Source organism: Sabethes cyaneus, chromosome 1 (genome assembly GCF_943734655.1).
Source record: "Sabethes cyaneus chromosome 1, idSabCyanKW18_F2, whole genome shotgun sequence".
Lineage (NCBI taxonomy): Eukaryota > Metazoa > Arthropoda > Insecta > Diptera > Culicidae > Sabethes > Sabethes cyaneus.
Genome location: NC_071353.1, coordinates 73,822,180 through 74,398,895, shown reverse-complemented (window position 1 = coordinate 74,398,895; position 576,716 = coordinate 73,822,180). Strand labels below are relative to the sequence as shown.

The 576,716-nt window shown below is 39.5% G+C and overlaps 3 protein-coding genes and 1 long non-coding RNA gene across 4 annotated transcripts; 2 read left to right on the top strand and 2 right to left on the bottom strand.

The window, feature by feature from the left end:
- The first annotated feature begins 74,631 nt into the window (after nucleotides 1-74,631).
- Nucleotides 74,632-106,119, top strand: LOC128745832 (uncharacterized). Its single transcript, XM_053842904.1, has 5 exons — nucleotides 74,632-74,665; nucleotides 74,780-75,128; nucleotides 75,406-75,541; nucleotides 105,087-105,153; nucleotides 105,206-106,119. The coding sequence occupies exons 1-5, from the start codon at nucleotides 74,632-74,634 to the stop codon at nucleotides 106,117-106,119; spliced, it is 1,500 nt and encodes a 499-aa protein (XP_053698879.1).
- Nucleotides 106,120-136,491: 30,372 nt separating this feature from the next.
- LOC128745831 (sodium-dependent nutrient amino acid transporter 1) lies at nucleotides 136,492-457,722 on the bottom strand. Its single transcript, XM_053842903.1, has 10 exons — nucleotides 457,692-457,722; nucleotides 429,352-429,513; nucleotides 429,201-429,290; nucleotides 333,500-333,731; nucleotides 285,778-286,048; nucleotides 275,366-275,469; nucleotides 230,918-231,107; nucleotides 206,461-206,528; nucleotides 171,780-171,888; nucleotides 136,492-137,067 (listed from the first exon to the last, which is right to left on the bottom strand). Exons 1-10 carry the CDS (start codon nucleotides 457,720-457,722, stop codon nucleotides 136,492-136,494), a joined length of 1,833 nt encoding a protein of 610 aa, XP_053698878.1.
- Nucleotides 313,687-314,754, top strand: LOC128738922 (uncharacterized). Its single transcript, XR_008412131.1, has 3 exons — nucleotides 313,687-313,801; nucleotides 314,284-314,413; nucleotides 314,476-314,754. It is a non-coding gene; the product is annotated as an uncharacterized LOC128738922 (long non-coding RNA).
- An 81,232-nt stretch (nucleotides 457,723-538,954) lies between the features above and the next one.
- LOC128745830 (uncharacterized) lies at nucleotides 538,955-539,608 on the bottom strand. Its single transcript, XM_053842901.1, has one exon. It carries the CDS (start codon nucleotides 539,606-539,608, stop codon nucleotides 538,955-538,957), a length of 654 nt encoding a protein of 217 aa, XP_053698876.1.
- Between the last annotated feature and the right edge of the window lie 37,108 nt (nucleotides 539,609-576,716).

The window sequence follows — 576,716 nt, the reverse complement described above, 5'->3', positions numbered from 1 at the left end:
TTGTATAGGAGCCCCCTCTCCTAAAGTGGGTAGGGGTCCCAATTCATCATAGAAAAAATTTTTGTCTCCAAAAACACCCACGTGCCAAATTTGGTTCCATTTGCTTGATTAGTTCTCGAGTTATGAGGAAATTTGTATTTCGTTTTTATAGGAGCCCCCCCTCTTAAAGTTGGGAGGGGTCCTAATTCACCATAGAAAATATTCTTGCCCTCGAAAACTTTCACATGCCAAATTTGGTTCCATTTGCTTGATTAGCTCTCGAGTTATGAGGAAATTTGTATTTCATTTGTATAGGAGCCTCCCCTCCTAAAGTGAGGAGGGGTCCCAATTCATCATAGAAAAAATTTTTGTCTCAAAAAACACCCACATGTCAAATTTGGTTCCATTTGCTTGATTAGTTATCTAGTCATGAGAAAATTTGTATTTCGTTTGTATAGGAGCCCCCCCTCTTAAAGTGGGGAGGGGTTCTAATTCACCATAGAAAATATTCATGCCCTAGAAAACTTTCACATGCCAAATTTGGTTCCATTTGCTTGATTAATTCTCGAGTTATGAGGAAATTTGCATTTCATTTATATAGGAGCCCCCCTTCCTAAAGTGGGGAAGGGTCCCAATTCATCATAGAAAAAAATTTTGTCTCCAAAAACACCCACGTGCCAAATTTTGTTCCATTTGCTTGATTAGTTCTCGAGTTATGAGGAAATTTGTATTTCGTTTGTATAGTAGCCCCCCTTAAAGTGGGGAAGGGTCCTTATTTACCATAGAAAATATTCTTGCCCTCGAAAACTTTCACATGCCAAATTTTGTTCCATTTGCTTGATTAGTTCTTCAGTTATGAGGAAATTTGTATTTCATGTGTATAGGATCCCCCCCTCCTAAAACGGGGAGGGGTCCCAATTCATCATAGAAAAAATTTTTGTCTCCAAAAACACCCACATGTCAAATTTGGTTCCATTCACTTAATTACTTCTCGAGTTATGAGGAAAATTGTGTTTCTTTGGTACAGGAGCCCCCCCCCTCTTAAAGTGGGGAGGGATCCTAATTTACTATAGAAAATATTCTTGCCCTCGAAAACCTTCACATGCCAAATTTGGTCCCATTTGCTTGATTAGTTCTCGAGTTATGAGGAAATTTGTATGGAAGCCCCCCCTTTTAAAGAGGAGAAGAGTTATAATTCCCCTTATAAAGAGGTGAGGGGTCTCAATTTACCATAGAATAAATTCTTGTCACCGAAAACACCCACATGCCAAATTTTGTTCTATTTGCTTGATTAGTTGTCGAGTTATGCAGAAATTTGTGTTTCATTTGTATTGGAGCCCCCCCCTCTTAGTGGGGGGAGGGGTTTCTAACCATCACTAAAACCTTTCCTGGCCCCAAAAAACCTCTACATGCATATTTTCATGCCGATTGGTTCAGTAGTTTTCGATTCTATAAGGAACATACGGACAGACAGACAGACAGACAGAAATCCTTCTTTATAGGTATAGATATATCTATACCTACAGACAGACAGACAGAAATCCTTCTTTATAGGTATAGATATATCTCGATTAGATATATCTATACCTATAAAGAAGGATTTCTGTCTGTCTGTCCGTATGTTCCTTATAGAATCGAAAACTACTGAACCAATCGGCATGAAAATATGCATGTAGAGTAGAGTGTCCCAAAATAGAACCCAGGTCAGAAAACCCGGGGGCTCACCCCTCAAATGATAGCTTAGGGTGTCACAACAAAACTTTTATATGACGTCAACATTGGTTGCCGCGATTTAGGGGTCGCACATTTGAGTTTTATGGAAAAATGGCATTTTTCAGGAGTAAATTCAAAAAAATATTTTTAGAAATGTTATAATAGATGAAACAAGGTACCTAACTATTTTTTCACAATCATTGGGACCTAATACATCCATAAAAAAGTTATGGTGGCATGTCTGGAGTCATATTTGGTTACAAAAATTTATTGAATTTGGCAAAAATTTAAAATTTTCGAAATTTCATTTAATTAAACGTCAAAACAGGGTATCAAACAGTGTCTTAGAGCAACGTAGCTATACTGTATAGATGGGAAATTTTATGACGAACAACTTTGCCGAAGAAAGTAAGGATGTATCTTTAAATCTCGCTGAGATATTCACCGTTTTCTGAAGGCGGAACAAATCACATTTCTGTAATTTTCAAATTTTAGCAGTTTCAGGTGCAAGAGGTAAATGAAAAAACTTGAACTGTTTACTCTAAACGTCACTTACGTTTTTGATAAGAGGAAACATGCACCTTCCAAAAAATTTGGCACCATTTAGGCTCAAGTATCACTTCTAAAAAGGGCGTATTTATTTTAATAGGTGCTATGTTTGAGAAATTGTATCTCCTGAAACTAGGTTTGCTCCATAATGAAGCCTAAGCGTGAGTTTTTGAAAAATGAATTTTAAACATGAAAAAATAAAGACTGAAAAAAAATTCACTATGCTCCAAAGTCAGGAAAAAATGTAAAATTAAAATATTCAGGAAATGGTAACCTCGATTTATTTTTGGAAAAATAGTGGTGATTTGATACATTTTGAGACTTTTTCTGAAATGGAGCAACATTTATCAAAGGATTTTGTAGAACAACGACTTTTATGAATATTTTGTAACCTAAGGTTTTTATTATATTTCTTATTACTATTCTTATATTTCTCGTTATACATATATGTAATTTGAATTTTAGAACAACTTCATATGTGCTTGACAACACGTGTTGTCGTAATTAGCTTCTAAACGTTCACGTTCACTTGTGTTGTAATTAGCTTCTAAATGCAGCCGTATTTAGGATATTTAAAAAAAAGTTTAAAATATTTTATATTTTTATTATAAACGTGCCGTTTTCATATGTTATCCGCGTTATATTACCATGTTAGCAACTAGAATTAATATTTGCCTGAATACACCTTGCTGATTCTACCATCTACTGATAGTACAAAAAGGGTTAAAAAAAATTTCAGTGTTTATTTTTTCAGTTTGAAAAATCAATTTTCTACAACTCACGCTTAGGCATCATTTTGCAGCAACTCTAGTTTCGAGAGATACAATTTTTCAAACATAATACCTATTAAAATAAATACGCCCTTTTTTAAAGTGATTCTTGAGCCTAAATGGTGCCAAATTCTGTGGAAGGTGCATATTTCTTCCTATCCAACACGTAGGTAACGTTTGAAAGACATACTTCAAGTTTTATCATTTACCTTTTTGACGTGGAACTACTAAAATTTGAAAATTACGAAAATATGTTTAATCCCGCCTTCAGAAAAACGTGAATACCTCAGCGAGATTTGAAGATACGTCCATACTTTCTTCGGCAAAGTTGTTCGTCATAAAATTTCCCATCTATACAGTATAGGTACGTTACTCTGAGATAGTGTTCGATACCCTGTTTTGACGTTTATTTAAATGAAATTTCGAAAATTTTAAATTTTTAACAAATTCAATAAATTGCCACCATAATTTTTTTATGAATGTATGAGATCCCAATGATTGTGAAAAAAATAGTTAGGTACCTTGTTTCATCTATTATAACATTTCTAAAAATATTATTTTGCATTTACTCCTGAAAAATGCCATTTTTTCATAAAACTCAAATGTGCGACCCCTAAATCGCGGCAACCAATGTTGACGTCATATAAAAGTTTTGTTGTGACACCCTAAGCTATCATTTGAGGGGTGAGCCCCCGGATTTTCTGACATAGTGCTATTTTGGGACACTCTAATGTAGAGGTTTTTTGGGGCCAGGAAAGGTTTTAGTGATGGTTAGAAACCCCTCCCCCCACTAAGAGGGGGGGCTCCCATACAAATGAAACACAAATTTCTGCATAACTCGACAACTAATCAAGCAAATAGAACAAAATTTGGCATGTGGGTGTTTTCGGTGACAAGAATTTATTCTATGGTAAATTGAGACCCCTCACCTCTTTATAAGGGGAATTATAACTCTTCTCCTCTTTAAAAGGGGGGGCTTCCAAACAAATTTCCTCATAACTCGAGAACTAATCAAGCAAATGGAACCAAATTTGGCATGTGAAGGTTTTCGAGGGCAAGAATATTTTCTATAGTAAATTAGGACCCCTCCCCACTTTAAAAGGGGGGGGGGCTCCTGTACCAAAGAAACACAATTTTCCTCATAACTCGAGAAGTAATTACGCAAATGGAACCAAATGTGGCATGTGGGTGTTTTTGGAGACAAAAATTTTTCTATGATGAATTGGGACCCCTCCCCACTTTAGGATGGGGGGCTCCTATACAAATGAAATTAAAATTTCCTCATAACTCGAGAACTAATCAAGCAAATGGAACAAAATTTGACATGTGATAGTTTTCGAGGGCAAGAATATTTTTTATGGTAAATAAGGACCCCTCCCCACTTTAAGAGGGGGGGATCCTATACAAACGAAATACAAATTTCCTCATAACTCGAGAACTGATCAAGCAAATGGAACAAAATTTGGCACGTGCGTGTTTTTGGAGACAAATTTTTTTTCTATAATGAATTGGGACCCCTCCCCACTTTGGGAAGGGGGGCTCCTATACAAATGAAATGCAAATTTCCTCATAACTCAAGAATTAATCAAGCAAATGGAACCAAATTTGGCATGTGAAAGTTTTCTAGGGCATGAATATTTTCTATGGTGAATTAGAACCCCTCCCCACTTTAAGAGGGGGGCTCCTATACAAACGAAATACGAATTTCCTCATAACTCGAGAACTAATCAAGCAAATGGAACCAAATTTGACACGTGGGTGTTTTTGGAGACAAAATTTTTTTCTATGATGAATTGGGACCCCTCCCCACTTTAGGAGGGGGGCTCCTATACAAATGAAATTCAAATTTCCTCATAACTCGAGAACTAATCAAGCAAATAGAACCAAATTTGGCATGTGGAGGTTTCTGGAGGCAAAAATATTTTCTATGGTGAATTAGGACCCCTCCCAACTTTAAGAGGGGGTGCTTCTACACAAATGAAATACAAATTTCCTCATAATTCGAGAACTAATCAAGCAAATGGAACCATATTTGGCATGTGGGTGTTTTTAGAGGCAACCATTTTTTCTATGATGAATTAGGTCCCCTTACCTTTTTAAGAGGGGGGGCTCTCATACAAACGGAATACAAATTTCCTCATAACTCTAGAACTAATCAAGCAAATGGAACCAAATTTATCATGTGGGTGTTTTTGTAGGCAAGAATATTTTCTATGGATTTCCCCACTTTAAGACGGGGGGGGGAGGGCTCCCGTACAAATGAAATACGAATTTCTTCATAACTCGAGAACTAATCAAGCAAATGGAACCAAATTTGACAAGTAAGTGGTTTTGGGCGCAAGATTTTTTTCTATGGTGAATTGAGAACCCTCTCTTCTTTAGAAAGCGAGTTATGGTCCATCTCCCCTTTAAGAGGGTGGGCTTCCATACAAATGAAATGCAAATTTCCTCTTATCTCGAGAACTAATCAATCAAATGGAACCAAATTTGGCATGTGGGAGTTTTAGATGGCAGAAATTTTTTCTATGGTGAATTACGACCCCTTCCCCTTTTAAGAGGGGAGCTCCTATACAAATGAAATTCAAATTTCCTTATAACTTGAGAACTAATCAAGCAAATGGAATCAAATTTGGCTTGTGGGAGATTTTGGAATCTTGAATTTATTTTACGATAGTTAGAGACCTCTCACCCCTGTGGTAGGAGGATAAAACAGAAATTTTTGCGAAACTCAAAAACTAATCGAACTCGAGAAATTCGAGACTCTTCCATAAAACATTAGTCAATACAAGACCACAAAAACTATCTATAGTAACACTAGATCATTCAGGACGAGATGGTCGCGAGTGTTGCCGGTGACCCGCCGTTGGAAGCGCGGAATATATATATATATATATATATATATATATATATATATATATTTATATATATATATATACTAGCTGACCCGACAAACTTCGTATTGCCACAAATTAACCTGTGTTGTACATAAATCATGAATCTCGGATGATCTTTGTCACAATCTCGAGTTTTGCAAGCCCCCCAGTGGGCGGCGCTTCCGACGGCGGGTCACCGGCAACACTCGCGACCGTCTCGTCCTGAATGATCTAGTGTTACTATAGATGGTTTTTGTGGTCTTGTATTGACTAGTGTTTTATGGAAGAGTCTCGAATTTCTCGAGTTCGATTAGTTTTTGAGTTTCGCAAAAATTTCTGTTTTATTTGTATGAGAGTCCATATCCCCCTACCACAGGGGTGAAAGGTCTCTAACTATCGTAAAATAAATTCAAGACTCCAAAATCTCCCACATGCCAAATTTGATTCCATTTGCTTGATTAGTTCTCAAGTTATAAGGAAATTTGAATTTCATTTGTATGGGAGCTCCCCTCTTAAAAGGGGAAGGGGTCGTAATTCACCATAGAAAAAATCAGAGGGGTTGTATACAAGACACGACCGCATATATAGGTGACGCAGGACTACGCAAGTCTCTTTGTAGTGATAGTGGCATGTATTCATGGTTGTAATCATTCGATTCTTCATGTATACATGCTATATGCAACATATATACATGCTACATGCGTTGTATGTAACATTTATCAAAGTAGTAACATTGCATACGTTCAATTCTCAAAAGATTGTGCATTTGAAAACAATTTAACAAAATCAAGAACACAAACTATCGCTTTCCTGCTACCTTACTGAAATTAAAGATTGTTTTTATTATCCATGGTTTCCCACGTTGAAGGGATTTTACCAATTCAATCCTATTTTATCAACAGCGTATCTTTTCACTACACTTCTAATGAAACGGCAAGCATGCGTATTCTTACAGAGTCATATTATAACCGAACACTACAGCAGTAGCACACTTTTCCAACACAGATATTAAATTCACCGAGGTCTAATTGTCTCGCAGTAAAGAATTTGCGATCTGTTGGGACAACGAACTTGTGTCATTTTTTCTGGCACACTTCCCTAACACAGACATCAAATTGGTCTAGGTTTAATCGCGTTCGTAAGAAATCTGTTGGCACGAGGGGGCTTTGTTAGTCTCTCTGGCGTACTTCCCAAGCAGCGACATCAAAATGGTCTAGGTTGAACCGTGGTGTTAAAAAATCTTGTTGAAATGAGGAAACTTGGTCACTTGTTTTGGCTTACTTCCCAAGCACAGATATCAAATTGGTATAGGTTTAGATCATCGTATAGAATCTTCCAACCAATCACGAAGCGAGAATTCTGGTACAACATCGGTTCATTATTTTCAATTTTTCAATAGTTCAACATCAAGAATCCATACTTTTCTTCATTTGGGCCAATTCTTAGAAGATTTTCCGATCGATTGGTGTAAGAATATTGAAAATCGATTGGAAAACCGCTGAGCTATTAGCGCTCAAAACCTTTCATTTTTCGTGACGCTCGCATTTTTCGATTTTTTGGAATGACACCCTATCTCAAAACTTGCCGTAAGACGTAGTCCTACGTCAAAAATTTCTGCCATCTAAAACTCCCACATGCCAAATTTGGTTCCATTTGATTGATTAGTTCTCGAGATAAGAGGAAATTTGCATTTCATTTGTATGGAAGCCCACCCTCTTAAAGAGGAGATGAGCCATAACTCGCTTTCTAAAGAGGAGAGGGGTCTCAATTCACCATAGAAAAAAATCTTGCGTCCAAAACCACTTACATGTCAAATTTGGTTCCATTTGCTTAATTAGTTCTCGAGTTATGAGGAAATTTGTTTTTTATTTGTATAGGAGCCCCCCCCCCCCCCCTCTTAAAGTGGGGAAATCCATAGAAAATATTCTTGCCTACAAAAACACCCACATGATAAATTTGGTTCCATTTGCTTGATTAGTTCCAGAGTTATGAGGAAATTTGTATTTCGTTTGTATGAGAGCCCCCCCTCTTAAAAAGGTAAGGGGTCCTAATTTATCATAGAAAAAATGGTTGCCTCCAAAAACACCCACATGCCAAATATGGTTCCATTTGCTTGATTAGTTCTCGAATTATGAGGAAATTTGTATTTCATTTGTGTAGAAGCACCCCCTCTTAAAGTTGGGAGGGGTCCTAAATCACCATAGAAAATATTCTTGCCCTCGAAAACTTTCACATGCCAAATTTGGTTCCATTTGCTTGATTAGCTCTCGAGTTATGAGGAAATTTGTATTTCATTTGTATAGGAGCCTCCCCTCCTAAAGTGAGGAGGGGTCCCAGTTCATCATAGAAAAAATTTTTGTCTCCAAAAACGCCCACATGTCAAATTTGGTTCCATTTGCTTGATTAGTTATCTAGTTATGAGAAAATTTGTATTTCGTTTGTATAGGAGCCCCCCCTCTTAAAGTGGGGAGGGGTCCTAATTTACTATAGAAAATATTCTTGCCCTCGAAAACCTTCACATGCCAAATTTGGTTCCATTTGCTTGATTAGTTCTCGAGTTATGAGGAAATTTGTAGTCCTCATAACTGGAGAACTAATCAAGCAAATGGAACAAAATTTTTCATGTGGGTGTATTTGGAAGCAAGAATTTTTTCTATGGTGAATTGAGACCCCTCCCCACTTTAGGTGGGGGGCTCCTATACAAATGCAATACAAATTTCCTCATAACTCGAGAACTAATCAAGCAAATGGAACCAAATTTGCATGTGGGTGTTTTTGTAGGCAATTTTTTTTCTATGGTGAATTGAGATCCCTCCCCTCTTTAGGAGGGGAATAATGACCCCTCTCCATACAAATGAAATACAAATTTCCTCATAACTCGAGAACTAATCAAGCAAATGGAACCAAATTTGGCATGTGGGGGGTTTTGGAGGCAGTAATTATTTTAATGATGGTTTGAGACGCTTCACCCCTATGGTAGGGGGATAAGCACTCTCATACAAATAAAACAGAAATTTTTGCGTAACTCAAAAACTAATCGAGCTCGATAAATTTTAGACTCTTTCATAAAACATTAATCAATAACAAGACCACCAAAAACCATCATAAGTAACATTACATAATTCAGCGCGAGACGGCTATAGGCCGCGAGTGCTGCCGGCGACCTGTCGTCGGAAGCACCGACCACTGCATGGGGCAGCCCCCGTTGAGATCACATCTATCTAGGTTTATTTATTTTCCTAGATCTACTGACCTCTACTACTTTCCTTCAGTTGGGTCACCCCTGCGACATGGTACTTTCTACGAAAAGATTTTCCGTGAAATGGTACATCCCGCGTAAGGTTGTTCGCGAAATGGTATTCTGCGAAACTTTATATTCCGCGTTATGGTCAACCGAGAATTGGTGTTCCACAAAATGGTATTCGGCGAAATGGTTTGTAATGATGGCGAATATTTAAATGCTATCCGCTTTATTTTATCAGGCTAAGCAATGGGGGGAGTTGTTCTCTACTTTACTGTGAGGAAAATTTGTATACCGTCATCCGGGGATACTTGCAACACTTTTGAACTTTGACTTGGCTTAACTTTCGAAGTGTACCTTTTAGATCCAAGTGTAAGTAGCCAAAACTTGTATAGTGGTCAGTACTTTTGATTTATTGTTATGAGAAAAAATATCTACTAAATGAGCCTGTAGAATGGACCGAAAATAGGGGTGTTGCAAGTTACCCAGTAAACGGGGTTACTTGCAACACTTTTCTGATTTTACGTTTCTTATGATTTTAAATTTGATTTCAAACCGCGAATGAGCATTTTTAGATATTTTGAGTATATTTCTAGTAAAACAAGTGATACTGGAGGCATGTTTTGTTTCCCAATTTTGTCTATCGCTTTTTAAAAGAAATTCGGTGAAAATGCAGCTTGTCGGCGAACTTCAAATTACCGTTTCAAGGCACGTGGAATTTTTCACAATTTTTCATCGTACAGATGCAAACATACTGTTTACATGCTGTCTATTGCTCTAATTATCTATTTTACGAGTGCTGCAAGCCGCGCCATATTGGAAGTAACAACACGAATTCGTCGTTACTTCCCCAAGTTCAAAATATAAATAAAGCTCAACGTTGCTATTTGTTAGCTTATATGATGTACTAATTGTGTACAGGAACCAAACGATAAAAAATAATTTCATGTCAATGCACTGACGCAACTTTGCGCATCCATGAAAATGAAATTACTTTCCAGTCGTATAAAAACAAGCAAATCAATGATATAATGGATTAGACTTAACTAAACAATAGGTAAACGTCCCTTCTTTAAAACCCCATTGACTACAAATGGTTATGTTAACAAACAAACAAATGCGTTAGAGCTGTCAAAAGCGCAATGCGAAAAAGTGTTGCAAGTAACCCCGCTGTTGTAAGTATCCCCGGATGACGGTATTAAAATTATATATATATATATATATATATATATATATATATATATATATATATATATATATATATTCCGCGAGCCGGTATACCAACCAGACATTGACCAGACACATGAAATAATGTCATTCTTTTGCGTTGCAGCGTCACGAAAAAGGTGTACTTTTTCGCTTTCGCAGAAAAGTACAAATTCAAACAATCTAAGGCGTGGTACACAAATTACGTAACGCAAAAAAATCGGTTTTTTGACCCCCTTCCTCCCCTATGTAACATTAAGTAACGCTTGGCATAACCCCCCCATTAAATTACGTAACGTTAACCAAACCTCCCCCCCCATACCTCAACATTCAATAAAAATGTCTTGAACCGCATATTTTTTTTAATTTTTAAGAAATTCAACCAGATTAGCAAGATTGGCAAATTAGCAAGCTCATTTTAAAAACTACAATCAGGCATCGGCCCATGTTAAGCTGAAATGGTAAAAAAAAGCAAAGCCATGGGTTTAAACGTCCTGTTGAGAACTTGACCCTTCTTTATCGACAGACTTCGCAGCCGGCTATTAGAGTACATGACAATTACGTGGCTAGTGCAACGATCCTACTGGCTCTATAGTAGCACTTCCCAGCCGAGATTCGAACATATGACGGCTTGTTAGGTCAGCATCTTACCCCGAAGCAAACTGGACAGCCTGAAATGGTCTTCAACCGTAATAACTGGAAATTTAGTAGGATTATCTTCATCAGCTACAAACCATAATTTTATATCATAATTTTCATTAGTATAAACCGATTCACTGTTTTCCTCCAACACGTCCTTTCCTCATTTGGCAACTGCCTTTTTGGTATTCATATATTTGTTACGTAACTATTCTCATGACTCCCCCTCCCCCCTATGTAACAACAAGTAACGCTAACTCGACCTCCCTCCCTCCCCTCTAAGCGTTACGTAATTTGTGTACGAAGCCTAATGACCCGCATTCTCTTTTGTGGAGTTCGGTCCACATGCCGCCGGGAAATCACCCGACACACCAGAGCTGACCGAACCACGACTTACCTCGGCGATGGTCTGCGAGCGAAAGAAAGAAGACGATGCACGAAGGATAGGATTCTCGTTCGTCTCCGACCGTACGAGTGCATTGGTGTGAGTGCAATCTCACTAACTGTCAATTGACACCATGCGTACATTGTATGTGAGACAAAGGTAGCTTATTCAGTTGTATTCGATAACAACTAAGGTATGTTCACAACAGACTGCCATACGTGTGCCCCACATCTTCCCTCTTCTCAAAAAAAGATATTTATTTATTATGCACCATAAACTAATGTATTTAGGGAATAAACAAAGGGCAAAACAACTTGTTAATATTTAATTAATCTCCAGCGTCTTTGATCTAATGCTTCAATCTCACAAATCCGCTCATAATCCTTCAGATGCAGGTGTTTCCCGATCTTGAGTTGAACGACTTCATCGTCATAATCATCGTCACACAGAGTAAGAATGTCATTATCTTTCTCTGTTACGGTAAACTTCTTCGAGTCAAACCTCGTATCTACTTTTACCCGAGTTGTGCTTTTGATTATTACGAGATCTTCTGGATTACCACATTTTCTTGCACCCTGGCGGGCATCCTCATATTTTTTTACCTAGTAATTTGATCCGACGATCCCTCGCACTGAGTAGTAATGGTACTCGACATCGAATCTTCCGACTCATTATCATTTCCTCAGGAGGCACTTTGGTCACACTGTGGGCTGCTGTATTGCTTGCTTCCACTGCCGCTTGCAATTCCTTGACATAATTAGTACCAGTGGAAATGGCCGTTGCCATAGTCTTATTGACAAGCTTCATGTAACCCTCGACCAAACCATTCTGTTGGGCGAAAAAGGGGAGTACTGAGAATGGCATTTATAGCTCGTTCTCTACAATATTTGGTAGTCTTCACTATTGAATGGGGGGTCGTTTTGATATTTTGAGGGTATCCCTCTCTCTCAAATATTCGCTCCAAATAATTTTTAACGTGTTCAAACCCTGTGGAGCGGATTGGTTTCGCAATAAAATAGCGAGATCTATAATCTACGATCACTAGAATCAAAACACCGCCCAACTTTGCGTACGTGCCATTGAAGTCTAGTGCAATTGTTTCCCAGGCTGTCTTTGGAGCATACGAACGTCTCATCGGCGTAGGCTTCTCCGGTTTCCCAGTTGTAGCGCATGCTTGGCCGCCTTCTACCCACTGCTCAGCATCAACTGTCATACCTGGCCACCAAACCCGTTCACACAGGATATTTTTTAGTTTTGCAGCCATGAAGTGTCCAGTATGAGCTATGTCTAGTGTTCTTTTCCGTAGAGATTCTGGAATTACAGCGCAAACTCTTTTCATGACAATTCCGTTACGAACTGATAAATCCTCTGCTATACATTTGAATTTGCTCAGAATTTGGACCAAACTTCCGATTTAAGAGCTATGACTACCTGCTGTAAGGTTTCATCCTTAGCAGTAGCGACTTGTATTTTAGTTTCTGTTAATGTTTCAATGTGTTTAGCTTCAACGATTGCAACTTCCCAAGGACTTCAGGTTTCGTCAAACGGATCGTCATGTTCTTGTTTGTATAAACGGGAGGATGGGTCCGCAACATTATCGCGTCCTCGGACGTATTCTATATCATAATTATTTGGACTCAATCTTAGGGCCCAATTTTTGAGATTTCATGGGCACGATTAAGAATAAACGCAACCCCCTGAGCATCCGTATGTAACATAAAATGACGTCCTAATAGAAAGTAGAAGTGCTCGACTCCCCATACGGTACCCAATGCTTCTCGTTTGTTCTGTGCCTATCGCTTCTCAGTAGAAGTTAACGCTTTCGAAGCCAAGTTTATTACGCGAGGTTCCCGTTGGCTGTTTTCCCTTGTTTGCCATTTTCTAAAAAAAACGTTTGTAGTCTGAAACTTATAATGTAGAAAAGTAGAAGGTTGCTTTCAAGACACAACCGCTTATAGATAGCTGTATTTCTTACTGTACTTGTAAATTCAAAACAAATCCCGCTTGCAAAAGCGATTAATAGAAACGGCAGAAAAAATCAGAGGGGTTGTGTACAAGACACGACCGCATATATAGGTGACGCAGGACTACGTAAGTCTCTTTGTAGTGATAGTAGCATGTATTCATGCTTGTTATCATACGATTCTTCGTGTATACATGCTATATGCAACATATATGCATGCTATATGCGTTGTATATAACATTTATCAAAGTAGTAGCGTTGCATACGTTCAATTCTCAAAACATTGTGCATTTGAAAACAATTTAAAAAAATCATGAACACAAACTATTGCTTGCCTGAAACCTTACTGAAATTAAAGATTGTTTTTATTACCCATGGTTCCCCATGTTGAAGGGATTTTGCCAATTCAATCTTATTTTATCAGCACATCTTTTCACTACACTTCTAATGAAACGGCAAGCATGCGTATTCATACAGAGTCTTATTATAACTGTACACTACAGCAGTAGCACATTTTTCCAACACAGATATCAAATTCGCCGAGGTTTAATCGTCTCGCAGTAAAGAATTTGCGATCTGTTGGGACAAGGAACTTGTATCATTTTTTCTGGCACACTTCCCTAACACAGACATCAGATTGTACTAGGTTTAATCGCGTTCGTAAGAAATCTGTTGGCCCGAGGGGGCTTTGTCACTCTTTCTGGCGTACTTCCCAAGCAAGGACATCAAAATGGTCTAGGTTAAGCCGCGGTGTTGGAAATATTGTTGAAATGAGGCGACTTCGTCACTTGTTTTGGCTTACTTCCCAAGCACAGATATCAAATTGGTATAGGTTTAAATCATCGTAAAGAATCTTCCAACCAATCACGAAGCGAGAATTCTGGTAAAACATAGGTTCATTATTTTCAATTTTTCAATAGTTCAACATCAAGAATCCATACTTTTCTTCATTTGGGTCAATTCTTAGAAGATTTTCCGATCGATTGGTGTAAGAATATTGAAAATCGATCGGAAAACCGCCGAGCTATTAGCGCTCAAAACCTTTCATTTTTCGTGACGCTCGCATTTTTCGATTTTTTGGAATGACACCCTATCTCAAAACTTGCCGTAAGACGTAGTCCTACGTCAAAACTATTATCAAATAGCGGTTACCCCAACACGCATAATTCTAAGTAACCTTGCTCTACACCTTCAATTTTTTATGCACGGTTATCCCAAGGCGCACAATGGTTCATACAGTGTCTCTTTTGGTGTTATTTTACACACCATTTGGCTTTTCGGACGTGGTTATCCCAACGCGCGTTGCACTGCTCGTTGCTATGCAGAAATCTATTTTGGAGCGGTTATCCCAACGCGCATCGTGCAGTACTTTTCTCACGCTGCACAAATACAGATTGTGGTCATCCCGACAACACACTCAGCTGTTTTCTTCTTAGCGGTTATCCCAACACGCATCGTGCAGTAGTTTTGCATACTACGCAAGCACAGATTGTGGTCATCCCGACAACACAAACACACTGCTACTTTCTCTACGCGGTTATCCCAACACGCATCGTGCAGTATTTTCCACGCTACACAATCACAGAATGTGGTCATCCCGACAACACATACACACACTGCTACATTCTCTACGCGGTTATCCCAACACGCGATGCACTACTTGTAACGGGAAACAAAGAAAAAAAACTTCCCTTTGAAATGATGCTCCTGGTGCTCAGTTGACAAAAAGACGAAAAAATACGCCATTTTGCTCCGCTGGCGCTAAATGTGCTCGTTAATTTAGGTATTTTCCGATGATCAAAGTGATTTTTTTTGCAGCTAACCTACCTCCGGGTGGTAAAATGGGTAAATTTAACTGTCACGGTCGCCAAATGTGGAGTTCGGTCCACATGCCGCCGGGAAATCACCCGACACACCAGAGCTGATCGAACCACGACTTACCTCGGCGATCGGGCGATGGTCTGCGAGCGAAAGAAAGAGGACGATGCACGAAGGATAGGATTCTCGTTCGTCTCCGACCGTACGAGTGCATTGGTGTAAGTGCAATCTCACTAACTGTCAATTGACACCATGCGCACATTGTATGTGAGACAAAGGTAGCTTATTCAGTTGTATTCGATAACAACTAAGGTATGTTCACAACAGACTGCCATACGTGTGCCCCACATCTTTGTACTCAAAAATACCTTTAAAACGGTGCCTTAAGAATGAAGATAAGTTAAGTAGAACCTAAGTTACAACTGATTGAAGCTCGCGTTGTAACGTCACGGCGGGCAGCCGGACAGATTCAAAACAAGTGAGACATAAGTAATAGCATCGAAACTTTAAAACTTAGCATAATAGCTGCTTCAGAAAAGTTTCTTCATTTAAAAAGCACTTTCTAGTGATGAAAAAACATTTGGACATCAGGGTGTCCCTAAGCAGATACAAAAAATATTTTCTCTATTTTAAATCAGAAATGATTGCTGTTTACAGAAAATTTGTAGAAAAACTAATTTTAAGAAACTTCGTTGAACACTGAAATTTTTTATTTCTTACATAAAAAGAGTTATAGAGCCAAACTCAGTTTTTGTTTTCGATCTAGCTCTTTAATAACGCTTCGTACGCCTTTTAGATGCTCTAAGAAATCGAATTAAATTGCACATTGTCGTCGAAGATAGTAGAGATGTATCTTTTTCCCTTTAGGAGCTATCCAAGAACCACTTTCGACTAGTGCAGTTGTGTTCTGTGTCGCTATAATGTTTTCGATTTTTTACCTGTAAAACTAAATATTCGTGCTTCAAATTTTGATAACTGTTCTTCGTTACTGTTTTTCTTACGTAAATTCGTGAAATATGCCAAAAGTGATTTACTATTTGGATAATCTTCAAAACTTCTTGTGCAAACGGACGTTTACTCTGATTTACCACCGTCGCTACGGATATCATCGCTTGCGTCTCTTTGTTTTGCTATTGCTTTTGTGCTCTACTGCGAACGAATCTCGCTTAGATAGCTATGGAGAAACCAATGTGTGGTGAATGCAAAACCGATATTAACGATATTGAACCGATGCGCTGTGGTTTTTGTGAAGCTTATTTACACATTAACCAAGCGTGTTGTGGAATCAATTCCCGTGGCTTGAAAGATGCGTTCAAAGAGGGCAAGCTCGTTCTAATGTGTACTGCTTGCAGAGAAGAACTGAACGGCCACAGTATTCGTGCCTACATTGCCGACAGCAAACAAACACTGCCTGCAGCAGCAGCTCCTATTGATTTGTTGCTGCAAGTTCAGCAGCTGTCCACTGTGGTTGAAACGTTAAGCAGGAAATTTGATAATTTTGCCTGCACACCAAGCCAAAGCAACAAATCAAGCAAACCTACTTGGGCAAAGCTAGGAATGAAACGCCGTCGCATTGATGAAATCGCAGTCCCAGCACCTCAAATTGCATCCGATCGTGGAACCAAAAATATAGATATGAGCGATCTTACTGTTCCCATCGCTTCAAATGTAGATAAATTTTGGCTTTATCTATCCGGATTAAACCCGCTGATAACTGATGTTGATGTGCAAAAAATTATATCTTGCTGCCTTAATGCACCGGAGCCTACTGATGTGGTGCGACTTGTTCTGAAGGGAAAGGATATGAGCGGAATGACTTTTGTGTAGGGATGCTATACCGGTTTTACCGAAATCGGTTTTACCGGTATTACCGGGCTATTTTCCAATACCGAATTACCGGTTTTTCCACGATCAAAAACCGGTATTTTCGTTTTTTTTTTTGCATGATCAAATAATAACTCAAGAAGCCTGAATCGCTGGTAAAACCTTTAAAGCACAGGGTAAACATCATTTCATAATTGAAGGTTCTACAAATAATACCTCAGTTATGTAGTTCTTCCCAAGGGAACATCCTGAAATACCTCACCGTTGCCTCGTGTTTTTCAAGCAGTCGTCTCCATTCAACTCGTTCCACTCCATGGGCTACTCGTCGCTAATTTCCCATTTGTCTTGTCCCAGTCGCAAATTTGATCGAGCTATCTTTTATTGCGCCCCTCTGTTCCTGGTGCCGATGGGGTCGTTGAAGAGAACTATCTTCCGGCATCTTCGACGTGTCCATCCCACCGTAGCCTACCGACTTTCGTCAGCTGTACGATGAATCTCCCCGAGCAATGCCTTTAGTTCGTGATTATGCGCCTCTGCCAATCTCTGCTTTCAGTTTGTACTCCACCAAATATCATCTGTAGCATCTTCCGGTCAAACCCGACAAGGGCGCGTATTTCCACCGTGAGCGATGTTACAGCTTCAAGTCCGTAAAGAACTACCGGCTAAATAAGGGTTTTGTACATTGTCTGCTTCGTACGGCAGCGTATGCTTCTTGATCGTAGCGTATTGCGAAGAGCAAAGTAGGTCCGATTTCTTGTTTGTATGCGCCAAATAATTAAGAATATTGCGTAATAGAAGAACTGTGTGATATCAGTGAAGCTGTTCAGAAAATCTTCAGTGAAAATACTTTGTGAACTCTAGAGATATGTCAGAACACAACACGGAAAAGAAATTCTTTCGGTTGCTAGGACAAACTGGAACAGAAATAACTTTATGTTTAGTTAGAATAACCTGTTGGCAGGGCTGAGACAATTCTGCGGGCTTCAATCATCGCTTCGATCGTTTCTGTCCGATCTGAGAAGCTTTACTTATGCGATGAGAAATTCATGAAGAAAGAAGTCTGCTGCTGTCGAATTGCTGTACCGGAAAAATTGCAAACTTTACGAACTACGATCTCTAAAACTACTCTCGGAACACCTTTCAGGTACCGCACAACTGGTGTTCGAGTTACTGTATCGGTAGAATTTCAGAGAGAGCTCGTATATTTAAATTTATTCGTTTTATAATTATCCGCACTATTCGGGATGACTTTGTAATAATTCTTCAAGTTGAAGCCTTGATGTTTTGAAAACAAAATTCTATAGGTTTTATTATTTTAAAAGCCAATGAAATAAATTCAGAAACCGAGTAGGCAGAGGAACCAAATCAACTGAACTTTCAGTAATATTTTATCATAAATGTCAGTATTCAGTGAGCTCTTGTACAAGGGTTTTCCTAGACACAGTTCTAACTTACCACTAGAAATTGTTCTTTCTTTCTCTGTGGACACCGAATGAAGATTCTCTGCCTCCGGAAGATTTTCATTAACATTTGTTCCCGTTTAAAAGATGACATGGTAAATGCTCTTCGCTTTGTTAAATATTATTATTTTAATGAACTAGCTCAATTGAAAAAATTGACTACCATTGATTATGGTAGTCAATTCTCTTCAAATCATATAATTTTTAAATGCAGTTTTCAAATGTTAACTTTTATCGGTTTTACCGGTATTGCATTTATCAATACCGAAAAACCGGTTTTCAAAATACCCCCCGGTATTGGCATCTCTAGTTGTAAACAATTGCCTCTAGGACTTTCGAGCAAGCGCATAGAGAAGTAATTCCACGGTAGTGCACAACATTCCGTTTGTCACCTTTTTTAAATACAGGGAACATGTAGGACGACTTCCAACTCCGCGGAAATTGATGGCAGTGCATGGATAAATTAAATAAGGAAGCCATTGGTGATTTCAAAATCGCACAGCATTTCTTTAACAGTACAGCAGGAATACCATCCGGCCCAGGGCAATAACACTGTTTCATTTTCCCAACGGTATCAGCAACTTCAGCTTCAGTAATTGTAAATGTCCAAGTTGCAATCTCATTACATGGAACAAAACGTAGAGCTGCTGCAATATACAGTAGTAGTAGTAGTAGTAGTAGTAGTAGTAGTAGTAGTAGTAGTAGTAGTAGTAGTAGTAGTAGTAGTAGTAGTAGTAGTAGTAGTAGTAGTAGTAGTAGTAGTAGTAGTAGTAGTAGTAGTAGTAGTAGTAGTAGTAGTAGTAGTAGTAGTAGTAGTAGTAGTAGTAGTAGTAGTAGTAGTAGTAGTAGTAGTAGTAGTAGTAGTAGTAGTAGTAGTAGTAGTAGTAGTAGTAGTAGTAGTAGTAGTAGTAGTAGTAGTAGTAGTAGTAGTAGTAGTAGTAGTAGTAGTAGTAGTAGTAGTAGTAGTAGTAGTAGTAGTAGTAGTAGTAGTAGTAGTAGTAGTAGTAGTAGTAGTAGTAGTAGTAGTAGTAGTAGTAGTAGTAGTAGTAGTAGTAGTAGTAGTAGTAGTAGTAGTAGTAGTAGTAGTAGTAGTAGTAGTAGTAGTAGTAGTAGTAGTAGTAGTAGTAGTAGTAGTAGTAGTAGTAGTAGTAGTAGTAGTAGTAGTAGTAGTAGTAGTAGTAGTAGTAGTAGTAGTAGTAGTAGTAGTAGTAGTAGTAGTAGTAGTAGTAGTAGTAGTAGTAGTAGTAGTAGTAGTAGTAGTAGTAGTAGTAGTAGTAGTAGTAGTAGTAGTAGTAGTAGTAGTAGTAGTAGTAGTAGTAGTAGTAGTAGTAGTAGTAGTAGTAGTAGTAGTAGTAGTAGTAGTAGTAGTAGTAGTAGTAGTAGTAGTAGTAGTAGTAGTAGTAGTAGTAGTAGTAGTAGTAGTAGTAGTAGTAGTAGTAGTAGTAGTAGTAGTAGTAGTAGTAGTAGTAGTAGTAGTAGTAGTAGTAGTAGTAGTAGTAGTAGTAGTAGTAGTAGTAGTAGTAGTAGTAGTAGTAGTAGTAGTAGTAGTAGTAGTAGTAGTAGTAGTAGTAGTAGTAGTAGTAGTAGTAGTAGTAGTAGTAGTAGTAGTAGTAGTAGTAGTAGTAGTAGTAGTAGTAGTAGTAGTAGTAGTAGTAGTAGTAGTAGTAGTAGTAGTAGTAGTAGTAGTAGTAGTAGTAGTAGTAGTAGTAGTAGTAGTAGTAGTAGTAGTAGTAGTAGTAGTAGTAGTAGTAGTAGTAGTAGTAGTAGTAGTAGTAGTAGTAGTAGTAGTAGTAGTAGTAGTAGTAGTAGTAGTAGTAGTAGTAGTAGTAGTAGTAGTAGTAGTAGTAGTAGTAGTAGTAGTAGTAGTAGTAGTAGTAGTAGTAGTAGTAGTAGTAGTAGTAGTAGTAGTAGTAGTAGTAGTAGTAGTAGTAGTAGTAGTAGTAGTAGTAGTAGTAGTAGTAGTAGTAGTAGTAGTAGTAGTAGTAGTAGTAGTAGTAGTAGTAGTAGTAGTAGTAGTAGTAGTAGTAGTAGTAGTAGTAGTAGTAGTAGTAGTAGTAGTAGTAGTAGTAGTAGTAGTAGTAGTAGTAGTAGTAGTAGTAGTAGTAGTAGTAGTAGTAGTAGTAGTAGTAGTAGTAGTAGTAGTAGTAGTAGTAGTAGTAGTAGTAGTAGTAGTAGTAGTAGTAGTAGTAGTAGTAGTAGTAGTAGTAGTAGTAGTAGTAGTAGTAGTAGTAGTAGTAGTAGTAGTAGTAGTAGTAGTAGTAGTAGTAGTAGTAGTAGTAGTAGTAGTAGTAGTAGTAGTAGTAGTAGTAGTAGTAGTAGTAGTAGTAGTAGTAGTAGTAGTAGTAGTAGTAGTAGTAGTAGTAGTAGTAGTAGTAGTAGTAGTAGTAGTAGTAGTAGTAGTAGTAGTAGTAGTAGTAGTAGTAGTAGTAGTAGTAGTAGTAGTAGTAGTAGTAGTAGTAGTAGTAGTAGTAGTAGTAGTAGTAGTAGTAGTAGTAGTAGTAGTAGTAGTAGTAGTAGTAGTAGTAGTAGTAGTAGTAGTAGTAGTAGTAGTAGTAGTAGTAGTAGTAGGGGAAAACCATCATCATTTCAAGGACTTGCCAATGTATGTAGGTAGAATTACAGTAGATCCAAATTTGATTATCAAATGAATTTCACACTAATGCTGTTACAGAAGGGCCAAAAGGGATTGGGCGGACCCACAAGCAGAGGCACTTGTGCGCATTCCTGGGTTATAAGAGTCGCCTTCCAGCATTAGGATCCTTCCATGTAATAATCAATTTCGCTGTACCAACTATAACCCACGTGATGATTTGGTTGTTTTGAGTTGAGAAGCGCCATATTTGCTTCAGACCTTAAGGATTCAGGTTGGCAATCCGCTCCATCATCCAGCCTTCCACATTTATGATACCAATAATAATACTATTAATAATATGATATTAAGAGCAAATGTGGTATATATGGGTATATAATGAAGTGTGGTATATAATAGAACAATCTCACCAGCAGTCCTTCGTATGAAATAGAATAGCGTTCTTTGAAGTTCCATAAGTGCTTCTAACACTTAATTTAATTTTTTCATTCTGGTATCCATGTGCAGTACCGCCATCCGGGGTGAGATTGGGTCACGGGGGTGAGATTGTGCCAAAAACGAAAAATGTTTATTTGTGAAAATTTATTATATCTATAGAAACTGGTGACATAAATTCAAAATGATGATGAACATAACATATTTCTTCATAACTTAGAATGGAACACATACAATATTAGCAAACTATTTAGCCTAAACAAGGTTTCAAAGTTCGCGATCAAAAATACGCGGAAATAACGCTTGTAAAAAATGGCCCGCATAAACCAACCCAAACAAGAAATCGCATCAACTTGCTATTTAGAAGGTATATAAACTAATAATTTACAATGTATTGAAAGGCTATTATGCGTTGGATAAATTTTGATTACGAAAATAATATTTTTCGAAACTTTGTACTTTTCGAGCTTCACGGGGATGAGATTGTGCCAAGCCATAATGATCGATCTAATTTGTAGATTTCACATACACAGCCAAAATACGTCAGTATACACCAGTACACTCACATTCTTTACTATTGAGCACAATATTTTGACAGGTTAGATTGCATCATCCATTTTGGAGCAAACAGCATCATAGGTCTGCTAAATAATTTAAACTAATTTTTACTTTTTCTTTGGAAATTTCAGATACTTTGAATAAACACTCTATTATAAGACGAATATATTATATCGTGTATAAACAGCCAGTTTTAAGGAGGGGGAGGGGGTGGGATAGGCCACATGCTCTGCGGCCGCGGGTTCTCGAACGAAGTAATGGTTAATTTTGTTAAATGATCAAATCGGAATGCTCCCTTAGGATACACCCCTTCATATATCTCCCCCTTGTAAACCCTAGAAACGCTACTGGCTATATAAAGGCTGTGCATTGACTACGAACTCTTTTTTAGTTATTTCAGACCTCTCCGGGTTATTTTCGTTCATACTTTTTGTATGATGCGTTGTTTTTGGCCGACCCCCTGCCCCTAATAGTCCACTTAGTTCATGGACGACCCCATGTGAACTACTTTACACTGATATTTATGTGTATCTATACCTATAAAGAAGGATTTCTGTCTGTCTGTCTGTCTGTCTGTCTGTCTGTCTGTCTGTCCTGTGTTCCTTATAGAATCAAAAACTACTGAACCAATCGGCGTGAAAATTTGCATGTAGAGGTTTTTGGGGCCAGGAAAGGTTTTAGTGATGGTTAGAGACCCCTCCCCCCACTAAGAGGGGGGGCTCCCATACAAATGAAACACAAATTTCTGCATAACTCGAGAACTAATCAAGCAAATAGAACCAAATTTGGCATGTGGGTGTTTTCGGTGACAAGAATTTATTCTAGAGTAATTTGAGACCCCTCCCCTCTTTATAAGGGGAATTATAACTCCTCTCCCCTTTAAGAGGGGGGGTTTCCATACAAATTTCCTCATAACTCGAGAACTAATCAAGCAAATGGAACCAAATTTGGCATGTGAAAGTTTTCGAGGGCAAGAAAATTTTCTATGTTGAATTAGGACCCCTCCTCACTTTAAGAGGGGGGGCTCCTGTACAAATGAAATACCAATTTCCTCATAACTCGAGAACTAATCAAGCAAATGGAACCAAATTTGGCATGTGTGTGTTTTTGGAGACAAAATTTTTTTCAATGATGAATTGGGACCCCTCCCCACTTTAAGTGGGGGGGGGGGGCTCCTATACAAACGAAATACAAATTTCCTTATAACTCGAGAGCTAATCCAGCAAATGGGACCAAATTTGGCATGTAGGTGTTTTTGGAGGCAAGAATTTTTTCTATAATGAATAAGAACCTCTCCCCACTTTAGGAGGGGGGGCTCCTATACAAATGAAATACAAATTTCCTCATAACTCGAGAACTAATCAAGCAAATAGAACCAAATTTGGCATGTGGGTGTTTTCGGTGACAAGAATTTATTCTATGGTAAATTGAGACCCCTCCCTCTTTATAAGGGGAATTGTAACTCCTCTCCCCTTTAAGAGGGGGGGCTTCCATACAAATTTCCTCATAACTCGAGAACTAATCAAGCAAATGGAACCAAATTTGGCATGTGAAGGTTTTCGAGTGCAGGAAAATTTTCTACGGTGAATTAGGACCCCTCCCCACTCTAAGAGGGGGGGCTCCTGTACAAATGAAATACAAATTTCCTCCTAACTCGAGAACTAATCAAGCAAATAGAACAACATTTGGCATGTGGGTGTTTTTTTTGGTGACAAAAATTTATTCTATGGTGAATTGAGACCCCTCCTCTCTTTATAAGAGGAATTATAACTCCTCTCCCCTTTAAGAGGGGGGGGCTTCCATACAAATTTCCTCATAACTTGAGAACTAATCAAGCAAATGCAACCAAATTTGGCATGTGGAGGTTTTCGAGAGCAAGAAAATTTTCTATGGTGAATTAGGACCCCTCCCCACTTTAAGAGGAGGGGCTCCTGTACAAATGAAATACAAATTTCCTCATAACTCGAGAACTAATCAAGCGAATTGAACCAAATTTGGCATATGTGTGTTTTTGGAGACAATTTTTTTTTCAATGATGAATTGGGACCCCTCCCCACTTTAGGAGGGGGGGTCCTATACAAACGAAATACAAATTTCCTCATAACTCGAGAACTAATCCAGCAAATGGAACCAAATTTGGCGTGTAGGTGTTTTTGGAGGCAAGAATTTTTTCTGTGATGAATTAGGACCTCTTCCCACATTAGGAGGGGGGCTCCAATACAAATGAAATACAAATTTCCCCATAACTCGAGAACTAATCAAGCAAATAGAACCAAATTAGGCATGTGGAGGTTTTTGGAGGCAAAAATATTTTCTACGGTGAATTAGGATCCTTCCACACTTCAAGAGGGGGGGCTTCTACACAAATGAAATACAAATTTCCTCATAATTCGAGAACTAATCAAGCAAATGGAACCATATTTGGCATGTGGGTGTTTTTGGAGGCAACCATTTTTCCCATTATGAATTAGGACTTCTTACCTTTTTAGGAGGGGGGGGGGCTCCCATTCAAACGAAATACAAATTTGCTCATAACTTTAGAACTAATCAAGCAAATGGAACCAAATTTGGCATGTGAGAGTTTTAGATGGCAGAATTTTTTTTCTGTGGTGTATTACGACCCCTTTCCCTTTTAAGAGGGTGGGCTCCCATACAAATGAAATACAAATTTCCTTATAATTTGAGTACTAATCAAGCAAATGGAACCAAATTTAGCATGTAGGAGATTTTTGAGTCTTGAATTTATTTTATGATAGTTAGAGACCTCTCACCCCTGTGGTAGGGGGATATGGACTCTCATACAAATAAAACAGAAATTTTTGCGAAACTCAAAAACTAATCCAACTCGAGAAATTCGAGACTCTTCCATAAAACATTAAACAATAACAAGACCACAAAAACTATCTATAGTAACACTAGATCATTCAGGACGAGCCGGTCGCGAGTGTTGCCGGTGACCCGCCGTCGGAAGCGCCGCCCACTGGGGGGCTTGCAAAACTCGAGATAGTGACAAAGATCATCCGAGATTCATGATTTATGTACAACACAGGTTAATTTGTGGCAATACGAAGTTTGTCGGGTCAGCTAGTTCTTTATAAACATGATAATGTTCACTGTTTAGGTTTTTAGCCCAACTTTATGTTTTTGGCACAATGTCACCCCCTAGAAGGGGTGAGATTGTGCCAAAGTTCATGCACTTCCAGTAAAATTAGGTTTCATTGTAACTAAACCATCTCTACGGTAGTTGTTAATTGAACAATTTAGTATATGTTGACAGGTTTGAAATCAACTTAGTTCCTAAATTGTGTGTATACTGAGCTAAAGAAGAAAAATATACCGTCATCCGGGGATACTTGCAACACTTTTGAATTTTGATTTAGTATAACTTTCGAAGTATACCGTTTAGGTGCAAGTGTAAGTAGCCAAAACTTGTATAGTGGTTAGTACTTTTTATTTATGATTATGAGAAAAAATATAAACTAAATGAATCTGTAGAATGAACCAAAAATAGGGGTGTTGCAAGTTACCCAGTAAACGGGGTTACTTGCAACACTTTTCTGATTTTGCGTTTCTTATGATTTTATGTTTGATTTTAAACCGCGAATGACTAGTTTTAGATATTTTGAATGTATTTGTAGTAAAACAAGAGATACTGGAGGCGTTTTTTGTTTCCCAATTTCATCTATCACTTTTTTAAAGATATTCGGTGAAAATGCAGCATGTCGGCAAACTCCAAATTGCCGTTTGAAGGCACATCGAATTTTTCACAATTTTAATTTTTCTGGAGATGGCGGTAGACAAAATAGCATCGTACAGTTGCAAACTTACTTTGTACATACTGTCTATTACGATAATTTTCCTTTTTACAAGTGCTGCAAGTCGCGCCATATTGGAAGTAGCAACACGAATTCATCGTTTCTTTTCCAAGTTCAAAATATAAACAAAGCACAAAGTTGCTATTTGTTAGCTTATATGATGCACTAATTGTGTACAGGAACCAAAGGATAAAAAATAATTTCATGTCAATGAACTGACGCAACTTTGCACATCCATTTTTCCTACTCTGAAAGTGAAATTACTTTCCAATCATATAAAAACAAGCAAAACAATGATGTAATGGATTAAACTAAACTAAACAATAGGTAAACGTCCCTTCTTTAAAATGGCATTGGGTACAAATGGTTATGTTAACAAACAAATGCGTTAGAGCTGTCAAAAGCGCGATGCGCTGAAGTGTTGCAAGTAACCCCGGTGTTGCAAGTATCCCCGGATGACGGTATGCTTTTTTGGCACAATCTCGCCCCGGATGACGGTATTAAAACTCGTTTTGGCCAAAGTTTTGCCTTTCTACTATATAAATATATAGTATAAAGGTATAGAAATCACTTGGAAAACCGGAAATGGAAAGAAGGTCCTGCGGGCCGAATGTAATATACCATTCGACTCAGTTTCGAAAACTGAGCATTTTCTGTGTGTGTGTGTGTGTGTGTGTGTGTGTGTGTGTGTGTGTGTGTGTGTGTGTGTGTGTGTGTATGTGTGTGTGTGTGTGTGTGTGTGTGTGTGTGTGTGTGTGTGTGTGTGTGTGTGTGTGTGTGTGTGTGTGTGTGTATGTGTATGTAACGCTTTCAATCTCACTCACTCACTCAGATGGCTGGACCGATTTTAATGTTCTTAGTGTCAAATGAAAGGTGTCCCATAGGTTGCTATTGAATTTCATATTGATCGGACTTTCAGTTCAAAAGTTATGTATAAAAATATGAAAAATATGGGACTTCATTATCTCATAGGTCCCTTAACCGATTTGAACAAAATTGATTGCATGTGAAAGAGGAGCCTTGCAAACCCTCAACTTCCAAATTTTATGATGATTGGGCTTGTAGTTTGAAAGTTACATAAAGAAATGTGAAAAAATAGCCATTAAAACCTATTTTTGTAACATATAAGCATTAATTCAATGAAAAACCCGAATTAATCCACCTAGCGGCGTGACCTAGCCTTTCTACTGCCACAATAATCTCTATTTAATTTCTCAGGAACATCTATAATTAACTTGACTATATTTTTAAATATGCGTTCCGTATTCCTCAAAATCCTTATTTGTGTAGTATAAACAATAATTAAATTTAATAGTCACCCATAACTTATCTCAAAAGGGCTACAAAGTTTCAGGCCATATCATAAAACCCTAAAATCATAAAACCTCCAAGTGAACAAACAACTTTGTCACACAAGTATTCCATTATTCGATAGACGCTGATCGTGCTGATCGCGTCTCGAATTTCGAGTTGACATTCCAATTAAAATATACCCAAATTCCTTTCCCACACTTCAAACTCATAAACTTTCCCATACCCGAAATTGCATTAACAGCAATAAGTATTTTCAATGTGAACGATTGTTCGATGCATGATCGGCGCCCGTTCAATGCACTCAATGTGCGTCGATAGCATTTCCACATGCGGGCATGAATGCGCTGCGAGCAAGTGACGACGTCATTAAATTATTATGTCACCCAAGTCGATGCGTTCGGTGCATTGGTGTTGGGGTCAATATTTCTTTGTTTGTTTTGATTGGCTGTTCGCCGATCGTACTAAAGCGATCTGATTGGTTAATGAATTTTAGAACGTTCAGGCTTCCCCCGCTTACGATGTAATAATTAAAAAGTAGAGCCTTCTCCATTAGGGATTTGGTTTTTAATAAACATTCTGAAGTTGGTCGCAGAAGCGACAAGTTACAAAAATTCTTTCAATATGATTCCGAAATCAAATTAGATTTACACACGGCTTAGTACCACATTTGCCAGTAAAATTCACAACGTATTGCGTAGAATAATTCTATTTTCTTTCCTTGGGTGCGTAAATACTTGTAAGCGTCATTTATGTTATTTGATGAACACCTTACTTAGTTTTATAATCGGTCGGCCTTAACTTTCGGGTTTCAGACATACGAAACTTGTTTTGAACTGACAATATGAAATATGTGTTCATAGCAGATTTTTTGATATTTTTTTTGAGTGGTTTTAACCCAAACGGTAGATTTTTTTTGATATTTTGATATTACATAATACCATGCGTTCAAAAGTTAGCATCTTTGAAAAACAAGAGTTCAGAAAAATTATTATTATACTTCGCTTTTGAAGGAAAAGGATATCTACACCAAAATGATTAATCTCAAAATTTTACTATTAGTTTGCGTGGCTTCAATTTTGCAATATATCTGAATTAGAAAAAATAACTGAACAGAGCATTAGATATGAAAAAGAGAAATTGAACTTTTTCTTAGCTGGCGCCCCTTCAGATAATTTTGCCTGAAAATCAAAACTTAAGCTTCTTTTGAATGTACTTTCATGAAAAGATAGTCATTAACTTGATCACATCGTTTTTACAATGTTAGAGGGTTAGGAAAACAAGATGAGGTCGAAAAGTAGTGCAAAAACTGCGCCATAAACATGCTTGAGAATGAGAAATATGATCGATATGATTTCCAGTGCTTGTCATTTTTGATTTATTTATTAAAACATGATACATGACATAAGACATCTGACCTTTAAAATGTCACTAACGAAAACAAATCTTACAAAGTTACTACCGTGCAACGTTTACTTCCTATTTTTCATATAACATTTCTAAGCTCTAGTATCTATGGATTGAAAAGAGCATCTATTAATGCGCAAAATTTGTATAAATTTATTTGGAAAAATCAACTCACTAGTATTTTGATCCTATACACCACTATACTTACATACTTAAATTAACTGCTTTTCTCCGCTTTTCGCTTTTCTTGTACAATTGTGAGTAACAGCAAGTGAAGAAAATGACAATTGAAAACTTTTCGATTGAATCCCACTATTTAATTTTTATTTGCGACAGATACGTAGTTCGCCTAAGACGTGCAGGCTTCATCAGTGTCTTATTTCAAAGCGTATACGTATCTGTCGCGATTTTTTAGATTTAGATTCTATCTGTCGCGAATAAATATTAAATAGTGGAATTTAGTCGGTAAAAGTTTTTTTCTTTTCTTTTATTTCAGAGTTCGTATTCCACGAAGAGGCTTCAAAAACTTCAGACTATTGACATGTTTCTCACTTTTCTTGAATTTCATTGCAAATTTAAAAATTGCAAATTGTCATCACATACACATACATACATACATACATACATACATACATACATACATACATACATACATACATACATACATACATACATACATACATACATACATACATACATACATACGTACATACATACATACATACATACATACATACATACATACATACATACATACATACATACATACATACATACATACATACACACATACATACATACATACATACATACATACATACTCACATACATCACACACATTGAATACAATCAACATTTGATTGATATGTTTTGATTTCACACGTTTTAACGGTTTAATATACGGTGCTTAAGTATTAAAGTTTGAATAACTTTTGAATGAACCGTCCGATTTCAAATAACTCAGTTTTGTTTGATAGATCTCAGCAGTAATTTTCAAATAATAATAAAATGTGTGATGGTTTACATTGAATTAATGCTTATATGTTACAAAAATATGTTTTAAAAACTATTTTTTCACATTTCTTTATGTAACTTTCAAACTACAAGCCCAATCGTCATGAAATTTGGAAGTTAAGGGTTTGCAACGCCCCTCTTTCATATGCAATCAATTTTGTTCAAATCGGTTAAGGGATCTATGAGATAATGAAGTCCCTTATTTTTCGTCTTTTTATACATAACTTTTGAACTAAAAGTCCGATCAGTATGAAATTCAATAGCGACCAATGGGACAGCTAGACCTCTCATTTGACACTAAGAACATTAAAATCGGTCCAGCCATCTCCGAGAAAAGTGAGTGAGATTGAAAGCGTTACACACACACACACACACACACACACACACACACACACACACACACACACACACACACACACACACACACACACACACACACTCACACACACACACACACACACACACACACACACACACACACACACACACACACACACACACACACACACACACACACACACACACACACACACACACACACACACACACACACACACACACACACACACACACACACACAAAATGCTCAGTTTTCGAAACTGAGTCGAATGGTATATAACATTCGGCCCGCAGGACCTTCTTTCCATTTCCGGTTTTCCAAGTGATTTCTATACATTTATACTATATATTTATATAGTGCGCACATATTTCGTTACACTAGCGCTTTCCGAAAAAACAGCACCACGGTCTCAAAGTTTCGCCACATCAATGAGCTTTTAAAGAGCTTTCTGCTTTTGCCGCATCGATAAGCTTAGAGAATGTAAACAAACTATGCAAACGGATTAATTAGCCATCCTATTGAATGCATAGGATCAATAGCATTGCTGCTGCAAATCTTAGATGAATCGGAATGTCTTGATAAAGAAAATAAACCATATTTCGGGATGCTCGTAGTCGGTGCGGTTGCCTGCGGATCAGCTGTGTTTATGTTTGCAAGCTCTGCCATTTGACATATATTACCAATACTAATGCAACAATCAAATAAACGTTTAGGTTTTTAACGAACACATGAGATGTACAGTACAGTGTGTGTAGCTCTAACACAATAACGTTAGCCACTTTCGGTGTCTCCTTAAACCGTTAAAACGTGTGAAATCAAAACATTTCAATCAAATGTTGATTGTATTCAATGTGTGTGATGTATGTGTGTATGTATGTATGTATGTATGTATGTGTTGGGGCCGAACGGCACCACTGCCAAGCGATCATATGCAACTGACATATTCGTTCGGTCACACTTTGCGACAGGCCAAATTACACCTATTGATAGCTATCTGTCACGCTGACTTCCGCACTAGAAATACCTCTTGCTTTTCTGTTCAACCATTATCACATAGAGACGTACAGTGAGAGCTATAATTATAATTAGAATTGTGGAAGGCATTCCTGGATCGAAGAATACACGTAGGAGACTAAATGTAAGTTTCATGATGTTACATAAATTACTCTGAAATACCTATTTAAACACTGTAACACATTTGTAAAACCTATTTCTCTTTCTATTAAAATCAGCTTTGAGCTCGCGTTAATCTAATCTAATCTAATCTCACACTAACGCAGCCAATTCTGGAAGGCATCCTGGAAAATGACGATTACTTGAATCAATCATTTTTCTTGTCAACGGCCAGGCCAACTGCGCAGCATGTACCGCAGAGAGAATTCCAAGGAATCAAGTGGAACTAGAAAAAATACCTAATTCCATCAAACTCCTTGAAATCAAGGGAAGGAAGAAAGCGTGGACCTCCCGTACCAAACGCTTCCCATATACATAGATAATGATTTATTTACAGTCGTTGGGAGTATCTTTGCTAATAAGGGTTAAGTGATACTCCGGACCCTCAGGGATGAACTAATGGCATTTAGACCAGAAGACAGGCTGCAATTGGCCAAGGATATAGCGCCTTATTTCGCTCTCTGAAAATAGATTAGTTTACCAAAAAATTAGTATATAAATCATATAATACTTGAAATTAAAGTCGTACATTTGTAAGGTTAGGAACTGAAAACCGCACGACCCCGCACCTCCTAGCTTGGCTACTCAATTATACAAATTGAAGTATTTCCAGGTATGGCCACGTGGAGGCGCTAGGTAGGGGCTTGGGATGGCTAGAGCTATGTTGGGCGCTTCTTCCTAGTTGCCTTCCCCATTTCATACCCTAAAATCAGCTTTGAGCTCTCGTTAAATCCATAAATTCGCGTGCTGAAAAGAGGTCCGAAAACGTCCCAACAATAAACTCAAAGATTTATCTGGAGGACACGCTGATCGGAATCGTTACAGGATGCCGGAAACCAGCCAATTTGACTGCCAGTTGTGCGAGTTGGCTAACAGCATCGACGATATGGTGCAATGTGACGAATGTCACAAGTGGTACCACTACGGCTGTGCTGGATTCGACGACGGGAAAGTGGATAAAGGTTGGAAGTGCCCTACGTGTGTCTCACGATCCACTGCTTAGAAAGACGGCACGAATCAATCCAATCCCCGAGCTACGGAATTACCTGGTGTAGCAGCGAGTGGTAACGACTCAATCACACCGCGTGCTCAACTTAACCTCAAACTGCTTGAGGAACAAAAGACGCACTTGATGAAGGAAATCGAGCTGGAGCATAAAAACCAGCTTCAACGAAAAATGCTGCTGTTGGAAAAGGAAACATGGAAGGCGCGTTTCGATATCTTGAATGCTACCGGAGGAGAAATAGACAGGGCCGGGTGTCTCAACGACTGGTCTAAGCGGCTGAACCAGATCGTGGCCAGCCCCGTTCAGCAATCTTCTGCTTCGTCCGGTGCAATAGCGGTCCCTGTTACCAGTTCTGTAAGGAGCAATGAGCAACTGATTCCTGTCGCGGGAGCACAGTCCGCTCCGGCGAGGCATGTCTTGCCGTCATCAATAGTTGTGCTGCCAATAGTGGAGGAAAGTGCGCCTACATCGCAACCAATTGCAAACACACGCTTTCTCAGTCATCGAATGGAGCAGCCATCGTTAGGCGCCTTCGCAGTTGGTCACGGTTCGAGCTTCATGCACGAGTTTCTTCCTGGAAGAGAGGCATACCGCCTGGGTTTGTCGACGCCGACTACCGCGACCCGTGTTGTACCAGTACATTGTACCAGCTCCACGCAGTGCCTACCACCTTCTATCAGTTCGGTGGGTCAACCTGGTAGTAATCAGTTACAGAATATGAATCATTACCAGCAATACCAGGTAACCAATAGCGTAGGAAACCTCACACCAGCAGTACAGGTCACTTGTACACCATATGCAAGTAACAGCGTAGGGTTTAGACCACAAGTAAATGTTAATGCACACACTACACATGCACACTCTTTTCTTCCTACGAGCTACTATCAAACTCCTCAAGTGCCTCTTAACATTCACACGACGCCTGTGGTTAACAGTGACGATATTTCGCATACGCCACGCCAGTTAGCAGCAAGGCAGGTCATGCCTAAAGAGCTTCCATCGTTTAGCGGCCATCCGGAGGAATGGCCATTGTTTTTTAGTGCATTTAATACATCCACTGAAGCATGTGGATACAGTCTCGTTGAGAATCTCGGTCGTCTCCAACGGTGCCTGAGAGGTTCGGCGCTGGAAGCAGTGCGTAGCCGGCTTTTACTACCCGCTTCAGTGCCGAACGTGTTGCAAACGCTGCAGTTGTTGTATGGTCGTCCGGAGCAAATTATCTATGCTCTGCTCCAGAAGGTGAGAGATGTAGCGCCGCCCAAGGCAGAAAATTTGTGTACGATTGTGACCTTCGGGATGGCAGTGCAGAACTTCTGCGACCACCTAGAAGCCGCAGGACAGCACGCACACCTGTCCAACCCAGTGCTATTGCAGGAATTAATAGATAAATTGCTTGCCAGTTTAAAGTTGGATTGGGTGGCATTTAAGCGACAGTTTATGGCAGCCGATCTGCGCGTGTTCAGTAAATTTATGTCACAGTTAGTGTCGGCTGCGGCAGAAGTAACGTTAACACTCGATCCAAAAGTAGTGAGGTCGAAAGGGGAAGAAAACCCTAAGAAATTTGTTAATGCTCATATTGCAGTGGTCAATCAATCAGTCGTAGAGACGCCACGTACTGAGTCCGTTGGAATTGTTTCACCAGTCGCATGCTTTGTTTGCGGGGAAACGGAGCATAGGGTGAAAGAGTGTAATATTTTCAAAAACATGCATAGCGATGATCGCTGGAAAGCAGTTCATAGATTTTACCTGTGTCGCATTTGCCTCGGTAAACATGGTAGGAAGCCGTGTCGGTCATCGGTTCGCTGTGGGGAGAATGGATGTGAATTGCGCCATCATCCACTTCTACACGGAGTTTCAGCAAACCAATCAACCATAGCCAAGCCTCTGCTCCGGGATGGAGAAAATCGTCAGCGAACAGTGCAATCAGAAGATGTGAATGCTCATCACACTCCATGCTCTACCTTGCTTCGCATGGTACCGGTGAAACTCTATAACGGGGAGCGAAGCATCGAGACAGTTGCTCTCTTAGATGAAGCTTCAGCTGTTACGCTTTTGGAAAAAGATATTGCTGATGCATTGCAGCTTCATGGAACTAGACAGCGCCTCTGTCTGGGCTGGACAGGCCTGGGGTGGGCCATTTACGGGCCCGTTTCGAAGGGCTCAAGCTTCTATAGCTGCAATCTGCATATGTGCGCGTCAGTAGAAGGTTGTCCTGAGTCCACCAGTGATAAACGTGCACAAGCCATACTAGAGAAGACCACAAAGGGGATATCTGCGGCTGATCCACGCAGTGTTTGGTACTTACCAGCAAACAATGAACGCAACCCGAAGCAACCGACTAAAATCCGTACCGTTTGGGAGGCAGCTGCGACAGTGGACAGCATGCTGCTGAAGGGACCGGATTTAGTCCGACCATTACTAGACGTGTTGTATGGATTCCGTGAAAGACATCGCCGTTGTCGGAGATATCATGAAAAGATTCCATCAAATTTGGACTAGCCGAGAGGATCGTTATAGTCAGTTGCTTCTCCGGCCTGGCGAACCGGATCCTCACGTGAAAAAATTTATCATTGACGTGGCCATCTTTGGGGCTACGTGCTCGCCCTGCCCGACGCAGCTTGTGAAGGATCGGAAAATAGCCGAGTATGCCGAACAGTACTCGCGAGCAGCAGGAGCCATCCAACATCGCCAGTATGTCGACGAAGATTTGCAGACCTGTGACAATGAAGACGAGGTCTATGAGGTCATCGAGGAGGGCAAAAATGTGCACTGTCAAAGAGGGTTTACCATTCTATGCTGGCTGTCTAAATCAATGACGGACTTAGAGCATATCAGCGAAGTTAATACCAGTTCATCAACAACCAGCACCCAAATAAAACGTGTCTTGGGGATGCAGTGGCGGACCAAAGAAGATGTTTTCCTATTCTCTAGTGACCTCAATTGGGAGGCAGTTCCTCCTACAAAAAGAGGCATCCTGGTCAACCAGTTCTGGTGTCGATGGATCCATGAAAATCTGCCGACAATCTCGATGCGCACCAAATGGTTCGAAGAGGTGAGGGGTCCAAAGGTAGGAAATCCTTTTGTCATCGTGACCAAATCTGTTCGTAATGGATGGCGACGGGGACAAATCATATCTGTCATGAAAGCGCGCAATCAGTGCGTTACACAAGTTCTAGTGAAGACTTCAGGCGGAGTGCAACGTCGACCAGTAACGATGTTTGCGGTTCTGGATATCAGGACGTCTAAGGAAGAGCAAGAAGAGAGTAATGCAGTACTGCCAGAAGATCTTAACTTGCATTACGGGTCGGAGGATGTTGGGGCCGAACAGCACCACTGCCAAGCGATCATATGCAACTGACATATTCATTCGGTCACACTTTGCGACAGGCCAAATTACACCTATTGACAGCTATCTGTCACGCTACCTTCCGCACTAGAAATACCTCTTGCTTTTCTGTTCAACCATTATCACATAGAGACGTACAGTGAGAGCTATAATTATAATAAGAATTGTTTGTTTGTTTGTTTGTCTTTTATTGTCTAGTAGCGTAAGGTTTACCCTTTTAAAAATGCTACTTCCGATTTGTCGATAAGTATAATAAAGTCTTACATTTCTACACAATTATTTAAACTAAAACTATTACTCTAATTACGATTCCAAAAGTCGATGCAGCCTCTCTTAAAAACTACTTCAGAATTTGCACGCTTTACTGTAGATGGTAAACGGTTCCAATTTATTACACCCCGGACGAACAAAGAGTTGGCGTAATTCATGGTGTTATTTGCCGGTATAACTAAATTTTGCAAACGTCGACCGCGGGCATGTATCAATTTTCGGTACAGTGTGGCTGGAGCTTGTGTTGCTGTCAGCTTCCTCAGGAAAACGCAGGAACGATACGAGAAGAAGACTTCCAGCGGGCATCCCAACAAGTTTTTTTGGAGGTGGGTCACGTGATCATACCGGCTTAGCCCAAAGACAAAGCGCACACAGCAATTTAGAGCTACTCGAAGGCGATTGAAGCAGGCTGTACTGAGGCGAACGTGAAAGACATCTCCGAAAAGAAAATGCGGTAGGATTAGCGATTTGAACATTTTTAGTTTGGTTTCAACCGGTGCCGCAGATATACACACATATAACGTCCGCAAACCAGCGTAGATCTTTCCGCACTGCTGCGTTATTAGGCCGTCCCATTGAAGATCGCTTTGGAATATAAATCCCAGATTACTGACCTTTTCTGACCACTGAATATTCTTGCCGTCCATCATGATGTCGGGTATCGATGACATTGACCTGTCAGTTCTTCGACGTCTGCTTGTAACTAACAGTGCCTTGCTTTTGTCAGCGTTAATCACCAAGCCATTTCGCTGAGACCAATCAGAGATCATTTCTAAGTCTTCATTCACACTGCTGATTATATCGCGCATACTCGGGCCGAGTCGTCCAATGTAGAGTTGAACATCATCAGCATACATTTGGATAGAGCAATACCTGAGAACCATTGGAAGGTCATTTATGTGGCAACAGAACAACAAAGGGCCGAGTACTGAGCCTTGGGGTACACCAGACGTTACTTCTACCATATTCGAGAAGCGGCCATTGCAGAACACCGTTTGTTTTCTTCCTTGGAGATACGACTGGAGCAAGTTCACAGCTGCAGAAGAAAAGCTCCCAATTTATCCTATAGTTCTCGATGAGGAATGGTGTCAAAAGCTTTCGAAAAATCCAATAAAAGCAGGATGCCTACTCCTTTTTTATCCACTATTCCCGCTAAGTCATCGTGAACCCTCAGCACGGCGGTTTTGATGCTTCGACCTACCCGAAAACCAGCTTGGAATTCACTTAGTAGGTTGTTTCTGTCAATATATGAAGTCATTTGCTCTTTGAGAAGTTTCTCGAATATTTTTGACAATCCGCATAATATGCTTATAGGACGTAAATTTGTGATGACGTTTAGATGAGGTTTCTTTTTTAGTGGCAAAACCTTTGCTTGTTTCCAACAACTCGGAAACGTAGAGGACGCAACGAGATGGTTATATAAGTGAGTTATGTGCTGGATAACCAACGGTAAGATGACCTTAATAAAGCCGATAGGTATACCATCCAGTCCTACAGCATTTGACTTGATTCCCCAGATAGTATTAGTAATTTCCCACCAATGCACTTGGCGAAAAGTGAAAGCGTACGGCGATGGTGATGTTGCGCTTGAAGAACCTCTTCCTATGGTGTCACTGGTGGTATAGTTCGACAGAAAAACACTGTTTACTTCGTCAGGATCAAATTCGCTGAGCCGCGCTGTCTGATCTTTCCCAACACCCAGGCTCTTCACACGCTGCCACAAAACTTTTGAAGACATCCTGCTATCCAGGTACCTCTCAAGGTACAACTTTTTGGCTCGTGCAACTTCCGCATTCGCACGATTCCGTAGCCTCTTGTGATGCTGTCGCTTGAAACCCTTCAACTGCGGTGTAGCTGTTAACCAATCTCTGTATGCAAGGTCACGTTCGAGTAGGCAACGTCGAACACTGTCATTAAACCACGCGTTGGATCTCCGACGGCTGATCCTGGTTCGTAGAGGTATGCAGCAATCGTGTACTTCTTTGATATGGAAATTGAAGAATTCCAAAGATTCATCAGCATTTTCAATTTCATAGAACCTATTCCAAGGAATCGCGAGTATTGCATTTTCCAAAGCATGCGGGTCAAAGTTAACGTAGTCCCGATAAGTGTTCACGTGTACGGGTTCTGAGACACTAAAGTCTGTCGAAGCGAATATAAGGTCATGCTGTGACAACCCGGGAAAACTGACCAGATTGAAGCGTATAATCTTGTCGTTTTTGTTGGTAATCAAAAGGTCTAATTGCGAACATCCTCCATTGTGAAAAAACGTTGGCTCTTCACCAACAGACGACAACGAAAAATTACTGAGCATGGATTCAAACATTGCTCGCTTAGTACTTGGACGAAGCATGTCTGTGTTCAAATCCCCTACGATGAAAATATTTTCATAACTAAGCATATTCAGTTAACTTTTCAGTCAGAAAGGACGAACAATCATTATCTGGCGGATTGCAAATTACCAACAGCAGAATCTTTTCGCCGGATACTCGAAACTCTAATGCCAGGCACTCCGTCAGATCGATTGAATCCGTAGTTAGCACCGTCCCAAAAACCTTAGAGCACTTTAGTTGGTTCTTGTAGTAAACTGCAATTCCTCCACCACGTCTGTATGATCTATCATTGCGCACAACACTGTACCCGGCGATACCAATACTCCGATCACTGATTTTCGTAGTAAGCCATGACTCAGTAAAACACGCCACTTCTACTTTAGAATTAATGAGAACATTTCGAACTTCGTCCAATTTTGTAGACTGACGCGCACATAAACTTTGGGCATTACCGTGGCATATGTTTAGCTTGCCAGCAATCAGAGCCGCGTTTAACACTGCTCCCGATATGTTCGTCGAGGTGTCATTGTGGAAGGCATTCCTGGATCGAAGAATACACGTAGGAGACTAAATGTAAGTTTCATGATGTTACATAAATTACTCTGAAATCCCTATTTAAACACTGTAACACATTTGTAAAACCTATTTCTCTTTCTATTAAAATCAGCTTTGAGCTCGCGTTAAATCCATAAATTCGCGTGCTGAAAAGAGGTCCGAAAACGTCCCAACAGTATGTATGTATGTATGTATGTATGTATGTATGTATGTATGTATGTATGTATGTATGTATGTATGTATGTATGTATGTATGTATGTATGTGATTACAATTTGCAATTTTTAAATTTGCATTGAAATTCAAGAAAAGCGAGAAACAAAAGAAGCTTAAGTTTTGATTTTCATGCAAAAATAATTATCTGAAGGAGCGCCAGCTAAGAAAAAGTCCAATTTCTCTTTTTCATATCTAATGCTCTATTCAGTTATTTTTTCTAATTCAGATATATTGCAAAATTGAAGCCAAGCAAACTAATAGTAAAATTTTGAGATTAATCATTTTGTTGTAGATATCCGTTTTCTTCAAAAGCGAAGTATAATAATAATTTTTCTGAGCTTTTGTTTTTCAAAGATGCTAAATTTTGAACGCATGGTATTAATATCAAAATATCAAAAAATCTGCTATGAACACATATTTCATATTGTCAATTCAAAACAAGTTTCGTATGTGGCTCTGAAGCCCGAAAGTTAAGGCCGTCTGTAGACCCGTTAGAGGGTTAATTTCTAATTTTCTATATATTCATTCAAGTCTGTAAAAATTATCTTTTGTGTTTACATTATTTTTCTATAAATCACGTAAATATTATAAAACTAAATAAGGTATTCATCAAGTAACATAAATGACGCTTACAAGTATTTACGCACTCAAGGAAAGAAAATATAATTATTCTACGCAATACGTTGTGAATTTTACTGGCAAATAAGGATTTTGAGGAATACGGAACGGATATTTAAAAAAATAGTCAAGTTAATTATAGATGTTCCAGAGAAATTAAATAATGATTATTGTGGCAGTAGAAAGGCAAGGTCACGCCGCTAGGTGGATTAATTCGGATTTTTACTATATAGCAAGAGATGCTTCATAAGCTAAAACGAAAAAAAATAATTAAAATAACTAAATTAGGCTTACCTATTAGCAAAGCAGTGTGGCTCCGCCGTCTGCCCAAAACCCCGCTTTTGGGATCAGGCAGCCGGAAACCACCCAGCATCGCACCTCCTAGCTTGGCTACTCAAAAGAGCATTACCAGGTATGGCCACGTGGAGGCGCTAGGTAGGGACTTGGGATGGCTAGAGCTATATTGGACGCTCCTCATTTGCCTTCCCCATTTCATACCTAGAGAATGAGAGAATGTACAAGCGAAAAATTCTTCCGACTTGGATGTACATTTGCTTCACTTTCATTAAGGGGAAACCGAAAATGGCTCAAAGATGGCTGGATAAATGGCTACCGTTCGATGCATGTATTGTTTTGTGCCTTAAAAATGCATATGTACTGGCAGAGCACGTAATCAGTGCTCCCAGTGCTGTTAGAATTTCCTAAATCTTGTCATTCCATTTATCGACCCGGTATGTATCATCAAACGCTCAGCAAAACATAATTGCTAATGGAAAATAAATTCAACGGATCATATGGATCATTACGTGTTTATAAAACGTATAATCTGGAATTGGTTAATAGATATTTGGTTGCGCACATATTTCGCACTAACGCTTTCCGAAAAAACAGCACCACGGTTTCAAAGTTTCGCCACATCAATGAGCTTTTAAAGAGCTTTCTGCTTTTGCCGCATCGATAAGCTTAGAGAATATAAACAAACTAACAGCTGACCAGCAATCAAAAACTCGCCTTCAATGCAAACAGATTAATTAGCCATCCTATTGAATGCATAGGATAAATAGGATTGCTGCTGCAAATCTTGTCGGAATGTCTCAATAAAGAAAATAAACCATATTTCGGGATATTCGTAGTCGGTGCGGTTGGCTGTGGATCAGCTGTATTTATGTTTGCAAGCTCTGCCATATGACATATATTACCAATACTAGTGCAACATTCAAATAAACGTTTAGGTTTTTAACGAACACATGAGATGTACAGTACAGTGTGTGTCGCTCTAACACAATAACGTTAGCCATTTTCGGTGTCTCCTTAAACGGTGCTCGATTGAGAGGGGGAAATATAAGCATTGTCAATAGCATCACCAATGCTATTCAAATGCAAGCCAATAAGCATTTAAGTCGGCTTAAATGCTATTTTGGCAAAATATACAGCTACTTTACTGCTAACCTTCTTATAGTGCTGACAATACTAATTTGTAGCTAATTACCGACACGAAGAATTTGAATAGAATTTTGGATGCCGATTTACAACACCTGTGCAGTCAAAAATGTTTATTGGTTACCTGGGATGGGTAGTCTAATATACAAATTTGCAATTTTTCCCCACAGTAAAATAGATAACAACTCATCTCATTGCTTAGCCAGAAAGCGGATAGCCATATTTGGCGTGATTGTACAACATTTCGCCGAATACCATTTCGCGAAAAACGTTAAGCTGAATGTACCATTTCACGGAAAACTTTTTCGTTGAAAGCACCATTTCGCAGGTGCAATCCTCTCCTTACTCGCTGTCGCTCGCTCGGACCCAACTGAAGGAATGTAATAGAGGTCAGTAAACCTAGGAGCAGGCTTGCTGATAATCGCATCATAACGCCTATTTTTAGTCTTCAAGCAGGAACACATTCGAAGATTCAATAACGCCTCACTGCTCCAGAATGAAGATAATAATAACACTATAAAGCTTGCAGCGATGCGACTTGCGAGAGAGTAATACATAGGCCGTACATTTGTGTTTTATCAAAAACATTCTATCAAGAAGACTGGCATCTCTTTCTCGCGCCCATACAAATGACGAGCAACAGAAGCAACAGCGAACCCCTCCCGACAAAAGTTGAAACTGCGTGTACATGTATTGGTGGGAAAAGATGTGTGTGAGCATGGCAATGCAATGCATACGTGTTTGTGTACATCCATATTCTAATATACACACACTAGTATGTGAAAATTCAACTTTAACTCGGCAGATAGCATTGCTGTTACTGTCGCTCGACTTTTGGCAGAGTTGCCAGTCTTCTTGATGGGATGTTTTTGGTTTTATCTTTGCGCTTTCTTTCTTCGCCTTCGGTCCGTTTGCGATGCGAAGCGTACATGATATTCTTCACTCTTCTTCGAATGCTTCGATCTTCATGAAGAAGCGAACAAAAATTTATCACCGAGGCGATGACTAATAGCTTAGTTTAGTTGGCTGCAGATAACGGATAAAATGTAAAAGCAAACTGTTTCCGTATTTTATTTTTGGAAACCTTATTAGATAGTGTGTATGTATGTATGTGTGAGTGTACGTATGCGTGAGTGTACGTATGTGTGTACTTATGAACGTTTTGCACTCACTTTTCTCAGAGTCGGTAGACAGATTTGGATGATCTTGGTGACAAATGAAAGATCACTATTGAATTTTATATAAGTATATAAGTAAACGTTATTTGAAAACTGTTCTGTTTAAACCTATCAAAAACTAAAAAAAATCTATATTTTAACTTGAATACTTAGGAACGTATATAAAATCGTCAAAACGTGGATAATTAAAACATCTATCAAGTGTCGATTTTATGTACAGTCAACCAAAAAAGTATTTGGACAGCAGCGCATAAAATTTTCTTTTAGTAATTTTGCACAGTATTTTTGCAAAGAATGGTAATACATATTTTTACCTTTGTTATACTATAACAAAGGTTTAGGAATTGGTCGAAAAACACGAAATTGATCCGAGGCCCGGAGGGCCGAGCCACATATACCAATCGACAGGGTTCGACGAACTGAGCAATGTCTGTGTGTGTGTGTGTGTGTGTGTGTATGTGTGTATGTATGTGCGGAGCGCAACTTTTCTATCGCCTGTTTCTCGGAGATGGCTGAACCGATTTGTTCGCTATTACTTTTGTTTGAAAGGTATTATTGCCTAGCATACCACTATTGAATTGTTTCGAGGTCCGACATTTCGTTTAAAAGTTATAAGTAAAAACCCGATTTAATCCACCTAGTGGTGAAAGGAACCTTTGTTATACGGTCTTACTTGCTATTTGAGATAGAAATCCACACGTTTTCGGAACATAATTCATCTATTGGTCAACGTTGCGTAATGCGTTGGTTTACATAAAATTTTTGAAAATTGAATAAGTTTACAAATTTTGAACAAAATAGGAACACTTTTAAATTTTGATAGATCCTTTTTTCATGAAATTGCTGAGTAAGGATAAGTAAGTTGTTATTAATTTGAGTAAGTGCAAATAAAAGTAAGTTGTAATAGGAAATCTTATTCTTTAACATATACATTGCCTAGTAAAGGTCTAGTTTATAGGTTTTTGAACTATGCATAATTTCCTGTAATGCCATTCTATTTGATTCACATCAATAGAGTTCTCTAGAATAATTTTCATCAATTTTTATTAACCTTCGGTTACTCACGCTGTTGTATTTTGTACAACACGTGTAGGTTTTTCAACGCCATATTGTTATAAAGTTACAAATCGTTGTTTAACTAACGTATATTCTTCAATGAACTTATTCTGAGCAAAATGTCATAATTATTCAATGCATTAATAATTTAAATTGTTGGGAAAATAGATCAGCATAAACCGCCATCACAGAAACGAAGCAATCAGCAAGCGAGGTGTACCGCAATTGACCCCACGTGGAATTTTCTCTCGTTTCTCCATATGGAAAAATGGTGTCTGTATGCAGCAAAACTACCCAATGTAAAATGTTTAAAATGTATCCGTCTGCTGGTAGTCGAGTAATTCGTAGTCAAAATTAGGGGATTTTTTATAATCAAAGTTCTACAGTTCCTAAACAAGCAATCATACAGGTATACTGTTTTCAGCAAAGTTGTGTATTTTTACTATTTGTACAATTTTGTAGTACATGAAAAAGTCATTCAACAATTACAAAAAGAGCAAAAATAGAAAAACTGATTTTACAAATTCATATACAATAAATAAGATTTTTCTATCTTCGCTGCAGAGATAGAAGGTTACTGTCTTTAGCAAAATATCTTGTAATAATATGCACTATAACTTTGCAGAACACATCAATGTGTTATATTAACACTGAAGAAAAATATTTTATTTATTTCACTTTTAGTTAGGGGGATTAATCAAAATTTTAATTCCACCAAACGATAGAGCTTTTAATTTCAAGAAACTCTTCCAAAGGTTCGATAAACCTAAAACCAAGCTTACCCAGTCAAAACTCTAGTGCACACGTTTTCTTTGGTTTGTGGCTATTGTGCGCGCGAGTAACTGCGTTACAAAAGTTGGCGCGAGTGTTCGAGGGTTAATAGCTTTTGACCGGTAAAACCAATTCTTATGAAATTTTGCATATATATTCGTAGTGTCAAAACCTCTCGTTTGATATTAAAATAATTGAAATTAGGTAAATTATCTTGGTTAAAATCATTATAAATTTTTGTTAATTTTGGTGTGGTGTATACGGTTGCTCATAATTTTCAAATTGAACGTCCAATCAAAAAATCAGTCAATAGTGATCTATTAGGATATATTATCTTTCAAATGAGACTAATAGCGCATAAATCGGTTTGGCCATCTCTAAGAAACAGGCGATAATTATTACCCTGTCAAAACAGGTTTTTTAAGCATAACTTTTAAACTACTTGTTTGTTTTCAATTAAAAATTTCTGAACAATTTAGATTTAATAAGAGCTTTCATTTGATACTAAGATTGCTGAAATCGGTCATGTAGTTCTAGAGAAACCCGTGTCACGTATTTTTCACATTTTTGCTTATAACTTTTAAACGAAACGTCGTGTCACGAAGTAACTCAATAGTGATCTACTAGACAATAATACCTTTCAAACAAAAGTAATAGCGAACGATTCGGTTCAGCCATCTCTGAGAAACACGCGATAGAAAAAATCATTACATACATACACACACACACACACACACACACACAGACATTGCTCAAATCGTCGAACCCTATCGATTGGTATATGTGACTTGGCCCTCCGGGCCTCGGATCAATTTCGTGTTTTTCGACCAATTTTTAAACCTTTGTTATAGTATAACAAAGGTAAAAAGTAAAAATTACGTGACACGATTTTCTCCGTACCCAAATGACCGATTTCAACGATCTTGGTATCGAATGAAAGCTCTTGTTAACACTAAATTTTTCGGATAAATTTTATTGAAAAGAAACAATCAGTTGAAAAGTTATGCTTAAAAAACCTGTTTTGACAAGGTAATAATTATCGCCTGTTTCTTAGAAATGACTAAAGCGATTTAGACGCTATTAGTCTCATTTGACAGGTAACATAACCTAATAGATCACTATTGATTTGTTTTTTGATTGGACGTTTAATTTGAGAGTTATGATCAATTGAATATAACACATTAAAATTTACAATAATTTATAACGATTTCATCTAAGATGATTTATCTAGTTTGAATTATTTTGGCATCAAATTAGAGATTTTAATGCTACAAATATATCTGCAAAATTTCAGAAGAATCGGTTTTGCCGATCAAAAGATATTAACCCTCCAACACTCGCGCCGACTTTTGTAATTCGGTTACTCGTGCGCACAATGGTCCAAAGCCAAAAAGACATGCGCATTAGAATTTTGACTGGGAAAACTTGGTTTTAGGTTTATGGAACCTTCGGAAGAATTTCTTGAAATTGAAAGTTCTATCGTCTGGTGCAATTTAAATTTTGATTAATCCCCCTATAAGTGAAATAAAAAAATTATTTTTCTTCAGTTTCAATATAACACATTGATGTGTTCTGCAAAGTTTTAGAACATATTATTACAAGAAATTTTGTTGAATACAGTAACCTTCTATCTATTAAGCGAAGAGAGAAATATCTTATTCATTGTATATGAATTTGTAAGATCAGTTTTTTCTATTTTAGCTCTTTTTGTAATTGTTGCATTCCTTTTTCATGTATTACAAAATTGTATAAATAGTAAAAATACACAACTTTGATTAATATAGTATACCTCTATGTTTGTTTGTTTAGGTACTGTAGAACTTTGATTAAAAAAAGCCTTAATTTTGACCCCGAATGACTCGACTACCAACAGATACATTTTAAACATTTTATATTTGCTAATTATGTTGCTGCATACAGACACCATTTTTACATATGAAGAAACGAGAGAAACTTCCAGGGCCAATCGCGGTACAACTCACATGCTGATTGCTTCGTTTCTGTGATGTCAGTTTATGCTGATCTATTTGCCCAACAATTTAAAGTATTAATGCATAATTATGACATTTTGCTCATAACAAGGTAATTGAAGAACATACGTTAGTTAAGCAGAGATTTGTAACTTTATAACAATATGGCATTCAAAAACCTACACGTGTTGTACAAAATGCAACAGCGTGAGTAATCGAAGGTTAATAGAAATTGATGAAATTTATTCAAGAAAACTTTATTGATGTCAATCAAAAATAATGGCGTTACAGAAATTTATGCGTAGTTCAAAAACCTATGAACTAGACTTTTACTACGCAATGTATATGTTAAAGAATAATATTTCCTCTTATAACTTGCTTTTACTTGCACTTACTCAAATTAGAAACAACCAGCTTACCCTTACTCAGTAATTTCATGAAAAAAGGATCTATCAAAATTTATAGGTGCTGCTATTTTGTTCAAATTTTGTAAACTTATTAAATTTCCAAAAATTTAATGAAAACCAACGCACCACGCAACGTTAACCAATAGATGAATTATGTTTCGAAGACGTGTCGATTTCTATCTCAAATAGCAAGTAAGACCGTATAACAAAGGTTCCTTTCACCACTAGGTGGATTAAATCGGGTTTTTTGACAAGAGCTCGGTTTAAGTCATTGTGATAAGAAATCGAATGATAGTAATATCATACAGTCGCCGTAACACCGTTTTTCTTCATCAATACAGCATGGGACCGGATTGTCTGGAACGTGTTAACTCTATTCTCGACCTAGGCGTTACTATTGACTCTAAATTGAGGTTCGACGAGCATATAAGTAGAGTCACTGCTAAAGCATACACCGTGCTTGGTTTTATGCGACGCCATGCGTCTGGATTCACTGACGTTTATTGCCTCAAGACGCTATATTGCTCTCTCGTACGCAGCATTTTGGAGTATGCTTCCCCGGTTTGGGCTCCTGCACACGTAACACAGATCCTTGCGATTGAGCGAATTCAGAAAAAAATTTTGCGATTCGCCTTGCGTCAGCTACCGTGGAATGATCCAGTCAATCTTCCCAGTTACATAGACCGTTGTCAACTGATTAGCCTGGATACACTCGCAGTCCGGCGCGTCAAACAGCAGCGTCTATTTATATTCGACCTAATAACAGGCAATGTGGATTGCCCGGAACTCCTGTACCAGATACCGTGGAATGTACCTCCTCGTCGGCTTCGGAATCCACCGTTATTGGCCATCCAATTCCACAGAACAAATTATGGTGCGAATAATTGTTTTAATGTCTGCTTGCGTTCCTTCAACGATGTTTGTAGTTCCTTCAACGATGTTTGTAATGTGTTCGATTTTACTCTGTCTAGAAATGTGTTTAGTAGTAGAATCCGAGGCTTAAATTAGTTATTAAGTAAACAATCTGTACGACGTAGTCGAAGATGGTGAAATAAAAATAAATAAATGAAATAAATGATTTCTCATTTAGAAATGAAATTATCTAAAAAGATGTTCAAAAGGGTTCAACTCTAGACTGAATACTGATGTTTCGATAGCTCTAGGACAATTGTATGGTGCCTACCGCTCACAATTATCGACAGTATGTTTAGATTCAACATCCCGGTACAATATGTATGTACCACACAATTACAATTTTGCTTTAATTTCACCTAAAATTATTCAGATAATTGAGTTTACACTTAGTTCTATCCAAAAATATATATATCTTTGCTACCTCGGAGCTTTCCATGCAACCCAACAAGGTATGACACTAACCGCATTGCTTGTTTACTTGCTAACGAGTGATTTTCCTCTTGTAATCCTTCTCTTTTAGTTATTCTTGTATACGAGTTGTTGGTGTCATACCTTGTTGGGGTGCATGGAAACCTTCGAGGCAGCAGATATATATTTTTGGATAGAACTAAATGTAAACTCAACTATCTGAACAATTTTAGGTGAAATTGAAGCAAAATTGTAATTGTGTGGTACATACATATTGTACCGGGATGTTGAATCTAAACATACTGTCGATAATTGTGAGCGGTAGGCACCATACAATTGTCCTAGCGCTATCGAAACATCAGCATTCAGTCTAGAGATGAACCCTTTTGAACATCTTTTTAGATAATTTCATTTCTAAATGAGAAATCATTCGATTTCTTATCACAATGACTTAAACCGAGCTCTTGTAAAAAACCCGATTTAATCCACCTAGTGGTGAAAGGAACCTTTGTTATACGGTCTTACTTGCTTAGAACTTGAGATAGAAATCGACACGTCTTCGAAACATAATTCATCTATTGGTTAACGTTGCGTGTTGCGTTGGTTTTCATTAAATTTTTGGAAATTTAATATGTTTACAAAATTTGAACAAAATAGCAGCACCTATAAATTTTGATAGATCCTTTTTTCATGAAATTACTGAGTAAGGGTAAGCTGGTTGTTTCTAATTTGAGTAAGTGCAAGTAAAAGCAAGTTATAAGAGGAAATATTATTCTTTAACATATACATTGCGTAGTAAAAGTCTAGTTCATAGGTTTTTGAACTACGCATAAATTTCTGTAACGCCATTATTTTTGATTGACATCAATAAAGTTTTCTTGAATAAATTTCATCAATTTCTATTAACCTTCGATTACTCACGCTGTTGCATTTTGTACAACACGTGTAGGTTTTTGAATGCCATATTGTTATAAAGTTACAAATCTCTGCTTAACTAACGTATGTTCTTCAATTACCTTGTTATGAGCAAAATGTCATAATTATGCATTAATACTTTAAATTGTTGGGCAAATAGATCAGCATAAACTGACATCACAGAAACGAAGCAATCAGCATGTGAGTTGTACCGCGATTGGCCCTGGAAGTTTCTCTCGTTTCTTCATATGTAAAAATGGTGTCTGTATGCAGCAACATAATTAGCAAATATAAAATGTTTAAAATGTATCTGTTGGTAGTCGAGTCATTCGGGGTCAAAATTAAGGCTTTTTTTTAATCAAAGTTCTACAGCACCTAAACAAACAAACATAGAGGTATACTATATTAATCAAAGTTGTGTATTTTTACTATTTATACAATTTTGTAGTACATAAAAAGGAATGCAACAATTACAAAAAGAGCTAAAATAGAAAAAACTGATCTTACAAATTCATATACAATGAATAAGATTTTTCTCTCTTCGCTTAATAGATAGAAGGTTACTGTATTCAACAAAATTTCTTGTAATAATATGTTCTAAAACTTTGCAGAACACATCAATGTGTTATATTGAAACTGAAGAAAAATAATTTTTTTATTTCACTTATAGGGGGATTAATCAAAATTTAAATTGCACCAGACGATAGAACTTTCAATTTCAAGAAATTCTTCCGAAGGTTCCATAAACCTAAAACCAAGTTTTCCCAGTCAAAATTTTAATGCGCATGTCTTTTTGGCTTTGGACCATTGTGCGCACGAGTAACCGAATTACAAAAGTCGGGGCGAGTGTTGGAGGGTTAATATCTTTTGATCGGCAAAACCGATTCTTCTGAAATTTTGCAGATATATTTGTAGCATTAAAATCTCTAATTTGATGCCAAAATAATTCAAACTAGATAAATCATCTTAGATGAAATCGTTATAAATTATTGTAAATTTTAATGTGTTGTATTCAATTGATCATAACTCTCAAATTAAACGTCCAATCAAAAAACAAATCAATAGTGATCTATTAGGTTATGTTACCTGTCAAATGAGACTAATAGCGTATAAATCGCTTTAGTCATTTCTAAGAAACAGGCGATAATTATTACCTTGTCAAAACAGGTTTTTTAAGCATAACTTTTAAACTGATTGTTTGTTTTCAATAAAATTTATCCGAAAAATTTAGTGTTAACAAGAGCTTTCATTCGATACCAAGATCGTTGAAATCGGTCATTTGGGTTCGGAGAAAATCGTGTCACGTAATTTTTACTTTTTTACTTATAACTTTTAAACGAAATGTCGGACCTCGAAACAATTCAATAGTGATATACTAGGCAATAATACCTTTCAAACAAAAGTAATAGCGAACAAATCGGTTCAGCCATCTCCGAGAAACAGGCGATAGAAAAGTTGCGCTCCGCACATACATACACACATACACACACACACACACAGACAGACATTGCTCAGTTCGTCAAACCCTGTCGATTGGTATATGTGGCTCGGCCCTCCGGGCCTCGGATCAATTTCGTGTTTTTCGACCAATTCCTAAACCTTAGTTATAGTATAACAAAGGTAAAAAGGTCAGCAATTCACAGAGGGATAATCGAAAAATTGTTAATTTTATCATAAAATCAACATCCCGGTACAATATGTATGTACCACACAATTACAATTTTGCTTCAATTTCACCTAAAATTATTCAGATAATTGAGTTTTCACTTAGTTCTATCCAAAAATATATATCTTTGCTACCTCGGAGCTTTCCATGCAACCCAACAAGGTATGACACTAACCGCATTGCATGTTTACTTGCTGACGAGTGATTTTTCTCTTGTAAACCTTCTCTTTTAGTTATTCTTGCATAGGGGTTGTTGATGTCGTACCTTGTTGGGGTGCATGGAAAGCTTCGAGGTAGCAAAGATATATATTTTTGGATAGAACTAAATGTAAACTCAACTATCTGAACAATTTTAGGTGAAATTGAAGCAAAATTGTAATTGTGTGGTACATACATATTGTACCGGGATGTTGAATCTAAACATATTGTCGGTAATTGTGAGCGGTAGGCACCATACAATTGTCCTAGTGCTATCGAAACATCAGCATTCAGTCTAGAGTTGAACCCTTTTGAACATCTTTTTAGAAAATTTCATTTCTAAATGAGAAATCATTCGATTTCTTATCACAATGACTTAAACCGAGCTCTTGTAAAAAACCCGATTTAATCCACCTAGTGGTGAAAGGAACCTTTGTTATACGGTCTTAGTTGCTATTTGAGATAGAAACCGACACGTCTTCGGAGTATAATCCATCTATTGGTTAACGTTGCGTAGTGCGTTGGTTTACATAAAATTTTTGAAAATTGAATACGTTTTCAAAATTTGAACAAAATATGACCACTTATAAATTTTGATAGATCCTTTTTTCATGAAATTGCTGAATAAGGATGAGTAAGTTGTTAATAATTTGAGTAAGTGCAAGTAAAAGTAGGTTGTAAGAGCAAATATTATTCTTTAACATATACATTGCGTAGTAATGGTCTAGTTTATAGATTTTTGAACTATGCATAATTTCCTGTAATGCCTATTTGATTCACACCAATAAAGTTTTCTAGAATAAATTTCATCAATTTTTATTAACCTTCCGTTACTCACGCTGTTGTATTTTGTATAACACGTGTAGGTTTTTGAACGCCATATTGTTATAAAGTTACAAATCGTTGTGTAACTAACGTATATTCTTCAATAAACTTGTTATGAGCCAAATGTCAAAATTATTCAATGCATTAATACTTTAAATTGTTGGGAAAATTGATCAGCATAAACTGACATCACAGAAATGAAGCAATCAGCATATGAGGTGTACCGGAATTGGCCTGGAATTTTCTCTCGTTTCTTCATATGGAAAAATGGTGTCTGTATGCATCAAAACAATCAGCAATAATGTAAAATGTTTAAAATGTATCCGTCTGTTGGTAGTCGAGTAATCCGGGGTCAAAATTAGGGTATTTTTTATAATCAAAGTTCTACAGTTCCTAAACAAGCAAACATAGAGGTATACTATATTCAGCAAAGTTGTGTATTTTTACTATTTGTGCAACTTTGTAATACATGAAAAAGTCATACAACAATTACGAAAAGAGCTAAAATAAAAAACTGATTTCACTAACTCATATACAATAAATAATATTTTTCTAGCTTCGCTGAAGAGATAGGGGGTTACTGTCTTCAGCAAAATTTCTTGTAATAATATACTCTAAAACTTTGCAGAATACATCAATGTGTTATATTGAAACTGAAGAAAAATAATTTTTTTATTCCACTTTTAGGGGGATTAATCAAAATTTAAATTGCACCAGACGATAGAACTTTCAATTTCAAGAGATTCTTCCAAAGGTTCCATAAACCTAAAACCAAGTTTTCCCAGTCAAAACTCTAGTGCGCATGTCTTTTTGGCTTTGGGCCATTGTGCGCGCGAATAACCCGTATTACAAAAGTTGGCGCGAGTGTTGGAGGGTTAATATCTTTTGATCGGCAAAACCAATTCTACTGAAATTTTGCAGATATATTTGCAGCATTAAAATCTCTAATCTGATGTCAAAATAATTCAAACTAGATAAATCATCTTAGATGAAATGGTTATAAATTATTATAAATTTTAATGTGTTATATTCAATTGCTCGTAACTTTCAAATTAAACGTCCAATCAAAAAACAAATCAATAGTGATCTATTAGGCTATGTTACCTTTCAAATGAGACTAATAGCGCTTAAGTTGGTTTAGCCATCTCTAAGAAACAGGCGATAATTATTACCTTGTCAAAACAGGTTTTTTAGGATAACTTTTAAACTACTTGTTTGTTTTCAATAAAATTTACCCGAAAAATTTAGCGTTAACAAGAGCTTTCATTCGATACCAAGATCGTTGAAATCGGTCACTTGGTTCCGGTGAAAATCGTGTCACGTAATTTTCACGTTTTTACTTATAACTTTTAAACGAAATGTCGGACCTCGAACTAATTCAATAGTGATATACTAGCCAATAATACCTTTCAAACAAAAGTAATAGCGAACAAATCGATTCAGCCATCTCCGAGAAACAGGCGATAGAAAAGTTGCGCCCCTCACATACATACACACATACACACACACACACAGACATTGCTCAGTTCGTCGAACCCTGTCGATTGGTATATGTGGCTCGGCCCTCTGGGCTTCGGATCAATTTCGTGTTTTTCGACCAATTCCTAAACCTTTGTTATAGTATAACAAAGGTAAAAAGGTCAGCAATTCACAGAGGGATATTCGAAAAATTGTTAATTTTATCATAAAATTAACAATTTTTCGAATATCCCTCTGTGAATTGCTGACCTTTTTTTACAAGAGCTCGGTTTAAGTCATTGTGATAAGAAATCGAATGATTTCTCATTTAGAAATGAAATTATCTAAAAAGATGTTCAAAAGGGTTCAACTTCTAGACTGAATGCTGATGTTTCGATAGCGCTAGGACAATTGTATGGTGCCTACCGCTCACAATTACCGACAGTATGTTTAGATTCAACATCCCGGTACAATATGTATGTACCACACAATTACAATTTTGCTTCAATTTCACCTAAAATTGTTCAGATAGTTGAGTTTACATTTAGTTCTATCCAAAAATATATATCTTTGCTGCCTCGAAGCTTTCCATACACCCCAACAAGGTACGACATCAACAACCCCTATGCAAGAATAACTAAAAGAGAAGGTTTACAAGAGAAAAATCACTCGTCAGCAAGTAAACATGCAATGCGGTTAGTGTCATACCTTGTTGGGTTGCATGGAAAGCTCCGAGGTAGCAAAGATATATATTTTTGGATAGAACTAAGTGTAAACTCAATTATCTGAATAATTTTAGGTGAAATTGAAGCAAAATTGTAATTGTGTGGTACATACATATTGGACCGGGATGTTGAATCTAAACATACTGTCGATAATTGTGAGCGGTAGGCACCATACAATTGTCCTAGAGCTATCGAAACATCAGTATTCAGTCTAGAATTGAACCCTTTTGAACATCTTTTTAGATAATTTCATTTCTAAATGAGAACAATGACTTAAACCGAGCTCTTGTAAAAAAAATGGTCAGCAATTCACAGAGGGATATTCGAAAAATTGTTAATTTTATCCCAAACAGATTAAAACAGGTCATCAAGAATGTAAATGGTCCTACAAGGTAGTAGTTGAACGAGAAAGGACATTTGTTTCAACTAATAGTTAACTGTCCGAATACTTTTTTGGCTACATTTTTGAGCAATTCAAACTATATGTACCCTATCTTCAAAACGGAAAGCTTTTCCCCGAATTTTTGTTGTGCGTCTAAATATGCTTTAGTTAAACATTGTTTTAAAAAATATGTATTACCATTCTTTGCAAAAATACTTTGCAAAGTTACTAAAAGAAAATTTTATGCGCTGCTGTCCGAATACTTTTTTGGTTGACTGTATTGATGTATGTATGTGTGCTTGCATGTATGTGTATGAGTATGTGTGTATTTGTGATGTATGTACGTGTGCTTGTAACTTCGCGCAGAATTCGCCAAACCGAACCGGGAATTGTCCGCTAAGCCTTCAGAATTGCCAGGTCGGCCTCGAAGAAATATTCTGAGATGTCAGTTTTGTTTTTAAAAAAGAATAAAACTGATTTTCGTATACGGTCGTGTCAAAAATAATCCATGAAACGTGCCAAAATCGGTTTGATCTGTTACTTGTTTATACAAATAGTTACTCGTAGAATTAAAATAGCAAGAACTAGTTTTCCTATACAAATTCGAACCAATTTTGCGTTTTTGCAATCAACAAAGACTTGCACTGGACAAACAATTATTTATCTCATTCAATTTCATATTGCTTCCGTAGTTACTGATATTTTACATATATTCATAGAGGACTGAACAAATGGTCATCTATGTGATATATTTTCCTATCCATACGAATATATTTGAAATTAATAAAGGTGTTGATAAAATAAATTAACTGGGTGACGCTAAGAAATGTTTACGCACCCCAGGAAGAGAAATATCACTATTGCACCTAGCACATTTTTGAATTATTTTTATTTAAATAAAACCATTGATAGCTAACACACAGAGAACAGACATCCAAGCGAAAGGTCCCCACTTGGATAAAACTTATGTCAAATTAGTTGGGAAACTATAGTGATGATGTCGCTGAAGGCGCATAAAATTCTACACTAAACTCACAACAGCTAGCTTCTGGCGCTAGCATAACGCTTTTAGTCCATATATACTAGCGCCAGAGGAGCCAAAGGTTGTCAGTGTGCAAATCAAAAGAATCATTTAGTTGGGAAACTATAGTGGTGGTGACGCTAGCATATTAGGTGATTTTAATTTGAAATTTTATCCAAGAATTCCCGAAAAATTTGTTCCTGAATGGATGTCAGTTCTCTGTGTTTATACCCAGAAATCCTACATTTTGAAAACTTTATTTGTTTTTGTAAAGGATTTAGGATAGACGCTTGTAATCAAAATGAAATAAACACAAGACGTAAACAAAACTGTTTTCGTGACATTTGAAAACAAACTATGGTTTTTACCTTTGTTATACTATATAACAAAGGTTTAGAAATTGGTCGAAAAACACGAAATTGATCCAAGGCCCGGAGGGCCGAGTTACATGTACCAATCGATAGGGTTCGACGAACTGAGCAATGTCTGTGTGTGTGTGTGTGTGTATGTATGTGTGTATGTGTGTATGTGTGTTCGCTCCGAATTTTCTATCGCCTGTTACTCGGCGATGGCTGAACCGATTCGACCGCTATTACTTTTGTTTGAAAGGTATTATTGCCTAGTATATCACTATTAAATGGTTTCGTGGTCTGACTTTTCGTTTGAAAGTTATAAGCAAAAATGTGAAAACTACGTGACACGGTTTTCTCCGGAACCACGCAACCAATTTTAACGATATTAGTACCAAACGAAAGCTCTTACTATTACTAAACATTTAGCTAAGTTTTATTGAAAACGGACAAGCAGTTTAAAAGTTAGCCTTGAAAAACTTGTTTTGACTAGGTACAAATGAACGCCAGTTTCTCAGAGATGGCCAAACCGATTTACACGCTATTAGTTTCATTTGGCAGGTAATATAGCCAGATAGATCACTATTGAATAGTTTTTTGATTGGACGTTTAATTTGAAAGTTATGAGCAATCGAATACATCACACCAAAATTAACAATAATTTATAATGATTTTAACCAAGATAATTTACCTAATTTCAATTATTTTAATATCAAACGAGAGGTTTTCACACTAGAAATATATATGCAAAATTACATAAGAATTGGTTTTACCGGTCAAAAGATATTAACCCTCGAACACTCGCGCCAACTGTTATAACACGGTTACTTGCGCGCACAATAGCCCAAACCAAATAAAACGTGCGCAATAGATTTTTGACTAGGAAAACTTGGTTTTAAGTTTATCAAACCTTTGGAAGAGTTTCTTAAAATTGAAAGCTCTATGGTCTGGTAGAATTTGTATTCTGATTAATCCCCTTAAAAGTGAAATAAACAAATTATTTTCCTTCAGTTTCAATACAACACATTGATATGTTTTGCAAACTTTTAGAGCATATTATTACAAGAAATTTTGCTGAGCACAGTAAGCTTCTATCTCTTCAGTGAAGGTAGAAAAATCTTATTTATTGTATATGAATTTGTAAAATCAGTTTTTCTATTCTAGCTCTTCTTGTAATTGTTGTATGACTTTTTCATGTATTACAAAGTTGTACAAATAATAAAAATACACAACTCTGCTGAATTTAGTATACCTCTATGTTTGCTTGTTTAGAAACTGTAGAACTTTAATTGTAAAAACAGCCTGATTTTGACCCCGAATTACTCGATTACCAACAGACGGATACATCTTAAACATTTTACATTTGCTGGTAGTTTTGCTGCATACAGACATCATTTTTCCATGTGAAGAAACGAGAGAAAATTCCAGTTGGGGTCAATTGCGGTACACCTCACATGCTACTTGCTTCGTTTCTGTGATGTCGGTTTATGCTAATCTTGTTTCCTAACAATTTAAAGTATTAATGTATTCAATAATTCGGACATTTTGCTCATAACAAGTTTACTGAAGAATATACGTTAGTATATACGTAATATACGATTTGTAATGGCATTCAAAAACCTACACATGTTGTACAAAATACAACAGCGTGAGTAACCGAAAGTTAATAAAAATTGATGAAATTTATTCAAGAAAACTTTATTGTTGTGAATCAAATAGAATGGCATTACAGGAAATTATGCATAGTTCAAAAACCTATAAACTAGACCTTTACTACGCAATGTATATGTTAAAGAATAATATTTCTTCTTACAACTTACTTTTACTTGAACTTACCCGCATTAGTAACAACTTACTCAGCAATTTCATGAGAAAAAGAACTATCATAATTTGCAAGTGCTTCTATTTTGTTCAAATTTTGTAAACTTATTCAATTTCCAAAAATTTCATGTAAGCCAAACGTGTCGATTTCTATCTCAAATAGCAAGTAAGATCGTATAACAAAGGTTCCTTTCACCACTAGGTGGATTAAATCAGGTTTTTTGACATAGGACTACGTCTTTGTTTACTATATAGGGACTGGGTAGCCGGTTAAGGCCCTAACCCAGCGAGGTTAAGGTGCCGAACAAAGTCGCATTCGACTTTGCGCGACTCCGTATAGCCACTAAGATGGGAGCGGGAACTCTTATCCCTACCTCCACGCGGTACCGGCCGGGACGCAACTGGGCCTAGGGTCGGCTAAATACCAGTCTTTGGTTGCACCCTCAGTTGTGTGCTAACAGGGAAAGGGGGGCACGTTGTGCTTGAGGACAGCAGTGGCGCAGTGGTGTAAAGAGGCGAGCGGGGCTCAACTCCTTTAAGCCAGCTGCGGGCGCCGTAGTGCTTGCGGGTAGCGTGGCGCAGTGGTGTAAAGAGGCGAGCGGGGCTCAATTCCTATAAGCCAGCTGCGGACGCCGTAGCGTCCTGTTAGAGCTCAGGACTTTAAGCAAAAAAGCCAGGTCAGGAGTGCCATGGGCACATTAGGATCGGTTCCAGGAAGATTCTAATTATGGTGTACTGGACGGGCGGGAATAAACGTTTGGATTCGGCGCTATAGGGCTGACGGCTGTGCTATTCTACCACAGAGAACGGACATCCATTCAGGAACAAATTTTTCGGGAATTCTTGGATAAAATTTCAAATTAAAATCACCTAATATGCTAGCGTCACCACCACTATAGTTTCCCAACTAAATGATTCTTTTGATTTGCACACTGACAACCTTTGGCTCCTCTGGCGCTAGTACATATGGACTAAAAGCGTTATGCTAGCGCCAGGAGCTAGCTGTTGTGAGTTTAGTGTAGAATTTTATGCGCCTTCAGCGACATCATCACTATAGTTTCCCAACTAATTTGACATAAGTTTTATCCAAGTGGGGACCTTTCGCTTGGATGTCTGTTCTCTGCGGTACAGCTGCCTTCCGTCCCGTTAAAACCGTGGCTGGTCTCTAGGTACGTTCAAAGCTCGTCACTCACGTCAAAGTGCGGTGGTATAGGCTCAGATGATACATTCCTGACTAACGCTGATCGGATGCTGACATCCCTGCCCCCATGAAGGGTAGGGGGGAGTGTCCCTAGCCATGGCCTCCCTGCTTGCATAGATCACCATGGGATCGTTAAGGCGACTACACAATTACGAGTGGAGATAGCGGCCTAGAGTTGGGACCCATAGAGCATGGAAAAGTTCCTACTATTTAATGAGGACACGAATGACGGTACTTCTAGTGGCAAAGATGATATCTTTGCCAAAAGTAGTAAGTTGGCAAGGTCACCAACAGCAAAGACAGGTAGCCCCCCGTTATCGGGGGCGCGACCCAAGAAGGGAAGCCCGCCGAAATCGGGGGCACAGCCCATACAGGGAAGCCCCCCGAAAACGGGAGCGATACCGAAGAGGAAGTTGACTCCACCAAAGTCTAACACCCCAGTTAGAACGCAGGTGGCCACCGCTGCCAGCTCAGCCAAGAGGGCGAGCGACAGCGGTAGGCAAATGTCAACGGAGGGCGTGGTGCACCCTCTTGAGGTTGAAGTTGGGCTTCCTCCAGCCAGTAGCAAGCTGGAGGAAGCCAAAAGGTTGGTCGACGAGTTGTACCCGTTCATCAACTCTAGGTCAAATGTCCACCTCGACATTAAAAAGCTGGCGGTGAGCCTCCGCTCTACCGTCATAGCTGCCGAGGTGGAGAGGCAAGAGTTTCTGCAGCGATGCGAAATCGCCGAAGCTCTGGTCATAGCCGCTAAGGCTGTGGCCATGCCTAGTCAGGCGCGTACGCCGTTTGCCAAGCGCAAGGCGGCTACGCCCGACCATGGACCAACGCTGGTAGCCAAGAGGCAGCGGACTTCGGCTCGCGCCTCTACCAGCGAACGCGCGGAGGCGGTCCCGGATGGTGCTGCCGGGACCGGGGAGGAGGAATGGCGGGTGGTTAGGCGTAAACCACCTAAACCGCCGAGGCCGAAACCGAGCGAGGCTGCGGCTGCAAAGCCAAAGCCAAGGCGCGTCCATAAGGGCGACGCCTTCGTAGTGAAGCTGACAGGTAAGCTGTCGTATGCTGAACTACTGCGTAAGGTTCGGGTGGACCCCAAGTTGCAGGAGCTTGGGGCCAACGTAGTCAAGACCTGCCGAACCCAGGCAGGGGATATGCTCATCGAGCTTAAAAAGGACCCAACGGTCCAGAGCTCGAATTACAGGAAACTGGTTGAGCAGTCCCTGGGCGAAGCGGGCCAGGTAAAGGCGCTGTCGCAGCGTGTTCTGGTCGAGTGTAAAAACCTCGACGAGATTACGACGACAGTTGACCTGAGTGATGCTCTGCGGGATCAGCTTAAGGTTGATGTGGCACCCGCAGACATCCGGTTGCGGAAGGCATACGGAGACATGCAAACTGCAACCTTAAACGTTCCGGTGGAAATCGCCAACAAGATGTTGGCGTCCGGCAAAATTAAGGTGGGGTGGTCAGTATGTACACTGACGTCGAAACGGCGTCTAGAACGCTGTTTCAAGTGTATGGGTTTTGGCCATCGGGTGGCCAAGTGTAAGGCCCCCGATCGGTCTAAGTTGTGCAGGTGGTGCGGCGAAGATGGCCACTTCGTCAGGGGATGTAGCAAACCCCCCAGGTGCTTGCTCTGCACAGCCGAAGAGGGAAATAAGCATGCCACAGGCGGCCCACTGTGTGCAGCTTATAGGCGAGCCTTGCAACGATAATGGTGCAGGTTATACAGATTAACCTAAACCACTGTGAAACGGCACAGGAGTTGCTTTGGCAAACGGCAGCCGAAACGGGGTGCGATATTGCCATTATCGCGGATCCCTACCGGGTCCTCCGTGGCGGCACTAACTGGGTAATCGACAAGGGTCGGATGGCAGCGATCGCCGTGATGGGTTGATACCCGATCCAGGAGGTGGTGTCGTCCGACCAAGAGGGGTTCGTGATTGCGGTGGTCGATGGCGTCTGCATCTGTAGCTGCTACGCTCCACCTAGGTGGTCGCCGGAGCAGTTTGACCGGATGCTAGACGTGCTCCCCGACGAACTCACGGGCCGCAAGCCCGTTGTCATTGGAGGAGACTTCAATGCTTGGGCTGTCGAATGGGGTAGCAGGTGCACTACCCCGAGGGGACAAAGCTTGCTGGAAGCTCTGTCCAAGCTGGATGTAAGTCTGGCTAACGTGGGATCCGTCAGTACCTTTTGTAGGGGGGTACAACAATCGATCATCGACATCACCTTCTGCAGCCCAACGTTGCTTGCCGACATGGGCTGGAGGGTGTCAGATGAGTACACGCATAGCGATCATCAAGCTATACGGTACACGATTGAACGACGGACGCTACGGCCACGCGGGGTGAAGTCGACAGGGAGGAGGTGGAAAGTGAAGTCCTTCGACAAAGACCTGTTCGTTGAAGCACTCAGTGCAGAGAGCACCCGCTCGAACCTGAGTGCTCGTGAGCTGCCCAACGTCCTAGTACGGGCATGTGATACCACTATGCCTAGGACGGGGCAGCCAATGAACGGTCGTCGCTCAGTATACTGGTGTAGTGATACCATTGCCCAGCTCCATTCCAGGTGCCACAGAGCGAGAAGGCTAGCGCAGAGGGCCCGGGCAGATGCGGATGTTGAAGCTCGGGGAGTCGAACTTAGAGCGGCAAGGTCGGCGCTTAAGAAGGAGGTTAGGCGTAGCAAAAAATCCTGTTTCCAGGAGCTATATCGCGATGCGGACTCAAACCCCTGGGGAGGTGCATACCAGGTGGTAATGAAAAAGATGAAGGGTACATCTGCGCCGCAGGAAACCTGCCCCCAAAAGCTGAGTCATCGTGGAAGGGCTCTTTCCGCAACACGATCCAGTTTGGTGGCCTCCGACCCCGTACGGTCAATCGAATGACGTCCTCACTCCGGTCACGAATGAGGAACTCATCGTAATTGCCAGGGGTTTGAAAACGAAGAAAGCGCCCGGTCCTGACGGGATTCCGAACGAGGCACTCAAAGTGGCGATCCAAGCATATCCCGATATGTTTAGAGAGACGCTTCAGAGTTGCCTAGAGGTATGCGAATTTCCAGACAAATGGAAAGTCCAAAGATTGGTACTGCTGCCAAAGCCGGGGAAACCGCTTGGTGATCCCTCGTCGTACAGGCCAATTTGCCTATTGGACACGCAAGGCAAATTGCTAGAACGGGTAATCCTAAACAGGCTAACGCCTGTAGTGGAAAGTTATGTCGGACTGGCAAACACGCAGTTTGGCTTCCGTAAGGGGAAGTCCACTGTCGATAATGTAAAGTCCGTGGTGGAGAGGGCCGAGAAGCCTATGAAACGGAAAAGGCGAGGCGACAGGTATTGTGCCATAGTCACAATCGATGTCAAAAACGCCTTTAACAGCGCTAACTGGGGTGCAATTGCGTTAGCGCTGCATAGGATGAGGGTACCGGATCATCTATGCAGGTTGCTTAAGAGTTACTTCGAGAACCGGACGCTAGTGTACGACACGGCGGATAAGGCGAAGAGGTACAAAGTGACAGCGGGTGTTCCACAGGGTTCGATTCTCGGCCCCACGCTTTGGAATGCCATGTACGATGGAGTGCTGAGGCTCGAACTACCCACTGGGGTCGATATCACTGGCTTCGCCGATGATATCGTCACAGAGAACAGACATCCAAGCGAAAGGTCCCCACTTGGATAAAACTTATGTCAAATCAGTTGGAAAACTATAGTGATGATGTCGCTGAAGGCGCATAAAATTCTACACTAAACTCACAACAGCTAGCTTCTGGCGCTAGCATAACGCTTTTAGTCCATATATACTAGCGCCAGAGGAGCCAAAGGTTGTCAGTGTGCAAATCAAAAGAATCATTTAGTTGGGAAACTATAGTGGTGGTGACGCTAGCATATTAGGTGATTTTAATTTGAAATTTTATCCAAGAATTCCCGAAAAATTTGTTCCTGAATGGATGTCTGTTCTCTGTGATATCGTCCTTACGGTGGTAGGCGAGTTTCTAGAGGAGGTGGAAATGCTGGCATCAGACGCCATAAGCATAATAGAGGGTTGGATGGCGGGCGTCAATCTACGATTGGCCCACCATAAGACGGAAGCGGTGATGGTCAGTAACCGCAAGTCGGCCCTAGAGGGCAAAATAATCGTTGGGGGACAGGTGATTGTCTCCAAACGAAGTGTGAAGTACCTGGGTGTCATGACAGACAACAGGCTGAACTTCACCAGCCATGTGGATTATACTTGTGGTAAAGCGTCAACGGCGGTCACTGCGCTGTCTAAGATCATGCCGAACGGCTACGGTCCTAGCAGCAGTAAGAGACGCCTGATGGCCAGCGTTGCCATGTCGGTACTACGATACGGTGCACCGGCGTGGGCCCCGGCTTTGGAGAGTAAGCGCAATCAGGCATGTCTGAACAAGGTGTTCAGGCTGTTAGCATTGCGCGTTGCGTGCGGCTACCGACCATATCGTTGGATGCGATTGGGGTTATTGCAGCCATGATTCCAATATGCATACTCCTAGGTGAGGATATCGAGTGCCATAGGCAGGGGAACGTCAGGGGCGCTAGGGACAGAGTTAGGCTGGACTCTATTAGGCGTTGGCAGGCGGAATGGGATCGCACCGAGCATGGTAGGTGGACCCATAGGCTGATCCAGGACATATCGTCCTGGATCGACAGAGGACATGGTGAGGTAAACTTTTTCCTTACCCAGTTTCTGTCGGGTCATGGATGCTTTAAGAAGTATCTACATACGCGCGGGCGGGTAGATTCACCCTTTTGCCCCGTTTGCACGGTAGCCGAGGAAACGGCGGAGCATGTGATTTTTCACTGCCCGCGGTTTACGTCCACTCGGCGGGTGATGCTTGCGGTCGTTGGGGAAGACACCAACGCCGACAACATTGTGCAGAGAATGTGCGCTGAGCAGCGCGCATGGGGTGCCGTCGATAGGGCAGCAACGGCGGTGATAACGGAGTTGCAACGGCTAGAACGTTTGCAACGACAGGGCCGGACATAGCTTGCTAGGGTCAGTAATGGGCTGATTGGGCAGCCTAGGCCCTAGGTGAAGGGTAGTGGCGGTATGAAATGGCAAGGGTGTTGTGTGAACCCACACACGCAACGGACAAGTCGGAGTGCTTCGGCACGTCCTCCCTCCTGAAGTAAAACCTAACGGTAGTTCCGGGAGGGGTTCAGGAACGGGCAGCAGGATAGTTTTTAGTAGGTAGGCGCATGTTGGCACCATGTGAATCCTATTCGGCACCGTGAAGGTGCTGTCTATGAAGATTTTCTCCCTGCATAAACAATACAACAAAAAAAGGGACTGGGTAGCACTTTGTGAAAACGAAAATAGAAGTGTAACGTTTGAATGAAAGATTTCAAATTGTAATAACTTCTGAACTACTGTATGAAACTGAACAATTTATATGTCGTTGGATAGATAAAATGACCAGCAATTTTATGAAGGAGGAATTTTAAGGAGGACGTAACAGGGGGGGCTCTTATTCAAATGAAACACAAATTTCCTCAAAACTCGAGAACTAATCAAACAAATGGAACCAAATTTGGCATGTGGAGGTTTCAGAAGGCAGGATTTTTTTCTATGGTGTACTGAGACCCCTTCCCCTTCTAGGCGTGGGGGCGGGGCTCCCATACAAATGAAATACAAATTTCCTTATAACTCGAGAACTAATCAAGCAAATGGAACCAAATTTGGCATGTGGGAGTTTTTGGAGGCATGAATTTATTTTATGATGTTTTGAGACCCCTCACCCCTGTGCTAGGAGGATAAGGACTCTCATACAAATAAGACAGAAATTTTTGCGTACGTGCCATATTTTCTGCTATGTAACAAGCGGTAAGGTGTGAAAGTAACCTTCTCGAAGCAAAAGATAGTGAATCGACGCAGCTAACTTACGTGCCTGTTGCCATTTACTATTTCAACCTTTATGCACACAAGTGATTGTTAAAAGAAGTTTCTATATCTCAATGCAGGCGTTGTACTTATGAACCCCTGTCCGTAACATATTGTCAAAGCCACCATTGCATTCAACGAAGAATTGAATCTGAATATTTCACTTTTTTTCTTAATGGCACAGATTCTTATAAACATACATATGCCTGAAATGCAGTTTACATTAGTCTTTGATCTAATGATCTGATATAGTCCTACGTCACCCTTTCGTACAACCCTTAGGGCTATATACCTTGTAGTTTTTTATAATGCGTGTTGTCTTGGCACAACCACGTAGCGCACTATTGATAGTTGGTTGCCCTATATAAGGTGACTAGAAAATTTATTTTAAAACTTAACAAAACAAAAAAAAAACGTTTTTTGACGAAAATAAGCCAAAAATATAAAATTTAATATCGAAATATGTGTTTTTAGCCCTAACTTTATCGATACCGACTAAAAGCGAGATAGGGTCACAGAGAACAGACATCTATGCAGGAACAAATTTTTCGGGAATTCTTGGATAAAATTTAAATCAATTTAGTGTAGAATTTTATGCGCCTTCAGCGACATCATCACTATAGTTTCCCAACTAATTTGACATAAGTTTTATCCAAGTGGGGGCCTTTCACTTGGATGTCTGTTCTCTGTGATAGGGCTTTAGGGCCCAATTGTTCGTATTGTTCGAGAAGTAATACTGTGTTACCTGACTCACTGCGAATATGCGTTGTGTTCGCGGGATCGTGTTGGTTCGAAAGGTTTCGAAAAATATCGCCCTTGTATCGAAAATATCGTTAATTGTGATCACTAAAAATAACGTAATTAAACGTTATATTTCATGTGCCAGTAGTACGCAATAATTGTACCGTGGACTCCCGTTCGTTTGACCGTTTTTAATCTGAACACTTTTTAATTTGAACCCCGTTGGTTTGCACGACGTGCAAATTAAAAATGGCTCAAACGTCATACTCAATATGACATCATTTGAAGATAGAATTAACAAAAGGGCGAATGTCGCAAGCGTAAACAAACCGAGTGAGGGTTGATTTTCCTATGCTGGTCCAGCAAAAAATAACTCACCCGTTTTGTCTACATTTGCGACATTCGCCCTTTTGTTAATTCTATCTAGATTTGCTTATGCAGACAATGCACATAAACACGATTTATTTGTGCTGATCTTGCGTGTTTAATCTGTTTCACATTGCGATTTTCCAACGATTAGGGCATGTGCAGCACAATGTTTGTTCTATTCTATATTTTATAACAGTTTTAAATTTTGTAACATGTGAAAAATGAAACAAAATGCAGGCAACCGCAATCCAGTTTTATGGCAGTTCTATTTGATATTACCCCATAAACAATCCTTCCTGCTTTTCCCCCTATTTAGAGATGCGTGTTGATTTGTGTGGAACAAATGTCATATGTCATTCGCTAGGTGTGTGAAACGGTGCTGCCACCTGCCTAAGTTTGTTCTATTTGTGAGGCGGAAAAGGGAATTGTAAAAAGATTACAAAACAGTATTGTCTGTCGCAAAAATTTTAACAAACACTCCATATAGGCACTTGGGTGAGTGTACAAGGGATCAATTTGTGTTTAGTATAATCACTATCCAGCATCTCAAAGTGCTCCCTGTACAAGACGCTTATGCGCTTGTTAGACTGATTGTTCTCTACGGGCATGAAGCATGGACAATGCTGGAGGAGGACTTGCGAGTGCTTGGAGCTTTCGAACGACGAGTGCTTAATGCGATCTTCGGCGGCGTACAGGAGAACGGAGTATGAAGGTTGAGGTTGAACCATGAACTCGCATAGCTCTATGGAGAACCCAGTATCCAAGAGGTGGCCACAGAGAACAGACATCCAAGCGAAAGGTCCCCACTTGGATAAAACTTATGTCAAATTAGTTGGGAAACTATAGTGATGATGTCGCTAAAGGCGCATAAAATTCTACAATAAACTCACAACAGCTAGCTTCTGGCGCTAGCATAACGGTTACAGTCCATATATACTAGCGCCAGAGGAGCCAAAGGTTGTCAGTGTGCAAATCAAAAGAATCATTTAGTTGGGAAACTATAGTGGTGGTGACGCTAGCATATTAGGTGATTTTAGTTTGAAATTTTATCCAAGAATTCCCGAAAAATTTGTTCCTGAATGGATGTCTGTTCTCTGTGAGGTGGCTAAAGCTGGACGGATACGATGAGTAGGGCATGTTGCAAGGATACCGGACAAGTACATACCCTGCAAAGATGATCATTGCCTCAAAGCCGGTAGGAACAAGACGACCAGGAACATAGCGAGCAAGATGGTTAGACCATGTAGAGCGAGATCTGGTGGAGAGTACTCGGTGTCCAAGGAATTGGAGAGCGGTAGCTCACAACCAAGTTGATTAGAGAAATCTTATTCAACAGGCTTTGTCTTAGGACGGCAGGCCACCTAAGTAAGTAAGTACTATCCAGCATTCCACTGTCTGTCCAGCATTATCTGTTAGATTTACGCAACCGTTGCCACAACGTACCAATTCGGCGCGTGCCTTTAACGAAACTCTGTCCGAACTAGGCAGGATCTATTGGTGTCAAATTCTTTACATATGTGTATTACCGCGGATGGTGTTTGGTCCATGACGTTTGTACACTGTCACGAACCAAACGGCTTATAATTGTTTTCGAGCCAGGGGACTCGAAACTGCAACTATTCTATTGGAAACTATATCGAGCTGCAGTAAGTGACAGCAAAAGGATGCCCCAGGCACAAAATTTGACAGCGGGCCCAAATCACACTGCTGGCAGTCAAGTGAAACGCAGTGGTGAAATGCTATTTAATTTTCGCACACACGAGATGTTGGCGACGAAAACATGGTTGCCTGCCGATGGGGTGACTGCAACTGATGAAAACTCAATTCCAAACATGCAGCGCAGTTGTGGTTTGTGTCGTTTTGATCCCGGTAATGCATTTACTACCTTTCTAGCATAAATGAAACAAACTAAGTAACTTTTTGTAAGCTACATATACTGGCAGGAGCGTAAAATCGATCATAAACAAAGGTAGCAAGAGCAACATTTGAAATTATTGTCACCTACCTGTCCGTTTCACAATGGATCATTGTAGGTAGCTTTTGCACAGAGAACAGACATCCATTCAGGAACTAATTTTTCGGGAATTCTTGGATAAAATTTCAAATTAAAATCACCTAATATGCTAGCGTCACCACCACTATAGTTTCCCAACTAAATGATACTTTTGATTTGCACACTGACAACCTTTGGCTCCTCTGGCGCTAGTATATATGGACTAAAAGCGTTATGCTAGCGCCAGAAGCTAGCTGTTGTGAGTTTAGTGTAGAATTTTATGCGCCTTCAGCGACGTCATCACTATAGTTTCCCAACCAATTTGACATAAGTTTTATCCAAGTGGGGACCTTTCGCTTGGATGTCTGTTCTCTGTGGCTTTTGCTCATGCTTACCGATAGATGGACACTAAAGCGCCACGTGGCATATTTAGAGTAAACTTTAAGGCTGATTCAGATTACACGTCATAATTTCTTGAAGTTCCGTTGTTGTTGACGGTTGATAACGGTCAATCTGAACCGGTCTTATTAGGTGGACCAATCAGATTGTAAGGCAGTTTGACAGACGTTCGTCGAGTGTGTTTGACAGAACATGTCTATGCTGGAACCATCTGTGAAATTTTTTAGCTTTTCCAATGATCCATTCCTTACCGAAAGATCCCCCTGGTCCGGACGACAGGCGTAAGCCATACCAGGGGCCCTTTTCTCACAGTTACCTCACCTCACCTCACTTCTCTCACGCGTCCTATTCTCACAGTCACCCTCACCTCACCTTACCGGCCCCATCTGATTTGTACAGTCACCTAGGTGAGTGGAGTCACCTAGGTGCCTCTGAGAATCGCAAATTGTGCTCTTACCCAAAAATTTTAGGTGAGATGACTGTGAGAATAGGGCCCCAGGTAATCTTCAGCAATGGACGTCTTTGGTTTCATCCCTTTGTTCTGCTGGACCGGCGAATAGTGATGTGAATGTCATCTTTTAATGAACGTCAAAGAAAATCCATCATTACTACTATTTTGATAGCAGAGCAATAGTGCTGCCGCCGCGAAATTTAGAAACTTTTGCTATAATTTCGTACTAACCTGCATATGTATTATACTCGCAGCAGGTTTTACAATATGAAACAACCAAACAAATAACCGTCGGCCGAAACACACCCGAAATTTGTTTAAATTACTTGTATCATTCTGAACGAAAACGATTATGACACAACCGACTGTCAAAAGTTTGTATTTTGCTTATTATTAGCCACACACACAATATCCCATCTGTTTGAAACTCCGCTTTACTCGCGTTTCAAATATCTGCAGAAATAGAACACTGTTGTATACCAGTTTCAAATTTTGTAACTCAACTGTTAGAAAAAATAGAACTGAAACGCTCTGTTGGGGTTGCCCATATTTTAAATTTGTTTCATTTTAAAACTTTCATATATAGTAAAACAGTGTTGTACATGCCCTTATGGTAGAAATCTGATCGGAGAATGAATATTCGCTGCTTGCAACTGCCAACTGAATCAAACCACCAAAACAATAACAAAGAGCAGGGCAGCCAGTTCACATAAGTTCCAGCATATTTAGGGTTACCAGTTGTTCAAATTAAAAACTAACCCCGTTAGTTTGCATGAGGAATCGTTCAAACGAACGGGGGTCCACTGTATTGTGAAACTGAATTGTTATTTAGGCAACTTTTTACAAATTAAATGCAATAACAAAAGCACAACGTATAAAAAATCGTTTGTTATCGATATTAACTGCATATGCGTTATAAACGAATAAATAATAACAATATAATATAATATAATATAGAGGATTTGCCTGGAATGTGTAATGTGCGTTAATTATTATTTAGGTAGTCGTCGGAATCGAAACCAAATTATTGAAGATACTAGAAGAGACAACTAGTTGCTTCTGGTGCTGGTGGACAATTTAATGTAATGTGATCAGTCGGTCGCCAATGGGCACCACGAGTCAGAAATTTGAGAATTCGAGATTAACAAACGGACCTTTTCAGGTCCACCATTTAAATTAACTGAAGAGTTGAAATTATGAATTTCTCACATGTAAGAACACAACCTTTCGTTACTCGCGTCAACTCCGATTTATAGGCATGCTAAAACGTAACAGAATTCACTCGAATACTAATGCCGCTTGGTGAAAAACTTATGGAACTTTTTCCACCATTTGAAAGATCTTTGCTGCGGAGGTTGTTCGGTCCTGTTTCGAGTTGCTTTGGCGTGCGCCTGTTGTTCCTGCTACTTGATTCTGCTGAGGAATGATCGTGTCAGCGTTAGTGCATGAGTTGTTTGATGCTGCTGTTTCCCCGTGGTCATCGTATTCTCTATCCTGATCCTGTTTTCAAGCTAAGTTACATAGATATTTTTGATTTTTGATTTTTAAAACCTGTCATCTTTCGAAACCCTATATAAAATTTGTAGATCGCCAGCGCATATGTTCGCGTCCGACGAATCGGTCGAGTTATAACAGCTTTTTTATAATAAACATGTTTCACTTTCTGTCGCGTTCTGTTGTGTTTTACCGTTTATCGTTTTTGCATTTATCGTTATGTATATTGTTTGTTTGGGCGTTCTTGTTGGATCGCGTACGGTTTGGTTTCAAGTTGGCGCGTGTGAACTTGTCGTTAATCCTAAAAAAATTCTTTTAAATTTACGTAGCAACACTCCTTTCGTCGGACGTCTGGAGTTTAATTTGCTACAAAGAACAAAATGATAAATCATAATTTGAGCTAGTTAATAAATCACCAAGAAACAATTCTCCATGCTTTTAGCTGTTGAATTTTCAGCTGATTATAAATCAATGGACAATAAACTGTAATAAAAATCTTCAAATCTGTAAAACAAAAATATAAAACAATTTATCTTTTAAATCTTCATACTATTAGTACTTTAAAAAATAACAAATAAATTAATAAAAATCATCAATATTTCGACTGTTGGTTTAAACTATCTCCAAACATACATCTGTTCACATAACTAAATTATCTTAAACAAGCTTCTCGAAACAGCCGGCTCAATAAAAGTCGAATATAAGAATAACGCCAAAAAATAATAAAAAATACATAATAATATCTTTAAAAAAAAAACCGATCACATCACTTATCAAGGTGAATCCCGATCCAACCAAGCCTACCTTGCTAACAAAATTCAACTCCTTCCTGTAATCTTTGCTGGGATGCAGAGGTTAACACGGTCCCAAAAAAAAAAACAAAGATTACATTAACACTCCTTCCCCAATCCCACCTGATTGCAAGGACGTGGCCGGCGCAGTTATTGATCCTTCATATATCGAGTCACTGAATTTTGCACAGTGAGAATGACCGGTCACTCCCAACCACATTCATTTGATTCATTGCGCAATTTCACTGATTCGGATCAATCGCTGAGTGCAACCATTGATATGTGCAATCAGTCTAAGCTAAGCTAAGCTAAGCTAAGCTATTTGAAAGATCTTTGCTGCGGATCAACTTTACTAAAAATAGTATTTTTTTTGGCTAGATTCCCGATATATACCGAGATAAAGTCAACGGTTCACAGGCGTTCTACAAAATACAACAGCGCAGTAAACCTTCCGTTACTGCGCAACTGGGGACTCTATCACATAGAACAGACATCCAAGCGAAAGGTTCCCACTTGGATAAAACTTATGTCAAATTAGTTGGGAAACTATAATGATGATCTGGCGCTAGCATAACGCTTTTAGTCCATATATACTAGCGCCAGAGGAGCCAAAGGTTGTCAGTGTGCAAATCAAAAGAATCATTTAGTTGGGAAACTATAGTGGTGGTGACGCTAGCATATTAGGTGATTTTAATTTGAAATTTTATCCGAGAATTCCCGAAAAATTTGTTCCTGAATGGATGTCTGTTCTCTGTGAATCTATTATATGAAATTCGTACAAAAATCACCGGCTTTGGCATTGGGAGACGAATTGCTCTACATTTGTAGTCCTACTTCAAGCCTGCGCCCGTGCCACTAGGCATGGACCCTTGTACCACTGACGAACTGACATGACACATAGAAGAAAACCCTTTAAAAACCATCGTCCTACACATTTTGCTTGCACAGTAGCACCACAGAGAACAGACATCCAAGCGAAGGGTCCCCACTTGGATAAAACTTATGTCAAATTAGTTGGGAAACTATAGTGATGATGTCGCTGAAGGCGCATAAAATTTTACACTAAACTCACAACAGCTAGCTTCTGGCGCTAGCATAACGCTTTTAGTCCATATATACTAGCGCCAGAGGAGCCAAAGGTTGTCAGTGTGCAAATCAAAAGAATCATTTAGTTGGGAAACTATAGTGGTGGTGACGCTAGCATATTAGGTGATTTTAATTTGAAATTTTATCCGAGAATTCCCGAAAAATTTGTTCCTGAATGGATGTCTGTTCTCTGTGAATCTATTATATGAAATTCGTACAAAAATCACCGGCTTTGGCATTGGGAGACGAATTGCTCTACATTTGTAGTCCTACTTCAAGCCTGCGCCCATGCCACTAGGCATGGACCCTTGTACCACTGACGAACTGACATGACACATAGAAGAAAACCCTTTAAAAACCATCGTCCTACACATTTTGCTTGCACAGTAGCACCACAGAGAACAGACATCCAAGCGAAGGGTCCCCACTTGGATAAAACTTATGTCAAATTAGTTGGGAAACTATAGTGATGATGTCGCTGAAGGCGCATAAAATTTTACACTAAACTCACAACAGCTAGCTTCTGGCGCTAGCATAACGCTTTTAGTCCATAGATACTAGCGCCAGAGGAGCCAAAGGTTGTCAGTGTGCAAATCAAAAGAATCATTTAGTTTGGAAACTATAGTGGTGGTGACGCTAGCATATTAGGTGATTTTAATTTGAAATTTTATCCAAGAATTCCCGAAAAATTTGTTCCTGAATGGATGTCTGTTCTCTGTGGTAGCACCCTCCTGTTATGCATGTCGCGGAGTAGCTTGCATTTGCAGGGTTTTATGCTGTAGGGTTTTTACATTTGAATGGTTTTATACTGAAAACTCGAAAAGCAACACTCACGCGCCGCAGTGTAGCCATGTTGCGAAACATGATTTTTTGAAAAATGAGTGGTTTTTGGTTGGACGATGGAATTAACGCGAGTGTCTCGTCTGTTTGTCTGTGCTTGTCCTGTTATATATATGTTGAACAATTGAGGTAAATAGGAAACTCTGTTCTTTTCCATGTAGGTATTATTTTCTTATGTGTATATTTTTGTTCTGCTACACGTCTGCTCTACACAACTTACCTCTCTTCAGCACCTTAAATAGATTGTATTAGTTGAAACTGTCGAGCCAATTTCCTGTCCTACAATCCAGACGTGTAGAATTTGCGCATATTCGAAATATCATAACGTTTGTTTTCGTCAAACCAAAACAAAAAGTTCATAGGGTGCGCGCCTTGAATAGAGTTATCAAATATTCAGATTAAAAATGATTTCACCTAATCTGAACGCGGTGTTTTTCATTTTAGCGGGGGTTGAGTGTATATATATTGATTCTACTGTTATAACCATTGATAATTATTGAATTATCACAAATCTTCTCATTCAGCCACGTCACAGACAAACAGACATAACTCTTGGAAGAAAAATCAACAAAAATTATCGTACCTCACATTTATCCTGAACACTAGCACCATCTAATAATGTAATGTATATACTGGACACTATCACTTATTGTTCTTACAAAATAAAATAAGCATTTACCTTATTCGCCAACCGGTTTCGGGTAGATGTTACCCATCATCGGGGCTAGGTCCAACTGATTTTGATAAGAGAGTAGTTACAACTTAAGCTTTGTTAGATGAAAGAGCGGCGATACTATCGGAGCATCGTCTTCATTCATCAAACATTGCTCAGCTGTGGTGATATGCAGCGACTCCCAAGTGTTCAAATGCGATGACTTCCTCACTGGTTTTATTAGTTTAGCACTGTTTCAGTTTATTTTATGCTGGTGATTGGCAGCATGCATCGCGACACTAGATTCGTTCACTCGTTCGTTCTCAGTTGCATTCTTATGCTCTTTCACACGTTGTTTAAATTTGCGGCGGGTTTGTCCGATGTAAATTGCCGGGCAATCATTACAATCGATTTGATAGATTGCCGACTTATCTTCGGCTGGAATCCTGTCTTTTACATTGCAGAGCATATCACGCAGTGTGTTGTTGCTTTTAAAGACAACGTGATATCCGTGTTTCCTAAGGCATTTCATTATCGGGTTTGTGGCTTTAGGATAGAAAGCTTAAGTTGTAACTCTCTTATCAAAATCAGTTGGACCTAGCCCCGATGATGGGTAACATCTACCCGAAACCGGTTGGCGAATAAGGTAAATGCTTATTTTATTTTGTAAGAACAATAAGTGATAGTGTCCAGTATATACATTACATTATTAGTTCAATAGTTCTTACGTTGCACGAAGATACGAAAGTGATAGCACCATCTATGACCGACATTCCCAAATATCAAATAGCAACATGGGTGTCCTTCGAAGTAGCAAGTATTTTTTATGGGGAATTCCCCTTCTTTCATCAAAAAGCGCCACTTTGACCAAAGCGGAGACATTCCCAACTAAGCCCAAATTTGAAATGACGGTTTAATCGGTACGAAGAATGGAAAACGAGTGTTATGTCTGTTTGTCAGTGGCCACGTCTCACTTACGCAAACAATATTATCAATTGCAAGGAAAATTGTACCATCCTCATAATCGCTCATAAAAGTGCTATTTTGCATTAAATCGTTTCGGTATCTTCGGCGCACTTTTTCGTTATCTTCCCAGCAATAAGTGCGCCGAAGAGACCGAAACGATTTAAGCTAAAATTGCACTTTTATGAGCGATTGCGCACTTATTGAGTGGACAATTTTCCTTGCAATAGACAATATCTATTTTAGAAACAGCAATGATCTCCTTAAGTTCACCAAGCTTACAGAAATTTCGCGCACAAATACTTTGGCTATTGACACAGCATAACGATAACTTTCCAGGAATAAGTGCCGATTTCATTACCGTAGCTGGTGTACACCATCTCGCAGAGGTGTGATTACTTTAGGCGTTTTTGACAAGCTATCGCCCGCTTAGAGGCGCCGCATAAAAAAAGTGATGACAAGTAAAATCGCTGTCAAACTCCATACATTTTTAAAAAAAGCTGAAATAAAATGCAGTTTTTGATTAACACTTTCAATTGTCAGGATTTTAGGTAGCGAAATATTGGAAGAAATTTGTTTATTTACGTTAAGGTAAGTGAAAATATTCGAATTAATTAACTTTATGGCAGAAAAATGTTAATGTTTGATTTTGTACCGCATGAAACAAAAGTACATAGAGTCAGCTGTAAAGTTTCCATATCCTGGATAGGCGAATAAACGCAAAACTAATCATACCTATGCGACTCCTACACTCGACTTGCAGAACTAGCAAAATGATGATGTATTTAATTTCTCTGCAGTTCTAAGATACGAAGTTATTTTTTTCCTGGTAAAAACAACGAAAAATGGATGTTTTTGACGTCAATAATAATAAAACAGGTAAGAAACTATAGTTATAGTATATAGTAGTGGTGTATAACAATTCATAGTATTTATAGAGAACGAAATCGATGATCCGGATTTACTTGATAATAAGAGGTTATGTTTCAACAGGTGCGGAACTGGAAGATGCCCCGGAGAGTGCTAAAAATGGAAGTACAGCAGAAGTTTCGATATTTTTTGTGGACATATTAGAATATGTTGGCATAGCAGTTCGTCCCATTAAAGAAGGACACGCAGTTTTCTCGGCTAATCATATCATTTGCATTGGATTTAGAAAAAAGGATTCCTCTGGGGTAGAAATCGTTGCTTATGTTCAGCAGAGTTCCAACCCAGGTGCAGATCCCCATGAACTTAACTTAAAAATCTGGTCGAACATTAACGAGTGGATCTTGAAATGCTCATGCAAAGTAGGCACTGCTAAATGTAAACATATAATTGCATGCCTTTTGTACATGGAAAAGTAAGAATTCAAAGTGCGTTAAGACTGGACTTTTTTTTATCACCTGTGAAATGCGACATGTTCTAGTTATTGCTCAATGTTGCTTCTGTCCCACCTGAACACTTATGTGATACATTTTTAGCTACTTGGCAACATCGGGTAATAGTTTAAAACTAGTTGCATGCCACACTTGATGCCACATGTCGCAGTCTAAATGCACTTTTATTTACAATGCGCTTGTCTCACTATTAAAATGTATTTCATTGGGAATATCCTATCGTAATTTATTTTCTCCTAGGTTCAACAAGTTGGAATACCTGTCGTGTACCGATGTAAGGCAAGCATGGGGAATGTGTAAAACTAAAAAACCTGCACCATGGGGAGCAAAACGTATATCGGAGCTCTGTTGCTTCAAGCATCCAAAAAACTACAAGGTATACAGCCCTAAGGGTTGTACGAAATGGTGACGTAGGACTGTGTCATATAATACTCATTATAAATGCCGTTGCTTTCGCCACCAATAGCCGTCGATGGTAAATACTGACCGTCCGTCAGTGCGATTGTGCGATGAATGAGCAGACGGCGAACCAAGAGTACCATTTTATAGTCACTGGCACTGCCGCTGCTGCTTGTAAGCTAGTGTAGATGGTGGGGGAAACCAGATCAATTGCTGCTGCTGCTCGAATGATTATCCGACGCTGAATGAGCAAGCATTTTCCATGGAACGTTGGAACGTTAACCATTAAGAAAAGTGTAGAAAAATCTTTTCATTCTTCAATTACTATAGTTCTTATAAGAACTGTTTAAGACCACAACGGCCTACTGCTGAATTTGCTGCCCGTCAGTCGATCCGTTTCCATTTGCTGTTAGTTTGCGAAAATAACCGCCAAAATGCCATTGGGTGCCTCGAATTGTCATCGAAAATGACATTAGATGCCGCAAAGGTCCTTGGATTTGCCTCCAATAGCCGCCAAAATGCTATCGTTGTTACCTCCCGATTGCTATCGTTGTTGGCTCCGATCGCTGGTGTTTGCCGCCAAATGCCGTTGCTTTCGCCACCAATAGCCGTCGATGGTAAATACTGATCGTCCGTCAGTGCGATTGTGCGGTGAATGAGCAGACGGCGAACCAAGAGTACCATTTTATAGTCACTGGCACTGCCGCTGCTGCTTGTAAGCTAGTGTAGGTGGTGGAGGAAACCAGATCAATTGCTGCTGCTGCTGTTCGAATGATTATCCGACGCTGAATGAGCAAGCATTTTCCATGGAACGTTGGAACGTTAACCATTAAGAAAAGTGTAGAAAAATCTTTTCATTCTTCAATTACTATAGTTCTTATAAGAACTGTTTAAGACCACAACGGCCTACTGCTGAATTTGCTGCCCGTCAGTCGATCCGTTTCCATTTGCTGTTAGTTTGCGAAAATAACCGCCAAAATGCCATTGGGTGCCTCGAATTGTCATCGAAAATGACATTAGATGCCGCAAAGGTCCTTGGATTTGCCTCCAATAGCCGCCAAAATGCTATCGTTGTTACCTCCCGATTGCTATCGTTGTTGGCTCCGATCGCTGGTGTTTGCCGCCAAATGCCGTTGCTTTCGCCACCAATAGCCGTCGATGGTAAATATTGACCGTCCGTCAGTGCGATTGTGCGATGAATGAGCAGACGGCGAACCAAGAGTACCATTTTATAGTCACTGGCACTGCCGCTGCTGCTTGTAAGCTAGTGTAGGTGGTGGAGGAAACCAGATCAATTGCTGCTGCTGCTGCTCGAATGATTATCCGACGCTGAATGAGCAAGCATTTTCCATGGAACGTTGGAACGTTAACCATTTAGAAAAGTGTAGAAAAACCTTTTCATTCTTCAATTACTATAGTTCTTATAAGAACTGTTTAAGACCACAACGGCCTACTGCTGAATCTGCTGCCCGTCAGTCGATCCGTTTCCATTTGCTGTTAGTTTGCGAAAATAACCGCCAAAATGCCATTGGGTGCCTCGAATTGTCATCGAAAATGACATTAGATGCCGCAAAGGTCCTTGGATTTGCCTCCAATAGCCGCCAAAATGCTATCGTTGTTACCTCCCGATTACTATCGTTGTTGGCTCCGATCGCTGGTGTTTGCCGCCAAATGCCGTTGCTTTCGCCACCAATAGCCGTCGATGGTAAATAATGACCGCCCGTCAGTGCGATTGTGCGATGAATGAGCAGACGGCGAACCAAGAGTACCATTTTATAGTCACTGGTACTGCCGCTGCTGCTTGTAAGCTAGTGTAGGTGGTGGAGGAAACCATATCGGCTGCTGCTGCTTAAATGATTGTCCGACACTGATTGAGCAAGCTATCGAACAATTTCGCATGTCTGCGATGGGGATAATGCAAAATGTAATGTTAAGTGCATCGTGTGGGATTCACGTTGGCCATTGCCCTCTGATTCCGCTTGTCTTTGGGACCGGTGTTGCCGTCAATAGCCATCGATGTTGCCGATTGGATTGGAAAAGGGGTGTGGCTTACAAAGTGGTCTCAAGGTTATCATTTGGATCCAAATCCTTTGGTGTATCTAATTGTCGTCCGTGCCTGTGAAGCTAGGCGATAACAAGGGAAATGTATGGGAAAATTCGACCTTGAATCTTTACACACATTTTCACTATTTAGCGTATAAAAAATTATTATTAGTATGTTACTATAAAATTGCTGGACATTTTATCTATCCAACGACATATTAACTGTTATGTTTCGTTCAGTAGTATAGTAGCTATTAGCACAGAGAACAGACATCCAAGCAAGAGGTCTCGACTTGGATAAAACTTCTGTCAAATTAGCTGGGAAACTATAAAAGAGATGTCGCTGATGTTGAGAATAAGGATATTCGTGATGATATATGATAAGTTGCATACATTTTTTACGAATATTGTAAACAATTTTTTCTGCAAAGTAAAAAAAATATAGAGATAGAGGAAACAGCTAATAGTTTACGTAACAGAAGTGTAAACATTGTCGGTTGTAATTGTCTGCAGCGATTTGATTGCCCAGACTTGGTATATTTATGTTTAAACTGCTTGAAACGGCTTGCTAAAAAACCACACGATTGTAAGCACCTTACAATATAGCGTCTTTCGATAAGACGTGCTTTGATGGGGTTGCTGATATTGTTCGGGGTTTTGCGTGAGAAAAAAAGAAAAGGAAGCATTTTTGCTTTTGTCATCATACATGCGTTGACAGTTCGGTACGAGATTTTTTGTAAGTGCAAGCAGCCTACGAAATCTCTTTTATTGTTGTCAACGTCAATGCTCCGTCATTATACGATACCTTAGTAATCATAAACAGTGCATAAAGCAATCAACACTAAGTTTCAATAAAATAATCAAAGAAATCCGAATTAAGAATCAGACGAAGATAATAAAACCACGTAAAACGGTGATACAGAAATACATTGCAACAGAATTGTGATTGATATTAATCATTATGGGAAGGAAGTGCGAAATGTTTTGGTGCAACAATCGGCAAGGCGATAGTGTGGGAAAATCCTTCTTTACTTTTCCCAGAGAAACTGAGCTGTAATTATTTTGCAACGAAATAAAAATATTTGTTATATGTATATCTTACAATTTTCAGATGCAGAAAATGGGTTTTAGCTTGTGGTTCAAAAGAATTAATAAATGATTTCTATGAAAATGGAGTAAAAGCATGCTTAACTAAAAAAGTGTGCTCAGATCATTTTTCCGTAGCTTTCCAACATCCAGAATGTGTGCGCAAGAGGTTAGTGCAATGAATTACATTTTGTGGATGAGCCTTAATTAGTTTGTTTATAAAACATATATATTTTCGCTGCAGAATTTCATCATTCGCTGTTCCGGTTGTTGAAGAAACTATGCCACAGCACCGTTCAGTACGTGGTGGTGAATATGGTACGACAACGATTAACGCAGTAGTTGGAAATTGGGATAACGAATCAGGGTAAGTAAAAAATTTAACAATATAACTAAAATACCTGATGCTTTCGTTTGTAGTTCTGCGAATGTTGATGCAAATAATAACGCTGCAATTGAATATTTGACAAACGACGCAGATATATTACAATGGAAACTATTTGTTGATCGGGAGAAAAACGATGCAACAATTATCGAAGATTTAGAAAACGACGAAGATCTGTTGAAAAGCAAATCCTGGGTTGAAAACAAAGAAAATGACGCGGAAAAAATTGAATACTTGGAAAACGACGAGGATATATTGAGTTGGAAATTTTGGCTTGAAAGTGAGAATCATCACAATATGGCTTCCACCTCCACCATCGAAACGATACCAAATATTGACAATTCGTGTAGCAACTATCTCTTGGCAGAAACCATTGACCAATACCAAATCAATACGTCCGTTTGTCAAAATGACAATCACTTCGATCGTGACAATTTTTATAATATATCATTTGATGAAATGTCTCAAACTAACACAAAGGGGGGTAATTTTTCTATCGAACAACCAGCAACTTCAACATACCGATATATGCCGAAAGATTGCACATCAATGTCATCAATATGTGATAGGTCGAATGTTTGTTACAAAACTCATATAGATGAACGAAAAAGAAATTCGCGAGCATTGACTCAATTAAAGCGGAAATTATTCATCTGTCGTCGAACCAGTGCACGGCGTATGATATCTATACGAAAACTCAAAATTCAAATTCTAGGTCTCCGAAGAGAGCTTAAAGCAGTTAAAAAACTGAAATCTTTCAATGAACAACTTGGTGATCGGCTTCGTAATAATCCTGGTTTATTCGATTCGATTTGCAACGCACAAAGAAAACCTAAGTCTCGTAGGTATCATCCTGCGACATTGAAATTTGCAGCTGGTACTTATCTTAGTGGGCCACGCACGTATCGTTATATCAAAAAATCCAAGTATATTATACTGCCACATAAGAATACAATCCATCGTTACTACCGGCAAATAAGGATTGCTCCAGGCATCAACGCCTCTATCCTCGCTTTAATGAAAGATAAAGCATGTAATATTCAGACTGAGAGAGAAAAAATTGTAGTTCTATCGTGCGATGGAATGTCTATCAAATCTGAATTAACGTACTCAGCTAAAGCAGATGTTTTCTACGGGTTTCCCGATAACGGAACAAAACGTAAAATAGAAAAAAATGACGTTTCAAAATTGGCAACCGAGGCAGTGACGGTGATAGTAACAGGCCTGTATAGAAAATTCAAACAGGTAGTAAAACTACAGCTTACCTTTAAGTTGATTAGTATAGCCATACAGATATTCCGTTTCAATAATATATTTTTTAGCCTATCGGATATTTATTGGCACACAATAGTTTGGAAAGTGACGATCAATATAAGTTTATTCGCAACTGTGTTCGTAGCATACGTAAGTGTGGTTTTACGCTGCTAGTCGTCACAACTGATCAATGTGCTACAAATGTAAAAATGATGCGTGAAGCAGGAGCCACCACGCAAATGCCGTATCTGAACATAGATGGAGAGAAGATAGCAGCAATGTACGATACACCTCATCTAATAAAAAATGCTAGAAATGCACTTTATAAATACAACGCTGTTTTCAATCAGAAGATCGCATCTTTTAATCACATCCGTGAATTATACACTGCAGATGTATGTGCTGGTTTACGCTTGGTTCCCAAATTAAGGCAAAAGAATATTGATTTGCCACCTTTTTCAAAAATGAACGTCGCGTTGGCAACTAGAACTTTAAGCGAATCATGTTCAATAGGGATTCGCTTTTATGTAGAAAATAAACAACTGCCACCAGCTGCTTTACAAACAAGTTACTTTGCAGAAGTACACGATAAAATTTTCGATATCTTCAATTCCAGACACAATAAATATGGTGATTCAAAAACCAAGGTAATCATCAATTAATAGTATCAGTTTTTAGTTTAGTAAAATCATGTACAACTCTACTAATAGCCTTACAGAACGCCAATCACTGGTAACTCTAACCACTTACACTATCTTAATACGATACAAAAAGTTCTACAACGAATGTTTTATACTAAAAACGATTGTTTCGACATAAAAAAGGCAATACTGTCAAATTAATATGATACCATCGAGTTTTGAAGATTGTTTATATTTTAGGCCAAAGAAGAAGCAAAAAAACTAAAGCCTTCCCAAAGCCGACCACCTTACATTCAAGGTATTGTGAGAAATATTATTGCTTTGAACTGGCTCTGGGAAAGATTGAAAAATAGTTATGATTGCAATTATCTTTGTACAAATCGGTTGTGCCAAGATCCACTAGAAAACTTCTTCTCTGAAATACGACGTCGTTGCGGGTTCAATGATGCTCCGAACGCTTTCCAATTCGGATGCGCATTTAAGTATGCGATGGTGGCAGCTTCAGAAAGTATTGACACAGCCGAAGGTAAAGGGCAAAACTGCCAAGACAACAATGTCCCACCACTACTAAAAGACAATGAATTAAAGGGATTATTTGCTAAGTCGAGCCAAGTTGAGCACCGTTTTGCCTGAATTGAATCTTGAGGCAGAATGTAATATCCAGAAAAAGGAGATGAATGCGTTAATTTATATTCTTGGTGCAGCAGTATCAAAACTACAACATAAAAAATGCAGGAAGGGTCTTACAGTGGAGCAAGACAGTCTCCCAATTGATGAAGACTATTCGTTTAGTAGATTAAAATTACAATTCTCGACACGAAATGTGCATTTGCCCAATAGCACACTTTATGCCATTGGGCTTGTTTGCCTTTTCGCATTTAAAACCAAATTTAAACGGTTTTTATATGAAAACCGTATAGGTACAAAAAAACGCTTGAAGATGTCGGTAAAATTTGACAATTTTGATCGCGCTGGGTGCGCAACATGTTTTAATAAGCTCGTTGATATCATTTTTAATATAATGATCCAAGCTTTTCTACACGACGTTCGATTTCAAAACAAAATTGCGTTGAATAACCGAAGATCCAAAAAACGCAATCGTAAGGCACTTAAAATGAATTTGTAAACTTAAAACTGTAAAACTTTTTGCTCTCGAAATTTGCTACCATCGCTTCGTGTTAAATACATGCTTTCTTTAAACCAGATCCTTCGACGCAAATTGGATGCACAGAAAATTCACTGTATCCCAAATCGCTGCGTTTCACTCACTGTCTGAATGAAGAAAATATGAATTCCTATAACGATTACTTTCTGATTCAAAAGTTCTATGTTAAGGCTTATATCGACCGCCGGTCAACGGAATGGAATTCCATAGATGGCTGCTTACGTTTTCAATGCGCGTATTTACATGAATATGTTGATGTTACTTAATGTGAATTTGCTAGAGAATTCGCCCATCCGTTTAAACTCTCGCATTGAAAATGGAAACAATCTTCACTGATGTTCCATTCCATTGACAATCCCGGTGACTAACAATGACGGGTAATGTAAATTGGACATTAATCAAACTGGCGCCTTGCTGATGAATTCACCAATAATTATTTCGGAATAATACACTACCTTTTGTTCCAGAACTAGCGATATCATTTAAGTCACTCTCCATACATCGCGACCAGTTCTAGGATTTTTTAGCAAGTAGTAAACATTAGCAAGGAGCACTAGAACTCGATGTGTATCATTGTATTAATCCAACAGCAATCAAAATCTACTAAAAACGTATTTGGAATTCTCTCAAGTCTGGTCACTAGCTGGATGAGTCACCAATAAGCCTTGGTCTAAAACGAGTGATGTTTATTTACTTCACATACTTTGTGCTGTGCAGGATATCACAACCTCTGGAACTTGACGAAGGTATACAAGAAAACACACTCAATTTATACATTATTCGTTCAACTATTACGTTATGCACGGAACGATTCTCGGTTTCGTTGTTTTGGGAAACATCCACGTCAGTTGATGCAGGACGCAAAATGATCTAGTCTTTTTATGTGTAATGCAGAACATCTTCCACAACCTAAGAACTAGAACAATAACTAAATTATTAAAAAAATAGGCGTTTTATCACTTAGTAACATATACTTTTCGGAAATAATCCGATGTATCCAAACATGAATAATTCCGCACAATTCACTACACCGTGTTTCAATAGAATAATAAGTTTTGTTCAGTATACTAATGAGGGCCTATCAAATAAGTTTATAAACAGAATCGTGAAGAAAGTACTCGGAAGAAACAGACGGAACCGTGAAGCAACAACCCAACGAGCAAAGTAAATAAACATGATTTATGCTTCATATCCGAAAAGACTTCTGTGAACTCGCCCACCAAGATTCTCACCCGAAAGAAATGAAAGATTTCAATTTACAACTTGAAATCTTTCATTTTGTAGGGCAGTAAAACTTGGTGGGCGAGATCCGCGTTTATAATAGCAGTGTGAATTCACCCACCATGAATTAACCACCAAAACTGACAACTTTTGCACAGCGGCACACATATAAGATAGCGCCTGAAATGGCTAGCACTAGAACTAAAGTTGTGAAGGCACCCACCAAAATTAAAAATAAAATATTGCAGGTTGCAGTGAAAGGACTAAATGCACAGCAACTGCAGGGAAACAGCCAAAGATCTACAATCAGTGTTGCGTTCTAAATGAAACCATTGCAGTGCTTCGTAGTAGAGAAAATTATCAGTCGTTATTCTTCTTCAAACAATATCAATCAAATTGTTTTCTATGCTTTTCAGAATATTTTTAACAAAAATTGTGTAATAAAATCTAAAAACATCACATGTTATGCTGCAAGCCTGTTTGTTACATTAATGCAACTTTCTATTCCAAAGTTTTTCGAAAGTTTAGCATCACTGGATACGAGTGCAGCAGCTCTGACTGCTTTTGATAAACAAACATAGTGGCACCGAACTTTCAGAACGCGAATTTTTCTGCTGTTAAATTTAGGTCACTTCGCGCTATTTGTCGAACTATTTGCAGTTGTATATTTTGAAATAACCATCAAACGACCCCGAAACGTATCTATTATCTCACTTTTCTTCTGCATCTACTGTTTTGGTAATCACCAATTTGACGGCTCGCAAAGATTTGACATGAATCAATGACAGCTCGCTGCTGGGATTTTACTTGCATTTTGCCTGCAAGTTCTTTGTATTTCGCGTTTTTGATGCAATCTGCAATAAATATTCATGTTTACTGCAGTACAGACAGTGGATTACTAAATAGAATACTAACAATAAACTAAATTAAATAAACAATAAAATAAAAACAATAAAATAAATAAAATAAAATGAGGTAAGGTACAAATAGCTTATATTAATCATTTTAGGGATATTCAACCAACGTGCGCTTAATATGAAAGCAAATATATTTCGGAAAACCTAGCCATGAGAAAAGTTAAACTGAAATAGCTAGCTAGGAGCACCTAAAAGTCTAGAAAAATGAGAAAATTTTATGATTCTCGGCTCAACACGCTCTAAATATCTAAAACAGCACTCGAGGAAATATTGAAGACACCATATTCTTGATACTTAAGTCGCACATGGTGGATTATTCGTGACTGCCCACACTAAAACAAGAATCATGGTAATTGTTACCATATTAGAGGGTAAAATTGAGAGGACACACCAGTGAATTTTTGCAGAAAAGATTTCTGTTTAGCTTAAGCAGTGTTCTGGTCAAAATTACTATGCGTTACTTTCGGCGTTACCCCGATACCCGATGGTTTTTGTTTCAGAGTACCGATATCAAGGTTCGGCGAATTGGGTATAGTAGCTGAGACCTCAAGCGACTCAGAAAATACTTAGTTGCACGGCCTAAACGCCATCTATGAGCACTGAAGCAAAAGAGGAACATTTTCCATATACTAAGTACTTGAGTCACTCTATGGTGGATTACTCGTGACTCCCTACCGATATCGGAATTCGGTGAATTGGGTCTAGTAGCTGAGACCTCAAGCAACTCAGAAAACACTTAGTTGCTCGGCCTAAACGCCATTTATGAGCACTGAAGCAAAAGAGGAACATTTTCCATATACTAAGTACTTGAGTCACTCTATGGTGGATTACTCGTGACTGCCTACCGATATCAAGATTCGGTGAATTGGGTCTAGTAGCTGAGACCTCAAGCAACTCAGAAAATACTTAGTTGCTCGGCCTAAACGCCATCTATGAGCACTGAAGCAAAAGAGGAACATTTTCCACATACTAAGTACTTGAGTCACTCTATGGTGGATTACTCGTGACTGCCTACCGATATCAAGATTCGGTGAATTGGGTCTAGTAGCTGAGACCTCAAGCGACTCAGAAAATACTTAGTTGCTCGGCCTAAATGCCATCTATGAGCACTGAAGCAAAAGAGGAACATTTTCCATATACTAAGTACTTGAGTCACTCTATGGTGGATTACTCGTGACTGCCTACCGATATCAAGATTCGGTGAATTGGGCCTAGTAGCTGAGTCCTCAAGCAACTCAGAAAACACTTAGTTGCTCGGCCTAAACGCCATCTATGAGCACTGAAGCAAAAGAGGAACATTTTCCATATACTAAGTACTTGAGTCACTCTATGGTGGATTACTCGTGACTGCCTACCGATATCAAGATTCGGTGAATTGGGTCTAGTAGCTGAGACCTCAAGCAACTCAGAAAATACTTAGTTGCTCGGCCTAAACGCCATCTATGAGCACTGAAGCAAAAGAGGAACATTTTCCATATACTAAGTACTTGAGTCACTCTATGGTGGATTACTCGTGACTGCCTACCGATATCAAGATTCGGTGAATTGGGCCTAGTAGCTGAGTCCTCAAGCAACTCAGAAAACACTTAGTTGCTCGGCCTAAACGCCATCTATGAGCACTGAAGCAAAAGAGGAACATTTTCCATATACTAAGTACTTGAGTCACTCTATGGTGGATTACTCGTGACTGCCTACCGATATCAAGATTCGGTGAATTGGGTCTAGTAGCTGAGACCTCAAGCGACTCAGAAAATACTTAGTTGCTCGGCCTAAATGAGTGCGAGCTACCAACAATTCACGTAAATGTTACATGAAAAGTGTGATGGATGAGAATTACCTATGTTTTCACGTAAACTTGACGTGCCGATTTTTTTGAGTGTATCCCCATGAAGGATAGGGGGAGTGTCCCTAGCCATGGCCTCCCTGCTTGCATAGATCACTATGGGATCGTAAAGGCAACTACACAAATACGAGCGGAGATAGCGGCCTAGAGTTGGGGCCCAACAGAAATGATTAATTCAACCAACCAACACAATGAAGAAGGAGATAGCGGCACGAAGGAGGGACCCAAGAGTATGAGTACACCTCAAAACAAAAACAGCAACGGCTGTACGCCACAGGAGGAGACGAACGTGTTTGCGAGAAGTGGAAGGCTACAACGATCACCAGTGCCGAACAAGGATATACTGACGAGTAGAAGCAGTAGTGTGCCTCCAGCAGAGCAGAAAGGAGGGCACATGACGCTGATTCAGATGCTCACGCCAAAGCCTGGAGCTTTCGCCCCTCGAGACGGGATGATGGAGATCAGAGCGAAAATCGACGAGCTCTACGAGTTCGTTAAGGAGAGGCATAACGTCCACACGCAGATCAAGCAGTTGGTGGTGAGCATTAAATCTGCTATGACTACAGTTGAGTGCGAGCATATGAAACTCGAGGCTAGAGCTTTGGCTGCTGAAAACGCACTTAGCTAAGCCGCGAAGAGAACGGCTGAACCATCATAGACGCCTAAAAGACCTCCAGTAGTGAATTCTCGCACGGACAAAAGGAAGAGGGAAACGCCTGTTGAAGAAGAGGAGCAAAAGAAAGCTAAGAACGAAGAGGAAGACAATCCGGACCAAAGCGAATGTAGTGGATGGCGTACCGTCGCAAGCAAGATGGAGAAGCAGAAACAAAATGAAGTGGAGAATGGCGAGCAGAAGAAGCCCAGGCCTCGGCGGGAGAGGATTAAGGGTGTTGCGCTGGTTGTCGAAGCGAACGCCAACGTTTCGTACGCAGCGATCCTCCGAAAAGTCAGAGAAGCCCCGGAGTTGAAGGAACTTGGAGAGAAAGTGGTAAGAACCAGGCGAACTCAAAAGGGAGAGATGCTTTTTGAACTGAAAAAGGATCCATCGATTAAGAGCGCGGCTTTCAAGCATCTTGTTGCCAAAGCACTTGGAGACGAAGCAAACGTGAAAGCGCTTTCCCAAGAAACCGTGATCGAGTGCAGGGACCTCCCAGTAAACATTTTCATATGCATATCAGAGTAACAAATGGGTTAAATCTACTTATATATACCCTAAAAAATCGTATCTGATGCACAAAACCAGCATATGCGTACTAATTTGGAGGCCATATACGTACTACAAAATATACGTTAACAATTCAACTTTATTAGTCTTTGTGTGCGTCAAGATCCGACTCAAAGCGATTAGTTTCATAATGCTATACAATTCTGTGCTGGAAGTCGTAGGTCAATCACTTGTTGTCGTCAAATACGATAGAATATAAACTTGTGTGCGTTTCATTAGGCTACTTTTACGATCCTGAATTTATTAAAAGTCAATAACGATAATTTTCGTACATTGATATACGAGTTGGTGTTTGCTGGGCTCTCTTCCAGCCACGACAGAACAGGATGTAAGGAATGCGTTGAAGGTACAGTGCGAATTGGGCGACGTACCGATGGGAATCCGGCTCAGAAAGGCATATGGTGGGACGCAGACGGCGACGATTCGTCTCTCAGCGGTAGCAACGCCCAAATTACTGATGAAGGGTAAAATTAAAGTTGGGTGGTCAGTGTGTGTTCTGAAAGCCATCCCTCGTGTGACCAAGGAAATGGAACGTTGTTTCAGGTGCTGGGGCTTCGGTCATCAGGCGCGTAACTGTGAAGGTCGGGATAGATCCAGATCGTGTCGGAAATGCGGCGAGAATGGCCATTTTGCAAGCGACTGCGCAAAATGCGCACTCACCGAGGTGTATGCTCTGCAATAATTCAGAGAGAAATGACCACACGACGGGAGGCTTCCAATGCCCAGCGTATAAAAAGGCGACGGCGGGTCAGCAGTGACGGAGGTGACCCAGATTAATCTCTATCATTGCGACATAGCACAACAACTGCTGTGGCAGTCGATAACGGAGTCGTGCGACGCCGCGATAATTGCAGAGCCGTACCGAATTCCTCCCGGTAACGGTAACTGGGCAGCTGATAAAGCAGCAATGGCTGCAATACACGTAATGGGCAGTTTCCCCATTGAGGAGGTGGTTTCTAGTTCGTATGAAGGTTCCGTGATTGTCAAAATCAACGGGATCTACGTATGCAGCTGTTACGCACCCTCAAGATGGACCATGGAGCAGTTCCACCAGATGCTGGACGCGCTGACCGAAAAACTCATCGGGCGAAGGCCGATCACCGTTGCGGGAGACTTTAACGCATGGGCTGTGGAGTGGGGGAGCAAATGCACCAACGCCAGAGGATACAGTCTGTTAGAAGCCCTGGCTAAGATGGAAATTGCACTGTTCAACGAAGGTACCGTTAGCACCTTTCGTAAAGACGGCCACGAATCCATCATTGATGTCACTTTTGGCAGTCCATCCCTGATGCCGAACATAAATTGGAGGGTCTGCGAAGGGTATACCCATAGCGATCACCAGGCTTGTTATTTCCTCACTCATTGTGCAAAAAGTGCAACTTTTTTTGTTCAACACAATGAGCAGAACTGCTTTCAGAAATGAGAAATAAATCCACACAATGAGAAACAGACTAAACACAATGAGAAAAACTGACGCGCAGAAAAACTTCTTAATGCGCTCTTTAAATGAGCAACTTTCGGTTTTGCTCCCGGTCCTCTCAGTAGCTACAGCAGTAAACGTGGAAATAAAACAACCGGTGCGCGTACAGCCAACTATAGACTCAGAGGCGTCAAGACAATCAAAAGTCGTTAAATTTTGAATCTTAGCGGAGAATTGCCTTTGTTTATAATGGGACTTTCCTGTTGGTGCGCGGCAAGAAGCAAATGTATGAGAATTTAAATGTTGCCATATCTAAATAACATTTTTCGCACTGTTGCCGTTGTGACATGCCTAACCATATGATGCAGTTGCGTTCACGGGCAGCTAAACTCAACTGAATATACTAAATGTAAGAATCATGATTCAACTGCATTAATGGATTAATATTTTTCTGATGGCAATGACCGCTACTGACAATCGTCGTTTTTTCTCAACGCACTACCCATGTTAAAACTACCCGTAGTTGTCATACGTCAGCGCATCGCATCAACGTATTCAAAGTGTATTAACATTCTCCTCAATGAGTAGCACAGTGTGCGGTTGCTCATACAACTGCGTTCAGCAAGAAAGAGCACAGTTAAAATGAAACGGAGCAGAATAAATCGCGTTGAAGACTGAGCACAGTTTGAATTTTTCTCTTCTCTTTTTTTCTTCTGAGGAGGTGCCATCCCTGGCGATCACCAGGAGATTAAATTTAGTATCGGCCGACGAAATCCGGCGATAAGACAGAAAGCCAGAACCTACGAGCGGAAGTGGGAGACGACGGCCTTTGACAGGGATCTTTTCGTCGAGGCACTCCGGGTGGACAGTGGAAGATCGATCCTGAATGAGAACGAGTTGACAGATATATTGGTCAGGGCATGTGATGCTACCATGCCCAGAAAACAGGAACCGAGGAAAGAGCGGCGACCGGCTTATTGGTGGAATGCAGCAATTAGCCTCCATCGTGCTAGTTGTCTCAGAGCCACAAGACGCGTCCAAAGAGCCAGAACTGAAGCAGATCGGGAAGAACGTAGCGCTGCGTTTAGAGTGGCCAGGGCTGCATTGAAACGGGAGATAAAACAAAGTAAACGCAACTGCTTCAAGGAGCTGTGCCGAGAAATAGACGCCAACCCCTGGGATGACGCGTACCGAATCGTTATGGCAAAAGTAAAAGGTCCTGTGACAATTAGGGAGTTGTGTCCGAATGAGCTGAAGGTTATCGTGGAGGGACTTTTTCCGACGCACGCCCCTACGATGTGGCCAACAATACCGTACGGTCCAGAAGAGAGGGCTAGCGCTGATGGTCTGCAAGTCTCAATAGATGAAATAGTAGCAGTGGCAAGACAACTAAAAATGAAGAAGGCCCCTGGTCCTGAAGGGATTCCTAACGTGGCTCTTAAGGCAGCAATACAAGCGTTCCCGGATTTGTTCAGGACCGTGCTGCAGAAATGCTTAGAAGATGGTAGCTTCCCGGACCGATGGAAGATCCAGAAGCTAGTGCTGTTGCCGAAGCCAGGGAAGCCTGCGGGGGATCCAGCGTCATACAGGCCGATATGTCTACTGGATACATGTGGGAAACTCCTGGAGAGGATAATCCTGAATAGGCTTACGAGGTATACAGAAGGTGAACACGGTCTGTCAAACATGCAGTTTGGGTTCCGGAAAGGGAATTCCACGGTGGATGCAATTCGGACAGTGATCGAGCGAGCCGAGAAGTCGTCCAAACAGAGGCGAAGAGAAGATCGTTTTTGAGCCGTTGTACCGATCGACGTAAAAAACGCCTTTAACAGTGCCAGTTGGGAGGCCATTGCCGAATCGCTGCATAGAATGCATGTCCCGGGATATCTATGCAGAATACTGAGGAGTTACTTCAGGAATCGGACGCTGGTTTACGAGACCGCCGAGGGGCGCAAGACGATGAAAATTACGTCTGGAGTCCCACAAGGCTCCATCCTTGGCCCAACGCTCTGGAACGGGATGCACAACGGTGTACTGTCTCTGAAGCTGCCTAGAGGCGCGGTGATCGTCGGCTTTGCAGATGACATCGTGCTATCGGTGACAGGCGAGTCACTGGAGGAGGTAGAAACGCTGGTGACAGAGGCGATTAGAACTATCGAGAACTGGATGCATGGTGCAAAGCTACAAATCGCCCACCATAAAACGGAGGTTCTGCTGGTTAGCAACTGTAAGGCTGTGCAACATGCAGTCGTCACCGTCGGAGAGCACATTATTACTTCAACGCGCGCGGTCAAGCATCTGGGAGTAATGATAGACGACCGGTTGAACTTCAACTGCCACGTCGACTACGCTTGCGAGAAGGCGGCGAAGGCTATCAATGCGATAGCCAGAATCATGCCGAATTGTTACGGGCCGAGTAGTAGTAAGCGGAGACTGCTGGCTAGTGTGCCATCATCGATACTGCGGTATGGAGGTCCAGTCTGGATCGCAGCACTACAATCGAAGCGGAATCGCGAGAAGCTGAATAGTTTCGACTCATGGCTGTAAGAGTTGCCAGTGCATATAGAACAATATCGTCGGAGGCAGTATGTATTATCGCTGGAATGATCGCCATCAGCATCATGCTCGTGGCAGATAACGGCTGCTACGGACGAAGAAACATCAGAGGAGCCCGGAAGCTGGCGAGAGAAGAGTCGCTGAGCAAATGGCAGCAAGAGTGGGATAGGACCGAGAATGGTAGATGGACGCACCGACTCATACCGGTTCTGTCAACCTGGTTGAACACGAAACATGGAGGCGTCGGGTTCCACTTGACGCAGTTTCTCTCGGGTCACAGTTGCTTCAGGCAATACCTGCACCGGTTCGGGCACGCTGCGACCCCACCCGGAATGCAGAGAGACGGTAGAAACACCACAGGGTTTTTGAATGTCCTCGATTTGCCGTGATACGAAGGGAGATGCCGCCCCTGATGGTGGAGAACATAGTAGGCGAAATTTGTCGGGAGGAGAGCGTATGGAATGCCGTCACCGGCGTTGTAGCACAGATTATGTTGCAACTGCAACGACAGTGGAGAAACGACCAGCGAACTAGCGAAATCCCGATTAGCAGACAATCTTGACAGACGCATCGGTGGAGTGACGAGCGTGACGGAGCAAACCAAGCTTGGACAGAAACACTACGAGGGCGGCCGTGAGAGGATAGATGTTATTTTGATCGCTATCCCTGGATCGGTTCGCATCTTGATAGATGAAGTGGTAGTGTGGTGGCGAACTCGACGGAGCAGTGCTGAGCCCAACAAGAAACCCTGCGAGGGTGGCCGTGAGGAGATGGAAGTCATGACGGTCGCCATCTTTGAATCGGTATACGTCTCGACAGGTGCAAGGAAAGTGGACGGTAAAGGAGAATGTAGTAGCAACAAGAATGGCAAAACCCTGCGAGGGTGAATGTGAAGGAGTACAGATACAGCCTCCCCCCGAAGTAATACTTAACGGTTGTTTCGAAAGAAACCCTTTTTGTAGCAGACCTTTATTTTGTGTCGCTCAAACTACAATAATTTTATTGATAAAGTTTAACCATTATTTTCATTCTTTTCGTTTACTTACAAGAAGTGGTTCTAATGCCTCCTTTAATCTTTCGCTTTCCACTCCTGCTTCACGCTATAACGATCAATGAACAAACTCTAGCTGACTTATTTGATTTCCAGGTTCTACAGATAAACACGGTAGGTAATATGGTAAGTATTTTCTAAATCTATGATCCACTTTTTCAGCAACTTACAATTTAACAGGTTTAACAGGTGAGTACGTTTTCTTCCGGCTAACCTCTAACTTCATGGGAATCGCGTTCTGCAGGTAAGTATAACTTTAATCAGCATCATTTATCGTCTATTTCATTTTCTTACTTACAGGTCAATCTTCTCCCTACTGTAAACACTAAACCGTACCTCAGCAATCTGTTTATTTTTATATATCACTAATTTCTTCTCACTTTAGTTTTATTTCTCACCGGTACAATGTTCTTCCTCTTAATTTTTCTGTAAGTTTGTTTACATTTTTTCTTCCACCGTACACGATATTAAACGTCAGACCAAGGGTCTGTCAGCCTGCTCACATTGCGAACATCAGGCCAGGGGTCTGTCAGCCAGCCTGCTTAGCCAGGGGAGTGCCGTGTTGCAACACCCCCGCCCGTAACATCCAGTGTACTCCTGATCGTTCTGGATTTACTTAATCTCCAACACTGCCAAGTACGCCTCTGTACACGCCTTCTAATCTATTCGCTTGCTGGATTCGTCCGTCGGTTCGCATGATCACCGCCTCTGCTACGCTTCTCTTCCGCCGTTTGCTACACTTCTCCTTTCGGCGGCCCACTACCACATTGGAGGGTCCTAGGTTGTCGAAGCCTAAACATCTGCCCGGCCGCATCTCCGATTTTATGCGCTTATACGGACGTTTCTTGCCCATTCGTCTATCCTCGATAGATTCTTGGTGGACTGCTATCCTTGATTCTTCAAGAGCGCAGTGGTTTTTAGGCAAATCATGAAGGTCTTCTTTGCTAATATCCTGGTGGAAACCAATATAACAGTCTGTATCAGCTAACGTGGAACATTTTGGTCCGTACACCGTCCACCCTAACTTACATCTCACTGCGATTGGCTCCTCAGCTTCACCCGCCTTCATTTCTAAGGGGGCGAAGGAGTGAATATTGTTGAGTCCGATCAGCAGTTTCGGTTGTCCGTCATACGACTCAATTGGCAGATTTCGCATGTGTTCGTAACGTGTGGCTACCTCGCTCGAATTTAATTTTTGACACGGCAGCATCAGTTTCGGTACAGTCCGAACACTGTGCAACAGCAATTTCTTATTCGCGCCCACTCCAACGCCTGACGCCCATATATTCATCCGCCGAGACTCTGTTTCTTCTCGCGTGACGTCTGCTGTCCACCTGATCGTCAAACCCTCCTGCTCACCGGTGATGCCCAACCGATTCGCTAAGTTATTCTCCACCAATGTCACTGAAGCACCCTCGTCGAGGAACGCTAGCACTTTAATTGGCTTATTGTTACCGCTGTACAACCGCACCGGTATCATTCGGAACATAACCGACTCGCTTGACTGAATGTGCGCATTAAATCCCGACACGTTTCCGATCGGGTGCAGCAATGCATTATGCTGTTCGTTGCAATCTCCCACATTGCAGCGGATTTTAAGTCGGCATTGTCCACCGTGTTCATTTAGGCACACACAACACAATTTTTCGCGTCTCACCAGCTTTAACCGATCGGAATACGAAAGCCTTTTAAATTCTGGACAGTTCCTCAGACGATGGTTCGTGTTCTGGCATACCTTGCAGGGTTTCAGGATCTTACGCTCGTTCGCCTCAATACTCAACGTATCGGATTCGTTGCCATCAAAAAATGTTCTATTCTCCATCAGCTTCACTTTAGCAGACTGTCCATTTCCGTTAGATTTGAACTCTGACTCATTGTCGAAGCTGACGTTAGCTTCACATGCATGAGGAAGTTCGTCAGGGTACGCAAGGTAACTTCCCTTTTGTGCCTCTTATACCGAACCCATTCTCGCTTATCGGGGTCGGGTAGTTTGTCGACCAAGTCCTGGATCAACAGCGGATTAACCAGATGTTGTTGAAGTCCCGAAGCTTCCAAGTGCTCACACAGCTGCTCTACCGCGTTTCCGAAGGGAATGAAACTAGCTAGCTTGTCCGATTTTGGTGATTCTAGTCTGCGGACTTTATCAAGCAGACTTTTAAGCAGTTGCTCCGGACGACCATAGTGCATACGAAGCTTTTCGATCACTCTTGGGACAGACTGCGGAAGAAGCAGCTGCCCACTGACCAAGTCTAGAGCATCGCCCGTCAGAAACTCTTGCAATCGAACCAGGTTTTCATGGTCCATATAACCGCAGATCTCGTTCGAAGCCTTGTAAGCCGCGTAAAACAGTGGCCATTCGGATGGCTTACCATAGAACGTAGGAAGTTTGTACGCTAAGCCCCTCCTTGCTGCCAACTGTGCTTTCGTAGGCCCAACCTGCTTCTGCTCTATCATGGCGACATTGTGCGCCATAGCCGATAATTTAGACTGATCGCTGTCACGCTCGCAATCGTCGAACTCATCTTCGGAACCCTCTCCGGCATTTCCTTCTTCAGGTTGCTTCAGCTTTTCCACTTCGGTCTGTTTCCGCGTGATCTTCGGTGACACATTCTTCAGTTCGCTCAACTTCCGGTCCAGCTCTGCTACTTGCTTCTCAAATGCCAATTGATCAGCTTTCATTCGCCTTATCTGCTCGCACTTTTCTTTGAGAACTGTTTCCCGCATCAGTCTGTTATTTTTCTTCTTCTTCCGATTGCATCTTTCTTTCCATTTCAATCCTCTTTTTCTCCATTTCCAGCATCATTTTTCTCTCCATTTGCTTCAACATCATTTCTGCATCCAATTCCTCCTCCATCCGCTTTTGCTTTTCCTTGAGTGCTTTTATTTTCTGCTCCATACTGGAAACGCCTTTTCCCGGATCGACAGGAAGTTGATCAGCTTCGTCCGTATTCTTACGGCCCTTACTCTTCCTTTTGGAAGCCTCTTTCAGCTGCTTTTTGTACTCTTGAGCCAGCTGCTGGCAAGCCGCACCCTTACAGTACCACTTAGCTGACTTTGATATGTCGACTCCTCCTACACAGCGGGACTGAAACCATTTTTCGCATCCATCACATTCTATCATTTCTTCATTGATAGTTGACGGTCCACAAATTTCGCACGGCGTCGCAGTCAAGTTCATCTCCGTTTCGTCAGCAGTAGATTCAGCATCGGAAGACGTATTTCGAGGTTGGATCGACATCTCTGTGTCCTATATGTGACACCTTCTTTTTGAGAATGTTTCGAAAGAAACCCTTTTTGTAGCAGACCTTTATTTTGTGTCGCTCAAACTACAATAGTTTTATTGATAAAGTTTAACCATTATTTTCATTCTTTTCGTTTACTTACAAGAAGTGGTTCTAATGCCTCCTTTAATCTTTCGCTTTCCACTCCTGCTTCACGCTATAACGATCAATGAACTAACTCTAGCTGACTTATTTGATTTCCAGGTTCTGCAGACACGGTAGGTAATATGGTAAGTATTTTCTAAATCTATGATCCTCTTTTTCAGCAACTTATAATTTAACAGGTTTAACAGGTGAGTACGTTTTCTTCCGGCTAACCTCTAACTTCATGGGAATCGCGTTCTGCAGGTAGGTATAACTTTAATCAGCATCATTTATCGTCTATTTCATTTTCTTACTTACAGGTCAATCTTCTCCCTACTGTAAACACTAAACCGCACCTCAGCAATCTGTTTATTTTTATATATCACTAATTTCTTCTCGCTTTAGTTTTATTTCTCACCGGTACAATGTTCTTCCTCTTAATTTTTCTGTAAGTTTGTTTACATTTTTTCTTCCACCGTACACGATATTAAACGTCAGACCAAGGGTCTGTCAGCCTGCTCACATTGCGAACATCAGGCCAGGGGTCTGTCAGCCAGCCTGCTTAGCCAGGGGAGTGCCGTGTGGCAACAACGGTAGTTCCGGGGGGGTTAAGGTCAGATGCCCGTGAGGTTTTTAGTGGGTTAGAGTCTCACACTGTGCCACGTGATGTAGCAATATATCATTAGTGTGCCTGGCATTTTACGTGAGTTTCCTCCCGTAAAAAAAAACACACACACACACCCAAATGTGATTCAATATAAATATCGGTACATATTTCCCATTTTTCACTTTGATATACGTAAGAAAATGTTAGCTGGCAACTCAAAATGACTTTTTAATTTTCCGCTTTTTTCCCGGTTTTTTCGATATAATTTGTTTGATTTTCCCGGTTTTTTAATCGCGAAAGATAAGAAAAATATTTTTACTTTTATTTATTTTTCCCTGTTTTTAGGAGTTTGTGCAAAGAAAACAATGTTCAATTTTTTTTAAGTCGATTTTTATCGAGCATTGCGATTTTTTTCTGTGAGAAATTTAGCTTTTTGCTTTCTAATACGTGTATCATTATGGACGCGACCAATTACGGAGTGCAACTACGGGCAGTCTCCCTAAGCTAAGCTAATACGTGTATCATTCAGGACGCCTCTCGTATTTTTTCGTTGCCGGCTGCCTTTTTTCGTTGTCGGCACATTTTCAAGTTTCAAATATCAGGAGACCAGCAGCGCCTATAGTTTGTTGTATTAATCGACTTAATTGAAGTAGCAGTCAAAAGTATGAAATACAATTAAGCACCAGGGATGGACTGCATTTCAGTCGAGATGCTGACCCACCTTTATCAGTGCCCATAGATGGCGTTTAGGCCGAGCAACTAAGTGTTTTCTGAGTTGCTTGAGGACTCAGCTACTAGACCCAATTCGCCGAATCTTGATACCGGTAGGCAGTCACGAGTAATCCACCATAGAGTGACTCAAGTACTTAGTATATGGAAAATGTTCCTCTTTTGCTTCAGTGCTCATAGATGGCGTTTAGGCCGAGCAACTAAGTGTTTTCTGAGTCGCTTGAGGTCTCAGCTACTAGACCCAATTCACCGAATCTTGATATCGGTAGGCAGTCACGAGTAATCCACCATAGAGTGACTCAAGTACTTAGTATATGGAAAATGTTCCTCTTTTGCTTCAGTGCTCATAGATGGCGTTTAGGCCGAGCAACTAAGTGTTTTCTGAGTCGCTTGAGGTCTCAGCTACTATACCCAATTCGCCGAATCTTGATATCGGTACTCTGAAACAAAAACCATCGGATATCGGGGTAACGCCGAAAGTAACGCATAGTAATTTCGACCAGAACACTGCTTAAGCTAAACAGAAATCTTTTCTGCAAAAATTCACTGGTGTGTCCTCTTAATTTTACCCTCTAATATGGTAACAATTACCATGATTCTTGTTTTAGTGTAGGCAGTCACGAATAATCCACCATGTGCGACTTAAGTATCAAGAATATGGTGTCTTCAATATTTCCTCGAGTGCTTTTTTAGTTATTTAGAGCGTGTTGAGCCGAGAATCATAAAATTTTCTCATTTTTCTAGACTTTTAGGTGCTCCTAGCTAGCTATTTCAGTTTAACTTTTCTCATGGCTAGGTTTTCCGAAATATATTTGCTTTCATATTAAGCGCACGTTGGTTGAATATCCCTAAAATGATTAATATAAGCTATTTGTACCTTACCTCATTTTATTTTATTTATTTTATTGTTTTTATTTTATTGTTTATTTGATTTAGTTTATTGTCCTTTATTTTATAGTCCTTTAACATAATGCTTTGGGTCGACCAACTTAAATACTCTCTGATTTGCCTGGCTGGAGTCAAATAGGTATCCCTAAAATTGTACTCATAATATTATACATATAGGATAATGCTTTTGCAGCAATTTGTTTCTTACCTTATTTTTTTATTTAGTTAGTTTTTGATTTGATTTTTTTTGGTTTAGTAATCTGTAGGGAACGAGCCGAGTTAGATGAATCAGCGTAAAACAAATCTAATGAAACTGAATTATTTACTTGAGTGTAACTGAAACCCCTTGCATAGGAAGGTCATTGAGGTCTCAGCTACTAGACCCAATTCACCGAATCTTGATATCGGTAGGCAGTCACGAGTAATCCACCATAGAGTGACTCAAGTACTTAGTATATGGAAAATGTTCCTCTTTTGCTTCAGTGCTCATAGATGGCGTTTAGGCCGAGCAACTAAGTGTTTTCTGAGTTGCTTGAGGTCTCAGTTACTAGACCAAATTCACCGAATCTTGATATCGGTAGGCAGTCACGAGTAATCCACCATAGAGTGACTCAAGTACTTAGTGCATGGAAAATGTTCCTCTTTTGCTTCAGTGCTCATAGATGGCGTTTAGGCCGAGCAACTAAGTATTTTCTGAGTTGCTTGAGGACTCAGCTACTAGACCCAATTCGCCGAATCTTGATACCGGTAGGCAGTCACGAGTAATCCACCATAGAGTGACTCAAGTACTTAGTATATGGAAAATGTTCCTCTTTTGCTTCAGTGCTCATAGATGGCGTTTAGGCCGAGCAACTAAGTATTTTCTGAGTCGCTTGAGGTCTCAGTTACTAGACCCAATTCACCGAATCTTGATATCGGTAGGCAGTCACGAGTAATCCACCATAGAGTGACTCAAGTACTTAGTATATGGAAAATGTTCCTCTTTTGCTTCAGTGCTCATAGATGGCGTTTAGGCCGAGCAACTAAGTATTTTCTGAGTCGCTTGAGGTCTCAGTTACTAGACCCAATTCACCAAATCTTGATATCGGTAGGCAGTCACGAGTAATCCACCATAGAGTGACTCAAGCACTTAGTATATGGAAAATGTTCCTCTTTTGCTTCAGTGCTCATAGATGGCGTTTAGGCCGAGAAACTAAGTATTTTCTGAGTCGCTTGAGGTCTCAGCTACTAGACCCAATTCACCGAATCTTGATATCGGTAAGCAGTCACGAGTAATCCACCATAGAGTGACTCAAGTACTTAGTATATGGAAAATGTTCCTCTTTTGCTTCAGTGCTCATAGATGGCGTTTAGGCCAAGCAACTAAGTATTTTCTGAGTTGCTTGAGGTCTCAGTTACTAGACCCAATTCACCGAATCTTGATATCGGTAGGCAGTCACGAGTAATCCACCATAGAGTGACTCAAGTACTTAGTGCATGGAAAATGTTCCTCTTTTGCTTCAGTGCTCATAGATGGCGTTTAGGCCGAGCAACTAAGTGTTTTCTGAGTTGCTTGAGGTCTCAGCTACTAGACCCAATTCACCGAATTTCGATATCGGTAGGCAGTCACGAGTAATCCACCATAGAGTGACTCAAGTACTTAGTGCATGGAAAATGTTCCTCTTTTGCTTCAGTGCTCATAGATGGCGTTTAGGCCGAGCAACTAAGTATTTTCTGAGTCGCTTGAGGTCTCAGTTACTAGACCCAATTCACCGAATCTTGATATCGGTAGGCAGTCACGAGTAATCCACCATAGAGTGACTCAAGTACTTAGTATATGGAAAATGTTCCTCTTTTGCTTCAGTGCTTATAGATGGCGTTTAGGCCGAGCAACTAAGTATTTTCTGAGTCGCTTGAGGTCTCAGCTACTATACCCAATTCGCCGAATCTTGATATCGGTACTCTGAAACAAAAACCATCGGATATCGGGGTAACGCCGAAAGTAACGCATAGTAATTTCGACCAGAACACTGCTTAAGCTAAACAGAAATCTTTTCTGCAAAAATTCACTGGTGTGTCCTCTTAATTTTACCCTCTAATATGGTAACAATTACCATGATTCTTGTTTTAGTGTAGGCAGTCACGAATAATCCACCATGTGCGACTTAAGTATCAAGAATATGGTGTCTTCAATATTTCCTCGAGTGCTTTTTTAGTTATTTAGAGCGTGTTGAGCCGAGAATCATAAAATTTTCTCATTTTTCTAGACTTTTAGGTGCTCCTAGCTAGCTATTTCAGTTTAACTTTTCTCATGGCTAGGTTTTCCGAAATATATTTGCTTTCATATTAAGCGCACGTTGGTTGAATATCCCTAAAATGATTAATATAAGCTATTTGTACCTTACCTCATTTTATTTTATTTATTTTATTGTTTTTATTTTATTGTTTATTTGATTTAGTTTATTGTCCTTTATTTTATAGTCCTTTAACATAATGCTTTGGGTCGACCAACTTAAATACTCTCTGATTTGCCTGGCTGGAGTCAAATAGGTATCCCTAAAATTGTACTCATAATATTATACATATAGGATAATGCTTTTGCAGCAATTTGTTTCTTACCTTATTTTTTTATTTAGTTAGTTTTTGATTTGATTTTTTTTGGTTTAGTAATCTGTAGGGAACGAGCCGAGTTAGATGAATCAGCGTAAAACAAATCTAATGAAACTGAATTATTTACTTGAGTGTAACTGAAACCCCTTGCATAGGAAGAATACCGTCATACGAACGATGAGAGACAAGGAGAGAAATGAATCGTTCAATATGAGACTTACGCATACTGTGGCATGATATAGCATGCTCTAAACAAGTCAGTTTTTGGACGAACGTAGACTTTGACGGACGTTGTTCCGTATTCCGGAGGGTTCGGTTGGAAATAACCGACGGACACGACATTGGCGTAGTGCTCCCAAATAGTGAGTATAGTAAATTGAATATATATAGTGGCGTCTGGTAAACGCCTATTCCAGAAAATTTAAAAGATGCTTGTGCGCATCTGGTTGTTTGCCGAACTGCCTCTGTGAGGGCTATTTTTTGTACATACTTGTGTGTATGATTCGCGTGCCTCTGGGAAGGCAAAATAGTTTACTAAAACACGCTGGTATGCGTTGTTTGATCGCCTCTGGGAAGGCAGCGTAAATTTGTTTGTATGCGATAGCTCCCCTGAGAGGGACTTTTAGCATCTCGCTTGAGCGCGTCTGACTATTGGAATGATTGGAATACGCTGATTAGTGGCGTCTGGCAAACGTCCATCTGAGAAAGTTGAAAAGATGCTTGTGCGCATCTGGTTATTTTTTAGCTGCCTCTGTGAGGGCTACTTTTGGCATATGCTTCGCGTGTATGATTCGCGTGCCTCCGGGAAGGCAGAATGGTTTACTGAAACACGCTGGTATGCGTAGTTTGATCGCCTCTGGGAAGGCTGTGCGTAATCGTTTGTGTACGATAGCTCCCCTGAGAGGGATTTTTGTAACTCGCTTGTGTGCGTCTTACTATTATTGGAATGCGCTGGTGTGCGCGAATTAGGCGTCTGGCAAAGGTCTATTTGAGAAAATTGAAAAGATGCTTGTGCGCATCTGGTTATTTTTTAGCTGCCTCTGTAAGGGCGACTTTTTGCATATGCTTTGTGTGTGATTCGCGTGCTGAAACACGCTGGTATGCGTTGTTTGATCGCCTCTGAGAAGGCTGTGCGAAATCATTTGTGTATAATAGCTCCCCTGAGTGGGACTTTTAGTAACTCGCTTGTGTGCGCCAGACTTTATTGGCATACGCTGGTGTGCGCGTATTAGTAGCGTCTGACAAAGTTCATCTGAGAAAGTTGAAAAGATGCTTGTGCGCATCTGGTTATTTTTTAGCTGCCTCTGTGAGGGCTACTTTTGGCATATGCTTCGCGTGTATGATTCGCGTGCCTCCGGGAAGGCAGAATGGTTTACTGAAACACGCTGGTATGCGTAGTTTGATCGCCTCTGGGAAGGCTGTGCGAAATCGTTTGTGTACGATAGCTCCCCTGAGAGGGATTTTTAGTAACTCGCTTGTGTGCGTCTTACTATTATTGGAATACGCTGGTGTGCGCGAATTAGTGGCGTCTGGCAAAGGTCTATTTGAGAAAATTGAAAAGATGCTTGTGCGCATCTGGCTGGTTTTTGAACTGCCTCTGTGAGGGCGACTTTTTGCACATGCGTATTTTTTGCGTGTGATTTGCGATTATGATTCGCGTGCCTCCGGGAAAGCAGAATGGTTTACTGAAACACGCTGGTATGCGTAGTTTGATCGCCTCTGGGAAGGCTGTGCGTAATCGTTTGTGTACGATAGCTCCCCTGAGAGGGATTTTTGTAACTCGCTTGTGTGCGTCTTACTATTATTGGAATACGCTGGTGTGCGCGAATTAGGCGTCTGGCAAAGGTCTATTTGAGAAAATTGAAAAGATGCTTGTGCGCATCTGGTTATTTTTTAGCTGCCTCTGTAAGAGCGACTTTTTGCATATGCTTTGTGTGTGATTCGCGTGCTGAAACACGCTGGTATGCGTTGTTTGATCGCCTCTGAGAAGGCTGTGCGAAATCATTTGTGTACAATAGCTCCCCTGAGTGGGACTTTTAGTAACTCGCTTGTGTGCGCCAGACTTTATTGGCATACGCTGGTGTGCGCGTATTAGTAGCGTCTGACAAAGTTCATCTGAGAAAGTTGAAAAGATGCTTGTGCGCATCTGGTTATTTTTTAGCTGCTTCTGTAAGGGCGACTTTTTGTATATGCTTTGTGTGTGATTCGCGTGCTGAAACACGCTGGTATGCGTAGTTTGATCGCCTCTGGGAAGACAGTGCAAATTTGTTTGTATGCGATTGCTCCCCTGAGAGGGACTTTTAGTAACTCGCTTGTGTGCGCCTGCCTTTTCGGAATACGGTGGTATGGGCGTATTAGCGGTGTCTGGTAAACGTTCATCGGAGAAAGTTGAAAAGATGCTTGTATGCATCTGGTTATTTTTTTAGCTGCCTCTGTGAGGGCTACTTTTTGCATATGCTTCGTCGAAAAACACGAATCTGATCCTGATATCTTTTAGCTGCCTCTGTGAGGGCTACTTTTTGCATATGCTTTGTGTGTGATTCGCGTGCCTCTAGGAAGGTAGAAATAGAATAGTTTACTGAAACACGCTGATATACGTAGTTTGATCTGGCCTGTAGAAAATCGCTTGTGTGCGAAGGTTTCCCTGAGAGTTGATAATGAAAATGATGATTGCAATGACGGAAATAATTATGGTAATGACAAAACTGATTCTGGTGATATTGAAAGTAAGGATTGCAATGAAGAAAATAATTATAATAATGACTAAAGTGATGATGAAAATGAGGTAAATGATTATGGTAATATCGAATCTGACGTATGTGATGGCTGTAATGACGAATATAAAGATAGAAATGAAGTAAATGATGATGGCAATGACGAATCTGATGAAAGAGATGATTGTAAAGACGAAACGAAAGCGATGCTAATAACGAAAATGACGATGGTAATGCCAAAATAGCAATGGTAATGACGAAAATGATGAGGGTAATAACGAAAATGATAATGGTAATGACGACAATGATAGTATTGATGATAGAAAATGATGACGATAAAAATGATAGTGATAATGACGTAAATGATGATGGTAATGTCGAAAAATATGTAGACGATATTGACGATTTGGTTATTTCAATGATGTTAGTTTTGTTGACCTGGATGATAATCATTTTGATCATTTTGATGATGCTGATGATTTTGAAGTCGTGGATAATGTTGACGGTTTAGATAATGATGACTATTTGATAAAGATGTTGATATAGATGTTGATTTTAATTATTTCGATGGCGTGAATGATGATTTTGAACGTTTTGATGATGTTGATGATTTTAATTATGTTAACGATTTTAATTATGTTAACGATTTTAATTATGATGGTGGTAATGGTAATGACGAAATTGATAGTGGTAATGATTAAAACGATGCGGATGTCAAAAATGATGATGGTCATAAGATTTTTTTTTGGTCAATTAATCAGAAGAGTAGAGGAGGGGGTGAATGTAGGGAACGAGCCGAGTTAGATGAATCAGCGTAAAACAAATCTAATGAAACTGAATTACTTACTTGAGTGTAACTGAAACCCCTTGCATAGGAAGAATACCGTCATACGAACGATGAGAGACAAGGAGAGAAATGAATCGTTCAATATGAGACTTACGCATACTGTGGCATGATATAGCATGCTCTAAACAAGTCAGTTTTTGGACGAACGTAGACTTTGACGGACGTTGTTCCGTATTCCGGAGGGTTCGGTTGGAAATAACCGACGGACACGACATAATCCACTGTCTGTACTGCAGTAAACATGAATATTTATTTTATTTTTAATTTTGGTGGGTGCCTTCACAACTTTAGTTCTAGTGCTAGCCATTTCAGGCGCTATCTTATATGTGTGCCGCTGTGCAAAAGTTGTCAGTTTTGGTGGTTAATTCATGGTGGGTGAATTCACACTGCTATTATAAACGCGGATCTCGCCCACCAAGTTTTACTGCCCTACAAAATGAAAGATTTCAAGTTGTAAATTGAAATCTTTCATTTCTTTCGGGTGAGAATCTTGGTGGGCGAGTTCACAGAAGTCTTGCAATGGTGTAAATAAATATAGCACATGCGAAAAAGAAACAGCAAGCCATTGCAAACGTTTCACTCCACAATACTGGCAGCAGATTCATCTGTCATGCGGGCACCTTTTCTGAAACGGCGCCCTTTTCGTTAAGTCGACTGTCAAACGCCGTTCGTTAATATATGGATAGCAGCCCTCTGATCTGAGGCCTGGTTGCCAATTTAGTAAAATATTTATTATTGAAGAACCGTGCTGCCAATTTCTCTGCGCGAACATATTAGTTGGGAAACTATAAGATAGTGGCGCTAGTGTATATTTTATCCAATAATTTTACGAAAATTTGTTCCTGAATGGATGTCTGTTCTCTGTGCTATTAGCGTTTGAAATATTTCATTCAAACGTTACACTTCTATTTCTCGTTTTTACAAAGTGCTACCCAGTCCCAGTATAGTAAACAAAGACGTAGTCCTACGTCAAAAGTTTGATATTGTTAAAAGTGATCATTTTAATAAAGCTCTCTCGGAATCTTATAACAGAATATTATCTGGTAGCTTTGTTAAAAACTTTCAAATGACAGTGACATCTTATTTATCTTTCAGTGTCCAAAGGTTCCGCGATCTTTAAACATAAGCAAGGGCGATTTATGAATCAAACTAACATTTATCCGAATCGTGCTTTACAAGCTGTGTCATCGTCATCAACAGATCGAAGCACTATCTTCTGCTCCAGAACTGATCTACGTGAATGCTTATCAACTAATTTCGAAGAAACTGAACTTCAGCCAACAACAATTTTTAACTCAGCAGAAGAGAAATTATTCTTCGAGAAGCATATTGCTTTAGGTTTAGATAAATGTATTGAAATCGCATTGGACACTAAAAATCAAAACTCAAACGAATGGAAAATGCACAGATCAAACCGTATAACCGCAAGTAATTGTTACAAACTATATACCTACTTACGGAACAAAAATCCCAACTGGGAAAGTAAGATTGAAGAATATTGGAGCATCAAGTCGTTAAACGTTAAGGCTGTCCAGTACGGTAAATATGCGGAACCACTAGCATTTAATTGCTACTTAAAGAAACGAAATCCTCTTTGTCGACGGTGTGGCTTAGTAATAAGCTCTCAAGAGAACTGGTTCGGAGGTTCTCCGGATAGAATTGATCCCATCTCAAAAGCATTGCTTGAGATAAAATGTCCAGTGAGCAAAGATGCATCGTTAGAAACCATTTTATGTTCTCCAAGTGTTGCTAAGTTTGCAAAGCATTTTCCACCTACAGGAAAATTCGTCTTAAACAAAAATCATGCTTACTATTGCCAAGTTCAATTGAACATGTGGATTTTGAATCTACAATCTTGCGATTTTATTATTTATTCATGCAAAGAGGATGACTTTGAATTAATTGAGGTTCCTTTTGATAAGGAGTTTGCTGTGAAAATATTGAATGATCTCAAGCAACTTTTCTTTCAGCGAATGTTGGGCATATTATTGAAACGCATTGTTAAATAGTACGAATGAAACGAATAAATAGTAATTCAATAATTTTTGGTACACATAGTATCCTATAAAATCCTAGTAATTTACATAAGACCTATTATTTCTCTATCTCTAATTTATTTTTCCAATTTTTAGCAGCTAACTTGTAATCCACAATCTTCAACTTAATAAATTTGGCCGCTAAACATAGTGAATCAACAATCAAAAAATAACAGTTTGCATCAAATTATGATTATAACTATTTAACTGATTATAACTATGATTGCAGACACACCATCTGTTTGTGGACTTTAAAGCGGCGTACGATTCAGTTAAACGAAATGAGCTGTGGCAGATAATGCTAGAACATGGTTTTCCGACGAAACTAGTTACACTGATTCGTGCGACGCTGGATGGATCCAAATCATGCGTTAGAATAGCGGGTGAGACCTCAGCTGCTTTCGTGACGTTGGATGGACTGAAGCAAGGGGACGCACTCTCTAACCTGCTATTCAACATTGCCTTGGAAGGTGCATTACGAAGAGCAAACGTGGAAAGGAATGGAACTATCATCACGAAATCTCACATGCTTCTTGGTTTTGCGGATGACGTCGATATCATCGGAATCAACCGTAGAGCAGTAGAAGAGGCCTTTAGGCCCTTTAAAAGGGAAGCTGCGAGATTGGGACTTACCATTAATACCGCCAAAACGAAGTACATGGTTGCTGGTAGGGAACGTGGGAGCTCAAGTGGTGTTGGTGCCGAGGTGGAGTTAGATGGGGAACGATACGAAGTAGTGGAGGAATTTATATACCTTGGTACACTCGTGACATGTGACAACGATGTAAGCCGCGAAGTGAAACGACGAGTTGCAGCCGCGAATCGGGCTTTCTACGGATTACGTAGCCAGCTGAAGTCCCGTAGTTTGCAAATTCGCACAAAACTGGCGCTCTACAGAACACTAATCCTCCCGGTGGCCCTTTACGGACACGAATCATGGACGCTAAAGGAAGCTGATCGGCGAGTGCTTGGGGTTTTTGAGCGTAAAATTCTGCGATCTATACTTGGTGGCAAAATGGAAAATGGAGTGTGGCGCAGACGCATGAATCACGAGCTGTACCAAGTATACAAATATGCTGATATAGTGACGGTAGTGCAATGTGGCAGGCTGCGGTGGGCTGGACACGTGGCCAGAATGCCCGATGAAAGAGTAGCCAAAACTATTTCCAGCAGAGAACCAGGAAGAGGCCGTAGACTCCGAGGCAGACCCCGCACCCGGTGGGTGTGTGCTGTCGAAGACGATGCACGTTCAGCTGGTGTTCGTGGGGATTGGAGAACGGCAGCCCAGGACCGACGGTACTGGAGGACTATAATTCGTTCGGCGCAGGATCGGTAACGGACCGTTGCCACTAAAGTAAGTAAAGTAAAGTAAGTAACTATGATTCAAGATCGAATAAACAGTAGTAATTGCTTCTTTAACAGGTTGTTTTTAACTCTTAATGAACAGCACAAGTGTAAATACCATTTCGTCGAACGAATATTACACCTGCCATGTCCCCGTCGTAGCCTGTAGAACATGATCAAGTAAAACTGGCGACACCTTATTTAACCGTTTATAAGGCTGCGGTAACTATATTGCCACCAACAAAAAAATTTTATTTTGCTGCTATAATTATATTGATGTCATCATAGACGCAAAACAAATATTATTCGTTGGTGGCAATATAATTGCCACTCCCTTATAAAGGGTTCAAGTCAATAAGTACGGGATTTATAAGTAGTGAGAGTTCCGTTTATTGATAACGAATTAATAAATTAACATGAGTTAACTCAAACTTGAAATTTATGAACGATTTATGCAGTTAAACAGATCGATTTGTGAACCGTAATGCTAGACGATTTTTAGTCTAGGGTTCAAAATAAATGCTGACAGTTTAGCCGAGATTAAATCTCGGTTAATTTATGAACGCTTTGACACACGCAGAAAAATGATGATAGTTTGAAACAACAATCCCCTGTTGTTGAGTTCAACTCGTATCATATTTTTGAATCAAAAAAATATTGTTTAAACTGAATTCGTACTCCTTTTGCTTCTACTAGATCGTTTATAAACCCAAAAGTACTTATTTTTGATTCTACAATTTTTTTTGATAGAAACTATCAATTATTCGAAATAACAAACCTTATTGTTGAACTAAAAAGTCAAACAGTTAGAATCAAAAAAATATCTGGGTTAGCCTTCAGTCAACAATATTTTTTGTTGAATTGATACAGATTTTTTTTTGCATTTACAATTTTTTTTTCTGCGTGCAGGAGTTTGACTAATGCTAAGTTCTAATCGACCTGAGCCAGGTTAATTTATGAATGCACAATTACCCAGAGAGTGTTACAGGACCTACTAAGCAAAATTAAATGTAGACCAACAACTTTTAACCAAGGGCTTAATATATGTATATTTTAAAACAATTATGATTAAGTCCACTTTTATATACTACAATACCAACAAAAGCTCTCAGAGACCAGGTGAGATTGGACAGGATAAAAGTAGACACAACACACAACTAGGTAGTCCAACTTAACATCATGCCAACAAATAGGCGCGGTAGATCGTAGTGATTGCGGGTCATCGAAATATCCGGTGGAAACAAATCTGGCGGTATCAGCTTCGGAGCGATAGTGGTGTTGTCGTTCGATCACTGTCTCTTGCAGTGTCGCAGTTCCAAGGTAAGCTTTCCCGACTGCACTTCGATCTCCTCCAAACTGCGCAACTGGCTGTGGTTAGCGTTTTTTTAAGTTTTTTGTCTCGTAGATGACTCGCAGACTACCGAAGGAGGTTTCCTTGAAGGATTGGGTGTTTTTTTAGAATGAAGTGATTGTTCAGGTCGGCCAGTGAGATTGGATTCTTTGATGGATGCCCGATGTCCTATGTCCAAAAGTTGCTCTTATGTCGACCGACGATGCTGCTGTGTTTCTTGGGTTTGCGATCCAGCGTGTCCGGTTCAAATTGATCGCTGTCGGTTGAGAGATCACAATCATCCGGATTGTTCCGCCTCGGCGTGTTGCACTTGATTTTGGGACCTTTCTTGGTCGGTACCTTGGCGGTTTTCGCCATCGATTTCATCAGAACGTCCTTGTAGTCATCGTCGATCGGGTGCTATTCGCGTCCCTTTTTTATGGTGTCCATATCCTTTCTAAACCCCTCCACACGATCGTAGATGGCGTTGCGAATTTCGACTTCTTCCTCCAGCGAAAGAGCAGTACAGTGCGACGGGGAGGACTGCGAGCTGAGATCACTGCTGGTGGTTGTGGAAGTGTTGAAGCTTACTTATGCTGGTGGTGACGGTGGTTGACGTTCATCGTACGATGCTGCATGTGTGGCGACGACTCGAACTGAGGATTGTTGAAAAGCTCACTCCCGGTGATGCTGTACAAGTCACGTTTGCCGTAGTTCTCGTTCGACTGCAAGTTGATCAGCGAATTGTTGGTGTTTCTTATATAGATAACGTCGCCTCGACCCCGGTTATCATGAGGATCATAAACGAAGCTATTGTTCTTCAGCAACGAACCGTCTTCGGAGGCGTACTTGTTTGTTTTCATGACGTCAGGTTTCAGACTATGGGACACAATCTTCGGGTCTGTCGACCTGGCATCCGAGCGAACCGATTTTGTACGAGAAGGAGCACGCGCTATTGACGATCATTCCTTAACGCTGTTGGCGATGATCGTTTCGTTGTCAGACGCAGGATAACTGTCCGGGATGAACTCCGGGATGATGTTCAGGGAAGGTTTAAAGCGTTTGGCGGACATTTTATACCTGGAGAATGTGATAACCTGACGGATTTTGTTCAAAAACTCAACTGCCGCCGGCGGAGGAGACTAGAAAAAATAGAAGCGAGCGGTTAGTTTTAAACTATTAATAGGCTGTAAAAAAGTCTTACCACATGAAGGCGCGGCTCAAAATAGGCCGGATTGAAGTACAGCTTTCGGCGCATAGTTCTGTTGACGATAGACTTCATACTTTTCAGCTCTTTGTCGTTGCTGCTGTCTTCGACAATGGACACATTTCCCTCGGGCAAACACTCGGTATCGGGACCATGCGAGTTGTTCAACCCATCCGTACTCTGCAGGAACTGATGTTGCTGGTGCCTCCATCCATGTCGGTATGCCCTTAGTAATTTTTTGGCTGGTGAGTGTTGGCGGTGGTTTGCATCTGAAAAAGTAATAAATTGTTTAGATTAACTCCCTCCTGAAATTAGCAGCTTTCAAAAATTCACCCTTTTCTAGGCATCAATCATTTGTTCATCTTCAAACTCCGACCCTGATTTTGTGTTATCGCTAATGAAGCCAGAGTTGTCACTCAAATTTGGGGAAATGCTTCAAAAGAGGGTTGTTTTTCACGATTCCCATCTCTTCCGTATACAATCCAACATTCATCGGTGTCGAAATGCCGCGATGGCCTACGGGATCGGGCTTCCGTTCCTTCACGCAAAGTTTTGCCGCTGCTGTTAGCTTCCATGGAAAGGATTGACCTGCGAACCCAATCTGACACCGAACGTTATCTGATCATTCTGCTGGTAACACGAGTAGTCATTTTTGATTGTGTTACTGTAGGTAGTTTTCGCTTTATGTTACAGTTTCTGTAACGAATGTACGAATGGGTAGATAAAGATAGGTAGTTTGAGAGAAATGAATACTTAAGGTGAAACGGTACTGCATCATAACATGGCACCCATACGCTCACATTACCGAGGCGACAAGTCACTCAAAAACCGTTATATTATGAATCCGTGTTGGGATTTAGAACCGTTTTACCTTAAACAATTAGGTAGGTAGGGTAACCAACGTATTTTGGACCCCATCAGCAGTTGTACATAATTTCGACACTTACAGTGAAATCAAATGGAAGTGTCCAAACTATGTACAGCTGCTGATGGAGTCCAAAACAGGTTGGTTACCATAGTTAAAGAGTAATGATTGAGGGTATGCTGCATTTTTAGTTAACGTGTTGACGCTTACCATACGTGAAAGTTTTATAGGTGGACATTGTTGCAGGTAGTTTTTGCTGATGTTCTTTTCGGGCGAAAGAATGATTTTCATGAATAGTTTATTCTCTTATTTCACATATACTCCTGTGTTAAAACTTATCGTCGCTCAAAATCAGAGCACTACCCAGGTAACCAATAAGCATTTCCAATGCAATTTAAATGCAAGCCAATAAGCATTTAAGTTGCCTTAAATGCTACTCAAATGCTATTTTGGCAAAATATGCGGCTACTTTACTGCTAGCCCTCTTATAGTGCTGACAATGCTTATTTGCAGCTAGTTACTGACAAGAAGAATTTAAATAGAATTGTGGATGCCAATTTACAACAGTTATGCAGTCAAAAAGCTGATAAACAGCAACCTGCAGTATAAAACGCCAGGGATGCTAATATACGATTGATTTACTGCTTATACTAATGCTTATTGGTTACCTGGGTAAGGTTGACTAATCCACAGATTATAATGGTAATATCATCAATATGTCCAGCGATGTATGAGGAAATGGGGTCGTTCATTATATTGAATATTTTTACACGTTGTATGACTCGTTCAACATGAATCCGTGCTCTGGCAATTTCTTCATTACGACTAGCTTCTGTTGCCGACAAGCGTTCGCCACGCATAAACGGTGGAATATGCAGTTTGATATTTCTACTTAAACATTCATTTTTAATCGTAATGCCTTTATCAACCATTATTTCATCTACAAATGATTACAAACGTTCAATCAGACGCTCATTGTTGAAGATGAATTTATCGGAAGATTTTCCGGAATATGCTTTACTAATAAATGATATGAGGCCAGCAGGTGTGACTCCAATAAGTAACTTAACAGTTCGGCGTGATTTGTAGTTAGAGTAGCAAGAAATTTTGCAATTCAAGCACTTAGGCGTAGCTACTGGAATTTCAGTGCAATCTAAAATCATAGTAACGTTTGGAAACGACTGTCTGAAACACAAAGGTATATTTTGTTTTATTTCTTCCTTTGATGGCAGATAAATAAACGGTCCCATAACTATCGCTAATATCTGGATAGTATGCGAAAAATAGTTGGATACACTAACGCCCGTTATTCGAAAAAGAGTGCCGAGTGCATCGAAAGACAAATTTTGTTTCAGCTTTACCAGCGTTAAAATTACACGGTCTGTGGTATGCATTTTGAATTGTCTTTGGTAGCATGAATCCTCCATTTTCTTGGCAGCCAAGCAAATCTCTTCTAGAAGAGTAAGGCACAGAGAACAGACATCCATTCAGGAACAAATTTTTCGGGAATTCTCGGATAAAATTTCAAATTAAAATCACCTAATATGCTAGCGTCACCACCACTATAGTTTCCCAACTAAATGATTCTTTTGATTTGCACACTGACAACCTTTGGCTCCTCTGGCGCTAGTATATATGGACTAAAAGCGTTATGCTAGCGCCAGAAGCTAGCTGTTGTGAGTTTAGTGTAGAATTTTATGCGCCTTCAGCGACATCATCACTATAGTTTCCCAACTAATTTGACATAAGTTTTATCCAAGTGGGGACCTTTCGCTTGGATGTCTGTTCTCTGTGAGTAATACCCTAGACAGACATACAATTGTACCAGCGTTGTACGTGTACAGCGTTGTACATGTACAACGGAAGGGTGACAGACATACTGCTGTACGTTGTACGTGGTTGTGCTCATCACCGATAATCTCTAATTGCATGGTCTAAGCGTTGGTTTTTGTTCCTATTCACGAAATGTTAACACAAATTTCAAAATGCCGAGCGTTTAGCGTTAAATCTTTGCCAAAATCTTGCAAAATAATAATTAATTTAAAATTCTGCCTAGTTTTTGTTATCACAACTACCAGTCATTGGCGCTGCGCGCAGTAAAAATCGTGCAGTTGTAGCTTCGTACAACCACAGATAACAGACATCCAAGCTAGGCTTGGACCGTGTGTAAAAACTTGCAACGGTTTTTCGCAAGTGGCAACAAGCAGTATGGTGGCATTGCGATCACCTAAAATGTTCATTCGAAGACATGAGCGCAAAAGCAATTTGAAGCCTGCTCACACTAACACAAAATCCTATATAGCTGGGGGCCCTAGTGTATATTAAAAGAAATCGACACCCGCTCGCTCATACAGGAAACCCCATAAGGTACACATTCGCGACTACGATGCTACACCCCACACGATCTCTTGTATACATATTCGCGAATACGAAGTTGCTGATATTTGTTTGGTTTTTGTAAGAAAAAAAGAGAAGGAAGTATTTTTGCTATTGATTTCCCACACGTTTTGACAATTCGGCATGGGTTTTCGTGTAAGTGCGAACAGGCTTGAAAATTTCATTCACTTTTGTAGTCACGAATTCGCGTTGCAAGCAATAAAAGAGATTTCGTGGCTGCTCGCATTTACAGGAAACCTCGTAACGAACTGTCAACGTGTGAGTAACGAAAAAATCAAAAATATACTTCCCTCTTTTTTTCTCACGCCTGAACAATATCAGCAAAACCGCGAATCATCGATGTTTAGCTTTTTAGCGAGAAAAAAAACAGAAGGAAATATTTTACTTATGACATCACGCACGCATTGCCAATCCACAATGAGATTTCGTGTGAGTGCGAAAAGAATTGAACATCCTTTTTTAGTTTCGCGGAAGAGCCTGCTCGCACTTGCACGAAATCTTAAACGGGCAGATAAACAAAAGGAAAAAATATTTCCTTCCTTTTTTGTCATGAACAAACCTCAAAATATCAGCAACACTTTGCAGAGCTGCCAGATATTTTTTAAAAGAATTATTCTTTATCGAATTTTAACGCCGAATCACGGAAACAATGATTTTGTGCATTCTGTTTCATCTATTTGGAATTATATTGATTTCTAATATAAACATATCTTTTAACCATGCCGTATTTATAATATATGTGTACAATATGTGGTAAGCTGAAAAAAGCGGGATATCTGGCAGCTCTGCCCAACACCAGCTGCAGGTATCGCAAGCGGGCGCTTCAATCACTTAAGAGAATGCAAGTGGCAATAAGCAGTTAGATGTCGCTAGAGTCATTTTACACACGGTTTACGAAGCTTTTTGTTCTAGCTTGGATGTCTGTTATCTGTGGTACAACGGTGAAAGAGGTAGGTACAGAAACCACCGTTGTACCACTTTGCTTGCGTGATTCTATCGTTGTACACGGTGACAGACATACAATTGTACAGGTACAACGCTGGTACAATTGTATGTCTGTCTAGGGTATAAGGGTCGTTACACCAGTCCAAAGATTAACGTCTTTATCTGTATTAAGTACGTCAGGTAAGCTAAACTCCCAAGCTTTCTGCTGTTTTTTTCTCTTCGCGCTGTTTAGCAGTTCCCTGTGCACGTTCAATTTCATGACTCTCTGCGGGTTGCATGATACAGCTGTAAGCAGTGTCAAAATTCGTCGCAGTATCGAATGAATCTTCTTGCTGCTTGCAATTTGGCACAGAGTCCAGATTTTCTCGATATATCAAGTCAGTAGAGATATCAATATTATCCTCTTTACTGATCTCGACACTCGCAACATTTCCGATGCCTTGCTTCGCATTACTACAATCATTAAAAGACTCAACTTCAATGCTGTCTTCATCATTCAAGTTAGATCTTTTCGTAGGTAGCCTTAGCGACGGGATCGTTCCTTTCTTCAAATGTTTTCCACCTAAAATATCAATACAGTCACAGATAGTACAGTTCTAATGAAAGTAATAGGACACGTTTCAGCTTTACGAGACACCTTCACTAATAGTTTTTGCTATACATACTGTTTCTATTTCACCAAGTTTTGGGAAATGACTAAAGAAATAGATTTTTTTTTGTTAGATTATAATCACTTTAACCAGCTTGGGTCATTCGTGACTTCTGCGGGGTTGGGATTTGAACCCGGGTCCTCGGCGTAAGAGGCGTGAATGCTAACCACTACGCCGGGACTGACCCCTAAAAGAAATAGATATATACTTTTACAGTTGTTTACCAAAAACGATAGAATTAGCCACTAATTTGCATAAAAAATTGAACATGTTTTCTCGAAATGGTGAAATGTGACATAGATACTCACCTGGAATGTAATCCGACTTCTTAAAATGCAAGCTACATACTTTTGAATTCGCTGATGGTATACGAGAGCATCCCAAAATACGGACCCATGCTTTGTACTGCCGTTTCGTAGATTTAGTTGGGAAGCTATGTAAAATGATATTTTTCATTGCCCTTGAATAGCACCCATCTACAAAGCAGATGCGATTGCTTTTTGGAGCGATAATAAGACTATAATAATTATGGTCTTCGAGATGAATAGGAATTTCGGTCTTTTTTTTATCGAGCGTTTTTCTCCGTTTGGAATTGAATCGGGAAATCCGTCGAGATGGAACAGCATTTGGTCGCAAATATTTGGATGTCACTGAAATTATTCGCTTGATGAATTTTACCAAGAGTAGTAATCTCAATTTTACATACCTTTATACAAAGCATTCTGGTCAAAATGTCGGTGACAAATTAACAGTCCTTTGGTACTAAAATCTTTATTGATATTTAATACTCGCCGCCATTTGCGCAAATGTCGCTTGTCATTTGGAAAATGATGAAATTTGCTCTTTAATTTAGCCTGGCATCCTTTTATGGTGCAAATTCCGCCGAGAGCTACCTTCGGAATGGAAGCAGGGATGTTACGGCACGGTATAGCATTCTTTTTTAATTTGAATCGGCTGTCTAAAAAAAAGCTTCAAATTATTTTTTCAGTAATGGAGGAATAGCGTGTACCTACTTACTTTTAATGATATCTTCCGAAGCGAAATGTTTTTCGCAAATTTTTTCGAAGCGGTTTCCGGATAAAGGTATAATTTTCAACCATTTTTGAAAAACGTGACCTGATGACGGCACCCGACTTTACTTCGCGGCATGTCGGTATTACACACTTCATTATTGGGATTTTTTGGTTCACTTAATAACAGTACAGCAACCAGAAACCATTGAAAATAAACAAATTGGCAAATTTCTAACCAGATGAAATAATTTTGGTTACTCGAAACAAGCTATGTAAAGCACAATTTCAATTTTTCTTAAACTGTTTTCAGTTTCCTTTGCGTTGACAGATCAAAATAAAAATATTATCATTTTTACTGCAGCGCCAACTACATGTCGAATGAAGCTTTTGTTTCCCTATAGAGAATCACCAATAATTATTTTCAGTCTTCACTGTTTTCCAATTTGTTTTCAAATGCTAACGGATTTATTTTCGTGATCAGCATCATCTGCGCCAAGAACCAAACATATAACCTATCAGTTCGTAAACATAAGCTCTAATAATCTCCCGAAACAGAAACAATATATATCAAATGAAAGGTAATGCTTTTTCTTACTTTTATTATCCATTTTCATCATTCCCACTGTTGATAATTCAATAAAATATTACATTAAAAGTCGAGTTCCATATAGGTGCCAGCAAGCATTTTGGGAATTGCATTTTTTTGTAGTTCCAATAATCACAACCAGGTAGCGAACGGTTGCTATTAGTTTTGCTTGAATTCGCCTATTGCAACCTAGGACAGGACGTGCCAACTGGCTTCTTATTCTTCTTCTTATTATTACCGCCATCCCGATTGAATATTCTTTGTTACACTCTGCACCACTGTTGCCTGCACATATTTTTTTAAGAATAACTTCGTTTACCGAACAACAGCTCCCGAATACGCCACAGTTTATGCGACCAAAATCATGTTTTGCATTTCATTTTGAAAATTAAAATTCGTGTACAAACAAAACTAATGGTGAACCAAGCTTAGAACTACAGAATACAAAAGAAATCAAAATTTGGAAATAATAACTTATTGTCGTATTCCCGCTAATGAGTTTCAGCAACACTGTAAACTATACCGCGTATAATACCAGAGACAGACATACAATTGTACCAGCGTTGTACCTGTACAATTGTATGTCTGTCACCGTGTACAACGATAGAATCACGCAAGCAAAGTGGTACAACGGTGGTTTCTGTACCTACCTCTTTCACCGTGTACGAAGCTACAACTGCTCGATTTTTACTGCGCGCAGCGCCAATGACTACTAGTTGTGATAACAAAAACTAAGCAGAATTTAAAATTAATTATTATTTTGCAAGATTTTGGCAAAGATTTAACGCTAAACGCTCGGCATCTTGAAATTTGTGTTTACATTTCGTGAATAGGAACAATAACCAACGCTTTGACCATGCAATTAGAGATTATCGGTGATGAGCACAACCACGTACAACGTACAGTAGTATCACAGAGAACAGACATCCATTCAGGAACAAATTTTTCGGGAATTCTTGGATAAAATTTCAAATTAAAATCACCTAATATGCTAGCGTCACCACCACTATAGTTTCCCAACTAAATGATTCTTTTGATTTGCACACTGACAACCTTTGGCTCCTCTGGCGCTAGTATATATGGACTAAAAGCGTTATGCTAGCGCCAGAAGCTAGCTGTTGTGAGTTTAGTGTAGAATTTTATGCGCCTTCAGCGACATCATCACTATAGTTTCCCAACTAATTTGACATAAGTTTTATCCAAGTGGGGACCTTTCGCTTGGATGTCTGTTCTCTGTGGTATTATGTCTGTCACCCTTCCGTTGTACATGTACAACGCTGTACACGTACAACGCTGGTACAATTGTATGTCTGTCTAGGGTATTACATTTTCCAATCAACGGTTGCTCGTCGCTTCCAGCCAATCAGAAATTGAGTCAATTTTGGGTCAACGTCGCGGTTGACACTTGGCACGTCCTGTCCTAGATTGCAACTAGCCATACACACTTAAATTTTATCGCCGAGTACGGTAAAACAAATTACAGAGATCCCAACAGCTGAGATCTCGGCAATAATCTCGGTAAAACATCAAACTGCCGGGATCTCGGAAATCCATAAACTGCCAAACTTTACAGAGAATCTCGGTTTTTCTTTTGCCGAGATTTTCGGTAATCAATTCTTAAACTGCCGAATCTCCGAAAAGTCGATTGTCAAATTTTAACGAGGACTTCGGAAAAACATAAAAGTGAATATGGTAGAAAAGCGCAATATGGTAGAAACTTTTTCTAGATTTTTTTTTATTGTGAGCAAAACAAAATATTTTAAATCTATACCTATAAAGAAGGATTTCTGTCTGTCTGTATGTTCCTTATAGAATCGAAAACTACTGAACCAATCGGCATGAAAATATGCATGTAGAGGTTTTTTGGGGCCAGGAAAGGTTTTAGTGATGGTTAGAAACCCCTCCCCCCACTAAGTGGGGGGGCTCCCATACAAATGAAACACAAATTTCTGCATAACTCGACAACTAATCAAGCAAATAGGTCAAAATTTGGCATGTAGGTGTTTTCGGTGACAAGAATTTATTCTATGGTAAATTGAGACCCCTCCCCTCTTTATAAGGGGAATTATAACTCCTCTCCTCTTTAAAAGGGGGGGCTTCCATACAAATTTCCTCATAACTCGAGAACTAATCAAGCAAATGGAACCAAATTTGGCATGTGAAGGTTTTCGAGGGCAAGAATATTTTCTATAGTAAATTAGAACCCCTCCCCACTTTAAGAGGGGGGGCTCCTGTACCAAAGAAACACAATTTTCTTCATAACTCGAGAAGTAATTAAGCAAATGGAACCAAATTTGGCATGTGGGTGTTTTTGGAGACAAAAATTTTTTCTATGATGAATTGGGACCCCTCCCCGTTTTAGGAGGGGGGGGGGATCCTATACACATGAAATACAAATTTCCTCATAACTGAAGAACTAATCAAGCAAATGGAACAAAATTTGGCATGTGAAAGTTTTCGAGGGCAAGAATATTTTCTATGGTAAATAAGGACCCCTCCTCACTTTAGGAAGGAGGGCTTCTATACAAACGAAATACGAATTTTCTCATAACTCGAGAACTAATCAAGCAAATGGAACAAAATTTGGCACGTGGGTGTTTTTGGAGACAAAATTTTTTTTATGATGAATTGGGACCCCTCTCCACTTTAGGAAGGGGGGCGCCTATACAAATGAAATGCAAATTTCCTCATAACTCGAGAATTAATCAAGCAAATGGAACCAAATTTGGCATGTGAAAGTTTTCTAGGGCATGAATATTTTCTATGGTGAATTGGAACCCCTCTCCACTTTAAGAGGGAGGGCTCCTATACAAACGAAATACAACTTTCCTCATAACTCGAGAACTAATCAAGCAAATGTAACCAAATTTGACACGTGGGTGTTTTTGGAGACAAAAATTTTTTCTATGATGAACTGGGACCCCTTCTCACTTTAGGAGGGGGGCTCCTATACAAATGAAATACAAATTTCCTCATAACTCGAGAGCTAATCAAGCAAATGAAACCAAATTTGGCATGTGAAAGTTTTCGAGGGCAAGAATATTTTCTATTGTGAATTAGGACCCCTCCCAACTTTAAGAGGGGGGCTCCTATACAAACGAAATACAAATTTCCTCATTACTCGAGAACTAATCAAGCAAATGGAACCAAATTTGGCATGTGGGTGTTTTTGGAGACAAAATTTTTTTCTATGATGAATTGGACCCCTACCCACTTTAGGAGGGGGGGCTCCCATACAAATAAAATTCAAATTTCCTCATAACTCGAGAACTAATCAAGCAAATAGAACCAAATTTGGCATGTGGAGGTTTCTGGAGGCAAAAATATTTTCTATGGTGAATTAGGACCCCTCCCAACTTTAAGAGGGGGTGCTTCTACACAAATGAAATACAAATTTCCTCATAATTCGAGAACTAATCAAGCAAATGGGACCATATTTGGCATGTGGGTGTTTTTGGAGGCAACCATTTTTTCTATGATGAATTAGGAGCCCTTACCTTTTTAAGAGGGGGGGCTCTCATACAAACGAAATACAAATTTCATCATAACTCTAGAACTAATCAAGCAACTGGAACCAAATTTATCATGTGGGTGTTTTTGTAGGCAAGAATATTTTCTATTGTATATTTTCTATGGATTTCCCCACTTTAAGAGGGGGGGGGGGGCTCCTATACAAATGAAATACAAATTTCCTCATAACTCGAGAACTAATCAAGCAAATGGAACCAAATTTGACATGTAAGTGGTTTTGGACGCAAGATTTTTTTCTATGGTGAATTGAGACCCCTCTCTTCTTTAGAAAGCGAGTTATGGCTTTAAGAGGGTGGGCTTCCATACAAATGAAATGCAAATTTCCTCTTATCTCGAGAACTAATCAATCAAATATAACCAAATTTGGCATGTGGGAGTTTTAGATGGCAGAAATTTTTTCTATGGTGAATTACGACCCCTTCCCCTTTTAAGAGGGGAGCTCCCATACAAATGAAATTCAAATTTCCTTATAACTTGAGAAACAAGCAAATGGAACCAAATTTGGCATGTGGGAGATTTTGGAGTCTTGAATTTATTTTACGATAGTTAGAGACCTCTCACCCCTGTGGTAGGGGGATATGGACTCTCATACAAATAAAACAGAAATTTTTGCGAAACTCAAAAACTAATCGAACTCGAGAAATTCGAGACTCTTCCATAAAACATTAGTCAATACAAGACCACAAAAACTATCTATAGTAACACTAGATCAATCAGGACGAGACGGTCGCGAGTGTTGCCGGTGACCCGCCGTCGGAAGTGCCGCCCACTGGGGGGCTTGCAAAACTCGAGATTGTGACAAAGATCATCCGAGATTCATGATTTATGTACAACACAGGTTAATTTGCGGCAATACGAAGTTTGTCGGGTCAGCTAGTTTACTTATAAAAGTTACTCCTATTCACCTATTACCATACCCCTTCCTGCAGTTGCCTCTCAGGTGCGGTCAAGGGTGCGGTTCTTTCGCGTGGATTTAGTTTGGGAATGAGACCGGTAATCTACAAGAATGAACTTCAATTTTAAATGTGAAAAATTTTCAATTTGTGCCGTTAACTTACTGTAGAGTCGGCATTACGAATACATTCATACTTTTATACTATAACACTAATACATATGTAAGGTGACATCGTGTTTTGGTAGCTAACGAATAAAGCTTCACTTTTCGATTGACGAGTGTACGAAACAGACGTGTCTTGTTTTGCTTGCAAGAGATATCACATTTTGGCGACGAGGAAAATAAATTTTCAATTTAAACGGAATTAAATGTAAACAAAGTGCCTTTTGGAGTGGACTGCAGTGAATTGGAATACCAGCGATAGTGGAAAAAGGTAAGCAATGAGGGGGTACAGCAGACCAGTTAGGTCGATTATTCATGATGGATAAATGTTGCATTACGCAACTGTCTGCAATTTATTCTTTACGCATAGAAGTGGCCGCATATTCTTTGAAGTAGCTTAGATGTGTACCGGATGAGTGAAATTAATGGAAACTAATTTATATCTTGGTTTTCGAAAAAGAAAAATGGCGGCTGACAAAGTACGGAGACAATTATTTCCTTTAGTGTCAGTAGAAAGTGTATTTCGCAACCGTGTGCAAACGGAAAGAAACGAACGCTGCTAGATTGTGCTACAATTGTACGAATATCGCAACTGTGTGCGTGTGTAGAAGCATGACGAAGGGGAAATTAGAGTTTCGCAACTGTGTGCGTAGTAAGAAAAACACGTCCAGCGGGAATTTGGCGGAGGTGAGAACGCAACTGTGTGCGCAAAAAAAAAAAGATTCTGCAACTGTGCAGGAGTAGACGGAATATTTCGATTTCGCAACTGTGTGCTTGAACGAACAAACGAAACGGGTTTGGTGCGTGTTCGGCAGAGGTAGAATACAGAACGCAACTGTGTGCGTGTAAAATTTTGCAGCTGTGTAAAGCTAACGGAATATTTTGGATTTGCAACTGTGTGCTTAAACGAATGGACGAACGTGCCTAATGAGAGTTCAGTAGAAGTAGGGTGCGAATCGCAACTGTGTGCGTGGCAATATTCTGGCAACTGTGTGCTTTTGAAGGCATTAATACACGGGAATTTTGGTTTCGCAACTGTGCATATATAAGGAAGCGGAACCGAAAATGTAATCGCAATTATCTTACAAGTAGATTAAAATGTGCGTGCGTGTAATGAGCGTAGTAGCAATTCTCTGTTATGAGATATTGCATACAATTACTAATGCAATAGACTGTTGAGAGGGGACAAAGATAAAATAGCATACATAAAATTGAGAAATGCAATAATGTTCAAAGATATTTTTAAAATCGCAATCACAAATGATTGAGCAAACGCATGACTTTTTTATATGCGAACAATGCGGTGCCACTGTGTCGAATTTTATCCATCAAATCTTTTTTATTTTGTATTAGTAATTGCGATTATTTAAATACCGTCGTTTTTCTTTGCATCTACTTAAAGATGGATTAATTTCGACGCATAAGGCCATTTGAACTGTCGGCGGACAGGTCAAGAATTCCAGTTGAATGGCAAAAATGGAAGCGCGAGCTTGAACGATATTTTGATGCGACCGCCATTACATCACAATGGCAAGAGATCATTGATGCTACATTTGGTCGGTTCCGATGTACAAGAAATTTTTGAGCATTTACCGGGAGTTGATGAAGTTCCACATGTGGTGGCTGATCCTCCATACTATGATGTAGCCATTCAGAGACTCGATCAACATTTCGAACCACTACGTAGGCGTAGTTATGAACGACACCTGTTTAGACAAATTGTCCAGAAACAGGATGAGAGGTTTGCGGATTTTGTTCTGCGCCTCAGGATTCAGGCAAAACGATGCGAGTTCGATCGGTATGACTGTAGAGAAACAGATGATAGAATTATAGAGCAGATAGTAGAGGCTTGCCGGTCTACTGATTTAAAGCGTGAGATTTTGGAAAAGGATTTGAGTCTTAATGAGATATTGACCCTTGGCACTACCTTGGCTGTAGGGATGGGAAAACTATCATTAATTACTGATAGTTATCAGTAAGCAATAATATCACTAAGTATCAGTAAGGTTTCGCAGTTATTGATGCTTACTGATACAGTTACGTCGTCTCGTTAGAAAAATCAGTTGGATTAAAGTTAATGGTAGGTAGTTGCGTACGATATACGAGAATGACACAATATATCGTCGTCGTCAGCAGCCTAGAGCCGGGATGGCTCGTGCTGTTTGAAGCAGTCGTCTCTATTTAACTCGATCTTGGGCCATTCGTCGCAAGTTTCCCAGTCGTCTCAAAAGTCACAAATCACTTTCGACTTGGTCAAGCCATCTTGCATGTTGGGTCTTCGTGTTTCCGGTGCTGGTGGGGTTGTTGAAAAGAACTGTTGTCGTTGCTCTGTCGTTCGGCATCCTTACGACGTGCCCGGCCCACCGTAGCCTACCGACTTTCGTCCGATGTAGATGGGAGTCTCTGGGATTCTCAAGCAGTGAAAGTATGTCGTAATTCATATACTTCTACCCTTGATGAAAATCATGCCTCTCGTTTCGATACTCGCTGATCGGAATACCGCCTCAAGAGTAATGTTGAACAGCATACTGGATAACCTGTCACCTTGTCCCAACCCTCGGCGAGTCTCGAAGGGACTCGAGTGTATCCCGCGGACGTGCGAAGCACATCACTCGTTCCAATGTTGCTCTGATTAGTCGGGTCAGTTTATCCGGCAAACCGGTTTCGTGCATTATGTACCATAGCTGGTCGCGATGGACTGTATCGTATGTTGCTTTGAAATCAATAAAGATGTGATCCGAGGACACGATGTACCCTCAACATTTCTGCAAGAGCTGTCGGATGGAAAAAATCTGATCGGTAGTTGCGCGAGCCCCACGAAGTCTACAATGCCGTGAATGGTAAAATTACTGATATTTACTGATAGTTATCAGTAACGTACTGAAACTACTGATAGTTATCAATAACGATTTTTAATGATAGTTCCCATCCCTACATGGCTGACGTCCAACAGCAAGTTAAGGAGCTAAATCGTCAAAATACTGAAAGTATTTCTTCTAACGTTGCTAATGTTTCCACTACGCCTTATAAATACGTGCGTAATGAAGTTCGGGGTACGCGTGGAAATAATTTCGATAGAGTTTTAGATAGGGCATGCTTTGCATGCGGTCGTAGAGGACACCTAAAAGGTGATCATTCTTGCCGTGCTAAAAACGCAAAATGTATCAAATGTGGGGAAATAGGTCACTTCATTAAGCGTTGCTTGAAACGTCCTTACGTAAGTCGTCCAACGACTGGACCACTGCTCAAACGAATTCGATGTGTAAATGAAGTTGATCAAGATAGCCCTGAAAAGCAACATATTTTTTTTGCGAAGGGACGGAACACTTTCGAATTTGTTGTGGGTGGTATCAGAATTCCAATGATTATAGATTCCGGTGCCGACGCAAATATTATTGATGAAAAAACATGGCTTGAAGCTCAGAAGACAGGTATGACGATAAAGGATCTTTCAGATAAGGTTGATCGGAAACTGATCGGGCACGCAACTAAAACACCAATGAATATTAAATACATGTTTCGAACCCAAATTGAGGCTGAAGCAAACGTTACTGAAGCGAAATTTTATGTAGTTGCACAAGGAAAATTCAACCTTTTAGGCGCCGATACTGCTAAAGAATTGAAAGTCCGGTTTAACGTTGGATTGGTGAATAGTCCAAAACAAGTGCCATTCCCAAAAATTAAAGGGGTCCTCGTCGAAATACCGATCGACAAATCTGTACAACCTGTCCAACAGGCCTATCGTCGTGCTCCCATTGCTCTAGAGGATAAGATTCACGAGAAATTGAAAGATTTGCTTGAAATGGATATTGTCGAAAAAGTAAACGGGCCGTCTCCGTGGGTTTCTCCAGTCGTACCCATTTTGAAACGTTCAGGTCAGCTGAGACTGTGTGTGGACATGAGACGAGCAAATCAAGCAGTGCTACGTGAGACACACCCGCTCCCGGTGATTGAAGAATTATTGGGAAGTATTGGAGATTCAGTAAAATTTTCCAAATTGGACGTAAAGGAAGCCTTTCACCAACTGGAAATATCGGAAGATTCACGCGTTATTACAACTTTCATCACCAAGTATGGTCTTTTCAGGTAAAACGTTATGTTGTTTATATTTTGTTTCTTGAGTAATAAAGAAGTTCACTTGATGTTTTCGTACGATGTGTTCTTTTCTCTCCGTTAATAGGTATAAACGCTTGATGTTCGGCATCAGTTGCGCGCCAGAACTTTTTCAAAAAGTAATGGACATGGTTGTGGCAGGGCTTGAAGGGGTTTGTGTGTATCTGGATGATTGCATGGTTTCAGGTCGTTCTCAAATAGAGCACGACAGTCGTCTAAACGCTCTACTGACACGGTTCAAAGAGTATGGCATTTTACTTAACTGGGACAAGTGTATCTTCAATGTAGAGAAATTGGATTTCGTGGGTCACGAACTATCTACAGCAGGCGTTAAACCGATAGAAAGTAGAGTGCTGGCCATACAGCAATTCCGGGAACCTGCGAACCTTCCAGAATTGAGAAGTTTTCTTGGTTTAGTAACATATGTTTGGAGATTTATTCCACATTTAGCAACCAAAACAGATCCGCTTCGTGACCTACTGCGACGGGACCAAAAATTTCATTGGACGGTTGCTCATCAAAAAGCTTTTGAAGAGATCAAACGAGCTGTAGCAGATATCAATCATCTCGGGTTTTTTAATCCCCGAGATGAAACTATTTTGGTTGCGGATGCGAGTCCTACAGGCCTTGGTGCAGTGCTGATACAACAAGATAAGAAAGGTTTTCGCCGGATAATTTCGTATGCAAGTAAATGTTTGACTGATTTAGAGCGAAAATATTTTCAGACAGAACGTGAGGCACTTGCGTTAGTATGGGCCGTTGACCGTTTTAAACTATACTTACAAGGCATTAAATTCAAATTAGTCACGGACTGCAAGCCACTTCAATTTTTATTTAGTCCTCGTTCAAAGCCCTGTATGAGAATTGAACGTTGGGTACGTCGTCTGCAATCTTATAACTATGAAATTGTGCATGAACCCGGTACTACGAATTTGGCAGATGCTCTATCTAGTAGGGATGGGAAAACTATCATTAACTACTGATAGTTATCAGTAAGCAATAATATCACTAAGTATCAGTAAGGTTTCGCTATTATTGATATTTACTGATATAGTAACTTTGTCCCGTTAGAAAAATTAGTTAGAATAAACTTATTGGTCGGTAGTTGCGTACGATAAACGTGGATGACACAATATATCGTAGTCAACGTCAGTAGCCTAAAGCCGGGGTAGCTCGTGCTGATTCAAGCAGTCACCTCCATTTAACTAGAACTTTGGCCACTCGTCGCCAATTTTCCAGTCGTCTCAAAAGTCACAAATCACTTTCGACGTGATCGTGCCATCTTGCACATTGAGCCCCCTGTTCCTGGTGCCAGCGAGGTTGTTGAAGACAACTGTTTCCGTCGCACTATCGTCCGGCATTCTTACGACGTGTCTGGCCCATCAACTTTCGCCAAATGTACGATAGGATTCTCTCCAAACAATGCCTGAATCTCCGTCTCCACCACTCTTCGCTTTCAGTTTGTACTCCGCCAAATATCCGCAGTACCCTTTCGTTCGGACACCGCAAGGGCGCGTATATTCTCCGTGAGCGACCTTATGAGTCCATAAAGAACTACTGACCCAATAAAAGATTTGTGCATTATCAGCTTCGTACGGTAGCGTATGTTTCTTGATAGTAGCGTATAGCGAAGGGCAAAGTAGGCTCGATTTCCTGCTTGAATGCGCCGCTGGGTTTCCATACTAATGTTGTCCGCGGTCACCAGCAATCCAAAATACACGAATCCATCTACTACTTCTAGTTTGTAGCCGTCAAGGGTTACCATCCGTGAGAGGCACGCGTTTGGTTCCTTGGAGCATCTTTCTTTCATGTATGTAATCTTTGACGTATTTATTATTAATCTGATCTTCCTAGACTACTGCTTTCAACCTGGCGTAGGTTGCCTCCACCATCGCAAGGTTCCTAGCCATGATATCAGTCATCTTGTCACCTTATCTCAACTCTCGCTGCGTCTCGAAGGGTGTGTCCCCGAGATGCGCACAAAACACACTACTCGATCGAATAGCTCTGATCAGTAGCGTCAGTTTATCTGGGAAACCGTGTTCATCCAATAAGTGCAATTGCTGGTCTTGATCGACTGGTTCGTGTGATGCGTAGGCACGATGTGCTCCCAACATATCTGCTGGGTGGTAAAAATCTGGTCCGTAGTTGCGCGAGCCTCCATAAAGCCCGCTTGGTAAATTAGAAAGTAAATTTACAATGAAGAACGCAGTTATAATATTACAATTTCCTATTTTTTGCTTCAATGCCCTGATGAGTGAAATTACTGATATTTACTGATAGTTATCAGTAACGTACTGGAATTGCTGATAGTTATCAGTAACGATTTTTAATGATAGTTCCCATCCCTACTATCTAGATTGTCTGCAGCAGAAGCTAAAGCATTCGATACAGACGGAGAAGATTATATACATTTAGTAACAAAAGCTGTAGTACCAACCGCAGTCACTATACAGGAAGTTCGTGAAGAAACAGAAAAAGACAAAACTATCAGTGAAGTTTTTCAGGCATTACAAAACGGAAACTGGACGGACAACGCGAAATGCTACAAACCATATGCATCGGAACTTTGTGGGCTAACTAACATTCTTTTGTTAGGTGAACGTATTGTTATTCCTACTGTGTTGCAACCGAGGATAATAGAACTAGCACATGAGGGCCATCCTGGCGTCGTTGTCATGAAAAGAAGATTGAGACAAAAAGTTTGGTGGATTGGCATGGACAAAGATGTAGAGACATTTGTCAAGCGATGTAAAGAGTGCACTCTTGTATCATCCTTGGGTCCAGCTGAACCGTTGGTATCGACCCAAATGCCTGACAAACCATGGTGTCACATCGCAGTTGATTTTATGGGTCCTCTACCGTCTGGTCACAATCTGCTGGTTCTTGTAGACTATTTTAGTCGCTTCATAGAAGTAATAGTGATGAAAGAGATTACGGCAAAACTCACTATACAAGCATTACACGAAACGTTTTGTAGATATGGGATTCCTGAATCAATGAAGTCAGATAACGGTCCCCAGTTTGTAAGCGAAACATTAGGACAATTTTGTAAAGATTTTGGAATTGAAATGCGAAAAACGACATCATATTGGCCGCAGGCTAACGGAGAGGTTGAAAGAGCAAACAGAGCTTTGAAGAAGCGCCTACAAATCAGTCAAGAAAACCCAATTTCCGATTGGAAATGGGACCTTAGAATGTACCTCCTCATGTACAACTCGACTCCCCATTATACTACTGGAGTAGCACCCTCGGCGTTAATGTTCGGAAGAGTATTGCGGGACAAACTTCCATCCTTCCCTGGGATTGGTTTGAAACCGATAGAAGAAGCACGTGATAGAGATCAAGAGAAGAAATCAAAACAGACTGAGTATGCAGACAAACGCCGCAGAGCAGAACCAAATTTGCTGAAAGAAGGAGATACAGTAGTGGTTAAAAGAATGGTTAAAGACAACAAACTTGCCAGCAACTTCAGCCCAGAGGAGTTTACGATCTTGAAGCAAGCTGGACCGAAGGCTACGCTTAAATCGACAGAAACTGATAAGATAGTTCGTCGTAATGTTTCTCACTTGAAACCGGTTCCACAGATTCCCAACGACAGAGTTCCAACGAACGCCAGAATTCATTATGAGGATATTCAACTTCAGGAATATTTGGCATTGGAGCATCAACAACAACCTTTTATTCAGCGACCTAGACGTGAAGCAAAACAGCCAGTTTATTTACAGGATTTCCAGCTATAGCAGTTCGAGTCTATTGAGAAGGTGTGGGAATGTAGAGTCGGCATTACGAATACATTCATACTTTTATACTATAACACTAATACATATGTAAGGTGACATCGTGTCTTGGTAGCTAACGAATAAAGCTTCACTTTTCGATTGACGAGTGTACGAAACAGACGTGTCTTGTTTTGCTTGCAAGAGATATCACACTTACCATCCCTAAATATGTCGCAGTTAGGGTCGTTATGGCCTATTTGTTTTTATTTTCCGTCTCGGTTAAAATTTTGATTAATCAGTGTAACACTATTTGCATTATAATTATCGACTGGCTTGTAGCCTAGTGCATGCTACGCAATCACTCATAAAAGTGTTATTTTAGCTTAAATCGTTTCGGTCTCTTCGGCGCACTTATTGCTTGGAATGTAACGAAAAAGTGCCCCGAAGGTAGGGTAAGGGAGGGTATTCCCATCACGCTACTAATTTCGGCATACATTACCTTTTTTGGCTGCACTTTCCCAAATAAAAACTTTACCGCTATATACAGTCAACCAAAAAAGTATTCGGACAGCAGCGCATAAAATTTTCTTTCAGTAATTTTGCACAGTATTTTTGCAAAAAATGGTAACACATATTTTTTAAAACAATGTTTAACTAAAGCATATTTAGATGCACAACAAAAATTCGGGGAAAAGCGTTCCGTTTTGAAGATAGGGTACATATAGTTTGAATTGCTCAAAAATGCAGCCAAAAAAGTATTCGGACAGTTAACTATTAGTTGAAACAAATGTCCTTTCTCGCTCAACTACTACCTTGTAGGACCATTTACATTCTTGATGACCTGTTTTAATCTGTTAGGGATAAAATTTACAATTTTTCAAATATCCCTCTGTGAATTGCTGACCTTTTTTTTACAAGTGCTCGGTTTAAGTCATTGTGACAAGAAATCGAATGATTTCTCATTTAGAAATGAAATTATCTAAAGAGATGTTCAAAAGGGTTCAACTCTAGACAAAATGCTGATGTTTCGATAGCGCAATGACAATTGTATAGTGCCTGCCGCTTACAATTATCGACAGTATGTTTAGATTCAACATCCCGGTACAATATATATGTACCACACAATTACAATTTTGGATTTTGCTTTAATTTCACCTAAAATTGTTCAGATAGTTGAGTTTACATTTAGTTCTATCCAAAAATATATTGTGCTTTGCAAGAAATCTTTTCATTCTCGGAAAGTTCATAGCAAGCTGTCAAAATAATTCTGTATTGAGCGAAGCTGACGAATTTTCGTTAATTGAATATCGATATTTTTCACATATCGATACGTATACTCAGCTGAGAGCATAATCAGCAAAAATGCTCGCATCACGTGACGATCTGCATTTTACATTTGTTTTATAACACTCCGTTTGACTTGTTTTATAACGTGTTAACATTTACAAAGCTGTTATATGCATGCCGCAATTAACTATTTCGAAAAAAAAACTATCGAGATTTCGTCCACGAATATCGGTACCAGTTATATCGATACATTATCGCCCAATGCGGACCTCCCCAAATATTGAAGGATGTGATAGATTAATTTCTATTGTTTAGATATTTGCAACCCCATTCCGTACTTCTTAAATTTTGTTTTATATACTATATTTACACATATTTTTATACTTATGATATTCAATGAATTTATATAATACATATTTTTGAATGTAAGATGCTAAAAGACATTTTTTTATGTAGTTTTAGTTGCTAAAGCATCAGTAACAGTTGCACATATAAACCAAAAAATATTTGGCCACCTTTCCTTGTTCGCGTTGCGGTGATTGACGATGCGGGTTACCGCCGCAACAGGATGAAAATTTATGTAAATAACCGCAATATATCTTTGCTGCCTCGGAGCTTTCCATGTACCCCAACAAGGTACGACATCAACAACCCCTATGCAAGAATAACTAAAAGAGAAGGTTTACAAGAGAAAAATCACTCGTCAGCAAGTAAACATGCAATGCGGTTAGTGTCATACCTTGTTGGGATGCATGCAAAGTTCCGAGGTAGCAAAGATATGTATTTTTGGATAGAACTAAGTGTAAACTCAATTATCTGAACAATTTTAGGTGAAATTAAAGCAAAATTGTAATTGTGCGGTACATACATATTGTACCGGGATGTTGAATCTAAACATACTGTCGATAATTGTAAGTGGTAGGCACCAGACAATTGTCCTAGAGCTATCGAAACATCAGTATTCAGTCTAGATTTGAACCCTTTTGAACATCTTTTTAGATAATTTCATTTCTAAATGAGAAATCATTCGATTTCTTATCACAATGACTTAAACCGAGCACTTGTAAAAAAATGGTCAGCATTTCACAGAGGGATATTTGAAAAATAACTAATTTCGTCCCTAACAGATTAAAACAGGTCATCAAGAATGTAAATGGTCGTACAAGGTAGTATTTGAGCGAGAAAGGACATTTGTTTCAACTAATAGTTAACTGTCCGAATACTTTTTTGGCTGCATTTTTGAGCAATTCAAACTATGTGTACCCTATCTTCAAAACGGAAAGCTTTTCCCCGAATTTTTGTTGTGCATCTAAATATGCTTTAGTTAAACATTGTTTTAAAAAATATGTGTTACCATTTTTTGCAAAAATACTGTGCAAAATTACTAAAAGAAAATTTTATGCGCTGCTGTCCGAATACTTTTTTGGTTGACTGTAACAATACTGAAACGAATGTAGCACTCATAGGCTTTAATGTGTTATAACTATTTTCAAATTGTATTTTCAAAAATGTAAGTAATTTGCTTAATTTTATTCAATAAACATCAAAACCACTGTTTTTCCACTAGCACGTAACCAGGCTGAAAAAACTAGCAGCAATCGCTTACGCGTATCCGCTCTTGATGATGGTTTGGAAAACACACAATTATGATCACGTTTACTTATTCTAGAAACTAAACAGCTGTGAATATGCTATCACAGAACAATTCTACTTCTTTTTATCACGGAAGAACACAAAAATTCCCCTCTGATATGAAAATATTAATCAATTTTCATTCACTAGCCGTTAGCAGCATTTTGTTTTTAATTCCAGCTTATGGTGCGTTATTTACACTACTACCAATATATGTGCTGACATATCTGGTATTTGAGTGAACTGGCGCTACAGTATATGAAGGATTCAATGATACACTAGCGCTAGCAGCAAGCAGTTGTCGCTGCAAAACTGATTATCTTCAATGAGCCCGGAATGTAGACAATAGCGAGAAGTGATCAATCGGTTTCTCTTTTCTTGTCTCTTTCGATCTGTTTTTGAAAAGCATTTAATCGCTGTGCAAGCTAATTCGGCCTGTCGGATTTAAAAAACACAGACACCACTACAGAAAATGGGCTCAATTTAGCCGCAGCGACTTCATCATTTCTCGCGACTATAACTCAAATTCAGTAGCGTTAAGACCAAAATACACTCCGATATTCAGTAAATATTATTCTATCAACTGGTATAAAAATCTTGTCTCGAATAAATATAGTTTTAACGTAGTTCCTAAATATTGTTCAGGCTACCGCTTAATGGGCTGGAAATACCCACCCGTACCCTACCAAAACGATTTAATGTAAAATAGCACTTTTATGAGCAATTGCGCACTTTGGATGGTACAATTTTTCTTGCAATCTGCAATAATTGTCTGATCGAAGGAAAAAACCTACCCCGTAACAAATGGACAGTTATTAACAGTTTCCCATAACACCCGCCAGTGTCAAAAATGTCGCGACGGTAGTTTTTACGTGCCGGTCAAAATTGACGCACCTTCGATTTCCAAAGGAAATGTTAATTTTTGTTACGTTAAATGTGAACGCAAAAAGCTGTCTGGACAACGATTTGAAAAGTGCGTATTGATTATTTCAGCATTGTTTCATGTTTTCGGTAAAACTGTTTGAATTCTTGGTGGGTTGCTTGATTGAATTGTCTACAAGATAAAAAGCGGTATTTATTACAAGATTGTCACTCTTGTGTACGAGTTGTCTGCTCTAAAGTATTTAAATATTTTAAATATTCATTGAAAGTTATCCGCTGCGCAATTCAAAATGAAATGCTCTTTCATGATTGCCGGATCGATTTTGTCGTTAAAAGAACAAGTTAAGCAAAATTCAAGAGTAAATCCAAGCAATAGAGATCGTTGCAGTTGTACAAAAAACGTTCTGTGACATGACAGAACCAAATATAGCATGTTATTATGACTGAAGAACCAGTTATGCTGCTATTGTTATTACCACGGAAACGTTTTGGTACTTGACGTAATGTTGTCAGTTCGTAAAATACTCTATTGAAATATTGTCATTTGCAAGGAAAATTGTACCATCCAAAGTGCGATATCGCTCATAAAAGTGCTGTTTTGCATTAAATCGTTTCGGTATCTTCGGCGCACTTATTGCTTGGAAGATAACGAAACAGTGCGCCGAAGATACCGAAACGATTTAATGCAAAATAGCACTTTTATGAGCGATATCGCACTTTGGATGGTACAATTTTCCTTGCAATTGACAATAATAAACCAATTCAGATCTTATATGCACAAGGGATTTTTTGCCAAAACAAATGATAATAAACTCTTTCTTCGATATTTACGCCGCTTTTAAACATTTGTCGTGAACCATGAACCAGCAGTTTTAGGTACGTTTGATTAGTATGGGAGCTGTCACATTGTTACCGGGTTGGAAAAAACACAATAGCCTGAGTGGTTGTCAATACGAGCGATCGCTCGGTAGGGCTAAAAAGCAGTTTGCGGTTCTGCTAAGTAATGACTTCGGTTACGTGTGGGGCGTGTTCCCTGAAGATAACAGCAGAAAATGACCGAGTTTACTGTTCCGGAGGTTGTGACCAAATATTGCACGTTTCATGTTCCGATTTGAAATCCTCGGCAATCACTGCGCTGTGCGAAAACGTCTCGCTGAAGTTTATTTGCTTCAACTGGCGTAAAAAGCAACTGTGCCTGAGTGATATCCAAAGAAAATGCAATCAATTGCTTGATACAGTTAATAATATGGCCAAAACGAGTGATAATCTTCCTCAACAGATTTCTGCGGGTATCATTGAAAGTACTATGAATCTGCTTGAGAATAGGCTGAACGACCTTGAAAGTAAATTTTTCGATCGTATCACCGACAAATTGGACGTTCTCATGAGGAATAAAGTAACTATAACTGACGCAATCAATAACAAACCACCTCAGCGCTCATACGCAGCCGCTGATCGCTCGAACTTAGATCAGGCATCAACAGAACCGAAACTGAAAGCTGACAGTACCCCTGCCTGTGATCTGCTTTCTAAGAAGAACCCTACCCAGGACCAAACGATGCACACTGAAAGCGGCTTACTTCGGTCTGGTATACGTCGTATTGCAAGCACAACTGACTATGATAAGAATCCTCCATCGACTTGTAACTCTTCTTCGCAACCTTGCTCGGACGCGCCTCCGCCTAGAGCAGACGGTTCTCATTAAGCCTAAGACAAATCAAAGTCCAGATGCAACTAAAGATGTTGTATGTAAGCAGCTTGACCCAGGTTCCCTCGCAATTAAAGAAGTTCACTTCAAACCTTCTGGTGAAGCCGTGCTCAGATGTGATTCTGTTGAATCTTCAGCCAAACTTGTAGAAGCGGCAAAAAAATCACTCGGCGAAAAGTATGACGCTGAAATTCAAAAAGCGTTAAAACCTAGGCTGCAAATTTTTGAATTCACGGATAAAATTGACGAAGATAATCTGATCGTACACATACGGAAACAAGACGAGCTTGCCGATAATGCTGATATCAAAGTTGTGCGAACAAATGCTACTTCTGTCATTGTTGAGTCCGACGTAGTGATGTCCGAAATTTTCAATTATTCGATTACCGATTAATCGGCGAGCGTTGTCTGCACTAATCGATTAATTCAACTATTCATGCTAGTGGTATTCGATTAGAAATATTCGAATATTTTTTTCATTTATTCGATTAATCGAACGATTATGAACGATTAGCGGGCATTATTCGGGGATTATTCGCATTCATATTATTTCCTTTGAACTATTCGATTAATTCAACTACTCGTGCTGGCAGTATTCGATTAAAAATTATTCGAATATTTTTATAGCTATTCGATTAGTTGAATTAATCGAACGATTAACGGACATCACTAGTCCGACGCTTCAGCGTTTGACAAACTGGTCAGCATACGCCGTGCAAATATTGGATGGGAGAGATGCAGAGTTCGGGAATACATTGACGTACTGCACTGCCACCGCTGCTCGGAATATGGCCACATCGCATCGTCTTGCACAAAGCCTCCGTGTTGTCCTAAGTGCGGTGGAGGGCACGAGCGGAAAGATTGCACCTCTGTCTCTGATAAATGTGTAAATTGCCACAACGAGAATATAGCCAAAAAGCAAAATAGTTATATATAATATATTGCTTGATGTTAACCATCTCGCATGGAGCCATTCTGTCGCTGCACGAGAGGCTGTTCAACTTGTATTGGTAATTGAGGTGCGTACCACTGCAAAAGTCACTTGTTCGTAGTCGTAGGTTCAGCAAATACTTTATTTTCTTAATTAGTAACACTTTGAATGAAAGCTAAAACTGAACTGAACTGAATGGAATGGTGGTCGTCCTTTTATACGTGTCGATTATCGTTCATCCTTTTCCTGTTCGTCCTTGTCTGGAATGGGTCGCGCATGCGCAATTGAATCTACGTACGTGCGTGTGTGTGTGTGTGTGTGTGTGTGTGTGTGTGTGTGTGTGTGTGTGTGTGTGTGTGTGTGTGTGTGTGTGTGTGTGTGTGTGTGTGTGTGTGTGTGTGTGTGTGTGTGTGTGTGTGTGTGTGTGTGTGTGTGTGTGTGTGTGTGTGTGTGTGTGTGTGTGTGTGTGTGTGTGTGTGTGTGTGTGTGTGTGTGTGTGTGTGTGTGTGTGTGTGTGTGTGTGTGTGTGTGTGTGTGTGTGTGTGTGTGTGTGTGTGTGTGTGTGTGTGTGTGTGTGTGTGTGTGTGTGTGTGTGTACATAAGTACATAATGAAATACGACGCGCGCTGTTGCCGTATTTGTGCGTGAGGGAATATTCCATTCATCGTCCTTCGCAGTCCTTTTGGATGTTGGAATTTTCCATAGTCGAACACGTCCGTTCGCGTTTCGGTTAATGCGATGTCGTTTTGTGCAAAGCAAATAAATTTTGCTAAGCTTGCGGAGAACGCAACACTGTGAGAACCACATTTCTTTGTCTTTTATTACAGAAATGAGTGCAGTAAGCGCGCTTAATTCTGTGTATGGTTCCTAATTTTGCGCACTTCATATTTTATTAGAAAATTGGAACATTCTCGAATTAATAACTACGAGGACACATACTTTGCTAGACGCGTAATTACGATAAAAAATGTAGGAAGTTGGAATTTTTGACTGGAATCCGGGGTAGGCAGGGTTAGGTACCATGCACAGAATTAGGCGCGCTTACGGTAAACAGAAAGCTGCGCTTGATGTTACAGTGAACTAGACTCTGGTTTATGTATTTATGCGATCATATGCAGTATTATAATTGGAATATTTATCATTATTTAACTCTCTGTATTGAGTTTGAAATCATCATACAATCCGAGAAGGACGTATATTGTCTTAACTATAGCAGACTGATTTTTTTCAATCATAATTTCCTGTCGCTTTGTGTTAGCTTCAGTTTTATATTTAATCCAACGTTTTCTTTCAGTATCTTCGGAAGGACCCCATTCTGGACTAGGCTTTATCATTCGTTTGATTTTTTCCTTAAGTGATTCCTTAGTATCAGCACGAGCTAATATCCATAAAGCCCACAAAAGAATTTGTGAAATTCCAACTACAAACACCATAAATCCGCAGATCAATCCTTCGCTTGGATATTGGCTGCCACCATACGTAGGCCATTCGTATTTAACCAGTGAGTAAACAAAAACAGCAATCATTAACAAAGGTGTCAAGAAACCCCAGCAAAGTCGCCAATAGACACCTACGCGACGTTGAACCATAAACTCTACATCAGTGCACCAGTTGTCGAGGCCATAGATCCAAAATATGACTATTACCTGTACTATTGCTATACTGTAGATTAGAAATGTGCCACCATAATGATCGACAAGATTCAATATCCATTGTCCACCCTGCGAAAGAAATAAACATTATTTATCAATTTGTCAACAGTTTAACCTTCTGGAAGACTTAAAGTTTTACGTATGAAATCGCTGCATATTTACGAAATAATGCAATCCTTCTTAAATTTAATTAGAGTTTTAGAAAAATTGGGTTTCCTATGTCAATATCAAACCACAGACTAACAGACGTAACACTTCGAACAAATTTTGTAACAAAACATCGTTTCATTGACATACCTAAAACTTGGAAAAAACACTAGCATCACCTGGTGTAGTCTTCGCGATACGCAGAGCAGGTCGCTATAAATTTAGCAATGCTATCATAAATTTACTTGTATATTATCCGACAACAGCGCCAGCGCAGGGGAGCGGCGTTCTCGCGCAGCGACTGTTGTTTGAGTCTTGGTTTAAAGGGAAACCGAAAGTGCCTTAAAGATGGCTGGATAAATGGCTACCATTCGAAGCATGTATTGTTTTGCGCCTTAAAAATGCATCTGTATTGGCAGAGCACGCTTTCGCCACGTAATCAGTGCTTCCAGCGCTGTTATAATTTCCTAAAACTTGTAATTCAATTTATCGATCTGCTATGTATCAATGAACGCTCAGCAAACATAATTGCTAATGGAAAATAAATTTAACTGAACATATCGATCATTACATGTTCATAAAAGCGACCAATGTATAATTTGGAATTAGTTAATAGATATTTGGTTACGGACATATTTCGTTGAACTAGCGATTTCCGAAAAAGCAGCAACACAGTATCAAACTTTCGTCACATCAATGAGCTTTTAAAGAGCTTTCAACTTTCAGCGCATCGATGAGCTTAAAGTGAAGTAAACAACCAAACGCAAACGCAGGAATCAAAAACGCAATCCGATGCAAGCGGATTAATTAAACATCCTAGTGATCCTACGCATTGTTACGTTTGTAAAAATATAATTGTAAATAAGGCCACACTGTTAACAAACAGAGCAAAACCGTAGTCGACGATATCGATAAACGATAATAGATTAGCGATTAATCGTACGCACGATCTGTAGAGTCCCCCGGTTGACAAGGCAGCAGAAACAAAAACGATCAGTTTCGGTTCATTGGAGTGCACATCGATAGCAGTAAACAGTTCACCGAATAATGATAAAACGCCATCATCATTCTTTTCGACTCAAGCCACGAGGACAGATAGTCCATTTTGAGAACAGTGCGCGAAAAAATCTTGCCCATCTAGCAAATAAAAAGCTCCTGGAACATCGCTCCGGACGGCAATAGAAAAAGGTAAATGTCATCGATATAAAATCAGCGGAAAGGGACTAATTGCGACCTACCTTTCATTAGTGAGATCGTCTCGTGTACCGTCAAAGTTTCTGTAAAAGCACAGTACTGATTCGTCGAAAGGGAGCAGAAGAGCTGAGAAACCGCTCCAGCAAGAAGCGATCCAAATTCGAATAAAATACGTCAACCCCGTTTGAAGATTACAGCGATCGGCAGAAGACGAAAACTCATGCCGAGACAAAGATCTCCTAGGATTCATTTAGGATTGAAAGCGAGATAAGAGGTAATTACAGCCACTAATCGTTACGAGAAAATTAACAACCGCGTGCATTCCCGGCAGATAAAAATCGGAACTGAAAGCACGACAGCTATATCTTCAGCAGGGAGGTTTGACGATCCAGCAGACCTTCCAGAAGGAAGTGAGTACAATCAGAGTTTAGATGCAACAAGATTTTATAGCAAAATTACGTATTATAACAGGGTTTTTATGCGGAGCTGAAACAGACCGTGCATCGTTTTTTGCGGAGCCGAAGCACCCCGTAGACCGTTTTCATCCGGAACTAAAACCGATGTAGGAGACCGAATTAATACGGACCTAGAACGGACGTAGGACTTTATCTTTGGGTGGAGCTAAGACCGACGTAGGACACCGTTTGTGTCGGGAGCCAAGATAGACTAAGGACACCGTCTTTACGTGAAAGCAAATAGATTGAATTCATCGTCCTGGCCGAAAGTAAACAGCAGGCCGCTGACTCCAGGAAGAATTGGTCGGCAAGCGCTGGCACAATATATACGAAACAAGAATCGGTACTTGGGCTGAGTAACTACGCAGGGATGCCTGCCTAGTGAAGCGCCTTGGCATGCAGCAGCAGAAAGATCAATAGCCGAGATCACGTCACCGGAAGGACCGGAGTATAGCGAGACCGTTCATCGAGAGAATGAGGCACCGTGAGTAAAGAAAAATGACATCTTTGTAAATGCTAGCTTAAGACATAGAGGAGGTTAGAGTAGGAGATAATGGTTAAGGCCAATGAGGCAAGATGGCACACGGTGAGCCAATAAAAGTTTAAAATGTGTATTGCACTTTAGTTGAGATTTTGTGTTTTGCGCAATGTTTTGGAAATTCCCTTTGGTCAATTCAGCAACACGCTGAAGGTTCATAAAGACAAACACAACAGCATTATTCAGTTGCTGCTGTTAATTTTGATTGAATCGGAATGCCTTGATAAAGAAAACAAACCCTTTTTCGGGATGTTTGTAATTAGTGCGGTTGGCTACGAATCAGCTGTTTATGTTTGCAAGCTCCGCTATTTGACATATATTACCAATACTAATGCAATATTCAAATAAACGTTTAGGTTTTTAACGAACACATGAGATGTACAGTACAGTGTTTGTCGCACTAACACAATAACGTTAGCCACTTTCGGTTCCGCCTTAAGTGAAAATTTGAAATGCTCGTTTTTAACTTCAATTACGTAGTCGTGCTAACGTAAGAACTAGAATGACTCCTAAATACCTTTGGACACTTTACTTTTTAGACTAATCTCAAGTTTTTAGTCTTGACCTTGAAATGCGGTCATACATATGGGTCATTCCACGGGAAATTTACAATCAAAATTTTTTTTTTCTTCGGAATATTTTTTGACGTGGGACTACGTCTTACGGCAAGTTTTGAGATAGGGTGTCATTCCAAAAAATCGAAAAATGCGAGCGTCACGAAAAATGAAAGGTTTTGAGCGCTAATAGCTCAGCGATTTTCCGATCGACTTTCAATATTCTTACACCAATCGATCGGAAAATCGTCTAAGAATTGACCCAAATGAAGAAAAGTATGGATTCTTGACGTTGAACTATTGAAAAATTGAAAATAATGAACCTATGTTTTACCAGAATTCTCGCTTTGTGATTGGTTGGAAGATTCTTTACGATGATCTAAACCTATATCAATTTGATATCTGTGCTTCGGAAGTAAGCCAAAACAAGTGACAAAGTTACCTCATTTCAACAAGATTTCTTAACACCGCGGTTAAACCTAGACCATTTTGATGTCCTTGCTTGGGAAGTATGCCAGAAAGAGTGACAAAGCCCCCTTGTACCAACAGATTTCTTACGAACGCGATTAAATTTCTTAATTTGTTGGTACAAGGGGGCTTTGTCACTCTTTCTGGCATACTTCCCAAGCAAGGACATCAAAATGGTCTAGGTTTAACCGCGGTGTTAAGAAATCTTGTTGAAATGAGGTAACTTTGTCACTTGTTTTGGCTTACTTCCCAAGCACAGATATCAAATTGATATAGGTTTAGATCATCGTAAAGAATCTTCCAACCAATCACAAAGCGAGAATTCTGGTAAAACATAGGTTCATTATTTTCAATTTTTCAATAGTTCAACGTCAAGAATCCATACTTTTCTTCATTTGGGCGATTAAACCTAGTCCAATTTGATGTCTGTGTTAGGGAAGTGTGCCAGAAAAAATGACACAAGTTCATTGTCCCAACAGATTGCTAATTCTTTACTGCGAGACGATTAAACCTCGGCGAATTTGATATCTGTGTTGGAAAAATGTACTACAGCTGTAGTGTACAGTTATAATACGACTCTGTATGAATACGCATGCTTGCCGTTCCATTAGAAGTGTAGTGAAAAGATGTGCTGTTGATAAAATAGGATTGAATTGGTAAAATCCCTTCAACGTGGGGAACCATGGGTAATAAAAACAATCTTTAATTTCAGTAAGGTATCAGGAAAGCAATAGTTTGTGGTCTTGATTTTGTTAAATTGTTTTCAAATGCACATAGAAATAACTCTGAAATCTTTTGAGAATTGAACGTATCTAATGTTACTACTTCGATAAATGTTACATACAACGCATGTAGCATGTATATAAGTTGCATATAGCATGTATGCATGAAGAATCGAACGATTACAAGCATGAATACATTCTACTATCACTACAAAGACACTTACATAGTCCTGCGCCACCTATATATGCGGTTGTGTCTTGTACACAACCCCTCTGATTTTTTACGTTCTTTGCTCAAAAAAAATCGACACGTATTTTTCTATTTCGATGTTACTGTTGGAATTCGCAAGATATGATTTTTTAAAGTCCAAACTCCATTTCCAAATTTTGCATGCTTCTTCGAGAAAGATTAACAAATATTTTAAAGTAAAAAAAATCGAGAAAAAAAGTTCCAACTTTGAAAAAATTGCAATTGTTTATAAAAATGCACTATTGAACTATTCAAAACCAATCGAGAGGAGGTATGGTATACCAATTTTGAAAGCTTGTGGAATAGTGAACACATCTGGTAGAAAGTCATTTTTTGATATTACAAACTATGTTTACAATCAGTATTTAAAAAAGTGATTTTTTCGGATTACAATACTTTAAAAATTCATATCTTGCGAATTCCAAAAGTAACATCGAAATACAAAAATACGTGTCGATTTTTTTTGAACAAAGAACGTAAAAAAACTATTCCGAAGAGAAAAAAAAATTTGACTGTAAATTTCCCGTGGAATGACCCATACATTTTAATATTTTTTGAAACGATGGTTGTACATTTGATGAAGGGACGGTAGGGGAAAGAAATGAAAATTTTTGGTGAAGGAGGGGAAGAGCGGAAAGGAAGGGGGGGGGGGATATTGGTAGCTATGCTTGACAAGTAGTCATTTTGACTCCTACCTTTTGTCCAATGCTGGAAGGTGCATGAGTCGAACCAAGCTGTAATCTGATATTATAACCGGATTCGAACCCACAACACCCGCCAGGGCATGTGGTTCGCTGGTACTTGTACCTTTGAACCATAGAGGCGCTGGACAAAAGGAGACCGCAAAATCCACTTCTCAAGAATAGCGACGCGTTTGGTTGGGTTATCGACACATATTGTGCCGCTTCCTACATCAATTGCAGATTACCACCGAGCGAGAAGTTTTAATCTAACTACCCAGGTAACCGCTAAGCACTGAATTAAGCTTGAAAGCTGCTCTATATTTGCAAGTTACATGCTGCCAGATATAATTCAGCATTGTCAATGCATAGCAGCTTTAAAATGGCATTCTCAATGCTGAATTAAAATTCACTTGAAGCATTATGAAAAGCTGCTTAGATGCTCTAAGCGAGCTTTATTGCCGTTACCGGCATCAAAAGAGATTTTGAACACTGCTCACACTTGCAGGAAATCTCCTTACGAACGTACGTGTAATAAAAGAAAAAATGCTTCCCTCTCTTTTTGTCTTACGAAAAATCCTGCACTGCCGATAGAATAAACATCAACACGAATCTATATGGCATATGCAGACGGATAATATGCAAGAAATATTTCTATAGGTACATGTATGCCATCACATAAAAAGAAAATAAAAGGTAGGTAATTCTCCCAAAGCGCAACTTAAGGAAGAAACCTGGGAAGAATGTGGAAAATAAAATCTTTCCCTCCATTCCGCCTTGATGAGCAAATCAAACATCCGAGTTAACCCTCTAACGGGCAACACCGTAAAAACGATGCGATCAAGCTAATGACTATTTTATCATGAAAGTACACACAAAAAAACCTTAAGTTCTGATTTTCATGCAAAAGTAATTATCTGGAGGAGGGCCAGGTAAGAAAAAGTCCAATTTCTCTTTTTCTTTTTTCATGTCTAACGTTCTGCCCAGATGTTTTTTCAATTCAGATATATTACAAAATTAAAATAATGCATGAAATTTACTCATAGAAACATTTTTTAGGTCAATCATTTTGTTCTAGATGTCCTTTTCCTTCAAAAGTAAAAAAGGGAATATTCGGCCATTAATTATTTTCCGAATTTTTCGGAATTTTTGTTTTTGAAAGATAATAACTTTTGAATGCATGGTCAGAATGTTATGATATTAGTATCAAAATGTCAAGAAATCTGTTCTGAACAGATTTTGCGTATTGCCAATTAAAAACAAATTTTGCATGCGCCTCTGGAGCTCCAAAAGCGAAGGCCGGCTACAGACGGTCTTACCCGTTAGAGGGTTGAGAATTTCGGTAATTTAAGTAGAGCTATTGGCAGCTGACTCGCAATTACCATTTACAGATCAACTGGTAAAGGCGTTGCCCTACTCCTCCAAGCCTCGTAATCGACAGATTTGGCTTGCGGTTCAATTCTAACCGAAGAAGAATAATAACAAAAAAGCAATCTTGAAACGTCAACAAAGTACACCCAATTCTTTTTCTGCACGGATTTTTTTACACGGATTTTTTTACACGGATTTTTTTTGCACGACTTTTTTTGCACGGTTTCTCGAAATAACACAGTTTTTCTAAAATTCCACCAACAACGGTTGTACACCCAATTCTTTTTTTACACCGATTCTAGTACGCGGAATTTTTTTTGCACGACTTTTTTGCACGGTTTCTCGAAATAACACGGATTTTTTTACACGGTTTCTCGAAATAACACGGTTTATTTCAATATTTTTTGAAACGATGGTTTATTTTTGCACGGTATTTTTTTACACGGGACGCATCCCCCGTGTAAAAAAAGAATTGGGTGTATTAAGGATAACAGAGAGGCAAGATAAAAAAGGATGTATATATTTTCGCATTTTTTTATGTTTGACGTTTCACCGTTACGGAACAGGCGTTACGTTTTATGACATTTGTAAATCTCCAAGCACTAATGTACCCGGATATTTCGCCAAAACCGGCTTTCTAGTAGCTTTTCATAGGCATATTGAACTACTATGCTGCACGATATGGTGTGCACCATAGGCTAATAAAAAGTAGGGATGGGAACTATCATTAAAAATCGTTACTGATAACTATCAGTAATTCCAGTACGTTACTGATAACTATCAGTAAATATCAGTAATTTCACTCATCAGGGCATTGAAGCAAAAAATAGGAAATTGTAATATTATAACTGCGTTCTTCATTGTAAATTTACTTTCTAATTTACCAAGCGGGCTTTATGGAGGCTCGCGCAACTACGGACCAGATTTTTACCACCCAGCAGATATGTTGGGAGCACATCGTGCCTACGCATCACACGAACCAGTCGATCAAGACCAGCAATTGCATTTATTGGATGAACACGGTTTCCCAGATAAACTGACGCTACTGATCAGAGCTATTCGATCGAGTAGTGTGTTTTGTGCGCATCTCGGGGACACACCCTTCGAGACGCAGCGAGAGTTGAGATAAGGTGACAAGATGACTGATATCATGGCTAGAAACCTTGCGATGGTGGAGGCAACCTACGCCAGGTTGAAAGCAGTAGTCTAGGAAGATCAGATTAATAATAAATACGTCAAAGATTACATACATGAAAGAAAGAGGCTCCAAGGAACCAAACGCGTGCCTCTCACGGATGGTAACCCTTGACGGCTACAAACTAGAAGTAGTAGATGGATTCGTGTATTTTGGATTGCTGGTGACCGCGGACAACATTAGTATGGAAACCCAGCGGCGCATTCAAGTAGGAAATCGAGCCTACTTTGCCCTTCGCTATACGCTACTATCAAGAAACATACGCTACCGTACGAAGCTGATAATGCACAAATCTTTTATTGGGTCAGTAGTTCTTTATGGACTCATAAGGTCGCTCACGGAGAATATACGCGCCCTTGCGGTGTCCGAACGAAAGGGTACTGCGGATATTTGGCGGAGTACAAACTGAAAGCGAAGAGTGGTGGAGACGGAGATTCAGGCATTGTTTGGAGAGAATCCTATCGTACATTTGGCGAAAGTTGATGGGCCAGACACGTCGTAAGAATGCCGGACGATAGTGCGACGGAAACAGTTGTCTTCAACAACCTCGCTGGCACCAGGAACAGGGGGCTCAATGTGCAAGATGGCACGATCACGTCGAAAGTGATTTGTGACTTTTGAGACGACTGGAAAATTGGCGACGAGTGGCCAAAGTTCGAGTTAAATGGAGGTGACTGCTTGAATCAGCACGAGCTACCCCGGCTTTAGGCTACTGACGTTGACTACGATATATTGTGTCATCCACGTTTATCGTACGCAACTACCGACCAATAAGTTTATTCTAACTAATTTTTCTAACGGGACAAAGTTACTATATCAGTAAATATCAATAATAGCGAAACCTTACTGATACTTAGTGATATTATTGCTTACTGATAACTATCAGTAGTTAATGATAGTTTTCCCATCCCTATATCTAGATTTCTTTTCTGCTGCTTTAAGTGCTCACTGGTTACTTGGGTACTTTTTACTTTCAGGACGACGACACTATGCCTTCCGCTCTTCCCCTCCTTCACTAAAAAATTTTCATTTCTTTCCCCTACCGTCCTTCATCAATTGTACAACCATCGTTTCAAAAAATATTAATATATATGTATGACCGCATTTCAAGGTCAAGACTAAAAACTTGAGATTAGTCTATTACATAGGAACGGGGCCTTCCCTCGAAAACCCGCGCCGAGAAACGCGGCTGACACACGCTGACAGACGAACAACGTCACGTGCAGTACCTTGCAAGTCATAAGGGCCGGCATAGTGTCGTCGTCCTGAAAGTAAAAAGTAGTTAGATTAAAACTTCTCGCTCGGTGGTAATCTGCAATTGATGTAGGAAGCGGCACAATATGTGTCGATAGCCCAACCAAACGCGTCGCTATTCTTGAGAAGTGGATTTTTCGGTCTCCTTTTGTCCAGCGCCTCTATGGTTCAAAGGTACAAGTACCAGCGAACCACATGCCCTGGCGGGTGTTGTGGGTTCGAATCCGGTTATAATCTCAGATTACAGCTTGGTTCGACTTGGTCCCTTCATCAATTGTAGAACCATCGCTTTCGGGTAGAATGGCATGCTAATTCGTTGTACATCATCTTTCTGCGGCTGTAACGTAGTGACATTTTTCCTGTGTCTCTTGCGCTCATGCAGACGAATTATTTTATCGACAAAATTATTATCGAAACCGTTGATTCTAGCAGCTTCGTATATTTTATCCCTTTCCGTTACAAAGTCCTCTTTCTCCATCGATATGCTGACAAGGCGGTGTGCCATTGCATTGAAAGCCGCTTGTTGTTGCGCGCCGTACTGGTTAGAATCCGACGTTATGTAGCGTTCCGTGGATGTAGGTTTTCGGTATATGCCAAACTTAAGTGTATTGTCCTCTTTTTTAGTTATTATCAGATCTAGGAAGGGTATTTTTCCATCCACTTCTTTTTCGACCGTGAACTTTATTGTAGGATGTCGGGAATTTTGTCTGAACGTAAAGAAATTCTGGTTCATGCATTGCTCAACTATTGATACATAGGCTTCGATATGGGTATGTGAAGCTCGGCTTCTTTCTAAATGTTCTAGCAAACTTCGTACTGCTTCAGGAACTAGTACACTTGGAAATAGAGCGCTAACGTCAAACGAAACCATAATCTCTCCCCGTCGAACCGTCGTTTTTATTGGCGATGGAATGAAGCTTCAGCTTTTGGTCGGAGTACAAACGGAAAGCAGAGAATGGTGTAGGTATATGAGCCATGAACTTACAGAGATCCACATAGTAGATCTGGCGAAAGCCGGAGAATACGGTGCGTCTGTCCGGTCACGTCGCAAGAATGCCGGACGACTGTGCAGTAAAATTTGTTTTCTTCAAGACCTCCATCAGATATTAATCCTTGCACACTCGCGCCAATTTTTGTAACACGGTTGCTCGCGGGAGACAATAGCCCAAAACCAAAAACCCGAATTAATCCACCTAGCGGCGTGACCTAGCCTTTCTACTGCCGCAATAATCACTATTTAATTCCTCAGGAACATCTACAATTAACTTGACTATATTTTTAAATATCCGTTCTGTATTCCTCAAAATCCTTATTTGCCAGTCAAATTCACAACGAGTTGCGTACAATAATTATATTTTCTTTCCTTGGGTGCAGAAATACTTGTAAGCGTCATTTATGTTACTTGATGAACACCTTATTTAGTTTTATAATATTTACGTGATTAATAGAAACATAATGTAAATACAAAAGATAATTTTTGCAGACTTGAATGAATATATATATAAAATTAGAAATTACCCCTCTAACGGGTCTGCAGACGGCCTTAATATTCGGGCTTTAGAGCCACATACGAAACTTGTTTTAAATTGACAACATGAAATATGTGTTCATAGCAAATTTTTTGATATTTTGATATTAATACCATTCGTTCAAAAGTTAGCATCTTTGAAAAACAAGAGTTCAGAAAAATTACACAGGTCTGCATCAAAAAAACTGCATAGGATTTTTCAACTGATTCTTATAGATTTTTGTCCACTGAATTCAGAAAAAATAATAAAAATTGTCCATCACGTCACGTTTTCATGTAATACTTGTTGAATAATCTTGAAAGTTGGTTTTATACATAAAGCAGCAGAAATATCCCGGATGTAAATTACATTAAAAAATCGATTTTCACATCAGAACTGTATTTATTAATGTAAACCCTTGTATGTTTTGGAAGAAAACCATATACGATGGAGAAACTATGGAGAATATTATTTTAAAGCAAATTTGGTGCGCTCAAATATACCCACTTGCGCTCAGTCGACTGTACTGCTTTATAGAAGCAAATTTGATAAAAGTCATGTATGAAACATTTGTAGAACTGAATGCAATCTACAATCTTTCTGAATTGAATACTCCATTACTTTTGTATTTACGTTGTAATAGTATTGCATCTTTATCCTTAGCTCAAACAAACGTTCTACTTATATAACAAGGCTTAAAGGCCGTCTTTATTATAAATGGAAAAATTAATGCACTACTCTATTCAACAAAATTGTAGATTCTATTCAGCTCTATAAATACTTCTTACATATTTTCTACAGATTTTGCTTCTGTGAGGCACAACAATTGAATTTGCGTAAGTGAGCGTACCTGAGTACATTAACCCAATGTTGAAGGGCAAAAAAGAGTGAAGATAAAAATTTCAGTCCAGTAATATTTTTTCTGTATTTATTAAGTAAAAATTTACTGAAATAACAGAAAAAGATCTTATTTAGGTGTTTTAATACGAATCTGTGATAATAATTTTTCCATCTAATTTGTGACTTTTCCATATAAGAAGCATAATTTGCAAAAAATCTGTACGTGATGGAGAAAAACGGAAATCAGTTTTGGATTCAGCACCCCAAAAAACATATGATTCACCTAAAATATCTCATGCATCTGAAATTTTTTTTATTTTTGCAGACCTGTGTTATTATTATATTTCGCGTTTGAAGAAAAAGGATATCTACAACAAAATGGTTGATCTCAAAATTTTACTATTAGTTTGCTTGGTTTCAATTTTGCAATATATCTGAATTAGAAAAAATAACTGAATAGAGCATTAGATATGAAAAAGAGAAATGGAACTATTTCTTAGCTGACGCTCCTTCAGATAATTATTTTTGCATGAAAATCAAAACTTAAGCTTCTTTTGAATGTACTTTCATGAAAAGATAGTCATTAGCTTGATCGCATCGTTTTTACAATGCATCCCGTTAGAGGGTTAGGAAAACAAGATGAGGTCGAATAGTGCAAAAGCTGTGCCATAAACATGCTTGAAAATGGGAAATATGATCGATATGATTTCCAGTGCTTGTCAATTCGATTTATTTATTAAAATATGATACATGACATAAGATTTCTGTCTTAAAGTGTCACTAACGAAGACAAATCGTACAAAATTACTACCATACAATGTTTTCCTCCTATTTTTATATAAAATTTCTAAGCTCTAGTATCTATTGATTGGAAACAGCATCTATTGATGCGCAAAAATTGTTTGCAATTTATATAAATTTATTTGGAAAAATCAATCCATTAGTATATTAAATCCTATACACCACTATATCTAAATACTTAAATTAACTGCTTTTCTTCGCTTTTTGCTTTTCTTGCCCAATTGCGAGTTACAGCAAGTGAAGAAAATGACAATCGAAATCTGAAATTAAAGAAAAGAAAAAACTTTTTCCGATTGAATCTCACTATAGTGGGATTTCGAATTTGGCATGGTTCGATTTTGGCAACAAAAGTATCCGTTTTTGGCAACACAAAATATTTTACTTCCAAAAGTACGCTTAAATATCAGTCAGTTTCCGCATTACTTTAAATGACGAAAAAATATTGCCCTAAGTGTGTTCATGAAAAAAGTTTGCGGTCGTTGATTTATAACATTTAGTCAATTTCTTAAAGAAACTGACTAAAGAAGTGACAGGTAACTCATTTTCGGTTCGTCGAAACCAAGTGCGCATGAATCTCGGTGAAACCTTTTGAATCTTTTGCTCGAAAACTTGCGGAGTATCAGTCGATGAACGCGGCAGAAATTAATGATTGCAACCGAACGGCAACAAACACCATTGTATCACTACGAAATCGATCCGTGCTGCCTAACGAAAACACCAGGCAATCAAATTTGTATCGTACAGTTCATAAAACTGCCTAAATCTTGAACTCGAAAAAATATTGTCAGAACTTTTTCTAGCAACTTTGAACAGAGTCACGCACAACAATCATCGTTGAGCAAATTAGATTTAATGATGACAGGAGGCCGCGAGTGACTGAGCTCCAGAGGTTGGAAAACTCGCAAAATGAATATATACGCCGAGCATCGGCAAACGGTTTTTATCATGATAAAACAGCTACGCGAGTGGTTCAATTCGCCTATAACAATGAGCATCATACACTCACGCTTCATAGCATCGCTGAATATACGAATATCGTGAGCAACGCAAAAGTGCAAATTACTGCTTTCTGGTGCTTGTAAAGCCACTAACACTACTTTAAACTATTCCCTTTTCGTGGTAATATTATTTTGAATACTTTCTGGCGTCCCCGGACATTCTATATCCGATAAATCGAACACACTCAATGTTCAATATTCAATTTTTGAACGAATTCTGATGTTCACATTGAGGTTCTGTTCGTGATAAAATTCAAAGCTGATGCGTGCATTATCGCCGAGGCAGGTGAATAGTGTGTGTTCATGAGGGATGTTCATCGATTCAAACGATCACTTTTTCGCGAATTCTCCAACCACTGCTGAGCTCCGATGCCAGTTCTTTAGTCAGTTTCTTTACAATTTCTAATGCATTTACATTCAATTTTGTCATATCAAAAAGGGTCTCGATTTTGGCACGGTTTCGATTTTGGCAACATAGGCGACACGCATTCATACATACATACATACATACATACATACATACATACATACATACATACATACATACATACATACATACATACATACATACATACATACATACATACATACATACATACATACATACATACATACATACATACATACATACATACATACATACATACATACATGGGGTCAGTCCCGGCGTAGTGGCTAGCATTCACGCCTCTCACGCCAAGGACCCGGGTTCAAATCCCAACCCCACAGAAGTCACGAATGACATACGCTGTTAAAGTGACTATAATCTAACAAAAAAACCCGATTTAATCCACCTAGTGGTGAAAGGAACCTTTGTTATACGGTCTTACTTGCTATTTGAGATAGAAACCGACACGTCTTCGGAGTATAATCCACCTATTGGTTAACGTTGCGTAGTGCGTTGGTTTACATAAAATTTTTGAAAATTGAATACGTTTACAAAATTTGAACAAAATATGACCACTTATAAATTTTGATAGATCCTTTTTTCATGAAATTGCTGAATAAGGATAAGTAAGTTGTTAATAATTTGAGTAAGTGCAAGTAAAAGTAGGTTGTAAGAGCAAATATTATTCTTTAACATATACATTGCGTAGTAAAGGTCTAGTTTATAGATTTTTGAACTATGCATAATTTACTGTAATGCCTATTTGATTCACACCAATAAAGTTTTCTAGAATAAATTTCATTAATTTTTATTAACCTTCGGTTACTCACGCTGTTGTATTTTATATAACACGTGTAGGTTTTTGAACGCCATATTGTTATAAAGTTACAAATTGTTGTGTAACTAACGTATATTCTTCAATAAACTTGTTATGAGCAAAATGTCGTAATTATTCAATGCATTAATACTTTAAATTGTTGGGAAAATTGATCAGCATAAACTGACATCACAGAAATGAAGCAATCAGCATATGGGGTGTACCGGAATTGGCCTGGAATTTTCTCTCGTTTCTTCATATGGAAAAATGGTGTCTGTATGCATCAAAACAATCAGCAATAATGTAAAATGTTTAAAATGTATCCGTCTGTTGGTAGTCGAGTAATTCGGGGTCAAAATTAGGGTATTTTTTATAATCAAAGTTCTACAGTTCCTAAACAAGCAAACATAGAGGTATACTATATTCAGCAAAGTTGTGTATTTTTACTATTTGTGCAACTTTGTAATACATGAAAAAGTCATACAACAATTACGAAAAGAGCTAAAATAAAAAACTGATTTCACTAATTCATATACAATAAATAATATTTTTCTATCTTCGCTGAAGAGATAGGGGGTTACTGTCTTCAGCAAAATTTCTTGTAATAATATACTCTAAAACTTTGCAGAATACATCAATGTGTTATATTGAAACTGAAGAAAAATAATTTTTTTATTCCACTTTTAGGGGGATTAATCAAAATTTAAATTGCACCAGACGATAGAACTTTCAATTTTAAGAAATTCTTCCAAAGGTTCCATAAACCTAAAACCAAGTTTTCCCAGTCAAAACTAGTGCGCATGTCTCTTTGGCTTTGCACTATGGGCCAGAAATTAAAATTTCGGGACAAAAATATTTGCGGTTAAACAGCATGTCTCAGCTCAAGGTGGTCTTCGGCAATTTTTTGAATAAAAAATTGATGCATATTTTGAAGGGGTCATCCAATATTTAAGCGTTACTTAAACAACAATTTAAGTAATAACTTTTTGAGTAAACTTTTTTTTACCTTTTTGGTTCCAAAATATTAAAGATAAACCGATTTCAAGTAATTTTTCTGAAGATATGAAACTTCTACCTTTTACCCATTTTCAGCAATAGACCTTTGTTTATAAACGACCCCTCAAATCACATTTCTTCTTGTAACATGTTTATTTCAACAGACAGCTCAATGTGTTGTTCTAGAAAATATTTTGCACATAAAAGAGGAATATTTTTGCTGAAGACTGTTTTGCTTTATATGCATTAATTAATAAGATATAACTGGTTTTACGTTAAAAACCGTCTGATGAAAAATCCGAATATCTTAGCCATCTGCAAGTATCTGCAATTAGTTTGCATACCAATTTGTAGGGAATTATTAAAGCTATCTGCCCAAATGTGTATTTCAGAGAATACCTGAGAATATCATGGCTGGGAATACCTGGGAATAGTGCGGATTTTTTTTTCATACATTTTATAACTTAATAAATATGCGTCCTAGCGTCAAACAGTCTTCACAGAAAATATGTATTTTAACATACTAAATAACTTTGTAGAACACTTGAAAGCAATAAAATAATCGTGTGCAAAGTTATTGAGTGCAATTGAGTTTTAAGCGCTCTTTTTTAACACATCATTATATTTCGTAACCGGTAAGAGATAGATAGTAACTTAATTCAGCAAAGTTGCTTATTTTAGTATTTTCTGAAACTTTTGGAGAAAAAAACTTTTTTTTTTAAATTAATTAAGAAAACAAAAGTTTGTATCACCCTAATAGATGAATTCATGGTCACCCTAATAGTGCAGAAAGATGCGCTATATTTTATTATTTTACTTCTCCGAAGACACCACCCTTGAAAAAATACACATTTTTCATCAAACGGTTTTTAGCCTAAAAACAGTTATATCTTATTAATTAATGCAGAAAAAGCAAAACAGTCTTCAGCAAAAATATTCCTCTTTTATGTGCAAAATGTTTTCTAGAACATCACATTGAGCTGTCTGTTGAAATAAACATGTTACAAGAAGAAATGTGATTTGAGGGGTCGTTTATAAACAAAGGTCTATTGCTGTAAATGGGTAAAAGATAGAAGTTTGGTATCTTCAGAAAAAATACTTAAAATTGGTTTATATTTAATATTTTGAAACCAAAAAGGTGAAAAAAGATTTACTCAAAAAGTTATTACTTAAATTGTTGTTAAAGTAACTCGTAAATATTGGACGACCCCTTCAAAACATGCATCATTTTTTCATTCAAAAAGTTGCCGAAGACCACATTGAGCTGAGACACGTCGTTTAACCGCAAATATATTTGTCCCGAAATTTTAATTTCTGGCCCATAGTGCTTTGGGCCATTGTGCGCGCGAATAACCCGTATTACAAAAGTTGGCGCGAGTGTTGGAGGGTTAATATCTTTTGATCGGCAAAACCAATTCTACTGAAATTTTGCAGATATATTTGCATCATTAAAATTTCTAATCTGATGTCAAAATAATTCAAACTAGATAAAGCATCTTAGATGAAATGGTTATAAATTATTATAAATTTTAATGTGTTGTATTCAATTGCTCGTAACTTTCAAATTGAACGTCCAATCAAAAAACAAATCAATAGTGATCTATTAGGCTATGTTATCTTTCAAATGAGACTAATAGCGCCTAAGTCGGTTTAGCCATCTCTAAGAAACAGGCGATAATTATTATCTTGTCAAAACAGGTTTTTTTAGGATAACTTTTAAACTACTTGTTTGTTTTCAATAAAATTTACCCAAAAAATTTAGCGTTAACAAGAGCTTTCATTCGATACCAAGATCGTTGAAATCGGTCACTTGGTTTCGGAGAAAATCGTGTCACGTAATTTTCACGTTTTTACTTATAACTTTTAAACGAAATGTCGGACCTCGAACTAATTCAATAGTGATATACTAGGCTATAATACCTTTCAAACAAAAGTAATAGCGAACAAATCGGTTCAGCCATCTCCGAGAAACAGGCGATAGAAAAGTTGCGCCCCGCACATACATACACACATACACACACACACAGACATTGCTCAGTTCGTCGAACCCTGTCGATTGGTATATGTGGCTCGGCCCTCCGGGCCTCGGATCAATTTCGTGTTTTTCGACCAATTCCTAAATCTTTGTTATAGCATAACAAAGGTAAAAACATACATACATACATACATACATACATACATACATACATACATACATACATGCATACATACATACTTACCTACATACATACATACATACATACACAGGCACATACATCACACACATTGAATACAATCAACATTTGATTGATATGTTTTGATTTTACACGTTTTAACGGTTTAATATACGGTGCTTAAGTGTTAAAGTTTGAATAACTTTTGAATGAACCGTCCGATTTTCAATAACTCGGATTCGTTTGATAGATCTCAACAGTAATTTTCAAATGATAATAAATCGTATAATGTTTTTCATTGAATTAATGCTTATATGTTACAAAAATATGATTTAAATACTATTTTTTCACATTTCTTTATTTAACTTTCAAACTACAAGTCCAATCGTCATGAAATTTGGAAGTTAAGGGTTTGCAAGGCTCCTCTTTCATATGCAATCAATTTTGTTCAAATCGGTTAAGGGACCTATCAGATAATGAAGTCCCATATTTTTCGTATTTTTATACATAACTTTTGAACTAAAAGTCCGATCAGTATGAAATTCAATAGCGACCTATGGGACACCTAGACCTTTCATTTGACACTAAGAACATTAAAATCGGTCCAGCCATCTTCGAGACAAGTGAGTGAGATTGAAAGCGTCACACACACACACACACACACACACACACACACACACACACACACACACACACACACACACACACACACACACACACACACACACACACACACACACACACACACACACACACACACACACACACACACACACACACACACACACACACACACACACACACACACACACACACACACACACACACACATATATATATATATATATATATATATATATATATATATATATATATATATATATATATATATATATATATATATATATATATATATATATATATATCTATACCTATAAAGAAGGATTTCTGTCTGTCTGTCTGTCTGTCTGTCCGTATGTTCCTTATAGAATCGAAAACTACTGAACAAATCGGCATGAGAATATGCATGTAGAGGTTTTATGGGGCCAGGAAAGGTTTTAGTGATGGTTAGAAACCCCTCTCCCCACTAAGAGGGGGGGCTCCCATACAAATGAAACACAAATTTCTGCATAACTCGACAACTAATCAAGCAAATAGAACAAAATTTGGCATGTGGGTGTCTTCGGTGACAAGAATTTATTCTACGGTAAATTGAGACCCCTCCCCTCTTTATAAGGGGAATTATAACTCCTCTCCTCTTTAAAAGGGGGGGCTTCCATACAAATTTCCTCATAACTCGAGAACTAATCAAGCAAATGGAACCAAATTTGGCATGTGAAGGTTTTCGAGGGCAAGAATATTTTCTATAGTAAATTAGGACCCCTCCGCACTTTAAGAGGGGGGGCTCCCAGGGATGGTTCGATCACTTTGACTCAATTTTGATTCATTTGACAGTACCGTCTTAACGGGGCCAAATATGACAAAGTTATATATGGGGCATTGGTAGGAAAGGTTATTATCTATAATTTTGCTCAAAAAAGTTTTGCTGTATCTTTTGTAGTTATAGCGCTACAATGCTAGTATCTTATTACTGACTAAATGAACGTTCATTTAGTCACTGATGAGTTACTAGCGTTGTAGCACCGTAACTACAAAAGATACAGCAACACTTTGTTCAGAAGAATTGTAGATTAGAACTAGTTCTACAAATGTCCCATATGTAACATTGTCATATTTGACTCGGCTGAGACGGTACTGTCAAATGAATCAAAATTGAGTCAAAGTGATCGAACCATCCCTGGGGGCTCCTGTACCAAAGAAACACAATTTTCCTCATAACTCGAGAAGTAATTAAGCAAATGGAACCAAATTTGGCATGTGGGTGTTTTTGGAGACAAGAATTTTCTCTATGATGAATTGGGACCCCTCCCCGTTTTAGGAGGGGGGGATCCTATACACATGAAATACAAATTTTCTCATAACTGAAGAACTAATCAAGCAAATGGAACAAACTATGGCATGTAAAAGTTTTCGAGGGCAAGAATATTTTCTATGGTAAATAAGGACCCCTCCCCACTTTAAGAGGGGGGGCTCCTATACAAACGAAATACAATTTCCTCATAACTCGAGAACTAATCAAGCAAATGGAACAAAATTTGGCACGTGGGTGTTTTTGGAGACAAAATTTTTTTCTATGATGAATTGGGACCCCTCCCCACTTTAGGAAGGGGGGCTCCTATACAAATGAAATGCAAATTTCCTCATAACTCGAGAACTAATCAAGCAAATGGAACCAAATTTGACACGTGGGTGTTTTTGGAGACAAAAATTTTTTCTATGATGAACTGGGACCCCTCCTCACTTTAGGAGGGGGGGGGGGCTCCTATACAAATGAAATACAAATTTCCTCATAACTCGAGAGCTAATCAAGCAAATGAAACCAAATTTGGCATGTGAAAGTTTTCGAGGGCAAGAATATTTTCTATGGTGAATTGGGACCCCTCCCAATTTTAAGAGGGAGGGCTCCTATACAAACGAAATACAAATTTCCTCATAACTCGAGAACTAATCAAGCAAATGGAACCAAATTTGGCACGTGGGTGTTTTTGGAGACATTTTTTCTATAATTGGGACCCCTACCCACTTTAGGAGGGGGAGTTCCTATACAAATGAAATTCAAATTTCCTCATAACTCGAGAACTAATTAAGCAAATAGAACCAAATTTGGCATGTGGAGGTTTCTGGAGGCAAAAATATTTTCTATGGTGAATTAGGACCCCTCCCAACTTTAAGAGGGGGTGCTTCTACACAAATGAAATACAAATTTCCTCATAATTCGAGAACTAATCAAGCAAATGGAACCATATTTGGCATGTGGGTGTAACCATTTTTTCTATGATGAAATAGGACCCCTTACCTTTTTAAGAGGGGGGGCTCTCATACAAACGAAATACAAATTTCCTCATAACTCTAGAACTAATCAAGCAAATGGAACCAAATTTATCATGTGGGTGTTTTTGTAGGCAAGAATATTTTCTATGGTATATTTTCTATGGATTTCCCCACTTTAAGAGGGGGGGGCTCCTATACAAATGAAAAACCAATTTCTTCATAACTCGAGACCTAATCAAGCGAATGGAACCAAATTTGACATGTAAGTGGTTTTGGACGCAAGATTTTTTTCTATGGTGAATTGAGACCCCTTTCTTCTTTAAAAAGCGAGTTATGGCCCATCTCCCCTTTAAGAGGGTGGGCTTCCATACAAATGAAATGCAAATTTCCTCTTATCTCGAGAACTAATCAATCAAATGGAACCAAATTTGGCATGTGGGAGTTTTAGATGGCAGAAATTTTTTCTATGGTGAATTACGACCCCTTCCCCTTTTAAGAGGGGAGCTCCCATACAAATGAAATTCAAATTTCCTTATAACTTGAGAACTAATCAAGCAAATGGAACCAAATTTGGCATGTGGGAGATTTTGGAGTTTTGAATTTATTTTACGATAGTTAGAGACCTCTCACCCCTGTGGTAGGGGGATATGGACTCTCATACAAATAAAACAGAAATTTTTGCGAAACGCAAAAACTAATCGAACTCGAGAAATTCGAGACTCTTCCATAAAACATTAGTCAATACAAGACCACAAAAACTATCTATAGTAACACTAGATCATTCAGGACGAGACGGTCGCGAGTGTTGCCGGTGACCCGCCGTCGGAAGCGCCGCCCACTGGGGGGCTTGCAAAACTCGAGATTGTGACAAAGATCATCCGAGATTCATGATTTATGTAACACAGGTTAATTTGTGGCAATACGAAGTTTGTCGGGTCAGCTAGTATATATATATAGTGCGCATGCGCACTAGAGTTGTGACTGGGAAAACTTGGTTTTAGGTTTATGGAACCTTCGGAAGAGTTTCTTGAAATTGAAAGCTCTATCGTCTGGTGGAATTTCAATTTTGATTAATCCCCCTAAAAGTGAAATATAAAAATTATTTTTCTTCAGTTTCAATATAACACATTGATGTGTTCTGCAAAGTTTTAGAGCATTTCATTACAAGAAATTTTGTTGAATACAGTAACCTTCTATCTATTCAGCGAAGATAGCAAAATCTTATTTATTGTATATGAATTTGTAAAATCAGTTTTTCTATTTTAGCTCTTTTTGTAATTATTGTATGACTTGTTCATGCACTACAAAATTGTACAAATAGTAAAAATACACAACTTTGCTGAAAATAGCATACCTCTATGTTTGCTTGTTTAGGAACCGTAGAACTTTGATTATAAAAAATACCCAAATTTTGACCCCGAATTACTAGACTACCAGCAGACGGATACATTTTAAACATTTTACATTTGCTGATAGTTTTGCTGCATACAGACACCATTTTTCCATATGAAGAAATGAGAGAAAATTCCAGTTGAGGTCAATTGCGGTACACCTCACATGCTGACTGCTTCGTTTCTGTGATGTCAGTTTATGCTGATCTATTTTCCCAAGAATTTAAAATATTAATGCATTGAATAATTATGACATTTTACATTGAATAATTTTGACATTTTTTTATGACATAACAAGGTAATTGAAGAATATACGATTTGTAACTTTATAACAATATGGCATTCAAAAACCTACACGTGTTGTACAAAATGTGTGAGTAATTGAAGGTTAATAAAAATTAATGAAATTTATTGATGTCAATCAAAAAGAATGGCATTACAGGAATTTATGCATAGTTCAAAAACCTATAAACTAGACCTATAAACCTATAAACGGAATGTATATGTTAAAGAATAATATTTCCTCTTACAACTTGCTTTTATTTGCACTTACTCAAATTAGTAACAATCAACTTACCCTTTCTCAGTAATTTCATGAAAAAAGGATGAAAGGATGAATGAAAATAAAGTTGATGTTCTTAATCAAATCATCGTAATTTACGGCAATCATTTACTTGTAGTTGTCTGAAAATTTAATACCTAATATTTTGATCTCATTTGATTCTTTGATCATCTGCGGCCCTATAACACAGCTGTTTAGTCTCAAAAAGTGCGATTTTCTTAAATTTAGTTTGATTTTTGAGTAAATGCTAAAGTAGTTTATTAACTGCAGAACTGTGTCAAACTCATTGTCATTTTTAATAAAGATATTGAAGTCATCAGCGTAGGCGATTACTTTGATAATTACGTCATCCACTAAAACCCCTGTTATATTTTGATATATCGTTCTAATTAACGGTTCCAGATACAGGGCAAACAGTGCCATGCTCAAGGGGCATCCCTGTCTGACTGAGCTTAAAATCGGAAAACTGGACGTTAGAAATCCATTGAAACATACGCTTGACGTGGCATTTTTAAATTCGATAAAATTCGGCGGTGATTCAAATCTATCCAACACAAACCATAAAAACTCGTGATCAACTCTATCGAATGCCTTTTCAAGATCTACACTCAATACTGCTCCCTTAAATCTACGACTGCGATTAGATTTAATCAACACGTTCCGCAACAGACGTAAATTATCAACGCATGAATTATTCGAGATGCACGCTGACTGTCCTCGCCCTAGCAATTTTACTAGCATAGGTTGTAGACGATTGTAAAGAATCTTTGTGAAAATCTTGTAATCAGTATTTAGCATACTGATTGGTCGTTTATCTTTCAAACTATGTTGATCACCCTTTTTTGGAATGAGAGCTATAATACCCGAGGAAAAAGAAGCTGGAGGATACTCACCATCAACAAGGAATGAATTATATAGGGCAAGTAAATCGTTTTTGATTAAATCATAAAACATCAAGTAAAATTCGTAGCTTATTCCGTCTGGTCCAGGGCAAGTCTTTTTCGAGGCAGTTTTTACTACGAAATCAATTTCTTGCAATGTAATTGGTCTAACTAAGCTCATTCTATCATTGTCGTCTAATCTTTTATCCATGATTGTCAAGACGTTTTCGTAGTTCCTGCATGAATCTGGTTGTTTTTGAAACTTTTCTGAGTAGTGCTTAAATATTTCAGGCTTAAGAATATTGAGATCTGACGTAATCTCATCGTTAATACGCAATTTTAATAACTTGGACTGCGATGATCGATTGATGAAAGACGTTACTTGAAAAAACGACAGCTTTTCGTCGCTACAAATTGCGTTTATCTTCAACTTGTGTTTAAATTTATTCAACCGTTGTTGTTCCAGCTCCATTAATTTAGATTTCACTATCATCAGTTCTGATGAAACATCGATATTCAGATTTTGTTTTTCCACAATCTCCCGAAGACATACATAGAAAAAAATTTTCTGTCTATTCAATTGTTGATTCATAACAAACATTTCATGTTTAAAAAAAGCTCGGATACCTCTCTTCACATCGTTATTCCACCAAAAGTTCAAATTTTGATGAGAATTTCGTTGCTGTAGTTGCAAATATGTTTGTTTGAATCTATTTTGTACATCCTCATTGCCAAGTAATGATGCATTCATCTTCCAGTATCCTCTACCACAGAAATTGATGCTAACATTCCCTACTTCCATTTTAAACATCACACTATTGTGATCTGAGAAAGGGACCGCAATTGTTTCTACACTTCTAATTAAATCTACAAAGCGAGCTGAACCGTCGATACGATCAAGCTGTGATTTCGATTCTCCTCTACAAAAAGAGAATTTGCCTTTTAATTTTTTTGCCAATTCTACATCTCTCAGATCTAATTCAGTTACCAATCTCCTCAAGCCCATACAGGAATTTTTTGACGAACCATTTGAGTCATTTTTTTCTAAAATGCAGTTAAAATCACCCAATACTACATTCTCTCTAAATTCAGCTAAATGCACCTTGCATCTGTGAAGAGTATGTCTCTCTCTCGCTTACATAGTGCGCCTGAGTGCGCGTAAACGTTGATGTAATTGATGCCATCTATCACTGCTGACGTTAGTCGTCCATTTGGGTTCATTACCACGTTGGAAAAATTCAACACTATTACGCAAAAGAATACCAGTACCTTTCCCATCGTCACTGATGTTCACAAACGCTCTGTGCGTTGGAATGAAAGAAAAATTTTCAAATGCAACTTCTTGCATGAATATGATATCAAGGTCATTATTCCATACAAATTCTTTCAATAAGTGTTGTTTAATACGACAACTTATTGAATTTAAATTGATGGTAGCTACTCTACGTATAGACGGCATTTAAAGCACAATCGAAATGTTAAACCTCCGAATACTACTGAGTTATTTCAATCTAAAACAATTGGTACTTGGTATAGCACATTGAGTCACGCTTCTTACGATTTTGAACAATTTCTCGTAACGATCTTATCTCTGGAGCTGTTTGTCTGTTCCACATGTGGTTTCTTCTTTTTACCTCGACCCTTTTTACCTGACTCGATATCCGAGCTCTCTGTTTCTGAGGTTGTTTCCGGTGGACGTTTCAATTGATAACTCCCCTTCCTATGTTCATCCTCATCTTCGCTGAAATTCATCGCCATATGGTAAGTGTCGGTGTTATCTTCTACGATGGTCTTTGGTGCGTCAGATTGTCGTTTGGTGGTGATTGTTGGATTCACGGTATCAATGGCATTTTTGGAGTTGTCGGTATCGCGCGTGTCGTATTCATTTGAGTTCGTTGGCGTCACTGTCACTTTGTCTGCGGTAGGCTTCGTCTCGTTTCGATTAATTGTGGCGTTTGAGTTCACCGTTTCCGCAGTATCTTCAGTTCTCTTCCTTAGCACAGTCATCGATGACGACATGGAGTTTATTGTACTTTCGAGTCTGGTTGCAACTTTAAAGTTAGCTGCAACTCGACTATACCATAGACTATTGTTCGGGTTTTCTCTCAAACTGGCCAGTTTAGGACATTCCGCTTTAATGTGTCCCTCCAATTTACAAAAAAAGCATCTGTTTTTGAGCCCTTCGTAGAACAATCTTGCACGAAAGTGTCCTATGTAGAGATTCGCCGGAATTTCTTTTTCAATCTCCATGTGGACTCCTCTGATTCCGCTAAAAACCTGGTAGCCGTAATCTGCAGGGTATCTTTCTCGTACGTGTTGACGGATTCTTCCAAATTGTCCAAGGATAGCTGCTATATCTATGTCGTTTGTTTCGGGAGGCAAGTTGAAAATACGGATGTATTTGAACTGACGGCTGGCTAATTCCAACTGAACACGCGATTTCTCTCCGTCGCCATATTTAAATGTATATTGTTCTTCCGTAGAACTGGTAAACTTGTTGAAACTGGTGTCATCGATGAATTTGATATAAAACTTTTGATCGTTTTCATCTTTATACACAGAGTGGACGTCAGTAGTAGGAACTTTCAGCACTTCCATTATAAACTTTAGGACATCAAGGTGCGCCGGAACTTTATCTGAACTGGCAAATACCAGTCTCAAAGTACTCTTTCTGGTCTCCATATTCCTATCTATTGTTTGAATAGATTCCGCTTTTAAAGGATTGAAAAAAAAAACAATATATCACACTAAGTGTGAGACCCACCTTTGTCACTTCAAGAGCACTGTATTATATGTCTTTACTCTTCGGCGTCCAAGTAGGAACTGAAACTACATTTTTACCTTTGTTATAAAGTAAGGAGGAATAAAAGTGCGATTAATTCATTTATCGGTGCAGATTCCAAGTAAATTGACTACTTTGGCATTATTGGGTGACTACTTTGACAGCTTGAATCTAACGTAAATTTTGGTTGCTTACGAAGCATACCTGCTGAGTTATGTGCAAATGTTATTTTAGGGCGGTTTTGATGTAATTTTTTGTTATACGGGTAATACGATATCAACAGGAGGATATTACTTGTTGAAAATTTGTAGCAGTGTTTTACATCACTCGCATATCTGTTTTGAAAATACGGTGAAAAGAGTTTACAAAATATTTCGCTTTTCCATAATTTAATCAAACCCCGCCAAGCGCCTAGCGGGACAAAATTGCGATTCATGACCGAGGGAAAAATGTATAACTAATTATATACAGCTTTTGGCACTATATTACAGATACTAGAAATGGAAGATCTGCAAAAAAAACTGGATGCTCTACAGATGTTGGTCGAAGGAAAACAATGTTTTTCCGCTGATGAAACAAAAAACAAACGTTTGGGAAAGTTTCGGAGGCTGCAATACACCAGCGCAAAATTGGAAAGGTGGAAATTGAGAATATTCCTTACCGAAACATACCGCAGATTAAAGATAAAATGGTTTTGTTAGCTACTGCTGTGCTAATTTCATGGATTCGAGCTTCGCACTTTTGCCCCGCGGTATTCGTGCTTTTGCCCCGCTAGTGGGGTAAAAGTGCGAATCGGCACTTGATCAGAAGAATGAAGAATTAATTATCAATAACACTATTGTTCCAGATGATTTATAGTGGAATGTAAAGACATTGAGTAGCTGCATCACTATAAAATATATTTTGTTGTTGTCCTTCTTTATATCTCGCGAAAATTGATGACAACTTCAAACATCGCACTTATGCCCCGCCCTACTCTATTCTATTTTTTATCCTTATAAATTATGCTTTGTATTTATTTGTAATTAGAATAAGATGGTAGGCTTCCTTCAAAGAGATATTTTCTCACTTGAAGCAACCAAAATTTACGTTAGATTCAAGCTGTCAAAGTAGTCACCCAATAATGCCAAAGTAGTCAATTTACTTGGAATCTGCACCGATAAATGAATTAATCGCACTTTTATTCCTCCTTACTCTATAACAAAGGTAAAAATGTAGTTTCAGTTCCTACTTGGACGCCGAAGAGTAAAGACATATAATACAGTGCTCTTGAAGTGACAAAGGTGGGTCTCACACTTAGTGTGATACATTGTTTTTTTTCAATCCTTTAAAAGCGGAATCTATTCAAACAATAGATAGGAATATGGAGACCAGAAAGAATACTTTGAGACTGGTATTTGCCAGTTCAGATAAAGTTCCGGCGCACCTTGATGTCCTAAAGTTTATAATGGAAGTGCTGAAAGTTCCTGCTACTGACGTCCACTCTGTGTATAAAGATGAAAACGATCAAAAGTTTTATATCAAATTCATCGATGACACCAGTTTCAACAAGTTTACCAGTTCTACGGAAGAACAATATACATTTAAATATGGCGACGGAGAGAAATCGCGTGTTCAGTTGGAATTAGCCAGCCGTCAGTTCAAATACATCCGTATTTTCAACTTGCCTCCCGAAACAAACGACATAGATATAGCAGCTATCCTTGGACAATTTGGAAGAATCCGTCAACACGTACGAGAAAGATACCCTGCAGATTACGGCTACCAGGTTTTTAGCGGAATCAGAGGAGTCCACATGGAGATTGAAAAAGAAATTCCGGCGAATCTCTACATAGGACACTTTCGTGCAAGATTGTTCTACGAAGGGCTCAAAAACAGATGCTTTTTTTGTAAATTGGAGGGACACATTAAAGCGGAATGTCCTAAACTGGCCAGTTTGAGAGAAAACCCGAACAATAGTCTATGGTATAGTCGAGTTGCAGCTAACTTTAAAGTTGCAACCAGACTCGAAAGTACAATAAACTCCATGTCGTCATCGATGACTGTGCTAAGGAAGAGAACTGAAGATACTGCGGAAACGGTGAACTCAAACGCCACAATTAATCGAAACGAGACGAAGCCTACCGCAGACAAAGTGACAGTGACGCCAACGAACTCAAATGAATACGACACGCGCGATACCGACAACTCCAAAAATGCCATTGATACCGTGAATCCAACAATCACCACCAAACGACAATCTGACGCACCAAAGACCATCGTAGAAGATAACACCGACACTTACCATATGGCGATGAATTTCAGCGAAGATGAGGATGAACATAGGAAGGGGAGTTATCAATTGAAACGTCCACCGGAAACAACCTCAGAAACAGAGAGCTCGGATATCGAGTCAGGTAAAAAGGGTCGAGGTAAAAAGAAGAAACCACATGTGGAACAGACAAACAGCTCCAGAGATAAGATCGTTACGAGAAATTGTTCAAAATCGTAAGAAGCGTGACTCAATGTGCTATACCAAGTACCAATTGTTTTAGATTGAAATAACTCAGTAGTATTCGGAGGTTTAACATTTCGATTGTGCTTTAAATGCCGTCTATACGTAGAGTAGCTACCATCAATTTAAATTCAATAAGTTGTCGTATTAAACAACACTTATTGAAAGAATTTGTATGGAATGGAATGGAATGTATGGAATGACCTTGATATCATATTCATGCAAGAAGTTGCATTTGAAAATTTTTCTTTCATTCCAACGCACAGAGCGTTTGTGAACATCAGTGACGATGGGAAAGGTACTGGTATTCTTTTGCGTAATAGTGTTGAATTTTTCCAACGTGGTAATGAACCCAAATGGACGACTAACGTCAGCAGTGATAGATGGCATCAATTACATCAACGTTTACGCGCACTCAGGCGCACTATGTAAGCGAGAGAGAGACATACTCTTCACAGATGCAAGGTGCATTTAGCTGAATTTAGAGAGAATGTAGTATTGGGTGATTTTAACTGCATTTTAGAAAAAAATGACTCAAATGGTTCGTCAAAAAATTCCTGTATGGGCTTGAGGAGATTGGTAACTGAATTAGATCTGAGAGATGTAGAATTGGCAAAAAAATTAAACGGCAAATTCTCTTTTTGTAGAGGAGAATCGAAATCACAGCTTGATCGTATCGACGGTTCAGCTCGCTTTGTAGATTTAATTAGAAGTGTAGAAACAATTGCGGTCCCTTTCTCAGATCACAATAGTGTGATGTTTAAAATGGAAGTAGGGAATGTTAGCATCAATTTCTATGGTAGAGGATACTGGAAGATGAATGCATCATTACTTGGCAATGAGGATGTACAAAATAGATTCAAACAAACATATTTGCAACTACAGCAACGAAATTCTCATCAAAATTTGAACTTTTGGTGGAATAACGATGTGAAGAGAGGTATCCGAGCTTTTTTTAAACATGAAATGTTTGTTATGAATCAACAATTGAATAGACAGATAATTTTTTCTATGTATGTCTTCGGGAGATCGTGGAAAAACAAAATCTGAATATCGATGTTTCATCAGAACTGATGATAGTGAAATCTAAATTAATGGAGCTGGAACAACAACGGTTGAATAAATTTAAACACAAGTTGAAGGTAAACGCAATTTGTAGCGACGAAAAGTTGTCGTTTTTTCAAGTAACGTCTTTCATCAATCGATCATCGCAGTCCAAGTTATTAAAATTGCGTATTAACGATGAGATTACGTCAGATCTCAATATTCTTAAGCCTGAAATATTTAAGCACTACTCAGAAAAGTTTCAAAAACAACCAGATTCATGCAGGAACTACGAAAACGTCTTGACCATCATGGATAAAAGATTAGACGACAATGATAGAATGAGCTTAGTTAGACCAATTACATTGCAAGAAATTGATTTCGTAGTAAAAACTGCCTCGAAAAAGACTTGCCCTGGACCAGACGGAATAAGCTACGAATTTTACTTGATGTTTTATGATTTAATCAAAAACGATTTACTTGCCCTGTATAATTCATTCCTTGTTGATGGTGAGTATCCTCCAGCTTCTTTTTCCTCGGGTATTATAGCTCTCATTCCAAAAAAGGGTGATCAACATAGTTTGAAAGATAAACGACCAATCAGTATGCTAAATACTGATTACAAGATTTTCACAAAGATTCTTTACAATCGTCTACAACCTATGCTAGTAAAATTGCTAGGGCGAGGACAGTCAGCGTGCATCTCGAATAATTCATGCGTTGATAATTTACGTCTGTTGCGGAACGTGTTGATTAAATCTAATCGCAGTCGTAGATTTAAGGGAGCAGTATTGAGTGTAGATCTTGAAAAGGCATTCGATAGAGTTGATCACGAGTTTTTATGGTTTGTGTTGGATAGATTTGGATCACCGCCGAATTTTATCGAATGTCTACGTAAGCTGTATAAAAATGCCACGTCAAGCGTATGTTTCAATGGATTTCTAACGTCCAGTTTTCCGATTTTAAGCTCAGTCAGACAGGGATGCCCCTTGAGCATAGCACTGTTTGCCCTGTATCTGGAACCGTTAATTAGAACGATATATCAAAATATAACAGGGGTTTTAGTGGATGACGTAATTATCAAAGTAATCGCCTACGCTGATGACTTCAATATCTTTATTAAAAATGACAATGAGTTTGACACAGTTCTGCAGTTAATAAACTACTTTAGCATTTACTCAAAAATCAAACTAAATTTAAGAAAATCGCAGTTTTTGAGACTAAACAGCTGTGTTATAGGGCCGCAGATGATCAAAGAATCAAATGAGATCAAAATATTAGGTATTAAATTTTCAGACAACTACAAGCAAATGATTGCCGTAAATTACGATGATTTGATTAAGAACATCAACTTTATTTTATCACTCCACTACAAAAGAAAATTAAATTTGTTTCAAAAAACCCGATTTAATCCACCTAGTGGTGAAAGGAACCTTTGTTATACGGTCTTACTTGCTCTTTGAGATAGAAATCGACAAGTCTTTGGAACATAATTTATCTATTGGTTAACGTTGCGTAGTGCGTTGGTTTTCATAAAATTTTTGGAAATTGAATAAGTTTACAAAATTTGAACAAAATAGCAGCACTTATAAATTTTGATAGTTCCTTTTTCATGAAATTACTGAGAAAGGGTAAGTTGGTTGTTACTAATTTGAGTAAGTGCAAATAAAAGCAAGTTGTAAGAGGAAATATTATTCTTTAACGTATACATTCCGTAGTAAAGGTCTAGTTTATAGGTTTTTGAACTATGCATAAATTCCTGTAATGCCATTCTTTTTGATTGACATCAATAAATTTCATCAATTTTAATTAACCTTCAATTACTCACACATTTTGTACAACACGTGTAGGTTTTTGAATGCCATATTGTTATAAAGTTACAAATCGTATATTCTTCAATTACCTTGTTATGAGTAAAATGTCATAATTATTCAATGCATTAATATTTTAAATTCTTGGGAAAATAGATCAGCATAAACTGACATCACAGAAACGAAGCAGTCAGCATGTGAGGTGTACCGCAATTGACCTCAACTGGAATTTTCTCTCATTTCTTCATATGGAAAAATGGTGTCTGTATGCAGCAAAACTATCAGCAAATGTAAAATGTTTAAAATGTATCCGTCTGCTGGTAGTCTAGTAATTCGGGGTCAAAATTTGGGTATTTTTTATAATCAAAGTTCTACGGTTCCTAAACAAGCAAACATAGAGGTATGCTATTTTCAGCAAAGTTGTGTATTTTTACTATTTGTACAATTTTGTAGTGCATGAACAAGTCATACAATAATTACAAAAAGAGCTAAAATAGAAAAACTGATTTTACAAATTCATATACAATAAATAAGATTTTGCTATCTTCGCTGAATAGATAGAAGGTTACTGTATTCAACAAAATTTCTTGTAATGAAATGCTCTAAAACTTTGCAGAACACATCAATGTGTTATATTGAAACTGAAGAAAAATAATTTTTATATTTCACTTTTAGGGGGATTAATCAAAATTGAAATTCCACCAGACGATAGAGCTTTCAATTTCAAGAAACTCTTCCGAAGGTTCCATAAACCTAAAACCAAGTTTTCCCAGTCAAAATTCTAGTGCGCATGCGCAGGTCCTTTTGGCTTTGGGCCATTGTGCGCGTGAGTAACCGTATTACAAAAGTTGGTGCGCGTGTTGGAGGGTTAATATCTTTTGATCGGTAAAACCGATTCTTCTGAAATTTTGCAGATATTAGCATTAAAATCTCTAATTTGATGCCAAAATAATTCAAATTAGATAAATCATCTTAGATGAAATCGTTATAAATTATTGTAAATTTTAATGTGTTGTATTCAATTACTCATAACTTAAACGTCCAATCAATACAATACAAACAAATCAATAGTGATCTATTAGGTTATGCTACCTTTCAAATGAGACTAATAACGCCTAAATCGGTTTAGTCATCTCTAAGAAACAGGCGATAATTATTACCTTGTCAAACAGGTTTTTTAAGTATAACTAGTAAACTACTTGTTTGTTTTCAATAAAATTTACCCGAAAAATTTAGCGTTAACAAGAGCTTTCATTCGATACCAAAATCGTTGAAATCGGTCATTCGGTTCCGGAGAAAATCGTGTCACATAATTTTCACTTTTTTACTTATAACTTTTAAACGAAATGTCGGACCTCGAAGCAATTCAATAGTGATATACTAGGCAATAATACCTTTCAAACAAAAGTAATAGCGAACAAATCGGTTCAGCCATCTCCGAGAAACAGGCGATAGAAAAGTTGCGCCCCTCACATACATACACACATACACACACACACACACACACACACACACACACACACACACACACACACACACACACACACACACACACACACACACACACACACACACACACACACACACACACACACACACACACACACACACACACACACACACACACACACACACACACACACACACACACACACACACACACACACACACACACACACACACACACACACACACACACACACACACACACACACACACACACACACACACACACACACACACACACACACACACACACACACACACACACACACACACACACACACACACACACACACACACACACACACACACACACACACACACACACACACACACACACACACACACACACACACACACACACACACACACACACACACACACACACACACACACACACACACACACACACACACAGACATTGCTCAGTTCGTCGAACCCTGTCGATTGGTATATGTGACTCGGCCCTCCGGGCCTCGGATCAATTTCGTGTTTTTCGACCAATTCCTAAACCTTTGTTATAGTATAACAAAGGTAAAAACATGACTTTTGAACAGTTTCATACTGTCAAAACTATGGTATATTGCCCAGCTTTTTCCGCCTAACAATAAGCATATCGCGCTATTAAGAAGCATGTGTGGTAAATTTCTCTGGAAAGGCCAGTTTTACAAAGTAGAACGGAAAGAATTGTATTTACCGGTGTGTAGAGGGGGTCTCTCTCTAGTTGATGTGGAAGCTAAAACAAAAAGTCTTTTTGCCAAAAACATTCTTTTACCAAAAAATGAGCCCGTGGTTGATGAATTCATGCTCCAACAAGTAAATAACGTAAATCTGACAAAAAATACGCGAGACTGGATTCAGCTAGCAAACAACCTTCGAAACCTAAAATATACAACATGTAAACAGTTCTATAATTATGTTATTGACTCACCAAATTTCACTATCAAGCAACAAGTTGTCAGACCTCATTTGCTATGGGAAAATATTTTTGAAAATACTAGTAAAAATTTCCTGTCATCTGAGTCCAAATCAACATTATTTGTAGTAACAAGAGACATTATTTCATGTAAAGAAAAACTCTTTAATCATCGAATAAGAGGTACTGATTCACCCACGTGTGACTCTTGTGGAAGAATCGATACGGTGGAGCATAGAATCAAAAAATGTTCAGCTTCGAGTTCTATTTGGCAGTGGCTAAATGATGTCATCAAAAGAAAGTTTAGAATCAATTTAAATGATGCAGAAGAGTTACTGTCATGTAGCATTAGCACGAAAAATGCCAAGTATAAAGCTGCATTGTGGTTAATGGCTGAAACGATGTCTTATTGCTTACGTAAATATGATAGGGGAAGTTTAAGTGAGTTACAAAGCAAAATCAGAGAAGTTAGGTGGAATAACAGGAAACTATTTGTAATAAACTTTAAGCATTTTTTGGATATTTTCTAAAAGGAGTTTGTGAATAGAATAAGTTAGGTTAAGTGACTTGTATATTGTACTTTGTAGCCAATTGTAAATATATTTTCTATTAAAAAAAAAATCCTATAGAAAGTGCAAATGAGTTGATTCCATATAAATTTGTATAAATTTCAAACAAAACCATTCAAGCTACCAAAAACGACTGGCGCTGGAATTGGCCATCCTCAAGCGTATTTATGGCGTTGCACTGTTTCATTGATTTCATTTAGTTTCCATAATTTCCAGTTTTCTACATAAATTCATGCAAGTCTGCAAAAATTAACTTTTGTGTTTGCGTATGTTTCTATAAACCACGTAAATATTTTAAAAATAAAAAATGAGGTTTAAACTAAATTAAATGACGCTAATAAATATTTACGCACCATGGAAAAGAAAATATAATTATTGCACGCAGTTCGTTCTTGGGAATTTTACTGTTAAATAAGGATTTTGATAAATGATATTTAAAAATATAATCGACATAATTATAGATGTTGTTCACAAATTGAAAAATAATTGTTGTAGTAGAAAGGCTAGGTCACACTGCTAGGTGGTTTAATTCGGGTTTTTACAGATAACTTGGTGGAGTAATAATGTGCAGCAAAAGGTTCGTGAAAATAAAGTTTCATTTACTTACCGGTGTCACGTAAACAATGCCGGCGCAAAATCCAATTACAGATAAAATAGCTGCAACTTGCCAATATTTCATTTTAGGAAAGGCATCCCATACAACTGTGACAAGAGTACTGAAAATTAACAAAAATAAACAGTTTATTAATATTATTCAATTCCTTTTAATTTTCATAATATTATACAAATACAAAGTCCAGACCAGAAGTCTTCTGTGGATTCTTTATCAAAATGCGCTATTAAGTAGTTAGGGCATAAATAAATCAAATATTCTTTGCTGATTCGAAGAACGTTTGCGTGTTTGCTATTTGTAAAGTGTTACAAAAACTAATAATGATCCTTCAAGTAGTCTGGAAATAAATTTCAATCGTTTTGTTACAGTCACCCCAATATTATGAGCCAGTCCATACTTTACGTTAGTTTCCTACGTAACAAATTAGTATTTAACTATCGAGTATGAGTTCAATAGATAGAAGCAACATTCCGCTGCATGCTTGATAGCAATACACTTAGTTCAAATGCGTTAATTTTTCGATAGTTGTCAGTTGGCTCCAATCGACTGTCGATTTGTTGTTATTTTTGTGGTTGTTATAAAAAGTCGGTTGTGAATTATAAGCTGAAAAGCGGCGTAAATTTGTGTGTCTGAGCATAAAATGAACCGAAATCGAGGGAATAAGTATGTATTCATTGAATTACGGTGAAACCGCCTAGAAAAATTCATTTTCCACTTTAATATACGAAATTGAACAATGGCCCATAATACTAGGAGCAAAATTGACTTTTCCCAGTATTATGGGTCAAGCATATAGATCAACAGTATTCGCTGTTTTTGACTATAATTGTAATTTGTTTTCAGTAAAACGAAAAAACGTGCACAGAAAATCAGTATACAGAAATCGAAGCTCTATGATTCAGATATATTGCATCACGCTTTTGATCCAGCAAGACAAATCGAAAAAGTTCGGGAAGTTGCAAGGGATCCCAATCTACCGTACAGTACAGTTCCGCGTTATTTTTGGAAACCACCCAAAACTAATAATCCAGGATCAAATACTTTTCTTCTTCCTGAACTTACTGTACTTAGTTGGCTTGCTGTTCTAAGATAAAGCCTGATGAACAAAGTTTCTCCAATGCACTCGGTTGTGGGCCAACGCTCTTTAATTTCTCAGACTCGCTCCGCCTAATCTAACCATCTTGCTCGCTGCGCCCTTATTCCTACCGGATGTGAGCCAAATACCATCTTTGTAGGGTAGTTGTCCGGCATTCTTGCAACATGCCCTGTCTATCGTATCTATTTAGCTTAGGCCGCCTTTTGCATACTTGGTTTTCCATAGAGACCATCACTTTGATGAAGCCCTCTGAGGGACTCGGATGAACTTGACATTCCACTCGAAATCCGAAAACAGCACTGAGTACCATCCATCATACATTGAGTCAGTTTAATGAGTTTCTTGAAGAAGAAGCTAAAATTGAATCTAAACTCAACTCACTCAGAAAGTTGCTGAGTGCAGTACAAGATATAACAAGATCCCTAAATTGCGGGGCGCGCGCGTGCGTGCGATTTTCTCGAAACAAAACCTATGTTGTTTTACTGACCCATAATACTGGGAACATTGACCCATAATTCTGACCAGGTTTAAAAGTGGCCCATAATACTAGGAATGGAATATGCTCACTTTTTGTTGTTCTGCAAAAAAGTGTGTAATTTTTGAGCAAGATTGCCTACAGAACATCAAACTATGGTATATTTATAACCAATTAAGTTATAAATAATCTGTAAATTATTTAAATCTGTGTTTCTACCGATAATTTTGTAGCAGTATCATGCTTAACTGGCCCGTAATACTGGGATGACTGTATAATTTAAACTAGTTACAACCACAAATGTGCCTCGTCTCTGAATTGCACTTTTGCCAAGAACCTGACCCTGAATTAATCCACCTAGCGGCCTCCAACCTAAGTTTGGTGCCGATTGGATCTTCTCTCGATTAATGGGAGCACCTCCATTTAAAAAACTACAAAGTATATAGCCCTAAGGGTTGTACGAAAAGGTGACGTAGGACTATATCAGATCATCAGATCTAAGACTAATGTAAACTGCATTTTTGGCATATGAATGTTTATAAAAATCTGTGAGTGCCATTGTGTCAGTGAATGTTTAGAAGAAAATAGCGAAATATTCAGATTCGATTCTTCATTGAATGCAACGGTGGCTATGAAAATACGTGGACGGGATTTCACGAGTACAACGCCTGCAACCTTTCAGACATAGAGATTTCTTTTAAAATCACTTATGTGCATCATAAAGGTTGGAATGGATAATGAATGGCAGATTATTGTATTGAATATTAGCTTGATTAGTTTCAATAATCTTACTTTAACTCGTATGTGGCCTTTAAAAGGCCCATTGGTTACAAATAACATTAAATGTGTGCAATTTAAAATTGATATTTTTCGGTGAATACGATAAAAACTTTCCCTTTTCTTTACGTTTTGGCTTACTGATTTCCTATTCATCCATTGACGACGCAGCTCGTTTGCGGTTGGCGCACGGAAAGCCGATAATAGTTAAAATGAAATAATTAGGCTGATGTAAGTTTATAAATTCAAAAATATTGTAATTGTGTTAATCGTGAAAACTAAAGTAAAATATTGTTTTTCGTTTGTAATAAAGATTCTGAAGATGGCTGAATAGGAAATCAGTAAGCCGAAACGTAAAGGAAAGGGAAAGTTTTTATCGTATTCACCGAAAAATATCAATTTTAAATTGCACACATAATTGACCGGTGACTCAAAAATTCAAATAAAATAACATTAAAGCAAAGCACGTTCATCGCAAATATGATATGAAAATTCCTGCCTACAAAAACCCCCACATGTCAAATTTGGTTCCATTTGCTTGATTAGTACTCGAGTTATGAGGAAATTTGTATATTATTTGTATGAGAGTCCCCCCTCAATTTACCATAGTAAAAATTCTTGCCTTCTGGAACCCCCATATTCCAAATTTGGTTCCATTTGCTTGATTAGTTCCAGAGTTATGAGGAAATTTGTGTTTCATTTGTATAGGATCCTCCCCCCCTCTTACGCCCTCATTAAAATTGTTCTCTCCGCCCTATAAAATTGCTGGGCATTTTATCTATCCAACGACATATAAATTGTTCAGTTTCGTTCAGTAGTTTAGTAGTTACTAGCATTTAAAATCTTTCATTCAAACGTTACACTTCTATTTTCATTTTCACAAAGTGCTACCCAGTCCCAGTATAGTAAACAAAGACGTAGTCCTACGTCAAAAAGACCCTTTTTATCAAACCCGCTTATCTTTTTTTGCTTAAATCTCTGCAAATATATCAGCTTCGTAAATAGGGTTTGGATTGTACAGTGGATTCTACAATTTTGTGATTGAATATTCAGGCATCAGTTCCCATACCTGTGTAATCATGAAAAGCGTAACCTTAATGTTAATTTTTTCTACACGTTTATGAAAATCTCCACCTTTTCCCTAAATTTCTTTCATCATTATGTCAAACAAAATTGTTATTGTTATTGTTTATTAATCCATCGGACAAGTCTCGTCTACATGAATAAAAATTAAAGCTAGAACTACTACTATTTACATCACACAGACAAGTTAAAATTCTTCAAGGTTTTTTTGAAACTTAACGCACATTGAGAAAAATCAAACAAGTGGTACACATTATTAAATTCACAAAAAATAGCATAAACAGGATCATTTCTACCGTAGTTCGTCCGTCTGAAATTCAGTCTCAAGAACTCTCTGGATCTTAGGAGTACAACTGGCACGTTCAGATTGATCTGCTCTAGAAGTGGCGGTGAATCGATGTCTCCGAGCAATAGTTTGGCCGCAAATAAAGCTCTGGCTGAGTTGCAACGACGCTGTAAGGTCTCCATTCCGAATAAACGACAGCGATCCTCATACGGTGGCAGGCGTGTTGGGTCATTCCACGGAAGCAATCGTAAACCAAATCTTACGAACCGAGATTGGATAGCCTCAATTCTATTTGTCCAGCAGCTTGCATAAGGGCTCCAAACTACTGATCCTGTTTCCAAAATTGAACGAACAAGTGCGTAATATAGCGATCGCAGACAGTAGGGGTCTCGGAAACCACTGGCGGCTCTTTTAATAAAACCTAAGTTCCTGTTAGCTTTGGTAATGATGCTCGAGTAATGGTCTCTGAATGAAAACTGCGAATCTAGCAAGACTCCAAGATCTTTAACCACTTTTACTCTTTCAAGAGAGCAGCCGCCGATTTTGTAATCCCATCCAATAACCGTTTTCTTGCGCGTGAAGGAAATAACACAACATTTCTGTACACTAATTACTAGTTGATTCCAACAACACCAGTCCTCGAACAGCTTCACTAACCGCTGCAACTCCTGACAGTCTTCTGTTGATTTAATCCTGATAAACATCTTCAGATCATCAGCATACAAAAGTTTGCAGGCATGAGGTATAAGCAGGCAAACATCATTAAAAAATATTGAGAACAGTAGTGGTCCCAGGTTGCTCCCCTGAGGTACTCCGGAATTGTTACAAAAACTGTAGGAGCGAAACGAACCCAGCTTAATATTTAGTTTGCGATTCACCAGATAGGATTTCAGCCATCCAACGAAATGTGAACAAGCACCCAAGCGATTGATTTTAGCCAACAGTAGTCGGTGATCAACACGATCGAAGGCTGCTTTAAGATCAGTGTATATGGTATCCATTTGGTATCCGTCTTCAATAGCCTTGATACATAGCGCTGAGAATTCGACAAGATTTGTATTAATTGACCTGCCTTTGAAGAAACCATGTTGAGCAGGCGAGATGTATGATTTGACTGCAACGAAAAGTACGTCTCCTACTAAAATTTCCAAAAGTTTGGATCCAGCACACAACGAGGTAATCCCACGATAGTTGGTGATATCACGCTTATCTCCTTTTTTATGAATAGGAAACATTGTGGATTCTTTCCACCTTTCGGGAAACTTCGCTGCGATAGTGACGCATTAAAAATGATGGTCAAGGGTATTGCTATAGAGTCAGCGCATTTCTTGAATACGATTGAAGGAATGCCATCAGGTCCAGCCGCTACGGAACATTTCAATTTTCGAATTGCAGATAAAACGTCTTCCACAGTAAAACTGATGACTCTAAAATCAATAGCGTCACTGGGCACAAATCTCAATGCCAAATTGGTAGATTGATCACTGGCAGGGTCAATTTTAAACACTGTAGAGAAATGGTCAGCAAACAAATTGCAAATCGCTTCGCGAGACTCAGCTACTTTTGTGTCAGGGAACATGCTTGTCGGTAGCTCACTTGTTTTGCGTTTTTCGTTCATGAAGTGCCAAAAGCTTTTTGGATTACGCTTCAAATCTGTTTCCTTACGCTGCACATATTTTGAGTAAAGATGACGATTTAATGTCCGGTAACTGCTACTAGCGAAGTTGAATTCCCGCTTTGTAAACGGGTTGCGACAGTTGATGTATCGTTTCAATGCGGCAGCTCGTAAGCGTTTCAGCTCACGAAGTTGATGATTCGACCACGGTGGTTTTCTGCGAGTGCGTGGAGCAGGAACGAAGCGATGAAAGAACTGCGACATCTGGGAGGTAAAAATTTCCACTGCGCTGTCAATACTACCATCTAATAACTGCGACCAGTTGAGATTCCCAATAGCACGGCTAAGTGCAGCAAAATCAGCTTTGTGAAAGTCGAATTCAGTCTCGTCAGCGCAGTCATGGTAGTTAATCGGATAAGTATACTGAAGGTTAGCAACAAGAGCTGGATGAAATAAATCCGCCTGAATTAGAGGCTCAACTGCCTCTGATACAGAGCACCTCGGAACAAACTCGGCATTAATAAAAATGAGGTCTAAGGTACGGTCTCTGTTATTTTTAACACCGCTAATTTGCTTCATGTCCATCGTAGCCATTCCATCAACGAGAACGGAGCTCGGAGTGGAAAATCTTGATTTGGATGGATCAGGATATAAAAAGTCAGTAGAAGAGCTTGTCCATACTAAACCTGGTTGATTGTAATCCCCAAGCAATAAATGGCAGTCACACGATCGTAGTGATTCAGTTATAGTAAAGGCAGATTCAATATGCTGTTCGAAGAGCTCGGTTTCAACTGCAAGCTCAGGTGCTATATAGACTACACCAACGGCAACGGTGCTACCCGACCCATACACGTTCACCCAAAGATGCTCTACACTGTTGCTAACTCGAGACGTGGACTTAGAAGAATTAATCTTGGACGAAACCGCAATGAGAACTCCACCTCCTCTCTTTTTCCCTGTAGCAATGGGGTCGCGATCGTTCCGGTACACCGTGTAATTGGTGCCGAACAGTTGTACAGAATGAATCTCCTCATTAAGCCATGTTTCAGTTAAAGCGATTATGTCGTACTCTGCGTTCGAAACAGTTAGAAACAAATCCTCGATCTTGGTTCGAAGCCCTCTTACATTCTGGTAGTACACTGTAATTGAGCTCTCAGTGCGACGAAATGCAGTTCTGGTAGCCGGTGTTGTTGTATTGGTAAGAGACTCTTGTCTGGGCACAAGTTGATCGTTATGCAGCACCTCCCCGTTCAGTTCATATGGAAGAAGATCTCTTTCAGTGTGTGTAGTATCTACGATAGCTTCGGGCGGACATATACTCATTGTATATTTACCTGACGGAACAGATAATGCCACGTTGTCAGAAAGTGTGATGAAACATTGTTGTCTAAGTCCGGAGTCTGGAAGTTCGAAGGTCGATAGCGCTTTTATGTTGTCAGAAGCTGGAATTTTAACTGTCGTCGGAGCTACGGCACACCTCACAGAAAACGTAGTGGATGCTAACTGCCTAGTTAGTGCTGATGTAGTAGGGTTCACAGGTTCGAAGGTAGATGAAGCAACAGAAATGTACACATCTCCTGTTGTGCTGACACCTGCGCCGAATTGTGTTGGTGTAGCCGGAGCTGGTAAAGTTGCAATGATGATAGATTCCTCACCGAAAACTCCAGGCATGCTCCAGGACGGTTCATGTGGAAGGAGGTTGTTTTGAGAGTGTCTAGCATCTATGGTCGCTTCGGGCGGACATATACCCATTGTATAATTACCTGACAGAACAGATAATCCCACGTTGTCAAATGGGCACTCGGATGTCATTGTAGGAGCAGCGGGAAATTTCTGGTCTTCTGTTGTGTTCGTGACTGCGATGAATTGTCCTGATAGAGCTGATAGTGGTCCATTGTCCTCGTCGTACAGAACCATCGGTCCAGAGCAGGTTTCATTCCATGTTAACGTTTTCACTGATTGCGGTGTAGTCGATTTTGAGCCTTGACTTCTTGAGATGTTTTAGGTACAACGGGCATTTGGAACTCCAGGATGCATGATTCACATCTAGCTGATCGCCGAGAGGTAGCTTTTGGTGTTCATTTAGAGTGATGCAATTGATGCATTTTTCGGTGTCTGCTTTGCATTGACCAATAGGATGTTCCTCTGCACATTTGGGACAGCACACAGTATTGCTGCAATTCACTGCTTTATGTCCATATTGGGAACACTGGAAGCATCGCATAACATCGACGTACTCAAAAATTTTATACCGCTCCCAGCCGATATTGACACGTTTAGACTTCATTAAATGATTGAAAGTCCAGGCATCAGTCTCTACTATAGCCGTTTTGGTACTATTTTTTGTACTAGTGTGCACTCTAATTAGTTTAAGATTGGCAGTTACTGGCAACGTATTTTGCATTTTGATTTTTTCAACAATTTCGTCGATCACCACGTCTTCGGAGATCCCTAAGATCTTTATTCTTGGCAGCAAAGGTTTCAGTATTTCGGTTTCGTAGTCTTCAGCCAATAATTTCTTAGATTCGTCTAACAAACTTTGCGCAAGTATTTTCGATCCGCATACAATTGCTACGTCTCCATTTTTTCGGTACTGCGCATTTTTCACCTCAAACATTATTGGGTCGAGATTGCTGCTGATGTCCTTTTTGGTTATCTCTATCGGCTGAACCTTTTTTGGCTTGAGTAAAACTGTTTTTTCAAGCCTATTCACAGCGTCATTTTTACTCTTGGGTGATTTAATTATGGGCAACGGATCATCAAAAGTGTCTGAAATACTTCCAGTTTTCCAGCTTCTGGCATTATCAGAGGTTTTGGCAATACCCATTTTACGCCTTTTGCCAGATCTCAGCAAGCCACCTTCGTCTTCTACGGACACATCAGTTGCTTTGCGCTTGATATTGCTCGCCGATTTTGCAGGCAAAGAACTCGCCACGCTGGCATAAGTTTCTCTCGAAACGGGGTCAATGGTGTCAGCAGTCAAGGATTCTACCAAATTAGCAATGCTAATTAACTATAAACCAAATTCTACCAAATTTAGCAGCATTCTCCGCTTTTATTTCAAATTTACCCACTGCCACAGTTAGCGCGACTACCTTTTTTATCAGCTCATTGCACACAGCCTGCGTATCGTTTATACATGCTTGTTTTTTCCTGCAATCGAAGCACATATACTTCAACGCGGTGTGATCTCGCATCACACTTGCAGCAACCAGATTTATCTCCGAGCATTTTACGTGGAGGATTGCCCCGCAGTGACCCGAACAATACACCCGGTCAATGTCTGAAGATATGTGTAGCGCGCACGCACTGCACACCACTGAAGTAATTTTTTCTTCTTTGCGCCGCAGCGCAAGCTAGCACAATTAGATACCACTCGATTGCTCAGTTTTATCACTTTTGTACCGAATATCGTAAATGATTTTCGCCAATAACTGGCACCAAATTTTCGTTAACAACTTCTCCACTAGATTTATTCGGTAGCTGCTTAATTGAACAGCATTAAAAAGAATTCACAATTAATAAACCGTCACGATTTCACTACAAAAAATACGTTGAAATCAGGAGACGAAACTGAACGCGCGAATAATGATACCACCTATTTTTTTTTCAAAGGTTCAGAGGTCAAACAACTCTAATCTATTAGCACTAACCAAAAGACGTAAAACTTCTAACAAATTTTCTAATAAAACATCGTTTCAATGATACCCCGAAAACTTGGAAAAACACTAGCATCACCTGGTGAACGAAGAGCAAGTCGCTATAAATTTGCTTGTATACTGTCTGACGATTGTATAACATTTCGCCGAATACCAATTCGCGGATGACCATAACGCGGAAAACCATTTCGCGGAAAACATTTTTGCGGAAAGTACTATTTTACGCGTAACCGGCGAACACTCGCCGTTGCCTGCGGCCGGCTCGCCCTGAATAATCTAGGAAACGTTTGCTACTAACATGGTTTTCCGCGAAACAATATTTTTCGCCAAATGGTTTTTCGTGAAATGGTTCTTTCCGCCAAACGGTTTTCCGCGGAATAGTCCTTTCCGTGAAAGGGTTTTCGGCGTTTTAGTACTTTCAGCGAAAATGTTTTCCGCGATATGGTATTTAACGAAATGTTATACAACCCTGTCTGACAACAGCGCCAGCGAGCGCAGGCAAGTGGTGTTCTCGCGCAGCGACTGTTGTTTGAGTCTTGGCTTAAGTGAAAATTTGAAATGATCGTTTTTATTGGCGGTGGAACGAGGCTTCAGTGTTACGTCTGTTAGCTTATGGTATTAGTTTAAATCTATTGCAGGAATTTTGAATTCCCTATCACCAATGGGGAGTTGTTCATATATTGGAAAACAACTAAATAACTTAAAATAAACATGCTTCATTCTTACAGCATAGTATCGAATCATAAATGAGGTATTTCGAACAATCTTACATAGATGTATGAAGTAGAAAATCATTATATACATAGCTAGTTGTCTCAGTAAAAACAAAATTTTTAAAATGTTTATCCCAGCGGCATTCTGACTTATGTATTTTCAAAACCGATCCAAACTTAGACTATGGAGTAATTTGCGGTTTCGTCACTAAACGAGAATGACATTAGCTGGGGCTCCTATGTGTAGGGTTTAGAGTGGAGGAGAGGGTCCGGGAGTTTGGAATTTGATATTGTTCATATTATTCCAACTGCAAAAAGTTTCAGCGAGAGCCCCAGTTCATGGCAAAAATTTATCGTGTTGATTACTTCATGCTTCCAAAATTTGCGCATCGCATATTTTCATAAAGAAATGTAATATTCTCAAATTAATAACTGCATATGACACATTCCAGCGTTACGGGACACTATCCCTACTATGCAGATCGGTTCCTGTTTCATCAAATCCCTGGCATTCTAGTGGAAAATGAAGTACTCCTTAAACAACTATTTTACAAGGTATCTGCCTAATTGGTGAAATAGGAGGCGATTCACAGGGTAACAATGGGTGGTAATTGTGTCCCGTAACGCTAGAATGTGTCATATACACATATTTTCCTAGATGTGTTAAGGTGATACGGTACTGGATCCCAACATGGCCGAAAAAATGGCGTCCTTGTGAGGATACAGGATATAGGATGTCCGGCCATGTTGGATTCAGTACCGTTTCACCTTAATTAAGAAAAAATTGACTTTAGAAGTTTTGACTGAAATATGGAATGCGCAGAATTAGGCGCGCGTACGGGAAAGCGCTTCAATATAATTAATAAACAATAATTGAAATAATGAAAATAATGAAATACAATTATTGTACACAGAAGTCGCTTTTCACGCGATTCTCGAAATTTACACGGGTTTTCTACGCGATTTTCGGAATTGACGCGGATGACACATTCCAGCGTAACGGAACACCACGAGGATCCGACTTTCATTGACATTTTGTTCCTGCTAGCAAGAATTACTTATGTGACTAAGTTAATAAATTAGTTTTAAACTATGTCTGTTAAATGTACTGTCATCCCAGTATTATGGGTCAGTTAAGCATGATAATGCTACAAAATTATTGGTAGAAATACAGATTTAAATAATAAACAGTTTATTTATAACTTGATTGGTTAAAAATCTATACCTTTAAAAATGGATTTCTGTCTGTCGGTCCCTATATTCCTAATAGAATCGAAAACTACTGAAACGATCGGCATGAAAATTTGCATGTAGGGGATTTTGGGGCCAGGAAAGGTTCTCTCGATGGCAAAAGACCCCTCCCCCACTAACAGGGGGAGGGGCTCCCATACAAATCTATGCCTATAAAAATGGATTTCTGTCTGCTCATGTTCCTTATAGAATCGAAAACTACTGAACCAATCGGAGTGAAAATTTGCATGTAGGGGTTTTTGGTGCCAAGGAAGGTTCTTGTGATGGTTAGAGATCCCTCCCCCCACTAAGAGGGGGGGGGGGGCTCCCATACAATTCTATACCTTCAAAAATGGATTTCTGTCTGTCTGCCCGAATGCTCCTTATAGAATCGAAAACTACTGAGCCGATCGGCGTGAAAATTTGCATTGTGGGTTTGGGGTTAGGGCACGTTCATATGATGGTTAGAGACCCCTATCCCCACTAAGAGTGGGGGCTCCCATACAAATGAAACACAAATTTCTGCATAACTCGAGAACTAATCAAGCAAATGGAACAAAATTTGACATGTGGGTGTTTTTGGAGGCAAGAATTTTTTCTATGGTGAATTGAAACCTCTCCCCACTTTGGGAGGGGGGCTCCCATACATATGAAATACAAATTTCCTCATAACTCGAGAACTAATTAATCAAATGGAACCATATTTGGCATGTGGGTGTTTTTGGAGACAAGAATTTTTTCTATGATGAATTAGGACCCCTTACCTTTTTAGGAGGGTGGGCTCCCATACAAATGACATACAAATTTCCTTATAACTCCAGAACTAATCAAGCAAATGGAACCAAATGTAACATGTGGGTGTTTTTGTTTTGACCCGTCCCCTCTTCAGGAGGGGAATAATGACCCCTTTCCCTTTTAAGAGGAGAGGGGCTTCCATACAAATGAAATACAAATTTCCTCATAACTTGAGAACTAATCAAGCAAATGGAACCAAATTTGACATGTGGGTGTTTTTGGAGACAAGAATTTTTCTATGGTGAATTGAAACCTCTCCTTACCTTAGGAGAGGGGGCTCCTGTACAAATGAAATACAAATTTCCTCATAACTCGAGAACTAATTAATCAAATGGAAGTATATTTGGCATGAGGGTGTTTTTGGAGGCATGAATTTTTTCTATGATGAATTAGGACCCCTTATCTTTCTAGGAGGGGGGGGGGCTCCCGTACAAATGAAATACAAATTTCCTCATAACTCGAGATAGCGTCAATCAAATGAAACCATATATGGCATGTGGGTGTTTTTGGAGACATAAATTTTTACTATGATGAATTAGGACCGCTCGGAGAGGGGGCTCCCATGCAAATGAAATACAAATATCCTCATAACTAAAGAACTAATCAAGCAAATGGAACCAAATTTGACATGTGGGGGATTTTGGAGGCAGGAACTTTTTTATGATGGTTTGAGACCCGCGCGCTTGTGTGTGTGTGTGTGGGGGGGGGGGTTTAGTGATCTTGTTGTCTTTTGTACTGTATTCAGCAACTGTCTGAGTGAGTTCAGATTAGAATCAATTTTATCAATTTTTCTTCAGGAAGCTCATAAAACTGATTTAATCTATGATGGATGGTACTCAGTGCAGTGCTGTGTTCAGCTTTCGAGTGGATTGTCAAGCTCATTCGAATCACACACAGGGCTTCATCGAGGTGATGGTCTTTATGGCAAACTAGGTATACAAAAGGCGGCTGAAACTAAACGGACACGATAGGCAGGGCAAGTTGAAAGAATGCTGAACCTACCCTGCAAAGTATTGCCTCACATCCGGTAGGAATAAGACGACCAGGGGTGCAGCGAGCAAGATGGTTAGACTAGGTGGAGCGAGTCTGAAATATTGGAGAGCGTTGGCCCACAACCGAGTGCATTGGAGAAACGTTGTTCATCAGGTTTTGTCTTAGGACGGCAAGTCAACAAAGTCAGGTAAATAAGTTCAAGAAAAATAACAGTATTTGGTCCTGGCTCATTAGTTTTGGGTGGTTTCCAAAAATAACGCGGAACTGTACTGTACGGTAGATTGTGCTCCCTTGCAACTTCCGGAATTTTATGCAATAACGCAATATACGTAATGCAGTATATCAGGATCATAGAGCTTCGGTTTCTGTATATTGATTTTCCTTGCACGTTTTTTCGTTTTATTGGAAAAAAATTGCAATTACAGGCCGAACTCGATTATCCGATGATTCGATTAACCGAGGATTCGATTATCCGGGTCTTTAGACTCGATTATTCGGGTGAAAAAAAAATTTTTTTTTCGATGATTTATTTTAAACCTTAATGTTATAGTTTTCATGCTACATGATGATTCTTACTTGACAAGTATTGATTCACCTCCCTAAAGCTACAAAATTCCTTTCTTATATCCCTTTTAACGGCGAACAAAACAAAAATAAATCCTGTGATAATGAAATCAATTTTTTTACTTAAAAATTATTATCCTCACCATCATCATCATGATCATCATCATTATCATCATCATCGTCGTAATCATTAATTAAAAAAATTGCAAAAATGACAAAAATGGTATCTTATGACTTTAGGGGAGATTGATCAATAATTAAAAAAATCATTTATAACACCTAAAAATTGAAAATCATAACACACAAAAAATAATTTTGTACCAAAACAAAATCATCAGTGGAAAAAATCGTAAGAAAGGAATTTTCTGACTGTTGGGAAGATTGATCAATAATAATTAAAACATTTATGATATCTAAAAGTCAAAAAACTTGACATACCAAAAAAAATTTGTTCCAAAAATAATGATTCGATTATCCGGGCTGAAAATAAAAATGAACACCCGAATAATCGAGTTCGGGCTGTATAGTCAAAAACAACGAATACTGTTGATCTATATGCTTGACCCCTAATACTGGGAAAAGTCAGTTTTGCTTCCAGTATTATGGGCCATTGTTTTATTTCGTATATTAAAGCGGAAAATGCATTTTCTAGGTGGTTTCACCGTAATTCTATGAATACATACCTATTCCCTCGATTTCCATCCACTTTACGCTCAGGCACACAAGTTTACGTCGCTATTCAGCTTATAATTCACAACCGACTTTTTATAACAACCGCAAAAATAACAACAAATTGAAAGTCGATTGGAGCCAACTGACAACTATCGAAAAATTAAGAAAATTTGTTCCAATACTGAGTGTATTGCTGTCAACCATGCAGCAGAATGTTGCTGCTATCAACTTAACTCATACTCGATAGTTAAATATTAATTTTTTAAGTAAAGTATAGACTGACCCATAATATTGGGTGGCCCATAAAACTGGGGTGACTGTACTTTCTGATTGTTATTTAGGTAAGTTACAAGCTACATTTCGTAACGCGACACCATCGCAGAAATACCGGTTTGTCTTTCTATGTATATGAGCCATTCCATCTTAAACGTACACAAGGTTTGGATGTGACCATCAGCGATTCAACCAAAGTTGGCATAATTGTTCATTCCGACCCCACAACCAATTTCCCAAAGTATTGTGCCGATTGATCAATCCCCCTAGCCAGCTACGTAGCCAGAAGGGGGGCCCGGGGGCCCAATTTTGATTTTAGCTGTTTTATGTGCATATTTTTTCGTTTAGAACTACAATACATTAATTGTATTGTACTGTATTATATTTATAAGCAGTAAGATATGCATATAATGTATTAGGAACCAAGATAGGGCTCCTGGCCCCCACCTCTGGCTACATGGCTGCCCCTAGCAGTGGTGCTACTTCATTTTTTAGAGATTTTCAAAAAAGTCATTTTCGGGTTCAAATATCTGTGACATGCAGACATGCCAATATACTTTTTCTATGGATTTTTGGCCGGGCAATCGAATGATGTCATAATTTTTTTTTCTAATTTGTCAATATCATTCATTTTTTTGCAATATAAAACGAAAAAGGCGAATATCTTGTAGTATGATTTTGGTTACGTTACGTCATGTGGTATATTTATGCACCTATTCCGTTTCACTCATGTTCCGTTACACATATTTCCGTTATTTTGGGCGCACTGCCTAAATTGTCAAATCAGTACGCGCCAAAATTCTTCACTGTGTGTGTACTAGAGAGCCTTAGAGAGTCGCCATCTGAAACAACTAATCTAGCAACAAAGCAGCTGCGTATGTCAGTGTTGCCGCACGCACAGCTTATTCTGTGATCAACAGACATTTGGAATAAATAACTTTTATAAAATCTGGATATGTAATTCCTTTTCATGATAATTTTACCACAGTCAATGGTCGTACCGTAAATAGTTATGCTGCTGTTGTCTGTTATTGCTAATTCTTTTGAGAACCAGCGATTTAAATTGAAGAGTTCGAGTTTCTCGATGCTACATAAAATAATAACATCCTCAAGGAACCTTCCTCTGAAGCTTTCATTTTTAATAATTCATAAAAAGCTGCTAAAAATTTAGAAAGATCTACTCAAAAAATGTTCTTGATTGGAGATGGCGTCTCTCTATCATAAACAGGCTCTCTAGTCGTTACTCTTTTTAAGGCTCTCTAATCGGTGTTTTGACAAGTCTCCTGTTCGATTGGACTTACTTTTGACAACAGATTCTGTTCGATTGGAATTTTCGGTTTAAGATGGCGACTCTCTAAGGCTCTCTAATGTGTACGAAAGATTATTGTAACCGACATGATAGGACATGAAAGATTATTCCGTATTGTACCATTGTTGGAGACGGACGCAATAAAGTTCAGTTTGCATACTAAGATTGTTTCTGTTATTTTTAGTTTTCCGGCCTCCATAGTGATTTATTGTTTAAATTTTGTCTCCATAATCTCAAAACACCCTCAGTTTTATTTTCAAATAAATATGCTCAAAATGTTCACCAGAAAATTCTTCATAAGAATGACTTAACTAGAAAAAACAATATTGGTAGTTTTGAATATTTGGGGCATGCGTAATTCTATTTGAACCATGAGATTCGCCGGAAAACTTTACATAAGATCACTTATATTTTGTCAGTTGGCAGGTCGTTGCAAGTTTCTGAGGAGTTCATGGGTGTTTTAATATACAAATTTTCCTCACAGCGAAATAGAGAACAACTCCCCCATTGCTTAGCCTGATAAAATAAAGCGGATAGCATTTAAACATTCGCGATCACTACAAACCATTTCGCCGAATACCATTGCGGATACACCATTGCGGATATTGCGGAACACCAATTCTCGGTTGCCCATAACGCAGAATATAGAGTTTCGCGAAAAACCTTACGCGGAATGTACCATTTCACGGAAAATCTTCGTAGAAAGTACCATTTCGCAGGGGTGACCCAACTGAAGGATAGTAATAGAGGTCAGCAGATCTAGGAAAATAAATAAACCTAGATAGAGGAGATCTGTACGAGGGGCTGCCCCCTCGCAGTGGCCGGCGCTTTCGACGGCAGGTCACCGGCAACACTCCCGGCCTGTCCGTCTCGCCCTGAATCATCTAATGTTGCTATTGATAGTTTTGGTGGTCTTGTTACTGACCAATGTTTTATGAAAGAGTCTAAAATTTCTCGAGTTCGATTAGTTTTTGAGATACGCAAAAATTTCTGTTTTATTTGTATGAGAGTCTTTATTCCCCTACCACAGGGAGCCCCCTCCCCCCGTCCTAAAAAGGTAAGGGGTCCTAATTCACCACAGAAAAAATTCTTGGCTCCAAAAACCTTCACATGTCAAATTTGGTTCCATTTGCTTGATTGGTTCTCGAATTATGAGGAATTTTGTATTTCATTTGTATAGGAGCCCCCCTCCTAAAGTGGGGAGGGGTCCTAATGTCCATAGAAAAAATTCTTGCCTCCAAAAACCTTCACATGCCAAATTTGGTTCCATTTGCTTGATTAGTTATCGAGTTATGAGGAAATTTGTATTTCATTTGTATGGAAGCCCCCCCCCCCCCTCTTAAAGAGGAGAGGAGTTATAATTCCCCTTCTAAAGATGGGAGGGGTCTCAATTTACCATAGAAAAAATTCTTGTCTTCTAAAACACCCACATGCCAAATTTTGATGCATTTGCTTGATTAGTTCTCGAGTTATGCAGAAATTTGTGTTTCATTTGTATGGGAGCCCCCCCTCTTAGTGGGAGGAGGGGTCTCTAACTACCATAAGAACCTTCCCCGGCCCCAAAAATACCTACATGTAAATTTTCACGCCGATCGGTTTAGTAGTTTTCGATCCTATAAGGAACATCCCGACAGACAGACAGACAGAAATCCATTTTTATATATAAGATACTAGCCGACCCGACAAACTGTGTTGTACATAAATCCTGAATCTCGGATGGCCTTTATCACAATCTCGCGTTTTGCAAGTTTCTAAGGAGTTCATGGGTGTTTTAATATACAAATTTTCCTCACAGCAAAATAGAAAACAACTCCCCCCATTCCTTAGCCTAATAAAATAAAGCGGATAGCATTTAAACATTCGCCATCATTACAAACCATTTCGCCGAGTACCATTTTTCGGAACACCAATTCTCGGTTGACCATAACGCGGAATATAGAATTTCGCAGAATACCATTTCGCGAAAAACCTTACGCGGGATATACCATTTCACGGAAAATCTTTTCGTAGGAAGTATCATTTCGCGGGGGTGACCCAACTGAAGGAAAGTAATAGAGGTCAGTAGATTTAGGAAAATAAATAAACCTAGATAGAGGTGATCTCTACGGGAGCTGCCCCCCCCCCCTCCACAGTGGCCGGCGCTTCCGACGGCAGGTCGCCGGCAACACTTGCGGCCTGTGTTCATCTCGCCCTGGATCATCTAATGTTACTATTGACAGTTTCCGGGGGTCTTATTATTGACAAATGTTTTATGAAAGAGTCTAAAATTTCTCGAGTTTGATTAGTTTTTGAGTTACGCAAAAATTTCTGTTTTATTTGTTTGCGAGTCCTTATCCCCCTACCACAGGGGTAAAGGGTCTTAAACCATCGTAGAACAATTTCTGCCTCCAAAACCCTTCACATGCCAAATTTGGTTCTATTTGCTTGATTAGTTCTCTAGTTATAAGGAATTTTGTATTTCATTTGTATGGAAGCCCTACCTCTTAAAGGAGAGAGGAGTCATAATTCCCCTCCTAAAGATGGGAGGGGTCTCAATCCACCATAGAAGAAAAATTTGCCAGCAAAAACACCCACATGCTACATTTTGGTTCCATTTGCTTGATTAGTTCTGAAGTTATGAGGAAATTTGTATTTCATTTGCATGGGAGCCCTCCCCCCTCCTAAAAAGGTAAGGGGTCCTAATTCATCATAGAAAAAATTCTTGCCTCCAAAACCACCAAATATGGTTCCAATTGATTGATTAGTTCTCGAATTATGAGGAAATTACAAGGGGTCGGACACTCAGCACATAGTGCCCCGGCACTGCAGAGATATCAAGCGGCACTTCTCTAAAGCCTTATAAAAAATAACATTTATAGGGTTTTACACACCTCCGGTTCAATTTTACATATGAAATGGGAGCACTGCCAGTTGTCAAAATCATCTCGCACGGTTGCCAGATCTATCAGATTTTAACGAATTTAACAAATCTTGCAGTTCGGCACTTTCGGTACAGCACCGGCACAGTTCGGCTCGTTTCAAGTCGCCTAACATAAAAACGGCTGTGCCGAGTGACCGACCCCTTGGGAAATTAGTTTATTTGTATAGGAGCCCCCACTCCTAAAGTAGGGAGGGGTCCTAATTCATCATAGAAAAAATTCTTGCCTCCAAAAACCTTCACATGCCAAATTTGGTTCCATTTGCTTGATTAGTTATCGAGTTGATGAGGAAATTTGTATTTCGTTTGTATGGAAGCCCCCCTCTTAAAGGGGAGAGGAGTCATAATTCCCCTTCTAAAGAGGAGAGGAGTTTCAATTCACCATAGAAAAAATTCTTGTCTCCAAAAACACCCACATGCCAAATTTTGTTCCATTTGCTTGATTAGTTCTCGAGTTATGCAGAAATTTGTGTTTTATTTGTATGGGAACCCCCCTCTTAGCGGGGGAAGGGGTCCCTAACCATCATAAGAACCTTCCCTGGCCCTAAAAACCGCTACATGCAAATTGTCACGCCGATTGGTTCAGTAGTTTTCGATTCTAAAGGAACATCCAGACAGACAGACAGAAATCCATTTTTATAGGTATAGATACAAATGCATCCAGAACATCAAAATTTATTATGCTGATTCTATGTTGAATATGCATGTTTTTCATTAAAATACATTATCTAATCATGAAAATGTCCGGAAGCTTTAAGTAGACGTGTTTAAACATATTTTCACTAACAATTCAAATAGAATTACGCATGCCCCAGATATTCAAAACGCCATATCTCCCAAACTACCAATATTGTTTTTTCTAGTTAATTGATTCTTATGTAGAATTTTCTGGCCAACATTTTGAGTCATATTTATTGGAAAATAAAATTGGGGATGTTTTGAGATATTCGCCTTTTTTGTTTTAAATTGCAAAAAAATGTATGATATTGACAAATTAGATGAAAACTGATAACACCTTTCGATTGCGCGGCCAAAAATCCATAGTAGCACATCAAGCTGTTTCAGAGATATTTGATCTCGAAAAATAACTTTTTTTGAAAATCTGTTAAAAAGGAAGTATCGCCACTGCTAGGGGGATTGATCAATCGACATAAAACTTTGGGAAAATGGTTGTGGGGTCGGAATGAACAATTACCGTATGGTCGCCATCTACCGCTCATTTGAAAACGAGTCTAGCTTAGTTTGTCCATAGCAAATCTAAAGGTATGCCAACTTTGGTTGAAATCGCTGATGGTCGGATCCAATTTTTTCGATTTTTGTGTACGTTTGAGATGGAATGACTCATCTATATTCGACAATAAATAAAGGTAAAACTTATACACACCTCAAAGATTAACACATTTGCTATCCACTAGTAATTTTTGACGTAGGACTACGTCTTTCAGGAAGGTAGCTGGAATAGGGTGTCATTCCAAAACATCTTTCTCGAAAAGTGGTCAGGTTTTGAACGCTAATAGCTTAGTGGTTTCCCTATCGATTTTCAATATTCTTACACCAATCGATTGGAAAATCTTCTAAGAATTGGCCCAAATGAAGAAAAGTATGCATTCTTGATGTTGAACTATTGAAAAATTGAAAATAATGAACTTATGTTTTACCAGAATTCTCGGTTCGTGATTGGTTGTTGGAAATGACGTCATCAAAGTGAAAATGCATTTTCACGCTCCGGCTTATAATTCAGTCAATTTTCAATAGATTTCCAAGATATTTACACCAATTGCTCGGAAAATCAATTTGGAAAATATTGAAAATAGAGAAAACTAATGATTTTCAATGCGCGTCATTGAAAAATTGAAATATTTTCATATTTTTGCCTTCTCTCGTCAGTGCTTCCTTAGCACGGATGACAGAAATATAATGGATATGAGCTGTGGGTTAAGCTTCCTAATGATTGTATTTAATTTACGCCCTATAGAATCCGATCGAAAATTGTTGAGCTTCAGCTGTTGCTGCTTCCCCGAATAAGGCAACGAAGACATCCAAATTCACCAAGCGAGACGCCAACAAACCGAAGAATCCATCGACTCATCCGTCAGTGAACGATATGGTTTTGGCTGCTATGCCTTTTACTGCGCATCGTCAGTCGGTCAGCGGCTTTCGTTGGCGACACATCGGCAAGCAGCTAGCTTGCCACACATAGGACAGGCAGCTTTCGAGTCACATCCGTGGCATAATTTTAAAGGTTGTATTTGAAACATTGTTTGCCTTACGGTGCACATCGTCGTCAGTTGGTCGTGTTCATCGGCTGCTGAGGAAAAGAAAGTATGCTGTATGAAAGTAGCACTCGTCTCGCTGCCGTGATGGAATATCTGGCTTCTGAAGTTCTGGAATTTGCAGGAAATATGCTGCTCGCGACAACAAAACGAGTAGAATTATGCCACGTCACTTGCAGTTGGCTACCTGGACTGGTATTTCATCGTGATTCATGATCATACACGAACGGCTTCGTCGAACGCATAGCTGCCGAGGCTTTCCGGCTGGTCCGTTACAACAAGCAGTGCCTGGTTAGCGGTTATCGGTACTCCTATTTACCGAAAAGAGAATTACGTTAGGTGCGTTAGTGCAAGTTTATTATAAGCTAGAGTTATGATAATCAAACAATCGGTCCTTTTAAGGATCACACAACGATTGAAGAGTTTATTATATTTTCTTGCCCAGTTAATACCATAGTAACACAGGCAACGAGGGAAAAGTTGAACTTTTCGCCGTTGTGGACGACCAACAAATGGCGGGAGTAAATTTCTGGTCACGGCCGACATTTTCTGCCACTTCCAAAACGTCTGCAGCTTGTAAATGCTTTATTATCAGTGTTCTTCTTTTGTAACTGCAGAAAAGTTTTGCGCAAATTTTTCAGCTTTTTGAAAACTCGCGCGTACTGTCTACCGATTACCAGAGGAAAAGCACTATTCAACGTAGAAACATATCATTAAAATTTATTTACTTTTTGGTTTAGTGTGACTTCGATTCGTTTTAATAAAATAAATTCAATCAATAGGACACCTTACGAACCGTTACTTTTCAAGAAATGGTGCTTTTCTAGTGGTAGTTAAATCAAAATTTCTCACTTATTTATGTTTACCTACCTAAAAAAAATCATATTTTATTTGTGGTACAGTTACTCTGTACCTGATACATTTATAGGGCTTTATGAAAAGCCTGGCCGATAGCCAGGAGCTGATATGTTTGCGACATTTCAATTCGAAAAAATTAAATTTCGCAGCACGAACGCAATAAATAAAAACAATGTTTACCAACTATTTATTGTTTCAGGTGTAAAAGGTTATATTGCGATTAGCGATAAACATAAAAGAAACTGAGATGCATGAGGTTGTTGTGTTCAGTGAATTGATTGTCGCGCAAAATTCAGCTGCTACGCAAATGTACAATATGTGTCACGAAGTAACGACATCTGTTGTATTCAACAGGGAAACATTGATAGTTTCAAGCATACTCTCACGTATGGCGCATGATGAAACACTTGCGCCAACTTCTGTTATTTATTATGAGCAACTAGAGGCGGTGTCCTATTGATGGATATAACTCCAAAATCGTTTGAGGTTGGAACGTATACAATGTTACTACTTTGATAAACGTAGCGTATGTAGGTTGTATACATGAAGAATCGTATTATTACATACTTGGATACATCCTACTATCGCAACAAAGAGATTTACGTAGTCCTACGTCATCTATGCGGTCGTGTCTTGTGCACAACCCCACAGATTTTTCGAATCTTTCCGTTAATTCAAGGATTGATTGAAGCTTATAACATGGGCAGCTTGCCCGCGATTTCTCTCCCGTTCACCAAAGCTCTTCAGGCCGTTTTAGACGAGTCACGTGGCTTAAGCGCCACCTCTGAAAGAGAACCACTCGCTTGGTTAAGGTTTCCTGGCACGAAACGTAACCTCAGGGCAGATTGTGGAAGATGGCTCCCGAATCGCGTAAAGGAACGGTTGATTTGCACACCTGGTACGTTAATCTACCCGCGTCCAGATGATGCCTATATTACCTTTAGCGAAGACAACGACCGCCTTACCGGTTCTAAGAAGACAGAATCTATAAACAGAACGTTATCCCGCATTTTGTACCTTACTGGACACCGCAGTCTAAAAGTGCGACTGGCACAAAAAGTGCGATAATGCGAATACAGTGAGTGAGAAAGAGAAAGAGTAACAACTGCAATGTTGCTGTTTTGTTTTGTCATATACATTGGCATCTACGGGGTGAAGTGGCTGTCAAATTCATACATTTTCGATGTCCCACGCATAGGTACCAAAATGTTAATTTTGACAAGAACCAAAAAATTTGCTGGAAATTCCCTTTTACCGAGGACCATTTGCAAGTTGCTCTCTTCACTCCTACATGGGAAAGAGATAGCAACACACCATGCCCTTGATTGGCATTAGAAAAAATAATCTGGATTAATCCAGCTACTGCTGCAAAGCACAATATCATCACCGACAAATATCTCCCTATTTTCTCTCCTCGCTTCAGGGTAATAGTGTGACTGTTTTCCGCCAGCCAAGCGGAGAGGAAAAAACCCGATTTAATACATAGTGGTGAAAGGAACCTTTGTTATACGGTCTTACTTGCTATTTGAGATAGAAATCGACACGTCTTCGAAACATAATTCATCTATTGGTTATCGTTGCGTAGTGCGTTGGTTTACATAAAATTTTTGAAAATTGAATAAGTTTCCAAAATTTGAACAAAATAGGAACACTTTTAAATTTTGATAGATCCTTTTTCATGAAATTGCCGAGTAAGGATAAGTAAGTTGTTATTAATCTGAGTAAATGAAAATAAAAGTAAGTTGTAAGTGGAAATCTTATCCTTTAGCATATACATTGTCTAGTAAAGATCTAGTTTATAGGTTTTTGTACTATGCATAGTTTCCTGTAATGCCATTCTATTTGAATCACATCAATAGAGTTTTCTTAAATAATTTTCATCAATTTTTATTAACTCACGCTATTGTATTTTATACAACACGTGTAGGTTTTTCAACGCCATATTGTTATAAAGTTACAAATCGTAGTTTAACTAACGTATATTCTTCAACAAACTTACTGTGAGCAAAATATCATAATTATTCAATGCATTAATAATTTAAATTGTTGGGAAAATTTATGCAGCAAAACTATCAACAAATGTAAAATGATTAAAATGTATCCGTCTGCTGGTAGTCGAGTCAAAATTAGGGTATTTTTTATAATCAAAGTTCCACAGATCCTAAACAAGCAAACATAGAGGTATACTATTTTCAGCAAAGTTGTGTATTTTTACTATTTGTACAATTTTGTTATACATGAAAAAGTCATACAACAATTACAAAAAGAGGAAAAATAGAAAAATTGATTTTACAAATTCATATACAATAAATAAGATATTTCTAGCTTCGCTGCAGAGATAGAAGGTTACTGTCTTTAGCAAAATTTCTTGTAATTATATGCTCTATAACTTTGCAGAACACATCAATGTGTTATATTGACACTGAAGAAAAATATTTTTTTTATTTCACTTTTAGGGGGATTAATCAAAATTTAAATTCCACCAGACGATAGAGCTTTCAATTTCAAGAAACTCTTCCAAAGGTTCGATAAACCTAAAACCAAGTTCTCCCAGTCAAAACTCTAGTGCACACGTTTTCTTTGGTTTGGGGCTATTGTGCGCGCGAGTAATCTATCTATACCTATAAAGAAGGATTTCTGTCTGTCTGTCTGTATGTTCCTTATAGAATCGAAAACTACTGAACCAATCGGCATGAAAATATGCATGTAGAGGTTTTTTGGGGCCAGGAAAGGTTTTAGTGATGGTTAGAAACCCCTCCCCCCACTAAGAGGGGGGGCTCCCATACAAATGAAACACAAATTTCTGCATAACTCGACAACTAATCAAGTAAATACAACAAAATTTGGAATGTGGGTGTTTCCGGTGACAAGAATTTATTCTATGGTAAATTGAGACCCCTCCCCTCTTTATAAGGGGAATTATAACTCCTCTCCTATTTAAAAGGGGGGGCTTCCATACAAATTTCCTCATAACTCGAGAACTAATCAAGCAACTGGAACCAAATTGGTTTTCGAGGGCAAGAATATTTTCTATAGTAAATTAGGACCCCTCCCCACTTTAAGAGGGGGGGCTCCTGTACCAAAGAAACACAATTTTCCTCATAACTCGAGAACTAATCAAGCAAATGGAACCAAATTTGACACGTTGGTGTTTTTGGAGACAAACATTTTTTCTATGATGAACTGGGACCCCTCCTCACTTTAGGAGGGGGGGCTCCTATACAAATGAAATACAAATTTCCTCATAACTCGAGAGCTAATCAAGCAAATGAAACCAAATTTGGCATGTGAAAGTTTTCGAGGGCAAGAACATTTTCTATGGTAAATTAGGACCCCTCCCAACTTTAAGAGGGGGGGCTCCTATACAAACGAAATACAAATTTCCTCATAACTCGAGAGCTAATCAAGCAAATGGAACAAAATTTGGCACGTGGGTGTTTTTGGAGACAAATTTTTTTTCTATGATGAATTGGGACCCCTTCCCACTTTAGGAAGGGGGGCTCCTATACAAATGAAATGCAAATTTCCTCATAACTCTAGAATTAATCAAGCAAATGGAACCAAATATTGCATGTGAAAGTTTTCTAGGGCAAGAATATTTTCTATGGTGAATTAGAACCCCTTCCCACTTCAAGAGGGGGGGCTCCTATACAAACGAAATACAAATTTCCTCATAACTCGAGAACTAATTAAGCAAATGGAACCAAATTTGACACGTGGGTGTTTTTATAGACAACAATTTTTTCTATGATGAACTGGGACCCCTCCTCACTTTAGGACGGAGGGCTCCTGTACAAATGAAATACAAATTTCCTCATAACTCGAGAGCTAATCAAGCAAATGAAACCAAATTTGGCATGTGAAAGTTTTCGAGGGCAAGAATATTTTCTATGGTGAATTAGGACCCCTCCCAACTTTAAGAGGGGGGGCTCCTATACAAACGAAATACAAATTTCCTCATAACTCGAGAACTAATCAAGCAAATGGAACCAAATTTGGCACGTTGGTGTTTTTGGAGACAAAATTTTTTTCTATGATGAATTGGGATCCCTACCCACTTTAGGAGGGGGGGCTCCTATACAAATGAAATACAAATTTCCTCATAACTCGAGAACTAATCAAGCAAATAGAACCAAATTTGGCATGTGGAGGTTTCTGGAGGCAAAAATATTTTCTATGGTGAATTAGGACCCCTCCCAACTTTAAGAGGGGGTGCTTCTACACAAATGAAATACAAATTTCCTCATAATTCGAGAACTAATCAAGCAAATGGAACCATATTTGGCATGTGGGTGTTTTTGGATGCAACCATTTTTTCTATGATGAATTAGGAGCCCTTACCTTTTTAAGAGGGGGGGCTCTCATACAAACGAAATACAAATTTTCTCATAACTCTAGAACTAATCAAGCAAATGGAACCAAATTTATCATGTGGGTGTTTTTGTAGGCAAGAATATTTTCTATGGTATATTTTCTATGGATTTCCCCACTTTAAGAGGGGGTGGGCTCCTATACAAATGAAAAACAAATTTCCTCATAACTCGAGAACTAATCAACCAAATGGAATCAAATTTGACTTGTAAGTGGTTTTGGACGCAAGATTTTTTTCTATGGTGAATTGAGACCCCTCTCTTCTTTAGAAAGCGAGTTATGGCCCATCTCCCCTTTAAGAGGGTGGGCTTCCATACAAATGAAGTGCAAATTTCCTCTTATCTCGAGAACTAATCAATCAAATGGAACCAAATTTGGCATGTGGGAGTTTTAGATGGCAGAAATTTTTTCTATGGTGAATTACGACCCCTTCCCCTTTTAAGAGGGGAGCTCCCATACAAATGAAATTCAAATTTCCTTATAACTTGAGAACTAATCAAGCAAATGGAACCAAATTTGGCATGTGGGAGATTTTGGAGTCTTGAATTCATTTTACGAAAGTTAAAGACCTCTCACCCCTGTGGTAGGGAGATATGGACTCTCATACAAATAAAACAGAAATTTTTGCGAAACTCAAAAACTAATCGAACTCGAGAAATTCGAGACTCTTCCATAAAACATTAGTCAAATCAGACCACAAAAACTATCTATAGTAACACTAGATCATTCAGGACGAGACGGTCGCAAGTGTTGCCGGTGACCCGCCGTCGGAAGCGCCGCCCACTGGGGGGCTTGCAAAATTCGAGATTGTGACAAAGATCATCCGAGATTCATGATTTATGTACAACACAGGTTAATTTGTGGCAATACGAAGTTTGTCGGGTCAGCTAATTGTGTTATAAAAGTTGGCGCGAGTGTTCGAGGGTTAATATCTTTTAAGGGGGCATAGTACTTTTGACGTAGGACTACGTCTTTGTTTGCTATACTGGGACTGGGTAGCACTTTGTGAAAATTAAAATAGAAGTGTAACGTTTGATTGAAAGATTTCAAATGCTAGTAACTACTAAACTACTGAACGAAACTGAATAATTTATATGTCGTTGGATAGATAAAATGACCAGCAATTTTATAGGGTGATAAGAGAACAATTTTAAGGAGGGCGTAAAAGGGGGGTTCCTATACAAATGAAACACAAACTTCCTCAAAACTCGAGAATTAATCAAGCAAATGGAACCAAATTTGGCATGTGGGAGTTTCAGAAGGCAGGATTTCTTTCTAAGGTGTACTGAGACCTCTTCCCCTTCTAAAAGGAGGGGCTCCCATATAAATTAAATACACATTTTCTCATAACTCTAGAACTAATCAAGCAAATAGAACCAAATTTGGAATGTGGGGGTTTCAGACTGGGAAGAATTTTTTCTATGGTAAATTGAGACCCCTCCCCTCTTTAGGAGGTGGGGGGGCTCCTATACAAATAATATACAAATTTCCTCATAACTCGAGTACTAATCTAACGAATGGAATCAAATTTGACATGTGGGGGTTTTTGAAGGTAAGAATTTTTTGTATGGTGTACTGAGACCCCTTCCCCTTCTAAAAGGAGGGGCGGGGGCTCCCATATAAATGAAACACAAATTTCCTCATAACTCTGGAACTAATCAAGCAAATGGAATCAAATTTGGCATGTGGGGGCTTTGGAAGGCAAGAACTTTTTTATGGTCAATTGAGACCTTTTTTAGCAGGGGGGGGGGGGGGGGTGACTCCCATACAAAAAATAAACACATTTCCTCATAATTCGAAAATTAATCAAGCAAAAGGAACTAAATTGTCATGTGGGGGTTTTTCGAGGAAAGATGTTCTTCTATGGCGTACTGAGACTCCTTCTTCTAAGAGGGTTGGCTCCAATACAAATGAAACGTAAATTTCCTCATAACTCGAGGACTAATTAAGCAAATGGAACCAAAATTTGGCATGTGGGGTTTTTGTGGTAGGAGGATAAGGACTCTTATACAAATAAAACAGAAATTTTTGCGTATGTGCCATATTTTCTGCTTTGTAACAAGCGGTAAACTGTAAAAGTAAACTAGTAAAAACTTCTCGAAGCAAAAGACAGTGAATCGACGCCGCTAACTTACGTGCTTGTTGCCATTTATGTCAAAAGAGAAGAACATTCGAATGGCACGTCATATTTGCGATGAACGTGCTTTGGCTTTAATGTTATTTTTAACCAATGGCCCTTTTAAAGGCCTCATGCGAGTTAAAGTAAGATTATTGAAACAAATCAAGCTACGCATAATCATATTCAATACAATAATCCGTGGGCTGGTCATTCAATACCATTTCAACCTTTATGATGCACACAAGTGATTTCTAAAAGAAATCTCTATGTCTGAAAGGTTGCAGGCGTTGTATTTATGCAACCCCGTCCACGTATTTTCATAGCCTGCCATGGCATGAAGAATTGAATCTGAATATTTCACTCTTCTCTTTTAAACATTCACTTAAACAACAGCACTCACAGATTCTTATAAACATACATATGCCAGAAATGCAGTTTACTTTATTCTTTGATCTGATGATCTGATATAGTCCTACGTCACCCTTTCGTACAACCCTTAGGGCTGTATACCTTGTAGTTTTTACACCATATTTTTTGCCTTATTTCAAATATTTTTTCGGGTTTATTGCTTGCTAAACATTGCACTTTATACTAATATTTGCAGTTTTGTTTGCATATGTGAACCTCTTTCCCTCTCCCCTACGGCTCCTTGAACATGATCATTCGGAAAAACATGATTTGCGGTACCATGGATTGGCGCTGGGGGGCTTATCCGAATTGAAAAATTCCAAAACGACTTGAAAGTATATTAAATTATCTCGTGTTTGACCCATCCTTCTTTTAAAATTCGAACGCATTACAAAATGGCGGACATTCAAACATAAAAGTAAGGTTTTTAGCCGAAAAAATTGACTTTTAACATTTCTTAAAAATACAAAAATTGTAATATCGAAAAATGGATGGGTCAAACACTAGATAATTTTGTTAGCTTTGAAACAAAAAAAGAATCGTGAGAATTGCTTCAGCCGTTCTTGAGATATTTATGGTACCGACTTTCAAAACCTGGTTTCGAGAAAAACGACGTTGAAGTTTTTATTCGCTGTGTAATCGCTCCAGACATGCGCGGTACAAATAGCTGTAACTTTGTCAATTTTTGGAATTCATCGAAATGACTTGAAACACATATGGTCAAAATGTTAATCTTTCGAAATAATCAATAAAAAAAAATTCGATTTTTATAAATTGAAAAAGTACTATGCCCCCTTAACCGGTGAAACCAATTTTTATGCAATTTTGCATATATATTCGTAGTGTCAAAACCTCTCGTTTGATATTAAAATAATTGAAATTAGGTAAATTTTCTTGGTTAAAATCATTATAAATTATTGTTAATTTTGGTGTGGTGTATACGGTTGCTCATAACTTTCAAATTAAACGTCCAATTAAAAAACCATTCAATAGTGATCTATTAGGATATATTATCTTTCAAATCAGACTAATAGCGCATAAATCGGTTTGGCCATCTCTAAGAAACAGGCAATAATTATTACCTTGTCAAAACAGGCATAACTTTTAAACTACTTGTTTGTTTTCAATTAAAAATTCCTGAACAATTTAGCTTTAATAAGGGCTTTCATTTGAAACTAAGATCGTTGAAATCGGTCATGCAGTTCCGAAGAAACCCGTGTCACGTATTTTTCACATTTTTGCTTATAACTTTTAAACGAAACGTCGTATCACGAAACAACTCAATAGTGATCTACTAGACAATAATACCTTTCAAACAAAAGTAATAGCGAACCATTCGGTTCAGCCATCTCTGAGAAACAGGCGATAGAAAAAATCATTACATACATACACACACACACACACACACACACACACACACACACACACACACACACACACACACACACACACACACACACACACACACACACACACACACACACACACACACACACACACACACACACACACACACACACACACACACACACACACACACACACACACACACACACACACACACACACACACACACACACACACACACACACACACACACACACACACACACACACACACACACACACACACACACACACACACACACACACACACACACACACACACACACACACACACACACACACACACACACACACACACACACACACACACACACACACACACACACACACACACACACACACACACACACACACACACACACACACACACACAGACTTTGCTCAAATCGTCGAACCCTATCGATTGGTATATGTGACTTGGCCCTCCGGATCTCGGATCAATTTCGTGTTTTTCGACCAATTTTTAAACCTTTGTTATAGTATAACAAAGGTAAAACCCGATTTAATCCACCTATTGGTGAAACGAACCTTTGTTATACCACCTCATTTGTCATTTAAGTTAGAATTCGACACGTCTTCGGAACATTATTCAACTTTTATAACACTATGGTAGTTATCATCAATACATGTCTATTTAATATACTGATAGATTTGTATATTTCAAAGGAATCAAAAAATGTCTTCCTTTAATTTGTAATGTGTTCTTTTGAGTTAATGGCGGGGTCGCATTCTGGGTTTGGTTTAAGTTAGAAACTGGCCGTTTTCCTGGATGTATTCGGAACATTCCTAGAACGTGTCCGGCTGTGGCCAATGTAATCCTGGATACTTTATATGACGACAAATGAACTACTTTTTCAATTTTGAATTCTCAAAGATGTCACATGTTGCATTTTAGTTCAATTCAGAAACTGATCCTCGATCCGGAACATTCCCGAACGTAATTTAACAAATAAATTTTTTGTGCAACGTAAGAGCACCACAATCACTAGATAAAATCGCGGACAAGACACTTCTAACTCCTACAAAATGTCTCTCTACGACGTTGCATCGATGATGATACAATAACGACACAGTGATCAGTTGGACATCGGCTCTCGTCCTGAAGATAGGCATATGATGCCTGAAACCGGTCGACGTGTAAGTTAAAAGTAATTTGTTTTATTTTAACATTTTGAAAGAGTTAGAAGTGTCTTGTCCGCGATTGTATCTAGTGATTCCCGAACGTGTTCAGATGTGTCCGAACTTGAACATTTTATACGACTACCAATGGTCTAGTTTTGCAATTTCGAGTACTTGGAGGTGTCGCATGACGGGATTGTTATGATTCAAGGTGCTTCTATGTTCAAGTTTCATATATTCGGGAACTTGTTCCGGACATATATTCGGAACCGTACATCCGATCTAAATCTAAATATCTAAATTGTGACGCTTTCCGATATCGCAATTTTTCAATTTTCGCTGCATTTTTTAAAAAAATCGTTACACTTCGCAACCAGTAAGAGGTAGATAGTTGCTATGTATAGCAAAGTTGCTTATTTTACTGTGTTCTACAACTTTTGTAGAGACACTGTACTTTTTTGGACGCATCTAAAAAAACAAAAATTTGTAACACCCTAATATAGGTAGATTTACGGTCACTCTAATAGTGTAGAAAGTTGCGCCATATTTTTTAAATAAACTCTTCCAAAGACACACCACCTGGAAAATTAAGCATTTTTGCGCAAGAGCACATGATCGCGTTTTTTCTATTTGGTTCATATCAGTAAAGTTTGCTTAAATAATTTCATCAATGTTTTTCAAATAACTTTTGACTGCTAAGGCCAATTCTAATAAAATTTAGTAGATATGTTCACAGCGTTAAGGCCTCCCGTTTGATACTAAGATAATTGAAATCTGATTAATTATCTGGTTAAAATCGTTATGAATAATTGTAAATTTTATTATGCTGTGCACGACTGCTCATAACTTTCAAATTAAACATCCAATCAAAAAACAAATCAATAATGATCTATGAGGCTATATTACCTACCAAATGAGACTAATAGCGCATAAATCGGTTTAGCCATCTCTGAGAAACGTTCGACTAATTGACACCTTGAAAAAGCACATTTTTAAGCATAACTTTTGAACTGCTCGATTGTTTTCAATAAAACTCTCCCAAAAAATTTGCAGTAGCAAGAGCCTGCATTTGATACTAAAATTGTTGAAATCGGTTGAACAGTTCCGGAGAAAATCATGTTTACATTTTTGCTTATAACTTTTAAACAAAACGTCGGACCGCAAAACAGTTCAATAGTGATCTACAAGGTACCTTTTAAATAAGCGTAATAGCAAACGAATCGATTCAGCCATCTCCGAGAAACAGATTCTATTGTTAGGCCTAACTCTTGTTATCTCTTTCCCCCTTTTCCTACAGTGCGGTCTCTCTCGGCTCGTTCTGAAAATAGATGCAGAACGGCACAAAGGTCTATTCCTTTACTTTTGGAGCTCGTTCTTCGAGCGGCAAGATTTCAGAAGGTGTGCGTGTGGTTGAGTCTTTAAATTTACGTTCACGTTTACTCACGGTACCGTTCAACCAGCTCAGTCAGTGAGGTCAGTTGTTTTCTGGCTGCTGCTGTTGACAATAAACCAAGTAGCTGGCAGGCAGCCATGTTTTCGATGCCAACATGTTAGCGTTAGTGTAAACGAGAAATCATATATTCACCACTCTTCACACAAGTTAGCTCTTCAGCTGTCAGTGGGGCCCACGACTCCTGAGCCCGCCTGATGTTAGCTCTCGTCAACGCAAAGCAAACGAGATAAAGGTGCCAGTTAGCTGCAATAAATGGTGTCGACCGTTGCAATGATGGCGTCGTCGCGATGGCGTTGACCAGCGTGTTCGGCAATGTGGTGCTACGATGGCGACGCGGCAGTGCTGAGCCGTTGCACTAGCGAGGGTTGAGCGTTCCAGAATAAAGCGAAGCGCGTGGTTCATTCGGCGATGCTTTTCGATGGCGTTGTGAAGTGGTACCACTTAGGTGTCGCTAGAAGCGGGTTGGCAGAAAACGGTCGCAGCAAAAAAACAATCTGACAAAAGAAGCCGTCGACGGCTGTCGGCGCCTTTAAGTATTTTTGCCAGCACACACCTTTTTCAAAATAATCTTACCTTTTTGTCTGTCATACAACACACGAAAAAGCGTCCGTAGACGAAGGACCGCACTGCCCAAGCTTTCGACCGCACTAGCTGATTCTTCTACGTAATTAACAAAAAGGAACTTTGTTACCATCAACATTTAAGCTTTTTCGCATTTAAATAAAACTTACAAAGTAACGTACGCGTAACTACTAAAATACCGCTAGTCTCTTCCACGATCTGGATCGAAATGAAAGAGTAGAAATTTGGCATTCGAATTCTTTTCACGGAAGTACGTTTTCTTTTGAGAACGACTCTTCAACGTTCGTGTCTTTCTAAATGCTTGGTGACATCATCCCGTTCTTTCACATGTCGGTTCAATCGCGCTTCCCTCCTTTTGCACGATTCGGTTTTGGTGAGACGGAACTAGTGGACAAGTTTTGAAAAGCGCTGAATTTTGAACGCAACAGAGATATTTGAATACAAGCGTCGGACTAAAACGTTATTTCTGCAGTTTCGAACAGTGAGCGTAAGTGGCGTTTGCTGCGTAAAAATTGCAGAATGATGACCATGCTACAAGCTGTATCGTCAATAGAAACACAAAATAATTAGTATTTTTTTTTGAAACGATGATTCTACAATTGATGAAGGGACGGTAAGGGAAAGTAATGAAGAAGGATTTTTTGGGAATGGAGGGGAAAAGTGGAAAGGAGGGGGGGGGTAATAGGTAGCTACGCTTAACAAGTTGTCGCTGTGACTCCTATTTTTTGTCCAATGCTGGAAGGTGCATGGGTCGAACCAAGCTATAATTAGAAATTATAACCGGATTTGAACCCACAACACCTGCCAGGGCGTGTGGCTCGCTGGTATCCGTGTACCTTTGAACCATAGAGGCGCTGGACAAAAGAAGTCTGCACAACCCCCCTTATTAACGTAGCGACATGGGTTGGGCTATTTTTAGACACAAATTGTGCCTCTTCCTCCACCTACTGTAGAAACCGCCGACCGAGAAGTTTTAATCTAACTTGTTTTTACTTTCAGGACGACGACAGTATGCAGGCCCTTACGACTTGCAAGCTAGGAAGACCCGCGCTGAGAAACGCGGACTAACACGCTTTCGGACGAACAACGTCACACGCAGTACCTTCCTTTCCACTCTTTCCCCTCCATTCCCAAAAAATCCTTCATTACTTTCCCTTACTGTCCCTTCATCAATGGTAGAATCATCGTTTCAAAAAAAAAAAATATTAATAAATGCCTGACCGCATTTCAAGGTCATGACTAAAATAGCGAGTTTGGTCAACAAAATAATAAATTTTGCTGTTTTCCTTGTTTTTGCAAGTTTAAAGTTTTATAACTTTTTTTCGCGCACAGCGGAAGATTATGAAATCAAAATCTGGAACAGGTCAAAGTGTTGCCGAGTCCTAGGAAAAACAATGGAAAAGAGGTTTTGCCGTGGAAATATATTAAATACCTAGCGGTATATCGTCAAAAGGCGGCCGTGGGCACCAAAGGGTTAATCTGCATTTAATTTTAATATGCCGAGGAAATATAGTGGCCGAAAAAAATGCCGGGAGCTTTAATAGCCCCTTAGAAATGAAAGCTAGTTCCGCCAATGGTTAATTGTCAAGTAAGACAGTTTATATGTAGTCTATATGTATACATAATTACCTTTGTAATGCGACGGCTGAGCCAAGACCTAGCACAAACATCATAAAGAAAAACAGGACGGAAAACAGCTGAAAATGGAAAAATCATGTTATATAAGTCATTCCTTCTCAAGTGATTACACAGGTTGTAATCGACAATCTACAATTTCAAACAAATTCGGTATAATGGCTTTTAATTTAATTTCCTAAAGTTTTGTACGTATTGATCTGAAAGAGAGAGGAGCCAGCTGAGTTTGTTGTGTGTATCGAACTGTCGGGTGAAACCGGGTAAGAACTGTAACTGTGAACTGCCCTAGTTTGATTGAATAAAACAGGGGAAGTATTTATTTGCTATGAAATGTCTAACCCCTCGCAAACCCAAACATGCTGACTTGATTTAAATGTTGCTATTTGAATTTTCTGCATCAAATGTAAGAAGAAGAAAACGAAAACAATCAATCTGTCACTGAGTTGGCTTCTCCCTCTCAGGTACTGATCGATCCCCTTAATAGTAGAGAGTAAATTTGAATTGCGATACTAAACTACAGTACTCTGAGAATAATTTGATATTCGTTCAAATGAAACTATTAGGCCGTATGCAGGGATGGTTCGATCACTTTGACTCAATTTTGATTCATTTGACAGTACCGTCTTAATGGGGCCAAATATGACAAAGTTAGATATGGGACATTTGAAGAACAGGTTATTATCTATAATTTTACTGAATAATGCTTTGCTGTATCTTTTGTAGTTACGGTGCTACAATGCTAGTATCTTATTAGTGACTAAAAGAACGTTCATTTAGTCACTGATGAGTTACTAGCGTTGTAGCACCGTAACTACAAATGATAGATCAAAACTTTGTTCAGAAAAATTGTAGATTAGAACTAGTTCTACAAATGTCCCATATATAACATTGTTATATTTGGCTCGGCTGATACGGTACTGTCAAATGAATCAAAATTGAGCCAAAGTGATCTAATCAAACTCTCCCAGAAGATTTTTTTCTTTTCTCTCGCTTGGCGCATTTTCACGGGAAGGGTAAAGCAAACGGTTTCAATCATACGGCCTATATCTCGTACACATTTTAGTTTATGCAATTTAAATTTTTCCTCTACATGTGGAAAATAGTTTAATTTAATTAGAACATTTAGACATTAAATCGGTTGTATACTTTAATAAGATGCTTATATATACAGGGAGTTAGCTAACTCGGTGCAAATATTTCAGGGGACAATAGAGGACCATATTTGAAGAAAAAAATCCTGCGCATACGATCAAATCTGAATTGTTACAGAGTTATTAAACAGTTTTAGTTTTCAATTCTGTATGCCTTAAATTAACTTTAGTATAAAAATTATGCTACCTAGCTCAATTCGGTCACTTTTATTCGAAAGTTAAGAAAATTTTGTACTGAAAATTGCTTTTAAACCTTCTGCTTCTGCGTCGAAGTAGTGTCTTCGTATAACCCCTTTTTTAGTATGAAACGTGGTATTAGAAATTGTTAAGAGTGCTAATAGTATATTTCTTCATTTACAGCCTAAGTTAATAGTTAATTGCTTCGATAGCATAATGATACAAAGTTCTGTCGAGTGATAATCAAATAAAATTGAAGGTAGCAATTAGTCATTATTCTTTCGAATAAATTAATTAAGAAATTCTGTTGAACGCAGACGGTAGGTTCCGGACTGTAGTCCTTTTTGGAACACGAATGCGACCATAAACGAAACGGACGGGAGTTAAACCGAACGTCCGACCGGCATTCGGCGCAGCCGCAGTGCCACGTAGCGTCCGTCAACACACGCTACGCTTCCAGAGAATCGACCGACATTTGAATTCGACTGCATTGGGTATTTCGCATCGATCTACCCCTGGGCGGCCCAAGCTGCTAGTGATTCGCTAAACGCAGGCACTAACATCGCATGATCGCACCCAGCTAGTTCATCGGAACCGCTCCCAGCATAAACTGCCGGCCTCTAGGTAAACCCTGCGCGCAGGTACGTGTGTCTGTGATATGGCCATACACAATTGAAATTAAGCACCGAATGAACCACGAACAAGTACAAGGCGAAACGATTGAAGTGTTGGCTTTAGATGTGTCGCGGTGTTATCTTTGCCTAGCCGGCTCAATGTTTACCTGACTGTCGGAATGAAAATCATAGCCGGGCAACTCGACACGACCGGTGGTGTGTCCCTTTCAGGAGAGTGGCGCATAAGCCACCGAGTTAACAAACCCGATTGGTCAGGCCAACCGAGCGGCTACAATCTGTGCATGTCATTGATCGCGTGGTTTGTGAATGTTGGATTAGGGGGAAGCAAATATATTGTATTAACAATATATTATCATATCAATATATATCATTCTTCAATCTGTGTCCGATGTGCCCGGGTAAAATCTGTTGTAGAGAAACCGACAACTTTATATACACAAATGACACAAATTACTTGACAAAGAAAATATTTGCATACGTTCTGTCCTGAGGATGAAGGGATACCCTTCGAAACGTCGACAATAAACGAAATATAAATATTTTCGCACGAAACCCGTGACCAAAAGCCAGTACCACATCTATATTAACAATATAGTTCACTTCGCAAAATCCCATATATATTCGAAGAGACGCAAAAGTAACACCCTCTTGCGGACAAAAAGGTGACTAAAAACTTTTTGTAATAAAAAATGTTAAGCGTGTAACCACAGATAACAGACATCCAAGCTAGGCTTGGACCGTGTGTAAAAACTTGCAACGGTTTTTCGCAAGTGGCAATAAGCAGTATGGTGGCACTGCGATCACCTAAAATGTTCATTCGAAGACATGAGCGCAAAAGCAATTTGAAGCCTGCTCACACTAACACAAAATCCTATATAGCTGGGGGCCCTAGTGTATATTAAAAGAAATCGACACCCGCTCGCTCATACAGGAAACCCCATAAGGTACACATTTGCGACTACGATGCTACACCCTACACGATCTCTTGTATACATATTCGAGACTACGAAGTTGCTGATATTTGTTTGGTTTTTGTAAGAAAAAAAGAGAAGGAAGTATTTTTGCTATTGTTTTCCCACAAGTTTTGACAATTCGGCATGGGTTTTCGTGTAAGTGCGAACAGGCTTGAAAATTTCATTCACTTTTGTAGTCACGAATTCGCGTTGAAAGCAGTAAAAGAGATTTCGTGGCTGCTCGCACTTACAGGAAACCTCGTAACGAACTGTCAACGTGTGAGTAACGAAAAAATCAAAAATATACTTCCCTCTTTTTTTCTCACGCCTGAACAATATCAGCAAAACCGCGAATCATCGATGTTTAGCTTATTAGCGAGAAAAAAAACAGAAGGAAATATTTTACTTTTGACATCACGCACGCATTGCCAATCCACAATGAGATTTCGTGTGAGTGCGAAAAGAATTGAACATCCTTTTTTAGTTTCGCGGAAGAGCCTGCTCGCACTTGCACGAAATCTTAAACGGGAAGATAAACAAAAGGAAAAAATATTTCCTTCCTTTTTTGTCATGAACAAACCTCAAAATATCAGCAACACTTTGCAGAGCTGCCAGATATTTTTTAAAAGAATTATTCTTTATCGAATTTTAACGCCGAATCACGGAAACAATGATTTTGTGCATTCTGTTTCATCTATTTGGATTTATATTGATTTCTAATATAAACATATCTTTTAACCATGCCGTATTTATAATATATGTGTACAATATGTGGTAAGCTGAAAAAAGCGGGATATCTGGCAGCTCTGCCCAACACCAGCTGCAGGTATCGCAAGCGGGCGCTTCAATCACTTAAGAGAATGCAAGTGGCAATAAGCAGTTAGATGTCGCTAGAGTCATTTTACACACGGTTTACGAAGCTTTTTGTTCTAGCTTGGATGTCTGTTATCTGTGGTGTAACCTAGACATAAGAAAAAGGAGCGGTAGATAGAATGTGCTATCTCTAACGGTATGACGTCATTCTTCTAGATTGTAACTGGCAGAGGTGGGCACAATTCCGCTAATCCGCTAACAGCTAATTAGCTCAGCTAACATTTTGGTTAGCGGTTAGCGTTTTCGCTAATTTTTATAACCGTTAGCGTTTTTGTTAGCTTCCGCTAAATTTATGTACCGCTAAATAAACCGCTAACTTTTTTTTGGCAGAAGGAAAATTTGTGAGAAATATCACACAGGCTTCGGTTGAAGGGTTCCAAATTCCAAACTTTTGTACGTACTTTACCAGCCAAGAGCCAGGGTGGCTCTTACCGTATCAAGAATTCCTCTCCATTGTACTTCTGGGGTGACATTGCGATTCTCGTTTCGAGTGATTTTGGTTCGTTTCGCCCGTTCGTTTAACGTGGTCGAAACGAACCAAAATCACTCGAAACGAGAATCGCAATGTCACCCCTGGGTCCTGGGCTACTCGTTTCCAAATCGTTACGCGTCTCGGCACATGCAAGTCGGCTTCAACCTGGTCAAGCCATCTAACTCGTTTGGCCCCTCTATTCCTGGTGCCAGTGGGGCTCTTGTAGAGAACAGATTTTACTGCACAATCGTTCGGTATCCTTGCGATGTGACCGGCCCACAGTAGTCTCCCAACTTTTTCCAAATAGTGACTACAACTCATGGTGCATACGCCTATGCCACTCTCCGCTATCCGTTTGTACTCCGCCAAAAATAGTTCGCAATACCTTTCGTTCAAATACGGCAAGTGCACTTCCGTAAACAAAGTTGCTGTCTCAAGTCCGTAGAGGACTACTTTTGTACGCGGGCTCAAATAAATCGATATTTAAAAAAAATCGAGGCCTCCTACATTCACTGAAAACATCAAGGGAGATTTTTCAATTTTCTCGAACATCACTAGTTAAATAAATTCATAAGTGTTGGGCCAAGTATCAACGCAATGAAGTTTTCACAACAACCAAGGACAATTATTATCAACAAAATATGTTTTTTACAAATTTTCTGCTAATTCCCTTTATTCTGATTTCAATGTATTTTTACTAAAAACTTGAAATTTTATTACTACCTTTGAAACAAAAATTATCTTTTATTGCCGAAATCAGCGCTTTTCGCTTAAGTAATGTTGATTCTACAGTGCTTACAAATTTAGCTGTTAGCGGTTAGCGTTAGCTTCCGCTAAATTGTTGATTGATTTAGCGGTTAGCGGTTATCGAAGCTAACGTTTTGATTTAGCGAATTAGCTGTTAGCGAAGCTAAAATTTCGGTTAGCGGTGCCCACCTCTGGTAACTGGTAGCGTGAAGTCCGAAAAAAGAGCGCGGAATATCGCTGACCGAGGTGGACTAACTGTCAGAAATGACTTACGGTAAGCGGGACGAATAAAGGAAATACGTGCGGCTTCTATCAAATCAATATAACTTCTATATATATTTGTTCACTGGGGTTGACTTTTATAATTGATCGCATAATACATGACAATAGACAGAAACCCAGAAGATATTCAAAGGAGCTATAGCGAGGTTTATAAAGCGAGATAACTCCTTTGTTGGTAGACACCGTCCGTGTTGCTTGCCTTCGTGCCGAGTAGGGTAGTAGTTCCCATTTTCGCGCCAACAGTAACGTTAGATATAAAATTTAATTGTGTTACTATCCATACTATGCTGGTTCCCTTGTTTACATATCAAACACCAGAATCCAGCAAAGATTCAGTTGTTGTTGATATGTTTGTTGTTTACAAAGCAGCAAAACTGAATTAGAATAGGCATTATACCTGCGAAACGTTAAACACACACCACTTTCGAAATAAATGAAAAAGAAAATAGTCCAAAATATAAACAAAGGCGCTATAGTATCTGTCAATCGACGGCATGATGATTTGGTCTATTTCATAAGTGCAAAAGGGATGATAGAGCTTCTTAGTCGTGAATTAAAGATAGAAACAACAAAACGGCGAATGTCACAAGCGCGAGCAAACCGAGGGAGAGCTGATTTTCTAATGCTGGTCCTTTCCCGTTTTGTTTACGTTTGCGATTTTCGCCCTTTTGTTAATTCTGTCTAGAATTGGCTAAACTCTATGACACTTTCCGCCGTGACGTAACAGCGTGTTGACTCTTCTTTGCACAGCATTTGGGTTTCAGCTGGGAAAATCGTCGAGAAACCCCCAAATATTGTTTTTGGAAAGAGCATAAAATTTCCAATTGAAAGTGAACAAATTAATAGCATTTGCTCTCCCTAGATTGTTTTGGAATGCAAATATGTAGCGTGACGTTACAACGCGTCAGAAATTCGTCTTTTGGTTCTTCTGGTAAAAACATGAAAATTCTGCTCTCTTTCAAATTTTATCCAAATACTTTCTTCAATGATCTGATAAGAGATGAATACTGAACAACTTGCTTGCCATGTTTAGAATTTCGATAATTAGTGAAGTTAATTTTTAAACAGCCTTTACTTTTCGTGACGTTACAACGCTCTGCTTTACACAGAGAGGGTCGTAGCTCCGTTGTGACGTCACGAAAAATCTGTCCAGTTCATATTCGTTAATTATCGCTGTTGTCGCCTTCTGTACTTAAGGGTAGAGTGACTATATACAGAGTGGCGACAATGTCAAAATTGGAATGATAATTATCTGTCAGTGTCATTCCAATCGAGCAGACAACCTATCCAACGCGTATGCAGGAAAGAGAAAGAAAAACCTAGGATAAACCGCATTGCATACATTTGGGATGACTTGGCGCCACTCTGTATATAGTCACTCTACTTAAGGGATAATCCAAAAACGTGTTGTTAATTTGTCGTCCCCTTTTTTACGTAATTTTGGGGTTGTTCACAAATTACGTCGCGCAGTACGAGGGATTCTAAGAAAGTGAGACATGAGTAATAGCATCGAAACCTTAAGACATAGCATAATAGTTTCTTCATTTCAAAAGCATTTTCTAGTGGTGAAAAAATATTCGGGCATTAGGGTGTCCCATAGTAGATACAAAAATATTTTCTCTGTTTTAAGTCAGAAATGATTGATATCTATAGAAAATATGTAGAAAACCGAATTTCAAGAAACTTCGTTCAATACTGAGGATTTGTATCTCTTACATGAAGAAAGTTGTAGAGCCAAACTCTTAGGGACACTCTTAAATAGTGATAGTTTTTTTCGATCTAGCTCTTTTATAACGCATCGTATGCCTTGCAAATGTTCTAAAAAAATGATAATCTAAATAAACTGCACATTTTCGTCGAAAATAGTAGAGCTCTATCTTTTCCCCTTTAGAAGCTATCACTGGCTTTTTTATTTTTACATATAATTATTAAGGGGGTGCATCTCGGGGGAGAGCAGCTATGAGTAGCTAATCTCACTTGTACAAATAAAAAAAAAATACAAAACACAAGACACGACCGCATATACAGGTGACGCAGGACTACGTAAGTCTCTTTGTAGTGATAGTAGCATATGTATCCATGCTTGTAATCAACCGATTCTTCATGTATGCATGCTATATGCAACATATATACATGCTACATGCGTTGCATGTAACATTTATCAAAGTACAGCAGTCCCCCGATTAACGCGGTTGGTGGTGGTGTACGCCCATGGAGGTTTCTTAGTTGTCCATTAACCAATAAAGTTGATTTTTGGTACATTGTTAATATGTGGTACAACCAAGTCTACTACCAAAAGTCAACTTTATTGGTTAATGTACTGCTAAGATATCGCGATGGGCGTACATCACCACCCATCGCGTTATTCGGGGGATTCCTGTAGTAACATTGTATACGTTAAATTCTCAAAAGATTTAAGAGTTATTTCTATGTGCATTTGGAAATAATTTAACAAAATCAAGAACACAAACTATTGCTTTCCTGCTACCTTACAGAAATTAAAGATTGTTTTTATTACCCATGGTTCCACACGTTGAAGGGATTTTACCAATTCAATCCTATTTTATCAACAGCACATCTGTTCACTACACTTCAAATGAAACGGCAAGCATGCGTATTCATACAGAGTCATATTATAACCGAACACTACAACTGTAGCACATTTTTCCAAGACAGATATCAAATTTGCCTAGGTTTAATCGTCTCGCAGTAAAGAATTTGCGATCTGTTGGGACAACGAACTTGTGTCATTTTGACGTAGGACTACGTCTTACGGCAAGTTTTGAGAAGGGTGTCATTCCAAAAAATCGAAAAATGCGAGCGTCACGAAAAATGAAAGGTTTTGAGCGCAAATTGCTCAGCGGTTTTCCGATCGATTTTCAATATTCTTACACCAATCGATCGGAAAATCTTCTTAGAATTGACCCAAATGAAGAAAAGTATGGATTCTTGATGTTTTACCAGAAGTCTCGCTACGTGATTGGTTGGAAGATTTTTTACGATGATCTAAACCTATACCAATTTGATATCTGTGCTTGGGAAGTAAGCCAAAACAAGAAATAAAGTTTCCTCATTTCAACAAGATTTCTTAACACCGCGGTTCAACCTAGACCATTTTGATGTCCTTGCTTGGAAAGTACGCCAGAGAGAGTGACAAAGCCCCCTCGTGCCAACAGATTTCTTACGAACGCGATTAAACCTAAACCAATTTGATGTCTGTGTTAGGGAAGTGTGCCAGAAAAATGACACAAGCTCGTCGTCCCAACAGATCGCAAATTCTTTACTGCGAGACGATTAAACCTCGGCGAATTTGATATCTGTGTTGGAAAAATGTAAAAAATGTAATGTTGGCTGGTAAACGGCTAAATAATGCGTACCGTCGGTGCCTTGTGCACGTGTAGGCATAAAATAGACCCTACAGTGGTTCATAGCCTCTTATTCAGCAACTCCTATTCCTACCGCCTCGTAGTACCAGCCGGGATACGAGCAACTTTGGTGGAGATCGGGTAACCAACCCCGGTGGAAGCCAAGGTCGTATGCTGACAGGAAAGGAGGGCTCTTTCGAGCTTCGTTGGCCCTCCGGCGAAACAGGGGGTTGGTGTAGCAGGCTTTGCAAGCCGTCACCACGAAAAATACTAAAGCATGGAACGAAGAACAAATATATTCTTACTGGAACAATCGGAATAGACCCACGCGACGAAAAAGGACTATAGATTGGAAACTCGGGACGTGGAACTGCCGATCTCTCAACTTCCAAGGGAGCACTCGAGTGCTCTCCGACGTATTGAAGAGCCGCAAATTCGACGTCGTAGCGCTGCAGGAGGTGTGCTGGAAGAGCTCAACGGTACGTACGTTCAGAGATGGACATACCATCTACCAGAGCTGCGGCAACACACACGAGCTGGGTACAGCTTTCATAGTGATGGGCGAGATGCGGAAACGGCTGATTGGGTGGTGGCCAATCAATCCTCGAATGTGCAGGTTGAGAATCAAGGGCCGATTCTTCAACATAAGCATCATCAACGTGCACAGCCCTCACCTCAGAAGTACCGATGACGACAAGGATGAATTCTACGCGCAGTTGGAGAGTGAATACGACCGATGCCCAAAACATGATATCAAGATCGTCATCGGGGATTTCAATGCTCAGGTCGGCCAGGAGGAGGAATACAAACCGGTGATTGGAAGGTTCAGTGCACACCAGCGAACCAATGAAATGGGCCTAAGACTTATCGACTTTGCCGCCTCCAAGAATATAGCCGTACGTAGTACCTTTTTCCAGCACAGAATCCACCATAAGTACACCTGGAGGTCACCAAATCAGACAGAATCACAGATCGACCACGTTTTGATCGACAGTCGGCACTTCTCAGACATTATCGACGTCAGATCCTATCGAAGGGCTAACGTTGACTCGGACCACTACCTAGTGATGGTTAAGATGCGCCCAAGACTCTCCGTTGTGAACAACATTCGGTACCGACGCCAGCCTCGGTTAGATCTCGCGCGGCTGAAGCAGCCAGACGTCGCCGCAAACTACGCGCATTCACTCGAAGCTGCACTGCCGGAAGAGGACGAGCTGGACGAAGCCCCTCTCGAGGACTGTTGGAACACTATCAAAAAGCCATCAGCAGTGTAGCGGAGAGCTCCATCGGGCATGTGGCCCGGAATCAGCGGAACGATTGGTTTGACGATGAATGTAGGAGGGTAATGGATGAGGAGAACTCTGCGCGGGCGGCCAAGATGCCACACGTCAGAACGTGGAAAGACACAAACAGAAGAAGATGCAGTGAAACCAAATCTTTCGGGAGAAAAAGCGCAACCTGGAAGAGCAGGAATATGCAGAGTTGGAGCGGCTGCATCGTTCTCAGGAAACGCGGAAGTTCTACCAGAAACTGAACGGATCCCGCAAAGGCTTTGTGCCGCGAGCCGAAATGTGTCGGGATAAGACTGGCAGTATTCTGACGGACGATCGTGAGGTGACGAATAGGTGGAAGCAGCACTTCGACGAACACCTGAATGACGCCCAGGCGGAAATCCATGACGGCGAAGAAAGCAATTTCGACGGTGCAACAAACGGGGAAGAGGTGCCAACCCCAACGATAGGCGAAGTTAAGGAGGCCATCATGCAGCTAAGGAACAACAAGTCAGCTGGAAAAGATGGCATCGGAGCGGAGCTTATTAAAATAGGACCAGAAAAGCTGGCCGTTTGTCTGCACCGACTAATTGTTAGAATTTGGGATACGGAACAGCTACCGGAGGAGTGGAAAGATGGGGTTATCTGCCCGATCTACAAAAAGGGCGACAAGTTGGACTGTGAGAACTATCGAGCGATCACTGTTCTCAATGCCGCTTATAAAGTGCTGTCCCAAATCATTTTCCGCCGTCTATCACCAATTGCGAATAGATTTGTGGGAACTTATCAAGCCGGCTTCGTCGAAGGTCGGTCTACAACGGATCAAATATTTACACTGCGGCAAATCCTCCAAAAGGGCCGTGAATACAGAGTTCCCACGCATCATTCATTCGTTGACTTCAAAGCCGCATATGATACCATCGACCGGAAAGAGCTATGGAAAATCATGGACGAGAACAGCTTCCCCAGGAAGCTCATCAAACTGATTAAATCTACGATGGATGGTACGCAGTGCTGTGTTCGGATTTTGGGTGGATTGTCAAGTTCATTCGAATCACACAGAGGGCTTCGTCAAGGTGATGGTCTTTCATGCCTGCTGTTCAACATAGCGCTACAAGGTGTTATGAACCGAGCAGATATCAACACGCGGGGCACGATATTCAACAAATCTAGTCAATCCGTCTGCTTTGCCGATGACATGGATATTATCGGCAGAACATCTGTGGCGGTGGCTGAACAGTACACCAGACTAAAGCGCGAAGCAGAAAAGATTGGGTTAAAGGTAAATACGTCTAAAACAAAGTACATGCTGGCCAGCGGAACCGAGGCCGAACGACACCGCTTGGGCAGTAGTATATTGATCGACGGCGATGAGTTTGAGGTAGTCGATGAATTTGTCTACCTTGGCTCACTGGTAACGGCGGACAATGATACCAGCCGTGAGATTCGGAGGCGTATTATCAGCGGAAGTCGTGCTTACTATGGGCTCCACAAGCAATTGCGGTCGAGCAGACTAAGTCCCCGTACAAAGTGCACCCTGTACTGTACGGAGTTTTCGAACGACGAGTGCTAAGAACGATCTTCGGCGGCGTACAGGAGAACGGAGTATGGAGGCGGAGGATGAACCATGAACTCGCACAGCTCTATGGCGAACCCAGTATCCAGAAGGTGGCTAAAGCTGGACGGATGCGATGGGCAGGGCATGTTGCAAGAATGTCGGATAACTACCCTGCAAAGATGGTGTTCGCCTCAAATCCGGTAGGAACAAGACGACCAGGAGCGCAGCGAGCAAGATGGTTAGACCAGGTGGAGCGAGATCTGGCGGAGAGTACTCGGTGTCCGAGGAATTGGAGAGCGGTAGCCCTCAACCGAGTTACATGGAGAAATTTTGTTCAACAGGCTTTGTCTTAAGACGGCAAGCCACCTAAGTAAGTAAGTTGGAAAAATGTGCTACAGCTGTAGTGTTCGGTTATAATACGACTCTGTATGAATACGCATGCTTGCCGTTTCATTAGAAGTGTAGCTAAAAGATGTGCTGTTGATAAAATAGGATTGAATTGGTAAAATCCCTCCAATGTGGGAAACCATGGATAATAAAAACAATCTTTAATTTCAGTAAGGTAGCAGGAAAGCAATAGTTTGTGTTCTTGATTTTGTTAAATTGTTTTCAAATGCACAATCTTTTGAGAATTGAACGTATGCAATGTTACTACTTTGATAAATGTTTCATACAACGTATGTAGCATGTATATATGTTGCATATAGCATGTATACATGAAGAATCGAATGATTACAAGCATGAATACATGCTACTATCACTACAAAGAGACTTACGTAGTCCTGCGTCACCTATATATGCAGTCGTGTCTTGTACACAACCCCTCTGATTTTTTTCTGTCACTCTTTCTGGCGTACTTCCCAAGCAAGGACATCAAAATGGTCTAGGTTTAATCGCGATGTTAAGAAATCTTGACGAAATGAGGAAACTTTGTTACTTGTTTTGGCTTACTTCCCAAGCACAGATATTAAATTGGTATAGGTTTAGATCATCGTAAAGAGTGTTCCAACCAATCACGAAACGAGAAATCTGGTTAAATATAGGTTCATTATTTTCAATTTTTCAAAAGTTCAACATCAAGAAACCATACTTTTCTTCATTTGGGAAAATTCTTAGAAGGTTTTCCAATCGATTGGTGTAAGAATGTTGAAAATCGTTCAGGAAACCACTAAGCTATTAGCGTGTAAAACCTGACCACTTTACGAGAAAGATTTTTTGGAATTACCCCCTATACCAGCTACCTTCCTGCAAGACGTAGTCCTACGTCAGAAAACATGGGATAGCTCCTAAAGGGAAGAAGATGTATCTCTACTGTCGACGAAAATGTGCAATTTAATTCGATTACCGATTTTTTAGAACATTTAAAAGGCATGCGAAGCGTTATTAAAGAGCTAGATCGAAAAAAATCTATTTTTAAGGGTGTCCCTAAGAGTTTGGCTCTATAACTTTCTTCGAGTAAGAAATACAAATCTTCAGTATTCAACGTTTCTTGAAATTTGGTTTTCTACAAATTTTTTATAGACAGCAATCATTCCTGACTTAAAATAGAGCAAATATTTTTTGTATCTGCTTAGGGACATCCTAATGTTCGAATTTTTTTTCATCACTAAAAAGTGCTTTTTAAATTAACAACCTTTTCTGAAGCGACTATTATGCTATGTCTTAAGGTTTCGATGCTATTACTTATGTCTCACTTGTTTTGAATCCGTCCGGCTGCCCGCCGTGACGTTACAACGCGAGCCTCAATCAGTTGTAATTTAGGTTCTAGTTACCTTATCTTCATTCTTTAGGCACCGTTTTGAAGGTATTTTTGAGTACAAAGAGAATACGGATTATTAGATTGTTCGAAATAGCACTTTTCTGTGAAAGCGAAAAACTACGCCTTTTTCGTGACGTTACAACGCAAAAAATGGCCTTATTTCATCCACTTGAAATACAAAATAACTGCAAAATTACATTCAAACTATTTTTGGAATGGATTCAGCATATATTCCTTTGTAAGTTGGTCGAAAACAAGTGATATTATGAAATGTTTTAGCGCTCTGTAGAAGCGTTTTCAAAAATATGACAAAAAATCATTTATTTCTTGTATGTTTCATTTACTTTCGACACACGTTTTATATAACTTCCGAAAATACTAGAATACCAGTTGGCAGTTTTGAAAGGTTCAAACATTGCCCAATCATGGAAAAATAATCAACAATGCTAAAAGCAACTTTTATAAAATGTCTGGTTGGTATAACATAACGGCCCGCGGAATGTGTCTATACTGAAGGTTGAATTGTTTCCGATAGACGTGTCGAATTTACGGTGTACATTGGTAACCTTTTATGCCACTATGGCGTTCGTGTTTTCAGGATTGTAGAAGAGTGAACTATATTGTTCATCATCATAAATATTGTCAATTGCAAGGAAAATTGCACTTTTTCGTTATCTTCCAAGCAATAAGTGCGCCGAAGATACCGAAACGATTTAATGTAAAATAGCACTTTATGAGCGATATCGCACTTTGGATGGTACAATTTTCCTTGCAATTGACAATATAACCCGCTTAGGGGCCGTGCAATAATTACGTAAGGGCTTTTTCTTCATTTTTGAACCCCCCCTCCCCCTATATAAGATTTTGTAAGATTCTGCCAATCCCCCCTCCCCCCCCCGTAAAAAATCTTAGTAAGATTTTTTGAAACATCACAATGCACGTTTTATTTAAAATGTTAGACATTGAAAGAATATTGAAACAGTCAACAAAGTTCAAACAAGTTCTTAAAAACCAAGTTTCAAACAAATTCATAAAAAACACGCAAAATCAAATCTGTTGTAAATCCCTTCATAGCCCACTCACGAACCGAACGTATTTCAGCAATGAGGTTGTCAATAGATGTTGGTATATGTTCAGAAACTCACTAGCATACACATAATTCTGGCTTTAGTTTTCAAAAGGTCGCATAATCAACCCTTTTGCATGCATTATGCGACCTTCTGAAAACTGAAGCCAGAATTTGCATTGATCCACTCTACATCTTCTGAACACGTGTCCTCGTGCAGTAGCATACAAAGAACTTCTTTGCCTCTTTTAGATGACACACGACATGGTCTTACATCCCAAGAAACATTTTTGTTGTACAGTAGCTTATCAAGCGCTTGTTCCCTTGATACAGCTATACATTAGCTGTAATGTTTGTAGTGATATCATAAGGGATTTTGCGGCTGCCTTGCGGGATTGGGATAGGCAATTGCAACCGAATATATTGGAATAATAGCATAAACCGATAACATCAGATGGCTCTGGAACAAGTAGGTCGCCTGATGTTTCCCTGAGTGGGCAAGGGTAAAATACTCAGCAAGTTGCTACGCATTTCCTTATAGCATGAAGGATTTTGACACTTCACAACTTAACTCATCAATTAAAAAAAATTGTAACAAGTAGCATGAGTTGCTATTAAAAAATTTGAATTTATCATAATTTTTTCGTGTACGAAAATCTTACGTAAGAAATGATTAAGCCCCCCACTCCCCCAAATAAGATTTTGTAAGATTTTGTGGAACCCCCCCCCCCTCCCCCCATTATGCCTTACGTAATTAGTGCACGGCCCCTTACGAAAAAGTCGGATGCCTGGCAGAAATCGAACAGAATCAATATGGCGCCGGCTGAATTTGACATTCAGAACCGGTTCATCTTCTTCGTTTTTCGCCCTATTTATGTCATAACAAGCAGGGATACCAAACTTGCAGATTTGTCTGCAAATTCCAGATTTTTGGAACGGTCTTGCAGATCATTATAAAATTGCAGATATTTGCAGTTTTTATGACTTTTATTGTTTTGGTGCAGATTTTTGTTCGAAGCTCTTTAAACTTTCACAGACTTCCTAAAAAAGTGTGCAGATTTTCGCAGATTATTTTCAAACCAGAAAATTCGAGTAGCAGGAAAACTGATAGATTTTTTCGGTTTTCGAGCAGTTCCAGACATTTTTTTAGAAAATATGGCATCTCTGATAACAAGTGACAAGAGATGACACGCGCTGTCGTTGAAGTTTCCGATTCTAGGTATTGTCAATTGCAAGGAAAATTGTACCATCCAAAGTGCGATATCGCTCATAAAAGTGCTATTTTGCATTAAATCGTTTCGGTATCTTCGGCGCACTTTTTCGTTATCTTCCAAGCAATAAGTGCGCCGAAGATACCGAAACGATTTAATGCAAAATAGCACTTTCATGAGCGATATCGCACTTTGGATGGTACAATTTTCCTTGCAATTGACAATAAGAAAATTACAAATTTATATTTGCAACCTTCAGTTTTCGTTCGTATAGCCTAAACCAGAGATGCCATATTTTCTAAACAAATGTCTGGAACCGCTCGAAAATCGAAAAAATCGAGCAGTTTTCAGGCTACACGAATTTTCTGGTTTGAAAATAATCTGCAAAAATCTGCACACTTTTTTATGAAGTCTGTGAAAGTTTAAAGAGCTTCGAACAAAATCTGTACCAAAACAATAAAAGTCATAAAAATCAGAGGGGTTGTGTACAAGACACGACCGCATATATAGGTGACGCAGGACTACGTAAATCTCTTTGTAGTGATAGTAGCATGTATTCATGCTTGTAATCATTCGATTCTTCATGTATATATGCTATATGCAACATATATACATGCAACATGCGTTGCATGTTACATTTATCAAAGTAGTAATATAGCATACGTTCAATTCTCAAAAGATTGTGCATTTGAAAACAATTTAACAAAATCAAGAACACAAACTATTGCTTTCCTGCTACCTTACTGAAATTAAAGATTGTTTTTATTACCCATGGTTCTCCACGTTGAAGGGAGTTTACCAATTCAATCCTATTTTATCAACAGCACATCTTTTCACTACACTTCTAATGAAACGGTAAGCATGCGTATTCATACAGAGTCGTATTATAACCGAACATTACAGCTGTAGCACATTTTTCCAACACACATATCAAATTCGCCGAGGTTTAGTCGTCTCGCAGTAAAGAATTTGCGATCTGTTGGGACAACGAACTTGTGTCATTTTTTCTGGCACACTTACCTAACACAGACATCAAATTGGAGTAGGTTTATTCGCGTTCATAAGAAATCTGTTGGCTCGAGGGGGCTTTGTCACTCTCTCTGGCGTACTTCCCAAGCAAGGACATTAAAATGGTCTAGGTTTAACCGCGGTGTTAAAAAATCTTGTTGAAATGAGGAAGCTTTGTCACTTGTTTTGGCTTACTTTCCAAGCACAGATATCAAATTGGTATAGGTATAGATCATCGCAAAGAATCTTCCAACCAATCATGAAGCGAGAATTCTGGTAAAACATAGGTTCACTATTTTCGATTTTTCAACAGTTCATCATCAAGAATCCATACTTTTCTTCATTTGGGTCAATTCTTAGAAGATTTTCCGATCGATTGGTGTAAGAATATTGAAAATCGGTCGGAAAACCGCAGAGCTATTAGCGCTCAAAATCTTTCATTTTTCGTGACGCACGCATTTTTCGATTTTTTGGAATGACACCCTCCCAAGCAGCACCATTTGTTGTATGAAGGGTTACGCAACTATAATTGAAACATTCAAGTATGGTAAAAGTTCGCATCAGTTACCTTTATCGAACTGTTATGTGATTGAAAAAGCGCAAGAGGTGGAGCCTATATGCAACCAATTGTTACACATATGTTTTATGAAACATCAATGCGCATTATCTATCCATTCGCGACTACGATATTAAGAGATTTTAAGCCTGTTCGCACTCCCACGAAATCCTATGCCGCGTTGTCAAAACTCGCGTGAAGACAAAAACAAAAATACTTCCTTCTCTTTTTTTCTCGCACAAAAATCAATGCGCGTTATCTACATACAAGCAAGTATTCGCGACTACGATACTAAAAGAGATTTTAAGCCTGTTCGCACTCACACGAAATCCTATGTCGCGTTATCAAAGCTTGCGACTACGATACTAAAAGAGACTTTTAAGTCTGTTCACACTCACACGAAATCCTATATGTGATATGTCGCGTTGTCAAAACTTGCGTGAAAACAAAAACAAAAATACTTTCTTCTCTTTTTTCCTCGGACAAAAACCAAACAATTATGAGCAACTTTGTAATCGCGAATTATGTTTAGCGGGAAGCAAATTTTCTCTCTGGTCTCCAAGACGAAAATTATTTACATTAATATCTTTAATGCGAAACAAAACTTTAGTTTTTTGGGCCTATTATGAGCTAATCTTCATGCCATTCAAAATTTATCGTGCAAAATATAATTTTGCTTTGTATTATTTGATGCGCCTCGTGAAAGTTATTAATTTGTTAATTTTCAAGTTTAAAGAATTAAACCAGCCAGATTAAGAATTCGTTTACGATGGAAAAAAGCGGTGTAAAATCGAACTAGATACTGTAATCAAAAAATATTTTAGTAAATGCCATGGATTCCTGATGAATGTTCGTGTAATTATTGTTAAAATAAAAACATTTCTTCGTTGAAAAATATTTTTTCATAAAAATATGGCGGAATATGATGTTACATTGATTGTATTTGTTTGGTTACATTTTATTTAAAAATATGCCGTAATCAACATGATGCAACATCATGTGACATTATTGTTTAGCAATGACATTATAATAACACGATGTTGTGATGAAGTTTCATGTTACTAGATATAGACTAATATATTTGTGACAGCCAGTATAAGTATTGGATAACCTGAATCTAACGTATTAATAACATGAAGTTGCTTATTTGTTGCGTGTTTCAATACTGTAACCGGTGAAGTTTTTTGCAATTTAAACAAGACTAAATAGCAACATGGAAGATGTTGCAAGTGCTGCTTGGGCTATCTCAAAACTTGCCGTAAGACGTAGTCCTACGTCAAAACTGCAAATATATGCAAATTTATAATGATCTGCAAGACCGTTCCAAAAATCTGGAATTTGCAGACAAATCTGCAAGTCTGCCCAGGTAACCAATAAGCATTAAAATAAGCAGTAAATCAACCATTTATTAGCATCCCTGGCGTTTTATACTGCAGGTTGTTGTTTATCAGCTTTTTGACTGCATAACTGTTAATATTTTTTTTTGAAACGATGATTCTACAATTGATGAAGGGACGGTAAGGGAAAGTAATGGAGAAGGATTTTTTCGGGAATGAAGGGGAAGGGTGGAAAGGAGGGGGGGGTAATAGGTAGCTATGGTTAACAAGTTGTCGTTGTGACTCCTGTCTTTTGTCCAATGCTGGAAGGTGCATGGGTCGAACCAAGCTGTAATCAGAGATTATAACCTCTAACCTCTCTTTATAATCTCTGATTACAGCTTGATTCGACCCATGCACCTTCCAGCATTGGACAAAAGACAGGAGTCACAACGACAACTTGTTAACCATAGCTACCTATTACCCCCCCCTCCTTTCCACCCTTCCCCTTCATTCCCGAAAAAATCCTTCTCCATTACTTTCCCTTACCGTCCCTTCATCAATTGTAGAATCATCGTTTCAAAAAAAAATATTAATATATGCCTGACCGCATTTCAAGGTCATGACTAAAGTCACGAGTTTGGTCAAGCATAACTGTTGTAAATTGGCATCCACAATTCTATTTAAATTCTTCTTGTTGGTAACTAGCTGCAAATAAGCATTGTCAGCACTATAAGAGGGCTAGCAGTAAAGTAGCCGCATATTTTGCCAAAATAGCATTTAAGTAGCATTTAAGGCAACTTAAATGCTTATTGGCTTGCTTTTAAATTGCATTGGAAATGCTTATTGGTTACTTGGGTGGTATCAGTGGCCTAAACTAAACAAAATCAAACGATCTGAATCTTAGGGATGGGAATCGAAAGCCAAAGTATCGATATTTGGTATCGCAATATATCGGACCGATCCGATACTAAGTAATGAGTATATCGCAACTAAAATATTGATACTTCGATATTCACCGATATCGGAACCCGAAATACAGTGGACCCCCGTTCGTTTGAACGATTCCTCATGCAAACTAACGGGGTTAGCTTTTAATTTGAACAACTGATAACCCTAAATAGCGCGTCATTCGATAACGAGAGAATTAGAGGACTCAGAGAGTCAGAATGAGAATCTAGTTACTGACAAATGGCGAATTTGACGGTTTCACGTTAAATTTTGCAGCGAACTAATCCCAATGGGAAACATGCGGATTGGTCGCTAACAATTGATGAAGCTTCTATGCGTCAACTCGTGAATAGGGACTTCATCATAAATTTTCGGTTTGGCGAAACCCGGCTGAGAAAAACAACTCCGAGGCAACGTCAAACCACAAGTCAGCCTATGGAGGCACAAATCTCTGAGGCCAGTACTAGCGAAGTCAAAGTGAATCAAGGGTCCGCTGGCGCTGAGTCTCAAAACTCCAAGAATCCTAACAACCAGGGGATCCATGGAGCTACTGGAACCAAAAAGGAGGTTCCAGAGAATGCTCAAATGGCTCCCAACAGTGATTCTGGTAAAGAGAAGACTCATCGAGGTGAGTCTCCCATGCCCATGGATCTTGACAGTATGGCGGTGCCAGGGCCGAGTGGAACCAAAACAGTGGTCTCCATAAGTGGCCCAGGAAACTCCTGTAAGATCCGTAGAAAAAGCGAAACCACTCGAAGCCAGCCCCCCCCTCGATTCAAACCGAGTTCGGATACTGGCAGTAAGAAAACTGCCACCATGAGGTCTAAACCTCCAGGGAATCCGTCTCTCTCAAATGCTAGTGAGCGGAAAATTCACAAAAATGCAGAACACTAAGGTTCTGCAGATAAACCTCCATCATGCGAAAGCTGCATCGGGCGTACTTTCCAGGAGGTTTATCAAAGATGCTGTGGACCTGGCCTTGATTCAAGAGCCCTGGGTCTACAAAGGAAGAATACAAGGTATTCAAACAAGAACATGTAAGTTATACTATGATGACAAGCATGACTCTCCGAGAGCTGCTGTCCTGGTTAATGCAAATATTAATTGTTTTCCCATTACAGAGTTCATTAAACGAGACATCGTCGCGATCAGAGTTGAGGTACCAACCGCCAGGGGAAAATCCGATATTATCATAGCATCGGCTTATTTTCCTGGTGGTTGTCCTGAGGCTCCCACTCAAGAGGTTGCGGCGTTTGTAAAATATTGCAGAGAAGTCAACAAAGACTTTATCATCGGCTGTGATGCCAACGCTCATCACACTCTGTGGGGAAGTACTGACATCAACAATCGAGATGAGTGCCTTTTAGAATTTCTGTCGTCAAACAATATCGATATTACTAATAGAGGCAATGAACCAACATTCATTAATGCTATCAGGGAGGAAGTCTTGGACCTGACCCTGTGCAGTCCAGTAATTTCAGAGAAAATACAGAACTGGCACGTGTCGGACGAAGCATCGCTGTCTGATCATAGGCACATTATTTTCGAATGGGTGGGTGGCCTAGTGTCACAGGTCGCATATCGAGATCCTAGGAAAACCAACTGGGATCAGTATGCGCTTGAGCTCGAAACGAAAAACCTCACTACAAGAATTAGGTCGGTTCAACAACTTGAGTCGGCCTCAAAGGTCTTAAACCAAACGATAGTCTCTGCTTATAACAGTAATTGTCCACTTAAAAGGGTTACTTCAACTAGGAATGTTCCCTGGTGGAACAGAAGGCTCGAACGGCTTCGCAAAATGGCGCGAAAACTGTTCAATAGAGCAAAGATTACTTCGGACTGGACTCAATATAAGAGAGCTCTAACCGAATATAGCAAAGAACTAAGACGATCAAAAAGGAAATCTTGGGTACACAATTGTGAAAGCATTGAAAGTACTCCAATTGTGGCAAGACTTAACAAGCCTCTTGCTAAGGATCATTCGAAGGGACTCATTACTCTCAAGAAAGATGACGGTTCGTTCACAAAATCTCCGACTGAAGTACTAGACTTAATGATGGGGACTCACTTTCCGGGATCTTCCTCAGTTCATGCTGCTGCCAGCTCGGACTCTGATTGTGACATAGGATGTTCTCAAAGAAACTCTTCGGGATCTGAGAGAACAAAAGAGATTGCAACCAGAGTCGCAGGGATGGCTTTCACTAGGGCTAGGATGGAAAACGCAGTGAGATCCTTTCAACCTTTTAGATCGGCAGGTGCAGATGGGATTTTCCCAGTGCAGATTCAAAATGGAGAATCAGCGCTAATTCCATCTCTAATCGAGATTTTTAAGGCAAGTCTGATACTAAATCCTATTCCGTCTACATGGAGATTGGTAAAAGTTGTATTTATATCAAAACCAGGAAAACGTGACAAATCACATCCAAAAGCCTTCAGACCAATTAGTTTATCATCAGTATTGTTGAAAATTATGGAGAAGGTATTATATGAATACATTAAGTCTGAATACATGCTCAGATATCCATTATCGAAACACCAGTTTGCTTACCAAGCTGGGAAATCTACAATCACAGCACTACACACGCTTGTGACAAAAATTGAAAAGTCTCTTTCAACGAAAGAAACAGCATTAGGCGCGTTTCTCGACAGCGAAGGGGCGTTTGATAATGCTTCTCATTTATCAATGGTAAATGGTAGTAAAGAAGGCCTGGGCATTAATCCTTCAAAAACAACCATTGTTCCTTTCACTAGGAAGAGAAAACTGAAGTTACAGTCTCTGCACCTTGGGAAAGAAGAAATTAAATGTAGCGTCTCAGTTAAATATCTGGGAGTAATCCTAGACGCTAAATTATCTTGGAACGCACATTTAGATTCAATAATCAGCAAGGCAAACACTGCCCTATGGGTATGTTCAAAAATGGTGGGGAAAACATGGGGTCTCAAACCAAAAATGGTGTTGTGGGTCTACACCGCCATTGTGAGACCTAGGATAGCTTATGCTTCGTTGGTATGGTGGCCAAAAACTTCAGAAGCCACGGCTATTAAAAAGTTAAACAAACTTCAACGATTAGCATGCATGGCCATAACCGGAGCAATGAAAAGCACACCTTCGAAGGCTCTAGAAGCTATTCTCCACCTGCTACCTCTGAATCAACACGTTCAGTTAGAGGCTAAGAAAAGCGCCCTAACACTTAAACGATGGAAAACAATACTCGACGGGGATAAAATCGGACACTTGAGTATCCTGAAACTTCTACCTGTTGGCCCAGTTGCGGAAATGAACAGTGATTGGATGGAAGCTAGAACCAACTACGACATCCCATACACGGTGAACGAACCATCACGTTCGGTCTGGGACGAGGGGGGACCTAGCGTCCGCAGTGGTTCAATCAAGTTCTATACCGACGGATCAAAGGTGGGAGTCAAAACGGGTGCTGGAGTGTACGGCCCCAGAACTAGAATATCTATAGCAATGGGAGATTGGCCAACAGTTTTCCAGGCTGAGATAGCAGCTATAATAGAATGTGCAAACGTCTGTCTCAAAAGGAAATACAGACATGCCAATATCTGCATTTTCTCTGACAGTCAAGCGGCACTAAAAGCGCTTAAAGCTTTTAAGTGTTTCTCAAAACTTGTCTGGGATTGCATTTGTCTCTTACGGCAACTGAGCCAGGTAAACTCGGTAAACCTGTACTGGGTCCCTGGTCATTGCGGAATAGACGGAAATGAAGTCGCAGACGAACTAGCCAAATGTGGTTCTAACTCTCCATTCACAGGTCCGGATCCATTCTGCGGTATCTCGGACTGTGTGATGAAGAGTGGGTTGAAACAATGGGAGAGCCGAATGATTATGGCCAATTGGATGGCTGTACAGTCGCTCAAACAATCAAAGAAATTTATAATGCCTAGTATTAAGGTTACTCAGAAGCTGCTGAGTCTCAATAAGAGAGAACTCAGCACGTTTACCGGTCTGGTGACAGGACATTGCCGAGTAAATATCATCTTCGGAATCTCGGTTTCGTGCAAGATGATATTTGTCGCCTGTGCAATACCGAGAGCGAAACCTCGGAACACTTACTCTGCAATTGTGGAGCACTAATAGGACGCAGACTGCAGTATCTCAAAAAGGCCCTACTAGAGCCTAGGGAGATCTGGTTTGCGTCGCCGATCAGGACTATAAGGTTTATAAACCAAGTCATCCCTGATTGGCACCTGTCTCGCTCCAGCTTCCAGCCTACCACTTCTTCAATAAGTGATAGGTAAGCCTGAGGCGTACAGCAAAAGAGACAATGGGGCTAAAACATACCACAATAGTTCAAAATAATGGACGCAGTGGTGAGAGTACCCAACAGAAGAAGAAGATGGCTCATAACTGCGGCAAAGTAGCTGATATGTCCACAGTTGATGATATATTTTCAAAAATCAACAGATTTCAAACAAATTTGAGATATTTGGCAACTTTATCTAAAAAAGCCATATCTCGGTCCCCCAAGGAACTCCGGAATAACTCCGGGACCATATAACATATGACCATTATCTATAGATATTATGAAAATAGAAAATATTTTCGGCAAAATTCCCAAATTTGGTGAAAAAATATTGAAAAATAAAAAAGTTATGGCCATTTTAGTGAATTTTACGGTGCTAAAAATGATGTAGACCTTAGAGGGGTTAATTTGAACTCAATTATGTGTTGCAGTATTCAGTACTCGTTGTCTGGGACAAAAAGATACCTTTACACTTGTGGTTGTAGCTAATTTATCCTATAACCAAAATGACTAAAACTTTTTTTCAGACTACTAAAAGGAAATACCTTTCAAATGGAGTGAAGATCTCGTTAGTTACGATCATCCATTTCTTTTAAATTCTCGAAAATTTTGGCTCACTGTAGAGTGTAGACGTCTCTCCCCTATAAAGCGTCACTGCAAGGGAGATCGATCTATATGTACTGTCAATTTTTTCTTAGTCAATCTGATATTTTATATGATTTTTGATGGCATAACTCAAGTTTTACATATAACTTTCGTTTAAGTTTGTACCCGTTTTTTGCAGAGTATGCTTGGTTCTAGTTATTGTATCGTCAGAGAGCATTATACATACCTGTGGAACAACATCGAATTTAGCAATTGCATCTGGATATGAGATAAAAGCTAATCCGGTTCCGCTCTTGACTACCTTTGATATATCCTCTATTCCAAGATTATGCGCAAGATTGCCCAGTATACTAAATATTGTCATGCCGGCTAGTAGACTAGTGAATGTATCTAGATATGTTACGATCATTGCATCTCTGAAATAGACAAATTTGGGGTTTATTAATAAGTATATAATAATAGTAGTAATAAAATTAGTATGAATAGTAATAAATAGTATAAATGGTCGGTGTTAAATCAGACCGAGCCAAGTCGCAAAATTTAAAAAAAATGAGTTAATGACAGCAAACGATCAAGAAATTTCTAAGCTACATTTTACTCTAATCAGACTACATAAATGTTGCAAACAACCAGAGTTATGAGATGATTTTGAACGATTGATAGCTTCAAACCATACAGAGCAGAAAACTTTGAACGCGTTTTTCTCGAAATTAGAGTTTTGTCACTTGGTTCGGTCTGACTTAACACCGACCAAATAGCAATAAAATTTAACAGCTAGAATAAGTGTATATACATATCCAGAGATATTATCCAGAGTAATCCAGAGATATTAAATTTTACATACATATTTACATAAAATTAGGGTTAAATATTGTTTATTTGTCGTAAACAGAAACCCTGGCATCGAATTCCCCATAAAAAAACCTGAATTAATCCATCTAGCGGTGTAACCTAGCTTTTCTACTGTAACAATAATTATGTTTTAATTTCTCAGGATCATCTATTATTAGTTGAGTATATTTTTAATGATCAGTTATCCTTATTCAACAGTAAAATTAACAAGAACATATTGCGTGCAATAATTATAACATTTTTTTTTCTTTCCAGGTGCGTAAATATTTGTAAGCGTCATTTCAATAACTTTATTAACACCTAGTTTTAAAATATTTATGTGATTTATATAAACATATTAGTAAGTACAAAAGATGCTTTTTGTTGTTATTTTTGGTTTATAGTAGGGTCGCATGGTGGATTTTGGTTCAACTCAGAAACTGGTTACTCTCCTAGGTGTATCCGGAACGCTCCAGAACGTATCTGAGTGTGACCAATATAGTCGTGGACACTTTATATAACGACAAATGAAGTAATTTTGCAATTCCGAGTAGGTAGAGATGGCACATCTCACATGTTGTATTTTAGTTCAATTCAGAAACTGTTCCCCGTAGAGGTATCCGGACTATTCTTGGACATGTTCAGATGTGGCGTCTAGAACATTGTATACGATAGTCAATAGTCTAGTTTTGCAATTCCTAGTACCGCCATCCGGGGTGAGATTGTGCCACGGGGGTGAGATTGTGCCAAAAACCAAAAATGTTTATTTGTGAAAATTTATTATATTTATAGAAACTGGTGACCTAAATTCAAAATGATGATGAACATAACATATTTATTCATAACTTAGAATGGAACACAGGTAATATTAGTAAACTATTTAGCCTAAACAGGGTTTCAAAGTTCGCGATCAAAAATACGCGGAAATAACGCTTGTAAAAAATGTCCCGCATAAACCAACCCAAACAAGAAATCGCATCAACTTGCTATCTTGAAGGTATATAAACTAATCATTTGCAATGTATTGAAAGGTTATTTCGCGTTGGATAAGTTTTGATTACGAAAATAATAGACTAATCTCAAATTTTTAGTCTTGACCTTGGAATGCTGTCATACATATCTATACCTATATAAAAAAGGATTTATGTCTGTCTGTCTGTCCCTATGTTCCTTTTAGAATCAAAAACTACTGAACAGATCGGCGTGAAAATTTGCATGTAGGGGTTTTTGGGGCTACGGAAGGTTCTCTCGATGGCAAAAGTCCCCTCCCTCCACTAAGAGGGGGGCTCCCATACAAATCTATGCCTAAAAAATGGATTTCTGTCTGTTTTATGTTTATTTTATTTTTTATTTTATTTTATTAACGTCAACAGGTAAAATATCACCCCAATGACAGAAATAACTAAGTAACGTATATACAATACTCGTCTGTTTAGATTATTAACATAAAACACGTCTAAAATTATACTTGTTTGTTTCTCGAGACACATTAAAGTCAAACACATGGTAACATTGATTGAATAGACGAGACATACTGCGCACTGGTTCATGTAGACCATAATTCGTCCTAGCTGGAGTAATACTGAGGAACGAGTGATATCGTAGATTGCGGCGTCGTATATTGATATCCAGCATGCTGAGGAGTATTGAACAATCAACGCTACCTTGCAGGAGATCGCCAATAAAGCATACTTTAGCCATATTGCGTCTTTCCTCTAGTAATTTAAGGCCGATCAGCATGCAACGGTTTTTATAGCTGGGTAAGTTCCGTGGATCCGTCCATCTGAGATGACGTAAAGCGAAGCGGATGAACTTTCGCTGAATAGCTTCGATGCGCTGAATTTCGTTCTGGTAATAAGGAGACTAGACGGGAGACGCGTATTTAAGTACAGATCGCACAATTGAACAATATAGAGTGTTTTCAGGCAGTAGATGTCCTTAAATTTTTTCGCGAAACGAAATAAAAAGCCCGGCTGTGAAGAAGCTTTTGCCACCACGTATGAAATGTGATCCTTGAAAGTTAATTTTGCATCGATTAAAACTCCCAAATCCTTAACTGTGGATTCACGCAGTAAACGTACGCCTGCCAAGGCATAGTCATATTGGAATAGTGAATGTTTTCGTCCAAATGAGATTACTGAGCACTTAGACACATTCAGCGACAATCGGTTAATTTGACACCATTTAGCGAAGTTTTCCAACTGCTCCTGCAGAAAACTCATATCCAGTGGTTGCTTTATCGTATGGTATAGCTTTAGATCGTCAGTGTATGAGAGTTTCGCGCATTTCAAAATGGAATTAACGTCGTTCATATACAGCAGGAATAAAAACGGTCCTAGGTGGCTTCCTTGTGGAACACCGGAACAAACAGGAAATGGCGAAGAAATGTGATCACTAATTTTCACAGACTTGCTACGACCACATAGGTAAGATTGAAGCCAGAGTAGCAAATGTTCGTTCATGCCAAATCGATCAAATTTGGCAATTGCAATTTGATGATTCATTTTATCAAATGCTGCAGATAAGTCTGTGTATATCGCGTCCACTTGACCACCACCACCATCCTCAATTTGGCGTGTTACAAACGAAGTGAAGGAAGTCAAGTTGGTTGTTGTAGATCGTTTAGGCATAAGTCCGCGCTGGTCCGACGAGATGTAGTAATTATATCTCTGGGCAAGCTCCTTGAGAATAATCAACTCAAACAGTTTAGAAGTGGCACTTAATGTAGCTATACCCCGGTAGTTCGAGACTACTCGTTTACAACCTTTTTTAAAGACAGGAAAAACATATGACTGTTTCCAGCAGTTTGGAAAAATTCCTGTAGCCAAAGATAGGTTGAATACCGCTGCAAGCGGTGCCGCTAGCGTCTCCATACAGCGTTTCAGAATGATCGACGGGATACCGTCAGGGCCATATCCCGTGGATGATTTTAGTCTTTTTCCAACTGACGTTACCATGTCAATGGAGATAACAAACTACGACAATGGTACAGAAAGTCGAGGAACATGTTCGCTACATCCTGCGGTTCGAGATGTTCATTGGTGAAAACGTTATTGAAATGAGAATGGAACAAGTCGGCAATGTCAGCGGCGGAGTCGGCTTCGAACAGACCATTGGACATCGTAGAGGGTAATCCCGATTCTTTACGTTGCTCATTCACGTAGCGTCAAAAACTTTTTAGGTTTGCCTTGAGACGGCGTTGCAGATTGTTCTGATGGGCGTTATACAGGTGATCATTGAGTTGTTTATAGGTAATATTTATTTCTACGTATCTTATTCTCGTGGCATCAGTGCGATACTTGCTGTGTCGTCTAAGGGCTGCACGTTTAATCGTTTTAAGGCGCTTGAGATCAGCGTTCGCCCAGGCTGGTTTAGGCGGTACGCGCTTTGACTTGACGGCACGAACTGGTCGATAGCATATGCCAGTATGCTAGAAATGGCCGATGCAGCGACCAGCGTCGTGATCGCGGAGAACCTCCTCCCAATAAACGTGGCCCAGAAAATCGTTCATACCGTTGAAATTGGTTTTACTAAACTCATATGAGAGGCTTTCGGAAGTATCCCGGAAGCGTTGCTGTGGCCTGACCTTTAATTGCGTTAGTAAAGGAGGGTGATGCCTGCAGATCTTTACGAGTGGTACCGGAGCTTCTGTAACCGTACAGTCTACGCACAGCTCGTCACTAACGAAGCACCGATCAAGGGTCCGATGATTCTCGTTTTCAATCCCATTCATCTGTTTAAGTCCAGCGGTGCTATATGTATCAAGCAGTTTTCGCGGGGCTATGCCTATGGACGATCAAGAGGCGATCGGGAATAGAGAACCATGGGAATTACGCTGCCAAGAGATCGCGCTTAAGTTAAAATCACCCAAAATAACAATTTTATCTCTAGCCTTTAATTGCGACACAACCCAATTGATAGCTTCAAGATGGTTGCCCATCAAGTTTTTGTCGTTGACTCGATCGGGAGGGATGTAAACTACGCAGAGATAGAGTATTCCGTCAACAGTGGTAATCGCGACCCATAATTGTTCAACTGCCGAGCTGTTGGGAGGATTAACTGTGCAGGACTTGAATCCTGAGCGAACAGCTAACAAAACGCCACCTCCAGTACTTTTACAACTATTTGAACGCAACCGATCCTATCGGTAAACGGAGTAAGAATCGTTAAACAGCTGGCTTGTCGTCGTATTTTGATTCAACCAGGTTTCGGTGAGGGCGTATACGTCATAACAGCAATCACTGAAGGCTAACTGGTACTCAGCTGTTCATTCCTCCAACGTTTTGATAGTATACCAGGACATTCGTGGTGGCAGATGCAGCAATACTTGTTACGGTTGATGTCCTGGGAATTGAGGATGCGTCAGAGCGATGGATACCGTTACTGATAGGATACTTGCCATGGAAGGCGGCTTGGAAACCCCCTTCACCAGCACTAGACTCAGGGCCGGGACGACTTGGGTGGCAGGAACGAGTTAATTGCGATTGTAATTCGGTGTCTACGACGGGCATGTTCCTTATAAAATCGAAAACTATCGGCGTGAAAATTTGCATGTAGGGGTTTTTGGGGCCAGGAAAGGTTCTTATGATGGTTAGAGACCCCTCCTCTCACTAAGAGGGGGGGGGGGGCTCCCATACAAATGAAACACAAATTTCTGCATAACTCGAGAATTAATCAAGCAAATGGAACAAAATTTTGTGTTTTTGGAGACAAAAATTTTTTGTACGGTGAATTGAAACCCCACTTTAGGAGGGGGGGCTCCTATACAAATTTCCTCATAACTCGAAAACTAATTAATCAAATGAAACCATATTTGACATGTGGGTGTTTTTGGAGGCATGAATTTTTTCTATGATGAATTGAGACCCCTTATCTTTTTAGGAGGGGGGGCTCCCATACAAATGAAATACGAATTTCCTCATAACTCGAGAACTAATCAAGCAAATGGAACCAAATTTAGCATGTGGGTGTTTTTGTAGGCAATTTTTTTCTATGGTGAATTGAGACATCTCCCTTCTTTAGGAGGGGAATAATGATCCCTCCCCCTTTTAAAACGAGGGGCTTCCATACACATGAAATACAAATTTCCTCATAACTCGAGAAATAATCAAGCAAATGGAACAAAATTTGACATGTGGGTGTTTTTGGAGACAAGAATTTTTTCTATGGTGAATTGAAACCTCTCCCCACTTTAGGAGGGGGGGGGGGTCCTGTACAAATGAAATACGAATTTCCTCATAACTCGAGAATTAATTAATTAAATGGAACCATATTTGGCATGTGTGTGTTTTTGGAAACATGAAATTTTTCTATGATGAATTAGGACCCCTTACCTTTTCAGGAGGGGGGCTCCCATACAAATGAAACACGAATTTCCTCATAACTCGAGAACTAATCAAGCAAATCGAACCAAATTTGACATGTGGGTGTTTTTGGAGACAAGAATGTTTTTTTAATGATGGTTTGAGACCCCTCACCCCTGTGGTAGGGGGATAAGGACTATCATACAAATAAAACAGAAATTTTTGCGTAACTCAAAAACTAATCGAACTCGAGAAATTTTAGACTTTTTCATAAAACATTAATCAATAACAAGACCACCAAAAACTATCAATAGTAACATTAGATAATTCAGCGCAAGACGGCCATAGGCCGCGAGTGTTGCCGGTGACCTGTCGTCGGAAGCGCCGGCCACTGTGGGGGGCAGCCCCCGTAGAGATCACCTCTATCTAGGTTTATTCATTTTCCTAGATCTACTGACCTCTATTACTTTCCTTCAGTTGAGTCACCCCTGCGAAATGGTACTTTCTACGAAAAGATTTTCCGTGAAATGGTACATCGCACGTAAGGTTTTTCGCGAAATGGTATTCTGCGAAATTCTATATTCCGTGTTATGGTCAATCGAGAATTGGTGTTCCGCAAAATGGTATTCGGCGAAATGATTTGTAATGATGGCGAATATTTAAATGCTATCCGCTTTATTTTAACAGGCTAAGCAATGGGGGTAGTTGTTTTCTACTTTACTGTGAGGAAAATTTGTATATTAAAACACCCATGAACTCCCCAGAAACTTGCAAAACTCAAGATTGTGACAAAGGTCATCCGAGATTCACGATGTATGTACAACACAGTTTAATTTATGGCAGTACGAAGTTTGTCGGGTCAGCTAGTCTATACCTATAAAAATGGATTTCTGTATGTCCTATGCTCCTTATAGAATCGAAAACTACTGAACCGATCGGAGTGAAAATTTGCATATAGGAGTTTTTGGAGCCAGGGAAGGTTCTTATGATGGTTAGAGATCCCTCCCCCCACTAAGAGGGGGGTCCCATACAAATGAAACAAAAATTTCTGCATAACTCGAGAACTAATCAAGCAAATGGAACAAAATTTTACATGTGGGTGGTTTTGGAGATAAGAATTTTTCCATGGTGAATGGAGACCCTTCTCCACTTTAGGAGGGGGGCTCCTATGCAAATGAAATACAAATTTCCTCCTAACTCGAGAATTTTATCGAGAAATTTATTTTTGGAGGCATGAATTTTTTCTATGATGAATTAGGACCTCTTACCTTTTTATGAGGGAAAATGAATCCAAAATCCAAAATAAATGAGAAGTTGGCTAATATCCGTAATGTTGTCAAACCGCATGCGCAGCAACCGATGTGTTCCTATTTCGCATTTTCCATCACACATTCAAACTGATCATATGGTGTGGTGGTTTCTGGCGTAAGGCTAGCAATCGCCAAGTTTTTGGATCTAACCTTGTGTTTTTTATTTTATTTTTACAACAGCCTACACCACAGGATTTGCAGCTGCCATTAACGACGGCTCGATGAAGCTGGTTCTACCTTCTAGTTTCAAGCGCTTGAACCTCACGCTTTGTTGGCTACTTCTTCGGGGTGCACGGATTAGATGTTTCATCATCCACTTCGTCCTCACTTGTACTGCCGTACTATTTTAAATAATTTAAAACCATTTTGAAGACTCACCAGCATAGGGTAATTGATCTTGAATGGACCTATTTAGCACTTTTTAACACCACCACTCGCTCTCCTGCTCAATTTACTCGTCATTTATAAATAATATGTGGTGATGTTACTATTTGTTGGAAAGTACCACCTTTTTTCTACATTATCAGTACTTTAAAAATGTATAATTGATGAAACTTTTATGAAATATATCGTTTTTTGCCAAAGCCTTTTTTTTTATCTTGAATGGACCCAACATGATCTTGAATTGGACCCATTTTTGATTTTGGAATGGACCTAAATTAGGATTGTCATAGTTTCTTCCATGTAAATGAACAAAATAATAACAAAGAATTTTTTTTAATAGTACAATTATACTACTGTTATTTATTAATAGGACACAAGGTTGAACAGCTTTTACCTTTCTTATACTCTGTTAGAAAGGTATGAAAGTCGGTTGAAAAATTTGAAATCGGTCACAGTCGCCGAGGGTCTTGTTTTTATGTCAGCCCAACAATTGAACAATGTTTCAGTGACTTGATATGTGTTGTGTATGTATCTGTGTGTGACATTTGTATATTGGAAATTTATTATTACCTGTTGTTCAGATATGGTTGAAACGATTTCCACGTCATAAAAAAATTATGTCGCCTATTAGTTTCAAAAATTTAAACCATTCATAAAAAATTTGTAATATAACTTGTACTAAACGTAGTTTATCAAGTACAGTGGGGTTCGAGTTTTAATTTAGTGACTACATATTTCGAAAGGTCAGACTTTTACTGACGTAGGACTACGTCGTACTGCTAAGTATCTAAAGGTTTGCGACAGCCCCTGTCGAAGATTTTGAATATAAAACCGTTGTAATCGTGAAAAATTCGTTAATTAGTGGTATTTATTCAATTTTTGACACATTTATATGCAATTTTTTCAGTTAAAAAATGGTCCACGGTTTCGATTTTGGCAACATAGGCGACACGCATTTGTTGTCAAATTCGAAATCATACTGTAAATGGTGCTTGAAAAAATTAGACCTGGTAATTCTACTAGGCTTAAAGGTAAGGTTAAATACTAAGTTTTAATTTTAAATGATAGTCGATGAAGAACTGTACCAGATAGAAAATAGGAAGTTTCAAAAATGAATATTTTAGATCTCAGGGTCACTCAATTTCGGTGGACAAGGAGGTATTAATTTTGTCACAAGTCAGAGGGGAGAGGTGCTTAAAGAAAACTTTACATCCCCCAAGAAAAAAATCAGAGGGGTTGTGTATAAGATACGACCACGGATGACGTAGTACAACGTTAGTCCGGTTGCATGATTTTGAATATTTTACTAAACTGATTTTTAATCTATCTGTCAATCGACCAAAAGGTGATGTGAAGTCAACCTGCTTACTTATCGGTGGAATATAAGGCCTTTGCAAAATATTTTTTAAGTTTTTGTTACCCCCCCCCCCCCCCCTTTTAGAAATTGGCTTGAAAAATCGGGGGGCTAAAAAAATTTGTAGGATATGAGTATAAAATCAATTGTCCGTGGGCTCTACAGCCTGAAAAACTCGAAAAATGAGTGTACTTAACACTTCTAGCACGAAACAGAAATGGAAATTCGAACTCGGAGTTTCCGAAAATCGTCCAAAAAAATTCTCTCGTTTTTGTCTTCTTTTCGTACATTTTTGCATGGAAAATAGTAACGTATATATTAAAAGTAAGAACAGATTTGGTTTTCACGCTTAAACTTTAAATAAAAATGCTTAAAACCCATGTTTTTATGTTCGAGCAATTAAAAAATTCACTTTGTTCCCCCCCCCCCTTCAGTGGCCCAACACCGGAAGGACAAAAACTTTATAAAATATTTGTAATGGCCTAATTTTACTTTGACGCACAGATGATTTTATAGCCAAACCGGGTAATTTTGTAGGTCGGTTGGGCATCACAAAGTGAGGAAGTTGGCGTTCTTAACCATCAGAAGTGGCCGCTTCTTTTTACTCAGACGAGTCTGATTTTGTGACTACAGGATCCGGTTGAATTTTATTGGCCTTAGGGTTTTCGGTCAGCGAGCTAAAGGTGTTTTGAAGCTTTGGTATATGCTTGATTAACGTGTTTAAACTATTTCTCATCTGAGTTTTGTCAAAACTTAAACTTACAGCAAAACTTTTTGCTGTATTTATATGGAAAATACAGGACGTCATTTGTCCAAAATTTTAATTCCAACCATTTTTACGATGTTGCCCGTAGATAGTTAAGCAGGGATAACCACTTTAAAAAGAGTTTGGAATATTAGCTTCGTAACTCAATTCGAAGTAAAGCTACATATAAATCTTCAAAATTGTATTCTCAAATAACTTGTTTCATTCTTCTGTGTATTACTTTTAATGATACAAGAATTGTCCCGTTTAGCATAATTTGGGATTTTTTTTACATAGGGCGAACAAATTAAGAAAATTTTACTCTACTTATATAGATTATATAGATTACACTTTTGCTTCGTGCTAAAACAAATACGTAAAATCCAATTGAAAAATTTAAGTGTAACTGGTTTTGTGCTAAATGCAAATGAAGCAAAAATAGTTCTTTTTTAAGGAGCATAGTACATTTTACACCATATTTTTTGCCTAATTTCAAATAATTTTTTCTCGATAACGCGAAAGGCAAATTGAATCGGGTTTTTTGCATTCAAAACATTGCATTTTATACTAATATTTGCAATTTTGTTTTCATAAGGGAACCTCTTCCCCTTGCCCCTACGGCTCCTTGAAGATAGTCGTTCAAAAAAACCATGAATTGCGGTACCATGGATTGGCGCTGGGGGGCTTATACGAATTGAAAAATTCCAAACCGACATGAAAGAACATTAAATTATCTCCTGTTTGATTCATCCTTTTTTAGAATTCGAACACATAACAAAATGGCGGACAATGAAACATAAAAGTATGGTTTTTAAGCGAAAAAATTGACTTTAAACATTTCTAAAAAATACAAAAATTACAATATCGAGAAAAGGATGGGTCAAACACTAGATAATTTTGTTGGCTTTCAAACAAAAAAAAAAATAATCATAAGAATTGCTTGAGCCGTTCTTGAGATATTTATGGTACCGACTTTCAAAACCTGGTTTCAAGAAAAACGACGTTGAAGTTTTTACTCGTTGTTTAATCGCTCCAGACATGCGCGGTACAAATAGCTGTAACTTTGTCAATATTTGGAATTCATGCAAACGACTTCAAACACACATGGTCAAAATGTTAATCTTTCGAAATAATCAATAAAAAAATTTAGGTTTTAAAAAATTGAAAAGGTACTATGCCCCCTTAACAGAAGGCAGTTAGTATCCCTCTTATCTTTTGATCCATCTTATCTTTTAATCAATGATGGTTAAAATTTTTGTACAATACTGAGAATAAATTAAGTTTATATTATTTTAAGCATAAAATGACATATGTTAGCTAACTAATTAGGAAGACAGAGGAATTAGAGGGTACAATGTACAAACACTATGAAGTAACTACGAAAAAGGATGAGTGATAGTTAGTTTTATCAATATAATTAAGTTTTTATTAAGGCTATAAATCAAGCCTACTTTCAATATCCCGTGCTTATAGATTAATTATAAACGGAGATACTATAGTGACAACAAGCAGTTTTATGGAATATACAACGGCGTGTTCGTTAGTGGTAGGGAATGATAGCTACCGCCAGTGATGTCTCGGAGCGCAAAACTAGGTCCACTCTAAAATCAATACTAGGTCCATTCAAGATCAAAAAAGGAATTTGAAGATTTTACTGGTTTTACTGAACTTTTAAATACCTAAATTCAGTGTTGGGCACCGCTAATTCGCTAATTCGCTAACCGACCAATCGAGAAACGCTAGTTATACTTTATAATTTATACTCAAACTAGCCGAATTGCTGCTGGGTCATGATTCTAAATGAAGTGCCGCTGTTTATTTTAAAAATTAATAAACTGTAATCATTTTATCCATTATAATAGGTTTTGATCTTAGGTAAATTAAGAAAAGCCATGCAATAAATGTAAATTACAAATAATTTGTACAGTGATAGATTACAATGTAAGTTATTGCGATATGTTCAAAAATAAACAGTAACTTTTAATTTGCAGTTTGCGATTAGTGATAAGCGAAATTTCCACGATTATCGAACAAATTGTATCGGTTAGCGAATTAGCGAATTAGCGGTGCCCAACACTGCCTAAATTGAAATTACACATATTTTAGCATCATTTTAAGAGTATTGTTTTATTTCAAACCAGAAGGGTTCCGGGTAGTAACAGTTAGAAAATACTCTATGGTGACTGCCAAAACGCTGAAAAACAGCTACTTTTAAATACGGGGCAATAAAGTAGTTTTGGCTATAATTTTAATTTAATTTCAGTATATTTACGTTCAGAAATGATTAAAGATAAACATAAAGGCTAAATACAGTATAAAGACTTGATAATTATATCCTAAAATTCTTATTTAAAAATAGGTCCATTCAAGATCAGAATTCGACTAGGTCCATTTCAAAATCATTTACCCTAAGATAATTGACAACGTATGCACGTTACCCAAATTTTTCCTGGGATTGTCAACTCGCCTTATGTATATAAATGAAAAAATGGCTACTGTGTTAAAAATGTTCCCCGGAGGGAATTTGGCCACAGGTATCGTTGTCTCAATTCAACGGCATGGCTCCAGCATGAATGACGGGTAATATGCAAATTAAAAAGGTTGCCATTACCGCTATAAGGTTGCGAGAATGAGACTCCCCCTTTGAACCTCAAGGGTTCGGTGCGCAGAGAATGTAATCGAATTTGCAGAAACACTTATAAGAATGGGGAATTCTTCAAATAGCTATGAACAAAGAAAGAATAAAAGGTGTCCTTTAATCAAATTCGTCAGTCCTGTTTGTTCAATTCTTCTGCTACGTTACACCACTCCAATTTACAATCTTCTTTATAACACGTGTACACAAACTTCTTTATTGGGTCAAGCTTGACTCACCAACCATCAGCTACAAACCAGGCCAGACAACACCAGGAACTCCAGGTCAACAGATCGACAGCAACAGCACGTCTAGGTCCAATCAGCTTAATTGAACCCAGGAAACAGTAGGCCAAACAGCAATCGTAGATCCAACACCAACCAAGCGGGAAATGGGACGATCAGCCACGACAAAACTCCAGGCGGGTCGATCTACATTAGTGAAATTCAAACATTTCGATCAATATCACAATTTTTCAACTGATTGGCCAGTATCACATTGTAGCAATCTTTTTTGCTAACCTTCGAATAGTACTACTAACTCCACCTTTGTTTCACTTCACTCTCCTTCCAATTTGAATTTCAAACATTAGTACTCGGCTTTACAAGTTGTTTAACGCACTGTACAGTATTCAGGCTTTGAATAGAATTATTTTAAACGACGCTTGTGGAATCGCTTATATAACCTTTCAATTCTTTTGTTCTTGTATAACAATTTCAAAATGAAATCATATAATTTCGGTTTTTGTTTGAAATGGAAGTGTTAGTACTAGTGATCTCTATCTACTATTGCCCTCTACGGTTACCATTCGATTTCGCATGAAGCGGGACGGGTAGCGAATGCTGTCTTCTCCGTCAATGCTGTCACATGTGACGTTCATTGGCCATCTTCGATTTTGTTGGTAGCGGTTTGTTTTGATTAATTATTAGTGGACTTCAGACGACGACATCAGTGGCATGCTTTCAGGTAAGTAGCTGTTAAATTTCTATTTCTGTATTTCCTCTTTCCTAAATTTTATTTTATCCCTTCTTTGCTTTTTTGATTAACCCCATTCTTCTAAATACTAATATTGAAACACTAATCTTTTTGTTTCTTGCTATTTTTTTAGGTAAGGTGGTTCTGCAGTCCGTGAACACAACGTACAGCAGCTTACACCGCGTAAAACCTCTTTGACACATAAATGTAATAAAATTGCATTTTTGTCAATTTCATGTTCGTGGCATATTAGCCAATTTTTCATTTATGGGCAGTACAGCTCTAAGGGTTGTGCGAAAGGGTGACGTAGGACTTTATCAGATCATTAGATCAAAGACTAATGTAAACTGCATTTCTGGCATATGTATGTTTATATGAATCTGTGAGTGATATTGTTTAAGTGAATGTTTAAAAGAGAAGAGCGAAATATTCAGATTCAATTCTTCATTGAATGCAATGGTGGCTTTGAAAATACGTGGACGAGTGTTCATAAGTACAACGCCTGCACCCATTGAGACATAGAGATTTATTTTCAAAATCACTTGTGTGCATCATAAAGGCTGAAATAGTAATAAATGACCAGCCTACAGATTATTGTATTAAATGTTATTCTGCGTAGCTTGACATGTTTCAGTAATCTTACTTTAACTCGCTTGTGACCTTTGAAAGTGTCATTGGTTACAAATGACATTAAAGCCAAAGCACGTTCATCGCAAATATGACGTGCCATTCGAATGTCCTCTTTTGACATGAATAACAACAGGTACGTAAGTTAGCGGCGTCGCTTCACTGTCTCTTGCACCAAGAAGATTTTACTAGTTTACTTTCACAGCTTGCCGCTTGCTACATAGCAGAAAATATGACACATACGCAAAAATTTCAGTTTTATTTCTATGAAAGTCCACACACAGGGGTGAGGGGTCTCAAACTATCATAAAATAAGTTCATGCCCCCAAACACCCCACATGCCAAATTTGGTTCCATTTGCTTGATTAGTTCTCGAGTTATGAGGAAATTTGTGTTTCATTTGTTTCGTTCTATCTATCCAATGACATAAATTGTTCAGTCTCGTTCAGTAGTATAGTAGTTATTACCATTTGAAATCTTTCATTCAAACGTTACACTTATATTTTCGTTTTCACAAAGTGCTACCCAGTACCAGTATAGTAAACAAATATGTAGTCCTACGTCAAAAAGTTTAAAATGAGTAAAAATTATATTCATGCATTTTATTCCAGTTGTGGTTCAGGTATATGTTATAATCCCTTTTAAGCTTTGTTTCAACTCTATCACCTTATTTTACTTGCATTTAAACTCTGGACTATGTCCTTATCCTTATGTCTTTTGTTTGATTTAATACTATCTCGATTTTCTGTAAACGCTATATCGAGGTTTTGCTTCACCGTAATTTCGGATTACCTACGAATGGCCGAAACACAAATGGCCGAAATAACAAATGGCTTAATATATCTAATGGCCGAATTACGAACGGCCGAATCACAAATAGCCGAATCACGAAAGGTTGAAACACGTGTGGCCGAACGTCATATTCGACCGAAAATAATCACGGTTTTCAGCCTGCACAAATGTTGGGTATACGCTCTCGTTACTCGCTGCCGCTCGTTCGGACTTAACTAAGGGATAATCCTTACTAGTCAGTAAACCTAGGGAAATGCATGCACCTCAATAGTAGTGGATTCTGCAGGGGGGGGGGGGGATTGTATGCGTTTGTAAGGGCTCCAACTAGCCTTACTATTTTTGTGCCCACTGGACTGTAATCAATTTTTATTAAAACAGGAACTCATTTTAACTTAACACATTATTTTTAGCACATGTTTTTTATGTAAGATTATTCTTCTTAAACACTACTGAATTGTACCTTCATGTTTCTGGTTCAAAATCTTAAACTGATCTGAATTGCGTCTCAAGAACTTATTACCTATATAGCTACGCGGACTCTACCAAAAAAATATGATGACGCAGTTGAAATCGTTCTTGTTCTTCTCTATCTCGTAATCCAGACCTCTCGTTCACATTCGCCTGCTCACTGCATTACCAACGTTGTTGCCAGGACACAAGGGGTTGCTACGGGCGAATAACAATTCAACCAAATTGAATCGCAGCAATCAGTTTTTCAAACAAGCAGAAAGTTTTTCATTTACATTCAATCGTCAGAAGAACTCGGATGTGGACATCTTGCCCCGCGGCTGCGAAGCTGAAGTTCGAAGACCTCCGTTATCTTCAATTGGTAGTCGAAGTTTTCACGTCCACCACTCGAACCAGCGAATCCTCTCCTGGATGCACAGCAGTTATAACACCAAGCTTCCACATCTGTGATGGAAGATTGTCTTCAATCAGCAGCACCACAGTTCCAGGTTTGATATCAGACGATTTTGAAGTCCATTTGCTGCGCGCCTGAAGAGTGGTCAAATATTCTTGGGACCGGCGTCGCCAGAAATGATCACGAAGTTTATCAAGACATTGCCACCGGGAAAGACGGTTGTCTGGAATCTGCTCGCATGACGGTTTAGGAACACATACCAATGGCCTTCCTATTTGCAAATCCGCCAGAGTTATCAATAAAGGTTCATTAGGATTATCCGAACCACTGAATAGAGGCTTTGAATTCAAGATCGACTCTATATGGGTAACTCTTCAAATGTGAGTACTGCGTTTTGCAAAGTGCGTTTCAAATGTGTTTTCGTACTTTTCACGCCAGCTTCCCACAAGCCCCCGAAATTCGGAGCTCTGGGAGGTATAAATTGCCATTCTATTTCTCTTGTCAGTAACAAATCGTTTACCCCTTGGATATGGGCTTCATTTTTGAACTTTACGTACAGCTGTCGAAGTTCCCTTTTTTTGTGATGGCCCCAGACCCTATTTGGTCCTTCCCTCCACCCCATACGCATCTTTGGAGTGGGAGGGACGTCATACAATCTCTTGGATATTTAATATAGTTACTTCACATATTGTTGCTTATCTATTTATCAGCCATAATACATGTTGCATTACTCTCCCGCGTATGTCCATCACAATACTATTAAATTCTGATAATCGTAATTTCTATGATTTCATATAGATTGGGCTGCCATTACTTTTCACCTGTCTCACCTTCGCGAGCAACAGGACCATTACTATTTCACATGTCTCGCCTTCGCAAGCAACAGGATATTCCCTAGTAAAAAACGGTTCTGCCTTAGACTAAAGAATGAATGAATCTACAAGTTCACATGTAGTCGTTGATTTAAAATTGGCTTTTCACTGTTTCCATAGCCATGCGTTTGAACTGGGTCAAATTCGTTGAACATTTGGCTTCCTGTGGCAAACTATTGTATATTTGAAGTCCTTTATAGAAAAGCGATCTCTGAGTCGTCTGTTTCAAAAAACGAGGCAGTCTAAAGTCAGAAGCGCCTCTAGTGTTGTGTCTGTGTATATCTCTATCAAACTGTATTTCTTGAGTAAGATATTCAGGCAATATGCCAATTTTTATTTTATGTATAAACATCAAGCTGCTATATATTATTCTTTGTTTCACTGACATCCATTGGAGCATATCTAACATAAGATTCGTTGGTGTTAACCGTCCACATCTGAGCAATAGTCTCATTATCTTATTTTGCAACCTTTGAAGCCTTTGCACTTGCGTATCTGACGCCAGCAACAGCACCATGCACTTGCGCAGTAATCAAAATGCGGCAATATAACTGATCTTACATATGTAAGCTTGGACCAAAACGTTAGATATCTGTTTATCCGACACAGTACTCCATACTTTATAGCAATCTTTTTTATAATGTAATCCACGTGTTCAGAGAAATTAAGCTTTTCGTCCACTTGTACTCCTAGATATTTAGAAACAGTCACTCTTTCTATTACCTCTCCGTCTATTTTGAGTTCAACATTCTGAGCTAATTTTTTATTTCCTATAATCACCCACTTTGTTTTCGATACATTCAAACTTAGTTTTTTCCGTTTCAAATACTCTGCAATCTGCTTGAGGTCAATTTCAGCTTCTTGAATTGCCGTATCTAAGTTGTCGCTGGCCCAATAAATTGTGGCATCATCTGCAAAGAATTTCAGTTTTCCATGTCTCAAGCAAGTTTTCAGGTCATTGATGTATAAAATAAAAAAGTAAGGGTCCTAATACGCTTCTCTGTGGTACTCCCAAATCATTCCTACGGGAATTCGAAACAGGATTTCCGAATTTAGTCCTTTGACTTCTATAAGAAAGATAACTGTTAAACCACTTACAAACAGTTCCCCGTATTCCTACGTTATGTAAAAGATCTAACAACTGCGATCTATCAATTGTTTCAAATGCTCTTTTGAAATCCAAAAAAAAAAACAACTACAGTGTATTTTCCTTTTTCAATATTAGTCTTCCAATAATTCAAAATCAGATTTATAGCCGTTTCTGAGGAATGACTTTTTCTAAATCCTGACTGCTCAGGTATTATAATATCCTGAGAATTGACAAAACTCATTAACAACCAACTCATCTTCAAGTTTTCTTAGAAAGGCCAAGTCACTTGAATTTGGGGAATGATATAATCCTCCAACAATAACATATTGGTTACCAATTTTAACCTTTAACCCTAGAAACCAGTTTTTATTATCTTTGACATTCAATACTATTGTAGTAGTCAATTTACGCTTAACATATATTGTTACGCCACCTGTATGTCTAGAGTGTGACCAGCAGTTAAACATAGTATACCCTTGAATTGAAAATATTGCGGCACTTGCTTCGTCAGTCAAATGAGTCTCTGTTAGCACTATAATAGATGGTTTACTCTCATTTACAACTACACAAATTTCATCAAAATTTGAAGTCAATCCGGCAGAATTGAGATACATTATTATAAACTTTCTTTGCTATTTTGTGTAATCAATAAATCGTTTAGCCTTACTTTGTCTTTTTCTGAACATACCGTTATCTGAAAATATTTTTTTTTACGGGGCCGCGACGGTTGATGAAACGCTCCAGTGCTGCGATGAACGCATAGATACCGTAAGATCTGATACCAACTCTAAGCGCAAATTCTTTGTTGCAACTTGCAAGACACACAAATACGGCGATATGTCCTTTCACGATTTTCGGTCGATATTTACCTTGTTTTACTGAAACAGAACCAGCATAATCAACACCAGTGAATTCAAATGGTGCGGCGATATTCAGCCTCTCTGTAGGTAGGCTGCTCATCTGCTGTTCAACTCCTCGTGGTTTGACGCGGAAACACTGGATACAGCTGTGAGTAACCTTTATGGTGGTTGAGCGCCCCTTCAAAGGCCAAAACTTACGACGAACTACTACGAATTACTGGCAATTAATCCAGAAGGACCAATGTGTAAATTTGTACACAATTTATTGTGTTTGTAAATTTTACACAATGTGTAAAGCAACTGGATGATTTGGCAACACAAGTGGGTGCTTTGTGCGATAGGGAAAATCAGCCTCCTGTAATCGGCCACCAACACGCAAAAGATGATCATCATTGAGAAAAGGACTGAGGCTGGCAAGTTTCTATGGAATTTTACCCTTTTCAATACTATCGATTTCATAAGGTAACTCCAACATCTGTAACACCTTGATAATGGCCTTCAACGAAGTTTCCATTTCAGGAACAGTAACATATTTAGTAACATATTTATGCGATATTAGATTTCGTTTTGCAATTTTTCATTAAACGAAAAACATAGGGTAAGGAACGAGTTAAGCAGTGTCACCTATTTTAATCAGTTGAAAATAAATGAGCCGAAAATGCACTTTTTTATTCATATTTTCAAAATTTTTTGATAGGATTATCTTCACAAATCACTTAACCATACATTTGATTCACACAAACACAATTTACTGGGTTTCCGACAAGAAATATGAATTAAAAATTGTTGTCCAAAAACGTAAATTTTTCAGCTGCTGAAGGCAATCGCCATCTCGCTACTAACGAATCCATCACATTTTTCAGCACTGATTACAACCACTCTAAAAGTCAAGCACTCTATTGTCACATACCATATTATTCACCATCTTTTTTTTCTATTATCTAAGGCTTTGTCACTAGCCGAAAGTTTTATTATTTTAAAACAAAACTGAAAACAAATTCTGAATTGACGGAACCTGTTCACCAGTAGCAGCAGCTGCAGCATAACTGATGAACTATCGTGTTGCCAAGACACTGTTTCGATTCTAGAAATAAGAATTATAGGTTTGAAATTAACTGAAACCTCCAATGGTGAAAACGTGGTTCAATACTTTCAAGAGAAATGTATGTTCATAATTAATTTTTCTTTATTAAAAACAACAGAAAAGACAGCTTTTTCAATAATTTTCGAAGATTTTCTCAGTAATTTAATGAAGCAACGATGTGTTTCAATGTTATTTGCTTTGACAACACTGTTCTGAGTCGGACCGTGCGTACTGCTATGTTTACCTCTTTTGTTCTCCCACCATCCTTATGAACAGCGAGTGAGATGTCAAACTCGCAGTTTCCCATACGAACACAAGAGAATAAAAGAGACGACGAATACCGTTTGCCGAACGGTGCGGTGAGTGTATGCCCCGATAAACAATTTAGACAGATGGCATTTCACGCATCTATGCCGATACACTATGCCGATTACGCATCAGATGCCGATTAGTAGGTCGCGGATAGGAACGCGAACTTACTGAATAGGGGGAAAAGTTTGAGGGATTTTTTACGGGGACGTAAACAAATTCAGATTTCAGGATTGCTTAAGCCCCAAACACAATGCATACAGATTTTGCTACGTTGCGGCAATTTGAGTTTTTACATGGGTTTTCTGTCAAATTTCCGCAACGTAGTAAAATCCGTATGCATTGTGTCTGGGCCTTTAAAAAAGCACCTTGACGGTGAAAATATGTTCGGGCTGATCAAAATTAGTTCCACCGCTCCAACTTTTAAAGCGGAAAATCAAAAGTTTAGCACAACAATAGTGTCTTCCAATGGTAACAGCTTGAAGAACTAAAGATAGCAAGAAGATTGGTATGATGATATCCCCCACTTAGTCAACCCATCGCTTGTAATAAGGTAAAACAATCAGTGACCCGCTTAGACTGCTTAAAACCGGTTCTTTACCCTAATATTTTTTTGAAACGATGGGTTTTTACAATTGATGGAGGGACGGTAGAAGAAAGTAATGAAAATTTTTTTTTGGGAAAGAAGGGGGAAGAGTGGAAAGAAGGGGGTGGGGGTAATAGGTAGCTACGCTTAACAAGTTGTCGTTGGGACTCCTATCTTTCGTCCAATGCTGGAAGGTGCATGGGTTGAACCAAACTATAACCAGAGATTATAACCGGATTTGAACCCACAACATCTGCCAGGGCGTGTGGCTCGCTGATACCCGTGTATCTTTGAACCATAGTGGCGCTGGACAAAAGAAGTCTGCACAACCCCCCTTTTTAACGTAGCGGTATGGGTTGGGCTATTTTTAGATACAAATTGCGCCTCTTCCTCCACCTACTGTAGAAACCACCGACCGAGAAGTTTTAATCTAACTTGTTTTTACTTTCAGGACGACGACACTATGCAGGCCCTTACGACTTGCAAGGTACTGCGTGTGACGTTGTTCGTCCGAAAGCGTGTTTGTCCGCGTTTCTCAGCGCGGGTCTTCGGAGAAAGGCTCCGTTCCTATGAACTTGACTAAACTCGTGTTAATATTAATATTTTTTTTGAAACGATGGTTTTTTACAATTAATGGAGGGACGGTAGAAGAAAGTAATGAATTTTTTTTTGGAAAGAGTGGAAAGGAAGGGGGGGGGGCTAATAGGTAACTACGCTTAAAGGCCGTATCCCACTGACGGTTGCCGTTCCGCTGCCGTTCCATTCCGCTGTTCGTCAACCAATCAGCGCACAGCGGTTCACCGCTACCGGTCTTGTCAGAGAGATAGGATTGTTTCTATTTTTTCGGCTACCGTTCTCGGTGCGCTGCAGCGGTAGCAGTGTTGCGGTATTTAATTCGATAACTTTTATAATGATAAAATCAAATGAAATGAACTGACGCGTACGCGTTTCAAATAAAATATTTATATGCAGAGTCTAGTTGTGTTGTTACATTTTGTACAATTAACTGCAGCTTAGTTAATAAGACTCCTAGCATATAAAAGTTATACGTATTGTGCATAAAATATGAAATGATCCAAAAATATTATTTGCAATGCACGACGGATGTTTTGGCATTGAAACAATAAATGAAAATTGCATTGTTTTGGCTTCTATGAAAGATGGGTTTCATTTAGAATTCGTATTTATGCCATTAAAGCAAAGTTATTTAAATAGGGTTTGAATTAGAAAAAATCAGAGGGGTTGTGCACAAGACACGACCGCATATATAGGTGACGCAGGACTACGTAAGCCTCTTGGTAGTGATAGTAGCATGTATCCATGCTTGTAATCACTCGTTTCTTCATGTATACATGCTGTATGCAACATATATACATGCTACATGCGCTGTATGTAACATTTATCAAAGTAGTAACATTGCATACGTTTAATCCACAAAAGATTTCAGAGTTATTTCAATGTGCATGTGGAAACAATTTAACAAAATCAAGAACACAAACTATTGCTTTCCAGCTACCTTACAGAAATTGAAGATTGTTTTTATTACCCATGGTTACCCACGTTGAAGGGATTTTATCAATTCAATCCTATTTTATCAACAGCACATCTTTTCACTACACTTCTAATGAAACGGCAAGCATGCGTATTCATACAGTAGAGATGGTCGGGTATGAATATTTGAATACCCGAACCCGACCCGTACCCGATCAAGAAAAAAATTAAAAACCCGTACCCGACCCGAACCCGCAAGTTTATTATTTTTGATACCCGAACCCGACCGCAACCCGACGGGTACGGGACGGGCCCGGATACTCGACCATCTTTAGTGTTAAATGTAGTCAAGAGAGATACCCGACCCGACCCATACCCGGTTTCAAAAACAAAAATTAAGAACCCGTACCCGACCCGAACCCGCAAATTATTTTTTTTCAATACCCGAACCCGACCCGAACCCGGCGGGTACGGGTACGGGTGCGGGTTTCGGGCAAATTTTCCGCTACCCGACCATCTCTATCATACAGGGTCATATTATAACCGAACATTACAGCTTTTAGCACGTTTTTCCAACACAGATATCAAATTCTCCTAGGTTTAATCGTCTCGCAGTAAAGAATTTGCGATCTGTTGTAACAACGAAATTGTGTCGTTTTTTCTGGCACACTTCCCTAACACAGACATCAAAATGGTCTAGGTTTAATCGCGGTGTTAAGAAATCTTGTTGAAATGAGGAAACTTTGTCACTCGTTTTGGCTTACTTCCCAAGCACAGATATCAAATTGGTATAGGTTTAGATCGTCCTAAAGAATCTTCCAACCAATCACGAAGCGAGAATTCTGGTAAAACATAGGTTCATCATTTTCAATTTTTCAATAGTTCAACATCAAGAATCCATACTTTTCTTCATTTGGGCCAATTCTTAGAAGATTTTCCAATCGATTGGTGTAAGAATATTGAAAATCGATCGGAAAACAGCTGAGCTATTAGCGCTCAAAATCTTTCATTTTTCGTGACGCTCGCGTTTTGCGATTTTTTGGAATGACACCCTATCTCAAAACTTTCCGTAAGACGTAGTGCTACGTCAAAACCGTTTCAAACAAGTAGCTATATTTTTCCTGCCAGGCGAGCCAAAATTAGCAAGCAAAATGAATTTTTTAGACTTCGTTTACAATAAAAAATAATCTTTTTGAGCTTTTATCATATTTACACATGCAGGTTTAGTTATTTATTATAGACTAGCTGACCCGACAAACTTCGTATTGCCACAAATTAACCTGTGTTGTACATAAATCATGAATCTCGGATGATCTTTGTCACTTCTCGAGTTTTGCAAGCCCCCCAGTGGGTGGCGCTTCCGACGGTGGGTCACCGGCAACACTCGCGACCGGCTCGTCCTGAATGATCTAGTGTTACTATAGATAGTTTTTGTGGTCTTGTTATTGATTAATGTTTTATGGAAGAGTCTCGAATTTCTCGAGTTGGATTAGTTTTTGAGTTTCGCAAAAATTTCTGTTTTATTTGTATGAGAGTCCATATCCCCCTACCACAGGGGTGAGAGGTCTCTAACTATCATAAAATAAATTCAAGACTCAAAAATCTCCTACATGCTAAATTTGGTTCCATTTGCTTGATTAGTACTCAAATTATAAGGAAATTTGTATTTCATTTGTATGGGAGCCCACCCTCTTAAAAGGGAAAGGGGTCGTAATACACCACAGAAAAAAAATTCTGCCATCTAAAACTCTCACATGCCAAATTTGGTTCCATTTGCTTGATTAGTTCTAAAGTTATGAGCAAATTTGTATTTCGTTTGAATGGGAGCCCCCCCCCTTCCTAAAAAGGTAAGAAGTCCTAATTCATCATGGGAAAAATGGTTGCCTCCAAAAACACCCACATGCCAAATATGGTTCCATTTGCTTGATTAGTTCTCGAATTATGAGGAAAGTTGTATTTCATTTGTGTAGAAGCCCCCCCTCTTGAAGTGTGGAAGGATCCTAATTCACCGTAGAAAATATTTTTGCCTCCAAAAACCTCCACATGCCGAATTTGGTTCTATTTGCCTGATTAGTTCTCGAGTTATGAGGAAATTTGTATTTCATTTGTATTGGAGCCCCCCTCCTAATGTGGGAAGAGGTCCTAATTCATCACAGAAAAAATTCTTGCCTCCAAAAACACCTACACGCCAAGTTTGGTTCCATTTGCTGGATTAGTTCTCGAGTTATGAGGAAATTTGTATTTCGTTTGTATAGGACCCCCCCCTCCTAAAGTGGGGAGGGGTCCCAAATCATCATTGAAAAAAAAATTGTCTCCAAAAACACACACATGCCAAATTTGGTTCAATTCGCTTGATTAGTTCTCGAGTTATGAGGACATTTGTATTTCATTTGTACAGGAGCCCCTCCTCTTAAAGTGGGGAGGGGTCCTAATTCACCATAGAAAATTTTCTTGCTCTCGAAAACCTTCACATGCCAAATTTGGTTGCATTTGCTTGATTAGTTCTCGAGTTATGAGGAAATTTGTATGGAAGTCCCCCCTCTTAAAGGGGAGAGGAGTTATAATTCCTCTTATAAAGAGGGGAGGGGTCTCAATTCACCACAGAATAAATTCTTGTCACCGAAAACACCCACATGCCAAATTTGGTTCTATTTGCTTGATTAGTTCTATTTGTTGTTCTATTTGCTTGATTAGTTCTCGAGTTAGGAGGAAATTTGTATTTCATTTGTACAGGAGCCCCCCCCCCCTCTTAGAGTGGGGAGGGGTCCTAATTCACCGTAGAAAATTTTCTTGCCTTCGAAAACCTTCACATGCCAAAGTTGGTTCCATTTGCTTGATTAGTTCTCGAGTTATGAGGAAATTTGTATGGAAGCCCCCCCTCTTAAAGGGGAGAGGAGTTACAATTCCCCTTATAAAGAGGGAGGGGTCTCAATTTACCATAGAATAAATTCTTGTCACCGAAAACACCCACATGCCAAATTTGGTTCTATTTGCTTGATTAGTTCTCGAGTTATGAGGAAATTTGTATTTCATTTGTATAGGAGCCCCCCCTCCTAAAGTGGGGAGAGGTTCTTATTCATCATAGAAAACATTCTTGCCTCCAAAAACACCTACATGCCAAATTTGGTTCCATTTGCTGGATTAGCTCTCGAGTTATAAGGAAATTTGTATTTCGTTTGTATAGGAGCCCCCCCCCCCCTCTTAAAGTGGGGAGGGGTCCCAATTCATCATAGAAAAAAATTTTGTCTTCAAAAACACACACATGCCAAATTTGGTTCCATTTGCTTGATTAGTTCTCGAGTTATGAGGAAATTGGTATTTCATTTGTACAGGAGCCTCCCTTCTTAAAGTGAGGAGGGGTCCTAATTCAACATAGAAAATTTTCTTGCCCTCGAAAACCTTCACATGCCAAATTTGGTTCCATTTGCTTGATTAGTTCTCGAGTTATGAGGAAATTTGTATGGAAACCCCCCCTCTTAAAGGGGAGAGGAGTTATAATTCCCCTTATAAAGAGGGGAGGGGTCTCAAATTACCCTAGAATAAATTCTTGTCACCGAAAACACCCACATGCCAAATTTGGTTCTATTTACTTGATTAGTTCTCGAGTTACGCAGAAATTTGTGTTTCATATGTATGGGAGCCCCCCCTCTTAGTGGGGGGAGGGGTCTCTAACCATCACTAAAACCTTTCCAGGCCCCAAAAACCTCTACATGCAAATTTTCACGCCGATTGGTTCAGTAGTTTTTGATTCTATAAGGAACACAGGACAGACAGACAGACAGACAGACAGACAGACAGACAGACAGACAGACAGACAGACAGACAGACAGACAGACAGACAGACAGACAGACAGACAGACAGACAGACAGACAGACAGACAGACAGACAGACAGACAGACAGACAGACAGACAGACAGACAGACAGACAGACAGACAGACAGACAGACAGACAGACAGACAGACAGACAGACAGACAGACAGACAGACAGACAGACAGACAGACAGACAGACAGACAGACAGACAGACAGACAGACAGACAGACAGACAGACAGACAGACAGACAGACAGACAGACAGACAGACAGACAGACAGACAGACAGACAGACAGACAGACAGACAGACAGACAGACAGACAGACAGACAGACAGACAGACAGACAGACAGACAGACAGACAGACAGACAGACAGACAGACAGACAGACAGACAGACAGACAGACAGACAGACAGACAGACAGACAGACAGACAGACAGACAGACAGACAGACAGACAGACAGACAGACAGACAGACAGACAGACAGACAGACAGACAGACAGACAGACAGACAGACAGACAGACAGACAGACAGACAGACAGACAGACAGACAGACAGACAGACAGACAGACAGACAGACAGACAGACAGACAGACAGACAGACAGACAGACAGACAGACAGACAGACAGACAGACAGACAGACAGACAGACAGACAGACAGACAGACAGACAGACAGACAGACAGACAGACAGACAGACAGACAGACAGACAGACAGACAGACAGACAGACAGACAGACAGACAGACAGACAGACAGACAGACAGACAGACAGACAGACAGACAGACAGACAGACAGACAGACAGACAGACAGACAGACAGACAGACAGACAGACAGACAGACAGACAGACAGACAGACAGACAGACAGACAGACAGACAGACAGACAGACAGACAGACAGACAGACAGACAGACAGACAGACAGACAGACAGACAGACAGACAGACAGACAGACAGACAGACAGACAGACAGACAGACAGACAGACAGACAGACAGACAGACAGACAGACAGACAGACAGACAGACAGACAGACAGACAGACAGACAGACAGACAGACAGACAGACAGACAGACAGACAGACAGACAGACAGACAGACAGACAGACAGACAGACAGACAGACAGACAGACAGACAGACAGACAGACAGACAGACAGACAGACAGACAGACAGACAGACAGACAGACAGACAGACAGACAGACAGACAGACAGACAGACAGACAGACAGACAGACAGACAGACAGACAGACAGACAGACAGACAGACAGACAGACAGACAGACAGACAGACAGACAGACAGACAGACAGACAGACAGACAGACAGACAGACAGACAGACAGACAGACAGACAGACAGACAGACAGACAGACAGACAGACAGACAGACAGACAGACAGACAGACAGACAGACAGACAGACAGACAGACAGACAGACAGACAGACAGACAGACAGACAGACAGACAGACAGACAGACAGACAGACAGACAGACAGACAGACAGACAGACAGACAGACAGACAGACAGACAGACAGACAGACAGACAGACAGACAGACAGACAGACAGACAGACAGACAGACAGACAGACAGACAGACAGACAGACAGACAGACAGACAGACAGACAGACAGACAGACAGACAGACAGACAGACAGACAGACAGACAGACAGACAGACAGACAGACAGACAGACAGACAGACAGACAGACAGACAGACAGACAGACAGACAGACAGACAGACAGACAGACAGACAGACAGACAGACAGACAGACAGACAGACAGACAGACAGACAGACAGACAGACAGACAGACAGACAGACAGACAGACAGACAGACAGACAGACAGACAGACAGACAGACAGACAGACAGACAGACAGACAGACAGACAGACAGACAGACAGACAGACAGACAGACAGACAGACAGACAGACAGACAGACAGACAGACAGACAGACAGACAGACAGACAGACAGACAGACAGACAGACAGACAGACAGACAGACAGACAGACAGACAGACAGACAGACAGACAGACAGACAGACAGACAGACAGACAGACAGACAGACAGACAGACAGACAGACAGACAGACAGACAGACAGACAGACAGACAGACAGACAGACAGACAGACAGACAGACAGACAGACAGACAGACAGACAGACAGACAGACAGACAGACAGACAGACAGACAGACAGACAGACAGACAGACAGACAGACAGACAGACAGACAGACAGACAGACAGACAGACAGACAGACAGACAGACAGACAGACAGACAGACAGACAGACAGACAGACAGACAGACAGACAGACAGACAGACAGACAGACAGACAGACAGACAGACAGACAGACAGACAGACAGACAGACAGACAGACAGACAGACAGACAGACAGACAGACAGACAGACAGACAGACAGACAGACAGACAGACAGACAGACAGACAGACAGACAGACAGACAGACAGACAGACAGACAGACAGACAGACAGACAGACAGACAGACAGACAGACAGACAGACAGACAGACAGACAGACAGACAGACAGACAGACAGACAGACAGACAGACAGACAGACAGACAGACAGACAGACAGACAGACAGACAGACAGACAGACAGACAGACAGACAGACAGACAGACAGACAGACAGACAGACAGACAGACAGACAGACAGACAGACAGACAGACAGACAGACAGACAGACAGACAGACAGACAGACAGACAGACAGACAGACAGACAGACAGACAGACAGACAGACAGACAGACAGACAGACAGACAGACAGACAGACAGACAGACAGACAGACAGACAGACAGACAGACAGACAGACAGACAGACAGACAGACAGACAGACAGACAGACAGACAGACAGACAGACAGACAGACAGACAGACAGACAGACAGACAGACAGACAGACAGACAGACAGACAGACAGACAGACAGACAGACAGACAGACAGACAGACAGACAGACAGACAGACAGACAGACAGACAGACAGACAGACAGACAGACAGACAGACAGACAGACAGACAGACAGACAGACAGACAGACAGACAGACAGACAGACAGACAGACAGACAGACAGACAGACAGACAGACAGACAGACAGACAGACAGACAGACAGACAGACAGACAGACAGACAGACAGACAGACAGACAGACAGACAGACAGACAGACAGACAGACAGACAGACAGACAGACAGACAGACAGACAGACAGACAGACAGACAGACAGACAGACAGACAGACAGACAGACAGACAGACAGACAGACAGACAGACAGACAGACAGACAGACAGACAGACAGACAGACAGACAGACAGACAGACAGACAGACAGACAGACAGACAGACAGACAGACAGACAGACAGACAGACAGACAGACAGACAGACAGACAGACAGACAGACAGACAGACAGACAGACAGACAGACAGACAGACAGACAGACAGACAGACAGACAGACAGACAGACAGACAGACAGACAGACAGACAGACAGACAGACAGACAGACAGACAGACAGACAGACAGACAGACAGACAGACAGACAGACAGACAGACAGACAGACAGACAGACAGACAGACAGACAGACAGACAGACAGACAGACAGACAGACAGACAGACAGACAGACAGACAGACAGACAGACAGACAGACAGACAGACAGACAGACAGACAGACAGACAGACAGACAGACAGACAGACAGACAGACAGACAGACAGACAGACAGACAGACAGACAGACAGACAGACAGACAGACAGACAGACAGACAGACAGACAGACAGACAGACAGACAGACAGACAGACAGACAGACAGACAGACAGACAGACAGACAGACAGACAGACAGACAGACAGACAGACAGACAGACAGACAGACAGACAGACAGACAGACAGACAGACAGACAGACAGACAGACAGACAGACAGACAGACAGACAGACAGACAGACAGACAGACAGACAGACAGACAGACAGACAGACAGACAGACAGACAGACAGACAGACAGACAGACAGACAGACAGACAGACAGACAGACAGACAGACAGACAGACAGACAGACAGACAGACAGACAGACAGACAGACAGACAGACAGACAGACAGACAGACAGACAGACAGACAGACAGACAGACAGACAGACAGACAGACAGACAGACAGACAGACAGACAGACAGACAGACAGACAGACAGACAGACAGACAGACAGACAGACAGACAGACAGACAGACAGACAGACAGACAGACAGACAGACAGACAGACAGACAGACAGACAGACAGACAGACAGACAGACAGACAGACAGACAGACAGACAGACAGACAGACAGACAGACAGACAGACAGACAGACAGACAGACAGACAGACAGACAGACAGACAGACAGACAGACAGACAGACAGACAGACAGACAGACAGACAGACAGACAGACAGACAGACAGACAGACAGACAGACAGACAGACAGACAGACAGACAGACAGACAGACAGACAGACAGACAGACAGACAGACAGACAGACAGACAGACAGACAGACAGACAGACAGACAGACAGACAGACAGACAGACAGACAGACAGACAGACAGACAGACAGACAGACAGACAGACAGACAGACAGACAGACAGACAGACAGACAGACAGACAGACAGACAGACAGACAGACAGACAGACAGACAGACAGACAGACAGACAGACAGACAGACAGACAGACAGACAGACAGACAGACAGACAGACAGACAGACAGACAGACAGACAGACAGACAGACAGACAGACAGACAGACAGACAGACAGACAGACAGACAGACAGACAGACAGACAGACAGACAGACAGACAGACAGACAGACAGACAGACAGACAGACAGACAGACAGACAGACAGACAGACAGACAGACAGACAGACAGACAGACAGACAGACAGACAGACAGACAGACAGACAGACAGACAGACAGACAGACAGACAGACAGACAGACAGACAGACAGACAGACAGACAGACAGACAGACAGACAGACAGACAGACAGACAGACAGACAGACAGACAGACAGACAGACAGACAGACAGACAGACAGACAGACAGACAGACAGACAGACAGACAGACAGACAGACAGACAGACAGACAGACAGACAGACAGACAGACAGACAGACAGACAGACAGACAGACAGACAGACAGACAGACAGACAGACAGACAGACAGACAGACAGACAGACAGACAGACAGACAGACAGACAGACAGACAGACAGACAGACAGACAGACAGACAGACAGACAGACAGACAGACAGACAGACAGACAGACAGACAGACAGACAGACAGACAGACAGACAGACAGACAGACAGACAGACAGACAGACAGACAGACAGACAGACAGACAGACAGACAGACAGACAGACAGACAGACAGACAGACAGACAGACAGACAGACAGACAGACAGACAGACAGACAGACAGACAGACAGACAGACAGACAGACAGACAGACAGACAGACAGACAGACAGACAGACAGACAGACAGACAGACAGACAGACAGACAGACAGACAGACAGACAGACAGACAGACAGACAGACAGACAGACAGACAGACAGACAGACAGACAGACAGACAGACAGACAGACAGACAGACAGACAGACAGACAGACAGACAGACAGACAGACAGACAGACAGACAGACAGACAGACAGACAGACAGACAGACAGACAGACAGACAGACAGACAGACAGACAGACAGACAGACAGACAGACAGACAGACAGACAGACAGACAGACAGACAGACAGACAGACAGACAGACAGACAGACAGACAGACAGACAGACAGACAGACAGACAGACAGACAGACAGACAGACAGACAGACAGACAGACAGACAGACAGACAGACAGACAGACAGACAGACAGACAGACAGACAGACAGACAGACAGACAGACAGACAGACAGACAGACAGACAGACAGACAGACAGACAGAAATCCTTCTTTATAGGTATAGATTCAGCTGGAAATAATCAATTTGTCAAAAAGTTGCATATAATTTATGTCTAAGCTCGACAAAGTCGGATGTAAAATGTAGATGTTTTTAAGTATTTAGTGAAACTGTTACAAAACGAATTCTCGAGCAATTTTCTAAAGAAAATATAAGTAACAACACAGATAACAGACATCCAAGCTAGAACAAAAAGCTTCGTAAACCGTGTGTAAAATGACTCTAGCGACATCTAACTGCTTATTGCCACTTGCATTCTCTTAAGTGATTGAAGCGCCCGCTTGCGATACCTGCAGCTGGTGTTGGGCAGAGCTGCCAGATATCCCGCTTTTTTCAGCTTACCACATATTGTACACATATATTATAAATACGGCATGGTTAAAAGATATGTTTATATTAGAAATCAATATAATTCCAAATAGATGAAATAGAATGCACAAAATCATTGTTTCCGTGATTCGGCGTTAAAATTCGATAAAGAATAATTCTTTTAAAAAATATCTGGCAGCTCTGCAAAGTGTTGCTGATATTTTGAGGTTTGTTCATGACAAAAAAGGAAGGAAATATTTTTTCCTTTTGTTTATCTGCCCGTTTAAGATTTCGTGCAAGTGCGAGCAGGCTCTTCCGCGAAACTAAAAAAGGATGTTCAATTCTTTTCGCACTCACACGAAATCTCATTGTGGATTGGCAATGCGTGCGTGATGTCATAAGTAAAATATTTCCTTCTGTTTTTTTTTCTCGCTAAAAAGCTAAACATCGATGACTCGTGGTTTTGCTGATATTGTTCCAGGGGTTTGAAACGAACGTCAAATGCATATGATTGCAGTGTAACCGTTTTTTCTGACGTTTCGGTCCGAGTGACGGCTAACGCTTTATTCAATGGAAATTCTAATTGCCGGCGAACTAGTTGAAGGATGCTCTCTTCACTCCTATATGAGAAAGAGATAGCATGATTACATACCCTTGTATTGTTCAGGCGTGAGAAAAAAAGAGGGAAGTATATTTTTGATTTTTTCGTTACTCACACGTTGACAGTTCGTTACGAGGTTTCCTGTAAATGCGAGCAGCCACGAAATCTCTTTTACTGCTTGCAACGCGAATTCGTGACTACAAAAGTGAATGAAATTTTCAAGCCTGTTCGCACTTACACGAAAACCCATGCCGAATTGTCAAAACTTGTGGGAAATCAATAGCAAAAATACTTCCTTCTCTTTTTTTCTTACAAAAACCAAACAAATATCAGCAACTTCGTATTCGCGAATATGTATACAAGAGATCGTGTGGGGTGTAGCATCGTAGTCACGAATGTGTACCTTATGGGGTTTCCTGTATGAGCGAGCGGGTGTCGATTTCTTTTAATATACACTAGGGCCCCCAGCTATATAGGATTTTGTGTTAGTGTGAGCAGGCTTCAAATTGCTTTTGCGCTCATGTCTTCGAATGAACATTTTAGGTGATCGCAATGCCACCATACTGCTTATTGCCACTTGCGAAAAACCGTTGCAAGTTTTTACACACGGTCCAAGCCTAGCTTGGATGTCTGTTATCTGTGATTTTACTTCATTCTTCCACAGCTGGCATTTCATACAACGAACAAGAGAGCAAAAGAGAATCTATCGTCAGAGAAAACACCAGCAGCGAAAAACGCAGCACACAATCAAGAATTAAAATGGCAAACATATTGGCGGAATTTACATTTTTCCTTCGCAGGAATCGATATTTTCTTAACCAGAAAGTAACAAGTTTAATAAGAATAAGATAAACATGAGCTCCGGGTAGCAGTTAAAGCAAAGCAGAATGTGATCAAGCGGGAAGCACTATGTGTGAGTTTTGTGTTTCTTGTTATGAAAACAGAAAAACTCACGCGTGATTTTTTCTGCATAGGATCAAGCTGACATGATTCACAGTTGATTTTAATTTTTGATGAGTTTTGAGATTTTAAGTTTTTACCATCACTGCTCGTGAACCGCTTGCTCATTTCTACTCACAGGCAAATGTGTAGAAAAAATGTAACGGTTTCGGTCCCTGCTAGCGGGCATTTATGTTTATGTTTACCCTGAGTTCATGAAGAATCGCTGTTTGACGGTGTTGGCAAAAATGTTTGAATATCTATCGACATAAAGCTAAAAAGTGTAGTTTGTGCACTATAGGCCAATATTTTTGTGCACTGAATGTGAATTTTGACGTAGGACTACGACTTACGGCAAGGTTTGGGATAGGGTGCATTCCGAAAAATCGAAAAAATGCGAGCGTCACGAAAAATGATAGGTTTTAAGCGCTAATAGCTTAGCGGTTTCCCGATCGATTTTAAATATTTTTGCACCAATCTATCGGAAAATCTTCTACGCATCAACCTCAATACAGAAACCTAATGATTTCAAAGTACGCGCTATTGAAAAATTGAAAATAATGAAGCATTGTCCAACTTACAATTCTCGCTTCGTGATTGGTTGCAACCTATTTCTAGAAAAACCCGAATTAATCCACCTAGCGGCGTGACCTAGCCTTTCTACTGCCACAATAATCATTATTTAATTTCTCAGGAACATCTATAATTAACTTGACTATATTTTTAAATATCCGTTCCGTATTCCTCAAAATCCTTATTTGCCAGTCAAATTCACAACGTATTGCGTAGAATAATTATATTTTCTTTCCTTGGGTGCGTAAATACTTGTAAGCGTCATTTATGTTATTTGATAAACACCTTATTTAGTTTTATAATCGGTCGGCCTTAACTTTTGGGTTTCAGAGCCACATACGAAACTTGTTTTGAACTGACAATATGAAATATATGTTCATAGCATATTTTTTGATATTATTTTTTGAGTGGTTATAGCCCAAAGGGTAAATTTTTTTGATATTTTGATATTAATACCATGCGTTCAAAAGTTAGCATCTTTGAAAAACAAGAGTTCAGAAAAATTATTATTATATTTCGCTTTTGAAGAAAAAGGATATCTACAACAAAATGATTAATCTCAAAATTTTACTATCAGTTTGCTTGGCTTCAATTTTGCAATATATCTGAATTAGAAAAAATAACTGAATAGAGCATTATATATGAAAAAGAGAAATTGAACTTTTTCTTAGCTGGCGCTCCTTCAGATAATTATTTTTGCATGAAAATCAAAACTTGAGCTTCTTTTGAATGTACTTTCATGAAAAGATAGTCATTAGCTTGATCGCATTGTTTTTACAATGTTAGAGGGTTAGAAAAACAAGATGAGGTCGAAAAATTGTGCAAAAACTGCACCATAAACATGCTTGAGAATGAGAAATATGATCGATATGATTTCCAGTGCTTGTCATTTTTGATTTATTCATTAAAACATGATACATGACATGAGACATCTGTCCTTTAAAATGTCACTAACGAAAACGAATCTTAAGGTCCAGACACAATGCATACGGATTTTACTACGTTGTGGCAATTTGACAGTTTTTCCATGGGTTTTCTGTCAAATATCCGCAACGTAATAAAATCCGTATGCATTGTGTTTGGGCCTTTACAAAGTTACTACCGTGCAACGTTTACTTCCTATTTTTCATATAACATTTCTAAGCTCTAGTATCTATGGATTGAAAAGAGCATATATTGATGCGCAAAATTTGTTTGAAATTTGTATAAATTTATTTGGAAAAATCAACTCACTAGTATTTTGATCCTATACACCACTATACTTATATACTTAAATTAACTGCTTTTCTCCGCTTTTTGCTTTTCGTGTACAATTTGAGTAACAGCAAGTGAAGAAAATGACAATTGAAATCTAAAATCAAAGAAAAGAAAAAACTTTGCAATTGAATCCCGCTATTTAATATTTATTTGCAACAGATACGTAGTTCGCCTACGACGTGCAGGCTTCATCAGTGTCTTATTTCAAAGCGTATACGTATCTGTCGAGAATAAATATTAAATAGTGGAATTTAGTCGGGAAAAGTTTTTTGACGTAGGACTACGTCTTACGGCAAGTTTTGAGATAGGGTGTCATTCCAAAAAATCGAAAAATGCGAGCGTCACGAAAAATGAAAGGTTTTGAGCGCTAATAGCTCAGCGGTTTTCCGATCGATTTTCAATATTCTTACACCAATCGATTGGAAAATCTTCTAAGAATTGACCCAAATGAAGAAAAGTATGGATTCTTGATGTTGAACTATTGAAAAATTGAAAATAACGAACCTATGCTTTACCAGAATTCTCGCTTCGTGATTGGTTGGAAGATTCTATGTGATGATCTAAACCTATACCAATTTGATATCTGTGCTTGGGAAGTAAGCCAAAACAAGTGACCAAGTTTCCTTATTTCAACAAGATTTCTTAACACCGCGGTTAAACCTAGACCATTTTGACGTCCTTGCTTGGGAAGTACGCCAGAGAGAATGACAAAGCCCCCTCGTGCCAACAGATTTCTTACGAACGCGATTAAACCTAGTCCAATTTGATGTCTGTGTTAGGGAAGTGTGCCAGAAAAAATGACATAAGTTCGTTGTCCCAACAGAACGCAAATTCTTTACTGATTACTGCGAGACGATTAAACCTCGGCGAATTTGATATCTGTGTTGGAAAAATGTGCTACAGCTGTAGTGTTCGGTTATAATACGACTCTGTGAATACGCATGCTAGCCGTTTCATTAGAAGTGCAGTGAAAAGATGTGCTGTTGATACAATAGGATTGAATTGGTAAAATCCCTTCAACGTGGGAAACCATGGGTAATAAAAACAATATTTAATTTCAGTAAGGTAGCAGGAAAGCAATAGTTTGTGTTCTTGATTTTGTTATATTGTTTTCAAATGCACAATCTTTTGAGAATTGAACGTATGCAATGGTAACATACTTTGATAAATGTTAAATACAACGCATGTAGCATGTATATATGTTGCATATAGCATGTATACTTGAAGAATCGAATGATTACAAGCATGAATATATGCTACTATCATTATAAAGAGACTTACGTAGTCCTGCGTCTCCAATATATGCGGTCGTGTCTTGTACACAACCCCTCTGATTTTTTCTTTTCTTTTATTTCAGAGCTCGTATTCCACTAAGAGGCTTCAAAAACTTCTGACTTTTGACATGTTTCTCACTTTTCTTGAATTTCATTGCAAATTGTCATCACATACACATACATACATACATACATACATACATACATACATACATACATACATACATACATACATACATACATACATACATACATACATACATACATACATACATACATACATACATACATACATACATACATACATACATACATACATACATACATACATACATACATACATACATACATACATACATACATACATACATACATACATACATACATACATACATACATACATACATACATACATACATACATACATACATACATACATACATACATACATACATACATACATACATACATACATACATACATACATACATACATACATACATACATACATACATACATACATACATACATACATACATACATACATACATACATACATACATACATACATACATACATACATACATACATACATACATACATACATACATACATACATACATACATACATACATACATACATACATACATACATACATACATACATACATACATACATACATACATACATACATACATACATACATACATACATACATACATACATACATACATACATACATACATACATACATACATACATACATACATACATACATACATACATACATACATACATACATACATACATACATACATACATACATACATACATACATACATACATACATACATACATACATACATACATACATACATACATACATACATACATACATACATACATACATACATACATACATACATACATACATACATACATACATACATACATACATACATACATACATACATACATACATACATACATACATACATACATACATACATACATACATACATACATACATACATAAATACATACATCGCACACATTGAATACAATCAACATTTGATTGATACGTTTTGATTTCACACGTTTTAACGGTTTAATATACGGTGCTTAAGTGTTAAAGTTTGAATAACTTTTGAATGAACCGTCCGATTTTAAATAACTCGGTTTCGTTTGATAGATCTCAGCAGTAATTTTCAAATAATAATAAAATGTGTGATGTTTTTCATTGAATTTATTCTTAAATGTTACAAAAATATGTTTTAAATACTATTTTTTCACATTTCTTTATGTAACTTTCAAACTACAAGTCCAATCATCATGAAATTTGAAAGTTAAGGGTTTCTAAGGCTCCTTTTCCATATGCAATCAATTTTATTCAAATCGGTTAAGGGATCTATGAGATAATGAAGTCGCATATTTTTCGTATTTTTATACATAACTTTTGAACTAAAAGTCCGATCAGTATGAAATTCAATAGCGACCAATGGGACACCTAGACCTTTCATTTGACACTAAGAACATTAAACTCGGTCCAGCCATCTCCGAGAAAAGTGAGTGAGATTAAAAGCGTTACATACACACACACACACACACACACACACACACACACACACACACACACACACACATACACACACACACACACACACACACACACACACACACACACACACACACACACACACACACACACACACACACACACACACACACGGATGGTAAATGGTTGAATAATGCGCTCCAGAACTATCACGAAGTTCCACAGCCTCTTATTTAGCAACTCCTATCTCTACCTCCTCGTGGTACCATCCGGGATACGCTCCTTAGTGGAAATCGGACAACCGGTGGAAACTAGGGTCGTATGCGGACAGAGAAGGGGGCACTCATGCGAAGGCTGAGTGTAAACTCTCCGCCTGCAAATGACGGATCTCGGTAGAAGCATGTTCGATGAACCTGAAAATACCGAGAACCTGAGCAGAGGGTCCAAAGCCCCCAAAGGAGGATGGTTTTAATAGCTATTATCCATGGCTAAAAGTAAAAACATGAATGGATAAACCCCTAATCCAAGGTGTCATGCGACCCGTGCCGAGGGATGAATGGTGGGGGGGGTTCTATAAATACTCAGCCTCAAACGGAGCCTGTGGAGTACCAGAGCGCCCTCCACAGTAATCAGCCCTTACCGCATCATGAGGGGCTCTGATGTGGCGGACTTTTCTTTCCCCTCAACTCGTGGGATTCTTATGGAAGACAAAATCAAAAATACAACAAGTGTGGATACGGTGGAAAACCCGTTCGCTAGAGGAGGCATCCAGCGTTCTCCACCAAGGGTGGAGAAGGATGCAACTAGGAGCGCTAGTGTGGGTGGCAAAGGCAGCGGTATGCCTACCACGCCGGACACAGCGATGAACGGCCCAGCGCTTATCAGGGCGATGGAGAAAAATAGAGACGCTGTACCTAAAGTGGTAGCAGCGTCACAGCAGCTCGAGGTAATAATCGAGTTTACGTCAGGTCGCGGCAATTTCTCCAAGGACCTGAAGCAGAGCTTGCTCATGCTTCGGAGAACCTTGAATGCAGCGACCAAAACGCACAACGACCTCGTGGCGTGTGCAGGAGAGGCTAAGAAGGTGACCGTGAAGGCGTCGAAGGCAGTACAAACGGACGCTTGCCCGTTGACGGAGTGTCGTAACGCGGCCCAGGAGGCTACGGAAAGCGCTACCAGCAGCGGTAAGGCATCCGCCAAGCGCCCGAGACAGTCCCCGGGGGATAGCACCCCTGGCGGACCGAAAAAACGCCTGATCGGTAAAAGCCCTCAGGCTAGCGGGTTGGCAGAGCTAACCGATGAACCAGCGGGAAGCTCCAAGACAGGTGGCCCGTGGACCGAGGTTAGGGCCAAGAGAAAAGGCGGAGGAGGCTCCAGTAAAAAAACTGCTCCACCTAAACCGGCAAGAAAGCGAGCGAAGAAGGGCGACGCTCTTATCCTGAAAACCGACGGGTCGAAATACTCGGAGGTTCTGAAGGCCATGAGAGGAGACGCCCTACTCAAGGATCTGGGCGCGGACGTACGGAGCATCCGCCGCTCACGCACGGGCGATATGATCCTCGAGTTAAAGAAGGACGCCACAAAGAAGAGTTCCGCATACAAGCCCATAGCGGAAGGAGTGCTCGGGGACAGAGTGAAGGTACGTGCTCTCACATCAGAAGTGACTCTCCAGCTTAAGAACCTGGACGAGATCACCGAAGTGCGTGAGGTCGTACAAGCTCTCAAAGAGCAAAGTGGAGTGGTGGTGGCAACCGAGGCGGTTCGTCTACGCAAGGGTCCGGCCGGGACCCAGGTAGCCACCATACGACTTCCGCTGATTGACGGAAACAAAGCCCTGAAAGCTGCTAGGCTAAAAGTGGGGTGGTCGGTATGCCCACTGAGCGTGTCCAAGCAGTCGGAAGCTTGCTTCCGGTGTTTCGAGCACGGACATAAAGCCTGGAACTGCAAGGGGCCAGATAGGAGCCAGTTGTGCAGGAGATGTGGCAGTGCTGGCCATAAAGCAAAGGACTGCGCGGAGCCTCCTAAGTGCCTGATCTGCACCGGTAAACGGGACGCAAAGCACGTAACGGGAGGTCCAAGGTGCCCGGCCGGTGTGCCGGCGACTAAGCCACGTTCATAGTGCAAGTGACACAACTCAACCTGAACCACTGCAGCACAGCTCAGCAGCTGTTACACCAAGCAGTTTCTGAGTCAGCAATGGACATTGCCATAGTCTCGGATCCATATCGCGTCCCTGCCGGAAACGGCAACTGGGTCTCGGATAGGTCTGCGACGGCGGCTATATGGACAACAAGCAGGTTCCCGGTTCAGGAGGTTGTGTCAACTGCAGACGAGGGATTTGCGGTTGCCAAAGTGGGTGGAGTGTTCTACTGCAGTTGTTATGCTCCGCCGAGTTGGTCTATCGAGCAGTTTACGCGGATGGTAGACCGAGTATCAGTTGTGCTGACTGGTTTAAGGCCGGTGGTTGTGGCGGGCGACTTTAACGCTTGGGCGGTAGAGTGGGGAAGTCGTCGCACGAACCATAGGGGTCGGATTCTGCTTGAAGCTCTGGCAAAGCTCAACGTAGATCTGGCCAACGTCGGCAACACAAGTACCTTCAGTAGGAACGATGCGGAGTCTATCATCGACGTGACTTTCGGCAGTCCTGGTCTGATAGGAGACTGGCGGGTAGATAATGGCTACACTCACAGTGACCACCAGGCGGTCCGCTATAGATAACGAGGCGGCAGGCGGCGAGTAGGGCCAACACTCCAACCACCCGTGGATGGAAGACATCATACTTCGATCCCGAAGTATTTGTGGAAGCGATCCGGAGAGAGTGCGGTGATCGCGGTATGCCCGATCCGAACGCTGATCATTTGGTTGAGGTACCGTTGCGAGCATGTGACGCTACCATGCCTAGGAAAGCTCGTCCTAGGTATGGCAGGTCACCGGCTTACTGGTGGACAGATGAAATTGCGGAACTCCGCGGAGCGTGCTTTCGTGCGAGGAGAATTATGCAAAGAGCTCGTTCGGATGAAAGCAGGGCTGAATGTCGAGTAGCACTTGTTGCTGCACGCGCAGCGCTTAAGAGCGGGATAAAAGCTAGTAAACGAGCCTGCTTTGAAAGGTTATGTGCTAGTGCCAATGCGAACCCGTGGGGTGATGCCTACAGAGTCGTAATGGCAAAGACCAAGGGTGTGATGGCGCCCGCTGAGCAATCGCCAGAGATGCTGGAGCGGATCATCGAGGGCCTCTTTCCGCGCCACGAGCCAAGGCCCTGGCCCCAGGCCGCTGAGTCGTCCCACGGCCGACGTTCCAGTATCTCAGACCATAGCGTAGGATGGTCGGCCTCCCAGCCGAACATCCAAAGTAACGTGGGCGACGGCGGTTTGGAGGTCGGGGACGAAGTGACGGTTACGAACGAGGAACTCATTGATATCGCTAAATCCCTAAAGGTGAGCAAGGCACCGGGGCCAGACGGTATCCCGAATATGGCCATTAAAGCGGCTATTTTAGAGGCTCCCGAATTATTCGGGGCAGTAATGAATAGATGCCTGGAAGCTGGCCACTTCCCGGACAGATGGAAGCGACAGAACCTGGTCCTATTGCCGAAGCCGGGAAAACCTCCGGGTGTCCCCTCGTCATATAGGCCGATATGTCTACTCGATACTGCCGGCAAGGTGCTGGAGAGGGTTATCCTTAACAGACTCGTACAGTACACGGAGGGTACAAACGGTCTGTCAAGGAACCAATTCGGCTTCCGAAAAGGCAAATCTACGGTGGATGCCATCTTGTCTGTCACTAAGACAGCCGAGGTGGCAATCCAGCCCAAGAGGACAGGTATTCGTTATTGCGCAGTTGTCACGCTCGACGTGAGAAATGCGTTTAATAGCGCTAGCTGGGACTCCATAGCCAGCTCGCTTCGGAACGTCCAAGTGCCGGTGTCGTTGTACAGAATTCTGGAAAATTATTTCCAGAATCGTGTGCTATGCTACAACACGGAGGAGGGTCAGAAATGCGTTCCAATCACCTCAGGGGTTCCGCAAGGTTCCATACTGGGCCCGGTGTTGTGGAACGTCATGTATGACGAGGTGTTGAAGCTAAAGTTTCCGGTAGGGGTGGCGATTGTCGGCTTTGCGGACGATATCACCTTGGAAGTCTACGGTGAATCTATCAGAGAGGTTGAGTTGACGGCTGCCCACTCTATAAGCATTGTTGAAGATTGGATGCGATCCAGGAAACTGGACCTAGCGCATCATAAAACGGAGGTTATCGTGGTTAACAACCGCAAGTCGGTGCAGCAAGCAAGTATCAGTGTCGGGGACTGCACTATTTCGTCAATGCGGTTCTTAAAACTCCTTGGAGTCATGGTCGATGACAAGCTCAAGTTCGGGAGCCACGTCGACTATGCCTGCAAGAAGGCTTCCACAGCTATTTCGGCATTGTCTCGTATGATGTCTTATAGCTCTGCGGTATATGGCAGCAAGCGAAGGCTTTTAGCCAACGTGGTCCAGTCCATACTCAGGTATGGCGGGCCGGTGTGGTCATCGGCGTTAGGTACCAAAAGCTATCTAGCCAAGCTGGAAAGCACCTATCGTCTCATGTGCTTAAGAGTGGCGAGTGCGTATCGCACAGTTTCACATGACGCAATCTGCGTCTTAGCGGGTATGATGCCTATTGGTATCATCATCAGCGAGGACGTAGAGTGCTTCAACCAACGTGGAACTAGAGGCATACGGAGTACCACAAGATCGGCCTCGATGATCACATGGCAGCGGGCATGGTCGGATTCCACAAAAGGCCGGTGGACACATAGACTTATCCCGGAACTATCCGGATGGGTCAACAGGCGTCATGGCGAAGTCAACTTCCACCTGACACAGATTCTGTCAGGGCATGGTTGTTTTAGACAGTATCTGCACAAATTTGGGCATGCGGAGTCCCCCGAGTGTCCCGAATGCGCGGACGTTGAGGAAACTGCAGAACATGCTTTCTTCATATGCCCTCGTTTCGAGGGCGTGAGAAGCAACATGATGGCAGTTAGCGGACAGGACACTACTCCGGATAACTTAGTCCAAAGGATGTGTTCTAGCTCGGACGTCTGGGGTGCGGTCAATGCGGCTGCTACCCAGATCGTACTTGAGCTACAAAACCGCTGGAAAGCCGATCAACGGCGAATAAACAGCCTAACTACCATAGTCCAGTAGTTATCTAAGAGCGTGCGTTAAGCACAATAGCCCCTCCCTGAAGTAATACCGATAAGGTGGTTCCAGGGGGGATTGAGGCTGGAGACTCGAGTAGGGTTTTAGTGGGTCTGGATCTTCACGATCTTCACGGGATACCAAACCCCACTCCCTGAGCTGTCTTCTCAGGTGTCTGATAGCAGATTTCCCCACTCGTTAAAAAAAAAAAAAAAAAAAAAACACACACACACACATACACACACACACACACACACACACACACACACACACAGAAAATGTTCAGTTTTCGAAACTGAGTCGAATGGTATATAACATTCGGCCCGCAGGACCTTCTTTCCATTTCCGGTTTTCCAAGTGATTTCTATACCTTTATACTATATATTTATATAGTAGAAAGGCAAAAACGTGACAAAATCTCCCTGTCCCAACAGGTTGAAGATTATTTGCGACGATTGAATCCAGACCAGACTCTTATTGCTTGAAGTCTCTCTACTGTGCGGTTGTACGCAGTATCCTTGAGTACGGGGCGCTAGTATGGGCGCTCTACCACGCCGTCCGAAATTTGATTTCGAATAGTGTAACCAAAGTAAAATTTTGAACGTCCAACAGCAGAAATTTCTACGACATTAGTGCTAGATTATTTTAACGGTTTATAATTTGATACATGTATGACAATGTTTATTAGTTAGTGTATATGTAAATTACTATCATTATTATTAAGTAATTATGAAATGTTTCAAAGCATTACGAAATAGTTCAATTCATGAAGTTATTACTATATAATGTTAATGTTATATGTTCGCATAGCTTACCTATATATGTCATGGTGAAAATTATTATAAGATGAAAACATAATGATAGTTCCCATGCCGACAGAGAGCGAAAAGAACAATTGAGTTGTGGCTGAATACCATACCTGACGAACAACAAAATTTATTATTGGGACGACAATTTACAGGGCTGGTTAGTAATATTTTGATTAATTGACCGGCTTTGTTATTTAACCTTTTGTAAAATAGATGGATAAATAATAAATTCCAATCTTACCTACCTGTGACAATTATGCTTGAAATTGTTATACGAGGAAAACATTATTATCGGACCCATTCCAGTAGCCAGGGAGAAAAAACATTGAACAACTGCCTCCTTCCACACCTGGGAACAGGATGTGAGAAGCATTATTTCTAAATTTATTTCTATGTTTTATAATGTTGTGGTAAAAATGTATTTGTAATGTATATATAATTTATATGTATTTAAATATACATATGTACGTAAAAGTAATTCTATATAAAGAGGCGAAGCAGCTGTGTGCTGAAAGCCCATGGAATAAAGAGTAAAAAAAAATTAATTCTATAAATTCCATAAAAAAAAAGACATCGAAATTTAAAAATTCACAGGTTTTATTGAAATTTTGTGTGCTTATTCCTTTTTAGAAAATTTTAGAGCTCTGTTTTTTACTACACTGAGAATATAATTTCGTTTTTTTTAAACATTCGTAAAACTATATTCGTAGTTGATAAAAATAATTTCATACCATTTAAAAATATTCGTAGGCTTACTATCTACCGCAAAAGTTGTTATTACGAATGGTTCGTATTTTCTACGAGATCACATTCGCAGCTGTCTTGCATTTGATGCCTGCTTGATATGCAGTAGCTGTGGTTTGTGGTGTCACCGGCTCTTCGTAAAGAAAGTATCCCAAGTAACAATCCAATAGCAAATTAGTCTTATTCATTTCTTATAGAAGTTTTATCAGAGCATTGCGAAATCTATTAGATTTTATGATGTTTTTCCTCAAGCGAATGTTATCTTATTTGATTACCATTCCTGAAGTATGATTGAAGGAGACTTGAAGAAACACCCATAAAACTGAAATATCAAAAAGTGTAATTCATCTCATAAACGGTTTTAAAGGATACTTGATTTCTGCTCAAAAACGACGCTCCTTAAAACTTAGCAATAGTTTTGACAAAAATTTATGATACTCTTAGGCAAGGTTGGTTTATCTTACCAATACTGCCATAAAACCCTCTTAAAATCGTATATTCTTGAAAGATTCTTCATACTCTTAAGAAAGAACATTCTAGGGTAAACAACTAATCTGTCAAAATGGGCGTCTGAACTTGGAGAAAACTGAACAAATATGGATCTTTTACACGAAAATTAAGCAAAAATCTGTCCAATATTTTGAAAACTTGAAAACTCTTATTTGAACAATCTGTAGTGTCACAAAACAATGAAGATTACCAGGAAGGAATTAGAAAAATTTGGTTCGATTGTGTTTTGCCGGAGGCGGTACGGGTTTCCTCTAGAGTTGTTCGTGTTTTTTAATCTGAATATAGAGGTCATTAGGTCGGTATCTTTGTTTGGAAAATGTTAGAAAGGGTTGAAGCAGTTGAAGCATATTTTTTTAAAAACGGCAGTAACGACAAAGTATATAAAAATTTTGTAGAACTATGTGGTTATGTGGAACTGTCGTGCAGTCCTCTTTAAATTTTTAAAATCAATTTATATTGGTAATCAACTTTCAACTGCTGTACTTTAAAAATATTAAACTGGAAGTATGGCAGCATATGAACCTCCAGCACAAACAACATCTTACATCGACACTGTTTTGACGTTTTCTTTGTTCATACTAGAATGAATATCTTGCAAAAACTTGGTGCCCTTAAATAATTCAAACAATTCTTATTCAAGCACAACTTGTCTGCTTCAAGAATACAATAAGTATAGATGAGCTTATCGTGCTCTTGGAAAAGCTTTCTTTGTCTTGTGCAAGAAATGTTGGTCTAATCGGTGCTTTCTGGTTGATTTAGATAAAACCATTGAAAAATGGCGAACAAGACTGTTTTATTAACTTTGGAAATTGTAACCAAATCCATAAGGGCGTTTATAAATATGTTGTTATGCAATACCATAAGTGATTTTATCTTTTCAAATAAATGTTCGGCCATATAAAAGACTTTTTTTTCGCAATTTGTTTTAAATCTGGTGTTTATCAGCTTCTTCATGAAATTATTAAATATTTTGACGTAGGACTACGTCTTACGGCAAGTTTTGAGATAGGGTGTCATTCCAAAAAATCGAAAAATGCGAGCGTCACGAAAAATGAAAGGTTTTGAGCGCTAATAGCTCAGCGGTTTTCCAATCGATTTTCAATATTCTTACACCAATCGATTGGAAAATCTTCTAAGAATTGACCCAAATAAAGAAAAGTGTGGATTCTTGATGTTGAACTATTGAAAAATTGAGAATAATGAACCTATGTTTTATCAGAATTCTCGCTTCGTGATTGGTTGTTGGAAATGACGTCATCAAAGTAGAAACGCGTTTTTACGCTTCGGCTTATAATTCAGTCAATTTTCAATAGATTTTCAAGATATTTACACCAATTGATCGGGAAATCGATTGAAAATATTGAAAATATTGAAAACTATTGATTTTGTTTTTGAAATTGAATTTGAAAAGTTGTTGTTTTTGAATTGATTTTGAAAATTTGAATTATTTTCATTTTTTTGCCTTCCCTCGTCAGTGCTTCCCTAGCACGGATGACAGAAATATATACGATATAAGCTATGGGTTAAGCTTCCTTATGATTGTATTTAATTTACGCCCTATAGAATCCGATCGAAAATTGTTGAGCTTCAGCTGTTGCTGCTTCCCACGGATAAGGCAACGAAGACATGCAAATTCACCAAGCGAGGTGTTGGAGCTGGAGCACTCAATGATCGCTGCCGTGATGGAATATCTGGTGACGGGAATTCTGGAATTGAGAGGACATATGCTGCTCGCAACAACGAAACGATCAGAATTATCGTCACTTGCAGCTGGCCATCCGCAACAACGAAGAGTTGAACAAATTGCTGTCCCGTGTCACCGCTGCTATGAGAAGTGTCTTTTCGAACATTTAAACTGTTTTGTTGCTGCCCAAGAAGACGGAAAAGAAGGCTTAAATTTCCAGCATATCACGTTGAAAACCCGTTCTTTTAAGAACGACACATGTGTTCATGAAGATTTGAGGAATTTTCACTCACAGATTTAAATTCTATTTAACTTAGATTGATCTGATTGTTCGCTTCTTTCCAATCATTTTAACCGATCACCTCTCGCGCTGCTGTTCGCTTGTTGCTGCTGGACGCTGGTTGCAGCCAACAAATATACTAGCTCCAAGTAAATGTGTTCGGTCAAGCGTCAAAATAAATGAAATTGGATTTAATCAAATGAAAGAGTTTAGTAACATCTTTTACATCGTAGCAACACAAATTTATCCATACAGTAATAATACGTAGCGTATTTTTTCTTTGGCAGCAAAAGGCGAACGGCTCACTGGTAACTTTGCTCTTTTGTTCAGACTGAAATTGAAATGCTCTATTTTTTATTTCACGTAGATGATAGAATGGAGAACCAAGAAAAATGGGTGTGGTCTTTTTTTGTCGCTTGCTCTGGTACATAATACGCGGTAAGCCGGCGAACAGCATTATTCAAACGCTAGCTGAGCTAGTGCCAACGTCGTTTGCCAGGCAAACGGAAGTAACGTACGACTCGTGCACGTGTTCATTGGCGGCTGACCGTGTGACCGTGTGTTGGAGCTGAAGCACTCATTTCGCTGCCGTGATGGAATATTTGGCGACAGGAGTTCTGGAATTGGGAGGATATATGCTGTTCGCGACAACGAAACGATCAGAATTATCGTCACTTGCAGCTGGCCATCCGCGACAACGAAGAGTTCAGCAAATTGCTGTCCCGTGTCACCGCTGCTATGAGAACTGTCTTTTCGAACATTCAAACTGTTTTGTTGCTGCCCAAGAAGACGGAAAAGAAGGCTTAAATTTCCAGCATATCACGTTGAAAAACCGTACTTTTAAGAACGAAACATGTGTTCATGAAGATTTGAGGAATTTTCACTCACAGATTTAAATTCTATTTAACTTAGATTGATCTGATTGTTCGCTTCTTTCCAATAATTTTAACCGATCATCTCTCGCGCTGCTGTTCGCTTGTTGCTGCTGGACGCTGGTTGCAGCAAACAAATATACTAGCTCCAAGTAAATGTGTTCGGTCAAGCGTCAAAATAAACAAGACGCTGTTAGCGTCCGACAACCAGTGGGAGTTGGTCAAAAAGAAGAAGGCCAGGAAGAAAGAGGAGGATCGAGCTCTACCGAAAGTGGCTAGGAAAAAAAGGAGCAAAGGCGATGCCCTTATCCTCAAAACTGAGGGGCCGAAATATGCGGAAGTTTTAAAGGCCATGAGAGGGCATGATCAGTTGAAGGGTCTTGGCGCGGATGTGCGGAGTATCCGCCGCTCTCGCACAGGCGACATGATTCTTGAACTCAAAAAGAACGCCAAGGGTTCTGCTTACAAAGTGCTGGCAGAAAAGGTCCTTGGCGATAGCGTGCAGATCCGCGCACTAACGCCCGAGATGACTCTCTAGCTTAAAAACCTGGACGAGATCACCCAAGTGGGTGAACTAGCACGAGCTCTCAACGAGCAATGCAAAGTGGTGGTGACTACCGAGGCAGTTCGTCTGCGTAAGAGACCGGCGGGAACCCAGGTAGCAACTATAAGACTTCCACTGGAAGACGGAAATGCAGCCCTAAAAGTGGCTAAGCTGAAGGCGGGATGGTCCGTGTGCCCACTGAGCGTGTTCCAGCAGCCGGAGGCCTGCTTCCGGTGCTTTGAGAGAGGGCACAGGTCCTGGAGCTGTAAGGGGCCAGACCGAAGCCACTTGTGTAGGAGATGTGGCGGTACGGGCCATATAGCGAGGGACAGTACTGCGCCACCCAAGTGCCTGATATGTACCGGCCAACGGGACGCTAAGCACACAACAGGAGGCCCGAAGTGCCCGGCAGGCGCGCTGGCGACTAAAACACTGTTACTGAGTCGTTGACGGACATTGCAATCATCTCGGACCCATACCGCATCCCTGCCGGAAACGGTAACTGGGTGTCGGATAGGTCCGGGACGGCGGCTATATGGACGACAAGCAGGTTCCCGGTTCAAGATGTGTCAACTGCAGACGAGGGATTCGTGGTTGCCAAAGTGGGTGGAGTGTTCTACTGCAGCTGTTATACTCCGCCGAGTTGGTCTATCGAGCAGTTTACGCGGATGGTAGACCGAGTATCAGTTGTGCTGACTGGTCTAAGGCCGTTGGTTGTGGCGGGCGACTTTAATGCTTGGGTGGTAGAGTGGGGAAGTCGTCGCACGAACCACAGGGGCCGGACTCTGCTTGAAGCTCTGGCAAAGCTCAACGTAGATCTGGTCAACGTCGGCACCACAAGTACCTTCAGTAGGAACGGTGCGGAGTCTATCATCGACGTGACATTCGGCAGTCTGGTCTGATAGGAGACTTGAGGGTAGACAATGGCTACACTCACAGCGACCATCAGGCGGTCCGCTATGGCGTCGGTCAGATAACGAGGCGGCAGGCGGCGAGTAGAGCCGACACTCCAACCACCCGTGGATGGATGACATCATACTTCGATCCCGAAGTATTTGTGGAAGCAATCCGAAGAGAGTGCGGTGATTGTGGTATGCCCGATCCGAACGCTGATCATTTGGTTGAGGTACTGTCGCGAGCATAAGCTGCTGACAACGACGACGAGGATCGTACAACCAGCCCTGCAAATTTTCTTGTGCTTTAAGCCAGGAGCCGGCATAGTCGAAACAAATAAATGAAGCTGACTTTCTCTCATCTTCGCATCATACATGAAGCGACTGGTTACATTTATTGAACAGAACGCTTCAAGCAAGCGTCAGTTGAAGTTGGTGACTGTTCCAAGTGACGACAACTGAAAGTCAGGCTCGAAATTTAAATATTACATGTGTGGACATACATGTAGGAAATGTTACTCAAATTCAATTTATTTGCGTTAAAAATTACTGAACTTCTACTGAATATGTGATAGAAAAGTGAAAATGAAACTTTAAAACCGGTCGTCATGCTGAAGTGAAACCCGTTTTACTGACACTGATTGAAGCCAGCTTTGAAGCGAAGCGGTGTTGCTTCAGTTGAAACCGAAGCTTCATTGTCGAGGGACGATTTGCAATTGAAAATGACTGATGGTTGTGAAATTTCAAGCTTGAAAGTGTAGAACAAATTTTCCTCTGGGGGGGGGGGGGGGGTTTGAACCCCAACCCCCCCCCCCCCCGCGTCGCTACGCCCATGGTGTATATCGACGTTTACGAATTTTTAGTAACGATGCCGGGCTCTGCTCACATGGCCATAAGCCAGAATGTGCTGTTCATGTTCTTTACATTTCGTTTGCTTTTCAACGCTGGAATCCTTGCCGGACACCCGTATCCGATGATCGATAAGGAAACATTAGCCAAAAGACGACACTGACTACTGCTAGGTCCGTAGCTGTTTGGCATAATTCTAGCCACTGCGTTGATGGCCTTCGCTGTTTTCTCACAGGCATAGTCCACGTGGCTGTTAAAGATGAGTCGAATGTCGATCATCACCCCTAGGTGCTTCACTGCTCACTTCGAGAGTATGGCGTACTCTTTTAGTTTCCGTTCCAGTATCACATCGATAATCAGCAACTCCAACTAGCAAGAGTTGATCACGTTAGCGACCAAGGTGCTTTACTGAATGCCAAGCAATCCTTCAATTTACACCGCACAATTGTCATCACTAAGACAACACGTCAGCTCGGCTTTATTTCAAAAATTGCTCGAGATTTCAACGATCTTTATTGCTTGAAGGCCTTATATTGTTCACTGGTGCATCCGCTATTCGAATACGCTAGTTTAGTATGGCGTCTTCAAAAACTTGTATGGAACTTAAGAATTCAACGTGTACAAAACCTGTTTATCCGGTTCGCACTACGAGATACCTCGGCGCGATCCAGTGAATTTACCCCCGTATGCCGTTCGCTGCCACCTGCTAGGCATTGACACTCTTGAACGACGCAGAAAGATCGAGCAAGCGATGTTTGTAGCTAAGGTGATGCAATCGACTGTCCGAGACTTCTATTCTATCGCAACTGAACTTTCGTGCCGTGCAACGTACCCTTCGATCTACTGGTTTGCTTCAGCTCAGCTTCCATCGAACGACGTTTGGATTTAACGAACCGTTGGCCTCCAGCGTGCGTACCTTTTGCAGAGTGGAAATTTATTCGACTTTGACGTGCAGTCTCATATTTTTTTTGCAAAAAATATTGTGTAACTTTTAAAATTGTACATATTGTGTTGCTATCTTCTATCCAAAGATCGGAACACGGCCAATCCCGCCAAATACAGGTCAATAACATGTCTTTCAAGCCTGTACAAAGTGCTCTCGTTGGTAATCACCCAAAAGGTGCAGTACCATTGCGATGCAGTGATGGAGTGATGACTGAAGAACAAAAAGGATGCCGTAAAACACACAAGGCTGTAAACACCAAGTCATCATCGATGCAGTCATTGTTGGTCAGGCAAGCCGAAATAGGCGAAACCTCAGTACGGCGTACATTGACTATAAGAAGACATACGATTCAGTACCCCACTCATACCTCGTTAAGGTACTAGAATTGTATAAAATAGACGGTGGCATCATCAGGTTAATGAATCACGCAATGGGAATGCGGTACACTTCACTCCACATTACCGACGGGACAGAAGTGTTACGATCCAGAACTCTCAGCATAAAAAGGGGGATTTTCCAAGACGATACATTCAGTCCGCTATGGTTTTGCCTTGCGATGAACCCCCTCAGCAAAGCACTCAACAGAAGCAGCTATGGCTACCAATTGAAAAGCGGAACAACGAGTACAAAATTTACCCACACCTTCTATATGGACGATCTGAAGCTGTTTGCGGAAACTATTGAGAAGCTGCGTCATTTGTTGCAGTTGGTAACAACGTTCAACAACGATATTCAGATGGAGCTTGGCGTCGACAAATGTCGTCTGGTAAATATTCATCGGGGTAAAGTAATGGACACTGAAAGATTTCGCATGAACGAATGGGAGGAAATTCGAAGTATGATTGAAGGTGAATCGTACAAATATCTGGGATTCCTGCAACTGAAAAGTATTCACCACTCGACTATAAGGAAAGAACTGCAGGAACAGTTCCTGTACCGTATCAACCGTATTTCAAAATCACTCTTCTCCACCGGCAACAAAGTAAAGGCGATAAACACGTTTGCTGTGTCTTTGTTGACATGCAGCTTCGGGGTGGTCAAATGGACCAAAACGAATTTGGAGACGATTGAACGTGCCTTGCGAGTATCGCTAACCAAGCACCGTTCGCACCACCCGAGATCGGCAGTCGAAAGAGTCACCTTACCACATGAAAGTAGGAAGAGATGTCACTGACATCCAAGCGCTATGCGCATCCCAGATCCAGCAATTGCGGAGATATTTCATAGATAGTTGTTCTCGTCATGTTGTCTACCGCATTGTCAGTGAAGCAGACCATTCAGCGCCCTGCATCTGGCGCAGGAGCATTACCAGCTGAACTGCGACCTAAAAACCGTATCAGAAAAGGTCGAAACGTGGAAAGCAAAGGAACTACATGGGACGCACCCCTATCAGTTAGAGCAAGCGCATATAGACACAGTGACATCGAATGCGTGGTTGGAGCGAGGTGATTTCTTTTCGGAGAAGAAGGGTTCATGGTAGTCATTCAGGTTCGGGTTATTCCGACGAAGAACTACCGCAGGTACATAATGCACGACGATATAGAAGACCGTTGTTGAAAGTGCAATTCAGTAGAGGAAACTATCGAGTATGTGTTTGCAGACTGTCCAGCCTTAGCTGAACCGGATTATCTTGGGCGCCACAATGCGGTTGTCAAGATTGTGCACCAACAACTGGCCTTGAAGCACAACTTGGTAAGCTGTTACATACCCTACTATAAGTACCTATCCAGCCCGGTTCTGGAAAATAGCTGTATAAAGTACTGTACAGTCAACTTTCGTTCGTTGGGCTATCTTTAACTGGGCTACGTTTTAATCGGGCTCCCGTTAATTGGGCTATAGCCCATCTAAAACGAAGTCAAACGTCATTTCTGACAACGTATTTTTTCTTCCGAGGGGCTCTTGAATATAGTTCATTCAAGTGTGGAAAATAATTTATATAGAAAATATTAAAATTAATTGAATGGAAAACAATTGCATCATATCGTTTTCCGATCCCTTATGAACTTGACCCTCCTATTTTTAGCATCACGGTGAAACAGTTAAAAATGCCAGTATATATTAACATTGTAGCATGAAATTCAGCTATTTAGTTGTTAAACAATCTAGAACTAAATTTCAACAATGAAAAGATTAGGTTCCACTTTGATTCTGTATTTAACATAAGTGTATAGTTTTATAAACCTTTCTGCGCCGATTTCGACAAAAACAATCGATATATCCCTCGGTTTTGACATCTCAGCCCAATTAACGAAAGTCTTTCACTAAACGGGCTAAGAGCTTAGTGCAATTAGCGAAAGTTGACTGTACTGTACTGGGATCGTGAGATTATTACGGACGTCTTTATACGTGCCAATCTTCCCGACGATGTGATCTACGACAAAAGGAGGAAGCACGTTACCCTCAAAGACATCGCTGTACCGCTGAATCGCAATGTCCAGTCAACAGTCTCGGTCAAAATAATGAAATACCACGACTTGACCGAGGAGTTAAAGCAGTTGTGGCACATTGAGGGCGTACGTATAGTTTCGGTGGTCATCTTAGCAACCAGAGTTGTGCTCTGTAGTCTACAACTGAAAAAGAGCTGGAACTACAAAGAAATTTGGACAATATCCAAAAAGCGGCGGTTTTTGGAACCTGTAATATAACGAGGAGGTTCCTGAATCACTACAATTAAACACAGTTTGAGCAGACGTAACAAAAAAATGTGAATGAGAACCACAGAGCCTAACCCCTCTTGGCATTAAGAAGCCCGAGGGTAGGTGAAAGTTTCCAGCATTTTTTTTGAGAAGTGTCAAAACTCTGTAATAATAATAATACGTTTTTGAATTTTTGATTTTCGGGTATCATGAAAACATCAAAATTTTATGATTTTGAAATTATGCAAAAGTTCAATATTTTTCATAGAAAGTTTATTTAGGTTACACTTTTTATTAAAAGCTCATTAACATATCTGTCATTTGCTATCAAAATGATTAAAATCGGCCGAGTGATTCAAAAGTCATAAATTTATTAAAAACTGGCCTCATGGCAAGGATGAGAATTGTTTGGGCCACCCTGAAACAGGTAAGGAAACCTTAAGCACCAAATAAAAAATACGGGTTTTCAGAAAACGAACAAGTACACAAAATTTGCTCAAAATCGGAGAACTATTTATCATGCAATTTATGTTCCCCTGTACCCAGTTGATCACATTGCATAGATTGTTTGGTTGTTGAATTGAGAGTTATTTCCCATTTATTAACTAGATTTTTTAAAAAATGTAACTTACTAAGCTCCTGTATTCATAACATATTGGTCAATTAATTAGTTATATGATAGCTTTTTGAAATACTTACCTTCGGATTGAGCAACTCATTCCACTGCGGTTTTATAAAAAACAATAATCCATCTATTGCACCTTCCAGCGTCAGGGCGCGGACTAAAATTATGATCAGAACGACGTAGGGGAACAATGCCAGAAAATATGAAACTTTGCCCGAGCTTTTCACTCCTCGCACGATTATTAAGAATACTGAGACCCATGCTAGTAACAGCCATAAGACAAGTTTCCAATCCGGCAAGCCTACGCCATCGTTGATGTGTGACTTTTCTTTCAATACGACGTCGCTGTAAAATAGACCAAAACGTTTTAAGGTAAAATTTGTAAGTTATTTACCATGGAGTAATTTGTTTTTCTTTTAGGTAAAAAGTACGACGAAGACTAGAACATGCCGTCAACGGAGTGGAGCACTTCTGCGTTAGGTATACCAATGGCAATGTTAGTTATATTTTCGACCAGTTTTCCGGCAAATAGAATGGCTCTTACACTACGAGGCGAGTGACGCGATGCGGCAAATTTTGTTTGCTGCCAATTGCGATACGTTTGGCGCTAGTCGAGTCGAATCGAATATCATTGGAGTTTTAAGAAGGATCTTTCGCGGTATATCTGTTTTTTTTTTGAAAAATCTTGTTTCTACATAAGACAACATTCTCAAATTATAAATTGTCATATATCGAGGTATACCTGTATTAATGTAAAAACATTAAGATTACACTCAACCCCCGCTAATATGAAAAACAGCTCGTTCAGATTGGGCGAGTGCATTTTTAATCTGAATATTTGGTAACTCTATTCATTTTCACATACGCGCAAGACGCGTACCCTATGAACTTGTTGTTTTGATTTGACGAAAACAAACGTTTTGAAAACATTTCAAACATGCGCGAATTCTAAAGGTTCGATTTGTAGAAGACGAAATTGGCTCGGTAGTTTCGACTAAAATTGTCTATTTTGAGTGCTGGAGAGAGGTAAGTTGCATATGAGCTATATTGCCAAAACTCCTGAGCAAGAGGAAACGCATTAAGATTTTTTGCTTTTTTTTAATTTACCGGTCAACTTTAACGTCAATTGTGTGTGATGCTTGATCGGTTTTTAATGTGAACGCATTCATACCACCGGGGTACAGATTAAAAATGTTCAGATTAAAGAAGGTCATACCAACGGGGGTACACGGTACTATGAATTTTACTGTTTACAACAGATTTTGCTGTAGCTTCACTGTAATAGTTTTTGAATTTTCTATATTACAGTGAATGTACCACAAAGTTCACTGTTTTTGGGTTTTATTTGTATGGGAAAAAGTCGAAAAATTAACTGTAATAGCACTTAAGTGCCCATAAACGCATAACAGTCCCATGTGACTTTTCACCACTTTTGAGATAAACCTGAGAATTATCTATTCTTCCAGGCCACCGAAGCTGATGCCGCGGTAAAAGCAGGCCGCGTTGAGTTGCAGGAAAAAATATAGGGAATAAGTGCATTTCAACAGTTTTAAATTTGAAAGGGAAAAGTGAAAGTGCGAATAATGATGAAAGGCAAGCGCAGAAGAAAATTTCGTTTGCGCAACCGCGAGTGTATTGGTGAAGGCAGATGCTAAGGGCACAGACAAACAGACATAACTCTTGGAAGAAAAATCAACAAAAATAATCGTACCTCACATTTAGCCTGAACACTAGCACCATCTATGATCGACATTCCCAAATATCAAATAGCAACATGGGTATCCCTCGAAGTAGCAAGTATTTTTTATAGGGAATTCCCCTTTTTTCGTCAAAAAGCGCCACTTTGACCAAAACGGAGACATTCCCTAAGCCCAAATTTGAAATGACGGTTTAATCGGTACGAAGAATGGAAAACGAGTGTTATGTCTGTTTGTCTGTGCTAAGGGTTTAGTGGGGTTAGTGCAAGGGAATGCTCCATTAACAAGAGCAGCGAGTACAACATCGAACAATGAAACTTGATGTTTTGCTTTTTTCTTTTTTTTTCTCGAAATTTGACACTTTTGGAAGCGTTGACAGTTTTGGAAGCGCGATGTTATCGTCTGTCAAATACATAGGGATAGCACAGCGCATCCCCTCGGGTTAGTGCGGGGTGTGGCAAAATAAAAAAGCAGTGTGCTAAAGGAGCTAAAAGCGCAAAGTAAATTGATATATACCAGGTAAGTGACCATGTGTGTGTAGAAAGAAGAAGAAATAGTTCTGAAATATGGTGGAACTTGCATGAAAATTAAAACTAAATTAATTGTAATTAATGAAAGCAGCTAAATTATTCCACAGAAATATTTGAACATTTACAATAAAATGTAAGGAATATATTTTAAAGTCATTTGCACTTGTAGCCTGCTTTAGAATGGCTTGGTATAAGTACAGACAAACAGACATAACACTCGTTTTCCATTCATCGTACTGATTAAACCGTCATTTCAAATTTGGGCTTAGTTGGGAATGTCTCCGTTTTGGTCAAAGTGGCGCTTTTTGACGAAAGAAGGGGAATTCCCCATAAAAAATACTTGCTACTTCGAGGGATACCCATGTTGCTATTTGATATTTGGGAATGTCGATCATAGATGGTGCTAGTGTTCAGGCTAAATTTGAGGTACGATAATTTTTGTCGATTTTTCTTCCAAGAGTTATGTCTGTTTGTCTGTGGTATAAGGATGCAGAGAAGAAAAACTTATTTTAAAAGTGACTTGTTGGTGGTAAATTATAAAAGAAGAGCTTAACATGCTCAGCAGAGGTCAAAGATTTTGCTATTAATTTGGGATTACAACGATAATAGAGTTTCCAGTTATGTGTGTATTGGTGCTTGAAAATGAGGCAAACAACAACAGTAAACAAAAGAGATGCATTCCTTTGTCACCAAGGTACAGAATGCATTTCGTCTTCCGCTGGCTTAAATACTAGCATATTTTCTAAATATGTGCTTGAATTTGGAACAGGATGGAAAATTTGACCGAAATACCCAAGTAACCAAAAGTTCGAATAATGGTGTCTAACAAGGGTTAAACAGCTTTATGTATATCAATCTATAACTTGCTAAGCAGCGTCACTTTTAAGTAATTAACCGAACTTTCAAGCTGTCTTGGGTCCACTGCATAGAACGCTAAGCAGCTTCGAAATAAACTGTCAAAAACTAAGAAAAAACAAATTTAGCAGCACTTCTATGTTCTATTTTTATATTTCTACCTAACTTCTATATTCGTTGCATTTGTCTGCTGTTGGGTTTGAACCCGGGTGTTCCGCGTTGCAAACCTATACCGATCCACTGCGTCACCTTTGCCGTATACAAGCGATGTGAATTTTGCCAATCAGTTGTTAAGTAAAAGTTCGTTTTAGAACTTGCAGCAGCTTTATGCAGCGCGAGTTAATTATAGAACATAAAGTTTGGAACCAGGCAATTAACTATAGTAGTAAGATACCGACAACATATGCTACACAACACAACACAATAATGAAGAGCATTACATTCTAATTTATATTTGTAATTAGAAATGTGCGAGGATTAAATTTATTCAAGTGAAATAAAAATAATTAATCTCCAATAGTTTCAGATTCTGCTGGTTTGACCACCAGAAATATAAACAAAAAAGCAGCACGCAGAACTTGTTAGCAACTAAAGTTACTTCAGAACTTCATGTAGCATCCTAATAGCTTTGAAGTATCTATGAAGTACTCGCAGCACTACTTAAAGCATTTAGTTCCACGTATACTTGATATACACTACTAATCAGCAAGAAAGTTCCATGGAACTGAATCTGAACTAATTATGAACTTTCGAGTTCGCGTGTCAAGTAATATTCGAACTTTTGGTTGCTTGGGTATGTGCTCTGCAGTGTGGCAAACGGCGAAACACAACTAGTAATCGCTTTTTGTCGGTTTGTTCCTCCACCATCAGCTGTTCCCCAAAATGAGGTAAACATCATGTATATACGCGCGTATTTCGTGTTCGCTAGTGTGGGTGCTTGAGCTGTTAGAAAGCTCTATGGCACTAAACAAGGAATTTCGCTAAAGGAAGTACAGCCTGAATTCGTAAATTGGGTTACGACTGCACTCCAGCTGATTCGCTAATTGGGCCGACTGACAGTTGTTAGAAATTTCTAAACTCGAAAATTCCATACAATTTTGACATTCATGTTGTCACATAGGCCAATTAGCGAACACCCAATTAACGAACCGCCCAATTAACGAACCACCAATTAACGAAACTTTGCTGTATATTGTATTAAATTTCATTCCATTTCAGCTCGTCCCATTTGCGTTTACATTTCTTATTAGAATTTGGGAGTATGAAACTGCTGAATTGCTGAAGATAGAGAGCCTTAGAGAGTCGCCATCTGAAACAACTAATCTAGCAACAAAGCAGCTGCGTATGTCAGTGTTGCCGCACGCACAGCTTATTCTGTGATCAACAGACATTTGGAATAAATAACTTTTATAAAATCTGGATATGTAATTCCTTTTCATGATAATTTTACCACAGTCAATGGTCGTACCGTAAATAGTTATGCTGCTGTTGTCTGTTATTGCTAATTCTTTTGAGAACCAGCGATTTAAATTGAAGAGTTCGAGTTTCTCGATGCTACATAAAATAATAACATCCTCAAGGAACCTTCCTCTGAAGCTTTCATTTTTAATAATTCATAAAAAGCTGCTAAAAATTTAGAAAGATCTACTCAAAAAATGTTCTTGATTGGAGATGGCGTCTCTCTATCATAAACAGGCTCTCTAGTCGTTACTCTTTTTAAGGCTCTCTAATCGGTGTTTTGACAAGTCTCCTGTTCGATTGGACTTACTTTTGACAACAGATTCTGTTCGATTGGAATTTTCGGTTTAAGATGGCGACTCTCTAAGGCTCTCTAGCTGAAGAGTATAGTGCTTAGTGTTTATTTGTGCATGAGAGGAAACGGGATGGAAATATTTGCGGTAGGGTTTTACAGATCAAGAAATAAATAAATAAATAAAAGGCTCCAGTTTCTAAGTGCAAGTGTTATTTTCTCTCACTACCGAACGCAAGTCTTTAAAAATAACGTACCAAAGCCATTTAAACGTTACCACATTTATTTGGCTTTTAAATGTATATTCGTAGCAGTCACCACAAGTAGTGAGATACGGCATCATCCTCATGAAGTATTCCACCACGCACACATATAAAGATTTTTTGACAGCTGTGGACCTCGCTGAAGCTGTTTGCAGTAGGAATAATATCAAGAACATCAAATTCCAAACTCCCGGTTCCTCTCCTCTACTCTTTGCTCCCCTCTCACTCCTACATAAATGATCCGCAGCTAATGTCATTCTCGTCAGTGACGAAACCGCAAATTACTTCATGGTCATTCTTATTAGGGTTCTCTTCAAAGTAAATTGATATATACCAGGTATATGACAATGCGAGCTGTCATATACACTTTGCACTAACACATCTACACTAGTTCTGAGATTTCGAGCATTTTGTATGGAAAATTAGTTAATTTTTTTAAAAAAATCGTTGTATACGCAAGATTTGTCTATTTTTTTTCTCAGTTTTTATGTTTATGCTTAGAACATTATTTCTAGTATGTATTTTCATGAATACAATGAAATTCAACATTCCAAATTGCAAGCGGAAATTTTTTCGTCAAAACGGTATCAAGATGTCTCAAAGAAATGTCGTTATATCGGTTTCCTACAAGTAGTAAAACAAAAAAGATTTTTTTTAAAACGCTCGGACATGATTGTTCAATAAGCAGCATGAGCAACATTGTTATCCGCCCGCGATATTTTTCGTCTGATTTCTGGTAAGCTTTTAAAGTGTTAATTATCTTCTAAGACCGTTTTGTAGCAATCTAAGATTACTTTTTATGGTTTTCTACGTAGTGTTGAGACGGGTAAATTTATGATAAAAAGGTATCATCTTGGAACAGTGACTTCAACTTAAGGATTTTCAAGCAGTAGCACAAGCATCTATTCGAATAAAACTATTTTTTAAAAGAAGACATCAAAGGCAGATATTCAAGAGCATCATGCAAGCAAAATGTTGGATGGAACGTGTTTTAATTTAAGCAACCGTATACCGTATTGATCGTGAAGTATTAGAAACATTAATTCATTTTTCAATTGCGCATCGAAATAGTTAGTCACCCATGTTCTCAAATTTTTTACGCATAATAAAGAAGGCTACAAGTGCAAATGACTTAAAAATATATTCCTTACATTTCATTGTAAATTTTCAAATATTTCTCTGGAATAATATAGCTGCATTCATTAATTACAATTAATTTAGTTTTAATTTTCATGCAAGTTCCACCATATTTCAGAACTATTTCTTCTTCTTTCTACACACACTAATGCAACCCTCGATGGTCACATACCTGGTATATATCAATTTACTTTGGGTTCTCTTTTCGCGAAAATGTTTTATTGCAAATTGCATCAAAAACGCGAAATGCAAAAATCTTGCAAACAGTTTACAAGCAAAATGCTAGCAGCGAGCTGTCAAATATTTATGTCAACTTATTGCAAGTGTCAATCCCAATAAATTGACATGAATAATTGACGGCTCACTGCTGGAATTTTGCTTGCAAAATGTTTGCAAGTTTCTTGCATTTCGCGTTTTTGATGCAATTTGCAATATATGGCAATCGTTTTGTTGCAGGTCAAGGGGTTCTAATTGTATCAATTACTGTTTGGCTTTGTAACGCATGTGCAGCCTGTTCATTTTGCTTGTGATTTTATCTGCGATTGAAACAACTATTCACAAATTGGCGCATTTTATGGAAGATAGTTTACTTAATTTGCTTTACTTAATTTGAAATCATAAATTGACATCGGTGACAGAAAATCTGTGGTAATATTGATCATTTGTAAGCGACTCAAATAATTACACTTCGCATCTCAAAAGTTTGAGTCATCCCTCGTTATAACAAATTCAATTTTCTTACAGGAATGAAGTTATTTGCGGTTTCGTCCAGCGGGGTGCTATCCCTATCTTAACGAACGCCCAATAGAAAATTTTGACAGATGCTGTTTTACGCATCTATCGACCAAATAGGATGCCGAAGAAATCAACCAATTAATCAACCGACTTCGTCGGATCGCGTTGGGTGGTTGTCTCCGTCACCCGACGCATTGGTATATTTAATCTGTTACCGTCGGGTAACGATTAAATCAGATGATGATCGGTTTACTCTGTACAGAATGATGTTTTGACAGCTAAGTCTGATTGATTTTTGAACAAGGCCAGTTTACTTCTAATTTACTTGTTCTTTATTTGAATAGTTAGGTAAGTATCCTTTACATAAAAAGACAGCTGCATTGAATTTGTAACTTATTATCGCTATTTTAGTTGGAATTTCGCACTGAAAATTATCGTGCGACAATTTTTTGCTATCGGATTGTGGAGCCACACAACGGAAATAGAGGTTAGGTCCAGTAACAAGCTGCTCTTGACTCGGTTTATATCTTCCTTAAAGGAACTCCGTCCGGATCTGCGTCGCCGTCAATAAGGCATGGAATCGAAAAGCTCCTGCGACAAGTTCATCTCCTTTGTCACGATGGGAACGGATTGGTTCTGCGGAGGAAATTGATCGATTGGCTTCATGAAGGATGAGCAGGTTAGTGAAATTAAACTATAGGAGTCAATATAAGTGTTCGTGTATGTTCCGCAGAAGAGAGAAATTTCTTCAATGAACAGCTTTTTTCGATTCCAATTAATTACCTTCTGATCGTTACAGGTTGTCATCGCGCCGACGTCGCTCGTGCTATTTCAAGCAGTCTTCTTCGTTCAACTCGGTCTTGGGCCGATGGTCGCTAATTCTCAGAAGTCGAAAGTCGCTTTTAAACTGGTCGAGCGATCCCGCACGGTGGGCATCTCTGTTCCTGAGGCAGGAGGAGTTGTTGAAGAGGGCCACTTTCAGGGCATTATTAGGAGCATTTTTATTAGAATTAGGTTTGGTTCTATAGACTTCAATATAATGCTCAAATTGATCCACCTATTTTGTCTGTATTGATAAATTTTATGTCCCGAATAATCGACCTATTTCGTATGGTTCCGTAGGTTACAAAATTTTCTCCATCGATTAATCCACCTATTTCGTATGATTTACGTATTTCGTCATCTGATTCCTCCACCGATTCGATCGGCTTTGGTAGGCAAGTTAACTACATACACCAATTAATCCACCTATTTCGTCGATATATTGACAAATTTTATCTCCCGATTAATCAACCTATTTCATTTGGTTCCATCAGACACCTTTATTTCATCACCCGACTAAACAGCCAATTTAGTCGGTTTTAGTCGATCGATTAAACATACCGACGAATCGGTAGATCGCCCTGTTAAACTCCCATATGCGTCGTTGCAACAATCGGCCGATTCGTCGGGTCCAAAATCGGGCGATCCAGCCGACGCGAACCTACTAAATCGGGGGAAAAGTAGGGGGGATTTTTTATTGGGGATTTTTTATTGGGCGGTGTTTGACAGTCGACTTAACGAAGGGCGCTATTTCAAGAAATGCAAGAAATAGCGCCCGTCTGACAGGTAGATTTGCTGCCAACCTTGTCGAGATGTGCTGAGATGTTGGCAACAAAAACATGGCACCCATCGCAAGCCCCTGGTTTCGTCACTAACGAGAATGACATTAGCTGCGGATCGTTTATGTAGTAGTGAGAGGGCAGCAAAGAGTGGAGGAGAGTAGAGTGACTATATACAGAGTGGCGACAATGTCAAAATTGGAATGATAATTATCTGTCAGTGTCATTCCAATCGAGCAGACAACCTATCCAACGCGTATGCAGGAAAGAGAAGGAAAAACCTAGGATAAACCGCATTGCATACATTTGGGATGACTTGGCGCCACTCTGTATATAGTCACTCTAGAGGAGAGGACTCCGAGTTTGGAATTTGATGTTCTTGATATTATTCCTACTGCAAACAGCTTCAGCGAGGTCCACAGCTAATGTCAAAAAATAGGTGAAGGTCGAATGACGACAAGTAGTTGGCGCCGCGGTAAAAATGATGATATTTTTATTTCGAGCTGTCAAAACACATAGAAAACTAAAATCATAAGAAGCGAATTTGAATTTTTTTTAAAATACGCGCTTTGGAATCAATCAAATGTTATGGTTGGGTTAGAAAATAACATATATACTTACTATAATTTTTATTTGCCTGCATTTTATTTAAAACCATTTATAATTTTATTACATAATAAATACTAAACAATAAGGACATTGATTCAACATGCCTTGGATGAAATATTGTTATAATTTTGCTTAAAATCATTGAAACTACCTTAAACAATATATAGAACACTTTCATGAATATATCTGGATCTAAATTTTTCGGTCCCGAACCTATAAACATAACCACACACACCTAAACTAAATCCGGATCTCAATTTACTTGTCCTAAGTAGGGGACCTGGGGGGAAAATGAACACCCTTAGCAATGTCGACATTTGCTTCCCCAGGAACCAACTAAATGCTGAACGCATTACATGAATTGAAAGCTGGATTCATATTCCACGTAGCAAAATATAAAGATGTTTGAAAAAATCAGAGGGGTTGTGTACAAGACACGACCGCATATATAGGTGACGCAGGACTACGTAAGTCTCTTTGTAGTGATTGTGGCATGTATTCATGCTTGTAATCATTCGATTCTTCATGTATACATGCCATATGCAACATATATACATGCTACATGCGTTGTATGTAACATTTATCAAAGTAGTAACATTGCATACGTTCAATTCTCAAAAGATTGTGCATTTGAAAACAATTTAACAAAATCAAGAACACAAACTATTGCTTTCCTGCTACCTTACTGAAATTAAAGATTGTTTTTATTACCCATGGTTCCCCACGTTGAAGGGATTTTACCAATTCAATCCTATTTTATCAACAGCACATCTTTTCAATACACTTCTAATGAAACGGTAAGCATGCGTATTCACGGGAAACTAGCAGTCATTGACTTTTCGTCGGGAAGCCCAATTTCGGCCCAAAAGCGGGATTGTGTTTATAAAAATGTATATACTGCATTCTTCTTGCCAATCTGAACACAGCGAATATATTTTCATAGACCGAATTTTTGTTTCAAACAAAAAAACTGCTTTTGAAATTGGCAGAATCGATGATGACTAATTTCACCTTCATACAGAGTCGTATTATAATCGAACACTACAGCTGTAGCACATTTTTCCAACACAGATATCAAATTCGCCGAGGTTTAATCGTTTCGCAGTAAAGAATTTGCGATCTGTTGGGACAACGAACCTGTGACATTTTTTCTGGCACACTTCCCTAACACAGACATCAAATTGGACTAGGTTTAATCACGTTCGTAAGAAATCTGTTGGCACGAGGGGGCTTTGTCACTCTTTCTGGCGTATTTCCCAAGCAAAGACATCAAAATGGTCTAGGTTTAACCGCGGTGTTAAGAAATCTTGTTGAAATGAGGATACTTGGTCACTTGTTTTGGCTTACTTCCCAAGCACAGATATCAAATTGGTATAGGTTTAGATCATCGCAAAGAATTTTCCAACCAATCACGAAGCGAGAATTCTGGTAAAACATAGGTTTATTATTTTCAATTTTTCAATAGTTAAACATCAAGAATCCATACTTTTCTTCATTTGGGTAAATTCTTAGAAGATTTTCCGATCGATTGGTGTAAGAATATTGAAAATCGATAGGAAAACCGCTGAGCTATTAGCGCTCAAAACCTTTCATTTTTCGTGACGCTCGCATTTTTCGATTTTTTGGAATGACACCCTATCTTAAAACTTGCCGTAAGACGTAGTCCTAAGTCAAAAGGACGATTTGTCATGAAAAATTCCTTATTTTCGAAAGTGTCACATTCGAGCCTGATTTTTTTCGTGTGGGTAAAATGAACATGCAGTGAGGGCAAAATGAACATGTCATAGTAAACTAAAGTTAACATACAGTTTGGATAAATTAAACATTATTTTACCTTATCATTGTTCTGCATAAGCTGTAGATATTCAACAAGGCTGCTCAAATTAAAATACGACTCCACAAAGTTAACATAATGTATCTTCGCCACGTTCATATAATGCTTGACTTTCAACTCGCTTCATCGGTCATTTTCCGTCATTTTTCGAGAGACTCGATCATTTTTATTGATTGAATTGTAATTAGGTCCTGGCTGCTGATATATGGAAAATAAAACATCATTATACCCATTGTTCATTTTGCCCTCATAGTGAAGTGTTCATTTTGCCCCCAAAACACCAATTGTTTTCTAGTGTTTATTATAAACAAACAGTTGATAAAAATATTTGGAATTTTCGACAGATCCGCAGGACAGTGATAAGCAAACAACACTAAATGATACCAATAGTCGAAATTTAATTTGTTTCGCCAAAAAAGCTTATATACTATTAGTGGTAATTACCATCGGCGCCAGATTTCAACAAATATTTTTTACTTTTTCCATTTTTTTTACATTAGAAAGTTTATGATCACCACATATTGTCTCAAACAGCTTGAAATACTTCTAGGTGAAGATACTTATTGCTCTGGTACAGATTTTAATCGGTTTACTGGGAATTTGGCTACCTGTTCATTTTACCCCCCCTGTTCATTTTACCCACAGTTCCCCTACACATTTCATTTGCAACCACCAGCGCGCTAGCTGGTAAATAAGATTTCTAACCCGCTGCAGAAAATTTAATGTTCGCAATATTCATTTTACTGAGATTTAAATGAAAAATGTTTTGATTTGTATATCCGTCCAGCGAAAATTTGTAACTGATCATCATTTTCCTAGTTCGGACAGCCAAATGTAGGAGTCGCATGGGCTTCATTAGTTTTGCGTTTATTCGCCTATCTTTATACAGTCGATATTTGTATAACGCGGGTAATTGGGACCGCGTTATAAGAAGCGCGTTATACAAGTACACGTAGCATATGAAAATTGAGTTAATTGGGGCTATACCTGAATTTTACGAAATTTTGAATCAACACGTCCATGGTTCCTTTGGGAAAGATGTTAAGCATATATTTTTTCATCTTACAGATGCTTGGTGAGACAGAAAAAATCGCCTCTTGGTCTTCCAGAGCTTCCGGAACATCCGGTAAATTTTCATTTCTATGAAGTCTTCTCATAGCTTCCAAATTCTTTTTAAAGTTCCTATGGCTTATTATTTGGCGTAAAATAAGTAAAGTAAACAATCCGTACTACTGAGAAGCCAACATACGATTCTCCGACAAATACGGAACATCCGTAATAGTGGTCAACGAGCGAAAATTGTTCTTTGAGTTCACAATTATCTTCATTCAACCTCGAATTGAACAATGTGAAATAGGAATATAAATTCAGCGGTTTATGACTCAACCTGGCCATTATGAAATGCATCAAAAGATCCGATATTAAATGATTAAATTTGATGATCAAGGGCATCGAACTACTTATCGCGTTGACGAAAGCAATAAAGTTTTCGTAGCCTGTACGCTCTTACAAGAAGCCCCATTCTGAATTGTCCAGGAAAAGGTGAAAACAAAAGCAATAACACTTCTCTCTCACTTTTTCTCAGGCAAACCTCATAAAAATATTAGATACCGTCTACGCGGATTTCGGAATGGCCATGACATGGCTAACTACGATGGTTAGATTTATGTTAAAATTTTCCCAGAAGAGCACAATACCTGGTAAAGAGCTTATACAAAAGTTGATATATTTGCCATTAGATTTGTAAGTATAGTAAATGTTACCGGTAGTTCAGTTCACTATACCACATCTATCAAATTAGGCTTATACAAATTTGAAAAAAAGTTTATGTCGCCCCCCCCTTCCAAAATTTTCGAAAATTGAAGGGGCAAAAAAATAAAGTGTAATACATATTATGTTGCATTCTATAGTGATAAGCAGATTTTTTACAGTTCACCGAGTTTACATTTCTAAATTACCCAATATGTGTAAAGTTAAAGTAATTATCCGCTTAGTCTCGATCAACTTTCGTTCACCAACTAAGTTTTTTGATTCCTGCTACAGGTCGCAGGCGGGCCCAAAGCCGAAAATTGGATGTGTTTGAAATCAGACTTTTGGCTCCATCTACTTTAAATCTTATTCCATTTTATTTTCACTTGTTTCAAAACACCGAATTAGATTGAGGCATCAATAAACTAAACAATATATTAGTGAAATTTGGTACCGCTTTTGACGGATATATTCCGAATTGCAGTAGGATTATTTTATGCTGTCATAGGTAGCAGATAGATTAAAATAGAAATACAACAAATTAGACACTCCGGAATATCAGCTTTCAGTGTTTTCGGGGCTCCAATTGGTCGTTTTATTCCGTAGTGTCCAAGAACTTACCCTGATTTTGGATGTTGGGGACATAAAGCTTACAATTTTACCTTACAAATACAATATTTTACCATGCATTGATTGCATGCAGAAAGGATGTAACTGAATTGTTCGAAACTTTTCGGACTTTGTGACATTAACATCAAATCAAGTCATGTTAAGTTATATTTCTTTTGTACTGTGCATCTTCTTCTGCTTTAAAAATGGAGTTTTAGTATGGATTATGGCAATGTGCGAAACTGGAATTAAATTGGAATAACATTTTCATTGCTAGGCAGTCGTTACGATTTATCTCTCCAAACATTTCAATGACTGGTTCGGTTGGAACTAAAATTTAAGTACTGTACAACATTTTTGTATTAAATATGCATTAATATGGAAAAATAAACACTGGTTTCTACTCTTTTGTTTCGGTTTTGAAGGTTTGATGTTATTATTTTTTTCTTGCCCCCCCCTTGAACAATATTTCGAGACCAGGACATAAACTTTTTTCCAAATTTGTATAAGCCTTAGTATAATCAATATATATAGAATGCCAGTGTCGCTGGTGTTTCATCGATATTTTGGTGGCAAACATGTTGGTGGTTCGTGTCTTGGATACGGGAACAACATTGTCAAATTGCCCAATAGAAAATTTTCCTGCCGACGAAATACCCCAAAACGACCAAATCGGGTGGTTTATCCTACGTGATTTACGGAAAAGCAGAAGGATTTTTTATTGGGTTGCCTTTTCAGTTTGACAATGAGATTCTCGTTTCGAATCGAGCACTCACACATATGCGCATACAACGTAAATACATAATTTTCAAATGTGTGATGTTTATCACGAGCACTGCAGCGACACTGGCATTCTATATATATTGATTCTACTATCAAATTACACTAGCAAAATTGGTAATTTCAACAAACTTGCGAAATAACCTCGTTTTAAACAAATAGTCAGCGAACATTTGCAGTATTCGCATCATTTCTGTTTCTGAATCCGAAATGGTTTATATCAAACCTTTTTCAAATTGTAATGCGGACTTCAACATGAATTTTCACTTATTATTCACTTTGACGACAAATCCTAATTTTCCAGTGAACGTTTTGGCGGCCATGTCGAGTCGTGAGCGGCCTATTTAGTTGAGGATTGCTGATATTCCGTTTCATTTTGATCTGTTACAAATTAAAAACATTTGCATTTCTAGTGACCAATTTCAGGCAAGCTTTGAATTTTCTCCCGATAAACCATCTAATGGCCAAATTGAATCACAAATAGTCGTAATATACTTCTAGTGTAGTCAAATTACACTCAAAATATTCACGATATGTTTTGAATTTTCCGGAGGACCACCTTATGGATTTCTATGATCGTTTATTTATTACTTTTTTTTAATTCGTATCAATTACCCGACATTAGTTAATTCAAAAATATTTCACCAATTATAACCAACTTTACCAATACGAAAATTTCGACGGATATTCCGGAATCTCCAGCAGGCCAACCCGTAACTTTGTGGTTTCTGTATATCACTTAGAGAGTCAACTGTTATGTGTCCTACAACTTCTTAAAAGACACCACGGTCGTATCTGTTCAAAATCGCTCAAAATTCGAGTTTAGCCCCAATTAACTCAATATCCATATGCTACGTGTATTTGTTATACGCGGAAAACCGCGTTATAGAAATATCATGGTACCCGCGCTATAGAAATCCGCGTTCTACAAATCCGCGTTATACAAATCTCTACTGTAAATATGCGTGCTGGAATGTTTCATGTACGGAATACACGGGCAGGCACCAGAACTGCCAGTTGCGCATGTTTGTATGCGGATTGTGGAGTTTTGTAGTTTCTAGATGTTATTGAAATGCTGTTGAGCGCAGGCCTTGGGGATTTTGCTTGGGATTTTGTGCCGATTTGTGAAAGAATTTCATGGCAAATTTTTTATGGAAATGTTCAGATTTCTGCAGATAGAGCTTCATCGTCTTGGATCGCTTGAATGAAACCAGTTTTTATCTTGTTCCGATTTGTGATAGAAGCTGGCATCTCTGAGGCAGGTTTTAGGTTGGACCACCCCATCGACATTTCTATATCGAGCTGCAGTGAACGTCAGCGACAGCATGTCCTGGGCTCAAAATTTGACAGCGGGCCCAAATCAGACTGCTGGCAGTTGAGTGAAACGCAGTGCTGACATGCTATCTCATTTTCGCACACACGAAATGTTGGCGGCGAAAACATGGTTTATGTTTTCAATAGGGTGTTTGCAGAGTGCATATGTATTGGAGATCTGTTGGGCAGGCAAAAGTGACAGCTCCATATAAAACACACGGGCTGAAAGAGCAAAATTTTTTAAATGATTTATTTTCTTCATTTAAAACGGAAATTACAAATTGCTTCATACATATGGCAAGGTAATATATCTGTTTACTAAATAAAAAAATTATTTTCAACAAATAAGCTAAGACGCGGTAACAATGATCAAAAATGTAACTATGACCTATGTTAGCGGGATAAAATTAAACGAATATCAATAGCCAGCAGTTGCTTTCGGCTAAGAAAGCAATTTATTATGCTAAAACCAATTTTATATTCCGTTACTTTCAACTTGGCCTATGCCGTATACTGCTTCAAAAAACAGTATATTTGGGACACCGATTTAACGCGAATTCACCGAAACCCTGGTTACCAAAAGTCAGCATATATTTCAGGGAACATTTGTCGGTTAGACTAATCTCAAGTTTTTAGTCTTGACCTTGAAATGCGGTCATACATATATATAAATATTTTTTGAAACGATGGTTCTACAATTGATGAAGGGACGGTAGGGAAAGAAATGAAAATTTTTTGGTGAAGGTGAGGAAGAGCGGAAAGGAAGGGGGGGGGGAGGTATTGGTAGCTATGCTTGACAAGTAGTCATTTTGACTCCTACCTTTTGTCCAATGCTGGAGGGTGCATGAGTCGAACCAAGCTGTAATCTAAGATTATAACCGGATTCGAACCCACAACACCCGCCAGGGCATGTGGTTCGCTGGTACTTGTACCTTTGAACCATAGAGGCGCTGGACAAAAGGAGACCGCAAAATCCACTTCTCAAGAATAGCGACGCGTTTGTTGGGTTATCGACACATATTGTGCCGCTTCCTACATCAATTGCAGATTACCACCGAGCGAGAAGTTTTAATCTAACTACTGTTTACTTTCAGGACGACGACACTATGCCGGCCCTTACGACTTGCAAGGTACTGCACGTGACGTTGTTCGTCTGTCAGCTTGTGTTAGCCGCGTTTCTCGGCGCGGGTTTTCGAGGGAAGTCCCCGTTCCTATGTAATAGACTAATCTCAAGTTTTTAGTCTTGACCTTGAAATGCGGTCATACATATATATTAATATTGTCCGTTCAGAGAAAAATTAGCGTTTTGCGCTCATTCTGACAACCGCAACTGACAACCGAAACTGACAGTTCTGATAAAACACTGATACAAATTCATCTTAAGAAACACGTAAACATTATGCGTACACGCTGAATTATTTTTAGTCATAACCTGCAAAAATATACATTTAATCGCACAAAAATTCAAAAATTTAAAAAGCGCATTTAAAATATACATTTCAACGACGCAAACATATATTTTTTAGAGTTAGCAATGTAAATACGAATTATTGACATGGAAAAGGTTATAAAAAGCATCCCATTGGAATCAAACATAGAGCTGCTGTGAGCTAGACAGAGTATCTAACTAAATCGTGCAGTAGTTTAAAAACCTACTCAACTCGTAGTGAACTACATGTACTTGCTACCCCTATCGGGGCTGGTGAAGGTCAGTTTCATCACTGATACTAAATGTCATCTTGCAAAATAGTCTCATGCGTTCTTTGTAAGTCTCGTCATTTTGAAATCCCAGATGACGGACTATTGTTTAGCATTTTAGATGAAAACCCTTGCAATTAGACTTTTTTAGAACGGGTCTAACTGCCAGTAGTCGAAAATAGATGTTTGACATTATTTTGAAATCCAGGATGGCGGACTATTATTTAGCATTTTTCATGAAAAACCTTGCAATACACTTTTTTAGATCGGAGCTAACTGCCAGTAGTCGAAAAGAGATGTTTGACATTATTTTGAAATCCAAGATGGCGGATTACTATTTAGCATTTTTCATGAAAAACCTTGCAATACAGACTTTTTTAGATCGGAGCTAACTGCCAGTAGTCGAAAATAGATGTTTGACACCATTTTGAAATCCAAGATGGCGGACTATTATTTAGTAAGCTTTTTATACATTGAGTACGGTTTTCCGGATAAACTGACGCGGTTGATCAACGCTACTCTGGAGTAAGTGATGTGCTACGTGCGCGTTTCGGGGACACCCTCGTGTCCTTTTGAATCACGCAGAGGGTTGCGGCAAGCGGATGGACTGTCCTGTATGTTTTTCAATATCGTTTCACAAAGAAGTAACCTCATACCGCTATTGTTTTCCTTATTCTTTAACGACGTTTGTGCTGTACTTCCACGAGGATCCAGATTGCTGTACGCTGATGATCTTAAAATGTTTGTGCCGGTCAAATCAATTGAAGACTGCTGTGAACTACAAAAACTAATCGTCATTTTTGCAGACTGGTGTCTAAAGAATGAACTTTCCACTAGCGTGCGCAAGTGTTCGATCATCTCTTTTAGTCGCCTGAAAAAACCTATTATATGAAACTAGCGCATCAGCAACGAAATACTGGAAAGGGTAAATGTAATCAAAGAACTCCCAAGTCTTCTTGATACGAGCCTCTGTTTTCCGAAACACTACTCATATGTAATATCTAAAGGCAATCAAAATTTGGGCTTCATATTTAGGGTATCCAAAGCATTTAGATATCCATCTTGCTTACGTTCCCTGTACTTCTCTATTGTGTGTTCTATCCTAGAGTATGCTGCTGAAGTTTGGAGCCCCTCACTGGAATTTGGTCCTCCAGGTTGGAAGCAGTACAAACAAAATTCTTACGGCATGCTTTGAGATTTCTACCCTGGTGAAACCCTTTAGTGCTTCCGTCGTATCAAGACCACTGCAACCTACTCAACATTGAAACTCTCGACAATAGGAGAAAAATTCTTTTCCAGAAGGCGTAGATATTTCTACCTAATAAATTATATCCTGCCTGGCTTCTACACTGCTTATCAGATAATTCTTTCTTAAATCCAAATCTAAAGAAGTACATAATTTTAATAAAATATAAATTCAACTTAGAATCTTATTTGTATGACAAAAGTTAAATATCAAAATTTGTCTTGTTCTATAGACCTAGGAAAGAAAACGTGCGATGTGTTAGGGAAATGTCAAAAATGTTGTTCAAATATTACGAACATGTCTATCAGTATGGCTCGTAAAAAGCTGAATAGGTACGGATTATGGGTAATTTATTTTTGGCCTGCACCAAATCCAACATAATTAAAAGATTATCATTCACGCGTATTTTTAATTAGAAGTGTATTTCGTTTTATTGCTTCAGCTTAATATTTTCCCTAAAAACTTCATCGGAAAACTTTTCATTTGGAACCAAAATCATTAAAATCGGTTCGGTTGTTTGAATGTTATAAACAAATAAATTTCGACGTGACGTTTTTTCAATATGTGAGTAAGTAAAATATGGCAATATGTGACTAGATAAACGTTTTTCTATATTTAAATGAAAAAAAACAGACGTTAGTTTTTCGGAATAAAATTTTTTGTGACGATTTGCGCGAAAATTTTATTTTGGTGCATTTCCAATTATGAGTGTATCACGTGTTATTCATAACGGCATTTTTGTTTCAGTGTTTGAGAAGTTTGACAACTGCGGGGTTGCTTCTTCTTTTTCGTTCAAAATCGCCCGATGAGAATTTTTCTCTGAACTGACAATATTTTATGAAACGATGGTTCTACAATTGATGAAGGGACGGTAGGGAAAGAAATGAAAATTTTTTGGTGAAGGAGGGGAAGAGCGGAAAGGAAGGGGGGGGGGGTATTGGTAGCTATGCTTGACAAGTAGTCATTTTGACTCCTACCTTTTGTCCAATGCTGGAGGGTGCATGAGTCGAACCAAGCTGTAATCTAAGATTATAACCGGATTCGAACCCACAACACCCGCCAGGGCATGTGGTTCGCTGGTACTTGTACCTTTGAACCATAGAGGCGCTGGACAAAAGGAGACCGCAAAATCCACTTCTCAAGAATAGCGACGCATTTGGTTGGGTTATCGACACATATTGTGCCGCTTCCTACATCAATTGCAGATTACCACCGAGCGAGTAGTTTTAATCTAACTACTGTTTACTTTCAGGACGACGACACTATGCCGGCCCTTACGACTTGCAAGGTACTGCACGTGACGTTGTTCGTCTGTCAGCTTGTGTTAGCCGCGTTTCTCGGCGCGGGTTTTCGAGGGAAGTCCCCGTTCCTATGTAATAGACTAATCTCAAGTTTTTAGTCTTGACCTTGAAATGCGGTCATACATATATATTAATATTTTTTGAAACGATGGTTCTACAATTGATGAAAGGACGGTAGGGAAAGAAATGAAAATTTTTTGGTGAAGGTGAGGAAGAGCGGAAAGGAAGGGGGGGTATTGGTAGCTATGCTTGACAAGTAGTCATTTTGACTCCTACCTTTTGTCCAATGCTGGAGGGTGCAAAGTCGAACCAAGCTGTAATCTAAGATTATAACCGGGTTTTTGCGGTCTCCTTTTGTCCAGCGCCTCTATGGTTCAAAGGTACAAGTACCAGCGAACCACATGCCCTGGCGGGTGTTGTGGGTTCGAATCCGGTTATAATCTTAGATTACAGCTTGGTTCGACTCATGCACCCTCCAGCATTGGACAAAAGGTAGGAGTCAAAATGACTACTTGTCAAGCATAGCTACCAATAACCCCCCCCCCCTTCCTTTCCGCTCTTCCCCACCTTCACCAAAAAATTTTCATTTCTTTCCCTACCGTCCCTTCATCAATTGTAGAACCATCGTTTCAAAAAATATTAATTTGTCGGTTACTTTGACTATTAGTTGCTTTAAAATGATAAACAATTTTAGAAAAAATGATAATTTTATCCAGCATGTTTTTGCTGCATCTAGAGTGACTATATACAGAGTGGCGACAATGTCAAAATTGGAATGATAATTATCTGTCAGTGTCATTCCAATCGAGCAGACGACCTATCCAACGCGTATGCAGGAAAGAGAAAGAAAAACCTTGGAAAACCCGCATTGCATACATTTGGGATGACTTGTCGCCACTCTGTATATAGTCACTCTAGCTGCATCGAATTGGAAAATATAGAGCTTTCCAGTTATGTGTGTATTGGTGCTTGAAAATGAGGCAAACAACAACAGTAAACAAAAGCGATGCATTTCTTTGTCACCAAGGTACAGAATGAATTTCGTCTTCCGCTGGCTTAAATACCAGCATATTTTCAAAATATGTGCTTGAATTTGGAACAGGATGGAAAATTTGACCGAAATATGTGCTCTGCAGTCACAGAGAACAGACATCCATTCAGGAACAAATTTTTCGGGAATTCTTGGATAAAATTTCAAATTAAAATCACCTAATATGCTAGCGTCACCACCACTATAGTTTCCCAACTAAATGATTCTTTTGATTTGCACACTGACAACCTTTGGCTCCTCTGACGCTAGTATATATGGACTAAAAGCGTTATGCTAGCACCAGAAACTAGCTGTTGTGAGTTTAGTGTAGAATTTTATGCGCCTTCAGCGACATCATCACTATAGTTTCCCAACTAATTTGACATAAGTTTTATCCAAGTGGGGACCTTTCGCTTGGATGTCTGTTCTCTGTGGTAGCAGCTCTGTGTGGCAGAGGATGTGGTTGGGTTGTATCTGTGTTGTCATTGTATTGAATCTGTGAAAACAGGTAGAATTTATGGCTATTCTATAGGAGAATTGTAGAATATGCAGCTTGGTCCTATGATTGCCGGGTTCTTGCATACCGTTCTTGAGGTGATTTCTCGAGCTTGGGAGTGGAGACGCGTTTAGTGATGTCCGTTAATCGTTCGATTAATTCAACTAATCGAATAATTATAAAAATATTTGAATAATTTTTAATCGAGTACTGCCAGCACGAGTAGTTGAATTAATCGAATAGTTCAAAGGAAATAATATGAATGCGAATAATCCCCGAATAATGGCCGCTAATCGTTCATAATCGTTCGATTAATCGAATTAATGAAAAAAATATTCGAATATTTCTAATCGAATACCACTAGCACGAATAGTTGAATTAATCGATTTGTTCAGACAACGCTCGCCGATTAATCGGTAATCGAATAATTGAAAATTTCGGACATCACTACTGTGTTACCTGACTCACTGCGAATATGCGTTGTGTTCGCGGGATCGTGTTGGTTCGAAAGGTTTCGAAAAATATCGCCTTTGTATCGAAAATATCGTTAATTTTGATCACTAAAAATAACGTACTTAAACGTTATATTTCAAGTGCGAGTAGTACGCAATAATTGTATTGTGAAACTGAATTGTTATTTATGCAACTTTTTACAAATTAAATGCTATAACAAAAGCACAACTTATAAAAAATCGTTTGTTATCGATATTGCCTGCATATGCGTTATAAACGAATAAAACGTATGGTTACGTTTTATTCCAATAATACGCATATTCGCAGTGAGTCAGGTAAAACAGTAGGAGCAACTAGAGAGCCTTAGAGAGTCGCCATCTGAAACAACTAATCTAGCAACAAAGCAGCTGCGTATGTCAGTGTTGCCGCACGCACAGCTTATTCTGTGATCAACAGACATTTGGAATAAATAACTTTTATAAAATCTGGATATGTAATTCCTTTTCATGATAATTTTACCACAGTCAATGGTCGTACCGTAAATAGTTATGCTGCTGTTGTCTGTTATTGCTAATTCTTTTGAGAACCAGCGATTTAAATTGAAGAGTTCGAGTTTCTCGATGCTACATAAAATAATAACATCCTCAAGGAACCTTCCTCTGAAGCTTTCATTTTTAATAATTCATAAAAAGCTGCTAAAAATTTAGAAAGATCTACTCAAAAAATGTTCTTGATTGGAGATGGCGTCTCTCTATCATAAACAGGCTCTCTAGTCGTTACTCTTTTTAAGGCTCTCTAATCGGTGTTTTGACAAGTCTCCTGTTCGATTGGACTTACTTTTGACAACAGATTCTGTTCGATTGGAATTTTCGGTTTAAGATGGCGACTCTCTAAGGCTCTCTAGGAGCAACATGACTAATTGATATTTTTTGTTTTGTGTATATATTTAATCGCGCAGCTCCAGTTGTTTTCGAAAATGAGGCAGAAATTGTGTTTGCTAATGTGGTTGCCTGAACTGTTAAAAAGTTATATAGGGCTTTTGCCTAAATGCAAGTATGTTAGTGATCTGGGGCGCACACAAAATCTCCAAAACAGGCAAATTTGTATGCAGAATGTGTTTGACTGCCATTTATTATGAGTACAGTGGACTCCCGTTCGTTTGAACGATTCCTCATGCAAACTAACGGGGTTACTTTTTAATTTGAACAACTGACCACCCTAAATATGCTGAAACTCGTATGAACTGGCCGCTCTGTTCTTTGTTATTGTTTTGATGGTTTGATTTAGTTGGCAGTTGCAAGCAGCGAATATTTCATTCTCCGATCGGATTTCTATTATAATCGTTGTGAAAACGAAATATGAAACAGATTAAACACGCTTGGTCAGTGCAAACAAATCGTGCCGTACCATCCAAAGTGCGATATCGTTCTTAAAAGTGCTATTTTGCATTAAATCGTTTCGGTATCTTCGGCGCACTTTTTCGTTATCTTCCAAGCAATGAGTGCGCCGAAGATACCGAAACGATTTAATGCAAAATAACACTTATGAGCCATATCGCACTTTGGATGGTACAATTTTCCTTGCAATTGACAATATATGGCAAATAATGTTTGCGTATACACTGACAGTAAAGCTCCGGGTATAGATAGGAATTCAATACTTGTGTGAGTTCTCATGTGCGGGCATGCCGTAAAAGCGTTATAAAATCAAAACAGAATTGACTTAATTTATAAATTTGAATTTATAGGCGGCGGCTTTAGCAAAAGTGTTGTATTTATATTATAACTAGCTGACCCGACAAACTTCGTATTGCCACAAATTAACCTGTGTTGTACATAAATCATGAATCTCGGATGATCTTTGTCACAATCCCGAGTTTTGCAAGCCCCCCAGTGGGCGGCGCTTCCGACGGTGGGTCACCGGCAACACTCGCGACCGTCTCGTCCTGAATGATCTAGTGTTACTATAGATAGTTTTTGTGGTCTTGTATTGACTAATGTTTTATGGAAGAGTCGAATTTCTCGAGTTCGATTAGTTTTTGAGTTTCGCAAAAATTTCTGTTTTATTTGTATGAGAGTCCATATCCCCCTACCACAGGGGTGAGAGGTCTCTAACTATCATAAAATAAATTCAAGACTCCAAAATCTCCCTAATGCCAAATTTGGTTCCATTTGCTTGATTAGTTCTCAAGTTATAAGGAAATTTGAATTTCATTTGTATGGGAGCTCCCCTCTTGAAAGGGGAAGGGGTCGTAATTCACCATAGAAAAAAATTCTGCCATCTAAAACTCCCACATGCCAAATTTGGTTCCATTTGATTGATTAGTTCTCGAGATAAGAGGAAATTTGCATTTCATTTGTATGGAAGCCCACCCTCTTAAAGAGGGGATGGGCCATAACTCGCTTTCTAAAGAAGAGATGGGTCTCAATTCACCATAGAAAAAAATCTTGCGTCCAAAACCACTTACATGTCAAATTTGGTTCCATTTGCTTGATTAGTTCTCGAGTTATGAGGAAATTTGTTTTTCATTTGTATAGGAGCCCCCCCCCCCTTTTAAAGTGGGAAAATCCATAGAAAATATACCATAGAAAATATTCTTGCCTACGAAAACACCCACATGATAAATTTGGTTCCATTTGCTTGATTAGTTCTAGAGTTATGAGGAAATTTGTATTTCGTTTGTATGAGAGCCCCCCTTCTTAAAAAGGTAAATGGTCCTAATTCATCATGAAAAAATGGTTGCCTCCAAAAACACCCACATGGCAAATATGGTTCCATTTGCTTGATTAGTTCTCGAATTTTGAGGAAATTTGTGTTTCATTTGTGTTGAAGCACCCCCTCTTAAAGTTGGGAGGGGTCCTAATTCACCATAGAAAATATTTTTGCCTCCAGAAACCCCCACATGCCAAATTTGGTTCCATTTGCTTGATTAGTTCTCGAGTTATGAGGAAATTTGAATTTCATTTGTATAGGAGCCCCCCTCCTAAAGTGGGTAGGGGTCCCAGTTCATCATAGAAAAAATTTTTGTCTCCAAAAACACCCACTTGTCAAATTTGTTTCCATTTGCTTGATTAGTTCTCGAGTTATGAGGAAATTTGTATTTCGTTTGTATAGGAGCCCCCCCTCTTAAAGTGGAGAGGGGTTCTTATTCACCATAGAAAACATTCATGCCCTAGAAAACTTTCACATGCCAAATTTGGTTTCATTTGCTTGATTAATTCTCGAGTTATGAGGAAATTTGCATTTCATTTGTATAGGAGCCCCTCTTCCTAAAGTGGGGAGGGGTCCCAATTCATCATAGAAAAAAATTTTGTCTCCAAAAACACCCACGTGCCAAATTTTGTTCCATTTGCTTGATTAGTTCTCGAGTTATGAGGAAATTTTTATTTCGTTTGTATAGGAGCCCCCCTCTTAAAGTGGGTAGGGGTCCTTATTCACCATAGAAAATATTCTTGCCCTCGAAAACTTTCAAATGCCAAATTTTGTTCCATTTGCTTGATTAGTTCTCGAGTTATGAGGAAATTTGTATGGAAGCCCCCCCTTTTAAAGAGGAGAGGAGTTATAATTCCCCTTATAAAGAGGGGGGGGTCTCAATTTACCATAGAATAAATTATTGTCACAGAAAACACCCATATGCCAAATTTTGTTCTATTTGCTTGATTAGTTGTCGAGTTATGCAGAAATTTGTGTTTCATTTGTATGGGAGCCCCCCCTCTTAGTGGGGGAGGGGTTTCTAACCATCACTAAAACCTTTCCTGGCCCCAAAAAACCTCTACATGCATATTTTCATGTCAATTGGTTCAGTAGTTTTTGATTCTATAAAGAACATACGGACAGACAGACAGACAGACAGACAGAAATCCTTCTTTATAGGTATAGATATCCACAGAGTCGTGTATTCGCTTAAGAGGCTTAAGAATGTGCCCTTCATTAACGAGCAGATTGTCAAATTTAGAATGAAATTGAATTCAAACAAATTTGAATACCACATGCAGTACCCCATTCAATAAATTGGGTCCTAAAATTTGTAATAAAAAATTGATTTTTTTAGAAAGAACGATAAAGCTAGACGTTGTGATCACGAGAGCACAACTTTTTCTTTAAAAAAACAAACGCGGTACATAAAAAAAATAAAAAAACAAAAACAAACAATAATTACTACCTTGACATCCCAAGTAACCAAGAGTTCGAATAATGGTGTCTAACAAGGGTTAAACAACTTTATGTATATCAACCTATAACTTGCTAAGCAGCGTCACTTTCAAGCTGTCTTGGGTTCACTGCATAGAACGCTAGGCAGCTTCGAAATAAACTGTCAAAAACTAAGAAAAAACAAATTTTAGCACTTTTATGTTCTATTTTTATACTTCTACCTAACTTCTATATTCGTTGCATTTGCCTGCTGTTGGGTTTGAACCCGGGTGTTCCGCGTTGTAAACCTATACCGATCCACTGCGTTACCTTTGTCGTATACAAGCGATGTGAATTTTGCCAATGAGTTGTTAAGTAAAAGTTCGTTTCAGAACTTGCAGCAGCTTTATGCAGCGCGAGTTAGTTATAGAACATAAAGTTTGGAACCAGGCAATTAACTATAGTAGTGATACCGACAGCATATGCTACACAACACAACACAATAATGAAGAGCATTACATTCTAATTTATATTTGTAATTAGAAATTTATTCAAGTGAAATAAAAATAATTAATCTCCAATAGTTTCAGGTTCTGCTGGTTAGTGATGTCCGTTAATCGTTCGATTAATTCAACTAATCGAATAATTATAAAAATATTCGAATAATTTTTAATCGAATACTGCCAGCACGAGTAGTTGAATTAATCGAATAGTTCAAAGGAAATAATATGAATGCGAATAATCCCCGAATAATGGCCGCTAATCGTTCATAATCGTTCGATTAATCGAATTAATGAGAAAAATATTCGAATATTTCTAATCGAATACCACTAGCACGAATAGTTGAATTAATCGATTAGTTCAGGCAACGCTCGCCGATTAATCGGTAATCGAATAATTGAAAATTTCAGACATCACTACTGCTGGTTTGATCACCAGAAATATAAACAAAAAAGCAGCACGCAGAACTTGTTAGCAACTAAAGTTACTTCAGAACTTCATGTAGCATCCTAATAGCTTTGAAGTATCTATGAAGTACTCGTAGCACTTCTTAAAGAATTAAGTTCCACGTATACTTGATATACACTACTAATCAGCAAGAAAGTTCTACGGAACTGAATCTGAACTAATTATGAACTTTCGAGTTCGCGTGTCAAGTAATATTCGAACTTTTGGTTGCTTGGGATTACAGGTCTTTCTTGACATAAGGGAAAAAATATGTTTCTGGGAACAATGATAAATATTTTTCTTCTGGCAACCCCGATTTGACATTAACTTTGACAGCAATAAAACAGCTGATCACCTTGACAGTTTACTTTGTCTCGTTTAGTTCAACTCGTGAAAAAATTGAACTGAACTTATGACTGGCATAGTTTGTAAATTTAATGAGATAAACACAAGATGACAGCATTCGTTATTTAAAATTTGGTTGCTCGCCACAGAACCATCTTTTGATTGCAGCGTAGATCCGGCTGAACGGCGAAACAGTTCTGTACAATGTCATTTCGTGCAGGGTCTGAGTTCCTCTATTTTCCATTGAAACACTACATTGCACCGATGCGGACGATAGAAGCAATGTATCGGTTGTAACACTACGATCTATCGGAGTCTGCTTGGAAATCTATTGGACTTAGGGTTGCCAAGTCTGAAAATTACAAAAACCGGCCGGTCGGTCCTGCCTTCAAAAACCGCGGGGAGGGGGGGGGGGGGGTATGTGGCAGCATACTTTTAAAGGATTTGCCTGGAATGTGTAATGTGCGTTAATGACATATTATTTGGGTAGTCGCCGGAAGTTGGTTGACAGTTTTCCGCGTAAATGGGATGAACAGTCAGTTGTGAAGATAGCGAACGGTAGGGCATCACAGTCAAAACTACAATGAACTTTGAATGAATTATTGAAGTTTCAGAGTGACAACTATTTGCTTCTGGTGCTAGTGGAGCAAAGTATTGTCACTGCAAAACTGATTATCTTCAATAATCCACTGCTCAGGATTGCTAATAAATTCAGAAGATCAGAAAATTTAACAAATCAGGCAAAAAGTACAAATCCAGCTTCATATGTCGGAAAACCGGCCTGTTGGCAGGATTGACCGGCCACCGGCTTTGCAAGTGAAAAACCGGTCGGGCCGGTCAAAAACCGGCCACTTGGCAACACTAATTGGACTCAGTATGTGTTCATCTGATGTAACAGAGTCTTTAACACAGCGAGAGGTGGAACTTGTAGAAATGGATCCTCCTTGCTACAAATAAATAAGTACTGGCCGCTGGGAGATTCCATTGGTAAGTTTTTGTGCAACACAATGTCTGGATATAACAAAGAGCGTTGGCGAAGATTCATATATTGTACATTGATTATTCGGTAATCATTCGGCTGAAATTAAAAACAGCGGTAATTTTCTGTATTTATCACAGTTTCTCACACTTAATTCCAAAATAAAGTCTCGGTAAAGTAAAACCGAACTACACAAAAATAGGCCTGTTTTCCCGTGATATCGGTGAACGTTTCTCGTTTTACCGTAACTTGGAAAATTATTTTACTGAGATATCGGAAATGAAGCTTATTTACCAAGATACTGCAATCTTATTTGCCGAGAAGATCAGTAAAACAGTAAACCCCCGAGCTCAGTAAAATAAAGTGCCGAATCTAGGTACTTCAATATCGTTTTAACGAAATTTCGTTAAATGCTACTGAAAAAAACCACAAACTGTTTTACCGAGATTTCGAAAAGCAATGTCAAAAATTAACTGTGCGCGATCGACAGCACTTTCGTTACAGGTAATGTTAAAATGGCTATCATTCGGTCTAAGAACCCTACCAGAGGCTGTAAGCGCACGCGTGATGCAACCGCAACACAGGAAAATCCTTTGAACGGGTTGGTGCAATGGATTGGAGTAAGTTTTTTTAATTACTGTACTGAATTTTGGAAGATAAAATATGAATAACATTTCTCTAGGTTGACGATTCCCTCCCAACCCATAACGTGAATCCAGTGCTAATAATTCGTGGTGAGTTGCAGTGTGGAGGCCAATGCGTCATCTCATGGAAAGAATACAACAGCCCGTTGGCTGCTGCCATGCAGTAGTAGGCTTTCTCAGACTATGCGAATGTTACGATGTATTTGCCACCAACTGCATGCCCAACGACAAGCAATTCTTTGTGTTTATCAGAGCAACAATTTTTTCAATAGGCAAACTAACCACTACAGGTGAAAAATTTGCTCGTTCTACGTGGTTCTACCATTAACTTTGCCTTTATATTTCTTTTAACTATGCCTTTATATTTCAATAGTTTATACTATTAACTATACTATTACTTCGTTAAACTGTTAAACAATAATTGTTTAAAATAAGAAAATGCGCATATTGGTTGATTATGATAGTTTTATTCAAAATTTTATTGATTTTCATAAACTTTAAAAATACCGAGTTTTCAGCATATTAATACCGTAGTTCGGCATTTTCAGCTAGTGTTTTACAGAAAATCTCGTTAAAATTTGACAGTTTGGGTCGCTTACGCTTTACGAATATTCGGCAATTTCAGCCGAGTTTCAGTATTGATTATCGGATATCTTGGAAAAATAATACCGAGATTGTCGGTAAAGTTTGACAGTTGTTTGATGTTTTGGATTTCCAAGATCCCGGTGTTTCAATGTTTTACCGAGATTTTCACCGAGATCTCAGCTGTTGGGATCTCGGCAATTTATTTTACCGTGCTCGGTAATAAAATCTAAGTGTGTAAGCTATCGCAAACATTTACCTCGACATGATTGTTACAAACGAAGAGTTTTGGTTTTAAGCTGGGTTTTCTGTATAAATGCCGCACTGATGTAATCTGCTCTTCGAACATCTAAATCCTTGGGCACCGAAAAAAAGTACACTCGGAGAATGTTTTTGGTTGCGGTTGGATTTTTTACAACGCGGGCCACTTCCCTATATTGCTGTTGCAGTTGAAACCCGTAATACCGTGGACCCCCGTTCGTTTGACCGTTTTTAATCTGAACACTTTTTAATTTGAACCCCGCTGGTTTGCACGATGTGCAAATTAAAAATGGTTTAAATGTCATTCTCAATATGGCATCATTTGCCTTCGCAGACAATGCACATAAACACGATTTGTTTGTACTGATCTAGCGTGTTTAATTCTAGTTTAATCAGTTTCACATTTCGTTCCCCAACGATTACGATAGAAATCCGATCGGAGAATAACATATTCGCTGTTTGCAACTACCAACTAAACGAGACTAAATCAAACCACCAAAACAATAACAAAGAGCAGGGCGGCCAGTTCATACAAGTTTCAGCATATTTAGGGTTGCTAGTTGTTCAAATTAAAAACGAACCCCGTTAGTTTGTATGAGGAATCGTTCAACCGAACGGGGGTCCTCTGTATTGCGCGTGTATCTTGCTCCTTTCTCAGCAGACTCTTGGACAGGTATGACTAGAAATACTCAGAGGTGAGAGATACGCGGAAGCAGCCATCTTGGGAGCCAATCGAACAGCGAGAATTGTCGACCAACATTTGAAAGGGGCGGATAAGCTACCTGTCAAACAGAACGAGTGAGAGTTCATTTTCCTATGCTGCTCCAGCAAAAAATAACTCGTTCTGTTTGACAGTTGGCTTATACGCCCCTTTCAAATGTTGGTCGACAATTGTCAAGAGGGAGCCAATCGAACACGCACACTGTTTGCTTAAATATTTGATTAACAAGTATTGAAATAGTTATGAAATCTACTTAAGCTATTGTCACGCACCTTGAATATTGTGCTTTGCTAGAAATCTTTTCATTCTCGGAAAATTCATAGCAAGCTGTCAAAATAATTCTGTATTGAGCGAAGCTGACGAATTTTCGTTAATTGAATATCGATATTTTTCACATATCGATACGTATACTCAGCTGAAAGCATAATCGGCAAAATTGCTCGCATCACGTGACGATTTGCATTTTACATTTATTTTATAACACTCCGTATAACGTGTTAACATTTACAGAGCTGTTGTATTTATTTATATGCATGCCGAAATTAACTATTTCGAAAAAATCTCTATCGAGATTTCGTCCACGAATATCGATACCAGTTATATCGATACATTATCGCCCAATGCTGAGCTCGCCAAATATTGAAGGATGTGCTTTTGTCCAGAGCTGCCATACAAATAGATTAATTTCTATTGTTTAGATATTTGCATCACCATTCCATACTTTTTAAATTTTGTTGCTATTTACACCAATTTTTATACTTATGATATTCAATGAATGTATATAAAACAGATTTTTGAATATAAGAGGCTAAAAGAAGTTTTTTCTGGTAGTTTTAGTTGCTAAAGCATCAGTAACAGTTGCACATATAAACCAAAAAAAATTTGGCCACTTTTCCTTGTTCTCGTTGCGGTAATTGACGATGCGGACTACCGCCGCAACAGGATGAAAATTTATGTATTGCTCTTTGCATTGAAAGTTGGATTTTGAACACACTTGTCCAGTCACACATTTTGTAGGTGAGAAAGGTTGCCAAAATTTCGTGGGAAAAAACCATGAATCTTGGTTGATTTCTATTTAAATTCTAAATGCTTACGTAGAGTTGTTATCGACGCAAAGAATAATATAAAAATAGTTTCTAAATTCATAATTCCACGCATAATTCATAACTTGCATAACTCATAAATAAATGAAAAATTAAATACTATTTGCTTTCCCTACAACTGGTACTGGCGCCACTGCTAAATCAAATGTCAGCTCAGATGGGAGAGTTGTAATGATGGGAAATGTCGGTCAAAATCTATAACGATTATTGATGAAGTTTTGTTATCGTTAATAATTAATAACGATAATATGGCAATATAAGCAAAAATACGTAAGAAATAGAACAAAAATGTTAAAATAATAACAAATCAAGAAGAAGATTTCACTTTAAACCCTCCAATTTTCGTTATTCTTCCATGACGATAAAGTTTGATGGTATTATCGATATAAGATTACTAGCGATATTATCAGTAGCACACTTTTCATCAGAGTTTTGAAGGTTGCACTTAATATTGTTAATTGCAAGGAAAATTGTCCAATCAATCAGTGCGCAATCGCTCATAAAAGTGCTATTTTAGCTTAAATTGTTTCAGTCTCTTAGGCGCACTTATTGCTTGGAAGATAACGAAAAAGTGCGCCGAAGGCACCGAAACGATTTAAGCTAAAATAGCACTTTTATGAGCGATATCGCACTTTGGATGGTACAATTTTCCTTGCAATTGACAATAACTGTGCAGTCCAATTGAGTGTGAAGAGCGCAATAAATAACCGCAATATTATACTCGGACACAGTGTGTATAAAGCTTTGCAATGCATTTTACACTTATTAAGCTGAAAGATATATCGCTCTATTGTGCTAAATTGATGTAAACAAAACAGAAGCGGATCATGTTGAAAACAATCAAGTCACACTACTACAGCATTTTGCTCCGCAGCAAGTGCTGGCAGTTTTAGTACACTGATGCCAAATCATTGGCTTTAGTTTCCGCGGATCTCTTACTGTGAGCATTTCTAGGTAAGACGTACACTCAAAATAATTTTCACGTCGAAATTACGTGAAAAGTTATGTGATTATTTTCCATCTAACTTTTCCCGTACTATTTACGTGAATTTAACGTAGTTTGCATTAGTATGCATTTACATGGAAATCAGATAGATGTCATTGTATTTTCCAATAATGTTCAACTGGAAGTCACGTAACTCCCTGCCCTACTAGCACAGTTGTTACAAAGTTGTTGTGGTAACCGAAATATGACTAATTTCAGTTGTAATCCGGTTGCTTCAACTAAATGAACCTAAAGTGTGCTACTTGGGTGTAGAGAAATTTACGTGATTTTTCACGTGGAAAGAACGTGTGGTTTATTTTGCGTGTACTTTGTTCACACAGCGCTTCTCCGCGTCGAGTGATCTCTACAGTGCGATATAATGACGTCAGGCATGAAACCATTTATGTCATCGAGTATTCACAAAATTCTACCTATATGTACCCCTATAAGTACACGAATTTGCAAAACAAGACCGTTGGTAGTCGTATAAAGTGTTCAAGACGCCATTGGCCACATCTAAACATGTCCAGGAATGTTCCGGATACCTCTACGGCGATCAGTTTCTGAATTTAATTAAAATAGTAGAATCAATATACAGCAAAGTTTCGTTAATTGGTGGTTCGTTAATTGGGCGGTTCGTTAATTGGGTGTTCGCTAATTTGGCTATGTGACAACTTGAATGTCAAAATTGTATGGAATTTTCGAGTTTAGAAATTTCTAACCACTGTCAGTCGGCCCAATTAGCGAATCAGCTAGAGTGCAGTCGTGGCCCAATTAACGAATTCAGGCTGTATATAGAATGCCAGTGTCGTTGTTTTTCTATAGGACTCATTGTGGTAAACATGATGCTAACAATCTGTATCAAGTCTGTGAATCGGGAACTTCGTTGTCAAAGTTGCTCATTGTTATTTATCTGTTCTTTATCTGTGCGCTGGTTGGTGCTGTCATCAGTGCGTTCTCCGTTGTGTTTTTATGCCAGTGAAATGGTTTTAAACACCCCATCGGCAGGCAACCATGTTTTTGCTGCCAACATCTCGTGTGTGCGAAAATGAGATAGCATGTCAGCACTGCGTTTCACTCAACTGCCAGCAGTCTGATTTGGGCTCGCTGTCAAATTTTGAGCCCAGGACATACTGTCGCTGACGTTCACTGCAGCTCGTTATAGAGATGCCAATAGGGTAGTTTTAAACGTTCTTTTTCTTCTCGTCCGGATGAATAGAATCCCACAACTGCGCCCTTTTGCACCGATTTTTTCAGAAATTTGAAGCAAGCGTGTGGAGAGCGATGTATACCCCTGCATTATTACCGTGCATTTGCACACCCCTGATAAGTTTATTATATTATACGGCAACACTGCCTAGTCTCTCGTTTCATTCGCGCTAAAAACCTCAACAAGAATACAAGTGCTTTTTATACTTTGCTACAGTTCAAATAAAGTTACCGTCTAAATGTTCACCGCGTGTTTGTGAGTTTACTGCTGGTCTTAATCTAAAGTCCCATACGCTGTTAGTTCCACTCGTTTGTTACTTTGCTTTGTACCAGCCATCAGGTAATGGCCCCAGAAAGTGGACAGTTTTAAGACGGAATCGGTAGTGAAATACAATCCGGTCGCTAGCGTCGTTCGGAGTATCGCGGTAGTGCGAAAAACGTTCTTTGCCTGTGTTTGTGTGCTTGCTTATAGCAGCAACGGCGAGAAAAGTTTATCCGTTGAAAAACGATAGTAAACGTTTTGCTGTTTAGACGAAAGCTAACCATGTCCGAAGTCAAGTTTGCCATTACAAAACTGAATGGCACCAATTGGCAGACGTGGAAGGTGCGAATTGAGAATATACTGCAAAGAGATGATTTGTGGGATGTGGTTGAAAGGGCCGTTCCGGAGGAAAATGCCCGGAATGATGAGTGGGTCAAGAAAAGCAAAGGCAACCATTATCTTGTCGATTGAAGATAATCAGTTACCTGTTGTGAAGAACAGTGTTTTTGCGCATAATGTGTTTGCAGCTTTGAAATCGTACCATGAAAAGACGACGCGTTCGGTACGGGTGTCTCTGTTAAAACGTTTGTGTGCGACAAATCTGTCGGAGCGTGGAAACATGGAAGATCATTTGCGTGAACTCGATAATCTTTTCGACCGACTAGATGCCGCGGGTACTGTGCTTGATAAAGATATTAAAATCTGCATGGTTATGCGAAGTTTGCCATTTTCTTACGATGGAATTGTGATCGCTTTGGACAATCGGGCTGATGAGGATATTTCGGTTGACATCGTAAAGTCGAAATTGATGGACGAATACCATCGTCGCCTAGAGCGTGACAGTGCCGGTTCGAAATCTGAAAAAGCGATGCGTTCAGTTGATAACAAAGCAAAAGAGTTCCGTGTGTGTCATTTTTGCAAAAAGCCGGGGCACTTACGTCGTGACTGCCGGAAGTATAAGGTTTCGCTGAAAGAAGATAATCGTTTCAAGCAAGAAAAAGAAAACCCTAAAGCGAAAATTGTGCAAAGTGAAGAACGAAATGTTGCGTTTACCGGTGTTGGTGAAAAAGTGAATTCGCGTGCGTGGATCATTGACAGTGGTGCAAGCGCCCACATGACAAACGATCGCGATTTCTTTACTTCATTGAAAAATTATTCCGGTGGTTGGATTACGCTTGCCGATGGAAAGAAGATACAAATCCTTGGAGAAGGTAGTGGTATGCTTCGTGGAGTAGACGATCGCGGACAATCAGTGAAAATTGATGTGAATGACACGAAGTACGTTCCTGGTCTGGCAACTAATTTGATATCAGTAGCCAAATTAGCTGAAAAGAAACTAAAAGTGGACTTTAATAGTGATGGCTGTCACATCATGAATGAAAGCGGTAATGTCGTAGCGACGGGTTTCCGTTACGGTGGCCTATACTACTTACGTACAATAGAAGAATCGTATAAAGCGTCATCTGGTGAGCACAACGTTAACTGTCAGCATCAGTGGCATCGGCGGTTGGGCCACAGAGATTGGGCCGCCGCTGAGAGAGTCGTCAAAGAGGGTCTTGCTACAGGTATCAAGGTAAGCGACTGTGGTTTACGTCTTGTGTGTGAGTGTTGTATGGAAGGAAAGTCGGCCAGACAACCCTTCCCTCCCGTTAGCGAACGGAAATCGCATCAGGTTCTTGACATCGTGCATACGGATTTATGCGGTCCGATGAAAACAACAACTCCCAGTGGTAATCGTTATGTAATGCACCTCATCGATGACTACAGCCGATTCACAGTTACGTATTTGTTGAAGCAGAAGTCCGAGGCAACGGATATAATCAAAGAATATGTTCGATGGACTGAAACCTTGTTCGGAAGAAGGGTCCGTGTAATCCGCTCCGATGGAGGAGGAGAATTCAACAACAACGAATTAAAATCTTTCTATCGATCCGAAGGAATCAAACCACAATTCACCGCACCGTATTCCCCTCAGCAGAACGGTGTGGCTGAGAGAAAGAACCGGACGATAACTGAGATGGCTACGTGTATGCTTATTGATGCTCACATGGAAAAACGTTATTGGGGAGAGGCTGTGCTTACTGCAACATACCTACAAAATCGTTTACCATCTAGATCGCTGCAACAAACTCCTTATGAGCTTTGGTGGGGACGCAAGCCGGATTTGGCACATCTTCGAGTGTTCGGTGCCGAAGCATACGTCCATGTTCCGGAAGCGAAGCGCAGTAAGTTGGACAGTAAGTCGCGGAAGCTGAGATTCGTAGGGTATTCTACAGAGCACAAAGCGTATCGTTTTGTAGATTGTGAAAGTGATTTGATTACCATTAGTCGTGATGCTCGTTTCCTTGAATTGGGGAATGGCACTTCTACGGTTGAGTTCCCAACATCGAGTTCCTCGGGTGGACAACGTTCGGCTCCGGTTGAGGAGGAGATAAAACTGCTTCCCAAGAAGGATGAACACGAAGAGAATGTTTCGGATGGAGAGGATTACGAAGACGCCGAGGACGAAGATCCATTACAGCTTGAAAATATACATCGTCCGCAACGAAACACGCGTGGTGTTGTACCACGGCACCTTGAAGATTACGTACTGGATTATGCCGTGGTACGGCAGCGTGTGCTACTCAGGAACCAGTGAACTACCAGGATGCAATGAAGATTTCCGAATGGAATGATGCAATGAAAGACGAGATGGAATCACATCGTCGGAACAACACTTGGGAGCTTGTACCGTTACCGAAAGGACAGAAACTTGTCGGCTCCAAGTGGGTGTTCAAGTTAAAGCGGAATGAAGCAGGACAGATTGTGAAACATAAAGCCAGAGTTGTGGCACAAGGTTACGTGCAAAGATATGGTACTGACTTTGAGGACGTTTATGCCCCTGTTACACGGCATGAAACGTTTCGTACCTTGTTGACAGTTGCAGCTAAACGGAATATGATCGTGCAACATCTTGATATTAAAACCGCTTACCTTCACGGAGTCCTTGAAGAAGAAGTGTACATGCGTCAACCACCAGGTTGCGAAGAAAAAGGAAAAGAAAACCTAGTTTGCCGACTTCAAAAGAGCATCTATGGGCTGCGTCAATCCGCGCGATGTTGGAACAAACGCCTTCACGCTACATTGAGTAAGTTTGGCTTCAAACAGTCAAAGGCGGACCAGTGCTTGTATGTGAAGGATTGTGGACATACGAATGTCTTTCTACTGGTCTACGTAGACGACATGCTTGTTGCATCAACCGACAACAGTGAGTTGCAGAAAGTGTTTCGGAGTCTCAGTGGTGAATTTGAGTTGACGAATCTGGGAGATGTTTCTCACTTTCTCGGCATGGAAGTTCGACGAGTTGAAGGAGCTTACAACATTCGTCTGCAAAGCTACATCGAAGAGTTGCTGAAAACACATGGAATGAGTGAAGCAAAACCTGCAAAGTCACCCATGGACCCGGGATATTTGAAGGATCAGTCTGAAAGCAAGCCGTTGGAGGATGCGGCTAAATACAGAAGCGTCGTTGGAAGTTTGCTATACCTATCGGTAGTAGCTAGGCCGGATATAGCGAATAGCGCCGCCATTCTTGGACGAAAGTTTAGTAATCCAACTGAGTTAGATTGGACAGCGGCGAAGCGTGTCCTGCGATATCTGAAGAAGACGAAGAACTATACGTTACGTTTAGGTGGTGCGTTGGATGAACCACTTTCAGGCTACTCGGACGCAGACTGGGCCGGCGATTTACAGAGTCGAAGATCAACTTCTGGATATGCGTTTATGTTCGGTGGAGCTACAATCTCGTGGGCTAGCCGTGGACAGTCGAGTGTTACCTTATCGTCCATGGAAGCCGAATACGTGGCGCTCAGTGAGGCATGCCAAGAGGCCATCTGGCTGAGGCTGCTGCTCGCTGATTTCGGAGAGCATCAAACGGGACCAACTACAATCAGAGAAGACAATCAAGGATGTCTCGCTTTCGTTCGTACTGAAAGATCCAGTCGCAGGTCCAAGCACATCGATACACGGGAGAAGTTTGTCCAGGAATTATGTCAGAAACGGGCAATTGCTCTGGAGTATTGTTCAACCGAGGTGATGATCGCCGACATATTGACGAAACCATTGGGACCAAATAAGCACGAAAGCTTCTGTGGTCAACTCGGATTGGAATAGGCAGTTATTCGGCAGGTGCGATCCATCGAGGAGGAGTGTGGAGAGCGATGTATACCCCTGCATTATTACCGTGCATTTGCACACCCCTGATAAGTTTATTATATTATACGGCAACACTGCCTAGTCTCTCGTTTCATTCGCGCTAAAAACCTCAACAAGAATACAAGTGCTTTTTATACTTTGCTACAGTTCAAATAAAGTTACCGTCTAAATGTTCACCGCGTGTTTGTGAGTTTACTGCTGGTCTTAATCTAAAGTCCCATACGCTGTTAGTTCCACTCGTTTGTTACTCTGCTTTGTACCAGCCATCAAAGCGAAGTTTCCAATCACATTATTTGGCAGCCATAATTGAAATTTTAAACTGGTTGTCAAAGTTTGACAATGAGATTCCCTTTTTGATGAATCTCAGGCACACACACATTTGCATATATAATGTAAATACATTACCTGAACATGTGTGATGTTTACCACGCGCACTGCAGTGACACTGGCATTCTATATATATTGATTATACTATTAAAATACAACATGTGACATCTCTGTGTACTCGAAATTGCAAAACTAGTTCGAACTAGTTCATTTGTCATCAGATAAAGTGTCCAAGAGTACATTGTCACACCCGGGCACGTTTTGGGAGCGTCCGGATATATCTAGGAAAACGACCAGTTTCTAAGTTAAACCAAACCCCATTATATCTTATCTTATCTTACACTAACGCAGCCAATACTTGAAGCCACCTAAAAAATGACGATTGCTGGAATCGATCATTTTTCTTGTCATCGGCCAGGCCAACTGCGCAGCATGCGTGATGCGTCTCAGAGAGAATTCCAAAGAATCAAGTGGATTTAGAAATGATACTTAATTCCATTTAAGATGAAATTAGCAGTCATCGATTCCGCCAATTTCAAAAGCAGTTTTTTTGTTTGAAACAAGAATTTTGTGCATAAAAATATATTCGCTGTGCTCAGATTGGCAAGAAGAATGCAGTATTTACATTTTTACAAGAACCCCGCTTGTGGGCCCAAAAACTGCTTCCTAAATTGGGTCCTAAAATTTGTGATAAAACCCGATTTAATCCACCTAGTGGTGAAAGGAACCTTTGTTATACGGTCTTACTTGCTATTTGAGATAGAAATCGACACGGCTTCGGAACATAATTCATCTATTGGTTATCGTTACGCAGTGCGTTGGTTTACATAAAATTTTTGAAAATTGAATAAGTTTACAAAATTTGATCAAAATAAGAACACTTTTAAGTTTTGATAGATCCTTTTTTCATGAAATTGCTGAGTAAGGATAAGTAAGTTATTATTAATCTGTTGTTATTAATCTGAGTAAGTGCAAATAAAAGTAAGTTGTAAGAGGAAATCTTATTCTTTAACATATACATTGTTTAGTAAAGGTCTAGTTTATAGGTTTTTGAACTATGCATAGTTTCCTGTAATGCTATTCCACAGAGAACAGACATCCATTCACGAACAAATGTTTTGGGAATTGTTGGATAAAATTTCAAATTAAAATCACCTAATATGCTAGCATTACCACCACTATAGTTTCCCAACTAAATGATTCTTTTGATTTGCACACTGACAACCTTTGGCTCCTCTGGCGCTAGTTTATATGGACTATAAGCGTTATGCTAGCGCCAGAAGCTAGCTGTTGTGAGTTTAGTGTAGAATTTTATGCGCCTTCAGCGACATCATCACTATAGTTTCCCAACTAATTTGACATAAGTTTTATCCAAGTGGGGACCTTTTGCTTGGATGTGTGTTCTCTGTGGCTATTCTATTTGAATCACATCAGTAGAGTTTTCTTGTATAATTTTCATCAATTTTTATTAACCTTCGGTTACTCACGCTGTTGTATTTGATACAACACGTGTAGGTTTTCCAACGCCATATTGTTATAAAGTTACAAAACGTTGTTTAACTAACGTATATTCTTCAACAAACTTATTGTGCGCAAAATGTCATAATTATTCAATGCATTAATAATTTAAATTGTTGGGAAAATGTATGCAGCAAAACTATCAGCAAATGTAAAATGTTTAAAATGTATCCGTCTGCTGGTAGTCGAGTAATTCGGAGTCAAAATTGGGGCATTCTTTATAATCAAAGTTCTACAGTTCCTAAACAAGCAAACATACAGGTATACTATTTTCAGCAAAGTTGTGTATTTTTATTATTTGTACAATTTTGTAGTACATATAAAAGTTATACAGCAATTACAAAAAGAGCAAAAAACTGATTTTACAAATTCATATACAATAAATAAGATTTTTCTATCTTCGCTGCAGAGATAGAAGGTTATAGTCTTCAACAAAATTTCTTGTAATAATATGTTCTATAACTTTGCAGAACACATCAATGTGTTATATTGACACTGAAGAAAAATAAATTTTTTATTTCACTTTAGGGGGATTAATCAAAATTTAAATTCTACCAGACGATAGAGCTTTCAATTTCAAGAAACTCTTACAATGGTTTAATAAACTTAAAACCAAGTTTTCCCAGTCAAAACTCCCTTGCACACGTTTTCTTTGGTTTGGGACTATTTTGCGCGCGAGTAACTGTATTGCAAAAGTTGGCGCGAGTGTTCGAGGGTTAATATCTTTTGACCGATAAAACCAATTCTTATGAAATTTTGCATATATATTCGTAGTGTGAAAACCTCTCGTTTGATATTAAAATAATTGAAATTAGGTAAATTTTCTTCGTTAAAATCATTACAAATTATTGTTAATTTTGGTGTGGTGTATACGGTTGCTCATAACTTTCAAATTAAACGTCCAATCAAAAAATCATTCAATAGTAATCTATTAGGATATATTATCTTTCAAATGAGACTACTAGCGCATAAATCGGTTAGGCCATCTCTAAGAAACAGGCGATAATTATTACCTTGTCAAAACAGGTTTTTTAAGGCCAACTTTTAAACTACTTGTTTATTTTCAATAAAAAAATCCTGAACAATTTAGCTTTAATAAGGGCTTTCATTTGATACTAAGATCGTTGAAATCGGTCATGTAGTTCCGGAGAAACCCGTGTCACGTATTTTTCACATTTTTGCTTATAACTTTTAAACGAAACGTCGTATCACGAAACAACTAAATAGTGATCTACTAGACAATAATACCTTTCAAACAAAAGTAATAGCGAACGATTCGGTTCAGCCATCTCTGAGAAACAGGCGATAGAAAAAATCATTACATACATACACACACACACACACACACAGACATTGCTCAAATCGTCGAACCCTATCGATTGGTATATGTGACTTGGCCCTCCGGGCCTCGGATCAATTTCGTGTTTTTCGACCAATTTTTAAACCTTTGTTATAGTATAACAAAGGTAAAAAGATGATTTTTTTAGAAGGAACGATAAAGCTTCCCATTATGACTACCAGAGTATAGTTTTTTCTTTTTTAAAAAGATGCAGAGCACTAAAAAATTAAAAAACAAAAATATTGTAATTTATTCTCCCTTGACATTAGAGATCTTCCTTGACATAACGAAAATAACACGTTTCTGGCAACAATGATAACTTTTTCTCACTGGCAACTCTGGTTTGACATTAGAGCAGCTGATCGTTTTGACAGTTACAGCTTCGCAGTTGTCTCTTGTGCTTGTCTGCGTTTTGCTGGTCGTGAGGAAGTGGAACATCAAATTTGTACTAGTTATCGGATAAAAGTTTTAATTCGGGCAATGTATTCCAATCCATCGATTCACGGTGCTAGACTTTGTCCAAATCTAGTTTGCGCTAAGAATGACTAAACGATGTCAAACTGATGGCCAACAGTATAATCTCGGTACAATCGACCCCGCAGAACAGTATGAAAAAAAACGCCAACCGAAACTGGCACCGTATTATGGGCTCTATTCTGTAAGTCACGTCGAGCAACTCGGCTCGACTCAGTCACTGTCGAGTGTCGAGTGCAAGAAGAACGGGCAGCATAGCGGCTCAATGCACGACCAAAACAAAGTTAGCTCAGGCGTCACTTGCTAACCGTTTAGTCACTAGCTTTTTGGCGGTGGACTCAGTCGAGTTACTCGACAAAATCGGGTCGCCTGTGACTTACATAATACCAAAAGTCGACTAGTCGAGCAAAGTGACACTCGACGTGACTTACAGAATAGGGCCCATTCAATCAGATTGGTATGTTCTGCTACTCCGATGTGAATCAGCAGTAGGGCGAACGGCAGACCAAAAATTTCTGTGCGTTTCTAACCAAACACGGTCGCATCTCGATGGCGGGTGTTGCATCCGAAAACTGAAGCCATCCACGCTGTGACCAAGTGCAGTCACTACGCTTATTGCTGATTTTGACAAAGGCCTTAATTAAACTGAGATGACCGGAACCGGAAAATGAGCTGTAAACTCAGAAAATGTTTTAGGTCGCGATTGCCAAGCCATTTCCTGACTGCAACTTTTGACTTTTTGACACACTATCACATGAGCGTGAAGGTAAACAAAAAGTTTTCCGTGACATTTCAAGACATACTATGGTTTCTTTTTATAATTCGTGTTGTCTAGACACCGCTTGACACAACCATGCACAACTATAGTTTGTCTATATAAGGTTGCCCAAATGTTTATTTTTTGTTAAAAATTTCACAAAATTAAAAAAAAAGGTTTTTAACGGCAGTAGCCTAAAAATATAAAATTAAATATTAAAATATGTGTTCCTAACCCTGACCTCATCGTTTCAAGCTAAAAACGACATAGGGCTTTAGGACCCAATTGGGCTATCCGTCGAAAAGTCAATGATTGCTAATTTCTCGAATTGTTGAATTCTGGAATTTCAAAAGCAGTTTTTATGCTCAAAACAAAAGATATGTTCACAAAAATTTTTTATTGTGTTATTTGCATCTGTCAGAACACAATGATAAATTTTCGTGAACATATCTGTTGTTTAGAGCATAAAAATCGCATTTGAACTTCCTGAAATCGGCGATTTGTGTTTGAACCTTAACTCATTGAAATCAAGGGGAAGGAAGAAAGCGTGGACCTTCCATACCAAACGCTTCCCTTGAAGATATTGATTAATTTACAGATTACATTATACAGTATGCAGTCGTTGGGAGTATCTTTGCTAATAAAGGTTAATCCAACAAACATTTTTTTGAATAGTAGCTTGTTCAACCATTGTACAGCTAATTACTAAGTAACAGGTGTTTGACAAGCTGTTATTCAGTAAAAATGTTTGTTGGGAAGTGATACTCCGGACCCTCGAGGATGAACTTATGGTTCTTAGACCAAAAGCCAGGCTGCAATAGACCAAGGTTATGCGCCTTATTTCGCTCTCTGAAAATAGACTAAACTCACCAGCTACAAATGAAATACAAATTCCTTATAACTCGAGAAGTTATAAAGCAAATGGGACCAAATTTGGCATGTGGAAGATTTTGGAGGCATGAATTTATTTTATGATGGCTTGAGACCCCTCACCCCTGTGATAGGGGGATAAGGACTCTCATAGAAATATAACATAAATTTTTGCGTAACTCATAATTTATTCGAACTCGACAAATTTTAAACTCTTACATAAAACATCTATTTATATAAGAGGCTTATGTCTGTACCGAAAACCAGGTCTCTGACAAGACGTCATAAGAGGTTTATCGGTAACTAAAAACAGGTCCCTGACAGGATGACGTCCTGTAGCTTTCGTAGCAATGGGTTGTATTCTCGGTCACCTCACTGGTCGACTGCTGGACTGCTCGATTGCTCAACTGGTTGACTAGACTGCTCGACTGGACTGGTCGATTAGACTGCTTGATTTGATTGCTCGACTGGACTGCTTAACTGAACTGCTCGACTGAATAGTTCCGTTCGACTGCTCGACTCAACGATTGTATAACATTTCGCCGAATACCATTTCGCGGAAAACCAATTCGCGGATGACCATAATGCGGAATATACTGTTTCACGGAAAACCATTTCGCGGAAAACATTTTCGCAGAAAGTACCATTTCGCGGAAAACATTTTTGCGGAAAGTACAGTCATCCCAGTATTATGGGCCAGTTAAGCATGATGATGATGCAAAATTATTGGTAGAAACACAGATTTAAATAATTTACAGTTTATTTATAACCTAATTGGTTATAAATATATCATAATTTGATGTTCTGTAGGCAAACTTATTCCAAAATTACACACTTTTGTTCAGAACAACAAAATGTAAGCATGTTCCATTCCCAGTATTATGGGCCACTTTTAACCCTGGTCAGAATTGTGGGTCAATGCTCCCAGTATTATGTGTCAATAAAGCAAAATTGGTTTTATTTAGAGAAAAGCGAGCGCGCGCGCCTGTGTGTGTGTGTGTGTGTGTAGTTTTCGCGATTGAGTGATCTTGTTGTATCTAATACTGTACTCAGCAACTGTCTAAGTGAGTTGAGATTAGAATCAATTATAGCTTCTTCTTCAGGAAGCACATCAAACTGATTCAATCTATGATGGATGGTACTCAGTGCTGTGTTTGGATTTCGAGTAGATTGTCAAGTCCATTCGAATCACGCAGAGGGCTCCATCAAAGTGATGGTCTCCAGGATAGCACATGGCAAACCAAGTATACAACAGGCGGCTAATGCTATCCGGACACGATAGGCAGGACAAGTTGCAAGAATGCCGAACAACTACCCTGCAAAGTATTTGCCTCACATCCGGTAGGAATAAGACTACCAGGGGTGCAGCGAGCAAGATGGTTAGACTAGGTGGAGCGAGTCTGAGAAATTGGAGAGTGTTGGCCCACAACCGAGTGCATTGGAGAAACTTTGTTCATCAGGCTTTGTCTTAGAACGGCAAGCCAACTAAGTAAGTTCAGGAAGAAGAAAAGTATTTGGTCCTGGCTTATAAGTTTTGGGTGGTTTCCAAAAGTAACGCGGAACTGTACTGTAGGGTAGATTGTGATCCCTTGCAACTTCCCGATTTTTTGCAACTTCCCGATCCCGGTTAGTCTTGCTAGATCAAGAGCGTAATGGATCATAGAGCTTTGATTTCTGTATATTGATTTTCCTTGCTCGTTTATTCGTTTTACTGAGAAAAAAAATTACAATTAGAGTCAAAAACAGCGAATACTGTTGATCTATATGCTTGACCCATAGTACTGGGAAAAGTAAATTTTGCTCCCAGTATTATGGGCCATTGTTTAATTTTGTATATTAAAGCGGAAAATGCATTTTTCTAGGTGGTTTCACCGTAATTCTATGAATACATACCTATTCCCTCGATTTCCATCCATTTTATGCTCAGATACACAAATTTACGCCGCTATTCAGCTTATAATTCACAACCGACTTTTTATAACAACCGCAAAAATAACAACAAATCGACAGTCGATTGGAGCCAACTGACAACTATCGGAAAATTAAGAAAATTAACGCATTGGAACTGAGTGTATTGCTGTCAACCATGCAGGAGAATGTTGCTGCTATTTATTGAACTCATATTCGATAGTTAAATATTAATTTGTTACGTATAAAACTAACGTAAAGTATAGACTGGCTCATAATACTGGGTGGCCCGTAATACTGGGGTGACTGTACTATTTCGCGGAAAAAATTTTCGCCGAAAGTACTATTTGGCGGAGAACCACCGCTCATTCAGTTTGGAAGCCGCAAAAAGCGGCTTCGCCGCTTTGTATTCAACGAAAGTTAAATCGATGCGAGGACTAGGGAAAACTAACTAGCGGTCAGTAGACCTAGGAAAACGTATAGACCTAGACAGATGTGATCTCTGCAGGGGGGCTGCCCCCCGCAGTGGCCGGCGCTTCCGACGGCGGGTCACCGGCGAACACTCGCCGTTGCCTGCGGCCGGCTCGCCCTGAATCATCTAGGAAAAGTTTGCTACTAACATGGTTTTCCGCGAAACAATATTTTCCGCCAAATGGTTTTCCGCGAAATGGTTCTTTCCGCCAAACGGTTTTCCGCGAAATAGTACTTTCCGCGAAAATGTTTTCCGCGAAATGGTATTCCGCGAAACGGTACTCCGCGATATGGTCTTCGGCGAAATGTTATACAACCCGACTCAACTGCTTGATTGGACAGATCGACTTGACTGCTTAACTAAACAGCTCGATTTAACTGCTCGAGTGGACTACTCGACTTAACTACTCGATTCGACTGCGTGACACATTTGCTTGACTTACTACTCGACCCGACTGCTCGACTTAACTGATCGATTGAACTCCTCGACTGGACTGTTCGATTCAACTGCTCGACTGGAATGCTTGACTGGACAGCATGATTTATCTGCTCGACACAAATGTTCGATTCGACGCTCGACTCAACTGCTCGATTCAACTGCTTGACTCGACTGCTCGAATGAACTGCATGACTCAACTACTCGATTGGACTATTCGAATCGGCTGCTCGACTCAACTGCTCAACCCGATTGCTCGATTCAACTGCTTGACTAGACTACTCGATTTGATTGTTCGACTCAACTCATAGCTTGATTCAACAGTTCGACTTAACTGCTCGACTTAGCCACTCAACCCGACTGCTCGATTCAACTGCTTGACTTAACTGTTTGATTCGACAGCTCGACTGAACTGCTCGACTGAACTGTTCGACTTGACTGCTCGACTGAACCGCTTGACCCGACTGCTCGACTAGACTACTCGATTGAATTGCGTGACTTGACTACTCGATTCAACTGCTCGACTGGACTACTCGACTTAACTGCTGGATTAAACTGCTCGACTCGACTGCTCGGTTCAAATGCCCAATTCGACTGCTCGACTCAACTACTCGGCTGGACTGCTTGACTGAACAGCTTGATTTAACTGTTCGACTAGACTGCTCGACTCTTGACTACTTGACTTCTGTTTGATTCGACAGCTCGATTTAACTGCTTGATTCAACTGCTCGATTGGACGACCCGACTCAACTGCTCGACCTAGCTGCATAACTGGACTACTCGACTCAACTGCTCGAATAAACCGTTCGATTGGACTACTCGACTCAAATGCTCGACTCAACCGCTGGACTCAACTACTCTACTCAACTGCTCGACTCGACTGCTCGAATGAACTGCTCGACTCGACTGTACGAATGAACTGCTCGACTCAACTGTTCGACTTAACCGCTTGACTCGACTGCTCGACCGGACTGCTTGAATGAACATCTTGATTTCGACTCGACAGCTCGACCCAAATGCTTGACTCGATTGCTTGATTCGACTGCCCGACTCGCCTGCTCAACTCGATTGCTTGTCGTGATATCATATGTTCGGTGTTAAATCAGACCGAACCAAGTCGCAAAATTTTATAAAATGAGTTAATGATAGCAAACGATGAAAAATTTTCTAAGCAACATTTTACTCTAATCAGACTACATAAATGTTGCAAACAGAGAGAAATTTTTATTCAGTTAAATAAAATCCAATACGACCATAAAAACTATTTGTTTCAGTTTCCGGCTATGACTATTTTATGTACAACATCTTAGAGCTATATTATGCACTATAAGAACTCAAAGAACTAATACAAAGATTATACATCTTCGAAAACACTGGCCAGTGGAATGTATCCGCGGTTTTCTGAATTCTGAACAGATATTTATATTTTCCGGATCGTAAGATTCGGGCTGAACTAGTTAGTCAATAAGTAGACCACCAAGTACTATCTATAATAACACTTGATTGATCAGTTATGGAAGAGATTGCAGAAGTATATTAAAAATTGATATCTCCAGTTGAACTAGGAAAAATTTGGCTTATAACTTATAGCTATAGTACGTGCATTCAGTAATATAGAAATGTGATTCATTGCACACATACTTACAGAAAATAAATTTCGGAACTGCTCACGCTTTGACCTAGAGAAGTATTTCTATCAACAAAATCGTTAACTGTACTTGTAGCATCAACACAGTTAGCTCCCCAGGTGTTTTTGCATTTCGCCCATGGTAGCTCCGATGCGAAAGATGCGAAAAGGTACGATAAAGTTATCGCTATTAACGCCATGTAGTAGCTAACCACAGAGGCTGTGCCAAACAGCTGGCCAACACCAATTCCTGAAAAAAAAAGTTGGTAGAATAGAATTATTTTGATAACTTATAATAACCATTTCATCTATGTTGTATGGAGAGACTGCTGCAGGTTGAGACTAGCTGCAGGTTGAGACTAGCTGCAGGTTTTAAAAATTCGAATATTTTTAAATTTTTAAATAGTGCCTCAAATCCTATTTCAAACATCAAACTTTCAACACTAAAGACTTTTTATATATAGGTGTATATATATACCTATATATTGATATGTACGTAGTCTAGCAAACTAGTAGTCGACAAATTTTTTACCACGTTTTATCTATTTTCATCATCGAAAACTACGATATAAGCAAGTTACAGTTAGGCTTATACAAATTTGAAAAAAAGTTTATGTCACCCCCTCCTTCAAAAATTTTCGAAATGTGAAGGGGCAAATAAATAAAGTGTTATATTATTATGTTGTATTCTTTAGTGGAAAGCAAATTTTTTACAGTTCAACGAGTTTACATCTATAAATTATCCAATATGTGCAAAATAAAAGCAACTATCCCGTTAGTATTGATCGACTTTCTTTCGCCAACTAACTTTTATGGTTCCTATTGCAAATCACAGGCGACTATTTTGCGTTCGTTCATTCGTTCCATTTTAATTCAACTTGTTTTAACAGAACCGAATTAGATTGAGGCAAAAATCAATCAAACAATATATGAGTGAAATTCTGTATCGCTGCTGATGGAGAAATATTTCCAATTGCAGTTGGCGTCATAGGTACTAGATAAGATAGAAACACGACAAATGAGACACTCCGGAATATCAGCTCTTGAGTGCTTGAGGAGCTCCAAATTGGTCGTTTTATTCGGCAAAATGTCCAAGTACGTACCCTAATTTTGGATGTTAGGAACGTAAAACACAGAGATACAGTTCTTTACCATGAATTGGATGCATGCAGGAAGGATGTGACTGAACTGTTCGAAACTTGAAATTTACGAAACAGTTTGCATCCTTAATATTTATTTATTTATTGTCGCCAATCAGGCTTGACATACACTTTTCGCTTCGATTTTGCTCTTTTGATTACTGCATCTCAGCCAAGCAAAATTTGAATAAGTGATGTATGGGGCGTTTGTAGAATTTGTTATTATCTACAATATTGCTGGAGTAAGCATTACTGTGCATTTTGTATTTAAGGCGCTATAAGGCTGCTACCCTCTTGGTAGCGAAAAGAGCGCTCTTTTTGCTACCAACGGCATTGCTGCCCTACAGCGCCGTAAATACTAAAGATAAAACTTCACTTTCTTCAGCAATATTATAGATAATTACTAGCTCTACAAATGTCCCCTACACCACTTTTTCAAATTCTTTTTGGCTGAGGAGCAGTAATCAAAAGAGCAAAATCAAAGCGAAAAGTGTATGCCAAGCCTGTCGCCAATCAATATTGTAGGCCACAAAGGTGAACACGTTATTGTTGGAGAACAAGCATCAACAGAGGAATGAATGGCCTGATATTCATGACTAAAAGGTTGACCAAGAAATAAGCGGTTTCAAACGTGAATATCTTCAGAGATTTGTTTTCTTAAAACATGTCGGTAGCACAGCATATGTGTTTCAAGTAAAAAAGTGGTAGGAACCTAAACTGCCATTTTCACACTATGATCAAACTTGTTCATCTCTACCAGCACCAGGATCCTTACTTTATGTGCTTGGGTCGAAAAATATCGGTTTGGTTCGGTTTGAACTAAAATCTAAGTACTGTACAAAATATTTATATTAAATTTTTAATAATATGGAAAAATATACGCTCGTTTCTTCTCTTTTGATTAGTTATTGAAGGTTTGATGTTAATATTTTTTTCTTGCCCCCCCCCCCCCCCCTTCAACAATATTTTGAGACCAGGACATAAACTTTTTTTCAAATTTGCATAAGCCTTATTTGCAATATGTTTTGCAATTTTTATGTTACGACCTATCGCTCTTGTCTTGTCTTAGCCATTATTAAATGGATCTAAATTTAACGCTTGATGTTTGAAATGTACCATATGTATAAATAATATTGTAAAAATGAAAAATTTCTCAACCTGCAGCCATATTTTTTGCAGATTTTTAGGGCCTTCATGGAAAATATCATATATTTTTTATTTTTCTACTATCAAATATTTTGCATTGTGTATTCTATTCACAGGAGCGCCCACCGATATTATTATTTAATAGTAGCTTATTCAACTATTGTCTGGCTAATACCATTGGAACAATTGCTTGATAAGCTGCTATACAACAAAAAAAATCAGAAAGGTTGCATTTCAGACACAACCACGTAGCTGGCGTAGAACTACGTTAGGCGAGTGTTTGCGAAGAAACCTTGACTTGTCTTTCACACCATATTGACATACAGGTATACCTCCATAGAACGTACCCTCGTTAGTACGTACCCTCGATAATACGTACCCTCCATAATACGTACATTTTGCCTCGATAGTACGTACATTTTCCAGTAATGATTTTTTTTATTTTCTATAATAACGCAGAAACTTTTTTATGAATATTTATGTGTCAATACAAGCAAATACGTATTCAATAATTCAAATTTTTTAAAAATATCAGTTATTTCTGTTATGTAAAAACCATTAATTTAAAATTAAAAACAGTACCTAAATAGTAAACTAATCAAATATACGTTCTAAATAACAGTTTTTTTAGGATTCTGATTTTGCAGATTTTTGCTCAGGGAATTCATCTTTTCTGCGATTTACAATCTTTCCAACTGCAACGGGGAGATCAGCAGTCAATGTTATATTCGTTTGTTTGCAGATACCAGTGATCGTCAAATACGTGTATTACGATTACTACCCATAAAAGCATAACTGTCCCATATGGAAAAAAGTGAAGTGTGGAAAAATGAGACTGCAATCAACTGACTAATTTATAAATATATTTGTTGTGCGTCATTATACTAGAATTATTTTACTTTCTTCGGAGCAAAAATTACGTTGTGCTAGTAATTAAACTATCCACATTAGACATTAATTTTGTTGTAAAGTAAACACAAATGCATATTTTTTTAAAATTTCGGAAATTGGTCAGTTATGCTTTTATGCCTGTCCCATATAGCATAGCCCTGGGCTTAAACATTTTTCTAAGACTTGACCCTTCTTTATCGACAGACTTCGCAGACGGCTGTTAAAATATAGGACATTAACGGGGCTAGTGCAACAATTGTACTGACTCTATTTAGCAGCACCGTCTAGCCTATATTCGAACATACGCCGACTGGCTTGTTTGACCAGTATCGTACCTCGAAGTTAACTGAGCGCTTATTCCCGATCTGCCCCAAATAAATTCTTTTTAATTTTTAACAGTACATGACGGAAGATAGTTCCTATGCAAATGTATGCGCAACCGGAACGCTCCTAAGATTTTAAGGTCGCGATTAAAGAAGCCAAGAAAGACGTCGCGGTCTTGGACATACAGTCATCGGCCTGGCTTCAAAATGCTCAATTTATAAATAAAGATTATATTCCAAAGGGGGAAGCTTCGCTGTTAAATACAACAGAAAATGATGAAGTTTGAATTTCGAACTTCAAGTATGCTTGCTGTCGAAAAAACAAAACGAGCTAGTTTTTTGAAAACATCTCAAATGAAATAAAAAATCACCATAAAGGACTGAAGTTTTTGGAGCGTCTTAGTAGAATACGAAACCTAAAAATAAAAAAGAAGAAACCTTATCCAATTTAATTCTACTATGTAGATTTTATTCACGAACAGGCACTGAGGAAGTCTGCAAGTCGTAGGCGAAATACGTATCTGTCGTGAATAAAATCTACATAGTAGAATTAAATTGGATAAGTTTTCTATTTTTTAATTTTAGACACCATAAAGGACATTGTGGAATCGAATCGGAGAAAAAAGCTGCCCTATCAAATACTCTTCTCCCTGTCATCGCCGAAGGAAATATTGCTGTCATATTACTTTTTTGTCAAGTTATTATCACACTCAATAGAAGCGGAAATTAAAAGAATATTGTTACCTTAACTGGCAAAAAGAAATTGCTTTTAATGGACAATACTATGGAACAGTTATGCAATGCAGTTTGAAAAATTTTTCAAACAAAGTCCGTGTAAATTACAGTTGTTTTAGGTAAATTGGGATATAAATAAGCTACATCCGTGTTTTTTCTCAAAATCGATAAAAAATTCATATGGGACAGTTATGCTTTTATGGGCAGATAAGCAGCCTTATAGGAACTTCTCCAGTTTTCGCAGCCTATAATTGAACCTCCGATTATTGTAGTGAACAATACTTACACTTACTCAGCTTATTGTCCAGCATATAGATACTGGAAGCTCACTCGATCGATATTAGCAGAATTGGAATGAAATATCCCATATGACGGCTATTGAGCTCCTCTTTTCATGCTTCCTCATTTCAGTTTATATGGACTACTATGTGCCAAATCTTTACCTAGATTTATTCGATTAAAATACGTAAATTTTCAATTTGAGAGAGAATTTTGAAAAAAAAAACTAAATGTTTTTGGATTCCTTTTGCTTTACTTTTCAACTATTTTTTAACATTTGTAGTGTTTTTTCTAAAATAATTTTACTAAGATAATTATTTATTTTATAATATGTTAAAACTTGGAAATTTTAGACAATATTTAGCATAATAAAAATAATACTTTACATTAAAAATTGTGATTCGATATTACGTACGTTTCGATAGTACGTACGCTAAACGATGCGCGGGTGTACGTACTATCGAGGTATACCTGTATATGTGGCGTAAAATAGCGTTAAGTAAATAATAGTGCTAAATAATTGTATCGTTTTTTAGGTATGCATTTTGTGTAATCTGTGATGCCAAAAACAACTATTTTTTCCAGTGCCAGAATCGGAGTACAGCCTGAATCCATTAATTGGGTCACGACTGCACTTCAGCTGATTTGCTAATTGGGCCGACTGACATTTGTTTGAAATTTTTAAACTCAAAAGTTCAATAGATTTTTGACGTTCAAGTTAGACCATGGCCCAACTTACCAACTAACCAACAACCAATTAACGAACCGTATCTCTCTCACGTACCCAGCTATTAACCAAATTCTCTCGTTAATATCAAACACTATTCACATATATATGTATTTTCATGATGCAGGCCGGACTCGATTATCCGGAGATTTGATTAACCGGGGATTCGATTATCCGGGTTTTTGGACTCGATTATCCGGGTGAAAAAAAATAATTTTTTTCGCTGATTTATTTTAAACCCAAATGTTATAGTTTTCATGCTACATGATGATTCCAACTAGACAAGTATTGATTCACCTCTCTAAAGCTACAAAATTCCTTTCTTATATCCCTTTGTATCGGCGAACAAAACAAAAATAAATCCTGCGATGATGAAATCAATTTTTTTACTCAAAAATCATCATCACCATCATCATTATCATCATCACCATCATCATTGTAATCATCTGTAAAAAATAGCAAAAAAAAAGAATTTTATGACTTTAGGGGAAATTGATCAATAATAAAAAAATATTTAAAATACCTAAATATTGAAAAACATAACATACAACAAATAATATTGTGCATTTACTTGACCGATGGATTCCGAGGGGAGTTCAGGTACTGTTTCAAACGTTCCAAAGGTAAAAAAATGACTAAATTGGCAACACAGTTCGTAATGTTTTATCGCCATAACTGGCAACACAGGCTCATTGCGTTTCTGTCGCAACCTTAATCGTGACTTCGTGTTAATCATACAAAAGCAATAAACAAATTGTTTTCGAATACGAACGTTATTGCTTTATTATTGCTTGTTTGGATAATCTATACCTATAAAGAAGGATTTCTGTCTGTCTGTCTGTCTGTCTGTCTGTCTGTCTGTCTGTCTGTCTGTCTGTCTGTCTGTCTGTCTGTCTGTCTGTCTGTCCTGTGTTCCTTATAGAATCAAAAACTACTGAACCAATCGGCGTGAAAATTTGCATGTAGAGGTTTTTGGGGCCAGGAAAGGTTTTAGTGATGGTTAGAGACCCCTCCCCCCACTAAGAAGGGGGGCTCCCATACAAATGAAACACAAATTTCTGCATAACTCGAGAACTAATCAAGCAAATAGAACCAAATTTGGCATGTGGGTGTTTTCGGTGACAAGAATTTATTCTAGGGTAATTTGAGACCCCTCCCCTCTTTATAAGGGGAATTATAACTCCTCTCCCCTTTAAGAGGGGGGGTTTCCATACCAATTTCCTCATAACTCGAGAACTAATCAAGCAAATGGAACCAAATTTGGCATGTGAAGGTTTTCGAGGGCAAGAAAATTTTCTATGTTGAATTAGGACCCCTCCTCACTTTAAGAGGGGGGGCTCCTGTACAAATGAAATACCAATTTCCTCATAACTCGAGAACTAATCAAGCAAATGGAACCAAATTTGGCATGTGTGTGTTTTTGAAGACAAAATTTTTTTCTATGATGAACTGGGACCCCTCCCCACTTTAAGAGGGGGGGGGGGGCTCCTATACAAACGAAATACAAATTTCCTTATAACTCGAGAGCTAATCCAGCAAATGGAACCAAATTTGGCATGTAGGTGTTTTTGGAGGCAAGAATGTTTTTTATGATGAATAAGAACCTCTCCCCACTTTAGGAGGGGGGGCTCCTATACAAATGAAATACAAATTTCCTCATAACTCGAGAACTAATCAAGCAAATAGAACCAAATTTGGCATGTGGGTGTTTTCGGTGACAAGAATTTATTCTATGGTAAATTGAGACCCCTCCCTCTTTATAAGGGGAATTGTAACTCCTCTCCCCTTTAAGAGGGGGGGCTTCCATACAAATTTCCTCATAACTCGAGAACTAATCAAGCAAATGGAGCCAACTTTGGCATGTGAAGGTTTTCGAGGGCAAGAAAATTTTCTACGGTGAATTAGGACCCCTCCCCACTCTAAGAGGGGGGGCTCCTGTACAAATGAAATACAAATTTCCTCATAACTCGAGAACTAATCAAGCAAATGCAACCAAATTTGGCATGTGAAGGTTTTCGAGAGCAAGAAAATTTTCTATGGTGAATTAGGACCCCTCCCCACTTTAGGAGGAGGGGCTCCTGTACAAATGAAATACAAATTTCCTCATAACTCGAGAACTAATCAAGCGAATTGAACCAAATTTGGCATGTGTGTGTTTTTGGAGACAATTTTTTTTTCAATGATGAATTGGGACCCCTCCCCACTTTAGGAGGGGGGGTCCTATACAAACGAAATACAAATTTCCTCATAACTCGAGAACTAATCCAGCAAATGGAACCAAATTTGGCGTGTAGGTGTTTTTGGAGGCAAGAATTTTTTCTGTGATGAATTAGGACCTCTTCCCACATTAGGAGGGGGGGCTCCAATACAAATGAAATACAAATTGCCCCATAACTCGAGAACTAATCAAGCAAATAGAATCAAATTCGGCATGTGGAGGTTTTTGGAGGCAAAAATATTTTCTACGGTGCATTTGGATCCTTCCACACTTCAAGAGGGGGGGCTTCTACACAAATGAAATACAAATTTCCTCATAATTCGAGAACTAATCAAGCAAATGGAACCATATTTGGCATGTGGGTGTTTTTGGAGGCAACCATTTTTCCCATGATGAATTAGGACTTCTTACCTTTTTAGGAGGGGGGGGGGCTCCCATTCAAACGAGATACAAATTTGCTCATAACTTTAGAACTAATCAAGCAAATGGAACCAAATTTGGCATGTGAGAGTTTTAGATGGCAGAATTTTTTTTCTGTGGTGTATTACGACCCCTTTCCCTTTTAAGAGGGTGGGCTCCCATACAAATGAAATGCAAATTTCCTTATAATTTGAGTACTAATCAAGCAAATGGAACCAAATTTAGCATGTAGGAGATTTTTGATTCTTGAATTTATTTTATGATAGTTAGAGACCTCTCACCCCTGTGGTAGGGGGATATGGACTCTCATACAAATAAAACAGAATCCAACTCGAGAAATTCGAGACTCTTCCATAAAACATTAATCAATAACAAGACCACAAAAACTATCTATAGTAACACTAGATCATTCAGGACGAGCCGGTAGCGAGTGTTGCCGGTGACTCGCCGTCGGAAGCGCCGCCCACTGGGGGGCTTGCAAAACTCGAGAAGTGACAAAGATCATCCGAGATTCATGATTTATGTACAACACAGGTTAATTTGTGGCAATACGAAGTTTGTCGGGTCAGCTAGTGAAGGATAAACTACGCTTTATTCACTATGAAATTTCGGCAAACCGGCGTTGAAAATACAAATTCATTTCATGCTGAATTTCATTCCGTTTCTTCTGATAGAACGGTAATTCCTAGGTCTATTTACTTTGCTCGATTGGTTCCAATAATGAAACAGCGATGATGACACAATTTGACATTTTATCTGTCAAAAGCTAAAAACGACCCTTTTTACGACCGTTCAGAAACACGACTGTTTCAACCGTCGTGTCCAGTAAGGGAATGCGCGCACAATATTGTACCAAAAAAAAATCATCAGTGGAAAAAGTCGTAAAAAAGGATTTTACTGACTTTTGGGAAGATAGATCAATCTATACCTATAAAGAAGGATTTCTGTCTGTCTGTCTGTCTGTCTGTCTGTCTGTCTGTCTGTCTGTCTGTCTGTCTGTATTTTGTTCCTTATAGAATCGAAAACTACTGAACCAATCGGCGTGAAAATTTGCATGTAGAGGTTTTTGGGGCCAGGGAAGGTTTTAGTGATGGTTAGAGACCCCTCCCCCCACTAAGAGGGGGGGCTCCCATACAAATGAAACACAAATTTCTGCATAAATCGAGAACTAATCAAGCAAATAGAACCAAATTTGGCATGTGGGTGTTTTCGGTGACAAGAATTTATTCTAGGGTAATTTGAGACCCCTCCCCTCTTTATAAGGGGAATTATAACTCCTCTCCCCTTTAAGAGGGGGGGCTTCCATACAAATTTCCTCATAACTCGAGAACTAATCAAGCAAATGGAACCAAATTTGGCATGTGTGTGTTTTTGGAGACCAACATTTTTTCTATGATGAATTGGGACCCCTTCCCACTTTAGGAGGGGGGGCTCCTATACAAGCGAAATACAAATTTCCTCATAACTCGAGAACTAATCAAGCAAATGGAACCAAATTTGGCATGTGAAGGTTTTCGAAGGCAAGAATATTTTCTATGATGAATTGGGACCCCTCCCTACTTTAGGAGGGGGGGCTCATATACAAGCGAAATACAAATTTCCTCATAACTCGAGAACTAATCAAGCAAATGGAACCAAATTTGGCATGTGAAGGTTTTCGAAGGCAAGAATATTTTCTTTGATGAATTAGGCCCCTCCCCACTTTAAGAGGGGGGGCTCCTGTACAAATGAAATACAAATTTCCTCATAACTCGAGAACTAATCAAGCAAATGGAACCAAATTTGGCATGTGTGTGTTTTTGGAGACCAAAATTTTTTCTATGACGAATTGGGACCCCTCCCCACTTTAGGAGGGGGGGCTCCTATACAAACGAAATACAAATTTTCTCATAACTCGAGAACTAATCAAGCAAAGAGAACCAAATTTGGCATGTGTGTGTTTTTGGAGACCAAAATTTTTTCTATGACGAATTGGGACCCCTCCCTACTTTAGGAGGGGGGGCTCCTATACAAGCGAAATACAAATTTCCTCATAACTCGAGAACTAATCAAGCAAATGGAACCAAATTTGGCATGTGAAGGTTTTCGAAGACAAGAATATTTTTTATGATGAATTGGGACACCACCCCACTTTAGGAGGGGGAAGCTCCTATATAAGCTAAATATAAATTTCCTCATAACTCGAGAACTAATCCAGCAAATGGAACCAAATTTGGCATGTAGGTGTTTTTGGAGGCAAGAATTTTTTCTATGATGAATAGGAACCTCTCCCCACTTTAGGAGGGGGGGCTCCTATACAAATGAAATACAAATTTCCTCATAACTCGAGAACTAATCAAGCAAATAGAACCAAATTTGGCATGTGGGTGTTTTCGGTGACAAGAATTTATTCTATGGTAAATTGAGACCCCTCCCTCTTTATAAGGGGAATTGTAACTCCTCTCCCCTTTAAGAGGGGGGGGGCTTCCATACAAATTTCCTCATAATTCGAGAACTAATCAAGCAAATGGAACCATATTTGGCATGTGGGTGTTTTTGGAGGCAACCATTTTTCCCATTATGAATTAGGACTTCTTACCTTTTTAGGAGGGGGGGGGGGCTCCCATTCAAACGAAATACAAATTTGCTCATAACTTTAGAACTAATCAAGCAAATGGAACCAAATTTGGCATGTGAGAGTTTTAGATGGCAGAATTTTTTTTCTGTGGTGTATTACGACCCCTTTCCCTTTTAAGAGGGTGGGCTCCCATACAAATGAAATACAAATTTCCTTATAATTTGAGTACTAATCAAGCAAATGGAACCAAATTTAGCATGTAGGAGATTTTTCAGTCTTGAATTTATTTTATGATAGTTAGAGGACGACCTCTCACCCCTGTGGTAGGGAGATATGGACTCTCATACAAATAAAACAGAAATTTTTGCGAAACTCAAAAACTAATCCAACTCGAGAAATTCGAGACTCTTCCATAAAACATTAATCAATAACAAGACCACAAAAACTATCTATAGTAACACTAGATCATTCAGGACGAGCCGGTCGCGAGTGTTGCCGGTGACCCGCCGTCGGAAGCGCCGCCCACTGGGGGGCTTGCAAAACTCGAGATAGTGACAAAGATCATCCGAGATTCATGATTTATGTACAACACAGGTTAATTTGTGGCAATACGAAGTTTGTCGGGTCAGCTAGTAAATAAAATAAATAAAACTTTCCTGATACCTAAGAGTCAAAAACTTGACATACCAAAAAAAAAAAATTGTACTAAAAATGATGATTCGATTATCCGGGTGATTCGATTATCCGGGCTGAAAATAAAAATGAGCACCCGAATAATCGAGTCCGGGCTGTATCAAAAAATTATGTCAAAATGGCTTGACTGTGCTACAGGTTGAGAAATCCAAATTTTTGTAAGTCGATAATTTTTCAGATTGTTTTATTCATTTTAATGATTGAAGGCTACTAAGTAAGTTAAAGTTGTTTGCAAAATGTTTTGTACCTTACTGCCCTCTACTGAGTTGACGATCAAATAAACATTAGCACCATTACAGATACCTTCTGCTTTGTCTGCTCCATCATTTTCTAAAGAAATTGATGCTTGAGCATTGAATAGTAAAGAATTGCAGGCAACTAACTGACGCAAAGCAGCAATTAAAACATTCAAAACTATTCTCGGATAAAAGAGTCGCTGATTTTCCTCACTTTGAGAATTGCTGCGGCACAAATATCCCTTCAATCATGTTTCCTTGTAAGACAACAGTTCCGAAAAAAATCTTCCAGTACCTATTCGCGACTGCGAAATCTAAAGTGATTTTTAATCCTGTTCGCACTTACACGAATACCCATTGTCAAAACTTGCGTGAAAACAAAAGCAAAAATACTTCCTTCACTTTTTTCTCACGCAAAAACCAAACAAATATCAGCAACTTCGTAGTCGCGAATGTGGATACAATCTGGCAAAAGGAAAGGATTGCTGCTCACTTTTCTGTGACGTTTCACCTTCAGGACATCAATTTGGACTAGATTCAATGTTTAAAAGTAAACTAGGTTGAAAGGAAGCGCTGGTTTTATGCTTTTAACAATATTGTTTACTTCTAGGACATCAAACTGGACTAAGTTATTCGCAGTCCTAAGAAATCTTGAGAGGACGAGAGGGCTTTATTACAGCAGCACAGATATCAAATTAGTATAAGTCTAAACGTCGTAAAGAAACTTCGACCTATTGGGACGACGGGGTTTTGTTGCTTTTGACGTAGGACTACGTCTTTGTTTACTATACTGAGACTGGGTAGCACTTTGTGAAAACGAAAATAGAAGTGTAACGTTTGAATGAAAGATTTCAAATGCTAATAACTACTAAACTACTGAACGAAACTGCTAATATGAAAAACAGCTCGTTCAGATTGGGCGAGTTCATTTTTAATCTGAATATTTGGTAACTCTATTCATTTTCACATACGCGCAAGACGCGCACCCTATGAACTTGTTGTTTTGATTTGACGAAAACAAACGTTTTGAAAACATCTCAAACATGCGCGAATTCTAAAGGTTCGGTTTGGGTAATACGAAATTGGCTCGGCAGTTTCGACTAAAATGGTCTATTTTGAGTGCTGGAGAGAGATAAGTTGCATATGAGCTATATTGCCAAAGCTCCTGAGCAAGAGGAAACGCATTAAGATTTTTTGCTTTTTTTAATTTACCGGTCCACTTTAACGTCAATTATGTGTGACGCTTGATCGGTTTTTAATGTGAACGCATTCATACCACCGGGGTACAGATTAAGTATGTTCAGATTAAAGAAGGTCATACCAACGGGGGTACACGGTATATGTTGTTGGACAGATAAAATGATCAGAAATTTTATAGGGAGGGGGGGGGGGGGGTTAGGAGAGCAATTTTAAAGAGGGCGTAAGAGGCGGGGGGGCTCCTAATTTTGACAGAACTCGAGAATTAATCAAGCAAATGCAACCAAATTCGGCATGTACAGGTTTCAGAAGGCAAGGTTTTTTTTCTATGGTGAATTGTGACCCCTTCTCTTTCTAAGAGGGGGGCTCCCATACAATTGAAATACAAATTTCCTGATAACTCGAGCACTAATCAAGCAAATGGAACCAAATTTGGCATGTGAATGTGAAATAAGAATGTTTGCTTATTATCATGCACAGGGATGGAAGATCAGTGATTTTGATCAAATCTGTGAGTTATCGCCACACGCACAGATCATGATCCGTACAGATCATGACAAACAGTGAATCTTCAGCGTTGAGCACAAGATTTTGTTCTCTAAACAGTCTCAGCAGTCGATCACAGTGTTACATCTTACTTAGCTGCGAGAAAAAAGGTCACACATGTTGTTTGTATTGTGATTCATACGATGCACACAACCAATCGTCTGTATCTGTTATATTTCCCAACGCAATCATGCAATGAACATGATCTGACATGAGGTTTGTCGTAATCTGTTCGGATCGCGACAAAGTGTTTGTCGCTTACAAGGAGTGATGTCAACGAATCTGAATCTAATCGCTTCTGTGATCTTGATCGCTAGAAGCGATTTTTTTCCATCCCTGATCATGCACGTATTTCAGCTAATTTCAACACATCAACAAATAGGCTCTCTCGATACAGAAACAATACGACGTGACCGTATTGACTGAGATTCGAACATGGCACTGCATACTGGCAAATGTATAAAAAAAATGTAATCGTTTCGGTTCCTGATTACAAGCGGTAAGCTGTGAAACTAAACTAGTAAAACCTTCTCGGAGGAAAAGACAGTGAATCGACGCCGCTAACTTACGTGCCTGTTGCCATTCATGTCAAAAGCGAAGTACATTCGAATGGCACGTCTTATTTGCGGTGAACGTGCTTTCTCTGGCTTTGACATAGAGAAATCTCTATGTCTCAATGATTTCCGGCGTTGTACTCATCTACCCCCGTCAACGTATTTTCAAAGCCACCATTGCATTCAATGAAGAAATGAATCTGAATATTTCGCTCATCTATTTTAAACATTCACTTAAACAATGGCACTCACAGATTCTTATAAACATACATACGCCAGAAATGCAGTTTACATTAGTCTTTGATCTAATGATTTGATATAGTCCTACGTCGCCCTTTCGTACAACCCTTAGGGCTGTATACCTTGTAGTTTTTTTTTCTAAACATGAAGTAATCGAAATCACAACAAACAGATGGTGTATTTAACTGTCGTCCCTGCCTGTGGAGCAAGGCGATCACAAAGAAAATGCATGGGATAATTTGACCTTGAAACTGTTCGGTAATTTTTACTAATTAGTGATTGATTGAAAAAGAATGTTGCAATAGAAATCTCATAATTGCTACATCTTTTATGAGTCGATCGGTATCTAAACCATGAAAATCCATTCATAATTGGCAGAGCTATCAGCGTTCAAAATCTTTGATTCTTTCGTGACGCTGGGTTGAATCCAAATTTTGGATTGACACCCTGCGGTAAGACGTAGTTCTACGTCAAAATGTTCCTTGGGTGGCGTTATAGTTTCTTTCGCATGGCACTGGAAAACTATTATTTGAAAACAATGTAACAAAATCAAGAACACAAACTAGGGTAAAGAACTAGTTTTAAGCAGTCTAAGCGGGTCACTGATTGTTTTACTTTATTACAAGCGATGGGTTGACTAAGTGGGGGATATCAGCATACCAATCTTCTTGCTATCTTTAGTTCTTCAAGCTGTTACCATTGGAAGACACTATTGTTGAGCTAAACTTTTGATTTTTTGCTTTAAAAGTTGGAGCGGCGGAACTAATTTTGAACACACCGAACCCATTTTCACCCGCAAGGTGCTATTTTAAGCAATCCTGAAATCTGAATTTTTTTTTTTTTTATTTTTAAATTTATTTCCTGGTCTTCGATTATATCGTACAGACAGTTCTTAATGTAAACTTATTCTATTTTTAAAAGTTGTTCTAGTTACATTAAACTCATAATAGTCAGATACACTATTAAATTCGCGGGAACACACATCAATCGGGTTATTTCGGGCGAAAAGAGTACGGTGTAAAGGAAGCCGGAAGAAATCCGCTCGACGGGTAAGCCTAGGAGGTACGTTGAACCGAATTTGACCTAGTAGCTCCGGGCTATCCACGTTATTTTCCAGAAGATCGTAGATAAATAATCGTTGCAACATACTTCTCCTATTTGTCAGAGTGGGTAGACGTATAAGCACGCATCTGTTTTCGTACGGAGGTAGACGAACAGGATCATCCCAGGGTAACCTGCGCAGAGCGTACCGAACGAATTGACACTGGATTCGTTCTATCCGGTTGATTTGAACAGCATAATAAGGTGCCCACACAAGCACCCCGTATTCAAGAATACTGCGCACGATTGAACAGTAAAGCGATTTCAGACAGTAGATATCGTTGAACTAATGCGTATTCCTTTTGATGAAGCCTAGCATAGCATAAGCCTTAGCAGTAGTAACGGCAATGTGTTGAGCAAAACACAATTTACTGTCCAAGAGGATGCCCAAGTCTTTCACAGTTTCGACACGGTTGATGCTGTCCATTTCCATCGTGTAGTCAAATGATATGACATTCCTACTCCTACAGAATGAAATAATGTTGCATTTCTGCACGTTCACGTCCATTCCATTAAGCATACACCAACTTAGCAGGGAATCGATGTCGGATTGTAAAACACAGCAGTTAACTCTTGATGCTACTACACGAAAGAACTTCAGGTCATCTGCGTACATATACTTGGAAGTTTTTATGATGCTACACAAATCATTTACAAAAAGGATAAACAGCAATGGGCCAAGGTGACTTCCTTGGGGCAGACCGGATTGAATCTCAAATGGCTGCGAACTAGTTCCATCTATACGTACAAACGCACTGCGATCGGTAAGATACGACAGTATCCACCGTGTTAGCCACTCAGGAAATCCCATCCTTTCTAGCTTCGATACCAACAGAAAATGTGGCACCCTGTCGAACGCTTTAGCAAAATCGACATAAACGGCATCGACTTGCTGACGCTTTTCAAGTGCGTTTGTCAGTGAAGTGACATACGCCATCAAGTTTGTAATCGTAGAACGTTTTTTCACAAACCCATGCTGCCATTCCGAAATGATATGATGAACCTTCGGGTAAAGCGAATCGTGGATAAGACTTTCGAAAACCTTCGGTAAGCAGCTCAGAATCGAAATACCACGGTAGTTGGTGACGTCATGGGTACTTCCTGCTTTATGGACGGGCGTAATTGCGGCAGTCTTCCACGCACTCGGAAAAATTCCCTCCGCCATGGATAAATAATCCTCGCTGAAATCGCAAGCGTCGTAGCACAATTTCTGAAGAGGAGTGGTGGCAGTTTGTCAGGACCGGCGCCTTTCGATGCGTCAATTGATTGCAGCTTCAGCACCACATCACTCAGCGAAAAGTTGAACATCAGCATGTTCAGATCGAATAGCGGCAAACTGCTCAAATACTCTTCAGACGAATGTGGTCGGTTATTACTTAGCACACTTCGAAAGAAGGACGAGAACAAATTTGCAGACTCTAACGGTGACTCTGCTTGATTGTCGAAATAGCACACACGTTGAGGGATTCCGCCTTGTTGTTTCCGATTCCTTACATATGTCCAAAACGATGCGGGATCATGCCTTATGTTGTCTTCCATACGACGAATATAGCAACGAAAGCAGTGCGCATGAAGTGAGTTATATTCGCTCTCAATATCACGCAGCTCAGCTTTGTGCCTTTCATCTCTCGAGCGAAAGAATTTCTTCCTAGCCTTGCGAAGTCGGTTTCGTAGATGTCGTAGCTGACTGTTCCACCACGGTTGTTTACTACCACGCTGCCGAGAATGTTGTTTCATAGGGACAGCATCGCGAAGTGTACTGTAGATATGTTCGTAAAATCGCGACACAGCCTCATCTGCACTACAACCAGCAAGAAGTTCCTCCCATCGAGTCTCAGCAAACAATCCGTTAACCAATTCGAAATCACATCGGTTGAAGTCAAAGTTGAGCGGGTCCGTAACAACATAATTATTTTTCTTCACGTCGGCAAGTTCAAAAATTAAAACGAAAGGACGATGGTGTTGATCGATCGCAAGCAGCGGCACCGGCGGCTCAACTATTTCTACACGATTGTTATCATTAATAAAAGCGAGATCAAGAAGCCTGCCGTTTGAATTCGTTATATCATTTATTTGATACAGTCCACTGGATAAAATCGATTCAACCAGAATGATTTCCTGTTCGGACGAAGCATTTATCGGCAGCAGTGAGTTAAGATTTTCGTCGCGTGTCCAACTTAAGTGAGGAAGATTATAGTCGCCTACCACCAAAACCCGATTTCGATCACCCGCTAGATCAACTAAGTTTTGCACACATAACGCATGTTGTTCATACAGTGCACTCTCACTGTTTGGTGGCAGATATATACAACAGATAATTAAATCGAAACGTCCCAGCGATACTCGAACAATAGCCTGTTCCAGCTGATCACAGCCTTCAACGCAAACAGCTGAGCTGCGCAGTTCATTATTCACAGCAATCAAAACTCCCCCACCGCGCCTGTGCTGGCTGGTCCGTGCGGTTCTGTCACAGCGATAGATGGTATAGTTGTGCGAAAGCTCAGAATTACGAATATCATCGTTTAACCAGGTTTCAGTAAAAACGATAACGTCATAATCACATTGAGACAGAGCAGCAAACAATTTATCGGTTTTTGTTCGGAGACCCCGAACGTTCTGAACATAGAGACTGAATGAATGATGACCGTTAGCGGGCAGATTGTTTTCGCTTCGGTTCGGGAGCGCAGGATGATGGACAGGGCATGGTGTGCGGTTTCGCAAAACTGAAACTGATCGTTCGTTGCTAGCTATAAAATTTTCGGTACGGCGGTAAGTGAATGACGTTATTGCTGGATTATTAGGATTGATTTGATGCTGGTGTTGGCAGGAATCGGAAGATAATTCCCTTCTGCCAACTCGAATTGGATAGTGCTAAATCTTTCAGCTGCATATCGACGCCTGCTTTGAAGGAGACAAATGTAAGCTCGTCGAGTGATTTACCTTTTGGTACTAGCTTAACGATTTGCACAGTCTTGTCAGTTTTTAAATTATTTCTAACAAGTTTTTCGACTTGTTCTACTGTAGCCTGTGGATCGAAACCAGAGAGATATAACCAAAACAATTGTTCTTTTCGTGCAGCAGCTAACGGTATTGCTTCATCTGGTTCGATATCTCTAGTACCTTCCAATGTATTTTCACGTCGCGGGGGTTCCTCCGGAATCAACAACCTTGGCCTCTTGCGCAAGTTTAACGTGTGTTGAGATCTCGGCAGACGTGGTGTAGTTGGTAGCGGTGTTCGATCGAGTATGGTATTAATTTTGGTAGTATTGAGAGCGACTTCTTTTCGTATTTCATCCAGCACTTTGTTTTGCTCGTCAACCATTGTTTGCATTGCCATATTTGTTGACGATATAACTTGACGAAAACAAGCGTTTTTCATCATAAGTGTACAGGCTCTGCACATCCAAAACAATTGGGAGCAATCAGCAACAGCATCGCGCATTTCAGCAGACATATTAACACACGTAAGGTGGAAAGCAGATTTGCAAAAGCCACTGTAAATAATTTCATCTGGCTTAGCTAAATCACAAGCACAGGCACTGCAGATCGACTCCATTGCTTTTTTGCACGATCAACGACGAATAAAACAGCAGTGTAGATTTTGGTGATTTTTCACTAATAATCGCTGGGAGATGTTAAACTCCAAATTATTCCGATGGAATGAAGTAAGCAGTATCCGATGAGTAGTATGCAGCAAAGAATAAATTCCGAAAAAAACGTAAAAAACGTAAATTAGCACTGAGTGAAACAACAGCAAATCAATTTGTTTACCTTCACACACACATAAACCCGTCCCGTTAAAAAATCCCTCAAACTTTTCCCCCTATTCAGTAAGTTCGCGTTCCTATCCGCGACCTACTAATCGGCATCTGATGCGTAATCGGCATAGCGTATCGGCATAGATGCGTAAAATGCCATCTGTCTAAATTGTTTATCGGGGCATACACTCACCGCACCGTTCGGCAAACGGTATTCGTCGTCTCTTTTATTCTCTGGTGTTCTTATGGGAAACTGCGAGTTTGACGTCTCACTCGCTGTTCATAAGGATGGTGGGAGAACAAAAGAGGTAAACATCAAGGTGAGTTAAAATAGGTGATCTAGTTTTCACAGTTTGTAGAACAGAAGTGCGCGGAACGATTGGTTAGCAACCATCGACGTTGTTTATACATTCAATAGTTTCCCCTTTGAAAATTTCGGTGATCGTCAAGGGTAACCCAGCGGGGGTGAAAAGCAAATTTGAACATCAGAAAACCTCTCTTGACTAACCTTGGTAAACATATAGCAGTACAAACGATACGAGTACAAACGATCAGAACAGTGTTGTCAAAGCAAATAACATTGAAACACATCGTTGCTTTATTAAATCACTGAGAAAATCTTCGAAAATTATTGAAAAAGCTGTCTTTTGTGTTGTTTTTAATAAAGAAAAATTAATTATGAACATACATTTCTCTTGAAAGTATTGAACCACGTTTTCACCATAGGAGGTTTCAGGTAATTTCAAACTTAAAATTCTTATTTCCAGAACCGAAACAGTGTCTTGGCAACACGATAGTTCATCAGTTGTGCTGCAGCTGCTGCTAGTGGTGAACAGGTTCCGTCAATTCAGAATTTGTTTTCAGTTTTGTTAGAAAATAATAAAACTTTTGGCTAGTGACAAAGCCTTAGATAATAGAAAAAAAGAGACTGAATAATATGGTATGTGACAATTGAGTGCTTGACTTTCAGAGTGGTTGTAATCAGTGCTGAAAATTTGATGAATTCGTTAGTAGCGAGGTGGCGATTGCTGAAGAGCAGCTGAAAAATGTACTTTTTTGGACAACAATTTTTAATTCATCATATTTCTTGTCGGAAACCCAGTAAATTGTGTTTGTGTAAATCAAATGTATGGTTAAGTGATTTGTGAAGATGATCCTATCAAAAGATTTTGAAAATATGAATAAAAAAGTGCATTTTCGGATCATTTATGTTCAACTGATTAAAATAGGTAACATTGCTTAACTCGTTCCTTACCCTATTGCTTTCCCGCTACCTTACAGAAATTAAAGATTGTTTTTATTACCCATGGTTCCCCACGTTGAAGGGATTTTACCAATTCAATCCTATTTTATCAACAGCACATCTGTTCACTCCACTTTTAATGAAAGGGCATGCATGCGTATTCATACAGAGGCATTTTATAACCGAACACTACAGCTGTAGCACATTTTTCCAACACAGATATCAAGTTCGCCGAGGTTTAATCGTCTCGCAGTAAAGAATTTGCGATCTGTTGGGACAACTAACTTGTGTCATTTTTTCTGGCACACTTCCCTAACACAGACATCAAATTGGACTAGGTTTAATCGCGTTCGTAAGAAATCGGTTGGCACGAGGGTGCTTTGTTACTCTCTCTGGCGTACTTTCCAAGCAAGGACATCAAAATGCTCTAGGTTGAACCGCGGTGTTAAGAAATCTTGTTGAAATGAGGAAACTTGGTCACTTGTTTTGGCTTACTTCCCAAGCACAGATATCAAATTGGTATAGGTTTAGATCATCGTACAGAATCTTCCAACCAATCACGAAGCGAGAATTCTGGTAAAACATAGGTTCATTATTTTCAATTTTTCAATAGTTCAATATCAAGAATCCATACTTTTCTTCATTTGGGTCAATTCTTAGAAGATTTTCCGATCGATTGGTGTAAGAGTATTAAAAATCGGCTGGAAAAGCGCTGAGCTATTAGCGCTCAAAATCTTACATTTTTCGTGACGCTCGCATTTTTCGATTTTTTGGAATGACACCCTATCTCGAAACTTGCCGTAAGACGTAGTCCTACGTCAAAAGTTTGTAGAATCGAAATCGGAAATAAGGTCATTATATATAATTTATAAAGTTTTTGTCCTTCCGGTGTTTGGCCACTGAAGGGGGGGGGGCGAAAAAAATGAAGTAAATTTTTTAATCGAGCAAAAAAAAACATGGGTTTTAAGCATTTTTATTTAAAGTTTAAACGTGAAAACCGAATCTATTCTTGCTTATAATATATACGTTATTATTTTCTATGCAAAAATCTACGAAATTAGACAAAAACGAAGGAAAATTTTTTGGGATGATTTTCGGAAATTCCATTGTTCGAATCTCCATTTCTGTAATGTGCTAGAAGCCTTAACTCAACTCGTACACTCATTTTTCGAGTTCTTAAGAGGGGGGGGGGGGGAGAGGATTTGCCTGGAATGTGTAATGTGCGTTAATTATTATTTAGGTAGTCGTCGGAATCGAAACCACAACGAACCTTGCATGGATTATTGAAGATACTAGAAGACAACTAGTTGCTTCTGGTGCTGGTGGACAATTTAATGTATATTACCGCAAGACTCAAAGCGAGAGGTTCCCACTTGGATAAAATTTATGTCAAATTAGTTGGGAAACTAGTGATGATGTCGCTGAAGGCGCATAAAATTCTACACTAAACTCACAACAGCTAGCTTCTGGCGCTAGCATAACGCTTTTAGTCCATATATACTAGCGCCAGAGGAGCCAAAGGTTTCAGTGTGCAAATCAAAAGAATCATTTAGTTGGGAAACTATAGTGATGGTGACGCTAGCATATTAGGGGATTTTAATTTGAAATTTTATCCAAGAATTCCCAAAAAATTTGTTCCTAAATGGATGTCTGCTCTCTGTGGTATTGTCACTGCAAAACTGGCTATCTTCAATGATCCACTGCTCAGGATTGCTAGTAAATTTATCAGAAAATTTAACAAATCAGGAAAAAAGTACCAATCCGGCCGGAAAACCGGCCTTTTTGCACGATTGACCGGCCACCGGCTTTGCAGGTGAAAAACCGGTCGGGCCGGCCAAAAATCGGCCACTTGGCAACCCTAGCTGCGCTTCAAACTGAATGCTGTCAGTTTTACCGAGATGCAATCACAGAGAACAGACTACCAAGTAATTGACAAAAAGTGTGTGAAAGGTTATTATGTAATCTACGAGTAATCCTTCAATAGAGCACCCCTCGAGCAGTAAGTGGCAAACTAAATCTTGATGTCGCTGCCATCGCTGCTATGTAACTCCACCACAAAGAAATGTTGATAAAGGTACGTGGATATTTTTCGATGCGTTTGGCAAACTATTTCTGGAGGGCGCTACCGACAGATTTTACACACAAAAAATCGATTACTTCCTTCGAGCCTGTTAATATGTTCTCTGTGATGCAATCTCGAATTATTACTTCAACAGCGGCTCGATTAAAACTGAGTGCTAATCGACCTGAGTCAGGTTAATTTATAATACGCTATTAAAAAGCAGCGAATTCATAAAAATTTTACCGAAATCTCAAATTCTCAGCAGCTGAACGTTCGGTAAAAATTTCGGCGATAGGGTAACCAACTTGATTTGGACCCCTACATGAATTGGATCCTTTCAACTTATTTAGCCACATTACTACGCAGCAGCTCCAAATTCGATTGGTTTGATACCGTAATAATATTCTTTGGATTCTTTTCTAAGCCTGAATATGTTCGGATCACTTTAAATTACTTTTATTTAGCTAAAATTTACAATCATAAAGTGTATTGCCATCTACCGCTCACAATCCGACGTAGGTGAAGAGGAAACGATATTTGCAACACATTTTCAATTTGGTTTTAATAGCTGAATTCAATGAATTCGTATTGATGAAATCAGTTAGTTTTATTCTGAAAGACGTATTTTACGTGATTTTGGAGGTTTCTTCTCAAGATTTTAATTGAAAACCACAAAAAATAGTGTCCAAATTGTGTCGTGAAAATTTTCTTACCATCAGATTTTGGACACACCTGAATTGGATTTTTGACAGCAGTTTGTTTACCTTTTACCTAATAAGATTCAGTGGAAATGAAAAATTGAATATACCCGTAAACCGTGTATGCTATTTCATCGATTTGTGGTTGAATTGGTAAGTATTTTAAGCAAAAGGAACATTTATAACATTTTATTATTCAAATTTTTTTGTTTATCAGGGAATACATCATGCAAAATACAACAGAACCGTGTAGAGTGGCCTTCTCGTAGGAGGCAATTGATGAGTGCTTGCAGGAAATCAGAAATGGTGTCGACGAACGAGTTTCGCAAAGCAATCAATACAAAAAACAGTAAATACCTGGAGCTGCACTAGCACTTGATCATGCCGACGAACTCGGGTTTGATAAATAAGTGAAGAAAATGGCTTGGAAGGGATACCCTGTTACTAAATACCGTATCAGCACGGAACAGAAGTGGAAGTTCGAACAATCGTTCGAGCAAAACCTGGCATCTACGCTCTGGTCTAAAACTCTACCATTAAGTAAGAACTTTGACGACTTCTTGTTTTGAGTGCACTTGTCATTCAAAATCTCGTCTAAACGAAATTCCTCAACTCGTCTAAATATTTCAGCTTTACTTCGCACATAGGAGTATTTGATGCAAAATGTTGGCCATAAGTCCAAAATGGAAAATGCATGATTTTATCTAAATATCGTTCCTATTCTCACAACAGAGCACAAGTCACGTGAGTTGTGCTCTTGCCGGATTGATTGATATTTTTTTTCACAGGGTATGCTGTTATTTTGGATAGCAGTTTTCAAGAAGCATCCTATTGCTGGGTACATAAACCTGAAAATCTGAATGAAATATTATTTGTTTAACATAAGTGAGTATTTTCTTCGTAAAGAAGAATATTTTTCAATAATTTTATCCACCTTTTACGAGCCGTAATGGCGAACCGTATAATCTGTGTTAGTGTGTTAGTAATATTTGGACAGCATTTTTGACATTTCGTAATTACATCGCACGTTTTTTCCGCACGGTCACCTTAAAACTAAAGGAACGTGCGGAAAGAAAACGTGTGCTGTATTTAGGAAATGTCAAAAATACTATCCAAATATCACGAACGCCGTCCGCCATTATGGCATGTAAAAAGCTGGATATGCATTTATGTATCCAGCTTCTTCGAGCCTTAATGTCTCGACTGTCTCGGCTTGGCGGGGCTTGCTAGTTAGCGTCAGTAGGATCGTTGCACTGGCCCCGTAATTTTCCTGTATTCTAACAGCCGGCTGCGAAGTCTGTCGATAAAGAAGGGTAATGTCTAGAGACGGTATAAATCCATAGCTTTGACTTTTTACACAAACCAATTTAGATTCAATGGATTCGACCGCAATAAATTTTATGAAAAGCTCTGAGGTAACAAGTTTATATATTTTTGGATAGAACTAAGTGTAAATTCGATTATCTGAACAACCTTAAGCGAAACTGAAATAAACTTTTTCTCACCGAAAAAGTCAACAAGAATAACATCACAGAACAGAAGTGGAAGTCCGAACGATTCGGCGATCAAAACTGGTAACAAAGTCTTTTGTGTTTTTGTTTTTCTTTTGGGAAGGTTTCGTAAAGAAGCGAATAACAGCAATATAAGCAGAACGCTCGCTGCCAATCGCATAGCAGCTTTCACATGCTTTTGTGTGCATTCGTATACGTTCGTGTGTTTTCGTGGATAAAAGTGACTCGTTACCGCCAGGTTCGCTAGTATCTGTAGAAAGTAGCATGTACGTGTTTGGATTTCCACTTCCACTTCTGTTCTGTGATAACATATTAAAGAAAACTTATAGTTGTGTGGTACATTCATATTGTACCGGGATGATGAATTTAAACAATCTAAATATACATTGTAAGCGGTCGGTACCATAAATACAGCAGTCCCCCGAATAACGCGGTTTCGAATAAGAACGTTTCCAATAAGGACGGTCTCGAGTGATTCCATTAACGCGGTTGAACGTCCTTATTGGAGCCTATGTAGCATATGGGAATTGACTTAATTGGTTCCAACATGGAATAACTTGTGATCCTGGCCGTATAGAAGGTTGGTGTCTTCCACAGAGTTGTTCAACTCTGTCAACGGGTTTGCATTGGATCATAGTATTACGGAATTGTCTCACTACGTGGCGCTAGCGTATATGGAACACTCTTATACAGGCTATATCTTGCGCTGCTGACTACTTAGAAAGCTGCGGTCTTCGGGAAGGTTGCTCAAATGACTACCACCTTGAAGATGGCACGAAAAATAGCGCAGAACTGACTCACTACTTGGCGCTAGCGTACATGTGACCGCATCCTTCTAGATAGTAAGCAGCGCAAGATGCAGCCTGTCTAAACATATCACACATACACTAGCGCCACGTAGTGAGTCGGTTTTGCGCAATTTTTCATGCCACGTAGTGAGGCAATTCCGAAATGCTACAATCCAACAAAAAGCCCTCGATCTGTTGAACAAGTTTGTCGAAGATACCAGCGTTCTATATGGTCAAGATCACGAGTTATTCCATGTTGGAACCAATTAAGTCAATTCCCATATGCTACGTAGACTCCATTAACGTGGTTTCCATTAACGCGGTCCCTATTTGCGTCCTTATTGGGGGGATTACTATACAATTGTCTTAGCATTATCAAAACATCAGCACTTAGTCCAGCTTTGAACCCGTTTGAACATCTCTTGAGATTATTTCAAAACTAAAATAAGAAATCATTTGATTTTTAAACAAAATGACTTAAATCGAAGTCTTGTAAAAAATGGCCAGCAATTCACACAGGAACATTTGGAAATACGTTAATTTTATCCCAAACTGATTGGAACTAATTCTTTGCAAAAATACTGAACAATATTATCAAGAGAAAAAATTGTGCGCTGCTGTCCGAATACCTTTTTGGCTGATTGTTTCGTGTCAGAGCGCAAATCGCGAAAGCGAGTTTCTCAAAACTGTGTTTCCAAAGTCGACAAGCATGATTTCTCGAAAAAACCTAAACCGATCTACTTGAAACTTTTAAACAAGTTATATTTTCGATTTGTTGATTTAATACAAGTTTTCTGGAAATATTTTCTAGAGATTAATCGAAGGTTAAAATTATTTTTTTAGTCTGTTGCCGTAACATGTATTCAAATTTCCACGACTCCACGTTAATCAGTTAAAAGGTTTAGTCCTCTCAACTGTGTATAGTATAACCTCTTAACCTTCCTAATGCATTAAAAAAAAGATTTGAGCTTGCTCTCATTCTCATTTTGACGTAGGACTACGTCTTACGGCAAGTTTCGAGATAGAGTGTCATTCCAAAAAATCGAAAAATGCGAGCGTCACGAAAAATGAAAGGTTTTGAGCGCTAATAGCACAGCGGTTTTCCGATCGATTTTCAATATTCTTACACCAATCGATCGGAAAATCTTCTAAGAATTGACCCAAATGAAGAAAAGTATGGATTCTTGATGTTGAACTATTGAAAAATTGAAAATAATGAACCTAAGTTTTACCAGAATTCACGCTTTGTGATTGGTTGGAAGATTCTTTACGATGATCTAAACCTATACCAATTTGATATCTGTGCTTGGGAAGTAAGCCAAAACAAGTGACGAAGTTTCCTCATTTCAACAAGATTTCTTATCACCGTGGTTAAACCTAGACCATTTTGATGTCCTTGCTTGGGAAGTACGCCAGAAAGAGTGTTAAAGCCCCCTCGTGCCAACATATTTCTTACGAACGCGCCTTAAACCTTTTAAACCTAGTCCAATTTGATGTCTGTGTTAGGAAAATATGCCAGAAAAAATGACACAAGTCCCTTGTTCCAACAGATTGCAAATTCTTTACTGCGAGACGATTAAACCTCGGCGAATTTGATATCTGTGTTGAAAAAATGTGCTACAGCTGTAGTGTTCGGTTACAATACGACTCTGTATGAATACGCATGCTTGCCGTTTCATTAGAAGTGTAGTGAAAAGCTGTGCTGTTGATAAAATAGGATTGAATTGGTAAAATCCCTTCAACGTGGGGAACCATGGGTAATAAAACAATCTTTAATTTCAGTAAGGTAGCAGGAAAGCAATAGTTTGTGTTCTTGATTTTGGTAAGTGGTTTTCAAATGCACAATCTTTTGAGAATTGAACGTATGCAATGTTACTACTTTGATAAATGTTACATACAACGCATGTAGCATGTTTATATGTTGCATATAGCATGTATACATGAAGAATCGAATGATTACAAGCATGAATACATGCTACTATCACTACAAAGAGACTTACGTAGTCCTGCGTCACCTATATATGCGGTCGTGTCTTGTACACAACCCCTCTGATTTTAATTCGAATTTCGTTTTGTATTTTGAAATAATTCATTCATCATCAATCAATGGCACATCAGCTTGATGAAATAAGACTAATAGAAGTAATGGAGACATTTTGGACCAACAAGGCCACTTCAACATAGGTGCCGGAAGAACATCTGGTACCTGATTCGCGACACATTGTTTAAATTTTAGGATAATTCATCTTACGGCACATCAAATCACATCATCTTGATAAAATGAGACTATTGGAAGTATAATAAAGACATTTTGGAAGCAAATGACCACATCACTATCGGATCCGGAGCATCCAGTACCTGGTTCAGGGGAATTCTTTGGATTTTGGGATAATGCATCATGAGGCATATCAAATCATATCGCTTTGATCAAAAGACATTGATGGAAGTACAATGGAGACATTTTGGAACCAAATCCAAACAAAATCGTATGGCTCTGAAAACTACAATACATATATCAAACTAATAATGCGTTCTAGAAGCAACCATTACCGTTGGAATAAAAACCATCTTATGATGCTAACCTAACAAGCCAGTCGTCGTATATTCGAATCTCGACTGGGAGGTGCTGCTATAGAGTCAGTAGGATCGTTGCACTAGCCCCGTAATTATCCTGTACTCTAATAACCGGCTGCGAAGTCTGTCGATAAAGAAGGGTCAAGTTCTCAAGACGACGTTTATACCCATGGCTTTGCTTTGCTTTGTGCTGAATCATCCCATTTTACGGTTCATTATAAATTAAATACCTTATGTATCGTAAAATCATCAATGGGCCACTTCATCCGGGTACAGGATTTTATGCGACTGACACTGGAGTGACTATTTGACACCATTGTACTTCCATCAATTTCTGTTTATCAAAGAGATGTGATTCGATGTTCCGCATGAAGCCTGACCCTAACAGAAGGCACAAAAAATGTCCGCCGAACCAGGTACCGGATATTCCCAGAAACGATGCTTATGTGACCATTTGCCTTCAAAATGTCTTTATTATACTTTCAATACCCAGCTAGCACCAACTCGTATATCAATGTACGAAAACTATCGTAAATATCTCCTAACAAACTCAAAATCGTAACTAAAGCTGGATAAAGTGGGATTAAGTTGATTTTCTGTCGTATATAATGACAATGACTGACATACATACGAATTTCAGCACAAAATCGTAGAGTAGTACGGAGCGACTCACGCTTAATCGGATATTAACGTACATAAATACTTATATAGTCGTAACGCTCAAAGCTATTCGTAATCACGTATATTGCCTCCAAAATAGTACGGATATGCCAATTTCGCGCATGAAATACGATTTATTTAGCACGTATATCTGTACATAATGCTGATTTTTACCTTTTTTATAGGGGAGTGTCGTCGTGATTGGACCACGTTTTGGAATTCGTCCATAACTTTCGTTTCAAAAGGAATTTTTGAAATCTCAATACATCGTTGCAAAGGTCTAAGAATAAGGTATATTTCCGGAAAGTTTTGAACTGATTGCTTGAAAAATAAAAAAGTTATAAGCATTTACGTGAAGACAAAAAATGTTGTCATAGTCGGGCCATGTTGTACAGGTTGGGCCACCGCAGAAAATCTAAGACATACGTATTGAAATTCTATATAGAGAAATGAAAAGAATGAATTCCGTGAACAACGGCTTATATAGGTACTAATACCCTATTTTTAATTGCATTTTTGCGAAATTTTGGCGATCTTGTAAAATCAACTACAATGAAAAAAAACAACAAAAATCTAGGTTTTTATCGTATTAATTTTGCTTTATTTCATGCCATTTTACGTGACTGACATTCTCTAGCGATTATTGCGCTTCTGCGCTTAAAATTATGGTGGCCCAACCATGACTATTCAAATGGCCCGACCTTTACAAATAGCACTTTTCTAGTATTTCACCCTAGCCTTCTCAAACACCTTACTGGAGGAGATTTTTCTATAGTCCTCGTGTGCAGTACAACACACTTCATACATTTTCAAAATTTATTTCATGGATCATTCTTTGAAGAAAAGTTCATTGCGCCTAGAAAGCTTTTTTTGTGAGATTTAGTCACTGAATTCAGTGCGGGTGTTTTGAATACACGATTGAAACTCACAATATTGTGAAAAGTTAGCTATCACAGTAGGAAGTTTTACAATGACTGTGTCATAGATATCATGAGTTACTAAAACTGTAAAATCGTGACGGCCTGACTATAACAGTGGCCCGACGATAACGGCAATACCCTACATATGAAAATGCTAGCTGGGTAGTCTTATGGTATCAAGGTGATGTGATTTGACGTTCCGCAAGATGAATCATCCTAAAATTCAAAATTGCCCCCAAGTACCGGGTAGTTCCATTAGTGTTATTTTGCCAAGCCGATGTGATTTGATGTGCCGCAAAATGAATTATCTCAAAATACAAAAATGTCCCCGGAGACAAGTGGTTGATGTTCCGTAGCCGACGCTGAAGCGGCCATTAGTCAACAAAATACTCTGAAATTTACCTTGGGTGTCAGTTTTGGGTCATAACTTTCAAGCGAGGCAAAGAAAATGAAGTTCGGATTGAAAATGGATGAAAAAGAGCAAGCTCAAAATTTGGGTCGTTTTTAACGATGCTTTCGTTTAGATGGACCGATAATACAAATTAATTGGGGAATCAAACGACATGCATTGTACAACGGGAGCAAATCATTTGAATTTATAAGAAGCAATAAATTGAATTAACTTACAGAAGACAACTATACAAAAAAATCAGAGGGGTTGCGTACAAGACACGACCGCATATATAGGTGACGCAGGACTACGTAAGTCTCTTTGTAGTGATAGCGGCATGTATTCATGCTTGTAATCATTCGATTCTTCATGTATACATGCTATATGCAACATATATACATGCTACTTGCGGTGTATGTAACATTTATCAAAGTAGTAATATTGCATACGTTCAATTCTCAAAAGATTGTGCATTTGAAAACAATTTAACAAAATCAAGAACACAAACTATTGCTTTCCTGCTACCTTACTGAAGTTAAAGATTGTTTTTATTATCTATGGTTTCCACGTTGAAGGGATTTTACCAATTCAATCCTATTTTATCAACAGCACATCTTTCCACTACACTTCTAATGAAACGGCAAGCATGCGTATTCATACAGAGTCGTCTCGTAGTAAAGAATTTGCGTTCTATTGGGACAACGAACTTGTGTCATTTTTTCTGGCACACTTCCCTAACACAGACATCAAATTGGACTAGGGTTAATCGCGTTCGTAAGAAATCGGTTGGCACGAGGAAGCTTTGTTACTCTCTCTGGCGTACTTCCCAAGCAAGGACATCAAAATGGTCTAGGTTGAACCGCGGTGTTAAGAAATCTTGTTGAAATGAGAAAACTTTGTCACTTGTTTTGGCTTACTTCCCAAGCACAGATATCAAATTGGTATAGATTTAGATCATCGTAAAGAATCTTCCAACCAATCACGAAGCGAGAATTCTGGTAAAACATAGGTTCATTATTTTCAATTTTTCAATAGTTCAACATCAAGAATCCATACTTTTCTTCATTTGGGCCAATTCTTAGAAGATTTTCCGATCGATTGGTGTAAGAATATTGAAAATCGATCGGAAAACCGCTGAGCTATTAGCGCTCAAAACCTTTCATTTTTCGTGACGCTCGCATTTTTCGATTTTTTGGAATGACACCCTATCTCAAAACTTACCGTAAGACGTAGTCCTACGTCAAAAATTTAAATTAGGAATATCGTAAAAAAAGAATTCATAACTACATATTTCATCACTTTACCCACTGTCCAGGCAAATTAGACGAGACACAGGGGGATTAAAATACCCAACTTTTGTTTTTGTTTTAGTTTAACTGAGCGAACTGACAGATTCAGTTGGTTCGACTAGTTGAATTTCATAACGGAGACAACAGCTAATAATAGTAAAATTGTAATAAAAATACAGTGTTTAATTGCTTCCTGTTTAATACTTCCAACCAGCAAGTGGGTAACAAAACCAAAACTGATAAATGCTATACGGACAATATGTAGAATTGGACAGCCTCACCAGTCCCTAGTGATAAGACTGGAGCATTTAGACGAGTTGGCAAGGATGCCAGAAAGAAAAGTGTTATGAATTTTCAAAATGTATCATCGAGACGAGAATCGAAGTCAACATGCGGCTTGTGATCTTAAACAAATTTTATATAAGAATTGTTGATGTGCGACTGTATTGGTGGTTTGTATGCATCGGGAAACACTTTGCAACGAAAAAAAAACTCCAGATGCAAACAAATCGCGTATATGTATACGCGGCGATGTGTGCGTAATATTCTTGTCAGCAATCTCTACGCGAAACTTCCAACGATATGCGTAACTGGTGTAACATATAAAACAGGAGTAAAATCAAAAGTTGCGTTGGTATAGATTTTGATTTTTATTATTGATCACCTGCGGCTAGCGGCAATTACATTAGCATGTTTGAGAGATGAAAAAACACCTATGTTAATTTTGATCACACGGTGGCAACTTTAACGTTTTCGAACAAAATAGGTGAAGTCAACACATCTGGATCATTTTTATGCTAGTGTGCGGCTAGTGTGCTTGTAAAAGAACGATTAATACGATATTTCCGTAGCAGCAAACTTAACGTTTGTAGCGGCATCATCTGTTTCTCGCCCGAAAAGTGAAGTTTTATGTTAGACGAATGTAAATTATTGTTGCTAATGCACTGTTTTTGAGATTCCTAGAAAATTCTTCACTTCTATATAACTAAATTGATACATGCATGATTGAGTTTTTGTTGGTTTGGTCGCGTGAGCATAAAGATTATTAACACCTTTTTGCCATTTCCGTACAAGAATTTCATAGAATAGTTCTGGCAACTTTGCTTTGGGTCAGCTAGTCTAAAGTTGGAAAACTGTGTCGTAAATTTTCCGCGTAAAAAGCCACTTTCCACCGCCAGGTTCGCTAGTATCTGTAAAAGGTTAGAGTTACGAGTTTTGATTTTAACTTCCACTTCTGTTCTGTGATTTTACTATCATATCATCATCATTTTGCTATCATCATATAATTTGAACCAACCATTTTACTAGAAAAAAATTTAAGTGAGAATAGATTGATTTAAATATTTAGGGTTTATTTACATCATATATAGAATCTACCAACACATTTTCTTTCAATAAAAATGAAAGCAAAGTCTGATACATCATAAGTGCCATTTTGAGTTGGTAACAAAACATGTTTTCTATTTGATATCAACAGCTGAATATGTAATAATTTTGATATACTTTTGTTGTCAATCCTTGCTCGGGCATCCAGACCCAGAGATGCCAGAAAAGTTTCACTTCTGCAATTCTAGTTTAGCAATTTTGTTCAATTAACTATGCGATTCTTCATTGATTAATCTACCACAATATGTTTTCTTCGGGCTCCGGGGGCAACGATTTCTCCTATTCCAAAAAAAATCAGAGGGGTTGTGTACAAGACACGACCGCATAGGTGACGCAGGACTACGTAAGCTTCTTTGTAGCGATAGTAGCATATGTCCATGCATGTAATAATATAATAATACATACATACAATAATAAGCATAAGCATAAGCATAAGCATAGGATACCGCCCGTGTGCTGCTACTCCGTTATTGACCAGGACCAATGAAAATTGCAAAATGATGGCTGGAAAAAGCATTCTTGGGACAGCACCCTGTTCCTCATTGTGCAACCTTATCAGGTCCCTGCATGCTGATCAATACCGATGCCGGCCACGTCCGAATGCGGGTCCTAGTGGGATGGGAAGGAATGTTAGTCCAATACTTGTTGCTACTAAAGACCAGGGAATCCTCTGCATCTTCACAAGTATTTCGGGAAAGGAATTGTTGTTAGTAGATGGGCGGAGCTAGATGAATAATGTAAGTATGTGAACACCAGTTATATGAGACTAACCTGAATATTCGTAATTTTCTTGTAAAGTCAGTAATTACGAAAATTAAGATATAAAAAACACCTTTTTAACAACTTTAATATAATGCCAATGGTGCTCATATGCAACCATAATTTCATTTATATCAAAAATTACTTTGCACATGCTAGATTTACGGCCCGAAAACTACGTGACAACTTGAACTTATTATACCTGCAAATAAAAATCAGGGATGATGAAACGAGCCAATATAGTTTCTAAGTTGATAAGCATTTCCTCTTACCAACGCTGATATGCAGAGATATAGCGCCCTACACGCTTAATAATACATACATACAATAATAATACATAAAGCATTTATGGGGTTTGTTGAGGCTGCAAGTTGCGAAAATTCGATTTTTTCAAATGAATGTTAATAAAGGCTCAAATCTCAATTCAACATCAAACACTATTTACAGTCAGTCCACAATCGTGGGTCATTTTAGCTTCAGCTGTTAATTTTTTCAATATCATCGAATGTTTGACCAAATAATTAGTGCTGCTTATGAATAATAATTTTATCAATCAAGTAGTATAATATTCATGCATTAATAAATAGATAAAGCTAAAATGACCTATAATTCTGGCATTAGTTTTCAGAACTTAGCATAATGAACTCTTTTACATGGATTATGCAATGTTCTGAAAACTAGAGCCATAATTGTGTGTGACCCATGATTGTGGACTGACTGTACACACACACACACACACATATATATACACTAGCTGACCCGTCAAACTTCGTACTGCCACAAATTAAACTGTGTTGTACATAAATCATGAATCTCGGATGATCTTTGTCACAATCTCGAGTTTTGCAAGCCCCCCAGTGGGCGGCGCTTCCGACGGCGGATCACCGGCAACACTCGCGACCGTCTCGTCCTGAATGATCTAGTGTTACTATAGATAGTTTTTGTGGTCTTGTATTGACTAATGTTTTATGGAAGAGTCTCGAATTTCTCGAGTTCGATTAGTTAGTTAGTTCGAGTTGAGTTTCGCAAAATTTCTGTTTTATTTGTATGAGAGTCCATATCCCCCTACCACAGGGGTGAGAGGTCTCTAACTATCGTAAAATAAATTCAAGACTCCAAAATCTCCCACATGCCAAATTTGGTTCCATTTGCTTGATTAGTTCTCAAGTTATAAGGAAATTTGAATTTCATTTGTATGGGAGCTCCCCTCTTAAAAGGGAAAGGGGTCGTAATTCACCATAGAAAAAATTTCTGCCATCTAAAACTCCCACATGCCAAATTTGGTTCCATTTGATTGATTAGTTCTCGAGATAAGAGGAAATTTGCATTTCATTTGTATGGAAGCCTACCCTCTTAAAGGGGAGATGGGCCATAACTCCCTTTCTAAAGAAGAGAGGGGTATCAATTCACCATAGAAAAAAATCTTGCGTCCAAAACCACTTACATGTCAAATTTGGTTCCATTTGCTTGATTTGTTCTCGAGTTTTGAGGAAATTTGTTTTTCATTTGTATAGGAGCCCCCCTCTCTTAAAGTGAGGAAATCCATAGAAAATATTCTTGCTTACAAAAACACCCACATGATAAATTTGGTTCCATTTGCTTGATTAGTTCTAGAGTTAGAAGAAAATTTGTATTTCGTTTGTATGAGAGCCCCCCCTCTTAAAAAAGTAAGGGGTCCTAATTCATCATAGAAAAAATGGTTGCCTCCAAAAACACCCACATGCCAAATATGGTTCCATTTGCTTGATTAGTTCTCGAATTATGAGGAAATTTGTATTTCATTTGTGTAGAAGCACCCCCTCTTAAAGTTGGGAGGGGTCCTAATTCATCATAGAAAATATTTTTGCCTCCAGAAACCTCCACATGCCAAATTTGGTTCCATTTGCTTGATTAGTTCTCGAGTTATGAGGAAATTTGTATTTCATTTGTATAGGAGCCCCCCTCCTAAAGTGGGGAGGGGTCCCAGTTCATCATAGAAAAAAATTTTGTCTCCAAAAACACCCACGTGTCAAATTTGGTTCCATTTGCTTGATTAGTTCTCGAGTTATGAGGAAATTTGTATTTCGTTTGTATAGGAGCCCCCCCTCTTAAAGTGGGGAGGGGTTCTAATTCACCATAGAAAATATTCTTGCCCTAGAAAACTTTCACATGCCAAATTTGGTTCCATTTGCTTGATTAATTCTCGAGTTATGAGGAAATTTGCATTTCATTTGTATAGGAGCCCCCCTTCCTAAAGCGGGGAGGGGTCCCAATTCATCATAGAAAAAAATTTTGTCTCCAAAAACACCCACGTGCCAAATTTTGTTCCATTTGCTTGATTAGTTCTCGAGTTATGAGTAAATTTGTATTTCGTTTGTATAGGAGCCCCCCTTCTTAAAGTGGAGAGGGGTCCTTATTTACCATAGAAAATATTCTTGTCTTCGAAAACTTTCACATGCCAAATTTTGTTCCATTTGCTTGATTAGTTCTTCAGTTATGAGGAAATTTTTATTTCATGTGTATAGGATCCCCCCTCCTAAAACGGGGAGGGGTCCCAATTCATCATAGAAAAAGTTTTTGTCTCCAAAAACACCCACATGCCAAATTTGGTTCCATTTGCTTAATTACTTCTTGAGTTATGAGGAAAATTGTGTTTCTTTGGTACAGGAACCCCCCCCCTTAAAGTGGGGAGGGATCCTAATTTACTATAGAAAATATTCTTGCCCTCGAAAACCTTCACATGCCAAATTTGGTTCCATTTGCTTGATTAGTTCTCGAGTTATGAGGAAATTTGTATGGAAACCCCCCCTTTTAAAGAGGAGAGGAGTTATAATTCCCCTTATAAAGAGGGGAGGGGTCTCAATTTACCATAGAATAAATTCTTGTCACCGAAAACACCCACATGCCAAATTTTGTTCTATTTGCTTGATTAGTTCTCGAGTTATGCAGAAATTTGTGTTTCATTTGTATGGGAGCCCCCCCTCTTAGTGGGGGGAGGAGTTTCTAACCATCACTAAAACCTTTCCTGGCCTTAAAAAACCTCTACATGCATATTTTCATGCCGATTGGTTCAGTAGTTTACGATTCTTTCTATAAGGCACATACGGACAGACAGACAGACAGACAGACAGACAGACAGACAGACAGACAGACAGACAGACAGACAGACAGACAGACAGACAGACAGACAGACAGACAGACAGACAGACAGACAGACAGACAGACAGACAGACAGACAGACAGACAGACAGACAGACAGACAGACAGACAGACAGACAGACAGACAGACAGACAGACAGACAGACAGACAGACAGACAGACAGACAGACAGACAGACAGACAGACAGACAGACAGACAGACAGACAGACAGACAGACAGACAGACAGACAGACAGACAGACAGACAGACAGACAGACAGACAGACAGACAGACAGACAGACAGACAGACAGACAGACAGACAGACAGACAGACAGACAGACAGACAGACAGACAGACAGACAGACAGACAGACAGACAGACAGACAGACAGACAGACAGACAGACAGACAGACAGACAGACAGACAGACAGACAGACAGACAGACAGACAGACAGACAGACAGACAGACAGACAGACAGACAGACAGACAGACAGACAGACAGACAGACAGACAGACAGACAGACAGACAGACAGACAGACAGACAGACAGACAGACAGACAGACAGACAGACAGACAGACAGACAGACAGACAGACAGACAGACAGACAGACAGACAGACAGACAGACAGACAGACAGACAGACAGACAGACAGACAGACAGACAGACAGACAGACAGACAGACAGACAGACAGACAGACAGACAGACAGACAGACAGACAGACAGACAGACAGACAGACAGACAGACAGACAGACAGACAGACAGACAGACAGACAGACAGACAGACAGACAGACAGACAGACAGACAGACAGACAGACAGACAGACAGACAGACAGACAGACAGACAGACAGACAGACAGACAGACAGACAGACAGACAGACAGACAGACAGACAGACAGACAGACAGACAGACAGACAGACAGACAGACAGACAGACAGACAGACAGACAGACAGACAGACAGACAGACAGACAGACAGACAGACAGACAGACAGACAGACAGACAGACAGACAGACAGACAGACAGACAGACAGACAGACAGACAGACAGACAGACAGACAGACAGACAGACAGACAGACAGACAGACAGACAGACAGACAGACAGACAGACAGACAGACAGACAGACAGACAGACAGACAGACAGACAGACAGACAGACAGACAGACAGACAGACAGACAGACAGACAGACAGACAGACAGACAGACAGACAGACAGACAGACAGACAGACAGACAGACAGACAGACAGACAGACAGACAGACAGACAGACAGACAGACAGACAGACAGACAGACAGACAGACAGACAGACAGACAGACAGACAGACAGACAGACAGACAGACAGACAGACAGACAGACAGACAGACAGACAGACAGACAGACAGACAGACAGACAGACAGACAGACAGACAGACAGACAGACAGACAGACAGACAGACAGACAGACAGACAGACAGACAGACAGACAGACAGACAGACAGACAGACAGACAGACAGACAGACAGACAGACAGACAGACAGACAGACAGACAGACAGACAGACAGACAGACAGACAGACAGACAGACAGACAGACAGACAGACAGACAGACAGACAGACAGACAGACAGACAGACAGACAGACAGACAGACAGACAGACAGACAGACAGACAGACAGACAGACAGACAGACAGACAGACAGACAGACAGACAGACAGACAGACAGACAGACAGACAGACAGACAGACAGACAGACAGACAGACAGACAGACAGACAGACAGACAGACAGACAGACAGACAGACAGACAGACAGACAGACAGACAGACAGACAGACAGACAGACAGACAGACAGACAGACAGACAGACAGACAGACAGACAGACAGACAGACAGACAGACAGACAGACAGACAGACAGACAGACAGACAGACAGACAGACAGACAGACAGACAGACAGACAGACAGACAGACAGACAGACAGACAGACAGACAGACAGACAGACAGACAGACAGACAGACAGACAGACAGACAGACAGACAGACAGACAGACAGACAGACAGACAGACAGACAGACAGACAGACAGACAGACAGACAGACAGACAGACAGACAGACAGACAGACAGACAGACAGACAGACAGACAGACAGACAGACAGACAGACAGACAGACAGACAGACAGACAGACAGACAGACAGACAGACAGACAGACAGACAGACAGACAGACAGACAGACAGACAGACAGACAGACAGACAGACAGACAGACAGACAGACAGACAGACAGACAGACAGACAGACAGACAGACAGACAGACAGACAGACAGACAGACAGACAGACAGACAGACAGACAGACAGACAGACAGACAGACAGACAGACAGACAGACAGACAGACAGACAGACAGACAGACAGACAGACAGACAGACAGACAGACAGACAGACAGACAGACAGACAGACAGACAGACAGACAGACAGACAGACAGACAGACAGACAGACAGACAGACAGACAGACAGACAGACAGACAGACAGACAGACAGACAGACAGACAGACAGACAGACAGACAGACAGACAGACAGACAGACAGACAGACAGACAGACAGACAGACAGACAGACAGACAGACAGACAGACAGACAGACAGACAGACAGACAGACAGACAGACAGACAGACAGACAGACAGACAGACAGACAGACAGACAGACAGACAGACAGACAGACAGACAGACAGACAGACAGACAGACAGACAGACAGACAGACAGACAGACAGACAGACAGACAGACAGACAGACAGACAGACAGACAGACAGACAGACAGACAGACAGACAGACAGACAGACAGACAGACAGACAGACAGACAGACAGACAGACAGACAGACAGACAGACAGACAGACAGACAGACAGACAGACAGACAGACAGACAGACAGACAGACAGACAGACAGACAGACAGACAGACAGACAGACAGACAGACAGACAGACAGACAGACAGACAGACAGACAGACAGACAGACAGACAGACAGACAGACAGACAGACAGACAGACAGACAGACAGACAGACAGACAGACAGACAGACAGACAGACAGACAGACAGACAGACAGACAGACAGACAGACAGACAGACAGACAGACAGACAGACAGACAGACAGACAGACAGACAGACAGACAGACAGACAGACAGACAGACAGACAGACAGACAGACAGACAGACAGACAGACAGACAGACAGACAGACAGACAGACAGACAGACAGACAGACAGACAGACAGACAGACAGACAGACAGACAGACAGACAGACAGACAGACAGACAGACAGACAGACAGACAGACAGACAGACAGACAGACAGACAGACAGACAGACAGACAGACAGACAGACAGACAGACAGACAGACAGACAGACAGACAGACAGACAGACAGACAGACAGACAGACAGACAGACAGACAGACAGACAGACAGACAGACAGACAGACAGACAGACAGACAGACAGACAGACAGACAGACAGACAGACAGACAGACAGACAGACAGACAGACAGACAGACAGACAGACAGACAGACAGACAGACAGACAGACAGACAGACAGACAGACAGACAGACAGACAGACAGACAGACAGACAGACAGACAGACAGACAGACAGACAGACAGACAGACAGACAGACAGACAGACAGACAGACAGACAGACAGACAGACAGACAGACAGACAGACAGACAGACAGACAGACAGACAGACAGACAGACAGACAGACAGACAGACAGACAGACAGACAGACAGACAGACAGACAGACAGACAGACAGACAGACAGACAGACAGACAGACAGACAGACAGACAGACAGACAGACAGACAGACAGACAGACAGACAGACAGACAGACAGACAGACAGACAGACAGACAGACAGACAGACAGACAGACAGACAGACAGACAGACAGACAGACAGACAGACAGACAGACAGACAGACAGACAGACAGACAGACAGACAGACAGACAGACAGACAGACAGACAGACAGACAGACAGACAGACAGACAGACAGACAGACAGACAGACAGACAGACAGACAGACAGACAGACAGACAGACAGACAGACAGACAGACAGACAGACAGACAGACAGACAGACAGACAGACAGACAGACAGACAGACAGACAGACAGACAGACAGACAGACAGACAGACAGACAGACAGACAGACAGACAGACAGACAGACAGACAGACAGACAGACAGACAGACAGACAGACAGACAGACAGACAGACAGACAGACAGACAGACAGACAGACAGACAGACAGACAGACAGACAGACAGACAGACAGACAGACAGACAGACAGACAGACAGACAGACAGACAGACAGACAGACAGACAGACAGACAGACAGACAGACAGACAGACAGACAGACAGACAGACAGACAGACAGACAGACAGACAGACAGACAGACAGACAGACAGACAGACAGACAGACAGACAGACAGACAGACAGACAGACAGACAGACAGACAGACAGACAGACAGACAGACAGACAGACAGACAGACAGACAGACAGACAGACAGACAGACAGACAGACAGACAGACAGACAGACAGACAGACAGACAGACAGACAGACAGACAGACAGACAGACAGACAGACAGACAGACAGACAGACAGACAGACAGACAGACAGACAGACAGACAGACAGACAGACAGACAGACAGACAGACAGACAGACAGACAGACAGACAGACAGACAGACAGACAGACAGACAGACAGACAGACAGACAGACAGACAGACAGACAGACAGACAGACAGACAGACAGACAGACAGACAGACAGACAGACAGACAGACAGACAGACAGACAGACAGACAGACAGACAGACAGACAGACAGACAGACAGACAGACAGACAGACAGACAGACAGACAGACAGACAGACAGACAGACAGACAGACAGACAGACAGACAGACAGACAGACAGACAGACAGACAGACAGACAGACAGACAGACAGACAGACAGACAGACAGACAGACAGACAGACAGACAGACAGACAGACAGACAGACAGACAGACAGACAGACAGACAGACAGACAGACAGACAGACAGACAGACAGACAGACAGACAGACAGACAGACAGACAGACAGACAGACAGACAGACAGACAGACAGACAGACAGACAGACAGACAGACAGACAGACAGACAGACAGACAGACAGACAGACAGACAGACAGACAGACAGACAGACAGACAGACAGACAGACAGACAGACAGACAGACAGACAGACAGACAGACAGACAGACAGACAGACAGACAGACAGACAGACAGACAGACAGACAGACAGACAGACAGACAGACAGACAGACAGACAGACAGACAGACAGACAGACAGACAGACAGACAGACAGACAGACAGACAGACAGACAGACAGACAGACAGACAGACAGACAGACAGACAGACAGACAGACAGACAGACAGACAGACAGACAGACAGACAGACAGACAGACAGACAGACAGACAGACAGACAGACAGACAGACAGACAGACAGACAGACAGACAGACAGACAGACAGACAGACAGACAGACAGACAGACAGACAGACAGACAGACAGACAGACAGACAGACAGACAGACAGACAGACAGACAGACAGACAGACAGACAGACAGACAGACAGACAGACAGACAGACAGACAGACAGACAGACAGACAGACAGACAGACAGACAGACAGACAGACAGACAGACAGACAGACAGACAGACAGACAGACAGACAGACAGACAGACAGACAGACAGACAGACAGACAGACAGACAGACAGACAGACAGACAGACAGACAGACAGACAGACAGACAGACAGACAGACAGACAGACAGACAGACAGACAGACAGACAGACAGACAGACAGACAGACAGACAGACAGACAGACAGACAGACAGACAGACAGACAGACAGACAGACAGACAGACAGACAGACAGACAGACAGACAGACAGACAGACAGACAGACAGACAGACAGACAGACAGACAGACAGACAGACAGACAGACAGACAGACAGACAGACAGACAGACAGACAGACAGACAGACAGACAGACAGACAGACAGACAGACAGACAGACAGACAGACAGACAGACAGACAGACAGACAGACAGACAGACAGACAGACAGACAGACAGACAGACAGACAGACAGACAGACAGACAGACAGACAGACAGACAGACAGACAGACAGACAGACAGACAGACAGACAGACAGACAGACAGACAGACAGACAGACAGACAGACAGACAGACAGACAGACAGACAGACAGACAGACAGACAGACAGACAGACAGACAGACAGACAGACAGACAGACAGACAGACAGACAGACAGACAGACAGACAGACAGACAGACAGACAGACAGACAGACAGACAGACAGACAGACAGACAGACAGACAGACAGACAGACAGACAGACAGACAGACAGACAGACAGACAGACAGACAGACAGACAGACAGACAGACAGACAGACAGACAGACAGACAGACAGACAGACAGACAGACAGACAGACAGACAGACAGACAGACAGACAGACAGACAGACAGACAGACAGACAGACAGACAGACAGACAGACAGACAGACAGACAGACAGACAGACAGACAGACAGACAGACAGACAGACAGACAGACAGACAGACAGACAGACAGACAGACAGACAGACAGACAGACAGACAGACAGACAGACAGACAGACAGACAGACAGACAGACAGACAGACAGACAGACAGACAGACAGACAGACAGACAGACAGACAGACAGACAGACAGACAGACAGACAGACAGACAGACAGACAGACAGACAGACAGACAGACAGACAGACAGACAGACAGACAGACAGACAGACAGACAGACAGACAGACAGACAGACAGACAGACAGACAGACAGACAGACAGACAGACAGACAGACAGACAGACAGACAGACAGACAGACAGACAGACAGACAGACAGACAGACAGACAGACAGAAATCCTTCTTTATAGGTATAGATATATATATATATGTATTTTGATGATATCAAAAAATTGTTATGATAAAATTGCTTGGCTGTGTTACAATTTTTGAGAAATCCAAATTTTTGCAAGTAGGGTAGACGCTCCATTAGTCGCGTAGCTAAGCACAATGTAATTCCTTTTTTCTGGTTTATTGAGGTATATGCTTCAATTAATGCTTGTGGAATATAAATTTAGCAAATACAAGGCATTTGTCATAGTCAAGACAATTGCATTCGTTGTACGAGAAGCTTTATAAAGAAAAAAATGAATTTTGCGATTCAATTATATTGTACTAATAGTTGCGCTAATATTCTCTTAATTAAGTTTGGTGTTCCTTTAATTGTGTTATTCAGTATACATTGCTAGGTTGCTAGGTGAAAAACATTATAACGCAACTATAGAAATGAGACCCTATAGTTGTGCGCTTCAACTGCGCCCATAGTTGTATTGTCCGTTCAGAGAAAAATTAGCGTTTTGCGCTCATTCTGACAACCGCAACTGACAACCGAAACTGACAGTTCTGATAAAACACTGATACAAACTCATCTAAAGAAACACGTAAACATTATGCGTACACGCTGAATTATTTTTAGTCATAACCTGCAAAAATATACATTTAATCGCACAAAAATTTAAAAAGTACATTTAAAATATACATTTCAACGACGCAGAAACATATTTTTTTTAGAGTTAGCAATGTAAATACGAATTATTGACATGGAAAAGGTTATAAAAAGCATCCCATTAGAATCAAACATAGAGCTGCTGTGAGCTAGACAGAGTATCTAACTAAATCGTGCAGTAGTTTAAAAACCTACTCAACTCGTAGTGAACTACATGTACTTGCTACCCCTATCGGGGCTGGTGACGGTCAGTTTCATCACTGATACTAAATGTCATCTTGCAAAATAGTCTCATGCGTTCTTTGTAAGTCTCGTCATTTTGAAATCCCAGATGACGGACTATTGTTTAGCATTTTAGATGGAAAATTGGAAACCCTTGCAATTAGACTTTTTTAGAACGGGTCTAACTGCCAGTAGTCGAAAATAGATGTTTGACATTATTTTGAAATCCAAGATGGCGGACTATTATTTAGCATTTTTCATGAAAAACCTTGCAATACAGACTTTTTTTTAGATCGGAGCTAACTGCCAGTAGTCGAAAATAGATGTTTGACATTATTTTGAAATCAAAGATGGCGGACTATTATTTAGCATTTTTCATGAAAAAACCTTGCAATACAGACTTTTTTAGATCGGAGCTAACTGCTGGTAGTCGAAAATAGATGTTTGACACCATTTTGAAATCCAAGATGGCGGACTATTATTTAGCATTTTTCATGAAAAACCTTGCAATACAGACTTTTTTAGATCGGAGCTAACTGCCAGTAGTCGAAAATAGATTTGAACCATTTTGAAATCCAAGATGGCAGACTATTATTTAGTAAGCGTTTTATACATTGAATACGGTTTTCTGGATTAACTGACGCGGCTGATCAACGCTACTCTGGAGTAAGTGATGTGCTATGTGCGCGTTTCGGGGACACCCTCGTGTCCTTTTGAATCACGCAGATGGTTGCGGCAAGCGGATGGACTGTCCTGTATGTTTTTCAATATCGTTCCACAAAGAAGTAACCTCATACCGCTATTGTTTTCCTTATTCTTTAACGACGTTTGTGCTGTACTTCCACGAGGATCCAGATTGCTGTACGCTGATGATCTTAAAATGTTTGTGCCGGTCAAATCAATTGAAGACTGCTGCGAACTACAACAACTAATCGACATTTTTGCAGACTGGTATCAAAAGAATGAGCTTTCCACTAGCGTGCGCAAGTGTTCGATCATCTCTTTTAGTCGCATGAAAGAACCTATTATATGAAACTACCGCATCAGCAACGAAATACTGGAAAGGGTAAATGCAATCAAAGAACTCCCAAGTCTTCTTGATACGAGCCTCTGTTTTCGGAAACACTACTCATATGTAATATCTAAAGGCAATTAAAATTTGGGCTTCATATTTAGGGTACCCAAAGAATTTAGATATCCATCTTGCTTACGTTCCCTGTACTTCTCTATTGTGTGTTCTATCCTAGAGTATGCTGCTGAAGTTTGGAGCCCCTCACTGGAAGTTGGTCCTCCAGGTTGGAAGCAGTACAAACAATTCTTACGGTATGCTTTGAGATTTCTACCCTGGTGAAACCCTTTAGTGCTTCCGCCGTATCAAGACCACTGCAACCTACTCAACATTGAAACTCTCGACAATAGGAGAAAAACTGAAAGAGTTCTGTTAATCAGGAAAGTTTTAGTGGGCGAATTGGACTCTCCAAACATCCTCGCTCAAATCAATTTCAATGCCACGTCACGTGCGCTTTGAGACATACAATTTCTACGCCTGGACTTCCGATGAATCCTGATTTCCTACACTAAAACCGGGTTTTCCCATTCCTTCATATTCTTTTCCAGAAGGCGTAGATATTTCTACCCTAGTTCTACCTAATAAATTATATCCTGCCTGGCTTCTACACTGTTTATCAGATAATTCTTTCTTAAATCCAAATCTAAAGAAGTACATAATTTTAATAAAATATAAATTCAACTTAGAATCTTATTTGTATGACAAAAGTTAAATATCAAAATTTGTCTTGTTCTATAGACCTAGGAAAGAAAACGTGCGATGTATTAGGGAAATGTCAAAAATGTTGTTCAAATATTACGAACACGTCTACCAGTATGGCTCGTAAAAAGCTGAATAGGTACGGATTATGGGTAATTTATTTTTGGCCTACACCAAATCCAACATAATTAAAAGATTATTATTCACGCGTATTTTTAATTAGAAGTGTATTTCGTTTTATTGCTTCGGCTTAATACTTTCCCTAAAAACTTCACAGGAAAACTTTTCATTTGGAACCAAAATCATTAAAATCGGTTCGGTTGTTTGAATGTTATAAACAAATAAATTTCGACGTGACGTTTTTTCAATATGTGAGTAAGTAAAATATGGCAATATGTGACTAGATAAACGTTTTTCTATATTTAAATGAAAAAAAAACAGACGTTAGTTCTTCGGAATAAAATTTTTTTGTGACGTTTTGCGCGAAAATTTTATTTTTGTGCATTTCCAATTATGAGTGTATCACGTGTTATTCATAACGGCGTTTTTGTTTCAGTGTTTGAGAAGTTTGACAACTGCGGGGTTGCTTCTTCTTTTTCGTTCAAAATCGCTCGATGAGAATTTTTCTCTGAACTGACAATATTAGATTTTAGAAAATCGGCATTTTAGCAAATTATGCTTTAATTTTAAATGGTGTAGTCTAACTACCAATACTCCTAAGAACTTGATTTATATAATGAACGTAATTGTTTTATTTAAAATGCTACGACGGCGAAAATAAGCATTAATAATGAATAGTAGCGTAACTATTGGTACTACCACAACTATTGGATCAACTACCCTATCTTACTGCCTTATTTATACGGTCAAATAAACATTGGCATCACTACGGATCCCTCCTGCCTTGTCTTGTCCATCATTTTCGAAAGAAATTAATCAAAGTATAATGCTTGACTATTGAAACTATGTGAAGAATTGCAAGTAATTAACTGACGCAAAGCAGCAAAAGAAACATTCAAAACTATACTCGGATAAGAGCAAGAGTCGCTGATTTTGCTCCATCACGCCACATGCATAAATATCCCTTCAGTGCAAGACAATAGTTTCCGAACAATTTCTTGCAGTATCTATACTGATACGATCTGGCAAAAAGAAAGGATGCCCGCTCACTTTTCTATGACGTTTCACTTTCAGGACATTAATTTATACTAGACTGAATGTTTACTCGGTTGAAGAAAATGGGTTTACTTTCAGGACATCCAATTGCACTAGGCTAAATATCTAAACCATAACATCGGTTACAGAAAAGGGGTGGATTTACACTTTGGCGTATTTCCCAAGCACAGATGTCATCAAGAGTCCTCGATCTATTGGGACGGGGAGTTTCTGTCACTTTTGTGCAAAAAACACGTGCAAACTTCGATGACGCCTTTTCCAACCAATCAGGATGCGAGGATTTCTAGTTGGACAATGCTTCATTATTTCTAGTTTTTCCCAAAACAAATGCGCTGTTGCGCGAAGTATTGCAGTTTTGCCGTCTAAGGTAAACAACGAAGCGCGGAACTGTTCCATTTGACAAAAACAAAGTTCCCGCGCGAGGGGCTAAAATATATGCGCGAGAGGGAAGCTCAACGGACAGCGAAAGGTCTGCGACTAGGCAGAATAGGACGGAACTACCTCGAGAAGGAGGAGTTTCCTTAGGACAAAGAGTTTTAGTAGGTGAGGAAATAACTTTGTGAAAAGAATTTAGGAAAATAAAGGGGATTCCGTTCTGACACGCCGACCCGTCTGGTCGGTAGTGTGAATTAATTATCGTTTTTAATTTACAATTCCCTTCATCTGTGACTGTTCTTTTAATTATACCCATCACCAGCGTTACTGATATTGTCAGGGTTTTGCGTGAGAAAAAAAGAAAGGGAAGTATTTTTGCTTTTGTCAACACGCGTTGACAATTCGGCGTGAGATTTCCTGTAAGTGCGAGCAGCCTACGAATTCTCTTTCACTGCTGGCATCGCCATATGCATACGGACAATACCGCCATCCGGGGTGAGATTGTGCCACGGGGGTGAGATTGTGCCAAAAACCAAAAATGTTTGTTTGTGAAAATTTGTTATATCTATAGAAACTGGTGACCTAAATTCAAAATGATGATGAACATAACTTATTTATTCATAACTTAGAATGGAACACAGATGATATTAGCAAACTATTTAGCCTAAACAGGGTTTCAAATTTCGCGATCAAAAACACGCGGAAATAACGCTTGTAAAAAATGTCCCGCATAAACCAACCCAAACAAGAAATCGTATCAACTTGCTATCTTAAAGGTATATAAACTAATCATTTACAATGTATTGAAAGGTTATTAAGCGTTGGATAAGTTTTGATTATGAAAATAATATTTTTCGAAAGTTTTTACTTTTCGAGCTTCACGGGGTGAGATTGTGCCAATCCATTATGATCGATCCAATTTGTGGATTTCACATACACACCAAAAGTACGTCAGTACACTCACACTATTTACTAATGAGCACAATATTTTGATGGATTAGATTGCATCATCCATTTTGGAGCAAACAGAATCGAAGGTCTGCTAAATAATTAAAACTAATTTTTACTTTTTCTCTGGAAATTTCAGATACTTTGAATAAACACTCTAACATAAGACGAATATATTATACCGTGTATAAACTGCCAGTTTTAAGGAAGGGTTGAGGGGGGTGGGATAGGTCACATGTTCTGCGGCCGCGGGATCTCGAACGAAGTAAAGGTTACTTTTGTTAAATGATCAAATAGGTATGCTTCCTTAGAATACACCCCTTCATATATCTCCCCCTTGTTAACCCTAGAAACGCTACTGGCTATATAAAGGCTGTCCATTGACTACGAACTCATTTTTAGTTATTTCAGACATATCCGGGTTATTTTCGTTCATACTTTTTGTATGATGCGTTGTTTTTGGCCGACCCCCTGCCCTCAATAGTCCACTTAGCTCATGGACAGCCCGATGTGAACTACTTTATACTGATATTTAGGTGTATTGTTTATAAACATGCTAATGCTCACTGTTTAGGTTTTGAATCTAACTTTATGTTTTTGGCACAATGTCACCCCCTAGAAGGGGTGAGATTGTGCCAAAGTTCATGCACTTCCAATAAAATTAGGTTTCATTGTAACTAAACCATCTCTACGGTAGTTGTTAATTGAACAATTTACTATATATTGACTGGTTTGAAATCAACTTAGTTCCTAAATTGTGTGTATACTGAGCTAAAGAACAAAAATATATGCTTTTTTGGCACAATCTCGCCCCGGATGACGGTGTGCAATAAATATAATCTATACCTATAAAAAAGGATTTCTGTCTGTCTCTCCGTATGTTCCTTATAGAATCGAAAACTACTGAACCAATCGGCGTAAAAATATGCATGTGAAGGTTTTCGGGGCCAGGAAAGGTTTTAGTGATGGTTAGAAACCCCTCCCCCCACTAAGAGGGGGGGCTCCCAGACAAATGAAATTCAAATTTCCTTATAACTTGAGAACTAATCAAGCAAATGGAACCAAATTTGGCATGTGGGAGATTTTGGAGTCTTGAATTTATTTTACGATAGTTAGAGACCTCTCACCCCTGGTAGGGGGATATGGACTCTCATACAAATAAAACAGAAATTTTTCCGAAACTCAAAAACTAATCGAACTCGAGAAATTCGAGACTTCCATAAAACATTAGTCAATACAAGACCACAAAAACTATCTATAGTAACACTAGATCATTCAGGACGAGACGGTCGCGAGTGTTGCCGGTGACCCGCCGTCGGAAGCGTCGCCCACTGGGGGGCTTACAAAACTCGAGATTGCGACAAAGATCATCCGAGATTCATGATTTATGTACAACACAGGTTAATTTGTGGTAATACGTAGTTTGTCGGGTCAGCTAGTATTTATATGTTCACAACATGTATGCCATCACATGAAAACACAATAAAACGTAGGTAATTCCCCCAAAATGAAACTTACGGGTGAATTGCGAAAAATAGAATCTTTCGCTACATTCCACTTTGCTAAGCAAATCAATCACCCGCGTGAAGAATTTCGGAAATTTAAGTAGGGCTATTGGCAGCTGACTTGCAACTACCGTTTTCAGATCAACCGGTAAAAGCGTTGCGCTTTTCTTGCATAGCGACATATGGGAGTGTAATCGATAGCGGCTGGCGACGGGTTCAATTCTCACCGAAGCACAGTGGGACGGCTTCAAAAATAGGCGGTCATCAGCTTTTGCGGCGAAACTATTAAGTTTTCCGCATTAGTGTCTTCGCAAAAGTTTCTTGGTTTTTAATGTATTTTTTTGTCAGATAAAAGAAAATTACATTAAGAGGGTGGGTCAATAAATAGAGAAATTAACTTTTTTATTTTAGGTCCAAAATAAACAGTGCCTAAGGAAAAGTGGTAGATGACATTATTTAAAGAGTATTTGGTGAAGGAAGAAAGTTTCTATCTCTTAAGGGAAAAAGATATTGAGCTACACAATAACAAACCCCCTTAATATCAGTTTTCTTAATTTTTCTTACTTATTTCCGTTTCTACGTACTTTTGATGTTCAGCAAAGTTTAAGATATAGTAAAAATACATCTTTTTGCTGAAGAGTGCGTAGCTCTAACCTTATGGGATTTTGAGCTGTTACAGTTTTATATAATTTTCTAGTCAATTTTAAGGTGATTTATTTCAAAAAGGCGCAAGTATGCGCAGCCAACCTCAGCGACTTTAAGTGTTGTGATATAGTGGCTTTCGTTTTATGTATATGTCACGGTGGAACATTTGAGCAAACTGCGACTAAAAATATCGCGTTTTACGCCTGAAAAATTACATAAAATAACGTAATAGACCAATACAAATGGTTTACCCCATTTAAAATAAAAATAAATTTAATAATATACGATTTCAAAATTCAATGATGCTATATTTCTAAATAACTGTTCATTTCTTCATCGTTAGCTTCGGAGAAGTCAAGAGTACCGTTTCCTGAAAAATCTGGTTCACGCAATAACTTCAATGCTGCTTCAAAATGTTCAAGGTGAATATTAGTCATCATATATGTTGTATTTTGTTCCGAATTGCATACGTTTATGTTCACAGAGTATCTACAAATCAAGATATATTTAACCGCTCAATGCTATCATCTGATCCGATAATTTCATCAGTAGGTAAGAACACAAAACGGAAAAATGCTATTTATAGCGAATTTGTTTATTCAATCCGGGTTGGAACTGGATGAATTTTATCTGCAGATAGGAGCAAATGAACACAAAAAATTCATCCGGTTTCAATCCGGATTGAATAAACAAATTCGCTATTAGTGAAGCAGCACTGAAGTTATTGCATGAACCAAAGAGTACCGGGAAACGGTACTCTTGACTCCTAAGAAGCTAACGATGAAGAAATGAACAGATATTTATAAATATAGCATCATTGAGTTTTTTGATCATATATTATTAAATTTATTTTTATTTCAAATGAGTTTATACCATTTGTATTGGGCTATTATGTGATTTTATGTAATATTCCAGGCGTAAAACGCGATATTTTTAGACGCAGTTTGCTCAAATGTTCCACCGTGTTCCACCGTGTCATATACATGAAATGTAAGCCACTACATCATAACACTTAAAGTCGCTGAGATTGGCTGCGCATACTTGCGCCTTTTTGAAATAAATCACTTTAAAATTGACTAGAAAATTATATAAAAACTGTAACAGCTCAAAATCCCACAAGGTTAGAGCTACGCTCTCTTCAGCAAAAAGATGCATTTTTACTATATCTTAAACTTCACTGAATATCAAAAGTACGTAGATACGGAAATAAGCAAAAAAAATTAGGAAAACTGATATTAAGGGGGTTTGTTAATGTGTTGCTCAATATCTTTTTTCCCTTAAGGAATAGAAACTTTTTTCCTGCACCAAATAGTCTCTAAATAATGTCATCTACCACTTTTCCTTAGGCACTGTTTATTTTGGACCTAAAATAAAAAAGTTAATTTCTCTATTTATTGACCCACCCCCTTAATGTAATTTTTTTTATCTAACAAAACAACACATTAAAAACCAAGAAATTTTTGTGAAGACACTAATGCGGAATACTGAATAGTTTCGCCGCAAAAGCTGATGTCCGCCTATTTTTGAAGCCGTCCCACTGTGCGAAGAAGGAAAGTTATCAAAAAGCAATATTAAAACGTCAACAGAGGATAAGGATAACAGAGAGGGAAGATAAAAAGGATGAACATATATATTTTTCAAATTTTTCATGTTTGACGTTTTACCGTTACGCAACAGGCGTTACGTTTTATGCATTTGCAAATCTCCAAGCACTAATGTAGCCGGATATTTCGCAAAAACCGGCTTTTTAATAGCGTTTTATAAGCATATAGACCAGTGCTGCACGATATGGTGTGCACCATAGGCTAATAAAAAGTTAGATTTCTGCTTCTTTAAGTGCTCACTGGTTACTTGGGTAGGGAGCCCACACTAATACACCATATTCGAGTACGCTGCGAACAAGTGCACAATACAATGACTTTAAGCAGTAAGCATCTACGAATTGCTTTGTGTTTCTTTGATGAATCCTAAAACAGTAAAAGCTTTTGCGGTACAAGCTGCAATGTGTTGGGTGAAGGTCAATTTAGTGTCCAATAGAATGCCTAAATCTTTAACCGTATTCACCCGACTGATGTTTGCTGTTGGCATTTTATATTCGAACAAAGTAACGTGTCTCTTTCTACAGAAAGAGATGGTATTGCATTTCTGAACGTTCACCTTCATCCCGTTCAACAAGCACCAATCCTTTAATGAATTAATGTCTGCCTGGATTGCACTGCAGTCAGCTGCCGACTCTACTACCCGGAAGAATTTAAGATCATCTGCAAACATGTATTTAGGAGATTGTATGGTAGAGCACAAATCGTTCACAAACAGTGTAAACAGTAGTGGGCCAAGGTGGCTACCTTGAGGCACACCTGATTCTATCTTGAAGGGTGTCGAATTTGTTCCATTTACGCGTACATACGCAGTACGTTGAGTGAGGTATGAAAATATTCATCGTGTTAGCCACACAGGGAACCCCATTTTTTCCAATTTAGCTACCAATGAAACGTGCGGCACTGTGTCGAAAGCTTTCGCAAAATCGACATAAACGGCATCGACTTGCTGTCGTTTATCAAGAGCAGTTATCAGCGATGAAACATAAGCCATCAGGTTCGTAGTTGTCGATCGTTTTTTAACAAATCCATGCTGCCATTCAGAAATAATACGGTGAATCTTCGGGTACAGCGAGTCGTGGATGAGGCTCTCGAATATCTTTGGCAAGCAGCTCAGAATTGAGATCGCACGGTAGTTAGTAACTTCTTGCAAACTGCCGGCCTTATGAATAGGCGTTATTGCAGCAGTCTTCCATACATCGGGGAAAGTTCCTTCAGCCATCGAACGGTTAAAAATAATTCTCGCAGGTATTGCTAGCGTTTCAGCACAGTTTTTAAACAGTAGCGGTGGTAAGTAGTCAGGTCTGGCGCCCTTGGATCCATTGATTGATTGCAGCTTTAACATCCTTCGCTTAGCGTAAAGTTGAAAAGTGGCACATTCAAATCGAAAAACGGCAAACTATTCAGATACGCTTTAGACGAAGGTGGGCGGTTATTACTTTGCACGCTTCGAAAAAAGGATGAGAATAAGTTTGCTGACTCTAACTGCGACTCGGCTACAATGTCGTTGTAACGAACACGATGTGGGACACCAGTCTGTTGTTTCCGATTTTTAACATAAGACCAGAACGACTTAGGATCACGCTTGATGTTTCCTTCCATGTGATGAATATAACAACGAAAGCAACGAGCATGCAAAGAGTTGTATTCGCTCTCAATGTCATGCAATGCAACTTTACGCCGTTCATCTCGGGAGCGAAAATATTGCTTTCTAGCTTTACGAAGACGATTCCGTAGACGCTGCAACTCATCATTCCACCAGGGTTGCCTTCTACCAAGAGACCGACGTGTTTTACCTTTGTTATACTATAATTACAAAGGTTTAAAAATTGGTCGAAAAACACGAAATTGATCCGAGTCACATATACCAATCGATAGGGTTCGACGATTTGAGCAATGTGTGTGTGTGTGTGTGTGTGTGTGTGTGTGTGTGTGTGTGTGTGTGTGTGTGTGTGTGTGTGTGTGTGTGTGTGTGTGTGTGTGTGTGTGTGTGTGTGTGTGTGTGTGTGTGTGTGTGTGTGTGTGTGTGTGTGTGTGTGTGTGTGTGTGTGTGTGTGTGTGTGTGTGTGTGTGTGTGTGTGTGTGTGTGTGTGTGTGTGTGTGTGTGTGTGTGTGTGTGTGTGTGTGTGTGTGTGTGTGTGTGTGTGTGTGTGTGTGTGTGTGTGTGTGTGTGTGTGTGTGTGTGTGTGTGTGTGTGTGTGTGTGTGTGTGTGTGTGTGTGTGTGTGTGTGTGTGTGTGTGTGTGTGTGTGTGTGTGTGTGTGTGTGTGTGTGTGTGTGTGTGTGTGTGTGTGTGTGTGTGTGTGTGTGTGTGTGTGTGTGTGTGTGTGTGTGTGTGTGTGTGTGTGTGTGTGTGTGTGTGTGTGTGTGTGTGTGTGTGTGTGTGTGTGTGTGTGTGTGTGTGTGTGTGTGTGTGTGTGTGTGTATGTAATGATTTTTTCTATCGCCTGTTTCTCAGAGATGGCTGAACCGAATCGTTCGCTATTACTTTTGTTTGAAAGGTATTATTGAAAGGTAGATCCCTATTGAGTTGTTTCGTGATGCGACGTTTCGTTTAAAAGTTATAAGCAAAAATGTGAAAAATACGTGACATGGGGAACTACACGACCGATTTCAACGATCTTAGTATCAAATGAAAGCCCTTATTAAAGCTAAATTGTTCAGGAATTTGTTATTGAAAACAAACAAGTAGTTTAAAAATTAGCCTTAAAAAACCTGTTTTGATAAGGTAATAATTATCGCCTGTTTCTTAGAGATGGCCAAACCGATTTATGCGCTATTAGTCTCATTTGAAAGATAATATATCCTAATAGATCACTATTGAATGATTTTTTGATTGGACGTTTAATTTGAAAGTTATGAGCAACCGTGTACACCACACCAAAATAAACAATAATTTATAATGATTTTAACCAAGAAAATTTACCTAATTTCAATTATTTTAATATCAATCGAGAGGTTTTGACACTACCAATATATATGCAAAATTTCATAAGAATTGGTTTTACCGGTCAAAAGATATTAACCCTCGAACACTCGCGCCAACTTTTGTAACACAGTTACTCGCGCGCAAAATAGTCCCAAACCAAAGAAAACGTGTGCAAGGGAGTTTGGACTGGGAAAACTTGGTTTCAAGTTTATCAAACCTTTGGAAGAGTTTCTTGAAATTGAAAGTTTTATCGTCTGGTAGAATTTAAATTTTGATTAATCCCCCTAAAAGTGAAATAAAATATTTATTTTTCTTCAGTGTCCATATAACACATTGATGTGTTCTGCAAAGTTATATAGCATACTATTACAAGAAATTTTGCTGAAGACAGTAACCTTCTATCTCTGCAGCAAAGATAGAAAAATCTTATTTATTGTATTTGAATTTGTAAAATCAGTTTTTCTATTTTTGCTCTTTTTGTAATTGTTGTATAACTTTTTTATGTACTACAAAATTGTACAAATAATAAAAATACACAACTTTGCTAAAAATAGTGTACCTGTATGCTTGCTTGTTTAGGAACTGTAGAACTTTGATTATAAAGAATACCCTAATTTTGACTCCGAATTACTCGACTACCAGCAGACGGATGCATTTTAAACTTTATAACAAAATTGAGTTGGAAAACCTACACGTGTTGTATCAAATACAAAAGCGTGAGTAACCGAAGGTTAATAAAAATTGATGAAAATTATTCAAAAAAACCCGAATTAATCCACCTAGCGGCGTGACCTAGCCTTTCTACTGCCACAATAATCATTATTTAATTTCTCAGGAACATCTATGTATAATTAACTTGTCTATATTTTTAAATATCCGTTCCGTATTCCTCAAAATCCTTATTTGCCAGTAAAATTACCAACGTATTGCGTAGAATAATTAAATTTTCTTTCCTTGGGTGCGTAAATACTTGTAACACCTTATTTAGTTTTATAACCGGTCGGCCTTAACTTTCGGGCTTCAGAGCCACATACGAAACTTGTTTTGAATTGACAATATGAAATATGTTTTCATAACAGATTTTTTGATAATTAATTAATACCATGCGTTCAAAAGTTAGCATCTTTGAAAAACAAGAGTTCAGAAAAATTATTATTATACTTCGCTTTTGAAGACAAAGGATATCGACAACAAAACGATTAATCTCAAAATTTTACTATTAGTTTGCTTGCCTTCAATTTTGCAATATATTTGAATTAGAAAAAATAACTGAATAGAGCATTAGATATGAAAAAGAGAAATTGAACTTTTTCTTAGCTGGCGCTCCTTCAGATAATTATTTTGCATGAAAATCAAAACTTAAGCTTCTTTTGAATGTACTTTCATGAAAAGATAGTCATTAGCTTGATCGCATCGTTTTTACAATGTTAGAGGGTTAGGAAAACAAGATGAGGTCGAAAAATAGTGCAAGCTGCGCCTTAAACATGCTTGAGAATGGGAAATATGATCGATATGATTTCCAGTGCTTGTCATTTTTGATTTATTTATTAAAACATGATACATGACATAAGACATCTGTCCTTTAAAATGTCATTAACGAAAACAAATCTTACAAAATTACTACCGTGCAACGTTTACTTCTTATTTTTCATATAACATTTCTAAGCTCTAGTATCTATTGATTAAAAAGAGCGTCTATTGATGCGCAAAATTTGTTTGAAATTTGTATAAATTTATCTGGAAAAATCAACTCATTAGTATTTTTAATCCTATACATCATACTATACTATACCTATACCTACATACTTAAATTAACTGCTTTTCTTCGCTGTTTGCTTTTCGTGCACAATTGTGAGTAACAGCAAGTGAACAAAATGACAATTGAAATCTGAAATCAAAGAAAAGAAAAAGCTTTTTGATTAAATCCCATTATTTAATATTTATTTGCAACAGGTACGTAGTTCACCTACGACGTGCACGCTTCGTCAGTGTCTTATTTCAAAGCGTATACGTATTTGTCGCGAATAAATATTAAATTGTGGAATTTAGTCGGTAAAAGTTTTTTCTTTTCTTTAATTTCAAATTTCGTATTCCACTAAGAGGCTTCAAAAACTTCAGACAATTGATTCACAAAAGTGAGAAACATCTTTTCTTGAATTTCAATGCAAATTTAAAAATTGCAAATTGTCATCAATTGTCATTAAATAACTTTTGAATGAACCGTCCGATTTTTAATAACTCGGTTTCGTTTGATAGATCCCAGCAGTAATTTTCAAATAATAATAAAATGCGTGATGTTTTTCATTGAATTAATGCTTATATGTTACAAAAATATGTTTTAAATACTATTTTTTCACATTTCTTTATGTAACTTTCAAACTACAAGCCCAATCGTCATGAAATTTGGAAGTTAAGGGTTTGCAAGGCTCCTCTTTCATATGCAATCAATTTTGTTCAAATCGGTTAAGGGACCTGTAAGATAATGAAGTCCCATATTTTTCATATTTTTATACAAAACTTTTGAACTAAAAGTCCGATCAGTATGAAATTCAATAGCGACCTATGGGACACCTAGACCTTTCATTTGACACTAAGAACATTAAAATCGGTCCTGCCATCTCCGAGAAAAGTGAGTGAGATTAAAAGCGTCACACACACATACACACACACACACACACACACACACACACACACACACACACACACACACACACACACACACACACACACACACACACACACACACACACACACACACACACACACACACACACACACACACACACACACACACACACACACACACACACACACACACACACACACACACACACACACACACACACACACACACACACACACACACACACACACACACACACACACACACACACACACACACACACACACACACACACACACACACACACACACACACACACACACACACACACACACACACACACACACACACACACACACACACACACACACACACACACACACACACACACACACACACACACACACACACACACACACACACACACACACACACACACACACACACACACACACACACACACACACACACACACACACACACACACACACACACACACACACACACACACACACACACACACACACACACACACACACACACACACACACACACACACACACACACACACACACACACACACACACACACACACACACACACACACACACACACACACACACACACACACACACACACACACAGAAAATGTTCAGTTTTCGAAACTGAGTCGAATGGTATATGACATTCGGCCCGCAGGACCTTCTTTCCATTTCCGGTTTTCCAAGTGATTTCTATACCTTTATACTATATATTTATATAGTAGAAAGGCAAAACTCTACTGATGTGATTCAAATAGAATAGCATTAAAGGAAACTATGCATAGTTTAAAAACCTATAAACTAGACCTTTACTAGACAATGTATATGTTAAAGAATAAGATTTCCTCTTACAACTTACTTTTATTTGCAATTACTCAGATTAATAGCAACTTACTTATCCTTACTCAGCAATTTCATGAATAAAGGATCTATCAAAATTTATAAGTGTTCCTATTTTGTTCAAATTTTGTAAACTTATTCAATTTCCAAAAATTTTATGTAAACCAACGCACTACGTAACGATAACCAATAGATGAATTATGTTCCGAAGCCGTGTCGATTTCTATCTCAAATAGCAAGTAAGACCGTATAACAAAGGTTCCTTTCACCACTAGGTGGATTAAATCGGGTTTTTTCAGAGGCACAACTTCACGAATCACAACAAACATATGCTCATATAAGCGAGACGCAGCTTCATCGACACTACATCCAAACAGAAATTCCTCCCAGCGAACCTCGGCAAATGATCTATTGAGTGACACAAAATCGCACCTGCTAAAATCGAAAGCATACGGATCCATAACACTAGAAACATTTGTTTTTTGTCGGGTAATTCGAATAGTAACACAAAAGGCCGGTGGTGTTGGTCAACTCGTAGCAATGGTAACAGTGGTTCCAATAATTGTACGCAACTGTTGTCATTGATAAATGCTAAATCAAGAAGCCTACCGTTTACATTTGTCAAATGGTTGATCTGAAGCAGACCGCTAGTAATAACAGACTCAGTCAAAGTAGTTTCTTGCTCGGAAGAAGCGTTAATGGGTAGCAAACAATTTAAAATTTCCTCTGGCATCCAACACAATTTTGGCATATTGTAATCGCCAACAACCAACCACCATTTACAACACCTATGCAGTCAAAAACTTAATATACAACAACGTGCAGTATAAAATGCCAGGTACGCTGATTTGCTGCTTATGTTAATGCTTATTAGTTACCAGGAATGGGTAGTTTAATATACAAATTTGCAATTTTTCCTCACAGTAAAGTAGAAAACAACTCCCCTGTCCCCTCATTGCATAGCCAGAAAGCGGATAGTAATATTCGCCATGATTGTACAACATTTCGCCGAATATCATTTTGTGAAAAACTTTAAGCGAAATGTACCATTTCACGGAAAACTTTTTTGTGGAAAGTACCATTTCGCGATCCTCTCCTTACTCGCTGTCGCTCGTTCCAGGAAAACCAGGTAGACGTAGGAAAATAAATAAACCTAGACAGTAGTGATTTCTGGGATTTGCATGAGAGCCCCCCCTCCTAAACAGGGGAGGGGTCTTAATTCATCATAGGGAAAATTTCTGCCCCCTAAAAGCCCCACATGCCAAATTTGGTTCCATTTGCTTGATTAGCTCTCGAGATAAGAGGAAATTTGCAATTCATTTGTATGGAAGCCCCCCCTCTTAAAGGGGAGAGGAGTCATAATTCCCCTTCTAATGAGGGGAGGGGTCCCAATTTATCATAGAATAAATTCTTTCGACCAAAAACACCCCCATGCCAAATTTTGTTCTATTTGCTTGATTAGTTCTCGAGTTATGCAGAAATTTGTGTTTCATTTGGATGGGAGCCCCCTCTTAGTGGGGGGAGGGGTCTCTAACCATCACTAAAACCTTTCCTGGCCCCTAAAATCTATTATATGCAATCGTGTGTATATATATATATATATACGATTACATATAAATAGAGGTGTATGTAGCATATGGAGCTTATTCTTGCGGATACTTTCGAAGCGTGCAGGCGGGAAACCAATCAACCAAGTAAGCCCAAATGGAAGAACTAAGGATAGGAAAAAGTCCAGGTCTCAGGAAGAAGATTGGGCCTCTCCCCAAAGAACGGACGACCTATGCTGAATTGTAGCAAGATGATGTGGCCGGCATTCTACGAGCATCACGCACGGGCGCTGTTGAAGCGTGAACCTACATGCAGCAGTAAATCAGCTCTCGAACACGGGTGTGGTATCCAAAATAATCGATGATTTACCGGAAGAAAAGCGAAATTATACAAGGAAAACAGCACTTGTCGTTCCGATACATTACGTTATTATGTAAATACAAATACAAAATCTTCGCGACACTACTCTTCTTTCAACTAGCGTAGGGTGATTTATTTATTTTGGACAGACGTTACGCGTACTTTAATTTGAACAATTAGGATATTGGATATATTTTGGCACATGCCTTAGGCGTCTCTATTTTGGCCCATTACGGCAAAATCAAATGGAGTGGGCCAAAATAGTGATCGCGTAACGCATGAGCCACAGTACCTCATTTACACTATGACAAAATCAAATGAAAGTGTTCAAAATAAAATATGCCTTACGTTTGTCCGAATTAGAGAAATCATTCTACTGAATCTTATTAGTGGAAACGATTTTTATATTCTGTAAAGCTTTCTGCCTAGAAAAATTCAAAGTTCGTGTTTACAAAAATTTGACGAAATCGAACTAACATTGTACTACAGCTGAATTTATGGTTAATTTCGTTTGGTTTCGTTCGAATTCGGTAAAGACGAAATTTCACGAGATCTCGCACAACCTTATGAGAGATAGGTGGAAGCAGCCATCTTGGGAGCCCAACGAGCAGCGAGAATTCTCAAGAGTTACCCAATCGATCACGCTTACTGTTTTCCTAAATGTTTGATTAACAAGTATTAAAATATTAAAATGATGAAATTTTCTTAAGCTATTGTCAAATATCTCGAACACTGTTGCACATCGCACCAAACCTTTAGCCCACAATGAAAGAGTTTCGTTAATTGGCTGAGCTGTCAAAGGTGAGGGATATTATCAATTTCCCACCCTTTCGTACGCGATGAATTATAACCGCCGCGGGCGAAACCGTCGCCAGAATCGTCGCGGGGGCAAGAATCGTTTATTTTGTCAAGTAAATCAATAGCTTACGTGCTAGACAAACATAATATATGCTTATTACTTACATACAGCCAAGCAAATTCTTTCTGCGACGATTTCAAGCTATCAAAAAAGTAAGCAGCGCGTTTTGTTACCATAGAAACGGGCAATACATCGATTGTTTTAGTCGAAACCGTCGAAAACTACACAAGGTATTCAGCCCTAAGGGTTGTACGAAAGGATGACGTAGGACTATATCAGAGCATTAGATCAAACACTAATGTAAACTACATTTCTGGCATATGTATGTTTATAAGAATATGTGAGTGTCATTGTTTAAGTAAATGTTTGAAAGAGAAGAACGAAATATTCAGATTGAATTTTTCATTGAATGCAAGTGGCGTTGAAAATATGTTCAAAATATGGGTTCATAAGTACAACGCCTGCAACCATTGAGACATAGAGATTTCTTTTAAAAATCACTTGTGTGCATCATAAAGGTTGAAATAGTAATGAATGACCAGCCCACATATCATTAAAAAATTAAAAGATCAAGCTCAAAAATGATTAACGAACAGCATGATTCATTTATAATTAATATATATATATATATATATATAGATATATATATATATATATATATATATATATATATATATATATATATATATATATATATATATATATATATATATATATATATATATATATATATATATATATCTATACCTATAAAGAAGGTTTTCTGTCTGTCTGTCTGTCTGTCTGTCTGTCTGTCTGTCTGTCTGTCCGTATGTTCCTTATAGAATAGAAAACTACTGAACCAATCGGGATGAAAGTATTCATATAGAGGTTTTTCGGGGCCAGGAAAGGTTTTAGTGATGGTTAGAAACCCCTCCTCCCACTAAGAGGGGGGGCTCCCATATAAATGAAACACAAATTTCTGCATAACTCGACAACTAATCAAGCAAATAGAACAAAATTTGGCATGTGGGTGTTTTCGGTGACAAGAATTTATTCTATAGTAAATTGAGACCCCTCCCCTCTTTATAAGGGGAATTATAATTCCTCTCCTCTTTAAAAGGGGGGGCTTCCATACAAATTTCCTCATAACTCGAGAACTAATCAAGCAAATGGAACCAAATTTGGCATGTGAAGGTTTTCGAGGGCAAGAATATTTTCTATAGTAAATTAGGACCCCTCCCCACTTTAAGAGGGGGGGGCTCCTGTACCAAAAAAACACAATTTTCCCTTCCACAATAACTCGAGAAGTAATTAAGCAAATGAAACCAAATTTGGCATGTGGGTGTTTTTGGAGACAAAATTTTTGACGTAGGACTACGTCTTTGTTTATTATCTGGGACTGGGTAGCACTTTGTGAAAACGAAAATGGAAGTGTAACGTTGGAATGAAAGATTTCAAATGCTAATAACTACTAAACTACTGAACGAAGCTGAACAATTTATATGTCGTTGGAAAGATGAAATGATCAGCAATTTTATGGAGGGGGCGAGAGAGCAATTTTATGGACGGCGTAAGAGAGGGGACACCTATACAAATGAAACAAAAATTTCCTCAAAACCCGAGAACTAATCAATCAAAAGGAACCAATTTTGGCATTTGAGGGTTTTAGAAGGTAGCATTTTTTCTATAGTGTACTGCGACCCCTTCCCCTTCTAGGCGGGGGGGCTCCCATACAAATGAAATACGATTTCCTCATAAAACTAGAACTAATCAAACAAATGGAACCAAATTTGGCATGTGGGGGTTTATGGAGGCATGAATTTATTTTATGATGGTTTGAGACCCCTGTGGTAGGAGGATAAGCACTCTCATACAAATAAAACAGAAATTTTTGCGTATGTACTAAATTTCTGCTATGTAACAAGCGGTAAGCTGTGAAAGTAAACTAGTAAAACATTTTCGGAGCAAAAGACAGTGAATCGATGCAGTTAACTTACATGCCTGTTGCCATTCATGTCAAAAGAGGACATTCGAATGCCACGTCTTATTTGCGATGAACATCCGTTGGCTTTAATGTTATTTGTAACCAATGGCCCTTTTAAAGGTCACAAGCGAGTAAAAGTAAAATTATTGAAACATGTCAAGCTACGCATAATCATATTTAATACAATAACGTGGGGACTGGTCATTCATTACTATTTCAAATCTTCTATGTCTCAATGGATGCAGGCATTGTACTTATGAACTCCTGTTCACGGATTTTCAAAGCTACCATTGCATTCAATGAAGAATTGAATCTGAATATTTCGCTCTCTTTTAAACATTCACTTAAACAATGTCACTCACAGATTCTTATAAACATACATATGCCATAAATGCAGTTTGCATTAGTCTTTGATCTAATGATCTGATATAGTCCTACGTCACCCATTCGTACAACCCTTAGGGCTGTATACCTAGTAGTTTTTTTCTATGATGAATTGGGACCCCTCCCCGTTTTAGGAGGGGGGATCCTATACACATGAAATACAAATTTCCTCATAACTGAAGAACTAATCAAGCAAATGGAATAAAATATGGCATGTGAAAGTTTTCGAGGGCAAGAATATTTTCTATGGTGAATAAGGACCCCTCCCAACTTTAAGAGGGGGGGCTCCTATACAAACGAAATACAAATTTCCTCATAACTTGAGAACTAATCAAGCAAATGGAACCAAATTTGGCACGTGGGTGTTTTTGGAGACAAATTTTTTTTCTATGATGAATTGGGACCCCTCCCCACTTTAGGAAGTGGGGCTCCTATACAAACGAAATACAAATTTCCTCATAACTCGAGAACTAATCAAGCAAATGGAACCAAATTTGGCACGTAGGTGTTTTCGGAGACAAAATTTTTTTCTATGATGAATTGGGACCCCTACCCACTTTAGGAGGGGGGGCTCCTATACAAATGAAATTCAAATTTCCTCATAACTCGAAAACTAATCTAGCAAATAGAACCAAATTTGGCATGTAGAGGTTGCTAAAGGCAAAAATATTTTCTATGGTGAATTAAAACCCTCCCAACTTTAAGAGGGGGTGCTTCTACACAAATGAAATACAAATTTCCTCATAATTCGAGAACTAATCAAGCAAACGGAACCATATTTGGCATGTGGGTGTTTTTGGAGGCAACCATTTTTTCTATGATGAATTAGGACCCCTTACCTTTTTAAGAGGGGGGGCTCTCATACAAACGAAATACAAATTTCCTCATAACTCTAGAACTAATCAAGCAAATGGAACCAAATTTGGCATGTGGGAGATTTTGGAGTCTTGAATTTATTTTACGATAGTTAGAGACCTCTCACCCCTGTGGTAGGGGGATATGGACTCTCATTCAAATAACACAGAGATTTTTGCGAAACTCAAAAACTAATCGAACTCGAGAAATTCGAGACTGTTCCATAAAACATTAGTCAATACAAGACCACAAAAACTATCTATAGTAACACTAGATCATTCAGGACGAGACGGTCGTGAGTGTTGCCGGTGACCCGCCGTCGGAAGTACCGCCCACTCGGGGGCTTGCAAAACTCGAGATTATGACAAAGATCATCCGAGATTCATGATGACGTTTGGCTTCGTTTTGCTGCAGCTCAATTAACGGCAGCCCGATTAGAACATAGTCCACTTAAAGATAGCCCAACGAGCGAAAGTTCACTGTGTTAAACTCAGACACAGTATGTTCAAAGCTTGACAGTACATTTCATATTATTGACCCCTTTAACGGGTGAGACCTTCGCTTTTGGAGCTTCACAGCCAGATACAAAATTCATTTTGAACTAGCAATATAAAGAATATGAAATAATAGGACATCTAGAACAAAATGATTGACCTCAAAAATTTTCTTTGAGTAATTAAAATGTTTTATTTCAATTTTGTAATACCGTCAAACGGGGTAACTTGCAACAGTTCTCAACTGTGAGTGCATGTGAAAATTTATCTGTAGTACATTTGACGCCATTTAATTAATACCAAATTATTAGGTCTAGCATAGAACAATTTCACATATTGAGAAAAAATATGCGATCAATATTGGCTGTTGTAGAATTTTTTAACTAATTTATTACTAGTAACCCCTTAAACGGGGTAACTTGCAACAAGCAATATTTTTTGGAAATTGAACGAATTGAAAGATTTGCATGAGTTTCTTTTGACTTGAATATGCAAATGATAATCCGACTTGCGATTTTTAATGCTTTTGCTATGAATATACGCATAAATGTCCTATGTCACGTTGGTGAAAATAATTTATGAGCCCCGTAATGGAAATTACAGAAATAACTTTTTATTTTATTCATGCAGTTGATCTTCCTTGTCTGGATCCGATAGAGCTGCATTCTTTAAGGACCATTCACGTATTACGTAACGCACTTAGGGAAGCGGGAGTTGTGTAACAACGCATTACACGTCGTATATCCACTATGCAAAATCGCGTTATGAAGTGGAGCGGGAGTTAAAAATCATCGATATCTTGGTTACATAATATATAATTGTTCATTACGTTACGAGTGATCGGAATTAGACACTGTCATATTGCTGGTCGATTATCTCAGTGAGGTTATTTTCTTTTTGGCCTCTTCTATAAATGGCCATAGTATATCCAGAGAAAAACTGGCATATTTCCGAGGTACCGAAAGTATCTTACACTCTTCAGGTGTGCTTTAGTATTGTTTGATGCAAAATTAAATGATAGCTTGCTTCTTGAAGCTAACGGATCACAGCTTTTTATATCTACCAGCTGTTGCCAGTTCCCCGTTTAAGTATCTGTTTCACGAATAATGCGGTTGGTGATGTCCGATTACTTCTCGATTAATCAAACTAATCGATTATCCGCTAAAATAATCGATTAATTTTTAATCGATTGCTTTATGTTCCGATTATTAGGTAATCGATTAACTGGTCGATCGATTATGCCGGATTATTTAAAATTTTATTCTTTGACAATTTCTAACAAATTTAATTATTACAGTGGCAGGCGCTTACCTTCTAAATTAACCACACGCAATCAGCCAGTTCGTTGGTTTCGAGGTACGATGCTGATCTAAGAAACCAGTAGTCGTATGTTCAAATCTCAGCTAGGCAGTGCTCCTAGATAGAGTCAGTAGTATTGTTGCAATAGCCCCGTAACTGTCTTGTACTCTAATATCTGGCTGAAGTCTGTCGATTTGGTAAACGGCTAGATAATGCGGAATATAGACCCCATAGTGGTCGTTAGCCTCTTATCCAGCAACTCCGATCCCGACCTCCTCGTGGTACCAGCCGGAATACGAGCAACCTTAGCGGAGATCGGGTAACCAATCCCGGTGGAAACTAAGGTCGTATAGCTTTTTTTGGGAAATGGCGTATGTAGTCAAACCAAAATCGTAACAAATTTTTCGTTACTCTCCGACGTTTCGCTTTTATTTTTAAAGCTTTTTCAAGGAATCGCTATAAACATTGGTATTTTAACTATATGACAATTTTTAGTATTTGTTTGTTACTCACTAACTAGTCTGTCCGTTGTCTGAATGATTTTGTCTGAAAATGTTTAAAATTGTCGCTGCTGTCTTATGTTTCCATCTTAGGTTCCTGTATATGATGAATTTGATTGTAGATTTTGTTGTTTTAGTCGTCTATTGCTAACCTGTAGTTTGTCATTTGTTGTGGATTTTTAGTATCTTTCGTCACTATTATTTTTGAGTTTTATTCTGTTCCTGCACTATCGGTCTAAGAGTCACCTGGATCTACAATTACTGTTTATGTGTGTGGATATGTTTGGTTAGGCACTAGGGTTGTGGGGGTGTTCTTGGTTTTATTTTGTATAGAAAATAGTATTCCGGCATATATACTATTTAATCCTTCTACGTCTGTTCGTTTGTTGATTGCGTTTGAACTGTTGTATATGTGGCACATCTCTAGTATGGCTAGTGATGATCTTTTGTAGCATTGGTCTAGTATTTTGGTGGTTGTGAGGTCAAATCTATGTTTTTCGTCTATGCAATGGGCGATTAAAGCGGTTTTTTCCTTGAGGGCTTGTATTTCCCAATCTGTGTTTGTGTGTCCTGTTTCTATTAGTTTGTTTAGCTTGTTTATGGTTGTTTGATGTCCTGATAGTCTTGTTTTTAAATGGGTGGTTGTCATTCCTATGTATGAGGCTGAGCAATCTTGGACATGTGCCACATATACAACAGTTCAAACGCAATCAACAAACGAACAGACGTAGAAGGATTAAATAGTATATATGCCGGAATACTATTTTCTATACAAAATAAAACCAAGAACACCCCCACCACCCTAGTGCCTAACCAAACATATCCACACACATAAACAGTAATTGTAGATCCAGGTGACTCTTAGACCGATAGTGCAGGAACAGAATAAAACTCAAAAATAATAGTGACGAAAGATACTAAAAATCCACAACAAATGACAAACTACAGGTTAGCAATAGACGACTAAAACAACAAAATCTACAATCAAATTCATCATATACAGGAACCTAAGATGGAAACATAAGACAGCAGCGACAATTTTAGACATTTTCAGACAAAATCATTCAGACAACGGACAGACTAGTTAGTGAGTAACAAACAAATACTAAAAATTGTCATATAGTTAAAATACCAATGTTTGTAGCGATTCCTTGAAAAAGCTTTAAAAATAAAAGCGAAACGTCGGAGAGTAACTAAAAATTTGTTACGATTTTGGTTTGACTACATACGCCATTTCCCAAAAAAAGCTACAAACAAATACAAGTCGACACCATACTACGCAATATTAACTAAGGTCGTATACTAACCGGGAAGGAGGTATAGTGCATCTCGGCACTATGAGATGGCAGCCCCATCGCGAGACTCGGTAGTGTTGCCCCAGTACGGCTACACACCTAAACTAAACTTAACTAACAACATTCAAGCATATTCGGAGCGGAATATTCGGCATCGACCTAGGCGACGAAATAAGGACGACGAATGGAGACTCGGGACTTGGAACTGCAGATCGCTAAATTTCGCAGGTTGCGAGCGGGTGCTGATTGAACAGCTGGAACCCCGCAAACTCGGCATCGTAGCTCTGCAGGAAATCTGTCGCAAAGGAGAGAAGGTATGGAAGATCCGTGGCGGAAAGGCCCAGTTTTACCAGAGCGGTGGCGCTACCAACGAACTGGGAACGGGCTTTGTAGTGCTGGGCGGAATGCAGGATCGCGTGATAGATTGGAAGGCGATCAACGACAGAATGTGTGTATTGAGGATAAAGGGCCGTTTCTTCAATTATAGCATCATTAACGTGCACTGCCCGCACGAAGGTAGACCCGACGATGAGAAAGAAGCGTTCTACGCGAGGCTGGAGGCTACGTACGACAGCTGCTCGTCACGGGACATCAAGATCGTCATGGGGGATAAGAACGCCCAGGTCGGTAGGGAAGAAATGTATAGACCGGTGGTAGGACCCCATAGCCTGCACACCGACACAAACGATAACGGCCAACGATGTATAAACTTCGCAGCTTCCCGAGGCCTGGTGATCCGAAGTACCTTTTTCCCGTGCAAGGATATCCACAAAGCCACCTGGAGATCACCTGACCAACGTACAATGAACCAAATTGACCACGTTCTCATAGAGGGCCGGTTCTTCTCTAACATCACGAACGTACGCTCCCGTCGGGGTGCGGATATTGATTCTGACCATTACCTAGTAGCAGTACATGTGCGCTCAAAGCTGTCCACCGTACACCGGACACGTCAAAGCCGCCCTCCTCGGCTGAACATCAGGCAGCTAGATAACCCACAAGCTGCCGAGAACTACGCGCGAGTACTGAATGAGGCACTGCCTTCTTCCGAGGAGTTAGGTGCTTCAAACCTCGAAGACGGTTGGGGCAGAATACGCTCGGCCATCGGAGAGGCCGCTACCGCGGCACTAGGTATTGAGCCTCGGAGTACACAAAATGATTGGTTTGATGGGGAATGCCAACAAGCGGTGGAGGAGAAAAAAAACGCTTGGAAAAATTATCTAAGTATTGCCACTAGAGAGAACCTGGCCAAGTACCGACGAGCTAGGAACCAGTTGACCACGATCCTGAGGAGAAAAAAGTGCCAAAAGGAGGACAGAGATCGTGAAGAATTAGAACAACTATTCCGAGCTAATGACACGCGCAAGTTTTATGAGAAGGTGAACCAAACTCGGAAGGGCTACACACCGAAACCTGACATGTGTAGGGACGAGGGAGGGAATCTAATTACAAACGAGCGCGAGGTGGTCGACAGGTGGAAGCAGTTCTTCGATGAACACCTCAATGGCGAAGTCGCAGAAGGAGGCGGAACGGAAATTAACCTAGGAGCACCCATGGAAGATAGTGATGTCCTAGCACCTGATCTCCAAGAAGTCAAACGAGAAATCAGGTTGCTGAAGACCAATAAAGCCGCTGGGAAGGACCGCCTACCGGCAGAGCTTTATAGACATGGCGGGGAAACGCTAGCAAAGGCTCTACACTGGGTTATTTCGAGGATTTGGGAGGAGGAAAAGCTACCGGAGGAATGGATGGAAGGAGTGGTTTGTCCCATCTACAAAAAGGGTGATCGGCTAGACTGCTGCAACTATCGTGGTATTACGCTGGTAAACGCCGCCTACAAGGTACTCTCCCAGATCCTGTTACGCCGGCTGTCACCGATAGCACAAGGTTTCGTAGGGAATTATCAGGCGGGTTTCATGGGGGCTCGCGCAACTACGGACCAAATGTTTACTATCCGACAGATCTTGCAGAAATGTCGGGAGTACAACGTGCCCACACATCACATCTTTATCGATTTCAAAGCAGCATACGATACAGTCGATCGAGACAAGCTATGGCAGATAATGCACGAATACGGTTTTCCGGACAAACTGACGCGACTGATCAGAGCTACATTGGATCGAGTGATGTGTTTTGTACGCATCTCTGGGACACTCTCGAGTCCCTTCGAGACGCGACGAGGGTTGAGACAAGGTGACGGTCTATCCTGCATGCTGTTCAACATCGCTCTTGAGGGGGTGATCCGACGAGCGGGCATTGAAACGAGAGGCACGATTTTTACCAAGAGTAGCCAACTTCTAGGCTTTGCAGATGACTTCGATATCATAGCCAGGAACTTTGCGACGGCGGAGGCAATCTACGCCAGACTGAAAGCGGAGTCTAGGAGAATTGGGCTAAAAATAAATGCGTCGAAGACCAAATACATGAAAGGAAGAGGCTCAAAGGAAACAAATGCGCGCCTCCCACGGACGGTAACCGTTGACGGCGACGAACTAGAAGTGGTAGAAGAGTTCGTGTATTTGGGATCGCTGGTGACCGCGGACAACAACACTAGTAAGGAGATCCAGCGGCGCATCCAAGCGGGAAATCGGGCCTACTTTGCCCTTCGTAAAACGCTACGATCAGGAAGCATACGCCACCGCACGAAGCTAACAATGTACAAAACCATTATTAGACCGGTAGTTCTTTATGGACTTGAAGCCGTGACGCTGCTTACGGAGGACATACGCGCCCTTGCCGTGTTTGAGCGGAAAGTGCTGCGGACGATATTTGGCGGAGTACAAACTAAAAGCGGAGAGTAGCGGAAGCGTATGAATCACGAGCTATAGGCACTGCTTGGGGAGACTCCCATCGTACATCTAGCGAAAGTTAGCAGGCTACGGTGGGCCGGACACGTCGTAAGGATGCCGGACGACAGTGCGACGAAAACGGTCCTCTTCAACAACCCCACCGGCACCAGGAACAGGGGGCCCAACGTGCACGATGGCTCGACCAGGTCGAAAGCGATTTGCGACTTCTGAGACGACTAGGAAATTGGCGACGAGTGGCCCAAGACCGAGTTGAATGGAGACGAGTGCTTGAAACAGCACGAGCCACCCTGGCTCTATGCTGCTGAAGAAGAAGTCTGTCGATAAAGATGGGTCAAATCTTAGAAAGGATGTTTAACCCCAAAGCTTTGCTTTTAATCATCCAGTTTGCACGCAGTAGGCCGGTTTAAATATCACGCTGAAGCCTAAAAACCAAACTAAACTTTATCTAGATACTAACCGTGCCACCGTCAAAAGATAATTCGAAAATTTGTCAGTCTGTCAGACACGGAATTTTGTAAAGAATGTTTAGAAAACTGGGTAATACCCTTCGTCTTTTTCTATACAAAAACCAAAAAATGCGGTCTCCTCGATTTCTATGTAACTAGCCTAAGTCTGACTGCACATTTCAAAACACTCGTGGACAGTACTACGGGACGCAAAACTATTTTTTGGTGTCGGGGATTGTAACGAGGTTACAAAATAAATAAGGTAACAAACCCTATTGTCCAATCCCACACACAACCGTCACTAAAAGCCTGTTCGCGTTACCTGCCGTTATCCCCGAAAAATTGTTAGGGTACCGCGACAGTAAACAAACCCTGCTAATGCCCACCGGATGGAACCTGGTGAAACTAGCCGAAGCTGAATCGTCGGTCCCGTCGCAAAGTCCTGTGCTTGACAGGACAGGCAAATCAGTCTGGGGAATGAGCGATTTTAAAGATAACCACCTAAGGGACGACACGCAAGATTGGAAAGGGCTAGAAGTTAGAAGACGCAAAGTGATACATGAGAAGACGAAAAGTGAAGTAAACTAGTATTCGGAAAAGATACAATAAGTAGAAGTAAAGTGGAAAAAACACGGGTAGAAAATATAGGCGCTAAAGCGAGGTTAGATTACCTAGTCGCACGAAGCAATAGACCACCAGCACCCTCCTTCAAACGGAGGTCTTCCCTTAGATCTTGAGAGCGCGACCGTCGTCAGTCGGCCTCAACACGTGTCGACCATGAGTGCGTGATCCGATTCTCCGAGCAACACACCGAGCGAGCAGGCAGTTGCTACCATCCGTGGCCCTATACACCATCGATCGTAGGAACCGATCGCCGAAGAGCCAACCGTATGCTATACCCACCACATAACCAATTATTACTGTCCGTGGATTCATCACCGTTCGTACCGGCTACCGGATGTTGGACCCGGTCGAACTAAAACATTCGATTCACCATTTGCCACCCACCACGTATTTGGTACGGGCTATCTGTAAGCGGTCTACGAAACCGCTAGTCTAGCACAGTCAGCACAGTAGTTTTTTAATCGGAACATCAGAGACCCTTCGTCGACAAGAAGCAGCAGGCCGTAAGAAACTCTGAAGAAAACTAACTACTAGATTAAGCGAAACGTGTAAATAAAGATCTGTTAACCCTCGAAATGGTATTTGCTACGATATGTGTCCTCGGAAAGTGTGAGTCCCCGAATGTGCCCCCCCCCAGATCGGTTCGCGAGCTAGCCTCCGGTAGGTTAGTGTAGGATGCCTAGGGGACACTGCACTAGCCGATGGTTGCTCTTGTCCCCCTGTTGAGTCGGCCGAACGGATTCAACCGATGTTAGATTAGTCGGCATTTTGTTCGTAAGTTTATAGTTGAGCGTTTGATGGACCTGTCCTGAGATATTCTAGCCGGACCGGCATTGTATCGCTAAACACGCTCCTTCACGGCAAGTTAATCCTTGCCTGTCGCTTAAGTGAAGGTTGTCACTGCTCCCTGCCCCAAAACCCATCCCGACCCGTTACAGGACGTAAAGGTTATAACCAATCGATTATTTCGATTAATCGATTATGCAATCGATGCCGATTATTGGCCGCCTAAAAAGTAATCGATTATTAACTAATCGATTAACTGATCGGAAATCGGACATCACTAAATGCGGTAACAAGCAAGATAAACAAAACTGGTCATCATAAATCAATTATTTTGTTTCCTTATTGTTCATTTTACTATAAAAAATGAATGTTAAGCTTCTTTTATTTGAAGTGCCTGTAGGCGACACAAACGTTTTACTGACGAAAAATTGACAATGAATTTGACACCAAATTGTGGGATCTTTTAAAAATCACCAAAACAGCAGAAAATCAACATAAGAGTATCTAAGGCTTCTTTGAACTGCTAACAACAAGATTCAGTGACTGATATAGATTAAAAATAGAAGTAACAGATGAAAAAGTACAGTAAATGGGATCGATATAGCGTTGTTGCATGTTACCCCACTGTTGCAAGTTACCCCGTTTGACGGTATATCAGAATTGAGAGGGTTAGAAGGAAAGGGGAGTAAGTGACAAAATTTAAAAAATCAAGATAATGGTAGGAAATCATACTTTGAGCATGGTTTTATGCATGCTAGAAAATTCATGTCAAAATTTGACCGTTTAATGACTTTTTTAGAAACATAAAAAAAGAGCAAAATAAAAGTTGGTTTTCACTTGGAAGGAAAGGGGTGTAAGTGCACTATAGAGCAATTTCAACTCAACTAACAAAACGGTTTGTCTCGAATATTTTTTATTGGAATGAAATTTTGCTGACATGTTGGATGCCATGCAAGGATTCATTTTCTATGAAACATAATTATTTTCGTTGAGAGTAACTTTTCAAAAGGGCGTATTTTAAATCAGATTTTTTTTTTCAAAGTATCGTATCTCGAAAACTACTTATTTGTTAAAAATCACGTCAATGGAAAAGTTGTAGGAAATTAAATGTATTTTTGGGAAATAATACTCTGAAAAAAAAACTTTGCAAAATCAGGACATAAATCATAAATCGTGAATTTACGCAACACATGTCCCCTAAGATTTATCTCTAAAATCTGGGGAAGAACTTTGATACTATTGACGGACACTCTTCCGTTTTTTTTCTCACAAATTTTTCAAAAATATCCAAATTTTACTTATTTTTGTAAACTTAAAGCAAAATCAAATTTTGCGCATAATGTTGAACAAATTATGTCAAATAAACTGCTTTTAGGCCCAGCCATTCTCAAGTTAGGCCATTACAAATATTTTATGAAGTTTTCCTCCTTCCGATGTGGGGTCACTAAAGGGGGAGGGCAGAAAAATAAACAAAGAAGTTTCTTTAATTAAGCAAAACACCGTTTTAGGGGTTACATACAGTTTAAATTCTAGATAAAACGACGTCTAACAACGTTTCCGTTTCCGAAAAAAAGCAATTTCTTAGATTACTAAGATCATGAGCTATAACCTGGGCAACAATGTAAGTTTCATTATACTCCTATGGTGGTTTTAATAACCAACTTTGGTCTTAAATGCCATCATAAAAGAAGCAAATCCATGGGTTTTTACCGTCATTACACATTACCCTTCTTTATCGACAGCCAGCTGTTAGAGTACAGGAAAATTACGAGGCCAGTGCAACGATCCTACTGACTCTAGCAAGCACCGCTTAGCCAAGATTTGAATATACGACGACTGGCTTGTTAGACCACCATCGTACCTCGAAGCCAACTAGGCGAAAATGCCATCATAAGATTGTAATAATACCTAAATTGTTACTTGGGAAGGTAACTACAAGAAGGAGATATATAAAAATTCTGAACTACTTTCTAAAACAAGTTAAAAATGCAAGTCACTTGAACAACATTTTCCAAGAGCGCCACATTCTAGAAAGTCTGCAGCGCAAGATACAGCACACACAAATATTCTACATGCATGCTGGCGCCACGTAGTGAGGCAATTCTATACTATTTTCCATACTATCTACTAAGCTGCTATTATGGTTACTTGTATCATAATATATAACGTATTCGCATATACGCTAGCGCCTACCGATGAGAAAATTCTAAACTATTTTTCATACCATCTTGAAGGTGACTGTCATTTGGGTTGACTTCTCGAAGACCACTACTTTCTAAGTAATCAGTAGCGTAAGTAACAGCCCATACAGTAACATTACCTATAGGGTAACACCACGTAGTGAGACAATTCTGTACTATTTTCTATCCCATCTGCAAGGCTGCTATTACTCAAACAACTTTCCCTAAGAAAATATCTTATGTTGCACGGATTATGAGCTATAGCAAATAAAACGAGGTAGCATATACACTGGCGCCGCACGTTGAGAATATTCTGAACTATTTTTAGTGCCAGTCATTTGAACAAGCTTCCCGAAGACTGAAACTTTCTAAATAGTCAGTAGCGTAAGATATAGCCTATACAAAAATATTACATATGCACTAGCGCCACAAAGCGAGAAAATCCAAAACTATTACCGCCTGCCCGTTAACCTGGCTGGTAACAAATATACTATATTAACAATATAGTTCACTTCGCAAAATCTCATATAAATATTTAAAAGACGCAAAAGTAACATCCTCTTGCGGACAAAAAGGTGACTAAAAACTTTTTGTAACAAAAATTTTTAGGCGTGCAACCAACAATAGATTAAATATGCTGAATTGATAGAGATTGAATCTCTAACCCTATGACGTCATTCTTCTAGATTGTAACATTAGATATACAAACTAATTGTGAATAGTAGAAACTATCCAGCTTTTTACGAACCATAATGTCGGACGTGTACGTAATATTTGTACAACATTTTTGACATTTCAGTAGCGTGCAGGAATAAACTAAAAACAATTAATTTATAATTGTCATAATTTTTCATTCATGTTCTGTTGTACTAACCCTTGACGTTTGTTATCTGGATTGAAAAAATCGGATTCATGAAAATGTAGGGAACAAATCAGACTACTTTTGCTGATTGACGGTTTGCGACAAAACTTTACCCACGTATCCGTTTGCCGTTAATGCCTAAAGATATAATGAAATAGGAACATAACTGGAAATCGAAATATTCCAGAAATAGTTTACCTTTTGATAGAATTAATTCGGAAAAAAGACACTGGAGGGACCTTCTTTTAAACTGGAACATCCAGAAACTGCACAGTATATGCGACCCATTTTACAAATTTAGTACTTGAACAACGAACGAACAACGTTACAGTCAACCAAAAAAGTATTCGGACAGCAGCGCATAAAATTTTCTTTTAGTAATTTTGCACAGTATTTTTGCAAAGGATGGTAACACATATTTTTTAAAACAATGTTTAACTAAAGCATATTTATATGCACAACAAAAATTCGGGGAAAAGCTTTCCGTTTTGAAGATAGGGTGCATATAGTTTGAATTCCTCAAAAATGCAGCCAAAAAAGTATTCGGACAGTTAACTATTAGTTGCAATAAATGTACTTTCTCGCTCATCTACTACCTCGTAGGACCATTTACATCCTTGATGACCTGTTTTAATCTGTTTGGGATAAAATTAACAATTTTTCAAATATCCCTCTGTGAATTGCTGACCATTTTTTTACAAGAGCTCGGTTTAAGTTATTGTGATAAGAAATCGAATGATTTCTCATTTAGAAATGAAATTATCTAAAAAGATGTTCAAAAGGGTTCAAATCTAGACTGAATGCTGATGTTTCGGTAGCTCTAGGACAATTATATGGTGCCTACCGCTTACAATTATCGACAGTATGTTTAGATTCAACATCCCGGTACAATATGTATGTACCACACAATTACAATTTTGCTTTAATTTCACCTAAAATTATTCAGATAGTTGAGTTTACATTTAGTTCTATCCAAAAATATATATCTTTGGTGCCTCGGAGCTTTCCAAGCATCCCAACAAGGTATTCTTCTTCTTATTTTTCTTCTTCTTCTTCTCCTTCTGCAGAATCACTCGTTTCACGTTTCGTCTTCAATAGTAATATAGCGTTCTCGGAAAGATTTTTCCAATTACATTTTTCCGTTTCGAAGAAGCTATAAGCTTTATCCGGAGAAATAAGAAGACGAATAATTCTATCACGATTTGTATTTTCACACTCATTTTTCCATGTAAAATATTTTCTTGTATTTTTATCACTATTTTTAGCTTAAAGCAATAACCTTATTTTCGTGAGGGTCAATACCGGTGTAGTGGCTAGCATTCACGCCTCTCGCACCAAGAACCGTGGTTCAATTCCCAACCCCGCAGAAGTCACGAATGACCCGAGTTGTTAAAGTGACTATAATTAAACAAAGAAAAACTTATTTTTGTGCTTCTCCTGTCATTCGTCCTATCAGCAATATAGTTGTCTAGATTCATTTATGACCGCGAATTCAAATTCTTTGCATTGCAGTGGACGTAGTCTACGAGGACTATACCCTGACATAAAGGTTTTTAGTATACAAACAATAAGTTTCGAATTTTTCTGAAATAATGTGTTCAAGAACGTGCTATAAGGAAATTTCTCAACCTTTTAATTAACCCCTCTAAGGTCTACATCATTTTTAGCGCCGCAAAATTCACTAAAATGGCCATAACTTTTTTATTTTTCAATATTTTTTCACCAAATTTGGGAATTTTGCCGAAAATATTTTCTATTTTCATAATATCTATAGATAATGGTCATATGTTATATGGTCCCGGAGTTATTCCGGAGTTCGTTGGGGGACCGAGATATGGCTTTTTTAGATAGTTGCCAAATATCTCAAATTTGTTTGAAATCTGTTGATTTTTGAAAATATATCATCAACTGTGGACATATCAGCTACTTTGCCGCAGTTATGAGCCATGGTGCGCGCCATCCGGATCCGGGGGGACACTATGAATCCGGAACCGGTTCCCGTAACGGGACATTTCAGCGTCAGTAAAGCATGTCGTGTCGCATTTCAAAAAACATCAGCATTCGACAAAATAGCGATTGGTGAGAGACATGAGATGCTCTCAGAGGCCGTATGACCGGTTCCGGGTCCGGGGAGGGTTTCTTTTCTGATTCAAGCACAGAACGGATTTCGGAGGAACTTGTCCGGGACCTGGAATCGGCCATATGGGCTCTGAAAGACATGAGATGATCGCCAATCGCTATTTTATCGAATGCTGATGTTTTTTGATATGCGACACGACATGCTTTACTGATGCTGAAATGCCCCGTTACGGGAACCGGTTCCGGATTTATAGCGGCCCCCCGGATCCGGATGGCACGCACCATGGCTCATAACTGCGGCAAAGTAACTGATATGTCCACAGTCGATGATATGTTTTCAAAAATCAACAGATTTCAAACAAATTTTAGATATTTGGCAACTTTATCTAAAAAAGCCATATCTCGGTCCCCCAAGGAACTCCGGAATAACTCCGGGACCATATGGCATATGGCCATTATCTATAGATATTATGAAAATAGAAAATATTTTCGGCAAAATTCCCGAATTTGGTGAAAAAATATTGAAAAATAAAGAAGTTATGGCCATTTTAGTGAATTTTGCGGCGCTAAAAATGATGTAGACCTTAGAGGGGTTAATTTCATATCTATACCCGTGATTTCAGAACTAATACCAGGGTTGGTATAAGATCTTCAAGCTGTATTTCCTTCATTACTATGACTGTATTTTCCTGATTTCCTCCAACCTCTAAAATCTAGTCAATATGCAATATGGACCATACATTCGAAGCAGGTTATCCAACCATGTAAAGGAGATATCCCATAATTAAGATATCCTACGTTTACTTTGAGTGTTTGCATTTTATCTATATTGTTGAATTCTGATATAATAGCCTTACAAGCGCAACATCTGTGCTCTGCGCTACTCTGCGCTAAATGAGACTATATACATTTGAAAGCTCATATTTTACGCTAACTTTTACCGGTAGTGTCAATAGTGGCGAACCTTGGCTTCAAAACTTTTAAGCGCGTTTTACGCGAAAATATGGCACTTTTTCACTGAAAATTAAAATTGTGGCATACTATGATAAAATTACTGCAAACTCAATTAATGGGCTTTATTCAGAACTATTTTTTGAAGAACTTTTCCTTAGACACTGTTGAAATTCGAGCTACCATTAGACCTCTAGCGTGTTTTGAAATATTGGGTTATTTTTCAAAAAAAAAAACACTAAAACATGCTGGGATAGCATACTTTCAAGATTCATAGAAAATTCAAATTTTGTCATATTGATCTAAAATTTTGGATTTGAATACTTCAATAGTATAGAATCACAGGAAAAATACAACGGAGAGTCGAAATGAATTTTCATTTTTTGGCTGCTGGCCAGCGATTCCCCACTGTGCCCAGGTGTAAACGAAACGCGTGAGTTACTTTTTGCTGGACGAGCCTAGCAAAGTCAACTCGCAAATGGTTTTTTACGCTTGCGGCATTCGCCCTTTTGTTGATTCTATCTTCATATGCGCAATTCCATGAGTGAAAAAGGGATGATGGAGAATTGAATTGATATCTTCAGGTTTAGTTGAAAAATTTTCGGTGAAATAATGAAACTGATGAATATATCGCGTAACGTTTCAGCCTACTACTCTTCAGCTATCGTCTGACGCCTGTAAATATTTATTACCATTAAAATGTGCTATTTAGGTATTTTTCAACAATCAAATTCGCGATTTACAATTTTTACAAAAAACACACATCACAAAACTCTTACATTCTTCTAGTATTTACGCCACATTCATATCAGTTATTCAGCCTTCATCAGTGGGCTGGTTTTCCTTCCGTCCAACTGGCTTGTTGTTGTTACTCTGACGAAGCTTTAGGACTAGACCGTTGTATGCAGCATTGAATGTTCCGCATTCTCTCTGTAGATTCACGGTTTTGCTATCACCTAGGATTTTGATGTGGAACATTTCCGCTGTTGTTCTGGTCTCCTGGTTCTCTATCCGTTCTAAAACCCGAGTTTTGGCGAAGTCAAAGAGGTGTCCTTCCTCCACTGTATGTTGCGAGAGTCCCGATTTTGCCTCACCCTTTTTGGCATCATTTTTGTGTTCTGCTACCCTGGTTTCTAGCTTCCTTCCCGTTTGTCCGATGTAGACTTTTCCATCGTCCGTTCCACATGGTATCGAGTATACAACATTTCTCTGCTTTCCTGGTGGGACGGGATCTTTAAGTTTACTAAACAACCGATTCCGAATTTTATCTTGCGGTTTAAACGTTAATACGGTGTTTGTGCAAGATCTTCTTTAATTTTTCGCTTAGTCCAGGGATGTACGGGGTGGAGACGTATCTTACCTCACTAGTGGTCTGTTTAGTCGCTTGCAGAGAGTTATAGAGTTTGTGTACTCGATCTGCTAATATTTTCCGGACAAACCATGTGGGGTAATGGTTGATGCGCAAGATGTTTTTTGCCATTTTAATCGCAGCAGGGCGATTTTGGCAATCGGATAGCTTTAAAGCTCTGTCGAATATTGCTATAGCCGTGTTACATCCCGTCCCACCAGGAAAGCAGAGAAATGTTGTATACTCGATACCATGTGGAACGGACGATGGAAAAGTCTACATCGGACAAACGGGAAGGAAGCTAGAAACCAGGGTAGCAGAACACAAAAATGATGCCAAAAAGGGTGAGGCAAAATCGGGACTCTCGCAACATACAGTGGAGGAAGGACACCTCTTTGACTTCGCCAAAACTCGGGTTTTAGAACGGATAGAGAACCAGGAGACCAGAACAACAGCGGAAATGTTCCACATCAAAATCCTAGGTGATAGCAAAACCGTGAATCTACAGAGAGAATGCGGAACATTCAATGCTGCATACAACGGTCTAGTCCTAAAGCTTCGTCAGAGTAACAACAACAAGCCAGTTGGACGGAAGGAAAACCAGCCCACTGATGAAGGCTGAATAACTGATATGAATGTGGCGTAAATACTAGAAGAATGTAAGAGTTTTGTGATGTGTGTTTTTTGTAAAAATTGTAAATCGCGAATTTGATTGTTGAAAAATACCTAAATAGCACATTTTAATGGTAATAAATATTTACAGGCGTCAGACGATAGCTGAAGAGTAGTAGGCTGAAACGTTACGCGATATATTCATCAGTTTCATTATTTCACCGAAAATTTTTCAACTAAACCTGAAGATAGTGATTTTGCGGTGACTTAAAATCAAAGAAGAATTGAATTGAATTGAATTGAAGATAGAACCAGCAAATCAGAGAATGTGGCAAACGTGAACAAACCGAGCGAGAGATGATTTTCTTATACTGGTCCAGCAGAAAATAACTCATTCGTTTGGTTTACATTTGCGACATTCGCCCTTTGTTAATTCTATCTAGAAATGGCTAAACTCTATCATGAAAGTTGAGTTGTTTCCGATAGACATGTCGAATTTACGGTCTACTTTGGTAACCGTTTATGCCGCAATGGCGCTAGTAATCGTGTCTTCAGGATTATAGAGGAGTGAACTATATTGTTAATATAGTATATTTGCTGGTAATATGATTCCAAGATATGCACTTGCACCCTTTTTACTCCAAGTAGTAATTCCTTATGATCGCTTGGAATGAAAGGGGTACAAAAGCGTACAAGTGCATAGCTTAGAAGGAAAGGGGTGTAAGTGCAAATAACATTTTCAAAAATGTCTAACAAACCCCGAAAATCAAATTGCTTTTCCAAGATTTCAATAGAAATTAATAAAGTGAAGTTAACACAACCAATCTGCGTCAATAGTTTTGTATTATATAACCTGACGAATTTTCGAGATGATGTTAACTTTTGATCCGATTTTCTCTGAGCCAATCAATTGAAAAAAGTTAGATCTGAAAATTTTTGCCTAAAAATCAGAACTTAGTGAAAACATACATTGCGACATTTGAGTTCATTCCCAGGTAACCAATAAGCATTAGTATAAGCAGTAAATCAATCGTATATTAGCATCCCTGGCGTTTTATACTGCAGGTTGCTGTTTATCAGCTTTTTGACTGCATAACTGTTGTAAATTGGCATCCACAATTCTATTTAAATTCTTCTTGTCAGTAACTAGCTGCAAATAAGCATTGTCAGCACTATAAGAGGGCTAGCAGTAAAGTAGCCGCATATTTTGCCAAAATAGCATTTGAGTAGCATTTAAGGCAACTTAAATGCTTATTGGCTTGCATTTAAATTGCATTGGAAATGCTTATTGGTTACCTGGGTTTTTTTTTCAAATATTTCAAATTCGCATTGCAAGAAAATGTAAGGAGTGTCTACATTGATGCATCAAATATGTACATATTTATTTCATTAGCAATTCAAATGTGATACATATTATACGTCATATCCCACTCTAAATAAGGATACGATGAACTGATAGTTTAGAAATTTTAGGGTAATTTATGTCACAAATTTTTATTAAACGCGCATGAGAATTTGCTCGAGCTCGAAAACATTATAACCCAGATAACACAAGATCGTAATAGAAAGTTTACATTAAATCGTATATATGTCAATTTTACATTGGAATTGTCAATACAAAGTGAACAATAAGTTATTTTGCAGGCGTGCATGTCATCATATATAACTCATGACTGTGAATTATATATCATTATAGATGATTGCAATATTAAGTTATATCTTAAACATATAGTCAGGAATATTAAGTTGCGTGTTCTAAAAACTACGCTAGATAGAATTGCAAATAGTTGTCAACCTTTTCGCACGTATATTGCCCCCATTTTAGTACTCATATGCAGACTTTATCGTCTGTGACGACAAAGCCTCTCGGTGCAGCGCTGTGGCAAACGCAATGAACTTGATCGACGTTCGATCGGATAGATCGACACACAATTAGCTAGATCGATGTACAATCAGATAGAGTGATCAATAGTATCTTTTCAACGTCTATAAAAAGAACCCCGAAGCACATTGTTAAACTTATTTCGTGAAATTATTATATTTCGTCATTTTTCTATTAACTAAGTATTTTCTTGATTAAAAACGTGTTATTCATGATAAATCGGTGAGGGTAATAGTTAAAAGGCCTACCAGTTGTATTTATAACTGCTGATAGATTATCATGTAAGTTTATAACCTAAATGTGCTTATACATTGAATATAAAAATTATATTGATTAGATTATAGCCAACGGATATTACGACTTGTGTTACGATCCTCCGAATGATTAGTCGAGTACACCAAATATTTGTAAGTTAACGATTTTCTTTACTTATCATGCAATAGTTAATAAAAAATAATTGTTTACAGTTGAAGTTTAAACCATAATTAAAATTCGGGTTTTTGGTGATAACTGGTGATATTCTTCTCCCCCACATTCTTCAAAAATATTTGTACGTGGGAACAACAATGGACGGGCAACACAATCTCACCGGATTTAATTGCAAGCGTTGTACCTTGCCAGATTCGGCGGACAATCACATGGTTGCTTGTGATATATACCAGGAATGGGAGCATTTTAAATGTGCCGGGGTGGATGAGCGGATTGCTGATCAACCGTATCAATGTCAATCGTGTATCGCCAAGCAGTCGACAGAAAAATCTGTGTTTCTACAACCAGCGGCTGCTGAAAAGAAAAAATCTACCAAAACATCCAGTAAAATGGGATCGACTGAAGTTTTTGGAGCGTCTTAGTAGAATACGAAACCTAAAAATAAAAAATAAGAAAACTTATCCAATTTAATTCTACTATGTGTCATAGTAGAACATAGTAGAATTAAATTGGATAAGTTTTCTTATTTTTTATTTTTAGGTAAAAATGGGATCAAAAAGCAAAAGCAAAGTTCCACCTACGCCTTCTGTTAATAGCATTACATCCAGTAACCGTGCTGCACTGGAAGCCCAAATGCGGCTGATTGAACAGGAGCAACGTATGCAGGAACAGCAGCTTTTGGAGCAGGAGAAAATTCGAAAACAAGAGTGTGAAGAAGAACAGCGTCAAATCGAAGAGCAACGACAACTGATGGAGCGGGAAAAGTTGCTACGCGAGCGTAAGTTAAAAGAATCTAAAGCGTTCCAAGCACAGCAACAATTGATACGTCAGCAGTCCTTAGAAACGTGGGTTAATGCAGCAGATGTCCGTTTCTGGTAGTCGCATTGGATCGGAGCTCGATCCAAAAGAACGTACGATGGATTGGGTGAGCAATCTGAAAGCAAATGATGGGCCTGTTTGCAACGCCGTCGAAGACAAAGAAGTAGCACATAGTGGTATAGTTCCTCCACGTGCTAGGTCGGTGGTCGAGCACCCTGTCGAAGCACCGTTTCACTCTCAACCACAGGTAAATGTAGTTGCAGCTCAACAATTAGCTGCCCGTCAGGTAATGGGGAGAGAACTCCCGTCTTTCAGTGGCCATCCAGAAGATTGGCCGATCTTCATCAGCAGCTTCGAACAATCGACAGCTGCTTGTGGCTTTACCGACGCAGAAAATCTAATTCACCTACAACGATCGTTGAAAGGCCATGCACTGGAGTCAGTCCGCAGTCGCTTGCTGCTACCCGCTGGAGTCCCTCACGTTATTAAAACTTTGCGGATATTATATGGTCGACCGGAACTACTGATTCGACCACTAACCGAAAAGATACAACGACTTCCGCCACCCAGGCATGATCGGTTAGCGACTATTATGGAGTTCGGCCTGGCTGTGCAAAATCTTGTAGACCATCTTAAGGCAGCATACCAAGTCAGCCATCTGACAAATCCAGTTTAAATGCAGGAGTTAATTGAAAAATTGCCCGGGCCCTTGAGGCTACAGTGGGCTATGTTCAAAGGGGGATTCCCTTCCGTAACGTTAGCCACTTTTGGAGATTTCATGTCGGGTCTGGTAGAAGCAGCCAGCGAAGTGACGTTTGAGCTACCGTGTATCAACAATGCGCCTAGAGGAGAGAAGCAAAAACCAAAAGAAAAGTCTTTTCATCAAATGCATACTACAGAGCAGAAGTTCGGAAAAATGCTTGAATCTGCTGCGGTAGGCAAGTCTCAAGGTTCGATCGGTGAACTTTGCCCTACGTGCAGCGTAGCTGGACATCGTGTAAATGAATGCGTTCGCTTCAAATCCCTAAGCGTGGAAGAAAGATGGAAAATTGTCCAACAAAAAGGATTGTGCAGAACTTGCCTAAATAATCACGGCAAATGGCCATGTAAGTCATGGAAAGGGTGTGCGATCGACGGGTGCAGTGACAGGCATCACACTCTGCTCCACCCTCTGCCCACTGTGAAAATTTCCGCAAGTCACACCAGTCAAGGTGCATTGCATTGTCCACTATTTCGTATCCTACCAGTCGAGCTTTTTGGGAACGGTGTTTCAATCACGGTTTTTGCCTTTATCGATGAGGGTTCATCCGTTACCCTGCTAGAGGAAACAGTAGCTACAGAACTCGGCATTGCAGGAAGGTCTGAGCCTTTGACCTTACAGTGGACCGGGAACATGAAACGCGAGGAACCGAAATCGCAACAGTTGCAGTTGGAGATAGCAGGTAAAAACTGTGCAACGAGGCGTCAACCTTTTCGAGCCCGCACGGTTAGCAGTTTAGTACTTCCCAATCAAATGATTCGTTATACCGACTTAGCACGACGATATCCCCACCTGAGAGGATTACCGCTTGAGGATTATGGAGAGAGTCAACCGAAATTATTAATTGGTTTGGACAACCTTCGTCTGACTGTGCCGCTGAAGTGGCGCGAAGGCGGCAACGCTGATCCTATTGCAACTAAATGTAGGCTGGGATGGAGTATATACCGGTGCGGTGCAAACAGTTCCGATAAAACAACATCTGTTTATTTTCATCTTAGCGCGATCTCCGATGCAGACCGCGAGCTTAACGAACAACTCCGAGAATATTTTAGCATCGAAGCTGCAGGTACTACAATTCCTGTCGAGAAACTGGAATCGGCAGAAGATAGACGTGCGAGAAGGATTCTTGAAGAGAGCACACGACGTACGACGTCGGGTTTTGAGACGGCCTTGCTATGGAAGGCGGACCATCGTGATTTTCCGGACAGTTTCCCCATGGCAACTCAGCGCCTCCTCTCATTCGAGCGTAAGTTGCAAAAGGATCCAGAGTTGAAGCAACGCGTTAACATGCAAATAAAGGAGTATGTGAAGATAGGGTACGCCCACAAGGCCAGCGAAATGGAACTTCATTCTACGAAAGCGAATCAGGTGTGGTACCTACCACTTGGCGTCGTCGTTAATCCCAGAAAACCAGGAAAGTTACGACTCATCTGGGATGCGGCAGCCAAAGTAGATGGAGTTTCTTTCAACACCACTCTTCTGAAGGGACCCGATCTGCTATCTCCTCTCCCCATCGTCCTCTTCCGGCTTCGGCAGTTTCCCGTGGCTGTGTGTGGGGATATTAGGCAGATGTTCCACCAAATCAAAATTAGGGAATCTGACCGTCAATCTCAGCGCTTTCTGTGGCGCGAAACATCCGATAAGCCCCCTACGGTGTACGTGATGGACGTTGCCATGTTTGGGTCTACATGTTCGCCCACCTCGGCACAATATGTAAAGAACCTTAACGCAAGGGAATTTATTGACGCTTTTCCTCGAGCGGTTGATGCTATTTTAAATAGCCACTATGTAGATGATCTGTTGGATAGCTTTCGAACGGTACAGGAAGCAGTTGATGTAATTAACCAGGTGAAGCTCGTGCATACCATGGGTGGCTTCGAGATACGAAATTTTCTGTGCAACCGACTGGAAGTTTTATCGCTAATAGGTGAGATCTCAGACGATGGGAGAAAAGATTTGGCGCTAGAACGTGAAGGAGTAACGGAGTCCGTGCTTGGCATGCGATGGATTCCCGCAGACGACTGTTTTACCTACACGTTTATGCTTCGGAAAGATTTACTTCCAATACTTCGAGAGGAACACGTTCCAACCAAACGCGAAATATTAAAAGTAGTTATGTCACTCTTTGATCCGCTGGGCCTGCTATCATTTTTTCTCGTCCATGGGAAAATAATTATACAAGATTGTTGGGCAACCGGAATTACGTGGGATGAACCAATCAATGCGGAACTCTACGAACGCTGGATTCGTTGGACAAGTTTCTTTCCTCTGTTGGATACACTCCAGATCCTACGGTGCTATTTTCTTCCAGGCCTGCCAGCAGGAAATCCCAACCTGCAGGTTTATGCGCTTGTAGATGCCAGCGAGCAAGCATATTGCTGTGTAATCTACTTCCGGCTGGAGGTAAACGGAAGCATTCAGGTTTCGTTGGTGGCCGCCAAAACCAAGGTGGCTCCGTTGAAAACATTGTCGATCCCGAAGCTCGAGTTAAAAGCAGCAGTGCTAGGAGTACGCCTTATGAATACCGTTATTAATTCTCACACTTTAACCTTTTGCCGACGTTACCTGTGGAGTGACTCCACTACTGTGTTGGCATGGATCCAATCAAATCATCGTCGATATCAAAAATTTGTTGCAGTTCAGGTGGGTGAGATACTAATGGCGACTGAACCACAAGAATGGATGTGGGTTCCTACCAAGCTTAATATAGCAGACGAAGGTACTAAGTGGCGTTCGGATCCAAACTTTCGCTCCGATAGCCCATGGTTTGTAGGGCCAAGTTTCCTACGAACAACAGAAGAACATTGGCCAGAACAAAGGCGATTTACTACGACGGTGGAAGAAATACGTCCTCTGCTTATACACACATCTGCTCCACCACTCTTGGAAGTTAGTCGTTTCGGTCGCTGGGAAAAGCTCAATCGAACAATGGCTTGCGTTATCCGCTTCATTCAGAATCTTCACCGAAAAAGAAACCGCTTACCGCTTGAACTTGAAGAAATTAAGCAGCAGGAATTTCAAGAAGCAGAAGAAGCACTCTGGAAGATGGCACAAGCGGAGGGCTTTCCTTCAGAAATAGCGATTCTCAAACCTACTCAAGGGTCTCCTCAATCGCGTCATACTGTTGTTGCGAAATCTAGTTCCATCTATAAAACGTGGCCATTTCTCGACGAAAAAGGCATACTTCGTAAGCGTGGTAGAATAGATGCTGCACCATTCGTTCTATTCGATGCTAAATATCCAATCATTCTCCCAAGGGAACATCCAATAGTTTTCCTTCTGACCGACTGGTATCATCGTCACTTTCGTCATGCGAATCGAGAAACCGTGGTGAACGAAATGCGACAGCGCTTCGAAATATCTAAACTTCGGGAGCAAATTAAAAAAGTAATGTCACAATGCAATTTGTGTCGAATAGCCAAAGCTTCTCCAAGTCATCCTCCCATGGCTTCCTTTCCCAGCAGTCGATTGACACCATTTGTTCAACCTTTCACTTCTGTCGGCGTGGACTACTTTGGACCAATCCATGCCAAAGTTGGCAGGAGCAGAGCTAAGCGGTGGGTGGCCCTATTCACCTGCCTGACAATTCGTGCAGTGCATTTAGAAGTGGTGTACAGTCTATCAACGGAATCATGCATTTTGGCTGTTCGGTGCTTCGTTTCACGACGTGGATCTCCAGCTGAGTTCTAAACGGATAATGGTACGTGTTTCACGGGTACCAGTAATCTTTTGCAGCAACAGATAGGGGAAAGAAATCGGGCTCTGGCCACAACATTCACAGATGCCCACACCTGCTGGAAATTCATTCCTCCTGCAACGCTTTTCGGCTGGCTCTACGACATCTCCCATGGCGGCATCCTGATAACCTGCCACCTTACCCGAATAGATGTCGTCTACTTGACCTCGATACACTCGAACGCAGGCGTAAAATGCATCAGGCTATATTCGTGGCTAAACTTATCAACGGCGAAATTGATTCTCCAAAATTGCTATCTATGCTTAACTTTCGGGCATCGCAACGGACATTACGCTCAACTGGCTTGCTGCAAATACCGTTTCATCGAACCGCGTTTGGAGCTAATGAACCGATTACGGAATGCATTAGGTTGTTCTCAAAAGTCGAAGAACTATTTGACTTCGGTATGCCTTCGCACTTATTCGCGCAAAAGATAAGAAGATCGAATTTACTGTAATCTGTAATCAATTTTATTCATGTAGACAATTTATAGTCAGATGAAGTACTCAAATAAATAACAATAACAATACAATAACAATAACGCCTCACATGGGAGGCGTGTGGGAACGACTTGTGAGGTCCGTGAAAGTCGCCGTCGGAACGTTATTGGATTTCCCCCGAGTTCCAGACGACGAAACCTTACTTACCATCATGTGTGAAGCAGAAGCCATGATAAACCATAGACCACTAACATACATCCCACTCGAGTCGGCTGATCAAGAAGCATTAACCCCGAACCATTTCCTGCTGGGATGCTCGAGTGGGAAGAAGACCCTCCCATCGGAATCTGTAAAAAGGAATGCTACTCTGCGTAGCAGTTGGAAATTGGCTCAACATTTGTGCGATGAGTTCTGGCGACGCTGGATTAAAGAATATCTGCCAGTCATAAATCGCAGATGCAAATGGTTCGACGAGGTCGAAGACATCAAAATAGGTGACTTGGTATTTGTGGTGAGTGGAGCTTCAAGGAGTCAGTGGATTAGAGGTCGAGTATTGGACGTGATTCGGGGGCGTGATGGCCGAGTACGGCGGGCATTAGTACAAACGGCTACTGGCGTGGTAAAGCGTGCAGCGGTGAATTTAGCAGTTCTGGACGTCAGTGAAAATCGTGAATCCAACCATGGACACTTCGAAGAACCGTGTCCACACCAGGATTCACCGGCGGGGGACTGTGACGACGAAGCCCCTCGGTGCAGCGCTGTGGCAAACGCAATGAACTTGATCGACGTTCGATCGGATAGATCGACACACAATTAGCTAGATCGATGTACAATCAGATAGAGTGATCAATAGTATCTTTTCAACGTCTATAAAAAGAACCCCGAAGCACATTGTTAAACTTATTTCGTGAAATTATTATATTTCGTCATTTTTCTATTAACTAAGTATTTTCTTGATTAAAAACGTGTTATTCATGATAAATCGGTGAGGGTAATAGTTAAAAGGCCTACCAGTTGTATTTATAACTGCTGATAGATTATCATGTAAGTTTATAACCTAAATGTGCTTATACATTGAATATAAAAATTATATTGATTAGATTATAGCCAACGGATATTACGATTTGTGTTACGATCCTCCGAATGGTTAGTCGAGTACACCAAATATTTGTAAGTTAACGATTTTCTTTACTTATCATGCAATAGTTAATAAAAAATAATTGTTTACAGTTGAAGTTTAAACCATAATTAAAATTCGGGTTTTTCTGTCGAAACTGGTGATATTCTTCTCCCCCACAATCGTCAGTTTTTTGCTCAGTAGATGCTCATTTGATTCCAGCGCCTCAACGAAACAGAATTAGAAAAAGTAGTTCAAAGGAATTTTTTTTAGAGTGGTTTTAACCCAAATCAAAGGAAAATTGTAAAGGTAATAATTATCTACAATATTGTTGAATAAAGTATAATTTTATTTTTTATATTAAGGCCAATACAAATATTTTATAGTTTTTGTCCTTCCGGTCTTGGGCAACTGAAGGGGAAGGCGAGAAATCAAAGTGAATTTTTTAATCAAGCGAAAAATATGCGTTTTAAGCATTTTTATTTAAAGTTTAAACGTGAAATACGAATCTATTCTTGCGTCTCTTATATACGTTATTGTTTTCCATGTAAAAACCTACAAAACGAAAGACAACATCGAAGGAAATTTTTTTTGTCGATTTTCGGAAATTCCATTGTTTGAATTTCCATTCCTGTTTCGTGTTAGAAGCAGGGTTGCCACATGCACAGATTATTCTGTGTTTAACAGATATTTGAAAGAAATCGCCTGTACAGAATCTGTATGCACAGAATACAGATTTTCGCCAATTACACAGATTAAACAGATTTTTGAGCTTTTACATGAGGGTGAAAAAGACGGAAATAGTCAGCAAAATGACTCTCTATCTCTTTCACTCTCATTGTTTTGCATTGGACAGATTTTTGCACAGATACTTTTCCTCGCCGTACAGATTGTCAGATTTTTCCATCAAAAAACACAGAATTATATGTGGCATCCCTGGTTAGAAGCGTTAATACTCTCATTTTTCACTCATTTTCACTCAGTACACTCATTTTTCGAGTTCTTTGGGCTGTAACACAAACAATTGATTTTATAAAAAAAAATTGGCTTATATCTCACAAATTATTATTTGATTGCCCCCCGATTTTTCAAGCCAATTTCGAAGGGGGTGGTGGTGACAAAAACTTTAAAAATAATTTGTAATGGCCTAACGGCACTATGCGGCTACTGCGTTGGTAGCAAAAATCAGGGGGGTTGTATACAAGACACGACCGCATATACAGATGACGCAGGACTACGTAAGTCTCTTTGTAGTGATAGTAGCATGTATCCATGTTTGTAATCATTCGATTCTTCATGTATACATGCTATATGCAACATATATACATGCTACATGCGTTGTATGTAACATTTATCAAAGTAGTAACATTGCATACGTTCAATCCTCAATAGATTTCAGGGTTATTTCTATGTGCATTTGGAAACAATTTAACAAAATCAAGAACACAAACTATTGCTTTCCCGCTACCTTACAGAAATTAAAGATTGTTTTTATTACCCATGGTTCCCCACGTTGAAGGGATTTTACCAATTCAATCCTATTTTATCAACAGCACATCTGTTCACTCCACTTTTAATGAAAGGGCATGCATGCGTATTCATACAGAGGCATTTTATAACCGAACACTACAGCTGTAGCACATTTTTCCAACACAGATATCAAATTCACCTATGTTTAATAGTCTCGCAGTAAAGAATTTGCGATCTGTTGGGATAATGATCTTGTGTCATTTTTTCTGGCATACTTCCCTAACACAGACATCAAATTGGTTTAATCGCGTTCGTAAGAAATCTGGCACGAGGGGGCTTTGTCACTCTTTCTGGCGTACTTCCCAAGCAAGGACATGAAAATGGACTAGGTTAAATCGCGGTGTTAAGAAATCTTGTTGAAATAAGGAAACTTTGTCACTTGTTTTGGCTTACTTCCCAAGCACAGATATCAAATTGGTATAGGTTTAGATCATCGTAAAGAATCTACCAACCAATCACGAAGCGAGAATTCTGGTAAAACATAGGTTCATTATTTTCAATTTTACAATAGTTCAACATCAAGAATCCATACTTTTCCAATTCTTAGCAGATTTTCCAATCGATTGATGTAAGAATATCGAAAATCGTTTGGGAAACCACTAAGCTATTAGCGATCAAAACCTTTTCGAACCAACCACTTTTCGAGAAAGATTTTTTGAAATTACCCCCTATTCTAGCTACTTTCGTGAAAGACGTAGTCCTACGTCAAAAGAGCTCTCATTACGCTGCCAACCAACGGGGTAGCAGCCCTATAGCGCCGTAAGTACAAGAGAAAAAATTATACTTTCTTCAACAATATTGTAGATAGTAATTAACTCTACAATTGTCCTACCTACACTACCTTTTCGAATTCTGTTTCGCTGAGGCACTGTAATCAGATGAGCATCTACTGGGCAAACTACTGAAAATGAAGCCTGCTTGTATGTTCTTATGTGGTGTGAAATATAACTTTTTCGTTCAGATATGATTTCGTATTTTTCAGTTGCAATCGAGATATACAAGCCAAATTGTTTACTGTGAGCAGGGATGCCACATACCGTGGACCCCCGTTCGTTTGACCGTTTTTAATCTGAACACTTTTTAATTTGAACCCCGTTGGTTTGCACGACGTGCAAATTAAAAATGGTTCAAATGTCATTCTCAATATGACATTATTTGCTGTCAACCTTCCAGACATTTGAGCATGCATAGATTTGGGACCCACCAATTATTTCAGTTCCTGTGAATTCTGGTTTCACTAATGTTGCTTAAGCTTGAAGTACTCCACTAACTATTTTTATTATACAAAAGATTAGACTGAGAAAATAAAATACTCCCAAGAAAATGATAGGGTCCCAAACTTGTGCATGCACTAATGTCTGGAAGGTTGGCATCGCTGGTCCGGGGCATCACTGCAAAGAGCTGTATGATGCTCGCTCCGATACTACAATAATGCAATGTGATATTCTATTCCAGGGGTACTCAACCCCCACATTTACTGGGAATGCATTCGTGGCATACAACACCGATACAGTTTATCTCCTTAAGCAATTAATGTCAATCATAATGAAGACCAACAATTGAAAAAGGACCAAGTCCAAAATGTAAACAAACCGAGTGAGGGTTCATTTTCCTATGCTTGTCCAGCAAGGAATTACTCTCACTCGGTTTGTTTACAATTGGTGCTTGGGCCCTTTTCAATTGTTGGTCTTCATATGTGTTAAGTGTGCACGAGTGAGTAATGTTTTTAAATTTGAGCTGAACTAAGTGAGGCTATGAAATAAATTTTTTGAACAATTTATTTAATATGTTAATTGATTTAACAGTAGAAATGATATGAACCGGTTATAGACAGTTGAATTATGTTCCGAATTAGTTTCGATTTTCATCTCAATTGTCAGAAAGGATGTTAAAATAAAAATTCTGTTCATCAATAGGATACACACGAACCAATACTCTGTTATACTTAATTTTCATGACTTCTGCCTAATTTTGATAAAAAACAAACTTTTCCTATTTCTCTCCATAGCATTTTACTACCATTCTTCCGTGAGCCCGGAAAAGTGATTTGATGCTGTACGAGAGCCGGGAGCTGAATATGTTTGCGACATTTCAATTCGAAAAAAATAAATTTCGCAACATGAACACAATAAATAGAAACAATGTTTACCAACTATTTATTGGTTCAGGTGTCAAACGTTATATTGCAATTGGCGATAAACACAAAAGAAACTGAGATGCATGAGGGAGTAATGTTGCTGCGTTGAGTAAATGTATTGTCGCGCAAAATTGAGCTGATTCCAATATGTACAATATGCGTTACAAAGTAACGACATCTATTGTATTCAACAGGGAAACATTGATAGTTTCAAACATACAGGAATCCCCCAATAGAGTCAATAAAGTTGATTTTTGGTAGTTGACTAGGTTGTACCACATACTAACAATGTACCAAAAATCAACTTTATTGGTTAATGGACAACTAAGAAACCGCCATGGACGTACACCATCACCAACCAGTTATTCGGGGACTACTGTACTCTCACGCATGGCGCATGATGAGACACTAACGCACAGTGGGACCATTCTGGAAAAAGGCGGTCAAAAGTCTTTTCTCGCTTTTCCTGACGTTTTCGAGCTTAGGTGTCTTAGGAGAAGTTTCATAAAAAAGTATTCTGCATCTAATGACATTTTCATATAATTGGATATTAAAGTGATAACAAATTTGAAAAAATTAATTTTTTATAGAAACTAGATAGCATGGTCATGTGTTCGGCAAAGTTGTAGAACTTTGAATTTCATTAAACTTTGCCGAAGATACTAAGTATCTGCATCATATGGTTTGTGAGATATAATTGACTTTCTGTTGTGACCCCCTTAAAATCAGTTTCTTAAACTTTTTGTACATAAAACCTCATCTAACAGGTTCGACATGTTCTACAAACTTTTGGATACTATCAAAATACGTAACTTTCTAGAAGGTGTATATATCATATGTTGCTTTATTTGCTTTAAAAATGGATTTGAAGCATACATTCTACCGTTTTTACAAGTAATTTTTTCCGCAAATAGGCACCTACTGGCAGCTAAAGTTAGCATCGCTTGAACCGCCATGGAATGTAGTATAAGTGTGCCAAAAAATTTTGGCCAGGTCTGGCCGGACATTTTGGTTATTTCAATTATGAATTACATAAATATATGGTGGTTTTAGTAAGTTATCAGGGTTTTATTATTCGTACATGTTCATAATAGTTTCACAGGACCTCGTCCACGTCTGTTTCGCTATCTGTTGCAGAATTATTTTCGTTCTGGGATTTTTGTAAAAGTTTGTATGCTGCTGGTAACAACTGCACTGATTTTTTTACTGTTGGTCTTCTTAAAATTGAAATCAATGGACCTGACGTCATTAACAATTTTTTGAAAACATTTTCGTTTGACTTTTGACCGCCTTTTTCCAGAATGGTCCCACTGTGTAACGCCAACTTCTGTTCTTTATTATTAGAAACTAGAGGCGGTGTCCTATTGGTTGGTTTGTTATATACATATGCTCAAGTATTTTTTACACGGTTGATCTGTTTCATTTATTATCAAAAACGATGCAACTTAGGGACCATGAACAAATTACGTAGCGCATTTGCATGTTGCGTATTTTGTGAATAGTCCCTAAGTGCCCTTCTTGAGTCGAAAAAATAACCCGTATAAAAAGTCCGGGGTATACAAGTAGCTAGCTGGCAGGCAGCCATGTTACCACCATGTTAGCGTTAGCGTAAACGAGATATCATATATTCGCCAGTCGCCACTCTTCACACAAGTTAGCTCTTCAGCTGTCAGTGGGGCCCACGATTCCTGAGTCCACAGTGATGTAAGCTCTTGTCAGCGCAAAGCAAATGAGATTAAGGTGCCAGTTAGCAGGGGGTATATGTTTACCACAGACTAACAGACGTAACACTTCGAACAAATTTTCTAACAAAACATCGTTTTAATGACATCCCTAAGATTTGGAAAAAACAGTAGCATCATCTGGTACAGTCTTCGCGTTACGCTGCTATAAATTTAGCAATGCTATACATTTATTTGTATATTATCTGACAACAGCGCCAGCGCAGGTGAGCGGCCTTCACGCGCAGCGACTGTTGTTTGAGTCGTAGCTTAAGAGAAAATTTGAAATCATCGTTTTTTTTTTGACGATGGAATGAGGCTTTAGTGTTACGTCTGTTAGGCTGTGTGTTTACCATGACTAGTAGGTATCCTATAACGAGATTAAATGTTCTTACCTTTGAAAAGTGGAGATATTGACCATACTTTTATTGAGCTGCAGCGAGTAAATTGTCCAAGAATCATTTCCAAATAGTAGAGTGGGCGACCTTTACAATTGTACAAAGATACTTGATAGACTAATATATTGCATTGATAAGAATATTTTACCGATAATTAATAGAACGACAAGGTACGGTATTAGAAACGCTCCGCCTCCATTTTCGTATGCAGTGAACGGAAAACGCCAGACATTTCCTAGTCCAACAGACATAGCAATGCATGACATGAGAAATTCGATCTTGTTGGACCATTCAGGACGATTTTGTTCATCTTTTTTATCATTTGTTGCATTTTTCTGAAAGAAAATTATTATTAAAAATCTAGATTATAATTATTTTAATTCTGTAGTTTTATTAGTTTTGTATTAATTTGATTATATGGTGGCAGTATTGTGGTAGAATCAAGCAAAATTTTGTCTCATCCATTTATTAAATACTAGCTGACCCGACAAACTTCGTATTGCCACAAATTAACCTATGTTGTACATAAATCATGAATCTCGGATGATCTTTGTCCCAATCTCGAGTTTTGCAAGTTTCTGAGGAGTTCAACATTAAATGATTCATTTTAGCAGTTACGTAGCTATGAAAGCATCCCAGGTAGCCAATAAGCATCACCAATGTTGTTCAAATGTAGGCCAATAAGCATTTAAGTCGCCTTAAATGCTACTTAAATGCTATTTTGGCAAAATATACAGCTACTTTACTGATAACCTTCTTATAATGCTGACAATGCTAAATTACAGATAATTACCGACACGAAGAATTTGAATACATTTTTGGATGCCAATTTACAACACCTATGCAGTCAAAAAGCTAATATACAACAACGTGCAGTGTAAAATGCCAGATACACTGATTTGCTGCTTATGTTAATGCTTATTAGTTACCAGGAATGGGTAGTTTAATATACAAATTTGCAATTTTTCCTCACAGTAAAGTAGAAAACAACTCCCCTGTCCCCTCATTGCATAGCCAGAAAGCGGATAGTAATATTCGCTATGATTGTACAACATTTCGCCGAATATCATTTTGTGAAAAACCTTAAGCGGAATGTACTATTTCACGGAAAACTTTTTTGTGGAAAGTACCATTTCGCGATCCTCTCCTAACTCGTTACTCGTCGCTCGTTCCGAGAAACCCAGGTAGACCTAGGAATACAAATAAACCTAGACAGTAGTGATTTCTGCGGGGAGTTGCTTCCCCCCAGTGGGTGGCGCTTCCGACGGCGGGTCACCGGCAACACTCGCGGCCGTCTCGTCCTGAATAATCTAGAGTTACTATAGATAGTTTTTGTGGTCTTGTTATTGACTAATGTTTTATGGAAGAGTCTCGAATTTCTCGAGTTCGATTAGTTTTTGATTTTCGCAAAAATTTCTGTTTTATTTGTATGAGAGTCCATATCCCCCTACCACAGGGGTGAGAGGTCTCTAACTATCATAAAATAAATTCAAGAATCCAAAATCTCCCACATGCCAAATTTGGTTCTATTTGCTTGATTAGTTCTCGAGATAAGAGAAAACTCGCATTTCATTTGTATGGAAGCCCACCCTCTTAAAGGGGAGATGGGTCATAACTCGCTTTCTAAAGAGGAGAGTGGCCTCCATTCACCATAGAAAAAAATCTTGCTTCTAAAACCACTTACATGTCACATTTGGTTCCATTTGATTGATTAATTCTTGAGTTATGAGAAAATTTGTTTTTCATTTGTATAGGAGCCCCCCTCCTAAAGAGGGGAGGGGTTTTAATTCACCATAGAAAATATTCTTGCCTACAAAAACACCCACATGCTAAATTTCGTTCCATTTGCTTGATTAGATCTAGAGTTATGAGGAAATTTGAATTTCGTTTGTAAAGGAGCCCCGCCTCTTAAAGTGGGGAGGAGTCCTAATTCACCATAGAAAATATTTTTGCCTCCAAAAACCTCCACATGCCAAATTTGGTTCCATTTGCTTGATTAGTTCTCGAGTTAAGAGGAAATTTGAATTTCGTTTGTAAAGGAGCCCCGCCTCTTAAAGTGGGGAGGGGTCCCAATTCATCATAGAAAAAAATTTTGCCTCCATAAACACCCACATGCCAAATTTGGTTCCATTTGCTTGATTAGTTCTCGAGTTATGAGGAAATTTGGTTTTCGTTTGTACAGGAGACCCCCCCTCTTAATGTGGGGAGGAGTCCTAATTCACCATAGAAAATATTCTTGTCCTCGAAAACCTTCACATGCCAAATTTGGCTCCGTTTGCTTGATTAGTTCTCGAGTTATGAAGAAATTTGTATTTCATTTGTATGGAAGCCCCCCTCTTAAAGGGGAGAGGAGTCATAATTCTCCTTCTAAAGAGGGGAGGGGTCTCAATTTACCATAGAATAAATTCTTGTCACCAAAAACACTCACATGCCAAATTTTGTTCCATTTGTTTGATTAGTTCTCAAGTTATGCAGAAATTGGAGTTTCATTTGTATGAGAGCCCCCCCTCTTAGCGGTGGGAGGGGTCTCTAACCATCACTAAAACCTTTCCTGGCCCCAAAAACCTTTACATGCAAAATTTCACGCCGATCGGTTCAGTAGTTTTCGATTCTATAAGGAACATACGGACAGACAGACAGACAGACAGACAGACAGAAATCCTTTTTTATAGGTATAGATTGTCTAAGGTGTAGTTTGGCTGGCAAATGAGTGAACATGTACAAATATATCACCTCTGTTTTCTAACACCTATCTCTACCTCCACGAGGTGCCGGCTGGGGTACGGCAGCCAAAGTTGCGCACCTGGTGGTACGCAACCTTGGTTGTCGTATGCAGACAGAGAAGGTGGAACACTCGCCGTGTTGTTCTGGCTGCCTAATCATGCAGTTCGGCGCAGGTTTTTCGGAGGGCGCAATTGTGGGGTGTGGGCACACCGGGAGAGAGTTATTTTCTCAGCTGGCTTAGCACAGAGAGAGAGAGAGAGAGAGAGAGAGAGAGAGACTCTCAATCGGTCTGTTTTACACAATCTGCAGTTACGCCCTTTGGCGGTTGGTGCCGAATTGTACGTTTGGGCGAAAATTGAGCCACGGGTCCTGATCCTGCCGTGAGAGTCGGCAAATCAGGAGCCCCTAAGTCAAGGTCTAACTCCGTGCCGATGACTGAATGGCTGGATGGGTGAAAACATGCCAGTCGCGAACGGAGTGCTTTGGGCATCTTGCCCCTACTGTGCCATGCGGGGCTCTGGTTCGGTCGATCTTTGTAGTCCCTTGCGTTTCGTGGGAACAGCATAGTAGTCCTGCCCAATTTCCCTTATGGGTTTTACGCCAAGTGCGTTCTGGCCAACATAATTGGCTTCGCTTACAATTTGCTGTCTGATCTGTGTTGGAGACTGTTTGTGCATATACTCCGCTAGGCAAATAGTTAGAGTCGCACAAATAAATCTTCAACACAAACGGGCAGCAAATTTGTATTTATGCGAAAAACTTTTTAATGGCTCTGTTCCAATCGCATTGGTTCAGGAGCCATATTTTCGCAAGGGGTACTTTCATTCGACGGATATTGGAAATCAGAACTTTGCTGTTTTCAGCAAAACTGGTATGACAAATCCTCGTTTGATGCCCAGGGCAAGCATATTGTTGCATAGGTCAATAAGTGCATGCCTTATCTCTGAGTTGACTACTCGAGATATTTGTGCAGTCACAGTAGAACTCGTCGTGGATGATGTCCATAGGCGCTATGTCTACTGTTCTGCATACTTACCACACAATGAACCGTCTCCCAGCGACGATTTCAGAAATGTGGTAAGATACTGCCAATCTAATGGGCTTCCGCTCATTGTAGGCAGTGATGCCAATGCCCATCACATCATTTGGGGCAGCTCGGATATCAATCTGAGAGGCTCTGATTTGATGGAATATTTGAGTAGTACCAATCTTGGAATACTCAACATTGGCAATTGTCCAACTTTCATACGAGCTGGTAGAGAGGAAGTGTTAGATATAACACTCTGCTCTAACAGGATCAGTCATGAGTTGGCACAATGGCATGTTTCAAATGAGACACCAATATCTGATCATTGCTTTATATATTTTGATCATTTGGGTGTCTTCTTGAACGCTGCAACATTTCGCAATCCGAGATTTTCTGACGGGGAACTCTTTGAGGAGGAAGTGGCGACGAAATTTCAAGGATTCCAACCGACGATTGAGTCATCGATCGACTTGGATGTGGCTGTAGATGTCACAACATCTTTTATTGTGGAAGCTTTTGAAGTAGCTTGCCCGCTAAAAACTATTAAAACGACTAGAGGAACACCATGGTGGAACTCTCATCTCGCGGAACTAAAGAAACGATGCAGGAGAGCCTGGAATAGACGTCGGAGGGATGGCGTGGAGCCTTCCAAGCAGGCTCGGAAAGCCTATGCAAAGGCTCTACGATCTTCAGCACGCACGAGCTGGCACAGGTTCTGTAGCAACGTTTCCAGTTTCGGCGAGGCAAGTCGACTTAATAAAATACTGTCAAAATCGAAAGATTATCAGGTTAATAACATACGAAGTTCGAACGGTGAATTCTGTTAGAATGACAATGAAATCCTGGAATGTCTCTTTTATAGTCACTTTCCGGGCTGTTTGGAACCTGAAGTTCGAAACGATCCAGAAATCGTTTTAGGTGGCTTAGACTCATGGGCTTTTGCTCGGAGCGATTGAGTGGGCCGTGAACAGCTTCTCTCCATACAAATCTCCTGGAACAGATGGAATATACCCTATTCTACTGCAGAAAGGATTCAAGTACTTCAAACACATTCTGAGAAGGATGTTTGTGTGTAGTATTGCTATTTGGTACATCCCAACTCAATGGCGTGAAATAACCATTAAGTTTATTCCTAAAGGTGGACGCGCGACATACGAGCAAGCAAAAAGTTTTAGACCAATCAGTCTAACGTCTTTCTTGCTTAAATCACTTGAGCGGATTGTTGATCACCACATCCGTGAAACAAGCTTCAGCACAACATGCTTATCAAAGTGGCAAGTCTACAACCACTTTATTACATGATGTGGTGGATAAAATTGAGGTTGCTTTTTCACAAAAGGAATCTCGCTTAGGAACTTTTGTAGATATTGAAGGCGCGTTTGATAACGTATCTTTCGCTTCCATTTTGGAGGCTGCTCGTTATCGTAATGTGTTTTCAATAATCATAAAGTGGATAGAACAAATGCTTAGTAACCGATTGCTTTTTTCGTCCTTACGGCAAGCAAGCATTTGGAAGCAAAGTGTTTGTGGATGTCCACAAGGTGGTGTTCTCTCGCCTCTTTTATGGAACCTTGTGGCGGATGGCCTACTGAGGAAACTCAATGGTCTAGGCTATCCGTCATATGGTTTTGCGGATGACTATCTCATCCTAGTAGTTGGAAAGTGCATAAGCACATTATTTGACTTAATGCAGCAGGCACTACGCGTCATGGAAACGTGGTGCCGAGAAACTGCACTTTCGGTAAATCTGAGCAAAATATCTATCGTCTTATTTTCAAGACGTAGAAATACCAATGGAGCTCGCGCTCTGTGCTTTCACGATTCGGATGTTGATGTTGTGAACGAAGTGAAGTACGTGGGGTTGATACTCAACTCCAAGCTTGACTGGTCCACAAATATTGATTTCCGAATTAAAAAAGCGTGCATGGCCTTTGGGCAATGTAGACGAGCAATTGGCAACTCTTGGGGGCTTAAACCCAAATACATACACTGGTTGTCCAGACAAAGCTAAATCATCTTCAAAGGATGTGTTTAATGGCAATGTCTGGTGCATTTACTATAACTCCTACTGCCGCCCTAGCAGCTATTTTCAATATTAAACCTCTACACTTCCACCTGAAGCAAGAGGCACTAATATGTGCTTATCGACTACACGCGATTGGCCTTTGGCAGTCTGTGGACGGTTCCACTGGTTATACTCGATTGTGGTCGCAAATTGTTGCTGAGGACAAGTTTGCCCTTGCTCCTAGCGATGTAACGCTCATGCGTACTTTCCCGTATAGGACTTTCTCAAGTGACTTTCCTCCTAGAGAGGATGTGGTCTGTTATACCGATGGTTCCTTGTACGAAGGTCGCGCGGGTGCTGGTGTTTACTGCCGTGAGCTGGAATTGGAGGAATCCTATTCGTTGGGTAGTTACTGCACCGTTTTTCAAGCTGAAATCTTTGCAATTATGTGCGGAGCTCAGTTTGCTCTTCAGAAAGAACTGATAGGCAAGATTATCAACTTCTGTTCTGACAGTCAAGCCGCTATAAAAGCCCTTTGTGCGGTTAATTCTAAATCTAAAACAATCATCGCCTGCCACACCCAATTAGAAGAACTAAGCATTCTAAATGCCGTTCATCTGGTTTGGGTTCCTGGCCATTCTGGTATAACCGGAAATGAATGGGCTGATGAACTAGCAAGATCTGGAGCAGAAAAGTCGGTTTTCGGACCGGAACCTGCTTTACCAATTGCGGCATGTTGGATAAAACAAAAGATTCGATCTTGGTTTTCATCTGAACATGTACGTTATTGGGAAAATCTTGAAACTTGCCGTCAAAAGAAAAGTTTCATTGTTAAGCCTTGTGAGAAGGTAGCGAAATTTCTCTTACAACACTCAACGGTAAATTGCAGTATTTTTGTCAGCTCACTGACTGGTCACTGCAGACTAAATTATCATATGGTTTCATTGTAATTTATGTGAATCCGACTACGGTACACCATATCACGTAATTTGCAACTGTCCTGCAGTAGCACAATTACGTCATAGGATCTTTGGATCCTACGTCTTAAATGCATCAGATTTTAGAAAACTAAAATTCCGAGCCATTTGGATGTTTCTTACCGAAAGCGGTATTGAGCTATAAGCTCTTATTTATCATGAGTATACCCCCAGGGGGTGTAAGTTAACTACCAAGGATTGTAGTATCCCCTCGGGGGTACAAAAATCTCTCGGTATGTATATGTTTGTGTTTGTCCAAATTCCTCATCCACCCCTTCCTATTCCTCCTGTTTTCCTTACATGGGCAAGATGGGCAAGGCACAAATCTTCCACATGATTGTGAGGAACGTGCTGCTCGAGCCAAAGATGCTGATACCTGATACCTAAGGGCATAGTAAACAGATAACTCATCGCAAAAATTACAGTTTCTTACCCCTACCAAACCTACCATACGTCCTGTTGAGAACTTGACCCTTTTTGCCTTTCTACTATATAAATATATAGTATAAAGGTATAGAAATCACTTGGAAAACCGGAAATGGAAAGAAGGTCCTGCGGGCCGAATGTTATATACCGTTCGACTCAGTTTCAAAAACTGAGCATTTTCTGTGTGTGTGTGTGTGTGTGTGTGTGTGTGTGTGTGTGTGTGTGTGTGTGTGTGTGTGTGTGTGTGTGTGTGTGTGTGTGTGTGTGTGTGTGTGTGTGTGTGTGTGTGTGTGTGTGTGTGTGTGTGTGTGTGTGTGTGTGTGTGTGTGTGTGTGTGTGTGTGTGTGTGTGTGTGTGTGTGTGTGTGTGTGTGTGTGTGTGTGTGTGTGTGTGTGTGTGTGTGTGTGTGTGTGTGTGTGTGTGTGTGTGTGTGTGTGTGTGTGTGTGTGTGTGTGTGTGTGTGTGTGTGTGTGTGTGTGTGTGTGTGTGTGTGTGTGTGTGTGTGTGTGCTGGGAGGCTGGGCTGGGTTCGGCTGGGAGGCCGACCATTCTACGCTATGGTCTGAGATACTGGAACGTCGGCCGTGGGATGACTCAGCGGCCTGGGGCCAGGGCCTTGGCTCGTGGCGCGGAAAGAGGCCCTCGATGATCCGCTCCAGCATCTCTGGCGATTGCTCAGCGGGCGCCATCACGCCCGTGGTCTTTGCCATTACGATTCTGTAGGCATCACCCCACGGGTTCGCATTGGCACTAGCACATAACCTTTCAAAGCAGTCTCGTTTACTAGCTTTTATCCCGCTCTTAAGCGCTGCGCGTGCAGCAACAAGTGCTACTCGACATTCAGCCCTGCCTTCATCCGAACGAGCTCTTTGCATAATTCTCCTCGCACGAAAGCACGCTCCGCGGAGTTCCACAATTTCATCTGTCCACCAGTAAGCCGGTGACCCCTGCCATACCTAGGTCGACTTTTCCTAGGCATGGCTTTTTTTTAACGAGTAGGGAAATCTGCTATCAGACACCTGCGAAGACAACTCAGGGAGTGGGGTTTGGTATCCCGACCCCCCTACTGGGGCGTGAGAATCCAGACCCACTAAAACCCTACTCGAGTCTCCAGCCTCAATCCCCCCTGGAACCACCTTATCGGTATTACTTCAAGGAGGGGCTATTGTGCTTAACGCACGCTCTTAGATAACTAGTGGACTATGGTAGTTAGGCTGTTTATTCGCCGTTGATCGGCTTTCCAGCGGTTTTGTAGCTCAAGTACGATCTAGGTAGCAGCCGCATTGACCGCACCCCAGACGTCCGAGCTAGAACACATCCTTTGGACTAAGTTATCCGGAGTAGTGTCCTGTCCGCTAACTGCCATCATGTTGCTTCTCACGCCCTCGAAACGAGGGCATATGAAGAAAGCATGTTCTGCAGTTTCCTCAACGTCCGCGCATTCGGGACACTCGGGGGACTCCGCATGCCCAAATTTGTGCAGATACTGTCTAAAACAACCATGCCCTGACAGAATCTGTGTCAGGTGGAAGTTGACTTCGCCATGACGCCTGTTGACCCATCCGGATAGTTCCGGGATAAGTCTATGTGTCCACCGGCCTTTTGTGGAATCAGACCATGCCCGCTGCCATGTGATCATCGAGGCCGATCTTGTGGTACTCCGTATGCCTCTAGTTCCACGTTGGTTGAAGCACTCTACGTCCTCGCTGATGATGATACCAATAGGCATCATACCCGCTAAGACGCAGATTGCGTCATGTGAAACTGTGCGGTACGCACTCGCCACTCTTAAGCACATGAGACGATAGGTGCTTTCCAGCTTGGCTAGATAGCTTTTGGTACCTAACGCCGATGACCACACCGGCTCGCCATACCTGAGTATGGACTGGACCACGTTGGCTAAAAGCCTTCGCTTGCTGCCATATACCGCAGAGCTATTAGACATCATACGAGACAATGCCGAAATAGCTGTGGAAGCCTTCTTGCAGGCATAGTTGACGTGGCTCCCGAACTTGAGCTTGTCATCGACCATGACTCCAAGGAGTTTTAAGAACCGCATTGACGAAATAGTGCAGTCCCCGACACTGATATTTGCTTGCTGCACCGACTTGCGGTTGTTAACCACGATAACCTCCGTTTTATGATGCGCTAGGTCCAGTTTCCTGGATCGCATCCAATCTTCAACAATGCTTATAGAGTGAGCAGCCGTCAACTCAACCTCTCTGATAGATTCACCGTAGACTTCCAAGGTGATATCGTCCGCAAAGCCGACAATCGCCACCCCTACCGGAAACTTTAGCTTCAACACCTCGTCATACATGACGTTCCACAACACCGGGCCCAGTATGGAACCTTGCGGAACCCCTGAGGTGATTGGAACGCATTTCTGATCCTCCTCCGTGTTGTAGCATAGCACACGATTCTGGAAATAATTTTCCAGAATTCTGTACAGCGACACCGGCACTTGAATATGTATGTATGTATGTATGTATGTATGTATGTATGTATGTATGTATGTATGTATGTATGTATGTATGTATGTATGTATGTATGTATGTATGTATGTATGTATGTATGTATGTATGTATGTATGTATGTATGTATGTATGTATGTATGTATGTATGTATGTATGTATGTATGTATGTATGTATGTATGTATGTATGTATGTATGTATGTATGTATGTATGTATGTATGTATGTATGTATGTATGTATGTATGTATGTATGTATGTATGTATGTATGTATGTATGTATGTATGTATGTATGTATGTATGTATGTATGTATGTATGTATGTATGTATGTATGTATGTATGTATGTATGTATGTATGTATGTATGTATGTATGTATGTATGTATGTATGTATGTATGTATGTATGTATGTATGTATGTATGTATGTATGTATGTATGTATGTAGGTGTGTATGTACGTGTGTATGTGATGACAATTTGCAATTTTTAAATTTGCATTGAAATTCAAGAAAAGTGCGAATTATGTCAATTGTCTGAAGTTTTGAAGCCTCTTAGTGGAATACGAACTCTGAAATTAAAGGAAAGAAAAAACTTTTACCGACTAAATTCCACTATTAATATTTATTCGCGACAGATACGTATACGCTTTGAAATAAGACACTGATGAAGCCTGCACGTCGTAGGTGAACTACGTACCTGTTGCAAATAAATATTAAATAGTGGGATTCAATCGAAAAGTTTTTTCTTTTCTTTGATTTCAGATTTCAATTGTCATTTTCTTCACTTGCTGTTGCTCACAATTGTACAAGAAAAGCAAAAAGCGAAGAATAGCAGTTAATTTAAGCATGTAGGTATAGTGGTCATAGGATCAAAAATACTAGTAAGTTGATTTTTCCAAATAAATTTATACAAATTTCAAACAAATTTTCCGCATCAATAGATGCTCTTTTCAATCCATAGATACTAGAGCTTAGAAATGTTATATGAAAAATAGGAAGTAAACGTTGCACGGTAGTAACTTTGTAAGATTTGTTTTCGTTAGTGACATTTTAAAGGACAGATGTCTTATGTCATGTATCATGTTTTAATAAATAAATCAAAAATGACAAGCACTAGAAATCATATCGATCATATTTCTCATTCTCAAGCATGTTTATGGCGCAGTTTTTGCACTATTTTTCGACCTCATCTTGTTTTCCTAACCCTCTAACATTGTAAAAACGATGTGATCAAGTTAATGACTATCTTTTCATGAAAGTACATTCAAAGGAAGCTTAAGTTTTGATTTTCATGCAAAAATAATTATCTAAAGGAGCGCCAGCTAAGAAAAAGTTCAATTTCTCTTTTTCATATCTAATGCTCTATTCAGTTTTTTTTTTCTAATTCAGATATATTGCAAAATTGAAGCCAAGCAAACTAATAGTAAAATTTTGAGATTAATCATTTTGGTGTAGATATCCTTTTTCTTCAAAAGCGAAGTATAATAATAATTTTTCTGAACTCTTGTTTTTCAAAGATGCTAACTTTTGAACGCATGGTATTATGTAATATCAAACTATCAAAAATAAATCTACCCTTTGGGTTAAAACTACTCAAAAAAAAATCAAAAAATCTGCTATGAACACATTTTTCATATTGTCAGTTCAAAACAAGTTTCGTATGTGGCTCTGAAACCCGAAAGTTAAGGCCGACCGATTATAAAACTAAATAAGGTGTTCATCAAATAACATAAATGACGCTTACAAGTATTTACGCACCCAAGGAAAGAAAATAGAATTATTCTACGCAATACGTTGTGAATTTTACTAGCAAATAAGGATTTTGAGGAATACGGAACGGATATTTAAAAATATAGTCAAGTTAATTATAGATGTTCCTGAGAAATTACATAATGATTATTGTGGCAGTAGAAAGGCTAGGTCACGCCGCTAGGTGGATTAATTCGGGTTTTTATCAACAGACTTCGCAGCCGGCTATTAGAGTACAAGACAATTACGGGGCTAGTGCAACGATCCTACTGACTCTATAGCAGCACCTCCCAGCCGAGATTCGAACATACAAATCCTATACATCCTAAATGCTATTTTGGCAAAATATACGGCTACTTTACTGCTAGCCCTCTTATAGTGCTGACAATGCTTAGTTTCAGCTACAGTCAACCAAAAAAGTATTCGGACAGCATAAATTTTTCCTCTAGTAATTTTGCGCAGTATTTTTGCAAAGAATGGTAACACATATTTTTTAAAACAATGTTTAACTAAACAAACTTCCGTTTTGAAGATAGAGTACATATAATTTGAATTGCTTAAAAATGCAGCCAAAAAAGTATTCGGACAGTTAACTATTAGTTGAAACAAATGTCCTTTCTCGCTCAACTAGTACCTTGTAGGACCATTTACATTCTTGATGACCTGTTTTAATCTGTTTGGGATAAATTTAAAAAAAAATCAAATGTCCCTTTGAGAATTGCTGTCCATTTTTTTACAAGAGCTCGGTTTAGGTCATTTTGATAAGAAATCGAATGATTTCTCATTATAGAAACGAAATTATCTAAAAAGATGTTCAAAAGGGTTCAAATCTAGACTGAATACTGATGTTTCGATAGCGCTAGGACAATTGTATGTTGCCTACCGCTTACAATTATCGATAGTATATTTAGATTCAACATCCTGGTACAATATGTATGTACGACATAATTTTAATTTTGCTTTAATTTCGCATAAAATTGTTCAGATTACTGAGTTTACACTTAGTTCTATCCAAAAATATATATCTTTGCTACTTCGAAGCTTTCCATGCACCGACAAGAAGAGCCTCCCAGTTGCTTCGAGGTATGACGCTGGCCTGATAAGCCAGTCATGTTCGAACCTCGACTGGGAGAGGCTATTAGAGTCAATAGGATCGTAGCAACTGGCCCTGCAATTGTCCTGCACTCTAACAACTGGCTGCGAAGTCTGTCCTATATAAAAAAAACAGAAGGTCAAGTTTCGATAACGGAGTGTAGCACCTAGGCTTTGCTCTCTTTACCGACAAGAAGAATTTAAATAGAATTGTGGATGCCAATTTACAACAGTTATGGAGGTGTCCTCATAGCCATCAATGCAAACTTTACTTCTGAAAAAATTATCTATACCTATAAAAATGGATTTCTGTCTGTCTGTCCGCATGTTCCTTTTGGAATCGAAAACTACTGAACCGATCCGCGTGAAAATTTGCATTTAGGGGTTTTTGGTGCCAGGGAAGGTTCTTATGATGGTCAGAGATCCCTCCTCCCAGTGTTGCCACATGTACAGATTTATCTCCAAAAGTACAGATTTTTTCAAATATTTTGATACAGATTCTGTACGGTACAGATAACAGATTTTTGCCAAAAAGTACAGATAGGTACAGATTTTTGAGTGTTAAAAACTTGTTTCTCAGTGCTGTTTCTTGAAATCAATAGAGAAGCAATTCTTAGTATGAATTAAAACAAAAATTTATGTCGTAAACGTATTTATGTCTAAGTTTAGCAGAGGTATGTTCAAACATTATGAAACAAATAAATGATTTGATACTCGTGTATTTTTTAATGCTAGCAAACCAAATTTTTCTATGCAATAAATATTTTTAATGGTACAGATTTTTGGAAGAAAAAGTACAGATAAAAAAGATGTTTGCCCCTTCCAGTACAGATGAATATGTGGCAACACTGACTCCCCCCACTAAGAGGGGGGGTTCCAATACAAATCTATACCTATAAAAATGGATTTCTGACTGTCTGTCCCTATGTTCCTTTTAGAATCGAAAACTACTGAACCGATTGGCGTGAAAATTTGCATGTAGGGGTTTTTGGGGCCAGGGAAGGTTCTCTCGATGTCAAGAGACTCCTCCCACCACTAAGAGGGGGGGCTCCCATACAAATCTATACCTAAAAAAATTTTAGAATCGAAAACTACTGAACCGATCGGCGTGAAAATTTGCATGTAGGGGTTTTTGGGGCCACGGTTCTCTCGATGACAAAAAACCCCTCTCCCCACTAAGAGGGAGGGGGGGGCCTCCATACAAATCTATGCCCATGAAAATGGATTTCTGTCTGCCATATGTTCCTTATAGTATCGAAAACTACTGAATCGATCAGAGTGAAAATTGGCATATAGGGGTTTTTGGTGCCAGAGAAGGTTCTTATGATGAATTGAGATTCCTTACCTTTTTAGGAGCGGGGGGCTCCCATACAGATGAAATACAAACTTCCTCATAACTCGAGAACTAATCAAGCAAATGGAACCAAAATTAGCATGTGGGTGTTTTTGTAGGCAATTTTTTCCTATGGTGGATTGAGACCCCTCTTTTCTTTAGGAGGGGAATAATGGCCCCTTTCCCTTTAAAGAGGGGGGCTTCCATACAAATGAAATACAAATTTCCTCATAACTCGAGAACTAATTACGTAAATGGAACAAAATTTGACATGTGGGTGTTTTTGGAGGCAAGAATTTTTTCTATGGTGAATTAGGACCCCTTACCTTTCTAAGAGGGAGAGCTCCCATACAAATGAAATACAAATTTCTTTATAACTCCAGAACTAATCAAGCAAATGGAACCAAATTTAGCAGGTGGGTGTTTTTGAAGGCAATTTTTTTTTCTATGGTGGATTGAGACCCCTCCCCTATTCAGAAGGGGAATCGTGACCCCTCTCTCTTTTAAGAGGGGAGGGGGGAGGCTTCCATACAAAAAATACAAATTTGCTTATAATTCGAGAACTTATCAAGCAAATGGAACCAAATTTGACATGTGGGTGTTTTTGGCGATAAGATTTTTTTCTATGGTGAATTGAAACCTCTCCCTACTTTAGGAGGGGGGCTCCTATAGAAATAAAATACAAATTTCCTCATGACTCAAGAATTAATTAATCAAATGGAACCATATTTGGCATGTGCACACTTAAAAAAGGTTAGTAAACTTAAAGAAACGTTAGTAAAGATCCGTAAACGTCGAATAGCAAAACTGAAATTTTTACCGAACGCTTGGCTGTCCAAATCTAAACAAATTTTGCTGAGTTTTTTAAGTGTGTGGGTGTTTTTGGAGGCATGAATTTTTCCTATGCTGTATTAGGACCCCTTACCTTTTTAGGAGGGAGGGAGGGCTCCCATACAAATGAAATACAAATTTCCTCATAACTCGAGAACTAATCAAGTAAATGGAACAAAATATAACATGTGGGTGTTTTCGGAGACAAGAATGTTCTCTATGGTGAATTGAAACCTCTCTCCGCTTCAGAAGGGGAGGCTTTTAAACAAATGAAATACAAATTTTCTCATAACTCGAGAACTAATTAATCAAATGGAACCATATTTGGAATGCGGCTGTTTTTGGAGGCATGAATTTTTTCTATGATGAATTAGGACCCCTCTCCCTTTTTAGGAGGGGGGGCTCCCATACAAATGAAATACAAATTTTCTCATAACTCGAGAAGTAATCAAGTAAATGGAACCAAATTTGGCATGTGGGGGGTTTTGGAGGATGGAATTTTTTTAATTATGGTTTGAGACCCCTTTGAGACATTAATCAATAAGGCCATTACAAATATTTTATAAAGTTTTTGTCCTTCCGGTGTTGAGCCACTGAAGGGGGGGGGGGGTAAACAAAGATTTATTTAATCGAACAAAAAAATATTGATTTGATGCATTTTTACTTAAAGTTTAAACGTGAAAACCAAATATATTCTTGCTTTTAATATATACGTTATTATTTTCCATTGGAAAATCTACGAAAAAAGACAAAAACGAAAGAAAAAAATTTCGGCCGATTTTCGGAAATTCCGTTGTTCGAATTTTCATTTCTGTTTCGTGTTTCGTACACTCATTTTTCGAGTTTTTCAGGCTGTAGAACCCATAGTCAATTGATTTTATGAAAAACTATTAACTCATATCCTATAAATTATTTTTCTGCTCCTCGCTTTTTCAAGCCAATTTCCAAGGGGGGGGGGGGGGGGGGGGTGACAAAAACAAGACCACCAAAAACTATCAATAGTAACATTAGATAATTCAGCGCGAGACGGCCACTGCGGGGAGCAGCCCTCCGTAGAGATCACCTCTATCTAGGTTTATTTATTTTCCTAGATCTACTGACCTCTATTACTTTCCTTCAGTTGGGTCACCCCTGCGAAATGGTACTTTCTACGAAAAGATTTTCCGTGAAATGGTACATCCCGCGTAAGGTTTTTCGCGAAATGGTATTCTGCGAAACTCTATATTCCGCGTTATGGTCAACCGAGAATTGGTGTTCCGCAAAATGGTATTCGGCGAAATGGTTTGTAATGATAGCCAATATTTAAATGCTATCCGCTTTATTTTATCTGGCTAAGCAATGGGGGAGTTTTTTTCTACTTTACTGTGAGGAAAATTTGTATATTAAAACACCCATGAACTCCCCAGAAACTTGCAAAACTCAAGATTGTGACAAAGGTCATCCGAGATTCACGATTTATGTACAACACAGTTTAATTTTTGGCAATACAAAGTTTGTTGGGTCAGCTAGTAACTCCATCGCTATCTAGTGGACAGTACAGAAAAACCAAAGGTAGAGCGTGAGAACCCCACAGCAAACTGGTGTCAAATATGGTCAAACGTACTGCGGAACCAGCGGCTGTCGTCAGATCAAAAAACGGTGCTCTATCTGTTCGTAAATGGTAAAACAGAGCATCGCCGCTTAATGTACATCACTCAGCGTGTTGATAGTGAACAGTGCTTGTATTGTCACGCAGCAGTAGAAACGTTGGAGCATAAACTGGTCGAGTGCCCGCGAGCAGCCGATGCATGGAAACTGCTGCAGCAGATGATCGCAGCGTGCCTTCCCGGACTACGAAGAATGGAGTATGTAGACATTAATCAACCAGTACTCAATAGAATATCGAGAATAAGCAAAACCAAAATACTAAACCTAGTTTCAAAGTACATATGTTTTCTTAATGACTGCAATAATGTAATAGACACAAACTCGCTAAAAGCTATTCTTGAATTGTAAATATTAATTTAAATAAACATGACAAAATAAAAAATAAAAAAAAAAAAAAAAAATAAATAAACATAAAGAATTCGAATACGTGGGCCGAAGTAGTCATAGTCAAAGTAGTCAGTGTATTTTCTACCAGAACATGCCCACAAACATTCATTTGAATTATGTTTTGAAACTGTCGAAAGTATTGTTTTCAATATGGAACCAGAAGTAAAATTGCATATTTATGGCGACTTCAATATTACGTTTATTGCAGACTTTGTTATAGACAGCGAAAACGAATCTGTCTTACTTCCAGTCGTAGGCGAAAATAAAACATTGCAGTATCTTTTTGACACAGCGTAAGAATTCGGGTTATATCAAATAAACTCCTTTAAAAATAAACAATACTCATAGTTGGACCTTTTATTCAGCAACTGCATTAAAGACTTCTGTGTGAATACATCATTAACTCCATTATGGAAAAATGAAGCATTTTACACAGCAATAAAATACTCAATTTTCATGCATGTTTCTTACCCCGGCGAGTGGGAGTACGAAGAAGTGCCGGAATACCATAAAACTGACTTCAAGAAAGTCAAACGTAGACTTCATTTAATAAATTGGCATTCTGTAATAAGTAAGGAAGGAAATGTCAATGACGAAGCAGAAAAATTCTATGAAGTAATTAACAATCTAGTATTGGAACATGTTCCGGTGAAAAGAGGAAGGCGCAGCCAGAACAGCAAGCATCCTGTGTGGTTTAATCCACAATTAAAGAACTTAAAGAACAAAAAACAGAAAGCACATAAAATTTACAAAAAAGAAAATGGCAACATCAATCTTCAGAAGTATCAAGAAATCTACGAACAGCTTCATGTTCATGTTGCTATAAAAAATGCACATGAAGAATATAATCTTAAAATCGAAGTCGAAGTCAAGTCTTGCCCTAAGAACTTCTTTTATTACGCAAAAACGAAATTAAGGAGCAACAACTTTCCATCCACAATCTATCTCGATACGCAAATAGGACAAAAAAAAACCGAAATTTGCAATCTTTTTGCAAATTTTTTTGAAGAAGTATACACTACATTTGTAGAAACAGACCGAGACCGCAATTATTTCTCCTATTTTTCTGAACACTCAAAAAATTCATCTGTAGACCACATATCTGAACATGAAATTTACACTGCACTAAAGAACCTGGACGCATCCAAAGGATTCGGGCCAGACAAAATTGCTCCTGTATTATTGAAAAACCTAGCAGAACAATTAACGGCTTCGCTTCAACAACTGTTCAATATGTCGCTGAAAACAGGATTTTTTTTCAGAAATCTGGAAATCTTACTTAGTACCGATTTTCAAATCTGGTACCCAAGCTGACATACGTAATTATCGTGGAATTATCTCATGTATTCCGAAACTATTTGAATCAATTGTAAATAATAAAATTTTCCTGCAAGTAAAACACCAAATTACAACTCAACAGCATGGTTTTTACAAAGGCCGCTCAACTACCTCAAAACTTTTGGAATTTCTAACATTCACTCTGAATGCAATGGACAATGCCAAGATAACACAAGATCGTAATAGAAAGTTCACATTAAATCGTTTTCATGTGAATTTACCATTGGAATTGCATAATGATTAGAGTATGTCAAAACAAAGTGAACAATAAGTTGTTTTGCAGTCGTGTGTATCCTCATATACAACTCATGACTGTGAATTATAAAGCAGTATAGATGATTGCAAAATTTAGTTATATCTCAATCATATATTCAGGAGTATAAAGTTGCGTGTTATAAAAACCGCTGTATAAAATGCAAGATAGAATTAAAAATAATCGTCAAAATTTTCGCACGTATATTGCCTCGTATATTTTTCGTTCAGATATGATGTCGTATTTCTCAGTTGCAATCGAGATATACAAACCAAATGGTTTACTGGGTGGCAACCAAGTAGAAGCTCTTTACACTGACTTCAGTAAAGCGTTTGACAAAATTGACATACCTTTACTAATCTTTAAATTGGAAAAATATGGAATAGAAGAAATACTTTTGAAATGGCAACAGTCATATCTCACAAAACGGAAACAAATAGTTCGTTTTCAAGACACCTTCTTCAAACCCATACAAGTCACTTCTGGAGTTCCACAAGGTTCTCATCTGGGCCTTCTTCTCTTCATCCTATACGTAAATGGCATATCCTTCCTTCTTAATTCAATACGTGTTCTTGTATACGCAGACGACATGAAGCTGTTCATGGAAATAACTTATGCGGAAAACTTCGAAACATTCCAGAATGAAATCAATGTCCTCTACACATGGTGCAATAAAAGTTGGAGCGAGCTAAACGTCAAAAAATGCAATTCAATTGAATTCAGCAGGAAAATACAAACATATTCAACAGACATATTTTAAGGAAACCAGCGCGTAGAAAATTGTAAGGGATCTAGGTGTAATTTTAGACTCGACATTAACATTTACTGTACATGATAATACAATTATCAACAAAGCAAATAGCATGCTGGGCTTTATAAAACGCTTCAGCTATAATTTCGAAGACCCTTACACCATCAAACTCTTATACATTACATATGTACGACCAATTCTGGAATATTGTAATGTCGTATGGAATCCATACACTACATGAAAAACGCATCGAATCTGTCCAAAAACAATTCCTCTTGTACGCACTACGTAAAATGAATTGCACAGCATTTCCTTTACCATCATATAGAGCACGCTGCATGCTTATAAATATACAAACACTTAAAGAACGTCGCACTATGGGGCAGAACCCGGAAAAGCTCGGACAAAACCTCAAAATTTTTATTTGAGTTATTCTTTTAAACCTAATATTCTACGTATAGTAGACATATAATCTATAATAAATATGCATAAATTGTTTTAATAAGTGTTTTTTCAATAGGCATTAAAGAAGGTGAAACACAGTGTAAAAATAATTTGGAAAATGAAAAAATAAATATCGTTTAATCTTTTAGCATCTAGCTACCATGCTGCTTAAAATTTTATACTTTTAAAAGACAATTCACATTAAAGGGATTATAAACTAACAGTTTTGGTGATATTAGGACTGATTTTTTATTAGGAGGCTTTGTTTTGACGAAGTGTTTTATTACAAAAAATTATTTTTGTTATTATTATTGTTATTTTTGTCAATTTTCAAAAGTGTGTAGAAAAAGATTTCCACAGATTTCCGCTTTGACACTAGCATCAAATCAACAATCAAGGCGTTAACTAGTAATAAGCAAAAAATTAGCTGCTACTAGTTGCGATGTTCGGAGATATTCAAGTTTTCCGAATGCATGTTTTTCGGAATTTAGACTACAAATTAGTAAACGCGCGCCAGTGCGAAGTTCATTCGTGCTGTACGTGGAATAGTCATGCTTGTGTATGTAAGACACAACATTATTATTGTTATGAGATACATTGGAGTCGATAAGGGGAATTTAGGACATTGTAAAGGCGACTATGGCTGGCAAAGGGTGAACATGTGCATTCCATAACCTCTGTTCATTAACTCCTATTCCTACCTCCACGAGGTGCCGGCTGGGGTACGCAACTTCGGTTGTCGAATGCAAACAGGAAAGGGGGCACAGTGGCTCCCGCCCACATTAAGATGGCAGCCCCATCAGCGGGATAAGGACCTTAGAGTAACAGCCTACTGTACTAAAACACACAAAAAGTTAATGAAAATGAAAGAAGAAATCTCTCCGGATTATTGGCAACGACCTTTAGCATGAAAACACGGACACGAATCGGAACATGGAATATACTGACCCTTGCCCAGCAGGGCAAGCTGGCTCAACTTGCAAGGGAAGCTAGCCGCCTGAAGCTTGAAATCCTGGGGCTGAGCGAGGTCCGCTGGCCGGGTACTGGCGAACACAGGACATCATCCGGGCAAGTCTTGCTCTACTCTGGCATACGAGGTGAAAATGCTACTCGAGAAAGAGGAGTTGGATTCCTACTGAGCCCAGGGGCACATGCGGCCCTGATGAAGTGGGAACCAATAAATGAGCGAATAATCGTTGCCAGATTTAGAACACGGGTTAGGAACCTTACGGCAATCCAGTGCTATGCGCCAACAGATGCTGCCGACCTGCAGAAGAAAGAGAGCTTTTACAGCCAGCTGAACAGCGTGGTTGAGAAAATCCCGAAGGGGGACATCCAAATTCACATGGGCGACTTCAACGCGAAGATTGGCTCAAACAACGCGGACCTTGAACGCGTCATGGGACGCCATGGCCTAGGAGAGATGAGCGAAAACGGGGAGCTGTTTACAGAATTCTGTGGTAATAACGATATGGTCATTGGTGGATCGCTCTTCCCCCATAGACCAGTACATAAAGTCACGTGGGTTTCCCGCGACGGCCGAACAGAAAACCAAATCGACCACATCTGCATCAGCCGGAAATGGAGAAGGAGCCTTCTTGATGTACGCAACAAACGCAGCGCTGACATTGCATCCGACCATCATCTTGTTATCGCTGAGATACGTCTGCGCGTCGCACGTGTCCAACGACGGGAGGAGAAAGTTGGGTGCCGCTACGACGTCCGCCGATTGGAGAATCCTGAGGTGAAAAGGGCCTTTGTTGAACAACTTGAATCTCGAGCCTCGGAATTGCCATCTGGTGGTACCGTCGAAGAGCAATGGACCGGCATCAAGAACGCCTTCATCACGACCAGTGATGAAACCCTCGGCAAAGCGCGCAGTGGGTGGAGGGAGTGGATTTCGGATGAAACTTGGAGGAAGATCGACGAGCGGAGAGAGGCGAAAGCCGGCATTGAGCGAGCGCGGACCAGATCGGCTAAGACAGCTGCCCGTCAACGATACGCCGAACTGGAGAGGGCTGTTAAACGTGCTTGTAGGCGGGACAAGAGAGCCTGGACTAACTCCCTAGCCGAACAAGGAGAAACCGCCGCCGCCAATGGTGATATCCGTTTGTTGTACGATATTTCTCGCCGCCTTAGTGGTGCCAGGATGAATACAAAGATGCCGCTAAAGGACAGAGCTGGTCAGCTATTGACTGACCGTACAGAACAGCTTAAGCGATGGACTGAACATTTTGAACAACTCTTCCGAGTTTCCAATGTCAGAGACCAACAAAACCAGCAGCGTACGACGCCTACAGTTCGTCGAATAAATCGCGTGAACTCGGAGGCGCCATCGCTGGATGAAATTGTAGCTGCCATCAAGAGTATGAAATCCAATAGAGCGCCAGGGATAGATCGTATTTCAGCCGAAATGCTCAAAGCTGACCCATCTTTGTCAGCCCAGATGATGCATCAGCTTTTTAGCAATATTTGGGGAACCGCAACTTTTCCGGTGGACTGGATGCAGGGCATATTGGTCAAAGTCCCTAAGAAAGGAGACCTAACGGAATGCGGTAACTGGCGTGGCATCACGTTGCTCTGTATTACTCTCAAAGTACTCTGTAAGGTAATCCTCAACCAGATTCAGGAGAAGATCGACGCTACTCTCCGGCGGCAGCAAGCTGGATTCCGTGCAGGCCGATCATGTGTAGACCATATCACAACGCTCCGCATTATATTGGAGCAGATCAACGAATTCCAGGACTCTCTTCTGCTGGTGTTCGTTGACTTCGAAAAGGCGTTCGACCGACTCAATCACGAAAACATCTGGGGCGCACTTAGGCGTAGAGGAGTTCCAGATAAGCTAGTCCATCTCATCGAGGCTCAGTACGAGGCGTTCTCGTGCAAGGTTTTGCACGACGGCGTCTTGTCCGACCCCATAAGGGTTACTGCTGGCGTGAGACAGGGCTGCATTTTATCACCGCTTCTGTTTCTCATCGTTATGGATGAGATATTAGTTGGAGCAATTGACAGTAGACCAAATCGAGGATTGCCTTGGAATCCTCTAACGATGGAGCAGCTAAATGACCTCGACCTAGCCGACGACATTGTCTTGTTCGCACAACGCCGAAACGATATGCAGAGCAAGTTAGACGACCTCTCCGAGAGCTCCCAGGCAGCAGGTCTCACAGTCAATGTAACGAAAACTAAGTCTATGGTAGTGAACACTGACAATTCCACCAACTTTACAGTAGCGGGACAACAAGTTGAGCAGGTAGCCGTCTTTCAACGACATGAGACAACGCAAAAACTGCAGGTATTCATTAACCGGTGCCTGCGATATATTATTCGTGCCTGGTGGCCTGATGATTGGATATCCAATGAGGAACTCCATCGTCGGTGTCATCAACGGCCGATAGCCTCAGAAATTCGTGAGCGTAGGTGGAAGTGGATCGGACACACCTTGAGGAAAGGAGCGAACGAGGTTTGCAGAGCAGCACTCGACTGGAATCCACAAGGACAGCGTAGAAGAGGCAGACCCAGAGGCTCATGGAGACGGAGCTTAGCCAACGACATCCGGGCTGTAGACGAGAACCTGTCCTGGCGACAGGTAAAAGCCATGGCGGGTAACCGTCAGCAGTGGAGATCTCTGATTTCATCCCTTTGTTCTGCCGGACCGGCGGACATGGACACATAAGTAAAGTAAGTAAAAGGCGACTACTTAACAGCTTTTTCCCAATTAGTTCTATTTCAAGTCAAATTGGCAGTAGAATATGTTCGGTCGTACTTTCAGTTCGATTGAACTAGCGTCCATTTTGTTTACGGGGATGCAGAGGTTAACACGGTCCCAAAAACAACAAAGATTACACTAACATTCCTTCCCCAAACCCACCTGATTGCAAGGACGTGGCCGGCGCAGTAATTGATCCTTTAAATATCGAGTCACTGAATTTTGCACAGTGAGAATGATCGGTCACTCCCAACCCCATTCATTTGATTCATTGTGCAATTTCACTGATTCGGGTCAATCACTGAGTGCAACCATTGATATGTGCAATCAGTTTAAGCTAAGCTAGCTAAGCTAAGCTAAGCTAAGATTGAACTAGCGTCCATTTTGTTTATTTAGAGTCTAACATGTTGATACGTTTGCAGGATGAACAAATTGCTACTCCGTCAGTTACTAGTTATTTTTTGTGCCTTCTGCCAGGCTTTGGCTGAGGTCGAGGACGGTCTATCTCGCCATTCGAATCCTTTTGCTGCATATGACCAAACTAATTAAATAAAAAATTTCAAATATAACGGAGATCGTACTACGGAAACTTAGTATTATAAATGATCGAGAGGCATACCATAAAATTTGCAAAGATGTCCGTAATTCTTTCTTTGAAAATCAAAACAAATGCTGACAGAGCAAAAGAAATGTGAAATATTTTTATCTCTGCAATGAGAAATGACTTCTAAAATCGGTTAAAATTATTAATCCATCAAAAACACATGAATGCACTAAACCAGATAGTAGGGTAAGTTAACCTATATATAACCCTCTACCTGTAATGGACCCTCGGATAAAATTTAGGTATTTATTAGCTTATACTTCATATTTCTGAGGATATGACATGAAACAGAACGTACTAAACGTAAACTACGTAAACCACAAGGGTCCATAAAACGAAAATGAACATTTTAATCTGTTTTAAAAAATATGTAAAATATAGAGATTTGCTGGATAAATTGTTATATTTAGGCTCATTCGAAAGTTACTAATATTGTAAGTGCCATCGGTTGGGTGTTTAGCGTTACGGGTTCAAAATAATTTATAGAAAGGTCCACAAATGGTTGATTTACCCTATACCAGAATAATATTACTAAATTACTCTTGATATACAGATTGCGATAATTTGTATAGGAGGTAAGTAAAATGTGTTTGAGTTTTTAAAATATTTGTAACTTGATTCCCCTAGGTCCTACAATTTTGGTATGTTCAGTAACTTTACGTAACTTTACAGGACAAACAACTTTTTTGAAGACACAATATTTCTAAAGTCATTATTTAAAAAGTTAGACTTCAAAGCCATAGGAATAAAATTACAACAAGTTAAAATTTATAAAAAGATGCAAAATTTTATGATAAATAATGTTGCTGAAGAAAATAAAGCTCTACGAAGCATATGAAAGAAGTTATGAGGTTTTGTCCGAGCGTCGGGTCAATCTGCCCCACTGTGCGTCGTGAACTAGCAATGCTTAGCTTCGTCAATGACATTATTTCCCAACGGGTACAGTCTAGCGAAATTCTATCTAAAATAAACTTTTATGTACCCAATCGTACCTTAAGATCTCGGAAAATATTTTTGGAAAACTCAAACAGAACAAGCTACGCAAAGAATAGTCCCATCAATCGCATGATGCATTTTTGCAATCAGCATTGTGAAAGTATTGACATCACCAGACACCCAGAAAACAACTTAAAACACGACTAGACAATAGAAATAATGCATAGTATGTAAGCAATCAATGCACAATATCAAGTAATATTGTAGGTAGTCTACTTTTGCTTGACGAAATCTATACCTATAAAAAAGGATTTCTGTCTGCTGTCTGTCCGTATGTTCCTTATAGAATCGAAAACTACTGAACCGATCGGCGTGAAAATTTGCACATAGGGATTTTTGGGGCAAGGGAAGGTTCTTATGCTGGTTAGAGACCCCTCCCCCCACTAAGAGGGGGGGGGGGGCTCCCATACAAATGAAACACAAATTTCTGCATAACGCGAGAACTAATTAAGCAAATGGAACAAAATTTTACATGTGGGTGTTTTTGGAGACAAGAATTTTTTCTATAGTGAATTTAGATCCCTCCCCACTTTAGGAGGGGGGCTCCCATACAAATGAAATACAAATTTCCTCATAACTCCTGAACTAATCAAGCAAATGGAACCAAATTTGGCATGTGAGTGTTTTTGTAGGCAATTTTTTTTCTATGGTGAATTGAGACCCTTCCCCTTTTTAGGAGGGGAATAATTACCTCTCTTCCTTTTAAGAGGGGGGGCTTCCATACAAATGAAATACAAATATCCTCATAACTCGAAAAGTAATCAAGCAAATGGAACCAAATTTGGCATATGGGGGGTTTTGGAGGCAGGAAATTTTTCAATGATGGTTTTAGACCCCTCAGCCCTGTGGTAGGGGGATAAGGACTTTTATTCAAATAAAACAGAAATTTTTGCGTAACTCAAAAACTAATCAAACTCGAGAAATTTTAGACTCATAAAACATTAATTAATAACAAGACCACCAAAAATTATCAATAGTAACATTAGATAATTCAGCGCGAGTCGGCCATAGGCCACGAGTGTTACCGGCGACCTGCCGTCGGAAGCGCCGGCCACTGCGGGGGCAGCCCCCCGTAGAGATCACCTCTATCTAGGTTTATTTATTTTCCTAGATCTACTGACTTCTTGTGTCAGGGAGTTGTGTCACCCTTGCGAAATGGTACTTTCTACGAAAAGATTTTCCGTGAAATGGTACATCCCGCGTAAGGTTTTTCGCGAAATGGTATTCTGCGAAACTATATTCCTCGTTATGGTCAACCGAGAATTTATGTTCCGCAAAAATGGGATTCGGCGAAATGGTTCGTAATGATGGCGAATATTTAAATGCTATCTGCTTTATTTTATCAGGCTGAGCGATGGGGGGAGTTGTTTTCTACTTTACTGTGAGGAAAATTTGTATATTAAAACACCCAAGAACTCCTCAGAAACTTGCAAAACTCGAGATTGTGACAAAGGTCATCCGAGATTCACGATTTATGTACAACATAGTTTAATTTGTGGCAATACGAAGTTTGTCGGGTCAGCTAGTAAATAAATAAAATGCTGATGAACAGCAACCGAATTTGTTCGCGACAAAATTTGGACACCCCTAAACACACACAGTTTCGGAAATACATTAACAATGAGTGAAATATTTTGCAGAGTGGTAGACGTATGCCTGTTCATTCTGAAAATATAACACTTGTGTATATTACAAGCGCTCAGCGTAAAATGGCGTCGAAAGATGAGGTGCGAAAAGGAATTGTGTGCGGTCGCAATGAAAATCCGGATCTGTCGCTAAGAAACTTGCCTAAAAGCTTGGATTTCCTCCAAGCACTGTTCACTGTGTTTTAAAATCGTTCGATACTCGCTTGACAACAGCTAGGAAGAAGGGAAGTGGAACAAAAACGGATCTGAGGAACCACCACAAGGATGCGAAGGAAAAACAAATATTACGGAGGAGACCAGATCTTTCTGTACGTACCATTGCTCGTAAATTAAAATGTCGCCAACATTCGTGCACACTTCTAAGCAACGACAAGGCATGAAGTCTTTCAAGGTGAGGACTGTGCCAAACCGTAATGATAAGCAAAATACGACGGCCAACACACGCGCTCGTAAGCTTTATCGCGAATATTTAACGAAGTTTCCATGCGTTCCTAGAAGACTTTAAACAGCTTCCTGGTATGTCTTTTTACACTGCCATGAAACGGAATGGCGTTGCAGAGCATTTTAGGACAAAGGAGAAAGCCAAGTTCCCCCAAAAATATTTAGTATGGCAGGCCATATGCAGCTGTGGTCGAGCAAGCAAAAGTTACATCACTACGGGAACGGTTAACAAGGAAATATATCGTGAAGAATGCCTGCAGAAAGGATTGTTACCGTTCCTACACAGTTATGATGTACCCTCGCTATTTTGGCCTGATTTGGCATCCTGTCACTACGCCAAAGATATTTTAGAATGGTGTGATGCTAATGGAGTCTATATTGTACCGAAGGAGGCGAATCCACCTAACTGTTCAGAGTTACGCCCCATCGAGCGGTATTGGGCTTTGGTGAAGAGAGAGCTGTCCCAGCACAAACAACAAGCAACAACTATAGATAAATTTCGAAAATCTTGGACAAACGCAGCTAAATTGGTTGCCAACAAGTCTGCACTGACTCTCATGGCAAGGGTAAACTCCAAAGTTCTCCAATTTTTCATGCGGATCAAATAAGGAATGTTAATTTGTTTGATAATTATTAACGATATACACATAAATGATATAAAATTGTTTCTTGGATTAAACTTCTAGCAAATTTGTTTTATTGCAAAATTGAGGTATCCAGATTTTGTCGCGAACAAGCCTTAAAACGCCGGGGATGGGATTACCTACGAATGGCCGAAACACAAATGGCCGAATCACGAATGGCCGAATCACAAATGGCCGAATGTCATATTCGACCGAAAATATTCATAGCCTTCAACCTGTGCAAACGTTGGGTACATGCTGTCCTTACTCGCTGCCGCTCGTTCGGACTTAACTAAGGGATAATCCCTAATAGACAGTAAACCTAGGAAAATGCATGCACCTAAATAGTAGTGGTTTCTGCGGGGGGGCTGCCTCCCCGCAGTGGCCGGCACTTCCGACGGCGGGTCACCGGCGCACACTCGCGGCCTATGGCCGTCTCGCCCTGAATCTTATAGGAAACATTTATAATAAAGATGTATTTATAATAAAGAAATGTGAGGTAAAAACCAGTATAAAAATTATCTTTCGTAGATATATGCTTACATTATAATTGTAATCTTATTCTTACTGTCATGGATTTTCATAAAGAAGTAAATGCAGTAAACTACAAGTTTATTACCCTATTACTAAAGCGGCCGAAATATTTCATTCAATATCCCGCCGTGTCCATCTTTGTTGACCGCACATAGCAAAGCCAACAGCTGTGTCCATTGTTGTTGAACACGGTTTGCTTTCCGCACGGTAGTTGGTAATTGTCCCGTGAAAAATGAGTCCATTAAATATACGCGGACTAAAACAACATTACTCGACCAACACAGACATATTCATGACGGTAAAACGGCTGCAGGTTTGTTGATAAAGTACTTTTATTTGTTGTTTTTATAGTGTAATAAAAATTCTAGGCTTTGTCTTTTCTGCCGAAAAATCGGATACAGGGGGCGTACGACGCGATGGAAGGAACAATGCCTGAAGAATTGGAGAATTTCCTTACATATTTTCGGAATACTTACATAGGTTGGAGGAGCCGGAACAACAGGCCATTGTTTCAACCCACTCTGTGGTCAAATTTTAAGCCTGTCATTGACAAGCTACCGTGGACCACAAACAGCTTGGAAGCATGGCACCAACGATGGACAACCATTGTTGGTTCCCATCACCTGTCAATGACCAGGATCATCACAGAGCTGCGGGTGGAGCAAAAGGCGATAGAGGGGAACATCCTTAGAGTTCTTCAGGGGGATGTTCCAAATTCGCACCGAGAAATAAACGAAAAAATCTACTCGAAATGTGTTAATGCACACAAAATGCGCAGCAAAAATTTTGTTGACGCAGTTGCGCTCTTATTAAACGCTAAACAAAGGCGTTCGTAAAGCATGTTTTGTTTGTTTAATAGTAGTAGTTTGTTTTTTGTTTGATTAAAGTTATTTGTTAACTACTTGCTAATTCATGGTTTTTTTATTGAGTAGTTATTTAGGTTCAAGTACGTAGTCGTGCTAACGTAAGAACTAGAATAATTCTTAAGTTATCTAGGCCGAAATTCCGAAAAATTTCGGCCTTTCGTGATTCGGCCTTCTGTGACTGTTATTGAAATTCGGCCATTTGCATTTCGGCCATTCGTGATTCGGCCATTTGTGTTTCGGCCATTCGGTACCAGCCCCCGGGGATGCTAATAAACGATTGATTTACTGCTTAAACTAATGCTTATTGGTTACCTGGGAACTTATGTACAGTCATCCCAGTATTACGGGCCAGTTAAGCATGATGCTGCTACAAAATTATCGGTAGAAACACAGATTTAAATAATTCACAGATTATTTATAACTTAATTGGTTATAAATATACTATAGTTCGATGTTCTGTAGGCAATCTTGCTCAAATATTACACACTTTTTTGCAGAACAACAAAATGTGAGCATATTCCATTCCCAGTATTATGGGCCACTTTTAAACCTTATGAATTATGGGTCAATGTTCCCAGTGTTATGGGTCAGTCAAACAACATAGGTTTTATTTCGAGAAAATCGCACGCACGCGCGCCCCTGTGTGTGTGTGTGTGTGTGTGTGTGTGTGTGTGTGTGTGTGTGTGTGTGTGTGTGTGTGTGTGTGTGTGTGTGTGTGTGTGTGTGTGTGTGTGTGTGTGTGTGTGTGTGTGTGTGTGTGTGTGTGTGTGTGTGTGTGTGTGTGTGTGTGTGTGTGTGTGTGTGTGTGTGTGTGTGTGTGTGTGTGTGTGTGTGTGTGTGTGTGTGTGTGTGTGTGTGTGTGTGTGTGTGTGTGTGTGTGTGTGTGTGTGTGTGTGTGTGTGTGTGTGTGTGTGTGTGTGTGTGTGTGTGTGTGTGTGTGTGTGTGTGTGTGTGTGTGTGTGTGTGTGTGTGTGTGTGTGTGTGTGTGTGTGTGTGTGTGTGTGTGTGTGTGTGTGTGTGTGTGTGTGTGTGTGTTAGGGATCTTGTTGTATCTTGTACTGTATCAACTGTCTGAGTGAGTTGAGTTTAGATTCAATTTTAGCTTCTTCTTCTTCAGGAAAGTCATTAAACTGACTCAATGTATGATGGATGGTACTCAGTGCTGTTTTCGGATTTCGAGTGGAATGTCAAGTTCATTCGAGTTACGAAGAGGGCTTCATCAAAGTGATGGTCTCTATGGCAAACCAAGTATGCAAAAGGCGGCCTAAGCTAAACGAATACGATAGGCAGGGCATGTTACAAGAATACCGGACAACAACCCTACACAGATGGTATTTGGCTCACATCCGGTAGGAATAAGGGCGCAGCGAGCAAGATGGTTAGATTAGGCGGAGCGAGTCTGAGAAATTAAAGAGCATTGGCCCACAACCGAGTGCATTGGAGAAACTTTGTTCGTCAGGCTTTATCTTAGAACAGCAAGCCAACTAAGTATAGTAAGTAAGTTCAGGAAGAAGAAAAGTATTTGATCCTGGATTATTAGTTTTGGGTGGTTTCCAAAAATAACGCGGAACTGTACTGTACGGTAGATTGTGATTCCTTGCAACTTCCCGAACTTTTTCGATTTGTCTTGCTGGATCAAAAGCGTGATGCAATATATCAGAATCATAGAGCTTCGATTTCTGTATACTGATTTTCTGTGCACGTTTTTTCGTTTTACTGAAAACAAATTACAATTATAGTAAAAAACAGCGAATACTGTTGATCTATATGCTTGACCCATAATACTGGGAAAAGTCAATTTTGCTCCCAGTATTATGGGCCATTGTTTAATTTCGTATATTAAAGTGGAAAATGAATTTTTCTAGGCGGCTTCACCGTAATTCAATGAATACATACCTATTCCCTCGATTTCCGTTCATTTTATGCTCAGACACACAAATTTACGCCGCTATTCAGCTTAGGGTTGCCAAGTGGCCGGTTTCTGGCCGGCCCGACCGGTTTTTCACTTGCAAAGCCGGGGCCGGTCAATCCAGCAAAAAGGCCGGTTTGCCGACGTATGAAACCGGATTTGTACTTTTTGCCTGGTTTTTGCCTGTTGTGGTTGTGTTTCTGATAAATTAATTACCAATCCTGAACAGTTTGCAGTGATAATACCTTGCTTCTGGCGGTAATATACATTAAATTGTCCACTAGCGCCAGAAGCAAGTAGTTGTCACTCAAAAACTAGCTATCTTCAATGATTTACACGGGAAATTGTCTAACGCACATTACACATTACAGACAAATCCTCTAATATGCTGCCACAAACCCCGCCCCTCCCCCCACCGCATTTTTTGAAGGCAGGACCGACCGGTCGGTTTTTGTAATTTTCAGACTTGGCAACCCTAATTCAGCTTATAATTCACAACCGACTTTTTATAACAACCGCAAAAATAACAACAAATCGACAGTCGATTGGAGCCAAATGACAACTATCGAAAAATTAAGAAAATTAACGCATTTGAACTAAGTGTATTGCTATCAAGCATGCAGCGGAATGTTGCTTCTATCTATTGAACTCATACTCGATAGTTAAATACTAATTTGTTACGTATGAAACTAACGTAAAGTATGGACTGGCCCATAATACTGGGTGGCCCATTATATTGGGGTGACTGTACCAAGCCTAATCGGCAACATGTTTAGGTTTTCCGAATTTTTCTAGACTACCGTTTAAAAACAGCAGATTTGTTTTCGTTTTCTTTCTTTCTTTTTATCGATATAAGTCATTTTACTTCTCGTTTTTTGGGAAGAGTGTGACTTCATGTGAGAAATAAAAAATTGGTTGTACTGAAAATTTGATGTTACACCAACAATAGCGACCAAGCGAAGGTGAGAGTCGAACTAACAGCTCTCGATCTCTATTAGGGTGATTTATGTATTTTGGACAAGCGTTACGCCTACTCTATTTTGGACATTTTCCATTTGATTTTGCCGTAAAAGTCCAAAATAGAGTACGCGTAACGCCTGTCCAAAATAAATAAATCACCCTAGTTATCCGAAATGTAGGAGTAATCTTAAGAAACACATTTTATTTTTATAGAACTAGTCATTTTTTGTCTTATTGGACTAATAACGAATGTAAGTGCAGGGATGGATAGGCTAGTTTTAGTAGATAGAACTAGTTATTATCTACAACTTTGCTTAATACAGCCAGGCAATAAATCAATCGGGTACTCGGAAGACTTTGGTATATCGGTCAAGCATTTTATCTTTTCAGGAGAATAATTGCCAATAGAGTAATGCGTCACACATCAATAAAAATAGGTCTTTGCCGACCTATTTTTATTGATGATAATAGGACGTTATACTATATAACAAAGGTTTAGGAATTGGTCGAAAAACACGAAGTTGATCCAAGGTCCGGAGGGCCGAGTTATATATACCAATCGATAGAGCTCGACGAACAGAGCAATGTCTGTGTGTGTGCAGCTCATTTTCTATCGCCTGTTTCTCGGAGATGGCTGAACCGCTTTCATCGCTTTTACTTTTATTTGAAAGGTATTATTATCTAGTATATCACTATTGAACTGCTTAGCGGTCCGACGTTTCGTTTAAAAGTTATAAGCAAAAATGAGAATACTACATGACGCGCGTTTCTCTAGAACTACGCAATCAATTTCAACGATCTTAGTACCAAACGAAAGTTCTTGCTATTGCTAAACTTTTTATCAAGTTTTATTGAAAACAGGGATGGTTCGATCACTTTGACTCAATTTTGATTCATTTGACAGTACCGTCTTAACGGGGCCAAATATGACAAAGTTATGTATGGGACATTTGTAGCAAAGGCTATTATCTATTTGCTGAATAAAGTTTTGCTGTATCTTTTGTAGTTACGGCGCTACAATGCTAGTATCTTATTAGTGACTAAATGAACGTTCATTTAGTCACTGATGAGTTACTAGCGTTGTAGCAAGTAACAACAAACGATACAGCAAAACTTTGTTCAGAAAAATTGTAGATCAGAACTTGTTCTACACATTTTCCATAGATAGTATTGTCATATTTTGCTCGGCTGAGACGGTACTGTCAAATGAATCAAAATTGAGTCAAAGTGATCGAACCATCCCTGATTGAAAACAGACAAGCAGTTTAAAAGTTAGCCTTAAAAAACTTTTTTGACTAGGTACAAATGATCGCCTGTTTCTCAGAGATGGCTAAACCGATTTACGCGCTATTAGTCTCATTTGAAAGGTAATATGGCCTAATAGATCACTATTGATTTGTTTTTTGATTGGACGTTTAATTAAAAAATTATGAGCAATCGTATACAACACATTAAAATTAACAATAATTTTTAATGATTTCATCTTGCAGATCAATGCTGCAAATATATCTGCAAAATTTCAGAAGAATTGGTTTTACCGGTCAAAAAATATTAACCCTTGAACACTCGCGCCAACCTTCGTAACACGGTACTCGCGTAACTCGCGCGCAATAGCCCAAAACCAAAAGAAAAGCGCATTAGAGTTTTGACTGGGAAAACTTGGTTTTAGGTTTATCGAACCTTTGGAAGAGTTTTTCGAAATTGCAAACTCTATCGCCTGGTAGAATTTAAATTTTGATTAATCCCCCTAAAAGTGAAATAAAAAAATTATTTTTCTTCAGTTTCAATATAACACATTGATGTGTTCTGCAAAGTTTTAGAGTAAATTATTTCAAGAAATTTTGCTCAAGACAGTAATCTTCTATCTCTTCAGCGAAGATAGAAATCTTATTTATTGTATATGAATTTGTCAGTGGCGACTCGTGGTGGTTTAGCTTACCTGTTCAACCAGCGAAAAATGCAAATTAATACGCAGCTTTTTTATTATCGAAATTCTATATTTTATTCATAAAAAAAACATTAGGGGTATTCACGTAGCGCTTGCTATGTTGCGTAAACGGTATATTGCGTGTATATGCTGTCGCAATTCGCATAGCAGTTCCGGTTTCTACGGAAGCGGCAGAGTAGCGGCAGTATAAATACGCAATACTCCATATACGCAACATAACAAGCGCTACGTGAATACCCCTATTATTTAAATAACAACAGAATACGGCGGTTTACTTTACCAGCAAACTCGTCTCTGAATTTTAACTACGAACCTAAGACTTTCCGTTCAATTTACCTATTGAACCAAATTCAAGAATAACCACCACACGCACCACAAGCAATATGCGTAAGTTGTTCAATGCTAAAGATGAACGAGTTAATGAGAAAATTTTGCGAATAATGCATGCCATCCCCTTCGTACCAATACATTGTTCCTGGTTCTAATCTCTAAAGCAACGTTCAAGCGTCGTATTGAACGTTTTGCTCATTAGCTTCGTGACTAGATAAAATGGAATCAAAGTGCAGGCCATAGGGATATGTGGTAGTAAGTTGTTCAATGCTGAAGATGAACGAGTAATGAGACAATAATGCGCCCGTGCTTTCGAGTAAAAGCTGTTTCACATTCTCTTTTTATCTCCTTCGTATCCAGAATCAACAACAGGAATAATGTGTTGGTATATGCTTGTGCATTGAGATCAAAGCAACGTTCAAACGTCGTGTTGAACGGTTTGCTCAGCAGCTTCGCAAACTAAACTAATAATTTACCGAATTATTAGTATTGCATATGCGTCGGTTCAAACGAAATCATGAACTAGTGATGGAAAAAAATTTTGTCGGGTTGAATTTTGTTGCCTGTCCTATGAACAGGTTGAACATGTGGACGAGTCGCCACTGGAATTTGTAAAATCAGTTTTTCTAGTTTAGCTCTTTTTGTAATTGTTGTATGAGTTTTTCACGTTTTACAGAGTTGTACACATAGTAAAAATACACAACTTTGCTGGATATAGTTCTTTCTGTTTGCTTGTTCAGGAACTGAAGAACTGGGATTATAAAAAATACCCTAATTTTGACCCCGAATTACTCGACTATCGACAGACGGTTACATTTAAAACATTTTACATTTGCTGTTAGTTTCGCTGCATACATTTTCCATATGAAGAAATGAGAGAAAATTCCAGTTAGGCCCAATTGCGGTACACCTCACATACTGATTGCTTCGTTTCTGTGATGTCGGGTTTTGCTGATCTATTTTGCCAACAATTAATGCATTGAATAATTATAGCATTTTGCTCATAGCAAATTTATTGAAGAATATACGTTAGTTAAAACATCGATTTGTAACTTTATAACAATATGGCATTCTAAAACCTACACGTATTGTACAAAATACAACAGCGTGAGTAACCGAAGGTTAATAAAAATTGACGAAATTTATTCAAGAAAACTTTATTGAATCAAATAGAATGACATTACAAGAAATTATGCATAGTTCAAAAACCTATAAACTAGACCCCTACTTCGCAATGTATATGTTACTAGCTGACCCGACAAACTTCGTATTGCCACAAATTAACCTGTGTTGTACATAAACCATGAATCTCGGATGATCTTTGTCACAATCTCGAGTTTTGCAAGCCCCCCAGTGGGCGGCGCTTCCGACGGCGGGTCACCGGCAACACTCGCGACCGTCTCGTCCTGACTGATCTAGTGTTACTATAGATAGTTTTTGTGGTCTTGTATTGACTAATGTTTTATGGAAGAGTCTCGAATTTCTCGAGTTCGATTAGTTTTTGAGTTTCGCAAAAATTTCTGTTTTATTTGTATGAGATTCCATATCCCCCTACCACAGGGGTGAGAGGTCTCTAACTATCGTAAAATAAATTCAAGACTCCAAAATCTCCCACATGCCAAATTTGGTTCCATTTGCTTGATTAGTTCTCAAGTTATAAGGAAATTTGAATTTCATTTGTATGGGAGCTCCCCTCTTAAAAGGGGAAGGGGTCGTAATTCACCATAGAAAAAATTTCTGCCATCTAAAACTCCCACATGCCAAATTTGGTTCCATTTGATTGATTAGTTCTCGAGATAAGAGGAAATTTGCATTTCATTTGTATGGAAGCCCACCCTCTTAAAGGGGAGATGGGCCATAACTCGCTTTCTAAAGAAGAGAGGGGTCTCAATTCAACATAGAAAAAAATCTTGCGTCCAAAACCACTTACGTGTCAAATTTGGTTCCATTTGCTTGATTAGTTCTCGAGTTATGAGGAAATTTGATTTTCATTTGTATAGGAGCCCCCCCCCTCTTAAAGTGGGAAAATCCATAGAAAATATACCACAGCAAATATTCTTGCCTACAAACACTCCAGAACTAATCAAGCAAATGGAACCAAATTTATCATGTGGGTGATAAATTTGGTTCCATTTGCTTGATTAGTTCTAGAGTTATGAGGAAATTTGTATTTCGTTTGTATGAGAGCACCCCTCTTAAAAAGGTAAGGGGTCCTAATTCATTATAGAAAAAATGGTTGCCTCCAAAAACACCCACATGCCAAATATGGTTCCATTTGCTTGATTAGTTCTCGAATTATGAGGAAATTTGTATTTCATTTGTGTAGAAGCACCCCCTCTTAAAGTTGGGAGGGGTCCTAATTCACCATAGAAAATATTTTTGCCTCCAGAAACCTCCACATGCCAAATTTGGTTCTATTTACTTGATTAGTTCTCGAGTTATGAGGAAATTTGTATTTCGTTTGTATAGGAGCCCCCCCTCTTAAAGTGGGAAGGGGTTCTAATTCACCATAGAAAATATTCATGCCCTAGAAAACTTTCACATGCCAAATTTGGTTCCATTTGCTTGATTAATTCTCGAGTTATGAGGAAATTTGCATTTCATTTGTATAGGAGCCCCCCTTCCTAAAGTGGAGAGGGGTCCCAATTCATCAAGGAAAAAAATTTTGTCTCCAAAACCACCCACGTGCCAAATTTTGTTCCATTTGCTTGATTAGTTCTCGAGTTATGAGGAAATTTGTATTTCGTTTGTATAGGAGCCCCCCCTCTTAAAATGGGGAGGGGTCCTTATTCACCATAGAAAATATTCTTGACCTCGAAAACTTTCACATGCCAAATTTTGTTCCATTTGCTTGATTAGTTCTTCAGTTATGAGGAAATTTGTATTTCATGTGTATAGGATCCCCCCCCCTCCTAAAACGGGGAGGGGTCCCAATTCATCATAGAAAAAAGTTTTGTCTCCAAAAACACCCACATGCCAAATTTGGTTCCATTTGCTTAATTTCTTCTCGAGTTATGAGGAAAATTGTGTTTCTTTGGTACAGGAGCCCCCCCTCTTAAAGTGGGGAGGGGTCCTAATTTACTATAGAAAATATTCTTGCCCTCGAAAACCTTCACATGCCAAATTTGGTTCCATTTGCTTGATTAGTTCTCGGGTAATGAGGAAATTTGTATGGAAGCCCTCCCTTTTAAAGAGGAGAGGAATTATAATTCCCCTTATAAAGAGGGGAGGGGTCTCAATTTACCATAGAATAAATTCTTGTCACCGAAAACACCCACATGCCAAATTTTGTTCTATTTGCTTGATTAGTTGTCGAGTTATGCAGAAATTTGTGTTTCATTTGTATGGGAGCCCCCCCTCTTAGTGGGGGGAGGGGTTTCTAACCATCACTAAAACCTTTCCTGGCCCCAAAAAACCTCTACATGCATACTTTCATCCCGATTGGTTCAGTAGTTTTCGATTCTATAAGGAACATACGGACAGACAGACAGACAGACAGACAGACAGACAGACAGACAGACAGACAGACAGACAGACAGACAGACAGAAATCCTTCTTTATAGGTATAGATAAAATAATATTTTCTTTTACAACCTACTTTTACTTGCACCTATTCAAATTAGTACACTCAAGTCTCTTTTTACACGGTTTGTCGGTTTGTGACGAATGTCGGGCCACTCCCAAATGTATTGATAAATAAATGAATGGTCCTTAAGTTGCCCCGTTCTTAATATTCGAAAAAACAAACCGTGTAAAAAAGTACTTGAGTGTAACAACTTATTTATATTTACTCAGCAATTGCTTGAAAAAAGAATCTATCAAAATTTATAAGTGCTCCTATTTTGTTCAAATTTTGTAAACTTATTCAATTTCCAAAAAAAAAAAGATATGTAAACAAACGCACTACACAGCGTAACGTAGATGAAGACCGTATAACAAAGGTTCCTTTCACCACTAGGTGGATTAAATCGGGTTTTTATGATTGAAAACTGCTATAAAAGCAAGTTAAACTTGTTTACAATAAGTTTTGTGCATTTCAATGCTTTATACTGGGTTGAAGGTCAAATAAACATTGGCGTCCCTACCGGTCGCTCTTGCCATATCTTGCCCATAATTTTCGAAAAAAATGGTCTAAATTTAATGCTTGATGCTCCAAAAATACCATATGTACCTACAAATAAAATGGATTTGGTTTTCATTATTGTAAAAACGAAAAATGTCTCAACCTGCAGCAATAATTTTTTTTCGCGAATTTTAAGGACCTTCACGGACATGACCATAATTTCTTTATTTTTCTAAAATAAGTATTTTGCAATTTTTCTGTATAGCCAATAGAAATACCTTTCCAATGATGTATAACACTCATAATTAAAATATACTGATGAAGTTTTATGGACCGAAAACAAAATTGGTCTCAACCTGCAACTATCTCCTCTACAGATCGCACTGTATGGAGCAATGGAGGGTCTGTTCTTCCATCCGGTACGATGGTATTTCTTTACAGATTTACAGATTACAGCCTCTTGACAGTTCAGTGTACTAGTCAGAGGAACGAATGAGGCGTCGCCAGGGACGGCTATAATATGGGATAGCACTGGCAGCGAGGAATAAGTGGGTAAAGTAGATCAAGCTTTGAAGTAGGGGTAAACCCCAATACACACAAGCACGCATAAAATTTAATAAGCATATCGCTCATTCAAAAGCGATAATAGCAAAAAGAAATGCAGTGCAGGTCATACAACAAACATCCGTGCGATATCATAAGAGATCAACTGTACTGGTCGCAGTGATGAGTCCACACATGAAAAAAGTGTCCAAATTATGTACGGTTGCTAATGGGGTGTAAAATACGTTGGTTACCCTAATCTGCGCAATTTACTTTTTACACGGAAAACAGTAGTGTTGCGAAACATAACGATCAATGTAATGTACAATATGGCTGAGACAAGTGTTAACTAGCTATGTGTGATTATTTTAGGTACATTCGTGATATATTATATTAGATATATAATGAATATGTCCAGAGTAGCTCTACCTATCCAAAAAAGCTCGGCTCGACAGTGCCATGCTTTGCCATCGAATCTGAACGAATTATAAGTAGTAAAAACTAAGATTTTCTTTTATGCACAATCACATAACGTTTGTTTACGTCGCTCGTTTGGTTTTTCTAGTATCCTTCTTTGAGCGAGTCTATTAACATTGATTCTAATCTACACAGGTTTGGACTTCTAGATTAGTGAACGTTTGGTTGCACTGCCAGCGTTTGGTTTAGCAAATTCATGCCTCTCATAGCGCATGTTGAGCCGCCTCGATTTGTTTGATAAAAAATGTTTAAATAAAATACATAATAAATTAATTAATAAATTTTACGTCGGCTGTTGAATACCAAGACTAATGTTCATAAGTATTTTACAGATACGCAAAATTGGTTATTTGTGGCGTAATGTCTTACAAAAAGAGTTGTGAAAATTGTTAAAAATAGACCTGAAGATATATGTTTCATTTTTCGTAGGAATAATGTTTTATAGAAAGCTTATATGATATGTACGGGGTTGTCATATAAAACAGATAGCCACCTTAATTGCTGTTACTGAATGAGTATTTCGTGAAATATTACAGTGGTGCGTTTTGTTCCCGCTGGGCATTTTACCCCAGTTCCCTTATTCGTTATATGGTATAACGACGGTAAAAAGCCTCTACTATGTCACATTCGATAGTTTGTAAAACATCAATAAAACGTTCACTTGTAATATAATTCGCCAATTGTATCTAGCCTTTGCAGTACACGAACTTTCTACTCGCACCTTATATTATACATTGCGCTAAATTTCTAAACCAACAGTAACATGATAGCCTTGAAGACGAATTATGCATGATTATTTGTGCAATTCATTGAAGTGGAATTATTGTTTAATTATTGAATGGATGTGATAGTGAAACATATAAATAGAATGTTAAAACATTACTTACCATACGATCATTGTCTTCCATAGAATGATTGGAAAAATTATCCGGTTGATTATTTTCTAACGTTTGTGAAACTGTTTTTATTACGGACATTTTTGAGTAATTAAACGTACTCAGAATTTTTAAATTATTTCTCGACTATTTAGTTAATACAGTATGTTTCCGTAAAAATGGAACATCAAACCACATTTAAAAGTGTATAACTGCTATGAACAACGAAAAGAATGAAAATGATGAGACTTATTTCGTTTTCATTGAGCAAACTTATCAAGGTAAGAATCATAAAATTTATCAGGTTTTATAAATTGCTGTTTAATCTAGCGACGCAATCATAACATCATTTAGATAGTAATTAAAGTTGTTATCATACACACTTGAACAATATTATAGATGCGTGACATTCATTTGGTTTAGATGTATGCTATTCAAAGGTGGATCTTCTATCAGATTGTATTTAAAAATATACTCAGTACTTTGTCGTTATTACTCTTTGGGATACCGCTGATAATAAATATTTTATTGTTGAATCATATCATCAATTATACAGTTGAGAGCACGCTTACACTACTATGTAGTATAGTTACTATACATATAGTTCGCCGGATACAAAATCGGGAAGCAATTTAACCCTCAATTGATCAACCAAAAAACCAACGCAATCTGATCAACCGGGTACAGGTGTAATTACTAAGTAATTCCATGACAAAACGTGCTCCGATTTTGCTCATATTTTGCATGTTTGTTCGTGTTTTGAAAATTTATGACCGATATTTTTTATTTGGCGCTTAGGGGTCCCCCTTCTCACTTAGGGTGGTTCCAAAAATTATCACCCTTGCAATGAGACCTTTTTATAAAAAAATCATAACTTTTGATTCACTCCACCGATTTTAATAATTTTGGTAGCAAATAAAAGATTTGATGATGAGCTTTTAAGAAAAATTGAAGCCTAAATGAGCTTTCTGTGAAAAATATTGGACCGAAACCCAAATTTTTGCTTACTTACTTAGTTCAATGATTTTAAATTTTAGTGTTTTATTTTTATGTTGTAATACCTAAAAACATCTCAGTTTTTATATTTTTTCTGAAAGTCTGAGTTTTTTTTACATAACATATCAAAATTTTAGAAACGTATCTTTTTTCGTTTTGAAGATACAAATTTTTAAAGAAATAGCCTCAATTATATTTAGAACCACCCTCACTCATTAGGGGTATCCTAAGCGCAAAATAAAAAATTGTGACATAAAATTTTAAGAAAAGGAACAAGTACACAAAGTTTAAACTAAATCGGAGCACTCTTTATCGTAGAATTGCTAAGTGGGCACATCTGTACCCGATTGATCAAAATCGGAGTATTAGACTTTGACGGTGCAAAACTCAAAAAAAAATTTCAAATAAATTTAAATTACTAATAATGTAATGTATATACTGGACACTCTCACTTATTGTTCTTACAAAATAAAATAAGCATTTACCTTATTCGCCAACCGGTTTCGGGTAGATGTTACCCATCATCATAAGCTTTGTTAGATGAAAGAGCGGCGATACTATCGGAGCATCGTCTTCATTCATCAAACATTGCTCAGCTGTGGTGATATGCAGCGACTCCCAAGCGTTCAAATGCGATGACTTCCTCACTGGTTTTATTAGTTTAGGACTGTTCCAGTTTATTTTATGCTGGTGATTGGCAGCATGCATCGCGACACTAGATTCGTTCACTCGTTCGTTCTCAGTTGCATTCTTATGCTCTTTCACACGTTGTTTAAATTTGCGGCGGGTTTGTCCGATGGAAATTGACGGGCAATCATTACAATCGATTTGATAGATTCCCGACTTATCTTCGGCTGGAATCCTGTCTTTTACATTGCAGAGCATATCACGCAGTGTGTTGTTGCTTTTAAAGACAACGTGATATCCGTGTTTCCTAAGGCATTTCTTTATCGGGTTTGTGGCTTTAGGATAGAATGGCATACTGATCCTTTCAATGTCGTCTTTCTGGGGTTGTAGGGTGGTAACATTCTCTCTGTTTTTTACGCTTATGGATACTAACTATTTTGTCAACGAACTTTTTGTCATATCCATTGATTCGGGCAGATTCATAGATTTTTTCCCTCTCCTCTAAGAATTCTTCTTTTTCCATAGGTATAGAGATAAGACGATGTACCATTGAATGGAACGCTGCTTGTTTCTGAGCACCGTAATGATTAGAGTCCGATGTAATGTAGCGATCAGTGGATGTTGGTTTACGGTAGATACCAAATTTAAGAGTATTATCATTTTTCTTAGAAATCATCAAGTCTAAGAAGGGTATTTTTCCATCCACTTCTCGTTCGACAGTGAACTTTATAGTGGGATGTCTAGAGTTTAATAAATCGAGTGTTTTTGGGAGGTGTCTTTCTTTTACAATGGCAAAAACATCGTCCACATAGCGTTTCCATACTCTGGGAAAAAACTTTTCTTTTTGTAGTGCAACTTCGAAGTCACTCATGAAGACTTCTGCCAGGAGTGGTGAGATTTTACTACCCATACTGAGACCATATGTCTGTTTGTAAAATTTTTCCCTGAAAGTGAAAAAGTTTTGGCTCATACACTGTTCTACTATTGATATATATGCTTCAATGTGGAACGGTGGAGCTGGGACTGGCAAACTCGGAAATAAAGCACTGAAATGAAACGAAAGCATAATTTTCCCCCTCCGTATCACTGTATTTTTGAGCTGCTCAGCTAATTCTATTGAATTTTTCACGTTTGCCCCATGCGTAACAGGATAATTTTTCATTTCTTCTACCAACCATGCAGCCATTTTTTGTGTAGGGGTAGAAACATTGGACGAGATCGGTCTCATTGCCATAGGGGTTTTATGTATCTTGGGAAGACAATATAGCGATGCAACTTTTGGGTTTGATATAAGTAACCGTTTTTCCAACTTTACTTCTCCCATTAAGTGAGCAACTTTTTGACGGGTACTATTTGCCCCATTAATCATCGCATTGAGAGGGTCTTTGGGATTTCCGTTTTTATAAGCGCATTCTGCATACGGGCCTGAGTTAATCATTTCACGGACTTGTGAATCGTATTCTTCCTTATCCATGACTACCACAGCATTATCTTTGTCTGCCCGAAAAGCACGAACGTATGTAACGTCGCGCGTTTTCAATTGCCGAATCGCACACCACTCATCGAACACTGCTTGTTTTTGATTGCTTCGTTTGTTAGCAGTGTGTAGGACTCAGGGCTTCGACCGATCCTTTTTTTCTACCGCAGTCACGCCAACGCGCATTCAAGTTCACACCGTCCGTTTAGAGGTGGAATACGAACGCTATGCATAACACAACTGGCAGTTTGCTCAGTCAAACGCCGATTGCACGCAGCACTACGATCGCGTTCTAAAACTTTTTGACATTTTCGTTTCGATCAAGTTGCCTTTACCGTTTGGAGCAGCGAATGACTGCAAAACAGTCAAATGACTGGCAATCACCACGCTAACGAAAAGCAACCGCACAATCGTATGATTCAATACTACAAAAAAACAACCACTACATGTGCATGGAAGAAGTCGGTCGGACTCCGTCCAATACAAACGAATATTTTGCTTGCGTCCGACCGACGTCCGGGTGACAAACTATTACTGTGAGCAGCCGATTTGGAGACAAAAAGAGAAACGAAAAAATACGTCACCGTATGCTTCCAGTCAGTTTGCAGTTTATATTCTCAAAGCGCAAAGCAAAACGGGAGATCGACTGTTTGCTTTTGCTGAGATGCCGCATGAATTGTACGACGGCAGCAGCGCAAGCGGCAGATTGATTGGTTTAAAAAAAAAACAGTCAAATGATCGTTCAAAAAGCGGAGTTTGAATGCGGAAAGTTCGCATTCACGGCAGTCACATTCAACTTGCGATCCCTTTTCAAGCCCTGTGTAGGAGACATTTTTTCACATCATGACGCACCGCCGCTTTTAGTGATACATCTTTATACTGGATATGATTTTCGATGTTGTTCACTATCTCAGGTAACGGCGCGCACTGGGGGAAAACAGCGTAATTTAGCCCTTTGTTAAGCAGATCTAACTCTGCTTGTGTGAATTGTGTGGATGATAGATTTATCACAAAATTATCAACAAGTTGGGGAGAATTTTTAGCTTTAGTCGGCTTTTGTGCACGAGTGAGAGAAAGCAGTTTTTTATTATGTTTTTGTTTAATTTCACGTACGCGTTTCGATAGGTTTAAGTAAACCTTGCACAGCTCTTCCTGCCAACAAATTCTCTTTTCTTCTACACACCTCCGCACAATGCACTCAGCAGCGTCATGGTATTCGCATTGTTGTAATAATTGCAAGTGTAATGGATATAGCTGCTTTTCCACTTTTGAGATTTGCTTATGCTTAAACTTGATTTCTTCACATAGCCACACTTTTTTCGCACTATTTGTAGCTTTTTCACTAGCTTCGCTGGATGATGGATGACTTAATTTGGATGAACTTAGGTATAAATCCCTTTCTCTTACAGGAGTCGCTGCATATCACCACAGCTGAGCAATGTTTGATGAATGAAGACGATGCTCCGATAGTATCGCCGCTCTTTCATCTAACAAAGCTTAAGTTGTAACTAATCTCTTATCAAAATCAGTTGGACCTAGCCCCGATGATGGGTAACATCTACCCGAAACCGGTTGGCGAATAAGGTAAATGCTTATTTTATTTTGTAAGAACAATAAGTGATAGTGTCCAGTATATACATTACATTATTAGTTCAATAGTTCTTACGTTGCACGAAGATACGAAAGTGAAAGGAAATTTAAATAAATGATTGAATTTATTCAAATTCGTCTAAATAACGAGGAACAGGAACCCTGAGACATTATTTCAAAAAGAACATGCCGAAATCGGAGTATGAAATATGAAAAGGGTACAGGTGTACCCTTGAGGGTTAAACGTCAAAAGCGGTATGCCGAAATGTAGAAGTAATCTTAAGAAATGCCTTTTATTTTCATAGTCATTTTCAACACCCGCTAGCGATTATTTTCCGTAAAAACCTGCACATTTTTCTATAATTTCAAATTCAATTTCAAAAATCAGGGATGCCAAAACTTGGTTTTCTAACCGCCGAACTATATACTATTTCTATATAGTAACTATATACTATCTATTCTCAGTGCTATCTAGTACGCTAGAACATAAAACGTGTGAAACTTTGGGCAATTTTAGGGGAAACTGAAAATGTCTCAAAGATGACTGGATAAATGGCTACCGTTCGATGCATGTATTGTCTTGTGCCTAAAAAATGCATCTGTATTGGCAGCGTACGCTTTCGCCACTTAATCAGTGCTTTCAGTGCTGTTATAATTTCCTAAAACTTGTTATTCCATTTATCGATCTGCTATATATCAACAAACGCTCAGCGAAACATAATTGCTTATGGAGAATAAATTTAACTGATCATATAGATCATTACGTGTTCATAAAATATATAATCTGGAATTAGTTATTAGCAGAGGTTGGAAAACTCGCAAAATGAATAGATACGCCGAGCATCGGCAAACGGTTTTTATCATGATAAAACAGCTACGCGAGTGGTTCAATTCGCCTATAACAATGAGCAATATACACTCACGCTTCATAGCATCGCTGAATATACAAATATCGTGATCAACGCAAAAGTGCGATTTACCGTCTTCTGCTGCTTGTAAAGCCACTAACACTACTTTAAACTATTCCCTTTTCGCGGTAATATTATTTTGAATACTTTCCGGCGTCCCCAGGCATTCGATATCCGATTAATCGAATACACTCAATGTTCAATATTCAATTTTTGAATGAATTCTGATGTTCACATTGAGGTTCTGTTCGTGATAAAATTCAAAGCTGATGCGCGCATTATCGGCGAGGCAGGCGAATAGTGTATGTTCATGAGGGATGTTCATCGATTCAAATGATCACTTTTTCGCGAATTCTCCAACCACTGGTTATTAACTATTTGATTGCGCACATGTTTCGTTGTACTAGCGATTTCCAAAAAAAAAAGCACCACGGTCTCAAAGTTTCGCCACATCAATCCCAACAAACATTTTTGTTTAAGAGTAGTTTATTCAGCCATTGTATAGCTAAATTCAATGAAACAAACGTCTGATAAGCTGCTATACATCAAAAAGTTTGTTCATTTTTCCGTCGATAGGGACAGCCAGCTGCGGTTGATACTGGTCTTCTCGTCGTCACACAATATGCGTTGCCTGCGGCGAAATCACAGCTGCTTGTTGATGGGCGTACGTAATTTTGCTTTCTCAGCAAATAATGGCTGGCAAGAACTGCAGACCAGCGGGATTTTCGCATTCTCTGCTTTGCCGCATGGAAGTCTAACAAACAGCAAACAAACTGAAACCGATTTTCAATTTAGTTGGTAACTACGCACGTCAGTGAGTGGCGAATGAACTTCTATGTTTAAAACCACTCTCTAATAACGGGAGGCAACTAAAATTTTGGATTTTTTTCGCGGCCCTTATGCTCAACAACAAACGAGCTTAGAGAGAAATGAGAGAATGTATGTTTTAGCTCTCTCTCTCTCTCTCTCTCTCTCTCTCTCTCTCTCTCCTCTTTATGTTAATATTTTGACGTAGGACTACGTCTTACGGCAAGTTTTGAGATAGGGTGTCATTCCAAAAAATCGAAAAATGCGAGCGTCACGAAAAATGAAAGGTTTTGAGCGCTAATAGCTCAGCGGTTTTCCGATCGATTTTCAATATTCTTACATCAATCGATCGGAAAATCTTCTAAGAATTGACCCAAATGAAGAAAAGTATGGATTCTTGATGTTGAACTATTGAAAAATTGAAAATAATGAACCTATGTTTTATCAGAATTTTCGCTTCGTGATTGGTTGGAAGATTCTTTGCAATGATCTAAACCTATACAAATTTAATATCTGTGCTTGGGAAGTAAGCCAAAACAAGTGACAAAGTTTCCTAATTTCAACAAGATTTCTTAACACCGCGGTTAAACCTAGACCATTTTGATGTCCTTGCTTGAGAAGTACGCCAGAGAGAGTGACAAAGCCCCCTCGTGCCAACAGATTTCTTACGAACGCGATTAAACCTAGTCCAATTTGATGTCTGTGTTAGGGAAGTGTGCCAGAAAAAACGACACAAGTTCGTTGTCCCAACAGATCGCAAAATCTTTACTGCGAGACGTTTAAACCTCGGCAAATTTGATATCTGTGTTGGAAAAATGTGCTACAGCTGTAGTGTTCGGTTATAATAGGACTCTGCATGAATGCGCATGCTTGCCATTTCATTAGAAGTGTAGTGAAAAGATGTGCTGTTGATAAAACAGGATTGAATTGGTAAAATCTCTTCAACGATGGGTAATAAAAACAATCTTTAATTTCAGTAAGGTAGCAGGAAAGCAATAGTTTGTGTTCTTAATTTTGTTAAATTATTTTCAAATGCACAATCTTTTGAGAATTGAACGTATGCAATGTTACTACTTTGATAAATATTACATACAACGCATGTAGCATGTATATATGTTGCATATAGCATGTATACATGAAGAATCGAATGATTACAAGCATGAATACATGCTACTATCACTACAAAGAGACTTACGTAGTCCTGCGTCACCTATATATGCGGTCGTGTCTTGTACACAACCCCTCTGATTTTTTGTTTTGTTTATGCTTGCCCAGTTTTGCTAAAAATGGCGTCGAAACAAGAAGCATTTTGAGAGCGCGTTGTACACTTCTACGACCTGGAACAGAAATCTCGGCAAACGTACGGTATGTATACGGTACAACATTTAAAAAGCAAATATGTTGCGGCTTCGACTGTTTACCATATCCTAAGATGCCCAACAACTATTCGCAAGCAAGGTAGTGGAACACACTTAAAAAAAAGTGCCGAAGTCAGCAAAATTTTGCCGAGATTTGGACAGCCGAGCGTTCGGCAAAATTTTTTATGATGCCAAACGTTAGTAAAGATCCGTAAACGTCGAATTGCAAAACTGAAATTTTTACCGAACGCTCGGCTGTCCAAATCTCGGCAAATTTTGCTGAGTTTTTTAAGTGTGAAGACCAGCCAAAATTATGGACGCAGAAGGACATCGTTGTCTTTGTCGTTTCTTCAGCAACAAGCCTTCTGGTTTGGCTATCAATTAAGATGCACCAACTCCGCCAGTGACGGATCTTTGCTGATGAACCGCCAAGTGTGGCTCCCTAAAAAGAGTGAACAAGTGATAGGGAAAATGGATCGGGACCCGAGCTGTCTGTCACAAGCCAGGATAAGGAGGAGTGTTAAGATTTGTCGCTCGGCCTGCAGTTCCGGATGACTCCATGGTAAATTTATGGTAGATCCATCCGGAACTGCACATTGAGTCTCTTCCGCGGCAAATCTTGTAAAAAAATTTTAATATTTTTTTGAAACGATGGTTCTACAATTGATGAAGGGACGGTAGGGGAAAGAAATGAAAATTTTTTTTGGTGAAGGAGGGGAAGAGCGGAAAGAAAGGGGGGGGGAGGTATTGGTAGCTATGCCTGGCAAGTAGTCATTTTGACTCCTACCTTTTGTCCAATGCTGGAAGGTGCATGTGTCGAACCAAAAATTTTTTGCTCTCAATGTAGCAAGTAGTCTAGGAGCATGCTACATTCTGAGCAAACTGCGGAGGAGGACCTCAATCCTCGGTGTAACGCGACCCGTGCCTGCCTAGGGGTAAATGCTTGTGGGGGGGGGGGTTCTAATAGAGTTTCCCAAGGTCGAACGGTGCCTGCATGGTACCAGAGCACCCTATCCAGTAAATTGCTCTCTCTATTCCAAGCTGGTAAACAGTTGATTTTCTCCCCAGCAGAGTACAACCATCGCCATGGATAACCTTGCAAAAACAATTGATGGGGTAACCAACGACCCCCAAGAGTTGGTGATTAACACCGGAGTAGGTGTAGAGGTGGCGCACGACGGTAGACCGGAAGTGCGCAGTCCGATCGGCACGGACGATACTGGCGGAGTGATGGATATAGGGATGGAAGAGGACTTTAACCTCGACAGCATGTCGCTGGAAGCAGGACTCTCGGCTTCATCCCTGATCCTGAATTCACCAACAGGGAATGCAGAGAGTGAAGCGGATAACCTTGCCGATCCGGCGACGCTACGTGAAGTCAAGGGGCAACCTGACACATCCGGAGTTGCGGCCAAGCGTCTCTCCAACGCGCAACGGCGACGGCAGAAGTGGTATTGTGGTATTGGATACTCAAATGAGGAAGCGGAGGAACTTGCCCTTCTGCCGGCTGTCCAGCCTAGCCAGCGGGACCTTGTCGTTACCAAAAGGCAACGATCCGCTAATACGGCGTCGCCGATCATCAGCAACAAAGGTCTCACTAAAAAGAGACCACGCAGTGGAGCCTGCGCGGGTCCTTTGGCACCAAAACCACCCTCGGGGTGCACTTACAGGGAAATGGTGGATGCTTTCAGCGTAGCCATAACTACGGCTGATTATCCCGTTTCGCTGTCCCGTTCTTCTGGATCATATAGCTGACCAGGAGACTCCAGACATTAGACCCAAGTTCAGGAGCTGCCAGTTCAAGAACGGCTACTTGATACTGACTTGCTCTGACCAGAACACGGAGCAAACGGCATCTACTCTCGTCCCGTGGGAAGGAGCACAACTACGGGCCTACGACACGAAGGACCTGCCGAAGGCTCACACCTTCATAGGGTACTTCCAGGACAGTGTCGGCACCACGGACGAGAAAATCTTGAGATTCCTCCAGAATCAGAACGACGGCTTTTCAACACAAGCGTGGCAGATACGCCGTCGCATTGTGCGTGGAAAGGCCGTGGAACTGTTGATGGAGGTTGACCAAAAGTCGGCAAGTCAGATCGCTGAGCAGCGCTTTCTGCTAAATTATATGTTTGGCAAAGCACGCATGCGACAGGTTGGCAGAGGTCTGATCAACACAGGCGCAACAGTCTCTGGTGCAAAGTTGAGGAAGGTACGAGCGGAACTCCCTTCTGAAAGTGCCCCGCCACTACCAAGACATTGCAATCCTGCAACGTTGTGGTTGGAAACTGCGGAACTTCCTTCCGGAAGTGCCCCGCCGCCACCCAAACAATGCAATCCTGCGAAGACTAGGCGGGCGCCACGAAAACCACGCAAGAGGCGTACGCAGCAATATTCAGTCGATAGTAGACCTCAGAGGCTCAATCCACCGTTAAGTACGGGTCGGACATCTGTGGCCTGTCGCTTGCGGCAACCGAAGCCTGACGGTGTGGGCGACCCAGCCGATCAAATCAGCGAAAACGCTGCTGGTACCCGTTCACCAAGGCTCGATCCAGTATTGAATCAAGCTGAAAACGGCAATCCTGTCTCAAAATGAGCAGCTTTCGCTGCATTCAGGTGAACCTCCACCATGCCAAGGGGGCGTCTAGCATTCTATGCTGGAGGTTGACCAAAGAGCAGCTGAGTGCTGCTCTGATCTAGGAGCCATCGATCAACGATACCACGATCCTCGGTCTATTCGGCGCTAATAATAAGTTGATCTATTGTAATACACAGTCCAAGCCTAGGACTGCCATTCTGTTAAATAAGAAAATAACATTTTCTCCAATTACAGAATTTATCCAACGCGACGTCGTTGCCATTACAGTGGTAGTCCCGACGACTAGAGGGGAGCAGGAGATAGTCGTTGCGTCCGCCTACTTTCCAGGGGACAAGGACGAAATTCCATCGCCCGAGGTTGCTGGGCTCGTGCGGTACTGCAAGGTAGTCAACAAGCCGTGATAGGCTGCGACGCAAGTGCGCACCACGCGATATGGGGCAGCTCGGACACAAACAACACGGGTGAGTACCTACTTGAATATCTTACTTCTAACGATGTCAATGTAATCAATGTAGGGAATGATCCCACCTTTATAAACGCTATCAGACAAGAGGTCTTAGACCTTACTCTATGTAGCGCCTCTATTGCTGAGAAAGTCAAAAATTGGCATGTCTCTAATGAACCAAGTTTATCAGACCACAGACATATCATTTTCGACATCGAGGCTAATCCTCTAAAGAGAGAACAATTCAGGAATCCGAGGAAAACCAATTGAAGTTCCTTTAGAGATCATCTGATTACCTCACGTAATTTCTGTTACAATGAACTCCAGTTGAGCTGGATACCGCCGCTAGTGACCTGCAATGCAGGATCACAGACGCGTATAACACAAACTGTCCCGTAAACACGCGAACAGTTTGCCGTGATGTGCCCTGGTGGAATGAGACGTTTAGCAATCTCCGTCGGAAGGCTACGCGTCTGTTCAATAGGGCCAAAATCACGTCTAACTGGGAAGACTGCAGAGCTTCCCTCACCAAATACAACGCTGAGCTACGAAAAGCCAAAAGGAAATTACGAGCTTTTTGCGAAAGCATACAAACTCTGCCAGAGGCTACGCGTCTGCAGAAAGCGATGTCCAAGGACCACTGCAACGGTCTAGGCCTAGGACAATTACAAAAAAGAGGATGGGAGTCTCACTGTTACCACCAGGGAAACTCTGGAAGTTCTAATGAACACGCACTTCCCTGGCTCGACAGTGACCACCGGACAAGACATAGGCGGGCAGCAGCGGAATGGGTCATTGCACAATGTGCCAAATGACTCGGTTCTATTTGCACGCCGATTGTATACGGAGGCTTCGATCAAATGGGCACTCAGCTCTTTTGAACCAATGAAATCTCCAGGTCCGGAAGGTATCCTACCCATTTTATTACAAAAAACGGACAGTGTTATAATGTCCGAGCTCATCAACCTCTTTCGAGCCAGTTTCACTTTGGGATATATCCCGGTGAATTGGCGGAAAGTCGGGGTGGTGTTCATACCTAAGGCTGGCAAAAAAGACAAAACCATGCCTAAGGCTTTCAGACCGATAAGTCTGACTTCGACGCTACTTAAGCTGATGGAGAAAATCACGGATAACTATATCCGCAATGAGTTTTTAAAAAACTCTCCATTACATGTAAGTCAACATGCATACCAACACGGTAAATCTACGGAAACCGCACTGCACTGCTTAGCGGCGTTAATTGAGAAATCGATCAAATATCAAGAGACAGCACTTTGTGCTTTGTGCGGAGCTCTTGCAAATATCAAGGCAGAACTTCTTCGGAAGTTTCCTTCTTACTCCATATCAGGTATGGAGCCAAAATCCCAAAACGGTCATTGGCTTTATAAACCATGTAGTACCGAATTGGGGCACAGGATTACAACTATCCCGCTCAACTCCATCTATGGGTATGAGCGGTCCGTAAACTGTGTACAGCAATCGGGGCCTGCCACCACGCTTGGCATACACTTTTCGCTTCGATTTTGCTCTTTTGATTACTGCATCTCAGCCAAGCAAAATTTGAAAAAGTGATGTATGGGACGTTCGTAGAATTTGTTATTATCTACACTATTGCTGAAGTAAGCATTACTGTGCATTTTGTATTCATGGCGCTATAAGGCTGCTACTCTCTTGGTAGCAAAAAGAGTGCTTTTTTGCTACCAACGGCATTGCTGTCCTACAGCGCCGTAAATACTAGAGCTAAAACTTCACTTTCTTCAGCAATATTATAGATAATTACTTGCTCTACAAATGCCCCACACACCACTTTTTCAAATTCTGCTTGACTGATGAGCAGTAATCAAAAGAGCAAAAGCAAAGCGAAAAGTGTATGCCAAGCCTGCCTGCCACAAAAGACGATCATTAAGATTATCGCAGTGGCCTTTTAACCCAATGCCATTTTGGCATACAAAAAAAATATGCACCAGACGAATGTTCGAAGAAAATTTTGATCCCGTTTCTACAAAAACATTATGCAGATAGGCAATACGTGTTTTGGCCGGATAGAGTATCATCGCATTACGCCAAAAAACACAATCGTTCATGAATAGCCATTCGATCCCATTTTTACCCAAAAGCCACGACCCGACAAATCCGTCTCAGTGCGCCCAATCGAAGATTTCTTCGGAATTTTGAGTTCCTTGGTGTACAAAAATAACTGGAGAGCCACGAAATTGCAATTGCAAACAGTTGATTGGTAGAATCAAGAGAGGCATTCACAAAGTTGACATGACGGCCGTACAACGCTCTTGTTTCGACGTCAAACAAAAGCTTCGCCGAACAGCCGATTTCGGACCGTTTTCTAATGTACTCTAATTTTTGACGTATGACTACGTCTTTGTTTACTATCTGGGACTTGGTAGCACTTTGTGAAAACGAAAATAGAAGTGTAACGTTGGAATGAAAGATTTCAAATGCTAATAACTACTGAATAACTACTGAACGAAACTGAATAATTTATATGTCGTAAGAAAGATAAAATGATCAGCAATGTTATGGAGGGGCGAGAGAGCAATTTTATGGACGGCGTAAGAGGGAAGAGTAAACTCGAGAACTAATCAACCAAATGGAACCAAATTTGGCATGTGGGGGTTTCAGAAGGCAAGAATTTTTTTATGGTGAATTGAGGAGATCCTTTCCCTCTTTAGGAGGGTGGGCTCTTATAAAAATAATATAAAAATTTCCTCATAACTCCAGAACTAATTAAGCTAATGCAACCAAATTTGGGGTTTTTTGGAGGCAGGAATTTATTTTATCACAAGCAGGAATTTATTTTGTCACAAGTGAGTTAAAGTAAGATTATTGAAACATGTCAAGCTACGCATAATGATATTCAATACAATAATCTGCCGGCTGGTCATTCATTACTATTCCAACCTTTATGATGCACACAAGTGATTTTTAATGGAAAAATTCTATGTCTCAATGGTTGCAAGCGTTGTACTTATGAGCCCCCGTCCACGTATTGTCAAAGCCACCATTGTATTCAATGAAGAATTGAATCTGAATATTTCGCTTTCTTTTAAACATTCACTTGAACAATGGCACTCACAGATTCTTATAAGCATACATATGTCAGAAATGCAGTTTAAAGTCTTTGATCTAATGATCTGATATAGTCCTACGTCACCCATTCGTACAACCCTTAGGGCTGTATACCTTGTAGTTTTTTCAACAATGGATAATGTATCTTTAATTTCGGTAAATCAGATCTTCTTCATGTATCTTTGTCTTTTTTGACAGCTTGAGAAAAAAATTCCAACATTTTAGTTGCCACCCGTTAAAAATCAGTACCAATACCAATACGTACGTCAGAAATGGCAGACTGTGAGAAAGGGTCGGCCTTCGAAGATATACTTTGTTCGAATAAAACACGATCCATCACTTGGCATAGTTATCAGTTTCTGTAAAGCAAGTGGACCCGCGGTGCTATCGGCGTCGGCATCAGTGTAGCGGCACCAGTGTAGAAGAACAAGAAGGCACGCAAAGCTGCTTAGGCTAACCGATTTGTTCAGTACGTTCGACGATTGCCTTTATCTTGGCAACTGTTGTTGTTAATGTTGAAAACTACAGTTATAATGATAATCAAACAATTGATCCATTTAAGAACCGACACATGATAGTTGAATATTTAATTGAATCTTCTCTCAGTGCACTCAGTCCATTTCAAATTAAACAAGAAATATTTTATAAAGTGTATGATATGCGCTAGAGATTGGGCAAAGCATATCACCAAGTAAGAAAAGAAAGCGAAGGCGCGTAAATGTAGTTGCAACCAGGGGGATCTGTTGCTGTCAAATTCCATATATGTGTGCGTTACCGCAGATGGTGTTTGGTCCATGACGTTTACACTGTCATGGACCAAACGACGTGTGATTGATTTCGAGCCAGGGGACTCGCAACTCTATTTTTGTCTGCTGTAGTTGACAGAAACTCAAACCCAAACACGCAGCGCAATTGTCGCTTGTATTGTTTTGATCCCGATAATGCATTTATCTGATTTTTAGCGTAAATAAAACAAACTAAGAAACTTTTCGGAAGCTACATATGCAAGCAAGAGCAGCAAATCGGTGAGAAAAAAAGTAGCAAGAGCGGCATTGAAAATTATGGTCACCTGCCTGCCCCTTCACATGTGAGTTTCACAATTCCTTACCGATAGATCCCCCCTGGTTGCAACAAACTTACCAATCTTTCACACATTTAAACTTTGGTTCGCTTGTTGGTGTCGGTTGTGTTGACCAAGAAGACCGTCTTAGAAAGTAGCAAGAATCAATAGAACCAAAATATGTATCATCTCCAAGTAAATGGGTCCGGTCTGTTTTTCTACAATCATCCAGCAATTGACCATTTTCAAGGCCAATTATATAATGAATTTGAACTAATTTTCTCACACATCTATTTGATACGGTATAAAATAGAAACAGACTCAAGAACTACTGCACCAACCCTACTAGATCGCTATTGTCGCTATCTACTTACGAAATAGATCCACTCAATTTATAGAAATAACTCTGTTATTTCAGAAGTTCTAAAAAGAAATTGAAAGTTATTTAAAAAAGAATACTGAACATTTAGGTGCTATAGGACAGCTCAAAATACCTTACAACAATAAGCATCAAACATTATATTTTACGCCATACGCGGACTAAACGCCATATATGCAGGAGTAATACACACACTAAAAAGCTTCACAAACTAAAACTGTTATAATCAGATTTCAATACACAAACGTCACAGTGATGTCAGTTCGAAATAGTGATTGACAGCATCCGCAGAGTATTAGTATTTAGTATTAGTATTTATTTATTACCCAGTAGCGTAAAGGTAAACCTTTTTCAAATTTGCTACCTGCGGATGTCTTAGTATTGTACATCAAAAACTTAACTCTAACAAAAAAAACTTAACTACTAACATTAATTGCGATTCCAATAATCGAGGCAGCCCCTCTTAAAAACTGTTTCAGAAGTTGATCGTTTAACAATCGGTGGTATTGCGTTATAGTTTATTACACCTCTAACGAACAGTGAGCTTGAGTAGCTAGTCGAGTTGTTGGGAGGAACTATCAGGTTCTGTAGCCGACGCCCTTGGGATGGCAACAATTTCTCAAAGAGTACTGGCGGAGATTGCGTTCTGATCAGCTTGCGTAGGAACACACATGAGCGGTGCGCGTAGAAATTCTCAAGTGGGCATCCGATCAGGTTTTCCTGCAGTTGAGTTACATGCGCGAAGCGGTTCAACCCGTAAACAAAACGTACACATGAGTTCAGCGCGACTTTTAGCCTGTCTATGGAGCCCGCACTTGGTTTAACGTGCAGTAATTCGCCAAATGTGAAGTGGGGTAAAATCAACGCTTTGAACAATTTCAGGCGTGTGCTGGTTGGAGCAGCAGAAGCAGAACCGTAGAGCGTTCGAAGGCTTGCGTAGATTTTCCCGCATTGCTGATTTACTAGCCTGTCCCATTTTAGATCCGTCTGGAAAATGAATCCAAGATTCTTCGCACACTCTGTCCACTCAATAGTTTGCCCGTCCATAGTGACAGAAGGCAAAAAGTTGGTCTGATCTGTGTTTCTACGGCGACTCTTCAGAAACATTGCTGTACTCTTCGATTGGTTGACGAACAACTGGTTACGTTGAGACCATTCCATTATTCTCGCTAGATCTTCGTTCACCATCCTAATCAATTCATGAGAACAGGGACCAAGGCGGCGGATATACAGCTGAACGTCATCCGCATACATCTGTATTGAGCAACATCTTAATACGGAGGGTAAATCGTTGACATAACAACAAAAAAGCAGAGGTCCGAGTACTGAGCCTTGGGGAACTCCAGATGTTGAAAACCCCACTTCGGATTGCTGATCTCCACAGAACACGGTTTGGGCTCGTTCCTTCAGATACGACTCTACTAGGTTAACAGCAGAAACGGCAAAGTTAAACTGAGTTTCCAGCTTCGAACAAAGTTTAAGACGATGGATGGTGTCGAAGGCTTTAGAAAAATCCAGTAGTAGCAATATGGCTGAACCTTTCCTGTCAATCGTTTTTGCTATATCATCGAAAACGCGAACCGCTGCCGTTTGAATGCTTTGCCCTTTACGAAAACCAGCCTGATACTCAGATAGCAAGTTGTTCTCCCTGATAAACGTAGACATTTGTTGCTCCAGAAGTTTTTCAAACACCTTTGACAGGGCACATAGAATACTGATAGGTCTTAGGTTAGACAGAGCACTTAAATGCGGCTTTTTTCGTAGTGGCGTGACCCGAGAGTGACCCGAATAAAACAAACCGTAAAACCCCGCTTTCTGGACCAGATTTCAAATGTAAACAAAACGCAAAATATATCTTAAATTTCAAATTCAATAAAATACAGTAAGTAAAATTCTCAAACAACACAGTGATAGAAAGTTAACCCAAGCTCCTTAAAAATAGTACAAAGTAGACGCCATGTTATTAGGTTGCACAATAGGAATACGAAACAAAGATAAGACAAAAAACGATTAAGCTTTTGTAAGTCCCATCATAAGTTACAGCTAGAAAAACCACCTAAATTATTGTACAATTCCAGAATCCTTAGAAAAAGGTGAAATAAATCACCGAAACGTCGGATAAATGAAAGCAAAAGAATCGTTTGCTACATCCACTTGACTGAAAGCCGAAAAACCGTCAAATCATAATAATTTACAGTCGACAAATTCTCTCTCTCTACGTATAATTTTGACGTAGGACTACGTCTTACGGCAAGTTTTGAGATAGGGTGTCATTCCAAAAAATCGAAAAATGCGAGCGTCACGAAAAATGAAAGGTTTTGAGCGCCAATTGCTCAGCGGTTTTCCGATCGATTTTCAATATTCTTACACCAATCGATTGGAAAATCTTCTAAGAATTGGTCCAAATGAAGAAAAGTATGGATTCTTGATGTTGAACTATTGAAAAATTGAAAATGATGAAGCTATGTTTTACCAGAATTCTCGCTTCGTGATTGGTTGGAAGATTCTTTAGGATGATCTAAACCTATACCAATTCGACATCTGTGCTTGGGAAGTAAGCCAAAACAAGTGACAAAGTTTTCTCATTTCAACAAGATTTCTTAACACCGCGATTAAAGCTAGACCATTTTGATGTCCTTGCTTGGGAAGTACGCCAGAAAGAGTGACAAAACCCTCTCGTGCCAACAGATTTCTTACGAACGCGATTAAACCTAGTCCAATTTGAAGTCTGTGTTAGGGAAGTGTGCCAGAAAAAATGACACAAGTTCGTTGCCATGCTACAACAGATCGCAAATTCTTTACTGCGAGACGATTAAACCTAGGCGAATTTGATATCTGTGTTCGATTATAATATGACTCTGTATGAATACGCATGCTTGCGTTTCATTAGAAGTGTAGTGAAAAGATGTACTGTTGATAAAATAGGATTGAATTGGTAAAATCCCTTCAACGTGGGTAATAATAACAATCTTCAATTTCTATAAGGTAGCAGAAAAGCAATAGTTTGTGTTCTTGATTTTGTTAAATTGTTTTCACATGCACATTGAAATAACTTTGAAATCTTTTGAGGATTGAACGTATGCAATATTACTACTTCGATAAATGTTACATACAACGCATGTAGCATGTATATATGTTGCATACAGCATGTATACACGAAGAAACGAATGATTACAAGCATGGATACATGCTACTATCACTACCAAGAGGCTTACGTAGTCCTGCGTCACCGTCACCTGCGTGTCTTGTGCACAACCATTCTGATTTTTTACTGTACCAGTTTAATACTGAATGTCTTTTTCCAATTCCACTTAACATTTGCATTTCTTCTGAAAAACCATAAGATGCACTTATATTAAGGCATTTAGAATAGCGGAATGGATTATAATCTAGACTTGCCCAGTTCTGAAAAATATTCTCCTTAGTAAATTTTAAGATTTCCGTTCGTTCACTTACCTATCAGAGAAATATTTAAAAAATTATGAGTTTCTAGTTTTAACATTTTTAATTTTTAAAACGTTACGTTACGTGGTTTTTATATGCTAAAAAACAATCAAACTCCTCAAAGAGTGCTTTTCAAAAAGATCTTATCTTGTCTTGTCAGTATGACTTAATCATTATATGCTTGCTGCTTAATATTTAGGCGGGCTAATTTGAATTATTAACATTTCAAAAATAGTTGAAAAGGTAATTGTAAAAGTTTTTCAAACCAGATAATGGTTTTTTAAATATTCCACCACAATAAAAATAAGTTCAATTTTAACAAAAGAAATAAATAGATGTTTAAATTTAAAATAAAAGCGAAGAAACCGTTAATTTTTTTAGTTGACAAATCTGCATTAAGAACGTATCCTTGAAATCTCCATATTTTTTTGTTTTTTTTTTTTTTTGTAAAGAAATAACAAATTTGAACGTATTTTGATGCAAACCATATTTTAATGCACCTAGAATCTCATGATTATCACTGCTTGTATACAAATCTAAAACGATGTCATATTAGACATTTTGCAAAACATAATCCGATGAAAACTGTAATTAAATACGATTACATCTTCATGATAGCCATTGTTGGTAACTAAATCTAAGAAATCGTCATATGCGATATTCGCTAAGCATTAGGAATGGGAAAACTATCATTAACTACTGATAGTTATCAACAAGTAATACTATCACTAAGTATTAGTTAGTTAGAGTCAGTAGGATTGTTGCACTGGCCCCGTAATTTTCCTGTACTCTAACAGCCGGTTGCGAAGTCTGTCGATAAAGAAGGGTAATGTCTAAAGACGGTATAAACCCATGGCTTTTTTAAGTATTAGTAAGGTTTCGCGGTTATCGATATTTACTGATACAGTTGCATCCTCCCGTTAGAAAAAATAGTTAAATTAAACTTATTGGTCGGTAATTCCGTACTAGACATGGATGACACATTTTATCGTCGTCATCGTCAGCAGTCTAGAGCCGGGGCATTTCGTGCTGTTTCAAGCAGTCGTCTCCATTTAAATCGAACTTGGGAAATGAACAGTTATTTAGAAATATAGCATCATTGAATTTTTAAATCATACCTTACAAAATTTATTTTTATTTCAAACGGGTTTATACCATTTGTATTGGTCTATTGTGTTATTTTATGTAATTTTTCAGACGTAAAACGTGATATTTTAGTCGTAATTTGCTCAAATGTTCCACCGTGTTCCACCGTGACATATACATGAAATGAAAGGCACTACATTACAACACTTAAAGTCGTTGAGGTTGGCTGCGCATACATGCGCCTTTTTGAAATAAATCAGTTTAAAGTTGACTTTAAAACTATCATTAACTACTGATAGTTATCAACAAGTAATACTATCACTAAGTATTAGTAAGGTTTCGCGGTTATCGATATTTACTGATACAGTTGCATCCTCCCGTTAGAAAAAATAGTTAAATTAAACTTATTGGTCGGCAGGGGCGGACTGGCTCACCGGGCAACCGGGCAAATGCCCGGTGGGCCCCAGTAAAAATTTCGTTGTTACACAAAATGAGATTTTCCAAAATTTCTATTTCAATACTTTTTCTATGACTCACGAATGTTCGATTGCTAGGGCCCCATGATTCATGAAATCAACCGATTTGATTATTGAAAATTCAGCTTCAAATGGGACTGTTGGGGCCCCGAACTTTAAACCAAAATATCTCTTTCGATTAAACTTTTTCTATGACTCACGAATGTTCGATTGGTGGAGCCCCATGATTTATAAAATCAACCGATTTGATGATTGAAAATTCAGCTTCAAATGGGACTGTTGGGGCCCCGAACTTTAAACCAAAATTTCTCTTTCAATTAAACTTTTTCTATGACTCACGAATGTTCGATTGCTGGGGCCCCATGATTTATAAAATCAACCGATTTGATGATTGAAAATTCAGCTTCAAATAAGACTGTTGGGGCCCCGAACTTTAAACCAAAATTTCTCTTTCAATTAAACTTTTTCTATGACTCACGAATGTTCGATTGCAGGGGCCCCATGATTTATAAAATCAACCGATTTGATGATTGAAAATTCAGCTTCAAATGAGACTGTTGGGGCCCCGAACTTTAAACCAAAATTTCTCTTTCAATTAAACTTTTTCTGTGACTCACGAATGTTTGATTGCTGGGGCCCCATGATTTATAAAATCAACCGATTTGGTGATTGAAAATTCAGCTTCAAATGGGACTGTTGGGGCCCCGAACTTTAAACCAAAATTTCTCTTTCAATTAAACTTTTTCTATGACTCACGAATGTTCGATTGCTGGGGCCCCATGATTTATAAAATCAACCGATTTGATGATTGAAAATTCAGCTTCAAATGAGACTGTTGGGGCCCCGAATTTTAAACCAAAATTTCTCTTTCAATTAAACTTTTTCTATGACTCACGAATGTTCGATTGCTGGGGCCCCATGATTTATAAAATCAACAGATTTGATGATTGAAAATTCAGCTTCAAATGGGACTGTTGGGGCCCCGAACTTTAAACCAAAATTTCTCTTTCAATTAAACTTTTTCTATGACTCACGAATGTTCGATTGCTGGGGCCCCATGATTTATAAAATCAACCGATTTGATGATTGAAAATTCAGCTTCAAATGGGACTGTTGGGGCCCCGAACTTTAAACCAAAATTTCTCTTTCAATTAAACTTTTTCTATGACTCACGAATGTTCGATTGCTGGGGCCCCATGATTTATAAAATCAACCGATTTGGTGATTGAAAATTCAGCTTCAAATGGGACTGTTGGGGCCCCGAACTTTAAACCAAAATTTCTCTTTCAATTAAACTTTTTCTATGACTCACGAATGTTCGATTGCTGGGGCCCCATGATTTATAAAATCAACCGATTTGATGATTGAAAATTCAGCTTCAAATGAGACTGTTGGGGCCCCGAACTTTAAACCAAAATTTCTCTTTCAATTAAACTTTTTCTATGACTCACGAATGTTCGATTGCTGGGGCCCCATGATTTATAAAATCAACCGATTTGATGATTGAAAATTCAGCTTCAAATGGGACTGTTGGGGCCCCGAACTTTAAACCAAAATTTCTCTTTCAATTAAACTTTTTCTATGAGTCACGAATGTTCGATTGTTGGGGCCCCATGATTTATAAAATCAACCGATTTGATGATTGAAAATTCAGCTTCAAATGAGACTGTTGGGGCCCCGAACTTTAAACCAAAATTTCTCTTTCAATTAAACTTTTTCTATGACTCACGAATGTTCGATTGCTGGGGCCCCATGATTTATAAAATCAACCGATTTGATGATTGAAAATTCAGCTTCAAATGAGACTGTTGGGGCCCCGAACTTTAAACCAAAATTTCTCTTTCAATTAAACTTTTTCTATGAGTCACGAATGTTCGATTGCTGGGGCCCCATGATTTATAAAATCAACAGATTTGATGATTGAAAATTCAGCTTCAAATGAGACTGTTGGGGCCCCGAACTTTAAACCAAAATTTCTCTTTCAATTAAACTTTTTCTATGACTCACGAATGTTCGATTGCTGGGGCCCCATGATTTATAAAATCAACCGATTTGATGATTGAAAATTCAGCTTCAAATGAGACTGTTGGGGCCCCGAACTTTAAACCAAAATTTCTCTTTCAATTAAACTTTTTCTATGACTCACGAATGTTCGATTGCTGGGGCCCCATGATTCATAAAATCAACCGATTTGATGATTGAAAATTCAGCTTCAAATGAGACTGTTGGGGCCCCGAACTTCAAACCAAAATTTCTCTTTCAATTAAACTTTTTCTATGACTCACGAATGTTCGATTGCTGGGGCCCCATGATTTATAAAATCAACAGATTTGATGATTGAAAATTCAGCTTCAAATGAGACTGTTGGGGCCCCGAACTTTAAACCAAAATTTCTCTTTCAATTAAACTTTTTCTGTGACTCACGAATGTTCGATTGCTGGGGCCCCATGATTTATAAAATCAACCGATTTGGTGATTGAAAATTCAGCTTCAAATGGGACTGTTGGGGCCCCGAACTTTAAACCAAAATTTCTCTTTCAATTAAACTTTTTCTATGAGTCACGAATGTTCGATTGCTGGGGCCCCATGATTTATAAAATCAACAGATTTGATGATTGAAAATTCAGCTTCAAATGAGACTGTTGGGGCCCCGAACTTTAAACCAAAATTTCTCTTTCAATTAAACTTTTTCTATGACTCACGAATGTTCGATTGCTGGGGCCCCATGATTTATAAAATCAACCGATTTGATGATTGAAAATTCAGCTTCAAATGAGACTGTTGGGGCCCCGAACTTTAAACCAAAATTTCTCTTTCAATTAAACTTTTTCTATGACTCACGAATGTTCGATTGCTGGGGCCCCATGATTCATAAAATCAACCGATTTGATGATTGAAAATTCAGCTTCAAATGAGACTGTTGGGGCCCCGAACTTTAAACCAAAATTTCTCTTTCAATTAAACTTTTTCTTTGACTCACGAATGTTCGATTGCTGGGGCCCCATGATTCATAAAATCAACCGATTTGATGATTGAAAATTCAGCTTCAAATGAGACTGTTGGGGCCCCGAACTTCAAACCAAAATTTCTCTTTCAATTAAACTTTTTCTATGACTCACGAATGTTCGATTGCTGGAGCCCCATGATTTATAAAATCAACCGATTTGGTGATTGAAGATTCAGCTTCAAATGAGACTGTTGGGGTCCCGAACTTTATACCAAAATTTCTCTTTCAATTAAACTTTTGCTACGACTCACGAATGTTCTATTGATTGGGCCCCATGGTTCATGAAATCATTTAAGTTGAGCTGTTGGGGTCCAAGCTCCGAAAATATTACCAGCTTCAATTCTGAGTATTTAAAAGTAGAATTAGTATTTCATCCGCAGTTATTTGACTACTTATAAATATTGAACTGTCGGCTTAAGCTCCATACTCAGTTTACTTCAGTGGCGACGGTCCGTTATCGATCCTGCGCCGAATTAATTATGGTCCTCCAGTACTCAATCCTGGGCTACCTTTCTTCAAACCCCTCGAACACCAGCTGAACGTGCATCATCCTCGATAGCGCACATCTATCAGTGCGATGTCTACTCCGAAGTCTACGGCCTCTTCTTGATTCTATGCTTAAAATAATTTTGGTTACTCTTTCGTCGGGCATTCTAGACACGTAACCAGCCCAGCGCAGACTGTCACACTGTACTATCTTCATTATAACAGCATATTTACATTCTTAATACAGCTCGTGGTTCATGCGTCTGCGCTACACGCCATTTTGGATTTTGCAATATTACGCTAAATCTCGAAGCATTCGTCGATCAGCTTCTTTTAGCGTCCATGATTCATGTCCGTAAAGGGCCACCGAAAGGATTAGTGTTCTCTAGAGCGTCAGTTTATGCGAGTTTGCAAGCTACGGGACTTCAGCTACAAAATGTAATGCCTGCGTAAAGGCCAATTTGCAGCTGCAATTAGTCGTTTTATTTTGCGACTTACATCGTTGTCACATGTCACGAGCATACCAAAATATATTCAGTTCCTCTTCGACACCAACACCATTTGGATTTCCTCGCCATGTACTTCGTTTTGGCGGTGTTAATGGTAAGTGCCAACTTCTCAATAAATGACCTAAAGGCTTCTTTCGCTGCTCTACTTTTGATTTCGGTGATATCGACGTCATCCGCAAAATCAAAAAGCACGTGAGGTCTCATCTGCTATTCTGACTCATAATTATCCAGCGTCATCCATTACTGATCCAGCGTCACACGAATCAACGTAACTAGTTCTGTGGGAAAACTATGTCCTAGCGTTAACTGTCACAGCTCATTTCGTTTGACTGAATCATATGCCGCCTTGAAATCCAAAAAATATGATGAGTCTGCAAGTTGTGTTCCCGGAACTCGTCAGTTACTAGACGCAGGGTAAATATCTGATCTATCGTGAAGCGACCTTCATGAAAACCAGCTTGATACTCGCTGACGAAGAACTCAGCTAACGGACTCAATCTAAAACACAAGATAGGGAGAGCAACTTATAGGCAAAATTGAGCAACGTAATGCCTTGATAGTTTTTACTCTCAAGTCGATATCCGTTTCTAAAATTATGGGAAATAAGGCCAATCAACCACTCCTCCGATATTTATTTTTTTCCATATTCTGTTCTTGACAATGAGGCGGCGAATCGTTTCGTACAGCTGTTCGCTCCTCGCTTTTAGAAGTTCAGCCAGGATACCATCGTTTACAGCAACCTTAGCGTTTTTCAGCTCACTGATTGCTCTTTTGACCTCCTCCTGTGTTGATGGCTCCACAGTTTGGCCGTCGCTCAAAATTCTTATCCTGTACCTGCTGCTCTTCGTGTTTACTTCTCTATTCAACAGTGTCTGGAAATACTCTTCCACCTGGCTGCTACCGTCGTTTTGTCAGTAAGCAGGTTGCCAGCACTATCAATGCACATCACAGGCATGGCAAAATTCTTGCACCTGACCTTTTTGTAGAAACTCCGTGTGTCGTTGCTGACGAACCTCTCATCTGGAGTGGCGAGCACGTGCTCTTCGTACTGGCGTTTTAGACGGTGAGTTCTTTTTTCCGCAGCTCTACCAGGACGAACTAACAAGATTCGCGCAGAGTCTAGGGCATTCCTCACATTGGAATCGTGTGAAGAAATTCTACAGAGGATTCGCGCAGAATACCTTGCTTATAGAAGCAGGATTCTTATAGGAGAATTCAAGAGTTTAATCCCAGGGATAGCTATAACTCGGCACGGGAATCGTTTGCACTATGAACTGTTCTGTTCTGACGTGTAGACGCAGTAAGCTACTCATATATATTGAACTATTGACATCATATTATTTATCACGCAAATCAAATCAAATGTTCACGCTGCGGCAGATCCTCCAAAAAGTCCATGAATAGAGAATTCAACGGACAATTATTTCATAGATTTCAAAGTTGCGTATGATACCATCGGCCGTAAAATCATGGCCATTCTAACCTCGCAGGGAACTTTATCAACGTGGTGGTCCCTCATGTGGGCTGTTCAACATGCCGTTACAGGATGTTATGAAAGGAGCTACACATAGGGACAATCTTCAGCAAATCTAGTTAGTTCGTCTGCTTTGCCAATGAAATGGATATTGTCGATAGAACAGCATCTGTGGTGGAGGCTGAACAAACTAAAACTCAAAGTAGCGAAGATTGGGCTGAAGAAAAATGCGTCCAAACTAAGGTACCGTGAACCTCTAATATGACGCACACGCTAAAAGCTGGTAACTCGGTCCTAATAACGACTGAGTTTGTTTTGTTTCGAGCATCGATCCGCTATGCTGCCCGTTCTCCCGATACTCGACACTTGACAGTGCCTGAGTCGAGTCGAGTTGCACGACATGACTTATAGAGCCCATATTCAATCGATTTACTGTCCTTGTAACGCTGATGTCTTTTGAGTAGATGTCGTTTTTTGTGTGTTAATTTACTATCATGAGTATATTGCAAACTGGGGCCCCTAAACTCAAAGGCCCGGTGGGCCCTTTGGCTCCCAGTCCGCCCCTGTTGGTCGGTAATTCCGTACTAGACATGGATGACACATTTTATCGTCGTCATCGTCAGCAGTCTAGAGCCGGGGCATTTCGTGCTGTTTCAAGCAGTCGTCTCCATTTAAATCGAACTTGGGAAATGAACAGTTATTTAGAAATATAGCATCATTGAATTTTTAAATCATACCTTACAAAATTTATTTTTATTTCAAACGGGTTTATACCATTTGTATTGGTCTATTGTGTTATTTTATGTAATTTTTCAGACGTAAAACGTGATATTTTAGTCGTAATTTGCTCAAATGTTCCACCGTGTTCCACCGTGACATATACATGAAATGAAAGGCACTACATTACAACACTTAAAGTCGTTGAGGTTGGCTGCGCATACATGCGCCTTTTTGAAATAAATCAGTTTAAAGTTGACTTTAAAACTATCATTAACTACTGATAGTTATCAACAAGTAATACTATCACTAAGTATTAGTAAGGTTTCGCGGTTATCGATATTTACTGATACAGTTGCATCCTCCCGTTAGAAAAAATAGTTAAATTAAACTTATTGGTCGGTAATTCCGTACTAGACATGGATGACACATTTTATCGTCGTCATCGTCAGCAGTCTAGAGCCGGGGCATTTCGTGCTGTTTCAAGCAGTCGTCTCCATTTAAATCGAACTTGGGAAATGAACAGTTATTTAGAAATATAGCATCATTGAATTTTTAAATCATACCTTACAAAATTTATTTTTATTTCAAACGGGTTTATACCATTTGTATTGGTCTATTGTGTTATTTTATGTAATTTTTCAGACGTAAAACGTGATATTTTAGTCGTAATTTGCTCAAATGTTCCACCGTGTTCCACCGTGACATATACATGAAATGAAAGGTACTACATTACAACACTTAAAGTCGTTGAGGTTGGCTGCGCATACATGCGCCTTTTTGAAATAAATCAGTTTAAAGTTGACTTTAAAATTATATGAAAACTGTAACAGCTCAAAATTCCATAAGGTTAGAGCTTCGCTCTCTTCAGCAAAAAGATGTATTTTTACTATATCTTAAACTTTACTGAACATCAAAACTACGTAAAAATGAAAATAAGCTAGTAAAATTAGTAAAACTGATATTAAGGGGGTTTGTTATTGTGCAGCTCAATATCTTTTTTCCCTTAAGGGATAGAAACTTTCTTCCTTCACCAAATACTCTTTAAATAACATTCTCTACCACTTTTCCTTAGAGACTGTTTATTTTGGTCCTAAAATAAAAAAGTTAATTTCTCTATATATTGACCCACCGCCTTAATGTAATTTTTTTATCTAACAAAAAAAAATACATTAAAAACCAAGAAACTTTTTCGAAGACACTAATGCGGAAAATTTAATAGTTTCGCCGTAAAAGCTGATGTCCGCCTATTTTTGAAGCCGTCCCACTGTGCGGCGGTGTATACTACTTGATCAAAGCGCTTTGTGAAAGCCAAAGTAGGCCCGATTTCCCGTTTGAATGCGCTGTTGGATCGTCTTACTAGTGCTGTTATCCGCGCTGACTAGCGATCCTACATATACGAACTCATCTACCACTTCTAGTTCGTCGGCGTCAGCGGTTACCGTCCGTGGAAGGCACGCGTTTGTTTCCTTGGAGACCTGTTGCTTTCCATTTGATCTACGGCGCATTTATTTCTAACCTGATTTTTTTAAACTGCTGCTTTCGCAGCTTTGATATCAAAGCCATCTACACCTTGTCTCAACCCTCGCCGCGTCTCGAAGAAACTCGAGAGAGTCCCCGAGATACGCACGAAACACATCACTCGATCCATGTTAGCTCTAATCAGTCGCGTTAGTTTATCTGGGAATCCGTGTCGTGCATTAAACGCATACCTGGTTTCGATCGACTGAATCGTATGCTGCTTTAAAATTAAGATGTGATGTGTAGGTACGCTGTACTTCCAACATTTCTGCCAGGTGGTAAAAATCTGGTCCGAAGTTGAGTGAGCCCCCTGAAACACGCTTGGTAAATTACAAAGTAAACTTACAATGAATAACGCCGTTATAATATCACAATTTCCTATGTTTTGCTTCAATACCGTGATGGGTAAAATTACTGATATTTACTGATAGTTATCAGTAACGTACTGGAAATACTGATAGTTATCAGTAACGATTTTATTTTTTTTATTTTACTGCTTCACTGTACAGAAACGCTATTTTCCATCAAGCACGATCGGAAAGGTTGAAGAAAATGGTGACCCACTTAAGCACAGCACATCATCCTCCTATGTAAGTCCGTGCTGCTTTTCTGTAAAGCATGCATGTAAGGCACACGGTACAACGGTAAAGCATCGCATACGTGGACGTTTCGATTTTTAATGATAGTTCCCATCCCTACTAAGCATAACCCGATTATCTTTCGACTTATTTACGATTTTTACTATTAGTTCGTATATCAATTACCTGTGCATTACATACGATGAAATTTACACATTATGCTTACAACATGTGTACATTTATACGAGTCCGATGTGATATCCATTTATATAAGATCTCGACATGAATATACGATATCTGGTTTGCTGGGATCTTTTCAATGCAAGCTCGCTTGCTAGCTTTTATCCCACTCTTAAGCGCTACGCGTGCAGCAACAAGTGCTACTCGACATTCTGCCCTGCCTTCGTCCGAACGAGCTCTTTGCATAATTCTCCTCGCATGAAATCACGCTCCGCGGAGTTCCGCAATTTTTTCTATCCTCCAGTGAACCGGTGACCTACCATACCAAGGTCGGCTTTTCCTAGGCATGGTGGTGTCACACGCTCACGACAGTACCTCAACCAAATGATCAGCATTTGGATCGGGCATATCGCGATCACCGCACTCTCTTCGAATCGCTTCCACAAATACTTCGGAATCGAAGCATGATGTCTTCCACGGGTGCTTGGAGTGCTGGCTCTACCAGCCGCCTGCCGCCTCGTTATTTGACCGACACAGTGACCATCAGGGGACACCGCCTGTGAGTGTAGCCATTGTCTACCATCCAGTCCCCTATCAGACCAGGACTGCCGAATGTCACGTCGATGATGGACTCTGTACCGTTCCTACTGAAGGTACTTGTGGTGCCGACGTTGACCAGATATACGTTGAGCTTTGCCAGAGCCTCAAGCAGAATCCGACCCTATGGGCAACGACTTCCCCACACTACCGCCCAAGCGTTAAAGTCGCCCGCCACAACCACCGGCCTTAGATCTGTCAGCACAACTGATACTCGGTCTACCATCCGCGTAAACTGCTCGATAGACCAACTCGGCGGAGCATAACAGCTGTAGTAGAGCACTCCACCCACTTTGGCAACCGCGAATCTCTCATCTGCGGCTGACACAACCTCCTGAACCGCGAACCTGCTTGTTGTTCATATAGTCGCCGTATCAGACCTATCCGAGACCCTGTTGCCGTTTCCGGCAGGGACGCGATATGGGTCCGAGATGATGGCAATGTCCGTTGCCGACTCAGAAACTGCTTGGTGTAACAACTGCTGAGCCATGCTGCAGTGGTTCAGGTTGAGTTATGTCACTTGCACTATGAACGTGGTGGCTGGTAAACGGCTGGATAATGCAAAATATAGACCCCACAGTGGTCGTTAGCCTCTTATCCAGCAACTCCGATCCGGACCTCCTCGTGGTACCAGGCCGGAATACGAGCAACCTTAGCGGAGATCGGGTAACCAACTCCGGTGGAAACTAAGGTCGTATACTAACCGGGAAGGAGGTATAGTGAGTCTCGGCACTATAAGATGGCAGCCCCATCGCGAGACTCGGTAGTGTTGCCCCAGTACGGCTACACACCTAAATTAAACTTAAACTAACAACATTCAGGCATATTCGGAGCGGAATATTCGGCATCGACCTAGGCGACGGAATAAGGACGACGAATGGAGACTCGGGACTTGGAACTGCAGATCGCTAAATTTCGCAGGTTGCGAGCGGGTGCTGATTGAACAGCTGGAACCCCGCAAACTCGGCATCGTAGCTCTGCAGGAAATCTGTCGCAAAGGAGAGAAGGTATGGAAGATCCGTGGCGGAAAGGCCCAGTTTTACCTGAGCGGTGGCGCTACCAACGAACTGGGAACGGGCTTTGTAGTGTTGGGCAAAATGCAGGATCGCGTGATAGATTGGAAGGCGATCAACGAGAGAATGTGTGTATTGAGGATAAAGGGCCGTTTCTTCAATTATAGCATCATTAACGTGCACTGCCCTCACGAAGGTAGATCCGACGATGAGAAAGAAGCGTTCTACGCGAAGCTGGAGGCAATGTACGACAGCTGCTCGTCACGGGACATCAAGATCGTCATCGGGGATATGAACGCCCAGGTCGGTAGGGAAGAAATGTATAGACCGGTGGTAGGACCCCATAGCCTGCACACCGACACAAACGATAACGGCCAACGATGTATAAACTTCGCAGCTTCCCGAGGCCTGGTGATCCGAAGCACCTTTTTCCCGCGCAAGGATATCCACAAAACCACCTGGAGATCACCTGACCAACGTACAATGAACCAAATTAACCACGTTCTCATAGAGGGCCGGTTCTTCTCTAACATCACGAGCGTACACTCCCATCGGGCTGCGGATATTGATTCTGACCATTACCTAGTAGCAGTACATGTGCGCTCAAAGCTGTCCACCGTACACCGGACACGTCAAAGCCGCCCTCCTCGGCTGAACATCAGGCAGCTAGATAACCCACAAGCTGCCGAGAACTACGCGCGAGTACTGAATGAGGCACTGCCTTCTTCCGAGGAGTTAGGTGCTTCAAACCTCGAAGACGGTTGGGGCAGAATACGCTCGGCCATCGGAGAGGCCGCTACCGCGGCACTAGGTATTGAGAATCGGAGTACACAAAATGATTGGTTTGATGGGGAATGCCAACAAGCGGTGGAGGAGAAAAAAAATGCTTGGAAAAATTATCTAAGTATCGTCACTAGAGAGAACCTGGCCAAGTACCGACGAGCTAGGAACCAGTTGACCGCGATCCTGAGGAGAAAAAAGCGCCAAAAGGAGGACAGAGATCGTGAAGAATTAGAGCAACTATTCCGAGCTAATGACACGCGCAAGTTTTATGAGAAGGTGAACCAAACTCGGAAGGGCTACACACCGAAACCTAACATGTGTAGGGACGAGGGAGGGAATCTAATTACAAACGAGCGCGAGGTGGTCGACAGGTGGAAGCAGTTCTTCGATAAACACCTCAATGGCGAAGTCGCAGAAGGAGGCGGAACGGAAATTAACCTAGGAGCGCCCATGGAAGATAGTGACGTCCTAGCACCTGATCTCCAAGAAGTCAAACGAGAAATCAGGCTGCTGAAGACCAATAAAGCCGCTGGGAAGGACCGCCTACCGGCAGAGCTTTATAAACATGGCGGAGAAACCCTTGCAAAGGCTCTACACTGGGTTATTTCGAGGATTTGAGAGGAGGAAAAGCTACCGGAGGAATGGATGGAAGGAGGGGTTTGTCCCATCTACAAAAAGGGTGATCGGCTAGACTGCTGCAACTATCGTGGTATTACGCTGGTAAACGCCGCCTACAAGGTACTCTCCTAAATCCTGTTACGCCGGCTGTCGCCGATAGCACAAGGTTTCGTAGGAAATTATCAGGCGGGTTTCATGGGGGCTCGCGCAACTATGGACCAAATTTTTACTATCCGACAGATATGGCAGAAATGTCGGGAGTACAACGTGCCCACGCATCACATCTTTATTGATTTCAAAGCAGCATACGATACAGTCGATCGAGACAAGCTATGGCAGATAATGCACGAATACGGTTTTCTGGACAAACTGACGCGACTGATCAGAGCTACATTGGATCGAGTGATGTGTTTCGTACGCATCTCTGGGACACTCTCGAATCCCTTCGAGACGCGACGAGGGTTGAGACAAGGTGACAGTCTATCCTGCATGCTGTTCAACATCGCTCTTGAGGGGGTGATCCGACGAGCGGGCATCGAAACGAGAGGCACGATTTTTACCAAGAGTAGCCAACTTCTAGGCCTTGCAGATGACTTCGATATCATTGCCAGGAACTTTGCGACGGCGGAGGCAATCTACGCCAGACTGAAAGCGGAGTCTAGGAGAATTGGGCTAAAAATAAATGCGTCGAAGACCAAATACATGAAAGGAAGAGGCTCAAAGGAAACATACGCGCGCCACCCACGGACGGTAAGCGTTGACGGCGACGAACTAGAAGTGGTAGAGGAGTTCGTGTATTTGGGATCGCTGGTGACCGCGGACAACAACACTAGTAAGGAGATACAGTGGCGCATCCAAGCGGGAAATCGGGCCTACTTTTCCCATCGTAAAACGCTACGATCAGGAAGCATACGCCGCCGCACGAAGCTAACTATGTACAAAACCATTATTAGACCGGTAGTTCTTTATGGACTTGAAGCCGTGACGCTGCTTACGGAGGACATACGCTCCCTTGCCGTGTTTGAGCGAAAAGTGCTGCGGACGATATTTGGCGGAGTACAAACTGAAAGCGGAGAGTGGCAGAGACGTATGAATCACGAGCTACAGGCACAGCTTGGGGAGACTCCCATCGTACATCTAGCGAAAGTTAGCAGGCTACGGTGGGCCGGACACGTCGTAAGGATGCCGGACGACAGTGCGACGAAAATAGTCCTCTTCAACAACCCCACCGGCACCAGGAACAGGGGGATCCAACGTGCAAGATGGCTCGACCAGGTCGAAAGCGATTTGCGACTTCTGAGACGACGGAAATTGGCGACGAGTGGCCCAAGACCGAGTTGAATGGAGACGAGTGCTTGAAACAGCACGAGCCACCCCGGCTCTATGCTGCTAAAGAAGAAGAAACTAAGAACGTGGGTTGGTCGCCGGCCCACCGGCCGGGCACCTTGGACCTCCCGTTACGTACTTTGCGTCCCGTGTACCGGTACAGATCAAGCACTTGGGAGGCTCCGCGCATGGCCAGCACTGCCACATCTCCTACACAGGTGACTCCTATCTGGCCCCTTGCAGTCCAGGCCTAATGCCCGTGCTAGAAGCACCGGAAGCAAGCCTCCGACTGCTTGAGCACGCTCAGTGGGCCTACCGGCCACCCCACTTTTAGCCTAGCAGCTTTCAGGGCTTCGTTTCCGTCCGCCAGCGGAAGTCTTTTGGTGGGTACCTGGAACCCAGCCGGACTTTTGCGCAGACGAACCGCCTCGGCTGCCACCACTACTCCACTTTGCTCTTTGAGGGCCTGTTCGATCTCGCACACTTTGGTGATCTCATCCAGGTTTTTAAGCTGGAGAACCATTTCTGGTGTGAGAGCACGTATCTGCACTCCCTCTCCGAGCACTCCTTCCGCTACCGACTTGTGTACGGAACTCTTCCTGGTGGCGTCCTTCTTTAACTCAAGGATCCTGTGCGCAGGCTTTATTAGTTTTTTGCTCAGTAGATGCTCATTTGACTGCAGCGCCTCAAAAGAAAAGAATTCAAAAAGCACTGTAAAAAGCAATTGTAGAGCTAATTATTTTCTACATTTATGTCGAAGAAAGTATAGTTCTATCTTCTGTATTTACGGCGCTATGGGGCTGCTACCCCGTTGGTAGCAAAAAGAGTGCTCATTTGGCTACCAACGGGGTAGCAATCGCATAGCGGTGCAAATACAAAACAAAAAACTATACTTTCTTCAACAATAATGTAGATAATAATTAGCTCTACAATTGCCTTTTACACAACTTCTTCGAATTCTTTTCCGTTGAGGCGCTGCATTCAAATGAACACCTACTGAGCAAAAAACCGAGAATTAAGCCTGCCTGTGCGTGAGCGGCGGATGCTGCGCGCTTTCGCGCCCAGATCCCTGAGTAGGGCATCTCCTCTCATGGCCTTCAAAACCTCCGAGTATTATGACCCGTCAGTTTTCAGGATAAGAGCGTCGCTCTTCTTCACTCGCTTCCTTGCCGGTCTAGGTGGAGCCTTTTTTCTGCTGGTAACCTCGGTCCACGGACCACCCGATTTGGTGCTTTCAGCTGGTTGATCGGTTGGCTCCGCTAGCCTAACGGCTTTTCACGATCAGGCGTTTTTTGTGGTCCACAAGGGGTGCTATCCCCCGGGGACTATCTCAGACGCTTGGCGGATGCCGTGCCGCTGCTGGTAGCGCTCTTCGTGGCCTCCTGGGCCGCGTTGCGACTTCCCGTCATCGAGCAGGCATCCGTCTGCACTGACTTCGATGCCTTCTTGACCTCTCCTGCACGCGCCACGAGGTCGTTGTGCGTTTTGGTCGCTGCGCTCAAGGTTCTCCGAAGCATGAGTAAGCTCTGCTTCAGGTCCTTGGAGAAATTGCCGCGACCTGACGTGAACTCGATTATTATATCGGGCTGCTGTGACGCTGCTACCACTTTAGGTAGTGCGTCTCTATTCTTCTTCATCGCCCTGATTAGTGCTGGGCCGTTCATCACTGTGTCCGGCGTAGTAGGCACGCGCTGCCCTCGCCACCCACACTGGCGCTCCTAGTTGTATCTTTCTCCACCCTTGGTGGAGAACGTTGAATGCCTCCTCCTGCGAACGGGTTTCCCACCGTATCTGCACTTGTTGTATTTTTGATTTTGTTTTCCATAAAGAATCCCACGATTTGAGGGGAAAGAAAAATTCGCAATATCAGAGCCCCTCATGATGCAGTAAGGGCAGATGATTACGGTCGCATGATATTCTTGGATTAGGGGTCTTAGCCCCTAGCTTTCGCTCTTGTCTTTTAAACATTCACTTAAACAATGACACTCACAGATTCTTGTTAACATACATATATGCCAGAAATGTAGTTTTCATTAGTCTTTGATCTAAGGATCTGATATAGTCCTATGTCACCCTTTCATACAACCCTTAGGGCTGTATCCCAAGTAGCACTTGTAACTAATCATAAAAATAAAAAAATACAAAAAGGTTGCACAGCAGTTACATTTAGGATACTTGTAACGAGTTTGGTTACATAAAATTAAAAATAGTTACATTTTAGTTTTCTAGTGATAAAAATCTCAAAAAGTTACCAGGTAGTTAAAAAATGACCAAATTGAAACCTTTTTTTCGAACTGTCAACAACTTGGCCATCGAAAAACAGTCACCTTTCAGTTACGAGTTACCAAATATTTATCAAGTGACACAAATGAAACCTTTTTCCAAACTGTCATCAACTTGCTGGTCGCAAAACAGTTAATTTTCCGTTACGAGCAGTTACGAAGTCAAAAAAAAAGTCGGCTAGTAACATTTTCGCAACGACTTGTTGACTGTTGTAAACACAACGGATTAAGCAAAAACTAGATCTCAAGAATTTTACTAATGGTAAAGATAAACAATTGGTACACGGGTTGTAAAATGTTCTTGTAAATGCGTTTATTTACTTAATTGATGGTACTTGGAATCTTCTCCGCACAGACATTGGTATTAAGTAAACAAATTTTGATTATTCTCAAACGTCAAAATGATCAAGTTACATCGAAACGAAACCGGCAATGAAAATAGGTTACAGTGTAACTTAGAAATGACGACATAAGAAATAAGTGACCACAACAGATTTGATATTGGTTACTGTAACCGATAGCGTAACCATGTCGAAGGCTAAGGTTACGTGCATCTAGAATGTAACTGAAATGTAACCTTCTATGATTAACACTGCTGGTAAACTGTTTTATTCAAACTGAAACTATTCTTTGATATTAAATTAACACTACTTTTCACACAAAATCACTAAAAAACACCTTTTCCCGATATCTATGAACAATGTCTGCTTAAAATCATTTCATGCAATATACCGAAAACGATACAAAACTTCAAGGACGATGGTGTAGTAGTTAAAACCAAAGGCAAAATGGCTATGAATTTTACTAAGTGATAGCGAAAACAATTTGTTTTTGAATGATTTCTAGGTGAATGCTCCACTAATTCATTATTGTTAAGAATAAATTTAAAAAATCAGAAAATTAATATATTTTCAGAAAATTCAGAATCAGAAAATTTTTATATTTGTACATATTTGTTTTACAAAAAATCAATTTTTCAAAGAAGTAAGTAACGAAAAGCTAGATTAAATAAAAGCGCGTGAATTTTTCAAAGCTAGAATCATGCATTTCACCATAAATTTGAAGCTGCATTAAAATTTGTGTTGAAATAACAAGCGAAATTCATACACTCTTCTATATTCAACAGTTAAATTTACTGCTTGACGTTAACAGCCATAGATTGAAATAATAAACCTGCTGCATTGTTTTCGCTATACAATAAAAGTTTCAAGATAACTAATTTGCCACCAATTGAAAGTCAATTCACAGTTTATGTGTAACTTCAATAGTAACCATTTTGTAACTATACATGTTACATATTGGTTATTGAGTAACTGTTAATGTAACCATATTTAGTTACATAAGTTGCGCTATTTCGGTTACACAACTGTTATATTTTAGGTTACTGTAACCGAAGTTTTACATTTAAATTTGTCGCATATCAGCCGCTGCGACTCGATTGTGACAACGTGTGCTACTTGGGATACCTTGTAGTTTTTATAGCTGTTATCCATGGTTATAATGTAAAACGTGAATGGGTTTTACATTATAACCATGGATAACAGCTATAAAAACTACAACGTATACAGCCCTAAGGGTTGTATGAAAGGGTGACATAGGACTATATCAGATCCTTAGATCAAAGACTAATGAAAACTACATTTCTGGCATATATGTATGTTAACAAGAATCTGTGAGTGTCATTGTTTAAGTGAATGTTTAAAAGACAAGAGCGAAATATTCAGATTCAATTTTTCATTAACCCACTAAGCCACACACTTTTCCCAGCAGGGATAGAAAGTTGAAACTTTCAGGGTAATTCTCTTTTAGTTCAACTAGGAAAAAGCCGCTGACATGTATTTTTGATTTTGACCCTGTGTCCCACAACGCTACGTTGCGAAAATGCAACGCTGGGCATTAAGGGTATACCGTTTCTGCATACCTTCATTATTATGCATATAAATGCTTCATACTTTTTTACCGTTAAATCAAATTTGCGATTTTTTTGACGTATGACTACGTCTTACGGCAAGTTTTGAGATAGGGTGTCATTCCAGAAAATCGAAAAATGCGAGCGTCACGAAAAATGAAAGGTTTTGAGCGCTAATAGCTCAGCGGTTTTCCGATAGATTTTCAATATTCTTACACCAATCGATCGGAAAATCTTCTAAGAATTGACTCAAATGAAGAAAAGTATGAATTCTTTATGTTGAACTATTGAAAAATTGAAAATAATGAACCTATGTTTTACCAGAATTCTCGCTTCGTGATTGGTTGGAAGATTCTTTGCAATGATCTAAACCTATACAAATTTGATATCTGTGCTTGGGAAGTAAGCCAAAACAAGTGACAAAGTTTCCTCATTTCAACAAGATTTCTTAACACCGCGGTTAAACCTAGACCATTTTGATGTCCTTGCTTGGGAAGTACGCCAGAAAGAGTGACAAAGCCCCCTCGTGCCAACAGATTTCTTACGAACGCGATTAAACCTAGTCCAATTTGATGTCTGTGTTAGAGAAGTGTGCCAGAAAAAATGACACAAGTTCATACTCCCAACAGTTCGCAAAATCTTTACTGCGAGACGATTAAACCTCGGCGAATTTGATATCTGTGTTGGAAAAATGTGCTACAGCTATAGTGTTCGGTTATAATACGACTCTGTATGAATACGCATGCTTGCCGTTTCATTAGAAGTGTAGTGAAAAGATGTGCTGTTGATAAAATAGGATTGAATTGGTGAAATCCCTTCAACGTGGAGAACCATGGGTAATAAAAACAATCTTTAATTTCAGTAAGGTAGCAGGAAAGCAATAGTTTGTGTTCTTGATTTTGTTAAATTGTTTTCAAATGTACAATCTTTTGAAAATTGAACGTATACAATGTTACTACTTTGATAAATGTTACATACAACGCATGTAGCATGTATATATGTTGCATATAGCATGTATACATGAAGAATCGAATGATTACAAGCATGAATACATGCTACTATCACTATACAAAGAGACTTGCGTAGTCCTGCGTCACCTATATATGCGGTCGTGTCTTGTACACAACCCCTCTGATTTTTTCCAATCTTTCTTTGTTTCTTAGGGTCCAAGTTGATATCTTAAACCGGGCCTTCTCTAGAATCGAATGAAAGTGCGTTGCGTTTTCGTAACGCTGGGAGGAAATGGGTTAAATACAATGGTGGCTTCGAAAATACGTGGACGGGGCTCATAAGTACAACGCCTGCAACCAATGCATTGAGACATTGAGATTTCTTTTAAAAATCATTTGTGTGCATCATAAAGGTTGAAATAGTAATGAATGGCTAGCCCACAGATCATTGTATTAAATATGATTATGCATAGCGTGACATGTATCAATAAACTCACTTTAACTCGCTTGTGGCCTTTAAAAAGTCCATTGGTTACAAAGAACATTAAAGCCAAAGCACGTTCATTGCAAATATGACGTGCCATTCGAATGTCCTTCTCTTTTGACATAAATGGCAACAGACACGTAAGTTGACGATGTCAATTCACAGTCTCTTGCTCCGAGAAGGTCCCCTCCTAAAGTGAGGAGGGGTCTCAATTCATCATAGAAAAAATTCTTGCCTTCCGAAAAGCCGACATGCCAAATTTGGTTCCATTTGTTTGATTAGTTCTAGAGTTATGAGGAAATTTGTATTTTACTTGTATGGGACCCCCCGCCCCCTCTTAGAAGGAGAAGGGGTCTTAGTACACCATAGAAAAAATTCTTACCTTCATAAACTCCCACATGCCAAATTTAATTCCTTTTGCCTGATTAGTTCTCGAGTTATGAGGAAATTTGTATATATATGGGAGCCCCCCCTTTTGAAACGGGGAGGGGTCATAATTCACCACAGAAAAAAAAATCGTACCTCCTGAAACCCCCACATGCAAAATTTGGTTCCATTCGCTTGCTTAGTTCTAGAGTCATGAACAGATTTGATTCATTTGACAGTACCGTCTCAACCGAGCCAAATATGACAATGTTATATATGGGACATTTGTAAAACTTATTCTAATCAACAATTTTTAAGCACAAAGTTTTGCAGTATCTTTTATAGTTACGGTGCTACAACGTTAGTAACTGATCAGTGACTAAATGAACGTTCATTCAGTCACTAATAAAATACAAGCATTGTAGCGCCATAACTACAAAACATACAGCAAAACTTAATTCACAAAAATTATAGATAACATCCTGTTCTATAAATGTCCCATACATAGCTTTGTCATATTTGGTGCCGTTAAGACGCTACTGTCAAATGAATCAAAATTGAGTCAGAGTAATCGAACCATCTCTGGTTATGAGAAAATGTGTATTTCATTTGCATGGGAACCCCCTCCCCCCCTTAGAAGGGTAAGGGTTTTCAGTACACCATAGAAAAAAATTCTGCCTTCTGAAACTCCCACATGCCAAAGGTTCCATTTGCTTGATTAGTAGTCGAGTTTTAAAGAAATTTGCGTTTTATTTGTTTAGGAGCCCCCCCTCTTATGCCCTCCATACAATTGCTCTCTCACCCTCTTCATAAAATTGCTGGTCATTTTATCTATCCAACGAAATATAAATTTTTCAGTTCCGTTCAGTAGTTTAGTAGTTATCAGCATTTGAAATCTTTCATTCAAACGTTACACTTCTATTTTCATTTTCACAAACTGCTACCCAGTCCCAGTATAGTAAACAAAGACGCAGTCCTACGTCAAAACCATCCTCCTTTTAGGGCTTTGGACCCTCTGCTCTAGCTCCTAGTATTTATAGATTCATTCAAACCTGTTCCTACCGAGATTCGCCATTTGCAGGGGGAGTAGCATGTATACATGTAGAATCGGATTATTAGATGCATGGATACATGCTACTATCGTTACAAAGAGACTTCGGTAGTCCTACGTCACCTATGCGGACGTGTCTTGTTTACATTGGATGCTATTCGTACAGTGATCAAAAGTGTAAAGAAGGCTTCCAAGCAGAAGCATAGAGAAAATCTATACTGTGCAGTAATAACAATCGACGTCAAAAATGCGTTTATCAGTATTAGCTGGGAGGCCATCGCTCTAGCGCTACATAGCATGTGGACTCCTGGGTACCTGTGCAAGTTTTTGAGAACCTACTTCGAGAATCGAGTGCTGCTCTATGAGACAAACGAAAGACACAGGTCGATCAGGATTACGGCAGGAGTCCCCAAGGCTCTATTCTGGATCCATCGCTCTGGAACGGGATGTACAACGGAGTATTCAAGCTGGCTTTCCCTTGAGGCGTCGAAATAGTTGGCTTTGCGGACGACATCGCGGTATTAGTGACAAGAGATTCGCTAAAACAGGTGGAAATGTTGGCGACGAAGTCGATAGACACGTAACCGCAAATCGATTCAAACGGCTAGTTGGAGACCACACAACCACCTCGAAACCAAGAGTGAATCTTCTGGGTGTGGGGCTCGATGACTGTCTCAATTTCAACAGCCACATCGACAATGCCTGTAAGAAGGCGGCCAAAGAGATTAACGCGCTTGCCAGAATCATGCGAAACAACTCTGATCCAAGCAGCGAGATGCGTGCTTTGGCTAGTGTATCCACGTCGATATTGCGTTACGGTGATTCAGCCTCGATTGAAGTGCTAGAAACCCACCGAAATACGAAGAAGATTAACAGCACGTTTCGTGTGCTGGGATAATTCCAAGCGGCATCATCTTAGTGAGGGCTAGAAGGACACCAGAGGAATAAGAAAAGCTGTACGAGGAGATTCAATGCTTAAGTGGCAGCAGGAGTAGAACACCTCGACTAACGGTAAGTGGACGCATAGGCTAATACGAGTCCTCACAGTCTGGGTAAATAGAAAGCAAGGGAAGTGAATTTCTGGCTGACGCAATTTTTTTTCGTGACGGCGATTCGGGCATACAAGATCACCGCCCAAGTAACAATTCTAAGTTTTATTACGTTCCTAAAGTGGTTCTCATGGCCAATTTTAATAAACCACTAATAAAACTATGAGCTCCACCAGAATTATTTGATGGCCGCTATAAAACTCCCTTCTGACCAAGTGGCTCACTCCTCAGAATGTTTTCATAGCCTCTATAAGAATCAGGTTATAAGCTCAAGTAATCGTATCACGCTCTGCTGAAAGCAGCAATAAAACCGATTAAGATTTCGCTGCTTGACAGCCACCGGCATAATTTAATAAAGCTTTTCGCTCTGGTAAAAGCTGAATCAGTTCGCCAGCTTTGTCTACTTGAAAATACATCCATGAGCAGAAAAGTTAAAGTTTCACGGTCAGTACAGTGGTTGGAGAATTCGCAAAAAAGTGGTCATTTGAATCGACGAACATGCCTCATGAACATACACTATTCGCCTGCCTCGCTGATAATGCACGCATCAGCTTTGAATTTTATCACGAACAGAACCTCAATGTGAACATCAGAATTCGTTCAAAAATTGAATATTGAACATTGAGTGTGCTGGATTTATCGGATATAGAATGCCCGGGGACGCCGGAAAGTATTCAAAATAATATTACCACGAAAAGGGAATAGTTTAAAGTAGTGTTAGTGGCTTTACAAGCAGCAGAAGGCGGTAATTCGCACTTTTGCGTTGATCACGATATTCGTATATTCAGCGATGCTATGAAGCGTGAGTGTATGTTGCTTATTGTTATAGGCGAATTGAACCACTCGCGTAGCTGTTTTATCATGATAAAAACCATTTGCCGATCCTCGGTGTATCTATTCATTTTGCGAGTTTTCCAACCTCTGCGGTCAGATCCTGCTGATCGATTTAGTTTATAGCGACCATAATAAAATATCCCATAGAATAATAATAAAATTTTGACAATCTTAGTTCGTTTGCAACATGTGCAGCATTTTATCGTGCATATTAATATTAAATTAAATTTTGCAATTTTCGAAAACTGTTTTACCAAAATAAATAAATTCAGTTGGTCAATCTCAATTTCTAGCAAAATTATTTTAGTTGCATTCTGTGACAGGAAATAACCGATTGATAATAACTTTCTTTCTGCAAAACACTTTGCTTTGATGAATTTCTATTAGCGAGCTGAAACAAAATACTGGAATATGGCAATATGGCCTCGCTTGAAAATATGATTTTGGTGTTGAACTTTAGTATTTTTCATAATAGCAGCAAAAAACTGCTTGGTCAGAGTGTTGCTGTTTTAATCTATACCTATAAAAATGGATTTCTGTCTGTCTATCTTTTGGTATGTTCCTTATAGAATCGAAAACTGCTGAACTGATCGACGTGAAAATTTGCATGTAGGGGTTTTCGGGGCCGGGGAAGGTTCTTATGATGGTTAGAAACCCTTCCCCCCACTAAGAGGGCCCGGCCAGCACCAATTCGTATATCAATGAACAAAAATTATCGTAAATATCTCTTAACAAATTCGCATTCGTAAACAAAGCCTAATAAAACGCGTACAAGTTGATATTCTATCGTTTATAATGCTAGTAGCTGACGATGGAGTATTCGCGAGAAAAAGTGGTAGTAGAAACGGTTAACGATTTGCTGGCAGCGAATATAATCTAGCCTTCAACATCTCCCTATAACAGCCCTACCGTGTTGGTGCGTAAGAAGAACGGTGAGCAGCGTATGGTAGTTGACTATCGAGCGATTAATGCGAAAACAGTGAAAGAATCGTGGCCTATGCCTGTGATTGAGGACTGCCTGAATCGGTTAGTTGGTGGACGATTGTTTACAACTGTTGATTTGTTCAGGGGTTACCACCAAATCCCGATTGCTGACAGTAGCAGAAAGTTTACGGCGTTTTCAACATCATTTGGCCACTTCGAATATCGGAAAATGCCCTTTGGATTGTGCACCGGTAGTGCAGTTTTCCCAAGAATGATCGATGCTGTTATTGCGCCCCTGCGTTCGATCGGTTTCGTAGCATATCTCGGTGATGTAACTTTTGGCGGCTACGATGTGGATGATGTGCTGAACAAATTCGAACATTGTGGACTAACAGTGAACTTAGAGAAAACTCAATTTCTGAAAACTGCTGTGAATTTTCTCGGCCATAAAGTTAGCGAAGGAGAAATTAGGCCTGGGACGGAAAAATTTTTGGCAATCAGTGTACGACCGCAACGTACGAGAATTTCTGGGCTTAGCAAACTATTTTCGGCGATTCGTGAAAGAATTTAGCATTATAGCTGAACCTCTGACTCGGTTGACAAAAAAATGAAGTACCGTCATCCGGGGCGAGATTGTGCCAAAAAAGCATATATTTTTATTCTTTAGCTCAGTATAAACACAATTTAGGAACTAAGTTGATTTCAAACTTGTCAATATATATTAAATTGTTCAATTAACAACTACCGTAGAGATGGTTTAGTTACAATGAAACCTAATTTTACTGGAACTGCATGAACTTTGGCACAATCTCACCCCTTCTAGGGGGTGACATTGTGCCAAAAACATAAAGTTAGGCTAAAAAGCTAAACATTGAACATTAGCATGTTTATAAACAATACACATAAATATCAGTATAAAGTAGTTCATATGGGGCCGTCCATGAACTAAGTGGACTATTAGGGGCAGGGGGTCGGCCAAAAACAACGCATCATACAAAAAGTATGAACGAAAATAACCCGGCGAGGTCTGAAATAACTAAAACTGAGTTCGTAGTCAATGGACAGCTTTTATATAGCCAGTAGCGCTTCTAGGGTTAACAAAGGGGCGATATATGAAGGGCTGTATCCTAAGGGGGCATACCTATTTGATCATTTAACAAAAGTAACCATTACTTCGTTCGAGAACCCGCGACCGCAGAACATGTTGCCTATCCCAACCCCCTCCCTACTCCTTAAAACTGGCAGTTTATACACGGTATAATATATTCGTCTTATATTAGAGTGTTTATTCAAAGTATCTGAAATTTCCAGAGAAAAAGTAAAAATTAGTTTAAATTATATAGCAGACCTATGATGCTGTTTGCTCCAAAATGGATGATGCAATCTAATCTGTCAAAATATTGTGCTCAATAGTAAAGAATGTGGTGTATACTGACGTATTTTTGTTGTGTATGGGATCATCCAATAATGACGTGCATAGCTTATGGGGGGAGGGGGGTGTCAATTTTGTGACAGGTTGTGACAAAGGGGGGGAGGGGGTCTAGGCAAATGTGACATTCGTCGAAAAAAAATTACATTTTCATCAAAAAACAGCAATAATATGTTTCTCAGTCATTCATCACTCTTTGATTTCGATTTTCGAACTTATTGTTCCAGCTGACGGCGCTTGAAAGTCAGGCACAATTTGTTAATGTTAACTAGATAGACCACGCGTTACATTGAAGGATCAATTTACACATCAATTTCACATCATCAACTTTGCAATCAAAGTTTCCAGCTTTTTACTAAATATTGGATAGAAAAGTACAATGAACTCTAAAAACTATCGTCACGATGTAGTGAAACCTGCTTCGCCGACGCAGATTGAAGCTTGTTTAGAAGCGGAGCCATGCTACTTCAATTGAAACCAAAGCTTAATTTCTTCATTGATTTGTAACAATTTGCAATTGAATGTTGTTAGAGCCCTTGTTCGCAGTTATTATTTTTGACGTAGGACTACGTCTTACGGCAAGTTTTGAGATAGGGTGTCATTCCAAAAAATCGAAAAATGTGAGCGTCACGAAAAATGAAAGGTTTTGAGCGCTAATAGCTCAGCGGTTTTCCGATCGATTTTCAATATTCTTACACCAATCGATCGGAAAATCTTCTAAGAATTGACCCAAATGAAAAAAAGTATGGATTCTTGATTTTGAACTATTGAAAAATTGAAAATAATGAACCTATGTTTTACCAGAATTCGCGCTTCGTGATTGGTTGGAAGATTCTTTACGATGATCTAAGCCTATACCAATTTGATATCTGTGCTTGGGAAGTAAGCCAAAACAAGTGACAAAGTTTCCTCATTTCAACAAGATTTCTTAACACCGCGGTTCAACCCAGACCATTTTGATGTCCTTGCTTGGGAAGTACGCCAGAGAGAGTAACAAAGCCCACTCGTGCCAACAGATTTCTTACGAACGCGATTAAACCTAGTCCAATTTGATGTCTGTGTTAGGAAAGTGTGCCAGAAAAAATGACGCAAGTTCGTTGCCCCAACAGATCGCAAATTTTTTACTGCGAAACGATTAAACCTCGGCGAACTTGATATCTGCGTTGGAAAAATGTGCTACAGCTGTACTGTTCGGTTATAATACGACTCTGTTTGAATGCGCATGCTTGCCGTTTCATTAGAAGTGTAGTGAAAAGATGTGCAGTTGATAAAATAGGATTGAATTGGGTATTTTAGCGGTATTTGCATTCTCGCATATTATGATAATATATGATGTCACTGTAAAGTCACATGAAGACTTTTTCAAATTTGACGAGTGAAAGTAATAAAAAAACATTTTTTTCGTTTAAAAATTTTTTTTTGGGATAAGACGATAGCTTATAAGTAAACCATTTGTCTTCTCAGCTCGCCTTAGACAACACAGTGGATAGATAAACTATGGTCATCAGCCGATACAGGTTTCATATGGGAGCTGTCAAAAGCTCGGTTATAATGAAAAGCTCTATCAGAAAGATAGAAGAGAGGAAGAGAACTTCTGACATCATTTCAATCAATCGGCTTGGTTGATATCTGTCAAACAGCAAATCATTCTATTTTTGATTTTTATTAATTTTTTCATCAAATATTCACTTAATTGAAATAAAAAAAGAACTGTTAGATTCAGAAAACGACGGGCTATGAAATGAGGTAAAAAAGCAACTTTCTTGGGAAAATTAAAATACCCAATTGGTAAAATCCCTTCAACGTGGGAAACCATGGATAATAAAAACAATCTTTAATTTCAGTAAGGTAGCAGGAAAGCAATAGTTTGTGTTCTTGATTTTGTTAAATTGTTTTCAAATGTACAATCTTTTGAGAATTGAATGTATGCAATGTTACTACTTTGATAAATGTTACATACAATGCATGTAGCATGTATATATGTTGCATATAGCATGTATACATGAAGAATCGAATGATTACAAGCATGAATACATGCCACTATCACTACAAAGAGACTTACGTAGTTCTGCGTCACCTATATATGCGGTCGTGTCTTGACACAACCCCTCTGATTTTTATTAATTGTTATTTTCTAAATTTTTTTTAATCATATACATTAACTCTTAAAATGTTAAGCTAGTTTTATAAACCACTTTTTACTTTTAATACGATTTTAATTTTTTTTTTGAGCTTGTGTGACGTCCAAAGGGGGGGGGGGAGGTTGAGTTTTGTGACACAATCGGACAGAGGGGGGACGGGGGTCTAAAAAAGCAGAAATTTGGTGGACGTCATATTTGAATCGTCCCTATGTGAAATCCACAAATTGGATCGATCATTATGGATTGGCACAATCTCACCCCCGCACAGTGGTCCGAAAATCAAAATAGTTGGCAGAAATCCCATTTTGCAAGTATTTTTAATTGATCAAATAACTCAAAAGTGTTCTTCTACATACTCATATGAGCCTAAATCCTTTTTTTGGTTGTTCGTTTCTTAGATTTCTAAAAGCTAAAGTCTTCTGAACTTGTTGAATAACATTTAAGCCGGTGAAATCTTTTCAAAAACAAGTATGGTTGTTTCTTATAGGTATGTAGCAAACGTTGCATAAATATCGTAAACAATGACATATTTAGTTGAAAGACATCTATTTCAATATTATTGAGAAGGTTACACTAATTTAAAATATTATTGGTTCACCGAGTCTGGCTTGATTATGATAAAAATGAGGACGAATATCTAAACTTTTTCGAATTGACAGTCGTAACTTATGGAACCCGTCGAGTTCCGCTGCCATATTACTTTTAGTGTGCAGGTATACTTGTAAGGAACCGATTAAACCTAAATTGGCCTGCAACTTTCTGCAACTAAGAAAGTAAAGACAAATCTTAGAGAGGTTGTACGAATTCATGTAAGCAAATTTGATTTTAACGAATAATCCTTGCAATGGTTTCAATATATGATAGTAGGCATTGATTATTCTGCATTGATTATTCCAGGATATCGTGGAAATGAAAGGGACAAGCATTAATATAGTTTAATAAACTGATTTTGGAGTATACTTCAAAGAATGCTTTGTAGCACAAAACAACTATTTAGTTTGTTTCGCGAATATCGAAACAGAATGACGCGCTTCTAAGGCACATCTGATGCAAAGGCTCATTTCTACAGGATTTACAGGAGACATAGTACTCCTATTACATCTTATTATTAGGCTTGCATTTTAGATTGAAAACCCCTTTACGATAAGGATATACAAGGTCTAAAACTAATGTTTAATTCAAAAAGAAATCAAAAGTATTCAAAATGTGACACAACAGCGAAACAAATCATGGATCTGTAATTATCGTTCGCTGTATGTTACATTACATTAATGTATGCTCCAGTCTAAATTCGTAACTATTATCAATATATCTAATACAATAAATAAAATATGAAAAAAATAATTTCATACTTTTCAGTGGAAGAAACTAGAAGTCTAATATTAATTAATCAAGGGCATAGTAGAGGCCGCAAACAAAGCAATTACTAGAAAGTTTTTCTGGTTAATTTTTATTTGTTGTTTCATTAGTCAGACCGATACGTATTTCGCCTACGACTTGCAGGCTTCATCAGTGTCTGTTTTGAATTTGAACTTTATTTGTATTTCTTTATTTGAAAACTTATTTAATAATAAATAGCTTGTCTATAAAACCATTCGGGTGCAATTAGAATGCTGAATCAAATGTACTGGGAAAATCGAATGAGTTGCAGAAATGTGAAAAAATCTTTCAATAAAAAACTGAACTGAGAGTTATCAAATCAACTCAACCATTACTGAAAAACTTAACCAATAATTAATACTATATTATGGTAATAACGTGTATTAAAGAGTTAACTTATAATTTAAGGGTTAAGCACTAGTTGAATGATATCACATAGATCTCCTGAGTATATCAACCAACTTCGCAGAAGTCACCTATCCTCTAGGACAGCGGTTCCCAAATGGGGGTTCGCGAACCCCCAGGGGTTCGCCAAAACTTTAGTTCGCTGCAGAATAGTATAGGGAAATCCGCCAGGGGGTACGCGAACCGAAAAAAGGTTGGGAACCGCTGCTCTAGGAGATCGTTTTGACATTTCTGCCAGCTTTTTGGACTTTCGGACCACTGTGCCCCGTAAAGCTCGAAAAGTACAAAGTTTCGAAAAATATTATTTTCGGAATCAAAACTTATCCAACGCCTAATAACCTTTCAATACATTGTAAATGATTAGTTTATATACCTTCAAAATAGCAAGTTGATGCGATTTCTTGTTTGGGTTGGTTTATGCGGGACATTTTTTACAAGCGTTGTTTCCGAGTATTTTTGATCGCGAACTTTGAAACCCTGTTTAGCCTAAATAGTTTGCTAATATTATCTGTGTTCCATACTAAGTTATGAATAAATATGTTATGTTCATCGTCATGTTGAATTTAGATTACCAGTTTCTACAGATATAATAAATTTTCACAAATAAACATTTTTGGTTTTTGGCACAATCTCACCCCCGTGGCACAATCTCACCCCGGATGGCGGTAGTGTTCGTGTGGGGTGATGCTCAACATGCTGCTTTTCAAAGTCTAAAGGAAGCATTGATGAGTCGCCCAGTCGTTGTTATGTACGATTCAAACCGGAATATTGAATTGCTTACGGATGCCTGTTTGCATGGGCTTTCAGGCATATTGCTCCAGCAAATGGAGGATGGTTTACATCCTATTAGCTACTTTAGCAGAAAAACGTCGGAAATAGAGTGCCAGAAATATAGTTACGAATTAGAGTCCCTAGCTGTAGTCGAATCGGTGGAGAGATTTCGGCAATACCTGTTGGGAAGACATTTTGTAATTGTCACGGATTGTGAAGCGGTGAAGAAAACTGTAGCGAAAAAGATCATGTTACCCGTCGTAGGAAAGTGGTTGCTGAAATTGCAAGAATACGACTACGAGTTAGTGCATAGAAAGGGCGATAAAATGCAACATGCAGATTGTCTGAGCAGAAATCCAGTATTTGAGCCGGAAGCCGACGAACCAGAACCTGTATTAGCACACGCGATGGAGGTGAACATTGAAGAAGATCACTGGATAAAGCTGTTGCAGAGAGAAGATCCGAAGCTATTCGAAATTACGAAGATTCTAACGAAAACCCCGGTTAACAATCGGGACAAGCAGATTCATAAAGAATACGCTCTTAAGGATGAAGGTGTTATGCGGAAGTGTAAGGATGGCTTGAAGTGGGTTGTGCCCACACGTGCTCGATGGCGAATTGCTCAAAATTACCACGACGATCTGGGGCACAAAGGAGTCGAGAAAGTTTTGGAAGTGATTCGTAAAGTATTTTGGTTTCGTCGAATGAGACATTATCTAAAGCGATATATTGGGTCATGTGTGCACTGTGCGTACGTAAAAGCTAAAGGTGGAGTGAAAGAGGGCTTGCTGCATCTAATAGAGAAAGTTGCAGTGCCCTTCGACACAATTCATGTAGATCATCTTGGTTCGTTTATTCGATCGTCGCAACTGAATGAATTCATCATTGTCCTGGTGGATGTATTCACAAAATATGTCGTGCTGAAAGCGGTGCGCAACACGAAGACAGGTCCAGTCATCCAGATGCTGAACGAAGTTTTTGCCATTTTTGGAAAACCGCGATGCATAGTCTCTGATCGTGGAACAGCCTATACTTCGAAAGAGTTCGGAAACTTTTGTGTTGAGTCGGGAATAACGCAAGTGAAAGTCGTCGTTCGAACGCCTCGCGCCAATGGTCAAGTCGAGCGAGAAAATAGAAACGTTCTTGATGCCGTGAAGTGTATGGTAAAGAATGACGATAAAAGCTGGGATATGCATCTTCGTATGATACAATGGGGGATCAATACCATGATCAATGACTCGACGAAAGTATCTCCACATTCGTTGCTTTTCAACTACAGTCCTCGGGATATAGTGCGAAATCAACTGCTGATGATGTTTAATACGAAAATCCCAGATGGACAGTCGGAAGCCATTAAGCATTTGGTATCCTCTAGAATCGGAAAGGAGCAGCAGAAGCAGAAATTTTATTTCGACAAAGCGAGACGTCATGCACGGAAGTATTGTGAAGGAGATTTGGTACTTGTGGAAAAGGATCCGCAAGCAACTGGATTCAGCAGGAAGCTTGAGCCGCGCTTCAAGGGGCCGTATATAATCCATAAGGTTCTTGGGAACGATCGATATCTCATTACAGATGTTCCGAGAGTCCAACTAACGCAGAAAAAGACATCCACAATCTTTGCAGCTGAACGAATGAAGCCGTGGATGGTCAACGCTTCGGTAGAGAACAGCGATGAAGAGAGTTCCACTTCGGATGGCTCTGATGAGCGAATTTATCACCGAGGCGGGATAAACACTGAGATGTCCGTAGCGACCAATTTTTCAAAATTATTTTGATATCCTCCTAATAAATCACCCTAATACTCGATCTCATGATTACCTTTATATTATACCTACATATCTTGATACAAGAATCATTATTATAGAGCCTATCGAACAATTCGGTTGTATATTCGTCTTGATCCGAAAGTCTCAGATTGAATGCCGTGTACACAAGTTTTAAAAGGATCTTTGGGAATTTTCTGGAGAACCTTTTTTAGTGTGGGCCTCCCTCGCCTTATAAGGGTTTTATGGCTGTTTTATCGCAGTTTTGTAGAATTACAAGTTTTGAGATCGGTTTTAAGCAGCAAATGCTGGAAACCTCTTCAAGTGCACCTTAAAATTGAAATTGTTACTTGGGTAACCAAGTAAATGAAACCAAATTTATCAAGACGGGGTTTTAGGAGGCAGAAATTTTTTCTATGGCGAACTATGAACCCTCCCCCCATTAAGAGAAATACAAATTTCCTCAAAACTCGAGAAGTAATTAAGCAATTGGAACCAAATTTGGTATACGGGTGATTTTGGAGGAGGGATTTTTTCTATGATGGATTAGGACTCCTTCCTATTTTAGAAGAAGGTGTTCCTACACGAATGAAACACGAATTTCCTCATAACTCGAGAACTAATCAAGTAAATAAAACCAAATTGTGGGATGGGGGGATTTTAGAGGCAATAATTTATTTTATTATTTTTTTGAGACCCCTAACCCCTGTGGTAGAGGATTATTGACTCTCATATAAATAAATCATAAATTTTTGCGTAACTCGAAAACTTATCGGGCTCGAGAAATTTTGGACTTTTCCATAACAGTCAATAACAAGACCACCAAAAACTATCTGCAGCCCCCCCGCCCCTGCAGTAATCACCTCTGTCTAGGTTTATTTGTTTTCCTAGGTCTACTGACCTCTGTTACTTTCCTTCAGCTGGGTCCGAATGAGCGACAGCGAGCAAGGAGAGGATCACCTCGAGGATCGAAATAGTACTTTCCACGAAAAGGTTTTCCGTGGAATGGTACATTCCGCGTAAGTTTTTTCGCGAAATGGTATTCGGCGAAATGTTGGTGCTTATTACCAATCTCACTTCACGGTGAAATAAATTTCACTTCCACACTCACGTCACTTTTTATGACCTATTCCCGATGCTTGTGAAGTGAAAAAAATTTCATTCGTGAAGTGAGATTGGCAGTGAAGTGAGTTGCATAATAACCCCATTGACAAGATTGACATAATAGCGTCGGATTGTTTCATTTGCCTACTCATGTGAACTTCTGCAATAAAATCTACGGTCCCTTATCAATGGTCCGTGGAATAAAAGGGATGCCCTTCTTAATTCCCTTTCCGGACGGACGGCCTGTGCTCAAAGGCTAGTGCTAGTACAGTAGTGCACATGTGCCACATTTCCATCTGATTCTGCATAATCCTTGATTCTGCATTCCGATCGGGCTCATTCCAATCAGAAACGTTCCGATCGACGTGTGTTATAGCATAGGATGTATTCCGATCGAAGCGCAATTTCTGATCGAATCCGACTCCTATCGGCATGTAGAATAGAGGCGTGTATTTTAATTTTAGCCCGGCCAGCTGGGATTCAGTTTAGACATCAAATTGGACTTGAAATCATACTGACCAGACGTGTTGGATTTTGCGGGAATGTACCGGATTTGGAAGGTTTGTTCCGGATTACCATGTGTCCCGAAAATGGTCCCGCATTGATTAATTTCTTTATCGTGTCAGTTGAATATTGAAACGCTACTGTGAGTTATAGGAACTATTCAAAAAATTCTTTATATGTATACGAATTATTGTTGAAGTAAGTTCATTCAACTGAAAAATTTATGTAATTTTGTATTAAACTGCCTTTAAATAAATTTATTATATACTACTGATCAAATTTAGCAAACAATCCATTCAATATGTCCTGCTGTCGTCGTCATCAGCATCAGAGAACCAGGGTAGCTAATCAAGCAGTCGTTTCCATTCAATTCGATTTTGGGTCATTCGTCGCCGTTTTCTCCGGCGTCCTAGAAGTCGCAAGTCGCTTTCGACATGGTCGAGCCATCTTGTATGTTGGGTCCCTCTGTTCATGGTGCCGTGTCACATCAATGGGTTTGTTTCGTTCTACCCCTTACGTCTAGTCTAGCGTCTAGTTACGTTCTAGTCAGTACAAACGGATGCCTGCTCGTTGACGACGTGTCGCAACGTGGCCCTGGAAGCCACGGAGAGCGCTACCAACAGCGGTAAGGCATCAGCCAAGCGTCTGAGACAGTCCCCGGGGGATGGCACTTCTGGTGGACCAAAAAAAAACGCCTGATCGGTAAAAGCCCTCAGGCTAGCGAGTTGGTGGAGCTAACCGACCAAGCAGTGGGAAACACCAAGACGGGTGGCCCGTGGATCGAGGTAACGGCCAAGAGGAAGAAAAGAGGAAGCTCCACCAAAAAGAAAGCTTCACCTAAACCGACAGGGAAGCGAGCGAGGAAGGGCGACACTCTTATCCTGAAAACCGACGGGTCGAAATACTCAGAGGTTCTGAAGGCCATGAGAGGAGATGCCCTACTCAAGGACCTGGGCGCGGACGTGCGGAGCATCCGCCGCTCACTCACGGGCGAAATGATCCTTGAGTTGAAGAAAGACGCCTCCAAGAAGAGTTCCGCATACAAGTCGATAGCGGAAGGAGTGCTCGGGGAGGGAGTGCAGGTACGTGCTCTCACATCAGAAATGACTCTCCAGCTTAAAAACCTGGATGAGAACACCGATGTGTGTGAGGTCATACAGGCCCTCAAAGAGCAAAGTGGAGTGGTAGTGGCAACCGAGGCGGTTCGCCTGCGTAAGGGTCCTGTCGGGACCCAGGTAGCCACCTTACGACTTCCGCTGGCGGACGGAAACGAAGCCCTGAAAGCTGCTAGGCTGAAAGTGGGGTGGTCGGTATGCCCACTAAGCGTGCTGAAGCAATCGGAGGCTTGCTTCCGATGCTTCGAGCACGGGCATAAGGCCTGGAACTGCAAAGGGCCAGATAGGAGCCAATTGTGCAGGAGATGTGGCAGTGCTGGCCATAAAGCAAGGGACTACGCGGAGCCTCCCCAGTGCTTGATCTGTACCGGTAAAAGGGACGCAAAGCACGTAGCGGAAGCTCCAAGGTGCCCGGCTGGTGTGCCGGCGACCAAGCCACGATCATAGTGCAAGTGACACAACTCAACCTGAACCACTGCAGCACGGCTCAGCAGCTGTTACACCAAGCAGTTTCCGAGTCGGCAATGGACATTGCCATCATCTCGGACCCATATCGCGTCCCTACCGGAAACCGCAACTGGGTGTCGGATGGGTCCGGGACGGCGGCTATATGGACGACAAGCAGGTTCAAGAGGTTGTGTCAACCGCAGACGAGGGATTTGCGGTTGCCAAAGTGGGTGGAGTGTTCTACTGCAGCTGTTATGCTCCACCGAGATGGTCTATCGAGCAGTTTACGCGAATGTTAGACCGAGTATCAGTTGTGCTGACTGGTCTAAGGCCGGTGGTTGTGGCGGGAGACTTTAACGCTTGGGCGGTAGAGTGGGGAAGTCGTCGCATGAAGCATAGGGGTCGGATTCTGCTTGAGGCTCTGGCAAAGCTCAACGTAGATTTGGCCAACGTCGGCACCACAAGTACCTTCAGTAGGAACGGTGCGGAGTCTATCATCGACGTGACATTCGGCAGTCCTGGTCTGATAGGAGACTGGAGGGTAGACAATGGTTACACTCACAGTGACCATCAGGCGGTCCGCTATAGTGTCGGTCAGATAACGAGGCGGCAGGTGACGAGTAGAGCCAACACTCCAACCACTCGTGGATGGAAGACATCATACTTCGATCCCGAAGTATTTGTTGAAGCGATCCGAAGAGAGTGCGGTGATCGCGGTATGCTCGATCCGAACGCTGATCATTTGGTTGAGGTGCTGTCGCGATCGTGTGATGTTACCATGTCTAGGAAAGATCGACCTAGGTATGGCTGGTCACCGGCTTACTGGTGGACAGTTGAAATTGCGGAACTCCGCGGAGCGTGCTTTCGTGCGAGGAGAATTCTGCAAAGAGCTCGTTCGGACGAAGGCAGGGTTGAATGTCGAGTAGCACTTGTTGCTGCACGCGCAGCGCTTAAGAGTGGCATAAAAGCTAGTAAACGAGCCTGCTTTGGAAGGTTATGTGCTAGTGCCAATGCGAATCCGTGGGGTGATGCCTACAGGGTCGTAATGGCAAAGACCAAGGGTGTGATGGCGCCCGCTGAGCAATCGCCAGAGATGCTGGAGCGGATCATCGAGGGCCTCTTTCCGCGCCACGAGCCAAGGCCCTGGCCCCAGGCCGCTGAGTCGTCCCACGTTCCAGTATCTCAGACCATAGCGTAGGATGGTCGGCCTCCCAGCCGAACATCCAAAGTAACGTGGGCGACGGCGGTTTGGAGATCGGGGAGGAAGTGACGGTTACGAACGACCCAAGTAACACACAAAACAAGTTATAAAATAATGTTCGTGGAAATTAGTCGCTTAAGCGTACTATAAACGTACTTTGAAAACATATGTCGTTATTATTAAGGTTTTGAGATGTTTTGGGATAACATGAATTTATTTGACAGCTCATATCTAATGTATAATGTTTGTTTTGTCAACATGTCAACACGAAGTTTTTATTACGTCACCATTACTAAATTTAAACTACTGGAAGAACAAGTTGTAGCTTATGCTATAATAACGTTTTAAATTGGTATGAAATAACCTGATACATACTTCTTTCAATTCTTGTTTCATTAGACTTAAGTTTTTTGCGCTTTTCAGGTAATAGAGAAGTTCTGATATATGTAATATTATACTATTCGATAACAAGCTGTGTTGCTTGGGGAGGAGCTCATCGAGATCGCCAAATCCCTAAAGGTGAGCAAGGCACCGGGGCCAGACGGAATCCCGAATATGGCCATTAAAGCGGCTATGTTAGAATTATTCGGGGCAGTAATGAGTAGATGCCTAGAAGATGGCCACTTCCCGGACAGATGGAAGCGACAGAACCTGGTCCTATTGCCGAAGCCGGGAAAACCTCCGGGTGTCCCCTCGTCATATAGGCCGATCTGTCTGCTCGATACTGCCGGAAAGGTACTGGAGAGGGTTATCCTTAACAGACTCGTACAGTACACGGAGGGTACAAACGGTCTGTCAAGGAACCAATTCGTCTTCCGAAAAGGCATATCTACGGTGGATGCCATCTTGTCTGTCACTAAGACAGCCGAGGTGGCAATCCAGCCCAAGAGGACAGGTATCCGTTATTGCGCAGTTGTCACGCTCGACGTGAGAAATGCGTTTAATAGCGCTAGCTGATGGGACTCCATAGCCAACTCGCTTCGGAACGTCCAGGTGCCGGTGTCGCTGTACAGGATCCTGGAAAATTATTTCCAGAATCGTGTGCTATGCTACAACACGGAGGAGGGTCAGAAATGCGTTCCAATCACCGCAGGGGTTCCGCAAGGTTCCATACTGGGCCCGGTGTTGTGGAACGTCATGTCGAGGTGTTGAAGCTAAAGTTCCCGGTAGGGGTGGTGATTGTCGGCTTTGCGGACGATATCACCTTGGAAGTCTACGGTGAATCTATCAGAGAGGTTGAGTTGACGGCTGCCCACTCTATAAGCATTGTTGAAGATTGGATGCGATCCAGGAAACCGGACCTAGCGCATCATGAAACGGAGGCTATCGTAGTGAACAACCGCAAGTCGGTGCAGCAAGCAAATATCAGCGTCGGGGACTGCACTCTTTCGTCAACGCGGTCCTTAAAACTCCTTGGAGTTGGACAAGCTCAAGTTCGGGAGCCATGTCGGCTATGCCTGCAAGAAGGCTTCCACAGCTATTTAGGGATTGTCTCGTATGATGTCTAATAGCTCTGCGGTATACGGCAGCAAGCGAAGGCTATTAGCCAACGTGGTCCAGTTCATACTCAGGTATGGCGGGCCGGTGTGGTCATCGGCGTTAGGTACCAAAAGCTATCTAGCCAAGCTGGACAGCACCTATCGTCTCATGTGCTTAAGAGCAGCGAGTGCGTATCGCACAGTTTCACATGACGCAATCTGCGTCTTAGCGGGTATGATGCCTATTGGTATCATCATCAGCGAGGACGTAGAGTGCTTCAACCAACGTGGAACTAGATGCATACGGAGTACCACAAGATCGGCCTCGATGATCACATGGCAGCGGGCATGGTCTAATTCCACAAAAGGCCGGTGGACACATCGACTTATCCCGGAACTATCCGGGTGGGTCAACAGGCGCCACGGCGAAGTCAACTTTCACCTGACACAAATTCTGTCAGGGCATGGTTGTTTTAGACAGTATCTGCACAAGTTTGGGCAGGCGGAGTCCCCCGCGTGTCCCGAATGCGTGGACGTTGTGGAAACTGCAGAACATGCTTTCTTCATATGCCCTCGTTTCGCGGGCGTGAGAAGCAACATGATGGCAGTGAGAGGACAGGACACTACTCCGGATAACTTAGTCCAAAAGATGTGTTCTAGCTCGGACGTCTGGGGAGCGGTCAATGCGGCTGCTACCCAGATCGTACTTGAGCTACGAAACCGCTGAAAAGCCGATCAACGGCAAATAAACAGCCACAATAGCCCCTCCCTGAAGTAATACCGATAAGGTGGTGCCAGAGGGGATTGAGGCTGGAGACTCGAGTAGGGTTTTAGTGGGTCTGGATCCTCACGCCCCAGTAGGGGGGTCGGGTTACCAAACCCCACTCCCTGAGTTGTCTTCTCAGGTGTCTGATAGCAGATTTCCCTACTCGCTAAATAAAAAAACACACACACACACACACACAACCACACAAACACGCACGCACACACACACTCCAAATACAATAAGAAATATAACATGATTTGAAATTTATTCTATTAGTAGATCACATTTTTCAATAGTTGTTTACAACTTCAATCGTGTTTCTGCCTTTCATATTCCAGCGTCAAGGTCGATCTGAATTCGCTGTTCATTGATCACCAATTTTGTGTGTAGTGTGCAAAATCGGTTATGTAACAACATACCTATTTTATACCTTAGCTACCTTAGAATACCTTAGCTTGCTACTCCAGTAAGGCTTTCCAAAGACAGTCATAGTTGTTCGTCTACGGAAAGTAATACAAACTATTAAGCTCTGTTTGAGTTCTATCCCAAACAGCAGCGTGATTCTTTCGCCTCAGTTAGGTGGCCGGCTCTTTACTTTTCCAGAAAACTCTGAAAACTGATTTGAGAAACTTCCAGCTGACAAATGACAGTCACTTGCATTTGGACGATCACTATGAGCATCTTTCTTTTCATATTCGTTGCGGTAGTCCTTCCTAACAATCGTTGCTCTCAGCCATCGGCACGCTCAACATAGGCAGGAATTGAATATCGACGTCGACGTCATGGTTATTCTGCCTCGATGTAGATCGTGATCTTACAGTTCCTACTTCACTGATGTCACCGTTGCTGTCCAGGAATTGATCGTCCTCGTCACTGTCGTTACTGACAGCACCATTGCCGGTGAAATGAGTGCTAAAGTTCAGTGTGTCCTGTAGCAAAAGGCAAAAGGCAAAAGAACGACGGATTAGAGGGAGGTTTGGCCTTCTGAAAACAGGCGGCGCAGGCTGTTTCCAAAGTTGGTTTGGGGGAAAAATGTTTCTGCGAAATTCGCACTAATGCATGCATTATCTCATTGATAGATTCTTCTGCTGCTTGAGTTGCATGGTATATAGTTCCGGTCCATTTTCGACAAGCGACACGTAAACCTAATGTGCTGAATAACGTGGTGTAAACTTCCTTGCCGCTATACCGCTGCTGGCATGCCGTGTCGTTTAACATACCTATCACTCTGAATGGACTGACTGGTGCTGCTGGTAGAAATTAATTTGCATTAAAATTACCCGGACCGTGACGATTCTGTACTGGACACCTGGCAGCGATCGGCGCAGACGTCCCGTCGTATTGACTATTTTGATCATAGTTCATTAGTCCAAAACGGTCCTGCAATAGAATATTAGTTGCAATTAGCTTTTGCCATATTATAAATACTAAAACCAGCCCTCTGCTGACTAATAAATCGATAAAAAATTGATAAACAAAACTTACCTCTTTTCGTGGAATCATTTCACCATCTAAAAACCAAGTGGAATGTTTTCACGCAAAATGTCATTTTTTTTCGATTCCACGCAGGTCGCATGACATTGGGAATAACCCTGATTTCACGGGAGGTGTGTCTTGTCACTTTTCCTCTCACTTGCGTGACTTTCGGAATAGGGCCGAATTCACTTCACGTTGATTTCACCGTGAAGTGAGATTGGTAATAAGCACCGTTATACAGTCACGGGGAATATTTAAGTGCTATCCGCTTTATTTTATCTAACTAAACAACGGGGGGTTGTTTTATACTTTACTGTAAGAAAAATTCCAAATCTGTATATTAAACTGCTCAAGTACTCATGCTTTCATAGTTACGTAACTGATGATTCATCTACGGTTGAACTCCTTAGAAACTTGCAAAACTCGAGATTGTGACAAAGGTGATCCGAGATTCCGAGATTCGCCTTGACCGTTCTCCACTAAACTTGGCACACATATTTGTTGACAAAAGAGAATCGCCACTGGGAGGTTGACAAAAAGGGGGGAGGCCATAACTTTAAAATACCTTCATCTAACTTGGCACACATGTTCCTTGACATAAGGGAATCAGCACTAGGGGTTGACAAAGGGGAGAGGGGTCCCCAACAAGGGGGAAGTAAAAGGGGTCGTGTTTCATAGAGCAAACTGATGCATAATTAGCTACGTGGCAGAATGGGGATCTGACTAGAATGGAACCGAGAAGGGAGGGACACGGAAAGTAACTATCATAACTGCGGAACGTCTGGGCGGTTCTCCATCAAACGTCGTTTGTCAGACACGTGTTTCTTTGACCTAAAAAAATCTGCGCAGGGGGGTTGACAAAAGAGAGAGACCGTCTCTTACAAGAGGGAGGAAGGTTCAAATGGGAAAAGGGGTGCGTTTCTTTTGCATTTGGAACGATAGCAGTACAAGTGGGTTGGATTTCTGAAAGGGGGAATAGGGTGGTCATTATCAAAGGGGGGGAGTTAAACACGTAAAAAAGAAGATAGATTTACTTTACAAGTAGTTGGAGGATAACAGGAGGGGAACTGACAAAGGGAGTAGACACGTTCAAATGAAGAAAACATGTTTTGTTTCTTGCATTATGAGAATTTTACAACAGATGTTATTACCTTGTCAAAACAGGTTTTCTAAGCATAACTTTTAAAGTACTTATTTGTTTTCAATAAAACTTAGTGAAATTTTAGCATTAGTAAGGGCTTTCATTTGATACTAAGATCGTTGAAATCGGTTATGTAGTCCCGGAGAAAATCGTGTTCCGAAAATTTTAGTTTTTTACTTATAACTTTCAAACGAAATGTCGGACCGCGAAACAATTCAATAGTGATATACTAAGCAATAATACCTTTTAAACAAAAGTAATAGCGAACAAATCGGTTCAGCCATCTCCGAGAAACAGGCGATAGAAAAGTTGCACACACTCTAGTGTGCAGCAAGTGTCGAACTAACATTCCTTTCTCTCCCAAATTGACCTGCATGGGCGTGGCCAGCTTTGCTATAGATCATCATAAAGAATTAGATCACCAGAAAATGCACACTGAGAATGATCTGCTACTCCCAAGCATCATTCTGATGGTTCTTTGTGAAATCTCAGCTGATTTAGATCACTCACGGGCGGTCAAACTACGCTATGCTATGCTATGCTTATGAGAATTTAACAACAGATGTATACGTTACACCAGATGTACAAACTACTGAGAGGCAAAGGGGCCCGAGTAACATCGGGCAATCAGCTAGTATAGTGTAAAAAGATAAAAAGACCTGATAAAAACCCGATTTAATCCACCTGGTGGTGAAAGGAACCTTTGTTATACCATCTTACATGTCATTTGACATAGGCATTTTCAGTTAAAATATTATTTTTGATTTGTATTTGAATCTGTAATTTTCATAAAACTGAGTCAAATACTAAATACTACTACTAGAACTAAATTCTTATATAAACTGTTTCGTAGGCCCAGCCGTTCTCAAGTTATTCAGATGTGAAATCTCAAAATTATCTATTGGAGTCAACACATGCAAAGTATCCGATAACCGTGTAATCGACTTTCACGGATTTGAACCAAATTTTGTCAGATTGTTAATTTAAGGTCAGAAAGCAAAAATCTTAAATTTGGTGCCGATTGATACCTCCATTAGTGGTACGATTAGTGGTTGTACCTCCTTTTCAAAAAAAGACCCGTTTTGTCAAACCTTTTTATTTTTTACGTACAGATAAACATGGAAATCTCGACCAACATGTCAAAAGGTCCAATGTGCAAATGAGAGATTCTCTTTGCGTTTCTTCTCTTATGCTTATTACGGCGGCATAAATACATTTTAACCCAATTATTCTAAAGGATAAGCTTTCCAATAACACCAGTAACCGTTTCATGCAAAATAGACGCATTCAAGTGCATTTATGCCGCCGTAATAACCGTAAGAGACGAGTCGCAAAGAGAAACTCTCATTTGCACATTGGACCTTTTGGAATGCTGCTCGTCAAATATTAGGTTTAGAAAGAAACTATTTTCACATTCGAATTAAAATTCCAATCGAAAATAGTCGAGTAAAAACTGGCTTTTTTAGCGTTTTGAGCTGGAAATGATCACAAAGAAATCGACACGTCTTCGGAATTTAATTCAACTGTTTGTTAACGCTGTGCTAGTTATCCATATGCATCCTAGCGATAAACAATTTTCAGAGTGTATTTTAACCTATTAAATTACTTTATAGAATATAGGAAAGCAATGAAAACATCGTGTACAGAATTTTTGAGCAGAACTGATTTTAAGGTGGCTGTTAGCTTCGGGGTACAATGCTAGCCTAACAAGCCAATCGTCGTATGTTCGAATCTCGACTGATCGGTGCCGTTACAGTTAATAGGATCTTTGCCCTAGCCCGTCATTTTTCTGTACTCTAATAACCGACTGCGAAATCTGTCGATAAAGAAGGGTCAAGTTCTGAAGGACGTTTACACCCATGGCTTTGCTTTGCTTGATTTTAAAGTGGTTTCTTCAAACAAATCATTAAATTTCGCAACCAGTAAGAGATAGATAGTTACTACATGCAGCAAAGTTGCTTATTTTAGTGTGTTCTAGAATTTTTGTGAAGACGCTATTTTTATGGACGCGTTCAAAAAACAAAAATTTGTGTCTCCCTATTAGGTGGATTCACGGTCACCCTAAAAGTGTAAGAAAATGTGCTATGTTTTATTAAGTAACTGCTGCAAAGAAACACCCGTTGAATAATTACACATTTTTACTATATTATTCTGTTTTTGAGGTTTGGTCCCATTAAAGGTTTGGTCATTAAGGTTTTCTTGAATAAATTTCATCAATCATTTTTAAATATCTTTTGACCAGTAGAACCAATCCTTATGAAATTTGGTAAATACATTTTCAGTGTTAAGACCTCTCGTTTAATACTAAAACAATTGAAACTAGATAAATTATCTTGGTTAAAATCGCTATAAAGTATTGTAAATTTTAACGTGTAACTTCAATTGCTCATAACTTTCAAACTAAAAATCCAATCAAAAAACCATTCAATAGTGATCTATCCGGCTATATTACCTTTCAAATGAGACTAATAGCGCATAAATCGTCTTGGCCATCTCTGAGAAACATACGATAATTATTACCTTGTCAAAACACGTTTTTAAGCATAACTTTTAAACAACTTGTTTGTTTTCAATAAAACTTCCTGAAAATTTTTATAATTTAGCAAGAGTTTTCATTTGGTACTAAAATCATTGAAATCGGTTGAGTGGTTCCGGAGAAAATCGTGTCACGTAGCTTTCACATTTTTGCTTATAACTTTCAAACGAAACAACACACACACATACACACAGATATTGCTCAGTTCGTCGAGCTCTATCGATTGGTATATGTGATTCGGCCCTCCGTGCCTCAGATCAGTTTCGTGTTTTTCGACCAATTTCTAAACCTTTTACCTTTGTTATACTATAACAAAGGTTTAGGAATTGGTCGAAAAACACGAAATTGATCCGAGCCCCGGAGGGCCGAACCACATATACCAATCGACAGGGTTCGACGAACTGAGCAATGTCTGTGTGTGTGTGTGTGTGTGTATGTGTGTATGTATGTGCGGGGCGCAACTTTTCTATCGCCTGTTTCTCGGAGATGGCTGAACCGATTTGTTCGCTATTACTTTTGTTTGAAAGGTATTATTGCTTAGTATATCACTATTGAATTGCTTCGAGGTCCGACATTTCGTTTAAAAGTTATAAGTAAAAAAGTGAAAATTACGTGACACGATTTTCTCCGGAACCAAATGACCGATTTCAACGATCTTGGTATCGTATGAAATCTCTTGTTAACGCTAAATTTTTCGGGTTAATTTTATTGAAAACAAACAAGTAGTTTAAAAGTTATGCTTAAAAAACCTGTTTTGACAAGGTAATAATTATCGCCTGTTTCTTAGAGATGGCTAAGCCGACTTAGGCGCTATTAGTCTCATTTGAAAGGTAACATAGCCTAATAGATCACTATTGATTTGTTTTTTGATTGGATGTTTAATTTGAAAGTTATGAGCAATTGAATACAACACATTAAAATTTACAATAATTTATAACCATTTCATCTAAGATGATTTATCTAGTTTGAATTATTTTGACATAAAATTAGAGATTTTAATGCTGCATATCTGCAAAATTTCAGTAGAATTGGTTTTGCCGATCAAAAGATATTAACCCTCCAACACTCGCGCCAACTTTTGTAATACGGTTATTCGCGCGCACAATGGCCCAAAGCCAAAAAGACATGCGCACTAGAGTTTTGACTGGGAAAACTTGGTTTTAGGTTTATGGAACCTTTGGAAGAATTTCTTGAAATTGATAGTTCTATCGTCTGGTGCAATTTAAATTTTGATTAATCCCCTTAAAAGTGCAATAAAAAAATTATTTTTCTTCAGTTATATATAACACATTGATGTATTCTGCAAAGTTTTAGAGTATATTATTACAAGAAATTTTGCTGAAGACAGTAACCCCCTATCTCTTCAGCGAAGCTAGAAAAATCTTATTTATTGTGTATGAATTAGTGAAATCAGTTTTTTATTTTAGCTCTTTTCGTAATTGTTGTATGACTTTTTCATGTATTACAAAGTTGCACAAATAGTAAAAATACACAACTTTGCTGAATGTAGTATACCTCTATGTTTGCTTATTTAGGAACTGTAGAACTTTGATTATAAAATATACCCTAATTTTGACCCCGAATTACTCGACTAGCAACAGACGGATACATTTTAAACATTTTACATTATTGCTGATTGTTTTGATGCATGCAGACACCATTTTTCCATATGAAGAAACGAGAGAAAATTCCAGGCCAATGCCGGTACACCTCATATGCTGATTGCTTCATTTCTGTGATGTCAGTTTATGCTGATCAATTTTCCCAACAATTTAAAGTATTAATGCATTGAATAATTATGACATTTTGCTCATAACAAGTTTATTGAAGAATATACGTTAGTTACACAACGATTTGTAACTTTATAACAATATGGCGTTCAAAAATCTACACGTGTTATACAAATCACAACAGCGTGAGTAACCGAAGGTTAATAAAAATTGATGAAATTTATTCTAGAAAACTTTATTGGTGTGAATCAAATAGGCATTACAGGAAATGCATAGTTCAAAAATCTATAAACTAGACCTTTACTACGCAATGTATATGTTAAAGAATAATATTTGCTCTTTCAACCTACTTTTACTTGCACTTAGTCAAATTATTAACAACTTACTTATCCTTATTACGCAATTTCATGAAAAAAGGATCTATCAAAATTTATAAGTGGTCATATTTTGTTCAAATTTTGTAAACGTATTCAATTTTCTAAATTTTTATGTAAACCAACGCACTACGCAACGTTAACCAATAGATGGATTATACTCCGAAGACGTGTCGGTTTCTATCTCAAATAGCAAGTAAGACCGTATAACAAAGGTTCCTTTCACCACTAGGTGGATTAAATCGGGTTTATATACTATAACAAAGGTAAAACACCAACTACAGACGATGTTTAAATTATTACGAACAGAAAGTTTTCTGCGCATCTGATTTTTCAATGAATTTTAAAAAGTATCACTGCTTTTCGAGTCTATTGAAGTGGGCAGATTAGCAATACCAGTTGTGGCAGTGAGAATCGCGATGGCGCGAAACGAAAGTGGCATAAAGCGTTCCATCTAGTTAAAAAAGTAAATACGATTTGACATTCATTTGAATTACCCACCCTTTTCTTCCAGAAACAACAAAGTAGTGCGATAAGCGGATTCTTCATATCCAAAATTGATTAATTTTCTTGTTTACAGGCATATAAATGAATAACTTTCATTGATTTAATTAAAAACATGTAATACTGAACTTTATTTCTAATAATGCCTGCAGATCTTACTCAACCATACACGGTTCTGACGAATATATTTAAATTCATTGGGTTAATCAGAATATCGCAACGATAGAGTAATTAATAATTTTTGCACCTTAGTACGTCAAAATTTTGTTAAAACCGTTAGGTCGATTTTGCGTTTTAGATAGCGTACATTCGAGAGCACATATAGCATGATAGTATAGGCCAATCTAATGAATTTTTATGATCAGCATTATGTAGCAATTAATTGACATGAAAAAAATAATTCATATTATAACCTCAAAATGGAAATTCGGGCGTGGCATTTTTTATACCTATTTTTAAATAAAAAAGGTACATATGAATAAATTTTCAGCATATATAAAATCTCATCCTTCTACTTGTTTCCTCTTTTACAAACGCGGAATCCTCTAAAATTAATGCTACCCATTACCACCCAACTTTCAAAATCCCAAAAAAAACTCATCCCAAAAATTCTATACTTTAGAAAGCGAATGAAATATATATAGGGCTTAATATAATGTACATATGAGTACATAGTCAAAAGTAGCGAAGAATAAAAAATCTATCTAAAAGGCATGAAGGGGTGAGGTCCTGCTTGTTTTTATACACGGGCGCAGTTTTTCAACTTTTTCATGACGGAAGTTATGTCGAGAGGAGTGTGATGAAGTGTTGCGCGCCGCGTATGGAATGAGTTTAGTTGGTTAAAAACAACACAGCACACATCTTTTGGGCGTAGAAATTATTTGAAAAGCGTTTACAATCCCATCCCCAACTCAATTTTCAAATGTATAGCGGACTCGTCCTCCTGTTGTGTACATGCTATATGAAATTGCATTGCCTCCATAATTACCAGTGTCGACATATATAAAATAAGTACTTTTTTGTCAATTGGTACAAGAATATTTTTCGAAATCAATTTAAAAATTGAGTAAGTAGACAAATAACTGAGTCATATTTGCTGAAAATGTGTAGTTTGACGCAGAGAAGAAAAGCAATCCTATTGATGATTATCGTTCCTATATTCAAAGCCTCGTTTCCACAATTCTCAATGCCTTTTCCTGTGTATTTTTTTAAACTTTTTTTTCCATTTTATTTTATATGGCTTTAACTTTCCTTTTCAATTATTATTTTGTCGTTTCTATGCATTTTGCTATTATTTGTTTTTTTTAAATTATCTGCTCCTGAATTTTCTTCCTTTCCTTTTTACATGTTCCTAGTATATTCGAATAGTCTCATTGCTTTTTTATCAGTTTAGGGCACTAACTTCATCTTTAGAATAGTGCAAAATTAATAAAACCTGTAGGAAAGCATCACTTTTGAATGCCTGGGAGTCGCTGCATATCATCTACCGTTCTTTCTATGGGGGGTAACACTTTACCCGAAACCGATCGGCGAATATGATAAACTACACAGGTCTGCAAAAAAGTTTTATCAGATGCATGAGATATTTTAGGTCAGCGTTTCCCAAATGGGGGTTTGCCAAAAATTTTGTTTGCTGCAGAATAGGATAGGGAATTCCGCCAGGGGGTTCGCGAGCCAAAAAAGGTTGGGAACCGCTGTTTTAGGTGAATTGAAGAGAGATGAGAATTAGGCGAATTCCATGTTTTTCGAGATACTGAATCCAAAACTGATTTCCATTTCTCTCCATCATGGACAAATTTTTGGTAAAATATGCTTTTTATTTGGAGAAGTCACAAATTCTATGGAAACACTAATATCACAGATGAACACGAAATGAAAAACCTAAACAAGATTTTTAACTTTGTTATACTATGGCTTTACAAATTGGTCGAAAAACACAAAATCGATCCATCGCCAAGTGTCATGCAATTTGATAGAGTTCGACGAATTGAGCAATTTCTCTCTCTCTCTCTCTCTCTCTCTCTCTCTCTCTCTCTCTGTGCGTGTGTGTGTTGTTACTTTTTCATTGCCCAGCACTCTTGGTTTCAGGGTCGGCTCAATGCGCCTTAAGAAGACTTACCTGTACAATGCTGCTATTGGAAAAATCTCTAACCTGTAGGGTAATTTGCCAATTATCGCACACCTAACGCTGGCACTTTCAATTTTTTTTTCTCCAGCAGGGAAAATAGTACGATATTTATATCGATATTTGTCCTGTAAACAAAATTACCTTTCATTAAAACATTTGATACGGTTTCATATCCTGAAACATTGCATATATAATGCTATTTGAGTTTTTCTCCAACAGCCTAAGCACCCAATTGTTGCCCATCTGATTTACGGCATTTGCCCAATATTGCACAGGTTCAATCCAATTGTTGCACGGCAAAGAAAAAACTGAAATTAGGAGAATTTCCAGCACAGAATACTGATGTATAGAGGAGATTTATAGTAAGAGACCAATAGTAAGCATCGTTCTGTACCGTACCGTTTCTATTTTGTCACATTTTTTAGTGCAACCATCACTAAATCGAATCATTATTGCATTGAATTAATGTAATAATTAATTAATATAATTCTGATTTCCGGTATGTTTCCTTTTTCAAATTTAAACGCAGTAACTTTTTCTATTCCTAAGTTTTTTCTGTAAAATCCATTTCAGTTGAGAATTTGCTTTTATTTTTTGATATTTTTTTACACACGAGCATACACAAGTAATTTTAACGGTTTTCAAAAATTTGCGTACAATATTATTTCCAATGCTGGGCACCGCTAATTCGCTAATTCGCTAACCGACCAATCGAGAAACGCTAGTTATACTTTATAATTTATACTCAAACTAGCCGAATTGCTGCTGGGCCATGATTCTAAATGAAGTGCCGCTGTTTATTTTAAAAATTAATAAACTGTAATCATTTTATCCATTATAATAGGTTTTGATCTTAGGTAAATTAAGAAAAGCCATGTAATAAATGTAAATTACAAATAATTTGTATAGTGATAGAATACAATGCAAGTCATTGCGATATGTTCAAAAATAAACAGTAACTGTTAATTTGCAGTTTGCGATTAGTGATTAGCGAAATTTCCACGATTATCGAACAAATTGTATCGGTTAGCGAATTAGCGAATTAGCGGTGCCCAACACTGATGATTTCTACTAATTAGCTTGCTGTTGAGAAGAATGTTTTGCAGGATTTTTAAAGACTGCATAGCTACTGGCACTCTCGGATCGAACCGGATCTCTTCGACATCGGGAGCCGGCAGGCAGTTGTCGTTTGTAGGCGCTCCCAGGTTAACTTCTGTCGCGTCTCCTATTGCTATACCGCTATATATGGAGGTCCTTATCGACCTGTCGACCATCTCGCGCTCGTTTGTGATTAGATCCCCTCCCTCGTCCCTACACATGTCAGGTTTAGGTGTGTAGCCTTTATGAGTTTGGTTCATCTTCTTGTAAATCTTGCGCGTATCATTAGCCGGAATAGTTGTTCCAGCTCCTCGCGATCTCTGTCCTCCTTCTGACGCTTTTTCTTCCTCTCAGGATCATGGTTAACTCATTCCGCGCTCGTCGATACTTGGCCAAATTCTCGAGGATTCTACTCCTAGCACTGCGGTTGCAGCCTCGTGGACGGCCGAGCGTATCATGCTCCATCCGTTTTCGAGGGCCAAAGCATCTTTGTTGTTTTATTCGTCAAGCATTTGTAGACTACATACAATAATATTATTACAATGTTTACTTATATACTATACATTATTCCTATGGCTAAGTCGTAGTTTAATTTGGATTCTGGACATAGTGATGTCAATTCTTTCGCAATTTTGATTATAAAGGCGCATCATGTTATTGACTGGTCCATTTTTCGCATAATTGGTTTTATATGATTTTTCCATAAATATTTTTCTAGTTCTAAGGTTACGACTCGGCGCATAAAAGTTTAATTGAGCAAGCAAATCAGCAAAATACAAGAGAAACCCTGATTTTAAAATTCTTTTATTCATTACTCAACCTCCTGCTCTTCCTTCATTAGAGGCTGAGACGTTATTTTACGTTATAATTTTCGTTTCTCAAGAGTTCCTTATGACAAACTTTCCCATAGATTTTTCCGCTAATCGATTGTGGATTACGGATGCGAAAATTATCTCCTATCAAAAATAGTTACACGTCGGTAATATATTGACGGCATTCCAAATGCGTTGTGACACATTTCCTCCACCATATTTCCGACGTTAAGACCGGACGGCAATTCTTCCCGCCATGCAGCAAATCTGGGACAGTCAAAAGCCACGTACTCTGCTGTTTCTTCCACGTTCCCACATTCCGGGCATAAGGGCGATCTGGCGTGCCCGAACCGATAAATGTATTGCCTGAAGCAACCATGACCAGACAGGAACTGCGTTAGGTAAAAGTTCCCCCCCCCGTGCTTCCTATTCACCCAAACGGAGAGAATCGATATGAGCCTGTGGGTCCATCTACGTTTCAGTGTCGTGTTGCACTCCTTTCGCCCACTTAGCCATTGATTCTGCTCTCATCAGCTTTCTAATTCCTCTGACCTCCTTTTGCCTATAGCAGTCGTAGTCCTCCATCAAGGTGATGTCGATGGGAATGATCCTATCGGTTACGCATGCAGCTTCTGCTGAGATAGTCCAATATGCGCTCACGACTCGAATGGCCATGAGTCGGGCCGTACTTCTCAGCTTTGCTTTGTTACACTGGGTTTGAAGCACTGTAATCCAGGCTGGTCCGCCATACCGCAGTATCGACGATGATACACTGCCTAAGAGGTGCCTCTTGCTACTGCTTGGTCCAAAGTTATTCGGCATGATCCTAAACAGTGCACTGATGGCCTTCGCTGCCTTTTCGAATGCGTAGTCAACGTGACCGTTGAATTTTAGCCGATTGTCGATCATCACACCCAGGTGCTTCAACTCACGTTTTGAGGTTATGATATGTTCCCCGACGGTAATCCCCACGTGTTGGACTGCTCTCCGATTACTGACCAGTAGTATCTCCATTTTATGGTGCGCTATTTGCAGTTTCGCGTTCTGCATCCAACTCTTTACCCTGCATTTTGACTCAGTCGCCAATGCCTCCACTTCCTCTAGCGATTCGCCTGTAACCGTCATCACGATGTCGTCCGCGAAGCCGACGATTTCCACTCCCGTTGGTAGCACTAGGGTTAGCCGTCGTACATGCCGTTCCAGAGAGTTGGACCGAGTATTGATCCTTGTGGAACGCCCGCCGTGATCACAGCCGTTTCCTTTCCGAGGTTCATCCGATATACTAGCACCCGATTCGTGAAGTGGCTCTTCAGAACTCGGCACAGATAGTCGGGGACTCTCATTCTATGGAGCGCTGCTGCGATGGTTTCCCAGCTGGCGCTGTTGAATGCATTCTTAACATCGATAATGGCCACTGCGCAGTAGCGGTTTCCTCTGCGTTTCTGCTTGGACGCCTTCTTTGCTGTCTCGACGACAGTCCGGATCTAGCGTGGACCTTCCCTTTCGGAACCCAAACTGCCTTTGTGTCAGTTCGTACTCGCCCTCCGTGTATTTGGATAGCTTGTTCAGGATAATCCTTTCTAGCAGCTTTCCCAGTGTGTCCAGCAGGCAGATTGATCGATATGCCGCAGGATCCCCCGGCGGTTTTCCTGGTTTCGGCAACAATACCAACTTCTGGATTTTCCATTTGTCTGGAAAATGTCCCTCGTTTAGGCAGTTTTGCATCACCGTGTGGAACATATGCGGGAATGCATGGATTGTCTCCTTAAGCGCTGCGTTGGGGATCCTATCCGGAACCGGCGCCTTCTTCATCTTCAGGTCTTTCGCGATTCTGACTAGTTCGTCATTGGAAATTCTTCTCTCGTCGGCGTTCTCATCCTCTAATGCCCGGTGGGGGTAGGGGGCCAGGACGTTGGCTCGTGTTTCGGGAAGAGGCCTTGAATTATGCATTTTAGCTTATCTGGACATCCTTCGGCTGGCATTGCTGGGCCCCTGGTCTTTGTCATCACTAATCGGTATGCATTGCCCCAGGGGTTAGAATCGAGTTTTCTACAAAGCTCCTTAAAGGAGTCAAGTTCTATCTAATAAGCAGACGTAAATAATAACAAAAATATGTTTTCTATAAATAAGCTGTAACTTTTTACTTCATTTCGCTAACACTGTGTGACTGCTCTAACAATATTAATAGCCGGTAAATGTTATAATTCGATTAATTGTGGTTCGAGCTCCACAATACTGATAAAACATCAGAAGTTTGGTTATTGATTACTTTTGTTTTAACCAAAAACAGGTTTTGTGTAATTTTGAGGCAAAATGCACCCCGTTACTCGGGGCAAAATGCACCCTCAGCAAATATGCTTCATTTACTTTGCTTCTTTTCGAAAATGATACGCGATTACGTCCGAATGTCTAATATGTTGTCAGGTACTGTTAAACAACTGCAGTCAGCACTGGAGGTGGTAAAATACTGTGTGTCAAAAATATGCTACTCGGGTACACGGGATTCCGAAGAAAACACACCTCCAATAATTCATCTTATTTCTCTTGCTTAGGAAGTTTAATTACAGCATTCGGTGAAAACTAGAAATGACATTGTCAGTTAGCACGCACGAATTGTACTACAGTTATTGAATTCATTGAATGTATTCTCATTAATTGATGCAAAACACGCATTGGTGCATTTTGCCCCGGCTAGTTGCGATTTCATTCTTTTACGTCGGTATCAAAAATCACTTTGTACGCCTTTTTCACAAAAGTTTTCAGCATGATAGGTACAGAAACTTTTAGCCAATATTCATGAGAATATGCTCAGTATATAAGATTGGTATTGGTTTTAAGCTTTGACAAGAAAAAACCACGATTTCCTTAAACGGTGCATATTACCCCGGGGTACCCTACGTGTTATTTCACTTAAAGGCTTCTTTATTACGTGTGAATTGACGTACAAATATAAATTTAAAAACGGGCTACGCTGTTTACGTTTTGCCTTTCTACTATATAAATATATAGTATAAAGGTATAGAAATCACTCGAAAAACCGGAAATTGAAAGAAGGTCCTGCGGGCCGAATGTCATATACCATTCGACTCAGTTTCGAAAACTGAGCATTTTCTGTGTGTGTGTGTGTATGTATGTGTGTGTGTATGTGTGTGTGTATGTGACGCTTTTTAATCTCACTCACTTTTCTCGGAGATGGTTGGACCGATTTTTATGATCTTGGTGTCAAATGAAAGGTCTAGGTGTCCCATTGGTCGCTATTGAGTTTCATACTGATAGGACTTTTAGTTCAAAAGTTATGTATAAAAATACGAAAAATATGGGACTTCATTATCTCATAGGTCCCTTAACTGATTTGAACAAAATTGATTGCATTTGAAAGGGAAGCCTTTCAAACCCTTAACTTCCAAATTTCATGATGAATGGGCTTGTGGTTTGAAAGTTACATAAAGAAATGTGATACAAAAGCATTTAAAACATATTTTTGTTACATATAAGCATTCATGAGATCTATCAAATGAAACCGAGTTATTGAAAATCGGATGATTCCTTCAAAAGTTATTCAAACTTTAGCACTTAAGCACTGTATATTAAAACTTTCAAAACGTGCAGCCAAAATGTATCAATCAAGGGTCGATTGTATATAATGTATGTATGTGTGCATGCGTGTATGTATGTATGTATGTATGTATGTATGTATGTATGTATGTATGTATGTATGTATGTATGTATGTATGTATGTATGTATGTATGTATGTATGTATGTATGTATGTATGTATGTATGTATGTATGTATGTATGTATGTATGTATGTATGTATGTATGTATGTATGTATGTATGTATGTATGTATGTATGTATGTATGTATGTATGTATGTATGTATGTATGTATGTATGTATGTATGTATGTATGTATGTATGTATGTATGTATGTATGTATGTATGTATGTATGTATGTATGTATGTATGTATGTATGTATGTATGTATGTATGTATGTATGTATGTATGTATGTACCTTTTCTGCGATTCACAATCTATCCAACTGCGAAGGGGGGAACAGCAGGCAATGTTATATTCGTTTGTTTGCAGATACTGCCCAAGCAACAATGTGAGTTTTATTGTACTCTTATGGCGATTTTCATGACCAACTTCGGTCCCATAAAGCAAAGCCTTGGGCTTAAACATCTTTCTAAGACTTGACTCTTCTTTATCGGCAGACTTCGCAGCCGGCTGTTACGGGGTTAGTGTAACAATCCTACTGACTCTATCTAGCAGCACCGCCCAACCGAGACTCGAACATTTCAGCTTATATTGACTACTATGTACCAAACCTTTACCTAGATTTGTACGATTAAAATATGTAAATTTTCAATTTGAGAGCGAATTTTGCAAAAAACTAAATGCTTTTGGATTCCTTTTGCTTTACTTTTCAACTATTTTTTAACATTTGTAGTGTTTTTTCTAAAATAATTTTACCAAGATAATTGTTTATTTTATAATTAGCTTAGCTTAAGTAGAATGCCCGTAGTTGCACTCCGTGATTGGTCGAACCAGTAAGATTGCACAAAGAACCAATTGAATAGTGCTTGGGAGTAGAATAACATACTCGTGCAATTTTTACTGATTCAATACTTTGATAATTGACCAATAACCACGCTGGCCACGACCAAAAGGCTGTACTACATGGGAATAGGAAAGAATATTAGTCCGATACGTGTTGTTGCTAGAGACCGCTGGTACCACTGCATCTCCACAAGTATCACGGGATAGGATTTATGTTAGTAAGGGAAGGTGCTGATCCCTTGCAATAAAATATCCTGAATTTGAACACCTCAGCAATATTAACGAAAACTGAGAATAAAAATTTGCTTCAATAATCATTAGAATTAAGTTAGGAACATTGACCATTGGAAACCATTTCAAATTCTTGGCAATTTTAATAAAGACGTAGATAATCACACATTGCAAACTGGTCACAATATCTGACAGCAAAAACAAGGAACAGTGAAACCAATAAGCCATTTCTTGAAGCAATTGGCCCCTAAGTTGATAAGCATGTCCTCTTACCAACGCAAATAGGTAGAGATATGGCCCTACACGCTTCCAAGATGATTATTTATTTTATTTACCGTCATCTGGGGCGAGATTGTGCCAAAAAAGCATATATTTTGGTTTTTAAGCTCAGTATACACACAATTTAGGAACTAAGTTGATTTGAAACCTGTCAATATATACTAAATTGTTCAATTAACAACTACCGTAGAGACGGTTTAGTTACAATGAAACCTAATTTTACTAGAAGTGCTTGAACTTTGGCACAATCTCACCCCTTCTACGGGGAGACATTGTGCTAAAAACATAAGGTTAGGTTAAACACCTAAACAGTGAACATTAGAATGTTTATAAACAATACACATAAATATCAGTATAAAGTAGTTCATATGGGGCCGTCCATGAACTAAGTGCACTATTAGGGGCAGGGCGTCGCCCAAAAACAACGCATCATACAAAAAGTATGAATGAAAATAACCCGGAGAGGTCTGAAATAACTAAAAATGAGTTCGTAGTCAATGGACAGCTTTTATATAGTCAGTAACGTTTCTAGGGTTAACAAGAGGGAGATATATGAAGGGGTGTATCCTAAGGGGGCATACTTATTTGATCATTTAACAAAAGTAACCATTACTTCGTTCGAGAACCCGCGGCCGCAGAACATGTGGCGTATCCCACCCCCTCCCCCCTCCTTAAAACTGGCAGCTTATACACGGTATAATATATTCATCTTATATTAGAGTGTTTGTTCAAAGTATCTGAAATTTCCAGAGAAAAAGTAAAAATTAGTTTAAATTATTTAGCAGACCTATGCTGTTTGCTCCAAAATAGATGATGCAATCTAATATGTCAAATAATATATTAAATAATGTGAGTGCACTGGTGTATACTGACGTATTTTTGTTGGATATGTGAAATCCACAAACTGGATCGATCATTATGGCTTGGCACAATCTCACCCCCGTGAAGCTCGAAAAGTCCAAAGTTTCGAAAAATATTATTTTCGTAATCAAAACTTATCCAACACATAATAGCCTTTCAATACATTGTAAATGATTAGTTTATATACCATCAAAATAGCAAGTTTATACGATTTCTTGTTTGGGTTGGTTTATGCGGGACATTTTTTACAACCGTTATTTCCGAGTATTTTTGATCGCGAACTTTAAAACCCTGTTTAGGCTAAATAGTTTACTAATATTATCTGTGTTCCATTGTAAGTTATGAATAAATATGTTATGTTTATCATCATTTTGAATTTAGGTCACCAGTTTCTATAGATATAAAAAATTTTCACAAATAAACATTTTTGGTTATTGGCACAATGTCACCCCCGTGGCACAATCTCTCCCCGGATGGCGATATATCTTAAAATTTGGTAATTTTAGACAATATTTAGCATAATAAACATAATACTTTACATTAAAAATTGTGATTCGATATTACGTACGTTTCGATAGTACGTACGCTAAACGATGCGCGGGTGTACGTCCTATCGAGGTATACCTGTATGTATGTATGTATGTTTTTTTTTTTTTTTTTTTTTTTTACGAGTTGGGAAATCTGCTGAGCACCTTAGAAGATACGGTACTATCAGACACCTGAGAAGGTAACTCAGGGAGTGGGGTTTAGGTATCCCGACCCCCCTAATGGGGCGTGAGGATCCCGACCCACTAAAACCCTACTCGAGTCTCCAGCCTCAATCCCCCCTGGAACCACCTTATCGGTATTACTTCAGGGAGGGGCTATTGTGCTTAATGCACTCGCTTAGATAACTACTGGACTATGGTAGTTAGGCTGTTTATTCGCCGTTGATCGGCTCTCCAGTGGTTTTGTAGCTCGAGTACAATCTGGGTAGCAGCCGCATTGACCGCTCCCCAGATGTCCGAGCTGGAACACATCTTTTGGACTAAGTTATCCGGGGTAGTGTCCTGTCCGCTAACTGCCATCATGCTGCTTCTCGCGCCCGCGAAACGAGGGCATATGAAGAAAGCATGTTCTGCCGTTTCCTCAACATCCACGCATTCGGGACACTCGGGGGACTCCGCATGCCCAAACTTATGCAGATACTGTCTGAAGCAACCATGCCCTGACAGAATCTGTGTCAGGTGGAAGTTGACTTCGCCGTGGCGCCTGTTGACCCACCCAGATAGTTCAGGGATAAGTCGATGTGTCCACCGACCTTTTGTGGAATTAGACCATGCCCGCTGCCATGTGGTCATCGAGGCCGATCTTGTGGTACTCCGTATGCCTCTAGTTCCACGTTGGTTGAAGCACTCTACGTCTTCGCTGATGATAATGCCAATAGGCATCATACCTGCTAAGACGCAGATTGCGTCATGTGAAACTGTGCGATACGCACTCGCCACTCTCAAGCACATGAGACGATAGGTGCTTTCCAGCTTGGCTAGATAGCTTTTGGTACCTAACGCTGATGACCACACCGGTCCGCCATACCTAAGTATAGACTGGACCACGTTGGCTAATAGCCTTCGCTTGCTGCCATATACCGCAGAGCTATTAGACATCATACGAGACAATGCCGAGATAGCTGTGGAAGCCTTCTTGCAGGCATAGTCGACGTGGCTCCCGAACTTGAGCTTGTCGTCGACCATGACTCCCAGAAGTTTTAAGGACCGCGTTGACGAAATAGTGCAGTCCCCGACGCTGATCTTTGCTTGCTGTACCGACTTGCGGTTGTTCACCACGATAACCTCCGTTTTATGATGCGCTAGCTCCAGTTTCCTGGATCGCATCCAATCTTCAACAATGCTTATAGAGTGGGCAGCCGTCAACTCAACCTCTCTGATAGATTCACCATAGACTTCCAGGGTGATATCATCCGCAAAGCCGACAATCACCACCCCTACCGGGAACTTTAGCTTCAACACCTCGTCATACATGACGTTCCACAACACCGGGCCCAGTATGGAACCTTGCGGAACCCCTGCGGTGATTGGAACGCACTTCTGACCCTCCTCCGTGTTGTAGCATAGCACACGATTCTGGAAATAATTTTCCAGGATCCTGTACAGCGACACCGGCACTTGGACGTTCCGAAGCGAGTTGGCTATGGAGTCCCAGCTAGCGCTATTAAACGCATTTCTCACGTCAAGCGTGACAACTGCGCAATAGCGGATACCTGTCCTCTTGCGCTGGATTGCCACCTCGGCTGTTTTAGTGACAGACAAGATTGCATCCACCGTAGATTTGCCTTTTCGGAAGCCGAATTGATTCCTTGACAGACCGTTTATACCCTCCGTGTACTGTACGAGTCTGTTAAGGATAACCTTCTCCAGCACCTTACCGGCAGTATCGAGCAGACAGATCGGCCTATATGACGAGGGAACACCCGGAGGTTTTCCCGGCTTCGGCAACAGCACGAGGTTCTGTCGCTTCCATCTGTCCGGGAAGTGGCCAGCTTCCAGGCATCTACTCATTACTGCTCCGAATAACTCGGGAGCCTCTAACATAGCCGCTTTAATGGCCATATTCGGGATTCCGTCTGGCCCCGGTGCCTTGCTCACCTTTAGGGATTTAGCGATCTCAATGAGCTCCTCATTCGTAACCGTCACTTCGTCCCCGACCGCCAAACCGCCGTCGCCCACGTTACTTTGGATGTTCGGCTGGGAGGCCGACCATCCTACGCTATGGTTTGAGATACTGGAACGTCGGCCGTGGGACGACTCAGCGGCCTGGGGCCAGGGCCTTGGCTCGTGGCGCGGAAAGAGGCCCTCGATGATCCGCTCCAGCATCTCTGGCGATTGCTCTGAGGGCGCCATCACTCCCTTGGTCTTTGCCATTACAACCCTGTAGGCATCACCCCACGGGTTCGCATTGGCACTAGCACATAACCTTTCAAAGCAGGCTCGTTTACTAGCTTTTATCCCACTCTTAAGCGCTGCGCGTGCAGCAGCAAGTGCTACTCGACATTCAGCCCTGCCTTCGTCCGAACGAGCTCTTTGCATAATTCTCCTCGCACGAAAGCACGCTCCGCGGAGTTCCGCAATTTCATTTGTCCACCAGTAAGCCGGTGACCTGCCATACCTATGTCGACCTTTCCTAGGCATGGTAGCGTCACATGCTCGCGACAGTACCTCAACCAAATGATCAGCGTTCGGATCGGGCATATCGCGATCACCGCACTCTCTTCGGATTGCTTCCACAAATACTTCGGGATCGAAGTATGAAGTCTTCCATCCACGGGTGGTTGGAGTGTCGGCTCTACTCGCCGCCTGCCGTCTCGTTATCTGACCGACACCATAGCGGACCGCCTGATGGTCGCTGTGAGTGTAGCCATTGTCTACCCTCCAGTCTCCTATCAGACCAGGACTGCCGAATGTCACGTCGATGATAGACTCCGCACCGCTCCTACTAAAGGTACTTGTGGTGCCGACGTTGACCAGATCTACGTTGAGCTTTGCCAGAGCTTCAAGCAGAATCCGGCCCCTGTGGTTCGTGCGACGACTTCCCCACTCTACCGCCCAAGCGTTAAAGTCGCCCGCCACAACCAACGGCCTTAGACCAGTCAGCACAACTGATACTCGGTCTACCATCCGCGTGAACTGCTCGATAGACCAACTCGGAGGAGCATAGCAGCTGCAGTAGAACACTCCACCCACTTTGGCAACCACGAATCCCTCGTCTGCAGTTGACACAACATCTTGAACCGGGAATCTGCTTGTCGTCCATATAGCCGCCGTCCCGGACCTATCCGACACCCAATTACCGTTTCCGGCAGGGATGCGGTATGGGTCCGAGATGATTGCAATGTCCGTCAACGACTCAGTAACTGCTTGGTACAACAGCTGCTGAGCCGCGTGGCAGTGGTTCATGTTCAGTTGCGTTACCTGCACTACGCCCGGGTTTTAGTCGCCAGCGCGCCTGCCGGGCACTTCGGGCCTCCTGTTGTGTGCTTAGCGTCCCGTTGGCCGGTACATATCAGGCACTTGGGTGGCGCAGTACAGTCCCTCGCTATATGACCCGTACCGCCACATCTCCTACACAAGTGGCTTCGGTCTGGCCCCTTACAGCTCCAGGACCTGTGCCCTCTCTCAAAGCACCGGAAGCAGGCCTCCGGCTGCTGGAACACGCTCAGTGGGCACACGGACCATCCCACCTTCAGCTTAGCCACTTTCAGGGCTGCATTTCCGTCTTCCAGTGGAAGTCTTATAGTTGCTACCTGGGTTCCCGCCGGTCCCTTACGCAGACGAACTGCCTCGGTAGTCACCACCACTTTGCATTGCTCGTTGAGAGCTCGTGCTAGTTCGCCCGCTTGGGTGATCTCGTCCAGGTTTTTAAGCTGGAGAGTCATCTCGGGTGTTAGTGCGCGGATCTGCACGCTATCGCCAAGGACCTTTTCTGCCAGCACTTTGTAAGCGGAACCTTTTTCAGTGGCGTTCTTTTTGAGTTCAAGAATCATGTCGCCTGTGCGAGAGCGGCGGATACTCCGCACATCCGCGCCAAGACCCTTCAACTGATCATGCCCTCTCATGGCCTTTAAAACTTCCGCATATTTCGGCCCCTCAGTTTTGAGGATAAGGGCATCGCCTTTGCTCCTTTTTTTCCTAGCCACTTTCGGTGGAGCTCGATCCTCCTCTTTCTTCCTGGCCTTCTTCTTTTTGACCAACTCCCACTGGTTGTCGGACGCTAACAGCGTCTTGTTACCCTCAGTAGGTTCTTCAGTTGGCTTACGACCCTCTGCTATCATGCGCTTCTTTGGACCCGTGGGGGTTTCTTCCCCTGGGGACTGCCTTGCGCGTTTGGCGGATGCCTTGTCGTTAGACTGTTCCGTAGTCGCGAGTGCCACGGAATGGTCAGTCATTGACGGGCAGGCATCTGTTTGTGCAGACCTTGATACAAGCGTCTTCTCTTTCTCTGCAACTTTTACTCGCGCTTCGAGTTCGCTGTGCTCCTTCGTCGCAGCACGCATGGTGCTCCGAAGCATGAGCAGACTTTGTTTCAGGTCCTTCGCTAAGGTGCTGCGACCTGCCACGAACTCGATAATGGCATCGAGTTGATGAGACGCCGCTACCACTCTTGGTAGCATGTCTCTCTTGCCTGCCACTGCTTTTATTAGCGACGGGCCGTTCATTGCTGCGTCCGGCGTAGATGCAGTTGGAGCGACAGGTGTGCCGTTTCCTTTTCCGCTTACGCTGGCGCTTCTACTGGTATCCATCGGCGGAGACCTCTGGATACCACTTCTTGCGAACGGATTGTCTAATCCGTCCGCGCTCACTGAAGTTATTATTTTATTTTGATTGCTCATATAGAATCCCACGAGTTGAGGGGAAAGAAGAGTCCGCCGCATCAGAGCCCCTCATGATGCGGTAAGGGCTGTTTACTGTGGAGGGCGCTCTGGTACTCCACAGCACTATGAGATATCAGGCGGACAAAAATCAGAAAACTGACTTTCACTAATCCGCTTAATGAAATTTTCTATTGATAGCAAATACTTCAATTAAGAAAAACCCAAAATAGGAAGTCTGTAGTCGATGTTGTTTCTGAGATAGAGGCTGTCAAAGTTGAAAAACGATATGACATATACGCTTTTTGCCATTCAAACACGTTTACTTTCAAATCAATTTTTAAACACTATTTCCAAAATTAAATCTTATGTATTATATATCATTAGAAAGGTAATGAAATGAGCTTTCCGGAAAATAGATTGTTTAGACGACTAGAGGAGAAATTATAATAATTAAAAGCATGAGAAGCAGGAAAATATAAAAAAATAAGAGAATTTTCTGCTTTCTTAGTCGAGAACTTTTTTTCTCCAGATATCTCCAGGTTAATTCCTCCTTCTGGGTTAAGTCTCAGGTATATACTATCAACTTATGAAAGAATTACGTGCCACCATGCGCCACTCTGTGAAATATAGTGTTTTGAAAATTTCTAGTTACCATGAGAGATTTCAAGATTAAATAGATTTCCAGCGAATAACACACACACACACACACACACACACACACACACACACACACACACACACACACACACACACACACACACACACACACACACACACACACACACACACACACACACACACACACACACACACACACACACACACACACACACACACACACACACACACACACACACACACACACACACACACACACACACACACACACACACACACACACACACACACACACACACACACACACACACACACACACACACACACACACACACACACACACACACACACACACACACACACACACACACACACACACACACACACACACACACACACACACACACACACACACACACACACACACACACACACACACACACACACACACACACACACACACACACACACACACACACACACACACACACACACACACACACACACACACACACACACACACACACACACACACACACACACACACACACACACACACACACACACACACACACACACACACACACACACACACACACACACACACACACACACACACACACACACACACACACACACACACACACACACACACACACACACACACACACACACACACACACACAAGCGCTAACACGGCTAACTGCTCAACGTGAAATTATGTCAACAGAAGAAGCATTTAGTATAATCATATTTAGAAACTGGGTTAAACAGATTTCAATATGAAATAATAAATAGGGAGTCACCATCGAGATTTCCTCCATACAACGTTAATGGAATTAAATGAAGAAAACATGCGCCCCTCCTGTTAAGTTCATCGAAGAAATGTCTTCGAAAATTTTAAATTGCAATCCATATTGAGTAGGCTGAATTTGTAGACCTATGGCCTATTTCAAGATATGTTCTAGATCTGCTGAACTTATGGACCAATATCGGTAAATCTTACAAAGCTTATATGGGACGAATGAATAACTTAACTGGCCTGATAAACTCCATTAAGTTAAAATATTGTTAAGAATAGGGGAAAATCAGCAATACTTTCCGATGACAATTAAGGAAGGGGTGGACACCATGAGATTTGCCGGAAAATTTTACATAAGGTCAGTTACATTTGATCAATTGCCAGGCAGTTTCTGAATTTCGTTCGTTTTAGGCTAGGTTTTCCCGTAGTGTTAATAAAGCCATTTTCAAAATTACTTCGAAGTTTCGAATAATTTCAGAAGTGAAATACCATAATAATTTTATCAGTGAAATGCATTATATTGCACAAATAAATAGCACAATTAAATAATAGAACTATAAAAATTGGTACGAAATTATTACTTTTATTTAAATACATATAAAAGTATCCAGAACCTCAAAATTTATTATGTTGATTCTATGTTGAAAATGCATCTTTTTCATTAAAATACATTATTTAGTCATACAAATGTCTGACAGCTTCAGGTAAACGTATTTAAACATACTTTTACTAATAATTCAGATAGAATAACGCATGCCCCGGATATTCAAAACACCATATCTCCCGAACTACCAATATTGTCTTTTCTAGTTAAGTGATTCTTATGTAGAATTTGTCTGGGGAATATTTTGAGCATATTTAATTGAAAATAAAATTGGGGGGGTTTTGAGATATTCGCATTTTTGGTTTTAAATTGCAAAAAAATGTATGATCTTGACAAATTAGATAAAAACTGATAACATCACTCGATTGCGCGGTCAAAAACCCATAGAAAAAGTATATTGGCATGTCTTCACATCAAACTGTTGCAGAGATATTTAAGCCCGAAAAATGACTTTTTTTGAAAATCTGTAAAACAGTAAGCAGCGCCATTGCTAGGGAAATTGATCAATCGTCGTATAACTTCGGGAAATTGGTTGTGGGGTCGGAATGAACAATTATGCCAACTTTGGTTGAAATCGCTGATGGTCGAATCCAAACGTTTGAGATGGAATGACCCATATTAGTTTTTCACATATGGCAAAGGTAAACAGTTAAACCCTTTTCAAAATATGTTCGTGAAATGTTTGCAAATGTACTCTAACAACATATTTTAATCATATCAACTAGAAAAACGTCAAAAATCCTAGGAAAAATTCGAAAATATTTTTGTCCGCCTGCTTGTATGGAAATCCCCCATAGTGCACAGGCTCCGTTTGAGGCTGAGTATTTATGAAACCCCCCCACCATTCATCCCTCGGCACGGGTCGCATGACACCTTGGATTAGGGGTTTATCCATTCTTGTTTTTACTTTTAGCCATGGATAACAGCTATTAAAACCATCCTCCTTTGGGGGCTTTGGACCCTCTGCTCAGGTTCTCAGTATTTTCAGGTTCATCGAACATACTTCTACCGAGATCCGTCATTTGCAGGCGGAGAGTTTACACTCAGCCTTCGCGTGAGTGCCCCCTTCTCTGTCCGCATACGACCCTAGTTTCCACCGGTTGTCCGATTTCCACTAAGGAACGTATCCCGGATGGTACCACGGGGAGGTAGAGAGAGGAGTTGCTAAATAAGAGGCTGTGGAACTTCGTGGTAGTTCTGGAGCGCATTATTCAACCATTTACCATCCTATGTATGTATGTATGTATGTATGTATGTATGTATGTATGTATGTATGTATGTATGTATGTATGTATGTATGTATGTATGTATGTATGTATGTATGTATGTATGTATGTATGTATGTATGTATGTATGTATGTATGTATGTATGTATGTATGTATGCATTTGTGTATGTATGTGTATATGTATATATGTGTGTATATGTATGTATGTGCGTATATGTAAGTGTGTATGTATGATGTACGTATGTACAATTTGTAGTTTTGTAATTTGCATAGATATACAGTAAAAGTGATGAAGAGCACTTCCAGCTCAACTAACAAAACGGTTTGATTCGACTATTTTTGATTGAAATGAAATTTTGCTGATATGTTGGATACCACGCAAGGATTCATTTTCTATGAAACTTATTTTTTTTCGTCATGCGTAATTTGTCAAACGGGCGTATTTAGAAATGAGGTTTTTAAAAATTCATATCTCAAAACCTACTTATTTGTTCAAAATGACATCAAAGAAAAACTTGTCGAAAATTAAGGTGCAATTGCAAATAATTTCAAATGTTTTTGTCACTGCCCCCCCTCCCCTTGGAAATTGGCTTGAAAAATCGAGGGGCAAAAAAATAATTTGTAGGATATGAGTTAATTTTTTTCATAAAATCAATTGTCTGTGGGTTCTACAACCTGAAAAACTCGAAAAATGAGTGTACGAGTTGAGTTGATGCCTCTAGCACGAAACAGAAATGAAAATTCAACGGAATTTCCGAAAATCGGCCGAAAAATTTTTCTTTCGTGTGTGTGTGTGTGTATGTGTGTGTGTGAATGTGACACTTTTAATCTCACTCACTTTTCTCGGAGATGGTTGGACCGATTTTAATGTTCTTAGTGTCAAATGAAAGGTCCAGGTGTCCCATTGGTCGCTATTGAATTTCATACTGATCGGAATTTTAGTTCAAAAGTTATGTATAAAAATACGAAAAATATGGGACTTCATTATCTCATAGGTCCCTTAACCGATTTGAACAAAATTGATTGCATATGAAAGAGGAGCCTTGCAAACCCTTAACTTCCAAATTTCATGACGATTGGACTTGTAGTTTGAAAGTTACATAAAGAAATGTAAAAAAATAGTATTTAAAACATATTTTTGTAACATATAAGCATTAATTCAATGAAAAACCCGAATTTATCCACCTAGCGGCGTGACCTAGCCTTTCTACTGCCACAATAATCATTATTTAATTTCTCAGGAACATCTATAATTAACTTGACTATATTTTTAAATATCCGTTCCGTATTCCTCAAAATCCTTATTTACCAGTGAAATTCACAACGTATTGCGTAGAATAATTATATTTTCTTTCCTTGGGTGCGTAAATACTTGTAAGCGTCATTTATGTTATTTGATGAACACCTTATTTAGTTTTATAATCGGTCGGCCTTAACTTTTGGGTTTCAGAGCCACATACGAAACTTGTTTTGAACTGACAATATGAAATATGTGTTCATAGCATATTTTTTGATACCGTCATCCGGGGCGAGATTGTGCCAAAAAAGTATATATTTTTGTTCTTTAGCTCAGTATACATACAATTTAGGAGCTAAGTTGATTTCGAAGCTGTCAATATATACTAAATTGTTCAATTAACAACTACCGTAGAGATGGTCTAGTTACAATGAAACCTAATTTTACTGGAAGTGCATCAACTTTGGCACAATCTCACCCCTTCTAGGGGGTGACATTGTGCCAAAAACATAAAGTTAGGCTAAAAACCTAAACAGTGAACATTAGCATGTTTATAAACAATACACATAAAGATCAGTATAAAGTAGTTCACATGGGGCCGTCCATGAACTAAGTGGACTATTAGGGGCAGGGGGCCGGCCAAAAACAACGCATCATACAAAAAGTATGAACGAAAATAACCCGGAGAGGTCTGAAATAACTAAAAAAGAGTTCGTAGTCAATGCACAGCCTTTATATAGCCAGTAGCGTTTCTAGGGTTTACAAGGGGGAGATATATGAAGGGGTGTATCCTAAGGGAGCATTCCGATTTGATCATTTAACAAAATTAACCATTACTTCGTTCGAGAACCCGCGGCCGCAGAGCATGTGGCCTATCCCACCCCCTCCCCCTCCTTAAAACTGGCTGTTTATACACGATATAATATATTCGTCTTATAATAGAGTGTTTATTCAAAGTATCTGAAATTTCCAAAGAAAAAGTAAAAATTAGTTTAAATTATTTAGCAGACCTATGATGCTGTTTGCTCCAAAATGGATGATGCAATCTAACCTGTCAAAATATTGTGCTCAATAGTAAAGAATGTGAGTGTACTGGTGTATACTGACGTATTTTGGCTGTGTATGTGAAATCTACAAATTGGATCGATCATTATGGCTTGGCACAATCTCACCCCCGTGAAGTTCGAAAAGTACAAAGTTTCGAAAAATATTATTTTCGTAATCAAAACTTATCCAACGCATAATAACCTTTCAAAACATTGTAAATGATTAGTTTATATACCTTCAAGATAGCAAGTTGATGCGATTTCTTGTTTGGGTTGGTTTATGCGGGACATTTTTTACAAGCGTTATTTCCGCGTATTTTGATCGCGAACTTTAAAACCCTGTTTAGGCTAAATAGTTTGCTAATATTATCTGTGTTCCATTCTAAGTTATGAATAAATATGTTATGTTCATCATCATTTTGAATTTAAGTCACCAGTTTCTACAGATATAATAAATTTTCACAAATAAACATTTTTGGTTTTTGGCACAATCTCACCCCCATGGCCCAATGTCACCCCGGATGGCGGTATTTTTTTTTTGAGTGGTTTTAGCCCAAAGGGTAGATTTTTTTTGATATTTTGATATTAATACCATGCGTTCAAAAGTTAGCATCTTTGAAAAACAAGAAAAATTATTATTATACTTCGCTTTTGAAGAAAAAGGATATCGACAACAAAATGATTAATCTCAAAATTTTACTATTAGTTTGCTTGGCTTCAATTTTTCAATATATCTGAATTAGACAAAATAACTGAATAGAGCATTAGATATGAAAAAGAGAAATTGAACTTTTTCTTAGCTGGCCCTCTTTCAGATAATTCTTTTTGGATGAAAATCAAAACTTAAGCTTCTTTTGAATGTACTTTCATGAAAAGATAGTCTTGATTAGCTTGATCGTATCGTTTTTACAATGTTAGAGGGTTAGGAAAACAAGATGAGGTCGAAAAATAGTGCAAAAGCTGCACCATAAACATGCTTGAGAATGAGAAATATGATCGATATGATTTCCAGTGCTTGTCATTTTTGATTTATTTATTAAAACATGATATATGACATAAGACATCTGTCCTTTAAAATGTCACTAACGAAAACAAATCTTACAAAGTTATTACCGTGCAACGTTCACTTCCTATTTTTCATATAACATTTCTAAGCTCTAGTATCTGAAAAGAGCATATATTGATGCGCAAAATTTGCTTGAAATTTGTATAAATTTATTTGGAAAAATCAACTCACTAGTATTTTGATCCTATACACCACTATACTTATATACTTAAATTAACTGCTTTTCTCCGCTTTTTGCTTTTCGTGTACAATTGTGAGTAACAGCAAGTGAAGAAAATGACAATTAAAATCTAAAATCAAAGAAAAGAAAAAACTTTGCAATTGAATCCCGCTATTTAATATTTATTTGCAACAGATACGTAGTTCGCCTACGACGTGCAGGCTTCATCAGTCTCTTATTTCAAAGCGTATACGTATCTGTCGCGAATAAATATTAAATAGTGGAATTTAGTCGGTAAAAGTTTTTTTCTTTTCTTTTATTTCAGAGTTCGTATTCCACTAAGAGGCTTCAAAAACTTCTGACTTTTGACATGTTTCTCACTTTTCTTGAATTTACATACATATTGTTACATATTGTTATTCGCTTGTTTCGTGGTCCGACTTTTCATTTAAAAGTTATATGCAAAAATGTGAAAACTACGCGACACGATTTTTTCCGGAACCACACAACCAATTTCAACGATCTTAGTACCAAATGAAAGCTCTTACTATTGCTAAACTTTGTGCCACGTTTTAATGAAAACAAACAAGTGGTCTAAAAGTTAGCCCCAAAAAAACCAGTTTTGACAAGATTCGAATGATCGCCTGTTCCTCAGAGATGGCCAAACCGATTTATGCGCTATTAGTTTCATTTGGCAGGTAATGTAACCGGATAGTTCACTATTGAATGGTTTTTCGATTGGACGTTTAATTTGAAAGTTATGAGCAATCGTATACACCACTCCAAAATTAACAATTATTTATAATGATTTTAACCAAGATAATTTACCTAATTTCAATTATTTTTATATCAAACGAGAGGTTTTGACACTACGAATATATATAAAAAATTTCATAAGAATTGGTTTTACCGGTCAAAAGATATTAACCCTCGAACACTCGTGCCAACTTCTGTAACACGGTTACTCGCGCGCACAATAGCCCAAACCAAAGAAAACGTACGTACTAGAGTTTTGACTAGGAGAAACTTTGGGAGAGTTTCTTGAAAATGAATGCTCTATCGTCTGATAGAATTTAAATTTTGATTAATCCCCCTAAAACTGAAATTAAAAAAATTGTTTTTCTTCAGTTTCAATATAACATATTGATATGTTCTGCAAAGTTTTAGAGCATATTATTACAAGGAATTTTGCTGAAGACAGTAACCTTCTATATCTTCAGTGAAGATAGAGAAATCTTATTTATTGTATATGCATTTGTAAAATCAGTTTGTCTATTTTAGCTCTTTTTGTAATTGTTATATGACTTTTTCGTTTATTACAAAGTTGTACAAACAGTAAAAATACACAACTTTGCTGAATATAGTATACCTCTATGTAAAGTTTAGGAACTGTAGAACTTTGATTATAAAAGATACCCTGCTTTTGACCCCGAATTACTCGACTACCAACAGATGGATACATTTTAAACATTTTACATTTGCTGATAGTTTTGCTGCATACAGACACCATTTTTCCATATGAAGAAACGAGAGAAAATTCCAGTTGAAGCCAATTGCGGTACACCTCACATGCTGCTTGCTTCTTTTCTGTGATGTCGGTTTATGCTGATCTGTTTTCCTAACAATTTAAAGTATTAATGCATTGAATAATTCTGACATTTCGCTCATAACAAGTTTGTTGAAGAATATAAGTTAGTTAAACAACGATTTGTAACTTTATAACAATATGGCTTGAAACCTGCACATGTTGTACAATATACAACAGCGTGAGTAACCGAAGGTTAATACAAATTGATGAAATTTATTCAAAAAAAGTTTATTAATGTGAATCAGATAGAATGGCATGACAGGAAATTATGCATAGTTCAAAAACCCATAAACTAGACCTATACTACGCGATTGATATGTTAAAGAATAATATTTTTTCTTACAACTTACTTTTACTTGCACTTACGCACATTAGTAACAACTTACTCAGCAATTTCATAAGAAAAGGAACTATCAAAATTTATAAGTGCCGTAAAATGGGCTAACATTGATTACCGGGGTAACATTGATCAAATGGAACATTCGCATAAATAAGTGAAATAAACCACCACTGCCAACTTTCCTGAACTGATCAATGTTACCCCGTTTTACGGTACTTCTATTTCGTTCTAAGTTTGCAAACTTATTCAGTTTCCAAAAATTTGATGTAAACAAACGCACCACGCAATCTTAACCTATAGATGAATTATTTTCCGAAGACGTGTCGATTTCTATCTCAAATAGCAAGTAAGACCGTATAACAAAGGTTCCTTTCACCACTAGGTGGGTTTAATCAGGTTTTTAATGGAAAAATGTATCGGATTTCAATTTACGTCGAATGTGAGATTCATTTTTTCGTTCTGTGTATATTAAGTTAACACTTAGCATTACTTCAGTTTTTATTCACTGGAAGAGTAATATAGAAGACTATTTTCTAATAAAAATACACTACATGTACAGTCAGTCCACAATCATGAGTCTCACACAATTGTGGGTCATTTAAGTTTTAGCTACTAATTCACGTTTAACTATTACCTAATGATCAAATTATTAGTGCTACTTATGAATAATAATTTTATCAATCAATTAGTATAATTCTGGCACCACTGTAGAATGGTGTGCACGTAAGCTATACTGTGCCGGCGCGAATCGCTAAATAGTTATTATCCAAAAACAAATCATAATTTGGTGTGAACCGTGAATCCAAGACGCAGCTTCGCCATATCCCTAGTGTTTTTCTGTTCATTCGAGGCAATTTCCTCCGAAATTAAGAAACAATATTTCGTAGCCGTTTTTGACTGGGAAAGCCATAAGTGAAGACAAAAGAACCACATTCGAACAGTTTGTCATACGTCGCTTCATCATGACAGATGATCGTCGGCTTCGCAGTAACTCATCTACAAAAGTTTCCAGTCTGACTGTTGATGATATGAGTGTTACGGAACTGGCCACAATGATGAAAGCGCAATTTGCTACGTACCTACCAGAGGACAACGGTCGATGAAATCAGACGACTAGAAGACTCCCTACAAACGCAAATAGATAAGCTCAGTTCAGACATCGCGAAAGAATTCCAACAAATTCGTCAGAAAAGCAATAAAACTACTACTCAACTCGTTGGTTCTATCGCAGACAGTAAAGCTGAGTGTCTGGCGGCGGTCGATAGAGGTATGCGTGCTAATGATCTCGTCGTTAGCGGAGTTCCATTTAGCTCAGGAGAGAATCTGATGAAATATTTCGCTATGTGGTGCCGCTCTCTGGGATATACTGATAATGATATCCCACATGTTGACATCAGACGACTTGCAAAAGGCACTCCTTCCAACGGGATCATGTATATGATTTTAATTCAGTTCGCAATAACTGTGCAGCGGAATGAATTTTACGCTCGATATTTACGTTCTCGTAAACTGTCGCTTACGGACATTGGATTCACAACAAACAAGCGAGTCTTTGTGAATGAAAATCTTGGAATAGCAGCGAGGGAACTTCGGTCTAAGGCTCTACAGATGAAAAAACGTGGACAGTTGGTTGGTGTCTACACGAAATTCGGGATCGTTCATGTTAAAAAAGACGTAAATAGCCAGGAGAAACCCATTTTGTCGGATAACGATCTATATGCTTTGTAATAACCCGTCCCACTTTGCTTTTGTTTACTCCTTTGTATCCGTATCCTTTAATCCCATGGTTCCTTCCTATAAGTCATATTATGTTGCTACTGCTGCTGTGATGCCTATGGATACTGTTGTTGCCACCGATGATGTTGTGGATGCTGTTGTTGCTGCCCATCTCGTATCAGTTTACATCGGAGTGTTACGATGTGATTTGTTGTATTAATTCGAAAGACGCGTCGATAAATGGATGATATGAATGATACTGTTATGAAGATTGTAATGAAATGTATAATTAAAGTGCGTGCGCTCTATCATTTCCTCTTATTTGCTAAGGTCATTTCCAATCCTTATGGCTAGTTGTTCCAACGATAATGTCTCCACGAATTTAAGTTTACCGGGGACTGTTTTGAAGTGTGCGCTTCATAAAGGAAAACTTTCGGTGTGTAGTGTCAACAGTCAGAGTATTTGTGCTCGCAAGCTTTGTAAAATGGATGAATTAAGGCAAATAATGAAACTAGCTGCAGTCGATATCGTCTGTGTCAATGAGACTTGGCTCAATGATCGTATTGATGATTCTGTTTTAAAAATCGACGGGTATAACATTATCAAGCAAGATAGAAAGGGACGACTAGGTGGTGGTATCATGATATACTTAAAAAGTGATCTGAGGTATAGTATTATTAATGTTGCTTCATATGAACCCGCATCGCCTTATACTGAGTATGTAGGAGTCGAGATCGTATTGGGCGACGAAAAGATTTTTCTCGCCGCGGTCTATAATCCTCCTGATGTCGATTGTTTTGACACAATTGATAGACTGTTATCAAATTATGGAACAAAATTCGAGAATATACTCTTAGTAGGCGATTTTAACACAAATTTACTAGATAATTCAACTAGGACAACTAGATTTAAATCAATGTTATCTATCCATAATATGTATAGTTTGGGTTGTGAACCTACATTTTTCCACAATAATGGCTCGTCTCAACTAGATCTTATGTTATTTAACTGTAGGTCACGTCTACTGCGCTTCAATCAGATTGACGTTCCTGTGTTTTCGAATCATGATCTGATTTTCGCGTCACTTGATTTTGAAATGCTTCCCTCTCCAAAACAGATTAAATATTGCGACTATCGCTCTATGGATGTGGACGGTCTGCTTCAAGATTTTTATTCTTTCGACTGGACAAGTTATTATCAATCAAATGATCCCAACAATTTGCTTTCCTTCTTCAATTCAAAAATTAAACATTTGCACGATAATTATGTTCCAATTCGTTCATTCATCCCGAAAGAAGGTAGTAATCCCTGGTTTAACAATTCCATTAGTAAATCTATCATTGATCGAGACCTGATGTATAAAAAGTGGAAAAATAATAAAAATCCTAATGATTACGAAGTATTTAAGACTCTTCGAAACAAAGTAACTTTACTAATACGTCGAGCTAAGCAAGCGTATTGTGAACGTCGGATTAACACTAACCTTCCCTCTAAAGAGCTATGGAAAAGACTGAAATCCTTGGGTTTTTGTCAATCTAAGAAATCTTCTTCTATGCCTTTTGACTCAAACGAAATAAACCAAAATTTTATCAGTAATTTTTCCGAAAGCTCGAGCACTGATGAAAGTAACTGCAATCCGCCCACTATAAATCACGGATCTTTTTATTTTAACCCAGTAAATGAAGTTGATGTCACAGTAGCATTATATCATATGAGCTCCAATGCAATTGGCCTTGATTTTCTTCTAATTAAATTTTTGAAAGAGATTAGTCCACTTGTGAGAAAACCCATAACTCATTTATTTAACTCAATCATAACTACTAGCATCTTTCCTGCTGAATGGAAGAAATCCAAAATACTACCGATCAAGAAAAAAACTAATTTAGGCAATATTCAAAATTTGCGTCCAATAAGTATTCTTAGTGCCTTGTCTAAGATATTCGAACGGTTGGTCAAAAATCAAATTTGCAACTATATTGATCAGAATAGTTTGTTGAGTTCATTTCAGTCTGGGTATCGTCCGCATCATAGCACAAAAACTGCAATGCTAAAGGTTTTTGACGACATAGGATTAATCTTAGATAAGGGACGACCAGTTGTCCTAATACTTCTTGATTTTTCAAAAGTCGACACGATTTCTCACAAAATTTTGTGCAATAAGCTGGCTCAAAACTTTGATTTTTCTAACCATGCAACAGAATTAGTACGATCGTACTTAACCGGTCGAACTCAGACAGTCTTTAATAATGGTGTTTATTCTAGCTTTCTTCCCATATCATCAGGAGTACCCCAGGGTTCGATTTTGGGCCCAATTTTATTCTCTTTATATATAAACGATCTTCCTGAAGTGCTGAAATTTTGCCAAATTCACATCTTTGCGGACGACGTTCAACTGTACTTCGACTGTCTAGATAATTCTGCCACGGTTATATCCAGAAAAATCAATGAGAATACATATGTGGTCCAATAGAAACAAACTTGTGTTAAATGCCAATAAAACTAATGCTTTGTTCATAAATAACAATCAGTCCAATAGCAGTTTAAAACCCACATTAGAGTTAAATGACTCGTTAATACAATTTGTTGACGAAAGTGTGAGTCTTGGCATAACTATCCAATCCAATTTTAATTTCGATAAATTTATATTTAAGCAGTGCGGAAAAGTGTATGCAAGCCTTCGTACGTTGTACATCACTACTAATTTCCTTAATACCGACACTAAACTAAGACTCTTTAAAAGTCTGATATTACCTCACTTCATTGCTTGTGATTTCCTCCTTTTGGAAGCACCAGTGTACGCGCAATCCCGACTACAAATAGCATTAAATGCATGTGTACGATACGTATTCGATTTAAATAGGTTCTCCAGAGTCTCCCACCTTCAATATCGTCTGATAGGCTGTCCATTCAATCAATTCGCACCTATGCGAGGATGTTTGTTTATATTCAATCTTGCGAGAACAAAACTTCCAGGCTATTTACACGAAAAATTGATTATTTCGAGAAGTTCTCGTTCTAGAAAATATGTAATTCCACGACACTTCACTTCCAGGTACGGTTGCTCTTTCTTCGTGAGAGGCATTTCGATTTGGAATTCATTACCAAATAATCTTACGTTAGAAAATTCAAAATTAGTATTTAAGAGGAAATGTTTAGAGTACTTAAATTAGTTAATTTGATAAGTACTAATTTCGAGATAGATAGCTTCAGTGATGCACTATTTTGTATAAACTCAAATGTAACAGTTAAAAGAGACAGTAGTCTCACGTTACTCATTATCTTGAATAAATAATAATAATAATAATAATATTCACGCATTAATCAGCAGATAAAGTTAAAATGACCCATAATTGTGTGTGTTATTCAAAAATTGACACTTTACAGAAATCATAAAATTCAAAATTCAACCAATTCAGGGTTATTATTTCAGCAAAAGACATGTCAAAATGTTTAAAATCTCTTATTACTTGCATACTTGTCGACTAAAGATGAGTTTTCTTGAATAAAATACAATAGTGTTTTATATACTACATCAAAGCTCTTCTGTTGTCTTCGAAAAACTGATCATCAACTGGTTTTCTTGTTTTTACCTTTGTTATACTATAACAAAGGTTTAGGAATTGGTCGAAAAACACGAAATTGATCCGAGGCCCGGAGGGCCGAGCCACATATACCAATCGACAGGGTTCGACGAACTGAGCAATGTCTGTGTGTGTGTGTGTGTGTATGTGTGTATGTATGTGCGGGGCGCAACTTTTCTATCGCCTGTTTCTCGGAGATGGCTTAACCGATTTGTTCGCAATTACTTTTGTTTGAAAGGTATTATTGCCTAGTATATCACTATTGAATTGTTTCGAGGTCCGACATTTCGTTTAAAAGTTATAAGTAAAAACGTGAAAATTACGTGACACGATTTTCTCCGGAACCAAATGACTGATTTCAACGATCTTGGTATTGAATGAAAGCTCTTGTTAACGCTAAATTTTTCGGGTAAATTTTATTGAAAACAAACAAGTAGTTTAAAAGTTATCTTTAAAAAACCTGTTTTGACAAGGTAATAATTATCGCCTGTTTCTTAGAGATGGGTAAACCGACTTATGCGCTATTAGTCTCATTTGAAAGGTAACATAGCCTAATAGATCACTATTGATTTGTTTTTCGATTGGACGTTTAATTTGAAAGTTATGAGCAATTGAATACAACACATAAAAATTTACAATAATTTATAACCATTTCATCTAAGATGATTTATCTAGTTTGAATTATTTTTACATCAAATTAGAGATTTTAATGTTGCAAATATATCTGCAAAATTTCAGAAGAATTGGTTTTGCCGATCAAAAGATATTAACCCTCCAACACTCGCGCCAACTTTTGTAATACGGTTACTCGCGCGCACAATGGCCCAAAGCCAAAAAGACATGCGCACTAGAGTTTTGACTGGGAAAACTTGGTTTTAGGTTTATGGAACCTTTGGAGGAATTTCTTGAAATTGAAAATTCGATCGTCTGGTGCAATTTAAATTTTGATTAATCCCCCTAAAAGTGAAATAAAAAAATTATTTTTCTTCAGTTTCAATATAACACATTGATGTGTTCTGCAAAGTTATAGAGCATATTATTACAAGAAATTTTGCTGAAGACAGTAACCCTCTATCTCTTCAGCGAAGATAGAAAAATCTTATTTATTGAATATGAATTTGTAAAATCAGTATTTTCTATTTTAGCTCTTTTTGTAATTGTTGTATGACTTTTTCATGTATTACAAAATTGTGCAAATAGTAAAAATACACTGAACATAGTATACCTCTATGTTTGTTTGTTTAGGTACTGTAGAACTTTGATTAGAAGAAATGCCTTAATTTTGACTCCGAATTACTCGACTACCAGCAGACGGATACATTTTAAACATTTTACATTTGCTGATAGTTTTGCTGCATACAGACACCATTTTTCCATATGAAGAAACGAGAGAAAATTCCAGGCCAATTCCGGTACACCTCATATGCTGATTGCTTCATTTCTGTGATGTCAGTTTATGCTGATCAATTTTCCCAACAATTTAAAGTATTAATGCATTGAATAATTTTGACATTTGGCTCATAACAAGTTTATTGAAGAATATACGTTAGTTACACAACGATTTGTAACTTTATAACAATATGGCGTTCAAAAACCTACACGTGTTATACAAAATACAACAGCGTGAGTAACGGAAGGTTAATAAAAATTGATGAAATTTATTCTAGAAAACTTTATTGGTGTGAATCAAATAGGCATTACAGGAAATTATGCATAGTTCAAAAATCTATAAACTAGACCTTTACTACGCAATGTATATGTTAAAGAATAATATTTGCTCTTACAACCTACTTTTACTTGCACTTACTCAAATTATTAACAACTTACTTATCCTTATTCAGCAATTTCATGAAAAAAGGATCTATCAAAATTTATAAGTGGTCATATTTTGTTCAAATTTTGTAAACGTATTCAATTTTCAAAAATTTTATGTAAACCAACGCACTACGCAACGTTAACCAATAGATGGATTATACTCCGAAGACGTGTCGGTTTCTATCTCAAATAGCAACTAAGACCGTATAACAAAGGTTCCTTTCACCACTAGGTGGATTAAATTGGGTTTTTTTTTTCATTCTTAAGATAAACTGTTTCGGTATAAGTTATGTTTTCTTTCTTTTCAATCTCTTTTGCAAAATCTTAATTTTATTGGAAAATTTGACTGAACCAAGTAAAGCATTTTGCTGTCCGGTATTGGCGGACGGGTCGGTGTCCGGCAATGGGTGATGGGAATCACTGAGTACAATGTTTTTTATGACGAATTAAATATCTTTACTTGCTCAATAATTTGAAACGGAACGTTTGCATCTCTTCTTGTGATTCGAAAAACCCGATTTAATCCACCTAGTGGTGAAAGGAACCTTTGTTATACGGTCTTACTTGCTATTTGAGATAGAAATCGACACGTCTTCGGAACATAATTCATCTATTGGTTAACGTTACGTAGTTCGTTGGTTTTCATAAAATTGTTGGAAATTGAATACGTTTACAAAATTTGAACAAAATATGACCACTTATAAATTTTGATAGATCCTTTTTTCATGAAATTACTGAGTAAGGGTAAGTTGGTTGTTACTAATTTGAGTAAGTGCAAGTAAAAGCAAGTTGTAAGAGGAAATATTATTATTTAACATATACATTGCCTAGTATAGGTCTAGTTTGTAGGTTTTAGAACTATGCATAAATTCCTGTAATGCCATTCTTTTTGATTGACATTAATAAAGTTTTCTTAAATAAATTTCATCAATTTTTATTAACCTTCGGTTACTCACGCTGTTGCATTTTGTACAACACGTGTAGGTTTTTGAATGCCATATTGTTATAAAGTTACAAATCGCTGTTTAACTAACGTATATTCTTCAATAAACTTGTTATGAGGAAAATGTCATAATTATTCAATGCATTAATGCTTTAAATTGTTGGGAAAATAGATCAGCATAAACTGACATCACAGAAACGAAGCAATCAGCATGTGAAGTGTACCGCAATTGATCCCAACTGGAATTTTCTCTCGTTTCTTCATATGGAAAAATGGTGTCTGTATGCAGCAAAACTATCAGCAAATGTAAAATGTTTAAAATTTATCTGTTGGTAGTCGAGTAATTTGGAGTCAAATTTAGGGTATTTTTTATAATAAAAGTTCTACAGTACCTAAACAAACAAACATAGAGGTACACTATATTCAGCAAAGTTGTGTATTTTTACTATTTTACAATTTTATAATACATGAAGTCATGAAGTCATACAACAATTACAAAAAGAGCTAAAATATAAAATACTGATTTTACAAATTCATAAACAATAAATAAGATTTTTCTATCTTCGCTGAATAGATAGAAGGTTACTGTGTTCAACAAAATTTCTTGTAATAATATGTTCTAAAACTTTGCAGAACACATCAATGTGTTATATTGAAACTGAAGAAAAATATTTTTTTTATTTCAGTTTTAGGGGGATTAATCAAAATTTAAATTGCACCAGATGATAGAACTTTCAATTTCAAGAAATTCTTCCGAAGGTTTCATAAACCTAAAACCAAGTTTTCTCAGTCAAAACTCTAGTGCGCATGTCTTTTTGGCTTTGGGCCATTGTGCGCGCGAATAACCGTATTACAAAAGTTGGCGCGAGTGTTGGAGGGTTAATATCTTTTGATCGGCAAAACCGATTCTTCTGAAATTTTGCAGATATATTTGCAGCAATAAAATCTCTAATTTGATGCCAAAATAATTCAAACTAGATAAACTATCTTAGCTGAAATCGTTATAAATTATTGTAAATTTTAATGTGTTGTTTTCAATTGCTCATAACTTTCAAATTAAACGTCCAATCAAAAAACAAATCAATAGTGATCTATTAGGCTATGTTACCTTTCAAATGAGACTAAAAGCGCCTGAATCGGTTTAGCCATCTCTAAGAAACAGGCGATAATTATTACCTTGTCAAAACAGGTTTTTTAAGCATAACTTTTAAACTACTCGTTTGTTTTCAATAAAATTTATCCGAAAAATTTAGCCTTAACAAGAGCTTTAATTTGATACTAAGATCGTTGAAATCGGTCAATTGGTTCCAGAGAAAATCGTGTCACGTAATTTTCACATTTTTGCTTATAACTTTCAAACGAAAAGTCGGACCATGAAACAATTCAATAGTGATATAGTGAATAGTACTAGGCAATAATACCTTTCAAACAAAAGTAATAGCGAACAAATCCGTTCAGCCATCTTCGAGAAACAGGCGATAGAAAAGTTGCGCCCCGCACATACATACACACATACACACACACACACACACACACACACACAGACATTGCTCAGTTCGTCGAACCCTGTCGATTGGTATATGTGGCTCGGCCCTCCGGGCCTCGGATCAATTTCGTGTTTTTCGACCAATTCCTAAACCTTTGTTATAGTATAACAAAGGTAAAAACAAAAGAATGACGTTTTTACCTTTGTTATACTATAACAAAGGTTTAAAAATTGGTCGAAAAACACGAAATTGATCCGAGGCCCGGAGGGCCAAGTCACATATACCAATCGATAGGGTTCGACGATTTGAGCAATGTCTGTGTGTGTGTGTGTGTGTGTGTGTGTATGTATGTAATGATTTTTTCTATCGCCTGTTTCTCAAAGATGGCTGAACCGAACCGTTCGCTATTACTTTTGTTTGAAAGGTATTATTGTCTAGTAGATCACTATTGAGTTGCTTCGTGACACGACGTTTCGTTTAAAAGTTATAAGCAAAAATGTGAAAAATACGTGACACGGGTTTCTCTAGAACTACATGACCGATTTCAACGATCTTAGTATCAAATGAAAGCCCTTATTAAAGCTAAATTATTCAGAAATTTTTAATTGAAAACAAACAAGTAGTTTAAAAGTTATGCTTAAAAAACCTGTTTTGACAAGGAAATAATTATCGCCTGTTTCTTAGAGATGGCCAAACCGATTTATGCGCTATTAGCCTCATTTGAAAGATAATATATCCTAATAGATCACTATTGAATGGTTTTTTGATTGAACGTTTAATTTGAAAGTTATGAGCAATCGAGACACCACACCAAAATTAACAATAATTTATAATGATTTTAACCAAGATAATTTAACTAATTTGAAATATTTTAATATCAAACGAGAGGTTTTGATAATACGAATATATATGCAAAATTTCATAAGAATTGGTTGTACCGGTCAAAAGATATTACCCCTCGAACACTCGCGCCAACTTTTGCAACACAGTTACTCGCGCGCACTATAATCCCAAACCAAAGAAAACGTGCGCACTAGAGGTTTGACTGGGAAAACTTGGTTTTAGGTTTATCGAACCTTTAGAATAGTTTCTTGAAATTAAAAGCTGTATCGTCTGGTGGAATCTAAATTTTGATTAATCCCCCTAATAGTGAAATAAAAAAAATTATTTTTCTTCAGTGTCAATATAACACATTGATGTGCTCTGCAAAGTTATAGAGCATATTATTACAAGAAATTTTGCTAGAGACAGTAACCTTCCATCTCTGCAGCTAAGATAGAAAAATCTTATTTATTGTATATGAATTTGTAAACTCAGTTTTTATATTTTTGCTCTTTTTGTAATTGTTGTATGACTTTTTCTTGTATTACAAAATTGTACAAATGATAAAAATACACAACTTTGCTGAATATAGTATACCTCTATGTTTGCTTGTTTAGGAACTGTAGAACTTTGATTATAAAAAATACCTTAATTTTGATTACGAATTACTCGACTACCAGCAGACGGATACATTTTAAACATTTTACATTGGCTAGTTTTGCTGCATACAGACACCATTTTTCCATATGAAGAAACGAAAGAAAATTCCACTTGGGGTCAATTGCGGTACACCTCGCATGCTGATTATTTCGTTTCTGTGATGACGGTTTATGCTGATCTATTTTTCCAACAATTTAAATTATTAATGCATTGAATAATTATGACATTTTGCTCAGAATAAGTTTATTGAAGAATATTCGTTAGTTAAACAACGATTTGTAACTTTATAACAATATGGCGTTGAAAAACCTACACGTGTTGTACAAAATACAACAGCGTGAGTAACCGAAGGTTAATAAAAATTGGTTAAAATTATTCAAGTAAACTCTATTGATGTGAATCAAATAGAATGGCATTACAGGAAATTATGCATAGTTCAAAAACCTATAAACTAGACCTTTACTAGGCAATGTATATGTTAAAGAATAAGATTTCCTCTTACAACTTACTTTTATTTACACTTACTCAAATTAATAACAACTTACTTATCCTTACTCAGGAATTACATGAAAATAGGATCTATCAAAATTTAAAAGTGTTCCTATTTTGTTCAAAATTTGTAAACTTATTCAATTTTCAAAAATTTTATGTAAACCAACGCATTACGCAACGTTAACCAATAGATGAATTATGTTCCGAAAACGTATCGATTTCTATCTCAAATACCAAGTAAGACCGTATAACAAAGGTTCCTTTCACCACTAGGTGGATTAAATCGGGTTTTTTATATGTCAGAAGGGCATTGGATTAAAAGGCCACTGCGACAGTCTTAATGATCGTCGTTTGTGGCAGGTCTCTATTGTTGTACACAGTTTACGAACCACTCATACCGTTGGGCTGGATAGCTGTAATCCTGCGGCGCAATTCGGTACTACATGATTAATAAAGCCAATGACCGTTTTGGGATCTAGGCACCATACCTGATAAGGTGTAAGAAGGAAACTGTTATATAGTTGTAATTAGCAATTATGTATAACAGCTAGTAGAAACGATTCATATGCACGTCTCTCTTACTCTAGAGATACTCAAATGCACTGAGTGATCCGTACTGCTGTAGAACAATCCTATAATCCTCATTGGAGGCAGTTGCTATTAGATCCACTATGATACGGTCACGTTTTATCACTACATAGTAATAATATATTTGTTAAGACGTACGTGCAGTCTTTTATTTCGTCCACTATAAGTCATAAGAAGTCCAGTCATAAGAAAGCGACTTATGTATGGTTTTGTTGTCGTGGCACAAAAGTGTTGCAACCACGAAAATTATGCTCAAAAACGTATTTCGGATTGCCCAAATCTATTAGTATAATGCAGGAATGAGTTAATGTGACGCCATTGTTTCCTCCCGTATCGACACTGTGAGCCGCCATGGTTATGTCTCAAAAAGACGCCAAGCTAATCAAAACAGCGAAATTAATTTTGGAACCGCCATCTTTGTCTACAATTCCACCGTCTCTACCGATATCATGCAGATCTATAGAACCATCGGAAGCTCAGCGTATCGGTATGCTTGGACAAATCGAGTTTTTCGTTCCTGGGAAGGATTTTGCCCTCTATGAGGAGAGGCTGAATCATTTCTGTGTCCTAAATGGTATTACGGACAACAAACAAGTGCCTTGTCTGGTGTCGATGATTGGAAACTACATACTGCTACAAAAAAACTTAAGTCGTTAGTTACACCTACTAAAGTAGGTGATAAGACGTATGAGGAACTCGTAAAAGTTTTAAAGGAGCACTATGGTCAGAAAATCAATAAGATCGCCGAACGAAACCGGTTCAATAAGTCCAGTCAAGAATCCGGTCCATTGGCGATTTCGTTGTCACTTTAAAAACGCCGAGAATTGCCAGTTCGGTGCCTTCAAAGAAGAAGCACTATGTGATCGATTTGTTGTGGGCATCATCAACAATAGTCAATAGTCTAGTAACGGAAGAAGACGTCGAAACCGAAACTCAGGAACAGCAGTTGGGGGCCAAATATTTTGTCAATATGGTGGAACAACAGAGCTACTCTCCGGTGAATACCTGCGACGAATACAGTCGAGTCAACACGTTAAATGACCAACCGATCACCGGAATCAACCCACCCTTGATGATGGCACTACAGGTCGACGGGCGAGAGCAGTGTTTTGAAGTCGATTGTGGTGCATGTACTTCAATCATTAGTCACGATAAGTACTTATCTGATTTTTCACATTATCATATACGTATAAAGGTATAGAAATCACTCGGAAAACCGGAAATGGAATGGAGTCCTGCGGGCCGACTGTCATATACCATTCGACTCAATTTCGAAAACTGAGCATTTTGTGTGTGTGTGTGTGTGTGTGTGTGTGTGTGTGTGTGTGTGTGTGTGTGTGTGTGTGTGTGTGTGTGTGTGTGTGTGTGTGTGTGTGTGTGTGTGTGTGTGTGTGTGTGTGTGTGTGTGTGTGTGTGTGTGTGTGTGTGTGTGTGTGTGTGTGTGTGTGTGTGTGTGTGTGTGTGTGTGTGTGTGTGTGTGTGTGTGTGTGTGTGTGTGTGTGTGTGTGTGTGTGTGTGTGTGTGTGTGTGTGTGTGTGTGTGTGTGTGTGTGTGTGTGTGTGTGTGTGTGTGTGTGTGTGTGTGTGTGTGTGTGTGTGTGTGTGTGTGTGTGTGTGTGTGTGTGTGTGTGTGTGTGTGTGTGTGTGTGTGTGTGTGTGTGTGTGTGTGTGTGTGTGTGTGTGTGTGTGTGTGTGTGTGTGTGTGTGTGTGTGTGTGTGTGTGTGTGTGTGTGTGTGTGTGTGTGTGTGTGTGTGTGTGTGTGTGTGTGTGTGTGTGTGTGTGTGTGTGTGTGTGTGTGTGTGACGCTTTCAATCTCGCTCACTTTTCTCGGAGATGGTTGGACCGATTTTAATGTTCTTAGTGTCAAATGAAAGGTCTTGGTGTCCCATAGATCGCTATTGAATTTCATACTGATCGGACTTTTAGTTCAAAAGTTGTGTATAAAAATACGAAAAATATGGGACTTCATTATCTCATAGGTCCCTTAACCGATTTGAACCAATCGATGCAACCGATTTGATTGCATATGAAAGGGGAGTCTCTAAAAACCTGAACTCCCAAATTTCATGACGATTGGGCTTGTAGTTTAAAAGTTACATAAAGAAATGTGAAAAAATAGTACTTAAAACATATTTTTGTAACATATAAGCATTAATTCAATGTAAAACATCACACAATTTATTATTATTTGAAAATTACTGTTGAGATCTATCAAACGAAACCGAGTTATTGAAAATCGGACGGTTCATTTAAAAGTTACTCAAACTTTAACACTTAAGCACAGTATATTAAACCGTTAAAACGTGTAAAAGCAAAACATATCAATGAAATATTGATTGTATTCAATGTGTGTGATGTATGTATGTATGTATGTATGTATGTATATGTGTCGTGTGTATGTGATGACAATTTGCAATTTTGAAATTTGCATTGAAATTCAAGAAAAGTGAGAAACATGTCAATTGTCTGAAGTTTTTGAAGCCTCTTAGTGGAATGTGGAATACGAAATCTGAAATTAAAGAAAAGAAAAAACTTTTTCCGACTAAATTCCACTATTTAATATTTATTCGCGACAGATACGTATACGCTTCGAAATAAGACACTGATGAAGCCTGCACGTTGTAGGCGAACTACATATCTGTCGCAAATAAATATTAAATACAGTAGGATTTCGAATTTGGCGAGAAATGCGTGTCACCTATGTTGCCAAAATCGAAACCGTGCCAAAATCGAGATCCTTTTTTGATATGACTAAATTGAATGTAAATGCATTAGAAATTGACTAAATGTTATTAATCAACGATTGCAACCATTGTATGTTCACAAAATCCGTCAAAAGCTATCCGTGCGGTGCAAGTAAGTTTTTTGCGACCTACGGTAAGACGTAGTCCTACGGCAATAAAAATATTATTGTTCGAAACATTCTATAACCGCAAACTTTTTTGCATGAACACACTTAGGCCAAAATTGTTTTTGTTATTTAAAGTAATGCGGAAACTGACTGATATTTAAGCATACTTTTGGAAGTAAAATATTTTGTGTTGCCAAAAACGGATACTTTTGTTGCCAAAATCGAACCATGCCAAAACCGAACCATTTCTTTGATATCAGATTTCAATTGTCATTTTCTTCACTTGCTGTTACTCACAATTGTACAAGAAAAGCAAAAGGCGAAGAGAATCTTTTGCACACACTTCACAATGTACGTCATTAAATGATCAAGAGAGCATTGATTTCAGAAAAATCAATTTTGACGATCTTCGCGCATTTTTGCGTACCACTAATTGGTCAGTCGTCACGAATGCAGCTGACGTTAACAGTTCCGTCGAACAATTTACTTCTTACTTACTTACTTATGTGTCCATGTCCGCCGGTCCGGCAGAACAAAGGGATGAAATCAGAGATCTCCACTGCTGACGGTTACCCGCCATGGCTTTTACCTGTCGCCAGGACAGGTTCTCGTCTACAGCCCGGATGTCGTTGGCTAAGCTCCGTCGCCATGAGCCTCTGGGTCTGCCTCTTCTACGCTGTCCTTGTGGATTCCAGTCGAGTGCTGCAGGGGCGGACTGGGAGCCAAAGGGCCCACCGGACCTATTATATTAGGGGCCCCAGTTTGCAATATTCTCATGATAGTAAATTAACACAAAAAAAAAATCTACTCAAAAGACATCAGCGTTACAAGGACAGTAAATCGAATGAATATGGGCTCTATTTCTAGTGAAAATCGAATTGATGAAATCGTGAAAAATCAGCTGGTTGAATTTCAAAAAGGATTCATGTCGCAATGTTTGCCAGTTGTCATTAAGGCAAGCAATGAAGCAATTTTAGCTGCTGTTCCTTCTGCTGACATTTCCCAACCGAAAACAATGAATGCTACTTACGCTAGTGTCGCTGCGTTAAATGGTAAGCGTAAAAACCCTGATGTTGCCACTGGCCAAAATAAAAATATACCGCTGGGCATTTCCCAAGTGAATGAAGGTGGTCTACTAAGATCGGGTAAACGTAGGAAGATCTCACCTAGCGAAGAAATATCGAATGATAATGTGCAAACGATTAACATAGACAATTCCCCAAGAAAAAAATCGAACGTCGCAAAGCGAATTGAGCAAACCGTGTTCTTTAAACCTAAAGTAGTGCAAACGGCCGTGACTACCAAGGAAGATATTCGCCAGACACTGGACCCTGCTTTGTTTGCAGTTAAAGATGTACGTTGTCATGATAATGGTGAGGTAATCGTTAGATGTAACACTTCTGAAGATGCGGAGAGAATGCGATGTATTGCTAGCGAGAAACTTACTGATAAGTACGGGATTGAAATGCAAAAAGCATTAAAGCCGCGTGTGAAAATTTCGGGATTATGTGATGGCCTGAATGAAGCTGAATTTCTCGACAAACTGCGAAAACAGAACAAAATACCCGATTCTGCAGTTTTAAAACTTGTGCGATTTACAAAAAATGCGAATAATTCCTCTGTTCCCGTGTCTGTAATTCTGGAAGCTGATCCGTGTACTTTTGACATGCTGATAAAAGCGAAACGTGTTCTCATCGATTAGGAATTCTGTAAGGTCGTTGAAGCCATAACAGCCTTCCGGTGTTACAACTGCTCAGAATACGGCCATAAAGCATCTACGTGTAGTAAACCACTATGCTGTCCCAAGTGTGCTGGACCCCACGAAGCCAAGGAATGTTCGGCCGATTTTGTAAAGTGCGTTAATTGTGACCAATGGAATAGAAGACGAAACGTTCTTGATGAAAATCAAGTGGATATCTGCCATGCCGCTTGGAGCACTGATTGCCCGCTAAACATGAAGAGTTTGAAACGCGCCCGAGAGAGGATTGACTACTCGACATAGCAATCAACATCGACGATTTCTGAAGGACCAATTGGAGATCACTCGCCAAACTGTAGGAATGCTAAAGCAGATGCGTACCCTGCTTTGTCAGGTAAAACACTTAGTATATGTTCTACCGAAGCATTTGATGCTACACCGCACTCATGTACCCCCGTATTGCAGAACGCTGACACCACTGGAATGAGTATATTCTACCAAAACATCAGAGGTCTTCGCACAAAAATTGACGACTTCTTTATCTCGGTTTACGACACGGAATACGATGTTGTTATCCTCACGGAAACTTGGCTGAATGAGCAAATTTGTTCACCTCAGCTATTTGGAACCAGCTATAATGTCTATCGCAACGATCGAGATCCCGACAGCACTGGGAAAAAGAGAGGTGGTGGTGTACTGATTGCCGTCTCTAACCGCATCAACTCTTCAAGAACATCTTTAGAAGTGGAATGTGAGTTAGAACAAATGTGGGTTAATATTGCCGGAGGCTGTCGAACTATTTGCCTTGGTGTCGTCTACCTTCCTCCTGATATCTCAAGCTCCGTTACTGCAATTGAAAAGCATATCAATTCTGCATTAACTGTATCGGAAAACCTACAACCTCACGATTTTCACCTTGTCTTTGGCGACTTCAATCAACCGGGCCTGTCTTGGAAATGTTCTGTTAGTGGACAATTGTATGCTGATCCTGTACACTCGACGTTTACTACTGCTAGCTCAGCATTAGTGGATGGAATGGCAGTGCTGAATATGGAGCAAATAAATTCCATTTCCAACATATATAACCGAACACTTGATCTTGTTTTTGCTAATGGCAACACAATCGGCTACTGCGACATAACTGAGGCTGCTGAACCCCTCACAAACGCCGACGAACATCATCCTCCGTTACTTGTTAATTTGCGGTGTCCTTCGCTTGTCAAATTTAGTGATTTAGCAGATGGAAGAGACTTCGATTTTCATCGTGCTGATTTCCCTGGATTGAATCTCGCCCTGCAAAGAACTGACTGGTCACTCCTTGACGTAGGTGGCATAAATGAAGCAGTGCATTTGTTCATCCAAACTGTGACTTCGCTGTTTTATGCATATGTTCCCAAACCTAAACCGAAGTGTAAACCTCCATGGTCAAACCACCGTCTCCGCGTCCTCAAGCGCAAAAGAGCAGCTGCATTGAAGAGGTACTCCCGCTCTCGAAATGTAAACACCAAGCTAGGTTTCACTACCGCAAGCTCCCGGTACAGAAACTATAACCGTCAACTGTACTCGATTTACGTTAAGCGAAAGCAATACG

What these genes read in the sequence shown, in the direction of transcription:
- LOC128745832 (XM_053842904.1), top strand. Translation starts at nt 74,632, where the DNA reads ATGGATGTTTTTGACGTCAATAATAATAAAACAG. An exon ending in AGCATCCAAAAAACTACAAG is followed by an intron (nt 75,542 to 105,086) that starts GTATACAGCCCT and finishes CTACGTCAAAAG; the next exon opens with TTTGATATTGTTAAAAGTGA. An exon ending in TTATAACAGAATATTATCTG is followed by an intron (nt 105,154 to 105,205) that starts GTAGCTTTGTTA and finishes TTTATCTTTCAG; the next exon opens with TGTCCAAAGGTTCCGCGATC.
- LOC128745830 (XM_053842901.1), bottom strand. Translation starts at nt 539,608, where the DNA reads ATGACGGTTACAGGCGAATCGCTAGAGGAAGTGGAGGCATTGGCGACT.
- LOC128745831 (XM_053842903.1), bottom strand. Translation starts at nt 457,722, where the DNA reads ATGGCCTGTTGTTCCGGCTCCTCCAACCTAT. An exon ending in TTCAAGCATAATTGTCACAG is followed by an intron (nt 231,108 to 275,365) that starts GTAGGTAAGATT and finishes TGTCTATTTCAG; the next exon opens with AGATGCAATGATCGTAACAT. An exon ending in TCAGCCGTCGCATTACAAAG is followed by an intron (nt 171,889 to 206,460) that starts GTAATTATGTAT and finishes GTTAATTTTCAG; the next exon opens with TACTCTTGTCACAGTTGTAT.